Raw genomic sequence first — 576,716 nt, forward strand, 5'->3', positions numbered from 1 at the left:
TCTCATTGCTGTAACTCATCATGGAGAGATGAGTTGTCATGGAACGAGTCAGTCATGTTAGTTAGTGTGGGAGCCGAGCAGGAGCCCAAGTGGTGCTGGCTCTATTATCACGGTTGAGGTAATTAATTATATGTCATCGACGCTCTCTCCCCCTGCTCTGTATACTTTCCTGGGTTGATGTGGAGATCAGCGAGATAATGAATGCCTTGTTTTCTTTCAAGACCCAGACAACTGCAAATTATATTATCATTAACAGTATCACCAGAAGCAATGAAATAAAGAAAAATACAGCTAATATATTTTCACACCCACTGTGGTGTGTTTATCAAAAGCAATAACAGTTCATCCTGATGGGGGTGGGGACAAGAGGAAATCAACCACTGTGATGCCCCCGGAACTGGGAGACAGAATGACCTTGAGTTGTCACTCTTCCTGTACCCATCCTATGCCATGTGACTTTATGACCCCACCTTCCTCCAGTTGGGTCCAGTCTGGACCAGCAGGTCTCGGTCCCCCCCCCCCCCTGTTATCAGTACAACATGGTTGTTGCCTTTGAGGCTTGGAGCCGTTTGTTCGGCTGCAAAGCAAACTGTCACAAATGTCTAAGGACTCTCATTAATATCCAGGTCTGGGAACGGTGCTAACATCACCTGGAGCCATGATGACTCCAGTGACACTCACGACAGTGGTTCCTTTGAGTATCCAAAGGGACTTGGAGGAGTGGTCACACCCGTGGCATCTAGTGAGTGTTACCTTGGGACTCTCTGGGTTTGGGTTTCATACATAAAGTGGGAAGAAGAATATGTTCCTTTGAAGGTTACTTTGATCCTAGCATGGTGGCACACCTTTAATACCAACATTCAGGAGGTCAAGGGAAGAGAATGAGGTCTAGGCCAGCCTGACCTGTGCAGTGGGACTCTGTCTCAGAAAGCAAACAAGTAAATAGTAAAAGAGGTAAGTACCCGGCATACCGGACACCAAAGTAGCTGTTGGCTCCTCAGTGAGTGGGATGGTTGGAGGTTGGTTGAACACTAACTGGCACATGGTCCTGGGCACATCTTGTTCTTAGCACGAAGCCTGAGATTGAAGGAAGGCTGTAGATGTGCTCAGATGTTCTTTGTTCAAGTCCTTACAGTGTCTAGGCTTCTTCCCCACTGCCTGCCTATGAGACAGAAAATGGCTAAGAACAGTTAAGCATTAGGGAGAACTGCACCAGAGCCACTTCTACGCCGTCAGTGAAGGAGGGAAGTTACTTAAGCTTTCTGGGCCTCTTTTCTCTCCTGTCAAATGCAAGTAGCTCTACCTTCCTCCTGGGACCTGGGTGAGGGTAAACGCTGCAGTGTATGGACACACATAGGACAGTGGCCCCATCACTAACTGATGGGGCCGGCCCAGCCATCATCTCTTTGATTTTAGTGACTCAAACAACCTCACACACCCGTATTCTCCTGCTGGTCCTGTCCGTGGAAGGGAGAAGCAATGTGTGTAGCGGCATCTAGCCTTGCCAGTGTATTTGTTAGTGGCCACACCTCTTTGGGCGTGGCTTCAGATCCCGAGAGAGAGAGAGAGAGAGAGAGAGAGAGAGAGAGAGAGAGAGAGAGAGAGAGAGAGCTCAAGTCTACCTTCTAGGGCACACCTGAAGCCACACCTGTGGCCACTAACACAAATAATACACTGGCAAGGCTAGATGCCAGAACAAATGTGAGCCATGTCTTGTGAATACCCACCTTCCTCAGCAGAGGTGACCTCAGAAGGGTTCTGGGAGCTGGAACAGCTTATCACTCCTCTAGTCTGTCCTCTTTTTATATCTGTTTCACTCCCTTGCTGCTTTTTCCATTGTTAGCTTTCTGTTACTATAACAAAACACCCCAGTGCATCCATTTAGAAAAAGGAAAGGAGCTGGGCATTTAATCCTAGCACTCGGGAGGCAGAGGCAGGTGGATCTCTGTGAGTTCGAAGTCAGCCTGGTCTACAGAGTGAGTTCCAGGATAGGCTCCAAAGCTACACAGAGAAACCCTGTCTCCTGAGGTTGGGGGGGGGAGAATTTTGGCTCACAGTTTCAGAAGTTTCAGTCTATGTGATTGGTTGGCCTGTTGTTTGGGGGTCTGTGGTGGGTTGAAACAGTGCATTATGGAGGAAGCATGTAGCACGGGGCTGTGGTCCCAGTATTTATTTCCTGTAAGAACACACCCTCAAATGCAAATCTAAACAACTCTGAGATACCATCTTACTCCTGTCAGAATGGCCAAAATCAAAAACACCAATGACAGTTCATGCTGGAGAGGATGTGGAGAAAGGGGAACACACCTCCACTGCTGGTGGGAGTGCCAACTTGTACAGCCACTGTGGAAATCAGTATGGTGACTCCTCAAGAAAACGGGAATGAGTCTACCACAAGATCCAGCAATTCCACTCCTAGGCATATACCCAAAAGAAGCACATTCATACAACAAAGACATCTGTTCAACGATATTCATAGCAGCACTGCTTGTAATAGCCAGAAACTAGAAGCAGCCTCTCAACCAAAGAATGGATAGAGAAAATGTGGTACATTTACATAATGGAGTACTACTCAGCAGAAAAAACAATGGAATCTTGAAATTTGCATGAAAATGGATGGAACTCGAAGAAACCATTCTGAGCGAGGTAACCCAATCACAAAAAAACAAACATGACATGTACTCACACATATGTGGATTTTAGACATAGAGTAAAGGATTACCAGCCTACAATCCACACTGCCGGAGAGTCTGATAAACAAGGAGGACCCTAAGAGAGACATACATAGTCCTCTGGAGAAGGGGAAAGGGTTAAGATCCCCTGAGCAAATTGAGAGCATGGGAAGAGGGGGGAGGGAGATATGAGAATGAGAAGAGGAGAAGAGGAAGAATGCAGAGGACATGAGGGAGCAGAAAGGTTGAGTCAGGGGAAGAATAGAAGAAAGGATATGTGATCGGTAGGGTTTTAGTTGGGGGGTGGTAGGGGAGGACAGGAGGGAGAAGGGAACTGGGATTGTCATGTAAATCAATCTTGTTTCTAATTAAAATAAAAAAATGATTTAAAAAATGCCCATGTCGTTGTTCTGCTTGTTCAATAGCAATTTACATTGGGGGAGCTCACGATTTATGGAGTAACAGGAACCTCTCCATAATAAAATCTTGGTGATCCACCCTGTGTCTGGGTGTAGCTTATACAAAACACCCTCTGGGGGCAAAAAAAAAAAAAAGAACACACCCTCAATGACCTAACTTCCTCCCACTTGGAAACTTTAAAGGTTCCCCTGCCTGCCACTAATACTGCAGACCAGTTATCAAACCTGAAGAGGGCTGTAAGGGACACCCATGCAAACCATAGTACTGATACTAGGACTCCCAGATCAAAAGCTTGTACTGAAGTGCAGGAGCCCAGAGGAAAACATAGAAATAAGAGGATGACTCTGACAACCACGTCCCTGTGCAGTTACTATGCTCTGGGCTCTGGGCTAAGTGTGTGTGTGTGTGTGTGTGTGTGTGTGTGTGTGTGTGTGTGTGTGTACTCACGTGCACACATGGGTCTCTGCTTGACAGTCTGCATTTTTATCTTACACATGAGGATACTGACATTCCTCCCATAGGTAAGGGAAGATGACCATTTTTTGGTTTCTTTTTGTTTTTTTCAAGACAGAGTTTCCCTGTGTAGCTTCGGAGGCTGTCCTGGCACTTGCTCTGGAGACCAGGCTGGTCTCAAACTCACAGAGATCCGCCTGCCTCTGCTTCCCAAGTGCTGGGATTAAAGGCGTGCTCCACCACCACCTGGCAAGATGACCACTTTTGGTTGTAATGGTAGTGGACAGGACTAGGCCACCTATGGAAGATTCAACGTTAAATCTCATCTGGGTTGAGAGGATTAGGAGGAAAGACGGGTGGGGACAGAGAAGGGGAGACAGTGACTATGACAGGACAAGTATGGACCTGGGAAGCTCTCTGACAGCCGAGAAAAACAGAATGCAAAGATGATGCTGAGGGATCAGAGTCCCTAGTGGGATCCTGTGGCCAAGACCAGTAAAGCTCTTTACATTGTACAAGATACTGAGACATTCCTTTAGGCTCCATAGTCATAGTCATCACTATAAATTATAAAGTGTCTATTTGCTAATGATAATAATATAGTCAGATTACTGGGATCTACGATGCCTGCCACCACAGGGACCGATGAGCAGAGACAGCAATTGAAACTTCATGTTGGGTTTTATTCAGAGAACCAGGACTCAGAGAAGACACCCGATTAACTGGCCTTTCATCTCACCTCCAACTAGAAGATTATATATGGAGAGCAGGCAGGGGTGTGTGTGGGGGAGTGCAAAGGTCCTCAATTACTTTGAGGCTCAGGCCTCTGTGTGTGTAGTATGTGCATATGTGTTTGCATGTTTGCATGTGTGTGGGCACATGTCCATGTGTGTATGCGTATGCGTATGCGTGTGTGTGTGTGTGTGTGTGTGTGTGTGTAGGTCCAAGATTATGTTGTGAGACTTGTGCCACCACTCTCCACCTTATTCATTGAGGCAGGGTCTCTCAGCTTGCTGATATGGTTAGTCCAGCTAACTAATTCACTCAGGAGTGGGGATGGGCCCTCTGTCTCTACCTTCAGAGCTCTGGAATTACAGGCAGGCTGTCATTCCCGCCTGGCATTTATGTGGGTTCTAGGGAACATGGACTCCTGTCCTCAGGTTTGCACAGCAAGTGCCTTAACACTGAGCCATCTCCTGAGCTCAAGGGCAGACGCTTTAAGAATTGCTAAATCTAAGCCAGGCGGTGGTGGTGGCGCATGCCTTTAATGCCAGCACTCGGGAGGCAGAGGCAGGCGGATCTCTGTGAGTTAGAGACCAGCTTGGTCTACAAGAGCTAGTTCCAGGATAGGCTCCAAAGCCACAGAGAAACCCTGTCTCGGGAAAACAAAACAAACAAACAAACAAACAAACAAACAAAAAGAATCGCTAAGTCTCGTAAAGTGTTTGTTGACATCAACTTTCTACTGCTCTGGGGGCTTAGTGCAGAACAAACAAATCACTAACAGTGTGTGTGTTCTAAGCTATTACTAAAATATTTGTGTAGAGGTCTTTCTACAATATGGAGTATGAATGTGTCTTTATAATTCAAAATAGGACCCGTGCCCATCCATCCTGTCCTTCCCCCTCCATGGAGCTATACTGTTGAGCCTACCTCTTCTTGTCCTTGTGTGGTTCACACATAGCTCGGACAGGTCAGTGTCCCCGTGCCCATCTTACAGATCTGAGGATCTTGAAGCACACCTGACACGGTGGTGAGTCTCGGAACTAGGATTTGAACCCCGGTCTCCTGACACTCAGAAGTGTGTCAGATGGTGGTCAGAATGTGGCAAGGTCATCTCCACACGCCCTCTGTTTTCCTACTAGCTCTCCCTGGAACTTCAGGCTGGGCTCCCATCAACGAAATCTGACGTGGGTGCCAGGTTCCTCAGGGATTCAGCTGGTCTTGAACTTGGGTTTAGGAGTCAACGTGCACATCACTTGTTTTACATTCCTCATAGTTCCTGTGCTATAAACTAGTAGGGCCTGTCCGATCATGCTGTAGCCTGGGGTCAATTCTGTTCCCCTAGACAATGGCTCTGTTGCTGCCATGGAAGGTAGTTCTAACTAAATCTCTCTTGTTCTAATAAAACTAAAGATTCAAAGGCTAGGGTGTAAGTCTTAAAGCTCAGAGAGCTAGAGTAGCAACTGGCTAACTTTCTCTCTTTGCTGGCTTCCCAGAAGTCACTCTTTTATAATGCCTGGGCTAAAAACAAACATGCAAAACTCCTCTCTGCTACTTCCTGCCAACCAGTTCCTAACCCCGCCTCTCTGAGCCCAGGTTAATCTTATTTAACTAATGCAAATCCAACAAGTCTTTACATAGTTAACCAATGCAGCAGGAACAAATGTTACACTTCTTTGCCTGGTTAAACAAATATTCCACAACAACCTCTACCTACTTAGCTTCCTGCAAGGGCTCCTGCCTGCTTTCTTTCCTCCACGGTAGGGGGACTTGAGCTACAGACATGGCCATGTTCTAGGTCCTCCCTGCTATGTATCTTACGCTTTTCACAAACTAAGCAATGAATGTATCCATTTATCCATCAAACCGTTCATTCTTCTGAGTAGATATACCTCAAATACACCAACACATTCCCTGTATGTTATGAAGCTTACACCGTGTTGGGTACTCTGCTGAATGTCCACTCTTCCTGGGGCTCCCATTCCAGTGGGAGCTGCAATGGAGAGATAAATCCATTACACATAACATCAAGGTCCGCAGAGGGCAGAGCTGGTCTGCTTTTCCCCAGCTCCCTGCTCTCATTTTCTCTTCCCAGTGTCGGTGACAGCAGTAATAGCTGCCATTTATGACTGCTCACTCTATGCCGGGCATTTTACCTGCATTAGTTTAGTGTATCATAACAGCATATCAAGCATATCAGGAGACTGGACTGTCGTCGTCCCCAAATCACAGCTGCAGAAGGGCTATGTCACTAGCCCAGGGTCACATGACCAGTAAGTCAAGAACTAAAAGAAATGCAAACCCGGGATCCCTGTACTCCAACTACTTGCAATCCAGCCTCTCCTCAGCCTGTGGCAGCTTTCTATATATTCACACTTTGAAGGTAGCCTCTTGGGGGCTACAACTTATAAAAATCCTTTAGGTGGCAGGCCACACCTGGGTACTACTCTGTATGTTATTAGTTTCTTTTTTCTTCTTTGATTTTGTTGTTGCTATTATGCATGTTCCATGACAGATGTGTGCAGGTCAGAGGTGTTGGGCCTCACCTTGTTTTGAGAGAGGGTCTCTTGTTTGTTGTTAGCTAGCTGGCCTGTGAGTGGCTGGGAATTTGTCTCTGTCTCTCATTCTCACCACAGGAGAGTCACATGCCACATTTTGCAGCTACCCAGAAACAGACTTGTCAGTGTTGGGAACCTGGAGGAAGGTTCCCAACAGGTTCCTTGTGGGGTGTACTTTTCTGGGAAGGACACGGCACTCCTGCATCTTTTTAAAGATGTGGACTGCTTTCTTGTTGGTGTTGCAAGTGTTCATAAGGAGGGTCCCTAGAGCAGGGACAGGGGCACTTCTTAATCCTCTAGGAAAGATAGCCATTACCCTTGTGGGTAGATGAAGTTCCCTTTTCTAGCCTTCCAGGTGAGATGTCCCTGTCCCCAGAACCTTGGTGTGGTCTGGGGAGGTTTGGTCCTGGGGTACCACACTTGGGAAAGAAAGTGCCACAAATGGCTCCAAGGCTCTGCTGCAGCCTCTCACAGCATCCCAGCCACTATCCTGCAGCAGTAGTAGACAATATCCGCCAACTCCCATGGGATAGGAGACTGTGGCCGGCTGTGTGTAGCTCCACCTGCAGGGAACCAGTCAATCCCAGGCCCCTCAAGTGCACCCTGGGAGGTGAGGAGCCCACCTTGGCTCCAGGGACTCCTGGAAGCATATGGAGAGGGTTGGGTTTGCATAACACCCAAATAACTGCCATGGGAACCACCTCATTGGAGCTGTCCTGCCCTACGGAGCCGTGTGCAGAGCAGTGCCAGGGCTGAGCTGCATGAGGCATCTGATCCAGGGGCGTCATCAGCCTCCTTATGTTGGTTCTATAGTCTCACTTCCAAGGCTGGCGAAAATGATGCTTCGAGACCAGTTTCTACTTTCAAGCTCCCCCCCCCCCACTTGCCCCAGCTGAAGGAGTGTCCAGCCTGCTACCTTTGTCCAAAGACAGTCTTCTGGCTGGAGGCTTTTCTCTCCATGGCCCAAGCCCATTTCCCAGAATACTAGTAGCAGGTGGCTGTTGGTGGTTTGACTAGTAGGGTTTGGTGCAACTGAGAAGCCTTGAGACGGTGACCACAGTTAGCCACTGCCCTGTTCTCCTCCTTAACACCATTTTCTGAAGAGGCTGGGAATCTGGAGACTTCAGTCATCCCCCTCTTAATCTAGCCATGGGCACAGTGTGGGGAGCACAGAGTTCTCGGAGGCACCTGCTCAGTTTAGCAGAAACCGACTCTCTTCCTAGATTCTCGGTGACTTCTTCTCCTTGTCAGCACTGTTATGAGTTGGAAGTTCCATGCTGGTGTGTGATGTTATCTATCCGTTGTCCATCTCCCCCGTGACATACTAGGGCCCCCAAGGGTGAGGACATCCAAGTTTTTTTTATTCATCACCATGTCCTGCTGCGTGGCTGAGAGAAACCCTAAAGGATGATGAATGATCCAGGCTGTATGTTGCCTTTGGACACTTCTCACTCCTGAGTGAAGGGAGAATCAGGCTGATGGCAGTGGAATTTGTGACATGGTGACACTGAGCCAATAGGGATGTGGCCTCTGATGCTCTGAGCCTGGCAGAATTTGCATTCTGGGAGTTAGGGGATACCCTAGAAGCCACAGGCTTCAGAGAGCTGTGATATGTTTTGACAGTCCACAGGCAGTTCTAGAAATAGAATGTATCCCTGATCCTGCTGGTCATGTCCTTTTACCTGGTGTGGCTTGTGTAGGTGATCCTGGTCACTGTGGCAGGTGGCTTAGCTCTGAATTACAGAGCTGCTCACCAAGAGCCTGAACTGGAAGATGTGGCCATGGGGGTCTAATCTCTCTTCGCTCTACCCCTTCCTCTTCCATCATGACATGCTGATTTCTGATTTCTTGTCCAACTCCCTCTTCCCTGCTTTCTGCTGGTGGATTGTGTATTGGACCTCAGGCTCCATCTCTCATTTCAGTCAGTTCTGTCCAAATATCCTCCCCTCCATTCTCATTTCTATGGGCAATGTAGACAGCTTCTACTTGTAGACAACTTGGCCTACCCTCTGGAGTTGGCTAGTATCAGAGCCAGAAAACCAGGCTTGCTTAGGTGAAAATAGATGACACTTAGTTTCATGGTGGGAGGGGACAGTATTTGGAAGCCAAGTGCAGGGGAGACAGGCTTCTAGATGGATCATCCTAGTAGCCACTGAGTCAAAAAGGCAACTGGAACCATCACCATGCTCAGGTGGAAAGTGGTACCTACACATAGTTGAAGACTGAAGGAGGCTGCCTAGAAGTTCTCTAGAAATGAAGAGGTTTGGGGTCACCCACTGAGATCTTCCTTCACTAGGACTTGAGTGGGGCCCCCGGCTTGTATAGAATTTCTTGTTGGCCAAGCTAGTTGGCTCAGGACTGTAACCTCTCGGGGAGAGGCTGAGGTGGGAGGATTTTAAGTTCAAGGCTTAACTAACTGGGATGTAGAGTCAGTTTCCAGGCCAGCTGAACAATTTAGAAAAACACTGTCATCAAATGAAAATATAAAACAGCCAAGGGGATAGGTCAGTGAGCTAGTGCTTGCCCTGGGTTCATTCTCTAATAATGGGGAAAAAGAAAACACACCAAAATTTGGCTGAACCCGAACCACAAACATCCCCTAATTGAGGACAAGACTTTCTCCAAAGCAGGAACTGAGCATGTAGGAGATTAGAGTCGGGGAGTGTTGTATGACTCCAGGCTGAGGAGAACCTTCGAGAAATGTGGAAGTATGATTCAAATGTTCTATGGATTTTAACATCAATTTACAGATAATGCTACTTTTCTCCAGAAACATGACAGGACAAATTTGTCATTCTGTTTCCCAACAAGGGAAGGGAGAAGCCAACATAGCTGCTCGGTTTGATTTGTATTGTGACAGAGTGCCCTGACGAAAAGCAACTCCGGGAAGAATGGTTGATTTTAGCGCACAGTACCAGGTTACCGCCCATTACTGAGGGGAAGTTATAGCAGTGGGGAGCTTGAGACATCTGGTCACATCACACACACAGCTAGGAGTACAGACAGAACGAATGCATGCATGCTTTTTGCTAGCCAACTTTCCATTCGGAAACTAGAATGGTGATGGAATAGTCCAACGGTTAAGCCAACGTGGTGGTCCAGGCCTCATTTCTCCAGGTGACAGTGCTAATCCTGTATTCCTTCTTGGAAGATGGCTACCCTGCAAGGATCCCACTCCTTTCTTTCCAAGGAAGCAGGGCTTCCTAAAGGAGAATCGGTTTCAGCATGTATTATATAGAGGAGGATGAGAAGGTGGAGTCAGATACCAGAATGTAGTTGTTTTTTCCCCCCCTCTCTTTAGGGGCCCTCTACCTAGCTCCCAAATAAACACATGGAGACTTATTCTTACTTATGAATGCCTGTCCTTAGCTTGGCTTACTTCTAGACAACTTTTCTTAAATTACCCCATCTACCTTTTGCCTCTGGGTGTTTACCTCTCTCTATTCTATACACCTTTCTTTCCTTCTTACACTGTGGCTGGCTGCGAGGCTGGATGACTGGACCCTGGTATCCTCCTCTCCTTCTCCTTCTCTTTGCTCTTCTTTTCCTATTTATACTATCTGCCTGCCAGTCCCTCCTATCCTCTCTCCTGCCCAGTTACTGGCCAGTTACTGGCCACTTTATTAGACCAATTAGTTGTTTTAGACGGCAAAGTAACACAGCTTTACAGAGCTGAACAAATGCAACATAAAAAGAATGCAACACATCTTTGCATCATTAAACAAATATTCCACAGCATAAACAAATGTAACACATTTTAAACAAATATTCCACAATACCAGAAGGCTTGGGGTTTGGTTACCCAGGCCAGCAGCTGAGAGCCACTGGTGGACACCAAGATGAGCTATCTGTTGAGGGAACAGACCATCTAACCACAACTAAGATCAATCCTGTATGTTGTGTGTGGTGTCTGGGGTCATTTGGTGGTTGGGTGTGATGTCTCATCAGTGCAGTTCAAGCTACATACTTTCCTTAAATGCCCACAGCTTACGTTCCCCAGGCCGAGTGTCTCAGAGAAGGCAAAAAGGGACCTTGCCTTCTGACTCACCTTAATGTCAGAGCTTGGGATCCAGTGGAGGACACAGGCCAGACACTGAAGAGGAAAGTACATGAGTGTTTTGTCCCCAAGAGCATCTTGAGGGGTGGTGCTTTGTGCAAAGGGTTCATAGAACTCACAAGAGCCGAAGCATTCACAATTGCAGCTTATTATGGTGGGAGGAAAGAGTAAAAACAGCAAAAAACAAGGTGCATACAAGAGATGCCAGCTGCAAGCTTCCAGGGTCCTATCCCAGAGGGGTCCCAGCTTGATTCTTTTATGAATGATGAACGACATTATGTGCAAAGTTGGCCAGATGAACCTTGGCATCCAGAGTTTTTCTTGTAGGTTGGTTACAGGCCTCCGACACACATATGACTGATGAGTTATTTAGCTACTGGCCCCTTGGGGACTCTGGCATATGCTGCATGGCCCAAGGCCTCCACTCTTAGTTGTATTGGCAGCATAAAGCTTCAGGGTGGCTCAAGGCTCCTGGTAAATGTGGACACTCTTAATAGGCAGGATGTAGCCAGGGCTTAGAGGTCATCTCCATAAAGCTGGTTAAAAGCCAGACCTTTCCTTGGAATGTGTCAGCCCTTCTTATTTTCACACCAGTGTGCACCACAGACCTGGTATCTGATTGGATGTGGCTGTGCCAGGGGAAGGAAGGAGAATACAGAAGGATCCTCAAGCTTCCGGGTGGATTGGGATGGGCATAGAGAAGGTGATGCTGAGTGGATGCCTGGCCCATGTAATAGTTTACAGATGGCCTGTTTTAGTTCCCCCTACATCATAGGCACACGATTAGTTGTTTAAAAATGAACAACAGGGAGAAAATGGCATCAGTTTCCCAGTATCCTCCTTCTCTGACTTCTGTCTCCAGGGCATCTCGTTTATGGAATGAGTCAATCGCTATTCCAACCTGAGCTGCTCTTTGTGAGCTCCCACCCTTAAGTTCCCAGAGAGAAAGAGTTCCAGAGAATATACTTAGACACTGTCCCCTGTGGGTAGCAGAGGCAACCTCTCATTTGTTATGTGTAGTGGGACTTAAACGTGACCAAGGGCAGAAGCATCCAGTTAGTAGATGGAAGACACTCTATCCACAGTGGTCCTGTCCCTGGAGGATCTAGAACTGCTGAAGAGCATCCTACCAGGGAATCAGGCCTATTACAGACTGCCTCTTTCAAGGCAGTGACATCAGAAACCAAGGTACTTTGGTTTTGCTTAATATAATACCAGAACAGGGCTCTGCGTGTAACTCTTTTTATACTCCCCGAAGGGAGCAGTGAGGAAGAGAAATCAGGGAGTGGGAACAGAGGGTGTTGAGAGCTGCCCTCCCATCTGTAAAATATTTCAAGGTAAATCATACCCATATCCAGAACAATTCCAAATAATACATAGAAATATTCTCACATGTAGGAAGCTGAGCTTCGTTCTCCCTCATGGTGTGTGGGCTGGACATAGTGATTTGTTCCAAGGAACACAATATGGAAAGTGAAAAACAGAAATTTCACAGTGGACAAACATAGGAATGCTGTCTAACCCGAGGGTCAAAGTTAACATCAGTTGTGGTGAAGTGTTGACATGGTACCGAAGCATACTGATCTCTTTGGGTTTCTTCTGCCAAACTCATCATCTCAAACCAGTCACAAGAAAGCATCAGATCAACCCAGACAAATGTTTTCATTAGGCTTTCCATTGATGTGATGAAACAGCTCCGCCAAAGGCAACTTGGAGAGGAAAGGTTTTTTTTTTATCTTACAATTCTTGGGTCATATCAGGGAAGTCAGGGCAGGAACTCAAGGCAGGAACTTAGAGGCAAGAACTAAAGTGGAAGCCATGGAGGAGTGCTCTTACTGTCTTGCTCAACCTGCTTTCTTTCTTTCTTTCTTTCTTTCTTTCTTCCTTCCTTTCTTTCTTTCTTTCCTTTCTTTCTTTCTTTCTTTCTTTCTTTCTTTCTTTCTTTCTTTCTTTCTTTCTTTCTTTCTTTCTCTCTTTCCTCTTTCTTTCTTTCTTTCTTTTTTTCTTTCTTTCTTTTTTTGAGACAGGGTTTCTCTGTGTATCTCTGGCTGTCCTGGAACTCGCTCTGTAGACCAGGCTGGCCTCAAACTCACAGAGATCTCCTGCTTCTGCCTCCCAAGTGCTGGGATTAAAGTGTGCACTACCACCACCCAGCACAGCCTGCTTTCTTATACAGCCTAGGACCACCTGCTGTATAAGAGCTGGCACCATATCAACCACTAATGAAGCAAATGTACTACAGGGTTGCCCAAAGGCCAACCTTGTGGGGGCATTTCTCCTAAATGACTTCAGAGTACAGCAAGTTGACATAAAGCCAGCCAGCACACTGAAGCACATTCGACATAGCATCTGAAAAGCTGTCTTCAAACAGATGAGGCCAAGGAAAGAAAAGAAAGATGGAGAACCCATTAGAGAGCAGGGCAGGGAGAGGAAATACAGTGGGTAGCCTGGACCAGATCCTGGAGCAGAGAGAAAGGAGAGAGGGTGGGAAGGGAGGGAGGGAAGGGAGGGGGGGTAAATGAGTAGAATCAGAAGAAAGTTTGGAATATAGTTACTAGCAATGGTTCATTAACGGCTCAATTTTGCCACTTGTAGTATGTGGGGAATTAGGGCAAAGGTCTAGGGAACTCTGTGAAATGATATAGTATCTCTGCAGCTTTCCTGTGAAGTTAAAATTATTCCACAATAAGATGTGTGTTTTAAATTTAAACAGCACTTGGTGTTTTTATGTCCTCAGAGGACGTTCTGTCTCCCCCAAAAAGATTGTTTGGGGTTCAATGATTATTTGGTTTGTTGATTGAACCTGGGCAGCTTCTGACTTCAGGGGACAGGGAGCTGCCATCTTCCTAGCCCTCCATGTTTTTTTTTTTTTATTTTCTAGTTTCTCCTGTAGTTTGTTTGATTACGTTCGTGGATTGGATTAAACGGTTAAGTATGTAGAACTTTGACATCAGCTAGGTCTTCTTGTGAATGCCTTACTTAAGTTGTTTTCCTCAAGTATTTTTGTCACAGGGAGAGGGAGGGAGGGAGAGAGGGAGAGAGAGAGAGAGAGAGAGAGAGAGAGAGAGAGAGAGAGAGAGAGAGAGAGAGAGGGAGAGGGAGAGAGAGAGAGAGAGCACTACAGGTCAGACACACAGGAAATGGTAGACATGAGCTTATGAAACCAAGAGCATGAGAGGAGTGAGAGATTCCAGACCTTAAACTAATGAAGAAACTGGACAGTCAGGGTGGATGTCAAGGCAATACTCCAAAAGGCACAAGCTATCTGCCTGCCTCAGCTGTGACAAACTGTGGCAGGTGCAGGCTACTCAGAAGCTGAAATGCAACTAAGTGACCAGGGTTGCCCTCCCATGAACCTGTCACTGAGTGTGGCAAGAAACTTCCTGCTGGTGAGATACACTCTCCTCTGCCCATCCATTACTGTCCCCAGAACTATTTAGAAGAAGCTAACAGAGTGTTCAGTGAGGTGGGGCTTTGAAAATGGAACTGACTGAGGGTGCTCTGCTCAAACAATTTTTGAGATTCTCTGGCTAAGAGGCAATTTCAGTCGATAAGAACAATTGTCTCCACACTCCAGCTCGGATAATGCATTAATGCACACTTGAAACTTCCAACAAGAAGCTGCCTGTCTGACAGGAGTTTCAAGCTATAGATGATCAACTCCCTCTCCCCCCCCCCCCCCCCGCCCGAGCAGAGGAACAAGTTAAATAAATGAGATGGGAAGTGTTTGGGATCAAAGACAAGTGGACAGTTGTGACGTGATGTTTCTTCCCCTAATAGTTGTATATTCAAGAACGGTCTTCGGCTACAATGTACAATGACATTCTCATGAGAAGTAATTTTAAAGAATTCTTCTCCTCTGTGAAGCTAATTAGAGATGTTTATTGGAGACAAAAGGCATTAGGCCCTCTTTTCACTGATGGGGTTGAATTAGCAATGGAAGTGAACAGAACTGCTATGATTCTTCAAAGAAAGTAAGAACTGGTAATTCTCAGAATAATCCAGGAGATCTGTGAGGGTGAGGCGAGAAGGAAGGCGAAACTCCACTCTCTCTCTCTCTCTCTCTCTCTCTCTCTCTCTCTCTCTCTCTCAGGAAGACACTTGGGCATCCACTAAAAGTCACCTTTTAGACCATTCAGAATCTCAGAGTCAGAGAGATCACCAAATCAATAGACCCTAGACGGCCATATAGTTCAGTTGGCAGTGCTGCCTCTTTGCTTAGCATGTAAAGCCCTTGACATGACCCCCTTATCTCATAAAACAGGATGTGGTGGTACACACAGGTTATCCTAGTGCTCAGGTGATAGAGACAGGAGGATAGGGAGTTCAAAGTCATCCTTGACTACATGAGTTTAAGGCCAGCCTGGGTTACATAAGCCTCTGCCCACCCTCCCCCTCTTAAAAAAAAGGAGCAACAGTTCTAGAATTCACAGCAACTGTAGGAGACAGACAATAGCTTGGAATTCATCTATCTTAGTGGTTCTCAACCTTACCAAGGCTGCCACCCTTTAATGGTGGTGACCCCCAGCCATAAAAGCATTTTTTGTTGCTATTTTATAACTGTAATTTTGCTACTATTATGAGTCATAATGTAAATATCTATGTTTTCCAATGGTCTTTAGGTGACCCTTGTGAAAGGATCCTTTGATCCCAAAGAGGTCTCAACCTACAAGTTGAGAACTGCTGATTTAGATCCTCAGGGGCTAGGAATCCTTTCTGTAAACTCTTCTAGGTGTCTCACAGTCTTCTGAAGACTCCCACATTGTGGGATAAGCTCTGAAGGATACAATGCTCAGAGACTGGACCCTGTCTTATTCATCCTTTTGCTTCTATTGGCCAGGGCCACAGGTACTTAGTAAATGTTTGCTAAATGAATGGATGATTGGCTCGACACAGCGGCTCACAGATCTGGCCCTACAATGCTGGAAAACACTATGAAAGCCCACCAGCAAAACCAGGCATGTTTCTCTTGCATCTCCTTTTAGTCTCATTAACTTCCGTTAAATAACTTATTAAAAACACACCAAGGTGTCTTGCTTTTGGAGCACTTACTAGGAGAGACAGTGAAGATGGCTGGTTTGGTGGGCACAATGGCACACGGGGAAGAGACAGATGCAGCGTGACATAGGATTATAAGGGGACAGTATTATGGCCACAACACAGCTAATGCCTTAATAGCAGAGTCAAACTTCACCCTTTTGTGGAGACCAAGTACTTACTATGAGCCAACATTTTCTAGTCCTTCAAAAGACTTCTTTTTTGTTTTGTTTTGTTTTTCGAGACAGGGTTTCTAAGTAACTTATCATTACACTGTATTGCTTTGGAGGTTGTCCTGGAAATCCCTCTATAGACCAGACTGGTCTCAAACTCATAGAGATCCGCCTGCCTCTGCCTCCCGAGTACTGGTATTAAAGGTGTGCATCACCAATGCCTGGTTCAGACTATATTTTTATATCTATATCTACATACATGTTTTTGGGCTTTTTCAGACAGGTCTTGCTATGTAGACCAGGCTAGCCTTGACTTACCTCAGTCAAGGCTAAGTGCTGGGGTTACAGGGATGCACTACCATGCCTGGCTAGCCATTGTATGATTCAAGGTCTTCAACTCGACTGCAGGGGCAACACAATTAATAGTTTTCACTAGGGTGCCTGGGCTTTTTTCTTGTTGCTATGATGAGGTATTCTGATAAAAGCACATTAAGGATAGTTGGAGAGGTGACACAACTCTCAAAGACAGGCTTTTTAGGTGCAGAAACCAGCTTTGAGTTCCCCATGTCTGAACCAATCAGAGTCCTTGTGATTGGAGCAGGTGGTCAAATTACATGTTCACTCTCATACAGTGTTGGAAATGGATCTGTCGTTAGTGAAGACCAGCCTGTGATTCTTGTGCTGTTGGGTACCACTCCCATGATGGGTGTTCTGGACGGTATCCTGGTGGAACTGTAAAACTGTACCTGTCTTCTTCTGAAAGATGTTGCAACAGACAAAGAAGAAGTTGCCTTCAAAGACCTGGCGGTGCCTCTCCATGCCAAGATGAGAAGGCATGGAGAGGCAAGACCTACTGAGCGCAAATGGGAAAATCTATTTGATTTTCTACACTGTAGTAAGGAGCACTTTATTCTATTTTATTATAAAATATTTGAAAATAGCAGAGAACTTCAAAGAAGCAATTAAGATCCAACCATGTGTCTGCAACTCAGAATTAATAAAAATTAGGTTCTTAGTGTTTGTTTTTCCTCTAGTAAAAATTCCTCTACTAGATTTACAAAAGCGTTCCCCATAACGAATTAAAACTGCATAAAAATCCAAAAGTTAAAATTACTTCAAATCCTTCAGCTCATTAAAGACATCATTACTGTTTAGCGAACATAATTTCAAGCATCTTTTTAAGTGTCTGAATATGACTATATAAATAGATGGATGAGTGAATGGATACATAGCTGGAAAGACAAAAGCTGTCACAAAACAGCAATAACCTATATATGCCATTTTAAAACAGTAATTAAATTTAATTTTACTTCAGTTTAATAGGAAAAATAACTGACAGGAAATAGAAGTCTCTGAATTTCAAATAGATCTCTCTCTCTCTCTCTCTCTCTCTCTCTCTCTCTCTCTCTCTCTCTCTCTCTCTCTGTTTTTTTGAGACAAGTTTCTCTGTTTAACAGCCCTGGCTGTCCTGGAACTCACTTTGTAGACCAGGCTGGCCTCAAACTCACTGTGCCTCCCGAGGGGATGTATCTTCTCTTAAGAGACAATGTTTCTCAGAAGAGTCTCATAGTGCTAAAGAGTAAAAATTCTTCAGAGGCTAGCATGTGTGTTGTGCTAGCCAGGGCTACCTAGCAGGATACTCTTTCAAAGAACAACTAAATTCCAACAGACAGACAGACAGAAAGATGACAGACAGACATAGATAAAGGTAGATGCTGGGAATATGATAGGATTTGAAGTTGATTTCTTTCTTGAAAGTTTTTTTTTTTTCTTAAACTAGGGAGATGACTCAGTTGCTAAAGTATTTGGCTCTTTAACATGAGGACCCAAGAATGCATGTAAAAAACCAGGTCTTGCAGTACCATTTTGTAATCCCATCACAGCAAGATACAAGGTAGAGACAGGCAGATTCTTGGCACTCACTGGCCAGTTTGTCTAGCTTATTTGGTGATGTTCCACGTAAATGAGAAACTTTGTCTCAAACAAAATGTGGAAGACACCTGAGGTCCCCCCCCCCCCAACGTTTTATCAGATGGTTTGCTGCTGGGGAATGTCCTTCTGTGTGCTGTGGATATATGCTTCTCTTATTGGTTGATGAGTAAATGCTGATTGACTAGTAGCCAGTCAGGAAGTGTAGGCAGGGCTACCAGACTAGGAGAATTCTGGGAAGAGGAGAGGTGGAGTTGCAGTCCAGGGAGAGATGCCACCGAAGAAGTAACGTGTGGAGCATTGCGGGTAAGCCGCAGCCTCATGGCAATACATAGTTTAATAGAAATTGGTTAATACTTAAGAGAAAGCCAGTCAACAAGAAGCTTGAGCCATTGGCCAAGCAGTTTAAAATTAATATAAGCCTTTGTGTATTTATTTTGGAACTAAACGGCTGTGGAACCAGGTGGGACAGAAATTCCGTCAACAGTTTGCTGCCCTATGTTGGCTGACCCCCACAGTTAAAAGATAAGCACACTGGCATTTCATGTCTCCTCTCATCCCTTTCCCTAAGACTTGAGTTTTCCTAACATCCTTCATCTTTACATTGCTCTCAACTACAGCACTCATATTCTTTCACTTATCCGTACATTCTCATGGTCATCTTAGTGCGGGAGTCATTACTCCCAGCCACACATTGTCCCTATGGCAGCACACCCAATTCTTTGCTGGCTGGATTCCATACCAGCAGAAATAGAAGTTCAGTAACTTCTATTTCCTGTCAGTCATTTCTCCTGTTAAACGGAAGAAAAGTTAAATTTGGTACCTGTGTTCCTTGGTGACAAACATTTGCTTGCTGTCATGTGTGGGTCCTGCCGTGGTTGAGTCTAGTGCTCCTAGGAAGCACTTTTGGTCCTTTGGGGCCTGGCAGACATCACCTTATCCCCTCCTGCCATGTGGTGCTGTTGTGAAGCTGGGAACTCAACCCCTTTCTGGGCAATTTTGTTTTTCTACATATAAAATACACCAAGAATTGGATTCAATTTCCCGAGCCTTCGTTTTCCCATTTGTGAACTGTGGATGCAAATGGCTGTGCTTGTCAGTATTACATGAGATCATTATTTAAAGACTTGGCACCTTGCCTGGATCAGAACTAATACTTAATAATTGTTAGCTACTGGTGGTGTTATAATGAGGGCGCTGAAGTTCAAGAATACACCCAAGGTTCTTCTGAGCTGAGGCTCCAGAATACTGAGTGACTAGTGCAGGAAAGGGCTTTGGGTAATTAGAGGCAATAAAAAGATTATTAAGGCAATGCAATTAAAGTGACTGGAGAGAGGAAAGGAGTACAAAGAGTCTGACTAAAGGATAATTAAAGACCTGAAATAAGAGAACTCAAGCAATGGTGTATTTACGGGTAAAATAAAGACAAATCCCCCCAAATGACAAAAAAGTGAAAAAATGTACTTCAATCTAAACCAAGAACCAGAAGAAGATAGTGTCTGCTGGGCTCGAAAGCTAGCAGTGTGGGCGTGTGGGTCTTGGTCCCGTCTTCACTGACTCATTCAGCTGATGGCATGTGTTCCAGGGTTACGAAGTATCCATAGGGCTAGAACATTCTTTATGCTTTTTGGATTTTTGGTGTTAGTCATGGCCATGCCATTTGTTAAGAGTCTCCAATTTGATTATACAATGTCAGTCATGGAGACTAAAGTAATTTGGGGTTCCAGGATTAAAGCAACTTGTTACCCTAAATTCTTGCCCTTCCCACCTTATTGACACCTTCAGTAATGGCGGCCACAGAGATATCAGTCACCTGACATTCTTTAACTCACTATTTACCTTATTCTCCCAGCCATCTCTAGCAATGGCCAACCTTAGGCCCAAAGGGGATTTTTTTCCTCTCCCTTACTCTTTTCTGCTTTATAAATACTCTGGCCTGAAAGCAGCCCATGGGCTCTGATGTGATGCCAGACACTCCCCTCTGCAGGCCTCTTCCCTGTTACTGAGTCCCTCGCTCTCTTGTCTTCCTTCTTGCCAACCTTGCAGCAAATGGTTTCAACCTATTTGTTAGGGTTTGCCATTTCTTTGTGAAGTTCATTTCTTCTTTGACTTCTTGTTTTATTGATGTCGTGCTCTTTTGTATCAGTTTACCACATGCAACAATCCTAAAAAGCTTTCATCCATTTCATCATCATCCTGTACATGAGATTCTCCCCTCTTCTTGCCGTGTGCTGTTTTTATTCCTGAGTGCAATGTTCTTGTCTGGATGTTCCTCTCCATCTCTCTTAGGCTGAGGGTTTTTGTTTTGGGAGGGCTTCTAGCACAGGTAGCCTTTTACCTGTCTTCCCATCACAGTGGAGGTCAAGTCCTTTTGTTTTTAAGCATTTAAGAGTCTGCTGGAGATGGTTTTTGCCTGACTACTTCACTGTGGCATGAGGACATGGGGTGTCCTCAGCAGGCTGTCTGGGACCCAGCTCTCTCTCTTCACCGACATTTTCTTATTGTGTCTTTCGTCAAGATACACCTCACCTAGTTGGTTTGAGATGGTGCCCTGAATTGTCACCCTGGAGTCTTAAAAAAGACCCCATGGCTTATTTGACATAGAGCCATTTCTTCTTTGCCTTTGTCAAAAGAATAAAGGGGGAAGAACTCTGGGTCATTTTGCTTCATCCTGGATCTACTCTTATTCCTGAGGCTTTTGGTTGCATATGAGACAAATGCTCAAAAAAGTCGCCATGTTGGATGCAAGATCCAAGATCCTTGGAAGCAGGACCATCTTTCTTCTTTTATTGACCTACCTATGCCTCCTGCCAAAAACTTTTCTGTCCCTGTGAGCATTCTCCCAACCTCACGCATCCCTGATTGTCCATGTGAAGCTCTCAGCCCCTTCCTGATCACTCTGCACATTTCTGGAGCCTTCCCTGAGTCCTCGGTTGTATAATGGGGCTGTGCTTCCTGAAGCTGGCACCCTCAAGACTTTCTTGGAACCCTATGAGCAGCTCACTTAGGCCAGGCCTTGATAGTCTTTGAATCCGAGCAGAACTCATTCCCAGGAGGCTGTGCAGACTCAGCAGTGAGGGTCTTGATTGTTCATGGAGAGCAGGAAGATCACATTGGTGGAGAAATTCAGGAGGCACCCATGGTCCCCAGGGGTGGGGGATGGTGACACCTGTGGGGTTGGTGTCTCAGTGGTGATGCTCCCAGCCAAACTGGCTGCATGAAGCTGGGTCCTGTGATGCTCTCCATGTCTGCCTCAACTTGTCACATTAGGTCTGAGGCAGATCGTGTGTCTTCTGTGAGGCAGTTCTCTTTGTCACCTCACTGTGTCACACAAAACCCAGAGGTTTGTTTTATGGGGAGAGAGATTGGTGTGAGTGTGGAGATTCTTTGGCTTCATTCTAAGCAATTTTTAGTCAGAAGGTCTGGGGAAAGGCATGGACACCCTCATCTAGGATAACTCTTGGGGCTGGGTGAGAGTGCTTGCTGCACAAGCATGAAGACCTGAGTTTGGATCTCCAGCCCCCATGGGCCTGCATCCCCAGTCCTATGCAGTGGTTTGGGGGTTGGGCAGAGGCAGGAGGCAGGAGGACCACTGAGACTTTGCTGGCTGAACACCTAGCTCCAGGTGCCTCAAGTGATAAGGTAGCCCGACAGGGAGTGACCCCATGTCCTCCTCTGGCCTCTGCACTCATGTGACTAGGAACACTTCCCACCTCTACCCCAGGGCTCGAGGCCGGGTCAGGAGGATCATGAGTTCAAGACCAGCCTGGGCCACATAGCAAGACCCTATTACAGAACAAAACAAAGCAAAACATTCCACAAAAACTGTTGGGCTGGGGCCTGGCAGTACAGTGCAGTGGGCCAGAACGTGCCACCTCCAAGTATGTTACTTTGGCATGAAGGCTATTTTGAGCTGAGGTCAACTGAGAAACAGTAGACAGAGGAAGAATGGAGAATCTTCCCCCTTTCTGTCCCTCTGTCAATGTGTCCCCTTCCTCTACCAAGGAGAGCAGGGACAGTTACTACTGGAGATGTCATTGACTTGACCCTGCATAAACAAGCACCATTGAAATGACAGCATCCCCTCTCTACGGTAGCTGTTCCACAATGAGCACCCAACACCTGTTCCTGTCTTGTCAACCCTCCGCAGCGTAGCACTCTCTGCTACATAAATTCTCAGGCTTTAGCTGCTTCCTTTAGGTTTTTCTTTTCTCACCCACGAAGGCTCCATGTCACATAAAAAATGCTAAGTAAGTTCATATCAAATACCGATGCCACGCCTTTTCTTTTGTCAGTTTGATGCGTAGGGCCTCAGTGACCGAATAGAAGCAGACAGAAGAACAAGTTTTTTTTCCCTTTCTTTAAACATTGTTTTCATACAGTGTATTTTGATTACAGCTTCCCCTCCCCACCACCTCTCAGATTCTCTCCAATTTCCTACTCACCCAAACCTACACCCTTTCTTTCCCTCTTTCACTAGAATACAGGCATCAATAATAATAACAACAAACAATACTACTACTAAAATCAGATAAAATAGAAACAATCAAACAGAACAGGACAAAACACACAAAGAATGAATGAAACTCATAGTTTCATAGTCAATGAAAACTCCCATGAAAAACATACAGATGCTGGAACACACACATTCACATTCATAGAATACCTCTAAAAATAAAATTGGAAACTCTAATGTACAATCAAAAGATCTGTAAGGTTAAAAACAAAAGTGTAGACAAAGCATTTTGAGACAAAAAAATCTCTGAAACAACCATTGAGTTAGTTTTTTTGTTGGTCATCTACCGCTGGGCATGGGGCCTGCCCTTAAGTATGGTTTGTATTCCCAGTGAGACTCTGTTGGAGAAGATTAATTTTTCCTTTGTGAGAGGTTATCAGTTGGAGACAGCTTCTGGATTATGGATGGGGTCTTGTGTCTCCTTACCCTGTCAGCACTGGGACCCCATCTGGCTTAGACCTGTGCAGGCCCTGTGCATGATACCAAGGTCTCTGTGATATTCAATTCAGTTTCATTGATCAGTGTGTCTAGTTTTATGCCAACACCATGCTGTTTTTATTACTATAGTTTTGTAGTACAGTTTGAGATCAGGGATAATGGTACCTCTAGCAATTCTTTTATTATTCAGGATTGTTTTAGCTATACTAGGGTTTTTGTGTTTCCATGGAGCTAAATATTGTCCTTGAAATTTTTGTGAATAGTGTTGGAATATTGATAGTGATTGAACTAAATTTGTAGATTACTTTTGATAGGATGGTGAAAAAGCTTTTTTTCTCCTTTATGGTGAAGTTGCTGTCCAGAGTCTCGTTTCTTTCAGTCTGGCAGGGCTGGTGTTCAGAAGCAATTGCTTCATGGAATATGGGTTTTTATTTTTCCATCTCTACAGTTTTGTCTTAAAGTACAATGCTGACTGAGAAAGATAATAAGCACAGCTTCTAAAGCTCTAGTCTGGGTCCCTTAGATCCTTTCTTCCAAGGGTGAATTAAAGACTATTATTGATCCCCACATGGGCCAGCAGGAGAGAGATAAAACCCAGTTACAACCTTCAAAGAGTTTATGGGGAAGAAAAAACACAGGCCCTTAAGCTACCAAACAAGAATATTCTAACAAAAGTCTGAGACAATAATGAATAAAGCACAAGGCTGTAGGGACAGGACCCTCAGAGGCTGACGTGAACCTGCTCAGTTTAATGGAGGAGGTTGGTGAAGAGGTGGAGAAAGTTACAGAAGGCCGAAAGGAAGGCTCAGAGCCAGTGACACCATTAGAATTTTGGGGGAGGCTGGTTCTCATGTGTTTCATTTCATAGTTGTCTTCCCTCAAGTGGACATTTTCAACAAGAATTAGACCTTAGCCCACCTAGAGACCATGGGATGGCACTGACCTGTGAGAGGAGGAATCCGAATTTCAGACCCCATGGCACTAGCATGGGCTACGTCACAGCTCTGCACCCATGATGCATTGGAGACCATGTTTGCCTTCTTAACACATGTCTGCCTTCTTATTTATTAACTAATTTACAACTCTCCTCTCTCTCTCTCTCTCTCTCTCTCTCTCTCTCTCTCTCTCTCTGTGTGTGTGTGTGTGTGTGTGTGTGTGTGTATGTGTGTGTGTGTGTGTGTGTCTGTGTGTCTGTGTCTGTGTGTCTGTGTGTCTGTGTGTTGACACAAGGTCTCAAGGTCAGCCTCAAAATATATAGCTGAGGCTGGCCTTGAACACCTGATCCTCCTGCCTCCAAACAAAACAAAACAATCCCAATAAATTCAAAACAATATCCCCCACATGGGAAAGGCACACCCCCCCAGCATCGTTTATAAGAATTAGATTTTTTTTTTTTGTGTTTTATACCAGTGGCTCCCCAGTTTTAGCCCACTGAAGACTCGCCTTCAGGACTTGCTGACATTGGGATCTGGAGTCCCTTCCTGGAATCTGAGATCTGAGAATTTGCATCTGTAACAAGCTTTGGGTCACTGATGCTGCTGCCTCTGACCTGAGAAGCACCCCGCCCCCAAACTTGACTTCAAGCTGGTGGCCCCACCTGCTGAGGATATGAGTCTGAACTGGAGTCACAGCTGTGAGCTCATGTCACACCCCAGTCCAGGTGTGCCTGGCTGTGCCAGCTGCAGAGAGCCTTGTTTTGTTTCTCTTTAATTCTTTTACTTTGAGATAATTTTAGACTTATATGCAAGTTGTAAAATAGTGCAGACTGTTCCCATATACTTGTTACCCAACTTCCCCTTATGGGAACAAACGTCTTACATAACCGCAGAACACTCATTCACACTAAGGCTTTAAACTCGGGGCAACACTATTAACTAGACAACACCACTTATTGGACTTCATTCCCATTTCAGTGCTCCTTCCATATTCCACCATCAAACCCAGGACCCTAAACTGCATGATTTCCAGGGTCCAATACAAACTACATCATGGCTCTTTTCTCCTCTGCATTCTCCACATAGCTCATCGGTCTCCATCATCCCGAGCTTTGAAGAGTCCCAATGCTCCTCAGTGGGTTCAGCTGATGCTCTCTCGTAGTCAGATGGCAGTGATGGGTCGCTGTGAGAACACAGGGCCCTTCTCAGGGTGTTGTGTCAGATAACACAGTCCACTGGGATGTTAACTTTGCTCTCTAATTTAGTAACATGGTGTCTGCCAGAATTTGCCACTGTGGTTGTTTTCTTTATAACTACCGGATGTTCATAATTTTCTGGCATTGTTGGAGATTGAACCTGGGGACTCACTCACCTGTGGTAGATAAGCATTCTACCATTGAATTATAGTTCCGGCCCTAAGTACCAATATTTTGATAGTCAACTCCTTGGGACTGCAAAGACACTATTTGCTAGAACTTTTACATCCTTAATTTTAATATCCATTGGTGCGTGGTGCCTGTGCTTATCATTAATCTCTCTCTGTCTCTCTCTCTCTCTCTCTCTCTCTCTCTCTCTCTCTCTCTCTCTCTCTCTAACACACACACACACACACACACACACACACACACACACACACACACACACACCATACACAAAGTGCAGGATGCAAAACACAAAGAGAAAATTTAGAAACCAGGTAGAGCAAAAGTTATGTTCTTAAGAATCAGTAAAAAAAAACTATAGCAAAATTCTTATCAGAAACCACGTAAATCAGAAGACAACCGTAAGATGTGAAGGGCTAAATTATTTTCTAAAACCTGGCAGCATAGAATTCTGTCAGTCAGGAGTATTTCCAAAAGTAGAGGAAAGGGCTGGGGAGATGGTTGAGTGGGTAAAGCGCTTGCTGTTCATGTATGATGAATGGAGTCTGGATCGCCAGCTGCATAGAAATGCCAGGCAGGCATGGCGGCCTGCCTTAAACCCAGTGCTCAGGAGCTAGAGAGAGGCCATCCTTGGAACAAGCTCTGTGAGAGACCCAGTCTCCATATATAGGTGGAAAACAATTAGGATGACACTGGACATCAACCTCTGGCCTCCATATGCACACACATCCACATACATGTACCCACACATGTGAACTCACACATGCACACATACTCACACACACACATACACACATGCTCTCACACACACACATACTCACACGCACATATAGAAAGCGGAGGTAAAACAAAGACTTTTATCAAACAGTTAGGACTGAAAGAAGTGGTGCCCGAAAGGAATGTTAAAGAAACTTCCCTGTTATTTTTAAACAACAGAGGATGAGAGGAGAGACATTTCTGTATAGAGGAATTGTAACTAATACCTGTAGGTAGAATTACAGAAATAGAGAATTACTATCAGAATACCAAAGTAAATAATTTCCGACCATATTCTCAAACCACTGTCAACCCAGATCCCACTTAACTAGCCCATAAAATAAGAGTGTTTCCCTCTGTATTTCAGAGAAGGTTAAAGGGAGTTTGAAAATAAGTGCCTGCTATTCCACAGTATGGCTATGAAGGTCAAAATACTAAAAATATGATGGAGTAAGCCTCAAGATCTTAAAATGCAGTGTGTGTGTGTGTGTGTGTGTGTGTGTGTGTGTGTGTGTGTGTGTGATTGTTTTCAAAGCACTGCACTATATCAAATGGTTTGATGAGGTCAGCTGATATTGAAATGGAAACTCTCTGGAATAGATACAAGGATTTGAGGGTGGGGGATTGGAGGTGGTAAACTAAGGTGATAGCATTGAACAACAGAAGAAGCACAGTAATTTAGTCATTCTCAACCTTCCTACTGCTGTGACCCTTTAATACAGTTTTGCGGCGACCCCAAGCCACAAAATTATTTTCGTTGCTACTACATAACTGTAATTTTGCTATCGTTATGAATAGTAATGTGAATATCTGTGTTTTCTGATGATCTTAGGGGACCCCTGAGAAAGGCCATTCCACACCCAAAGTGGTCTGGACCCACAGGTTGAGAACTGCTGATTTAAATGATCTAGCCAGCAATAGGTGCCAAGTGCCTCCTCTCCTGAGACACAAACCAGCAGCCCACTGCCCACACAGATTCATAGGATCCTGACGACTTCCCGGGCCATCACCTAATAGGATCCTTCCACCAGCTGGCAAAGAGAGCTGGCGTTCTTGGCATTTCCATAGAGAAGACCCTCAGTGCGGTAAGGGACTGCACTGAGGTTCCAAGCCTGGGGTTCTCACACAAAGAGCTGTTGTCCACACAATGGCCTGACCTCAGAAACAGTACTTTGTCGTTTGTATGCTGTTGTTCCAGATGTGGACACCAAGGGTATGGGTGGGATGTGAGATGATGTTAGGGGCTGTCAGGTGTGGAATTACCATAGAATCACAAGGTGGGGGTCCTTTCCTTCCCAACTCCCTTCTAGCCCATTTGACTTTATCACAGAACAAGCTTGTGTGCCTTACCACCTCCTGATACGTTTTCTGCTGTCGTTTCATGACAGACAGACAATAGGCAGGCTAATTAAAATGAATTCCTTCCCATCCTTCATGGAAGGAACTGTGGCCTTTCTCTGAGGCAAAAACAGCCTTTTTCCAAGCACTGCAAAGAGCAGTACTGTTCATCTAAGAATAGCATCCACAGTGCCGACATGTGACTTTTCCTCCATGTTTATTTTATATTTGTGTCCCCTGCCCTGTGTATGTGTGAGAATTAAAGGCAATGATACAGCTTTTAAAAAAATGTGAAATGACATTTTTTTTTTAATTTTTTTTTTGTGCATGTGTGTGTGTTAGTGTGGTGTGGAGGTCAGAGGAAAACTTGTAGTCAGACCCACCGTGTGGGTCTCAGGGATTGAACTCATGTTGTCAAGCTCGGCAGCAGGGTTCTACCCACTGAGCCATCTCATTGGCCTTTTGTTTTGTGACAGGGTCTCATGTAGCCAAAGATGGCCTGGAACTCTGGACCCTCTCACCTCAGCAGGCACTAACCCAGCCACCTACTCTCCATTTTTTTTTTTTTTTAAACAGAGAAAATCCTTCAGGCTTAGAGCCTTTACTAGGATACAGGTCTGGCTAGAACTTAATAACACAGTTTGCATTTTACTTTATTATCTCCCCCAGTTTCTGGATCTCCTATTTATAGCAACTGCTTACAGGCTTTTCATTTGGTATGACAGTCTCTTTTAAAAACAAAATGAATTAGAAGCTGAGTTGGTGAGAATGTTGAGGAGACGGAAGCATGGGGTTCTGCCACAACTCAGGCAAGCGACGTGGAATGAAGCTCACAAGAGACACAGGGGCTGCTGGCTTGCATTTCTGTGTCACAGAGAACCCTGGACCTTCTAGACAAAGCCTGAAAGCATCATCGGTGGGGAGACCCCGAACTTCTAACAGAATCCCTGGCCAGTTGCAATGCATTCTGGGAACAGCACTTTTCTCTTGGCCTACAGGCTTCTCTAGGGTGGCACAACTCCCTTGAGATCACAGGGTAACAGGCCTGAGGGGAGAGTCGAGAAAATCGTCAAGGAGAGTTGAAGGCATGCAGGGTGGGAACAAAGGTGACATGACAAGAGAAGATAACTGTAAAGAAAGCCATGGCTGTTATTACCTGGGAAAGGTATGTCTACAAGCTTGGTTCCTTACTATGTGCGTACCTGGAACTCTATCAGGAGCCTCTCCGACTCTGGCTTCCATGATTACTGTCTATTATGTCCCATTGACCAGTTCATGCCTATGAGTAACTGTAAGAGGCTTTATTAAATGAGAGCTCCTAATTTTTCAAGTTGTTTTACTCCTCCCTCCCTCCCTCCTCTTCTTCTCCCATACACTTTTCTCCTAACCCTGATTCTCCAATGTTCTCAGAAGGGAACCCTCAGCCCAGAGAAAAACAGCTCACTCTTTGAGTCTTGGAGGGGATTTTTAGGAAGCCCAAGTTCAATTTTCTAAAATTTTATCTGACTTGGTCACAGTGGCTCACTCCTGTAATGCCGGTGTCTGAGAGGCTGAGACTGGAAGATCATGAGTTCAAGGCCAGCCAGGGCCACATATCAAGAACCTGTCTCAACAAATAAACAAACACAGCTGAAAGTTTATACCAGTGCTGGACCCCCGCTTACAGGTGACAGAACAACCGTGTAAGCACCCTCTTTTGAAGATGACCCTCTTGGGAATATGAGCCTTATGACAATGGGCCTCCTGGCACACTGCCATGGTCTCTAGAGACCAACAGAGAGAAGCAAGGACCTGCTCTGTGCTCCATCTTGTACCAGGAATATGGACACCGATAGACTGCTAAGAAGCAGCACCCAGCTGCTGGTGGCACAGAGCTTGCTTTCTGGTGACAGTACCTACCAAGATCTGGTAGCAGCTCTGGACATCCCTGCCTACAGAGAGGCCGGGAAAACAGTTCAAAGCTGGTGGAAGAGGGGCCAAGAGACCCACATTCATCCCCAGGAGACCTGAGTCCTCCTCCCAACTGCATCCAGCCAGGCCTGAGACTCAGATGAGGAGCTGTTCCCTGGGTTACCTACTGCCTCCTTTGTGAAAGGCAAGGGGGTGGGCTGAGATGATGTCAAGGGGTCCTCTGAGCTCCCAGGCTCTGCTCTGCCCTTCCCTCCAATGTTTGGTCTTCAGCTGTCTTCTTTACTGGTCCAACTAATCACTTCTGAAAGTGCTGTGTGTACCACTCTAGTCTTGTAAACAATGACTCGCCAAGGGCCTTACAGATTCTCTCTTGAATTTATGGAGGCCAGAAACCTCCGTTCTCAGGAGGGATGCTCTCAAAGCCTGGGGAGTTCACATCGCTAGCCTTGGTCCAGTCCCAGAAGCCAGCCCTGCAATGGATGAGACAAGAAAGCCACACTTCATTATGTGACCTAGAATGTTACTGCTCTGGCCCAGACTCCAAGATGAAGTCTATATTTCCAGCTTCCTTTTCACTGTCCAGAATAATTACCCGTGGCCTCTTAGTTAACAAAATGAGAATTTATTAAATTTTCAGTTCTAATAAATAGTCAGTGGCCTCTCCAACAGGCTCCAAGCCCTGTTAAAATGACATAGTCTGTGTAACCATCAGAGAGAACACATTAGGTTGTGGGCTTTAGTTACAAAGGAAGTTGCTCTCCTCCCTTGACTCACTGCCATCACCCTGCTGTAGCTTAAAGGCTTGAAGATGAATTAATTTTCTTATCACATAAGATCCCAAAGATCCATTAGCCAAACAGGAAACAAAACAAACAAAAGAAAACAATAAACAAAAGACTCCCAAGCCAAGAAGCAGGTATAAAGAATAGATTAGATGTTTCTCCCCATCTATGGAACCAATCACACACAAATGTGTGTGGAAGGAAGCCCAGTAAAAAGAAGGCCCAGGCACATTCTGGAATGTTCATTGTCTTTTCTTGAGGGGTTGGGTGAAGTGGTGAATACAGCCGCTCACAGTTTCAGGCTAGAATTAGGCTCTTCAGGGCTTTCCTTCTCAAGTGATGGCCCATCGGGGGGAATCAAAGCTGGAGGGAAACCCATCTTCCTCAGACAATTAAAACTCTTGGGGACGGTGAGGACCTCAGCTATTCCAAATACGAAACTTGGAATTCAAGAGTAAAATAAGAGGCAGGCAAGGAGGCTCCAGTCCCAAACCTTGAGAGGTTACTGTTGCCTGAGGCCAAGGTCAGGTTTCAAAAGCTGGACTTGGGAAGCGAATTGCAACAGCCAGGGACTCAGCTGGGCTCACTGGGGGCAGGACAGTGTCTTATCCTCCACTTGCCCCTGGGTCTCCTCTTCTAGCAGCTACATCTGGTCCCTACCTGTCTCCACTGGTCTCTGCCAACCTGTTATTCATTACCGCAAAGGCCCCCACCCCCCCTGAGAACTCATCATCCTTGGAGGACGTATTGGGCTGGTGGGGCCCACCATTGGCCATCTCGGACAACTGCTTCTGCAGGATGGCCAGTGAGACCTTGTTGGTGTCCTTCATGGAGATCATCTCCCCTGAGAGACGTCGCCCATCAGTGTCACTTTCCATCACCCCATCCGTCTCTATGGAGATGTTGCACCTGTTCCTGATGTTGCCGGGCATCACCACATTTCTCCTGGACCGCAGGAGTCCTCTTTGGCATTGTGGGAAGCACCCGCTATCCAGTTTCCTCAGGATCCAGTTCACAGTCTGTTTGATGAGGATGGAGATGACGTTAAACAAGGAGTAGATACAGCAGACACCCATGAGGATGAGGAAGAAGTTGGCAAAGCGGTAGAGTCCTTGGCTCTCATACTGAGCATTCTGGCTGCTGACCAGGTCCCCAAAGCCAATGGTACTGAAAGCCACGAAACAAAAGTAGAGTGAGTCAAAGTAGCTCCAGCCTTCCATGGTGGCATACAGAGCCGAGGCTCCACAAGAGATGGCCACTGATGCCAAGCATAGGATCAGCATGACGTAGTATACAGAGGGCTTCCAGCCGGCCAGGCTATCCACCTCACCCTTTTCAGGGGCCTTCATGATGTCCTGGGCCACTGCCCCACGTCTCCTCAGCTGCTGCTGGTGACAGGATCTCATCACATAGGCGATGACCGTGATCAGCCGCTCCAGGAAGAGGTTGAAGAAGAGGATGGTGCTTGCACATCCAATGAGACCGTAGAAGATCAGAAAGATCTTCCCTCCTATTGTGGCTGGGGTTGTCATCCCAAACCCTGATGAAGACAAAAAGCAGAGGAGAAAAGAGTGAGCAAGAGCTTGCTTGAGAGCGGGGTTGGTGGGTGGGCTTGGAGGCTGGTGAAGGATTGGAAGAAACAGTATTATAAAATCCCTGAGCCCTTGCCTTTCTAGGAAAGCAGAGAAACCCCATCTCCATTGGAAGGCTGTTGTTCAGCACACGGGGTTGGCTTGCTGCAAGCCCATATGGTGCTCCTATGCAGGGCAGGAAAAGGCTCCTCTTCCTTTGAGTGCATCCAACCATCTTAGTGATGAGGATGTGACTAGGTTTCAGTCTCCTTTGCTCCTTTTGCTGGATGTCCCTTGTACACTATGGAATGTCAACAGCCATAATCAACAGACCGTGCTTAGAGATGTAAAGACTCCTACAAAAATAAAGGCTTATGCAGACTTGTAAGAATTTACTCATTCCACAAACACAGAGCTGGGGATAAAACCAGAGCTCCTGTCTCCCCGGATCTCTGGTTCTGCAAGACGACTGGTATAGTGTGTGTAAAGTACTGGGCTTGGAAGTGGTACAGGGCTCTGTGGCAGCTGTTGAGAGGGGCACCCACCTAAGACTTGGGGTTCTGCGGAGATTACACAGAGGGTCCTCGAAAGCAAGGAGGTATTGTACAGGCAGATGGTACACGCAAGTAGTAATGGCGGTCCCATTCCTTCCTTCTCGTTTGTATGTGCACGTATGTGGTAAGTGTGTGTGTGTGTGTGTGTGTGTGTGTGTGTGTGTGTGTGTGTACAGCTGCGTGTGTGTGTGTGTGTGTGTGTGTGTGTGTGTGTGTGTGTGTGTGTGTGTGTGTGTATGTGTGTGCATGGGGACCAGAAGTTGATGTTGGGTATCTTCCTCAACTGCATTCCATTTTTTTTTAGATTTTATTTATTTATTTATTTATTTATCTATCTATTTATTTATTTATTATGTATACAACATTCTGCTTCCATGTATATCTACACACCAGAAGAGGGCACCAGATCTTATAATGGATGGTTGTGAGCCACCATGTGGTTGCTGGGAATTGAACTCAGGACCTCTGGAAGAGCAGTCAATGCTCTTAACCTCTGAGCCATCTCTCCAGCCCAACTGCATTCTGTTTTTAAGGCAGGGAATTTTCACTGAAACTGGGCCTCACTGGGCCTCACTGATTCCTGCCAGTTTGGCTAGTCAGCTTGCCCTGGGGATGCCCAGTCTCTGCCTCCTGCATGCTGGGATCACAGGCAGTTGCCATGCCCACCCAGCTTTTTCATAAATTCTGAGGATCTGAACTATGGTCCTCACAATTTCCCCTCCATTTTCAAGTTCAGCTTTCTCATTGTGTCCTGTTACTGGGATCCCAAGCCTCAGTCATCATCCTTTCCTGTAACCACCGCCCCCCAAGTCAGTCTCTTTTCTTGTTGCTATGGGTCAACCAGTGGCTGCCTGTTCTAGGTTCCCTGGGAAATAGTCAGATCAGATTTTGGTATGTGTGGGTTTCAGGAGTTATGATTTCATGGTGTCCCGAGATGAAGTCAAGGGACCCACCTCTCCCAGGAGCCTGACCTGTGCATTCAATTATCCAACTAAAGCCATGGTTCTCAGCACTCATGGTTCTCAGCTGTGTCTAGTTGGGAAGCTAAGGGCCTCAAACCAAGATAATGAAGGAAGATGCTGAATTCTGCTTCTAGCAAAATAGAATAGAGAGGAACAGATGGGATACTGGGTAAGGGAGGAGCAAAGGGCAGAGAACAATGGAATGGGGATTTTGAGGGCTAGGGCCCTTACTGGTGGGGAAAAAAAGAATCAGAATATCACATCTCTTGCTTTAAAAATCCGAGTGCTCTCAGCCACTTTGCTGTGGAGGATCTGACATACCTCCATTATGTATAGAAATGTGCTGTTCTCTCTCTGGTTAGGATATTAATTCTTAACCAAGCTCAGATGAGGTGGTTAGAGTTGTAGAGACTTGAGTTTGATGAGTGAAGTGCATTGAGTTGAACAAGTAGGCTTCAAACAACATCATGTTCTATTCAGTCCAAAAGAACGCTACTCAGTCACCAGTGTGTCAGGCAATTAGTTCCCATTATTGGAGGAACTTGGAGCTACTCTGATGGACTCGGTGGATTCTCTGAACCAGGAGAGCTTGTGATTGCTCCCTGGAGAAGACAGAAAGCAGATGACTGAGCCAATGCACTGTGCGTTTGGGCCCCTGCTGTGATAGGAGTGGTTTTACCGACCCAAATTCCCATGCCTATCTTCACCCACAAAGTGATGGTTTTAGAAGATGAACCTCTGGGAGGTGATTAGCTTATGTGGGTGAGACATTTATGGATGGCATCTGTGTCATTGTAAATGATACCTTGGGAGTTGGGATTTGATTCAGTTGGTAGAATGCTTGCCTGATAAGCTGGATGTGGCAACAGGTGCTCAGCATATGGAAGATGGAGCCAGGAGGACCAAAAATTCAAGGTTAACTTAGACCACACAGTGAGTTCAAAGGCAGTCTGGTCTCAACAACAGCAACTACAACAAAAGGCACCCCGGAGAATGTCACCTTTTCTGCCATGAGAGACCACAGCAAGGAATCCATGAGAGTCTTGACCTTGAATTTCCTGAACTGTGAGCAATATATTTCTTTGTTTATAAGCCAGCCTGGGGCATTTGTTACATACAGCATCCAGAAGGAATTAAGACAGTCATCCAAGATGACCCAGACAGCTCCTTGTGAGAATTTCTTCCCTGAAGAGCTGTAAACAATATCTACTCCTTGCTTACAAGGTCCCAATGACAAATCAAAATATAACAATAGGCTTATAAGGTCCCAACGACAAACCAGAGTATGATTCCACTGAACTTCACCCCAGGGAGCCAGGGAGTTTACTGGGCTTACTTATAGCACACAGGGTGAGAGGTTGGTTACATGAGCATGAGTGACTACCCCAGTGGAAAATCTTTGCCCAGCATGGGTGATACCTCCCTAGAGCCAGATCGATGGATTCCTCGGTTAATCTCCAGCCTAGATACTGGAGCACCTCCTGAGACTCCAAGGCCATAGGCAACTAGGGCAGAGTTGCATACAAGTAGCTGGGAGGAAGTGGTAGCTTCTCAGGCATGGTTTACTGACCCTCTCCAACCTCCTCTTCTCTCCAATCACCTTCCATGTGATGAGGGTCTCTCATAAGCAGGCACAGTTGCTGTAGGGAAAATGCTGACCTTTGACCTCCGAAAACCCACATCGAGGCTAGGACAAATGAACTATTTACAAGAGAAGCCACAATGAGTCAAGGGGTAAATGCAAGCATAGATTTCTCTCACCACAGGGGTCTGATGAAACCTTACTCTGGGTAGCATGATCCAGGTACCTACAGTGATGACACTGAGAAGCTTGAGGAATTGACTCCCCCCCCCCCCCATGAACAAGGCCTTTAGTGATTTGGTGACATGTTCCCACGATTGAAAGTTTCTGGATTCCATCTGTTGACTTGGTTTTATAGGATTTCTTAAATAAAGAAGAAATCATTTTGACTTTTGATCACCTGCTGGGCTTACTGGATCACAGCCATCTCTTCAATCAGCCAAACTAACAGAAAATGGTAAGAGCGGAGGCGTCATGGACAGCAGAGCACTGATAGCTTGGAAATGGCACAGTAGGTAAAATGCAGGACCTGAGCTCAACGCCAGAACCCATATATTAAAAAGCCAGGTGTAGTATGTGACTGTAATTCCAGCACCAGCGAGGTGGACACAGGTGGATCCCTGAGGCACCCTTGCCAAGCCAGCTAGCCTACTTGGTGATTTTCAGGTCAATTAGAGACCAATGGTGGATAGCCCTGAGGAACAACACCTAATATTGGTGTGAGTGTGTGTATGTGTGTATGACATACTGGGAAAGATGTGATCATTATACTCTTGAACTCTTAGCAGCCTTGATTCTCAGTGCAAGACCTGCACAAGACTAGGCCCATTAACATTCTGTCATGGAGTGGGGAAAGCTCATGAGGTCCCACTCATGAGTTAATTGAGGCAGATGGTCTCATTCCCTAGGCTTGGATCTGGACTGTATAAAATGGGGAAAGTGAGCTGAACCATTCATCGCTCTCTGATTCCTGATTGTGACCTGCTCCTGTCCTTCCAGCCTGTTGGACTTCCCTGCCATGATGGACTGTCCTCTTGACTGTAAGCTGAAATGAAGTCTTTCCCTTTTGGGTTGCTTTTGCCAGGGGATATTTATCACAGTAGTAGCAACAACAACCACAAAAGAAACCAAGACTATGTACTCATATCTATCTATCTATCTATCTATCTATCTATCTATCTATCTATCTATCCATCCATCCATCTATCTAATATTACTACTGTGAATTGGTTACAAAGCTTTGCTAGGCAAGCTTTCTATCAAGGAACAATATCTCAAGACCCTTTGCTGGAGTATTATAGAGCAAATACTATCCAGAACTCTAATTCACTCATTAACAAAGAACATCTCTGACTTCCAAGGACTCCATTCATAACCACTGTCCTATTACTGCACCTAATAAAGTCTCTCCTAATTCCTAAACATCAAATAAGCTGGTCTGTATACAGCTCTCTGAAATGTCTCTCTACAGATCACTGTATGAACTGGGTCTCACACAGCACAAACAACTCTTCCGTCTCTTTTAATAGTTAACTGTCACCCTCCACCATCATTTCCTAGGTAAATGTTTCCTAAAGAGAAATTTTCTAGAAACAAAGGAGAAAAAGCCTCTGTGTATTCTGAGAAGGCCCACTTTTGGCCACTCATACATTCTTCAAAGGCACAGAGAAATTGACAAAATTGTCCGGAAGCAAATTGGGACCAGTTGTCACAGGTCCATAATGACATCAATTAACTATAACCCCCAAATATCAGACTGAGGCCCCCAAATGCCACCATGTTATGGTTTTTGCATCTGAAATCCCTCAAAGGCCATGCGTCAGCACTTTGGCTGTTGTCCTCTGGTACTGGGTGGTGGTGGAAACACTAAGGGCTAAGGGGGCCTGGTCCTGGGACTCTTCTCTCTCCCTCACCTCCTTCCCTCAGCTTCATACTCTCTCCTCTGTCCCCTTTCTCTCTCTCTGCTTTTCAGCAGCCATGAGGTGGGAAGTTTCCTCTGCCCTGTACTATGGCTATGATGTTCTTGCCTTTACTACAGGTCTAAAGGCATCAGGCCAAGAGACCATGAACTGAAATTTCTAAAACTACAAGCCAAAATAAATATTTTTCCTGAATATTAATATTATTGTTATTATAGCAGTATTGTGTGTGTAGGGCGTCAGAGAACAACTTCTGAGAGTTCTTTCCTTTCAAACATAGTGGAATCTGGAGATTGAACTCTGATCACCAGGCTTGTGTGGCAAGTGCCTTTACCACTGAGCCACTGTGCTTGTGTGCTTACCCTAAATCTTTTTTTTTTTTTTCAAGACAGGGTCCCTCTGTGTAGCCCTGGCTATTCTAGAACTCACTTTGTAGACCAGGCTGACCTCGAATTCTGAGTAAATCTTTCCTTTTAAGAGTTCCTTATTTCAAATACTTTGTCACAACAATAGAGACCTAAATCATGTGTCCCTCAGCCACTTTAATGTCACATAATAGGGAAATGACTAAATGGCATAGCCACTTAAATTGGTCTATATATCATGTTTTAAAGCCATCAGATTTACCTTTCCTGGACTGCCCTGTCCCTAACTTCGTGCTTCATAGGCTGTGACTGGCTGATAGACATTTTAATAGCTATGTAGACATAGTTTGCAAAGCTGATATCTTCATCTAATGAATCTGTAAGAAGGGTACCCCCCCACCCCCACCCCCGTGCCAGGCCTGAGCTATTCTGAAGATGTCCTTTGCTTCTGCTGTTTCCACTTAACATTTCCTTCCATCATGAAGAATTCTTTGGATATAAAACACAAAGGTCGGTGGATAAAGAACTTAACAAGTGTCTCCTAAAGCAAACGCTTAAGGACAGAGATTTAATATCCAAGGTCAAGTGTCCCCAGCCAAGACGTGCTTCGTCTGGGAAGTCATCACTTGGCCTTGAACTGATCTAGGAGATGAAGTACCAGAGACAATACAAGTAGTTGATAAAATCAGGCCAACCAGTTTTCTGAGTTGCCTCCAATGACTGATGCTGTGGTCTGGCTTCAGGTAGGATGGAAGCTCTGTAAGGCGGTTAAATCTTGACTGATAATTCTGTGGATCTGGGATCAACTAAGAGACACACCATCTGGGCTGGAGGGGTCTGTCAGGGCCTTTCCAGAGAGCTCCACCTCTTGCCTTTCATCCTCACTGGTGGTGCCCTCTGGCTATTGGTGCCATCACCACTTTTCACTGACACTAGACTAAGGCTAGTGTGAAACCATTAACCATTCCAGTGTGAAAACCAGAGAATCTCCTGGGCTTTCAGTACCAAAGTGGGATTTCTGAGGCAACCAGCCCTGTGGATCCTCAGTCTCTTTAGCATGTAAATGACCGATGCTGAATGACCCAGCCAGTGTCCTGTAAGCCAATCTAGTAACACTTTGTAAGATGTATGTATTCTGTCTGTCTATTTCTCTGGAGAACCCTGACCGATCCAGAGAGATAAAGCAGAGTGAACTAAAGCTCACACAGGGCAGAGCCCTGAGCTGCAGTAGGGCCTGCACATTCCCCAAGGAGCTTGTTAAAGCCTGCACTACCCAAGTCTCACATTCCAATTCAGGAACCAGGGGGAGACAGGGAAGAATACCTGTATTCCAAATGGCTTAGAGTAATTCTGTGACAAGGGCAATAGACCTCACCTGCTAGGTGGTAGAAGCCTCTTCAGGCTAGGGTCACAGCTCTGGAGGGAGACAGGGTTGATTTAGGGAAGGCAAAGAGAGTCAGAAGAGTCTAAATTAGGGCACACCCCCCCCAACACTTTCACCAAAACTCAATGGTGAATGTTCCTGGAGATTATTAGTAGTCCTGACTTCTTTGCTATATTAGTATATGACAGAGAGGCATTTCAAATGTTATATCAAAACCATCTTCAGAAATATTGGGTTAACTATGTGCCTCATGGCAGATATGACAGCAGTTTGTCCTTCTTTGCATTAACATGATTTCCAAATAATTGGGGCACTTTCTCATTCCCGTATTACCTATGAGAAAGGGAATGAATAGAAGGAATAACTACTTCCCTGGTGTTTTCTGTTACTGTACCTAAATACCTGAGGCTGGACATTTCATAGTGATGAGACGTTTATTTAGCTCACAATCTTGGAGGTAGAACCTTTGAACCAACTTTGTTGAGGGCTCTCCTGCCTTCATCATGTCAAGGCAGCTGCTATTATTGAGGGAGGGAGTGTAAGATGGAGTGATCTCGTGGCAAGACAGGAAACAGAAGCAAGGATGGTGGCCATCTTTCTTTCTTTCTTTTTTTTTTTTTTGGAGACAGGGTTTCTCAGTGTAGTCTTTGCTGTCCTGGAGCTCATTATATAGACCAGACTGGCCTCAAATTCAGAGATCTGCCTGTCTCTGTCTCCTGAGTGCTGGGATTAAGGCCATGCTCTTGCCTTTTTTTTTTTTTTTTAATAGTAACTCTCTCAGGAGAACTACTCTCTTATGAGAAGTCAACCAATTCCTTGGGGAGGGCAGCACATTCTGCTGCTCCCCACTACAAATCCTCCACATTGCTATACTAGGGACCAAGCCTTCACACACAAACCACTGGGGGACACTTTCAAGCCATCTAGACACTCTGCCTGCGAATCTGTCTTCTACAGTGTGGACCCTTCAGCAGGTGCAGGTCCAGTTATGTGTCACAGAATGAGGTTTTAGCTTAGGGGAGATGAGAAGGAGGGAGAGAGAGGTACAGATGTGTGACTGAGGTGGATGCTGGTTTGAAAGGGGGTTTCCAAGTGGGTGTCTACTTGCGGGTTTGTGCACCATGGTGGTCAATGCCAATGTGGGCTGGACTCTACGTTAAAAGTGACTTGTTTCCCTCTTCCTACTATGTCACACATTTGGGCCTGAGCCCAGTTGCCTGCTTGGACAATAAGGACAGCGTTGATGTTAAAGAATCACTGTCTGAAGCTTTCCCTCCCATGACACAAAAGCTGGTTGATTTGGCCATGGGGGACTCGAAATCACAGAGCTGAAGTTGAGGTGCAGCTGCAGCTACACTGTGTAGCAGAGACTAGGGGCTGACTTAACAAATTTCCTCCCCTGTTATGTGGACTGTTGGTTCATGAGTAGTGGCCCTCTCCGAATCACTGAGAGGAAGGCCTCTTGACTGCCATTTCAGCTCTTGGAAGCAAAACAGTGTCATGAGGAGGAGGATGAGCTATGATGACAGACAGATTACATAGGCAGAGCCCTTAGATGGAGCCAGGCACTGTGTTCAGTGGTGGTAACCATGTTTCATATGGGAGGCCCTTGCCCCAACACAGAGGAGACACTGACAGGCTGAGTTCTACAACCTGCTCAGAGCCACCGAACTAGTATGGTGGCAATCTGGGCTCTAGTCCCAACCATCCCTAACCTAAGTTCATCATGGAACATCACCTCATTCTGGTTTTTCCCTTTGGTTAAAGTGAGTGTGAGGGACCTAGGGGAATTCTAAGACCCACTGAATTAAGACACTCTGCGATTTGGATGCTGAGGCATGGATCTGGATCATTCTTTGTATTTGCTCAGTACAGGAAGATGAATCCTGGGCATCTGCTGGGCTTCTTGCCATGCCAGCTAGGTAGATCACCTGTCTACCTGAAGACTAATTCCATCTATGACATCTGTCAAGTGAAAAAGGCATTGCAGGTCGATTGAACTCACTTTCCAGGGTCCCAAAGGAAGCAGTGTCTACCTTATCCCTCAGGCACTAATGCCCCACAGTAAGTGCTTCGGATGGAGATGTTATGCAGTCTTCCTAAAGTTAAAGGTATTTTTGGAATTTGATATTCTTAAGGTTGTGACTCCTCTTTCATTTTAATAACAACGAGCTACCTTTGACAAAGGATTGGGAATTCTTTTAATAGAGTAAGCCATTTCCCAGGTAGCTTCTGGATTAGGCTTAAGACTTTAGCAGTAAGTACTTTACAAGAAAGGCTTAAATTATTGCTATCTTAACTATAAAAGCTGATAACCCAGATGCGACAAATTGGGATTCTCTAAATCAGTCGCCCTGCTATGAATTGCAGTCATTTTTTTGTACTCAAGTTACAAACACTGGCCTCCTGGGAATCAGAACGTACCAGCCCCCAAAGAGGAATTTAAAATTTCATTTTCTTGAGAGAGACACAGACAACAGGGGCTTTTTGTTATGTGTTTTATGTTCTTCAAACCTTCTTCCTCCTCGAAAACATTTATTAGAGTGACAGTTGGACCCAGCTCTGGTAGCAATAAATGCCGTCATTGTCTCTGACTTCATCCTCATTTAAAATGGGGTGGGGGTGGGGAGGACCATGTGACTTACTTATCTCAAGGCAGCGTCCTGATTCTAGGGCTTCATAACTTTTAAATCCTGAAAGTACTTCTTAAAAGCAAGTAGATATAATTATGTTCTCTCCTGCACTAAATTGCCCTCCCCCAGACTTGGAAGAAATGGTTCAATTAAATAGAATGCTACCACAGTGCAGGGCACATGACTAAGGGAAGCTGTGCTTTCCTCAGCTCCAGGAGGAAGATCTGGCCAAGGCATCTTGCAGAATTATCAATAAAGAGGACAGCTTTGTTCTATGGGCTTCTGGGGAAAGCCTCCAGAGCTCTGTCTGCTATTTCAAATTTTCTGCTCCTAGAACCCCATATTTCCTATCTGGCAGCCTCTTAAATACCTTTAGGTTACCTTCATGCCCTCAGAAACCTAGCTTGAAAGCCAAAGACCTACAAATCTCTGCAGAACATACAGAAGCATGAAGCTCTCTGGCCTTCACAGTTCAACCTCCATGTGCCATCTTGTAACAAGAATAAGGGTGGCTTAGGGATGCCAAGTGACACCATTGGGATATGAGGCAGAGAATTTTTAGAACAGGCATGCATGCAAGATTTCATGAGGTACCCAAGGCCACAGTTCCTGCATGGCCTCTCTTGCTAGCCAGGGCCTTCATTGAAGCTCAGCCTCCAGCAGTACACCCCTGCCCCCTGCAGAGGATGGGTCTAAGACTCAACTGGCAGCTACTGCAACAGTGTGGCCATAGGCTCTGCTGTTGGGTGCATGCCGGATCACGACATCATTGTGGGCTTCAGTGTGGATGAAAACTCTGAGCCTAGCAGGCCTGGCATGGCCTGCCAGGAACCCCAGGGGACTGGCTAATGCCACCACAGCCTGGTGGTCCTTGGTTTTCATGAAGAGACAATTCCTAGAGTGTGCCCAGAACCAGGAGGATGTTAAATCCCCGGAGAGTTTCAGTGAACTGTTGAAATGGTGCAGACATGCAAATAAGTTAGTCTAATCAAGTTCAAGCCAAAGAAATGGAAAATTGCCACTGAGGACCAAGTGGCTGTAGTGCAAAAGTGAAAGCCTAAATTACAAAGCCACAGTCAGACCCTAACTGCTTCAAGATGCTACACAGACTGCATCCCAATGGCAGAGAAGTTCACAGAGATGGTATAAGCAGGGGTTTGGCATTGTGCCAGGATGTCATTATATACAAATAGTTGCACTGCATTAATAGATATCCCAGGACATGTGTGACCCCAGGGCCATAGATTGAACACATCTGGATGGAGTTTGGAGTGGGCATATGATTTAAGGCCTCTTTAGAGAAGCAGCTGTGTGCTGTTCTTAATTTGTAAATTATTTAGAATAAAGTATTTTCTTTTTTTAACTTTTGAGACAGGGTTTTACTGTGTAGCTCTGGCTAGCCTAGAACTCACTAGGTAGAACTGGTTGGCCTTGAAATCAGAGATTTTTCTGACTTTGCCTCTACCTCCCCAGTGCTGGGATTAAAGCTGTGTGCCCTAACATCCAGCTAAAGTGTTTTTTCTTTTTAAAAAGTATTTGAAACAAATGAGTTATCATTACACTATCATTAAAATGCTCTTCTACAACATGGTAATTTGAATGTAATTGGCCCCCATAAGCTCATAGGGAATGGCACTATTGGGAGGTGTGGCTTTGTTGGAGGAAGTGTGGAGGGGGTGGGCTTTGAGGTCTCATATATGCTCAAGCCACACCCAGTATCTCAGTTCATTTCCTGTGCCTGTGGCTCAGCCCCTCCTCCAGCACCACGTCTGTCTGCATGCTGCCGGGTCCCACCATGATGATAATGGACTGAACCTTTGAACTGTAAGTGAGCCACCCAATTAAATGTTTTCCTTTGAGTCCTCCTTGTTGCCTAGCTTCTGGGAAAGGGACAAGATCTCCTGAGTAAATTGGGAGCATGGGGGGAGGGGAGAGGGAGCTAGGAGAATGAGAAGCAGAGAAGAGGAAGGTTGAGGAGGACATAAGGGAGCAGGAAGGTTGTGTAGGGGGAAGAATAGAGGAGAGCAAGAAAAGAGATACCATCAGAGAGGGAGCCAGTATAGGTTTACAGAGAAATCAGGCACTAGGGAAATGTCCAGAGATCTACAAGGATGACACCAACTAACCATCTAAGCAACAGTGGAGAGGCTACCTTAAATGCCCTCCCCTGATAACGAGATTGATGACTACCTTATATGCCATCCTAGAGCCTTCATCCAGCAGCTGATGGAAGTAGAAGCAGACACCCACAGCTAAACACTGAATTGAATTGGAATCCAGTTGCAGAGAAGGAGGAGTGATGAGCAAAGGGGTCAAGACCAGGCTGGTGAAACCCACAGAAACAGCTGACATGAACAACGGGGAGCTCTTGGTCCCCAGACTGATCGCTGGGAAACCAGCATGGAACTGATCCAGACCCCATGTATGTGGGTGCAGTGAGGAGACCTCGGAAATCTATGGGGCCCCTTGTAGTGGATCAGTACTTATCCCTAGCATAGGAATGGACTTTAGGAGCCCATTTCACATAGAGGGATACTCTCTCAGCCTAGACACAAGGGGGTGGGGCTAGGCCCTATCCCAAAGGATATGACAGACTCCAAAGACACCCCCATGGAAGGCCTCACTCTCCCTGGGGAGCAGAAATGGTATGGGATAGGTAGGGTGTTAGTGAGGAGTAGGGGAGGAGGGGAAGGAGAGAGAACTGGGATTGACAAGTAAAACAATCTTGTTTATAATTTAAATAAAAAATGGAGAAAAAAATGTTTTCCTTTGTAAGAGTTGTCATGGTCATGGTGTCTCTTCACAGCAATAGAGACCCTAACTAAGACACAGTCTTTCTTATTATCTACAAACATGAGATTTCCTGTTACCATTCTATGACTAAGAACACTGTGTTTTCTAGGAATGTGAGACAGACTCATGTTCACTATGATGGTAGCTTTCGAACCAAAGTTCTTTTCATAAAAAAATTCTTCCTTTTGCTCTTGCCTTTCCTCATTTTCTCATTCCCCCTTTTATCTCTCTCTCCCTCTCTCAATTTCTTCCCTCCACTTCTTTGAAGGCATCTTTCACAGCACACAAGACTCCTCCGTTCCTTTTAGGGGCACCTTCTGGGTTGGTAGCGAAATGATTCACTGTGCTGTAATAAACTGGTCTTCAAGGGAGTTGTGTTGGGGCTTTCTCTTTACAGATGTTTCATTTTTATAATATTAGTTTCAGAAAGTAGTTATAGCTTTCCTTTGCCCAAAGACACAAGAGAAACTATTTTAATTAAAAAATGATACTTATTTATCTTGTGGGTGGGTATGTGTTCACAGGTACCACAGTGTGTATATGTAGGTCAGAGAACAGGTTTCTGGAGTTGTTCCTCTCCTTCCACCATGTAGGCTCCATCAGGCTCCGTGTCGAATGCCTTTACCTGCTGAGTCATATTGCCAGCCCACGAGAAACCATTTTAAAAAGTATTATGACATTTGTGGTACAATTGGGATCCGTCTACATAACTTAGCTGCCGGAGGGAATGCTCAAACTTATGATAACACTGTGGTGTGTTAGTTATTTACAAAGAGGAAAAAAAAAGGGGGGGCGGGGAGAGGGAGAGCCAGCACAAAAGAGGTATTTGTTAGATTTATTTTAATACAAGGGAACAAACAATGACTTCAGCCACTGCTGTGAACTTGGAGCTGGTAACATAAATGCCAGGGTTTCAAGTGAGTGGCTTCAGAAGCACAAATGTGAACCCTCTGGGGAGGAGAAACGGCACACCCTCATTCACTAAGGAATGGAAGGCATAAAATGCCATTATGGGGTGTGTGTGGGGGGGCGGGTACCAGCCGCAGATGCAGACAGAGGATCCAGAAGATGACGGCTGAGAGCATCTTCTGAGAGCATTGTCAGTGGAGGCTGTAACTGACACAAAGACATGTTCTTCTGATGACATCATTTCTAATTCTCCTGGCAGACGAGGCTCTACCACGGAAGTTGACCTAACGTGCCCTCTTCCTCACAAAAACCATTTTCTACCTCACTTTCTCCTAACTGCATCTCAACTGTACCTATAGCTTTGCAGGCTATATTCTTCACCTCCATATCCCTATTCAACAAGTATTCACTGAACTGCTACCTGAGGCATTGCCAGTGAAGACATGGGCACTCACTGCGCTTGACTAACTAGACTTCTGGATTTTTGCCTTTCTCTGCGTTTCCTGCCTCATTATCTGTACTTTCTCTCACTTTTTGTTTATTCTTTTGTGAGCTGTTCATTTTCATCTTTACTCCATTTCCTATGAAAATATCTATCCTTTTTCATCTATAAGAACTCTGCTTTTTTTGTTTTTGTTTTTGTTTTTGTTTTTTGTTTTGTTTTGTTTTGTTTTCCGAGACAGGGTTTCTCTGTGGTTTTGGAGGCTGTCCTGGAGCTAGCTCTTGTAGACCAGGCTGGTTTCGAACTCACAGAGATCCACCTGCCTCTGCCTCCCTAGTGCTGGGATTAAAGGCATGCGCCACCAACGCCCGGCCAAACTCTGCTATGTTAAGGAAGTTTAAACTCTTCTTTTAAAAATATGGCATTTTATTAATTCTTCAAGAATTTCATACATGCATGTAGGGAGACACCGTAACCATGCCTCCTAAGGGCTGGCTACAGGTGTGCCCGACCACACCCATCAGATGATGTCAGGATGACGTGTGAGAGGTTTTAAAGGGATAGACAAGGCACATGGTCGCTCTCTTTCTTTGCTGTTTTGACACGCTCTATCTTCCAGTTGGTTGGCATTTACCTATTAAAAAATATCCTGACTGTAAGGGTTACATATTAGTTATTTACTGTATTAACTGGTACCAGAAGTCGGGTCTGTGATGACAACAAATTATTGTTCAGGTTCTTTGACTGTACATGGCCTCCCATGCTGGAGTATTACATGCATACAATGTATTTTGATAATATCCATCCCTGTTCCTCCCAGGTCCACCCCGCCTCCTCACCCCTCTCAACTTTAACTCTGACTTTTGTATGAATTATAACTACTTTTTCCTATATGTGTTTGCCTTTTATTCTTACATAAATGTTTTGTAGTTAGACAGAAGTTTAACTTCCACACAAATGAATCAATTTGTTCCATTACCGATTTTGGCTTGGGGGGTCATGGAAAATCCTTTACCCTGGGAATACACTTAGAGTTCTAGTATTTTTAAAAAATATAGTATTGGACTGGAGAGATGGCTCAGCGGTTAAGAGCACTGCTGTTCTTGAAGAGGACCCAGGTTCAGTTCCCAGCACCTACACGGCTGCTCATAGAAGTCTGTGACTCCAGTTCCAGTGGATCTGATACCCTCTTCTGGCCTCTGTGGGTTCAGTGCTCATGTGGTTACACATGTACAGCAAGACAGTCATATACATAAAATAAAATTGCAAAGAATCTTTTAAAATAATAAAAGCGTTAGTTTAAAATTACAGCAGTCTAATGTTTTAAAAACAGTTTGTTTCACTCTATACCATCTTAATTAAAGCTTCTGTTGAGATGATTGCAGACAGACATGAATTCGTATGAAGGTAATATGGGACGGCTTTATTTCACTTTTCCCCAACTTCCTCCAATGGTAACTTCTTGCAGAATGATAGTGTAATCACATCACTGGGATTTTGGCATTATCCCACCCACAGGTGTCACTCAAATGTTCTTTAGGAGAACTTGGTTCTGCACAATTTTGTCACATATGTAGGTACCTCAGCACCATTTTTCATATATTCCATTCTTTGGCTGCTCCCTTGAGATGTAACCTTTTCACTGAAGGCATTGTTAAAAAATCGTTTCTGAATTCTCTACTTTGTCTCACTTTTTAGGCTGGGGCTGGTACCCCAAACAGGAACAGTTATTTTTTAATGCCAGTGAGAACTTCTCTCAGTCCCTCCTATCCCTCTTCTCTTTACCCCGCCCCCCCCCCACCTTTAGGCACCAAAACAGATATTTAGATTTTGATTGGGGTTGCCTTATATTTAGAGATTCATTTGTAGAGACATGACATCCTTACCGAATTGAGTTTTTCCACCAGGAACATAGTGTCTCCCTCTCTCTCTTTCCATTTATAGAACTCCTTTAGAGAGTTAGTAGAATTTTGTAACATCTTCGGAGGAGATCTTCACAGATCTTGTCACACTGATTCCTTCTATAGATGCTGTGGACTGGTGGGTGGACTCTTTCCTGTCTATACATATTTCTTTTGCTTGGCTATTTTATTTTCTTACAGTGGTAAAACATACATACCATAAAATTTACCATACCAAGTTTTATGAGTTCACAGTGCTACGAACCATAACCGCTATCTGTTTCCAGGACCTGTCAGTCAACCCAAACAGCCTTATACTGATTAATCCCTGTCTAGTAGCTTCAATTGCATCCTCAGGAGTCTACCTACTCTCAGGACCTGCATAAGTGGAGTTATGTAACTTCTGTCCCTCGTGTCTAGCTGCTCTCACAGAGCACTGTGCTTCCATAGTTCAGTCTGTTGCAGGATGCCTCAGAAGCCCCCTTTGTGTCTGGCTGAATGAGATGCTGCCCTATGTGTATTTGGCCCTTTGTTTCTCCACTCATTCACGAATGAAAACATTGGCTCTCTGCTCCATCATGGGCTTTTTGCTCCTTTGTCTTTTTAGGGAGCTTACTTCTGTGAATGTGGACATGCAACTATCTCCTTGAGCCTTTGCTTTCCACTGTTTTTGGAATATGCTAACAAAGGAATATTTTGAATATTTTGCACATTTTATAACCAACTGTGGTAGCACACAGCAGAAAGATGCTCTTAAATTTCTAATTACAAAAATATCAACATCTGCTCCCAAAAGGAAGTTTTGTTTTTTGTTTTTTGTTTTGTTTTGTTTTGTTTTGAGATAGGGTCTCAGGTAATATAGACTGACCTTTTACTTGTAGCTAACGATGGAATGACCCTGAATTTCTAATCCTCCTTCTTCCATATACCGAGTGCTGGGAGCTTACCTCACTGCACTCAGTTTGTACAGCTCTGGGGAGGCAAGCACTCTACCAACTGAACCACACTCCCAGCCACTCAAGGCTCCTATCAAAACCTTTTCTGTTTCCCTTTGTCTTTGATTGCCAGTGACAGTTATTCACCAACTCTTGTCAATTCCTAGCCCAGGAACGCAACACACACTAGATGCCGGGACTACCTAGGTTCCATTGTTCCTGGGAAATCACTTTTCTCTTTGTGCTCTTGAGTCTTCCAGATGAGGTTTTGGTTTTCTTTTCTTTAATCTTTTCAAAGAAAGGCAAAAGGAAGAGCTTGGGAGGGGGTGCAGCAGAAAGCCACTTTCAAGCATGCAGAAGAGGGCTCAGCTTGAGGCCACCCAAAGCAGGTGGATTTATCTGAAGTGACGCCTATTTCTGTCTACGTCTAGGTATTTGAGTGCCAGGTAATAAACTTAGAATATATTTCCCTTCCGTTTTCCCCACAAGAAAGGCCACTTTTCTTTTTAAATCAGATGTTCTTATGTCCCTGTGGACTGGAGCCTGGTGTATGCTTCCTGGTCAATACATCTTTGCATCCTTAAAAGCAGGGGCATGTCCTTCAACATCACCCCCAGCCCCCAGAGTCTGGGTGGCTATATGGATTCATTTCTCAGTCCTGTCCCTTACCCCAAGGATGCCCAGCTATCATAAGGGAGATGGAGACTTTCAAACTGGGAAGTTTGGGACATAAGTCTAACCTTAAAAAAACTTCCCCTCACATGTCTTAGTTTTGCCATCTATAAAACAGGGTGATGGCAGCATCCTCATAGGACATTTGTAAAGGTTTAATGTTCCAGTATAAGTGAAATGCTAGGAGGGGATGAGTTCTAAGATCCAGGCTGTGTGTGTGTGTGTGTGTGTGTGTGTGTGTGTGTGTGTGTGTGTGTGTGTGTGTGTGTGTGTTTCTGTGGTCCTGGGGATGGGACCCAAGGCCTTTTACACACACATGTCAGACAGGAGCTCATCACTGAGCTATATGCCCCAGCCTGAGTCAGCTCTGCTGAAGGCAGGTGCCCTGGACAACTGCCCGGGATGCCACATAGTCCTCTCCCTGGAGCCATGGTGACCTTAGAAATATTTCTTACATAATCAACACCCATGCTGTGTGACATCTAGACAAGTGGGTGCCAGTTAGTGATGATAGACACATGAGAGTGCCCTGAATGTTGGGCTGACTGGCTGTGTTCCTGGCCCTGACAGCAGCAGGCTCCTGGGAAGAGGGGAGAGCTGGACCCAGAATCCTGGACCGTTCAATAGAAAGACCATGGCTGTGCTATATGGGGTCTTGGAGACCTCAGGCATACACTCAGAGTGGGACCAGTGACTCCCACTGTCCAACAGGAACAGATCCATGTTCTGTATCACAAGGCCTTCCTTTTAGGATCTGCTCAGTATTCTTGTTTCCTCAGCAGAATAGCATTTCAGATAGGGAGAATCCCTGACCAAGATCCTTCTTCAACCTCATCTTCCAGCCCACAGCAAGCAGAAGGTCTACATGGAAAGGAGGGAGACAGGCAGGCATAGAAGGAAATTATCTTCTCCCTCCTGCAACCTGCTCCCCACCCACTCTTCCCTCACTCACTGGCTCCAAGAAGCCTTCTGTGGTTCTCCAGAGGCAAGCCCCTTAATCCCTACAATGTCCCTAGATGGTACCAAGTCCCTAGAGGGCAAAAGCCTGAAGTCATGGAGTATCGAGTTTTCCCTACCCAGAGTGGGAGCTTGCATTTCTAGTTGCCAGGAGCCAAGAACAACAAACATGAAAAGAAGTCTGGAAACTACTCAAAAGTGGGACTGGACCCATCATGATTGTTTGATGTACCCGATCCTCTGGCCAAGTGCCTGGACCGCTGCTGGCCACAGTTTCCAGGTCAAGACCTTGCTCAAATCACACATGCTTCCTTTTGGAAACCTTCACATTTTCTTTCTCCATCAAGGATAGATAATAAAACAAATAATCTCTGCTTCTCCACCTCTTTCCTAAAAGATATCAGCCTAGAAGAAATATCCCAGTCTCCCCACGATCTCCAGGGCCACACCATGTTAGGGCAGATGGAAGCCTTCCAGACCAGCTCTCATGCCACTGTCATCCTGAGCCATGGACACATCTGCTCTGGCTGTGATCACTTCGCTTCTGATCCAGTCCATCTCAGGCTGGGCATGGAACCAAACCTCAGCAATAAGCTTTCCTGAGATAGGTCACCCATGACCACTCCCATCTGGTCCTTTGTAGAAATGAATGCCAACAGATTCTCCTTGGTTACAATGAACTTGACTACAAAGATGAGGTAACTATAATGGTCTAGAAAAGGCCGAAACACCCTGCTATCATCATAGAGCATTCATCCAGTAGATGCAGAGATCCACAACCAAAAACCAGGCTGTGCTCTGGGAATCCAGTTGAAGAGAGGGAGGAGGGAATAATTAAGCAAAGGAGGTCAAGATTGTGATGGAGAAATCTACAGAGACAGAAGAACCAAGTTCGTGGAAACTCATGAACTCTAGACCTACAACTGTGGGGACTGCAGGGGACCGAACTAGGCACTCCATATGTGGAAGACAGTTGTGAAACAAGAGCTAGCTTGTTGGAGTCCATTCATTAGGGTGGGATGCTATGCTCAGTGGCAGTGGGACCACAATATTATCCCAGGACATGAGCTAGCTTATTGGAGCCCACTCTCCATGGTGGGAAGCCATGCTCAGCCTTAAAGCATGGGAGAGGGGCCTGTCCCTGTCCCAACCTATCATGCCAGACTACATTGGCTCCTCATGGGAGCCCTTACCCCTGAGGAGGTGTGGACTGGGGGTGCGATAGTGGGGAGATAAGGGGGGATGGGAGGGGACGAGAGGAGGCAAGAAAGGGGGTTGGAGGGAGAACTCTGCTTGGAATGTAAAATAAAATAAAAAATTTAAAAAAATGGAAAAAGAAAAGGCTAGAACATGGGGCTTGGGGGCAGGGACTTTGCTCCGTAGGATCCATATAACAGATGCAGCAGAGTGCATCTATAATTCTATCTCTAGTCTGGGCAGGCAGGATAGGTGGATCTCTGGATCTTACTAACTAGCCACTCTTGGCAAATCAGTGAGCTTCAGGTTCAGTGAGAGGCTCTTTTCAAGTAATAAGTTGGAGAGCAGTGGAGGAAGATATATAACATCAGCCACTGGCCTCTACATTCATGCACACACATGGACACACACACACACACATGAAGACGGAGAGATAGTAGGTAAGCAAATAGAACCAGCATATGTATGGCAGGATAAGGTCAGATTCACTTAATATTTTGGCTAAGTGGACATTACAATAGACCCTAACGTGGGATTGTCAGAGTATATCAAAATGTGCTCATCACACACATTCTTCTAGACTATATTTTAAATGTTCCTTGATGATCCAGATGGTATTTCAGATTCTTGCAACACATCAAAAATCATCAAAATGAGCACACATTATTTTGCAATAGCACTGATGGGAGTGTCTGCAAGAAGTTTCTCTCTGCCTGAATTCCAGTGAGTGTATTTGGTACATCTATTTATACATAGAATAGACTCTGGTTTAGCTATCACATCCAGAATCCAAAGATACACACTGAATGTAATGGGAGTAGGCATAGCAATGGTTTATAGATCATTGCATCCCATTGCAAAGATGCTCTTGAGATGCAATGACCGGACCTTGGAGGATCCATTTGGGGAAATGGAAAGGGAGTAGTGTCTGATATGTGAAGCAGCAGATTGACAGGGTGAAAAGCATGGATCCACATCCTGCCTCTGCTACCATGTGTAGACCGGCCTTGGACATGGTACGCGACCTCCCCTGTGTGACCACCTCTTCATCTGTAAACTGGAATGACGATAAAATGTCTAATCCCGAGGATTGCTCATCAGAGTCAGAGGTGAAGGACATATTAGCACTTCCTGCTCTTCTTTGTTTTGGATTCTCTGCTTGGATTCTTAAGACAGAACTAATGGGGTGCAGATACAATGGTGACCTTGAAGCTTAGGGAGATGATCCTAGGTCCAGATAGACACAACCAAGGGGATACAGATATAATGGTTTCCTTGATACTTAGGGGCATGGTCCTAGGGCTTTCTGCAGATATCCAAGGCTAAGAATACTTGGGTGCAGGGAGCAGAGGACACCCTGAGTGAATGTGTATTGTTGACATGGATACAGCCATGAAAAGGACCAAGGCCTTGGACCCATGGGAAATTGGCAAAGCCTTCTTCTAGTCCAAATATATGTGCACAGAGGATTAGTCAGTGTGCACAAAGACTAGCAACTGCAGCTTCCTCCTCCCAGAAGTTTACAACCTGAGACTGCTCATCTACAGAGACCTCCTACTGAGACTAGCTAAGCCCTTGCCCTGTGCTGTACACAATAAACACACTGAGGTTTCCCATTGCTTGTTGGAGTAGGTGCAGCTCCATTCAAGTGCCCATACCCCACTTGACCACAGATTTTTTGTATGTGTGTCTCTGTGTCTGTCCTTTCTTTATTCCATTGCTGTCCTGAGTCAGGGTTCCAGTCTCAGCACTCAGGTCCCTTTTATAAATGGCATAGTATTGGCTTATAACCTATAGTCCTCCTATGTACTTTAACTCATCGTTAGATGTTAATATTGTTATAATACTTGATATATAAATGCTATGTAAATAACTGTAACACTATATTATTTAGGGGACAATGACAAATAGAAGGATTCTGAATACATCCAATACAACTATTTGATTTGGAGTATTTTTAATTGACTATTAGCCAAGTCTGTAACTACAGAACCTGGGAATATGGAGGGCCAATTGAACAGACAGGTGGGAAGGGCTTCAGCAGAGAAATAAATGCAATGTAGAACTTGAAAGTCTGAGGACATTGTCTGCAAGCTGGGGCCCTGGTGGTATGGCATGGCTCAAGTACAAGGCTTTAAAACCAGAGATGTTGATTGTACAATTATCCATTAAAGGCAGCAAGCCTGGGCATCTAGAGAGGAGGGGAACAAGGGCATGAATCTTAGAGTTCACAAACCAGGCAAGCCTGGAGTTCTGATGTCCCAGAACAGGAAAAGCATGTGTCCCAGTTCTGGGGTGAGAAGCCACTTCATCTTTCCTCTTCCTTCTTTTCCATCTAGGCTCTTAGCCGTTGGGATGAGGCCCACTGACACTGAGCAGGGATCTTTTCCACTCAGCTCACAACTCAACCTGCCTCTCTCCTCCAGAGTGTCCTTGCAGGCATACCATGACTAGTCTTCCACCAGTCCTGTAGGGACTACAGAATCCAGTTAGAGCGGCACCTAAAACTAAGCACCCCAGTTTCCAGATGCCCTCCCCCAAGCTCTTGAATATTTTAGTTCCTGTCTTTAAACTGTCAAGGCCCACCTCCAGTGACATACTTCCTCCAGCAAAGCCACACCTCCTAAGCCTCCCCAAACAGCACCACCAACTGGTGGTCAGGCATTCAAATGCCTGAGATTATAGGGGACATTTCTCTTTCAAACCACCAACTGATCAAAGGACTGGAATGTATGATCCAAAATTATACTGAGCAGTGGTGGCACACACCTTTAATCCCAGCACTCAGGGGGCAAAGGCAGGTGATCTCTGTGAGTTAGAGGCCAGCCTGGTCTATAGAGCAACTTCTAGGACAGCTACAGCTACACAGAAAAAACCTGTCTCAAAAAAAATAATCTAAAACTATGAAACTACTATAGAAAACATAGGGGTAACACGTCAGGTGATTGGTCTGGTCAAGAATTTTTGGATAAGATCCCAAAGTATGGGAACAAAAGCAAAAATGAATAAATGAGACTATATCAAACCAAAAGGCTTCTGTACAACAAATAACAACAACAAAATCCACTAGGGTGAAGAGACAACCATCAAAATAGGAGAAAATACAATCTATGCACACACACACACACACACACACACACACACACACACACACACACACACAAACACACACACACACACACAAAGATTAATTACTAGAACTAATAAGGAACTAAAACAACCCCAAACCAAAATAATATCAACAATTCAATTTAAGAATGAGTACATGACTTGAATTTCTCAAAAGAGGACATACAACTGGTTAATAACAATATAGAAAAATCTCAACATTTGAATGAGAATTTCCCCCTTAGAGGCTCACATATTTTAATGCTTGGTCATGAGGGAGTGGAAGTCTTTGAAAGGATTAGAAGGGTTTGGAGATGGGGACTTGTTGGAGGAAGTGTGTCACTGGGAGTGGACTTTGAGGTTTCAAAAGCCAAGCCATCCCAGTCTGTCGGTCTATCGGTCTATCGGTCTGTCTGTCTTTCTCTCTCTCTCTCTCTCTCTCTCTCTCTCTCTCTCTCTCTGCAGATCAAGATGTAAAACTCTCAGCCACTTCTCCAGCTCCATGTGTGCTGCCATGCTCCTGCCATGATGATGATATGAAAACCTCTGAAGCTGTGAGCAAGCTCCCACCCAATTAAATGCTCTCTTTTAAAGAGGTGCCATGATCATGGTGTCTTTCCACAGCAATGAACAGTGACTAGGATAGCAATTATTAGAGGAAAGCTAAACAAAACTATGAAATACCATCTCAGCCCAGTTAGAATGGCTATTATCAAAAAGACAAAACAGAACAAACTTGGTGAGGACGTGGGAAAGGTGTAGACCCTCATCCATCATTGGTGGGGATGCAAACTGGTTTAGCAATTTTAGAAAACAGGGTGTGTTCTCAGCCTGAAGTCCCACTACTGAGTGTGTAGTCAAAGGAAATGGGAGTTGTATGTTCCAAAGACATACGCCTTTGGGTGAACTAACCTAGACGTCCATCCACAGACGAATAAGCAGAATAATGTGTATCATATACACAAGAAAGCAACATTTAAACCATCGAATCTCAGCCTTCCTAATGCTGTGACACTCTAATACAGTTCCTCATGTTGTGGTGACCCCCCCAGACAAAACTCTTTTCATTGCTACTGATATGAATCATAACGTAAACATGTGGTATGCAGGAAATGTGATACACAACCCCAGTGAAAGGGTCATTCAATCCCAACAGGGTTGCAACCCCACAGGCTGAGGACCACTGGTTTAAACAGAATGAAATTCTGTCACTGTCAGTAATAAATAGTGTGTAACTGTTGAGTTGAATAAGCCAGGCACACAAAGACAAATGTTGCAAAAATCTCACTTTTTTTTGTACCGGCTGAAAAGCTGATCTCATAGAAATAAAAATAGAGTAGTGGCTTCCAGAGCTGGGAAAGGGGATGGAGGAGGAGAAGATGGGAGGGAGGAAGGGCGCAAGTGGGTGGAGAATGGTTTCCAGTGTTCTAGAGCACAGTAGAGTAACTATGACTGATGACAAACATTGATTGCATATTTTGAAATAAGGACTATAGAGGATTTGGGATACTATTAGCATGAAGAAATATACATGCCTGAGATGTCATATATGCTAATTAATCTGGTAACAAAACACACATGTGCACAGGCACTGAAGTGTCACAGTGTGCCTCCATTAGCGCGTGCAATTGCTATATGGCAATAAAAGTAAAAGCAAACAAATGTTAAGAAACCTCGGCTTCATTTTCACTTTGTCATCAAAGAGATGGAAATGGAAACATTTCTGTCAAACCGATGAAGATTTTTACATTGCCAAATTAGTCACCAATATATAGTGATAAATACTATATTTCTAGAAAACAATTAGGCAATGTGTATAAATCAAGAGCCTGAAAACTAGTTATTCACTTGATCCCTTGGCATTTTGTTCTAGAAAAATGAGAAAGCCAGAGAGTGATTTGAAAATTTTAAATCAAATAAAAGTCTGGGTGTGACAGGACATGTATGTAACTGCTGTGATATATTATTTATAATTTAATAAAGCCACTGGAGATCACAAAAGCAAAGTTAGCTACAGCCATAGAAGCTGGGCAGTGGTGGCACACACCTTTAATCCCAGGACTCAGGGGACAGAGGCAGATGGATCTCTGTGAGTTAAAGGCCACCCAGGGCTACATGAGAGTGAATCAGTCTAAAAGAGAAACAGAGATCACACCAGGCATGGTAGCACACCCCTTTAATTATAGCACTCAAGAGACAGAGGCAGAGAGTTAACCTGATCTACATAGTGAGTTCCAGGTAAGCCAGGGCCACCAAAAATTTTTCATAAACTCGTAGTACAAATGGCTTTCCCATGAGTATTACTGGATATTTTAGGGATTGGTAATACAAATTCATACAAACTTGCAGGACATTGAAGAAGGAATACTTTCTGTAAGGGAAAAGGGCCAGCATGAGAAATAGACCCCAAGTAGAGCCAAAGAAACACACTTTGGCCCTGCAACCAGAACCAAAGAAATGTACCCTGACCCTGAAACCAGTGCCAAAGAAACACACTTTGTCCTGAAATCAGAGCCAGTGAAAGAAATACACCCTGGCCCTAAAATTAGAGCCAAAAGGCTAAAAAGGACCAGTGAGAGAAACACACATTGGCCCTGAAACCAGGGCCTAATCTGATACTAAACCTGTGCAGAAAACCAACCAATCCCTGAGCAGGAGATCTAGCTATTCTGAGCTCAGGGATTGAAATCTGACCAATCCCCACCTAGGAAATCTCCTTGGAAAAACTCTGCCCCCTAAGAATCTCTATATAAACCCTGTGTCTGTTCAACTTGTGGCTGTTTGGGCTGCCTGGCTGTCCTCTGCCATCCTGGCAGAAGGCAGCCATTCTTCTGGATTCTTCCTTCCCAATAAATCTTTTGAATGAGGTTTGCGTGGGGACCTTCATTTGCCGAATGGAGCAGAGGAGAGAAGCAACAACTTTTCACCAGAGCCAGAGCAGAGCTGAGCAGAGAAGAGCAGAGCAGGGCTGTAACACTTTTCACTGAGAAACCTACCCTCCTCTCTCAGGGGACAGGAGTGGAACTGTAACAACTTCGCAGGGGAAGCCTCCCTTGCCAGAGCAGAGCTGATACACTGGGGAAGCCTTTCCCTGAAGCAGGGCTGTAACTGCCAGAATACCTTTCTATCTGAGCTGTAACACTCAGTATTCTGTGACTCCTGAGTGCCAGAATACCTGTCCATCCGTGTCCAATCCAAGCTGCCGAAATGCTTACACTTTCTGTAATACGAATAAATAAATGACCCAGACACTGATATTGGGGTTCAAGCTTCAAGCTGAAGATTAGAAAAGCAAAGCAGCTGGCCACTAGCTTCTTACCTCTTTACCTCAGGCTGAGCTCTCACCAAGCCTCAGACTGTAACCTTTCCTCAGCGTGGCTGGAGACTGAATGCCTCTCTGAAGCCTTGCTTCTGTCTTATATACTTCCCTAATGTTGGTATTAAAGGGGTGAGCTACAATTCTCTTTTATACTGATTGACTCTTGTGTAGATCTGGATGGTCTTGAACTCACAGAGATACGTCTCTCTTAATCTGGATTCTTAGGATTAAAGGTGTGTACTACCACCTCCTACCTTCTGTCTGTTGGGATTAAAGGTGTGTGCCTGGCTTCTGTGGCTTGTGGCTGACTTTGCTTTTCTGAATCCTCTGGCAAGCTTTAATAAATCATAAATAATATATAACTACAACTTTCTACTTCATTCTATGATGTCAGCCTCATTCTGACATAGTAAGAAAACTGTATACCTATTTCTCAGCTCACACACACAAGGTCTGTGTATGTGCAGGTGCCTGAAGAGACCAGAAGATATTCTTGGATTCCCTGATAGTGGAGGTACAAGTGGTTGTGAACCATCATGTGGATCCTGAACCATACCCAGGTCTGTTGTGAGAACAGCAAGTGCTCTTACCCACTACACCATCTCTCCAGCCCCAGACAACAATTCTTAACATGATTTTAGCAAGTCCAATCCTACAACACGTAGAAAAGGAAATACATCACCATTGAGAAGGGTTTATCTCTGAACTGCTCAGTTGACTTAATATTTGAAAAATGAGCTTAATTTACTAGAATAACAGCCTGGAAAATAAAACCACAAGATCACTCCCTCGGTGCCAAACAGTTATTTGAGAAGACCCAGCATCTATCTATCCATGGTGACAATGGCCAGAAAACTAGGACTAGATGGGCTCATCACCAAAAAGTAAACATGAAAACGCTACAGCAACTGACACCCCCCCCCTATGATTATGAATGAGGACAGGCTTTCTGGGTCTTTTCTATACAGCATTGTTCTAAAGGCGCTACAGCTGACAGAGAAGTCAAAGACACAGACAGCTCTGAAAGGAGAGGGATATTTTTATTCACCAAGAAATGCAATTGTCCATGAAAACATAGAAATTGTCCAGCAGAATATAGAAAGCAATTAAGAGCTGATAAGTAAACTTAGCAAACAGGCATGACAATGCAAAAGTCACAGAATTTGCCTGTGGACAATGAGAAGGTTGACTAGGAGCAGGATATACAGTTTGATGGTCGAGTATTGCCTCATATGTCCAATACCCTGTTCCATCCCCAGCACTGCAAAAATAAAAGTAAACTAAGATAATTTGCAATGCTATCAAAAACATAAAATACTTGGGATAAATTCTCAAAAGGTATGCAAGACCTATACATTGAAAAATTGTAACCTTAACCAAACTGAGAGAAATTCAAGATGATCTGAATGTGTGGAGGGTAGAATCATGTTCCTGGATCAGATTTCCTATTTTTGTTATGATGATTTTTATTCTCTTGAAATCAATCTTTAGGTTCAATGAAATTGTAATTAAAATTCCAGCTGTATTTTTTTTTTTTGGTAGCAATTGACAAACGAGTTCTAGAGTCTTGCTGTGTCTGGTTTCAAGACTTATAGTGAGCTGCAAAAATCACACATTACACTTTGTATAAAAACATTTAGATTTCCTTTGATGATGAACAGTGATCTGGGAAGTGTAAGCCAAATAACAGTTTCCTCACCAATTTTTTGGTCATGGTGTTTCATCAAGGCAATAGGAACCCTAATTAAGACAAGCTGGTACCAGGAGTGGGGTATTTCTGTTGACAGACATGACCATGTTGTTTTGGGGAGCGTTGGAAGGACTTGGAACTCTGGGCTAGAAAAGCCATGGAGGGTTGAGAGTTCCATGAAATGCTGGGTAGGAGCTTAGAAGATAAGAATGTTGAAAGCAGTGCAGACAATGAAGACCTGACTTGTGAAGTTTCAGGGGGAAGCAGAGTCTATCAGCCTTTTGCATGAAGAATCTGTGGTTCTGGTTAGGTGAGGATGAAGAATCTGCTGTGATTAACAAGATAACAGAACTACTAAAGTAGAACAATTGCTTTGCTGAGATACTCGATGCTGATTGGCTGGAGTTGGGAAATTAGTGGTGATTAAGAAGAGACCAGCATTACTGAAATGAAATTGGCACTGAGAGAGGCCAGGAGAAGCCATTTGTTAAGGTACAGCCACAGTGGCAGATGAAGGCCCAGGACTGAAGGGGCGATTGGGGAAATTGGATTGCTTCTCCATAATGGAGGTAAGAAAGATTATGTCTGGAGTGAAGGAGATTCATTTGGGGCATCTTCTGGTGCTACTATGACCCATGATTAAAGTCAATGGAAAACTACAACAACTTAATCCAGGCAGGATGACAAAGAGCACATACTCACAAAGAATGAAGGTATGGCTCATTCCTCCAGGAAGAGCCAAGTCCTGATGAGGTTCTTGCCAAGGGTGGAGGAAATACAGAATGGGTAGTAGAGGGAGGTAGTCATAAATACCAACTAAGGCTGTGTGACCACTTTCAGAAACAAGGATTATAGTTGACATGAGTGTTTCTGCTGTATTTTGTTAAGAATGTGTTTGTACAGATATTTGTGTTTCCTTTCAATTTCTTTATCATTGTTGTAACATCAATTAAGGGAATATCAATAGTTATTATATTTTTTGAGATACTAAAAGAATATCCCACAAGGGACATTATTACCTATTCTAAATTTATAATGTGTTTGTAATTGTATAAGCGATAATTATATCACGTCAGGTGTAATTAAGACCTGGTTAAGCATATAATGCGTTTGCTATTGTATGTGGGATAGTTCTATTATATTTAGGTGTTATTATGACCCAGCTATTATTTTAATTTGTAAATTAATAATGAGATAAGGAGATAATGATTTAGTGTCAAGTTGACAAGGGGTGGATTGTGATGGCTATTCTTGGTTGTCAACTACTACATCTGGAATGAATTACAAATCCACAAATGGAGGCCACACCGGTGAGAGACATTTTTGCTTGGTTTGAAGTGAGTGAATCCTTTTCTTGTCTGGATCTTTGAGACAGGAAGACACACACCTTTGATCCAGATCATGAGGCAGGAAGACACAGGTCTTAATTCAGACCTTGAGGTGGGAAGATACACCTTTCATATGAGTCACACTTTCTGCTGGAAGTCTATAGAGGGACACGGGAGAAGGAAGCTTTTGCTCTTTGCCTGCTTGCTTTCACCTTGCTAACAATTCCATTCCTTCACTGGCATTAGAGCCCACTTCTTTGTGATCTAGCATCTACTGAAGTCCAGCTGAGACATCCTGCCTTGTGGACTGAGCAAGCCAGTAAGCGACACCCCTTCATGGCCTCTGCATCAGCTCCTACTACCAGATTTTTTCCCTGTTCGGTTCGTGCCCTATCTTCCTTTGATGATGAGCAGTGATTTGGGAAGTATAACCCAAATAAACCCTTTCCTCCTTGTCTTAGTTAGGGTTTCTACTGCTGTGAAGAGACACAATTATAAAGGAAAACATTTAATTGGTGCTGGCTTTTAGTTTCAGAGGTTCAGTTCATTAGCATCATAGTCAGAAGCATGGCAGTGTGCAGGCTGGAGAAGGAGCTGAGAGTTCTACTGGATCTGCAGGCAGCAGCATGGCTTGAGCAACCGAGTCTTCAAATCCCGCACTCAGTAATACACTTCCTCCAACAAGTCCACAGCCCCTAATAGTGCCACTCCCTATGGGAACCATTTTTATTCAAATCACCACACTCCCCAAGTTGGGTTTTGGTCATGGCATTTCAATGTGGCAATAGAAACCCTAAGACAGATCTGCATGACTCAGAAGAGTCTAGAAGCAAACCCTTACAGACACGGTCAGGGGAGTTTTTTGTTGTTTGTTTTGTAGCATAGGTGTCAAAGGGTGGCTGTACTAGTCAGTGCTTCACCTCTACAACACAATACCTAAGTCGACATAACTCTGTCAAGAAAAGTTTTATTTTGCTCATAGTTTTGGAGATCCAAGGGCCTGGCACTTGCATTGGCTCATCTCCATGAGGACATTTGTTCCTGTTGCATCATGGTGGCTGTCAGTGATAGGAGCGTATGTGAAAGAACCAAAAAGAGAGACCATTGGGACCAGGATCTTGCTTCTATAACAGTCATGTCTAAGGAACCAACAAGTATCCAAGAAAAAAACCCCTTATTTAAAAATTTATTATTATTATTATTATTATTAATTATTATTGTGGGGGGTCAGAGGACAACTTGTGGGAGTCAGTTCTCTCCTTCCATCATAGATTCTAGGAATCAAGCTCAGGTTGCAAGCTTATATGTCAAGCATTTTCATACATCAAGTCATCTTTCAGGCTTCTATGAGAAAATATCTTCTGAGGAACGTGCCCTTAGTAGCCCTCCATACCTCCACGATGTCCCTTTCACCACCACCACCCTGAGAAGCAAGCATGAACCTTTAGGAAACATCCAACATCTGGAATAGCAGAATATGCCACACTCAAACATGGTGTTTTGTTATAAGGCTTATTTTGAACTGAAGGTCCTTGAAGAGAAGATATGAGAAAAGTTGCCTGCTTTTCCCATGTCTGACTCCAGGCGATACACAGATGTCCACTGGGGACACACCTCAAGACCCGCAGTGGATGTGGGGACTCTGTCTAGTATTAGACTGCTTTGAGCTCGGATGTCTCCTCTGTATCACCATGCTTGCGCTTTGGGACTATTAAATAATACAAGAGTTATTTGAACATATATGGCAATGGCAGAGTCCCTCTGATAACCAAGATGGAGAGACACTAAGTGCATATGTAGGCAATGTATATAGAGCAGATACACTAGATAGAACACAGCATTTATGTTCCAAGTGGGCTCTCTCTCTCTCTCTTTCCCCACACATACACTAAAACACAGCATTCATGGTCCCAGTGGTCGGGGGGGGGGTCTGTCTGTCTGTCTGTCTGTCTGTCTGTCTGTCTGTCTGTCTGTCTCTTCCTCTTCACACATACACTAGTACACTAGAACATAACATTTATGGTCCCAGTGGACTCGGTCTGTCTCTTTCTCCACACATACACTAGAACACAGCATTCATGTTCCCAGTGGACTCTGTCTCCACACATACACTAGAACACAACATTCATGTTCCCAGTGAACTGTCTGACTGACTGTCTATCTGACTGACTGCCTGTCTGTCTCCCCCCACACATACAATAGAACACAGCATACATGTTCCCAGTGGGATGGGGTGAATGGTGTGAGATGCCCTCATGCTACTTAGAATGTTGTGCAATTAAAAATTGATGAATTATTTCTAGAACTTTCCATATAGTATTTTTGGACTTAACTGTCAGAAACTGAAATTCCAGGAAGTGAAACCATGGATAAGGAGAGAGAATTGTAAATTTGCATATGTGTTCCCCTTTCTTCTCTCTAATAGGAAGGACAGAAGTTATTCAAGGGAGACAACTTTAGAGCCATGTGAACCCAGTGACAGCACAGGGATGCACAGAATAAACCTTACCAACATCCCTCACCCTCTCTCATGTCTCCAAAGTACTTTCTGTTCCACAGTTTGGCACCATGGAAACTTAAAGTCCTTTTGCTTTGTTCTTTTCCCCCTGCTCCCAGGTTCTGACCATCCCTCAGGGTCCCTTGGCAATTCTTCCATCCATAAACAAGTTCATATTAAGTTTGCTTTTTTTTCTGTGAGTTTTCCTTTCATCAGGGTAATTTACAGGGCCAGCTGGAGTGATAAGGGAAACTGGTACTTCCCTCTCCTCGGAGTCAAGGTAACTCAATTGGGAATGGAAAATAATTTTAATAAATAATGTTTAAAAAATTGGACACCCAGCTGGCTGGTGATGGTACACACTTTTAACCCCAGCACTCGGGAAGCAGAAGCAGGCAGATCTCTGAGTTCGAGGCCAGCCTGACCTACAGAGTGAGTTCCAGTATAGCCAGGGCTATAAAGAGAAACCATGTCTCAAAAACCAAAAGAAACAAAAAAATTGGCAGCCAATAAAAACACGTTGTGCTTGCAAAGACATAAATGAATCTCAAGATGACTAAGCTTGGTGAGTGGAGCCAGTCTGCAAAGCACAAATGTGCAGTCTAACCACACACAATTCTAGAAAATGCAAATGATTCACAGTGATCCAGAGCAGGTGGGCGGTGACCGTGATGGGGGAAGGACTGATCTGCAAAACTCATAAGGACACCTGGGAGAGGGTGGTGGAGCCCATTGTTCAAATTGCTTCAGGAATGATTTCACGGGTGCACACAGATGCTTGCATTCACAGATTCATTGGCTGTACGTCTTACGGATGTGTGACTCACTGTGTGTCAGGTGTATCCTGGTGAAGACGCAGGGACATCGTGGGGGCTTACCGCCCTCTGATCACACTGCTGAGCCTTGAAGGATGCCACTTCCTTGCATGTGTTGATGGCAGTGAAAGGGCTCCTGGGACTGTGGTCAACTTTGAGTCACTTCCTGGGGAAGAGATGGGGACTGGTAGGAAAGGGTTGGGTGGGCTGCTTGTAGAGCCTGGCTCTCCTGGCTTTGCAATGGGGAAGCTATGATGCCAGGAGGCCTTCTGACTCTGGGGACAGGGTATTAAAGCGATTCCTTGGTCATTGTGGATAAGGAGCTGAAGTAGGTCTAGAATGAGCGGCGGTGGCCATGTGCCAAAGCAGGCTCAAGCCTCTCCAGCATATGGCTATATTAGTCAGGGTTCTCTAGAGGAACAGAACTTATAGAATGAATATATATGTACACACACACACACACACACACACACACTCACACACAGCAGGGCGTTGCGGGGGTGGTGTGTGTGTGTGTGTGTGTGTGTGTGTGTGTGTGTATTTACTAGAATGGTTTACAGGCTGTGTTCCAGCTAGTTCAGCAACAGCTGTCTGCCAACGGAAGGTCCAAAAAACCCAGCAATTGTTCAGTGCACAAAGCTGAATGTTTCTGTTGGTCTTCTATGTATGTCAGAGTCTCGAAGTAGTAGGCTCTGGTGCCAGTGGCAGTGAGGGCCAAGAGGCAAAAAGAGAGAAGTATCCTTCTTCCATTCCCTTCATACAGGCTGCCAGCAGAAGCTGTAGTCCTGATTACAGCCCATCTTCCCACCTCAGAGATCCTGTTTAGAAGGGGCTCTTCCCACTTCAAATGATTTAGCTAAGAAAAAAAAAATCCACGTTTGGGTTTCAGTTAATTCCAGATGTCGTCAAGCTGACAACCAAGAATTGCCATCACAATGCTATTTTTAAATTGCTGTGTTTCACTTACTCTCCTGTGGGATGTCAGAGCTTGGCCCAATGTGGCCAGAAGATCATAAAGAAATCTACTACCCTCAGGGGAAGGGGGAGTTTGATTTATTTCTTGGATTAGAACCTAAAACCCACAGAAGCCACTGGTACGCTGTCCTTGGACCTTACCCCAATGCGGTATGATTTGTTAGTCAAAGATCCCTCAGAGGCACAAGAGGACCTAGTGGGAATCCTTTGGGGTCCCCAAGGGAGTGACTTCAGGGTTGGTGAGACAGCTGGAGTGATGGTTGGTGCTGCACAAGTGCAATGATGACCTGAGCTTCGTCCCTAGGACCCACGCAGAGACTGGGTATTATACTATGGTACACACTTGTGTTCCAAGTACTGGGGGAGGGGGAGACAGGAGGACCCTGTTTCAGCTGACTTGTCAAGAGCCCAGCCTTATTGGTCACCTAGATTAACAAAAGAAAGACCCTGTCTCAGAAAATGAGGGGATGATTCCTGAGAAAGAGCAGCCAAGAGATTGGCTTCTGTCCTCTACATAGGCATGTACCCACATGAACTGTCTCTCTCTGCACACACACTAGAGCACAGCATTCATGTTTGCACTGGGCTCTCTTTCTTTCTTTCTTTCTTTCTTTCTTTCTTTCTTTCTTTCTTTCTTTCTTTCTTTCTCTCCATATACACTAGAACACAGCATTCATGTTTGCACTGGTGTCTCTTCCTCCCTCCCTCCCCCCTTCCTCTCTCCCTCCATCTCTACACATGCACTAGAATACAGTATGTTCATGCTGGGCTCTCTGTCCTCTCTCTGTCTCTCTCTGTGCCTCTCTGTGTCTCTGTCTCTGTCTGTCTGTCTGTCTGTCTGTCTGTCTGTCTGTCTCTCTCTCTCTCTCTCTCTCTCTCTCTCTCTCTCTCTCTCCACACACATACACTACAACACAGCATTCATGTTTGCAGTGGGATGGTGTGAATGGTGTGAGATTCCATCATGCTACTCAGACTGTCCTGCAATTAAAACCTTACGGATTATTTCTAGGACTTTCCATGTTCTAGAACTTGGGGAAGGGAATTGGCTTATTTACTCCTTGTCTGGAAACCTAATGTGATTCATTAGCCTGGGTCATCCCCTGGGGAGCCCTGGGACATTTCCAATGGGGTGACTTTAAAGTGAAGTGGCTTTCAGCTTATTTTCACCAGGAGCAGGTGTGCCCCGGTGCAGCAAGGGGTCTGCCATTGACAGAAGAGGACTCCTGTCCTCACCCCTCCATCTACAGAAAAAACTCTCAAGGAACTGCTTTGTAGTGCAGTGTGTGAACATGTTCAAGCTCATTGTTCCTTATGGGGCCTTCGAGGACCCTAGTGCCATGGGTTATAGTTTCCTTCTTTACAAATGCCCCAAAGTCAGGGCTTGAGCCCACCCTCCTGTCTTAGGGTTAACATCACTGGTCACCCTGAGAACACTTTCTGTGTTCTTGACATCTCAAATCTTAAAGTGCTCACACCTGCATGGCCACCCATGGATGAAGGCCCTAACAAGCTGCACTGCTACAGATCCCAAGGGATCTTCTGCATTTCCCCTTGGCCCCTGCAGGCTGCTTCCTCCCAGGGTCCACAGGAAGCTATTCCTCTCATACTATGAAAACGAGCATCAGAAAATGGGGACCAGATCTTGCCCTGATATCACTTAATGGCCTTCAATGGCACCACACTAGTACAGAAAGACAGGTGGCTCCAGCCCCTTATCACATCTTCCAGGCCTTCATTCTCTGACTCTCGTCTGTCCCCAGTCCTCATCAGGGAAAGCTCCTGAGTGCAGGGTGTGGAGCACATGCAGATTGGGGTTCAGCTCTTACCCATCAGCCTTGGACCTCTGCATGACACACACATTATATACAACTGTCTACGGCATCTCTGGGTAGTCATTTCTGAGTTCCCACATTAGGCTCAGAGGACAGATTTTTAGCTTCCTTCCTGTGAACATCTGTGCTATGGCATTTTTACGTGCACTCTGGTTACCCGTGGTAAATAAGAAATGGGATTTGAAAGTCAGACACATTTTGCTGACACATCACTAAACACTGAAAGTGCCTTACTGTGCCAACCATATGGTACCAGCATTATTGTAAAGATGAAGTTTAAAAAAAAAACCCACAGCATTCAAAAGGTTACAATCAATCCCACTGGAAATTCATAATTGTCACACAGGCTTTATATATGCAGAGGAAGACTAGAAGAATGGATAGAATTTCTTATTAGTGATTGCTCATGAGATGTAGGATTTGCACTGGGGCCTAGCCCTTGATATGTGTCTAAATTCTTTAGCTACTTAAAAAAGATTTTAAAATTACACTTATTTATCTATCGGGAGGTGTGTGTGGAGAAGGAGCATTCCACTGGGGGCTGTGTGGACAACAGAAGACAACTTACAGGAGTTGGTTTTCTCCTTCCACCACGGGAGAGATAGAACTCAGGTCATTAGGCTTGGCAGCCAGTGCCTTTACTGCCTGAGCCATCTTGCTGGTCCTGTTTAGTTATTTTTACAGCGAGTACCTCCTGTCACTTTTGTAAGCAAATAATAATAATAATAATAATAATAATAATAATAATAATAATAATACACTACCTCCATCCTAGAAAAGGCAGCACGGAATACAAAGCTGCATAAAAGGTCAAATCAATTGTTTCAAATGGCAAGTTCTTGACTCTGCATTTGATACCCTGCTGTGGTGCAGGGAAGTCACCCCCAGTGGCTCAGGGAGAGATGCTGTCTGTCAACTCTTAATAATCAGCACTGAATGTCACCCACCCTGTCACTCCGCTGCTCAGAGGTAGAACACACTGTTTGTCCTGGGTGCTGAGCCACTTGCCAGGCTAACGGTGAAACCTACCTCTAATTATTCGAAGCTACAGGCTTTTGAAATGCACAGTCGTGTGTGTAAGCGACTCATTACCACTGCGCCAAACCACAGAGCAGGAAAATGAATTCTGACGCTTGCGATTGCAATAAACACGCAGCTGGGAGTCAATTATGCTGTTCACATTTTTACAACTCATTTATTTCCTACATCTTTCGGAACAACTTCAAAACTAGTGGGTTTTGCTCATTGGTTCCCAATGTGTCGCTTAAAAACAAGAACAGGAATACTGGCCATGAAGCGGAAAACTGTTAGAAAGAAAGAAAAACAAAGCTGCAATGTTCAGCTCGGACCTTGTTACCATGTGGTTAAGGAGTCAGGACCCAAAGGGTAGAAGAATCAGGGGCCACCCAGGCAGGGGAGGGATGCATGTGGCTGGGAGTGTTTGGCATGGCTCTCTCCATCTGAGCACAAAGAAGAAATATGAACCGGAAGATCCCCAAGCCACTCGGGACCTGCAGGGCACTCTTTCTAGACACTGTCCCCACTGCCTGCAGCATGGCAGGTGACCCTCTCTTTTCTCTTCCATTGTTTAACTTTGTCAGACACACACACACACACACACACACACACACACACACACACACACACACACACACACATACAAAGTCACCTGTTGAGACCTAATTAGTGATGACCTGTCAAGGTCCCAAATCCAAGACCAGCACAGGGCTTGAAAGATGGCTTAGTTAAGTCAAGTGCTCACTGAGGGCGGCATCACAAGGACCTGAGTTTGGTACCCAGAACCCATGATGTCATTTCCTCAGCTCTGAGGAAGCCTCAGACAGGGGATCCCTGGGGCTCACTGACCAGCCAGTCAGACTTACTTGATGACTGCCTGAGGGATGACAACCAAGGTTGTCCTCTGGCCTCCCCACATGCATGCACACATACACAGAAGGTCAGTGGGATCTAAATTTAAATCAGTTGCTTGTACGCAACAGTCATACCCGCCTGTCCCTGTTTACTGAGCACTGTTCATGAGAGCCATCTACTAGCTTAGGTATACAGCCACAGGGGAATGGACAAGGAAAACATGTTGCATAGGTTCAGTGGCATTTTATTCAGTGACAGAGAAAAGCAAAATGTTGTCATCTGCAGAAAAATGGCTGGAACCGGAGATCGTCATGGGAAATAAGAGAGACTCAGATAGACAAAATCACATTTCTTCTCTCATATGCAGAATCCAGAGGATTACAAAAGTGAAGAAAGTAGAAAGGGAAGTGTTGAGGAAGAGGAAGAGGACTAGCGTGGAGGAGAGGAAGGCAGCAGGACCCGGTAATGAGAGGGGCAAATACACCAAAGTAATTCTATGTCTGCATGGGACGTTAAAGTGCCAACAAAAAGAGACAAAAGTAGGGAGACTATGGATAGGAATGTAAGAAGCTGACCTGTGTCTCCCGTGGTGTGGGCTTCTGCTATGCTTTCTCAGAGGGTCCCACCCTGAGGTCCCTCCTTACCTGGCCCCAGGGTCTATCAGGAGAGACCTTCCAGTTTGCCTGTCCCCAGATACCCTACTTCTCTCAGTAGCCAGCTTCGCTCAATGGCTCTGCCCCAGTGAGAAGTGACTGGTGGGGCAGTGGGTCTGTGAAATACACCAGGAATCACCTGCCTATTGACTTCATTCTGCTGCAAAGGGGGCTGAAGCAGACCAGAGGCATAAAATACTCATGTAAGGTGCCCAGACTTCCTGCAGGATTCTCCTTCCCCTGTCTCTGTCTGTCCATTTACATCCTGGTCACTTTGCCGGACCCTTAGACTAACTCACCCTTGGATGATAGATATCCATTTGTGGGTACCACCAGAGGATCTAGCCACTGCACAGTTGCCTGATCTTGACATTTTAGGCCAGGAATATGTCTCTTGGTCATGCATGGCACATGAGGCTAAAGCTGGCCTGGGACATGCTCTGGAGACTCTTAGCACCTATGGAGTGGGTTCCTTTATGGAGTGGTGAGTGGTGAAATTTGGAGAACATTCTTGCACATTTTGTTAGTATTGTGGTTACCATGGGGGTGGGGAAGATAGTAGGTGAACACTCCTGACAAATTGCTTCTCTCTCTCTCTCTCTCTCTCTCTCTCTCTCTCTCTCTCTCTCTCGTGTGTGTGTGTGTGTGTGTGTGTGTGTGTGTGTGTTTGTGTATGCACATGTGCATATTAAATGTCTTCCTCGATTACTCTTGAGATAGGTTCTCTCGCTGAACCTGAAACTTATAGATTCTGCCAGATTGTCCAGCCAGTGAGCTGCCTGTCTTTGTCTCCCCATCACGTGAGATTACAGGCACCTCCTGCCACACCTGGCTTTTTAGAGGGATACTGGGGATTCAGACTCAGGCCTTTGCAGCAAGAACTTTATTGACTGAGCCATCTCATCTTGATAGTCCCTCTGAAGATTCCTTTAATGCTGTGTGAAGAAGGAAAGACCCCTGTACTCAGTCAGGCATCTGAACTTAAACACAGAGCCAAAGGCTTCCTCTGCTTAGGGAAGCTTGTCAGCATGGTCTAAAGCTAAACAGTGTTGAATGCCCCCCCCAACTTTCTCCACACAGAAGCACTTCCCTTCAGAGTGACACCAGGCTATGACAAGCTATAGTCTCTACCACACTCCTATGGGTCCATGGTAATCACCATCCATGTGGGAGGAAAGTAGAGTAGTCTCAAGATCTGACACCTGGACGCAAATATCAAATAGAAAACAATGGAGGCCCCATGTCTTTGTGCTGGGAAAGTCTAAAAAGCCATTTATGGAGCATCTTTCCTAGGCTCCGGGACCAGGTGAGGCAGGGGTGAGCCTTGGTGGGTGACTCCTTTCCCATGGCTTCCAGGGAGATGAATCCTGATGTCAGCTATGGGAGCCCCCACTGTCTAAGAAGATGCTGGTGGGTGGTCCACTTCCTCTTTTTCTTTGCCAAGAGATCATCAGTGCAGAGAGGGATTTTTGTTTGTTTGTTTTTGGTTCATAAAACCTACTTTATCCTTATCTTTGTTTCCCTTTTGAATGAGTCCCAGTTGTAGGATTTAGCAGAGTTGCATGTTTTTATTAGAAAACCCCGGTCAGCAGCATGGAGTCACACCCCCCCAAGTGAGCCACTGGATAGATTCCTCTGCCATTTACCAACATGCCACATACGGTTTCTATTGATGACTTTGTGATGAAGTTTGGGGTCAAGGGTGCAGCTTGGTGGTAGACTACTTGCCTGGGATGCATGAAGCCTTGGATTTGATCCTCAGACCATGAAAGAAAAATAAATACAAGTTGAGGTGTCTCACCAAGACAATGGTAAAGGCTCCCAAGCCATCATAGCCATGGTTACAGACCATCTCCCCACAACATACCCCCCCACTCCCCCATCCCTGTTCAGGGGGGTAGCTCCATCTTGTGTTCATCTCTGAAGTTTATACTTTTTTATGTTTCTTTTTGCAGCAGTGGGGATGGAACCTAGGGCCTCTCACATGGTGGGCAAGAATTCTAACTGCAAGTCACCCCTCAGACCTTTATGTTTGATTTTAATTTGGTTTTCTACAGAGCTAGGGATTGAACCCAGGGCTTTGCATGTGCTGGGCAAGGGCTCCTTACCACATTGTCCTACGGTGTTTTTTTTTTTTTTGGCAAGATTGGACTAGCTTTGAACTTCCAATCCCCTGCCTCCACTTATAGAGTACTGGAATTACAGACAGCTTCTCTTTTGTTTCTAATAGCAATTGTTTATAACATTTAATACTCGTCATTCACATTAACACGTTTGTTGTAGAAAATGTAGAGCAAAGAGAAATGAGCAGCCTGAATGATGCCATCCTGCCATGAGATTCAACGCATCTCTCTATGGTTCACTTTCCCCATTCGTAAGGTGGGAGACAGAGTACAACAGGCTAGCATGGGTGTTAGCTGAGAGTGTGAGCAAAGCCCTCAGCTTCGGGTAGAATTAAATAATGCCAGCTGCTCTCGTTTGTACTGCTTTGGCATATTTCCTTACGGTCTGTAAGTGTCACAAACATCACATCATCAGCTCTGGCTCTTTTTTAAGGAGAAGTTTAGTCTTTCTTAAAATTTCTGCTGATGTTCAATTTCAGCTGGATTCTGACAAGTCTTCTAAGGCTATGCCCCGTAATGGTAAGAGAAAAAAAAATCCAGGCCAACTAAAGCTTAGGAAAGTTCAAAATCATTCTCTCTAAGACAAGAAAGCGATGTTTGTGTCTACTGTCTGGACAGGAAATTGCAGGTGTTTTTCCACAGGCAATAATGAGCTTTCTCAAAACAATCCATTCTTCCTCAGTCTCCCATTTTATCAAAGGCAGAAGCTTAACCAGACAGCGGGCTGAGGTGAGGAGGTCAGCCTTCAACCACAGGAAAGCAAGCACAGTGCTGTGACCTCATAGAGATTTAGACTGGCACCTTGGCTTCATTAGTGAGCACTGCTCATCAGCCAAGACCATCAACACAGCTCTGCACACCACTATCCCACATGGGTCAGTGCCATTGGAGGCCTCCTTTGTGTGTGTGTGTGTGTGTGTGTGCATCCATGCACAGGTGTGGGTGCATATTTGTGTGTGTTGTAGAATGTTCTCCTCCAAGCAGAACAGCTATCTTCATTGTTAGAGCAGTTGTGAACACTTGCAAGAGCCCCCAAGATCAGGCTTGTTGACTACAGACATTCCTTCATACAGGAGGAGGAGGGGAAGGTCACTGGATCTTCCCTCCTACACCTCCTAGGCACTTTCATGTTTCTGTGCTAATTGCACCTGTTCTTGTGCTGGAAGAAGACAGAGTATACAGACAGTGGGAGGTGAAACAGGAAGGCAGTCAGTCTATGCAGCTATGAGGAAGTGGTCATCACTGGGGTGAAACTATCTGGTGGTGTGGATGCTTTGGGTCACCCATCCTTCTGTAGGTAATCCCTTCCTTACCCACGTAAGTGAGGCCCCAAACCTTACTGATTTGACAAGTTTGACTTTGTTGAACAGCAATTTAGTTTGTCACTGGAGCCCCAGGAGGAGGGGTTAGATGTTTGTTTGTGTCTCCCTAGGAAAAGAATTCTCATAACTGTGTGGGTATGTACGTACATATTCGTGTAGAGGCCAGAGGTTGACTTAGGATGTCATTCTTCGGACGCCATCTACCTTGGTCCTTTTTTTTTTTTTTTTTTTTTGGTGTGTGTGTGTGTGTGTGTGTGTGTGGTGTCATTGGCTGGAAGTTTGCCAATTAGGCTAGACTGGATGGCCAGTAAGCTCCAGGGATCTGTCTGTCTCCACCTTTTCAGAACTGGAATTACAAGCTCATGAAGCCATGCCCAACTTTTGCAATGTGGGGTCTGAGGATTGAACTTGGGTCCTCACACTCTGTGGCAAATGCTTTAGCAATGGAGCTGTTCTCCTCAGCCTCTCAGGGGTCTTCTTCAATAGCCACATCAAAAGATGTGGAAGGCCCTGGGAGGCACTTGTCATTTCAGCCACAGTGTCAGGTCTAAACTCCTGGGACCTCTAGCAGATGTGAGGCTCTGAGACTATGTGATGGAAGGAATACAGTCTCCTGGAGTTGGCAACATACAGAGTTACAGCGAGCTTCACAGCGCACTGCCCAAAGCATTTCAGTGGGGTTTTTAAGTGCAGCAAAGCCCCAGAAAAGGAAGGGTTAAAATCAGAGAATCCTGCAGAAGATGCAGATTTGAGCTGATTCTCAGAAAGAGCTAAGATTGTCCCTGGCAAAAGGGAAACAGTTACCCAGTAGTGTGGAGTCCAACCACAATGTACCTGGTTCATATTTCAGCTCAATTATTTGCTAGTTCTTTGATTTGAGGCAAATTCCTTGATAGATCTGTGCTGTTTAACTTTTGAGAAAAATCTTTTTTAAATTACTTTAGTGGGGTTTAATTTGCATGCCATTAGTAGTTACTTATTTAAAGTACACAAATTGGTGGTTTTCAGGCTTCTCAGAAGCCATCACCAGAAGCGCCACTGTTGGACACTTTTGTCACCACTCAAAGTAAGCTCATCCCAAGAGAGAGAATTGGGAAAGCCAGGCAGAGTGGCACATACTTGTATGTGGAAGACAGCTGCAAGTTCAAGGCTACTCTGGGGTACATAATGAGTTCCTTGTTAAAAAAGGAAAAACAGACAAGAAGGGGGGCAATGGGGAGATAAATATGATCAAAGTAAATGGTGGCAATGAGAGTAGAGATTGGGAAAGATAAGGGGGTGAAGAGAAGTTTAACCAGAACTAGGATATATGACACATCACATGGAAACCTACCACTTTGTAAGCTGATGTTAAAGGGGGATTTGAATAGAGGTGCCCTATTTAGTGTGTGACTAGTGGTGATTCCAGAAGTCATGGATTATTTAACAAAAATCCCAGTATCAAGAGTGGGATATCTCTCTAGGAACTGTTTGTCAAGGAGGCCTGTTGTGGAACATTATTTTAAAATGTGTTACATTTGTTTATGCTGTGGAACATTTGTTTTAATGATGCAAAGATGTGTTGTATTCTTTTATGTTGTATTTGTTTAACTCTGTGCAGCTGTATTATCATGCCTGTCTGATAGGGGACGTCCTTCTCTATATGTGTCTCTCTTATTGGTTGATGAATAAAACACTGTTTGGCCGATAGAGGCAGGAAGATAGGTGGGACTAGGAGTCGAGAAGAATTCTGGGAAAGGTAGACAGAGAGAGTTGCCATGTGGACATTGGGGGAATAGGATGTGCCAGGTGTTCTCTGGTAAGATAAGGCCATGTAGAAATACATGGATTAGTGGTTAGTAGCCAATAAGAAGCCCTAGCCATTGGCCAACAATTTTATAATTAATATAAGTCTTTGTGTGCTTATTTGGGGCTGAGAAGGGCGGTGGGACCTGGCGGAACAAGAAAACTCTGTAACACCTGTCTAAAACATCTGATGGTCTAATAAAGAGCTGATCCATCAATAGCAAGGCAGGAGCAAGGATAGGTGGGGCTGGCAGGCAGAGAGACTACATAGGAGGAGAAATCTGGGAAGAGAGGATCTAGAAATAAGAAAAGAAGAAAGAGAACACCAGGGGCCAGCCACAGCTACACAGCCAGCCACAGAGTAAGAAGTAAAGAAGTAGAAAAAGGTAAAATCCCAGAGGCAAAAGGTAGATGGGATAATTTACGAAAAGCTGGCTAGAAACAAGCCAAGCTAAGGCCAGGCATTTGTAAATAATAATAAGACTCCATGTGACTTATTTGAGAGCTGGGTGGCAGACCCCCCAAAAGAATAAAGAATAAAAAAGTCAACAACAAAGGCCTCTTAAGCCCTTTAAACAACACAGCCTTATTGCCCTCACTCTTGGCTGCCCAGTAGAACTCCATACTAAGACCCTCCTGCTGAAGACACACCCTGTGCTTTGGTTGTTGGGCACAGAGAAATTGAACTAGAATTGGGGCTGAAAGCTTCCCCCCTGCTGGCTAGCTTTCACAGTTCGGGCAGGTGCTATGCAGGCTGATGGAAGAAAAAATGCCATCAACAATCTTACCCAGCTGTGGAACTAGTGTGCTACACAACTGAACTGCAGGCAAGATATACCCTCTGATGCAATAGTGGAATGACTACTCTGGGGAATAACATTACTTTCTGATAGGATTTGAGGCCCCTTCTGCAGGAAAGAATTCATACCTGGTATTACAAACCTGGTCAAAACCCATAGCTGGGAAGGTAATAGCCCCTAGAGAGTAACCTAAGCCTGTTGGCATGCTAAATGGAAATGTTGCATTTGTCAAACTTTCTTCTAAATATTTATGTTCACGCCTATAAGTTAGTGTAGTCTTGGCTGGAGAAGCATAGTTTTGCAATGGATGTGGTTACTGCAGAAGCTTGGCTGATCAAAGTGCTAAGAACGAGTGTCTGTTGAGTGCTTAGCTCTAAACAGGATCTCTAATTACATTCTCCGAGGCTCAGGGAACATTGTGGAAAAGGGAGTGGAAAGATTGCAAGTACCAGAGGATGGAGAGGAGAGCTGTGGAAAGTCGCCTTTGGATGTGGCATGGCCATTGTACCCATGAATTCACAGTAGCTGTGTTAACCTGCACAAGATTGGACCAGTAACCATTCCAGGGAGGGAGAGGAACTCATGACCACGCCCCCATCCCTCCCTAGGAGCTCCTGGCAGCTAATGGTTGCTAGGGAAGTCAGTGATACTTTCTTCAACATCATAACCTCTGATAAGTCGCCCATATTCCAACCCGAGCTCACACAAGTAACACACCATGGGTCCATGCACAAAGATATGAAGCTGGGAGGGAGACTAGTTGAGAAGACTAAGGAGCCAGGGGGTTTGGGAGTGGAAGACAAGGTATTAGGAGTGAAAAACTAAGAAAATACATTGTATATTTATGAACTTGTCAAAATATATTCATTTATTAAAAAATGAAAAGATAATCCACAAAACTCTACCAACACAGGCACACATGCGCGCGCGCGCACACACACACACACACACACACACACACGAAGGCAGCAATAGTGGGGCAAATATGCATCCTATTTCTGTATGAAAAGGCATCACAAAACCCACTACTTTATATAATTAATATATGCTAATACAGAAAGGAACTTCATTCCCCCTGAGGAGTCACCCACTGAGAGCCTTAGCATGTGCTCGGCACTTGACGTATTAGGTAAACTTCAGTGGCCTCAAGGGGTCAGCCAGAGTCATGCAGAGTGACAGAGGAAGAAACTGAAGTCCAGGAGAGACCAAGCCACGTGTAGCAGTTCTTATACTGGGGGTTTGCTACCCGGATTGGGGTTCAGACTCAAATCCCCCCATCCCAGATCCTTTTCTGAGCACCCCACTTTGGCCTTTCAAGGGTGGAGTAAGGCACACTTGCCTGCAAAGAAATCTTCTCTTATTGGAAAGTCCTCACATCCTTCTGGAATGTGACAAATAAAACCATGCACATCTTACCTATCACCACAGACCACATTCCAATCACACCTCCCCCAAATCTCCATCATCTCAAGATGAGGTGCTTTTCAAGTGAACAGCACACCACACTCTGTAGAATCATGGCATCAGAACTGGGCATGTGGTAGGTGCCAGATATGAATTGACAAAAATGACTGTGGATGGCTTCGGCTGTCAGGATCCGATTTCATTTTTCTATGACTGCTTGAAATGAACCTCGTGATGAAGCCATCTGCTTTCCCCGATGCTGGCGAGGGACATTCCGTAAAAGTTTTGTGCCTTGCTCACTGTTTATTTTCCTTGGGAAACCTGTCACAGCCAAGTCTTTCATGTGTTAAGGAAATATACCTAAATATGTAACATGCTCACTTTCTTTAAATAAAGTACATCCTTGTGTCTGTGCGGGAACCTTTTCTCCTGCCGCCTCAGCCACGGTGAGGAATACCAGGGGCTGGCTAATGGGTGGCTCTGTGAATCTTGTAGTTCTACATGAGAAAAGAAAATGTCAGTTACATAGGAGACAACTAGTCATTGTTATTATTAGTGTGTGTGTGTGTGTGTGTGTGTGTGTGTGTGTGTGTGTGTGTGTACGTGTGTTTAAGACAGAGGTCAACATCACGTGTCTTCCTGTCTTCCTCAGTCTCTACCTTAATTTTTGGGATAGCGTCTCTCCCTGAATCTGGAGCTTACTGTTGTGGTAGGCTGTCTGGCTACTGAGCTCCAGGGATCTATCTGCCTGTCTCTCCCTCCCCAGTGCTGGGATTACAGACATGAGCCACCATACTGGACAATTATGATAATACTGGGGCTGAACTCCTCATACCTGGGCATCATCTTACAATATGGAACAGGTACATTCCTATACCCCAGTTAGTCCACTCTTGAGTGTTTTATTCTGGGAGCATGCTTCCCCAAAGGCCCTGCCTCTGTAGCATTGCATCGCCTGAACTGTATTAGAAATGCAAAATCTTTGGAGTCACCCCATGACTATGGAAATCAGGTGATATAGAAGTGGAGCCAGCACCGGGCTCCCTCTAGAGAATTCTGATAGGTGCTCACACTTAAAGAGCCATTACACTAGAGAACACTTAAATGTGTGCACCAAGGAGACACTCTCTAAGAATGCACACTGTAGTGAAAATCATAGATAAGCTCAATGTTCTAAATTAAGAAAAATCTGGCGAACTGTGAAATGCCCAACAATAATACGTGATATAGAAGCAGAAATAAATGAACACAGCATGGTTTGAACACAGTGTAAAGGAATCTCAGAAACACAATGCTAAGGCTGCAAGAAACTGGCCATTTCCTAAGTTCAGTAAGATTGTGTGTGTGTGTGTGTGTGTGTGTGTGTGTGTGTGTGTGTGTGTGTGTGTGTGTGTGTGAATGTCAAAACCCCAAATGAAACAATACACTACTTAAGGTTGTACACATATGCAATGGGAGTATCATCAGTTTTGCAAAACTGAGGAATAATACCACATGGGCTTCTCTCCTGGAGTGAGTGTGGGACAGACAGGGAGGAAGCACTCGATGGATGCGATGGTGATGACGACATCTACATCCGTGAATCAGTAGTGGGTCCATGGACATACATTTTGTGAGAAGCATTCATAACACATTTGTGCCATCTTACCAAATAGTAAGTTTTAAAATAGGAAAATGGGGATGTCTTGGCCAAGTCAGGCAATATATTCTACAAGAGATAGAATATTCTGTATGATTCTAAAGAGAATAGCTAGCTTAGTTGAGTATATGGCCTCAAAGGCAGAGTTCTGGAGGGAACTGGAACAGGCAAAGGTTTCCCTCGCCTGGCCTCCTCATGGCCCTTTCTCCAGAGTGGTACCTTTCTGGTGCTGCATACTCAGGTTCCACTCTGTGTCTGAGTTATTCATTCACCAAACATCCAAGAGTCTGTGATGTGTCATATTGTGAGCCCACGCACAGGGATCCCATGGTGACAGGGCACAAGATGAGAGACAGTGAGGAGCCAAGGGGAGCCGCTGGCCTAGGAGGCCAAGCTTGAATGAAGGTGTCTCAGACACAGCTAGAACAAAATACACAGGTGATTTAATGTTTAACTTTTTTTGTAAACCACCAATTGACTTCTCTCTGGGATGAGAAGTAAAATTGCTGTTTGGAAAATTACAAAATCTTCCCCGGAATGGGAGAATCAATTTCCTTTGAAAGACCGGGTACTTAGCCACCTTAGGAAGTACTTCAATATTTGTGCTGAGCCTATTGTTAAAGATTAGGTCCCTGGATACTGTTTTGCCTCTAGGGACTAGAAGAATTGACACCTGTTTCAATTTCTATGTTCAGATGGATTTGAAGTCGCCTCCCACATGGAAAGCGATTCTGAACGGCCATTTTTAGCATGGGCTGGAGCTGGATTCCCACAGGCCTCTCTCTGGTCAGGTCCTCAGTCCAGGCAGGTACTGTCCACAACTCCATTTGTTCTCTCCAATGCACTTTTCCTTATTTTCAGAAAAGATTCATGGTCACAGGTGCACTTTGTAATCTTCAGCATCCCTTCAGACTCAGGATGACTTTGATGGAACACAACCGCATGTGTGACGTGAGGCAGAGAAGGCTGTGCCCAAGCAGAATGGGGCACAGCAAATGCTATCTCTTCAGCTCTGGGAGAAATCAGATGCCCTCTCGCCAAACAGGACCCCTCTGGGTGCTGGCCCAGCTCCAAACACATAGAACTCCTTATGCCTGCCCTGCCCCCAGAAGATGCAGAAGGGCTCTTCGTTTTTCCACAGACATCTCTGGAAGAAACACCTGTAAGAACCTCATAGTTTCATTTTTTATGGTCTTTCTCCCATAGACTCCCCCGGTACTGGGGCTACAGGCCTCTCTGACTGGCTGGAAAAAAATGAACTTATTTGAGGCTGTATTTAGATTCACAGAAAAATTATAAAGCTACATAACATGGGGAGGGTTCTCACAGTATTTCCTCCACCTTCTTTCAACATCTTCCATGAATGTAGTGCATTCCTTACCACTAAGGACCCAACGTTGTCAGGTACATTCCACACTGTACTCAAGTTCTCTTTGCTTTTACCCAATGTCATCGCTCTCCCTGGGCCAGGATTCCATTCTGACTGCCATGTTACATATTACTTTTAACTGCGTAATCTATAATCTATAGGTTCCAGGGAATGGGTGGGGGAGGTCCATTATCTGGTCTATCACACTAGCATAGAGCACCTTGTATCCTAGGCACTCAATAAAGACTGGCTGCTCTAATGAAAGTATAAAAAACAAAAACCAAACCCTGCAAGCTGAGTGAAAATGAACTGAACTCTCAGTATCCACCCGCTGCTTGGGTGTCTTGATGATTGGAAAGTTTTCTATGTACTTGAGAACACTGTGGGGCAGACAGCATGGCAGTTTAGAACAATGAGAACAACTGAAAGCTCTGTGTAGGATTTCAATGACATGAGCATCTCAGGCTTGGGTGAACAGAGACACCTAGGAGTTTACAAGAGAACCTATGCCACAGTGTGCCATAGACCATTTGCACCAGGACCTCTAGGGGCTGCTGGTTTGGCTATTTGCTAAAACACCCTAGGCGACACTGAAGAAAGAGTAGAGCCACTGGCTTGGAATTAACTGCATTTCTTATCTAGGTCTTAGTCTGTCCGGATTCTTTTTGTTAGGAGTCAAATTGTCCCTCCCACCTGCCTGCAGGTTAAAGTCGCAACCCCTAGAGCCTCAGAATGTGACTGTATTTTGATACAGAGTGTTTAATAATGTCATTAAGTTGAATAAGAAAGTGGCCGTGTAAAAGCCAAAGAATACAGCCTCAGAAGGATTTAGCCCTGGGGAGAGCTTGATCCAGCTCACTTCCAGTTTCCGGGCTGTAGGCTAGTCAATGTCTGTCATTTCAGCTTCCCAGGCTGGGGAACTTTGCCTGTCCTAGCAAACTAAGCCAGACGTTGCTCACTGGGTGTGTCTGTGCTTCCTTTAGAAGAACAAAATCCTAGTTGAGGGTTTGCTTCCCACCCGGTTCCTTGACAGAGCAGTGTCTCACTTTAAGACATCCAACCAAAGCAATACAAACCGAGGCTGCCCCAGCACCACTGTACAGTCTTGTCTTAACCTTGAAGTTTCATTGTGTGATTCTGAAGGAAGCCTCATGAGACCACTGGGAGAATGAGAGGCAAGAAGTCTGTGACTGGGAAATCTCCCCAGATCTTTCCAGCACCTGCCGGCCAGGACGAGAAGGCTTCTCATGAGTGTACTGAATGGCGAACAGTACCACAGAGCAAGGCCATGTGCTTGTTCCCTCCATCAGCTCTGCTGTGACTGTGTGCGTTCTGTGTGCATTCCCGTGTGCGCCTATGTAGGTTCACGTGTGCACCTATGTCTGCATATCCATCATCTACACATACATGGGCATAGAGGCCAGAGAACAAGCCTTGGCCGGTGTTCCTCGGAGGCAGGATCTCTTACTGGTCTAGAATTCACCAAGTAGGCTAGGCTTTCTGGCCAGCAAGCCCCAGGGACCCACCTGTCTCACCTTCCTGATGCTGGGATTATAAACGTATTATAATTACCCCAGGTTTTTGATTTAAAAAAAAAGAAAAACATGGGTTTGGGGGAATCAAACTCAATTACTGCTGAGCTATCTCTCCAGGTTTCATATATATATATATATATAATATATATATATATATTATTTTACTTGCATGTATGTGTGCCTGAGTGTATGTATGTACACTACATGTGTACAGGAACCTGTGGATATCAGACTAGGCATTGGATCCTCTAGAACTGGAGTTGAGATAGTTGTTAGCTACCACATGGGTTCTGGGTACCAAACCTACATGCTCTGTAAGAACAAGAGTTCTTAATAGATGAGCCATCGCTCCGGCTCCCCCTGCCACACCATGGTTTTTACAAGTTACTGGTTTATGGCCCTTCCACGTTTATATGGTTTTGGGCAGTTGGTGAATATCTGATTCCCAACAAAGCCCGGCATTTGAAACACGATCCTTTAAAAGATCAATCCTGCTGCAAAGCAATGTCAAATTACGGGTGAAAACTTTTAAAACGTTCATACCTATGCCAGGCACAGTGGGGCACACATGTAATTCCAGCACTCAGGAAGCCAGGATAACTGGAGTTTGAGGCTAGCCAAGCCATCTAGAACTTCATAGTGAGATCCTGTCTCATGTATATGTGTAAATCCACCCACACAAATTAGTTCTTCCATCAGCTCAGTTGTGGTGTGTGTGTGTGTGTGTGTGTGTGTGTGTGTGTGTGTGTGTGTGTGTGTGTGTGTGTGTGTGTGTCCATGTGTGTGAATGCATGTATGCACACCCTAATATTTAGAGATTTCACTTCTGCTACTGAATTCTGAAGAGAAAAATGCTTAATCCAGAAATAGCTTTATTCGGAAGTACATTAGTCATAACTTGTATGTGACAGCTCCTGTTTAAGGGAAATCAGCTCCTGTTTAAGTGTTCCATATGGAGAGGGGCAAATAAAATATGGTCCACGCCTGTCATGGACTATGAAGAAGCTAATAATGTGAAAGATATTTGGATATGGTGCTTACATTAAAAAAGACACACACGGGCTGGAGAGATGGCTCAGCCGTTAAAGGCTAGGCTCACAACCAAAAATATAAAAAAGACACACACATCGAAAGGGTTAGGAGTGAATGGGAACCAGTGAGCGAGCAGGCTGAAAGGCTCCCAATTGCATGTTAATGAAGCAAAGACTTGGACAGTGGGTCAGTGGACGGACCATCCCCCTCCTTCCTTTTGCTCCTCTGAGTTCCCGGCTTTGGTTTTATAATGAGCACACACATTTATTCTGTGGGAAAATGAGATACAACTAGTGTAAAATAACCAATGGCAAGCAGCAGAAGCAGGACCGAGGGCCCATTTTGTTGAAGGACCCTGCTTTGCCTCCACAATACCTCCACAAGTGATCAGATACCTTTAACTTGCCTGTGGCATAGTGACACCCTGCCCCAGGCTTTTCCAGTGTGGGTGTGAAGCATCCTTTGGAAACGTCAGTGTTTAAGGGCAGCAAAGGGCAGAAGCTGCCCAGTGTGGCTTCAGCAATGTGTCTCCTTCCCCTTGGACAAAATATGCTCCTTAATTAATCTAACAGAAACCTCCCGGAGAAAGTCAATGTTTCCATGAGCACCACAGCTCTGGTAATGAGCATATACCATCTGTATGCTTCCCAGCATGCTCTGCAGAGAAGTCCTTTGCTCCATCGTGAGCCAGGAATCTGAGCATGAACTTGTTCCTTCTCCTGCTCCCACTGTCATGTTAGTGCTTCAAGCCCTGTGGAGAAAGGGCTGCAAAACTCCCACATGCAGCCCAGTAATCTATGGCTAGTGCCATCAGCGTCTTCCCCCAACAACTATGATAGCTTCCAAACCAGAGCTGGTAGGTCGATCGGCCTCTGTCACTATCACAAAATACCCCAGATAATCAGCTTATAAAGTCAGAAGGTTTATTTCAGAGCTTCCAATCTATGATGAGTTGCCCCCATTGCGTTGGGTGTGTGGTGAGACAGTACAACCTGCTGGAAGCAGCTGGAGGAGCAAAGCCCCTTGGCTGATGGCCAGGGATCAAAAGAACCAGAGGCTGGAGTCCCACAGTCCCCTTAGAGGTCATGCCTCCGATGATCCAAGGACCACCCAGCATGTTCCATGGGATGAAGCTTTGAACACCCAGGCAGTTGGGGGAGAGTCAAGATGCAACCTATAGCATTGCCTGTCCTTCCAAATGCGTACTCCTCATCTCATGGTAGGACCTTCCGAAGGAACTGGGCACTTGGCCACTTAGAACAAAACTTATATTTCCCAATCCCTCACAATGATGGAGGACGTGTGGGCTGTGTGGCTATTTCCATGTTAATGGTTCTCTCTTCTGCCCACGATGGTTGTGGCCTCCAATTTTTACATTAATATACCAATTATTAAAAACAATAATCTTTCAAATTTTAAATAAGCTTTCAGTTAGCACACACAATGATGGATGTATTACAGCATTTTCATACATATATGAACACACACACACACACACACACACACACACACACACACACACACGTCTATATTGTTGCACCCCTCCCTTATCTCTTCTCCATCCTCATTGGTTTCCTTATCCATGAAAGCAGTCTCCCTTCTGTTTTCATGCCATATATATATGATTAGAATATATATAAACATATATATATATATGTTTAGATTGTTCATGAGAAAAAGCATGCAATATTTTTGTCTTTCTTTTCTCCTGTTACCCTCTCTTCTTCCCTGTTTCCCATTCCTCTAAGGAACCATAAGCCACCTCCTACCCTTTACAGTCCTCCTTGGATGTTTATCTTAAATTAGTATTACTTGAAAATGACCAATCACAATCGCATAGCATTGGAAGGGTTCACCCAAGCTGATACATCTGCCCATCACATCACTTTACATTTTTTTTTTGTAGGGATCCATCTGAAATCTTACTGTCACTGATTCTGGATTACATGTATCACTAGCCACAGTCTCCATGCTTGCATGGGTTTCAAGAGGTTCTTCTTCTCTGGCTGACATTTTATCTCAGACCAGGGACTCCCCATGTGGTTTCTCCCCTTTGTTCACTAGTAGGATATATTTGAGCATCGAGGACAGACACTATGGCTTCTCTAACAACACAGACACAATAGTGGACAGGCCATTGTGTCAGACACTATGGCTTCTCTAACAACACAGGCACAATAGTGGACAGGCCATTGTGTCAGACACTATGGCTCCTCTAACACAGGCACAATAGTGGACAGGCTGTTGTGTCAGACACTATGGCTTCTCTAACAACACAGACACAATAGTGGAAAGCCTTGTGTCAGACACTATGGCTTCTCTAACAAATACAGATGCAACTGATTAAAGCAACACATTTTTTGGATACTGTTCTAGAGGTTAGAAGCCTCAGACCAGTCTTCCTGAGCTAAAGTTAAGGGGTCAGCAGGACTGATTGTTTCTGGAGGTGTTGAAGAAGGACTCTTGTGGGTTTTTGTCTCTACTGCTGGGGTGGCTTGAATGGGTATGTCTCATAGGCTCAGACACTCGAATACTTGGTCCCCAGCTGATAGCGCTGTTTGGGTAAGTTTAGGGGGTGTGGCTTTGCTGGAGGAAGTGTGTCACTGGGGGTAGGCTTTGAGGTTTCAAAAGTCATATGCCATTTCAGTTCACTCTCTGTTTCCTCCTTATGGTTTGAGATGTGTGCTCTCAGCTTTTCCAGATATTGTGTCTTCCTCCTGCTGCCAATATCCCCCGCCATGATGGACTCATTCCTTTGGAACCATAAGCCCAAATAAACCTTTCCTTCTACTAGTTGCCTTGGTCATGGTGCTTATCACACCGCCTTTAAAGTGATTAATCAACTGCTTTCCTTACATCCCTTGGCTCATGGCTCCTGCCTCCACCTTCAAGCTATCGACGACCAATCTTCAGACCTGCCTGTCTGCCTCTGTCCTGGAACCCCCTCGTCTGACTCTGACTCATGGCTTATGTCATTTTGATTGTCCCAGGCCCATAGGATAATCTAGGATTCGCTCCCCATTCCAGGGTCCTTAGTGTGATCATTTCTGAACAGTACCTTTTTTCCTGTTCACATGTGTGGTAGTTTGAATGTAATTGGCTCCCATACTTTCATAGGGACTGGCACTATTAGGAGATGTGTCTTTGTTGGATTGGGTATAGCCTTGATAGAGGAAGTGTGTCTCTGTGGGGGGTGGGCCTCAAGGTTTCCTATGCTCAGGATACCACCCAGTATCTCCATCGACTTCCTGTTGCCTGCAAGTTGTAAGACTCAGCTACGCCTTTAGCACCACATCTGCCTGCAAGTTGCTATGCTCCCCGCCTTGATAATAACTCTGAAACTGTAAGCCCCCCAATTAAGTGTTTCTTCATACGGGTTGCTGCGATCATGGTGTCTCTTCAGAGCAATAGAAACCCTAACTAAGACAACCTGTTTTAGGGACTTTGATGTGGACACAGAAGGGGACATTATTCAGAAAGTGTGACACTCAGAAGGCATTTGGTGAATTGAGTGGCATTGTCACACAAAATTACTTTCCGTCCTCATTTGCCTATGTATCTAAACAAGCCTTGTTAGGTGGAAGATATGAGTAAAATTTAATCAAAACCTAACTTCAAAAAAAGTAGTCAGTTAATAATACATCAATTAGAAAAGTTGCAAAAACTCTTACAGGGAGTTGTTTTCAATGAAATTTCAGTTTTTCAAGTAAGTATCTAAATATCGATGTGCTTTCTTGATCACTACTATCAATTAGAAAGAAATCTTTTAGAAAAAAATGTAAGCCTTATAATCACAGAAAAATTCTATGAAAAATAAATTTCCGCTTATACTTTTGTTGCAGTGTAATTGTAATCAACAACAAATGAGTATAAAACACGCTGTATCAGCGTGAATTCCTGGAGAGATGGGAGGGTATTTGGGCTCAAAAGGAAAATACGAAGTTTATGTCAAAGCATTTGTCCACCCATCTTACAAGTGATTCATAGATACCACATTGCTTTGACGTCAAGATCTCATTGAGTTCATCTAAAAGAAAGGTAAAGGTGCTTGTGCCTAAAAATCTAGTCCACCTGTTATGCTCATGATAAAGTCAACTTAATGGCAACTTAATGTGGGGGGTTGAGCTTCTAAAATCCACTCATTAAAGAGTTGCAAGAACAAAAAGCCTGACGATTACTGCTCATGGGGCATGATGGCCTAGAGCAGCATTGCCCCAGCTCTGGCAAAGGTAGTTAGCACAGACCCCAGTGATGAAAAATTCTGCCTTTGGACAGAAGGGACGTCAAAATGGCCACATCAGCTGCACTGAAAACAAGAAGAGAGGGTGCCCAGACGCCTCAATTTCACTTCTCACTCATTTCCTTCTCTATTCTGCCTGGCCAGAGCTGCAGTTAATCAGGCCCCTGAGCCTCACAAGAGTGAATGGTGTCGAGAAGTGGATTTTTAATGACTCCAATGCTAAGCCAAAGTGCACAGGACTAAATAAAAAGCTTGCCAACTCTGGTGGTGGCACTAGAAAACCAAAGCCCTGTTCCCCGGCTCATCTCCAAGCTTTTTTATGGAACTACTCCTATGAGTATGAGACAGATTCAATGATTATTCTGAGTAAATAGAAGTGGCGGAAGCTCAGAGTGAACTCTTGGCAAGGATCTCGTGGCTATCTTCCCTGGGATGACACACGCCTGAATAGCACACACATCCACGTCAACAATAGCAGACAACCCAATTTAAAAATTGACAAAGGATAGGATTTAAAAAGTTTCCTCCAAAGTAGACATGCGGGCTTCCTAGAAGCATTTAAGAAACCCAACACCATCAATGGCCAGGAAAACATGTTACAACCACAGTAAGATACCGTGTATACCTACAAGGATGGCTACGAATTATAAAAACGAAAACAAGTGCTGCCCAGGAGGATATGGAGAAATTGGAACCATTGTGTGTTTCTGTTGGATGTTGGTTTGTCAACTTGACACAACCTAGAAATCACCAGGGAGAGTCTCAATGAGGGACTGGACTGTCTAGATCAGGTTGGCCTGTGGGCACGTCTGTGAGGGTTTTCGTTGATTAATTGACTGGTATTCGAAGACACAGCCCGAAAGTGGATGGCAACATTCCCCTGTTTAGGGCTCTGGATTGCATATTAATAGAGAGAAAGCTGAGTCCTAAGCAAGTATGCATTCACTCTCTGCTCTTGACTGTGGGTTTGGCCAGCAGCTTCTAAGCTCTGCCTTGACTTCAATGGTGGACTACATTCTGGAACTGTAAAATGAATAAGTGTGTTCTTTCTTCAAGTTGCTTTATCAGGGTCTTTGGTTGTTGCAGCAGAAATGAATCTAAAACATGTAAACATTTGTTTAAAAAAATGTATGTTGGCTCCTCAAATAGTTACCCATGGGAATATTGTATGACTAAGAAGTTCTACTGGAAGATACACACCTGCAAGTATTAAAAACAAGAGCGGGTTTAAAAAAAAAAGTGTGTTGAAAAAAAAATGGTGCCAGGTACCACAAGAGTAATAGAACTGTGCTGTGCTGTTTTCTGGGATTTTGTTTTTTACTTTTTTGTTGTTGTTGTTGTTTTTAATGGAATGTGCTGGATGTCTCTACAATTTTGTTCAAATGACTGCAGAACCTGGAAAAGCTGTTGCTGCTATTGACGCATAACATACTGCCATTATTGGTCTATATATATATATACATATATATATATATATATATATATATGTATATATATATAATTTGAATTTTTGGAAACTTTAGCTTTGCTGTCAACTTTGGAAAAAAGTATCCCAGTATACCGTGTTGAGTTGGCATTGTACAGAAAATTAACAGCCATATTGGTCTAGAAATGTTGAACTTAATTTTTTTCCATTTGTACAGGGGTAACGCACTGTATTAAATATGTAAGGTCTTATCTACATGACTTTGATTACAAAAACTAATAAAGTATTCTCTAAATTAAAAAAAAGTGTGTTGTGGTGGTTTGAATGATAAACGCACCCCCCCCCCCCACACACACACACCCATAGTCTCAGGAATTTGAAGACTTGGTCTCCAGTTGGTAGTGCTGTTTGGGCAGTTTAGGAGGTATGGCATTGCAGGAGGAAGTATGTCTCAGGTGGGGGTGGGCTTTGATCAGCCACTGCTAGTTTGCCTCTCTCTGTTTAGTGCTTGTGATTTGAAAGCCTCCAGCTTTCTGCTTCTGCCTCCACAACCCCTCCTCTACCATTATGGACTCTTATCAGTCAGGAACAGTAAGCCCAGGCTTCAGGAGATGTTAGGAAGCTGCTGTCTTGGAAGAGGAAGAAGGCTCCTCTGAGTGTGTTTTATTTTGATCTGAGACGTAGTTGCAAGGATACAGTGAAGAGTGTAGCAATAGCTGCACAATTTCACCCAGTGGTCCACTTCAGATTGATACGTGTGACTTTATATCTGTCATATCTCAGTAAAGATGTGTTTTGGAAGGCAGGTGTAGAAGAACGCGCTTGGACTCCTTCCAGTTAATGAAAAAAATCACACAGAGAAAACAGCAAGCCTTCTGGAGCAAGCTAAACATTGCATCAGAGCAGAGCCCTGCTCTTCAAATGATTTGTGCAATGACAGGTCGTGACAACTGCAGTTCTTAATCCTGGCCAATTGAAAAATCACCTGGAGAGCTTTTAAGGCACGCCGATGTCTGGCACCACCCACAGAGATCCTAATTTAATTGGCCTGAGCACAGGAAAACATTGTAGAGTCCCCATGCGATTTTATTGGGGTGAACAAACCATGGCCGATGAGCTAGGTCAGCCTGCTACCTGTTTTTGTAAATCAAGTGTTTTGGGACCATGGCCATGCACATTTATCTAAGTAAATCCCCAGCTGCTCTCAGCCATGATGGCAAAGTGGAGCAGCTGAAGCAGGGACCATATGGGCTGAAAACCTAGAATGTTTACCAGTTGGCCCTTTCCATGAGAAACCACCTGACACCTGGGACTCTGCACCCGGGAAGTGTGTAAAACACACAGATGACTGTCCAGCACCACCCGGACCCTCTGGCTCCAGCTTACCAGGAATGAGGCTCCACCATGAATTCTTTGCAAGTTCCACACTAGCTTTTGTTGAGGACTCCCCGTTCTGAACTGGTGCTCTTGACGCATGGGGGTGATGAATTATATCCAAAAGAGCCCAGACACTGTTGGTAGGGCCTGGCTGTCCCAGAATAATCTGAGGAATGTCTACAACTCAGACTCCTAGCAACTACCCTTCCTTCAGCAGCTTGGAGGCCCTGGGTCTAGATCAAGCACCCTCCCAAGAGCAAACAGATGAGCAGCTCCTCTCTGAAAATGGGAACATTGCCACCTAGGAACTGAAATGAGTCCAGTTCTGGCCTCTGTTAAAAATTACACATGCATGTGTACATGGAGGTCAGAGGTCAACCTTGAGTGTTGTTCCTCTGGAGCCATCCTTAGTTTTTGTGACAGGGTCTCTCACACGTAGAGTTCACCAGTTCAGTGAGGCTGGCTTGCCAGAGAGCCCCAGAGACCCACCCATCTCTGTTTCCCCAGTACTGGGATTATGAGAACATGGCACTACACACAGTTACTTATGTGAGTACTGGTGATTGAACTTGCGTCCTTACGATTGTAGGATGAGCACTTTACTGGCTGAGCCACCTCGCCAGCTACCCAGCCTCAATATTTTGAAGAGACAATTCCAACTGGAAACCAGAGTTCACACTGGTATGGTAGAAGCCAAGTGACTGATGGATGTCAACGGTAAGCACAAACAAGAGAGTTGGCTCTGCCCCAGGGCACATATGGCTGCCACCTAAACAGCATTGCTCTGCACAGGTTCTTGGACAGGCCACAGCCTGCAGAGCCATGAGGGTCACTTAGCAGAAGAGAAAGCCAGGCTGAGAAGTTGCTCTCCAGTTAGAACCAGAGACACCCAGCTGGCAGAGGACCCCTCAGGGTGGGCAAACGAATCTGTTTCTAGAGGAAATCAGCAATCTGATCCTCACTCTCAGGGATGAGACACAAGGAAATACAAAGAAAGGAACCTGTACCTCCTGGAGGAGATGTGGAGAAGCAAGGGACCAAACCCCTGCTGTGGACAGTGTGTGTCATTCCTACCTGCAAGTACATTAGAGAGAGGATGACTCATTGGTCCTGAAGATGGAGACTGGCTGCTGTCACTGAGGCAGAGCCTCACTCAGGTTTTTCAAGGACTACCAGGAATTCCAGCTATATTGACAATAGTTCCCAAACCTTGACTGCATTCTAGGATCACCTAGAAAGTGTTTCAGACTTCTGGAGACCAGGCCAGATCATTTAAGATTCACAAGCAGTTGTCAAGATTGTTGACATTCCTCTAGTGGTGCTAACATGCAGTGGGGTCTATGTGCCTCAACTACACCCCTGGAAGTCAAGGCTTGTCGGGACAAGTGAATGAAAGTTGTCTGAGAAGACATATCAAGAGGTATGACCCTTTAGGAAACCATTGGGAATTACCTGGCCCAACCAGTAAACTCCATTGGGGCAGGGAGACCAGGTACTAAGAACAATGGATATATTGCTTTTGTTTTTGATATAGGACATTTTGGATCTACTGTGTTTTAGGGAATGCTTTTCAATCTGCAGAGAAGTTTGTCAGCTAATGTAGAGCATTCCCAAGCACCCATCACCCCATCTCCTCTAATGTTTCTTATATTACCATGGCACATTTGTTAAAACTGAAACACAAAGCAAAACATTAGATTTCACCCTCATCCACATCAGCATCACTTTTCTGCTCAGGACCAACCTAAGATGGTACACTGCATTCAGTCAAAATCTTACATATCATTTTCAAAAGTTCAAATCCAGTTTTTTCTGTCCTCATGAGTATGTATGTTCATCTGAATGTGACCAACATTAAAGAAGTTTTATTGAAAAAAATATTCTCTTTAGTGAATACTAGTACAAGACTCTTGAATTTAAAAAAATGCATTCTTTTTAGGTAAACTTTTTACATATTTTCTCATTTAAATAGAGTTCTTGCATTGGGCCAGGCTTGGTGGTAGAATACTTGATTAGTATGTGCAAGGCCCACCCTGGCTTTGATCCCTGGCACCACTCGCAAAAATTTTCCTTCCTGCAGAAGTTCTCCTACAACATAATGCTACCAGATCATTCAGTTCACTGGCTTTGGTTTTCTATTTATAGAAGCTACTCATAATGGGGTCTAGACCAGTGGTTCTCAACCTGTGGCTCCTGACCATCAGAAAACACACATTTTCTGGTGGTCTTAGGAACTAAGATACCACTCAGTAGCAAATTACAGTCATGAAGTAACAACTAAAATACATTTATGGTTGGAGGTTCCTAGGACTATCAGAAATGTGTTTTTTGATTGTGGCAACCCACAGGTTGAGAACCGTTGGTCTAGACAATCTGATGTTTCTTTGACATTTCTTCAGCCCTGGGAGACATGGATCTGACATCAGGAAGCTGGAGTGTAGCCCAGAGCCACATTTAGTACCTCACGGCAAGGGAGGAACCAAACAACAATTAGCAGAGTCCATTCATCTGAGGACGGTGTGGTGATACTTTTTGCAGCCAAAAGAGTTCTCTTGAAAAGCGACATGGAAGCCCACTGGCAGAACAGAAGGCAAGTGGCTTTATTGCTGTGACTCAGCCATCAGAGGCAGTAGTGCATGGTGAGGGAGTGCATTTGCATCCAGAGGAAGAAAGAACTCAACACCCCCAAATGACCTTTCCCAAAGATGTACATGTCAAACTCTCTTTGAAACAACAAAAAGGCCGGTTGTCTGTGTCCCTCAACTGTTCTTTCCTGCTGTTGGATTATATGAAATCAATAGAAAAAGGACACAGCTGGGAGAGAAAAAGTAATGGGGTTGAGTAGCCGGGAGTAACCACCTTCATCCTCCCCTGTGTTAATTGACTACATCTCTGAAAGCCACAGAGAAGAGGACTTCTTAGCCATGTGGACATGAAATGTAACATACACTCAGAGAAAAGAGAATAAATGAACAGACGGCTTGAACATCCAAGTACCCACCATCCAATGAAGGCCTAAAAGAGCTCTAGAACTTCAGTTGAGTGATCAACTCTGCAGGCTTGGTGGGACATCACAGGATGTCACCTGTGTTTTGAATGCCGTATGTGGTGGCTTGAATAATGGCCCCTATAGGCTCATAGATTGAATCCTTGGTCACCAGGGAGTGGCACTATTAGGAGGCTTGGCCTTGTTGGAGTGGGTTGTGGCCTTGTTGGAGGAAGTGTGTCACTGGGGGTGGGCTATGAGGTTTGAAGGGTGCAGCCAGGTTCTCTTCTTCCTGCTGCCTGTGGATCTGGATGTAGAATTCTCAGACCCTCCAGCAGCATGTCCGCCTGCACGCCGCCATGCTTCCCTCCATGCTAATGGACTTGACCTTGGAAACTCTAAGCAAACACCAATTAAATGCTCTCTTTTTATAAGAGTTTGCAGTGATATTTTGTTTGTGTTCTAACAAATAAAGCTTGCCTGAAGATCAGAGAATGGAGCTAGCCACTAGTTAACCACAGAGGCCAGGCAGTGGTGGCAAACACCTTTAATCCCAGCACTAGGAAGGTGGCGATAGGAATATAAGATGGGTGGAGTCAGGATCTCTCTCACCCAGTCAGTCTGAGGATTTTGTAACAGGAAGAACTCTAGTGGCTGGCTCCTTTACTTCTCTGATCTTTCAGCTTTCACCCAGGTATCTGACTCCAGGTTTCTTTAAGACCAACTAGAATTTGCTCTAGGAAAGTTGCTGTGGCCATGGTGCTCTTCACTGCAAGAGAATGCTGTCTAAGGCAGAGCAACGGGACTTCGTTCCTTAAGCATCCTTAAGATTATGGAGGTTAACAACATTCGAGGGTTTGACAGAGATGATGCTCAGGAAATTGAGGCCCGTGACACAGATGCATTGGGCTCCTGGTTTAGTACACGAGGCCCAGCATTTTTGACAAAGACCCAGGAGATTCAAAGCAGATGGGACCCCACTTAAAGAGACACAAATCCTTAGACACTTGGCCCAGGAGACATTTGTGGGGCTTCCTGTAACTCAGGGAGTGGCCCCAGATCAGCAGCAGTAGCGTCACCTGGAATGTGGTGTCACAGCTATCTACTCCCAGCTCCTCAATCAGACACATTTTATATGACTTCCCAGGTGTTCCTGCACACACCTTTGGGTTCACTAGAGACAGAGTTCTTAGTAGGGACAGTACTGCCCCCACAGGGCACTCAGGAAATCTACCTGTCAGGTTGGGTTGTCTTAATGATTCAGCAGTTAGTGTGTGGGAGCCAGGGATTTGAGATTTCCAGGACATTAAAGAATTGGCTTGCATTCTGAATGACTTCCAGAAGTCTGGCTGTGTTTTCCAGCACACAGGAAACCTGTCTGCATTGAGCTGAGCCTACCTAATTCTTGTTTCTCAAATAAACACTCCTTTAATGCACCACTTTAATATATATTGACATTTCCAGGAATGCAGCTGCCAGGATCAGTCAACACTTCTGTTTCCTGGGCTTCCAAAGCTGAAGATTCAACTTCTATTAAAAAGTATTTGGGGGAAATGTCTGTACTGAACATGCACAGACCTTTCTTCTGTTCGTTGCTTTCTGAGCAATGAAAGGTTGATAGCCATGTGCCTGCATTGCCATTGGACATTGGAGATGGTGTAAAGCATAAGAGAGAATGGTGCAGCTTCAATGTGACTACTGCAGCCATTTCATATATGAGACTCAGGCATCTTTACTTTTAGTATCAGTTGGGATCCTGGAACAGACTTCCAGTGGACCCTGAAGGGCAACTGTGTTTAAAGTGTAATCAAGCGTTTCAGACCAGGGGCTGGAGGAGCAACACCAGTTGGTTTCCAACTGCTTGTGAATCCAGCTCCAGGGAGTTGCACTGGCCTCTGCAGGCACTTACACTCGTATGCATGTGCATGCCCCCACACAAGTAATACATAATTAAAAATAAAATCTTCTAAGAAGAGAGTTGTGCACCCATCCAGTAAGTTTCAACAAGGACAGTGCTGCAGTGGTGAGCATAGGGCATATTCATGTCCCAATCCCTGTAGGTACAAGCTCCTAAGGCCAGATCTTAGCAGCCATGCATGAGATCCATATTGTTTTTATTGTAAACTGATTTATGTTGTCTCTTCTATACAAGCAAGGCAAAATGTTGTCCTTTTGAAATTATATATAACATGGTTTATTTAATCTAAAGCTGTCACTCAGGATAGCAATATTTTATTCATAAAAATTCATCCTGTACATGATGGTTAATATAGACTATCAATACAACAGGACATAGACTCACCAGGAGATGAGATTCTGGGAGTACCTGGGAGGGACTATCCGATTAGGCTAGCCTTTGGCTGTGACTTTGAGGGATTCTCTTTGCAAAGATTTTATTTGTTTACTTTTCATTTTATTCTTCTCTCATATATCACATCTGGAGCGTGGGTTTCCCCTCCCACTCCTCCCCAGTCCCCTGCCCCCTCAGAGTCACTCCTCCTCCTCCATTTCCCTTCAAAAACAGAGCAGGCCTCTAGGGATATCAGCTGAGCATGGCATAATAAGTTACACCAAGACTAGGCACAAATCCACATATCAAGGCTAGATAAGGCAACCCAACAGGAGGTAAAGGGTCCCAAGAGCAGGCTAAAGAGTCAGAGACCCCCCCCACTCCCACTGTTAGGAGTCCCTCAAGAACAGCAAGCTGCACAACCATAACATATGCAGAAGACCGAGCTCAGACCCATACAGGGTCAGGGAAGCTGCACAACCATAACGTATACACAGAGGGTGCAGGTCAGACCCACACAGGCTCCCTGATTGTTGGTTCAGTCTCTGTGAGCCCCATTGAGTCCTACTGAGGTGATTCTGTGGGCCACTTTCTTGTGGTGTCATTGACCCCTCTGGCTCTATGAGGGATTATCTTAATTAGGCTGATTGAAGAGAGGAAGACCAACCCTAAATATAAGCAGCATCATTCCTGGGCTGGTGTCCATAGTTATATAAGAAGAAGGAAGCCACATGAGCATCAGAACTCATCTAAAGGGATGTGTGACCCACAGCTTCCAGCTCTTGCTTTCTCTCTTAAGTTGCTTTTGTCACAGCAATGATACAATTAATAAAACACTTTATGAGAAAAATTTCTACTTATAAATTAACTTGTTAGACATGATAGGGATTGAGAATACTCAGATCAAACCAATGAAAACCAGGGGATGCAGGGCCCAAAGCTGCAAGGGCAATGAGCACCCATAGATCAGACCTCCATGGATCTACACCCCCCCACCCTCCACCCCCAGCTGGTCTTGGCTTCCCAGGCCCTGCACTGTCTTGCTCTCTGGAGAGTTCCTTGTTGCCACAGAAAACCTTCTTTGCTCTGCTCTTGCCAAGGCCTGGACAGTTAGATGGTGATTTGTAAAGTCACACGGCCTGACAGGAAAGCACAAAACCTTTGCTTGACTCTCTCATTATATTTAACTCGGGATCTTTCTCTTGCAGATACAGAAATCACAAAACAAACAGAGCCTTTGTTCTCGGCTCTCTATGGACACAAATTACTGCTTGTTCTTGTCTAGAGTTGGATTTGAGGGACTTTACAGAAATGGCAAGAAAAACAATAATTCCCTTGACTCTGGGATGAGTGGATTTTGTAGGTAACAAGGCAGAGCCTGGTTTTCTAACCTTCGGGTAGTGCCGAAACCCTGGGTGACAGAGATGTAGGGCCAGGGGCTGGGTGGTGATTAATCTGTATACTCAGTGTCCCCACAAACCGTGGAAGCACTTAGGTTGCTCAGATTTGGTTGTTCTAACACTTGTTTTGTTCTGCAGGGGAATGGATGCCCTGGCGCCCCTCCCCTCCATTGCTCTAGCACCCAGGATTTCAGAGAAGGGAAGTCAAATATTGGCAGGGCTGCTGGAGGGAAGAGGAGCACTCTCACATCTCCATGTGAAGGGCGGTGCCATTTCTGAAAGAACTCAGAGCAGAAGTTTAAAGAGGCTGAAGTGAGAAGGAACTAGTAGAATTGGAACAGAAGAGAGAATACTGAGTGAGAAAAATGGAGTGTGGGTAGAGCCAGTTGCCTCCTAATGTGTAAACAGTAGCACAGAGCTGAAGCAACCAGCCCCAAATTCAAGACAATGACATCTCGCCAAGGAGGGATGTCCCAAACATTTCTAGGGTTAGGCAGAACTTCCATTGGACCTAACCTGGCCATCCCATGAGGACATGTGGGCTGGCAGAAAATTACAGGATGTGCCAAACTTGTAAGGCAATTCTAGAATTCAGATGATCAATTCCAAGAATGAACAAAGATCAAACTATCAAGCAAATACAGGAGTCCCCAGACATGGGAACCTGTGTTGTAAGACAGGATGTGCCTTGCTGCCACCTGGTTGCTTGCTGTGCCAAGAGAGGAAGACATCTTCAGAGAATTTGTGCTTTCAAAAAGGTTTCTAGAAACTCAGAGTGTAGCCTATAAAACAATACATTTTACACAATATAAAAATAATGAATGTTATTGAGGTGTAGAAAAAAAGGCCCCCAGAGAAAGCCCAGGAATGATTCATCCTTTGACACCAAAAAGAACATGAGGAATAAATAGTCAAAAGACATGCAAAGAAGGCAGCCAGTCTTATTGAGATGTCCTTGAGGAGGAAGAAGATTGCATGGCTGAGTCAAGAAGAGGGAAATTGATGTGGAAAGAAAATTGGGCTGATGAGTGAGGTTTTGAAGTTGTCAGGGAGGGAAATGATCAGAAGAGAGAAAGAGCTGGGGCTGATGTGAACTCTAGAGAGGCTGCTCCTGCCGACAAAAACAGGACAGGTGCGGGAGGCCCTTTAGGAAAGCACAACACCTTTGCTTGACCCTCTCATTATAGAGAGGCTAAGCTCTGACATCTTGGTGAGGTCTGTGCTTCCTTTAAGCAGGAAGACTGGAAGTCAGAGTGGACTTGAAGGAGATACCCTTGTAGCCTGGCCTTTCCTCTCAGGAGAGGAAAGAGGAGCCCCCATGGTGATGGGGGATGTCCTTCTGTATATATATGTTTCTCTTATTGGTTGATGAATAAAACACTGATTGACCAGTAGCCAGGCAGAAAGCATAGGTGGGACTACCAGACCAGGAGAAGCCTGGGGAGAGGGAGGCAGAGAGAGGCCTTGAAAAGACACCGTGCTGCCCAAGGAATAACATACCAGATTACGGGTAAGCCACAGCCTTGTGGCAATAATAGATTAATAGAAATGGGTTAATAATTAAGACAGACCTAGTCAATAAGAAGCCTGAGCCATCGGCCAAACATTTTATACTTAATACAAGTCTTGGTGTGTTTATTTGGGGCAAAGCAGCTGTGGGACCAGGCGGGACAGAAACCTCCATCTTCTGGGTGGATCTAGTTTAATGCATTTTTTTTATCCCCTAGACATCTCCATGCAAAGGTCCCAGATAAAATAACCCAGTTGACTGTGGAATCTGAACATTAACAGAAATTAGTGTTAGTTTCCTAAATCTGATGCCTAATATCTAAGACTAAATCTTCCCAATTCGGTGGGAAAACTGTCAGACTCTGAGATTAAACAACTCTGTTCACATGAAAGCAAACACCGACATGCAAATTTGGAAGATTCCTGGGGAGCTTCAGTTCCCAGAGGCCTTGTCCGGACAAATGGAGGAATTTCACAGGCAGACACAGGAGAGAACTTGCATCCAAAGGATTGCATTCAATAATGAGGACAGTGATGGCAGAGAAGACAGTGCTGTGAATGGGGCTGAGTTAGGAGGAGTGGAGATAATGGATCTTGGGGTCTGGTCATCCAGGCTTGCCTCCTGTCCTCTCCACTGGGAATTTATGCATGTGAAGGACTCTTTGTCTTTCTAAGCTTGAACTTTCAGATCCATAATTGAAGAATCTCATGTCTAGCGGTTCTCAACCTATGGGTTGTGACCCTTTGGGGTTGAGATACTAGAGATACTGCATATTAGAGATTTATATTACAGTTCATGACAGTAGCAAAATTACAGCTATGAAGTAGCAGCAAAATATTTTTATGGTTGTGGATCACCACAACATTATAGGGTTGCAGCATTAGGAAGGTCGAGAACCATTGTTCTAGTCAATGAAAGAGCTGTATGCTGGGCCTGGCACACAAGGGATTCTTTCTCTGTATGCTGGCTGTGCTTGCAGCTGCTTCCTGATCACTGCTATTTCCACCCTTGCCAGAATCACCACAGGACCTATCTACTCAATGTAGTTGTTCTCGGATCAGGGATATTCCCTGTCAAAGCACTGGCTTTTCCGTGTGAGGATAAGTATCCTCACTGGCATTGTTAGTTTAAGACAATGAGAGAGAGAGAGAGAGAGAGAGAGAGAGAGAGAGAGAGAGAGAGAGAGAGAGAGAGAGAGAGAGGCTATTCCCTTTACTTGTGAGAGTTCTCTGCTCGCAGTGTGTGGATATTCTGGGAATTGAACTCAGGTCTTCAGGCTGAGCAACAATCATCTTTATCTGTTGAGCCCAGTCTTTTTTTTTTTTTTTTTTTTTTTTTTGGTTTTTCGAGACAGGGTTTCCTCTGTGTAGCTTTGGAGCCTATCCTGGCACTCTCTCTGGAGACCAGGCTGGCCTCGAACTCACAGAGATCCATCTGCCTCTGCCTCCCAAGTGCTGGGATTAAAGGCGTGTGCCACCAACACCCGGCGAGCCCAGTCTTTAAGTTGCTTCTTGCTAGGTGTTTTGTCAGAGCAAATGAATAAGTAACTATTAGACACAGGCTGGAACTTCTGACCAAGACTTTAAAAATAGAGTACACAGCTATTTTGTTCGGGAAGCATGGACTCAGACAGGGTTCTTAATGCTGTTCCCATGTTCTTTTATTTTCTCCTCACAGCTACTCTGATGTTGCTGTCACCAATGAGGTATTACAGATGGAGAAACAGAGGCACAGGGGAGCATAGCACCTTGCAAGGGTACTTCCCTCCATATGCCGGGGCTCACCCCTAAAAGAACAAAGAGGCATCGATGGGGCTCAAATAACAAATTCTCAGAAGCAAACAGAATTTTAAAAAGGCAGTATCCCTTTAAATATTTTTCAAAATCATTGTACTGTTTCATGTGGATACATCAGAGCTATAAAAATCATCATGACCGAACTGACAAAATTACTGTTTTTCTTTGTGTAGTCCACTGTTCTGCCTTCTGAGGTCACCTGTCCAATATCCTCAGGGCTGAATAGGTCTTCCGAGGGTCTGTTTGTTTGGACAGGCTATCCTCTTCTCAACAGAAAGGCCAACTTGTCCACTCAGAAAATGGCTTGTTCAAAGGCAAACTTCATTTTGTGCAGTCAACTTCCAATTTAGGTTTTTATCAGGGCCAACACCGATGTGATGAGAGAATTAGCCCAAGGGGGAAAATTCTGGAATAGAAATTACTGGCATGAACTATGGAGTTTCTTGGGTGGGAAAGTGGATTCATTTCTCTGGACCAGGCTTCCTATGTGCATTGTCATTAGTTTTTCTGAACGGATTCCCCATGTGGATTACCTGTGCTCTGAGCTCCAAAGTAGGGCTAATCCCAAAGATAAGTGTTTTTACTGATCCTTGGGTACTTCCTAACATACACAATGCAAAGTGACTTTAATATTGGGCTGGGAAGTGAAGAGAAACTGGAGACTTAGTTGCTAATGGAGCAACAGCTGGAGAAGAATCCATGGCATGGTTAGTCAGGGGTTCATTCTTTGACGGATGGGAATCTTACCGTGTATGTATGTCAAAACAACACTTGGTTTGATGACTGTTGATACCATTAGCCTCCCCGAGAGGGGAAAATTACATCTGTTTGCTAAGAGACAATGTTTAGTTCCGTGACTTTCTCCTTCAAGCAGATGTCCAGAACCCTTCTGAATAAGTATGCAAAGTAGGCTGCCCACCTCAGTCTATCCACCCCCGATGGTGAGGTTGTCATCCTTTGGGCATCCCGCTTTCATACACAGGGTTCCCTTTGCTCTGCAATAGCCCCGGTCTCATCTAGAGCCTACATCACAGTTGCCTCCAACTTGATACACCCAAAGCTAACCACTGAACCCAAAGCTTCTAATAACTTACTGTGTAGATACATCAGCCATCAGTTTCTTGAAACTCTACTAATTAATATTTTTATTTTTAAAATTTTCATACTCATTCTTTTATGGAAAGGGAGACCATTAACCAGAATCCTGATGCCCCAGAGATTTATTTCAGGCATTAACAAAGCCACTGGGGAGGGATGACTTGAACAGGGGTTGGGAACAGGTCTATGTCTGATGCCCTCTACACTGGCTGTTGTCCACAGTAATGCCAGAGGCGATGCAGCACTGAGAACATTCCTCACATACAAGGTTAACTGCAGTGGGAGACTCTGCTTGCTGAAGAAGAACACGAGGAAGCATTGCTAACAGAGCTTAGAAACATCTCACTGGTTACTCTAGAGCGCCACACGTGGTGAGCCATCTCACTGCAGTTACTCTAGAGCCCCGCACGTGGTGAGCCATCTCACTGCGATTATGATAGAGCCCTGCACGTGGTGAGCCATCTCACTGCGGTTAAGCTAGAGTCCCGCACGTGGCCCTTTGACAGAAACAGGGGCACATAAGAAGTGGCTTAGGAGTTTAAGTTCAAAGCTAAATACAATTTTTTCTAAAGATTTGGAGTGGATCCCTCCACTTATGAGAAACCCCAAAGAGGCTTTTCTGTCTTCCACAAAGTCTCTGTGATGTGGCCATGTGGACCTTCAGCGGCCACATCCTTAATGTGCTATGTAAATTATAGTACTTTAGAATTCTAACTTAACCTCCTCTTGAGCAATGAGAGCCAATAAGTCACAGAACATGGACTTGCCAGATGGCTCAGTGGGTAAACATTCATTTAAGTGCTTTCTCTAAAATGGGTATGAATTTCTCGACAAAACTGTAAACCGCCCACCCAAGTCCTTGATGATGAAGCAATTCATCCCCAGGTGTTGGGTACACCTAATGGTGCCATGGCACACACAGTGGGAGGTGGGGGTGGGTGAATCCCATCAGTTGATCTGAGGTGAGACATTGCTTAAGAAGCAGGAAAAGGAAGCAAGGTAGTCATTCCTCTCTACTCTGCTGTTTCCTCTGCTTGATAAGACGATAATCAGCTCTATTATTAAGAAAAGGGACCTCACACTTGCTTTGCTTGTTGTAGTTCAGCCGAGAAACCACTGTGGTCCCACCACTGTCAGAGGAAGAGGCTCACTGGAGAAGTCATACTGTCACTGGTGGTAGGGAGATGCAGCCCAGCTCTTCCAGTACCCTGAGGAGTCCCCATACATACCAACGGACCCTGTTCCAAACCCCTCATCCCTAGATGTTCTGTGGAAGTATTCCACCCCATTGAGAACAGGACATCTAAATGTCTAACACCTCATGGATCCCTCAGTCCTCATCAAGAATGATATTGATATTCACTGTCCAATCCCTGTGTGATGTTGGCATCTCTGGGCATGCTACATTTCAGGCTAGAGCTCAGTCTTCCTCCCAGACACTAGAGCATTTTCCAAAACCAACATGGACCCTGTCCAAGGAGACCTCTTTCGTCCTGATCTGTCATATTCTCACTGTATAGGATTTGATACATTCTTAATTACTGTGCTGCATTTCCTCCGAACTTGTCACTTCTGGCTATTTCTGGTCAGCAGATCTTAACTTCCCTATAGAGAAATCTTTAGCCTGCTACAAAGCTCACAATTTCTTGGATGAGTCTCATTATTAAATACCCTAAGCAGAAAAGGCACACGTGCCTACTGATTTGGATGACCAGAAGGAAACCAGCCAGAATGGAACAAAATCTCCATGCATCTTATCAGGAGAAACCTGGTGGCCCAATGTGTTTGTTTTTTTTAATTTTTTATCTCAAACAGGAGACAAGAAAGAAGCCAAACACTGTGATGAATGGCAGGTGCCACTCAGCCATGGACAGGACCATGGGATGCAGACAAGCTGCTCAACGAGAACATTCATGATCTCTCTTGAATAGTTAGCTTGTGCAATGTGAGCCTGGTATGGCTAGATTTCCCATTTTCCTGAGAGAAATTGGAAGTCTGGTTTTTGATCTGGAATTGACTTTTTTTTTTTAAAGTTTAGCACATAGTTGACTTTTCCCAAACACTGAGGTTTCCAAGAACTGGTGTTGCTCATTCCATTCTGACCTATCTTCTGCCATCAGTGGCTTCACTCTTGGAATATTTACACCATAAGAACAGGCAAGTGCTTGGACTCACTTTTCCTTTGAGATAGTTTAGATGTTAAACATTTGCCATTTTTTAAGTCATCAGTGAGCCAAATAATGCAAATAGTCTTTGACCTATAACTTATTGGTTATAATTACTATTTTAAATATAAAACAAGAAGTAGTGTTAAATAACCACAGAGAAGAATTGTACATTCCCAAATCAGGATTTGCAGCAGAGTACCTGTGGCACTGAAGCCATAGGATAGGTGGTGGTCAGAGGGACCCCATCATTAGCTGATGATGAAGGTCAAAGCTCCAAGGTGGCTATTGGTCTCCTGAACTATAGAGAGTGCTCTGTAGTCATAGCACATGGAGTGGCACCATTTCCCCACTTCTCTGAAAGCTGTGGCCACTCATACCCCAATGGTGACCTCAAGACTTTGCAAGAGTCTGGAGTAACATATGAGCCATCAGAAAAAAGGGTATGTTGACTCAGTTGGGAAACAGGCACCACGTGCCAATGCCTTTCCAACTGTTACAAGGCAATAAACACCCCTCAGTAACCACACGCAGTAGCCATGGTGGCGAGGCAGTTTCCCTCTTCCTCTTCATACACAGTCTGACTTAGTCCAGGTTTCAATTCCTATTTCTATTACAAAGAGCCTTGGGCAATCAGGGCAGACCTATCTGTCAGAATGGCAAATGACAGCCAAGGATGAACTGAGTCGACATTTGAAGGCACAGTTCCAAAACCATGGGACAAATAGGTGACACATTATATGTGCCTCATTATTAAATCACAGAACGACATGTCAAGTCTAATAACTTCCATGAGTTTGAAGTGGTGGTCAGTATGAATGATGAGGTTACTGACACAGCTGTAAAGTGAGTGGAACAGATCTGTGATTTCTACAGGTGACAAAAGAACACATGCTAGGAGCTGGGCAGAGGCTAGCAACCACAAAGTGGGGGATGCTATTCCCAGACAGTCAAAAGGGGGCAATATGCACACACAATGACAAAAAAAATCAGGAATTAATAAACATTGCTCTTTAATAATTCGCAATACCAATGGTCTCAATTCTTCATTTTAAAGGCACAGACTAATAGATTGAATTTTTGCTTCATTGAAGGAACACACCTCACCAACAAGGATAGAAACCACTTTAGGGTTAAAGAATGGGAAAAGATATTCCAAGCAAGTGGAAACAAGAAGCAAACAGGTGTAGATTCTCTAATATCTGAAAAATAGACTTCAAACTACAACTAATCAGGAGATAAGGAAGGTTACTACATACTCATTAAAGGAGAAATTTGCCAAGAGGATATTATAATTCTAAACATCTAGGAACCAAACGCAAGGGGACCTAAATTCATAAAGGAATCACTACTGTTAAATTACATATTAATCCTAATACAGTGAGTGAGGTAACTTCAATACTACATTCTTGCCAATAGATGGGCCATCCAGACAGAAACTAGATGGAGAAATGCTAGAGTTAAAGAATGACATAGATCAAATGGGCCTAACAGCCATCTATAGAACATTGTACCCCAACACTAAAGAGTATACTGTTTTTCTCATCAGTCCATGGAATTTTCTACTAAATTTACCACATATTCAGACACAAAGCTTGTCTCAACAGATATAAAAAAAAACAATGAAATAACACTCTGTCTCCTGCCTGACCACCATGGATTTTAAATAAAGCTGGACATCAACAGGAATGAAACAGAAGAAAGTACACAAACTCATGGACACTGAACAACTCACTACTGAATGAAAATTCAGACAGAAATCAAGAAGTAAATCTAAAAAGTTTTAAAATTGAATGAAAATGAAAACACAACATACCCAAACCTATTGGACACAGTGAAGGATGTACCAAGGGGCAAGTTTATAACACTAAGTACCTACATTAAAAAACAAAACATAATTAAAAATCCCCCAAACTGGAGAAATTTCATATGAACAATTTAGCAACACATTGGAGAGCTCTAGAAAAACAAGAAGAAATAACACCCAAAAAGGAGTAGATGGGAAGAAATAAACTAAGCGCTGAATCAATGAAAGAGAAACAAAGAAAAACAGTACAAAGAATCAATGAAATGAAGAGTTGGTTCTTTGAGAAAAATCAACAAGATTGACAAACCTTTAGCCAAATCAAGCAAAAGACATGGAGAGAAGATCCAAATTGACAAAATTAGAGATGAAAAGGGAGACATGACAACAGAAACTGAGGAATCTGAGATAGCTATAAGGAAATATTTTAACAATCTGTAAGCCACCAAACTTGAAAACCTATGAGAAATGAATGAATTTCTTGATATACACTACACGATGCACCAAAGTTAAATCAAATCAAAGTTAAAGTTAAATGAAATAAAAATTTAAACAAACATATAGCCTCTAGCAAAATAGAAGTGGTAATTAAAACAAAACAAAACAAAACAAACTCCCCAGGGACAGATGTAATTCGTGCAGAATTCTACCAGACTTTCAAACAAGAACAAATGCGAATACTTTTCAAATTACTCCACAAAATGGAAACTGAAGGAACATTTCATAATTTTTTATGAAGCCACTATTACCCTGATAATAAAACTGTACAAAGACCCAAGAGAAAGAAAACTACAGACCACTATCTCTTATGAATACAGGTGCAAAAATTCACAATAAAATACTTGCAAACTGAATTCAAGAACACATCAAAAAGAATGTATACCATGGTCAAATTGGTTTCATCCCAGAGATGCAAGGATTGTCTAACATATGTAATTCAATAAATTTAGTCCATGACATAAACAGACTAAAAGACAAAAAAATGTGATTAGCTTTAGACAAAGAATAGACTGTTGACATAATAAAGGCAACATACAGCAAGCCCACACCCAACAGCATTTTAAATGCTGAGCAATTCAAAGCATTTTTTTCTAAAACCAGGAACAAGACAAGGATGTCCATTATCCCCATACTTATTTAATAGAATGCTTGAAGTCTTAGCTAGAAAAATAAGACAACAAAGGAATATCAAGGAGATTCACAAAGGAGAGGAAGGAGTCAATGTATCCTAATATATAGATGGTAAGATTTTATACATAAAAGTTCTCAAAGGCAAAACCAGGAAACTTCTACAGCTGATAAACACCTGTAGCCAAATAGCAGAATTAACACACAAAATTAAAACACAAAAATTGGTAGCCTTCCTTTATACAAATGGCAAACATCCTGAGAAATATATCAAGGAAACAGTACCTTTTGCAATAGCCTAAAAGCAACAACAACTTGGGAAAACTCTTCAAAGACTAGTGAAGTGAAAGACTTCTATAGTAAAACAAACAAAAAAACCAAAACAACCACAAAATAGAATATATAAAGAACTGAAAAAACCCTGAACATCAAGGAAACAATCCAATTAAAAGAGATATAAAACTAAACAGAATTCTCAAAAGATGAAACATAAATGGTAATGAATAATGAAAAAAAGTTCAGCTGGGCAGTGGTGGTGCGCACCTTTAATTACTTGGGAGGCAGAGGCAGGTGAATCTCTGTGAGTTCGAGGCCAGCTTGGTCTACAAAGTGAGTTCCAGGACAGGCTCCAAAGCTACACAGAGAAACCCTGTCTCAAAACACCCCCACCCCAAAAAAGTTCAATACCCTTAGTCATCAGGGAAATGCAAACTGAAACTACTTTGAGATTCCATCTCACCCCATCAGAATGGCTGAGATCAGTGTAATAAAGGACAACACATGCTGGGAAGGATGAAGGGAACACATATTCGCAGCTGGTGAGCATGCAAACTTGTACAGCCACTACAGAAACCAGTGTGGTGCTTCCTCAAAAAGCTGGAAATAGATTTGCCACAAGATCCTGCTTAAAACCCTTAACTGTAGACCCAAAAGAATCTACATCTTACTACAGAGATACTTGCTTATCCGCGTTCATTGCCGCACTATCCATAATAGTCAGAAATTGGAAGCAACCTAGATGTCTATTAAGTAATGAATGGATAATCCAGATGTGGTCCATTTACACAATGGAATATTGTTCAGCTATTAAGAAAAATGAAACTATAAAGTTTGCAGACTGATGGATGGAGCTAGAAACCCGAGTGAGGTAACCCAGATCCCAAAGACAAACACTTCGTGTTTTCTCTTACATGTGGATTTTGGCATTTAAGCGTTAGATGTGTGTATTTTGACCATAATGACAGCAGAGGTTAGGGAGCTCGTAAGGGACCAGGGAGGAGGAGGGAAAGTAAGAGTATAGTGTTAAGCAGGACTGAATGGGGGAGGGAGATGGGAGAGTGGGGTGAAGGAGGGAATATGAGGACGGACAACTAATAATAAAGGCCTTTTGAAAGGCCCATGGGAACCTACAACTGTAGGAGCTTCCTAAAATGGATACATATATGAAAGGAATTTAAATGGAGTCTCCACATAACGAGGGAGACTTGGACATCTTACACCACCAAGTAAAACCTTCAGTACCAGGAATGGGTTACAAACATCTTGTTGAGTAGTGGCTAAAGGGCTCCCAGAGACCCTCCCAAACTTCATAAGCTATTGCCAAGGCTATGGATGACTCTCAGTCACCCGATGGGAAGACCCTATTCCTGAAGATACTGCTTATTTAAGTCATCAAGCAAGGAAAAAATCTAGCTGGTGCCCAACTAGAAGTTTCACCCCTGTTGACTAGCATTCATGGTGCTAACAGGTACTTTTCACACTACATAAGGAGAAAAGTAATAACCAATATCACCCAGATATAAACTCTATGACCTATAGCAGAGACTGGTCTACAAGATATGCTGGTGCAATAATGGCACAAATGTTATGGGAGTGACCAATCAGGTGTTTTTTGTTGGTGTTTTGAATCTAAGGTCTGAATCTGAGATAGAACTTGTACATGCCAAAGTGGCCAGGAACCTGAGACTAGATAGGTCATGGGCCTAGGGAAAAACCTACTATTATTCTGCTAAAGGAGCTTAGCAGTAAAATAACTCCTAAAGATAGACTGCTATATCTATAGATCAGTGCCTCACTCATCCCTCGTCAGAGAGGTTTCTTGCAGAAGATGGGAACTGACACAGAGATACACAATTGGACAGTGTTCAGAGACTGAGAGACTTGGGAGCACTCAGCCCTAAATGGAGTGTCTTCGTCAAAGCCTTCCCCTCCAGGCTCAGTGACCTATGCTGAAGAGAAGGTGGAAAATTCTAAAAACTAGAAGTGGTGGATGACTCTCAGGAAATGCATCTTCCAGACACAACATGACTGATAACCATATGAACTCTCAGAAACTATGACAGTGTGCACAAGACTCGCACAGGTTCAAACCAGATAAAAATCTCAGCACTGGGAGGGGGAAGTGGACACAAAGTCCTACCTCTATTTGTGTGTGGTTCATACCTCCTGAGAAAGGAGAAACATCAGTTTTCTCTAATGGAATGTCTCTGAGTATATCAACCACACTCTAGAGCAGATCAACCATGCCCAAAAGTAGTCTGTCAACATAAAATGGACTCCATGTTTTGCTTCTGGTTTTTTTTTGTGTGTGCATGTGTGTGTGTGTGTGTGTGTGTGTGTGTGTGTGTGTGTGTGTATGAACTTTCTTTTTTATTCTTTTTGCCTTATTGATATAAAATATGCTGTATTTGAATTTTTAAAGAAAAAAATTAAAAGTTACAAAAAGGAACAGTCATGTCTAGACATAAAAATGAGTAATGCCTGCATATATATTTATAATCACAATTAAAATATGACTTGTAGAGCTATTATAGTGGCAGGTAATTAGAAATTATTGGACATTCATATTGTGGCTGTGGAACTCACATGACCGCAGGAAGCCAGAACTACAGGAAAAACACTTCTCTACTCATTCTCTGGTATTGACTCTGGTATTGACTCAGATACCAGGACAAGACATACATTGCAAGAAAAGAAATGTCCCTCTTTGGCTAGAGATGCAAAAATCTTCTATAAAGCATTAGCAGACCAAATGCCCCATCACAGAAAAAGGCTTATACAGCCTGAACAAGTGATATTTATTGTGGGAACACAAGGTTGCTACAATGGCTCAGAGGTTGCTAATGTAATATACTATATTCATGGCAAAAAGAGTTGAATCACAAGGTCCTCTCAACAGAGGCACAAAACAGTTCCACCAAGCACTAACACCTTTTGTGATTTAAAGGAGAAAAAGAGTGGAAAGGAAGCCTGGGATCTCTTGGAAGAATCGAGAACAAATAGGCCATTGGTAAGAAATAGAGGCTTTTCTCCCAAGAGCAGGATGCGGTAAGAGGTCCTTGCTTGACATTTCTGCCCAGTGCTGTGCTCAAGACTCTAATCAGGCATGAAATTAAAGATGTAAAATTTGCAGACTAGAAAGAGATAATTAACACTGTATCTGTTCAGAATTCTATGATCTCCACTATAGGGAACCCCGAGGAAACCACTAAGATGTGACTAGGACGAATACATGAATACAGAGAGATCACAGGATTCAAGACCAAACTGATTGGAAGGCCAATTCTGCTCCCATACATTCTGCTCCTGTACAACACTAAAAGCATACACAACAAAAGGAAAAGAGCTAGGGGCTGCAAAGATGGCTCTGCCATTAAGAGCACTGACTGCTCTTCCAGAGGACCCAGGATTGATTGCCAGCACCCACTAATTACTCCAGCTTCAAGGGTATCCAGCTCCCCCTTCTGGACTTCATGGGCACTGCAAGCAGGTGGTACACAGACACAAGGGCTGGCAAAAAAAATGATCATACACATAAAATAAAAATAATAAGGACATGAAAAAGATTAAAAGAAAAATAGATGAATTAGACTTCAGCACAATCTAAAACTTTTATGCTTCCAGGGACACCATGGAGTGAGAGAAATGACAATTAGCCTACCGCCCCTGTTTGACGAGGGCCTTGCATCTAAAACACATGCAACACATGAACAGTTTGTGTAAAGAATGGATAACCAAACTGGAAACAGGCAAGCGATGTGAACAGATGCTCCTTTCAGAAAGTATACGCAGGGCTAGGTGTGGTGATTCACACCTCTAACCCCAGGACTTGGGAGATGAGGCAGAAGAATTGGGAGTTCAAGGCTCACCTGGACTACACAGCGAAGCCCTGTCTCGATACACACACACACACACACACACACACACACAGAGAGAGAGAGAGAGAGAGAGAGAGAGAGAGAGCGCTACAGATGGCCAAGAAGACACAAAGTGATACTCAGCATTACCTGTCATTACGGAATGCCAGTCAAGTCTCTCCTTCCTGTAAGATGCAACTTCAATCCTCTATGTGGTAACGAAGAAGACAGACATTGCAGTGCTGGTGATGATGTAGAGAAGGAAGGCAGAAGTGTCGCCAGACTGGTGGCCTCCTGGAACTGTTGTCCAGCTCTGGGCATGGACCTTTGCTCTTCCTGTGTGTCTCTGTCACTGCTGTTAGCATTTTTTTTTTCCTGAAAGCAACCCGGTGCCACCGGAAACTGCCGTCCCTGTCATTCTCTCCTTTGCACCACAGGCAATGGAAGGTATCAACACCACCTGAAGGCTGAGCTAGTTGCCCGTGCAGGTGTAAGCAGAAGAGAGGCCTGGACTCAGGCACAGAGCAGCAAGAGTGTGTTGTCTTTTTCTCTGGCTGCACTGGCTGCTAAATGGGGTATTATTTCCAGACTGCACAGGAAAAGCTATCTTCATGAAGGTTCGTTTTCTTGCCTCTATTTTCCACTTGTAAGCAGAAACAAAGCTTGAGACAGGCCAGTGATGCTGAGTCAAAGACCAGTGAAGCTCACAGCCCTAGAAAGGAACTGGAGGTGAGATGGAGCCGTGGAGAGAGAAAAGCTCTTGCTGGGCCTGGGGGTGTATGCCTGCAGTCCCAGTATACTTGGGAGACTGAGGCAGGACAACTGCTGTGAGTTTGAGGCTAGCATGGACCATATGGTAAGTCACAAGAGTCTGGACTACAGAGAAAGATTCTGTCTCAAAAAACAAGAAAGAAAGGGAAGAAGGGACAGAGGGAAGGAAGGAGGAAGAGAGGAATGAAGAAGGAAGCCAGGAAGGGAAGAAGGAAGAAAGGAAGGGTAATCACAGTCAGCCCTGGTGGCACAAGACTGTAATCCCAGCTTTTCAGGAGGCTAAGGTAGGAAAACTTCAAGCTGGAGGCTACAGAGTTACTCTAAGCGTAGTCTGAGCAACTTAGCAAGACTATGCCTCAAAATAAAGGGAAAAGAAAGGCTTGGGAATACAGCTCAGTGAAAGGAAGAATGAAGAAGAAGAGGAGGTGGGGGCGGGAGGAGAAAGGGATGAGGGTGGGAAGGGTCCTTAAGAGCAGGATGGAGGAGGAGAAGGTCAGGAAATGATAGACACTCGGCTATTAGATATGAGGGTACCTACCTGGAGGGCTTGGGAATGCTTTTCCTGCAGGGTGTGAGATAATGATCGGGAAGTTGGAAGCTGGGGGTAGCAGCATTGGACAGAAGGTCAAAGGGTTCTGCATTGTCCAGAAAAGGCATCTCAGTTTTATATACAAACATGAAGAATGGTGATAGGGATGGCTTTTGGGGCCCAGGTAGTTGAGTTCTGTTTTGATCATATTTAGAATGACCAAAAGAAGTACTCATCTACCAGAGTGGAAAATCAGCATTGGGAGGAAAAAATAGAGACAGCTAGAATGAAGGAGGACAATAGAGAGAGGAAAGCAAGTAGTAAATGTGCCAAGTTTTTGGACACACAGAGAAATATAAATCTAGTTAAAGATAAAAGTACAAAAGCAGGCTAGGTGGTTACTTGAAAACTACTGGTGATTACAACTAGAACAGTGGTTTAAAAACCAACAAACAGACACAGAACCTCAACCCCATGTTTAGATGTTTAAAATGGCTATTGGCACATAAAGCATGAAGAGAGGAACAAAGTTAACCCTGGTGAAGATAAGCAAAGTTATGCAAGTGATGGAGTTACTGACAATTTTTTGTTGACTTTACATGCCTTGAAAATACAGTAAAATGTTGTCTTTGGTGTGGTTATGAGATGGGAAGGGGGGGTGTCAATGTTCCTTCCAGCTCCAGAAATCTGTGACACAGTGGAAAACTGGCTCAAACATAAACAGGCTCTGGGACACAAAGAAATGTTCAAAGAAGAAAACAGAGAATTGTACAACATGCACATTCTCAGATTATTATGTGATAATTTTAGCAATAAATCAAAGCATAATTATAGTGCCAACCTCACCAAACCTTTAAAAAGCAATTTTTTGAATAACATTTGAAATGAGTTAAACAGCTCCATAGAGAATGGGCGAGAATATTTATCTTAGCCATGGAAAGGATGTGAATTAGAAAAAATACCCTGTCAATCAAGTAAGTATTTTTCCATACCAAAAAAATCAAGTCAGTAAGAGGGTAGCTGAATAAGATAAACATTCATCAAATTAATTTACTCTCTCTTTCTCTCTCACACACACGTGCATGTGTGCATGCATGAGAAAGAGCAGCTTCCTGTCATCCCATCACAAAGGGAGCCCTTAGCCTTGAAGAATGACCTTAACATAGGATAGCATTAACATAGCACAGCATACTCCATGAACTCCTCAGGACAGTTTGAAAACCACGTCAATGGTCAGTTGGTTGGTCAGTGCCACTGTGTTATTCATCAGCTGCTTAATCCAATGGAAGACTAAAGACACAGGAAATCTGGGTACCAGTGTGGTAAGAGCTAACAGGAAAGGCCGGGAAGTGACTGTGGGATCTGCTGGGGACAGTGGCCAGACATTGTCAACCATCATGGCAATTGGGGAGATGCTGAGTTGGCGAGGACTGTGAAACATGATACTGTGAGGTGTCATTCTTTGTCTACGTGGCAGATGTCACTCCAGTCCTGCCTTGTACCTGCAGACACTGGTGAATCACAAACCTTCCAGACATCTTATCTTAGGGTATCTAAAAACCATCACAACTGAGGAAAGGGGATGCAGTATCTAACGGGGGTCAACTCTTCCTACAAAAAGGGCCTCAAAGGAAGAACAGGCATAGGGGACAGTTCTAAGTGTCCGTTTGCCACCTCACCTCCAGCTGAGCAACTTCCAACCCAGCCAAGAAGGTCTCTGAGCCTTGGGATCCTTTGCTTTTTATAGGCCCCTGTAGCCAGCGATACGGGGTCTCTGTAGGAGTTGAACACATACGGAGGTACATGCTGTGCTTAGCCCCCAGAGGATGGCTAAGTGACTCCATATTGTTGGAAACACACGTAAGTCTCAAGAAGGTACATGGGGCATCACATTAAAGGAAAGAAAGAGCAGGATGGTGTGTGTGTTCAGGGAGGAAAGCAAGTGATGGTCAGGGGAGCTGAGAGAATGCATCTTCCAGTCTCAGGAGGAAGTTTGTGCACACACAGGAAATATGTCACCCTCCAAAGAGACCGAGAATCCTGAGTGAACTGGACTAGAGTAACCTGCAACATCAAGAGGTTGCAGAAGTAGGAAACGCCTCTCATCATCCCATCCCAAAGGCAGGAAGCTCAGAACTCTCTCCTGTGACCCAAGTTCAACTGGGCACTGCAAATCCTTACAGCTGTCTGGCCTGCAGGATGGTATCTGAAAGTTAGACTGGGAATGCCTTAGTGGGGCTGCTCTCTCCAGGGCCCAGTTGCCCCCCCCCAATGCCCTGCACCCCAAGTTATACTCATTTCTTCTCATGGTCTGATCTACCAGTATCCTCCATCCCCCAAGGACAAGTGATCAATAAAAGAGAATCAGATGTGGTCAGACATCACAACCAAGAACCCCAAGAGCTTAATTAGGCTTCTAAAGATGGTCCTCTGGATAAGGGGGGCAATCCGGGTGCTGAAGAGGAAGCATTGGAGAAATGCCTGGCAATTCAAAAGGAAACAGGGCTGGAGGGAGGGATAGGAAGGGAAAACCGTGATGGTGGGGAGGGAAGACCAGACAGCTAGGGGAAAGGAGAGGTGTCCTTCAGACAGCTGCTTCTTGTCATTAGCTGGACTGGGTGCTTCCGCATCGGAACCAAGCAGTGTCCTCCCCACAGGCTAAAGAACTCACAAAGCAATCATCATCTCCCTTCTTTCTCTCTATGCTTTGAAGGGGACAGGATTAATGCTGGTCACCTCACAGGACTGTCCTGTATTTTGGGGACTCCAAGTGATGGGTTAAATGAGAATAAGCCAAAAGAACCAGGAGAAGTCATGTCCATTTTGATAACAGAGCAAAAAGAGGCAGGGAGCCGGGACCAGAAAGGGCAGGAAGGCAGAAGGCTCGCGTCTGGGAAGACCTTAGGGATGTTGAGCTCCAGAGTCACAAGGGAGAAAAGGGGGCATCTCTTTGTGTTATAATGGGATGGTTCTAAATTCCGGTAAAGAGACAAGGAAACACCGGATTCAGTTTTTTGTTGCTTTGGCTATTAGAGCAGTCTTCTTTGAAAGGAGCTGCTTTACAAAAATTATTTGGGTTACAGCCACATCAAACCCACTTCTTTGCAGAGAAAGGTGTGGAAAGGAAGAGACAACAGACTAGAATTTAGAATTTAAGAAGAAAACCCACTGAATTTCTATTAGTATAAAGAAGGCATCCAGATGGAACAGGTTCAGGTGAACACAGGAAAGAGGGGTAGTGAGAGTGAGAACTTGGATGCCGGAACCCTGAAAATGTCCAGGTAGGAGACGAGTAGCTGATGAGAACCCGGCTTCTCCGAATGGCCAGTCTGAGCTTCCTTGTGAAATCTTAGTCGGTGTGCCACAGAGGAATGAGCCACTTGCCCTCCCTTGAGTGGGCAGACTCTCACTGGCCACTCCCAGCTCCACACCCACGCGCGCGGCTCCTCAGCGGGAACACTCTAAGGTGCACCTGCCATTGCTCCCACAGAAACGCGTCTTAAAGTGCAGCAGAGACTCCTGCTGTGCCTGGAAAACGGAGAGCAGTTGAACCTTGCCTCACAGGACCTTGGTTGTTGGGTGGGAAAAGATGTTCTCGACACAGGCATGAGGGAAGAAAGCACTCGAAAAAGCCCAAACTGTGAAACTGCAGAGATGAAAATTGTTCCTCTTTCTAAATGACTAACAGTGGACCTCTGGGGGGGGGGGGTGCAGAATGACATGGGCTTCTAAGCTGGACCACCTCACACAAAGCACTTGAGTTCAGCTCTTGTGTCCCTTGTCCTTTCTGCCGTGCCATTTGCTGGCCAGCGGAACTCGTGGTTCCTGGCTAACCTTGGGAGGTCTTTCTTGGCTCATTAGGTCTATGGTTTGGGGCTCCTGCTTGAGGGTCCCTTTCCCCTGGCAGAATGTGTACATGACACCTCAAGGTGGTTCACCTGTCACCATGCCACCGGCAAGGCAAGCCGTTCTAGAGAGCACAGGGGCTCTGTCTGCTGTGAGTCCCGCACACACGTGTGGTTGCTGCCATGCTCTCCTGCAGTGGCTTTGTGCCTCTTCCTTTCCTCCTCTAGCCTTTCAGAGCTCTTCTCCTGCACAGGCCTCTTTCCCCGGGACTTCCACATTACAGTCTCCAACCCGCTCATTACTCAAATACACGCCAATGGTGAACAGTCTTGGGAGTGTGCCACACAAACCCCCCATTTCCCGCTTCATTCCGCAGAGGAATAACGTTATCACTTGATGGTAGCCCTGCCACACCACTCTCAGAATTCTCAGGGGCTCAGCTGCCTCTCGGCGAGTTCTAACTTCTTATCCCCACTCCATCTCCTCAGCCACCAGGCCTCTCTAGCAGCCCTTCCTCTAGTCCATCCATGCACAGCCAGCCAGGAACTTCTGGATGCAAGCCTCCTATGTTCTAGAATGCACTGGGTGCCCCTTTAGTCCTAAACTCCATTCATAGGTACACAAACTGGCGAGACCCCAGATCACGTTCCCCTTGGTTCGTCCTTGTCCCCTGTTTCTTTGAGCTCCATTTTACACTTCTGCCTCTTTCCAATTTGGAATGCCGAGCGTCTCTCGGTAAGTTTGAAATCGTGGACTTTCCCATGAGCAGTGGCTTGTGCACAGTCAACACTCAGTAAAAGGCCCAAGCTTTCTAGCTCTGTGTACGTCCGTCTCCCCCCCCCCCCCGCCAAAAAAAAATTCACGAACTCAGCCCTGTCTCCTAAACCAGATCGGCTGTCTACAGAAGCGCTTCCTCAATTTAAGAACTATTCAAATCCCCGGGGACTGGTTAAGAAACAGCCGCTGGTTCTGGTCTGGGCAGAGGTCTGGAGTCATGTTCTAAGTTCCCAGGTGTAGCTGGGATCCATTCACACCTGTTGATCACTCCCAAAGGGCTCATTTCGTGCAACACCGCGCGCCCAGGTGGAGAACCCCGAGGCCGAGATGCTCGGTCCTGTGAGGGCCCAGGAAGTAGAGTCATCGAGTGACCAGCCGGCTCACTTACCTATGGTGGACACCACAGTGCCCACGAAGTAGAAGGCACCGGTGAAGTCCCAGCGAGGGCGCACGCTGTCCATGCGGATGCCCGCCCTGGTGGCTTCCTCGTAATGACGGAGGAAGCCGCTCAGCTCTTCGTGGCTCAGGTTGTGGCCGCGGCTGAAGTTGGCCAGGCGCTCTTCCCAGCGCTGCTTGGCCTGCAGCTCGTGCGCCAGCTCTAGAGCCGAGAAGACTGCGGCGCCGCCCACCAGGTAGAGCAAGATGAGCCCCGCGAGCAGCAGGAAACGCGCGTTGTCCTCATTCAGGTGGCCCGGACCCCAGGCGCACCCGCGGCCGGCCATGGCACTGGAAGACAACCCCGCGAGGGCCGCCGCCCGCGGACTCGTGCCCACGCCCTGGGAGGATCTGGCTCTACCGGCCCTTAACCCGCTCCTCGTGCTGGCTCGCCCATGCCCACCGCGCCCTCCCCCAGGCGGCGTGGATCCCCAGGCTGCTGCCCTGGCTGTTCCTGTGGCGCCAGCTCCCCAGCCCAGACTCGTGGTTTCGAATCCGCTTTGTCTCCGCTGCCTCCCGGTCCGCCCTGGAGTTCTCCTTAAGGCTGAAGATCAGAGCGTCCGGGGCGAGCGCTCCGGGGTTCACCCAGCCTCCTGATCCTGCTCAGATTGGGGAGGGGGCGTGGCGCGCCTTCAAGGCAAACTCCAGAGAACTTGGACTCATCTGGAAGAAAAGGCCGCGCGGGTTCAGACAAAATCGGCGGGTAAGGTGAGCATCAAGGTTCGGGTTCCTCGGACCATCGCTTTCCAAGCTGTGTCCGCTGTCTGCCGTGCCGATCCCGATGGATCTGCGGTGCGTATTGGTGGCGGTGTCCTGATGAGTCTCTGTCCTCCCGAATCACCCAGGCTTGGGGCAGGCACGGACGTAGGGGCAGTGCGGAGAGGCAGATCTGATGATGTGCTGCCGGCTCGGATGTCGGCCAGGCACACAGGCTCGGCGGCAGCACGAGGGCGGACCGCTATGGAGGAGAACAGAGGGGGAGGTTGGAACAGTGAAGGAAGTTAGGAGCATCCTCCCAGGCAGCCCTCCTCGACTTCCCCCTAACCAGAGCGCCCTGGACCTTTAGGCCCTTCACCGAGCGCTCTCTGTCGCCACGTGCCGGCCCTGCCAGCCCATCCCTCGGAGAACCGGCCAAGGACAGCAGCCAGGAGAGTTCCATCTCTTCTACCCGGGCTTGACTGCCTCGGCTTCGTAGTTCTGGCGCAGTCAAGGGCTTTGCGCCCAGTACTCCTAGCTCCAGCATGCCAGCCAGCAGCAATGGCTGGGGAACCCACCCTGAGACCCCAACTTGCCGCCGCTGCGCTCGGGTCTTACTCCCCTCCCCCACAAACGCACCTGTTCTGTGGGATAGGTTCAGGGTGGTCCCTGGCTCCCGAGTGGGGCTGGGGGCCGAGGTCCGTCCCCGTGCCCGGTGCTGCCCTCTCTGCGGGGCGGCTCGAACATTGCAACAGGTGGAGCCCTTCTGCGGCAAACCACGGCGGCGACTCCACCCCGAGTCCGCCTCTCGGCCCCAGGGCCAGTCTCCTGCGCTGGTCTCTACCCGCACTCGCCGGAAGCTCTGAAGGCCAACCTCGGAGCAGTGATGCTCCCACACGGGTGTGCGGATGCCTGGAGTGGTTGCTTAAGAGCAAGGTCGACAGCCTCGGTGGTCGGCGTGGGTCCCTCTGGGGCCAGGAGAGGGCGCTGCGTGCCCTTTAGACACACCTGGTCCCCAGCGGGTTATCCATTAGCACACCATCTACTGCACAGGGGAGCGAATGTGTCTGCGTGAAGGAATGGATTCATAGCCACCCGCGATCTAAATAGAATTTCTCCGCCTATGGAGAGAGTGGTCCCAGGAGACCCACCCACGATACTCGCCAGAAACAGAACTAGAGAGGCTTGCAGTTCTGTTGAGTAGATGCAAATGAGTTTAATGAAAGTAACTCTGGCGATTCGTTTTGCATTGTGTCTCCCGGAGGGGAGGAACTTGAGAGAGTGATTGAGTACACACACACACACACACACACACACACACACACACACACACACACACACACACACACACACACACGGTAGAACAGTACACACACACACACACACACACACACACACACACACACACACACACACACACCCAGGGTGAGTATCTCAATTGCCTTTGCTGGTTTAAGAATCATTTCAAGCACATTAGAACTGAATGAATTTCACAATGATACCACATACCAACACCTAGATTTACAAGTGACAGTTACTAAACTTGATAATAAAAAACATTTAACTGCCCCTCTCTATTCACCAACCTATTCAGTTAGGATGTGTTTTGAAAGGTTGTAGACATCGCCACACTTCACCCCCTCTCCACCCAGTGCTGTCCCTATTAAGAGTTCCACACTCAGATTTTGCTTTTGTGGTAAAATCTGCATAAATGACATGCAAATGTACCATTAGATGAGTTCTGACAAATACATGCATTTTTGGGAACCTCCCTCCTCATCTAAGGGCCAACAACTGACCAAAGCTCCTGCAAATAGCTTCCCAGCAAATCCTCACCCACATTCTTGCAGAGGTAAGCATGGGTCTGCCTTTTTTCCCTCTACCCTGGATTATTTCTCCTTTATAAAACTCCTTTTTGCCTATTCGGGTCTCCGGACTTATGAGAGACATAATCGTCTTGTGTAAAGTGTGTGTCTAAGCCTATCCATGTTACATGTCCTAGTCGTCGTTTTATTGGCTCTTTATTGTTTGGATATGCCATATTTTTATTCATGCTTTGTGACAGAAACCAGGAATGTGAGAAAATGCCACTATCATAAATAAAACTGTTAGGAAACATGAATTCAGTTAAAAAAATAAAACTGTTATCGACATTCATCAACAGTTTATGGATATGTTTCTTATCTTTTGTGCAAACACCTAGCAGTGAAGTGCTGAGTCATATATAAGATGTGTTTAGTGCCTGAATCATTTCAGAGTAGCTCTACTAACTCACAATGCAGTGTCCACATCCTTATAGACACTTGGCAGTAGCAGCCATTTTAGTTCGTTTTAAGCCCATTGTGCAACTGACGCATAAACTTATCTCATTGGGGTTTTGTGTTTTCTGGATGCCTACTATATTGGACATTTGTAGCCCTTTGTAAATGGTGGGAACAGTTTACCCGCTTAGAAAATTGGTCTTAGGGCTGAGAAGATGGTTCAGTAAAGTGTTCATCTCACAGGTGTGATGACTAGAGTTCAGAGCTCCAAAATACACACACACACACACACACACACACACACACACACACACACACACACACACAAGAGCATTGTTGTTTATATCTGAAATTCCAGCACCCCTGGGCAAGTGGGAACAGGTGGAGCTAACTAGCCAATCTTCCCAGGCAAATCAGTGAGCTCCAGGTTGAGTGAGAGCCCCTGCCTCAAAAATACGATAGAGAGCAACTCAGACACCCAATGTTGACCTCTGAATCCCACATGCATGCATGCATGCAAGTGCATACACACACACAACATATATATAAAAATTGATCCCTATTAATGAGCTGTAGTGTTTATCTAGGATGCTAGTCCTTTCTTAGACATGTATTTTGCAACATTATGTTCTCATCTCTGGAATACCCATTTAAATGGTTTTGAAAATGTTTTCTGACAAAGATTTTAGTTTTGGTAAATTCCAGTTCTTCAGTCTGTAACATTTGATACCCTTTGTACATTAAGAAATTATTGCTGCTTCCAAGGTTATGTGTTTTGTCTCTCTCCCCTAGTTTGCATAATTGGGTCTGTGTGGTGTAGATCCAGTTTCTTTCTTTACTGTGCCAATCATTCTATTCAAAAGGATATCCACCTTTTTCTAATGCCATTTATTGAGAAGGAAAGCAGAATGCATTTACTTCAGGAATCTTTTATTTTGTCTGAATTTGTCCAGTCATTATGCCAAAAAAGAAGCATTGAAATTGATTTTTAGGTCTTGAAGTCAAGAAATGCAAGGTTTGCACCTTAGCTTTCTCAATTTTCTTTGCATATAGTAAGTTGTTTCCATTTTAAAAATCAAAGAACTGTGGATTTTAAGACATACATTTTTAACATAGACACAGAAAAGGTCTATGTTGTCTTGATGGTTCATGAATGAGGTCTATTTCTGCATACATACATACATATACCCCTAGTTGCTATAGTACAAAGATCTTGCATGTATTTTATGAATTTATCCTAAAGAATTATTTTTGCTCTCTCAATTGTACTGAACATAGAAATTTAACTGTTTCATCTTTATGTTTGCTGTTGTACCCTATAAAGTTGCTGCATTCATTCATTAGTTATAACAGTCTTTTAGGAGTTTCTATGTAAATAACTGTCATCTGAAGCAGAGGTTTTCTTCCTTAACTTTTTAAAAAAATCTTGACTTATTGCAATGTCTAAGAAATAATAAGGCACAGAAGAGCTGGAAGCAGGTTGTTCTTCTTGCTAAGATTTAAGAGGGAATCCTTCAGTTTCTTATTACAGATGCTGTGAGCTGTGGAGTTGCCATAGATTCCTCCCCAATCCCCAAGACAAGGTTTCTCCGTATGGCCATGGCTGCCCTGGAAGACCAGGCTGGCCTCGAACTCAGAGATCTCCTGCCTCTGCCTCCTGAGTACTGGGATCAAAGGCATGCATCATCACCGCCTGACCATAGTTGCTTTTTAGGGTGAAGACATTTTCCTTTATTTCTAGTTTTCTGTTTTTTTTTTTAATTGTTGAATTTGTCAAAGCTTTTCCTGTGTCTATTATAATAATCCTATGATTTTCTCTATTCTGTTAATATGCTGTATTTAGTCAATTTATTTTTAGTTAAGGATAAACTTTAAAAAGGATGAACATGAAACCCACAGAAACAGCTGACCTGAACATCGGGGAACTCTTGCTCCCCAGACTGATAGCTGGAATACCAGCATGGGACTGATCCAGGAACCTGGGTTTCAGTGAGGAAACCTCGGAAATCTACGGGACCTCCTGTAGAAGTTCAGTACTTATTCCTAGCATAGGTGTGGACTTTGGGAGCCCATTCCACAAATTGAATACTTCCTGAGCCAAGACACACAGGGGTGGGCCTAGGCCCTCTCCCAAAGGATACGATAGACTCTGATGACACCCTATGGAAGGCCTCACCATCCGGGTGAACAGAAAGGATATATGATAGGTAGGGTTTTAGTTGGGTGGGGTGGTAGGGGAGGACCGGAGGGAGAAGGGAACTGGGATTGTCATGTAAAACAATCTTGTTTCTAATTCAAATAAAAAAGTCTGCAAAGAAAAAAAAAAAGGATGAACATTTAAAAGCATGGTATTTTTAAGATGAATTACTTGCTTTTGTACTGCATTTTTAATTTTTCTACTTCTCTTTGGGTTTGACCCTCCCCCAGCTACTTATGGTATGTGCAAGATGACTGATTTTTAGGCCCTGACTTTAAAAAAGTATTTTAAGATTCATGGGTATATATAGTGTGCTTGGGTCAAATTGATCCCGCATTCCTTTCCTCCCCTCCAATTTCTCCCCTCCCCCTCCACCACTTTTCCCTCTCAACTTCATATGCTGTTGAACACACACACACACACACACACACACACACACACACACACACACACATACACACAGTCCATTCAGTGGTGCCTGTGTGGCCATGGTGTGGGACCATGCAGTAGTAGAGAATGGGTAGCCTCACGGACTCCATCCCTGAAGAAAGCGGCTTCCTTCCCTTATCAGTACCAATTGTCAACAGCTCCTTGGACGGGGTGCAAGTTTATGAACTCCTTCTCCATCCATGCTAGGATTTTGGCTGGCTTGGCCTGTGCATGTGGTTCCAGGCGCTGTGAATTCATGTATGCCATGGAGCCACCATGTTTGGCAAATGCTGTTTTACTAGAGACATCTTTTCCCTCTGGCCCTTACGGTCTTCCTGCCCCCTCTTCTGTGATGGACTTTTCCGCTAGCATTTCTTCTACTTTACAGCTGAGTTTTCCTGTTAGTTCAATGCTACCTGCACTATAAACACTTTAGGGGATGTCATAGTTTCATAATCTTTTGCTAAAATAGTTTTCTTCTTTGGCTTGTGAACCTTATACAAGTATTTTTGCTTAACTTTCATTTTGTAAAAAAAAAAAAAAGACATTTCTAACGTACTTCACATGTAGTCAGAGACTTTTTTAATGGTCTAGTCAGATGGCAAGAACACACCAAATGCTCTGGGAAGTTTGAGTCTTCTGCAGGGCTCTGACTACATCAGTCTGGTAAAGGCATCTGCAAATGCTTTTCAGCTCACTTTTTTCTTTGTTTGCTTTTTGTTCTAGTTAATTTTTATGGACTGGAGAAACAGGGTATTTAAAACTAGCAGCTATCCTTGTGTCGTTTTCAAGCATTCTGAAGCTGTAAGGAAACATTTTCACTATAGCCTCTCACATAGTGGCATTTTGTTTGTGTGAAATGCATTGCCATCTGCTTTGCAGAGGCCTATATGTGATACCAATCCATTCACAACAGCCTTCTTCTGCCTGACATTTGCATAATATCATTTCCCATCCATTTGCTTTTAACCTCTTTCTTTACATATTTAGATCCTCACCTCTATTTCCCCTTTCTTCACTAACCATCTACTTTTGCCGCCTCTTGTCCCATGCTGACCTCAGCAGCTTCTAAGGCTGAGCCTGGAGGTGAGACTTGGCATGAACAAAGCCCCCACTTAGGGGATCCAAAGCTCCTGGCTCCACTGTAGCAGCTGGAGCTCTTCAGTCTACTCATTCTCCAGAAGCAAGCAGAGGTCAGTAGTCTGGAAACAGTGCTATGGAAGAGTGCTGGTTCTCAGGGGGCGTGGGCTTCCTTTTCTGTGCCGGTTGTGAAGTTCTAAGGCCTGCAGAGGCTGCCTGGTCCAGGCTTGCTTACTGTTGACATGGACAGAATCCTTACAGCCTTGATGGAGTTCTTGCAGTGCTCACGGTAGCAGTCCATCCGTCCTTACAATCCTCTAGGTCTTAGCCTTACTTTACAGATGAGAACAAGATGCAGGCATTAGGGGACTTGCCTAAACTCTCACAGCTTGGAGGGACAGAGCTAGACAAAGCTAAAGTCTCCAGTGCCTTGAGGCTGTCAAGGTGTCAATTCTCAAGATTTAGCCTTGATGACTGTCAATTCAGGTTGGGTGAACCAACACACCTAGAAAGAAATGCATTTTACATGGGAATCCCCAAAACACTCAGGTATATAAACAAACAAACAAAAAACCCGAACTAACTAAGCACTTGGTCTGTGCTATATACAAGTATTTTATATTTAATTTTTTTTACATGCTATCTCATCCAAAAGTACTGGCTGTGACCTACTAAGAGGGATTTCATGATTCACCACGGGCTGTGACCCTCAGTTTGAAAAATTAGTTCTAGAATGTCCAGATTTTACAGGGCTCATTTATTTATGCAGCTTATTTTTCAGAAACTTGAACTTTTGAATACGTCGGTAAGCTTTTGTAGACTCGAGGAGAAGACACAAAAGGGTCCCTTCAGCACAGTGCTAATACTTCTCCCAGGTGTACTTCTTGCTTGGAATCGACACCGTTTTCCACTCATCTCTGGCAATTTCTCAGGCTTTCTCTCCACCACGGCCACCTTGTGGTCTGGGTTACATGCACCTGCAATTTATGGAATGTACTTGTGGCTCAATGTGGTCTGTTGGGGCACTGACTGGGGCTTCTGGCTAGATCAGTCTGGGAAGAGGTTTTTCTCTGGAGTGGCTAGCTGAAGGACCATGGGAATCTGGGGTGATTTCAGCTTCCAGGTGGATGGAGAGAGCGTTAGTGAGAATGATGGTCAGAGTCCAGAGAGCAGAGCCGAGACCTGGACAGTCTTCATTGCATTGTGCTCCTTGGCTCCAGCACTCTCAAAGTCTTCCTTAATGCTTGTGACTAATTAACCGAATTTCTGTAGATGTGGAAGGCTCCTGACTAAGGCAGCCTTTCATTAAAAGATTGAAAAAAGGTTACAGGATGGCAGATGATTATAAAGGCTTCTAAATTATAGCAAAGTCAATTATCTGAACACAATCAGCATTCAGTTGTCATGATAATTTCTAAACCTAAGAACAGACAGCCATGCAAGACACATACTATGACATCATCCATGTCCTTGGGCACAGAAAGGGACATGTGCTGGCTTGGCCAGGGCAGATGGAGCACCGGAGATGAGGCACAGCTCTTGTTCACTAGCTAGCTGGGTGACCTTGAAACTTATGTGTTCTTCTCAAGCACTGAAGAGAATCTCACCTGTGCCACAGTGTGGAGAGCTGTATATAGTCACCCATGACCAAACTGACCCACAACAAATGCCTTCACGGTCACCATTTCTCCTTTGCTGTTTTATCCTGAGCATTTTCCTACTTTGAGTACTGGAAAAGCAGTTTGGCCCAAATATCTCCTACTTAATAAATAGCAAGAGCTTCTTGAAAACCTTGCTACAAAGGTGAACAGTAGACACTGCCCCTAGCAACTCGTGTTATGCCAGACTGGGAGCTGCTTTCACGGATTAGCTTTCACGGGTTCTGCTTTGAGTCAGGCTGCTTCGAGCTCTGTAAGACTAGGGTTCGGATTGTGTTAGGACTTAGAAAGCTTTCACTCTCACTTGCAGTCACTGCATTTGCTAGCACCCCGTATTTACTTTCCTGGGCTGCCTCTTGCTCTCTCTCCAAGCATCTGACATCTGGCCTAAATTTTCCTACCTTGTACTTTGGTCTAGAAAGTCAGTAGAAACAGCAGGCGTCGGTCAGAGAATGTAACTGAACAAACTCCACAGTGCAGCTTTCAGCCCTCCACGCGCTCTAACCTGAGCGGAACCTGCTCCCTCGGCAGGAAGCTGGGCTGGCTTAAATTATTCAACCACTCAGGCCTGCATACTAATGTGGCATTTAGCGTTTGGGTTTATGTGCCGCTAGCTGATTCTGCCATGCCAACCATAATTTGTTATTAGAGTGGATGAAAGCACATGGTTTTGTATCTATAGTTACATCTCATGTATACAAAGCTTGTCCCTGGCTGGAGCATGGAACACCGCCACAGTCGCTACCTGGCCACAGAACAAGGCACAGGAACTACACTGCGTTCAAATCCCAGCTAGGTGATTTTGGATGCATAATCTTAGTTTTTCTGCCAACAAATGAGAATCAAGAGCCTCTTTGATAGGGTCATTAGGAAGACTGGATGAGACACAGGCAACAGTTCCTAGAAGTCGACTCAGTGGATGGCAATGCTCAGGGACCAGTTGGTACACCTGTGCTCATGGATGACCACCTGCTCCATGCTGGGTAACTACAGGCATTTCCCAGGAGCAAATGGCTTGTATGTGAATCTTATATGAGCAACACATGCAACTTACTAGTTGAGAGAAATATAAAGAGAAATGGTAGCTAAGTATAGCTTCCTGTAAGTCACAATATAGCCTTACTTAGAAGAAAAAAAGGCAGTATGCAATACTCTCTCATCTGAGTCTATTACTTGAAACAAGCAAGCAAGCTACTGTAATTTCCAAACACTTCATTATAATTGGATCTGACCTATGCACACCATGCTTTTAGCATATAACCAATAGAACTTTAGATTCATCCCACTACTACAGTTAGGCTATATTATTCACGTCCTTGAGTTCTGATGTAGACTTTACTCGTGTTGCATTTCTTATCGGTCTGTCAATATAACTGCTGCTATATAAATATAGAGTGTCCATGTAAACCTTCATTTTGAGGTATTCCCCAGTCAAAGCCATGTGTTCTCAAGTTCTTTCTTGAATTCTTAAGGAAGGGACTATAGCTGTAATTCTTTGGTAATGAGATAAAGTCAAATGTCCTCTCCAAATCTGAAGTAGAAAACATCTAGAGAGATGCTTCAGGGATTAGAAGCATGACTTCTTGTAGAGGACTGGAGTTCAGTTCCCAGCAGTCATGTCCGGCAGCTCACAGTGCTGTAACAGCACCTTTGAGGGTTCCAGTGCCCTCTTTTGACCTCCACACTCTCCTGTACATGCGACTTAGACTTAGACACATAAACAAAAACACCTAGATAATTCAGAAATGGTTTCATAATAAGAGTACCGTTAGCCTAGAAAACTAACATTTTTTGAAGAAAAAAAAAAAAGACATGAGAAAATTGACCTAAGATTCTTATTCTAAGCATACCAAGTCATATGCATAAACCGTATTCACTTGAAGGTCATACAACATTAAAATTTCTGCCCAGGGAAACTATCTAACATCTACAGCAGAATAGGAAACCAGAGCTTGCCCTGGGTGGCATGGCGTTGTAAGAAAGCCCGAGCTTCCACGTGGCAAAACAGAGTCCCAGTCATCATGTGGGACATCCTGCTTCAAGTCCCTTGACGCTTGGCTTCCTCATCTGTAGAACGGGGGTTGACAAAGGTTAAAGTGAGTAAGCACAGGAAATGGAGGGAACCTCGGGAAACCTGGGCTCTTTCTGTCATGTGGAAAAACACAATTCCTTGCTGGTTCACAGGTGGGAAACTCCTCTGATCAGTCTGTGTTGGCAGTTACAGAGAAGCAGAAGTTGGCTGTTTTACACTGTGCCGGGTCCTAGGCATGTAGAAAAGAAGTCACCATACAATGCTTCTGGAGAGACCTCAAAGAGTGAGAGGGGGTGGAGACAAAGGACAGATGGGGTCACTAAGCTCCACACAAGCAGAAGGGCTGCTTTGGCTGGGGAAGCTGACCTGAGCCAGCCCTGTGAATAATGAGGCACAATTTCCTTAGAAACCCTAGCAGTATGGTCTGTGGTGCATCTTAGGAGCACTTTGGGTAAATTAGCTACTTCCATGAAGGAAAAAAAAAGGCCCACATAGGAAAAGGTAATCAGTTTTGGCAACCGGTATGTTCTCACTTCTTTTGGGCGCATTACTTCCTATGTGTGCTAGCAACTGTGTCTAGAGAAGCATGTAGGGCTGATGCTGGCGTGGCTCAGACCTGCTCCTTGCAGAGCCCCTGTTTGTGAGAGTGGCACAGGTTTGCAGACACTTGGAGAGGAAACCTCTTGTGTGCAGATGGTCTCTGATGTTACTGCTGTGGTTTCTCCCAGGCTACTCTATAGAACCTCTATAAGGTGGGTCTTCAGGGATCCAGTGGCCTAGGAGTGTGACCAGGGGACTGACCTATGACAGGCAGACAAAGCAAGTCAGGGACTCAAGGATAGCCGTAACGATTAGCTGCAGGTGTAGCAGAGGAACCTCACACCTTTCTCAGCCCGTGTAGGCCGTGCACGTGTGACCCCAAGCACCGTATTTGCCTTCCAGGCAGGCACTGGTGTGGACTCCCTGCGGTAGGACTATCATCATTTTAGTCTTGCAGTGGGAGGACCAATGCACCGGGATCTTGGATTAGGGCTGGCATCAACTATGTTGGCTTCTACTGCCAGTGCAGAGATTTTCCTAGTTTCCTTCCATAGCAGGTTGGTTCCTGACAATTGAAAGTTGTCAGGGTGGAGGGAAACAAATGATCCTGCTCTTTCCCTGAGCAGGTGGAGAATGTCTTTGGACATTGTTGTAGAATATTATTTTCAGGTGTGTTGCTTTTTTTTTTTTTTATGCTGCATTTGTTTAACTCTGTGAAGCTGTGATTCTTGGCCTGTCTAAAACACCTGATGGTCCTAATGAAGAGCTGAATGGCCAATAGCAAGGCAGGAGCAAGGATAGCTGGGGCTGGCAGTCAGAGAGAATAAATAGAAGGAGAAACAAGGAAGAGAAGGAGCCAAGAACAAGAGGACTCTAGGGGCCAGCCACTCAGCTACATAGCCAGCTATGGAGTAAGACTGAAAGTAAGATGTACAGGAGGAAGAAAAGGAAAAGGCCCAGAGGCAAAAGGTGGATGGGATAATTTATGTTAAGAAAAGTTGGCAAGAAACAAGCCAACCTAGGGCCGGGTGTTCATAAGTAAGACTAAGCCTCCGTGTGTGATTTATTTGGGAGCTGGGTGGTTGGTCCCCGCAAAAGACTAAAAGAGCCAAAAGATTCAAACATTGCTGGTCGGTGGTGGCGCACGCCTTTAATCCTAGTACTTCAGAGGCAGAGGCAGGCAGATCTCTGTGAGTTCGAGACTAGCCTGGTCTACAAGAGTTAGTTTCAGGACAGCCTCTAAAGTCACAGAGAAACCCTGTCTCGAATCCTCTACCCCCCCAAAAAAAGAAGGAAATGAAGAAGAGAAAAAAAATGCTAGCTAAGAGGAAAACATCACACTACAGGACATGGACAGTGGAGACATCCAACACAAAGTCAAGCTGGCACCATCGATGAACTTTGAGCTCACCATCTGGGCTAGGCTGTCTAGCCAGCGAAACTCAGGGTTCCCATCACTCACACTGGGGTTACAAGTGCACTGCCCCCATGCCTGTTTTTTGCATGCTTGCTGGGGATTGGTAATTTCATTCCAGTCACATACACAGTTTTGAACACTATGGAGTTTAATGGCTTGATTTCAAGAACATATAAAAGTGAATTAAGAAAATAACACTTTTTAGTGAGAATGTTGACAGTGACCATCAGACACAACCAAAGCTGACTTCTGCAAAAGTCCGGTGTGGATGCAAACAGGAAGCTTTTTAGGGAGGTGAACATTGACTACAAACAGGAGCATTCAATGTCTGACACTCCACCTTCACAGGGCTTTGTCTCAGGAAGGCACCCACATGTTCCCATGTGTATCAGGGGCCTTGACATAAGGAATGTTCCAAATCCATGGCCGATCTGCGGAGAAAGCACACCACATTTATCTGGGTATCGACTGACAGCAAAGCATTTGGTGCTCAGGTCTCCAAGTTGTGAAGAATATTTTCTCAATCAGCCCCTGATGATATCGCCTGCAGACACAATGGCTTCTGTAGAGGTTCACGTTAGAACTGAAGGGTAGATGGGCATGGGGGACAGGCCAAGAGAAAGCTAGATGAAGCCAAGTAGCAAGTAAGACATAGCCCTTGACACATAACAAAGAGCTAATACACAGCTGCTACCTGTCCCCCCCCACACACTTTGTGTGCATGCAGAGGTCAGGGGTTAACTCTGGGCATCTTCACTGTTACTTTTCACCTCATTTTCTGAGACAAGGTCTTATTGAATTTAGCTCACTACTGGGTGAGGTGGACTAGCTAGCAAACCCCAGGAATCCCGACACTCACACTGGGGTTACAGGTACATGCCACTATGGTCTTTTTATTTTTTTATTTTTTGGATAGTTGCTGGGATCTGAACTTAGGTCCTCAAGCTTGCAAAGCAAACACTTCACCCACTGAATATCTCTCCAGCTTTTCTTCTTTAAGGGAGCTGAAGAAAAAGACAGTAACGGCTGGTACATTTCTGTTCTCACCCGGTCACATTCAACCAAGAGGCCTTGGGTCACATGCATAGAATGTCTTTGCTGTGTGGTTAAAGGTTAATGATCGGCAAGACAAGAGCTCTATAAATGACTCAAGACCAATGTCACAAACAACAGGCTTAGGTCTGTACCCTGGCAAGAATACCCATGAAGCCTCCTAGCACAATGAGGATATGTTCACTAAATGGAGCTCCTTCCTCTCTCTCTCTCTCTCTCTCTCTCTCTCTCTCTCTCTCTCTCTCTCTCTCTCTCTCTCTCACACACACACACACACACACACACACAGACAGACAGACAGACATGCACACACTGAGGTTGACATTAGATGTTTCCACAGTCATTTTTCACCTTATTCACTCAGGTAGGCACTCTCAATTGAACCCAGAGTTCGCCAACACAGATAGTCTGATTGGCCAGCTTACTGTGGCAATCCCACCACCTTCTGACCACTGGAATTACGAGTGGGCCACCATATAACCTAATAGTTATGTGGGCTCTGGGGACTCAAACCCTAGTCCTCATACTTGTGTGCCCAGTGCTTTAACCATTAATATCCTGGGCTCTCGGATATTCTAGAACCAGGAGATGGGTAGGGTGCAGAACTCAACGCTATAGCTAGAGTCACACCATTGCAAAAGAACCAGGAGATGGGTAGGGTGCAGATGCACCCCAGGTTCAAAGCAATTCCCCATCACTGTCTCGGTAAGCACTGCAGACTGATTATGAATAGATTCGCACCATTGTAAGGATGGTCAGGCAGTGACTTTGGGAACCTCCCCCTTCTCAGCACACGTGATGGCTCAGGGGCAGTCTGTCTGTGCTGAGCAAGCACTCCAACAGCCACACACTGAAGGAGTTCTGAAGATTGCAACAAATTATCAGAATATCCTGTTGCTCTGGCCTTGAAGGCCCGGAACCAAAGCCCTTTTTGTTAAGTCATCAAGTTTGTTGCAGCGTGGCAACCCCAGGGCCTGGGGGGCCAATGGCCTTGGGCCTGACTTCTCACTCTATCTGTGTCTCTATTCTCTTCCACTGGAAACATCATCTTCTGTGCCTGGATCTTTTCCATATCTTTCTCTGTGGGGTGACAACTGGTCCTGCTTTGTTCCCAAGGCAGAGGCCACCTTGATTCTCTCCATGAGTACATCACAGTGATACCTGGCATGACTTGTTAATGAGCCAGTAATTTCAAGACCAGCGCTGCATTTGCACGAGGCAACAACGACTAGGCAGGGACCCGGGAAGCTCCCTGTTGGTGGACCCCTTGCAAACAGAATGCCAGCATCCTTGGGTAGATCATTTCCTATGCTGGCTGACAGGTCTGCCACCACCTGGAGAGATAGAATAACAGCCACAGGGAGAAGAGGGTAGCCATGTCACTACTGTGTATGCATCCATGACTCCTGGAAATCCACATTGATACTCACTGGCTTGGAGGAGACCTGTTTTAAACAATCCTCTTAAACCCCCTAAAAGCCTCTCAAAAGAGTGTGCCCTGTAATCTCACACGTGCACTCGGCATAGTTTCTGAGTGCTGGCTAGATGCCAGGGACTCTGCTAGGTGCTGCAGACAGAAAGGAGGTGAGCCAGATGTGCAAGCCTCATCAAGGGAACTTACAGCCCGAAGTGGGAGACAGTAAAGCAGGTGGTCGTATGCAGTTGGCACTGTGTCTGTGGTTGGTTCCCTAGCCTGGTTGGTAAGAGCCCCCTAGACAGCCAGTTAGAATAAAGATCTTTCCAGTCCCAGCCCAGATAGCTCACTTTGGAGGATCTGCCCTGGGGACCAGCACTGTGTATTCGGATTAAATTCCAAAGCTGACCTGAAGCCAGTCCTAGTTTAGGATCCAAGAGACCACAAATTTAGAGGGGTTGAGGGGCATGAGAAGAGTTGGAGGGGTGGAAATGACATAAACACAGTGTGCTCATATGTGCGACTATCAGAATATACTGAGTATCTTTGAAGCCCCTCGGGCTTGTCTACTTCTTGAGAGCTCTATGTGCTCCCTCCTCCCACTAAGCTTGCTTCTCTTTCTTCTTTCCTTTCTTCGTTCCTTCCAGTGCTGAGGACCCAGCTCCAGGGTCTCATACACACTTACACACACTCTAGCACCGAGACACATCTCTAGCTTTCAACACTTACTAGGTCCAAGTAAAACAGGCTTTTTTCTAACCTTCTCACACTTTGCTTTTTTAATATATGATTCAGAGAATACCTGATTTTTTTTTTTGGGGGGGGGAGTGCATTGCAGGGATGGTATGGTGACCTGTTCTACATCCTCTTCAAACTCAAGGCCATCAACTGGACAAATGGAAATACCATGTTTTAAGGGGCTGATGATTTTGTTCCCAAAGAGACCATGGGTTCCCTTTTTCACACATCCTTGCCAGCACTTCTTAGGCTACATTGCTGGTGGGAATGTAAACTAGCCCAGATACTATGAACTGCACAGAAGTATCTCAAAACACTGAAAAACAGATCCACCATATGACTCAGCTAGACGACTCCTGAGTGATTTTCCCAAAGGACTCCAAAACACATCACAGAGACTCTTATATACTATGACACTCAGTTACAGAACCAACCTGGTGTCTAACCATAGAGAATGGGCACAGAGAACGTTACATTTATATAGAACAGTTGAACCACAAACAATGAGGTTTGCGGCTGACTGTAGGAAATGGGAATTATATCAAGAGAATAAAGCCAGTCTCGGAAAGACAAATATGCTTTCTTTCATTTGGATCCTAGGTTTTTATATACTCACACAAAACCTTTATGTACACATGCAGGGAGAAATGAAGCAGTCTAGGGAGTGGGAAGGGGTGAGAAGGGAGAAGGAATAGGAGAATAAGTTCAACATAAATACACACTTGGATGAAGATTTAAAAACTGACAGAGCTGGCCCTGGGTTCTAACCCATGCTAGCATGGGAAGGAGGGAATAATTTTACAAACACCATTCCTATTAGTGAAATGGATTTGTCTAAACACACTTTTTAAAAGAGTAACCTAAACTTAATGAGGGTAAGGACTCACACTTGTCTGTCTCAGCCAGAGTTCAAGCACTGTGCTAGCACACAGTAGGCTCTCAATATTACATAACTGTAGAGAACTGCCAACCACCACCGTAAGCAAGGCACCCCAGGACCTGAGTGTTAATTTTTGTCACTTTCTCTGATCATTTTCTTTGTTCCAAGATAATATCTGGCTGAGCTTTCACAGTGGGATACTCCTGCACTAAGCTTTTTATGTGGACCTCTGATTTAAAAAAAAAAAATGGAATGAGACATTGTACGTGTTGCCATGGTTCAAAAATCGCTTTTAAACACGAAGTGCTTTTGAAATGGTCTTAACAACTCATTTTCCTTTGCCTTAGTAAAATACATCTATATGGGCCACAGAGCTTTAGAGAACATTGGTTGTATTTGGAAGGTAATATCTGAATTACCGGCATTATTCTACACACTGCTGAAGGAATGCAGAAGATAAAATAATACTGATAAAACATAATGTTCCAAATTCTTTTATATGAATCTTTCAAGGAAAAAGCCTAAGAAACAAAAAAATTCAACAAAGCACTGTATAAAGCATTTTGCTCACTGGTCAAATAAAAGAGACCTAGCTTTCTGTAGTCTAGGACAATGCCTACCACTGGTAAAGAGACCTAACTTTCTACAGTCTAGGAGGCCCCTTAGTAAGCTAGACAGACGGCACATAATAAGTTAATTTGAATCATGGCCTCCTTTTTCAAATTTTTGGTGGAGGCTAAGGTGGTTACATTCTGTGAAATCCTGGTAAGATCTTGCTGCTAGAATGGATTTGTATGACATACCAACTCTGAAAGCTCAACAGAAGAGTCGTGTTCCTAAACAGAGAGAGGCAATGTCACCTTCAGGCTGCAGGATGGCACAATGGCAGCAGGACACAGGTCTCTGTTCCTATATATCATCACAATCTCGAGAAATGGGTCTACCAGACAGGGAGTTCTGGTTCACCAAAAAAGCCCCAAAGGGAAGTTGAGGGTGGGGAATTTGCCAGATTCTGTTGGCACTGCTGTGGGAAGACAGGCAGCACTGACTCCATTGAGGAACTGCAGACTGTGGACTATTAATGGAGAGATGTCATTAAAACCGTGTCGTCAGCAAGTATTCTCTGTTCAGATTTAGCACATTTGCACATTCTAACTTGGCCACTCACGGAGTGGCATACTCTTATTTTCAAGAGTATGTCAGTTATGATTGGTTAGTAAGCACTTGTCATTTGAAGTTAGAAGTTTTTCCTGGTTGTACATTTCTATGACCCTGAACCCATGACAGAGACTGACACTCTTGGGGTGATAAAAGCTTCCCAACAGCCTATGAAGATGGTCACCCTGGGACGATGATGCCTGGCTTGGAGGAGGGTGTCTTACCTGTAGACCAGTGGTCCTCAACTTTCCTAATACTGAGGCCCTTTTAGTTCCCCATGGTGTGGCGATCCCAACCATAAAGTTATTTTGTTGCTACTTCATAACTGTAGTTTTGCTACTGTTACAAATTGTAATGTAAATATCTGATATGCAGGATATCTGATATGGGACCCTTGAGAGGGTCATGGCCTATAGGTTGAAAACCACTGCTTTTAGACAGTCCTATGGATTTCTATTGGGAGGTATACTTGGTTATGGCCTCTAGGAAAGCCAGAGTCCAGTGCAGCAGGTTTCAGAGTGTGGGTGACCTCTCCTTGGGGAATGTTTGTGAATCAAATTCATTTCCTAGTGACATAATGCCATCACGTTACTCTCACTTGTACGTGAGTGTGTAGAGGCTACATATGAGGTGACATCACACCAGACTGAGTGACAGCAGCTGAGAGGGTTCAGCAGTCAACTTTTAAGCTACACAATGGAGATGCTTTTGAAAACATGAAGTGACACCGTCTCCCTCACTAATTTTGTCCTTTAGTTTTGGAACTGGTCACAAAACATAATACAGTCATTATTTTAAAACCAATAGATCAACACATATTTTCCAGTTTTGCTTCTGTTATAGTAAACACACACACACACACACACACACACACACACACACACACACACACACACACACACTCACTCACGAAGCTCACATAAAGTAAGGCTCTTTATGATTCTTGGTAACTGAGTGCAAGTAGGTTCTAAGAACGAGCGGCTTGTGAACCACGTAGCTCCAGTGGCCCCAGGGCAGAGTGAGCCCCTCTGCAAGTCTGAGCTTCCAGTGGCTCCCAGGAGCCAGGCTCACATGCAGGCCAGAGGCACAACCAGGGGCTTACTTCCAGTACGGCCCACTGGCCTGTGTCCCTTCATCAGTGTCTCACCTTTACTTCCATAGAGCTCGGGGGGCAGGTCATAGGGCACAGGAAAGGAGGCTGTTGGCTCACAGCTGCTAGAGAAGAATTTCTGCTTCACTTTGAAGGCATCCAGGCCCTGCAGACACACAGAGGGAGGCCATGACTGAACCCAGAAGATCCTAAGAAGAACTTTATCTTTACCATACCCACGAGAACATTAAACGATTTCAGAGCTATTTTCGACACTGGCTAGGCAAGGATGCTCCATAAGCCCTCCCCCCAAATTACTTTCTCCTGTGAAACCAAGAGAGGCTGCATATAGGAATGAAGTTAAAGCCTGTGAGTTTAACAAAGCACATGGAGGAAACAAGATGAACGGTAATGGGTGTGAGCTTATCTCTACCAAGTACCGCTCACACACAGTTGGCAGGGGGTTCCAGCATTCCCTGGATGAAAACATCCCAGAATACTTCCAAGATGGCTATAGTAATAGGCTGCCTGCTCTGAAGTAAGAAGTAGAGGCTTTTGTGTATAATGAGGATGTGCCAACATAATAGGATAGGAATATAAAAATGAAAACTCAAACCCTACCAAAATGGAAGGTTCATTCTGAGAACTCTACAACAGAGAGTTAGTCTCTACTCTGAATCAAGGTGGAAGGAAGCTTCTCCTTCCTGGCTGCTGTGCACACGCTTTGTCTTTCTCACAGGTGATGGGGAATGTACTTCTGTGTATGTTCATTTTACTGATTGTTGAAAGTTAGATGGGACTAGGTAGGAGTCAAGGAGGATTCTGGGAAATGTAGTAAAGAAGTGATGATCCAGGCAGGAAGTGACATAGCAGGGAGACTCATATTTAAGCAACGACAAGCAGGAAGTAGTCCCTTTCCCCTTTGCTCTTCCTCCTGCTCTCTGCTCAGAGCCACCATATGATCCCGGGGATGAGGATACCAATGGAAGGTGTCCGATAAGATAAGTCTTATAAAATATATAGATTTATGAACATTAAGACTGAGCTAGCAGATGAGAAATCCTAGTCATTGGCCAAGCAGCATTTGCACCTAATATAAGTCTCTGTGTATTATTTTGGCCATCCACGTGGCGGGCAGAATTCAAGTGGGTGGCGGAAAGATTTAACGTAACACACAGGCCTGTGCAGCGCAGGCGCCTAACACATTAGAGCTGCCTCTTGGAACTGCTGGATTACCCTGGCACCCTGCTCTTTTGTTCCACTGTCCCTTACTCCTACTGTCTACCAACCCAAACATCCATATCCTAAATGCACAGCAAACAGTGCTAATGTCCTAGGAGCAGGCAAAAAATAACAATGGCAGGCTCTCAGTACCCAGTTGGAGGGACAAGGGTAGTCACAGACATTGTGTGGGAAGGCACGGCAGTCACATGTTGCTTCAGACACTCTTGAGTTCTGGCCTTTGTTCTGGCATTCACTAAGCCATGTGAGTGACTGATATAAACATTCCTTCATTAACATTATTTCTCAAGCTGAAGCTATGGAAGAGCTCCCAAGAATACATGGTAACGCGCTTATTACTTGTAGCCTTGTTGTATTTCTGCTTCCTTACCCCTTCAGTGGGCTTATTTGCATGACAGGACACTAAAACGGAAGGTGCTGACCACAAACGCATCCAGGTGAAACAGGAATAATGAGCAGCACAGCACACAGCAGCACAGCTATGAAACAATGATGCCATCGGGCCAGCCTCTAGAACTGTATCCATCAGAACACGGGACACACGTTCCAGAACACATGTGAACATACATTAAGCTCTTCTCCAAAGTCTTTCCCTTGCCTTCTTCTTGGAAGTTCCCTTCCTTTATGGGGTAGTCCAAGATCCCAAGATTCTGTATAAGCCAACAGTCCTTTGTCCTCAGGGAACTTGGGAACTTTCGGTTGTGAGACTGTCTAGGTCCTTTCTGTCTGATGCGATGCTCACTTGGGAGTCCCTGTTAGCATACATTTACGGACCTGAGATTGACAGACTACAAGCTTCTCTTCTGGGTTAGGCATGGTACCAGGTACATCAATCAACAGAGACATTATCATTCCTGTCCTTTCGGAGTGCTCAGTGTAGGGGAGTGGTGCTAAATAAATACACCTGCATAGAAGTCTAAATGACTGCAACTTTGCTAAGTGCTGTGAAGAAGAGACTTGGAAGGCCAGGCATTGGTGGCGCACACCTTTAATCACAGCACTCGGGAGGCAGAGGCAGGTGGATCTCTGTGAGTTTGGGACCAGCCTGGTTTACAGAGCGAGTGCCAGGACAACCTCCAAAGCCACAGAGAAACCCTGTCTCGAAAAAACCAAAAAAAAAAAAAAAAAAGAAGAGTCTTGGAGTACTCTAGGAAGAAAAGTGGCCTGCTTTAGACTTAGTGTTGATGGTCAGCAGTTGCTGCCCTCCAAAGGGTGATACTGGGATCTAACAGGAAGATGAGTAAGGTCTGCAGCTAAGTGTGGACAGAATAACATTGTGGGTGGGGGGACAGCAGCTAGAGGCACAGAGTGGCTAAGGCCTGCCATGTCCTGGGAACTAAGAAAGATGACCAGTGTGACATTATTGTCTCAGTTTTTGCATTTGTCAAAGGAAGTGGCCATTCGTCACATTTGTGTTTGCCCTAGTTTGGTTTCTGTTTCCTATAAAGACCAGTTAACTTGGGGAAGAAAGGGTTTATTTCACCTAATAGCTTACAGTTCATCATGAGTTGAGTAGGGCAGGAATTCAAGCTAGGAACTTGGAGACAGGGACTGAAGTAGAGACTGAAGTGAGCGAGTGAATGCTACTCACTGGCTTGTTTCCCGTGGCTTCTTAAGTCTACTATCTCATATACCCCAGGACCACCCGCATCAGGGCTGCACCACCCACAGTGGGCTAGGCCCTACCTCATCAGTCATTAATCAAGACAATGCCCCACAGACTTGCCTTCAGGCCAGACTGGTGGAGGCATTTTCTCAGTTGAGGTTCCCTCTTCCCAGAGGGCTCTAGCTTGTGTCAGGCTGACAAGCAGTTAACCTGTGCAATGTTTCAACCTTCAGTCCCCAGGACGAGTCCTGCTGCATAGTGGGTATGCAAGAAACACTGAGCTGCAGGCAGGCATGAGACTAAAGTGTCTGCCCTGCCTGCTCTTCTGGTTTCTGCAGGGACAGCAGCTGGTAACACATGGGAAAGTGTCTTGTGCACATTAAGAACCACAGAAGAGAGCTGGAGATGCAGCTTGGTGGTAGAGAACTTTCCTAATATGCACAGTGCCCCAGGTTTGATCTCCAGCACCACAAGAAAACAAAACCGTAAGAGACCACAGGTGAGTATGATGTAGCAGTGCCAGAGATGCTGACTGACAGTGAGAGGCAGTGTGTGACACAGGCCTGGCAGAAACTCAACACAATAAAGGAAGAATGACTCACTTCTGAGGCAGGCTAAGGAGAGGCTTTGTAGAAAATAGTGTTTTAGCTGGGTTTTGCAGACTTGATGTAATTTTGACAAACAGCAATGGCACGGAAGAATATCAGGGGAGAGCAATACAGTCAAGGGTAGGTTAGAAAAGCTCAGAGGAGGCACATTTTAGGGTGCTGAGTGTAGGGACGTGTGTGTGTGTGTGTGTGTGTGTGTGTGTGTGTATGTGCACGCACTTCTCTACATGAGGAGAGATGTGGGCATCTGTGCTTTGTACATGCCAAGCCAGGTAATGTTATCTATTTATTAGTGACTCAGGCATGAGTCAACCTGGAGGTGTTGGGGGAGATGGAGACGTCTTGTTGCTGGGAGCCCTTATGTCCACCAACTGGAGATGTTGGAACACTGAAAATAAGGCTTGAGCTCTTGACTTCAAGCACTGCCTTGAAGCAAAGAGCTCACCATCTCTGCTTACCTTGTTGCTTATACTTGTTTGAGTTGAATCGCTCAAACCTCACAGTACCTCATTGGTCCAGATAGAGTCTGACTTTTTCATCAACTGATATTAGGGAGCTGCTGAGGCTTTGAAGGAGACACCTCATTGGCAACGTAGCTGGAAGAGCTTGGGTAGTGGACTGGAATGGAGATTGCTTAGCCATGTAGGTAACCATGAGTTCTCCCAACAGAAGCAGGAAGTGGACATCGTAAGAGGAGACAGTATCGGAACTGTATTAGGATGACACAGGGTGCCTAACTGTGATACTCAGGGAGTGCTCTGTGACAGTGAGCGGCTTACACAGTTGTTCACCCCCCCCCCATCTTTAGGATTTGTGGTCTTTCTACCAAGCAAATACTTGATCTCATATTTGCCACCGAGAACCAGAAAAATGGAAGATCTTGCAACTGTAAGAGTCTTTAGCCCCTAGACTCATCATCATCTTTGACAGCCATGAAGCCATGGGAGAGTCTTTATGGCCGTAACCCAGTTTTGATGCCCTACATGTTCCAAGCCTGGCTTCCCTCTCATGATGTCTGACCCCAGGCACAAGAATGTTTGAACCATCCATGTCTGACAAGAACCAATATGCTTTTTTCTTGAATGCCATGTCTGATCCAAATTCTAGGGTATTAAAGAAAAAAAAAGTACCACTTTTCCCTTCAATCTGCATGTCAAATTATTTGAGGCTGTCTTCTAATTATCATTATTTATATATCACAGTGGTATTGCTTGGCATTTTACAAAACAGAGGAAGGCACCCTCCCAGGCATAGATACTTGAGACAGCTAAGACAATGCATTTATAAAACACCAGGTGAGAGGGTGGACATGAATCACACATGACAAATTGCTGCCTCCCTTTCCCCCCCTCAGCTGGGAGAGTGAAAGCACTAGTTATTGCTGGGATCATTTAGGCTCAGTGGCTTGACTCAATCAGAAAGAAGTCTGCTCAGCTCACAATCGCAGATATGGTTTATTTTGTTAGCAACCTTGAGTGTAAAACTACATGATGTAATTAATGGTTTTGTTTTGTTTTGTTTTTTAGATAGGGTCTCACTGTGTAGTCCTGGCTGACCTGGAATTTTTATGTAGACCAGGTTGGCCTTGAATGCACAGAGACCCAAGGTACTGGGTTTTCCTGGGTCGATCTGGGACAGCAGCTGAGTTTGCCAGGAGCCTGAAGGAGTAAGCCTCCTTTATCAGATGGCCAACTGGTAAGGAAGGAAATTACAGAAAGGTGGTGGCCTGTCCTTCCCCAGATGCTTGCAGCTAGGGCTTGGGGAAACCTCATAGAGTGGGCACATCAACAGGGCTCTGGAGAGCAGGGACTTTGGTAGCCAAAGGGCTGTCTGTGAAGAGTAGCTTAGAGATGAAGAGAAGGGTTGATGCAACATTATGGGGTTGGCATCAAGATTGGTTTGGCTGAAAGCCTAGAGGTCTGGCCTCTGCTTCCAACTCTGTAGTTTGTGCTGCTCCCATCTCCAGAAGCAGCCTGGGGAACAACCAGGCTTGTTTGAAACCCTTTGCAGGTTCAGGCTTTTAATTCTCATGTGACTCTTTAAGACCTTTCTCCACGTATCATTTTGGCTCCTTAGATCTAGGTCTCTCAGTCTATCAACTTGGTGCACTGGAGAGTTCTTTTCTTGGTTCTTGGGCATTTCTCCAATGCATTTCTCCAGTCTGTCTCCTTCCACATTATTTCAGTGGGAGTGATTGATGTGGTAAAACTTAAGAGGTTATGAGAAATGCTACACAGAGCCCTTGCCCAGCTGGCCTCCTGGGAAACCGTGGGAACCCAAGCAATGGCTGGGGCAGAAGCAGGTGGGCAGGGCCAGTGTGCGGAGAGACAATGAAGAAGGCACATCTAAATTTCATTAGATCTTCCAGTCAACCACAGTCTTAGCAGAGCCTATCAGATTGACAGTAAGATCATCATTTTCTAGAGGTATGTGCCATCTTTGAGAACAGCAGCAACAAGAGTAATTTAACCAAAATAGAGAAGGGAGAAAGTAGACTTCATGTAGACGTGGCAATGGAGGTCAAGGTTTTCTAATTTTATTTGTTTTGTTTGTTTTTAATCCCGACTACAGAAAAATTGGAACCCATTGCCTCAGATGGGTTGGAGTCTCAGAAGAGACTGGAAGGTTCTTTGTTCTGTCAAGGGCAGAAACATGTTATCTTCATCTAGACCAGTGGTTCTCAACCTTCCTAATGCTGGGACCCCTTAATACGGTTCCTCATGTTGTGTTTCCCCAACCATACACTTATTTCATTGCTACTTCATATCTGTAGTTTTGCTACTGTATGAATTGTAATGTAAATATCTGATGTACGACACCATATGTAAGGATCATTTGACACCTCCCACCCCCCAAGGGAGTTATGACCCACAGGTTAAGAACAGCTGTTCTAGATCAATTTTAAAGTTTCCAATGAGGCTGGAGAGATGGCTCTGTGGATAAGAGCATTGACTGCTCTTCCAGGGTACCTGGGTTCAATTCCCAGCACCCACATGGCAGCTCACAACTCTGTAACTCTAGCTCCAGGGGGCCTGACACTCTTACACAGATGTACATGCAGGCAGAACACCAATGCACATGAAATAAAAGAAATAAATTTAAAGTTACCAATGGCATTTCTTATTGTACATAAAGCATGCTGGCTTTCCACCCACTACAGTTTTGGGGTCCTAGGTGTGCTAAGTCAGATGGCCAGTTACTGATTGCTGAATGACAGATCTTGTCACAGCTATGGGGAAGTGGAGAACCTCTAGCTACAGCTTCTGCCTTTTGGATGTTACATGTTCCTGTTTGTAATGTGGGTCTCAAGTTAGCATGTAGGATAAAGTGACTGCAATAGCTCACTGGTGAAGAGCAAAAGCAGCACTTATGAGTGCTGATGACTCAGAAACCTGGGGATGGCGGATTTGGCTGGCATCTGGCCAGCAGGCTGACCAGTGTACTCTGGATGAGATGAGTCTCCAGTAACCATGGGATGAAATGCAATGAGGTGTGTCTCACTAGCGCCAAATCGGGGACACTAAGATGTAACTTCTGACCTCATTTCACAACAAGCTGTGGTCTTGTCAGTGAACACTGTATAGTATCAACACAGAAATCCTTAAGACATTGATTAGATGAGTACATAGGGATTGATACCACATTGCAATTTGTATTGCTAATTGTTATTGCTGAAGTTGCAGACACATGCTTTTGGTGTGTGTGTGTGTGTGTGTGTGTGTGTGTGTGTGTGTGTATGTAACTTCAACAGGGCTACTTCAGGTGAGCTCATCCACAGTTCAAACTGCTACAATACAATTTGTGGTGACTGAAGTATACACTGCACACAGTGCTACTACACTACCCTCTTCTCCACAGACACTGCTGCGCGCGCTGCTCAGGAAAGAGTGCCAACTCCAGAAACTGAAAGGTATTAACATCAACTAGTGGCCATTTTCTCAGAGCTCCCACATTGCTCACTGACCATCTAGCAAGGGAGTGATGGCATCAACAATCCCAGGAGTAGGATGTGCAAGGAGCCCAGGTTCCAGGAAGCTGTAGGATGCAGAGAAAAAGAGTGTCTCCAGGGGGCAATTGCAACAGCTAGTGCTGGAGGCACGAAGCTGCCTTTTGATGTGGGTTAGGACTGGCTAGAGGGGAGAGCCTAGTCAGATCCATGGGTTCTGCATGGTGGGAACAAGTGCCAGGAGGGCTGGAGAGAAGGCTCAGAAGTTAAGAGCATTGCTGCTCCTCCAGGAGACCCCAGTTTGATTTCCAGCAACCACATGAAGGCTTACAACCGTCTGTAATTCCAGTTCCAGGGTAACTGACACCCTCTTCTGGCCTCCATGGGCACCAGGCAAACACGTGGTGCACAGACATACGTTCAGGCAAACACTCGTACACTTAAAATAACAAAATAACTAAATGAATAAAAGTGCCAGCAGTGAGAGAGAAGGGATGTCATGGGCAGTCGGGAGTCATGGCCTGAAGGAAGAAAGGAGGTCTGCTGAGAAGGCAGCACCGGCAGGCTTGTGGTCGACGAAGACCATCTGGTGCATCGGTGGCAGGGTGAAGCGAGGCTCACAGATGGCCTTCGGGACCCTCAGGGAAGGAAGCAGAGGCTGTAAACAGCTGGCATTCCCTGGCCACAGTGGCCGCAGAGATGACCAGAGGTGACATTAACAAGCAGCACTGAGTAGTTAGGAATGACAAGAACCAGTGATTAAAAGATAGGGAGAGGGAGCGAGAGTTGCCATGGGTATTTCTCATTCTTCAAAGCAGGGAAGTGGGGTGACCAGTAACAGTAGTTCATTAGCAATCAGACTGTCTGGCTAGTGTCCTTTAAATGATTAAGCTGATTTTGATGACATTTGCAAATGCCACATATCCTCAAGTACCTTCTGAATAATATAAGTGGTAATCTATAATTTAAAAATGATGTTTTATAAGATTCAAAGGCTCAGACAATTGGCTTGTGACACAGATTTGTCTTTCCACTGTCCAGGTGGGACACAGTCCACCTCAGCAAGTCTTGCCCTGCAACCCTACATCAGGAGTCCAGTCTGCTAGACCATGCCACATGATCACCTTGTAGTCCCAGCACACAGAAAACAGTATTTTTCCTTAACTATAATGAGGTATTTCTCTGCAAGCTTCTACCCGAAACTGGGTTGAGCACTTGCTTCTCAAGAAACTCCTCATGGAGCCTTCCCAGGCCCCCAACTGAGCCCACGCTCCCCAGCCGCCAGGACGCCTATCTGGAAATGTCCCTGAGCACCCATCTTATCATGTGCTGCATGTACAGCGTGTATCTATGTATCTCAATGCACGCTGCAGATGCCTGAGAACGAGGACCATAGCCTGTTCTCGCTCTTTCCCCAGGGCTCGCCACAGGGGAGGCCTCAGGTGCTTGTGGGTCTGAGCAGGGCGTTGATGATCCTGGACCACTGACTGTTCAGCTCCAAGCCTGCAATGGGCTTTGAGGAGGGACCTGAGCAGTTCCACAGCAACCCTTCTTTCAAAGACGGGCGATTATGAGCTTGTGTGACCACTGGCTTCCCTCAAAGTCAACACCAGACAGCACTTCTGTTGTCTTTTCAGAAGCTTCCCACGACAGCAGGCCACACAGGAGCTCTGATTCAGCCCCTTCCTCTACTAAGAAACCAAACACCACATCCCATAGACGGACAAGGCCCCTGGCAGCCACTGTTTGTGAGGCACTCTGAGAATCCATGTCTGGGGCTGCTTTAAACTCACAGCACCCAGCTCCAGAGACAGACCCACTACTGGGGGATGCACCTGAGAGCCCGGATGCAGAAGGCAGGCAGAAGCCCGGGAGCAGAAAGTCATACAGAGTGGCCTTCACTGAGTGGAAGCCCACTGGTGGCAGCAGCCAGAGAGAGCTACACAGAGTTGGGCTGGCCCCTCCTTACCCTCAAGTCTGAATTATCAGTAATTCCTTTGACTCAACAGTTTTCTTCAGCATCTTTTTTGACTCCCTCCTTTTGTGGGATTAACCTTATTTTTATAGAATATAAGGAAAGAACACTATAGCCCCCGAGTTTTCCCTTACGCAGGCTGCATGCCACCCTCTTGGTTTTTACCCTCAGCTCACACCTGGGACATGTATCTTACTGACCACACACATGGTGTCTGACTATGACCATGAGCTCCCTGAGAACACAAGGTCACAACACTTCTGTGTATTTCTCGCAATGCACCCAGCCATTTATGAATCACTGAAGGGCACAGATAACTAACTGGATGAGATGATGCTAGGACAGAGCTGTGGCTGGCTGGTCCTTATCCATTTTATAGAGGAAGCCACTGCTTCCTCTAGGCTCTAGAGATAATCTAACAAACTGCCAGAGATCTGTGACCTTCTTAGTATGTCGTCGTCGTCCCCCTCCCCCGCCCCGCCTCAAAAACACCTTTTATTTGATACAAGTAAGAACAGCAAAAACATCGAATAAGAGATGTCCACACTTGGAAAGGCCACAGGAACAGCACTTTCAGTCACATGATTAGCGTAGCTCAAAGTTCAAGGAACTGTGTTTCCTTTCTCTTTCCCTGTTATTCTCTTCCTCTTATTTACCCCTCATTCTTCAGCTTTCCAGACAGACACAAACAGTAAGAACAACAAAAACAGAACATGTGCAAACAGCTGCAGACCTTCTGTTCATTGTTCCTCAGCCAGTGCTGTAATGCTTCAATAAATATGGTCAGGATTTGGAAGGTCAAATCTCAAGCCTGCCTGTGGTCAGTATGTGAGATACACCATCATCATGCCTGAGGCCCAGCTCCACAAGGGGCGGCATCCATCTTTTATGTTTGCTAGATAGTCTTCGTAAATAATGCAGTATGTATTCTTACCTCAAACATGCTGTTTGTGCCTCGCCTTGTTCTTAATAAAGTCAATTTGGGGATTTTAAATGATTATTCCCATTGTCCTCTATGGCCTTCCTCTAATATACATGGAAAGAATATCTGCATTGAGGGGGGCCTGAATGACATGGGCGACATTTTTGTCTTGTGAACATTCCCACAGTCAGGGATCATCAGTTCAGAGCAGATTTTACAAATGCCAACAACAAAAGCCAATAAGAAAGACATGGAATATATTCCATTATCTGAGACACAATTCTTACCTAGATTGAAGCCAGTCCCCATAACCACAGCATATATCTGAGCACTGTGGTCAAGAATCACACATTTGTCATTTCCCAGACATGTTATAGAAATAACAGATGGAGGGAACAGGCAGAAGACAGCGGCCTCAGAGTTAAACCTTATTCTTGCTGTGGGTCCTCAGGGGCATCATATCCTTGTCCTTCAAGTAGGTCACTGTCTACCTTTCGAGGCTCTGAAACTGGAATCTAGCTGTAAGCAGCAAGCAGATGCTTACTTGTAGGCAACAGAAGGACCCGAAACCTCAGGGCAGCAGTTTAGGGTGGCCAGTTAGTCACAGCCTGAAAGCCCCCCAGGGTGGAGAAGCACAGGTAAGGACTGGCAAGTGCAGGGGGAGAAGAGAGAGTCCTACTGGGCATGCTAAGAAGAGAGAGAGAGAGTTCTACTGGGTGTGCTAAGGCAGAGGGCATTTTGTAGCACACGACTGTGAGATGGTGAATCTATTACTGCCCATGCGCTGACTGAAGTCTACGGCCAACTCATGGTGCCCCTTTAGCTAGACATAGTCCAGCCAGAGCAGCTCACCACGGGCTTGTCCTAACACTACAGCAAACAGAGAAAAGGAAATGGAGGGTGGCATTAGCCATCTCCCTGTGTAGGCAACCCTGACTGTATCCTATGATCAAGAGTGCCGTGTGTGGGTTGGAGAGATGGCTCAGAGGTTAAGAGCACCGACTGCTTTTCCAGAGGTCCTGAGTTCAATTCCCAGCAACCACATGGTGGCTCACAACCATCTGTTATGAGATCTGGTACCCTCTTCTGGTGTGCTGATATACATGGATGCAGAATGTTGTATACATAATAAATAAATAAAATCTTAAAAAAAAAAAAAGAGTGCCGTGTGTGTGTGTGTGTGTGTGTGTGTGAGTGTGTGTGCGTGCGTGTGTGCGCACGCGCGTGCACCTCTGGAGCTCAGAGAAACGAGTCTCTGGAAGCACTGCTTCTACTGTATAGTGAAACATATGGCTTAGGCCCCCTGGTCCCCAGAGGCACAGCAGACGCTTCATCTGGCGTTTGGCTATGGAAGCTGTTAGCCATTTCAAAGCTGCTGAGGAGGAGTTAATTGATGTACTGGACATCTTGAGAGGCTGTGCTCACTGTCACATGTGTCCTCAGATAAACCCAGAACTCTTTCTCCCTAGCTTTGCTACTGCCAGTTCTGTTCCAGGTGTGATGTGTCTTCCAACCTCTCCCTGTACTCTAAACCCTCTCCATCTTTCACCCCCCCCACCCCAAGTCCTGGGCTTGGCTGGGCTACTGCTTTGATAACTTGTCATTTCCCACTGTAGAAGCCTTTGCATCATGTTTTACAGTAGTTATTTAAATATGGTGATTAACCTCACCTTTCAGCCTCTAGCCAGGTAGCCCAAGTTAAAAGCATGGGTTTTGGATTAGAATTTGGGCTCTGCTACCAGACAATGTTGGGTCTGCACTGTGACTAGAGGGAGAGAACACATAACATGTGTGACCAAGTGTGTAGGTGAAATGTGACTCACAAATGCCGATGGGAGGAAAAGGACCCCAAGCTCGTAGGATCGTATCATCAGCTGGGTGCCGTTCTTCTCCAGTGTTCCCCAGGCAGCCTTGGACAGATTCGCACTGTGGAGACAAGGACACAGAAGGGGCTGTCTCAGTGTGGCATCTCCCCGTGGGTCAGATGTACACAGCTGTGAGAGCATTGGTCAAAAAATACATAGCCGCAATCACATTGATTCAGTTCTGAGCAAAACTGTGGTGTTGAAAAGGAAATTTAAGTCCCACTGTGAGGCAATTCTCAGGATTTATCTCACTGCTAATTAAGGATAGCTTCACCCTCACTTGCAGCCCCCCTCCCGGGCAGTTATTAAAATGATTATCTTCCTTAGAAGTATTTTTTTTCCATGTCTAAATTCCATTTTCTTTTTATAGTCCTGGTACTGCTACCCTTCCAGTTTTGTTGTACATAAAAGCAGCACTTAAGAGACTGTGAATCCATTACTGCCCATGCGCTGATTGAAGTCTACGGCCAAGCTCATGGATCCACTGCCCTCTTCTGGCCTGAAAGGGTGCTGCACCCATGTGCACAAATCTATACACAGACACATAACTAAGAATAATGAAAATAAGTCCTAAAAAACAAAAACCTTTTAAAGAAAAACTGTTAATAGTATCATATATATGTAGCCACTTTCTGTCTTTTTGTGGTGAGGGACAACTAAAGCTAATTGCTACTTTCGCTTTGAAGAAAGCAGCTCTGGGGCCACCAGCCTCTTGCTTTCAGTCAGAACGAGATGGCTCATTTAGAATCACGTTTAATGTAGAGCTGTGTATATGGCTCTTAAAAAAATCTCAGCGCAGCCAGAGGAAGGAGACCTGGAATAGGCACAAAGGAAGTGCCAAGATCATTTTGGTTCTCGTTTATACACGGATGCTAAGAAGCTGACTTTCCAGAAGTGAAAAGGCACAGCAGCGTTTGGGGGCGGGGCCTAGGGAGGGAGGATGGTGGTGGTGGTGGGGGGCAGATAACTGGTGTCAAAGTGAGTCTTAGTGTGCTGCACCCAGTGACCAGAGCTAGAATTAGCTCCTTATACATTTATTTATTTAGGGAAGGCAGGCTTTATTGTAGCTCATAGTTTGAGGGTACAGTCTGTTATGGCTTGGCAGTGACAGTGACTGCAGCTTTGGTTGTAGGACCATACAGCAGCTGGCAGAAAGGGATGGATGCTGGATCATGGGAGAGTGTGGACCACATTCAAGGTGGATCTTTCCTGTTCAGCGGAATCTTCTAGAAGCATCTCCATGGACATGCCCAGACATTTGTCTTCTAAATGTTTCTAAATCTTGACAATCAAAATTGTAGAGTGTGTGTGTGTGTGTGTGTGTGTGTGTGTGTGTGTGTGTGTGTGTGTATAAAATTTGAGGCTAGCAGGACACAGGTGCTATGAAGGGGAAAATGGGGGGGCACTAACTGGGGGGAAGGGAGGGAGAAAAAGGGTAGGTTAATGCAGAAGGAAGAAGAAATAACACAATGTATTTGGAAAAGCTATAGGAAAACCTTGTCTTTTGTAAGATACATATAATCTCTCCACACAAAATGGGGTTCCCCAGGGACCATAGACTATGTAACAAAAACTTCAGTACCAGGAAAGGGATATTTTTATGTTGTTGGTCAGAAGGATCCACAATACCTCCCAAAATATAGGATATCGCTACTGCCCTTGGTTACCTCCCAGAAATGTAAACTCTATTGCTAAAGACACTACACACTTGGGTCGCAGGACTCAGAGGAATCCTGTTGGTTGACCCGGAAGCCTCCTCTTGAAGACCAGTGCCTACTGGCACTTCCAGTATTTGAAGGGGCTATGCAAGCTGCGGTCATGCAAGCTGCTACGGGAAAAGCAGTCAACAGCCCTAGCCAGCTGTACCTCATGAGAACTTCTTACACATTTCAAAAAGGAGTAGACGACAGGAGTTGAACAGACATGAAGAGATGAATGTTTACAGAGATGGAAATGGTTTTTATTTTGACTTGATCACTGTACATTGTATACAGTATTCCTCACAAATGTGTGCAAGTCTAGGAAAATTGCTCTGCTAATTAGTAAGAGTAAACCTACTGCATAGCCTTAAAAAAAATCAACTAGGTTTGCCCAAATTCTATTTCTCTTTAAAGATGAATACTAGGAGCTGGATGTGATGGTGCAAGTGTATAGCCACAGAACTCTAGGTGGAGGTGGGAAGATCAGGAAGGAGTTCAAGGCCAGCCTGGGCTACATAAGACCCCAGCTCAAAGAACATTTACAGACCTACCTGCCTTGTAAAGCAGTTGGACCACACTGGGGATAGGGAGCCTTTTTGTGACACCCAAGATCACAGAGAGACATGGCACAAGCAGAAAGCAAGATATCACTTTAGGAGAACATTTTCTTTGAAAGACAGGTAGGATTTAGGTTTCTTACCTGTCAGTGATCAAAGGCATTATCTAATGATAAATATCAAATATCTAATGGTAAATCAACCAGCAGGCTGAAGGAGAGGCTATCTTCTCAAAGTTTTTCTCACTTTCTAGGTCTCTACCTTCTGGGTAACTCCCTTCAATGTCAACAACATGATACTTGAGCCAAATGTGCCCTCGGAAAGGCTTCTCAGTCTTCCCTCATTAACTGTGTTCCCTCACATCTCGTGAGCCGAGGGCTTATCCATACGCGGCTAAACCAGGATCATGGGGACACTCTTGCAGATGGCTTCCTCCTACCCTGCTTTTGTATTTGCCTTCTAACAGAATTCCAAGTATTTACAGCCTTCAAAATTCTGCCCTGAACACTGGGAGACTTGAGAGACACCCGTAGGTTGTCTGGGTGACAAACCAACATTTCTTGAAATGTCATCTTTAATAATTTCTTACATTATGAGTAATGCTTTGAATCCCTGGCACCTGGCAGCCAGGAAGACTGGGATGTATTTCCAAACTCTCAGGCTGTCGGCTCTGGATGTGGGTGGTAGAGATGCCACAGTGTCTTCTACAGGGCAAAGTGACACCCTGAGGCTCAGGCAAAGCTCTTGTGTTCCTGGGACTTCAAAGGCATCCCAGCTGCTCTTTCCCTCCCAGACCCACTCACTGTCCACTGCCTTCATCTGTCCAGCTTCCTCCCACCTCCCTCTGGGCCCAGCAGCCTTCTCCCGCCAGTGCAAGATGTGTTTCCTTGCTTTTGCGCTACCTGAAAACCTGAGTGTTAAAATGGGAAGGGTCACTTTATTCTTTGAGGGACTCGATTCTACAGGGTAGGATTTAGATGAAATTGGGCACATTCTAGGGTGTTGTGGCTGTTGACAAGGGTGGGATTCAGGATGTGTCAAGTTTTACTGTCCACCAGAAACTGTCAAAGTACTAGTAAGTAATTGTGAGAAAAACAACAAACAAACCAACTTTTGAGGGACAGAGGTGTGTCAGTTAAAGCTCAATCAGGGCTACAGAGTTAGAAGATTACATCTAACATAAACGTATGTGCATTTTTTTCTAGAAATCTGACTTTTTGCAATTGTGGGAATTGGTTAACATAGCTTTCGAGACTGCTTATCTTTGCCCTGACACTGGCGCTGGGAGTCTGCACAGAGCAGGTAAAAGGTACACAAAGTAAGAGCAACAAGCTAGAACCAAGAGCATGAATTTAAGCCATGAACATAGAAACTAAGGTCAGGTTTCATGGCCTCTAGCATTGGGTGTCTTAGAGAAGGCAAACCATATATCCCAGAACCAGGTAAATACATGTAGTGGCCCAGGGGTCACAGGAGCTTTGGAGGACCTAAGTAGGGAAGCAGGTTCAGATGCTACCTCACGCCAACAGAGTGTGCAGTGACACAGTAACAGACCATGTGTTATGAAAATGACAGCTGTTTCTCATTCACCCTCCAAACTCCCCTAAGAATCTCTCTTGGGTTTATCCTAATCAGAAACATACAGGGGCAGGAATTCTGAAAAACAGGGTTCTGACAAGTGAGGGTGACTCTATTTACCAAGTGTTAATGACTATGTCTCCATTACTCCATTGAAATCCTAACTCTCAATGTAAGAGTCTCAGGAGGTGATAGATGTACAGCCCTCATGAGGCAACAGTGACTTTGTAAGAGACCTTGGCCTCTTTCCACCATGTGAGGGTTTGCGGAGAAGCAAGTTATCTGAAATCTTGGAGAAGACCTGATCTCATCATTACCTGTTACCTGACATTCCAGCACCTGGAACTGGAACAGGAGAAATAGATTCTGCTGTTTAAAAGCCACTCATGGTACTTACACAGCAGCCTGAACTGAACAAAAACCAAGTCAACATTGCTAAGGTGACTAAGGGCAGTACCTACAAGGAGCATGGATGGTGACAATTATTGTCACAGCTTCTCAGGTGTGGCTGCTCACCACAGGCATGATCTCGTTGCACAGTATGAAAAATCTGTGTCAACTTTTGAAGAATAAATTTAAAGCAGCTACCATAGGAATTTCTAAATGAATTCCCAGGAGACTGTATGTAAGGTGCGTATGGAATGCACAAGGCACACATGGAATAGGACATTAGCTACCTGGAGGGGAAGGGAAGGCAAATGTTGAGAAAGGAACCCTGTAGCCAGAGCAGACCGTCTGACTCCCTAAGTACTTTCTGTCCTCCTTTGCTCTAGGGTCTTGTCTCTGGTGGAGGTGGTGAGCATGGTAGGGGCAGGGGGTGCATGGTAGGGGCAGGGGGTGGTCTTTGAGACCAAAGTACTTTCCCAGACCAGATTCTCTGTGCATTTACCTGGTGGGCTCCCCTGTCACCCCAAAGAAAACTCCATAGTTTCTAATGGGAGCCTCTTACCAAGAGCACTTATTTGAAAGCTCTTGGTAAACTATTGGAAATAGCTACTCAAGAGAAGGGACCCCATGAGGATGGCCTCAGGGTCACACCTTGCAAGCTCCACGAATCTTTCAGAGTCTAAACACTGCTGATGGAGGTGGCTGTCATGGCCAGCACTGGCTTGAGAGTCATTAGAGCTGCTGACTGGGTTCACAGTTGAGGTTTATGTGTCCTCCAGGGTGACTGCTGCTACAGGGACACATGTTGGCTGACGAAGCATTTTCTTGCATCCTAATTACACAACAGTCTAGGCAGCAGCCACACAAAGAGAAGACATGGTTTACATGGACCATCACAGCTCTGGAGTATCTGAGGTAGGGAACCCATACTGGGACCGACAAATGTCACATGGTGAATAACAGTGACTGAGCAGCCGCAGTGAGGAGAGAATGACAGACCACAGTCACGGCTGCTGTCGCCTGTTTCTGTATACCCCCAGGAGCACGCCTTCTGCAAACATACACAGGCGGTACATGTTGCCTTTCTTCTGCACTGGCTCTAGGCTTCTCTGTACCACCTGTGGGCTCTCTCTATGGATTGCAATAACGTGTTACAAAAGAGGGAAAAGAATAGTCTCACTGTGAAGGAAAAGAAAGTCTCACACTGTAAATGATTCATGTACTTTAATACATAGAAGAAACTAGAATTCTAAGACTGTCAAATCACTCTAAAACATCTTTCCCTGCACAGATTAGCACTCCAAGTATACAATAGCATCCTTTTCTTGGGCCACTGAGAACACTAGGTGCACATCTAGGACAATTCTGCATTCTAACAGACACAATACATCTTTAACTGTGCTTGCTCTGATTATAAGTGGTGTTCAGCATTTCTAATCACATCTATGTTGAATTCTGTGAAATTGTGTTTTAAAATTATGCCTTTCTTCTTTTGGTTATTTTTAATTTAGAGTGTCTTTTACAATGAGTCCTATTTCCTGGGCTGACGGTATTATTTTGGAGGCAATGGAAACCTGAGGAGGTGAGGCCTGGCTGGGAGCAGCTGGCCATTAGGAGCAGGTCCTTGGGGGCATCCTGTCCCTGTTTCCTCTATGTCTCCTTTTTCACTTGATCCTCCCTGTCCTGAGAAGTCTTTGCCATGTGTTCCCACCACAATGTTCTGCCTCACCATGGCCCTGGAGCCAGTAGGGCCAAGCCCATGGAGTGGACCACCACCCCTGATACGGTGAATCAAAACAATCCCTCCCATGAGCTGTCTTTCTCAATTATGTGTTACAGTGACAGAAAGCCTGGCTAATGTATGTCGTGTGCTTTGGTTCATTCCTGCTCTAACAGATGGCATAAGGTTCATGCCTTCAAATAACAGTTTTACTACCATGTGCTCCTGGTGATAAGGAGCTCAAAATGTGTCACGCTGGGCAACATCTGTGGGCTGCTCCTCCAGGCCCCAGATCTTTTCCCCCTGCAGGTTCCAGAGAAGAACTGTAGACATTTCCCTCAGTGCTTAGATTTATTTAAGATAGGGTTTTACTATGTAGTACTGACTGGCCTGAAACTCACAGAGATCCTCCTGTCTCTGCCCTCTAAGCATTGGGATTAAAGACCTGTCCCACCCCCTCACAACCCCCCTCCCCCGCCCCTGTATTTAATGGCTGGTTGCCTCTCTGTTCCTCCATCTTTAAGGCCAATTCCCTTCTGTCCAGGCTCATTAGGTCTGGACAAAATATCTCAGGCATTATGGACTTATCGGCTTCACAGACTGATTTTCAGTCAGTTTTCTAATTAGCCAGTAACATGATTTCAGTAAGGGCCCCGAGTCCAGATCCCTTTACCCTAGAACAGAGCTCCAAATGGCTGTCCCTGCCTCAGGTTTCTCATCCCATATTGATCTCCTGTGGTTCTCTGAAAGTCTCCTTTCAACCAAAGCCTCAAACAAATACCTCAGCCTGGCATCTAAGACACGCAGTCAGGACTCAATCTTAGTTCCTGTGACTGCCTTCCATGACTCTCCTGCTTCTGACTGTACAGTGCTCTCACCCCTACAGATCTGCAAGCATCCTTCCTTTGTCCAGGATTTCTCCCACTCTGCCCACTCCTTAGAAGGCTGAGCCCTCTCCTCCCCCGCAAGCCCCATCTCTTTCAGAAGCTGTGGGCTGCTCCTCCAGGCCCCAGATCTTTTCCTAACACCGAATCCTGAAGATGATAGGCAAGCGAGAAACATCTACTTTATTCAGGAAAGGCTCCTGGCTGATTCACTCAGCTTAGAAGACGCAACTGGCTAAGATGTGTGGCCAGAGAAACAAACACTGTAGGCAGAGGACTGAAACACTTTAAGTCAAAATCTGGAGAAAAAGTCTGCTGAGAGTAATGCACAAAATGCAAAGGAAGACAGAAGACTGGTACACACGGGACCCAAATCATGTGTGTTCTGACCACAACTCGAAATCCTGTCAATTGTCTGCTTCCCCATCAGTAAATACAGTGATACCTGTCTCATACCTCTGAATGAGGGGTTTACCACATAAGGTGTGTAAAGTCCCTAGCACATAGGTGGTACTTAATAGACACTTGCTCTTACCAACATCGATACTTTGCTAAATTTATGGAGAGTGACTCTGACCCTGTGGTTCATTAAGTGACAGAATGCTCTGGAAGGCAGATCTTCCCAGCTTCCTAGTCATACAGTTTTGGTATAGATAGGTCTGAATCTCATTAAACAGCATGCATCACTGATGCCAACCATAGCATGAGCCCCCAGGGTGGAAACACAACCAAGTTCCAAGGCCTACACACATGTAAGTTCCCTGTTGTTACTACAGAAGGTGGGAAGGTGCCAGAAACACAACAGTATGATGAAGACTCAATCACATTTGTACATGTTGACCAGTCTTCTGAAATGAGCTGCTAAAGATGATCGGTGTTGGCAACTGTGCTTTGAAGGTACCATTGCCTATCTGATGTAGTAACAAAGAAATCCCAGCAGGAAAGGAAGAGCGAAGACCACCTTTATCTGTTTCCAGATAGACAAATATGAGCAGACTGTGGCAGGAACACCACACTCAGGGTGGGCTTTTGCAAGTCTATAGTCTCACAAATTGCCAAGTAGATGTTCATCAATCTTCTTGATCCCCAGTCACAGGCAAACCATGACACCCCGCCCCAGCAAAGTCTCTCATAGACATAGTGAACTCCAAATGGAGTTCTGGTATTCCATGGCACAGTCCATATCCTTGTCTTTAAATGCAATCATCTATCCTTGATCCCACAGATGCAATTATAAGGACTTCAGAAGCCATTATATCAGCATCAAAATTAAAAGAATTATGGTCACAATTCCCCCTCATTGAGGATAAAGCTCAGTGAGAGAGTGCTTGCCTAGCAAGCATGAACCCTAAATTTAATCCAACTAGATTTAATCCAACCAACCAACCAACCAAAGAAACAAACTAAAAACAAAAGACAAAATTAATAAAACAAAACAAAATCCACAATTGGGGCTGGTGAGATGGCTTAGTGTGTCAAGGCACTTGCCAAGAAGCCTGAGTTTGATCCCCAGGAGACTTCGCTAAATTAGTAAGAAGTGTACTAAAAAAGACAACTGGGCTGGGCGTTGGTGGTGCACGTCTTTAATCCCAGCACTCGGGAGGCAGAGACAGGCAGATCTCTGTGAGTTTGAGGCCAGCCTGGTCTACAGAGTGAGTGCCAGGATAGGCTACAAAGCTACACAGAGAAACTGTCTCAAAAAAAAAAAAAAAAACCAAAACCAAACCAAAACAAAACAAAAAACAAAAAACAACTGACCTCTCCAGACAAATGTCATGGCTTCCTTTAAAAAACTGCTTTTCAAATTCTAGTCAGAACTGGTATTAAGACACCACTTCAAAGAATTTTAATATGCATTGATTTATAACCAAATATTCCTTAGTGTTTTATCATCTGCTGAAATGGCCCGTTGTTTTGGTGGAACACTTGTGGCAGGTAAGTTGTAAATATAAGAAGCTATGAAGAGCATGTAAGGACTTAACTCTTTGGTTAAAACAGTGGATGCATGAAGCTGCCTAGGCAAAATATACAGTAGGACACAGGGAAGACTGGCTCATTCCTCTATAGAACTATGGGGTTTTGTTAGATGGGTTCCAGGAAATCAAACAGTTTAATCATACTTCTAAAGTTTCTTTCCTTCCAGGAGAATTCTTAGTTCAAAAGAAAAATTTCAACAAACAAAAAGACTAGTGTCTTCAGGAGAAACAGGAAGTGCCTGGGCTCATCTCCCTCTGTCTATGGCTGTGACCTTGGGAAGGAGATTCCAGAACTTACAGGGCTCCAAGGAACAGTGGATCAACACAGATTGAGCCTGGCCCTTGGTTAGACAGAGGGAAATAGGGCACAGAGCAGGAGGGACTATCTCTTTTGGCTGCTGATGGTAGGCTGTTTGTTTAGCCAGGGAAGACCAACAGAACCAATGTGTGGCCAGCACTGGGTTAATTTACCTCACAGGCCTCACACCCTTTGATGGCCCTGAGTTCACCAAGCCTGGTACCTTGGCTACATTTCCTTGGGTCCCATAGGGGCACAGTCTCCTGAGAGCCTTCCTTAGACCTTTGGAGTCTAATAAAGAACAGAACCAAGAATTACTGCTCCAGAGAGAATACTAGGTTGCCATTAATACCCACTGAGACAGCATGAGGAACAGCCTTCTTGGGGCTTGTAACTGCTCACAGCACCTGACATCTGTAACTGCCACAAAACTGTCCCCACCTCAAGGGCAATGTGCTCCTTCCTTCCTGCTCTTGGCCTGTTACTACTCTGACCCTTCTGCCCTAGCCTCGTTGAATGACTTCCTCTTTTCCCACCCTCCACTGCCACATATGGTCTCATGCTTAGCAGTCTGTATCAGTGTCTCTGGGTTCTATCCACAGCTGGACTCCAGAAAGAGTATGATGTGAAGGAAACAAAAGACAGACCGGAGATCCAGTCCAACCATTTATGAGCAGCCTAAATCCTGCACCTGTTTCTATATCCACAGATAGGTGTGGCATCACCTAGGCCATTTAGATCTCAGAAAGCTGACCCTGCTATTTATCACCAATGCTATGGCACTTATGATAGATCTGAACATTCGACACTCTCAGTGATACTAACAAAGCATGTGGATCACCTGGCTCCTTGGCCTCAAAGTCTTCAGTGACCCCTAACCAGAAAGTCTAAAATCTCTTGCCTGTCCCCCAAACTGGCAGCTTTCCATCTCCTATTCCTCCCTATTTAACACTCCATGTCACCTCATGGTTCTCTCCCCTCCTACCACGATGCAGGACCCTCAAGTTGACGATTTCCTCCATATAAAACATCCCGAAGCCTATCTCTAGCCACATTCAGGGTAACAAAAGACGTGAGACAATTAATTTTCAGAGAGAAACAATCTATTTTGGCTCCTAGTTTTTTTTTTTTGGGGGGGGGTCTTACTCACCGGCTGCTGCCCTTCGGGTTTTCTGTGTCCTGTCTCTGTTCACTCATTCAACAAGTTGTCTCCTGGGTATCTCTTCTGTATCAGGCTTTGCTGGGGGTATGATGCCAAGAACTTCAGAGCTCTCTTCAGCATGCTCATTCACTGTCCATTCTCTAGCCACACCCTGGCAGCTGACAAAATTTCTGAGGTATCAAAGTTCCCTGGCTTCTAACCATCCTGTCTGTTCCTACCAAACTCAGCCACACCATGCAAAAGCAAATGCCACCTGCAGCCTGAGTCATCTGGCTGGTTTTCTTGTCCAACCTTGTTTGTTAAATGTCCTATATTGTTCAGTCTTTTTCATTTCTTCTGTCATTTGCAAGCACTCTTTCCAAACCTACTCAGGATATCATGCTGGGTGTGTGGGCCTTGGGATAGGATATTGACAGCTGATCTGTGACTACTGATTGCTTGACCAGGCTGTGTGTGTGGGTGGGTGGGAGGGTTGGGGTGTGTGCTTATGCTATAGCAGCTAGGGGCATCACCGGGGATCCTGTTAACAGCAGGGAGGATGGTTAGGGGAGAGGACGATCACTCCCACAGGGAAAAACTGCACAAAGCTTCAGGAAGCGGTATCTTTTGTTTAACAGAAAGGATTTGATAAGTTGTACGATTTCGCTAAGTGTGCCCCTAATGTCTGTGCACTGTGTGCAAAGATTTGGGAGGTGGGCATTGCATGGGGTCTTTAGGTCACTGGATGCAGGCCTTGGAGGGAGATTTTAGGGCTCTGGTCTTTCTTCTTCCCCGCTCTGCTTCCTGCATATGAAGGAAGTGGTCTGGCTGCTCTAAGCACTCACTATCCTGATATGCTATTTCAAGGCTGGCCCAAAGACCATATTGCACTCCCGCCTGACTCGCCAGCAAAGGCCATAAGTTACAGCCATGGTGGAAACATTTGGGGGTGGTACTGCAGACTGAACCTAGGGCTGCACACACACATAAGGCGCTGAGCTGTATCCCCAGCCTTCTTTTCAGTTTTCATTTTGAGACAGGGTTTCACTAAGTTGCCCAGACTGTCCTTGCACCTGTAATCTTCCCACTTCAGCCTCTTGAGTAGCTGGGATGACAGGTCTGTGTCTGGCTGGATCAGAAAAGCTAGGTAGGAAGCCAGGGTACACTGGGCAGTGGGCTGGGGAGGGGTGAATGAAGAATGGCCCAGGAGCAGTACCTGTCAGCTGGGAGGAGGGAAATGGGACCACTGCGGCTTTACCAAGCAATGGGCTGTGAGGAACCTATGAGCTGTACTTTTTCCAGTGCTTCAGGCAGCAGTGCCAGTGTTAAAACAGAGGTCAACAGCATGATACCCACTAGATCCCAAGTTCCTGGGTGCAGGGGCCACACCTGTCTTATTTATCATCTATAACCAAGTGAAGCTTAGGCTCAAAATATTTAGATGGATTATCAGGGCCTGAATTTCAGGTCTCCCCATCTTATACACTGAGTTACTTGGCATACACTATTTAAGTTCTTTATGCTATTTTTTTTTTCAAAGCTCAAGAATGAGAATAAGACTAGTACCCAGCTCCTGAGAGGTTTAGAGTTAGTATTAAAAAGGGGGGGGTGTGCTTAACCAGCATATAGTAAAACACTATACAAGGCAGAGCTAATAAATAATATAGGTTTTCTCTGGAGGCCAGTCCTGGGAAGAGGACTACATACAGCATCTCATCTCAAGCCACAAGTACACCTCATAACTACAAATGCCAGCACACAAAGCGCTCTCAGGCCCTAGGGGAAGGACCTCAAACATTTTCCCATGAGGCATAATATTTCTGGAGGCTGGCTCACATGGACATGAACAAAGACATGTTGTCTTTGCTCTGCTTGTAGCAGAATGCAAGAAAGTGAAGGTGGTCAGTGGCCTCAGATCATCTCTAAGGTACAAAAGAAGTCATTTGCAGACTGCAGGGCAGGGCTGATAACATTATTTGTAACAAAGTACACAAGACACACCAAAGAATCCTGGTTATCTTGGGGGCGCCAGACAACCAAGTCTACTCAATAACATCTGTAAGTATTCTTTTGTGTGATCCAATTTGATTTCCTCCAAAAATCACAGACAAAGGAAAGGAAAAAAAAAAAAAAAAAACCCTACCGCTTCACACTCTGAGAAGCAGACAGCAGGGAAGGAGAATTACAAAGTGATATAGCAACGCAGAGGAGGAGAATGTCTTTTATGTTGCTCCAAAAAGCCAACAGCGATTTTGTAGTCAAGCACTTGTCTCGCTGTCTCTGAGTGGCAGAACCAACATTTCTGCTCATCTCTATCAAACAGTGCCTGTCAGTTGCTAGGCAACCATAACAGTGCTCCAGCTAGTGTTAGTAACCACCTTATTTCTTGCCTCCCACAATGCAGAGCTTCCATAATTGTTCTCATCGGGTTTGCCAGCTACACCTAGGCCCAATCTTCTTAGCCAAGGGTTCTTCCTAAAGCTCGGCTTCTTGCTTACTTGATGCTGCAGTAAAAATTTGATGACCGTATTTGTCGTCATGTGCTGGTAATTTCCGTAACAACAGGATGCTTATCCAACAAGGGATGATTTCATGGTAGGATCAAACAGATGGGAAGGAAAATCTTATTAAAACCACAAAGAAACAAACAGCCAGACAGAGGAGAAGAAAATAGCCAACCTAGTATCAAACTAGCTACACTGCCAGCTGTAAGTTTCTGACATATAGGTATCTGGTTAGAAGTAATTTTGTTTGTTTGTTTGTTTTTTGAGACAGGGTTTCCTCTATGTAGCCCTGGCCTGGAACTCACTTTATAGACCAGGCTGGCCTCGAACTCACAGAGATCCACCTGCCTCTGGCTCCCAAGTATTGGGATTAAAGGCATTTGGGAAGTGCTCATCTTCAAGTTGGATAATTCTCATCAAATTGGCCTCAAATTTTTTTTTAAACTGTAATCTACAGACAAGTCTTTTAAAAAGCAAGGATTTGTGTGTGTGTGTGTGTGTGTGTGTGTGTGTGTGTGTGTGTGTGCATGTGTGTATGTAGGAACCCGAGTGTATGCAATGCATGTGCAGAATCCCATAGCTGATCAGAAGAGGGTGTTAGATACCCTGGAAATGGAGTTCCTGATACTTATAAACCACCTGGGTAGGTGCGGGGAATTGAACTCTGGTACTCTGCACGAGCAGCAAGCACTCTTTTACCACTGAGCTCTCTCCAGCCCCCACAGATGAGTCTTTTAGGCACTCGCTGTATGTTAATGTGTTATATATGCAAATCAGATAGAGGTTTTAGACACCGATTTCATGAATCAAAAGAGGCCTAACTGACTAATGTGAAATATATTATATTGGCTTAATGGGCAGCAACATCCTCATATATTTTCTATCATTAGCCTCAGAGCATTCCATTAAGTAAGATAAAAAGCCCACATTATAAATGGGGTTTTCCAACACTTCAATGGCAAGGCTGGTAAATCAAAATCCCTTGGATCTTTAGATCTTGTTTTGGGTTATTTCTTTAAATAATGTGGTCAGCTAACATCACATTCTGAGAGTACTAGGCTTGGACAGGATCTTGGGATTGCTGAAGCTACTAAATACCCAAGTGGACTGACGGTCATGGTTTCAAGTTGAAGAATCTAGCCGCTAGGGAGTAGGAATAGGAATGCAGGGCAATCTACCTATTTACCCCTCTCTTGTACTATTTACCCCTCTCTTGTACTATTTACCCCTCTCTTGTACTGCGTATGTACATTACCAACCTGAAAAAGGAAAATTTCTGTGTATCAAATCGTGATACACAGAACAATGACGTCTCAGTAGACACAGACATCATGTATGCGAGTGGACCATAAGAATCCACTATGGCCCTCAAATCCCTAGTCTAGTGCTAGCACAGTCATGACAGTCATAGCTAAGTAGATAGTGACGCTGGTGCAAATGCACTGCCAGCCACATAAGGTTTCCAGTACATAGAATCATGCATTGTAGACAACAGCTGACACAGTAACAAGTGACCATGTTACTGCTACACGTATTTACAGTACTACACATTTAACCCACGGAATATGCTACTCATAAGAAAAAAGGAATATGCTGTATGAAGTGACAGCAGCCTACGTCAAGAGGCCATGTTGAACCTGGGCATGGTGGTACATGCCTTTACTCCTAGCTACTAAGAGGCTGAGATGAGGGCACTGCAAACTCAAGTCTAACCTGGACAACTTAGTGAGACCCTATTTCAAACTAAAATACATTAAAAAAAAAAAAAAGGAGCTGGAAAGATAGCTTAGCAGTAAAGAGCATTGGCTGTTTCCAGAAAACCCAGATTGGACCTAGCACCTACGGGATGGCTCACAACCCTCTAATTCCAGTTCTGGGAAATCTGATGCCCTCATCTGGCCTGCAAAGGCACTACATGCAAGTGGTACACAAATGTAACATCCAGGTAAATACCCACATACATAAAATAATATTTTTCAAGGGGTGAAAGGGAACATGTAGCTCGATTCTAAAACCCTTTGTTTTAAAGAAAGCAAAACCGCAAAGTCAGAAAGCCCATGTCCCCACTTAACAGTTGGCTGGGAAATAACACGTAATAAGATATGGGTAAGGCACACCTCTAAGGTGATAGACTTTTGTAGATAGAAACTCAAGATTTTTTGAGTTCCTGCTAATCTTTTATAAGACTATCATTTTTATCAACTCTACACATCTTAATGAATACTTTGAGTAAATGCCAATAGTGCTTTATTGAGAAACACCATTTTTGTATAAGCTCAAATCTTATTCCAAAAGGTCCTGGATAAAGTGCTTTTTTTCCCCAAAATTAAAGTTTTAGTTTTAACTGTGTGTGTAGTGGGGGTAGGTGGGAGAGAATTATGTGTGCGTAAGTGCAGGTGTCCACAGAGTCCAGAAGAGGGCGTTTGATTCCCTGGAGCTGGAGTTGCAGGTGGTTGTGAACCACCCAACATGGGTGCTAAGAACCAAACTTGGTTCTTCCAACAAGAGCAGTACATGCTGTTAGCCACTGAGCCATCTCTCCAGCCCTGAATAAACCTTCTAAAAGCATGAATGGATTCCAGCCAATTCAAATGATAAAATTCACTGATGTATAACTTTTCCCATGGACCTATGCCGTGGAACAATCTTTGTACACTGTAAATATGTATTATCCTCATTTGGTTATATATATATTTGGATATATATATATATATATATATATATATATATATATATATATATATATATGGTTATATATATATATTTGGTTAATTATCCTCATTTGGCTATAGCTGGGCAAGAAGAGACTGGGCAGGAGAACCAGACTAGGAGGATGCAGGAAGGAAAAAGGGCAGAAGTCTGAGGAGTAGTCAGACAGACTCAGAAGAAGCAACATGCAAAGTACATAGTTAAATGAGCCTCTGGGCAGCACACAGATGAATAGAAATGGGTTAATTCCTGTTTAAGTTATAAGAGCTAGTAAAAACAAGCCTAAGCTACTGTACAAGCATTTATAATTAATAATAAGTCTCTGTGTGGTTACTTGGGAACTGGCTGGCGGGACAGAAAGGGTCGTATACAGGCTGTGACTAATAAAGCCTTAGGAACTCTAGATTTCCCTGGCAATTCTATCCCTAACAAGGCTGGCCTCAAACTACTCTCTGAGCCCTTTCTTTTCCCCGACTCAGCAGCACTCATTGCTGCATCTCCAACACAAGGCCTTCCCTGACCTTCCCATTTAAGAAGCAGCACCTAGCTGGTCCACACCATCCTATACGCAATGGTTCAGAATGTGGGTGATGGAGCCCCACGGGTTGGCCTTCCATGTCCCTTGCTTAACTTCTCTGGGTTTACTGACTGACTGTTAAGAACTACATACTAACTTGAATTTACAAGCACCTTAAGCCAACCTGCAAAAGAAGCCTTTTCCTCATTCATTTAATCTGACAGCAAAAGCTGAAGGGACTCTGGCCAGCTTGAGCATGGTGAGCACGGCGAGCATGGCTCTGGCAGGTCTTGCCCTTCTCCCCCATTCCCTCTGCCTTGCTAAAAACCAGTTTCACTCCTAAAGTTAGCCACCAAGGTCTATTTCCTTATTTACCACTTCCACCTGCTGAGGCCAACTACCAAAGTCCAGCAATCAAAAGCCCCCTTTAGTTCACCTAATTAACATGCCCAATTAAAATTAAACACCTCATCCTAACACGGGGGTTTCCTCCTTTACCTTTATAAACCACCATTTGCTATGTGCCATGTCTGTCTTCCCTCTATCCAGAGGCAGTCCTTTGTCCGTCTGTGACAAATTTCCTTCTCCCCTGCTTTCCCTTGTCCCTTCCCCTTCTCCCCTGCTTTCCCTTGTCCCTTCCCCTTCTCCCTCATCCCCTATCTCCTTTAACCACATCCTAGCCCATTCTAACACAGACCTCCCTTTTTCCTCCTCTTAAAAAATGACACCTGCAAGGTCATTTGCTGCTGTTTTCTGCCTGAGTCAGAAAGCAGCCACTTTAACTTTTCTTCCCAGCTTAATCAAGGATCTCTCTCTGTGAAAACAGCTGTTTGGGTGATTTGTGCCTAATCCGGGTTCCGGGAGGAAGCCCCACTATTTGGGGGGGGGTCTCCTTCAAAAGCTGCTACTTCCAAAACAATTACCATGAGATACTGGGCCAGACACCATCAGGGAAGTTAATGGACTTCACGTGGATTATGTGGTCTTCCTGAACTTCAAATGAAGGTCAGTACATATAAATTACCATTCTGCTTGGTTTTTCTGTCCTACTCACCCCCACTTGACTGTGAATACACTTGTTTGCTTTTTTATGTCATTTCCATCACCAGAAGTAGGCCAATGGTCATTCATTACTATAACCCCAGCACTTAGCAAACGGCTCAATATAGCAACAGATACACCAAATAACTGGCTAAGAACAATGTCCAGAATGAATGAATAATGAGTCCTCTTAATGTAGAAGGAAGATTATTACATATGGCCGGTGGCTTTTCAGCCAGGACAGATGGCTTGGTTGGCAATGGAACATATTACAAACCTCACCTCTGGTTTGTTTGAGACAGGGTCTTGCCTTAATGTCCAGACTGGCATTGAGCTCACGGTGATCCTCCTGCTTCAGGTCCCAGAGGACTGGAATTACAAGTATGTACCATTGTGCCTGGATGTTCCTCAGCACCAGGCAGCAGCCTGCTCTGTTCACTCCCAGAAAAGTCACAAAACCTTATGGTATCAGTGATGAGCATGAGAGAGAACTAAGAAACCACACCAAAACCTTACCAAAAATAACAACCACCACCACCACCACCACAGAAGAACCTCAAGCCTCCATGGAGAACAAACAATCCCATTTGAAGGTCTTACTAGGGCAAGTTTGCAATTAGGTTTATTTCTATATGTGCTTGGGATGGAACCCAGGACCTCACAAATGCCATACAAGGACTTTACCAGTGAGCTAGGCCTGCAATCAAATTTTCCATCCTCCTGCAGCTATCTTCTGGCTCAGGGGTCATCCCTACGACTTTTCTCCTAATCTACTGTGCACCAAGTCTAGGCAGCTCTTCTACCATTACCACCTCAGCTCCACCTTCATTAATTAACCTTGATAAGAAATCTGTACTGAGTATCTCCTGCATGTCAGGCTTCCTGCCAGCTGCTGGGCTATGCTAAACAAGAGAGATCCAGGCTTGGCGTCAGGGCAGACAGGGGAAGCCGGTAATCTCATGAACAACCATATGGAAGGGAAAAGCGCATTGAGGATGTACAGGTCCAGGACTGTGAATCTAGCCAGCTGAGGAAGCATGTTTCAGCCATGCTCTGGATGACTGCAAGTTCAGGCTCTACTCGGGAAGAACAAGATAGATACTGTGCAGAACAGTCAGAAAAGCATCAGGGGATCAAAGAACACACGTGGCACCACCGGCTTTGTCAATCTCCTTCATTTAACTGTAAATTCCACAGGAGTGAGATTCCCACATTCCCACAGCGCTATGCCGGTATATGTGTTTGCTAAGCGCCTGGTGGAGCTGCCTCAACTCTACTGCTTTACTTCTCGTCCAGGAGGGGCCTAAGCCATTTCACAAAACTCTGAGATGACCGAAAGACACAAGCGAGGCCGCTCAGTGGGGGTCAGTTCTCTCTTGTCCCTTTCCTTCCTACACTAGCAGAGCAGAGGCAACTCCTGTTTCTTCTGCTGGTTAGGGCCCTGCCATGCTGACAGTGATCGCCCAGGCGACCATGGGCTGCACCAAGGATCTGATGAGGGATTCTGAGGTTACCACAGTTCTTGTCATCCCTGTGAATTTACAGGTTGAGGCCTACCACACAGGGTGATTATCATGGTCGGACTAACAGCAGCTGCTGTTTTTCATGCTTACAATAGGTTACTCACCATAAGCACTATTACCTATAGTCATGGCTGCTACTCAGACTCCAGCTTCCCTAGGGAAGTGTCATTAAACTGAAGTCTGGGCTTGGTTCTGCTCAGCTCCACCACTTCAACCTGTTCCACTGACGGAGATTTTGAAGTACACACTATAACTTCTTCCCCACCCTGGGTAGCTTGTTTCTACCAGCTCTTCCCTATAAACAGCACGGGCTCTGTGACTGGCAGGCAACCTCTGCTGCCCACGTCCATTCCCTCCTAATCACCCACTCTCCATTCAGCAGCCTGACCTAGCTTTCAACACACTTAGCGATGATGTCACTGCACTTCAGGGCCCCCTGTTACCTGGCTCAGTTCTGCATATCGGCACAGGAAGAGCTCAACCTTGCACACTTTCTCCGGCGTGAGAGCGGATTTGAGCTTTCCCCTCTGACCAATGTTTCTGCCCTTGATTGGCTGCTGCATTCTCCTCAATCAGCTTATACACTGCCTTCTAGGGCCACCTTCTGTGATCCCTTAGACACCTCCAAACGCCTCAGCGTTTGCTATAGGCCTGATCTGACTCCAACCCCCCAAATAGAGTACTGGCTTTGCCTACCCTCTTATGCCTTAAACGAAAACTCATACTAGAGTAGGCACTTTGTTTCTTGCCTTCCATGAAACACAGATAGTGCCTGAGACAGAGAGAACAATTCAGTATCTGATGATTGTGAGATCTTGATGGACACTTCCTTCATCCTCTCAATAAGCAGGTAGTGAAAATATAGAAAGTCAGGGCATTACTTAGTGCCTTTTATGAACAACAGGGACCATGCTTTGATTATCAATCACAGCCACCCACACAGATCCTACAAGCAGAGCTCACTAGACTTCCTGAATGAAGAAATGATGTGGTCTGTGTCTTCTCTGGAATACACGTTGGGTTGGATGTAGTAGTCCACACCTTTAATCCCAGCAGTCAGGAGACAGGGGTAAGTGGATCTCTGTGAGTCTGAGGCCAATCTGGTTGACCTAGCTAGATCCAGGCCAGCCAGAGGTACACAGCTAGACCTTGTCGAACATATATGTGTGCATAACATGCATACATGCACAAGAGACTGAGCCAGGCCTGGTGGCTCATGCCTGTAATCCCAGCACGGGGGAGGATGAAGCAGAAGGATTACCATGGGTTTAAGCCAGCCTGAGCTGTATTGTGAGGCCTTTTTCAACAAAATAACTACATAAAAGAAAAGAAACACATGTATACTGTAAAATACCAAAGAGGGTGGCTTGGCCTGGCCACAAACTGAGAGTTACTGAAGGTAGAAAGCTGCTCAATGATGGCCAATTATTAGGAGGGAGATCAGACGTTCTTTATTGAAAAATTAAATGTCTATGCGCATTCTGCCTGCATGTATGTCTGTCCACTGTATACAACCCCTGCCACCACAGACTGTAGACCTGTTCCATTCCAGGTACCCAGTTCTGACACCTCATATAATGCTCACAGTAACCCAGAATATAATCAGTACCTCTTCCTTTTTACAGACTAGGAAACAAACACAGATGAAATAAATTCCCCAAGTTTATACAGCTCCTAAATGACAGAAAAGCATCCTGGATATTTATTTTCAGTCTGTTTTTCCATTATGCTCTGAGGCTGCAAAAGCCTTTAGGGTGCCCCTCTGTCGTCATGTTTATCAACCATCTCTTTGGGTCAGTATTCCATACCTGAACCAGGCACAAATGTTAGCCACAAAAAGTCACAGTTTTTTTTTTTTTTGTTTTGTTTTTGTTTTTTTTGTTTAGAAGCATGTTCTTGGGTACCATTTCAGTCTTAAAGCAGTAATTCCAACCAGTGATAGTGTAATTAGTTGTGATTGACATCAATTAGGCTACTGAATCACAAAGAGATGCCCAGTGCTTGAGTTCTGACTAGGAGAGAGGTACTAATGTTCTAGTCACAGCTCTATTTTCCAAAGGGCAAAGCAATTTATCTTTAAAAAAAAAAAAAAAAAAAAAAAAAGAAACAAAAATGTCAGTGGGTAGAGAGTTCCTTTTAGGGGTGATTACAATATTCTAAAATTAGATTATGGTGATGGTTGTACAATTCTGTGAACATGTTAGACTGTTAAATTGTAGACTTAAATGCACAGATTTTATGGTATGTGAATTATATCATTATAAAGATGTTTTTAAAATGGCACATGAGAGATTTGATTGCTCAAGTTTTAATTATCTAAAGAGACACTAGAAGAAAAAAAAGCAACCATTTTAACATTTTCTGCTTCTTCTGTATTTACCCCATATGTCAGTTTGCTTAATCATTATTATTATTATTACAGCATAAAAAAAGAAGTAAATCCAATGTTTATGCAAATATGGCAAACATCTAAATAGACATGAACAATCAGGCAATGATCACACATTCAATAAGACATTAGTCACAGGCCTCCTTTAAGGCTAAGTGATGGAAGCAGGCTGAGAACTAAGTGAGAACTTCACTTTCTAGGACTCCACTCAATTTCAGAGCAGAAGTTACAAGACCCCCACGAGACATATAAGGTCCCTTTACCTTGTAACAAGAAACCAAGCCAGTTTATTGAAGTCTGATGAGGGCCTCATGTACGTCTTAATATGTGGCATGGCATTGCTTCGGCCAGATGTCTCTGCTGACCACTTGCTAGTGACAGGAGAGACGTAAACCACCAATTAGAAAAGAATGCAAGACAGACAACATTCTTGTTCTAGCTGACTGCCCCAAAAGCAACATCCTAGCTAAAAAGACAGCAGGAGCATGGTCTGTGACCTGGTGGCTGATGAAACTCTGTTCAGATAAGAGAGGAACACGGTCATTCTGCAAAATAAGGATGTCAAACAAGGAAACTCAGCCTGAGCAACAAAATCATCAAAGCCTGTGGACATGGGGCATCCTGTTCTTTCACATACTAACTAGTACACATGCATGCATGCACACATGTGTACACACAAGCATGCACATGTGCACTACACATTTTCATTGTGCTTTCTGCATGTGTGTACTCAGGTCTCTGGCTGAACTGTGAGCTCTTGGAAACAGGAAGATTATCGTGCCCTATAGTGCACACTATTGAGTAGTGGCTCCAACGGAAGCTTCCCCACAAAACAAAGGGAGTGGAATACAGCATATCACAGGTGAGGGCTAAAAAGGCAGGGGGACAACACAGAAATGCTTTAGTTTTGACTATTACTCCTACATTTTAGGACTAGGGTTCCGAGGAGGCATAATGGCCTCCGTCATGAGGCTGTGATTCTGGCTTGGAAGAGGATAATCCCCCAAGCTAACAGGCAGTTTGCCAGCATAGGATCAGGGTTAAGATGGCCACCATTTTGTTCCTCAGAGTGAATCTAGGAATCTGAAATTGACAGGAACACAGCACAGAAGTGCTCTGTAAGGAACAACTCTCCGTTTGGAGCAGATATGATGGCCGCTGGCCAACAGGAATTTCAGTAGAAAGCCATGGAGATGGTCTCCCTCGGTCATTTCTGGCTGCCCAGCTGCAGAGCCACTACCAAAGTGAGTAAGACTCTGGGGTTGGTCTACAACATTCGGGATGGGCAAGTGCTGTAGCTGGAAGAGAAAAAGGGCAAGCCTTTCTTTCCCTTCCCATCCATCACCTGTTTCCTGAGCTCTATTGGCCCAACAACACCATCTTTATCCTGGAGACAGAGGCATGGACTCTACCCTTGGCGAGTGTGGCATGTGGCCTGCATACTATGGTCTGGATGGTTATGCTTCATGCTTCAGCAAAGTGAGCTGAACGTTGCTTATGTAAACCACAGACTACCCAACAGGATCCCTTATTTGTCTTTGTCTTTGCCTGCCAACATCTAAATAGAAACCTCACAGATATATAAATTTTACTCTGGTATTAAAAACCTATTCCCAAAATTTTTCAAAACCTTGTTTTAAATTATTTCTATCACCAGCATATGTAGAGGAAAGAATACAGTTGTATTATATAAGGTACTTTTTAAAAGAGCAGACTGACACAACATTCTTGGTCCTGATGAAGTAAGAGCAGCACTGAGAACCAATTACTTACTGAAAGTAGGAATGCAGCCAATTCTGTCTCTCAGCTGTCTGGATGCCATAGGGTAAAGAGCCCCCAGCTATTAAAAAAGGAAAAGAAAACAAATAAAAATAATGAAATATACCATGAGGCGTCTTCATTAAGAAGAAAATCTCTATAAATAGTGAGAAGGTAGATGATAAACAACCTCCTCCATTACTTCACCTCACGTAAGAGTTCATTGAAAGAAAATGTCCATGCCTACATCAGGCACATCATCTTCTCTCTGCCTGTGTTTCTGTCTTGGTACTGGGGACTGAACCTAGAGTCTCGCCCAAGCCAGGCAAGGGCTCTGCCACTGAGCCATATTTTTACTTTTTATTTATGGTCTTACAAAGTTGCCCAGGCTGGCTTGGGTCTCAGTCTGTAGACCAGACTGGCCTTGAATTTGTGGTCCTCCTGCCTCAACCTCCAGAGTAGCTGGGATCAAAGGTCTACACTACCAGACTCAAATGAGGTACATACTCTTCATGGACTTTCTTTCTCTGGGAGAAGAGACATATAAACAGTTTACTATCTGAAAAGGAAAGGTACTACTTAATCACTGAGTGGGGGTAATATCCACACAGATTTGAAGTATAAGAAAAGCCCACAGAGAGAAGCTGGGCCTGTTTTACAATCATAGGGGGGTATGAAACACATCACTAGGTTTTTGTCCTAGGCAGGACATCTGGGAAGGTAGTGAGTGAGAAAACACAGTACTGCACACTTTGCCTTTACACTCTGCCATTCCCAAACAGGCAGGCAGAGGAGGTTCTCACAGAACTGTAAGATATAAAAACATGTAAACACTTCTGCCTTCTTCTTCTAAAGAAAACTCCATTGCAGATTCATCAGTGACTTTCTGAACACACCTGGGAACTTCCCCACAGTAATCTATGTGCAGACAACTCCAGGGTCCAATAAGGTATGTCCTGTCTCTTACTGCAAATAGCTAAAAACATACTCCATTGCAGAACCACTTATAAAACTGCTTCATTGAGAATGTCATGTTCTCCCCCGCCATTAAAAGTGCACTTTGAATAGATCTAGGCTATTAGAAGGACAGAAAGAAAAACTACTCATGTCCCAGAGTCAAGGTGAAGTAATTTTATTTTGTTATTAAAGAACAACAAATAGCAAATATACTCTGAACTTTATTGAGATTCTTTTGGCAAGGTCACATCTAATTTCATAAGCAATAAATGGGCAAAATTAGGTTTAATTTAGTGCATTCTGCTACCAGCCAGTCGTGAATGCCAATCAGACTTAGTTTCTCCCAAAGGCATCCTCTCTGGAGCTTTTGTTAATAACTTGATGGCATTAGAGAGGATGCTTCTATTTAAAAGTTCAGTGCTCAGTAGTGGATAAAGAGAAGAATGAAGTTGAAGTTGAGAGTTATTTTTTTTTTTTTTTAAAGAAAATAAGACCAGGAGGGGAAACTGGTTGGTATGTAAAATAAATGAAAAAAATATTTAAATTAAAAAAAATAAGACTAGGCATTTGCAGGTGAAGCACCTGAAATAATGACATATCAACTAAGTTACACGAAAGCTAATAGTAATCACTAGCTCTAGGCCTTAAGTCTATCTGTGTCTGGGATGTAAATTTGGAAGGTCTATGTGGAACCTCTGACTCGGGCATAGGGAAGGATGCTAGTCAACTCACCAAGGCAGCAGTGGGTGCCAGGGGAGCGCACTTTAGTTGGACATCTTGTCTTGGCAATCAGCACGTTGGATTATTAGTAAATAAGTATTAGCAAAACTGAGGAAAACCACACTGCATGGAGTCACTGTGACGGTGAAGAGGCGTGCCCAAACTGCCCTTCTCTGGAATACTGCACAGCTCAACAACGCCTGCTTCATTAGCTTTATCGGGAGGAGGGAAAACCATTTCTACATTTCTACCCAATTCTGATGAAAAATAAACAAAACAAAACATAACAAAACAAGCCCTAAGACATTTTGGGACTATACAGAGAAACCATGACTGAGTTACCAGGATATCCTTCTAAGCTGGTCCGAACATTTTCCACAGAAGGATAGATCTAAAAATAAGCAAGAAAAGAGAAAAACAATAAAGCTCGGCATGAATCATATTGAAAGAAAGGAATGTTAACTGGTTTTTAAGAAAATGGAAGTGTTAACAAAAAACGTTTAACTAAAAAACTTAAGAGATTATATATTAAATTAAAAGAAAATCCCCATCTTACTGAAAAATAAACGGGCAATAACTAATCTACAGGAAGCATTATATAACTGATGAAAAATTGTACTTTAATTTAAATGTTTTCCCCTCTGAACACACCGGAACCCCTTGTCCTGGGTGGCACCAGGACCACAGATTAGAGTGTTCTTTTCCCATCCTCCAGCTATTATAAAGGAGGCTGTGTCTTAACTCTTCTGGACTATAGCGTGGTAAGTCAGGGAGCAAGAGGCTCACCAGATGAAGAGGAACTGCACTTTTTCCTGGAGTCCTGCCATCCTCTCTCAGTGCCAGCAAGCTCTCTTTAAACTCTGAGCACAGCCACTTGGACTCATCAGGCCCCAGGGAACCAATGCTTGAAAACTGACCCACAATAGGCCAGCACTCGTCTTTAGGTACAGATGGGGCATGTGTCCGCAGAAGCTGCTCCAAAATAAAGGTGAGTGCATTAGTCACAGTAGTAACAATAGTAACTGAAATGCCGGAATGCCTAAACATGGTCTTTGGAATACCTTTTATTTATTTACAAGGATAACCTGAAAACATCAGCAATCAACATCATGCTCATAGATACTTTCTTCTTTGGGAATTATACTACTAAAAGTATGCCCCTCCCCACTATGTTGTGTTTGAATGTAATTGGCCCCCATAATCTCACAGGGAGTGGCACTATTAGGAGGTATGGCTTTGTTGGGAGTGGGTATAGCCTCATTGGAAGAAGAGTGTGCCACTGTGGGGGCGGGCTTTGAGGTTTCCTATGCTCAGGATACTGCCCAGTGTGTCAGTCAACTTCCTGCTGCCTGCAAGATGTAGGACTCTCTGCATGCCGCCATGCTCCCCACCATGACGATAACGGACTGAACCTCTGAAACTGTAAGTGAGCCACTCCAATGAAATGTTTTACTTTGTAAGAGTTGCCACGGCCATGGTGTCTCTTCATGGCAACGGAAATCCTAACTAAGACATATGTGGACAAGAAGTCTCTTTTCAAAATTGTTTGATTTGCATTAGAAACAAAAGCAGAACAAAACATTTTTCAAAGACCCATCTTAGCAGAAATATCATGATAAACCCACCCTGAGATCACAACTGTCTAATACACTTAAACTAAACCGACATGATTAAACCATTGTGCATTCGGGTCCATTCCCTTTGAAAAGAGTTTCTAGCTCTGATCTTAGCACTGTGCTCCAGGGCTGGGACACAGCAGCGCAGTGGTAGGCGTTAGCCTAGCATATGCAAGGGCCTGGGGGTGGGGGTGGGAGTGGGGGTGGGGGTATGGAAGCACAGACAAAATCCTTGGCCTCCAGTGTGGCTGCCTAATATGAACGGGATATTTACATATGGATATGAACCACCTAAAAAGCACCGAAGAAAATTGATCTGCATTTCCTGCCTTCACACTTATGCAAACCTGAAGGAACAACTGAGCAAGTATTTGGAAGTTTTATCCTCTTAAACATGTATTACCTAGAGGCAGCAGACAGCAAGAAGAATTTGGACAGCTCCTGTCCAGTGGAACTCACATTCTGACTGATGTCTTGTTTGATTTAATATACATTGCCTTCCTTTCCACAGCGTAGGTATTACCATTTACACACACACACACACACACACACACACACACACACACACACACACACACACTTTTCATGGGCTGCAGCATGCTGTAGGAAACAGAAGTGAACTGGTAACTCTCAGACACAGTCTCTACCATAGTCTCATCTCCTGACAAACTTCAAGATCTGAGGAAAGCCCTGTTAGAACTCCTGTCTCAATGCATATGTTCTAATCTGCTTGTTTGTCCTGAACTAAGCAATGAGAACTGATGAGAAGTGGCTTGAAAACTCCAGATGCTACTCAATCTGCAGGACTTGTGATCACACAAAGGCATTCTATTTCCTAGGCTGGACACCAAGATCTAGTCCACAAGTTCCCCTGCTGACAGAACATTCTATTTTATATTCACTACTCAACACAATTCTGTCCATTTCTTAGCCAACAAGAGGCAGGCTGAGGAACAAGTCAAGACCACCAGGCTTGTATACCACAGGCTGGGATTTGAACCTGGGACTAGATATCCATCATAAACGAAAAGGAAGACAGTATACACATTATCTTATTTTAAATGTTAAAAGAGTAAAAGTTTTGTTACCTTCCTAAGCCTAAAATGTCCCCAGTTATCCTTGTGACTTCCTTGAAAGCGTCCAGGGGTTGAACCAACAAGGTAAACACTAAATAAAGTAAAATACAATAAAGTAACATGCAAGTTGTGCCCTGATACCCCAAACCCACAGAATACACATAAAAACTAGTACAATGTAATAGTTCAAGGAGCCAATTCACTCTAGGGCCATGCCTCCTTATTGGTAACCACTACTCTCAAGTTCATTTTTAGCTAAGCCAGTTAGTAGTAGGCTATATGCATTAAGTTACTAGGCAAAGAACTCAGGAATTCTACAATTACCACAGTGGGAGGCTTAAGACCCATTACCACCTCGATGCCCATGAACCACTGAGACATGGGGTGATCAAATCTGCTCTCATCCCCTTACCCTTTCAGGCAGCGCAAGTCAAATACCACTCCGCTCCTTCCCAAGGCCCCTGCCTTCCAGACTTGTGTGGCTTATAACTCAGGGGTCCCTTTTCAGCACCCCTCCCCCATATTGGTATGGGGACACGTACTTGGTTTCAGAGAGATCGTGCTCTTGGATGGTGTCTATCCACTCCTGGAGAGAGGGAGCATTGTAGGACATCAAGTAACTGATAAGGTCAGCTTTAAAATGGGTGCTCGACTCTCCAGATGTGTGGCTTCCCTGGTCAAGTCGTGGGTATAAAGGGCTCAACCATATTCTAGAATGGAAAAACAAAACAAAACAAAACAAAAAACTTTAACACCTGGGAGTTCTCATTATAACAATACCTCTATAGTGGTTATGCATTCGCCTGAAGCAAGAGGTGAATTCTTGCCACTATCTTTAGGCAGTGACTGAATAATTTCTGGGAGGAGGAAACAGATCTGATCACATTGACCCAATGACTCCACATCACAGGATTATTTCTGAATGCCATCTCTTTATAAAATACCATGTCCTTATCAGTATAGCTCTTTATCCAAATTAAGAATCTAGAGCTATTTATACCAAGAAAAATGTATATGCAAGTTTATTTTCAGTAAGAAAACTTTTTTTTTTGATAATATACATTCTGTAGTGGTTTGAGATATTTTCATGTCCTATACTTTCTGGTGCCTGGAATGAGGATGTAACACATTTAACACTCAACAGTGGTAAAAACATTAGACAACTTTCATCTCATCAATTCCTTTTACCCCAAAACAATGCATTTGCCTTAACTTCTACATCATACCTACTCACAGGAAGTAACTGTATCCAAACCCAACAGATAGAATACAATATGACATAGGTAAATTACAAAAACAGTATGGCTTTGAGCCTCTAGGACTAGATGTTCTTCTAGGACAAAACCTGATGGGGCAATGTCCTTCTCTCTATATATGTTTCTCTTATTGGTTGATGAATAAAACACTTTTTGGCCAATAGAGGCAGGAAGATAGGCAGGACTAGGAAACGAGGAGAATTATGTCTGGGAATGGTAGGAAGAGAGGCGCCAGAGGGAGATACCATGTAGAGACCAGGAAGACAGGATGTGACAGGCATTCCCCCAAGCTGCTTGGACCTTCAGGAGGACCTGCAAACTGTGTGGTAACTACTTATGTATTCCAGTTGTCCATTCTGCCCCTACCAGCCAGTCCTGACCTTCCTTGTGTGATGAGGAGAGGGCACTGTGATGTCCTCAGGTCTTATTGCTCACAGCAAACAGGCCTCTTTCCTAAGGTAAGGTAAGGCCATGTAGAAATACTTAGATTAATAGAAATGGGTTAATAATTAAGACAGAGCTAGCCAACAAGAAGCCCTAGTCATCGGCCAACAGTTTTATAATTAATACAACTTCTGTGTGTCTATTTGGGGCTGAAGTGGCTGTGGGACCTGGCAGGATAAGAACCTCCAGCAACAAAAACCAGATTAAGAGTTCTACCCCAAAGGGCTGTTGAAATGAGCCGTAAGAGGCAATGAATGGTTAGGTCAGACCCCAAACTGCATTTGCTGTCACTGTCTTTTCCTTTTGTGGCTATTTCCCCTGTAGTTCTACCCACCAAACCCAAACAGAAATGGCCCAATTCCTCTTTTACACAGCAGCTCCCTAAGGAAGCAGGTGGGCTACTGGTTACCAGGATGGGAAGCAGGCTGGATGAGAACTCCTGGCTGCGTGTCTGAAGCCTGTGCCTTCCCAGAAGAGTGACATGTCATCTACTCCCTGCTTTCCTTGGGGGAACTTAGAGTAGGAGGGGCAGGGTTGATTAAGGCTGGGGCGCACATCTGGACTACATCTGCTTCTTGATGGCTTTGCCATTGTAGTCAGGTCCTATGACTTCTCTGGGGCTTTCTTTGCCTCTGGGTGTAAAGTGGCCAGCTAGGCTAGATAGATGTGTGAGGTAGCCTCCCACCAATGCCTCTGAGCCTAAGAGCAAGAGGCTCACAAACAGGCATATTCCAGATGAGGACTGTGACAGGAAATAACTTTCTAGAGTGGGATACTGAGAAAGGAGGCATTTTTAATACTTTGTGAAATAATATGAGAACACTGGGGGGGGCACACAAAGAATTTGGAATTTTCCCGTATTTGTTTTAAATGTGTATACATAGATATAGGTGTGTGCACCACAGGCATGCAGGTGCCCGCCTACAGAAGCCAGAGGACGATATCAGATCCCTTGGAACAGGAGTTACAGGAGAGTTGAGCTGCCTGATGCAGCAGCTGGGAATCTACTTAGATCTTCGGCAAGAGCAGCAAGTGCTCTTAACTGCTAAGCCAAGTCTGGAAACCAACAAATGATCTGAACTGTCAGACCTGAAGGGCAGCTGGAACGTCTGCACAGCAGGGAAGAAGCATGGCCAGGCAGACAATCCCAAAGGGGAGACTGCACATGAAAAGCGCCTTTAAAGGTTTTTGGTGCGCTAAGACTTTTAAAATTTTCTTTGTGTGAGCATTTATGTATGTGCACCATGCATGCACAGGTGCCGGGAAAGGTCAGAAAACGGTGTTGCATCCCCTGGGACTGGAGAAAGAATCCAGATGCCTGTGAGCTGTCATTCATGTGGGAGCTGGGAACCAAACCCAGGGTCTCTGCAAAAAGAGTGAATGGCAAGCACTCTTAGCCACGCAGTCATCTCTCTAGCCCCCTTTTGAGTTTGTTGTTTGTTTTCTAATCACAACATGAAACTGCAAAGTATCAGAGAGAATCAAGAGCAGACAACGCAGAGGGCAACAGGCCCTGTAGCAGGGCGGCTGGCTGGTAGAGAGAGACAAGTCAGAGGAACAGTTCATATCTTCTTGCTTTCAGTCTGACCTATATGAACTATACAACCTAGTCAATATGGTCTTAGATTCTCTTTTTAAAGAAAAGAATAAAAGGCCGGGCGGTGGTGGTACACACCTTTAATCCCAGCACTTGGGAGACAGAGGCAGGCAGATCTCTGTGAGTTCAAGACCAGCCTGGTCTACAAGAGCTAGTTCCAGGACAGCCTTCAAAGCTACACAGAGAAACACCCAAACAAACAAAGAAACAACAACAACAACAACGAAAAAACAAAGCCTCAGGCTGGGGAGATGGCATGGTGGTTAAAGAACTTGTCCAAGTGTGAGAACTAGAGTTTGGATCTTCAGAATCCATGTAACACCAGGCGTGGTAACTCACACCCACAATCCCAGTGCCCCTGTAGCAAGATGGGAGGCGGGGACAAGAGAAACCCCAGAAGTTGGAGCCAGCTAGCCTGGTGTACACAGCGGCAAGAGATCCTATCTCAAACAAGGCTGAAGTTGAGGACTGACACTCTAGGCTGTTATCTGATCTCCACATGTGGGTGGTGGCACCCGTGTGCCCATACTCACGCACAAACCTGCACACAATGATTAAACAGAACAAAACAAAACCCACTTCTCTACCCTGCCCTCCCATACCAGGAGGTGGTCCTACTCTCATATACAAAGGTGGCACTAAGTGGACTCAGCAGGCTCAATAAACAAACAGACAGAAAGACAAATAAATAAGAACACATGAAGTTGAGTGCATGCACACATTCCTGTACACCAGTGACAATCACAGATGATTCTGTATCAAGCAAGAGAGTGGGATGGAGGGCAGGGAGCAGTGGAGTGTTATGGGGATGGAGGTGTGGCTCGGGTGAAGCACTTGCTTTTGCAATGCAAAGGAGAATCCCATGACTACTTCTGGCATGCCTCTTTTCCATGCACGTGGGCATTACTTGCACAGGTAGAAAAACAGAAAGAAAAAAGAGGAATGCAAGTAACATTTGCCTTTTCCCCCTCCCATGCAGGGCGTGTCCCTACCAACCCTTGGGTTTTCTGGTGCCAGTCTTCCCGGATGAGGTTGGAGGTATGGATGACGACTCGGAGGCCTTCTTCATAGAGCAGGAGCATCATTTTCCTTCAAAGAGAGGGAGGCGGAGGAAAACATGAACAGAATTTTCCAAATCAACGGGTTTCTAATGAGAATGCAAGAAACAGCTGGAAGAATTCTTAACCTCTTATATTACCCAAACATGAATTATTATAAACTCCTCCTCTATAGAAAGCCATCCTCCAAAAAGGACCAAGGGGTCATGAACTCACATCCCTTAGCTGGTTCCTTAGTATCTGTGGCTATCATTTCCCTATGGTGGACCACAGGGACATGCCCTGTGTAGGAGGGCATCCTACCAGCAAGGTGGGAGCATGCTGTGGCATGCTTCCAACAACTGAAGTACACATGGCATAGGTTTAAAGCCGGTTTCAGACGGTGGCTGCATGCATACATGCAGTGTGCTGAAAATGTAAAATGTATTTCTTACTAAAGGTTGCAGTTGGAAGACTGTGAGATACCCTGTCCTGATCAGACATGTATTCCATGTGCTACGCATGTCCCCATTGTGTACCTGGGCTTGAAGTAAGTCTTTTCTTTTCTCCTCCATGAACTCAAGTGATGGGCCCTCTCTTTCCACTGGGGCTTCTTGCATCATCACTAAGCGTATTTTTCTTAACTTTACTTCCAATGAGAGAGGAAAGAATGTATATGCAAGAGCTCTCAAGGTGAAGTCTAAAGACAGGAGTCTGCTCTTGAGAAGAGCATGGGCTCTAGTAAACCATTCTGTAAGCCTGAGCCTCCACTTTTCATGTGAATCACGAAGGAGCAACCCCAATGTGGGACTGATGACAATGAAATCAAAGTCCACAGAGTAAAGATTAAATAGACATTTGGGATTCATTCCTGTCCGGTGCCCTGCTTTATTTTGTAACTTAGTGCTGGGTGACTTTTATCTCCATATTGTTTCCAGTTATTTAAGGACTTAAGTCTTCTCTCCAGAACCACAGTGCCATTTCTCAAGGCTGTAACGCTTGTCTTGGCTTATTTTATCACTTCTGCTGAGGCCAAAATGCTACTTATTACTCACCTATGCAACTTAGTGGACACATGTGACAACAATGAGAATGTTTCTCCCCAGATGAGCAACCCCAGGAGTTGAAGCTGGGCTGGAGGAGGTATATAAAGGAGAAGGGAAAGGCCAGGTGTGGTGGCATGTGCCTGTAACCCTAGCAACTTGGGAGGCTGAGGAGGGATTGTGCCTATGAGATCAGGGCTTGGCTGGTAAGTTTCAGGCTACCTTGTATGACTGTGCTCTGGTGTGACTAAGGTTCTGCCTCTTGGAAACAAACAAACAAATAAATAAATAAATAAGGGAAAAGACAGGACCAGAAAAGAGAATGAGATGTTTGGGTCTTGCCAAAAGGAGAAAGTAATTCAAGCTGGCAGACAATAAATTAATGCAAAGCTTGAGAAGTGACAGCTGCTGAGCTTCTTCTCTGTACGTATGAAACGCAGTCCCTGAAATCTGGGCAAATTGACACACACAGTTGCCACATTAGCAGCTGATTACAATTAAGGATAAGCTAGCTAGGGATTCATGATAGAAGCTTTACAAATATTTCCATTAATCAAGGCATCAATTACGAGGAAATCACGTATCGATGTCAGCGAATCCTATCAAACAGAATTAAGAATTAATTTAAGGGGAGACATATTAATCTTTTCATAGTCGACATGTGTGTTAATAAGGTCACTGTTGACATATAGGAAGATAAGGAATGAAGTCTCCCCGAAAAAAGGTGAACCCACAGTACTGCCCCTAAGCAGTGGGGGTGACCAAAGGGCTACTTCCTAAAAGTGGGGGGGCTATGAAGAAATGAGGAAATGCATGCCAGGCACCTCCACACCAGGCACTGTTTTGGGATCAAGACTTTGTGTCAAGACAATCCCAAGAAGAAGTAATTCTCATTTTACAACTGCAGACTCTGCACCTGGAGGAAAGGGGATTATTACCTAGGTCACCAAACGAGCCTGCAGAGGTGGCTCAACTCACACATGCCCGTGAGCCAGGGCACTGTGTGTAGGGCACACGGCTAGAGGTAGGAGAGTGAACATTTTATGCTACTAGACAATGAGTGGGAGATGAGGGCTTGGTGAGGAAAGGGCCGGCTGGAGAAGATGAGGGGAAGAAGCCTTTCCCAGCAGGCTGTGGCTGGCCCCTGTTTAGATGAGGATGCTTGGGCTGTGTTTCTCCACTTTAATGCTTAGAGCCATCAGAGGTAACCATGCCCAACTCTGGGGAAAACCAAAGAGCTTTCCCATTCTAAAGTGCCAAGGAACATGCTGTGCCTGGGATTGCTGTGTACTCTGCACAAGGTACCCGGCCAATAGCCTGGTCAGTGCATGCTTACTCAGGCATGTGTCATCCCAGGAACTGCATCACAGTCACTGTTGTTAGCTCCAGGCTGGGAAGACAGTATTTACTTCATCACCACAAAGCCGGGGTTTTCTCCTTTTCTACCTCACGTTAGTCTGCGCTCTCACTAAAACATGAAAAGCTACGAGGACAAAAAAATGACATCCTCCAGACTTGAGACTCAATAACATTATAGGTATTTGATAAATAACTTTTTTGTGTGTGTGTGTGAGATGGGGAATCTCATGTAGACGGCCTTGACCTCCTGATCCCCTTCTCAGCCTCCCAAGAGCTTGGATTACAGGCATGTGTGTGCTGTCTTCCCTGGATTGATGAACACGTCTTAAAATAATGAACAACCCAAATTTTCAGACATGAGTTCAATTCTTTACAAGATACCGACTGCCATTTCAGCAAAATGTAAACCATGGATACTGTCTATCTGGAACCGGTTCTACTCCAGTGACTTCTCTGAATTGAGAACTACTGGATTTAACCTATAAAATGGGCATGTGTGAGCTGCTATAAGGAGCGAGGGATGAATGAGGCAAAGGAAACAATGATGTCAATTGTAGCAGTGAGCAAACAAGAACAAATTAAAAACTAAAGTTAAAGGTGAGTTCTTGTCCTATTTACATTCCCAAGGAAAATCAATTTATTCCAGCTCTTAGTTTTTTTGGTCTATGATATTAGAAGGATCAAAGAAATCTGACATTTTAAAATGAAGAATAGGGAGTTTCCCTGTGTCCCCTCCCTGCTCCATTCACAGTAAAGCATCATCACGCCAGCTTTGGAGCAGGCCTCCTGAGCCCTCAAGCCCCTCCCAGGAGTGATAGCATAACCAATCCATGACAGCTCAAGCTCTCGCACTGCTAGTCCGGAGGCGCACTGGGCTTTTCACTTGTATAGGTCATTACAGAGCGCAGACCACATGGTCAGCATAGAAATCCGGCACTGGTGGCCCAACAAATCATGCCAGAGCACACAGGGTGGCAGGGCTGGTGGAAAGCATTCTAGAATCAAGGGTGTGTTTATCCCGGGTTTCAGCTAAGGGTAGGAGACAAGGACTTCCTGCCTGCTAAGCTGCCCCCATTGATGACAATCTGTATTCTGAGCTGAAACTGGCATCCTGTGAGCTCAGCGCTGGAAAATGAGTATTTTATGCATGAGTCAGGTGCTTGAGTTCACTCTCGCTCCTCACACCTGCCCCCTAGTGGATAGAAGCTACCAATTAGGGGCGGTCTGTAGATGTGACCATCTCTACTCAGGGCATTAAAGTCACAGGACAGGCCTACAGCTTCACAGAGAGGCTTAACTGCTTCTGCTCTGGCTCCCTTTTACAATGGACTGGCAAAAATACTGTTTTACACACACGGAGAGAAAAGCAGCCACAATCCTGTCATTTCAGGTCATTGCTTCAGCAAGAAGCAGTGCCACAGCCAGACAGATGACAACACTCCCGCTAGCAGATGGCTTCCTACCTGGGGGCAGCCAGCCCCATGCTCCCACCATTGGTTTAAAAGCCAGAAGAGGCTTTGTCACACACAGTCTTTTGACAAATCCTTACCAGAAAAAATGATTTAGAAAAATATTAAAATAAGGACAACCACGTTTGGCTTTTCGTACTTGTAAAGCCACATTGCCCTGCAAAAGGACTCAGTGAAACTCCTGTAAAACCAAGTTAAAAAAGATGGAGCACACTGTCATTTGGCACAATGTGTCAGACAGGAAGGAGTGGGCCAGGATTGCCTGTCTGCCACTTACATCTCGGGAGCTCACTTGAGCTGGGATAGGCCTTGCAAATTGGCAATGTCTGGTAAAATTAGTTATGAGGCTGACTAATAATAGATTAGTCAATATAACTCATTCTTGACATCTTTCGAGAGGCAGAGATGCCCTAAGCACTGATTGTGCACCCAGAACCATCCATGACCACAAGGACCACATTTGGAATTCTGTGCTTCTGAGCAGTCATTTCTGATATCCTGAGCAACGGGCAAAGACCCCTGAGTCATAGATTCACGCTTCCATACTGACGGCCTGTATCTTGGTATCAGGTCTAAAAGCTCCTTGCTCATATCCTTTGGCCAATTAAAATCACACCTCCCCATTTAGTAAACATTGCTTACGTGTGATGTGTTCCAAATGCAATATCCAGCTTTGCCTACGACAGAAAAGAAATAATTTTAAAATTTTATTTTTCATAAAATTGTAAAATTTATTTTATAAGTCTCACTTAATATTTACCATTCTTATCTATTGGAAATTAAGGGGAAGGGACCAAACCAACTTTAAAAAAACCGTTTTACTGCCCTCTATTGGACAAACACAAGACAGCTTTTTTTTTAAATGGCTTTTTGAGACAGGGTTTTCTGTGAAGCCCTCCCTGGCTGTCCTGGAACTCACTCTGTAGACCAAACTGGTCTTGAACTCAGAGATCCACCTGCCTCCACCTCCCCAGTGCTGGGATTGAGGTGTGTGCCTCTGCCACTACCACCCAGCAGAAGACAGCTTTTATTATAGCACCCACTAAGACTCATTTAAAACACTTTCTTTATCCAACATGATTTAATACATACTGTGTTTTTAACTACAGTAATTATGAGTGAGAAACCTAATTTCTTCAGTTGCCAAAAGTCTAATAAAATAAATGTGATTCTAAACAAAGTTTCAAAAGAGATATTTGGCTTCTATTGAAGAATTAAGATAAACAAAGTTTTTTATTAATTTTAATTAGGAACAAGCTTGCTTCACATGTCAATCCCTTCTTCCTCTTCCTCCCCTCCCCATCCTCCCCCCACCCTCCACCTACCCCCCACCTCATCCACCCTCCACTCCCCAGGCAGGGTAGGGCCCTTGACAGGGGCTCCCCAAAGTCCACCACAACATCCTGGGCCGGGCCTAGGCCCTCCCCCATGTGTCCAGGCCAAGAGTGCATCCCTTCACGTGGGATGGGCTCTCAAAATCCCTTCTTACATCAGGGAAAAATACAAATGCCCTACCAGGGGTCCCCTAGAGAGCAGAGGCTTCCTAATTGACATCCATGTTCAGTGGTCTGGATCAGTCCTGTGCTGGCCTCCCAGACAGCAAAGTTTTAAGAACACACTTAAAATTGCATTGGTTGTGGTGGCAACATACAGCCCTCATGATGCTAAAGTAAAAGAGAATGCTCCATACAAAGGCAGTAAAGGCTGGGAGTAAACGATGCTAAACCTGCCTTGTACTCCAGACTGACACCTTTACAAGTAAGTGCAGGCATGCTGAGAGGAAAACATTTTATCTAACACTTTGCTCAGCAAGACCCTGGTCAAGCAGAATATGCCAGAAAGAACAGGTTATGGAACAAACAAGCAGCCGAGTGACCAGTTTAGGAAGACACTGCTTGGGCTCGAATCCCGCCTCACAATTTGCCTGATTTGGGGAAAGTCCTACATTCTCTGCTTCTGCCTCTTTAAAATGGGTGAAGGCTGTGAGCCTCGGAGTTGCTGGGAGAGGATACGAAAGGATGTGTAAGTCCTTAGGAAAGAGGCCTGTTTGCTGTGAGCAATAAGACCTGAGGACATCACAGTGCCCTCTCCTCATCACACAAGGAAGGTCAGGACTGGCTGGTAGGGGCAGAATGGACAACTGGAATACATAAGTAGTTACCACACAGTTTGCAGGTCCTCCTGAAGGTCCAAGCAGCTTGGGGGAAATGGGCAGACCAGCATGCATTTGTATGTTTTAGCCAGAGGAGAAAGCTATGAACTGTACTTCATGTCTTTAAAATTACAAAATCACTTTATCAGCTGATTTTTAACTGAGAAAGAACAGTGGTTAAGAGAACCAGCTTCTAAATTTAGCTTTGCTACGCGTTACCTGCTTTCAGGCACAAACAACGAAGCTGAAAGTAACTTCAATAGGTCCTCTTTAATGTGTGCTTTTTGGGGGCTAATGCACCAACTCTTTCAAATGCTGTAATGAATGCCATTAGCAATCCATTTGATACATGGACAAATTACATTTAAACAAATGGGAAGTGACAAGGCCAGAATGAGCATCGTGGAATGAACCTTCATGCCATGCCCATCCTCCAATCACATGTCAAAGTCGAAGCCTAAGTGTATCAGTGTTTAGTGAGAGGGACTTGATGGCAGTAAATAAAATCAAATAAAGTCATGGGAAAGGGGGGAGGGCACCCAATACAGTCAATGTCCTCTTAGATATCAGAGTGCTAGCACACACCCCCCTCCCCCCGCCCCCGCCTCTGCCATGTGAAGCCACCGTGAGAATGCAGTCATCTACAAGGCAAGAAGAAACTTCATCAGGAACCAGAGTGACCTGTACCAGGACTGGAATTCTCAGCTTCCTAGATGTCTGTCATTTAAGCTGACCAGTCTCAAAACGAAAATATTCTCCATGTCGTTACAGTGGCCCAGGCATATTCATATACACAGGCAGAGAGCTGAGGCAGAATTCAGGCAAAGTGACCCTTCGCCACCACTATCGCCTCAATTTTCAGCCCCATGCACTAAACATATACCCAACTAATTCCTTGATGAATGTTATTACCAGTAAAAGCTAAGATGGAGAGGCACTTCAGTAGGTCAGGATGGGGCCACGATGGGGCCACGATTCTCCTGCATCTAGCCGTTAGGCTAGAGAGAGGTGCTCCCTCCAGTAAGGTTCCTTGCAAAGGTCTGTGAGAAGTGTGTCTTTGCGCCCTCTAGTGGCCATCCTGATCTCAGGCATCAGGCTCTCCTAAACCTGGTGGTATTAGGTGGCTGCTGTCTGAAGCCTAATCATGGGCTTTCAGGATTCCTGTGTCAGTTTACTGCTAGTTTTCTTTCCACCTCTTCTGTTGGTGGATATCAAAGCAAACAGCAGAATTTTAGGGAACTGCTAACCAAAGGCATAAAGATACCCCTGTGCATAAGACGAACCACAAACCCTTTTCGCGGAAGAGGATTTTCTGAGTGATACTGAGGACAGAAACTAGTATCCTTGTGGATACTAGACAGGCACTCTAGCACTGAGCTACATCCACGGTCCAGTCCAGAAGGGGACGTGGCTTGAGGCCACAGTGACTTAATGTGCAATGGGTTAAATCAGAAAAAAGTGCTGGAGGTGTTTAAAAGTGATCTAATGTTTTCTTTTTGAAAGGAAAACATAGGTACCACTTAGAGCTGGAAGGAGCATTATCAAATGTGAGTTAACACTCACTTCATGAGAGAGACCCTAGAAGGAAAATTACAAAGAAAGGGATCCAGATATCATGTCTCTACTTTAAGAGCAGAAACCTTGGTGCGACCCATGTGTGCGGTACATGCAGTATGGACACCCATGCGTGAGCTTGAGCTTGGTGGCCATAGGAGGACTTCTGATGCTGCCTTTTCTGATTCCCAGAGAAAGGCTTCCATTGAGCCTGAAGCCAGGCAGGCAGTCAATAAGCCCAGAGGTCCTCCTTCCTCCACCCCCACAGAAGTGGGGTTATAGGCATGCATGCAGCCCTTTGGCTCTCCACATCACACAGTACTAGGGTTACATGTACGTGTGCAGCCTCCTGACTCTTTCCATCTATCACAGTACTGGGGGGTTACAGGCATGCATGCAGCCTCTTGACTCTCTCCACCCCACACAGTACTTATGGGGGATGTCCTTCTGTGTATATATGTTTCTCTTATTAGTTGATGAATAAAACACTGATTGGCCATTAACCAGGCAGAAGTATAGGCAGGGCTACCAGACCAGTAGAAGCTGGGGAGAGGAGGCAGAGAGAAGCCGCGAGAGGAACACCATGTAGAGACCAGGAAGATAGGATGCACTAGGCACTCTCAGGTAAGATGACACCATGTAGAAATACATAGATTAATAGTTATGGGGTAATAATTAAGAGAGAACTAGCCAGTAAGAAACCTGAGTGATTGGCCAAACAGTTTAATAATTAATATGTCTGTGTGCTTATTTGGGGCTAGACGGCTATGGGACCAGGTGGAAAAGAAATTACAGCTACACAGTACTGGGGTTACAGGCATGCATGCAGACTTCCTGGCTCTCTCCACACCACACAATATCGGGGTTATAGGCAAGCATGCAGCCCCTTGGCTCTCTCCACCCCACAGAGTAGTGGGGTTACAGGCATTCATGCAGACTTTCTGGCTCTCTCCACCTCACACAGTATCGGGGTTACAGTCATGCATGCAGCCCCTTGGCTCTCTCCACCCCACACAGTAGTGGGGTTACAGGCATGCATGCAGCCCCCTGACTGCACCCCCACACAGTACTGGGGTTTACAGGCATGCATGCAACCCCCTGGCTTTTAAAGTGGGTGAAGGGATTCCACTTGGGTCCTCATGCTTGTACAGGAAGTACTTTTTATCCAGTGAGACATCTCCGCAGTCCAAGAACAGAAACCTTGAGAGCCCACTATAGCAAAGTAAGACAAGGAGAAAAGCCTGTAGCCGAGGCTCACTACTATTCCTCAGGAATGGTGGTGACCATGCTGACAGAGGCAGGAAATGGTGAAGGTTCTACCTGCTACTTCACAGTTACCATTTCCATAGAAAGGAATGGTTTTGGGGGAAAAAAAATCCCCTGAACTCCTTTTCTTCCCATTTTTGCCTGCTTGTTGCTCAAAATAACACATGGAATAAAGAGATTCTTCTAGATGTAGTGTATAGAGTAACTGCTATAACAAAAGCTCAAGATTTATCGGTCACACTGCAGGCTGACTACTGAGCACAGAGCAAAATTATGGAACATACAGAGAAGGTGGACAACGGCTTTTGTTGTTCCATCTTCCTCTCTGCTTTGGTTCTAGTAGGTGATCACCGAGTGTTTCTTCACTGGGCTAGGATCTCATGCCCAGGTAGGACTCTTCAGTTTCCTAACAGGCTTTTAATCTATGGGTCTCTCCATTTCTCTGGCTGATGTGAAACAGATCTTAGGACATCTAAAGTGCCAGCAGTGGCTAACAGGTCAGAATATCACAGAAGCAGTTTTCAGCTGCGTTAAGGAGATCCAAAGCCACTGGACTGCATCCGGGAGACCGATGCTGAAATCCAGGTCACAAGAAGCACAGGACGAACTAAGCACAAGTGAGCGCTAGCTGGCGGGAGCAGAGATGCATGCTGCACTGAACACAAACAGAGGAAAAGAAATCTCAGCCCTGAGACCAACTACAGGAAGAGGACAGCTGACCTCAAATACAGGAATCTCGGCACGAGCCAGGAAGGCATAAATTGAACTGTGTGGTTCCAGAGAGCAGGAAATCTGGGACACTAGGAGGGAGACTTCAAGTCAAGACAGAGAAAAAAGTCTTTCTGACCATGAAGTCCTCACTGGCAGAGTAAGTTACTTCAGGTGTGTTTAAGCCAGAATGAGATAAGGCAAATATCTATTGGTAAAGCTAAAGCGGGGGTTGCTGCCCAAAGGGGGAGGATGGACTTAACCAACTTGTGGACTATGCATGAGGTCAAGCTGGAGCAGCTTACCTGGCAGAGGGAAATGTTTGCATAGGGCTTTGCCTGGGCGTGCAAGTGTGCCTTGTCTTCTCTCTTATCGCCATGCACAATCAGGATTGGTTTATTTCTGAAAGGAGATTGGAAATGTTTAAAATGCATTGTTCACAAAGCTGGCTTCTTGCTTTGTTGTGGCTAATCGTCATGTGGACTGTCAGTGCTCATTCATTAGTTCCCAAGCCTGGTCAACTGTGATTGAGTTATAGCTCTACAAAATTCCTGAGTGTTGGTTTTCCTTGATTCAAAAGAGCACACAGTGGGTTCTGTGCTCTCGTTTTAGTGGAATCGATTAAAAATATGGACTGGTGAGATAGATAAAGATAAGGGTTTAGAGAGCAAAGGTGCTTGGAGACAAGGCTGATGACCTCAGTTTGATGCCCTAGAAACCATATGAAGGAAAGAAGCAACTTCTACAACTTGTCCTCTAACCGCCAGTGTATCTTGGCATGGGCATACACACATTTACATGCTCACACACACAAAATAAATAAATGAGAAATCAATAAAAACATTAGTTTAAAAAAGACAATTTTGTTTCCTTTCCTCTGTGTCTTAAACCAATAATAGTTTTCTATTTCACCCTGTACCTGTTTACCAGGCATTTATTACATACTTTATGTACTGTGCAAGATCCAGGACATAAAAGTGAACAGTCTCAAGCCCCCAACAAGGTGCAGACTTGCTAACTGGTAGTTAGCACACTGCATTTTTCATATTTAAAAACTATAAAAATGTCCTTCAGGAACACATTAAAGACTTTTTCTGGTTACTTATTTTGAGACAGGGTCTTGATACACAGGGCAGGCTGGCCTTAACTTGACATGTTGCCCAGACTAGCCCCAAACTCTGAAATCCTCCTCTACAGCCTCCCCAGTGCTGGAATACAAGCACAAACCACCATGCCTGGCTTTAAAAAGACTTGTAAGAAACACTTCATCTTCTTCAATTAATCCTCAGAAATCAACGTATCTTTACCAACTCTCCTCAAACAAGAAAAAATGGAGCTTTCTCCAACAAGCACCCAAGCAGGGTGAACAACTACAGTTGCACTTAGGTTATACCTCAGAAGGCACGGAAGGCACCACAGGGTACACCCATTCAGAGGCACCTCTAACATGTGAAGACGTGGGCATTTCTAACGCTCCCCTGCTTAGAAGACACAGCACAGCCAGCAAACCACATGGAGAGAAATGTAAGAAATGTTCGTGTTCTCAGGTCACACGTGATTCAAATATCAGAATGCTAAGCATTAAGGACAGACGTTGGAGCTCTCGTTCACACCTTCAGATTCGGTTAGCTGTTTTGTGGACTGGTGAAGGGCAACATTTGAACACTGGGATGCAGGCCCTCACCACCTGCAGTACTCCACGATCTAATTCTGGGTAGTTTTTGAAGTCGCCGCTTAGGTCATTCTGGAGTCTTGTATCTTCACGACTTTACCAAGATCCATCTTCTAACAAGGGGATAGAGAGGAGGAGGATTGTCTCCTCTGACTTTGCTAGAGTACTGTAACAAAGTGCCACAAACCAAATGGCTCCAGAAATCTGGAGTGCCACAGTTCTGGAAACAGTAAGCCTGAGATCTGGTGCCAGCAGCCTGGTACCTGCAGGGGACCGAGGTAGAACCTGGGCCAGGATCACTCTGGCTTCCGGGAGCCTCAAGCACTGCTTGGCTTACAGAAGGCATTCTCCTTGTAACTTACGTCTTCTCTGTCACCGTGTCCAACTACTCCCTTTTTATAAGGGTGCCAGCATGTTGGATCAGTCCTCCCAGTGAGCTCATTTTAACTTGACTCGCAATTTCTGTAAGACTTGACCTATAAATACAGTCACATGCAGAGGTGCGGAGGAGGTGTAGAGATCCAAATGATCAATTCAACCCCTATGAGCCACTGAAGAAATTAATAGCCCACACTCAGTACTGTGGATAGGTGGCATCTGATTTCAAAGTCCTTGAGAAGCAAAGGGGAGAAGACCAGAAAGCAACAGTGTAACACTCAGGGACGCACTGCCAAGAAGAGCTGGAGGCAAGCACCAAATTACTCCCACATATTCAGTCTCTCTTTCCTTAGCTAAACCCTGATTACTCATTGGGCAAGGTGGGCTCAGTCAGAAGACCACATATCTAGCCTTAGAGATGGCTAGTGTTATGTGAGTGAACTCTGTTCCACAAAACAGAAGAGACTCAGGACCATTCAGAACAGCTCAGAGTGGCATGGATGGAATATGAGTTCTCTTTTTCTTCTCCTCCTTTCTGCTGCCTGGAAAACAGACAGGTGGACTGGACCTTAGGTTGTCATCCTGGACCATGAGGTAACTGAAGTCAAACCCCAGGATGGTAGGACAGAAAAGGTGGGTAGCTAAGACACAGAAAAAACCCTGGCACTCCTTGTCTAAATCACAGGCAGCTACCATTTGGAGTTTAGGCTGCAAAGATTTTACTTAATTTTATTTTTTAAATTTAAGCGACTGTTATTTTGAGTTTTCTGTTAATATGCAACTAGAGCAAATGTTCTTTTAGTCAACCAAATGCAAGCTCTAGCATGGCAAATCTGCTGAGGAAATCTCCACATTTTACACCAATGCCACAAGTCTCCGCAATGATGCCTTAAAATGCAGTGAGGTCTTGATGAAGCTGGCATTCTTTCTTCTGCTGTGTCTTCCTCCATCCCACTTACGGTTAGGGGATTCTGCACAAATCTCTGTTCCGAACACAAATGGCCCTGTGTCACAAGCATGGCTACACTGACTTGGTCTATGTTGCTTCACAGGAGGCTGAAGAAATTGCCAGAGGCAGCACTGAAAGTCTACCAGCACCTCAGCTTGGGTGAAGGACATCATCTGGGTTGGCACATAAAGACCACTGGAAAAGAACAGCTCTGATGTGCTGAGCCAAGCGTACCATGCTGGCCGTGTCTGGGCACACATATATATCTAGATACCACACTGTTTCCTTCACATTAACATTGCCCATGAAGTCCTGTCACTTGAGTTGGAAGTTTGTCCTTTTCTGCTTCTGGAAAGGGCAACGTGGGAAATACTAAGTCAATGAAAAGAACGTGTGTGATTAAATAGGTAAAAAGTGTTCTCAAGTAGAGGCGGTAACTCATTTGTCAGTGTTTGCACTGTAAACATGAAGACCTGAGTTGGATTTCCAGAACCCATGTGGAAAGATGCCAGGCCTGGTGGTGTGCACGTGTAACCCACAGCTGGGAAGTGGATATAGATAGATCCCTGGGGCTGGGCCAGCAAGAATGAAACAAAATACAAAAGAAGAGAGGAGGAGATGGTTCCTGAAGATAAATACTCAAGCCTACACACACACACACACACACACACACACTAAATGAATAAAATGCTGTTCTCCCCAAACAAATGTTTTCTGTTTACAATGATGTCAAGTGAAATATAGAGAGACGGGTGGCTAGTCTGAGAAGCGCAAATCTCTGTATTATTCTACCACACTATTTGGACTCTGGCATCGTGGGACTCACCTGAATTCTGGTGGATACTGCTTTATGAGCCAGTCCACATCAAAGCAGTAGTTAAACTAGATGGGGGGGAAAGCAAAGTAAGTAAGCCACAGGTATGTTCATAAGCACTGCTATTAAACTGACAGGACTTCCAAAGCAACTGCGTTTGTTACTAAAGTGTTCACAAACCTACTTAGTTATGCTGCGGTATGCAAAAGTGACCCAGATTTCATCTAGAAGAACACTTGGTTAACGGAATCTGCATAAATGGAGCCAAATGCCCAAAATAGGTTCTGAGGATATTATCTGCACATCCTTTGGCAACATTTCTATTGTTGGTGGTGTTGCTACATTATTTCTGACAGTCCAGGTTGACAAAGTCCCCTGAGGTGTCAGTGACAAAGATCCCAGGACTTTTAGGAAAGGCCACTTCCCATCAGCACAACTTATCAGTTAGCTGGTACACTCTAACTTGTTCAAAATTAGTTCCTGCTGACCACAAGTTCCATAGACCTTTATTTATGGCCAATCCTGGGCACAGGGCTCAAGTCTAGCTGAGAGAGGATGCAGACACACCCCATTTGTTTTCTACCTAGAGATCAGGACCACATCATACAGGAGGGTGCCCCCCACCCCCTTTTCTGACTAGTTTGAGCTTCTGGACTGCTATGACGACTTGTCAGCACTGAGGGAACAGCCCAGGGCAGCCAGAGCCCTGGCACACAAACAAGTAGTCACAAATTCCACTCCTTTCTGGTCAGTGCAGAGCATCCATTTTTCTGAAGCAACTCAAACTTGACTTGGTCTTCACCATGCCACCCACCCATCCCCAGGGGACTACAGCAGCATCCAATGAGGTTGGAGGTATCTCCCTAACTCTTCTAGGTAGGGATATGAAGGGACTTCTTGGACAGTCCTTGTGGCCTGAGCAAGAATCGGGTGTTTTTCTGTTAGTGGCCTCCATGCTCTATGCTGATGGGGGCCGAGTGAGAGACTGCCTTGTGTGGATCCCACAATACAGCTGGGCTCTAGGCAGATGCCAGCTTAGGGGACACTGTATAGGACCGAGAAGCCCATCTCCTGACTCTTATCTCTCCTCACTCAAGGAAAACACAACTTACCATACACTTACCTGAGCTGAAGAGACAAGTGTCCCAAACAGAGGGGATAAAATATCTACAAAGACAAAACAATGGATGCTCAGATAAAAACCCTCTATAACAACCACCCTTTTCAGCAGCTGTGACAACCAAGGAAAGAATAAACTGAAAACTTACAAGGCTAGATTGTAATATTCTGCAAAAACCAACGAAAACATTTCCTTATATGACTTAATATTTGTCACATTATTTCACAAAGTAGAATGCCAGATAAAAATCTAAAACCTAAGTCCCAGATGACTGCTTAATTTGGACTCTGTTGATGCATCCATCACTCATGATGTCTGTTCTTCCTCCTGGACCTCTTTACCTCCTTCTCCACCATCTAAGTCCGCAACGGTGCTCCCCTGTTGCCACAGAGCACCTGCTTCCTGAACAGTACACTCAGCCTTGGGACTCTGGGTCACCTCTGAGGACATCCCACTTGGTGCCCCTCAAGCCTGACTTTGGACAAATTAGAATGGACACTGTTCATTAACTACACCACGATCACCACCGTCTTGCATCTGTATAGGACTTCTTAGGCGATAGACACCACTCTTATCCATTGAATGATCTCAATCCTCTCGGGGAGTTTTTAAGGTGAGGTATTACTCTTCCTCACCTTAAGTGACGTTAAGTGACGTCTCAGAAGGAGGCTGTGTGTGACTATACAGTTGGAAGGGTCAGAGAGCTAAGGTTTGACCCAGAATGTCTGGCCCTAGGATGCTGGTACCGACTGAGTTGCCGCTGAGAAGGAAGTGGGCTAGTTCATTTATTTGACTTAATTCACTGGGCACTTCCTGTCCTCTAGACATTGGGTGACATGTGAGGGGGTGGGAGGAACAAAGAGTTTGAAGGAACAAAATGACTAGAAGGAAAGCTAGTTAGGGGATAACCTTCAATACAATCTTCCAGCTGGTCCCCATCTACACCTCTAGCTTTTTTTTTTTTTTTTGGTTTTTCGAGACAGGATTTCTCTGTGGCTTTGGAGGCTGTCCTGGAACTAGCTCTTGTAGACCAGGCTGGTCTTGAACTCACAGAGATCCACCTGCCTCTGCCTCCCGAGTGCTGGGATTAAAGGCGTGTGCCAACACCGCCCGGCACCTCTAGCTTTTTAAACTTTGCCCATCTTCCAGGGTCCACTGGAAAGCCCCTGTCCTCCACAGGATCTAGAGAACCTACAATTACAGCTCCTGTTAGCAGGATACATCAAACAGCATGGATTTAGATACAAGAGGACCTGGATTCAAGCGTGGCTGTACCACTTAACAGCTCTGTGACCTTGGGTAAATGATTTAACTTTTCTGAACTGCAGCTCTGTCACATGTCCAAAAACATTTGACAATGTCATCTCCCCCTCCTTAAGTCTCGGTGCTGACAGGAAGTTGTTACTATTTTGTCACAGAGAGCAATCTTTCCATACTCCACTGTTTCCTATGTCAGTCCCTCTCGGACAAAGCAAAACCACCGGCAACTATCTCATACATCTTCAGGGGTATCTATATCAGAGATGCTCAAAGATTTATAGAGCAGGACCTACTACTACGGAATTAAACCCACCAACATCTACACCTTATATAGGAAAATATAGGGTATGATCATGCATTTGGTATGGAAAAACTACATTGAAAATAAACACAATCGGGCCAGAGAGATGGCTCAGCCGTTAAAGGCTAGGCTTGCCACCAAAAATAAAAGAGAATAAACATAATCTATGCTTTGAATATCAACCAGAAAAAAAAAAAAAAGTTAATGTGAGAGAATGATTACTCTGTGTGCTCACTTCACATATCTGCTGTTCTGAATCCCCATCCCATGCTGTCTCAACCCCAGAGGGAATGGGTGGCAAAAAGGGAACCTGTGCCCTTTGAGTCTACATGTTTCACCGTTTCTCCACGGAATGCAGAGAACCACTAGGAACCATTCTCTGCCTCATACCTGAAGCATTCACCGGCTTACAACAGTACTCATTTTTGCATCTTTGTCCTAGGAACCCAACCCAGGTTTTCAAGGCTCTCAAACACCACTAGGCATTGTGATTCCCTGGAGGCTTAGAGAAAGCACAGGCGGCAGGCCCTGACCCCCAAGAGTTTAATTTGATGAATCTAAGATAGAGCTGAGAAGTGGCATTTCCAAGGTCCAGGTAATTCTGATGCTGCTGGCCCAGGGATAATATGGAACCACCGTGAAATTTGTGGCACTTAATAGGGCTACCAGTCAGGTTTAGTCTTCACTTGAAAAGTTAAACAATTCTATGTACTCAGGGGCCTTGAGAAGGGCCCTTGGAATGCCACCTGTCTGTCACATGCACTCAGGGTAAACAACCCACCCACCAGTAAGTTAAGACAGGGTCTTAACAGGCCATTCTAAGCTGTGCCCCTCGATTTACCAAGCTTAGCAGCTCCTAAGAGCCCTGTCCTTACCCCTGATGTGGAGGGCTTTGGAGTTGTACTTTGCCTTAATCCCTGAGACTCTGGTGAGGTAAAATTGGAAGGGGTTCCCTTTATCCAGCATGTCCCAGATATCCTGGCCTTCCCCTGAGGTCTCGTACTCATCGTCTGCCCTTTGGGGCCTATGGCTGGCAGGAGGGCTTCGATCTATAACTTTCTGGGCAGTAGTCACATTGGGTGGGGAAACATGTTTTTTCTCTTGATCCACCATGTACTTATTAGGCTGCTCCTGCTTTGTCTCTGGCTGCTGTTCATCATCACTGCTGGACAGACACCAGCCGAGACTTTCTGTGGAATCACTCTTCTGCTTTTTGGGGAGTAACACTGAGTCTATGTTGCTGAATTTCACAGGGAAGAGCTGTCTCTTGTGTGCAACCTTGCGGGCCTCTGAGCAGGTGTACGTGGACTCCTTCGATGCTCCCTGCCCAGCCTGGTGGGGAGAGGATGTTGAAGGCTTGTCAGGCTTGGGCTTTTCGTCCTCGCTTTCATCACTGCTGGATATTGTCCACTTCCCATAATTGCTTTCCTGGGACATTATACTTCTGAAAAGCAATGATGGAGACATTATTTTCTACTCAATAGGCAACTGGCAATGCACCTTTACTGTTCCTAAATTCCCGGTCAGATGAGAGACTGCAATACATGCGGGACTTCTCACCAGAGGCTGACTAAAGGAAGCATCCTAGCCACCTTCTTCCTGCTGTCTTTCTAGTTAAGACCTTGGTCTTAGAAGTCCTTGGAAGGGAGTTAAAGTTAAGGCCATCTTAGGAAACTTTTCAGAATAATTCTCATTTTTCATTTTGTTGTTGTTGTTTTTTTGTTTTGTTTTGTTGGAGGGAACTGAACTTAGGGCCTTGTACTTGCTGGGCAAGCTCACCATTAATTTAAAGAATTACAGCTGTATGTTGGGGGAGTAGTATGTACATGTCATGATACAGAGGTCAGAGGACAACTTGCAGGAGTCCGTTCTCTCCTACCACATGAACCCAGGGATTGGACTCAGGCTTGGCAGCAAGCACCTTTACCACTGAACCAATTTACCGGCTCAAATAGAAATATTTACTTATTAGGGGGAGGGGTACAAATGGAGGTCAGCAAACAACTTGAGGGAGTTGGCGGTCTCCCGCCTTCCCCCGAGGGTCCCAGAGATTGAACATAGTAAATCAAGCTTGGCAGCAAGCTCCTTTACCCACTGTGCCATCTCGCTGGCCCACACTCCAATTTTTAAAGTAAAAGAATTTACAAATTTATCTTCATGCATGTACAAGTACCCACAAGACCTCAGGAACAGCTAAGTTTACATCCCCAAAGCCAGGGGCCTACATTAGCTTAGGGAAGCCTCTGTGAGGAACACCAAATGACCACTTCTGTGTGTATAATTTATAAGCACTGCCATGAGGATGACCTAACTCATTTCAGATCATTCGCCATGACTCAGGCGACTGAAACCTGCAGGCCAGGACTTGAACTGAAGCCAAACACTTTCAGTTTTCAAATCACACAGTCGGTCTAATTTATACTCTCTTGCTCTCAGAGGAGCAAAATATAGTATCTATGTCCTTTTGGTGTTGGCTACAAAATGCATTCAAGCTAAACAGTAAAGGGCTAAGTGGGTTTTCTAGCAGCTCCCTCATGCAATGCCAGGTTAGTACGGAACTTTGAAGAAAACTAAAATAAATATTCAGAAATATGTGCTCCTATGGTGTGGGTATCTGCAGGCTTGTTTTATAGCTGAAGAGGATGTATTATGAGTGGGGTAAACAAAGACAAAAAGCAGTATTCCAAAGAACTTGCAACTCTCACCAACTGAAAACAACAACAACAACAAAAATAACAAAAAAACCCTGCCAAAAATCTCAGAAGTAGGAAAGCTTGATCTTATATAAGCTTTTCAAACAAATTACACATGCACATTTAAAGGTAAATATACCTTAAAAATTATATATATATATATATATATATATTGTATATTGTATACATACACACACACACACACACACACACACACACACACACACACACACACAGTTTTAAGGTATCGCTCACTTTTCACAATTTCTCCCTTATCCCATTTCAATTAATTCCAGTTTCGTCTGTAAATTACACTTTTCAAGAAACTCTTCTACACAGAGCATGAGACATCCTTCACAGCTCACTGTTACACTTAACTTCAACTACCCCGGACAACTCCAACAGTCAAAGTGTGGGGGCTGCAGAATAGGTGGGGGTCACCTGCTCCTGCAGCCATAGATAACCCAAGGCTCTGTATGTATTTTGAACTTGAGTCTGCTTCCTAAAAGGTTTGTGTTATTTTCTGTGGTGTCCAACTCATTTCTAGAGGCTGTGAGAACTCAGTTTATGGATTTTCCTAAACAGTTTCTGATCTACGGGGGTTAAGAAACCAGCTTGTCACAGCTAACCAAACTGTGACAGGTGTGCCCTGCACAGGGAAGTTTGCAACAGGAGACTTAAGAGCTCAGATGCAGGTTTTCTGAACTTGCTGTGTCTTTCTATTTTAACCCACACCCCTTATTCTAGATTTTAGAGCAGAACTAGTTAAGTAGAACGATTAAGGGACTGCTTCATCTTAGGAATTAAGATTTCTCGGGCTGGGTGTGATGGCTCACACCTATAATCTCAAGGCTGAAGCAAAAGGATCTTGAGTTTGTGGCTAGTTTGGATAATATAGTAAGTTTGAGGCAAGCTTGAGTTATATAGCAAGACAGTTTCAAAACTAAGTCAATAATTTTTTTTTTTTTTAAATTACGTGAATGCCTGTGTCTACAATGAGTGTAGGTCCTCCAGGTAGCTAGAAGAGGGCTTTGGATCCCCCTAGAGTTAGTTGTAGGTATATAGAGTTTCCATGGATGATGGGAACTGAGTTCAGGTCTGTACAAGTATATATCAACTGCTGAGCCATCTCTCTAGACACCCCCACCTTTAATCTGGGGGGAGGGGTTTGTCAGATGTATCTATTTCAGTAGCAAAGACTAGAGATTGTAAAGGATAGGTGGACCCTTGGGGGTCAGTGGCTAGCCAGTTTAGCTAGTCTCCCTGGTGAGTAGTTTCAAGGCAGTGAAGGCAACCAGTCAAAAAACAAGAACTCCAAGCCCCAAGCCACCTGTATCTGCTGCTCTACAGACAACAGAAAGGAAACGGAAGCAGCTGAGGCGCCTTCGGTAGGTGAATGGAGAGTGGAGGCATGGTACACACACACTCAGTGACATTTTACTCAGCTGCATGGAAAAATGAAATTACGAAATTTCCGGGAAATGGACGGATCTGGTCAATATTATATTAAATGAGGTGACTCAAACTCACAAAGTCAAAAGCCACGTGTTCTCTCTCAGATGAATGTAGGTTTTCTTTGTGTGCATGAGTATAAATGGATGTACTTACTAATGTGGGTAAAACCTAAAAGCCCGAAAGGAGTCACAAAGAAGCTAAAAGGTGCTGAGGAAACATGTGGGGGGGGGGTGTCAAAAAGGCAGGCCACACGAAATCAAAGAGACAGGATGGGGTCGGGCTGATCTGCTAAAAACACACTTTGTAAATGACATGATACTTTGTATGCTAGTTTAAAATTTTAATTAAAATTTAACAACCCCAAACAAATAAAGGCAGACCCAGGAATGAGGTTGTCTTCTGGCCTCCATATACACACACACACCACTCAAAAAAAAAACATGAGCAATGCACAAATGCGCACACACACAACTAAAAACAAAAACCTTTAAAAGTACTTAGAAGAAGCTGAGGACTCCATCCCCAGCACTGCTCAAAAATAAATAAATAAATAAATAAATAAATAAATAAAATTAAATACTGGGACTTTCTCTCTACATTTATTCTCCTTTTTAAAGCAATGAGGAAGTCTCAGAATTGCTGTGAGAAATGTTCTGCTTCCAGCTTGAGAAAGGAGCTGTTTGTAGATTCTTGTTAGCTTCCCTCCCACCCCCCAGATTTGCTGTGAACACCCACCTTTCCTGCTCCTGCTCCAGTGCTGGGGTTATAGGTGTGCACCACCAAACCTCAGTCTTTTTTTCCCTTTCCAATATATGAGTGAATTCACAAATCTGTGCCATCCTTGCACAGACACCATACTGATCTTTATCATTCACGTGTTGGTTGCTGCAACCAGTTTGCAGAATCCAAAGAGATGCTCATCAATATCTTCCCCAGGTAAATACAAAGACCATGGCCTATATTGATAAATCAGAATCCTAGACCTTGAGAACTCTGAGTAAAGAATCTCTAGAGACTCTAAACTCTGTGGACAATTTCTCGGGTTTTTAGTGCTATCTACATTTTCTAGAACCACACAGTGGTAGTGGTGGTGTTTGACATCCCTACCAATTACATACAACAAGTTGGTAAATAAAACAAATAAATCTTCAAAAAAGGCATTTCTTGGAAAACAAAACCCCTTGTGTGGTCCAGGCTTTACATACAGTTGGAAGTTTGGAGATTGCTGACATTCAGTACTAGGCTGGAGGGTTGTTTACCACTGAAGGCAATACCCTTTGTGACACACTAATGAAATTGTACCTTGTCATTCTGTCCGCCAGGTTACCAACCTCATTATGAAAACAAGGTCCTTGGTCTGCTGAAGAGGGGCTGCTGTAATGTAAATGTCACCATCACGTAGGAAATGACTGGATCTGGTCAGCCTCACATTTACTGCTCCCTCATGCAGGACCAGGTTCCTTTAGAAACCTTTCAAAAGCTCCCAAGGCCCAGCCTAACAAGGACAGACTCCCAGTGACTTTCTGTGGTTTACCAGCCGGTGCCCAGGATAGCCGAAGGGCAAAGTCACAACTGCAGTAAGTGATGTCAAAAGAACGAGACTGACAAGACAGGTACAGCCTTCTACCTGCCCAAGTCCCAGCCCAGACACAGAGCAGCAGCTGAGACTCACTGACCACATGGGATAGCCCCCCTAGCCCCTTCCCAATTCAATCTCAGCTTAAATCAAGGGAAAGCTGTAGTGTTGAAAAGATGCTTTGCATTTTTGCTTCTGAATTACAGTGGTGGGCCCTGGACTCCTCTACAAGCACCTGTAACCCTTGTTTCCCTGTCAGCAGAAGGCAGCTTATGGCTCCATGATACCTACAATGGCAAAATAAAGTCTACTTGGTAAAAGACAGTATTTACACAGGAGTGGATCCAATTAAATATTAAGCGGATAATAGCACATGTGTAAAGAGAAAAAAAAAAAAAGCTAAGTGAGGCAATGCAATTTGGCAAACAATCTTAGGAAATTCTTTCAGTAGACGGCAACTCAGACTGTCTTCAGAGGTTTTAACTAAGGACTTAACAAAAAAAGTCCATGAGATTTGGCTGAGTGAGTAAGAAGGTCTGCAATCCCCATCAAGTCCAGAATGACTCCTATACCTGTAACCCCAACATTGTGGCAGAGACAAGCAGTTCTCAAGAATTCAATAGCCAGCCACCCTGGTCATCTTCCTGTTCAGTAAGAGCCCGATTCTCATATATCTCTCTCTCTCTCTCTCTCTCTCTCTCTCTCTCTCTCTCTCTCTCTCTCTCTCTCTCTCTCTCTCTCTCTCTCTCTCTCTCTCTCTCTCTCTCTCTCCTTTCCCTCCCTCCCCGAAAAGCACTCTATTTAAAACTTTGCTTTCTCTATCCCTAGCTAGACACCAAACGCCTCCACGGAGGTCCTTCCTCTGATCCCAGTAGCAAGCAGAATTAAGAACTGAGAATAAAGAGTTAACAACATACAGCTCCTATCCTAGACAAGTTTAATTTCAGGGAGAAAGGCACAAATTAACACATTAAAAAAAAATCTAAAAGTCAAGATGATTAGATGCTCATTACGTTTTACAGGGATAACCTTTCTTTGGAATCATTTCTGGAGCAGCGTGTGAGACCCGAGGAGGAAAAGCAATCAGCGGGCTAAAAGACAGGTGAACAGCATTCTAGACAGATGGAACCCAACTTGCAAAAGGCCAGGAGGTGGTAACAGGGTCCTGACTGTAATACAGGATCGGCCCGGAAAGAAAGGAGCGGGAGAAGTGAGGTGAAGCTGTCAAAAGCCGAATTTTATTCTAAAACCAATGGGACTAACACTCCGTGTTTTAGGAGGAGGAGTGCCTTGGCCCAATTAACCTTTTAAAATGCGTATATCCCGTACAACTCTGCGGACACGTGGCAATAAGGACGCTTCCGAAGAGCTGGGGTACGGGGTGCTTAAGACGATTGCCATGGAAAAACGGGCAAGCAAATCGTGAAGCCCTTATCTTTCCCTGGCGCTCGGCTCTGCCCAGACACAACTCCGAGGGTGCAGACTCATTTCACCCTCAAGACAAGCCCTATTTCACGATGTGGAAACTGAGGGCAGAGAGGTTCAGAGCCTGCCGCGTGAGGTGCCCCTCGCCTTTGCAGAGCGCCCCGGGGGCAAAGCCTGCAGACCCCGGAGAAGGTCCCCGGCCTCGACGCTCTCCTCGAGGTCCGCAGGGAGCCCTGCAGGCCTGCCAACTACCCCATCGGATCTCAGCGGCCCCCGAGCCGCCGTCAGGAGGGCGGGCGCAGTTGCCGCCGCCGCCAGAGACCGCCCCGAGACGGCGCTCGCCCGCCCGCTCGCCCGCAGCCGCAGACAACCTACCTGACCCGCCAGTCCTCCGCCGCCGAGGCCCCGCCCCCGCGGCGCGCCCGCGCATGCGCCTGATTCAAACCCGCCGGCGCCGCGGCCCTGCCGGCGGGCTGCTTCCACTTCCGGAAGCCCGCCGTTGGGTCCTAAAGCCCACCCCATTCTCGTGAGACCGGGAAAAGGGATGTGTGCGAGCCTCGGGAGACGTACCTCTCGCTCTCCGCAGGATAAAGTTAAATGAGTTCCCATAAAACCCAGAACTTCAAATGACTCTCCTTTGAAACGGGCGTGGAAAACAACGCTCTAGTCCACGCTGTGGGATTCTTGCGCGGTTCCTTGAGGCAGCCTCATTGCTTCCCGGGGGTTGCAAATTCTGTGTAAGCACTCTAAGGGGTCATTTCGTTTTAACTGTCCTAGACAGGGTTAAATGCTGTGGTTACCAAGAGGGCGAGAGTAAGCACAGTGGCTGCCCTGAGAACGCCGTGCAATGACTCGATTTAAAAATGTACCTTGGAGTTCTGTGTGCGTGCGTGCGTGCGTGCGTGTGTGTGTGTGTGTGTGTGTGTGTGTGTGTGTGTGTGTACTTTCTTCGCACTCTTCCTGTGCCTCCTTGTGTGTGTGTGTGTGTGTGTGTGTGTACTTTCTTCGCACTCTTCCTGTGCCTCCTACAAAGTCTAGAAAAGACGTGGGTCAAAGACAGTCAAAGGGAGTTCGGCACGAAGCCTGAAAGCAATAGGAAGATGTAAAAGAAGAATCTGGAGTCACCGGATCTCCCTCAGCGACGTTGAAGAAGACAAGGAAACCGAGAAGGGACCAAGCTAAGGCCTGGGGGCGGGCCTTGGTAGCCTCCCGTTGCTAAACAGCGCCCTCGACCAATGACACAACGAAATCAACACCAGTGGCTCGGAGGCTGGCCAATGGGAGGGGACGTTGGAGTTGAGCGGCCAAGTTGAGTCCCAGCGGCGGTGGGCGTGGCCGCGGCGGGCTGTGGGTGCTCTCCCTGGAGAAGTCGTGCTCCGTTGCGTTGCTCTGGGCGCTGTCGGTGTCTTGTTGGTGGCGATGTTCCCGTCAGTGGCAGGAACCAGGCCGCGGGCCTGCGAAGCCAGCGCCTCGGAACGCAGGAAATGGGTGGAAGTAGGTGTAGGAGCGCTACCCGAGTTCGGACTCAGTTTGAACAGGGCCACTTCTGTCTTGGGTCTCCCTCAGCCGGGTTCTAATCGGAGTCACAGCCGCCAAGACTCCATCACTTCCATTACCCACTGCATCTCTAGCTACATTGGCTTCTCTCTTCCCACCCTCTTTGCATCCCCTCCCGAATCCCAGGACTTGTGCGTGGTTTGAAATAAACCTAGAGGAATGGATTTGTTAGTGTAGAGATGAAGACGCTTAACTTTGGGGGTGGGGGGCCAGAGAGACGATCATTCATCTCAGCGTTTATATTGCTTGAGAATTAAAACTAGGGTAATGAGAGCGCATTTTAGAAGTCCCACAGCCAGACTGAGTTTTAGATGTTTGTGTTTCTGGCTAATTGTAGATGTCTAATATTCCTTAGGTATTTAAAGCGTGTGATGAAGACAACAAAGGCCACTTGAGCCGAGAGGACTTTAAGGTTGCTATTGTAATGCTGTTTGGATACAAACCCTCCAAGGTTAGAATTTTGTCTCTTCCCCCTTCTTTTCCTATTCTCTCATCCTTTTTCCCCTCTTTTCTCCCTTCTTTGGATGGGGTAGATAAAGCTATAGAAACGTGTCCTAAGAAAATTGGCCGGGACTTCCTTCTGGTATCTGGAGAGCAAATTGCTGATTTATAAGCCGTTCCTAAGATGTCTCCGGTGCTGGATATTCCCTCCCAGAAAGACCCAACTCAGGCATGAATTAGATATCTATGCCAATGGAGCCGACAAAACATCACGAGTCTCCTAAATTTAATAAGAAATATGGGATGGCAGAGGATAGGCTGGAAGGTGGAGTGGTGTTGTAATAGGAGGAATTCAACTACTAGCTGATATGTGTAGTAGAGTTTCTGGGTGGTTTTCTTTAATTGTTAAAAGTAATACATTCATACAGTCTACAAAATCATTTTTCTTTCGACTAGATTAGGGTCCCACTTACCAGGAGATAACCAGTTTCTTCTGTATTCTACATACGTGTGTAGTCATAGTCCTCTACTGAAAATATTAGTTGCATACTTGTTTTATTTTAAAATGCATTTAATAAGTCACATTTGCAACAACTCCAAAGCACACACCATTATCGCCTTTAAAAAATAGTTGTATAGTAATCTCTTTATTCCATTTACCTTTTGTTGTTGTTTGGATTAATTTCAGTTCCTGCAAGCATTGTTGAAGTGAGCATCCTTTTCCATCTAAACACACACACACACACACACACACACACACACACACACACACACACGGGGAGAGAGAGAGAGAGAGAGAGAGAGAGAGAGAGAGATTATGTCTTTGTGGAATATAATATGTGTATATATATATATATAGTAATATATATATACTGTGGAATATATATATATATATATATATATATATATGGTAATTGCAGTATTTGGAAGCCTGAGGCAGAGAGATCAGGAGTTCAAGGCCAATTTGTACTACATGACTAGATAACATTTTAGGACAACGACAAACAAAAATACCAAAATTCCTAGAAATCTAATTGGTAAGCTAAGTCTCAGGATATATAATATATATATATATATATATATATATATATTTGACTTTTTATTACTTTTTATTCTGAGAGAGAGAGAGAGAGAGAGAGAGAGAGAGAGAGGAGAGACAATGACTTAGTGAGTTTCATTAGGGTTGTTTATGGGAACATTGGTTAAGGGTTTGTTTACAAGGATATGGACACCTTACCAGGGTCTACACCACTGAAGAAAATGTCTCTCTCTTTCTCTGCCAACTGTTAACTCTATAAATAAATCATCAAGGAGGGTGGGGTCCCATGAGTCTCCCCCCCTTCCCTGGCAGAGCGTTGACAGGCCCAATCTTGTACAGGTAATCACATCTGTGGTGAATCCAAGAGTGCAGAAACAGTGTCTTGCTCAGAAATGAGCATGACAGCTCACCACCCCCACTTAACCTTCTTTCTACACGCTTCTTCCATCGTGGAGGGTGCATTTGAAACATTGTGGCTGTTACTCTCTAGAACCTCCTATTTTAGTAGCTAGTTTCCTGCTTTTGGCTGTCTTTGTGCTGTTTCGCTTGCCTGTTATAAGCAGTCTAGAGACAGATCCATCCTTGTTAAGCTGCTGAACCGGAACTAAGCAGAGTTGAGACACTGTCCAAATTCAAAAGGGTAAACTGCAACCATAAAGTGGAAGCAGCACTCATCTGCCTAGAATGCTCTCCCTGCCCCCAGAACTGACAGCTAGGGCTCTCCTGTTCCTCATGAGTCAGTGTAGCCAGGGGCTCCCTGATATACCCCTTCCGTACGCTTGAGTGCACTACAACGCCACAGTGAATATATTCTGTGCCCCCCCCCACCCACTCCCAACACACACATAAGTTTTGCAGACAGCTTGTGGGATTCCGAAGGTTGGAGATGCCCAGCTCCTGAACTGCCAGTTATGAGTTCAGAGTGCTAGCCTGGATAGGCCCTGAAATTACAGCTGTCCCGCTAACAGGCAGTCATTTCACACTGGAGTTCCATGGCAGATGACCTGGAAAGGCTGAATGTTTTAAAGCATTGTATTTAACTTGGATCACTTGGAAAAGTAACTTACCTCATTTTGCTTTTTGTCCCCCTCAAGTCTGTTTTAACTGCAGACTGTGTGAGGAATGAAATGACAGGTACAAAGTATGGTCGTGTACGTACACTTGATGAAATTTGATGACTTTTGTTTTGCATACTTTGCCATAGCAACTCACCTATACACCTGCCAGCCATGTATACAATAAGCTTTTTATCAGAGAGGAAATGTTCAATGTATAGCTTCTTTTAAAAAATTATTTATTTTTATTTTATGTCCATTAGTGTTTTTCTTACATGTATGTCTGTATGAGGGTGCTGTATCCCCTGGAACCGAAGTTCTGCCATGTAGTTATAGGTCCTCTGTAAGAGCAGTCCACACTCTTAACCACTGAGCCATCTCTCCAGTCTCCAATGTATACCATCTTGTAATTTAAATTTTATACTAAATCAAGGGCTAGATTTTAATACTGTGTTTTCAGTATTATTATTCAGAAAAATATTCAAGTTTTAATACTGTGATTGAACAAATAATATACTGATTGTAAGTCGGCAAAGTAAATGAGACATATAAAAAATTTCCTACCACAGAGAATGTGATTTTGAAGAATTAGTTAAATCTTCAATCGTTATTTTAAACAACCATCACACTACAATAGCATTTCATAAAGAACTTATATTGTAAGTCATTTATATATTGATGTTTGCAGAATGAAATTTATTAAGTATGTTTATTATTAAGAGTACTTGCTAGTTGCTGGGGATGTAAAGATGTAAACACAGTTTCTGCTTTGAAGCAATTTCATTTTTTGTGTAGAGCTTAGAAAGCTGATAGACATGAAGATGGAGAAGATATTTTACAACTAGGAAGATGGGCAAGGTGGGGGGGAGCTATGATAGGTGTCATTTAGACTAGAGAAGCTTGGCTAATGTTCTGTGAAGCATCTAGGAGCCCTAGGTGGCGGTAAGACAAGCTATGCTGTCTGTGAAAGAGTGGCAGCATCGCCAAATAGGAGAGAACACAGGTGGACATGGGTCAGAGTAGTCAGTTGAGATTGAGGTGTTCCCTGTACATTGGATTGTTAGCTACTGCATGGGATTTCAAGGTTTCATCTCTTAAATATAAGAACCTCATTTGGGTAGAAAGATGGGGGCTGGAGGTAGATTTGAGGCTCAGTTTATAAAGGGTAGCTCCAATTCTAAGACTGAGTGGCATTCTGTAGGAAGCTTCAGCAGGGTGTGAATCCTACCACACCAAGGAAAGAGCTTTGGGGAAGCCTGCATTTAAAGGTAGGCAGGGAATTCATGACAAGGATGGACTGGAAACCATCGAGAAGGGACACGAGGAGGCCAGGGAAATGCGGGGACTCGAGATTATGAAAGATTCAAGACTGGCACCAGAAAAAAAAATTGTCAGTTGCCATTAAGACTCAGTTTCCTTTAATCCCAGCACTCGGGAGGCAGAGGCAGGCAGATCTCTGTGAGTTCGAGGTCAGCCTGGTCTCCAGAGCGAGTGCCAGGACAGGCTCCAAAGCTACACAGAGAAACCCTGTCTGGAAAAACCAAACCAAATAAAAACAAACAAACAAACAAACAAACAAACAAAAAACTCAGTTTCCTTAGTGATTACAAATAAAGCCCCTATCACCAATGGGAGGGAAATGCTTCTGTGTTTATTTACTTAAAGCAAGCCCCAGAACTTCACATGTAGTATATTTTATATTGCCTAGGCAAAAACAAGCAAAAGGCTAGACTACACACTGTTAACAGTGGTATCCACTGAATTTTAAGTGTCTTCTTTGTAATTTATACTCTTCATGTTTCTGCACTGATCATGTGTTACTGTTTTATTATATCCCCTTCTTTTCCTGATAGGCTTTTTCTGTGTAGCTCATTAAGTCTCAGTCTCTCCCTTCCTGCCTCAGTCTCACAAGTGCTGGGATTATAGGTGTGAACCACCACACCTGGCTTGGGGTACTTTCAGCATCCAGAAAATGGAAGAATCAAGCTATTGTAACAACTACTTTTTGTTGTTGTTCTACAAAACAGAAAGGTTCTATTTTAGGTTAGACTCTATATAAGACAGCCAAATTGATCTCATATATTTAAGCTATTGGTCAGTGGAGTAAAGTTTTGGGGGACATTATGGCAGATTAGCATCTGTTGTAGATGTTAAAGGAATGAGAAAAATGACCTTCATGATGTCAAGTGAGGTTATTGTCTGTGGGTTCAATAAAGCTGGCTTCCCATAAAGTACATGTCTTCCTATACCCCGGGGATTCAGAACTTGTACTTTGAGACATCTGATAAAATTTCACATCCTCTCAATCTTTCTCTTTTCCAGATAGAAGCAGATTCTGTGATGTCTTCAGTAAATCCCAACAGTTCTGGTAATGTGAAAGCTAATATTTCTAGTAGACACTCACAAAACTAGAATAAGAACAATGTAATTAAGACAGATTGCACGTTGTATTTAAACATGTCTTTGCTTCTCATGATTCAAAAGAAAAACTTTAAAAATTTTAAGAAAAATATAGCATACAGAATAATGGGTTTTATTCTAGGGTTTCCATGCACACTCTGTCCTTACTCCTCCATATTTCCCTGTGGCCTCTTGCTGGTTCCCTTCTTCACCTCACAGCCCCCATCTTGCTTTTATGTCACACGTATTCTTTAACTTCCTCTTCTTCCTTCCTCTCCTCTGTGGTTATGATTTCTTCATTCCCTCTCATGGTTCTCTTTCCAGGTTTTATGTAGCCCCCATCCCCACATTAAAAATCTGAGTTCCATAGTTGAGAGATTTTGCTGTTCTGAGTTTGTCATATTTCACTTAGCATGGAGTTCCATTTGTTTCCTGCAAATGCCACGATACCATTTTTCTTTATGGCTGAATAAAATCCCGTTGTGTGTTAAATTTTCTTTATGCATTCATCTTGTGATGGACATCTAGGCTGGCTCCATTTCTTAAGTATTGTGAATAGTAAACACGGATGTGCAAGCATCTCTGGGAGGACCTGGGAGCTCTGTAGCTCAGTCATATGGTAATTCTAGTTTTGGGTTTTAAGAAATCTGTACTTCTTTCTGTGGTGGCTGCCCCATTTGCATTCTCACCAGCATCGACAAAGGGTTCCTCTTTGTGGTGTTTTAATTTCTTCTTTGTTCTTACTGATGTTGATTCATTATACATTATGCTGGGTTTCGTAAAGATGATTTCTTTCAAGTGAATTATATACTTTGGCCATATTTACTGTCTTTCTGTTCCTTTCTTATAGCTTCACTTTTCCATCTCACCTTAATCTCCTTCCTTCTCTTAATATTCTTTTGGCTATTTGCTGTGTGTATGTGCATGCACACTCTTGTTCACTCTGTGTGTGTGTGTGTGTGTGTGTGTGTGTGTTTTGGGAGATTATGCATCTATAATTCTAAGACATTCAAATAAGAGAAAATTAGTCTTTCTGGGTTTTTTGTTTGTTTTATTTCGTTTCTTTTCTTTTTTCTTTTTCTTTTTTTTTGACAGGGTTTCCCTGTGTAGCTTTGGAGCCTGTCCTGGAACTAGCTCTTGTAGACCCAGGCTGGTCTCAAACTCACAGAGATCCATCTGCCTCTGCCTCCCAAGTGCTGGGATTGAAGGAGTGCGCCTTCTATGTCTGGCTTTTTCCATGTAATGGAGTGGTCTCTAGTTACACCCATTTTCCAGCTGACAACATAATTTTATGCTTTTGTGGCAGAATAAAACTATCGTAGAAGCTGAGCATCATGTCCTGTATTAAGGGACATTTGTTTATTATATCCTCAGGAAGCATTTTTCATGACTTTTGCCTTTTGTTCTAAATTTGTGTGGTTGTTTATTCCTTGGTTTGACAAACAGTCAAAAGCTCTTAAGACTTTGGGGCGTATGTGTATTTACCTGTAATATATGTTATAAGTATTTTTCTTTTCTTTATCCATTCTTCTCTTGATGGACATGTTGGATAGTGACATAACTCTGGGATTGTAAATAGTGCTGCAAGAAACATTACACTTAGTGTATTAGTCAGGGTTCTCTAGAGTAACAACTTATAGAATGAATGCCCCCCATCTCCATATATATATATATATATATATATATATATATATATATATATATATATGGTTTATTAGAATGATTTACTGGCTGTGGTCCAACTAATACAACAATGGTTAACTGTGAATGGAAAGTCTTAAGAATCTAGAAGTTGCTCAGTCCACAAGGCTGAATGTCTCAGCTGGTCTTCAGCTGGTACTGGAATCCTAAACAAATAGTCACTAAAGCCAGTGAAGGAATGGACTTGCTAGCAAGGAGAGGGCAAGCAGGCAAAGAAAAAAAGGCTTCCCATAGCTTCCAGCAGAAGGTGTGGCTCAGATTAAAGGTGTGTCTTCCAACCTCAAAATCAGATTAAAGGTGTGTGTGTGTCCGAACTAAGATCTGGATTAGAAGTGGATCTTCCTACTTTCAAGTAAACAGAAATCCCTAACAGATTGTCCCTCCATATTATTTTTATTTTAGTTAACTCCAGATGTATTTGACAATCAAGAATAGCCATGGAATGTAGGTATTTCTGTGGTATATTACTTTAGAGTCCTTTAGATATATACCCAAAAAGATGCATAGTCACATTCTCTACTCTTATTCAGTGTGGCCATTTAAATCTTAGAGGAATAACACGAGAGAAAGAACTGAAAGGGATACAAGTAAGAAACAAGTCAAATTATGTTAATTCATAGATCATAAGAGACCTTAAAGACTCTATCAGAAAACTCTTAAAAATGACAATCATCCAGCAAATTAGCGGGATATAAAATCAAAAGACAAGAATCAGTAGCTGCCCTCTATATAAAAAGTGAACATGCTCAGAAAGAAATCAGGAAAGCAGTCCCAGTCATACTAGCCTCAAAATCAAAGAACTAACCAAAACCTAGATAAGAAAAACCAGGAAAACAAAAGACTTCTACGGCACAAATTTTAAAACACCGAAGAAATTGAAAATGAAGCTAAAAGGTAGAAACGTCTCACATACTCATGGGTTGGCAGAATCAACATAGTGAAAATGGGTGTACTAGCAAAGGCAATCTACAGATTTAGTGCAAACCCATCTAAATATCTCCATTGGACTGGGGGTATATTTCAGTAATTAAGACCACTAGGTGTTCAGGGTAGAATACTGTCTTCAGAAACAACCACAACCGATGGCGATGGAAAGGGTCAATATAGAAATATAGTGATAGTCAATTTTTAAAAAGTCACTCCTTAAACACAAAGTAGGAGTGAAGGCTCACACACAGTGCTGTGTATACTAAGATATTAGTTACTTAAGGTATGAATGTAAGCAACTAGTAGCAGAGATAACAATTTGACAGCACTCTGTTAACTTGCTTCAGAAATAGAATCACTGGGGAACTGTTTGGGAAATAGGTTGTTAATAGTGCTTAATATTTTTAAGCTAAAGTATTAGTAACTAAGTGGTAAAATCAGAGTTGGGAAAGGGGGAATGAGAGAATAAAGTATAAACAGAGGGAAAGTGTTAACATATGGGCTAGAGGTGGAAGAGTGTTAATATAAGGGTTAGAAGCATGATAAATAATAGAGAAAATATTGGTACAAACAAAGAAAGGGTATTTAGAAAAGCTGTGTGATGGACAAGTCATGGAAGTTATGTTCACATAAGGTGTAAGCCAAAACAGATCATGATGGTTTTAATCATCAACCCGACACAGTCTAGAGCCTTCTGGGAAGAGACCCTCAATGAGGGGTTGTCTAAGTCAGATTGGCATGTGGCGTGTCTAGAGGGGATTGTCTTGATTGTACTGAGGTGAGAAGACCTGGCTAGCTGTGGTGGCACTACTCCCTGAGTTTGGGAATCCTGGACTGTGTAAGGGGAGGATGAGCTGAGTACAGGGGACACAGAGGCTGTCCTTCTGTCTGCTCTTGACTGTGGCTAAGACTAGTTGCTTCACGTTCTTGCCTTGTGTTTTTCCATAGTGATGGACCATGTCCTGGATTTGTAAGCTGAATAAACTCCTTTCCTTTCCCCTTAGTGTTCTTTCTGTTCGGACTTTTTTTTTTTTTTTTTTTTTAAATCACAGCAACAGAAAGAAAACTAGAATAAGTGAAATAGAAAAGTACCAGTAAAACTAAAATAAAAGATAAGATGCAGCAGGAGATACTGTAACCTCAGTTAGTACACCTTCCAACTTAGCTGGAGATCGTTTCTCCTCCTCTCTTGAATGTCTTGTGTGTGTGTGGCGGGGGGGTCGTCTCTGCTGATGTGGGAGGGCTGTTACTTTCAGTTACTCAGACAGTTTAGGTCATTGTTTTCTTTCTGCTGTGTGGGACTCATGTTCCTTCCAGAATTCTCTTGCCTGAACTCCATACCCCTCTCTGCAAGTTACTAACTCATCTCTAGTATTTTGTGGGTCATTCTTTCCATGTGGAATTCTGTGTGACTGGGGCTCTGAAGGGTGTGGAAGGCCTAGTTAGTTCGATTTACCTTTGTGACTAGTGTCTTTTCCTGGCTGCTAGATTTACTCATGCTTGCTGGGGCAACTGTTGAGAATACTTCCTATGTTCTCTGATTACTGGCTGAGGCAATGTTAGAGATGGTTCTTTCTCTGGCTAGTGTCTCCATCTCCATGGCATAGGTGTAGATTAGCATATTCAGGTTCCTGTACCACTTCTGCCTCCATTTATGGAGCCCTCACGGCTCCAGCCATCTTTTTATCTGTGGTATATCCAGTCCCTGATTGCATCTCTGCAACCTGCCCAGTTTGTCTCCAGCTCACTGTCAATTATAGTGCCTATGTCCAGGAGAAGAAAGCATCTCCTACAGGCTACCCCTGACTCCAGCACACATGAGCTTCATGGTGTAGCTGGGCATCTGTTAATGCCACTCTTGATTCTCTGTGAATATCTCACATCGGCTTAGGCCTACTTATTTTTTCCTTGGCTCTTTTACTTTCAGCAGTATGACACCAGGTTGCATAGAGGCACTCTCTCATTCACGGCAGTGGTTAATTTTTTTTGGGGGGGGGAGGGGTTCAAGACAGGGTTTCTCTGTGTAGCTTTGGAGCTTATCCTGGCACTCGCTCTGGAGACCAGGTTGGCCTCGAACTCACAGAGATCCACCTGCCTCTGCCTCCTGAGTGCTGGGATTAAAGGCGTGGGCCACCAACGCCTGGGTGGCAGTGGTTAATTTTAATTGTCAGCTTGACACAACCAAGAACCACCTGGAAAGAGGATCCCAGTGACAGTTGCTGAGATCCGACTGACTCTTGTGGGCATGCCTATGGGGAATCTTTCTTAATTGGGTTAATGGAGATGGGAACACCCACCTTGAATATGGACAGCACCATTGTTCTCTGAACTGTATGAGGAGAAGTAACTGATCCCCAAGCAGGCATGCATTCCTTTCTTTCTGTTCTTGACAGTGGCTGAACAAATCAGTCCCTGCAGCTTCTCCACAGCTATGGACTGTGACCTGGAATTGTGAGCTACAACAAACCTTTTCTCTCCCCAGATAACTCGTTGTCAGGGTGTTTTTATCATAACAACATAAGTCAAACTAAGATATCCACTATCTTATCAAGAAGTTCTTCTCATTTTGATTTAGCTAATTTACAAGCATGATGAATATATAATAGGAAATTTTAAACCATTCAAAAACATGAAGACAAAAATGTCACTTATGATTTAATTTCCATAGGATGGATGATTCCATTGAATCTCTCTCTCTCTCTCTCTCTCTCTCTCTCTCTCTCTCTCTCTCTCTCTGTCTCTGTGTCTCAGTGTCTCTGTCTCTCTCTCTCTCTCTCTCTCTCTCTCTCTCTGTGTGTGTGTGTGTGTGTGTGTGTGTGTGTGTGTCTGTGTGTCTGTGTCTGTGTCTGTTGAGGCAGTTACTTGTCTTGTTATTGTGATAAAATACCCAACAAAAGCAACTTAAGGAGGAATGGATTTATTTTGGCCTGTATTTCTGGGGTACTGTCCTTCATAGCAGCAAGTCGTGATGGAAGGAGTTTGAGGTGAATGGTCACATTTCCTTCACAGCCAGGAGGGAGAGATCAATGAATGCTTATACTAAACTTCCTCTCTCCTTTATTCAGCCCACACCCAAGCCAGTGAATGCTATCTCCTACATTTAGGATGGGTCTTCCACCTCAGTTAAGCTCATCTCAATGCTCCCTCACAGATTCGGTGAGTTTCTGTGACTCTGAGCCCTTCTGAATTAACAATCCAGATTAACTGTCACAGACTAGGTCTTGTTATGCAGCCAACAGTGGCTACATCATTTTGATCTCCCGTCTCAGCTTCCTGCATGCTGGGAACACAGGCATGCCCCAGCCCACTGTGTCTGGCTTTGATGCTGTGGTCTTAGCCGAGCAGCTGGAGCACTAAGAGCAACGATGAAATAGGAGGAATGGAAATGACTGGCTGACCGAGCCTGGGGGAGGTCAAGAGTTCATTTTTTTAGGATAGTAAATTTTAAAAGTATTAATCCATGTGTCAGCTCAATTAAGTGATTGCATATGGAACTCAGGAGAGCTCTGGGGTAAAGAAATAAGATTGGGAATATTGGCATGTAGATGATTTTTTAAAAACATGGATGGGCTGAAAATTTGTGGGTAGATAGGTGGACTGAGAACGCAGGAACTATACTTAATGGGGTCAGGTAAAGAATGTGGAAAGGGTAAAGGAGACTTAGGAGTGACAGAAGGGAAACCATGAATGTTGGTTGAAAAGCCAGAGGAAGGAGAGAGTAGCCAGCACTACCACATGCTGCTTACCGGTCAGGTGGCAGAGTGAGGAGTAGCCACTGGAGCTGGCAACCTGGAAGTATGTGTGACTCTAGCCAGCAGAACTACAGTGTGTGGTGGTGTCAGCAGCCAGGCTGGAGCAGGTTGGAGATAAAAGTTGCGATGAAGTGGACAGTGTGAGTAGATGAGGTTTTTCAGTAAGTCTTGGTGGCCATGGGTCAGGAGATGTTTTGTGTTTTTTAAAAGACGGAAGAACATGTTTCTGGGTTTAACAGAATGGTCTGATAAAGAAGGAGAAAGAACTGGCCGAGGCAGATAAAGCCAGCTAGCAAGTGGGCAAACACCCTTTTGTTTGAGGCGCTGGGATCCAGTATCATGCTGGGTTCATTTCTCAGAACCACGACTTTATTGAGAAAAAATTTAAAAGGTACAAACGCTGAAAAACAAAAGTAGTAAGAAAACAGCTTTATCCCCCTTCTCCAAATTCATTTATTGTTAAAAGCTTCCCATTTGCCTTATCATCTGCTCCCTTATACTGTATCTTTCTTCCCCTAGTACATTACTTTTGATCTAATTTACCGTCTATATTCTATTTTTACCAGTTGATCTAATAATGTCCTTAATAACCCCTCCCCCTCACCTCCTTTTACTCCAGAGACCAGTTTTTGATGTTAGGACTCTATAATCCAGAATGTTTCTGCAACATTTTGATGATATTGATACCTTGAGTGAATTCTCTCACTCTCTGTTTTATTTTTAAAAGAACAGTTCACTTACATGTAAAGGGCACAGTTAAGAGCATGAGAAACGATCTAGTCCTGATAGAGATGAAAAAGAAAACTGGATAAGGTCAAGTCCATTAAGCTGAGTGGAGAAGCAGGAATAACACGGGATGAGCACAATCATTCCAGAGTTACAGGAGTCAGTGCATTAAGAACGCTAAGCAGCAGAGCGAGTGCCAGGATAGGCTCCAAAGCTACACAGAGGAAACCCTGTCTTGAAAAACAAAACAAAACAAAACAAAAACCAAACAAACAAAAAAAAGAACACTAAACAGTTTTGAACACTTGTACCGCTATTCAAAGTTCTGAATACACAAACGGCAAAACAGGTGAAACGGAAGAGAAAAACAGTAAGTCTTCAGTGGTGGTCGGCATTTTCTCATTCCTGTGGGTAGGAGAGAAGGTAGACTCCAGTCATTGAAGCTGTAGGACACCCCAGAACACCATCAACCACCAGCTTAACCCCGCTGTCACTTGTAGAGTTCTCCCCTCGGGAACTGCCGGGCAAGTTCCCAGTCTTCACAGCACCTTCATACAGCAGATTACATTTTACAGTGTATTTGCTCTCTGTGGTTGAATTATAATATAATCAATAGCAGGGGATGTCCAGGAAATTCTCAGCTGTTTAGAAACTAAGCAGCATATTTCTAAAAGACTTATAGGTCAAATGAAATCAAAGGGAAAAGTTAGAAAATACTTTGGCTTAAAAGGTGACATTTCACATCTTTATGAGATGCGTTGAAAATAGTACTTAGGAAGTAGTGTTAAGTTTCTGTCTTATGAAAAAGAAAACCAGTCTCAAATTGGTGACCTCAGCTTCCACTTTTGTTTGTTTGGTTGCTTGGTTGTTTGGTTGGTTTTGGTTTTTCAAGACAGGGTTTCTCTGTGGCTTTGGAGGCTGTCCTGGGACTAGCTCTTGTAGACCAGGCTGGTTGTGAACTCATGCCTCCTGCATGCTGGGATTAAAGGCGTGCACCACCAACACCCGGCTTCAGCTTCCTTCCACTTTTAACTCCAAAAAGAACAGCTAGTCTGGGTATGTGTGCATGTATTTATACATGCAATGCAGATGAGGCCCCTAATAAGTGGAAGAAAGAGATGACAAAGATTAAAGTAGAAATCAATGAGACTGAGAAGAGAAAGACAAAGAAATTAAGAACTGTTTGTTTATTTTATTAGTGAATCAATAAAACTGAAACCCTTATCCGTATAAGTGGGATGCCCAAATTAGCCATCTCATGAGTTACAGAGGTAGATCCCAGAGTTATTTAAAGGATAATTGGGATATACAACTTTATATCAACAGTTTAGTAACTTGGACAAAGTCACTAGATTTCTTGAAAGACAACTTACTAGAAAGCCTAGAAGAAAGAGATAATGGGAGCAGTCCTGTCTCTATTAAGGAAATTGAACTTTTAGTGAAAGCCCTTTCTGTAAAGAAAGGTCCAGGTTGGGATGGTTTCATTGGTAAGGTTTGCCAAAGAAAGAATAGTAAGTAGTGGGATTTACAGCCTGTACTCTTTCTTCTAAACATTTAGTAAATCACAGTCCAGTTTCTCTGGGAATTTGGTGTTTTTTTTTTCTCTCTCTACTTTTGTACAATGTAAAATTTTACATTTAAAAAATTTTAAAATGTGAAGAAAAACAAATAAGTATTTTCTAATGAGTAGTATCTAATGAGTAATACCCAATAGTTTTATTCAGCTACTTGCATTTGTTTGCAACTGCAAGTCTTATTCCTGCAAGCCTTGTATCCGTTTCACAGACACCATTCCTGATGGAGAGATCCCAGAAAACTCACTGCCAACCTTGGCTCTTTATGCAATGACCTTTTCAGTGACCAAGCTTAAACCCTTCTTTACCATTTGTGATAGTTGGGATTGAACCCAGAACCTCATGCACCTTAGTCAGGTGCTGACCAGTGAGCTATAGCCCTAGCCTCCAATACCATTTTGATATTGCAGGAAGCACAGTGCCATATTTTTAATAATTGATTATATTTTCATATACTGTGCCATGTGGTAAGCTGTCTTTTAAAGATTTATTTTATGTGTGTGGGTGTTTCGTTAGGCATGTATGTATACACGCCATGTGAGTGCCTGGGATCTGTGGAGGTCAGAAGAGGGGTTTGGATCCTCTGAAACTAGTGTTACAGATGGTTGTGCATTACCATGTGGGCGCTGGCAGCCAAACCCAGGTCTTATGCAAGTGCAACAAGTACTCTTAACTGCAGAGCCAACTCTCCAGTGCTATTGTAAGATATCTTCATGACACTTAGATGAAAAACACATTTATCTATTCAAATTTTCATTGTATGCATAATATGTGTCTGCTTTTTTGTATGTGCCCCATGTGTGTACAGATACCCCCAAGGGCCAGGAGAGGGCATTGGATTCCCTGCAACTGGAGTAGCAGACATGTATGAGATGCCCAATGTGGGTGATGGGAACCAAATTCAGGTCCTTTGCAAAAACAGCAAGTGTTCTTAACCACTGAACAAACTCTCAAGCATATGTATATGTGTATGAATATGAATATATATATGCTTAGATATCCTGTATAAAGTATGGATTTTAGAACAATATTTTCAGAAGAACAGGTGTTTTACCTAATCCCTAACTTAATATAGTTTCCCTAGGCTTTTAATTTCCCACTGAAATTTTTCTCACTTTCAAAATACTGTTTCTTTGATGCACAGTTAGTTATAAAGTCTTGGTGAAACCTTTCCTGCAGTTTTCCTCTTAGGGTTTCTGTGTTTCTTTTTCAGTCTACAAAGAGTTCTGTCTTTTGGCAGGAGACTTTCCTGCTTCTTCAGTGCTGATTGGGTTTCTCTGCCCCAGAGTCCCCTGATAGGCAATAGTCCCAACAGTCAGTGGACTGTTCTTCCTGGACAAGGGTCTTCACCTCACTCTTTGTCTTTATGTGCTATGTCTCCATCCTGTGACTTTTCTGCTATGTTAAGTCTGAAGGCGCCTTAACAGTCACCCTTTGCATGGGTCTCTGTCTTATGTGTGTTTTCTGATTCTGAGTTAAAGCTCCAACTTGATGAACTTTTAGTTGTGGCTGGATTGTACTTGTTTGTTTTTCCTTCTTTGAGACAGAGTCCCATGCAGCTCTGAAACCCTAAGCAGCTGAGCATGTCTCCACTTCCCCAGTGCTGGGACGTCAGGTGTTGCCTGCCACACCTGGTGTAACACAGAGCTGAGATTTGAACTTAAGGCCTCTTGCATGCTTGGCAAGCACTCAACCAGTTGAGCTATTTCTCTGGCCTCACACTGAAGAATTTCTTTCCTTAACTGAAGGAAGTTAATTGGGAGACTAGCTTGACTTTCTTTAGTTCTCTGAGGGATACAGAGAGGTGTGGATTCTGAAAGATGGATTTCCTGATTCTTCCCCGGTTAGTTAGTTCTTTGGCATAAATGTCGATTTTCAGGGTAACTTTCCCTATACTCAGTATTTTCTTAGATTTCCCCTTTGTAAATGCTCTCTCACATTTAGTAAGATATGACTACATGAAAAGGTATTCCCATAGAAGTTAAATTCACCCCAGTGCAAGAAGTGGGGTGTTATTGAAGGATAAATTCTGGCATAAGATTTTCTTCCTTCATTCCAGAAGCATTCCCTGTGTGCGTGAATGTTCTGTGGTAAAGTAATGGCTTGTCTGTAGTATGCTGTCCATACTTCCCTCTTCCTTTTGTTTTCCTAGTTCTGATGTCTGAGCAAGGTTTGACTTGTGGCAGAAGATAACATCTGGTCATGAACTCCCCATCTTTGAAAACTTTCTAGTGATTGAATACTGCCTTCATTCAGAGTGCTTGTCATTTGCAGTAGTCAGGGTGCTTCCTTTGGACAGTTTTAATGTGTAGGCACAAGTGTTCCACATTCGGTACCTTGGCATGGTCTCTCCTACGCCTGAGCTCTATGTATGATGAAGACTACCTTATCCTGGCACATTTTTTTCAGATTCATTATGGCCAAAGGGTGGCTTCACCTTGAGCTTTCCAGAACTGAAAACAGACTTGGGTTCTCCCCACTTTGATAATGTGCTTGGGGACTTATTCCAGTATGCGCTTCCTTACATTTGATATCTAAGAATGACTCTCACTTCCCTTTCTCAACCAAACCATTGGGGTGCTTCTTTCCATAATTTAATTTTAAGTGTATTTCAAAAGGTCCCTAAGTAAAGTAGACATCAGAGGAATTCAGGGGGTAGCTGTGGAAAGATTAGTTTGGAAGGTTGAGATGAAATGTAGGTGCTTAGTGTCTTGTTCCAAAATTGACTGAAGATCTGCTTTCGTCTCTAAGCTTTTAGCATTTTCCTTCTCACCGTCTTGAGATCAATATCAAATTATCTTCCTCAGAGCATCTCTTTCTTCAGGATTAAAGGAATAGATTTATAACTAGGGCACCAACTCTCCCCATCCAGCTTCAGTTCTGTTTACTTGACCGGTGTGACTCCAGGCCACAGACATCTAAGAGAAACAGTTAAATAGCGATTCCACAAGAAGTAACCATCGAACTCCGCTGCTAACATGAATCCGCTCTATTAGAGCTGCCAATCCTAAACCAATTTCACACCATCAACTCCTTTTCTTCCAAGCAGATCACAAGGGTCACATTTACCACATGGTGTTTTTCTTGAAAGAAGTGGATTATGTAGAGATTAAATGTTTTCAAGTATGTTGTCTCTCTCCATAGTGTGTGTGTGTGTCTATGTGTGTGTCTGTGTGTCTGTGTGTCTGTCTGTGTGTGTCTGTCTGTCTGTCTGTCTGTGGGTGGTAGTGAGCCACCATGTGGGTGAAGAGAACTGAACCTGTGTCCTCTGCAAGGACAGCAAGGCTGTCAATCTCTGAACCATCTCCAGTCTCTCTCCGTAGTGTCTTGACATTGAAGGAGGTAAGTGTTGATATTACCTTCCTGGGATGTACCTATTTTGATAATCCATTTCCCAGTTCTTCTGGGTATTTGTGATTGGGAATTTTCTTTTTGCTACCCATAGGGTTTTTGTTTTTGTTTTTAAAGACAGAGTCTGATGTAGCCTAGGTTAGGTCCAAACTTTCTGCATAGTCAAGGATGACCCTGAACTCCTGATGTTCCTGCCTGCACCTCCCAAGTATTGGCATTACAGACATTTATTACCATATCTGGATCCACAGCTGTTCTTCAAGGCCATGGCAGGTGTCTGTGTAGGGTCCTTTGACTGTAGAGCTTCCTAGATGAGGTCTGGGCACATGTCCTGGGTTCACCTTGACTCAGTTGCTCCTAAGTAAGGTCAATGTTCTGAAGATACACCTCTCTTCCAGTTTGGGACAGTACCTGGATGCTCAGGTCCTGTCTTCCAAGGGCTTGTAGTCCTCTTAGGAAATGGGTCGTGTCTGTTAGAAGTATCTTGTGAAAAATGAAGAAAAATACAAAATTGAATCAAAGCTATTAGAGGTGTATAGGATAGTCAGAAGTACATGCTGGGAGAATCTGGGAGCAGGATTCCCAAACGAGTAGCAAAAAGGTAGTATTGAGTTTTACTTCTGTCACTCAACAAGCAAGTGGTTATAAGTGTCAACCATCTAGGGTAGCCAAGACAAAGGGATTGAGAGAAAAAGTCAAGCCATCTAGTTAAGGAAGTGACAGATCACCGATTCGATCCATGTCAGGATCCAAGCTTCCTGACTCAGAGGGCTCTGCTCATAGCCTCTCTGACATTGCTGAAAGACACTGGAGCTCAAAGAGATCTAGAAACCTCTCCTGTCCCCTATTTTAAGATGGGGAGACTGATAAGAAAGAGGTGAGAGAACCTTCACAGGGCATTTGTACAGGTCTTTAGAAAAAGTCTTTTGCATGTGCCACATCATTTATTATTTTATAGATGATAATCACAGGTGTCATTTCTCGGACAATTATGTGCAGATCTGTGATGATAGATACTTAGTTAACTTTAAGATCTTATCAGATGCTCACACCTTTGAGACAGTAGAAACACGAAGCTTAGAGTAGTTGAGTCATTTACCTAGAATGCCACAGCTGGCTAGTGAGGAGCACACTGAGGCCATCTGATCTGTGGCCTGCCCTCTTGGCCACCTGGTCCCTTCCCTTGGTTTTCAGCAGTGCTCTGGGTCATGTTTATGGTCACAACAGGACTGAGGCTGCTGTTCACTCCCCTAAGGAGCATGATAGTTGAAATCAGGAATGTTGTCAGTTTACAAATGGCGATCAACAAGTTCTATATCAGTAGTCACTGGTTTTAGACTTTGTTCTGAACCCTAGCATCCAGAGCAAATAGAGAAAAAAGCAAGTGCAGGAGTCAGTGACCACACAGGAAAAAACCTTCTAGACAGCCCAGTCACTGGCCTGGGATACTTCTTCAATGCTGTCTTATGTAGGAGAGGCTACTGAGTGACTATTCAAGTCCATACACAGTTAGGTACACACAACAGTGAATTTTGCATCTGGTTTTAAGTTTTCTTTAGGCTAGGTCCATATTTAATGCCAGGACATGTCAGCATGACTCTGTGAAAGTCAAAGACCAGGTGCCCTAAATGCAGGACTCCCAGATGATCTGCTGCCATGGTAGGGTGAACCTTAGGGCATTGTATGACTCGCAGCGAGTAAATTTTAATGTGCTCTTGCCCACTGTAAGCTAAGTAAGCACTATGGACAAGAACCTGAGTCTTCACACGGTTATCTCCATTTTTATCCCTATACTTTATAGAATGTGGTCGGTGGTGGGATGGGGGGTGGGGGGTGGGGAGAGACAGGACAAAATACCTCAGAATTTTGCTATTGTTTGAAGACTACATTGAGAATTTTTTGTTTCCTTATACCATAGCCTCTTTAAAAATAATCTTTTACTTCCATGCTTATACAAGAAAAGGCTTTCCTGGAAGTTAATTTTAACCTTCAGATTTGAATGATGGGAAAATCAAAGGGATTGATTCATCGTCATGGTAATTATGGGCTGTTTGACTCAGTCATGCTATCCAGTGTAAGTTCAATTGAAAAATAATTTGTAGATGATTAGGTTAATGGTCAGTTGGCTTGTGTGCCTTGTCTATTACTGTCTTGTCTGATTTGTTAGCTGAGTAAATATAATATTTTCCTAAATTTAAATTTCCATTTTCTAATCTTTTAGGTCCTGTACTTGTATGTATCTTGAGACAATGGGCTCCTATTTGAGACCAAATGTCAAGATATAAGAGGAGTGAAGTCTTTCACATTTTATTTAGCTCCATAGTTCTTTCTATAAGTGGGAAGCCACATACAGACTAAAGTTGCTATATCTTGAAATCATAATCTGAAGACCAGTTGTGTTGCCCACATATAAACATCCGTAAGTTTATTTCATTCTCCATTTAGAGAATGGGGAATGTCTTCATTGTAGAGGCAGGAAAGAATTGGGAGACAGACACTGACCTGAGGAGAGTTACAGGAAAGGCAGATTGCCTCCTCCTTTGTGGCTGGATGTTATGCCAGTACTGTAGACAAGAGCACTTGAGAAGACAGGAAGTTTGCTTCCCGGAAGCAGACATTGAGGATAGGTAGGATTGCCAAGAGGGGAATTCAGGAAATTAATGTAGAGTTGCCTGTGGCTCGCCTAGAGCTCTTTTGGATCCCTCTGCTCTGCTAGGCATAACTCAGCATAGATTCAGACTTGCCCATAAATCCACTTCCATGAAAGCCCCTGGTATCATCGTGACTTTGCTGGGGTGTTCATCACTGGTGCTCTGCAGTTGGCTGTGGGTAAGGCCTGTTGGGCTGTCTGCTCCCCAGCTCCTCCCCCCTTCACACCTCTCATTGGTAGACTGTTTCCCCCCATGGTGTTTACTCTCAGATCTCTGTTTCCTCATAGCAATGCTGTCCCAACACTGTCCTCTTAGATCTGGACACCCTATTCTGTCATGTCTCAAGGATACTTAAGAAAGTATCCTTCCGAAAGCAGAGTTCCTTGGAGTCCTGCTACCTCCTGCACCACAAGGAGCATAGCAGGTGACTGGAAATGACCCATTCAGCCTCATTCACTGACCTCATGCAGCTGGGAGCTGGGAAGGAAGTTAAGGGCCATTTTGCAGGGAAGGATGAGGCCTTAAGTTGCTGAACCAGGCAGGGCTCGGCACTCTTAGCACCGAGCACCATTGATGCTTTATGATCATGGAACGTTTGTAATGAAAAGGTTCGTAATGACCCCTGTCCGTGTTCCTAGGAGTAAGATCTCTGTTCTGTATAACCTGGTTTTAACTTGTCTCTTTCCCAATGATATGGAATAGCTTGATTTCTTCTAGTAATATAGATTCCATTCTCTTCATTCTACTTTTCTGCAGGCAGCCGGAAGAAAGTATCAGTTCTCTGAATTTACTTGTCCACCTTGCTCTTGACAACTCAGCGTGTTGGTGTCACTGTCACCTGTCCTGATGGTCTTTTCATACAAACACAGTATAGCCCCAGTCATGGCTTCCAAAACTCATAATCTGAATTTTATTCCTCAAACTAGAAAAGACTTACATTATGCCTTTAAAAAAAAAAAAAAAAAAGGCCACTTCATCCTTTTAAGTCCTTGGCTTTAGGCATTTCAGTCCTTGGGGAAATTAATATATGGTGCAGTGAGCATGAACTTCACCTTCTTCCCTAGACCTAGGACTAGCCTCACAGCCAAGCCACCTGCCATTTTTATTGTTTTCTCCCTCTCTCTCTCTCTCTCTGGGTTTATTGCAGTTTCTAATTTGAGCTCCCTATGATAGCCAGACACCAGACTGCTTTATTCTCAAGAGGATTTCTCTGCGTGCACTGACCCCGAAGCTTAGAACTGTGAACCACAAAAAGATATACATAATGGAACTTTCAAAGAAAAAAATTTGATAGTTTTATTCGATTTTTGAATACATTCACCCCTGTGGTGAAAGCTGATTACCCTTCTAGGAAACAGCTTTTCAAAAAGCAGAGGAAAAAAACCTCACCTTCATAGCCTTCTTGCTATATGGCATATCTGTATCACACATATTAAGTAGTTCTGGAAGTAAAAATAAATACACCTTGTCATCACAGAACAGGAAAAGCATTCATTTGGCCTAGGATAGATTACAAATCGAAGGACATATTTTCCAGTCCTGTAGAAAATGCCCAGAATCAGGAAGGATTTGTAAAAACTACTGGACTTTCGGACAGACCTTAAATGTTCTTCAAAGGCTGTGTTTTCCCAGCTGGGTCACTAACCTGTGATGACCCTTAGTGGTGGTGGGGCCTTTTGGGGGCAAGGCCTAGTCCAAGGAAATTAGGTGTTCCTTTGAAGGGGATATCAGGGCACCCTTCTTTTTATATATCTGATACTATCAAAAGGACAGTTTCTCCCATCATGCACTCCAGTCATGATAATAGTATCCAGGGGTCGTTGACTGAACTCTCTGAAACCAAAGGCAAAAATAAACCTGCTTCTTTTGATTATCTGCCTTGTATTTGTCAGCGTGCAGGAAGCTAACAGTCACTAAGCTGTGAGCTTCAGTTTGGCATCTTGTGTGGCTATTCCCAGTGATACTGCTGAACAAGGAGATGTGGGGGCTGTTTTGTTATTTAAAAAGATCTTGCTAACAGAAAAACAAAAAAAAAAACGTCTACAAAGCACCAGTAGAGTCTGGGTACCCTGGCAGGTGGTGTCCACATTTGTAGATGTGTTATAAAACACAAATAAAGAGCCAAACCCTGTACTTCTTGGTGTTGTAACTCCAGTGGTGTGTGTGTGTGTGTGTGTGTGTGTGTGTGTGTGTGTGTGTGTGTGTGTGTGTGTGTGTGTGTTAAAGTGGAGCACTATACATAGAGAACTCAATATTGTGTTTGAATTTAGAATTTTCTGGAGCATACTCTTTTGTTCCAGGATGGAGGGTACAGGTAATGCCCTGGGTACAAAATCTGACATAAATGGAATTATTTCGAGTCCTTTTGAAGAGGTAATTTTCGGTTTGAATATTTCGGCAGCAGGTGGAGCTAGAAGTAGGGATTCTATTCCTAGGCCATTTAAAAGGCAGCAAGATCTACAGACCTTACATCACTGTGTTTGTTGCAAAGCTTTAGAATAGTAAATTATTAAGTATTGGCTTTGGAAAGCCATTGTGGTATTACGGCAGGAAAGCTGTGCTAAATGAAAACTTAGTTTTCAGAAAACAGGCTAGTGTTTGGATGTGTGTGGCCCTGGGAAACAACCTGAAGGCATGCTGTGGACCATGTGTTAATACACATGGTTTAATGTGCACCTCTGCCTCTGACCCCCCCTCCACTGAGTTTAAAATATGAGGTATATGACTCTGTGGGGCGAAATAGTATGAAAAGACATGACTATTTATAATGGTGTTATTTGTGTTATTAGATTTTTTTCACTTTAAATGGAAGTAAACAGTTTAAATATTTTGTTCCATTAAAAACTAAAGAGCATTTGCTTTTTTTTTTTTTTTTTTTTTTTTTTTTTTTTTTTACCATGCAACTGTGAAATGATGACCTGCATACTTTCTAACTCCAAATACGGATGTGTCATCCGAATATGTAATTAAGACGACAACAGCATTCCTATGCTGCCTTCTCATACAGTGAATCATGCAGCTATACTCCACCCTCATTTCTCTGAGGGAGGCGCAGAGATCAAAGCAGACCTCAGGCATGTGCTTTCCTCCTCTCTGAATTCTGTTTTCTTTCTTAAAGTATGGTTTATTTTGCTGGCCATGTAAATAAAAAATGACTCACTTTTTGCCATTACTTTTTTGGAATTAAAGATGATTCAAAACACTCATCTTAATGTTACGGGTTTTTTTGTTTGTTTGGTTTTTGGTTTTTTGTTTTGTTTTTTGCTGAGAATTAAAAATGATACCTCCGTGCTCATTCTTATTTATTCAGTACATGTTACTTACCTGGCAAGCATTTAATGAATGCCTCTTGCACACAGACTTCATGCTGAACACTGGGATGAACTTTCGGACAGCACATATTCCTTTTCCCTAGCATCTCTGAGCTAGACTTGTGGTCAGGCCACATGACCTCTGGGCTGCTGGTCACAGCAAAGGGACTCAGCTGAGAGACACCAGAAAACTTTTAAAGTGGAGATGATGCTTCAGTTGCATCTGGAAGGAGATGTGTGGTAAGAATTCACTAGGAGAAGTAAAGCAAGAGGTGCTTTCAGGCAATGTGTTCACATGCACAGGGCTCTAGGTGAGAAGAGCCTGTGGATACAGGAAGCACCAGGATGCTTGCTAGAGGGCTGGACCACGGCCTGGGGTAGGATGCTGATGGGTCTTACAGATTGCACACCACCCATGAATAAATTATTCAGGAATCTCAACAACTCTAGATGTGATTTAATTTATTAGCTTTTGGAGTTCATGAAACTAAAGTTATGGATATGATCTTTGGGAACATGCATGGCTAGACTTCAATTTCAACCCCAGCTAGCATTTTAAAATATGTTCTCTGGTCACAGGGTGATTAGATGGGAATGGAGCTGCATCAATCTCTGCCCTTAGCAACTACAGGAAAAAAAAATACTGCATATGCTAATTCAGTGCAGTTCAGTCTATCCTCTGTTTCCAAAGTTGCTGCTCTTCAGCCAACTACAGTGGAAAGAATTTGAAAAAAAAGAAAATCGGAACTGAACACGTGGTCTTTTTCTCCATCATCATTGCCTAAATGATGCAGTCCAATTACATATGTAGCAATTATGTTACGTTAACTACTACAAGTGATCTGGAGAGGACTTGAAGCTTAAAGGAGAGTTGTGTAGGGTTATACTCAAGACACTACATTGTTTTGAATGATGGAGTTTTGCATCCTCCAGCTTTGATACCTTCCAGGGGAATCCTGGAACCCCCTTCCTCGGTGGACACCAACGGATGTGGATGACTGTATTTATTGAATACCTGCCGGACATTGTAGCTGGGAGATAATGCCTGCTCCCTAAGGAGTAAGGCCAGCTGCCTGCTCGTCATTTTCCCTCTTAGCTGTCTCCAAAGTGTCGCACAGTTAGCACATTTACACCACAGCACTTTATCTGTCCCCTGGTCCTGCTTTTCCCCTGGGCCTTTTCATCCCTTTAGCTGACACCTCAGACCACTGAGACTCAATACAGACCTTTGCGCTGTGTCTGACATTTCACCTGCCACATGCCACTCCTTAAGCTGTATCATTTCTGTTCTAAAGCGTGGCCTCCCACCCTTCCCTTCCACTGCTAATGCCTGTGGGGCTTTTCGCTCGACTCTCCTTTTCCATTGTTGCTGTTACTCCCAGTCCTCTTCCACAATAACAATAACCTGAAACCAGATGATATCACTTCTCAGTGAAAACCTTTTCCTGGCTTCCTATTGCAACACCAGTAAAGCCCTTGTTATTTACTTCAGTCCCCAAAGGCTGAGAGTTCAGGCCCTGTGTCCCCTGTCAACTTTGTGTTGTATTTCTTCCTCTCCTTTTGAGCGCATTCTAGTTGCCATTCCACTGTCTGGATTGCTCCTCTTCTCATTCTGTAGCCACCCGTATTCTCACGGTTTAGATCTTAGCTTAAATACCTCCTGCTCTAAGAGCCCCCTCCTCCAGTCTATGCTACTAGGACTCCGTGCACAGTCTTCCACTCTTGCAGTTGGACTGCATGATGGCCACCTCCCATAGTACGCTGTTTCCCTTGGAACTGGAATCACATTCTTTTTCACCTTCTACCTCCAGCATTTATTGCAGTGGTCAGCACATAGTGGTCTTTAAAACTTGTAAAATAATCATTTAAAAGCACAAAGCTACATAGATTTTTTAAAGCTTATAAGTCATTAATCTCAAATAAGAAAAAATAAGATTAAGAAAATTATTTATTTTTAACGTGCATTGGTGTTTTTGCCGTGGATGTCTGGTCCCCTGAAACTGGGACCTGCCATGTGAGCTGTCATGTAGGTTCTGGGAATTGAACTAGGGTCCTCTAGAAGGTCAGTCAGTACCTTTTTTTTTTAAGATTTTATTTATTTATTTATTATGTATACAGTCTTCTGCCTGCATGCCAGCAGAGGGTACCGGATGTCATTCAGTGTGGTTGTGAGCCACCATGTGGTTGCTGGGAATTGAACTCAGGACCTCTGGAAGAACAGTCAGTGCTCTTAATCACTAAGCCATCTCTCCAGCCCCAAGAAAATTGTCTTAACATTGTAAACTCTTGAAGCATATGCCTCAATATTATTAGTTATGTCACCCAAACAGTAGAGTTACACATACTTACTATATAGTTTGGGGCTATTTTTAAAACAAAATGTAACTTTTAAATGGAAATCCCACAGTATGCAAATGAACTGCTCTTTCTATATATTTCGGGCTCAGCTCACTAAAATGTCTAAATTCTTGGCTCCGCTCCTTAAACCTGCTCCAAAGATCATATTAGAATTCATTGTAATAGACATCGTAAGCACAGTGCCCAACCTCATATCATCACGCTGAGCTCTTTTATTACAAGAGTCACAGGAAGCTGAGCCTAAGGCTGCTGAACACGTTGTGGGGTGTATTCAGGGCTGGGGATGGTGCCAGCTCTATTGTTTATGTAATATTCTCGGCACCTTTATCTGCAGCATACAATTGGTGTTGACTTTTGGGAGACTACTTCTCTGACCCTGTCTCCCAGTTGGGGGAAAAAACCCTGCTGAAATGACATTTGGCTGGGGGGCGGGAGGGTATTAAAGTAGCATACTAGAAGGAAAATTATGCACCTTTCTTTAATAAGCAGTTCCATGGCTGCCTTTTGGATCCGTCAGAGGGAGAGTGTTAAACTTTTTCAAGGTCATGGATCCTCCATCCCTTGAGAAGCTCAGGGAGCCTGCCTGTCTCTGGTTTTCACTATTGATTGCTAGGGTTGGGCTTGCTTAGAGTGTAGCACAACACAAAGTCTTTCTGGCTGTATTTATGAGTAAATACCCTTTGTGAAGATAAAACTCAGATTATTTGTGATGTTTACCACTGTTCATGTCTGGCTTTTCTTTCTTTTTCTTTTTCCTTTTTTTTTTTTTGAAGAAAGGAAGAATGTAGTCATCTTTTGCAAACTGTTTTTCTCCCTCCCTCCCAACTTCTAGGTATATCACTTGAGGGGTTTTTGGATGTCGTAAAGAGGAAGAAGGATGCACAGCTCTATCGGAATGAGATAAGGCACCTCTTCACAGCTTTCGACGTGCACTGTAAGCATCTTTAAAGTGTTTTCATGTATGAATTTCTGCTGAGGATCTGTGAATGGGAGTATATCCCCAGTGGTGCAGTATACTTGGAAGATCATGGCCACACACATTGGCTGTGACCACAGGTGTTGGTGGGAATCCTCTCCTACATTGGGGTGCTAAGTTCCTGGCACACGCCTAGATGAAATAGTCACAGTTACATAATTGGATTTGTGTGCTTGCCTGTTATACCAATATTGTAGTGGTGACAGCCAAAGGACTGGCCATTTGGGGATATAAGCCACAAGCCACCCAAGGACATGTGGGAGACACTTCTGCAACTCTCACTTTGACCCATATCTGACTGGGAGAATCATTTTCCACACTAGCTGTGGCATTCGAGTTTCATACACTGGCTTTGGTTGTAATTTCCCCTAAATATCCATATGTCATAGGTCTAATGCCAGGCTAGAAAACAATGAGTTTGGAAGACTTTAATGTTTTGGCAGGTCACAAAGACTGGAATCCCAGTGCGTCATTACAGTCTTGTCTATACAGTCCTTTCCCTAGGACTTAGAGACCCAGATAGTGCAAGGCTGGCCATGGCCTTTCAGCTTATCTAGGACTGCACCAAAGGACGGGGTATCACTACCGTATTCTGAAATTCTTCCAGTGAGACGTGCTCACTGGGTGTATAATGACCTGTGTAAGATCAACTATAAATTACTGCTCTTTTCTAATTTTAATAATATGTTAAACTTTGACTTCCCTTAACTAATATGACTGAAGTCCTTTGTAGTTCACAGGGCTCATAGGGGTAAGTGAATGCTCAATTTTTTTGTTTTCGTATAGATCGTGGATTTTTAACTCTAGAAGATTTCAAAAGGGCATTCAGTCGAGTGGCTCCCAAGCTGCCAGAGAGAACGGTGTTGGAGGTATTCAGGTAGGTCACAGAGATCGCTGCATCCATCCGTTTGCCCTTGTTTCAACATTTGCTCTGAGTGCATTCAGTTTAACAGAGAGCCCTCATTTATGCTGACTTTTCACTTTGGACCATTTTCCTCTTGCAGCAGACTTTTATGGTCCAGGAGAGAATTCTGTAGTTAGCTGCGAGTCTGGCTACCTCTTCGACAGGGGCTTATGAGGAGAGGAAAAGGAGAACCTTGTGAGTTTATGTGTCACCATAAAGCTTTATTGATATTCGACACGGTCTGCATTTGTCAGCAAGGCAGCGACACATGGTTTTCGAGTCTGAGAGAAGAGCTGGAGGCACAATGGCAGCCCCCCATTCATTTGCTTCCCAAGCTGCTGCCCTCGGCTGGGTTGTGGTTTACACCTTAAGTGCGTCTCTTCAAAACGAGCGAGTGGCCTGAAGGCCGTTTGTGTTGGGAACCCACAGATTGCAATGTTAGCAGCATTAGCATCAGCATGTGCAGACCTGTGTGGCCCAGCTGCCTTTCTCTGATCCCTAGCTTGAGCCTATCATCCATTGTCACCAGGTATGTTGAATAGGCTTTAATCACTGGCAGTGTCCAGAAAAACCCAAATACTCACAAAAGATAGTCATGTATTTCTCTCCAATATACATAGGCAACCCGCCAGGCATTGGTGGGGCATGCCTTTAATCCCAGCACTCGGGAGGCAGAGGCAGAGGCAGGCGGATCTCTGTGAGTTCGAGGCCAGCCTGGTCTCCAGAGAGAGTGCCAGGATAGGCTCCAAAGCTACACAGAGAAACCCTGTCTCAAAAAACAAAAAACAAAAAACAAAACAAAACAAAACAAAAAAGCAACCCAGGCCTGTGTGATAACGTCATAGTTTCAAGGGACTTAGGTTCCCCATTTCTGGTTTCTCTGGCGGCTGCCCCTTCTCTGGGATGGGTGTTGAAATTGCAGCCATCTGATCTGAATACCAGCAGTTGAGAGGAAAGGACAGAAGCCCTGTCTCTGCTTTTGAGGTTCTATGTCAACCCCTCACCACACCGGTGACCGACACTGAGGTTCAAGGCTGCTTGTATCTGCAGGGGAGGCAGAGGGGCTTTGGACAGTCTTGTGCCTGCTTAATAGAGGTTCTGATACTGAAGAAGAAAGAGAGGGAATGGATATTGGGGGACATCTGGCAGATATTCCCTTTCGGGAGAAAAGAAATTGAATGGAATCTGGCCGGAAGCCAGCCCTGCTCAATAGAAATTAGCAAGCAGGTTATTTGAATAAGGATTGTGCGCATTATCATTAACAGTGACATATATGAAATTCATTTGCTGCCTCACTCATAAGCAAGCCATTGAGCAGGCTATTGAAGGAGAACCTGTATCCTGATACATACAAAGTGACTGCGGAGAATGTAGGTGATTTTGTCAAAGCAGGTTCTTAAATGTGTATTAGCATCTGTCTGTGTGCTTTGTGATGAGGTGAGCAGTGAATATCAATATCTACCTTACAGTGGTAGGTTTTGACAGGAATTAAAAATTGGCATATATATATATATATATATATATATATATATATATATATATATCCCAAATTTGCTGACCTTTAAATGTTTACTACATGGTTATAGTGAATGCTACTTTATAGGAATTTTGAAGAAAAATATGTATTTTTTTCCTGGTATTGGGCCTTAAACCCAGGGCCTCTTGCATGCTACACAGGTGCCCTGTCACTGAGTTATAACCCTAGCTCACTTTGTAGTTTTTATTGCAGGCAGGGCCTCACTAGGGTACCCACACTGACCTGAAACTCATTCTGGATGTGGCTCGGGCAAGGTCTTAAATTTGTGTTATCTTGCCTCAGCCACCTGAGTAGCTGGGATTGCATGTCTGTACCACCAGGCCAGGCTTGGGATAAAGACTTCAGTGCAGCCCCTTGAGACAGAGACAGTGCTTAAGCATGAGTGAAAGAAGTAACCGCCTGCAGTCGAAACTCCGCTCTACCACCTTGTAGAGAGCACTTTTGAAAACACGTTCATAAATAAGACTTTATTTTACAAAATCCTGTGTGTTGCCTATTAAACCTTCTTATATCTGTGTTTGCTAAGTTGGAAAATGAAATGTCCCGACCTGGCTAAAACACCTTGCAGTTTTCATTTTTTTTTTTTCAAGTGTAACAGTATGTATGGGCAAGGGGTATTTGAAGTCCTACCCCTTCCTGAAGAGCTGTTGACAATGAATGATAGCTGGGGAAAGGGGCAGACATGTGTCTTCAGGAGTGTGGCCAGTGGCAATTCACCCCACACCCATGCACATTCCTAGACTCAGTGGGTCATTAAAACACATCAGGAGAGGAAGAAGGGGATGTGCTGAGAAGCAGATGGATTCCAGAGGGCATGGGAGGGGGATAAGAGAAGGGGATGGGGAGTGACTATAGTCAGAATACCTTCTATACGTGTATAAAATTGTCAGAGAATAAATTACAATTTGTTTTTGTAAAACAAGTCCCAAAACCTTAATACATTTTCAAAACCTACCTGTGATATCAGGGAAGGTAGCTATTTATTTCTGGACTTCAGTCAGGAGTAGCAAAACAGTATTAATTAAGCAAATTCAAAACTGGCCAAACCTTTTCATTCTCAGTGGCTGGAACTAAAAGCTGAAGGTATCAGGACCATGATCACCTGGTCTCAGTTAGAGCTGTATAATTTAATGAGGTCTCTGTGACAGCTCTTAAAGCCAAGTCCCAAAACAAATTGAACTTTAAATTGCTCAGCCAGAAAGGATTAAGCGAAGATGTTCCAAAATAATAAAGTAAATTAAATCACATTGTTATTAAATGTTATGAATAATTTCTAGTGATAACACAGTTATTTGCCATTAATAATAGATTGTATTAAATTGCTTAGCTATTTTCTGTTACATCTTTATAATTACATAATGTATTAATACAGTAGGGCATGTAAATAGGCTGTAAATGCTATATTACAATGTATATCTGTTGTGGGTTTTGTGCTACCAAGCTGTGTGCTATCTGTTGTATGCCCAAAACAATTTGGAGACTGCCATAGTATACAGCCAAAGCAAGGCATTTTAGTTGGTTGAGCCTGTCTAGTTTAAGTCCATTATGTTGGGCTGGAGAAATGAGTCAGAAGTTAAGGTCACTTGCTCTTCTTAAAGAGGCGGCACACACATTGGATGGTTCACAGCCACCTGCAACTTCAGTTTCAGAGGATCTGACACTGTCCTGGCTTCTAAGGGAACCTCAACATATGTGCACACACACATAAAAGTGAAATCTTTTAAAATTTAGTTTACTATAGTAACACCATAATCTATCAACTAGAAATAAAAGAATATAAATACAAGAAATGACTGGACTTGAAGGGGAAAGAAAAGTGTTTTCTCTCTATGCAGATTGAAATAGACCAAAGGAATAGAGATGTCTGAGACTCAGTTAGCAAAAGCTTCCCCCTGTCAGTGCTACAAGTGGTTTTCAGGCATAGGAAAATGAAAATGAGTTGCTGGGGCTGTTCATGATATAAAATGCTGTGATATTCCCAAGGTGACAGGTCAGAGAAGCTGAAGGAATTTCAACAGGACCAGAGTTCCTTGTAGTTTGCATGACTTGGGAGGAAAATTAATCTTTGGATCTAATGGTTCTTGTTGGAGAAATTCCTAGAGATCAAGAGTAGCCATTTTCAGAAGAGACTGCCCTAGTTATATACTCTCATTCTGTAAAACAAATCAGACTACAGTATAAAACCAAATAAGCAAATAACAGAAGCAAAACCTACTTGGATATGAAGTAACAAAGAGTTACTTTGCCCTCTAACTTGATAAGAATACGGGCATGTCCATAATTCAGGGTGTTGCAAGAACAAAACAAAGCATTTTTATAATGTCGGTGAATTGTTGGCCATTCTATTGATGTTTAGTGGTTGTAGCACAGGTAAAAGCAATGTAGTTTTCAATAGCTATATTTATTTCTAAAATTCATATTCTGACTGTTCTGTAGCTATTATCTCGTCCTTTACTGCCTTATTTTTCAAGATTTCTCTATTTTTTTATGTACATTGGAGTTTTGCCTGCATAAGGATGCCAGATGCCCTGGAACTGGAGTTACAGACAGTTGTGAACTTCCATGTGGGTGTTAGGAATTGAATCCAGGTCCTTTGGAAGAGCAGCCAGTGCTCTTAACTGCTGAGCCATCACTCCAGCCCCCTTTTACTGTTTTGTAAAGATAGTAAAGCTCACCTCTGAGTCATGTTTCATAGCGTTTGCTTCTAAGGATTGTAAGAACTATACTTCTGTTGCCTTTTATGTTCGGAAATACTTACCTGGAACATTGTACCTGAATGAAATTATATAGTGTGTCAGTGTTAAAATTCTGTAGTCAACTTATTGTTTTTGAAATGCTTGTTTATTTTTATGTTGAAAGTCCTTTTTAAAGCTTTTTTTATTTTAATTTTTAATTATTTTGGGCATATGCGTCTATATGAGGGTTTGTTGTATGTGAGTGCAGTTGTCTACAGAAGCCAGAAGGAGGCATTAGATTCCATGGAGCTGGAGTTACAGGCAGCTGTGAACTGCCTGACATTGGTGCAGGATACTGAATTCAAGTCCTTTGCAAGAGCAGTCTGTACTCTTAACAGCTGAGTCATGTGCCATGTCTCTTAGTATGTTTCCTGAAGTGTCTGTTTTCATTTGTGACCTGGCCATTGTGGCCTTTTATTTTCTGATCCAGTTTTGTTTTCCTTTTCTGTATCTTTGTTGCACTGTATCTGCTAATATTTCCTGCCCTTTTTGTTACTCTGCTGTACTGTTGATTTACAGTATTTCCTCTATGCCATTTATGTGTATTGTCAAGCTTGTTGTAGAGATGTGATTGCCTTATTGGGAAAACAGTAATTTAGAGAGTTTATTGTTAGGTAGGATATGGTGACCCTTACCTATAATCTCAGCATTTCGGAGGCCAACACAGGAGGTTCAAGAGTTCAATTCTTGCCCCAGCCAGATAATGAGTTCTGGCCCAGCCTGGATAACACGAAACCCTGTTTTAAAACAAAAAAAAGTATGTGGGAGGAGGTGAGGCGGGTAGAGAGACTGCTCTCGATATTTGAAAGTTGGCAACTTTCCTTTGGTCTTAGGCTGATAGTCATGATTTGTGTATTTACATATTAAAGTCATGAGGCTGTATCCAAGATAATGTTGTATTTAGAAGTTCTTAGTTCTTTTCTCTCTCTCACACAGTAAAAAGCGACAGAAGTACAAGTGATGTTACGAGCTGACTAGCATTGTGTGTTACTGTGGAGCTGAAGTCACCTCACAGGCTGCTCCAGACACTTGGTGATCAAAACAAGCATCATGTTTCCTCTTTAACACTAATCGAACCCACTGGAAACTTCACAGTGCTGTCTTTTTTATGTTCAAAGAAAATCTTTAGTGAGTCTACTGGGTACAGTTAAAACCTCTTTAACCTAGCTCTCCAGCATCTGGCCCCCTTTCCCACATCTGGTTCCTCTCCAGGCTTGTCTTTCACTTGTCTCAAATTCCTGTTTCCCTGGCACGATATTTGTCTGTTGGTTGTGTGATATGCATTCTGTTTCCCTGGCCTGGCACTGACTTGCCCTTCTCCTGACATGCCCAGATTTGAACTGTCTTCTATAGCATTGATCAGTAGGCCCTGTTTACCCCTACACTGAACAGCCGTGTCTCCTTTCTTTAAACTTGGATAGAATTTATTGTCTTACATTAATCAGTTATGAACTAAACAAACATGCGGTGTTTATGATTATCTCCATAAAGAACTTCAAGCTCCTTGAGTTTATGGATTTATCTCCCATCGTTTTGGTCCCTGGGATGTTGCCTTACGAATTGTGGTTAATAAATGATCACTGGTCTATTTGTCACTAATTTGAAATGCCCGGTGAAGGTAAAAATTCTCATTTCTGGTTTTCTTCCTGGCTTATTTCTCACAAACTAGGAAAGAGTACTTTAAACTTACAGCTGGAGATTGATGGTCATGTGTAGCCTTGCTGTCCACCTTCTCCTCCTGCATGCTAATTTTGTGAATTAGTCTCTTGACTGCCTCTCTCTGCTTCATTGTGGGTTTAGTTTATGGTCTAGCCTCAGCTATTGTCAGGGAATGGACATTTTTCTTTCTGTGTATATGCTTATTTCACCCTGACCAGGCCTTTCTCCAGCTTCTTGTAAGTGCTGGTATTTGTTGGTATTTGTACATTCCTATCACCTGCCAACTGCTACAGAGCTCTAGCAAGCCTCCTCCACTTCCCAGCTATTACATGGAACGTGTGTGTTCCAATGGCCAAGTCTTGATGAGGATCCTGAGTGCATAGCCAGATCACTACAGACCAGTGTCCAGTGGAAACACTGAACCCCCAACATGCCCTCCAGCCAGGCATGGAGACACTCAAGTTATAAATGATGTTTTTGATGTAAGAATCCCCTTCATATTACTTGGAGGAAATTCAAAGTATATAGACCATCTAACTCTTCTTTTGAGGGCTATTAAAATTGTTTGAAAAAAAAAGAACATCATGACTTATTAAATAATACATGATCAATGTCTGAGTGTTGGTAGGAGGTTGAAGTTTAGGAATGCAATTTTAAAATGGAGTGATGCATATTCTCCTGGCAAAAATAAATAAATAAATTAGATATGCCTCATGTCACATTGGTAATAATAGATGGAAAGATTGTCTTGAGCTGGAGTAAAATGAGCCAGCAGATGCCCCTGTTTACTGGAGGAAGGTCTTTCAGAGTCCGTTGGCCCATAGGACAGTGATCATTTGCATTCCATTTGCATTCCATTTGCATGTCTTGAGATGTTATTCCTCCCTGTGTTCTTTGGCTGCCTCCGCACCCTACAGTGAGCATCCAGTTTATTGTGTATCATTCTCCAGTAGAATTGTTTCCCTGGCTTTACATTGTATATCAGAATGTGACTCAAGCAGAGAGTCCTATGATCAGAGTTCTTATAGTCAGTGCCTACTTTGGGGAGTGCAATTGCTCATCTGTAATTATTTGCACTCTTCTGTATAGGAAAATGTAAATGACTTGAAATCATTTCTCATTATTCAGTAGCTATAGCTATGTGTCCAGCCCAAACAGGTAGATTTCTGAAATACCGTGCAATTCCCCATAAATATATATGATTATTATATATCAGTCAGAAGAGCAAAATACAAAATCCATCTACATAGATAGTTCTATGCTAGTCATTTTTATTAACAGTTTTTTCCAGAGGCCCAATTTACATAAATCATTTCCTTTTGAAGAATGTCATTCTGCCAGTACAAAGTTTAGAACTGGTGACACAGGAAATTTAATAAAGTTCAGGACTGGATGAGAAAATGAATAGAGAAGAAAGATAGCTTCATCACACGGGTCTGTTATTTTTATTTCTTTAGTTTACCTAACTAATTTTCTATCATCAAAGATACTTGATTTGATAGGAATGAGTACTTAATCATGTTCGCATTTAGGATAATCTAGATTCTATATTTTTCTCCTTGTGCTACAAATGACACAGATACAAATTCTGCTCATCTTTTAAGGCCCAGAGAGTAAGGTATTTCCTGTCTTGAAAGCTGTTGGTTTTACGCTACACTCTGTCCATATGTTTTCCATCACCTAACAAGGAAATTGTCTGAACTTCCTGCCTTAAACTAACCCTCCGTGCACATCTTTGCCTTTGTGCTTTTACAGAGTTATTTGCACACACACATTCTTCCCTGCATTAGAACATGTGTTTAGCATGAGCCAGACCACACTGTACATAGCTCACTGCTCGGTTGTTTTACTGCAATTGGCTACATTTGAAATGAATGGCTCATGCAGAGAATGGGTATTTTATTGCACTGTTTGTTTGCTTGCTTGCTTGCTTGCTTTACTCTGCAAGTGGGACACTGGTGCGGTGGAAGGGTCATGGAGGTCAATCAAGCCCCTAGTTAGGGATCAGCAGACTTGAGTTCTAATCCTAGCTCCCTACCACTGACCTGTCTTCCCACAAATCACTGAGCCTTTTCAGTTGGACTCTCTTTGTTTCCACAGTGAGGGAGGCTGCTTCCGACTCAGAAATGCGCATGGAGTTATTTATCATGGAGAGTGGCGTGGCAGATTTTATTTTCTCTGTGTACCACAGACATTCAGAAGCTTCCACAGTATGAATACAGATGTGGTCTGTCAGTGTAACAAAGGCTGTTCTCAGGAGGAAATGACTGGGCTTGACAGCCATCCTGTCCTAGATTTAGTTTTGAGATGTCCCTATAGCAAGTGTTTTGGCTACTGTCTCTAGCTCCTCATCTACATATGTGGCTAAATACCACAACTGTCATATAAGAGACCACTTATATGTGTCATACAACTCATTAATTCCACTGTCATATAAGCAACCACTGCCATGGTTTCTTTCTGTGACCACATGTTGCTAACCCATTCAGTCATCCTTGGTGTTATTTAGTAGCCACACATCATGAATGTATTCATGGCTCTTTCCTTTATAGCAAAAGGAATCAATTTCTTGGTTTTTTTTTTTTCCCTTTGTAGTAGACAGTGAACTTCAGGGTGGGAATTTTAATCATATGTTATATTTATCAAATAAAAAAGTGTGCATTTGCAAAAGGAACTTTATATTTTATGAGATATTTAAAATAACATTATTTTGCTTCTTCTTTTTTAAAGATAGAGTTTTATTCTGCAGTCCAAATTGGCCTGTCATATGCTGTGTAGGCCAAGCTGGCTTTGAACTCAAAGCCATTCTTCTCCCTCTGCCTCAAAATTGTGTTTTAATGTTATGGAAAAATAGGTCCAGAATTGAGAAATATGTTGAAATTGTTATTCTAAAGTCAGATTGAAGGTTTCTAGGACTAGATTTTTTTTATCTATGACATAGAAGCCTATGTGTTTGCTCCCTTAAGTTCTGACATCTTGTCTACCTTCTTTTACCCAGCAATTCTTTTCCACTAAACTACATTGAATAAATATACCCTATTTTGTAGTGAGCTCTAGAGACAGGTATCAGTGCAGGGACTTATTGGCAATGCTAATCTCAGCACCACTGAATCACTTGTATTTACTTTAATATGATCCCTTCGTGATTGATATTCATATTAAACTTTGGAAATCACTGTCTACATTTCTAGTTAAATTTAGACTAATGAGAGTAAATTATCATTCCATTTTAATGTTCCTGTCTTACTTCAATAGCTTTTCATTGCTTACCATAGAAAAATTTAGATTCTTTAGCATAACATGCAAGGCTGACAGACAGAAACTGGAATGCCTTTTTGGCATGTTCTCCTACATTTCCCAGGTTAAATACCATTCCAGGCCACTCACCATATATCGATCCTATCTCATCTATCTTCCCACATTTTTGCTGATGCCAGGTTCACTGCTCTTTTCTCCTCCCGTATCCCTATCTACTTTTCTAAATGGTATCCCTTGCTGCCCCAGCCCACAAAACATCCTTCATATTCTCTAGAACTGCTAAGGCACAATGCTGTGCTAGCATAGTCAGGAACTTTAGTTGCTGTTGCCTGAAGGTTTGCACTGTGTGCAAGCTCACGGGCTATGCTGTCTATGCCCACTTTACAAATGAGAAAATGTCTTGGAGAGGTCAAAGGATTTGCTCCAGTCCACCAGCTGGTTAGTGATGGGACCAAGACTCAGACTCAGGCAGGCTGATTCTGCGGCTTACGCTCTCAATCACTTTCTGTTTCTGTTAGCAGTATCAACATTCTTTAGGCAGGGCTATGCCTTTGTATGCCCACAGCACAAGAAAGGCAGGCACATTGCCCAAAAGTATTCTTTATAAACCGGTTGCATAATTGTGTAGCTCTTCCCTGTTCCTGTGAATTGGTTTGGTTTGGCTTTGATTGTTGAGATTTCATTTGATTATCTGCAATATAAACAAAAGGCACTGTTTACAAAAATACACACAAAGGAAGCTGAAACAGCATTTTATCAAGCGAAAACCTGCAAGCATTCACGTTCCGTTTGCTTTGATAGCAATGTGTGCGTTACACATCTTTCCCGGGGAATTATAGCACAGTACCGAAGTATCTGCCAAGTACATTGTACAAAAACAAGTCTATAAAACTGGTGAGTGGAGGTATATTTTTTGACTGGGGTGAATATGCCAACGTAACTGTTTATTCTCTGTCTTCATAAGGCAGGATTGTCCTTGGATTCATTAAAAGACTTTTTTCTCAGTTACAGTGAGTTCAACATTCTGGCTTCTAATTTCTACCTTGCTTACATTCTCTGTCATTTTCTCCTTCTTGTTGGAAACCTGCTGCTAGAGAAAAGCAGAATGAACTAGTAATTAAATCCTCGGTAGACTTGATGTGAAGCCCTGTCTTGCATGTTCTTTCCCTTGACTTCTACTGATGGCTCATTGAAGAGTTGAATACCCCCAGACCCCAAGACAACCTTTGGTGACACAGAACAATTGCATTGTGTTCTCACTGCCTTTACTCTCTCCCTCATCTTGTCTCTTCATCACTAACTTCTGTCTCCCTCACCTGAGAAACTTAGAATTGTACAGCCTCAGAACAGGTGTCTGGTGGCCAGACATATATCCTGTTGCTTCCCCTCATTTTTCTCTTCCCCCATGTTGTATCCTCCACACTCCCATCTCATTCTTCTTGGCAGATAGTATTCCCCAGGGTTATTATTACTTTCCCTTCCTTATTTTCATTTAGGCCCACCGTTGGTTCTCATCTCTGCTGCTGCATGTCCTAAGCTATTAACTGGGCTCTGGTACATCTACCTACCTGTTTTTGTGTGTTTGTGTGTTTGTTTGTTTGTTTTTCCCAGTCTGAGGGCTGAGTTTACTGTGCACTTGCCTTCATTCTCTAGTCCATCTGCCCATCTCCCCAGACACAGCACCCATCCTATGATCAATTAATTTGTGTGTGTATGTCTCTCGTCCAGTGTGAACCCCGCTACCATCTTCATAGACCATTTTGCACACCCTTCCCTCAGCCTGTCTTGACCCCTGTGTGACCCATACAGGGGTCACATTCAGTCATACAGACTATAATCTTTTATTTCACCAAAGTAAAGGTTGGATTAGCCAAAGGCGCCTTCTGCACTTAGTTAACTGCTCCGAGCCTGGAGTTGGAGAACACTTTCTTTTCCCAGACATGGCCTAATGTGTGGTACCTCAAGTCAAGCTATACATCATTGCTAGCCAGATGAACTTGAACTCAGCTGTCTTCAACTTCCTGCTATAGCATTGGTAAATTGCTGACCCCTCCAGTTCCCTGGGCCACACTCTTCTGCTAAGACACAGTATTCTTGGTGTAACACTCTATGCCAAGTCAACATGGCTGGTTCTCTGATGGTTACAGTCCTTTCTCACTGCAGCACACTGAGGTAGTCCTGACTTCTGTCTTGTAGAGAACATCTTAGATTCTGTCTCGGTTCCATGGCTACCTCCTGTCCACCTCCAGTCTTTTGTTGTTTTTAAAGAGAAGGGCAGCTACTGTGTACTCTTGTCTCTTCTTTCTTCTCTTCAGTTTTCACCAATTCCCCTCTGTGCTGGTTTGCCACCCATTCTTATGGGAGACATTTCTTCAGCTGCCATTCACTCCTTCTCCTGTTGTAGCTGCTTTCCCTGCTACAGATCCACCCAGTTCTCTGCCTAAAAAGCTGCTTGCCCCTTCTCTTTCTTTCCAGTTTTCTCTGTTCTTTCAGGGTGTATTGCCAGCTTCCCATGGCATTCAGCCTAGGGGCCCTGTTTTTTTTTCTCCCTCTTCTCCATCTTTCTTAACACCATGGATCTTCATGGGCAGTGACCATGGTTCCTTTCATTCAACACCATCTATATATTAACTGGAGTCCTTATGACGCTCTTTCACTTCAGCTGTAAAATCTGCCCATTATTTAGACTCCTTTCTTGTTAATTCAAGCCAAACTCTAGTTAGTTCTCAATTACTTTATCTTTTGGTCAAAGGAAGAAAAAGTCACAGGAAACTAATAAATAATCCAGAAATTTTATGTTATATAGCATATTGCTCTTCCAATTATGGTCAAGTACTTTTGTTATATCTCAAAAATATATCTCCTGATTTAGGAATACTAGTGTGATAATAATAGGGGAACTTAACTCACAGTTAAAGTAGCAACACCTATTTTAGACAATAGACATGTTAATACTGGGGGGGGGATCTCACAGCTCCACCTCTAGACATGTTATAGACAATAGACATGTTAATACATGGGGGAGGATCTCACAGGTCCACCTCTAGACAAAGAGCTGTAGGCAACTAATGACCGCTGAGAGAGGGAGAATTCGTCTCCCCCAGGGATGAGCCCCAGAATTGGTTATGTAATACAAGGAGGTCAGCCCTGAATCATATACACACAAGCAGGCATCAGACTTCTTTCTTTATTGCTCTCCATTTTATTTATCTTTAGAAAGGCTCTCTGTTTTGGCTAGTCTGGCTGGCCAGCAATCTCCCAGGATGCATTTTTCCACCCCCAAATGCTGGGGTTACAGGCACACGGCTTTTTCACATGGGTGTCGGGTGTTTGTGCTTGCACAAGCAAGTGCTCTTACCCAGCTCCCACTTGTTCTCTTTATTGGGATTTCAGTGGTATATTTTTACATAGAGGCTGACTACACATTTGCAACCTCTGTTTTTCTGTCTGTCCATTGTCTAGTAGAGAAGTCCCAAGTGACCAGATTTCTGCATATTGCTTTTGTTACTTTCTTCAGGATACAAATTTGTCATGACCACAAATGACTGGATGCGCTTTATAGAAGGCAACTATCCACAAATCGGCTGGTTTGGGGGATAAGTTGGACTTACTTATTTGGAGATGGTTGTTTTGTAGGTTGATTTATAATGTAAAGATTGTATCTTCACCCTCAGGGCTCACCTGGACTCTCCATATTTGGCACTTGTTCCCTTAACTGGGAAGACAAGGTCAATAACAGCATATATTCGCACGTTAAGTCACGACTCTTGGACAAGTTCAAAAAATATTTAAATGTGAATTATGTCCTCAGTCATTTTAACTTCCAACTAAACTGATGTCTGCTGTAAAAGCTGTAGACTAGCATGGTATGTGGTTCCATCAAATTTTCCCTTTTTTAGTTTCTAATTTTTTATTGCAGCCCTCAGTCTTTGCTTTTGAGTCTGAGTTTATAGTGGAATAAATCAAATTAGCTCTATTAGGTAGATTTGGTTTTCTCTAATGACTTCAGCTCACCAAAATATGCCTCCTTATGTGAAAAAGCCAGTGTGAGTAATCATTAATTTGGCTGACAAACAGAGGCATTTTAAATGTTATTTGATGAGTGGAATAAATTACTTTATTGCAAATGAAATGTGAAATAAACATATGATCTGTTCTCAAGGAACAAAACAACTTGAGTGCTCAGCACGAGTGGCAGATGTAGTAGATCTCTTTGTCCAGTTGGTGGTGCTAAGTACTCTTATTTAAACACACACACACACACACACACACACACACACACACACACACACACACACACACACACACACGCTGACTGGAGGCAGAAGCAATTAAAACCTGGAACTTTTCTTAACAAATGTTATTTTATTAGGTTTTGAACATTTAGCATAAAATGTGTGTGCCCAAATTATGTATTTCCTAGAGTTTAGAAATGGATCAAATTTCTCAGATGGCCAGCAGAGTACATTTGTAGTAAATTTCTGTGTAGATATAATTGGCCCATGTTAATGCCAGGTATTGGAAATTACAGCATTGTGTAACATGTAACTCCATCCTGCAATAGCCTTTTGAGCCTGCTCATCTGGAGGAGAGGGGTGTGACCAGTAATGGATGCAGGAGAAGTGGGGGGTGAGGTGTATTTGTTTAACCCTTTAAGCCATTGCTTAAAGCTCTGCTGTGGTCCAAACAGAGCAATAGCATGTTGCATAGGCTGACCCCACTTTGAATTTCCCCAACAGTTACTTACTGACTGCCAGTCTTTCACCTTCTTTACAGTCGGCCTTCCTCAGAGGTGGCATAAACATTCCCGGAGATCATAAGCATAAAGACTGGGTGCATCTTTACTGTTGTCCACTCCAATGCTCCTGTGGCTGGATGCTGAGACTCTGTGCCTTTGGAACTACTAGCAAACGCTAAGGAATTAGCAAGGCAAGGAGGCCTTCATCACATCTAGGAACCCCTCATGCTGCATACCTGAAAAGTGACTTTTTTTACCTCAAGAAGTTCCATAAAACTGTTAGAGAAATTTACCCCCAGTGACCCTAGCATGGTTTTATCTTAGTTCCAGACATTTTTCAGTCCACCATAGGTATGTCTGTATGTCTCTGTAAAGCTGTTTATGGTTGGAGAAGCCAGTACCCATTTATTACAAGGGACAGCTAAGGAGGGCACTGAGAGTTTGTTCATCTACCCAATTATTTGTTCCACATTTTTTTTTTTTGAGTATTGCTGGGTCTTGGATTTACAAAGATGAACTCCAGGAGAACGTGAACCAGGATCTGTGGACCTAAAGTAGCAGGGTGCAGGGCTGGGGATGTGACTCTGTAGAAGAGGGCTTGCCTGGCATGTGCAAGGACTTGGGTTCAAATCTCAGTCACCACAAAAAGCTTAGAGAAGCTACAAGATGCTTCCACCATGTGAAGATCGGTAGGTGGTCCTGTTGGCGAAATTGAACTATTTACTATAAATTTATAAAGAGGGGTTAGAGGATTTACTTGTCATTTAATTGCACTGCTAGGTTTAGTAAATTTTCTGTGTTTTGGTTTGGAATGTTGACACAGATCAGAAGTTTGCTGTCAAATGATAATCATGAAATGCCACCAGCTTGCCACTTTGGCCAGCAGAGACATTAACAGCACAAGAGTCAGGCACACTCTCTTCAGGAATAGCACAGCCAATGTCTTTATTGTGATAGATTCCGACCTTGGAGATTTGGCTGTTGCAGCCCCTTGGAGTTGGATGACGGAGATGCTTAAGAATCATATACACCATCTTATTTCACAGCTCAGAAAATGGAGTCTGAGCTAACGTTTATGTCTACCCAAGGTCAAATAGACCTGAATCCTAACTGGGATCCACTGACTTCGAATCCACAACTTCCACAGGGTGAGGCATTTTCCATGTAAATAAAAACAACTGTATATTGTTCCACCTCAATAAACTTCCATACTAAATATGGAGTGCATTCCTGCACAATCACCACAATGCAAACTCAGACTGCTCCTGAGGCAGGTAATTAGGGAGCTCCTATATGGTAGAAGCCCAGCTAGGTGAGGAAGGGCACGCCAGGTTCCGCATGTGCCCTTCTGAGCCAGAGCCAGGGAGTGGCTGGCTGTCCCCATGAAGCAGACAGGCTTTCATTTGCCGGCTGGCTTGCCTGCTTCCTGCTCTTGCTAGATGAATGGCATCATATGCCGCAGGTATATTAGTAATTTCTGAGTTTGTTCCCCACTAAAAATGGCCTCATTGTTTTCTGCTGCTTTTCCATAATTATACAGTAACAGGAAAATAAACCTACTCTGAGTACAGTCCGAAGCAGAAATCTTGTGTTCTTTATGCAAGTTTGATTTATAGACGTGAACTGCAGAGCAGAGTGACTAGGAAACATTTATCTTCCCATTGCTAGTTGCCATGGAAATGGAGTACACAGAGTAGTGTCATTCCAGTCCTGGTGATGTCTGCAGTAGTTTATTCCTTTGTTGTTCTCGTTTCTTAAGCAACTGCCTAGCGTTCTTCCATCATTACAATTAATCATGCATACAAGTTTTTATCTTTCATCGTGCATAGAAAGTACTAAAAAATGCATGACAGAAATAGGGAGAATTTAAATATTTGTGTGGCTTTAAACATGCATGTGTAATTTCCCCTCTCAGTCCCATTGGAAAAATAGGTCATGTAAGAAAGAAAAGCTTGTATTAACGTGCAGACGTTTCAATAAGGAGAGCAATACAAACCTTTGAGGAAAACACCAGGGGAAGCTGAAGGGATGTCACAGTCTGAGGCCCCCAGAGTTCCCACATAAATAAGTTCACATTTTGAGTAGTGTTCCTCCCCCCACCCCATAAAAAGCTCCTCCTAGAGAATGGATAAGCAGCTTCTGTTTCTCTGGGCTCTTGAGGTGTCTGAACAACCTCAGTGTTTGCTAGGTAGACATGGCAGACCTGAAAGAGTAGGGGTCCTTTTGCTTTAATGAATACATCCTAGTGCAAGTAAAGGAATTCTCATTATCCTTTCTTCTCTTCTTTCTCATCTTCTGCTTGAGACAGGGTCTCATTGTATAGCCCAGACTTGCCTGGGGCTCCTAAGATTGTCCTGCTTCCACTCACTAAGTGCTGAGAGTACAAAGCCATGTCACTGTGCCCAGACTTTCTTATTCTTTTATATAAAATAATCTTACTCTAGGTGTATCTCATATAGTTGAGAGTAGATACTGTGCCTACTCATAAATGTGTGTTGGTTATCTTCTGCCTTTTGTTGGGGCTTTGGACATTCTGTTGATTAAGAGTGTGTTCTGAAGTCACTAGGTCACTGAAACCCTGGTCTGTTGCTTATTAGCAGTGAGGCCTTTGAAAGGAGCCTCGACTTGCCTTAGTTTCCCATTCACAGAGTGAGTAGCTATAAAACTAAGTAATGCGTTGTTGGAGATAATTCATACAAAGGGCTTGGCTCTTGTCTAGCACAGTACAAGTGCTCAGTTGGCAGGGACTGTTGTCTTGGTGGTGTGGCTACTGTTGCTATGACTACCAACAGCAAAAGCCTGAGGAATAAGATCAGTCAGTCTGCTTTTAGCTCTACCCAAAAGATACAGACCTGTTCCCAGGCTCTACCTTCACAAGCTGATGGCCAGTGCTTTGCTTTACTTGGGCTGTCTAGACAAGTTTCTTCTCAGTACTGTTTAAAGTAGTACTTACTAAACTCAGAAGAGAAGCTGTTAAAAGCAATCTTTTGCTCAAAATTCTCACCCATGACCTGGGTGGAAAAAAATCTTTTTGGATTGTTTGAAATTTGTATGCGTGCATATAATGTGTTTTGCTCAAGTTTACCTTCTATTCCCTCCCCTTGTGGGAAATACAATCCTCACTCTATAATAACAAATTCAAGAGACCAGTGAAAAGAAAGCCGTTTTTGATATACTATTCTGTAGAAGGGGATGCCAATGTAGGAAAAAGGGCAGAAATGGCTGTGGTGCGGATTTGGTACAAAACAGGGCTTTGTCTGAAGTCCATGACTGTGAGAGGTTCCTGCCCTCTTCCCCCCCACCCCCCACCCCTCCCGTAAGCCGGGATGTTAGTGATTCACAATCTAGTGTAGCCCTTTTCCCAGATTCCCCTTTCCATTGGTGTAGGACACAAGCCTTATCTAATGAATAATTTGGGCTGCCCCCTTTTCTTCTTCATGGGATTAGTTACACACAAAGCAGACTGCTTGTAATACTGCAGCTCTCAGAGTTCTGAGACAAACAGGCACAGCCAGCCACCTGCTGGAAGGGGAGAGGGCTATAGTGGCTTCTGCATACCTGAAACTCCTGCTCATCCACATACATCTCACTCACACTGAAGATGGACTGTTACAGTTTGTTTCTTACATACTCTAATTCTTCCCCTGTCTCCTCCCTCCCTCCCTCCCTCCCTCCCTCCCTCCCTCCTCCCCTCCTCCCTCCCTCCCTCCCTCCCTCCCTCCCTCCCCTCTCTCAACCCACTGACTCCACTTACTGCTGCCAGTGTATGCATGAATATAGGGCCATCTGATGGAACATGGGTAGCCTCTCAGGGGCGACACCCTGAAGAAAGCTGACTCTCCCATTCTATGCAGCCATCAATTGCCAGTAACTCCTCAGCTAAGGATGGAACTTCCTGACCACCATCCATCCCTCTTCATGCTGGAATATTGCTTAGCTTGATCTTGTGCAGGCATGATCTGGATTCTGTTCTCTTTTAAAAAAATGTTTTTATTTTATGTGTATGGTTTCACCTGTATGTGAATCTGTGAACCATATGTGTTGCAGTGACTGTAGAAGCCAGAAGAGGGTGTCAGGTTCCCATTGAATTAGAATTAATAGGCGGTTGTAACTGCTGTGTGGATGCAGGAACCAAACCCAGGTACTCTGCAAGGACAGTGAGTGTTCTTCACTGCTGAGTTGTGCCATAGCCTCATGAATTTGATTCTTACAGGCAGCTGTGGCTAGACAACACTGGAAGGAGTAGCTTGTCCACTTGGGTCTTAGGGAAGGTTCTAGTGTTTTCCACAGAGCCTGAAATGGCTTTGCTGCCTCTGTCCCCACACCACCCCCCTTCTAGCGGTGGCTGAAGACTCACCACTTCATCTTTTCTGAGCTGGTGGCAGAGCATTCTTTGTTGAAAGTCACGCTCCTTGGCAGCCCTCCAGGGCACACGGCAATTCCTATTTATTTGATTTAGCTTTTGTTTGGTTAGGCTTGCATTTTGTCTGTTTTGCTTTGTAGAGTTCTTTTCTCCCCAAATTTTCATGTTTAAATCCCTTGGACTTCATTTCTATTTATTTTACCAGCTTGCTTCATAGTATTGTGAAAAGGGTGTTTGCTTTAAGCTATAACAAAATAAGTAGTCGGGTTAATTTGTTTCCCCACACGTATACACCCCAATTCTTATGTAGATGCAGTTTTGTGGATGATTAAAACAAAATAGCCTGTGTTTGTAGTTGGCCCTTTACTACTTTCTAATATTGCACTGTGTGCTCCTGGTTTTCCTTGTTGAGAGAGTCTCTCTCTCTCTCTCTCTCTCTCTCTCTCTCTCTCTCTCTCTCTCTCTCTCTGATTGAGAGGGTCTCACTATGTAGTCCTGGCTGTGCTAGAACTCTAAGAGATCTTCCTGCTTCTGCCTCCTGAGATCTGGGAATTAAAGGGACACCCTGGCAAGCCTGGCCTGTCATCTAATTGGTAGGCCATGCCAATTCTAAACAGAGGTAGTCAGTGTTCTCTGAAGCCTCTAGTTCCCCCTGCTCTGTCAGCCTTCCTACTTTGTCTTCATATGCAAGATTCTTCACAACTGGTCCCCCAAGATAAAAATGAGCGCAACTTGCATGTCTTCTGGTGGTTTGCAATGTTTTAAGTAACTCCAGTACTTCACAGACACGTTATTTTGTGGCTACACAAGTCAGTGACTGGAATTTAAACCCTCTGTGGGCATTTCCAAATGCTCCTAAGAGCCTTCATTGTCAGTGTGTTCTTCACTCCAGTAATGTGGCCAACATGTACTCGGTCTTTTTTGTTTCCCTCAGTCACTATAAAGGGAGGTCTTTGCCCTGTGCTCCTCTACTCTCAAGCTTTTATTTTCCTTTGTTTTGGAAACAAGTATTTGAAAAGTTTCTATACCCCGATAAGCCTCTCTGCCGATGCAGCAATCCAAATCAGACCAAATCAAACTGAATTAGAAAAAGCCCATGTTTAATGGCTACAATGCTCCCGATGGCCTTCCAGCCCCCCAGAGAGGAGACAGAAAGGAAGACCTGAGTCTAGTTTCTGGGGGGCAGTTTAAATACCCTGTGGGAGTGGTCTTGAGCTTCTCTGGGGGAGGAGTCATCATTTGGTGGGCTTTCTGAGATGCAGCAGGATTTAGAGTGCGATGTGGCGGGGCTTGGGTGGAGCTTCCACCATAACACCCCAGACTTTGGGTATATGGATGCCAGGGGCTGGGGTGGAGCTTCCACCTTAATAGTATTTATTAACATCTCCTCTGCTGCAGACCCTGGGAGGAACTGGACGGATACTGTCCTGCCCTCCAGAGGCTCAGTTGAGGAGGAACAGGTAGTGTCCAGGGTAGGTAATCCTGAATGGTAACTACAAACCACTGAGGGTAAGGATGCGGAATGAAGACTGGTCACAGTGGGTACCAAGTTTCTAGACTCCCACCCCATCATTGTCTTCTTCTTCTATGAGACTTTTAAAAGTGTGGTTCCACCCACCATTGTCTCAGCTCCAAGACTCCTGTAAGATCATCTAACAAGTTGTAAATCTTTCTTCAGGAGACATATTCCTCCTCTGGCAAATAGGATCCACTTCTCCTTCTCTAGATAGAAGATTGTTGGGGGAATGTCTTTTGCGGCCCACTGTTTTAGCAGTCTGGTAGCCAAAAAGAGGGGTGCAAATGTCCCACCAAATAACTCTTCATAATATTTTTCTTCCTCCCAGGCAGACCAATTCCAGGAGAGAGGCTGGTTTCAGAGGAAGTTCTGGTCACTGTGAGACCTGCAGGGTAGAATGGCCTGATTTGGACGTGGGTGGGAAAGCCTTCCAAGTGGAGGCCAGCAGGACAGCACTCCTGCACATATAACCACCCGGGTTTTGATGTAGCTTGTCTGCCCTGGAATACACTTGTTTCTGTTTGTATAGATGGGACAAAAGATGGCTGGGGAGGTAGGCAGGGGCAAGACCATGAATGGCATTCTAAGAGTTGTCAAGACATTTGACCTTTATTTTGAGGAAACTTGAAAGCCATTTATAAGTTTTAAGTGGTGAAATAAAATGATCAGACTAGAAGTCAACATCGTCTGTGTGTTTGGTGTGGAGAATGTTTTCAGATATGGTGACAACATCTTGTGTGGGTGGATCTCAGGGAACCCCTCTCTGGAATTCATCCTTTGTTTTTACATACATCTGAGTTTGTCTACCTTCTGGCGTTTACCTGATTAGAATGAGGAACTTGTCCCAAACTTTAGCTCCCCTTGACTGATTCCCTGTCTTGAAGACTAGAACTCTTCTTGGTCAAGCTATAAGCTTGCTCCAAAATGAATATATTACCAAGAGCGTCCACTGGATCCTCATTTAACCATTCCAAAGAACCCCTTGTCTTGCCTTCCAACTGAGATCCACTAGGACTTTTGGTGCCAGCCTGGATCTAGGCAGAGTTCAATAATCTCTTTTGACTTTGGCATTCAGTATGATTTACACCGTTGGCCACTCCTGCTTAGGCCTGAACCTGGTAGGATTTCCTAGTCCCCTTCCTTCTGGTAGAGTTGGAAATATTCCAGATAGTTTACTGTCCCTCTGTATTACATGTCCACATAGAGCAACAAACCCAAGAAGGTGGGCTGAAATAAGATGAGTTGAACTAGCTTATAGATTTTAGGCAAGTTATTTAACCTTTCCATGCCTCAGTTTCCTCCTCTATAAAATGTAGATTCTGAAAGAGTCATTTGGAAGAATGTGAGTGAATTGTATATATCCACACAAAACCTGGTCTACAGTAGACAGTCACCGTTCACTGTTTCCATTAAGGTGTCTAGACTTTATCCTAGGGTAGCTGCAGGAGGATGTAGAAGAAAGTCCAAAGACTTAGTATTCATCTGGAAAGATCTACTTCTCCCCAGTCCGAATAGTGGAGAGATGCTGGAGCGTCATACCTTAGCAGTTGGAGGGCTTTTTTTTTTTTTTTTTTCTGTAAGTAGCTATTGGGGAATAATAAAAAATAACCGGCACGTATCAAGTGCTTACTATAAGCCAGTTCCTGCTTAAAATACTTTATTCGTATCAATTAATTTTGTTCTCACAACAGAACATGTGAGGTGGTACTACTTCTGCTTTACACACGAGAAAACTGAGGTACAGAGAGGCTAAGTGACCTGGCTAAAATCTCGTTGGCTGATAGAGTTTGTCTTTGGCCCAACAGTAAGACTCTAGATGGAAATGCAGGTGGGTACCCCATCAGGCAACGGGAGGTCTTCACCGCCTTTCCCAGCCAGGTATAACCTTGAGAAGGGATTTTGAATCTCTTTATCAATTGGTTCTATTACAGTCCACAGATTTAAGGCTCTTTTCCAGTTCAATTTCAATAGAATAAAGATCTTGACAGCATATAAATTTTCCTAGCAAAAACCAGAGCTATATAATCTATGGCCATATCCCTTTTCACAGACTAAGGTTATGAATCTATGAGTTGAATTGTACATTCTTTCTATAAAATTCCTCAATTTCTGACAATTTGGTCATAAAATCTTTTGATAAAAATATCAAAACCCTCCTATCACAGTACTATAAAATGTGACTATTAATGGCAAAAAAAAAATCAGTATCAGATTTGTCATGACCTGTTTCCCATATCATAAGGGGAGACCTTTTAATAATTGAAGACTTAGATAACTGCAGCCCACATTTCTCAGAATCCACCTCCTGTTAATCAACCTTTGTTAGCCCTTCGAACGAATCACCAGATTGACTCCCTCCAGTTTCTCTGTAGCTTTCTTCTCCATGATGGGATATGCACAGGACTTTTGGTCAAGTCTCAAAAGCTAGGCTCCCCTAAAAGCAGGGAATTGACATAGGCAAGTCTGTTACCTCCCTGACCCCCCTTGACTTCCTCTTCTGAAGGACTTCTAGCTTTAAAAAGCTGAACCTTAATTCCCAGTGTCTCTGCCCTTTGCTTGTTTACTTCTGAAGAATAATATAACTAGTTGTAGTCCTGCTTTGGAGATACTGTGGGTTCAGCTTCAGACCACATTCTACCATAAAGCAAGTAGCAAGACGTTTTACTAGCACATGGGAAAGCTGTGCTCCTACTGTGCCATCGTCATCTGTTGGGCATGCAGTAGCCTTGTGTCTCTAAGAACAATGCATAGAACCTTAATTTCATAGGACTTCATTACTTCATCTGAGTCTTCAGCAAGTCCTGATTATCTTCCTGACCTCGATGTCAGTGCCATCAACTGATAAAGGCGGTTGGTACCAGCCTGAAAGTTGGGTGACTGTAGCAATTCCCTAAAGTAGGACAGCAGTGACACTTAACACACGAATTGTCTCTTCCTTACAAGGACAGTTTCTGTTTGGTAGTATTCTGCCCATACTAGAACTTCTTCAGAATTGCGATCAGTCCTCTCAAACCCTTCTACTGCTTATTGCCTAAGCTTCTGTGGTAGTCTAAACCCTGTGACGTCATCTTAGCAGTGTCCACAGTAGCTGTGTCAGCAGATGCCATCTCCAGAAACCACTTTTTCTTTTTTTTATTAATTAATTTTTTTCATTTATTTTACCTACTGGCCACAGTTTTCCTCTCCTCCTGTCCCCTCCCCTGTCTCCCATCTACCCTGCCCCATCCACTTCACCCTCCATTGTCTCCATTCAGAAAGGGTCAGGCCTCCCATGAGCTTGAACAAAGCATGGTCCCTCAGGTTGAGGCAGGACCAAGTTCCTCCCCCTGCATCAAGACTGGGTGAGGTGGTCCAGCACCAGGAACAGGTTCTCCAAAGCCGGCTAAGCATGCTGAGGAGGGGTTATGATCTCACTGCTGGGAGCCTCACAATCAGACCAAGCTACACAACTGTCACACATATGTAGATGGCCTAGGTCAGTCCCATGTAGGCTCCCTAAATCCAGAGTCTATGAGCTCCCACGAGCTCAGGTCAGCTGTCTCTGGAAACCACTTTTCTTTGTTCACATATAAAACTCAAGTTTTATCGTAAGGTTGCAAAAACAGTTATCCATTCATGTCTTCAGACTCCGCGCCAAGTTCTAGCTGTTTCTATTTCTACCACAGCTTGTCTTGAACCCATGAGCATCTTCCATGAGGGTTGAAAACAACTCCTTCCAAACCCCAATATTGGCATTTGCTCTCTTTCCAGGATTAACTTTTTTTTTTCAATGACATCTAGGATAACAACTCTTTTCTAGAGGGCTTCAGTTTGGTTTGTATAAGTCCATCAGAGGAACTGTTACCCAGGACTTCCGTAATCTCTTTGTTTCTTAAATCATAAGACTTGAAAGTTAAAGTTATCCCTTGATCCAGGGGCTGCATAATGGATGTTAAATTAGCAGGTATGACAACGTTAATCTCTTTGTACCTCTCCATCAGAGTTCTTAGGTGACTGGGTACATTATCAAAGGGCCTCGATATTTTGAAATCTGTTTTTCTTTCTAAGCAGTAGGTCTCAACAGTAGGCTGACGCTAAAGCATGTTGTAAACAGAGGTGCTACCTGCCATCCAGCCACTGCTCCTGCATGGATAGGACGAGGGCAGAGAATTACCGAATTACCATAGTTCTTAAGGGCCCTGAACTTGGCAAACAGAAGTGAGCATTGCTAAAGTGTGAAGTCAACACCTGCCCCACACCCTCCCTGAGAGCTGGCCTGTGCTTTAAAGCTTTGACTTCTCTGTTAGGAAAGTTCGAGATGCCATCATCCTCCAACAGAAGGCTGTTGATTTACACTGAGAATCTGTTACTCAGTGTAGCTGCCTTCATTAGTGAGTTCAGTGTGTGGACGGATTCTTTGCTTCTCAGCATCTGCTGTGACACCTGTAATTTCATACGGAGACAAACCCCTGCCTCAAACCTCTCTGCTGCTGTCTTGTTTCTCTCAGCCTTTACAGAATTGAGGCGATCAGGCCTTGCTCTGGACTCAACTTTGGGCTGGAGGGAATGTTGTGGCTAGTTTGCTCTACTGTCCAGGCCTGCTTTCTGTCCAGCATATGTCTGCTTTCTTATCATCCATATGTTTACTGAAGTTGTACTTTTAATTTCTTTCAAGAGCCTTCCCTTTGTATTCACAACTTGGCTAACTGACATAAGAGCTGTTATTGCTTGGCTGGGGTTGGCTTTGACCCTTCATCACTAACCTTAAACCTTTTTAGCTTTTGATTTAAAGTGAGGCACAAGACCCACTTTCTATTTCTTAGATGCTATTGTAGAATTATTAATCTGCCTTATTCTATTACTGTCATGTCTCGAGAATAGCAGGGTCTGAGGAGAGGGACAGATTATTAAGTTGCCATCCTGTATAGGCATAGTTTGTGGTGCTCCAAAAACAATTTTAATATCACCATCAAAGATCAAAGGTCCTAAATCCCCATAACAGATATAAAGGTAATAACGAAGTTTGAAATACTATGACAGTTACCAAACCATGCTGTTGGGAAAATGGCACCAGGAGACTTGCTGTATACAACATCGCCACATTCAGTTTGCAAAATAACAACAATATAGGGCTAGGGAGATGGCTTAGTAAGTAAAGCACTATCCATGCATGAATGAGGACCAGGATTCAGATCCCCAGAACCCACATGAATGTCTGGTAACCATGGTAGCCAGCTTGTAACTCTAGACTTGGAAGTTAATCCTGGAGCAAGCTACCTGGCAATACTGCCATATGGGCAAGCTTCCATTGATGGAAAGAAAAGCTTGCACAATGAAAAGAGATGGGAGAATGAGCAGGGATTACCAACATCAACCTTGGCCTTCCCCCTGCATGTGTGCCCAAACGTCTGCACACCACACGTGCATGCTCATGTGCATGAGTGCACACACACACACACACACACACACACACACACACACACACACACACACACACACGAAAATGAAATAAAAAAATGCAAGACCTAAGTAAAGTGAAACTCAATAAAGCAAGAATGACTACATCATCTAATGGCAAGAAATAAAACAAAAACCTAATAATTTGGTTTCATGTATTTCAGCATTTTAAAGAAATATTTAAGCACCTACTATGAACATAACAAACATTTGTTTTACTGCCCAGAATTTTGAGTTATTGCAATGTTAAATTCTGAGACTTCCTTGGGGTTTATTTTCATTTAGTCTTTGTTTCCCAGTGTTTTGAGACAGGATTTCTCTTTGTAACAGCCCTGACTGTCCTGGAACTCACTCTGTAGACCAGACTGGCCTCAGACTCAAAGAGATCCACCTGCCTCTGCTTCCCAAATGCTGGGATTAAAGATGTGTACCACCACCACCTGGCTCAGCCTCTTTCTTTCTAATATCCATTTATTGGATACTGTTTTACCATAAAGTTTTGTCCTTTTTAGTCTTACTTTCTTATAATCCAAACAAGCAAAAAAAAATAAAAAAAAATAAAAAAACCATCTCAAAGAGAATTCTTAACATGTTGCAAATTACTTAAATCATGCACAGTACTTCGCTTTTAATTTTTCACTGTCTAGAAGGCCATGCTAGGTAATACTTCTTAGGCAAAAAAGGAACCATAGCCATGAAATGTTCAATTCTAATCCAGATGGGTCAGTTGACATGCTAGTTTTAATGAGTTGCAATAATGAATTTGTCATAGAATCTGAGCCTTCCTCGGGTTATAAATTTCCCAGACTCAAATGCTGTAGAAAATTTATAAGGTCTGCCATTACAATAGACTGTTTCAAATTATCTCACTTGTATTGAACTAAAAGTAAACCTGATAAAGGCATATCAGGTAGTCATGATGCAGAATGACAGAAATAGAATTATTATGTTATTTGTCAAATGATAAACTCAGTAAAGATGGTAGCAAAAGTTGCCTGCCATTTTTTTAAGGCTTTAATGAATACCAGGCTTTGTTGCTATTTCATTTAATTCTCATGATAGCCTAATGAGTTGTACATTGTTCCTGTGATTCCTGTTGTACAGATAAGAAAACTGAGCTTACCATGGGATATTCAGTCTGAAAAAGGAAAGGGGGAAGTGAACTTGAAGGCATGGGAGGAATTAATTAGAGGGTGGGTGTCTTAGGGTTTTTGTTTTTTTGCTTTTTCTGACTTCAACGAGACACCATGACCACAGCAACTCTTATAAAGGAAAACATTTAATTGGAGCTGGATTACAGGTTCAGAGGTTTAGCTCATTATCATAGCAAGAAGCATGTCAGTGTACAGGCAGGCTAAGTGCTGGAGAAGGAGCCGAGAGTTTTACACCTGAATCTGCAGAGAGCAGGAAGAAAGAGTGAGCCAACTGGGCCTGGGCTTGATCTTCTGAAACTTCAAAGCCCATCCCCAGTGACACACTTCCTCCAACAAGGCCACACCCACTTTAACAAGGCTATATGTCCCAATTCTTTCAAATAATGCCATTCCCTGTAAATCTATGGGGGCCATTTTCATTCAAACCACCACATTCCACTCCCTGGCACTCATAGGCCTGTAGCCATATCACAATGCAAAAAGCATTCAGACCAACTTCAAAGCCCCACAGTCTGTCTCAGGTTAAAAGGCTAAAGTTCAAAGTCTCTCTTGAGACTCCTGGCAATCTCTTAACTGTAATCCCCTTTAAAATCAAAATCAAAAAGAAATCACATACTTCCAGCATACAATAGCACAGAATATACATCACCAGTCCAAAAGGAAGGAAAAGGAGCATAGTGAGAAAATACTGGACTAAAGCAAGACAAAAAACCTGCTGGGTAAAGTCCAAACTCTGCATCTCCATATTTGATGCCAAAGTGCTCTTCAGATCTCCAACTTCTCAGCTTTGTTGACTACAGCACACTTCTTTCTCATTGGCTGGTTCCTCTCCCTGTTAGCATCTTTCCTAGGTAGGTATCCCATGACTCTGACATTTCCAGCATCTGGGCAATCCAGACTTCAACTTCATACCATCACCCAGTGTCTTCTCTAGACCTCCATGCAGAGATACTCCTGACACATGCCTGCCCTCAGTGGCTTTCCTCAGTCACAGAGTATTCCATAACTTATTTCTTGTATCCTCAACTCTAAAGCCAGAGCCATGTGACTGAAGCTACCAAATTCTGCTACTTTCTGGGACTGGAACATGGCTACCTCATTCAACTACATTTTCAACAGCCTTCTGTTTTTGATGGTTCCCTCCACTGCCTAAGCTTGGCTTTCCAGTAACTGGATCTGTAGACCAGGCCACCCTTGAACTCAGGCATCGACCTACCTGTGCCTTCTGAGTGCTGGAATTAAAGACATGTATCACCACACATGGCGCACAAATTTTCTTTAATTCCTTTTCACAAATTGGAAGCTTAGCTGGGTGGGGTCTTGCCCTGAGGTCACCAGTTATTTTATTTCAATTAGTATCAGGTTTTCCTTTAAATTTTTTCTCTTTGAGCACTGGACTTCACTCCTTACACTTCTCAAAATATACATTTTGTATTTTTCCTTTCTTAGCTTGCTCCTTTTTGTTATTGATCTGCATGAGTGCGGACACTAATAACCAAGCAACACAGTCAGTACTTGGCCATCTGGAAATTTAGCCTCAGGAAGATTATTTTTGAACAAGGACAGAAAGCAGCCACATTCTTTGCCAAAATATCACAAGAATGGTCTCTAAGCCACATACTAATATTCTTCTCCTCTGAAACTTCTTGAGCCAGATCCTCACAGTTCAAATCACCCTCAACACCACAATCTTCCCTGTTGCTATTAGTATGGCCCATTAAACCCCACTTAAAGTATTCAACTGTTTTCCCAATCTAAAATCCCAGAGTCCACATTCCTCCAAACAAAAGGACATCCAGGCCTATCAACTAACTGCTGTCTCGGGATTTTTATCACTGTGAAGAGACCACATGACCATGGAAATTCTTATAAAGGAAAACGTTTAATTGGGGATTCCTTATATGTTCAGAGGTTTAGTCCATTGTTACCATGGTGCGAAGCAGGCAGACATGATACTGGTAAGGTAGTTGAGAGTTTTACATCTGGGATCCACAACAACAGCAAGAGAAAGACACTGGACCTGGCTTGAGCTTCAAAAACCTCAAAGCCCTCCCATAGTGACACACTTTCTCCAACAAGGCTATACCTGCTCTTAACAAGGCAATATGTCCTAAACTTTTCAAATAATGCCACTCCCTACAGGTAGGGGTGAGGATATCTTCATTCAAACTACCACAGTGGGTATGATGATCAAAATACTTAATGTGCAAATATGAAATTGTTAAAGAATAAATAGTATAAAGAAATTAGGCAACAGAAATTGATTTTTTTAATGTGTAATTTATACTGGGCCTTTGGGACCTCTTTCCTAAATGATATTTTAGTATATAAATGTCTGGCTAAGCAAATTTGTCATGCTCTCCTCTTAAAAAAAAAATAATACCCAAATGGAAAAACATAAAACTGAGCTTAGAGAAGTTAGTGCTCCCCAGTCACACACTTTTGAGTTGTCTTCTTCCTGTTGTTTTACACTAAGCATTAGCCATTTGCCTGGTATTGCTGTGTTACTCATTGTGGATCCCATCTGTCTCTCAGTGGTAGACTGAGCTGGACAGACCCCCCCCACACACACACACACCATCTGTAGCACTGCCAGCTGTCTTCATGCCTCCACATGCCTGTGCGAGAATGGGGATCTTAACGGTAACTTTCTTCATCTCAGTTTGAGCTCCTTGGGCTAGGAACTCCCTGTGATCCACACCCGTCATCCTTCTGAGACCCGTTTCCCCAGAGAAGAACTGCCATGCTTACCAGGCTATGGCAATAGCATATTGCTCGGCTGTGACTCCTCCCATCCTGGTCCAGATTCCACTTCACACTGACATCTCTCCTTCCATGAAGAGGTAGAGCTGAGCCTTCCACTCCCTGTAAGCTAGTTGGACCAAGAACTGTTAACAAAAAAGTAACATATCATTAAATCTAGTAGTGTTGAGGGGAAGCCCCCCCCCCAACCATACCACCGAGGATCCCATCTGGAGCTTAAAACCATTTGCCCCATCTGCCCTTGAGTTTCTATTCCAATGTGTGCATGTAGTGGATGCAGTTTGAGGTGCGGCTTTAACGAAGATTCTAATGCATTTCAAATTTCTGTGCTTCCATAAAGTCATCTCAAAGGTCAATAAGAAATTCTGCCTAAGAGTGACAACTCACAGGCACTGCACCCCTGGAGCTCCTGCACCACACAGGCAGCTCAGCTGGTCTGAACATCTCATTACTCCGGCAACTGTTTCTGCTTAGAGAGCCTGGGGGAGGAACCTCGTGAATCTTTTTTCAGTGGCTTCCTGAGATTTTGAGTTTTATTTCCTGAGGTTTGTAAGTTTCATTTCATTCTTGAGTCCTAAGTGACCTCCCTCCACAACTGTGAGGACCTGAGTTCAAATCCCTAGAATCCACATAAAAAGATGACTGTGAAACGTAATCATCTGTAACTCGGTGCTCCCACAGGGAGCACTGGAATGGAGACAGAAGAATCCCCAGAGGCTCATGGTCCAGCTAGCCCAGCACGCATGGCAGGAAAACACCCAGTGTTGTCCTCTGGTATTTCTCAAGGTGATCAGTGACACACATGTGCCCAAATAGTCTCTTTTTCTCTTCTCTCCTCTCTCACACACAAATGAATAAATAAAATACATAAAAATAAAAACTATATATACCTCCCAAAATAAAATAAAATGTATTTAATAGCAAGAAAAATGTAATTATCTGCATACCCTACTATCAGGCAGTCTTGTTTTCATCCATAGTTTTTGGGGCATAATCTAAAGCTAACATTGATTTTTGTTGCTGTTGGTTTGGTTTTTTTGTTTTTGCTTTGTTTTGTTTTGTTTTTCAAGACAGGGTTTCTCTGTAGCTTTGGAGCCTGTTCTGGAACTCGCTCTGTAGACCAGGCTGGCCTCGATAACTCACAGAGACCCACCTACCTCTGCCTCTAGAGTGCTGGGATTAAAGGCGTGCACCGCACCTGCTGCCGCCGCTGCCACCACCCGGCCATAGATGTTTTGTTGTTGTTGTTGTTTTTCTGATGCAGATATCTCACAGGTTTGTTTTTAAAACCTTGCACTTTTGTTTGCTTGGTGTGTGAACACCCAGACTTCCCTCCACCCTCACTCTGGCACCTACTTCCTTCCTACCATTATGTGGGAAGAAGCTCCGTGTTTGCCAAATGAAAAACTAGCCTTTACTTGACAGTGTACACTCCACTTTTATGCTAATGCTTTATCCCAGGAACATTTTCTTTCATGGAAAATGATCATCCAGGAGTATATAATTTTTTTCAAGTACATGAAGTTTTATAATTAAAACCACACATCTCACAAAATGATCTTTGGTTTCATAAGAGTGGGCTATATATGTAGTCTGTGGCTGTTCATTATCTTAAAACCTATTAGTTATAACAGGTAAGCCTGAAGAATGAGGAGGTTTAAATTTAACCTAGACAAAATATCTCACTGTAGTTAGACTTTGGAATTGTGCCAGTAAATTTGTATTTGAATGAGTCTTGAGTTCATTTTTGAAGGAATAGCTTTCCACTTTAAATGTGTACAACAGTTATTCAAATTCCAGTAGACATGTGTAAAAGCCAGACTCCATATAGCATAGTTGTGGCATTTGGGGAGGAGGGTTTTTATTCCTAATGACTGGCCTGATGTGCCATGTTTTCTTTTTCCAGCCACGGGAAGGGAACTCATTTTGTAAGAATTTCATTCAGTAATATGTTCACATTATGCTTCACTTATTACTATCTCTGCTGCACCAGAAATGCTAGGGATGTATGAGATAGTTAATATCATTGCTAAAGAGGACAGGGTAACTTGGGTAGGAAAATAATGTAATAGCTTTAGTAATAGACGATAATTACAGTGGTGCCTAGCGTAAAAATAGTGGAAGGATTTACGTTTAGTTTTTAATGGGTCAGATCAGTATGATGAAAATATACAAACTAAGTGACGGCTTTCACCTCAGGTCTTCTTGGTGATGTCATATCTCTCATGTCTAATCTAAGTATTCAGAGTCGTCTAGTCACAGGTATTCTACTTTTCCCCATTTTTGATTGAAAAATTTGAAGGTGATAAAACAGAAAAAGGCATTTGTTTTAGTCTTGGAAGCTTCGAGATTAAGAGATTTTAAGTGGGGCCAATGCATACGCATAGATTCGATCAGGAAATGGGAACTGAGCACCTGCGGTTTGCCAGGTGCCTTTCTGGGTACTGTTAGATGTCATCCAAACAAACAAGGCCCCTCATCTCCAGGAGTTCCTAGTTTCCCTGTGACGAGACAGGCGACAGCTAAGTATAATAACAGTTTCAGGTAGAGTTGAAACACGGTAAGGAGCGTGTAAGACAACAAATGATGGAATGAGGAGATAGTTTTAGATCTGGGAGTTAGAGAAGGCCTCTGTGACAAGTGACAGTTAAAACTGAGACTTAAATGGCAGAAAACCACCTGCCATCTAGAAGAAGAGCCTTTCAGAGAGAGGCAACAGTTGCAGAGGATCTAAAGTGGGTTGTGCTTGGCAGGACTGAGAGTAAAGAAAGCCAGAGTGGTTAGGTTTTGGTGAGTGAACTGCGGCCAAGTCTAAGTGAAATCAGAAAGGTAGACATGGCCTAGATGATGAGTTATTCATGCCTGCTGCTGTACATAGTCTGTGTTATCATGTCAACTAAATCACACATTGTATGGCATTGTACTGTATCATTGTCCAACATCTATAGTATGTTTCTACTGTGTTTTATCTTCATGTTTCTCTACTTTGCAAAGACAGCCAACAAAAGAACATCGACATACTCAGCTGTGCAGGGTTTCTGGCATTCCTAGTAGAGCCACGTGGCTAGGTTGCAATGCCCTTAACCGAATCCCCAGTATCTTCCAGTGCTCTTTCTGAATGTCTTTTAAAGGGCTGCAAAGATGTCTCAGTTGACATAGTACTTGCCTAAATCATGAAGGTCGGCTCCACAGCACCTATGTAAATACTCTAGTATGACTATGTGTACCTGTAACCTCAGCACTGGGAAGGATGATCCTTGGGGCTTGCTAGCCAGCAAGTCTATTTAAATGAGTGAACTCCAGGTTCAGTGAGATACCCCATCTCAGAAAATTAGGCAGAGAGCAATTGAGGAAACACCTGACGTGATCTCTGGCCCCCACACGCATGTGCATACATATACAGCCACACCTACATATTTGTACACAGACTCATACGCTGTGAGAAACACACACAAATCTGCATAAGTTCAGTTCAACACATAGTCTCTGGGTCCGTACTAGCCATGAGAAGCCGATGCATCCCCTGAGCTGCTGTAGACAAAGGCAACTACTTGGACTTGTGCACAGCTTGGGTCCTCAAGGGAATGAAGAAAGGACAGACACACGTTCAGGAAAGCTGGGGTCAGACTAGAGTCTGCTGCCTCCGCCAAGCTGAAACCTCAGTGTGTTTTATTGTGTACAACACAGGGAGAGGAGTTATCTAATTTCAGTAGGAGGTTTCTGTAAGTGATCAGGCTTGTAAACATGTGGTAAGAGAAAGTGCAGTTGCCTGGCTTTGCGTTACCGTCCCCCTGAACCTCACGAGGTTAAAGTTTTGCCACTCCTGTGGGACTGAACACTGGAGTCAGCAATGTGGTTGTGCTCGTGTCAACAGCACACATTCACTCAGGGCTTCTGCTGTCTACACGTAGCAGAAACTGGGATAGGCTTTTGTGTAAGGCAGCTTTCCTGGATTCCATCTAGAATTTCAATCACGGAGTACCTACCTTTTCCATTAGCTAATTTATCTCTAGATTACAAATCACAACACGATACTAAGGGCCAGGTTCTTTTTTTTTTCTTTGGTTTTTCGAGACAGGGTTTCTTTGTGTAGCTTTGGAGTCAATCCTGGCACTCGCTCTGGAGACCAAGCTGGCCTCGAACTCACAGAGATCCACCTGCCTCTGCCTCCCAAGTTCTGGGATTAAAGGCATGTGTCACCAATGCCCCAAAAGGGCCAGGTTCTTAAGCCAGGTGTCATCATTCATGCTACCATAATCTTCATCTATTTCTCTGCATACAGAACATGGAGAAATAGTTGTGAGTCCTATGTATGCATCAGGCCAAAAATTGATTATTTGAATATTTCTTGGGGGCGGGGGAGAATAGGAGACATTTTTTGCATTAACAATGTAACAAAATGTATGAAAGCCTAAAAACACATGTTCCTTTAGATGAAGCTGTACAAACTTTGGGCTCTTAGGATTGTGGTGACTCAGGGGGGTTGAATTTGTGCACTAGAGAATCAGGAAATAATAGACTGTTTCCTTTGCGTGTGTTTTCAGACCGTCCATATGTGGTCAAAATATACTCAGCTGAAGTTGCCACTGAACTCATCTTTCCTGTGACTTGTAAGTCATTGAACTATGTTGCCAAGAACAGCCATTGACTCTTCCTATGGAGATAATTCATAGAGACGTGCGTGTTGAAAGAGAAACAACACAGTAGTTTAGGTTTCCTCATGGCAGAGATACGGTCACGTGCCTTTTTTTTTATCATTTTTAAATTTGAATTAGAAACAAGATTGATTTACATGACAATCCCAGTTCCCTTCTCCCTCCTGTCCTCCCCTACCACCCCCCAAACTAAAACCCTACCTATCACATACCCTTTCTTCTATTCTTCACCTGACTCAACCTTTCTGCTCCCTCATGACCTCTGCATCCTTCCTCTTCTTCCCTTCTCATTCTCGTAGCTCCCTCCCCCCTCTTCCCATGCTCTCAATTTGCTCAGGGGATCGTGACCCTTTTTCCTTCTCCAGGGACAATGTTTGTCTCTTTTAGGGTCCTCCTTGTTTACTAGGTTCTCTGGCAGTGTGGATTGTAGGCTGGTAATCCTTTACTCTATGTCTAAAATCCACATATGAGTGAGTACATACCATGTTTGTCTTTTTGTGATTGGGTTACCTCGCTCAGAATGGTTTCTTCGTGTTCCATCCATTTTCCTGCAAATTTCAAGATTCCATTGTTTTTTTCTGCCGAGTAGTACTCCATTGTGTAAATGTACCACATTTTCTCTATCAATTCTTCGGTTGAGGGGCATCTAGTTTCCAGTTTCTGGGTATTACATTAATGCTGCTATGAACATGGTTGAACAGATGTCCTTGTTGTATGAATGTGCTTCTTTTGGGTATATGCCTAGGAGTGGAATTGCTGGATCTTGTGGTATACTCATTCCCATTTTCTTGAGGAGCCGAGATACTGATTTCCAAAGTGGCCGTACAAGTTGGCACTCCCACCAGGAGTGGAGAAGTGTTCCTCTTTCTCCACAATCCTCTCCAGCATAAACTGTCATTGGTGTTTTTGATGTTAGCCATTCTGACAGGAGTAAGATGGTATCTCAGAGTTGTTTTGATTTGCATTTCCCTGATGGCTAAGGATGTTGAACACTTTCTTATGTATCTTTCAGCCATTTTAGATTCCTCTATTGAGAATTGTCTATTTAGTTCTGTACCCCGATTTTTAATTGGATGTTTTGGTGTTTTGAAGACTAGCTTCTTGAGTTCTTTGTATATTTTGGAGATCAGCCCCCTCTGTCAGATGTGGGGTTGGTGAATATCTTTTCCCAGTCTGTGGGCTGTTGTTTTGTCTTGCTGACTGTGTCCTTTGCCTTACAGAAGCTTCTCAGTTTCAAGAGGTCCCATTTATCAATTGTTGATCTCAGTGTTTGTGCTACTGGTGTTATGTTCAGGAAGCAGTCTCCTGTACCAATTAATTCACGGGTATTTCCCACTTTATCTTCTAATAGGTTCAGTGTGGCTGGGATTATGTTGAGGTCTTTGATCCATTTTGACTTAAGTTTTGTGCAGGGCAAAAGGCTTGGGTCTATCTGTAGTCTTCTACATGTCCACATCCAGTTATGTCAGCAGGTCAGGTGCCTTTTCTTGCTGATAGTAATTCTACCACTTCTGGCTTTGCTATTTTCTTTCTGATTCCCTGGTTCTTTGGTTTGGTAGATTGTTCTCCTTTCTAGAATGAAGCTGTATGAGCTAGTACCCACAGTTAGTATCTTTCCAGGTGTGATCAATCCCAGTTTTCTAGATGGTTCTGGGAAAAGAGTTGACAAAGCCTGCCTCTGACAGGGCAGGGGATTTTGAGTAGCTCTCAAAGCTTTTTCCTCTGGGCTTATTACTTAACTGTATATGTGAACTGAAGTGCGTATATGTGTATACGTGAGCGATTTCAGTCGCAGAATGGCCCTTGTTATGTTTAGAAACGTAACACCCATTTCTTCTGTGGCTGAGGCCTCCTGGGTAACCCTGCCTGATTGCATTTCCAATCCTCTGTCTCAGAGCCAAACTTTTTACAGTCACTCATGTGTGCCTTTATGTTTTATGACAAAACATATTCATCTTAAATAATATGTGTTATTGTGTCACTTAGTTTTAACTTAGTAAGTGTACATTGATTTTTTTTCTCCTATATTTTTACGACTCTAATCTGCATTGACATATGCATCTTTCTTTTATTCTTTCTGATGAATGGTACTGTACTGGGACTTGAGAGGGCACAATAGCCAGCACCCTCTTCTACCATCCTCCATCAAATAAGAAATAGACTCCAAGTGCAGTCGAGTAGCAGATGAAACACCCATTTTATTAGAGAGAGTGTTCTGTTAGAGGTCTGGGCTTGCAAAAAATACAGCTCAAATCGAGATTCCCTCTGCAGTGGCAGGCTGTGTGTACCTGGGACACCCCACAGGAAGGCCTGCCTTGCTGGCACTGTCTGTGTCTCCACCTGCTCTAAGGCAGTGCTTCTAGGGAAAAGGAAGGGAGACCAATTAAGCAAGTCCCTTGTTTAGAGGAGCGAGGCTATGAGGTAGGCAGAAATGTCTCCAAAAGATATCCTGTTACACAGACGTGAAAATAAGGCAAGGAAAGTTTTCCCAGCGTACCATAATTTATATTATTTCTTCTAGCAGAGAACTTGTTTCTTGCTACAAGCCTTGCTGCAGTAACTGTCCTAATAAGTTTCTCCTTGTCCTCACACTATAGAGAATCTTCGGGTTATGTAACTGCCTTCAGTTACTGAAGGCAGAGTCATGGCCTGTGCACATCCCACCAGTGCCTCACTCATTCCCAAGTGGCTGTGCCAGTTCTCATTCCCACAAACAGCGCAGTTGGTGCCCTTCTCGAATTCTCACCGGCACTTGTTACTGAATGTTTTTACCATTCTTGTGTATGTGAAGGGACGTTCTTACTGTAATATTGTCATTTTAATTTCCCTTACTACTAGTAAAATTCATCATGTCTCCTAACTGTTATGACTGGCCTCAATTCACTATTATTGCCCGGGATTCTCCTAACCCTCCTGCATCCTACGAACTGAGATTGTAGGGGTGGAATGCCACACCCAGTTCAGGTGATATATTTTATATTGGTTTGTAGAGGTTCTCTGTGTATTCTGGGTGGCGATTTTTTAATTTTATTTTATGAGGGACATAAATCATCAGATACTGCTGGCCAGATTCACGTTTGAGGAAAGGAGAATATCTTTTGATATTTATCTAGGATGTGTATTTTTCTAGACATGTTAGAGAGAACCTGGGGAAGAAAGAGGAAGCACAAAGACTATTTGGCATGTTCAGACTCTAGGTTTACATGAAGTGTGTGTGTGTGTGTGTGTGTGTGTGTGTGTGTGTGTGTGTGTGTGTGTGTGTGTAGTGCCACTTGAACATACCAATAGAATCCGCCTCAGGATTTTCTTCGTGTTGAAACACCTACATTGTCTTTGAACAATTAGTGATCATTTCCCCTACATTAGCCCATTTGAGCAATTCTTCTTCAAGCTTTATGCCAAGTTCATATTCTTTTACATTATGGGATTTAAGTCTTGGGACGCAAGTTCCTGCCTTAATAATTTTGCATGAAAAGACCAATTCACAGAATACTCCCAACCAAAAAACAAATCTGTCTACTGTTTGGGCACCGTGCAGCACACCTTTTCCCAGTCAACCAGTCCCACGGCGGCCTGTGCTGTGATCTGTCAGAATATGGATTGACCCATACAGGTTCACTCACTGCAAGCTGTTTTTCAGTGTGGGGTTGTTTAGGCCGTGGGACAGTTAAGAGGCGGGGCCTAACGAAAGCTGATCAAACCACGGAGGCCTCACTCTCATGAAGGAGTTGGTGCTGTTCTTTTTAACTGGATTGGGTCTCACAGATGTGAATTCATTCTTGAAAGAGCAGGTTGTTTTAAAGCAAGGCCGTCTGACAGGCTGGCCTCTTCCTCCCTTTCTCATTTGCCATGCTATCATGCATCCCTCACTAGGACGCCAGTGCTGTTTGGCCCTATGTCCACTTGAATCACAAACCAAATAAACCTCTTTAATAAGTTCCCTGGCCTCAAACATTTTGTTACAGCAGCTCTACGTGGAATAAGGCATGTTGTATGGACACTTCATTCTCTCCCCAGAGCTTGCGGGCATTGTCATCTCTACGTCCACTGCGGTACTAAATTGCATATGATGGTACTTATAGGAGGAGATGGTATCACAGTTTTATTTTTATTTTAGGTTCATAGACCTTCACCAATAAAAGAAATCCTTAACATGCTATAGTATTTCTTATTTTATGTGTGGGAGATTAAACGATCCACTGGAGATCACGTGTATTCTAGTTTGCTTTCTACGGCTGTGATAAAGACCATGACCAAAAGCAACTTGGGATTGAAGGGTTTATTTGGCTTACATAATCTGATCACAGTCAGGAAAGTCAAAGCCACGACAGGAACCTGGAGGCAGGAACTGAACCAGAGACCACAGAGAAATGCTGCTTGCTGACCTGCTCTCCATGGCTTGCTCAGCTTGGTTTCTTATATCACCCATGACCAGAGTCCTTCTACATCAACCATAATCAAGAAAACGGCCCCTTTATGCGCCCACAGGTAGTCTGTTGGAGAAAATTCTTCATTTGAGAACCTTCTTCCCAGATATGTCTAGGTTTGTGTCAAGTTGACAGAAACTAACCACAAAACATCCTTTGAAGGGTTAGGACCCATGTCCCTGAGCCTCCAGCACACAGTGTGCTTTCCATTGTAATAGATTGCAGAATCATAGCTTAATTCTGTCTCCTTGAAGTTGGGGTAAATCTCTGCAGTTAGATTATGTTTTTACTAGTAGCTTTGAGTGCATTTAGCGTTGGGTTTATGGAATGATTTTTTTCTTAGTACTAAAGGAACTGTTTAGATACTTTCCTAAATTAGCATTATGGAAATAATGTATACTGCTTTCCTTCTTTACATTCAACTGTATTTACATGCTAGTCTTTCCAACAGGTTGTATAAATAAGTTAAATGTTATGATAAATTATTCCAAAGTGGCACACTAACAGTTTGCATAAATTAAAACTATGGCGCAACACTTTGAATCAGATTGCAACTAAATGTAAATTTGTAAATGTGTGTGGTTAATTTTTAAATATAATGTTCCACACATGACTGTTTGTATTTAAGTTAGTGAAGTTAACAATAAAATTAGCATATTTAACGCAGGAACTAAAATAAGGAGATCATTAACTCACATATACCCATACACTTGTACAGCCCCTCTCCTGCCTTCCTGCACAGGAACCACTCCCCTGAACTCAGTATTTACCATTCTTGTGATGGCAACCATATTTACACAATTGTGCATACATACCACCTCTGTATTTTCCTAATGTTTAACCTTCGTGGTTTTTAAACGTTATTTTAAAAAAAAATACCAAACATAAGTCAGTCTTGTCAGCTGCCTTTTTTTCCAATTGATGATGTCTCCAGTATTTATCTTTGTTTCATATATAATTTAACCATTTTAAACATATACAGCACCTCAACATATAAATGTATCACCATTTGTCTTATCTGGTGTTGATAGGTGTTTAGTATTTTCTTCCAATTTTGTTTGCTTGTGCAAGAACCAACAATACTATGTGAACATATATCATCCCGCTACACAGCTGCATCACTCTTAGATTTGTACTTAGGAGGAAAATTGTTGGGCTCTAAGTTATATAAATATTTTCTCAGCTAATGCCAAAGTATTACAAGGACAAATGTCATTTCCAGTCATGGACACCCCGTCTGCACTTCCACTGGTAGCTTTTGAGATTCTGCTAACCCACGCCCCCTCCAACTCCGAGTAGCACCAGAACTCCCCGTTCTTTCCCTTCTAGTGGGTGTCCAATCTCAGGCGGGCTTTCCTGAGCAATGGCATTCTCTGTGTGTCTCGTCATGCTCACAGAGCTTTCTGTGGGAGAACCTCGGCTTTCTGTGGAAATGAACGTGTTATTCATATACATCCATGCTGAAGATTGTTTTCACTTACAGATACCTTCTCCTTGTTCCTGCCTTGTCTTTTTGCTGTCTTCAGATATCCTTTTAGAGATGCTTTCACAGTTGGCCCTACCCTGCCACAAGCACTGTCACCTTCACAGTCACTGTGCCTTTCACACACAGCTTTCCCTATGTGCCAGGCCACGTTCTCCTATTTTATGTCCAGTCATTACAGCAAGCTCGTTGGGAGGATCCATTATTATTAGACACTGCATGTAGGATACTGAGGTACAGAAAGGCTCATTGACTTGCTGAAATTCAAACCATTAGCAAGTAGCAGAGGCAGGATTTGAGGAATTGAGTCCATGCTTTTAGTTGTACCTCCATATTCAAGACAGGATTTTCCCCCTTTTGTTGGGTTTAATTCTTACATGTTTATATTTTAGTTGTAAAATGGAAGCATTTAGAAATTAATGCTTTTAAAATTACTTGTAATTTTACATAAAAGTAAAATTGATTTTGTATATTGATCTTATAGCTAACAGCCTTGCTAGTTTAACTGTAGATTGTTAAAATTATTTTTGCAAAGACATTTCAGTATAAAGGGTAACTACTTTCTTTTTAAAAATATTTACTTTTATTTTATGTATGTGGATATGTTGCTTGCATGTATGCCTGTGTACCACATGTGTGTGGTGCCCAAGGAAGCCAGAAGGGGGAGTCACATTCCCTGGAACTGGAGTTACAGAGTGTTGTGAGCTGCCATGTGGGTGCTGGGAATGGAACCTGGCTCCTCCAGAAGAATGCCAGCATTCATAACTGCTGAGCCATCTCTTCAGCCTGAGTAGTAAGTATTTCTGTTCTTCATTCCCAATCCTTATGTTTCACACTTTTTTTTCTTGACTTATTGCACTGTCTAGGCCAGTGTGGTTCTTGACCTGTGGGTCGTGACCCCTTTTGGGGTCGAATATCAGATATCACGCATATGAGATCTTTACATTGTGATTCAGTAGTAGCAAATTACATTTATGAAGTAGCAACTACAATATGAGGAACTGTATTAGAGAGTTGCAGCATTAGGAAGGTTGAGAACTACTGGTCTAGACCTATCTGTGATAGCAGTGTCTTGTTCTGAAATGTGGGCAAGGATTTAAACAGTCTGCCACTTAATCTTAATCATAGCTATAGATAGGTATGTCAAAGAAGTTGTTCCCTGCAGCCAGAAGATAAAGGGGTAAAGTCAGTGCACACATGCTACAGGCCAGTGCACACCTACTACAGGCCAGCACATGCATGCTACAGGCCAGTGCCTCCAGTGCAAAGTGAACTACCATGAAAATGCTAACCCCTTTGGTCTCCATCTGTTCTGAGAATTTGGCCTGGTCATGCCCACTGTCTTTTTGACTCCTAGGGGCTTTGAAGTGGCTTTTGACTGAGTTGTATTTTTGTTTTTTTCAGTGAGAGAATTTACCTGAATATCCAAAACCAGAAAGCCACACAATTACTATTTTTTCATTCACACTTTTTTTCAAAAATTCTAATTTTCAAATGCTGATTTAGTTGATTAGACTAATCTTTTCCAATTTTTAATATATCTAATAATCACTTATATCTAAGAGATGTAGAAAATACATAAAATCAATGATGCATTTCTAAAGTTCATTAATTCCAGCTTTTACTTGAGTTGTACTTTTTATTGCTATTTGAAGGATCTGAAGAAAAACAAATAGTTTTGGCCACTTGGTGTGCTTATATGCTGCATATTATTTAGAAGATGTAAGCTAAATATTTATTTTCATAAAATAAAAGCAGAATACCAGGAAACAGTGATATAGTTTAGTGACTGTGTCGTTGGACTGCAGTTTTGTTGCTTTTTCTTATATGTGCCATCACGGAATGTTTGTGTCATCAAGTTATTAGACATAAGAACCACCTTGTGTGACTTAGATAACACCTTACATGACTACCGTTATATCCAAAGCAAAGTAGTTGGTTTTCTGTGTCCAAGTGGATTGATGGGTTTCCCATGCCACCAACTCTTGTTGATTAATTAGAAGGATTCCCAGGGCCCAGCACATGGTGGTCCTCAGGCTTACTGAAGTCCAAGGATATCACCCACAGTCAACAGAGGGAAGGGTTCATGGTGTAGAGGCCGATAGTTCCCTAGCATCAAGTTATGCCAACATTCTGGTATGTTGCTAAGAGCAGCTCACTGGAGCCCCAGTGCCCAGGGTTTGTATCATGGACCACCCTGAAGGAATTGTAAGTCTAGCATGTACCACCATTCTAGCCCCCCACAAGAAAATCAAAACTTCAACACAGACCCATTTTGCAGAGACAGTAAAAGGCATTGTGACCGACTGTTATGAGTGAGTGGTGGGAAACCTCTTCCAATTCCAGATGCCATTCGAAGCCAGTCTTGTGAGCAGGGTGGTAGTAGGGCCTAATAGATGCCCTTGTACACATGGATGAGGGCTAAAACTTTTTTTAATTGAAATTAGATTTTTTCCATACCATATATTCTGAATGTTTTCCCTCCCCATCTCCTCCCAGGTCTTGCCCACCCACCCAAATCCACACCCTTTCTTTTCTTCTCTCATAGAAAACAAATAGGCAGCTAAAATAAATAATAAAAATAATAAATAAAACATAAATAATAATGATGATGAATAAAAGCAAACAAACAAGAAAGAGGGTTCAAGTTTTCAAAGCGTGAACTACATGCCAAGCACTGTTCAAGCCCTTTTCCTGTTGAGTCTTCAAGACAGCCAGATCATAAATGAACTGAGGCCCAGAGAGACTAAAAAACTCACCCAAGGTCTGACAACTAACGAAAAAGTAAAACAGGATTAAAACTCTGCCTGGCTTCAGCATCCATTATTTTATCAAATGCTTTATTGGTTTTGTAAAGAATTATTTTCGTGTTGTCTCACCTCATGGATAATATGCTTTAACATTTGTACAAAAAGTGATTAGAGGAAATTGACTTCCTTTAGCCTCTTTTAATCTTCGGTGTTGTTCCATGGCTATTAATTTTCAGATTTGGAAAATCATCCTCATTATCCTATGCAAACCCTGGCTGATTTTGGGAGCTTTTCTCAGCCTCTGTGTTTCTAGGGTAGAGACTCAGCATTTGTTTTCCTACACAAGAGTTGTCTGCTCTGTATTTCCTTTCGGTTTTCCTCTGAAACGTAGCCATTATGTCTGCACAGAGAAGGTGCCCTGGCATCATGGCTTATCACAAGAAGATAAAAATCTGTAATCTTTATATATTTAGGCGCCTGATTCAAAAAGGCCGTAAACTGAGGTGAGAATGTAGCTTGGCTGATAGAGTACTTGCTCTGCATGTGCCAAGCCCTGAGTTCAACCCCCAGCACCACCCTAAATTGGGCATGGCGACTCATCCTCGTAATCCCACCACTCAGGAGATGGAGACAGGAAGGTCAGGAGTTCAAGGTCATCCTTGGCTACAACGTGAATTGGAGGCTGTGCTGGTGTTTATGAGGCCAGGTGTCAAAAATAGCCCCCCAACATTTGCCCTAAACTGAGTAGAACATCAACAACCGAAGTTGCTTTTTCACCCTCTGAAGGCTGCAGATAAGAGTAAGAGTCTGCAATCCCTAGACCTAAAGAAGGTCCCAAATGTGTCCTTACTTGGATTAAAGAGAGAACTTCTGGGCACTCAGAAGCCCACTGACTTAATGGCTTCTCACAGGCCTGCCTTCATCCAATATTGTCACTTCAGTGGTGGCTTTTCAACGTAAGGCTTTTGGAGAGACATAAACATTTAGTCCCCAGCTGGAGCATTTTCTATTTCATTTCCTTCCCTGTAATTCTAATCATTGCATCGGTTGAGTTGTCAACCCCACTGTATAGGACAGTGACTTAAGGGATTATAATGTTTCCACCCTCCTGCACCATCTGGAATGTAACTTCTAAGTAGGAACTTGTCACTCCATGAGTGTGGGTTTGGGTCTTCTTTCCCCATTGTAACGAAAGGATCCACTATGTAGTATATCCATTCCCAAGAAAATACATTATGGCTTCAAGAAAAGTTGGAGCGTTAACACATGTGCTGAAGTATGATACAGATGTTTAGTGTCTTGCTGTAATAATATTTTACCGTGCAGAGTCACCTACTTTTTTGATCCCTGCCTGTTTGCTTCCTTTATTTCCTAACACCTGTTCCCAGGGATATATTTACAGTCTGTTGTCTTTTCTAAATGGCTGGTACATATGTTAGAAAGACTGATTTTTTTTCCTGATGTCTTTCTGTGGATTCTGTAAGAATTCCTTTCTATTTTATTGTTTTCTTTTCTTTGTTCTTTAGCTTCAGTAAAGCGCCTGAGTACTGATTTTACTTAGCTACCCCATACTATGTGACCTTAAGTAGAAAAGGTTGTTTCTGGTCTTAACTTTTAAAACACAATTCTCAAATGTCAAACTAGTGCGAGGCGGTGAATGCCCCCCTAGCTGTGTAAGCTGAGAGAGCTTGTGTACATATTGTGTGCTTGTGATGCACATATTGTGTGTGTCTAGGTGAGACACTTGCTGGCGTTTATTTCCTTTAGATTTCTACATCTGCAGTCTCCTAAGTACACAGCAGAGCGCCTCCCCTAACTTCATCTCAGCACTCCCCTGCTGCCCTGTTGTCTTTCGTCGGTCACACTTACTGAATCTTAGAGAGGCTCTCTTTCTTTTTTATCTGCCTCTCATTCTTGATTATAAAGATGCAGGAGAGGGGGCAGACTCATCTGCCTTCTAGTGATGGCCTCTGAGTGCCTGGGTTTGCAAAAAACAAAACAAAACAAAATAAAAAAAAAAAACCTCGGTCATTTAGTTATTGTTAGTTACTGTATTAAGTTGCAGAAAAACAGAAAAACAGACTGTTTATCTTAGCAAGGAGATTTGATGCTTTTTCATTTGGGTGGATGCGATTTTCCTTGGATGGAGACTAGAAGGGAGTAAACCGGTCTCCACTTTAGCTTCTGGTCACTAACTAAAAAATCAACAGTGGTCTGCTCAATTTGTAGGCTAACATTCTCTGATTCTTTAGACTTTCTAAGTGTGTATTTGCCTAAGTCGTCAGAAACGTAACAAATCACAGCCAAATTTCAGCAGACCTTGATCTTTTGGTGTCCATTGTAAATACTTTAAACAGCTCCCCGCCAAATTGCCAACATCATGGACACGAGTCTCGAGCAGCCCATCAAACTGGCTAGGGTAACCTAGGTGCTGGGCAGGACTGGTTTGCAGGGACAGTGCACGCAGGTGCGCATGGAATTTATGGAATTTATGGATGACACCAGCCGCTCTATCATTAGAAGCGTCAAAGACCCCGTTCGGGAGAGTGATGTGCTCACCCTGTTGGAGTCAGAAAGAGAGGCTCAGAGATTACCCTGACCTTGCTGCTGGGTCCTGGATACCCACCACTTGGCCCATGGTGACCTGCAAATATTGAATAAAGCATTTGTATTGTTGTAAAAAAAATACTTTAAACAAAGAAAACTGTGCACAGTGACACTGCATCCCGCCATCCAGCTCCATGTAGCGTCTGCCACAGTAACACCTGCCACATATACATGTTTATAAATCTGTTTCCTTTTTTGACTTCTTTGCCTCTTTGCACAGGAGCCTTGTAGTTCTATTGTCATATTTATCCATCTTGTAGATGTTTAATATTTCCATACTGGTATTTATTCACAGACTCCATTGTCTTCTTTGGAGTATATTTAGGTGTGATGTACATGGTTATGCTTTGTATATAGCAGAACCGTGGCTTTTCTCATGCTGCATTACATTTTGAGAATCTTCTATGTGTGTGCATGCAGCTCTCACAGTCTGTTCCTTTTCACTGCGATAGACAGCTTCACTGAATGATAACTCCGAGTTTCTTTAGTCTTCTGGGGAGGTGGATTCAGTCATTCAACATAGTGCTCTCGCCGCAGTAATTTTTCTGTGTAAGACTTCAGCTTGGGTGGTGTTTCACAGTCTTCCACCTTATGACACTCACAGACAGTGGAGAGTATTTATAGGAGCACATTTATGTGGTAGGCAAATGGCTTTTAGCTGAAGGGACAGACCCTGCCTGCCTGTGTGCCTACTTGTTAGTCTACCTATCCAAGATACTGGAGTAAAGAGTCCAACCACACTGTAAGCCAGCGTTGGCTCCAATCTGGATGCTGTGCCTTTGTATTCCCTGGGAAGGAGTCTTATTCACTGTGTACTTCCACAGGTGTTTTTACATGTATAACTACAACTTTTCAAAGTAGGTTCAAATATACTTTCAGTATAGTATAAATACTGACCTTTAAAATGAAATATCAAGTTTTATGTTTATCCAGTGGAATCCAAACACCATGGTGATTTAATACTTATAATTTTGGAGGGGAAATGTAGAAAAGCTGTAAGAACAATTCTTCAGCAATATGAAGTTTTGTTGAACTCACATTTCTATTGTTCTTCTCATATTAAATTTTGTTCTACTGTAATTTTAAAAACAATTTTAGGCTTTTATCGCCATTATTTTGGAATTAAGTTTATAAGGTATAATTTGCATAGGATGGGTGTCTCCATTAGGAGGTGTTAAATACTGTGCAGGTTTGACAGATGGATCCAGTTGTGTCGCCAGGGCCACAATGTGAAGTATTCTGTACCTCTGCCCCCCTGCCTGGTCTCCCCACCTCTGGCATCGCTGTTGAGAGTTTTGTCCCTATGCTATAGCCCTTCCCAGAATGCCCTAAGTCACATGACACAGTAGCCATCCTTTGTGTCAGGCTTCTGTCAGTGTATGTGGGACTCATCCAGATAGTCATGAGGATCAGTGATTAGTTACTGAGTAGCATTGGCTGCAGGATGGACGGACTATCACAATTTACACAGTAGCTGGTTGATGGACATTTGAATAATTACCAGTTTGAGTAGGCTGAGAATAATGTTGCTATCGATAATTTGTTCAGGTTTTTGTATGGATATCCCTTTTTGTTTCTGTTGAACTGAGTGAGATACATGTTTTAAATATGTCAGAAACTGGCAAACCATTTTCTTATTTTTTTGAACATGTATGTATGTATGTATGTATGTATGTATGTATGTATGTATGTATGAGGGGCCTAAAAGGCCTGGACGAAAGGCCTAGTGGAACTTCCTGAGCCTGGCTAGAGTTTGGGGTGACTTGTCTCAGCAAAACTGCCTCTGCCCAGCTACTGCTAACGAGGTGGGATATTATTGGCCCTAACACCTCACCCACTCTCTTTCTCAACGCTATATAAGTGCATGCCTGTTACAATAAAGCAAAACTCTTGCCTCAACAAGTCTCCTGACTCAGTGTGGTTGTCTCCAGTGACTAGGAGGGGGGTCTGGGTCACCATCCTACTCAGCCCCGGGGAAGTGACCTGCTGGACCGGCCCTTCCCACAGCCCTGACTTCGGGAGGACCCAGCATACATACACACAATTGTATGTACTGTATAGCATGTCATGTAAGTGTTTTGGAATAGATGTACATTGCCCAATTGCTGACTTGAACTAGTCCATAAACATACCCCACATACTTGTCATTTTGTGTCTACTGTCCTGGAGAACCGTTTCTGTCCCACTCTCACTAACACAACAGTACTGCCAGGTGCTGAGCATCCGCACTAACCCATGGTGTCCAGTAGTGTTGGATTTCTTGGTTCTCTCTAATGGGCAGGTTCTGATAGCTCCTGGCACTTTTCAATGTGTGCTCGGTCAACAACTAAAGACTTCACATAACAGTTGGTTTTTGTCCTTGCCCACATCACATTTAAGTCTTGCTCAGTATTAGAATTTTTTTTTTTTTTAGTCCTGAATTGTAAAAGATTTTTGTATAAACCAGGTAGGATTTCTAATCTGTGGTTTGTTTTTTCACTTTCTTAGTACTTTCTTTTAAAAACAAAAGGGCTTTAAAATGCAATCCAATTTACCATTTTTTAAATGATTAGTACTTTTTTTTAAGTCTTACGTTAGAATTCTTTGCCTAACATAAATGCCTTTTAACCTTCCTTATCAGCTTGGCTAGGCCATGTGGCCTCAAATTTTTCATTAAAAAATGGTGTAGACCTTGCTGAGAAGATATTTTAAAGACATTATTTACACTTAAATTAGTAGACTCTGGTGAAGCAGAGTGCCCTCCATAATGGCAGGGGGAGAGTGGGACTCCTCTAATGGGGGATGGGGGCTCCTCTAACTGTTGGATACTTTAAGAGAAAAGGCATCTCCCAAGAAGAAGGAACTGTGTCTCCACACTGTCTGCAGGTTGGAGCCTGTAGCACCAGCTCTTTTATGGAGTCTGTTATTATTTATTGATCTGTTAATGCCATATTCCTAATTACATAAGTAAATCTTGATATCTGATACCTTAGCAGCATTCTAACCCATTGTACTTCTTTATGAATCGTCAGTTTCCACCAAAAGAGAAAAAAATAGAACTCAAAATTTTCTTTGTTGTTGAATTTATATTTAACCACTGACCTACACCTTAATTTTAAATTTTGAGTATTCCAGTTGGTGAGGTATGTGCTTCCATTTAAAAGGTTTTCTGTAGTTGTTCTTACTGTTTTGTTGTTTTAATGCAAGTTTTTCTGTATGTTTTATCATACAAGTACATATTAATGTTTATATTGTTATGATATAAATCCTTTAAATTTTCTGCTAGTTTATATAGATCCTCAGTTGGTTTTTATATGCTAGTTTCATATCAGCAACATTGCAGAGCTTCTTAGTTGGCTGTCACTGCTCTAACAAGCACTTGAGACTGGGCAGCTTCAACAGGGTGTGTGTGCATCTGTGCCCAGTTCTTCGGCTAGAAAGCTTGAGATCTGTTGCCCTGACAGTCTGGTTCTCTTCCTGGCTCCAACATGGCTGCCTTCCTTGGTACATGCTCATGGGGAGAGGGTCCCTTTCCTGTTCCTTTCCTGAAAAGGACATTCATCCCAGGAGGCTTCACCATCAGTACCTAATTACTTCCCAAAGGCCTTCCTCCAGATGCTCTCACACTGGGGCTGAGAGCTGCATCCTAAAGATGGAGACATTTAGTGTATAATGCTAACTGGGCTTGCCAATTCTAATTTTATCTTAGTAATTGTGATAGTTCATGCTTTTTCAGCATACAGTGACGTCCCCTTTGGACAGTAGCTTTTGTCTTTACCAGTCCTCACGTCATTGAGCTGCTTTTCTTGGTGCGCTGGCTAGAGCCTCCTATGCTGGGATGAGTAAACGTGCTACCAGGCAACTTGTTTCCTTCCTGTCTTGGCATGGGGGGAGAAGGCTTTAGTATTTCACATTGACGTGATGTTTATAGTTGTGGTCTGTGCTTTGTTTCTTTTTTTTTTTTCAGGGAAGGGAAAGGCAGGTAGATGATCTTCATCAGATTAAAGGAGCTCCTACGAATACATATTGAAGTGATAGGATGCCCCTTCTGCTCATGCCGACATGATCATATGGTTTCCCCTTTTATTGCTGTGACAGATGTAGCAGATGGTAATGGCAAGACTAGAAAAGGTATTTCACCATTAGCTAATGTAAGGCTCAGAAAATTTGTAATTGTTTAATGGTAGTAGAATCCACAGTGTAACCCTGTAAAATGTATCTGTTAATATGTAACAGGTACTCAGTAGAAATAAACCAAGGAATAGAGGAGTTTAAAGTGACAGATAGTTTGGAAAATAAGCATCTCTCTCTCTCTCTCTCTCTCTCTCTCTCTCTCTCTCTCTCTCTCTCTCTCTCTCTCTCTCTCTCCCCCCCCGTGTGTGTGTGTGTGTGTGTGTGTGTGTGTGTGTGTGTGTGTGTGTAGTGTAGTGTAGTGTAGTGTACCATGTACACTACATGTACATGGAGGTGGAGGCCAGAGGTCAATTCTTACATATCATCCTCAAGTACTCATCACCTTGTTTTTGAGGGAGGGCCTCTTTCTTCCCCGAACTGGAGCTCTCTGTTTCTTAGACTGGCTGCAGTGACCCGCAGGACCCCCCAGGACCCACCCCTCTCCCCAACCTGACTCTCCTTTGACATGGATGCTACAGAACCAGGGGCTCACGCTTGCCCAGCAGAGGCTTTGCCAATTAAACCATCTCTCCACTCTCCACTCATTATTTGACAAAGGTTAATGAAAATGTTTCTCTCGTGTCTGAACAGATTTTGAGGAAACTGTAAAACATTCATGCAATGAGTTCCTTTTATTCAAAGGTGTTCTAAGCTGCACTCTTACTTCATCAAGGTAACCACTGAACATTTTCCTCTTAGTCATGTGTTAAATGTAACTGAGCTGTGGACTGAGAGAGGTGAGAATAAGACTATTTGCTGAGCCCTGTCTCATTCCTAAGGATAGTGAAAGGGTGCAGATGCCACATTCCAAGCCACACTGGTATTTCCCACCAACCCACTTATAAGGTGATGTGGATGGATACATCGTTAGGTGGACAGATAGATGAGTCAGTCGGGAAACTTCAGCGCACATCACCCTGATGACCCATCACAGATGATTTCCTCCTATGGTCTCTTTGATTTGCTTTCATGGGACTTTCTCTCAGAGTCATGCATTCCTTCACAGTAGGTAAGAGTCTTACTATCATCTTGAAGAGTTTTAATTTTGTTGTTTGTTTTGGTTTTTATCTCATATGCTTTGGGTAGTTTTTTGGTTTTTGTTTGTTTGTTTTAGAACTAGGTATTTTGCTTATGTATTATGGTTTCTGGTTGTGTGTTTTCATGGGATTTCAATGTGTGCAAATGTGTGTGTGGGGGGGGTGTGTATCTTGTGCTTTTTCTTAGCTCTTTTTTATCCTATTCTGGTTTGCTTCCTTATTTTTTTTCTAGATGCCTGTTTATTTTCTAATGAAGGAGAGAAAAGAGTGTGAATTGGGAGGTAGAAGGATCTGGAAGAAGTTGTGGGGAGTGGAAACTAATCAGAATATATTGTGTGAAAAAATGTTTTCAGTTTTTTTTTTTTTTTTTAAGTCACCATGTAGGGCTGGAAAGATGGCTCAGCATCTAAGAGCACCAACTATTCTTCAAAAAGACCCAAGTTTGATTCCCAGAACCCACATGGTAGCACACAACTATCTGTTAACTCCAGTTCAAGGGATCTGATACCCTCTTCTTGCTTCTGGGGTCACTTTATGCATGCAGTACACAACAGACATGAAGACAAAACATCCATACACGTAAAATAAAAATAAAGGTTAAAAACGATCACTACCTTGCTAAGCATTCGTGAATTCAGAACTTCTCACCATATGCCCCATAGACTCTTCTCCCTTATGAGAAAAACAAAAACAAAACAGTAGGATGGGGGTGGCTTTAACTTTTCGGTGGGAAGTTTATAGTACATTACTTCATGAATATCATGTTTTTATGGTTCCTGGGACACCCAGGAAGTTGTTAAACACCCGGGAAACACATAACGCGTTAAATGAATTTGGGGAAGAAACAACGCGCCTTTCTTTGTAAAGTAGAAGGAAGGTGCTGGGAGGGGAATATGAGGTCCAGGAAGCAGTGTGAGTCTCACAAGTATGCTCTGAAGCACAGCAGTTCCTTTAACAAGTCATAAGTAAAAATTGAGGCTCTTGTGACTGACTCCATTAGTCCTCCATGCCGGTGTAAAGCCGAAGAGTAATGGATGTCCTTGGGTTTAATACTGCCACTGACCTGGGGTCCAGGCAGTCTGAAACTGTTACATTCAAGGATGTGCATGTCTCAACCTTTGTCCTTTGACTCTTGATGAAATGTCAGTTAAGGAAAATTCCAGACAGGGTTTGTTTCCATGATACATTAGTTCTAAGACATACAGTAGATCATAACTATAAATATGTCTAAAATAATTGAAAAATAAGTAAATAAAAGTAATTGAGTTTCAACTGGGTGCTGGACAATGAATTTTGGATAGACTAAGATTTAATGTTAAGATAGGGAAAGATCATAATTATTCATCTTTTCACTTACTTGTTCTTTCAACAAATATATACTGAGGCACCTGTTAACTTGTTCCCATTAGCAAGACTAGTGGGGATGGCATATGATTGAGACAGACTTAAAATGTAACATGAAATGACAAAGCAACAGTAATCAAGTAAACTAACCTAATACCAACAACATCACCAATTACTCCAAACACTATGAGGGAAATTATAGGGTGATAAGAAAGCAATGGTGGGTAGTGACTTTACACAGGGCTCTGGTGGAGACCACAGGAAAGAGTGATGTGTGCTGTGGGTCATGTGGGGACACCAGACAATGGTCTTTGTGGACCATGGGACTGACCATTGAGCAAATGTGAAGAAAGGAGTTACATACTTCTCTAAAGAAGGTACCTCTGTGGCCGAGGAGCACGAGAGGTTCTGGAATAGTTCCTCCCGTAGCCTGCAAATAAAATCTATTTTGCCTGTTTACAAAGGGGGTGAGTGGAGTGTGGACGTTCCAGCCATGTGTAGCTTGCTGTGGAAGTGGTTAAGTAAGGATCAAACCCAGGTGGTCTAACTGGAGACCTTCCGTCACTACCATGGCCCATTGCCTTGCAAGCCACACTAGCTTTCATTTTAATGAAATGGCTCTGGAAAGAAATAGACCCACTCCAAAGCCTGAACTCTGACCAGCTGATCTTTCTCTAAGCCGAGGAGTTTGTGAGCGTGGTAGCTGACCTATTTGTACCATTTGTTTTCTACTTAAGTAATTCATGTTTTTCCATTTTGGTATTTAGTTTTCATTATTTTCCAACTAATTAAAAACCACCTCCAATTGGAATCAATTAGGATCGGTTTGAAAGATGACTTGAAATACTTTAATGCACATCAGTTCATCTGTCTCCTTTTGTCTGGCTACGCAGTCCAGTGCTCAGAAGAAAGGACTCTGCCTTAGGCAGTTCCAGCTGCTAGATGGAAGCACTATGGACTGATGCGATAGAAACTGAGGTCTTGCTGTTCTAGAAGCTGGTAAAAGTTGAAAGTCAGGGTACTGGACATCCAGTGTGGGGAGGGCCCACAGTTTGAGTTCTTGCTGTTTGGGAACATGGCAAAGCAGCTCACTGAGCCTCATTTACAAGGCTGCTAATCCTGTCACAGGGACTGTCTGCATGAAGCCCCATCTCCTAATTCCATCACCACCACATGGGTGTTTAGATTTCAAATATGAATGAAGGGTGCATGAATATTTGAAACAGTAGAGTCTTATGATAAGAAAGGTTTACATGCAACATTAAAAATAAATGAAAATATATTAAATAAATTTATATTGAACCAAATTTTAATAGTCTCAATCAGAGAAGATACACTAATGGCAGCTGTGCACATAGCTGACATTTCTGATAGAACAACTTCGTCTTACAGAGTTTAGACAGAATGAATTTTGCCTGGAGTTTTCTGTAAGTCTGTAACATCTTGTGTTATAATAGGAAAGGATGCACCACTTTTTCTCTGTGTAACTAGAAAAAAAACCCAGGACCTTAGAAGGTTATTGCAGAGTGATAGGAGCTGTCAGAGTCCTGAAGCTTAAATCCTTCCACTCCTTTCTTCTTGGAAACCTTTTTCTCCACTGATAAAAAATGGAAACAAAAGTCTGTGTGCATCTGCTGTGCAAGTTAGCTGACAAATTAATTCACTCTGACAAAAGCCAAGCGTGACCTCAGTGTTCTTCAGAAATATCTGTACACATATAAAAGACAACAACAGCCTATGTTTGTGAGCCATTGAGCTATTTGTGTTTTGCCTTGTGGCTGGCTTTTTAGGGACATTTTGGGGTAACTTATCATGGTTTAACAAATTAAATGCCTTGTGACAGTGAAAAATATTCACACTGTAACTCATTGAAGCATTTAAATTGAATAAAGAATGCTGTTTTTATAGGAGTCTACCATAGTTGATGCCACTACATAAATAAGAGGTATTAGGAGGAGAGTGAGCCCTGAGCTATGGAAGGAGCTGACATCTGGATCAGCAAGTGATCAAAGGAAATTAATAGAAAGTAGACTAAGGTCACGGTGAGGGGTCTCTTTCTAATGTACTTAGATGTAATTGAATGAAGACACAGAAAAGAGGCCAAAGAGAAAGTGGTCATGTGATATGAGTCTGTTCACCAGAGCTTAACAAAAACAGTAAAGAATAGAAAATCTGGGTTAAATACAATAGCTACCTGTCAAAGGTCTGAAAGATGGGAGAATATGTTTTAGCCAAAACGAGGTCAAAAGAAGCCAGAAATTACAGTTTAGGTCAGTTCAAATCTGGGCAAAGAAGTAGAAAGAAATAATGCCTAGTAGGCAGTGTTCAGAGATGGAGAATGTATATCTCAATGTTATGCACATTGCTTAGCAGCAACAACAACAACAATGACAAAAAAAAAAACTTTAAAAAATGAAAGGGGAAGTACAAAAGACTAAGGAGGAAGAGACACATGCCTGTAAAGCAATCTGATGCAAGGTGAAAATGAGAAAACCCAAGATGGAAGATGAATTGAGACATGGAGAAGTTAAGATAAATGATGACATTTATTATTGCCACCTAGGCAAGTTCCTTTAAAAGTTAGACATTGAATTATAATCATCATTAAAATGACTACCCAAAGTAAAGATATTGATTGGAATGTAAAATAAACTTCATATTTTTATAAAGCAGTAGAAATATACATATATTCATGTGATTTGATGTTTTTAAATACACGTGTATTTCAATACAATATATGAAAAAATGTGGGAATTAAAAAAAAGTGGTTTAGGGTGGCATTTGGCAAAAAAATATGGCATTTTCATCCCATATTTTGGATAAGAATTGTTGCTTTGCCTTATTTTAAATATTTGGACAGTGGTTAGTACTCAACCTTCTTGTAAAGTTCAAAAGCACCTTTATATAAATAAAAGCTTCTAAAGGGCAGTAGATGCATTTAAAAATAAGTAAATTAATTCATCCCATATGCAGCAGTTAAGATAGAATGCATTCCCAATGTACGGAATTAGAGTTGACCTTGTAAAAACTGAAAGCGGTACAAACCCCACATTCCATGGCTACCACAGGGTTCCTCTAATAAAAGGATTGCTGTCTTAAACATTCCTCAGAACCATCTTTTTGTATGCTCCATCTGCAGAGTAGAGTTTTTCTTGGGAATTGTCTTCAAATAGTAGAGGCCCGACTCCCACTTGTTTCGGTAAGTAAGCAGCATTCTGCAGTGGGAGAGAAGAGGCACAGACTTGGTGACAAACAGAAGCAGTTCAGTGACAGTAGTCAAAACCTGGCCCTCCCTCCACACCGACTTTGGGTGATGAAGCATTATTACTGGCTGGGGAGATGTCTTCATGGGAAAGCGCTGGCTGTGCAAGCCAGAGGAACTGAGTTCAAATCCCCAGGATCCACACAAAGCATGGATGTCCATTCGTTCCTACAGGAGGTGAGAGCTGAAGGCCGTAGCATCTCTGGAATCTAAGCTGTCTTCAGTCCCTGCTGAAAGGAGGGGACCTTCTGTCTATTGCCGCTGCAAGCCTCATGCTCTGAATACCTTGCATTATCTTTACCTCAGACCTCCTGGTCCTTTCTTCTACAACGTTAGTTCTCAACCCTTTCACAGGGGTCACCTCAGACCATCAGACTGCACAGATGTTGACATTATGATTCATAACAGTAGCAAAATTACAGTAATGAAGTAGCAACAAAAGTAAGTTTATGGTTGGGGTCACCACAACACGAAGAACTGTATTAAAGGGTCACGGCATTAGGAAGGTTGGAACCACTGTTCTACAACATTCATGATGTCGCCGTCTACCATTCGTCAGTTGTGGGATGTGGGAACCTTTGAAGGTTAACCTCTTTTCTTGACCACTGGTGGCCACCTGGTCACTGTGCTGGATCTGATCTGCCATCTCTGTCCAAGTTTCTTTCTGTTCCACTATCCTTGATCCACAATACGTTGGCTGCTGTAACAAAGCTCTCAGGCTAGATGGTTTGAGCATCGAGTTCTTGAGCCTAGAAGTCGGAGATGAAGTGTCAGTAAGGATCACTCCTGTGAAGCCTCTCCCCTTGCCTTGTAGATGACTTGTCTTCTCTCTGTGTCTTCATGTGATCTTCCCTCTGGATATGCCTGTGTCCTTCTCTCTCCTTAGAACTCTACTTCAGTCTCCTTGACTTATATGGTGGAAGGAGGGAAAGGATTCCCAAAAGTTGTCATCTGACCTCCACTCTGGCATGCATAACACACACACACACACACACACACACACACACACACACACACACACACACAAATAAAAGTGTTAAAGAAACAAAAAATCATCCCTTGACTTAGCCATCAGCTCAGTCAGAGCCCAGCCTGGCCCATTTGAGTGCTGCTTCATCTTCGCACACCAAGAGCTCTGTACATGGCTCTCCTTGCAGCTTGCTCCCTGCATCCAGAGCTGTGTCTGCTCTCTCACACCAGATGCATAGTAGCAGTGCAACTTTCCCCAGCTTCTCTAACGGAAAAAAAATGAGTGCAAATTGTCAGAAATGTGTGCAAATTGTGAGCACTGGTACATTAGTAGTGACATGGGAAATCTGAGGGAGTAGGGAAAAAGGTTTAAATTGCAGGATAATATCCAGGGAAGGTCAGTGTGTTAGTAATGAAGGGAATATGATGGGCGTAAAGAACGGGTCTGAATTACAGGGTAATGGACAGGGGAGGTCAGTGCATTAGTAACATGGGGAAACTGACCATTTGGGAGGAAAAGGTGCAAACTGTAGAATAATGTAAAGTAGGGGGTTCACTGTTTAGAGCCTCCCACACACCAGGAAGGCTTGCTTGCTCTACAGACACTGGCTACAACTTTCAGAGTTTTTTTTTTTTTTTTAATAGTTTTCTCACAGCAGGCCTTTGTCTTTTACAACTGTTAATTAAATTTCAAACCACTGTTACAGGGAAAAATTATTGTCCTTCCTTAATGGAACTCTGAGGCAGGAAGATTCCCTGCAAACCTCTAACTGCTCGAACTTACGAGCCTGGTATGTGGGATAATGAGCAGGAGTCTGCTGGGGGAACCTGTGTTGCACACAGACACACGTTCCTCTCATAGGCTCTGTAAATATGGCTGTTGTTTCCTGGTTCAAGAAAGAACTGTAAATAGTCACGCTGTTTAAAATTAATCCTTTTAAGCATACATACTAGGGGACGAGGCTTCGAGAGGCTTTTGTGGGGCTGGCTTGGGAGTCTGGCACTCACTACTCGTAGGATGTCTTCTCCTAAATGGGTGTGAATATACAGCCCTGGGACACGGAGATGATGTCTGTCTCTCCCAAAGGTACTGTTGTTTCTCCCTCAAAGACTCATGTGTTGAAAACTTAGTCCCTAGAATAACAATATTGAGGTGAGCTGAGCATCAGAGCTCACTGAGTCTGAACCAACAACCAGGGGAACTGCATAGGACTGACCTAGGCCCTCTCTACATATATGTGACAGTTGTGTAGCTTGATCTACTTGTGATACCACTCCTTACAGTGGGAGCATGGCTGTCCCTAAAGCTTTGGCTGGCTCTTGGGATCCTAATCGTCATACTGGATTGCCTCGAAGGGGAGGGGCTTAGTCTTACTGAAACTTGATCCGCCGTGTTTTGTTACTACCCTTGGGAGGCTTGCCCCTTTCTGAATGGAAACAGAGGAAGAGTGGATTCAGTGGGGGAGGTGGTGGAGGAGAGGTAGGAAAAGGGACTGGGGGGGGAGGGGAAACTGTGGTTGGGTTGTAAAATAAATTTTTTTTTTTTTTTGAAAAAAGGTGGGCTGAGGGCTAGAGAGATGGTTCAGCATTTAAGAGCACTGGCTGCCCTTCCAGAGGAGCCAGGTCCAATTTCTAGCACACGATGCTCACAAGTGTCTGTAACACTAGTTCCAAAGAATCCAATACCGCCTTCTGGACTCCACAGATACCAGGCACTCCTCAGCAAGCTGGATTTGACGTTCTGAAATGTGGTGAGGAGGGAGCAGAACATCCAAGATAGCTTAATGTTCCTATCCAAGTTTAGATTTATTTAGCGTATGACTGGAGTGAGACCTAATGTACATATATTTGTTTCTGTAAAGAAGCAGGCAGGGTCTACCCAGGGTTTTGGTCTCTGAGAGCCTCACAAAAGGTATGAATGCCATTTTCCTCCTGGTTTGTAATTGGTCCCTATGAGGGAAGTCAATGACTTCATGTGAAATGGGCTTCAAAGGCTGGGGGTGAAGAGTATTTAGCCCGAGCTTACAGGTTTATCTTTGCCTGACTACAGAAGAAAATAAACACATGAACACTTTAATCGGGCTTTCAGAGCACTCAGAATAAGGTAATGCAGTGAGGAGCAACAGTAGCCAGGAGCCACCACCCTCACCACAACCACCACCACCACCCCCGACCGCCGACACCCCCAGGACACCCAGCCTGACAGTGCACTCAGTGTGGGGGAGAACTGGGGGCCACCAGGTCCAGTTTGTTCAAGGGAGTGGCTTCCAGAGGGTCACCTGTACATTAGCTGCATGGACTATTTTATCCTGCTGTGCGCTTGTAGATGCTACAGCACACTTACTGTGGGCTGCTTCAAATGTTTCCCATTTGGTAGAAACAAAGAAAGTGCAATCTCTAATAAAGAATAGATTGCTTTCCAGATGTTTGGGAGGTGGACTCTAAAATCTGAAAGCAACATCCAATAATGCCATAAATGGTATCTTAACTTCCCAGGCTAGCACACAAGGCATCTTTACGCCCCCTGTGTGGCTCACTTATCATCTATGGATTATAATAGTGTGAAGGTAAAGAGAGAAAGAGGGGGTACTTCTCTCTTCCTGTCTGCACCAAGATCAGCCTTTTAGGGAGGTGAGGACGGGGTCCCCCTTTAGAGGTTCTTAGCATCTTTACAGAGCATCACTTCGAAGTCACTGACCATTTTTTCCCTTTCTCCCACCTGTCAAAGCTCTCATACCTCAGGGAAGCTAGTCTCAATGTTAGTAAGTAGGTATTTGAATTTAACTCTTTCACACTAACACATAAATAAATAATTCCTCAGCCCTACCAGAGACATCTGCCAGCCTCTGCCTCCCGTATTGGGATTAAAGGCGTGCGCCACCCATGCCTGGCCTGAAATACAATTCTTAATCGCTGTCTTTTAAAGTCAAGCAAGCACACAGCGAGTGTGAAATCAAAGAAGGAAAACTGGTCCCAGGTTCCCCTGATCCCAGTGCTCAGGTGGCAGAGACAAGAGGACCACAAGTTTGAAGGCAGCTTGGGCTAAACAGTCAGAGCCCATCTCAAAGCAGAACAGACCTGGCAAGCAGAGTTCACTTGGAGTCATGAAGCTACTGCTGGCCAAAAGCACTATCTGCTCCCTGGAGAGTCCTCAGGCAGCTCTGCCGTTCACCACTTCTCCCTTTGCATTGTTTATAACCTGTATGTTCCAAAAGAGGCCTCATGTCCGCATCATGTCAGCATCACGTTGGCAGCAGTCGGGGCTCCTGATGGGAGTCCAGTCTCCAGAGGACTGGGTATTGCCCTGAGTTCTGTATCAGTCGTCAGGGAGGAACCGAGGCGGATGCTGTCTATTGAAGGCACAGACTGGCCTGAAGGAGGACGCTAAAGCGAGGCACCAAGAAGAGCAGAAATCTAGGGATCATTCAGCATCTCAAACCCCATACATTGGTGACAAAAGCAAGCAGAGCTGATTCCCACTTCACACCTAAGTTCACAGCCTGCGTGAGAAATTGACCTGGAATAAGTAGGGACACTAAAATGAATCATTACAAATGTCTCTATCTGCCAGCCTCACAAAGCAACCGATACCGTGACTGAACAAAGCAGGAGGGCTGAGGCTGGGGGACCTTCTCTGAGGGAGCCATGGTTCCACAAAGAACTAGGCCTGGGAAGGCTGGGGAGGGCTTCTCAAGAAATGTGAATCCTGTGAGACCCCAAGGACAAAAACCATCCTTCCTGTGCCTTCAGGAAATTGCTAGTAAGACTCGAAGAGGAAACACTGTACATCGGAGGGAGACCGGGAGAAGATGGACAGCTGTCCCGCAGGCCTCATGGACCACCACAAGGGCTTTATCCCCAACGCTGGAATTTGACCTTAAGAATATTAAACTGGAGGGAGAGAGAGAGAGAGAGAGAGAGAGAGAGAGAGAGAGAGAGAGAGAGAGAGAGACTGACTATACTGTGTGGCCCTGACTGTTGGAGTAAGTGTGGCGAAGATGTGGGAAATCTCATAGTGAGGATGATTAAGATCCGAAGGTGACAGTGCCATTTGGGGTGTACCCTACTTCAGATGCATTTCTGATTATCCCTGACACCATGAATGAACGTCTATGATTAAAAACTCCACCTCTTTTAAAACTCGTGCCTCCTACCAATCTGGCAAGACTGCCTGCAACCTGAGTAACATTTTGAAAAGCCTTCCTTTTCAAATGAAGGAGTCCTTCTCTTTCTCCATGCCTCTGTTCCCGTTCAGACTACAGATGGCTCACCTGTCATTCTCTAACAGCACCTTATTTCCAGAAAGGCTCTGTCCAATATGACCTGCATGAACTTGATGTCATTTTTGAGCCAGTCTGTCACTTTCCTGAATATAACATGTGGCCAGTTGAACTTCCCTTCCCTTAATCGAGGAAAGGAGTTTGTTGGCTCTGTCTGCTGAGCCATCCAGAGGTGGGACTCGCTTTGGCCATAACTCCACAGGGCTTCTCTCAGCTTTAGCCTCGCTGTGTGTCAGCTGGGATCTTAGGCTAACTCTTCTGAGACTGCCATGGTACCTGAAGCAGCCCCAGGTCTCCATTCAAAACCTCACCAACCCAGGCTAAGAGTGTTGCTCTGCTTCAGGACCAGAAGTTCTGGGTCCTCTCTCATGTGAGTCACCCCTAAGTCAATACGTAGGACCCAGGGATGCCTGATAATCCAAGCAGTGGTCCCAGGTAATGCACATGGCATCTTTGCTGACTGGCAGAGCACATCCCAGGAGTTTTGGGTGCCATCCACCTCCAAAATCACAGAAATCCTGGAGGCAAGAATAGGGCAAGGTCCCCAGGTTCTAAGGCTGCCCCAAATACTGCTGGTAGCAGCAGACTTCAGTTTCAGCCATGTGGCTCCTTGTCTACTTTTAAAGAAAATGTTCCAGCCACTTGGGAGGCTGGGGCAATAAGATCAGAAGTTCAAGGTCAGTCTTGGCTGTTGAGTGGGTTCAAGGTCAGCCTGGACAATTTTTGACACACTGTCTCAAAGTCAAAAGAAGGCTAGGCATATAGCTCAGTGTGGAGTAGTCTCCTAGTCTGAGTAAGGCCTTAAATTCTAACCTAGTACCAGGCAGGGAGGGAAGGGATTTGTTTTGGAGTCAACAGTGGGGCAATTCAGGAGTCTCCAAAATGTGGTCCCCACTGTCACTCTTGTCCTTGATACTCTTAGTTGTTTTTCTCCTAGCCGTCTCCTGTGTCGTGGGAGAGCTTTTGAAGCTGGGAGTCCGGGACACTTAAGATCGTCTAGGTGGGAGTGGGGTGGGACTCAATGACAGAAATTCTCTACTCGTTATTTGGAGCTAGTTACTGACAATTAAATGGTTTGCCACTGTATATATTGAGTAATCTTTGAAACTAGAGTTTAGCAGAAGAGGGATAACACAAAACTGTGGGTGTTGGTTAAGAAAGGTTTGATGGTCTTGCTGTTATATCTTACATAAGTCTAAAGAAGTTTAAAATTCATGAAAATTATTTTATTTGTTAAATGGTAATGGTTCTATTTCTTAGTGTTTATTTGTCTAGCAAGGCTCTGTAGGCATCTTCAGAAATATTTCCAAAGTAGACACAGCATTTATCATTTAGAAATCTTAACCATTGGTCCTTTCTTTCAACCAGCCATATTCGTTAACATTCACAGAAACATGAGCAGAAACAGGAGTGTGCATATCCTCACCCACAAACACCTATCACGTGTGGGGGCCTTTCTGGTGTCTGGGACAGCACTGAATATACACTCCTGTTCCTCACCCACAAACACCTATCATGTGTGGGGGTCTTTCTGGTGGCTGGGACAGCCGCACAGAAAACACCCTTCCACTCCTCAGGGAGTGGAAAGTGATCTGAACAGAAAGAAAAGCAGGGAAGTGGGAACCAGTCACAGGCTCGCCACTGCCTCATGCTGGAAGATGAGGCAACAGTCAGGATCTTGGAATGGGGGTGACTGCGGGTGCAGTGGGTTTTACATTGAGATGTTGTGCATTCTTTCTCTTGAAAGAAATTCAGGATTAAGCACAAGGAAAGCTTACTGAGAATGAGGGCGTTTCCAGAGTTGGCAAGGAAGAGAACATCCCCAGTTCCAGAGTTTGCTTGTGGCTTTTGTTTTGTTTGATATTTTTAAACAGGGTCCCATGTGTACCAGGTTGATCTTGAACTCCTGATCCTTCTATGTCCACCTCCCAAGTGCCAGGATTATAGGTGTGAGCCACCATGCACTGTTTTCTTTTTAATTGCATTCTAGCCTGTTTTCTCTAAGGTTATTATTATTAGGATGTATTACTTAATTCTAAGATTTCCCTTACTGTATAGCATATAATGTAGGAAGCTGGCCAATATTGAAGAAAGTATCAGCAGACGCAAATTATAGGATAAAGTCATAAACTTTTTATTTCTCTAGAATTAAGCCTTAGGAACATCTCTTCTATAGATGCTAGATGCTCTCCCATCTACAGGTTACCACTTGCAGTGGCCCAGTGTGCTCAGCACTGACACTGCCGCCACTTGGCTTGATGCTCCCAGACAGGAGCATTCTGAAAAACACAATGCAGCTGTGACTTCTTAGCAGACTTTTCTTTCACACTGAGTTGTTGGATCTTCTTCCCTCTTAAATATATTTAGGGTTAAGCCCACGGTTTCCCATTTTATGCTGTCCCTTCCCTTTTTGTCATTTCCTGACTTTGACTCTTCATTTTCCCCTCCAAGGCTGTGAACTTCTTCTGGACAGGGGTCACTTAATCTCTGGCTGTTTAGATACATGGAGGAGGTCCGCTGAATGTTCAAGGGATGAATGGAAATACTTCACAGTTCAAAAGAAAGCAACAAAAACAGATGAAATTAGATACAAGTGCCCATGGGTATGGTTAATTTTTGCATGTGAGATTGCACAGTGCCTCAGATAGCAACTCTGCTGGCTTTACCCACCCAGCCAACCTGGGTGTGAAGAGGAAGGATTTCAGAAAAGAACTATCTGTGACACCCCAACATGTTCCTGTGATGCAGAGGCTCAAACCCTAAAAAGATGTGTATGCTCTTTTTCTGTGTAATTAAGTTCTTCCCAGAACCACTCATACTGTAGGTTCCAGGAGTGTATTTCCACAAGTCCACACAACCACAATTTGATCAGGATTGCTAGCTTTTCAAAGCCTCCCTTCATTTCCCAGCAGGCAGCTTCCTGTCAGGATTCATTTCCCATTTAGAAAATATCTCTCTGACCCACAGTTTTCTGGACACAATTCATCCTTCACATATTTGAGCCTTCCCATTGTCATTAATCCTGAGCTCCTCGGATGCCCAAAAAACCTGTTTATATTCACAGTGATAAGATCTATCCAAACCACTGAAGGACAGAGAACTAACAAGAATGTCTAAGCGATTTCATTCTGTGATTTTTCTAATTTAAGGAAAAATGCTTTTAGTATCCGTTTCTGTTATTACTGTTTGAGAAATCAGAGTAATAACCATTGCAGTGGAAATGAGATGTGCATTCTATTCTCCCCGAACTCTCTAGATAGTTAAAATTAAACTTGGGCTGAGCAGCAGGATAATGGTGAACATTCGTGGAGATCCTCCTGCCAGTCCTCCGTCACAGTGGCCTCAGTGAGAGACAGTGTGATCCAGACAAGACTTCAAGGAGTCACTGTGTAAAGGAAGCAGGCTGGGAAGGCATTAGCCAAGAAAGAAGACCATGTTGAATCTTGGGGTATTTTCTTGGCTTGCCAAATGTCATTGCAGGCAGGAGGCACTGGGTGTAGACTCTGTGGAGTGTGTACTAATTCTTGTAAAAGGAAGGGATATGACCACGAAGGTCTTCATCAGGTTGCAGGCTGCAGGACTTAGCAGGGAATGAGGAGACTGGTCAGTGGGTGAGGTCTTATTGCCAGGGTAAAGGATACAAACATGTGACAGGAAGGATCAAATCTTGGACTTGTCAGAAGTCCTCTGTAGTTGACTGGATATTGGAAAACAGTGTGACGAGAACGGTCAGGGTCATTTCCCAGAACGGTACCCTAGACTAGCCTGAGAGTCCACGTGCCATGTTAGTATAAACAGGTGGTTAGAAAGAGCCTTTAGATGATGTTAGTGTGAAGAGGGAGGCAGACAAACAATGGTCATGGGGGGGCCAGGAACCCCAAATTCATGGAAATATCAAAGATGGTTTTTCAGGATGACAGGGAGAACAGAATTCAGGAAATATGATGTCTGAGTTTAGTGTTGCATAAGAGACAGACAGCATGTTGACCTTTGAGGAATTTTGGAGTAGTAGAAGCCATCAGCAGGTGGGAGACTCTGGAAACAGAGAATGTGGTATTGTAGGACTGTAATAGGAAAGCCCTAGTCACCTCAGTAAGCCCCACTAAAGGAAATTCACTCCTAGATTGACTAGCATTATGTAACAAAATGCCAGTGTATTATTAATACCTGTAGGTTTAAAATGTACTTATTTCTACATTGCAGCCCTGAAACATTATTTTTACAAACCATTTGGAAATAATATTTTGATGTTCTCTGATTTCACTCTTTCAAAATTTCACTTATCCCTCTCTGGGATTTATTTCTAGGTCATTGATTCAGATTCCAAAGCCGGTGTTTTCTGCAAGCTTATTTTATGCCTACTAGAGTTTAAACTCAGACATTTTCCAGCAGTAGCAAGTGAAATAGCTTCAAAGCCATTTTTCATTTTTCACATCTACCTTACTTTTTCTCGGTTGATTATATCTTTTCAAAAAGCCCCAGATTGATGGTGCCTGAGTAGTAGCCTTTACTAACAACATTGCTTTTTAGAGTTGATTGAGAAATATGCTCTGGTCTTGTCCTCCTTCTTGGAGACATCTTTTAATCCTAAGAGGAGCCATCCAAGGGAGAAAAAGAAAAGTACAGCAGAGCAAGATCCTCAGGTCCTTGGTTCTCTCCCCTTCTGTATTGCATGACCTTGTGTGAGGTCAACCTGAGTGTCTGAGCTGAGAAGATTGTGTTAGGGGTCAACTGCATCTCTCTCAAATACATCCAAAAGCTCGGACTCCATGACTTCATCACTTCGTTCTCCTGTCACATCTCCTGTCACATCACCAGGTCCCGTGGTTTGAGCTGCAATTGGGGTGTCTTTCACATGTACCTCTCACTTTCCCCTAGAGGGGTCCTAGTAATGTGCAGCCTCTACAGCTTTGCCCCTGCGTTCAGCTGGATCTTTACTCCTTTTGGACATGGAGGGGTATCCTCCATGATGCACCCGGCACTCCATCCTCCAGATGGAGTCTTTACTTACAGCCTATGCTGTATTGCTGTCCACCTTGATGTGTCTGTATGCCAGCGGAGCGTCAAACTCAGTTTTGAAACATGGAGAGCCAAGTCCCACCCCACCTCCCTTGGTATTTGAGTTTCTAGAAAAGGTCGTTCCATATTTATGTTCAATATACCCACAGGCCATGCCTATGTGAGAAGCTCTCGCTACCCTCTAAACAACCCCAAATGCAGTTTCTGTCATCTTATTCTTAGACTCTAGGCCATTTCTGGCAGAAATTAGATGTACTTGAAGTGTTTATAAATAAATGAATATAACTTTTGAGCAAAGCAATAAATAATAAATGAGAATAAAATGCCCTTCTATTTGAAGACATAACACCTCAGACTTTCAAAGACAAATCCATATTACCTGTATAAAATTGTATTTAAATAAATGAAATAAAATATGTAAATGCCCAGACCCCTGGTTCTGGTAAAACTTAAAGCTCTTCGTTGCCTAATAATTATGGATGCCTAGCACTGATTTGCTATTTTACCTAATTGTTACAATTTTTTTGGCTGTTACTTGCTTTTGTTATCACCACCTTGTTGTTGGCCGGATTTTAAACTGCTTCTTGAGAAGTCACAAGCCACTGCTCTTTTGCACTCCTATGACTCTAGTATTTTATTCTGAAGGTGGGGGAGACAAAGTAGCGGTATAATGTAGACTGAGCGTTAACTCTTTGTTGTTCCCACCCATACCCTGTGCATTACATTTTTGTGCTACGGAGGACAAAATTAAAAGAATCATTTTTAATTGAGAAAGTTATGCTCCCCAGAATACAAAGACCTTAGCCTTGACATCATATTGGCCTGCTTCTTATCTATTGCTGAATAACAAGATGCCCTGGCACTTTATCTTTCTAGTCTCTGGGGGAAAGGGCTCTGAGAGTGGCTGCTGAGCTGGGCCATCCTGGTGCACATGAAGCTACACTTGAAGACGTTGGCCGGTTAAGAGATTACCAGAGGCTGGGCCACTGGCTTCCACAGTAGCTCCTTCAGGTGCAGCCAAGTTGCTGGCTGTTGTTTGTTTACCATGAGACCTCCTCAGTGGATTGCTTGAATGTCTTCAATACATGGCGGGTGACTCCCTAGTGGAGGTGATCCAGAAGAAGTAGAAGCTGGAAGAAAGCTCCAGTCCCCCCATTTGAGAGATGGTGGTTAGGCTCCACCTTAAGGAGTTTGCAGAGGTTGAGCTGCTTGCTCCCTCCTCAGTGTCCACCACCCACCACCTGAGCTGCTTGGGCTAAAGGCAGGATCTGAAAGTATTGATGCACTGAGTAGAAGTCATATGTCGAGTTTCTTGTTTTCATATGTTCCTTCTTGTTTACAAAAATATAAGTGTAAAAATTTTTAAATGTGTTATTTTTCTACCTCCATTCCAGAGTTTAAACCTTTTCTATCCAGGAGGAGGGGAATGCAATTCAGGACTTACCTTCCTAAGAAACTTTAGTGGAGATGAGAGGAAAAACTTGAGGAACTTGCCTAGTTCCAGCTGAGACTGCAGCCAGAACTGCGTGGCATTCATATACAACTCCCAGAGCAGCTGCCAGGAAGGAGGACTGCTTAAAGCAGTGGTTCTCAACCTTCCTAATGCTGCCGTCCCTTAATGCAGGTCCTCATGTTGTGGTGACCCCCAACCATAGAATTATTTTGTTGTTGCATCATAACTGTAATTTTGCTGCTGTTAGGAATTGTAATGTAAATATCTGATATGCAGAAGATCTGAGATAGCAACCCTGTGAAAGGGTTGTTCGATCCCCCAAAGGGGTCTTGACCCAAAGGTTGAGAACTGCTGATGTAGTGAAACTGGAACTTCCTGCAAAGTGGAACCTGGAACATTTGTTGTAAAATATGAACTTCTAGGAATGCAAGAGAAAGACCAGGTCACTAATAGCTATGGTAGGGCATACACACACACACACACACACACACACACACACACACACACACACACACACACACACGTTTGTTTTTTTTTTAGGTGAGTTTTTATAGGCATTGAGTTCTTACATGTTTTTCTCATTTTAAACTGGTTCACTTGACTCTTCACAGTCTTTTCTGCCATATGCAGTGTGTCATCACACAGATCTCAGCATTTGGTGTAATTTTTACCTTTAGCAACCAGTTAAGTCTCTGCTTCATGGTATGTATCTTTACTTTGTGGTGTGTGTGTTTTATTTAAAGAAAAAACAATGGACCTGTGTTTTTCAGCTATAGAAGAATTTCTGGTGTTATCTGATGGTCTTCATTCTCTAAAAGCCATGCTAAAAATTTCTCACATGAAATAAAAACAAAGAAAAATCCTTCTGTTGCATTGGTCCAAGGGCTCTACTCTGATGGATGTAGGAATCAGTGTAGTATTGACTTAGGAAGTGGAATCTCAGTAAATGAGACTGTCAGACCCCACGGCTGGACCACTGGCACCCCAGTCACCTCAGAGAAGTCCTATTACACACCAAGCTAGTGTTGTAAGATCAGCGCTATCAAGTGATTTTTTTTCATGTACTAATCCATGGGACTGTGGTAACAGGAAATGTGGTGGAAAGACGTGGAGGGGATGAGTGAGTCTCTAGACATCTGGCCAGTGAGTTAATGGTGCCTCCGTTCAGTGTGACAGGGGACATCAAGTAGAGGTGTGTGTTTAAGTACGTAGGGTATGAATGGGACAACCAGGGAAGGTGTTCTTTCTAGAAACAAATGCTAAGGTCAGAAGTTTCCATAAAAGAAGAACTCTCTCTAGGAGATAACCTGGTTCCAGGCCTGTGTCTTCCCAAAAGCCTTGTTTTGAGGCCTATTCCACAGCTGGTAGATCCAGTCGTTGGGAGGTCACTGGATCCTGGAATCTCTGATTTAATGAATGAATTACGTTATTGATGAGCTCACAATTGAATGGACTTTCGGTAGATAGTACCTGGATTAAGTAGTAGGTCACTGTGGCTATGACTTTGAAGTATAGCTTGTCTGTATTCTTCCTTTCTCTCCCTCTGAATCTTGGCCACCATGAGCTGAGCAGTTTGTGCCATCATGCCTTCCCTCCTGTGATGTTCCCAACTGTGGAACCAGCTAGCCATAGACTGAAACTGTGAGCCAGAAATAAGTATTTTTTCTTCCTTTTGAATTTGATGTATGTGTTGAGTATTTGTTACACTAATGAAAAGTTTGACCAGCCTAGCCTGTGTCTGATGAGGTCGGTTCACAGCTTGTTGGTAGAGAGAGGGGCTGGATGATGTAGTGCCAGGATGCTCTCTTGGGATTCTCTCCTGCTGTTTTTTTTTTTTTTTTTTTTTTTTTTTTTTTTTTTTTCATCTCCAAGACCTGGATCTAAAGGAGGCAGTGGTCCTGTTAGTAGAAGGAAGGAAAAGAGAAAAAAGGGAAGGGAGGGAGGGAGGGAAGGAAGGTAGGAAGAAAGGAAGGGAGGGAAGGAAGGAAGCTACTGTGTAGTCCTGTAGGATGAGGGTCCTACTCTCTGTGGCTCCTTCAAGCTCTTCCATGAAATCGATTCTACTTGCAAAGATTTGGCAGTCTTGATACTTGCTTTTAGAAAGTATTATAGACATCTCTTTTGAGATATCATTCATATTTTAATAGATAACTATAAATGTGTGCTTTATTTTCTAGGGAAAATACCTCTAATAAAACTGTGGCTTGACATTTACATATGTGTTGCCACAGATGGCTGTCATGAAACCTCTCTGATTAGTCATTACTATCTAATCTGAATTGCTTTAAAAATGGATTCTCTCTGTGTGTTGCTCATATCCCGATATTTAACAGTTAGCTTTTATTAAGTTTTTTTTTGTAGCTTACTCTTTTGTGCTCATCTGAGAGCATAATTAAGATGTCTGACTTCACTTGTTCCTTCCAAATATTGCCCCACTCTTCTGTCTTTAATTAGCTAAAATAATTCCCATATAAACAAATAACAGTTGCAGACTACACTGCTTGCACTCTCTTCTGAGAATTTAAGTGCATCCCTTGTTTGTTGGGTTCATCTTTTATGAGAAAAACTTGACATGGCATATTTTGTCATGTTGTATGATGCCATTAGAAAACAAAGACTCACTTCTGTGTTTTTGTTCTCATTACACCTTTTATTTAAATTCACTTTAGAATTCAGTGTGGCACGAGGACAAGTTTTGGAGTCACATTGATTGAAAGTCCCAGCCTGCTTCCTTCTTCATGGTGTGACTTCAGATAAATTGTTTAAATACTTTTCTGTTCCCAAGGTCCCTGCATGATAAAATGAAGATGACAGGCTGGGTGCAATAGCTCATGTCTGTAGTCTCAACTACTGGGAAGGCTGAAAGTAGAAGATTGCATGAGCCCAAGAACTTGAGATGAGCCTGAGCAATGTAGCTAGACTTCATGTTTTTAAAAAAGATGATGTTAACATTCTCATCATGGGATTGTGGACATTATATAAATTATATGATTAACATATTACTTGGTAGCATAGTAAGTGCTCATTAAATGCTAATAATTTTATGCTAGAAGAAATTTTCTTAACCAGTTCATCAGATTAAAGGGAGCTTGCCCAGCTATGCAGAAGGCACCCACATGTTTGCATGATAATTAATAAGGTATATTTATCTTGAACTGGTTTACAAAGACAAAAGTTTGGGAACAGACCAAAATACCAGAGAATAAATATCTAATTTATTTTAGGTTTCCAACTAAATACTTATCTTGTGCAAGTGTTCAGCCTGGGAGATGCTGGAGCTCCTGGAACCCGGAGCCATTTGCACTTGTTCTCCTAATGCTTGGGCATTGCATGTTAACTGCCTCCAAGGAAGAGGGCTTAACCATCAGGACCAAGGCCACCACTTTTGGCTGAGGCAAGTCTCAGGAGAGTCTCAACTGCAAACCAGCAGCAGATGACTCTTCCAGCTGCTGGGGGACCTGAGGGACATAGCATAACCTGTATAACAACGTGGCAACTTTTGGTGTATTTCCCCCTTATTAACAGACTTTTAGAAATTGACAGTTGACTCTCGGTCCAGACAGCTTCTGGCAGAGCATCATCTGTGTTTATGCATAGTCTTCTAATCTTCTTTTCACACAACAGTTGGCCCCATTTGTTCTTACCAGTCCTACAACTTAATCATGCCAGTAAATGTGACTATGTGTCTGGAGCCCAAGTGATAGATGACCTTTGCCTACTCTAAATACTTCCCAGTATATATTTGGAGAATCATGGGAATAACCTGTGTTTTTTTTTTTTTTTTTTTTTTTTTTTTTTTTTTGCTTCTTTAACTGCCAAAACCCTTTGAAAATATACTTTGATAAACTCTCCATTTTTGTTCTTAAGGTCATCTTTTTCTTGTGCCCTATGGCCTGTAGCTCTCTGTCTCTGTGTTCTTCACTCACTCTTCTTCCACAAGTTAACTGCCTATCTCTAAACCTCTCAGGCTAGCCTTTGCCTTCTATTCATGTCCATGATCCTGATGCCCAGGCTCTTGAACAACAGCTGATGTCCAGGACACCCAAATTTCATTTTTAGGTAGATTCCCAAGTCTTAAAACAGGAGCCCTGCTTATACAGTAGTATTTCTTAATTGTGAAATGCAAATGCACTTTCATTTCTATCAGATTGTTTTGCATTAGATTTTAAATGCTAAAGGAAAGTCTGAATCCCTTTGCAAGTCAGTCCATTACCACGACACTACAGTAGCCACGATTGTTCTAATGTGTTTTTCTGGAGCATTTTAGCATGCAGTGACCTTTTGGTAGGAATGCTATTGCCTCATTTATACCTAGTCCTTCATTTAGCCAAGTTGTGTTGTTTCCTTGGTTTCAGATTTTATCTCTTTATGTGAACTGGGAACTGAAGCCTTTCATTTGACTTGTGATCTTGCACTTTCTGGAAGCTTATACATTCAATCTTGGAACAAATAAAGCAGCTGGAAGAAATATTTCCTGAATAAAACCCAAGTGGGGCATTTGAGTGTGAGCCAAGATTTCAGCAGCCATACAGGGAGGTATAAAAAGGCTGCCTGTATCATACAGCCGACAAATCACTTCTGGCCAAAGAGGCATGTCCTTCAGGCAAGGCTCAGAGAGTAGAGACTTTTGCACATTTAATCGTCAGAGCACCAGATAAAGTGTTCACTGTAACCTTCTAGGTCTCTACCCTACGTTAATTTCCATTCTATAACTGCTTGTGGAGGAGCATGGTGGCTCAGCAGACTAAGCAACAGATTGACATCCTGAGGCCATTCAAGCCAAGCTAGGTCTCCCACTAAGCTGTTCTGAGTACCTAGTCGAGAAGGTAGGAAGCCTTGAACTTGCTGGGGCCTGGTTTCTCTATGTCCAATTAACAGTTATGATACACATTCAGTTTAAGAATACCCAAGACAACTAGCTAATAATAAATTGAGTCCTGTCCAATAATGCCCTTTTCATCAACGTCCAGGGATAAGACAAGATTGCTTATTATATATTCTTTGCGTGACTATTTGTATTTACACATATAAAGCAAAGTTTTGAGTGGATCGAGATGTTTTAAAACATTGTGTCTTGGGTTTATAACCATTTGCCACTTTATTGACACAATGCTAGCAGCTGCCTGGAATGATGCTATTTAAAGCAATGGTACCTAAGAGCCGCCTAGAAGGTTTTAAAAGTATTCTTCCTGGGCTCCATCTCTGGGAACATTACTTTTGTAGGTATTATGGTGGGGACTGAAAACTAAGTCTTAAGTGATGATACTACTGGTGTGTAAAACACACAGTAGGTAACACAGCCTGAGAACATAAAGAGGGGGAGATCCCAACCATGTCCACCAGGCAGGTAGGCTCAATCTCACCTATCGGCTGGCTGGGATCTTTGCTCTACCAAGACAAAAACGAGTAGGCTGGGAGAAGCCCTTCAAGTGCTGGTTTGGGGCAGCTTTTGTGCTCCTGTGTTTGACAGCAGCAGGCCCCCTCTAGTGTTCCCATGATGTGTAGGCCTTGCCTATTGGCATCCTGAGCTCTACAAGAGTTCCTCTAGAGTAGGCCTGGGACATTGGGATCCCTTGCCCTTTGGCATCAGCATGTATAGTTTCCAGGCAAGCCTGGGTGTTCCTCATCTCTATTATGCAGGCCTAGGAGTTGGGATTATTCAGCTATTGGCTGCAGTTCGTATGGTGCTTCTCAGCAGACCTAGGTATTGATATTCTCAGCTTTTAACACCAACCACTGTTACAGCTGCCTCCTTGGGGTCAGGTGTCTGAGATCCTTGAGCCGAGAGGTTTGACTGCTCTCCTGGACTCTACTAACAACCAGGTACAGATGTGTTTCTCCACTGACTCTTTTTTTTTGTCCACCCTCAGCCTCAGCTCTCCCTCCTCTGTACTCCTGCTACCCCAGCCCCGTTTCTCCCCCAGCCACTCTGTTGAACTGTTCAGCTGCCTCTTCCATAGCTGTCTAGCAGCCAGTGTCCTAGCCTCTTTTGCAGGCCAACCTACAGGCTGCTTAGTTATTGTTGCCGCTATCTGCAGTGTCTCTCAGCCAGCTCAGCCTCAGAGCCTGCCTGTATAGCCCAAGATGGGCCATCAGACCAGTCACAGCACACTTCATAAATATAAACCAGAGCCTTGCCTTTCTAATACTAGCCATGGTAGTCCTTCTACTGAGCCACCAGCAGAAGCGCTCCCCATTTGGCCTAGGTAGACATGATTGCAGGTCATTTCCAACCTGGTGGGTTATGACCCCCATATGGGGGGGTCACATGACTGAATGTGGGGGTTGTGAAAATGATGGCAAGAGTGAGATGATTCTGGGTATGAAATGACCAGAAATTAATTCAAAAACCAACTGTGTAATTAATCTGATGTGTTCCTGACAATGCTGGCTCATGTCACTTTGCACGACTTCATGGCAGCCCTGGTTCTGAAGGCATAACATGTGTACTTGGCACTGTGTCTGCTTTTGTGCCATGCCAGCCAACAAATGCCACCTGAAACATTTCACCTCAGATCCAAGAACATTGCATGTTGTGAACTACAATATTCTTACTGTGCATACAGAGTTTTCTGCTCTTATCAAAATATAATGATTTAATTATGGAAAACATAGAATTCCAATTTTTTCTAGCTGTTCTTTTCTCAGCATGTATCAAATTAATGTATCTTTGGATTGTACTGTAAGAATGTTTGATATTAAAATTACTATTTGAGTTGCTTGAATTTCATTAAAAAATCATTGAATGATTATGATTAGGACAGAATTTTCAACAACTTTTTAGTGGCTGTAAAAATACTTTTTTCATTTTGTACTATATATTTATGCAAAGGCATTTTTGGCATTGATGATAATAAGACTGAAATGTCAGTCTACTCTGAAAAATATTGAAGATGAAGACGCTGTGTGTCCTATAAGTATCAGGTATTCAGCCAAATCTTAATTCTTTTTAAACATTTTATTGATTTATCTTTTTATGTGATTTTTTTTCTAGGGGAGCTTTGTTTCCATGTATGTCTGTGCTCAGTGTGCATGCAGGGCCCATGAAGGCCAGAAGAGAGGGTCTTAGACCTCCTATGTCTAGACTTACAGGTGGTTGTGAACTAGTATGGGGGTACTTGGAATCAAACCCAGGTCTTCTGGAAGAGCAGCCAGCACTCTTAACTGCTGAGCCATCTCTCCAGCACTCCCATGACATTAGTATGAAAATATGCATATCCATCTCATTAATATACGGATTTGCTTTCATCTTTAATAGTAACATTACAGGGATACCAAATAATTGCTTACAAGTTTTCTTTATGCTTTATTGTCAGTAATGTTTGATTTGTGTATCTGTTGTATACACCCCACACCGAAAGTTATGTAAAAAATTCTATAGCAAAAAGGGGTTGTGAGTGCACAAGTTTAAGAAGCCCTGATCTTGACTTGACTGAGACTGATGACAACAAAAAGTCTAGTACAAACTACTTGACAAAGCCCCAGGTTGGCTAACGCAATACTTTTAGAAATGAGCGGAATCAGCCTTAGTCCTTCAGTAGTTTTCTCAGTGTCCTTGGAACATTTAAAACAGCTGGCATGGTCAGGAGGGTAGTTCAGCTGGCTGTTTGAGAATCCCTTTGTGTGTGTGTGTGTGTATGTGTGTGTGTGTGTGTGTGTGTGTGTGTGTGTGTGTGTGTGTGTGTGTGTGTATGTGTGTATGCATATATTATGCAAGTGTATGTGGAGGGGGGGGCTGTACACATGCATGTTTATACAGGTGTGTACGAGCCAGAGGACATCCCTGGGTATCTTTCCTCAGAAGCGGTCCACCTTGTGTTTTGAGACAGTCTCTTTGGTCTGGAGCTCACTGATTAGGACAGGCTGGCCATGAGTCCCAAGAAGCTGCCTATCTCCGTCTCCATGGCACTGGGATTACAAGTGTCTCTCTACACCCAGCGTTTTTTGCATGGGTCCTAGGTGTTGCACTCTAGTCCTCATGGCTTAAGCACTTTACTGAATAATCTGCCTCCTGGGTCCAAGTGACAGTCCTTTGATTCAGAGTAGTCAGGACATCAAGATTCCACAAAATCTTTTCTTATTTACAAGAACATGAACATCCACAGGAGTGCTTGCAGTAAGAACTTAAAGAACTCATGGCCAACACTCATCGCAATTTAACCTAATCAGACATTAACCATGCCTTAACACTGGTCCACTGTGCCCAGGAGAGGTGGGGCTCCCTCCTCTGCTCATTACTGTGGCACAGTGTGATGTTACGATCACACCACAGCACTGTGAGAATGCATGCACATGTATGTGTCATAAGACATCTCTGAGAGCACAGCACAAATGCATTGGAAACCCCACAGGAGACACGTAGGGTCCCAGAGTTGGTTTTACTCGAACAAACAGCCTGTTGCTGGCAGGGAGTGGATGGAACTGGTGGTGGTAGGAAGAGGGGGCGCCTGTGGCAGGAGAGCTCTGAAAACCAAATAAGGAATTATGATAAGTAAAGGCCTTGCATATACTAAGGAATGTGATGGTTCTCCTAACCCTGGTGACCAAAGAGAATGGAAAGTGAATGGCTCACAAGATATCTCAACAGTCAATAGTCCCATGATATTTTACCAAATACAATGTAGTCTACCAAATAATCTGACTGAAATAACACTAGCTGAAAGTTAATCTCTTGGGTATCTGACTTCTTCAGTCCTAGTCATTTTTGTGCAAATATATAATAAGTTACTTCTTAAATATTACTTGTCTCATTATTTCTCAGGTTCTCTTTTTACCCCCAGTGAATGGTCAGCTAGTCATCCTAGCCCGAAGTTGATCACAACAATAAACCATTGAGATATTAACAATAAACACACCTAACCCCAAACTAGGATTTGTCATTACAAAAGCAGCCCTTGCTTATTTCAGGTTATAGACAAGCAAGCAAGCATCACCTGGCCCTACCAGATTTCAGAAGTCCTTGCTGAAATCTCAAGATCTGCTTCTCAGACCCCTTTCTATGTAGATGAACATATTGAGACAGTTTCATTAACCCAGCCTGGCCTTGAGCTCACTAGGTAGCCAAGGATGGTATTAAACTTCTGATTGTCCTTCCTCTACCTTGCGGCTGCTGGGATCACAGGTGTGCACCACCATGCCTGGAGAGTCCTCCTTAAGGGCACGGGATATACCACATGTTTGTCCACGTGAGCAGGCTGTCAGTTACTGGGCATTTGAACTGTCCTAACTTAATTCCTATTGCTTGACATTTTGTCAGTTCCAGGGAACCCCTGATGGCTGATACCCATACAGAAAGGTGAAGAACGGAGTCAGGCAAACGAAGGTGGTGGGGTGGAGGGGCGATTGCTTTAGGCTGAAGGAACTGCCTACACACTGCACAGAAAGATGAGAGTGCCACCTATTCCAAGCTGTGTAGGGAGACACCATAAACATGCCTCCTAAGAAGTGGCTACAGGTGTGCCCGGCCACACCCATCAGGGTGTGGTCAAGGTGATGTCAGGGTGACTCGGGAGAGGTTTTAAAGGAACAGACGAGGCACATGGCTTGCTCTCTTGCCCCTCTGGCCTTGCTGATTTTGGCACGCTCTGGCTTGCTGTTGGCTGGCGTTTATCTATTAAAGGTATCCTAACCTTACCGATTTCTTATTTATTCTTAAATATTTCTTATTTATTCTTAGTTATTCACTGTTTTCAAAGCTGGGCCATTCAGAGTGAAGGGTGATGGGGTTGGGGGGGAGCAAAGAAGATGCTTACCAATAAGAGCCTCCAGTTGGATGTCTTGGGGCATAATTTACAGAAGTTGCCAGGGAAAGCTGAAGAAAAAAGACAGAGGATGGTTCTGAAACATGTCAGCGAACAATCAGTCCCTCAGATTGCTTCCACACCATGATTTTCTTTTTGTTCTTCATTTTTGCCTGTGTGTGTGTGTGTGTGTGTGTGTGTGTGTACATGTGTGCATATTCAGGTGTGTGTGGAGACCAGTGGCTGACATCAGGTATCCTCCTTAATCACCCTCTAACCTACATATCGAGGTACAGTGTCTGTCATTTGAACTGCCAGTTCCCTGATTCAGCTAGTCTAGCCAGCTGGCTTGCTAGGGATCCCCATCTCTAAATCCAGAGTGCTGGGGTTACAGGCTTTCAGCTGGGGGCTGCAGGTTTGAACTCTGGCCCACTCATTTGCAGGACCAGCACTTTCGTCTTCTGGCTAGCCCCACGTGTTGATTTCCATCAGCTCGACTTGGACTAAAGTTGGATTTAGGCCAGGTGATCAGGATCCAAAAATGTAGGGGCTCACTGAGTACAGTGCTGTGCTGACCCAGCATGTGCAAGCTCGCAGACAAGGTGTATGCCCCTTTTCAGTGAGGTTCCCTTGGTAGCTTCAGGCAGCAAATGCTGCGGATCAGGGGTTAGTCTTTGATGGGATCCAGCTCTCTAGCCCATCTCTAGATAGTGCTAAGTGAAAGGGAAGATGTCTAGGTGAATGAATGTCCCAGCTACTGCATGGGACTTAAGCACTAAACTTATTTGTCAGAGTTAGGCAGTATGAACTTGGAAATCAGAAGGAACAGGATTGGAATCCTGCCACTTTTTAATAATGTTTTTAGCAACTGTTACTCAGTGTGCAAGAACCACTACTATTTAACTTAAAGGCTAGTTACAGATATTAATCTGTAAATTACAAAAATTACAATGAAATTATGACCGCGTTAGAGTGAAAGGGGAGCAGTGAGTTGGCTTTTTTTAATAGGTAAGTTCTGAGGTTCTCTGCCCAGCTTTAGGCAGAAGTCTCTAACAGTAGTTGACACTATTGAGTGTTAACTGTGTGCATCTACATGCATTATTTCACTTATTCCAAAGAGCTTCATGGGTGGATACTAGTGATGTGATCGCCCTTATTGTATGTCAGAGACATCCATAAGTATGGAAACGGGGTCTGGAATGTATGTGTGAATCTCGAGTCTGCTTTTTATATTATTTAAATTAGAAACGAGCTTGTTTTACATGTCAATCCCAGTTCCCTCTCCCTCCCCAACCCCCCTGTCCCCCACCAACCCTCTATCCCATCTTCTTTGTGCTCTCCAGGGAGGATGAGGCCTTCTATGGGTGATCTTCAAAATCTGTCAAATCATTTGGAGCAGGGCCTAGGCCTTCCCCCGTGTATCTAGGCTGAGGAGTATCCCTCTATATGGAATGGGCTCCCAAAGTCCATTCACATACTAGGGATAAATACTGGCCCACTACCAGAGGCCCCATAAATTGCCCAGGCCTCCTAACTGACACCCGCTTTCAGGGGGTCTGGATCGGTCCTATGCTGGTTTCCCAGCTATCAGTCTGGGGTCCATGAGCTCCCTCTTGTTCAGGTCAGCTGTTTCTGTGGGTTTCTCCAGCCTGATCTTGACCCCTTTGCTCATCACTCCTCCATCTCTGCAGCTGGATTCCAGGATTTCAGCTCAGTGTTTAGCTGTGGGTGTCTGCTTCTGCTTCCATCAGCTACTGGATGAAGGCTCTAGGATGGCCTATAAGGTAGTCATCAATCTCATTATCAGGGAAGGGTATTTAAGGTAGCCTCTCCCCTATTGCTTAGATTGTTAGTTGGGGTCATCCTTGTAGATCTCTGGACATTTCCCTAGTGCCAGATTTCTCTTTAAACCTATTATAGTATCTCTTTTCTTGCTCTCCTCTATTCTTCTCCCAACTCAATCTTCCTGATCCCTCATGTCCTCCTCTCCCCTCCTCTTCTCCCTTTCTCTTTCTCCTAATTCCCTCTCCTCTCCCCCCATGCTCCCAATTAGCTCAGGAGATCTTGTCCCTTTCCTCTTCTCCGGGGGACTATGTATGTCTATTTTAGGATCCTCCTTGTTTCCTTGCTTCTCTGATGGTGTGAATTGTAGGCTGGTAATTCTTTGCTCTATGTCTAAAATCCATATATGAATGAGTACATACCATGTTTGTCTTTTTATGACTGGGTTACCTCACTCAGGATGGTTTCTTCTAGTTCCATCCATTTGCCTGCGAATTTCAAGATCCATTGTTTTGGTTTTTTTTTTTCTGCTGAGTAGTATTCCTTTGTGTAAATAAATGTACCATATTTTCTCTATCCTTTCTTCGTTGAGGGGCATCTAGGTTGCTTCCAGTTTCTGGCTATTACAAATAATGTTGCTATGAACATAGTTGAACAGATGTCCTTGTTGTATGAATGTGCTTCTTTTGGGTATATGCCCAAGAAAGGAATTGCTGGATCTTGTGGTAGACTGGTTCCCATTTTCCTGAAGGAATCATCATACTGATTTCCAAAGTGTCTGTATGAGTTTGTACTCCCACCAGCAGTGGAGGAGTATTCCTCTTTCTCCGCATCCTCTCCAACATAAACTGTTGTTGTTAGTGTTTTTGATTTTAGCTATTCTGACAGGAACAAGATGGTATCTCAGAGTTGTTTTTCTTTGCATTTCCCTGATTGCTAAGGATGTTGAGTCTTTCAGCCATTTTAGATTAATCTAATGAGAATTCTCTAATTAGTTCTGTACCCCACTTTTTAATTGGATTATTTGGTGATTTGGTGACTAGCTTCTTGAGTTCTTTGTATATTTTGGAGATCAGCCCTCTGTCAGATATGAGGATTGGTGGATATCTTTTCCCATTCTGTGGGCTGCTGTTTTGTCTTGTTGACTGTGTCCTTTACCTTACAGAAGCTTCTCAGTTTCCGGCGGTCCCATTTATTAATTGTCGACCTCAGTGTCTATGTTACTGGTGTTATGTTCAGGAAGCTGTCTTTCTTTTCATTTATGCACACAGAGCAGTTATTCACTCAGCAAAGACATCTGAATTGATGAGATCCATATGAGCCCACTGAGTAGCTAAAGGCTTGGGTGTGTTGTCCCACTGGAAGGATCTGTAGAGCAAACAGAGTAGAGGTCAAAGAGACAACCTTGGGCAGAACTGATGTTTAAAAGGCAAGATAAAGGGGGAATCACAAAAAAATAAGAATTGTGAAAGGCTTCCTGAATTTGACAAGGCTTAACAGAAACAGTTTAGATATAATACTGGAGGCAGAGGCCAGATTGATTGAGCTAAAGGAAATTGATTAGGAAGTAGAAATAACTGGTGAGAGTGGAAGGAGATACTAGTTTGAAATCTAGGGAGATATTTAAGAATGTATGTATGTATGTATGTATGTATGTATGTATGTATGTATGTATGTGGACTAAATAGTTCAAGCTGAAGCTACAGGAATGATTGAAGAAAACAAGCCCTTAAGGAGACAGGAGAAATAGGATCAAAGCCTGGTAGAATGATAACCAGCCAGCTCTCAGGCTTGGGTCACATAGGTTGAGCATGAAGGCTGAAGCTAACTACTGCAGAACTGAGACTGTCCTCTTTCCCTCTCCTTGAGCTCACTGTATAGAGTGTAACCTCAACATACCAAGACTTTACCTACTCAGCAAGACGACTTCATAGGACTACAGGCACGGCACTGTAGGCTCTAGGTAGGTAGAAGATAGGTAAAACCAGGAGGCCATTAACAGACCTACAGGATGCAGAGAGGGCAGGGTGCCAGGGTCTCAAGGATGTTGACGAAGGTGATGAATAAGTGTCTAGAGGTGTGAGTGGAGAGTTGCCTTAGTAGCCTGGCACTGAGGCTCCACATTAAGCAGTTCATATGCAGAGAATCTTGGGTACTTGGCAAAAGCCTCGGTGCTGCTACTGAAGGTCTGGTTTTGAAGCAGATTAAAAGTGAAGGTTGTCATCACTAGGCCATCAAGGGATTCAAAGCATAGAACTGGGGCTGAGCCTCACACAGACACCCTTTTTTGTTTGCATCTAACAAGACTAGATCTTTTTTTATGACAGTTGGTTAATAATTTATGTCTGAACAGTTCTCTGCCAATTTTATTGCAGAAACATCCTTGCTTAATGACTTGTGTTTGCGTGCTTCTCGTGTAGGCGTGTGTAGGCCAACTGTGGGTGCCATTCCACAGGTGCAGTCCACCTTGCCGAGTGCTAGGATTAAAGACATGTGCCACCAACACCTGGCTAAAAGATTTGTTTTTATTCTTATTGGTATATGTGCTACAAGTGGGCTGGTGCCCCTGGAGGCCAGAAAAGGGTGTCAGATCCCCTGGGGCTAGAGTTACAGGTGTTTGTAAGCTGTCCAGTGTAAGTTCTAGGCACTGATATCCAGTTCTCCGGAGGGGTAGCAAGTGCTTTGTGGTGCTGAACCTTCTCTCCTGCCCCTGTTTAATTTTAAGTAACCACTGGTTGCATGAGCAAGGTCCACACCATACCCCATGTATGCACCAATGCATGCTGGGAACTCTTTAAAGCAGCGCTTCTCAAATTGTGCCTTTGGGATTCCTTTATGCTCTTAAAAATTGAGAACCTAATAAGCTTTTGTTGTTGTAGGTCATGCCTATTAATACCATGCTTGAAACAATCACTAAAACTGAGAAAATGTTTAAAAATTAATTCACTTCAAAATAACAAACAGTAAATCCACCACATTTTACCATGCTTTTATGAAAACTTATTTCAACCATAACCACACGACAACAGTGAAAAACCCATCATAATTTTATACTTTTGCAAGTCTTTGAAATATTTTGCATAATAGGGTTATGGTTTGGCTTGCACAGCTCCTTTTGAATTCCCTTCGAGAAGATATGGTTTGGGACACAAAGAAAAGTTTGGCTTCCCACTGTCATGGAGGTGAAAAAGAGAGGAACAATTGCAATCACCATGTCAGCTAATCAAAGACATTCCTTCTAAAATCACTGTACACTAGGACTCAGCAGATGGCTAAGTGGGTAAAGTGCCGTGCAAGCATGAGGCTATGAGTTCAGATCCCAAGGAAACAGCTGAGCATGGTCACCTCCTGTCATACTAGTGGTGGAGGGAGGGCGTGGAGACAGTAAGCATCACTGGGGCTTACTCCATGTTCACTGGAGACCCTGTCTCAAAGGAATAAGGTGGACTGTGACAGAAAAGGACACTCGACATCCTGCTTTTGCATCTGAACATGTGTGACCAGAAATGTGCATCCCCATGTGCATACATGCATACAACACACACACACATACACACACACATGCATACAACACATACACACACACACACACATACACACACACACACACACACACACACATACACACATACACACACATAGACACACACGCATACACATACATACACACACACATACACACATACACACACACACACACACACATACACACACAGAGGTTTATAGTACACTGTAGCTCAGTAAGTGATAGAATGATTGGTATCCATTAAGCTTGCATGTTTTTACTGCAGTAAAATACACTAGAGTGTCTAGAGCTCTCAATGGCTCCTTCACCTAAGCATGCTACATTGGTCATCAAATATATTAATTTACTGACATATAGCTCTTGGAAATGTTAACGCATCCCATTATACAATATAAAAATCATATCTGTTAACAGCAGCACTGAACTCATCACAAAAGTCTATTGAGAAGCTGTCAGACTCTCAAGGGTGTGCACAAAGTTCCCAAGTTCTCATTTTCACTTGCAGTCTCAAATTCCATCATTGGCAACAAACACCGCTGGTTGTTTTTGTTGAAATGACAGGTTCACTTCAATCATTTCTGAGAAAATGCCGACCAAATACCACACTTTGAATAACAGTAGTTTGTCTGTCAGTCATTCTTTCAAATAAAAACAATGTCCCATTAAAATAGTGGCCAGTTCAGATCTCACACAACCCACCATGCAAAATGATCAGATTTTGGATGTGATGGAAATGGCCTATGAACATTTCCCAGATGATTGGAAAGACGTGCAGTGAGGGTTGGGATTTAATAACATAATTCGTGTTGCTTCATCAGCATATTTTTATGTGAAACAAACTGCCTGCAAGGTGGTGAAAAATGCAGTGATCACTACTACAGCCTGGTGCTGCTTCTCGAAGTAACTCATGCACCTGCTGTTGCTTGGTGCCATCAGAGCAAATGTCAACAGAAGGGATCAAGATGGACTGTACCTAGAGTGTGAAGACAGCTTTGATCTCACAGATCCTGTTGGGGCTACAGGAGACCGACCACATGGGAAGAAGTTCTAGGGACATGAATGCATACAAGGTTATTAGGAGATGAATGGACACAAGGTCATTGGGAGATGAATGGACACAAGGTCATTGGGAGATGAATGGATACAAGGCCATTAGAATTGAGCTTGGGTGTCTGTGATAACACTGCCTGGGACAAAAGCCTTCCAGATTGAAACCCATGCTCTATTTCCCAGCCCCTCTGCATTCAAACAAATAAAAAACCCCAAACCCCTAAAATAACAACAACAACAAATTTCCTGGCTCCATTTAAATTATGTTTGGGACCTGTGCTTGGCTATCAGCCCTGTGACCTCAAGCCCCCACTTTCTCCAGAGTAAGGTAAACCCTTCTCAGGATTTTGGTTGGCCACTGCCAGGTAATCTGCGAGCTGAACTTCCTATCAGCATCCTGAATTGTGCAGGGGTGGTGGGAGGTGGGGTGGGAGGAGGCAGTGGAGGAGGAGGGCTACGGGTTAGGGACTTACTATAAAAGGATACTGTTCAAGAGTATATAATATACAGCGGAAACTGCAAGTGTTTTGTTGTCTTAATTTTGCAAGAAAAGGTGCAACAGTCTTTCACTCTTGCAGAGAAGGCTAAAAAGCAGTTTTCATCTGGTCCATACACAGAAAGAAATTCCCACCATGCAGTTGTTAAATCTCTGCACATCTGTTTTCTTTCACGAGTATCTTCTGCATATACAGCAGGTCACCCAGGAACAGGACCTCAGTTAACGTGCTGCTGTTTGATGACGGAAGGTGGAGTGCGGCAAGCACAGGATGAGTGAAGAATATCGTTTCCCAAGAGTAGCTTTCAGCAAACAAGTTAATTTAGAACCAAAGCAACACGATGAGTTACTGGGTAACTCATTTTTACCATCCAAAAGAAATGCTTTTTTTCCCTCTCTTCACTAATCCTGTTACTTTTCTGGACATCTAGGGTTGAGATTTGCACATCAGCCTAACTCCCTCGCATAAATAAGAGCCTGAAAACACTATCACAGGGCTGCGTATGAATGATCCCGCAAAGGTCTAAGGGCCATCGACAGAATGAAATGCCCTGTGTGCCTTGTGGTGGTCAGCTTTGGAAAGGTGTCCCACACCATAGCAGTGAAGGACACCGTCCTGGGAATGTAGTGCTGTGCAGAGTAACAGCGGGCTCAGGAGTCACTTGGGGGTGCAGGCTGGTGATGACAATGGGCAAGGGATCCCTCTGGGCAAGGGAATCAGGGGAGGAGCTACTCCTCATTAACTAACATGAGCACACTGGCCTCTCACATGGTGCAGTTGTGGGCAGGCAGGATCTTCTGGTCTAGAGGCGTGATGCATGGGTTTCAATATTGGTTCCATCCCTTGGAGGCTGAGTGACCTTGGGCAAGGAACCTGACCTCTCAAATCTTCAGACTTCCCATTTATAAAATAGAGAGAGGAATGGAACTCATCTCAGGCAGTTAACATGAGGCCAGAAAGGGATAATGTATATAAGTCCTTAGTATGGTGGCTGGTGTGCGGTAAAGTCTTAACCAACAGCAGTTACTATACTTCTATATGTGTTAGCTCCCATCCCTTGGGAGGAGAAAAAATGAATCTTCTATATGTTTCCCCTGCCAATTCCAGGAAGGGAATCATGTGGGGAAGTTAAAGCAAGGTGGCTCACTCCTTTAATCCTAGCATTCAAGAGGCAGAGACAATGGATCTCTGGTGGCTCCAAGACAGCCTGGTCTACCAGAGCAAGTTCTAGGCCAGCCAGGGGTACATCCTGAGACCTGTGTTAAAAGAGTATTATATATGAGCTCTTAGGATAGGGATCTGAACAAGAAGAGCCAACTAATGGGGAAGGAAGTCATGGCCATTGCAGCATTTAAGCAATAAACAAAGAAATAACGAAGTACTCATGCACACCGATTTAAGAAAACCCAGAGACCATGTAGTTGTTGAGCAATAATGTCCAGCGGGAAGGAAGGGAAGAGATCAGTGATGAAGGGAGCTGCTGAGTCAGTACAATGAGAATTCAGAAGGAGGTGAGTGTTGGATCATTGTTTTCACACAGTGGAGTAGAGTGATGGACTCAACAGTTTAGAGTGAGGCAGGAAGAGAGGGAAACATGGTAAGAGGGAGACAGCAAAAAGAGACATAAGGGGGTTGGTTTGAGAATACTACAATTCTGTAGGAAAGACCAGTAGAATAGAGTGTGTGTGTGTGTGTGTGTGTGTGTGTGTGTGTGTGTGTGTGTGTGTGTGTGTGTGCGCGTGTGTGTGCGCGCGCGCGCGCGTGTGCTTTATGCATGTATGTGTCAGAGGGACAGAGACAGAGAATGAGATCCTTAGACTGAGTTGTTCCAGAAAAGTCAGATAAGAAATTCAGGGGAGGTGGGAGGAGGGTGTGTCTCCAACTAAGTTCCAGTCAAGGCAGGAGGGCAAAAGAGCTTTAGCAGAAGCTGAGGTATACTATAGTTTAATTAGAAAAGAAAGCATCTGGCTAGTGAGATGGCTTTGCCAGAAAAGCTCTCGCCATGCCAGCCTGATGACCTGAGTTCTGTCCTCTGACCTGTGGTTCATCAGAGGGACCAAACATGGTGGTGTACGGAGAGACACTGGTCTGTATAGAGAACTGTATCTTTAGATATTGATGATATAATTACAGCAATCCTATCTCTTTACAGAATGATGCATTTCCATTATGAACTGAAATTTATCCTCAACAACAGTGATTCTTTTTTTTTTCTTTCAACAAAAACATCACTTTCTGGCCAGTGCAAATTATCCTTATATATTTCTATTGTTCGCTTTTCTGGTCACCAGGTTAAGTCTTCTGTTATGCCACCACCATTAAGTTTTCTATGTAGAAAAATCTATTCATTATGAACACATTTATTGCTTCATTGACTTGCCTGTTTAAAATGCAGAGGACCTCAAATTAAATGTAGTGCCTTTCCATTTTGAAAAAAAGGCAGATGATTGGGTGCTGTTTTGTTGAATATTAGCCTCACATAACTGACAGCCCCCATTCACAGGCTAGGAGATTCAGGTCCCTGCTTATTTGGCACTTGTTCCACGGTGGTCATTTAGTGGAAGGAATGCCTCCTGAGACTCAACACACCATGTTCTGCATCAGAGAAAGCAAGGCAGACACAATGGAGTCAATTGCTCTGGGGAAGCAGATAACTGTCCTCCAAAATCTATTACTGTGAGGGTAAATTAAACAGGGGATAGAACAAGTTCTTGTAAAATTCTCAAGTAGCATTGCCACAAGGTTAATCCATTGGGTAATTCTGGATTTGAATATGTGGCCTTTAATAAATATTTACTGTATCCAAGACTTTGGCATTTGTTTCAGACATGTATTTTAATGTCATATCAATATTTCTCTAGACACCTAATTCTAATCAGTTTTGATATTCCTGTGGTGACTACATACAGAAGTAGTCCACAGTACAGGGCAGATTGCTAGCTATTAAAGGAGAAGCCCACAGAGGGTGATCTAGCAGTAGACCTGACTTTGCTTTTGAGGCCCTGCAAGGTACCTTGGCATCTCACATCTTTCCCCCTCATTCTAATCGCTTACCTCTTGTCTTTACTCTTCAAATTATAATATCAAGGACGACTCTGTTCCATTTCTTTATTAATATAACTTTTTTATTAATCAGTTGAGAAAGTCATGCATGCAGTGTATCTTGATGTATTTACCCCCTACTCCTTCCTCTAACTCCTCTCAGATCTACTCTGAATTCTATTTCTTAGCATATATAGTAGATTATTCTAAAAGCTTTGAAGATTCATCCTCAGTCCAACAAATGCAATCAGGCTCATAGCCCTATTGGCTCTGTTCAAACAAACAACACAGCAGAAGCCACTGCATTCTCTCTGGTTATCTGTTCCTCATTCCACTTTGGTGGAATAACCACTGTTCTCTCAGGCTCTCTGAAGACATCCTGGAACCCCTGTTCTACGTTAGTTACTTTAACTAGATGTGGTTACTTCTGCATCTAGACCTGGATGGCAAAACATTGCACCTGCCTTCCTGCTCCAGTTGAAACTTGGCATGTCCCTGAGAGCGTTTCCCAGGCTCAGCAAGCACAGTGCTGTTTGAACACTGTCATCTCCCCTACCCCGCCACTCTTGTGTACTCTGCTCTGTAGATCATCTGACATGTTTGACCTACGTATTCTCCTGTCATCTCCAACCTCCTGGTCATCTGTGTTACTAACTGCCTCCCTCAAAACTCCCTGCCTTCGTCAAAGCCTCCTGCTATTGTAGATTCTCAGTTCTTAAGCTTTCTCAATCCTATCGACCTTTGCCTTTTCTTTTTATAATCAGTACTCTTAGACTCGAGACCATTGTTAGGAAATGCACCATCTGTGAACTCTTGTGTTCACATAATTTTTTCCAATGAGTAAGGACCTCTAATACAATATTGAGGACTATTGAATGATGATGGCTGTCTGCAATGATTAGGTTGGGTTTTTTTTGCTTGTTTGGTTGGTTGGCTGGTTGGGTTTTGTTTTTGTTTGTTTTGTTTTGTTTTGTTTTTTGTCAACTAGACACAAGCTAGAGTTATCTGAGAAGAGGGAACCTCAATTGAGAAAATGCCTCCATCAGATTAGCCTGAAGGCAAGTCTGGAGTATTTTCTTGATTAATGATTTATGATTGAGGGTCCAGCCCACTGTGAGCATGGCCATTCCTGGGTAAGTTTCCTGAATTTTATAGGAAAGCAGGCTGAGCCAAGCATCTTTTCTTGCTTACTTACTAGATAAGCTGATGTGGTAACATGAAGAAAAGAAGCAGCTTTTTCCCATATTTATCTCTGTGTAATCTATCTTGACATATTTCCTCAGTTCTGCTTTCCAGGTCATTAAACTTCCCTTCAGCACTGTCAGATCTACTAATTCTATTTTTTACATTTCAAGATTGTAATTGGTTCCTTTTCATTTTTACCTTTTGGTGAACTTTTGATTTTATATTTTTGTTGATGACTAAAGATTCCCTCATTTGTGACTTGGGTGACTTTTATAGTCTTTTCAGATGTGTTCTGCTCTATGTATGTCCTCAGGTATGAATGATGGGCCCATTCATTGTGTTTTCTAATTTCTTTTCATCAAAAGTTTAACTTCCCTGTGGATTTTGCTCCATAATTCTCCTTGAACTATTTGAGGGTTGTCTCAGAAGTTTCTTAGCTTTTAAATAAGTCCTAAGTTAAAAAGTACCTGGGGTGGGACATCATGATGTGCACCTTTAATTCCAGTGTTGGGGAGCAGAAACAGTTTGAGGCCAGCCTGGTCTACATAGGAGGTTCCAAGCTATCCAGAGCTACATAGTAGGACCCTGCCTTGAAGCAGAAATTCACCGCTAACACTGAGCCAAACTCCTGGAATCCAGTTGTAGAGAGGGAGGAGTGATGAACAAGACCATGCTGGAGAAACCCACAGAAACAGCTGAGCAAGGGGGAGCTCATGGACCCCAGCCTGGCAGCTGGGGAACCTGTATAAAACTGAAGCAGGCACCCTGAACATGGGTATCAATTGGGGGGCTTGGGCAGTCTATGGGGCCTCTGGCAGTGGAACCAGTATCTATACCTAGTGTACGAATGGACTTTGAGAGCCCATTCCCCATGGAAGGATACTCTCTCAGCCTAGACACACAGGGAGGACAGAGGTCCTGCCCCAAATGATGTTATAGACTTTGATGATCTCCCATGGGAGGAGTGGATGGAGGCATGGTGGGGGAAATGGGAGGGCAGGAGGGAGTGGGAACTGGGATTGGTATGTAAAATAAGATTGTTTTTTTAATTTAAATAAAAATTAATTAAAATTTTAAAAAAGACCCTGCCTCAACAACAACCCCTCCCCCTACTATGTGCAAAAAGAAAAAAAAAAAAGCACTTGGAGCTGAAAAGATCTCAGTGTTTATGAGCCCTTGCTATTCTTGCAGAGGACTCAAGTTCGGTTCCCAGTCACTTGTAATTCTAGTTCCAGGAAATCTGATACCTTCTTCTGGTCTCCATGAGCACCCACATGCATGTGGCATACATATGCAGAGAGACACACATACATATAAATAAATAAATCTCCAAAGACAGAGGCTTGGCAGTCTTACTATAGAGAAACACTTTCTGTTCACATAAACATACAAGGCATCTTCATTTCTACTGAAAATTTGTGTTATTAATTATTGTTACTGTTATTATTATGAGAGAGAGAGAGAGAGAGAGAGAGAGAGAGAGAGAGAGAGAAAACACTGATTGTGAGTGCAGATGCCCCCCCAGGCAGTTAAAGAGTGGATACAGAGCTGTTTAAAAGGGTAATTCTGGAGTCCCAGGGTTCAGAATGTCACCCAAAAGGTGGGATGTACAGGATGCAGATGACCATAGGCCCTAGTCCTAGACTCCTTGCTCTATAGAGAGGGGTACTGTAGCTAAACCATTAGAGTGGTTTCAAAACTGCAGGCCCCAGGCATGGTCCCCGTAAACTAATGCTCATCCTATAATACTTTCCTTCAGTTTCCCACTGTTACCACAACCTCCAGTCCTTTAAAGGTCCCTGTAAACCCCTGCGGGCTTCCCTTCTTCTATATAGACATGTGCTAGGATGATCACACTCAGAGCAATGCCCTTGGCTTCCTGGCCATCGGACGCTTCCATCACTGTAACAGCCTGGCTCCCCATCTTCTTGCTTTTGACTTCTGGTCCCCATTTTCTAACTGCACAATTGGTTGCCGAGTGCCTGCAGTATAAACAGTGTGAAACGCATCATCCCAGCTGGATCTGTGTATTGCCAGCATTCATTCTGTGTTCTCTCAGGCAGCTTTTCCTCCGGAAACACTCTAAAACCTTGGCCACTTTTCTCAGACTCCTGTCACACTGTCTTCTCTCTTACTTCCAGCAAATGACCTTGCCTCCTAATTTCTTTAAGAAAATCGAGTCATGGAAACAGCTAGTACTTCCCCGTCCAGCCTCGCACACTGGATGTACTGCCTGATGCTCAATATGGTTGAGAGTGATGGCGGCTTTCAGCACTGACCACTGACCTGCCACTTCCCTCCTGTCACCATGGCAACAGTGCTGTCTCCCACACCGACTCCCAGTCTCAGACAAATCTTCCCTCCGGAGCTTTGTTCTGCCCCTTTCTGCCTCCTCTGGACCTAACCACGTCAATTATCTTCTCTGTCTAAAGCTGAGCATCTAAGCAGCAGTCACTTCACTACTTAGATCCAAATCCCTTTCAATCCACTCTGGTCTTATTTCTTCTCTGGTAAACTCTGCAGAAACCACCCTGACCTGGCTTGATGATGGATTCTTTCTGCTAAAACAATGGGCTCTTCAGTCCTTCTCTGTCATTCTTCCCATTGTTGAGCCTGCCGTCTGAACTTGGCTGTTACCCTCGAAATCCCTGCCCTCTGTGCTCTCCTGACCTGCTTGCAAGTCTCCTTCCTCTCAATGTTGTCTTCCCGGAGTTCTACCCTAGGCTGCTTCTGTCTTACTCATTAAATTCTCAGTGTCTTGCGTGTGGACGCCGCTCAATCAATATCAAATTAAGTATGCAAATCCAGCTGTCGGTTTCCAATTCAAGCAGTGGACTCTGAAGTCTTTAAAAGTTTAAGCAAGGAGGAGCCAACTTTTTTGAGGGCTACACATTCCCCATTACCCGTGATATATTGCTTATTGCAACTGGAGTCCACTGGGGGGTGGGAACCATAAGAGCTTATTTGAGAACTGATGTTGCTATATGTTAGCCACAGAACCGATGCAGCCATCTTATGAGAAATACAATAGAGAGATTACTTAGCAGCTGTCTCCCCGCACTCCCGTTTCATTTCACTCCGTGGTTCTTGGCAGAGACTCTGGAAAAGAAAAACATAATAATAATTAAACCACACTGTTCTCCTAGACTAAATGATGTCTGCTATTCCGAGAAACAAATCTTAGGAGGCAGTGTGTGTTCCGTGACTGTTGAAAATAGAACATTTTCAAAGGCTTTTCTCCTGGAGCCTTTTGATTAAGTATTATGGCCTTTCCCCCTTCCCCATCACATAGTAAAGTCCCCCCTTAGCTCCATGTACCACATGGAGAATGGCAGCACCAAGCTATGTTAGATTTTAAAGCCCACTTTGAAAACAAGAATTCAAAAGAGAACCATTTAAGGCTCCTTCCATTGAGATGAAGAGACACCACCTGTGGTGCACTCTGCTGTTTAGTCATCCTCATCCTCCCAACAAGCAGAGCAGATACTGTTTGATGTGTGGAAAGACTCCCGCCGAAAGAGCAACAGCAATTACCCATTATTTAATTTAGTCTTGACCCGCTAAGGTTTCTTTCCCTAACCTTCAGACTCTGTCCATCAAAAGTCCCCACTTTGCTCAGTCATGGGTTTCAAGGAGCATGTTGTTCTGGTCACATCTGTCCCCACCACAGCCACCTTACCAGCCATCTTCATTGAGTGAGCAGAGTCTGGAAAAGTCATCACAGTTGAGCCCCACTGCCTGCCCATTTGTAGCATTCCCATTTTTGACAACAGAAGAGCTTAAGAGTGATCTTAAAGCCATGTTCATTTTTACTATTGGCCAGTAAAATGGACATGGTGAAGAGCAAACACAAGAGAAAGTTCTGCTTATCTTCTTAGCTCTCTGTTGTGACCCGTGCTCCCAAGACGGTCTATGGAGAACCAGCCCCAATGTCCAGGCTGATTGAGATTGTCAACATGACAGAATAGGGACTTGGCTAGTAGACAAACCTCTGGGCACACTTTGGGGTCCTATTTAGATTGGGCTAGCCTCTGGGCGTGTCTGTGAAGCATTGTCCTGATTAGATTAACTGAAGTGGGAAGGTCTGCTCTAATAGTGGGCAGGACCTGGGCTTGGGTCTTGAATGGAAGGGAGAAAGCAGGCTGAATACAAGCATTTGTCTCTGCTTCCCAACTGGGTGAAATGTGAGCATCTGCCTCAAGTGCCCACCATGATGGGCTATACTTACTGTGAGCAATTTAAATCCTCCCTCCCGTAAATTGCAATTGTCAGAGTATATTATCACAGCAACGGAAAAGCAATAGAGACGGTGCCTAAGCCAGAATGGGGTACAGGACAGCGAGGCATGTGACAGTCATTGCCGACAGCCAAGCTCAGTATTGCACACCTGTAATCCCAGCACCGGAGAGGCTGAGACAGGAGGATCATGAGTTTGAGGTCAACCTGGGCAATATAGCAAGTTCAAGGCCAGCTCCGATACACAGTGAAACTCTGCCTGAAAGAAAAAAAAAAGTAACGATGAGCTTCTCAATTTCCTAAAAGTGTTCACGTTTCAAATTTTAAAAACATTGAACTAGCCAAGCAGAACCTAGCTAGGAATGCAGTACTGCCCTGAGACTAAGTTTCAGGTCTCCAAGTTATGCCTGACTTTGCCTTGTTTCCTCAACTCCCCTTTCTGTGCACTCCACACTCCCTCCTCTCCTCACGGCCAACTCCCCCATATCACACACACACACACACACACACACACACACACACACACACACACACACACACTGCAAGCTTCAGGAAACACCTCTGCTTCATTTTAGAGAACTACATCCCCAAACATGCTAGTGCTTGAGAGTTTGTATATGAACCCAGCATCATTTCAAAGACTTAATAAGGTCTGAATCCTTGTCAGTGTTTGCAGGATACATGCAATGCAGGGTCTTTGTTTAAAACTTCTGAGAAACAGCATCAAGATGCTGGTGATTTCCAGTATACCTTCATCAGGGACCACTCCCTGTGTTCCAGACCCATTCACACACACCACATCCACTTGGGTGACTCCTAAGTGTGCAGGACTCAACTTACCCATACATGCTCTGCTGACTCAAGCTAAAATCTCTCCTGTGGTCACCCTTGTAACCTCTGTTTCCTTTATTCTCCCTTGGTGGCTTGGATCTGAAATGCCCACCCCTCAATGCCCACTTATAAAAGGCTTAGTTAGTGTCCAGTTGAGGACTATTGGGGGATGATGAAAACCCTGAAAGCTCAAGGCCTGTGGGAAGTTTTAGGTCATGGGAGGTGTTTCTTCAAAAGACACCGCAGAGCTCTGGCCTCTCTTTTGTCTGTCCTTCACATCCCCTGTATGCAGAGGGTAGCTTTGCTATCATGCTACTCACAGTGACATGCTGCATTGCTGCAGACACAGACACAGAGGTACCAACCATGATCTCAAATCGTGCATGCAAACATGCCTGTCTTCTTTTAAAGTTTGTTGTCTCTGGTATTTTATTATAGCAAGAGAAATCTGACTATCAGAGCTCCCATATCCTAAAGCTCCCTCACCAAATGCTATTGGTTCTATGCCGATGATGTCTAATGACAGTGCCATTCCAAGTACAGTCTGCAGGATGCCGTGTCCTGAACTGTGTCCATGGCACAGAATAAGTTAGAAATTGTAGGAATTGGGAGTGCTAGGAACTTTTTATACAAATTTGACAAGTGTGTGATGACCAGGTTCACAAGAGTGGACTCACCGTACAGGGTGTGGACACTTCAGTGTTGATGAGCTAAAATGGTGACTTTTGTGTGGCACAAGTTGTGTGATGAACAATCCCATGTGCCCTGGCACCATACCCAAACCATGGTAGTTTATAATCAGTTTGCCAACTGTACACTAAAAGTAATAAAACAACATAACCTTTTAGAGTTAGAACTTATATTTTCCAGTTTTAGCTTCTAATCAGTTTTTCATTTTGTGGTTTAACATTAGTACTTACAGCAATAGGTTTTACATTTTTGTTTTCACCTCCGAGTTGCCAAAAATAAAATGAGTTTCACTGGATTTTGGGGATGGGGTGATGGAGTGGAGAGGGAAATACTTCCATTTGCTAAGTGTGGCAGAAGAGGGATGGTAGAAGTAACCCTGAAAACCCAAGATCCAAATAGTTTGTGTGGTTTCCTCAGAGCTGTGGTCCCTGACATACTGGGTTCAGTTTATAGCTGTAATGGATGTTGATGTTCTAAAAAACAGTGTTTAATAATTTACGGAGACATTTGTGGAGGCCATGAAGCAATGTAACCATCAAAAAAAAAAAAATCATGTGCTGTTTACTTACAAACATTAAGTTTAAAACCACAGAATTTCTCAAAAGAAAGAATATTGGGTTAGAAAACCGATAGCAGCAGATGTTTTATGTTCCATGTATAAACATGAAGGCTTTGCATACTTCTTACTGTGTACCCTCCCAGTCTGCCAAGACTGAGGTCCATGCACAGTAGAGACATTAAGAGACTCTGCTGAAGGCACTAGCAGCAGAGGAGGTAGCTCGAGCCCTCATCTCCCCACTCAAGATCACTCAGCATATTCTCAGGCCAGAGAATGAAGCAGAAGACTGACTCATGGAGCAGTTAAAGCTGGCAGTGTCTTCTTCATTTTAACAAGATAACTCCACTCATGGCCCGGTTCGTATGCCATTAGGTACAATGAGAAGGTAGAGCTTTCAGTTTTGTTACAAACATCACCATGAAGGATGGCACTGTCAGCAGGGCGTTTGGAGTTGAAGCACTGTGTGGGAGGCAGTTCTGGCTGTGCAGAAAAACATGCTGGAGCAGTTACCCCGAGGAGCTCAGTCTAGGATGTAAGTCAGCATGCTGTCTCTTGCGAGGAAGTCCCACTAGGATAAAGAACATTAGCAGAAATAAACAGTGGGCTTAGTGTTGTACTGAAATTTGGGAGTTAGGTAAAGGCTCATGTGTGCAGTTTTAGATTATTCTCTAGTATCCTGCCACCCTATGGCAGCAGGTCATGAACAGCTGTCACTGAATGCTGAGGTCTAATGATAACGTGGAAGCAGAGTGTTGAAGATGTTGCAAGTTCAAAACAGCTCTCAGTGTTTCTGACTAAGAAGACTACAGTGTGCGGGCTAAGGATGCCACACAATGATAGAGCCTTGCCTCATGTGTGCAAAGTCCTGGTTCAGCTCCCATTGCTTCAAAGATTAAAAAATGAAAGCTGTTGAGAAAATGGTTTGGCCTCAGTTTGTTGGCTACACAAACTGGGCAAGCAGGATTGCTTAGTGTCTCAGGGTTTCTATTGCTGTGGAAAGAGACCATGGCCACTGCAACTCTTATAAAGGAAGATGTTTAATTGGGGTGGCTCTCTTGTAGTTCAGAGGTTTAGTCTGTTATCATCATGGTGGGAAGCAAGGCAGCATATAGGCAGACATGGTGTCAGAGAAGGAGCTGAGAGTTCTTACATCTTGACTCACAGGCAACAGGAAGTGGACTAAGACTCTTGGGTGTGGCTTGAGCACATATGAGATCTCAAAGCCCCCCCTCCACAGTGACACACTTCCTCCAATAAATACCTACTCCAACAAAGCCACACCTTCTAATAGTGCCACTCCCTTTGGGTGTCATTTGATAGCTGTTGTATTTGTTAAACTATTTTACACACACACAATATATATATTGTGGGGTGTGTGTGCACATTTGTAGCATTGAGCATATGTGGAGGTTAGGAACAACTTTTGGAACACGGTTCTGCACCATATGGGTCCTGGGGATGGAACTCTAATGGTCAGGCTTGGTGACAGGCACCCATACCCGGAGCCATCTCACCATCCCTTGAGCCCGCTTCAATTATTTTTGGTGGTCTTTACACTTCCATTTAATGAAGAAGATCAGCATACGTTTTCAAGGGCAGAAAAGATGAAAGGACAAACATAAGTGGGAGTTTGGAAGGATTGTTTGTACTGCTTGTTCTGATGTGTGCCTAACTCCTGCCAATCATCAGTGGTGAGAGGGGTGGTCTTGACACAGCCAGCACTGAACACTTTAGGTGTGAGAAAGCTCCCCAAATTCCTCTTTCCATCAAAAGAAATCTATGCCTTTAATAGCCGAGGCATTTGGAATGCATTATTTTCTTGGAAAGGTCATTTACCCTAACTGTTAAGTTGTAGGGTAGATTGTTGGGATGGATCCTGCTGAGGCCCTGGACTTGGGAAGTGCTCAGGTAGTAACACTTGTTCTATTTTAAGTAATTAAAAAAAAAAAACTTAGCTGACTGAAATTGCCCTAAAATCCTTTTGGCTCTAAAATCCCTTCTGTTCTGGGAGACTCGTTTATTTCATATTCTTATTAAAGGAAAGCATGGAAACAGTTTAGATGTGTGCTATCCCTCACAAGGAATCTTATTTGCAATCTTACCTAGACTCAGTAGATTACTGAGCAGAAAGCGAGTCAATTTGTCATGTTAAAAACTTTAAATATTACTTTGTTCAAAGCCACACAGGCACTGAATATGAGGACTGGCTTTTCCCCTTAAAATGGAAAAAAATGGAAAGTACAATGAAAAGCCCATATTTTATTGCCTAAGTGGACAAAATAATTTGTAGTTTCATATTCATATCTGTACTACATTATGCTCACCATTAAAGTATTTGTTTATTCCCCTTAACGGATTTATTGCAATAAGATTCCCTGGTTATTAAAGTAATACTATAAAACCACAACTCTCAATGTATTCTCTACTTCATTTTTTTCTTAGAGGCTCATCTATACTAACTTTTTTCAAAGTATCAGCAATGGATGGGAATTGTCTAAAAGGGATCTTCTTCCACAGAGAGTCTAAAGAGCATTGCCTGGTAGGACTCGGGGATAAACTGAGGCTTTTCCTCAAACACATTTGTCTCCCAAGTGCCTCCCATTCCCAGACATGAATCGGTAGCCTCATTTCACACAGGAAAAATAGCCATGGAGCCTGAAACTGCCTCGGTCAATACATCTGAGTGTCCATATGCATCACCTGATACAATTAGCCCCCACAAGACTTTGAACACACATCTAGCTCTTGTCTCTAGTATTATAAGTTGACCATTGCATATTTCCCTTTGAAAGCATAGCACAGTGGCTGGTTATACACCAAAGATCACAAATAGACACCTCAAGTTGAAATTTATTTATTTAGAAGCGTGGTCTCATTTAGCCCAGACCAGCCCCAAATGAAGACGGCCTTGGGTTTGTGATTCTCCTGCTTCCACCCTCCCAAGTTCTGGGATTACAGGTGCATAGTGCCATTTCCGGTTTAAGAAATGATGGGGATCAAACCAAATGGGGCCTTGTGCATGCTAGGCTACCACCCTACCAACAGAGGTACATCCTCAGGCCCTTGAGCTGCAGTTTTTAAAAACAGCTGTTGTATTATACACATAGCTCTGAAGTGGCTCGGTTCCTTTTGTATTACTATAGGAAGACAATGGAGACTGGACGCTATGGAAGAAAAATCTGTTTGAGCTTGTAGTAAGGCCAATCCCAGGCAGCCAGACCTGTTTCCGGAACTCACACAGCAGTGTGAATCCACAAGAGCTGCAAGTTGTGTGCCTCAGGCTATAGAACAGGTCAAATTTCTTTGGCTAGAGAGGTCACAGGGAATCGCTACTGATTTGCCAATGGATGTGTAATTAAGCTACCTTCTGAATATTAGGTTTATGCCTGTAAACAAGCACAGCTCTCAGGCCTGACTTAGAGAAGCCTTGGGGACTCATAACTGGCCAAAGTACTGGGAATAAGTGACTGATTGAGTGCTCAGCTCCAAAAGGGACATCTGTGTCACCCCTTCCAAGCCCAGGAATCAATGCAAGAGAGGAAATTGAAGGACTGTGGAAACCAAAAAAATGGGGAGGAGTGTGGCGGGAGCACGGTCTTCAGGATAGGAAATGGCTGATGCAATCAGGAACACATAGCAGTTATGATTGCTTGCACAGGGCCTAAAGAAAAGGGGGGAGGGAGGGAGGGAGAAGATATGAGGGTAGGAAAGAAACAAATTGGGAAGAATCAGATTGGTGGGAATGGGAAGGGCAAAGGTACCTGAGGGAGGATGTTATCACAGTGTATTATATAAGCATATAATACTGTTGGTTAAAAAATAGTAATAACATGGTAAGAGGCCCGCACTTCTCCATTTGGGGAGCATACCACATTCAAGCCACAGTAGTGGCTTTTGGTCAAACAAACAAACAAACAAACAAACAAACAAAAAATTCTAGTTTCAGTCCTGTACATGAAATGGAAGTCCTATATTCCATACAACTTTAACAGATGGAAGATGTGCTCTGTAAACGAGTTCACATGTCAGAAAGTAGCTCCAGTGCTCATGAAAGTGTATAATGACGGTTTGTGCCAAGAGTCCGTAAGGCAACTTCAGGAAAGATGGGCGTGGAGGAAGCAGCTGGGAGGGTTTTTAAGTGTCGGCCTTCAGAATCAGACCACCCTACCATCATAGTCAGTGAGGCTGGGGCATGCTCTCAGAAACACATCTCTCCTCTGCCTTCTCCAGAGCCTTCTCGTTAGGTCCCTTCTCCCTGAGGTGCAGTTCCCAGTAATGGGAGGAAGGAAACACAGTTGACCCTTCCAGTCCTCTTGTCATTCTCCGAGGGTCACCACAGTACACTTATTCTTCTCTCTGCTCCTCTGCTGCTGGCTCTTGTTTCTCACCACCACCACCCCCACTATATTGTATTCCATTGACAATAAACAGCTTCAGCTTCCAGCCCCTTACCCAAAACTCAGCTCTATCCTTCTAGGACCCCCTTGCAGTCTTAATGGTCCTCATAACACCATTCCTTTTCCTTTGTTTCTCTGGTCCTAAAGACGATGGAGGCTTCATGAACTAATAGTTACTACTTTCTTGAAAGACTAACTGCAGAGTCCACTTTTTGCCCTTTTATCCCCGTTACCTATCTTCCTTGCCCATTTCTTGCATAAAATTCCTTCTATTAAACTAGTTTTGATTCCCAGCTGACAGAATCAGTGGCACCATGGTGGTCCCAGGTGGTGTCTGGGAATGGTGTCCCAAATGCCATGCTCAGCAGCGGCTCGCCAGCCCAAGATGGAATGTTAGTAATCTGTGTCACGCAGTGACACCATGATTAATCACACCATCCCCTGTGGTTGATTGTGATGAAGTGCCGGGAGCAAGTAACTCGCTGGACCAGGTGGCTGCCGCAGTTAAATGTTACAATAGTAATAGTGATGTCCAAGAGACGGGCATGAGATGGCTAGTTCTAACTCTGTTCACGTTTTTTTTTTTTTTTTTGTAGAAAAAAAATATGATAAACTCAAATCTAAACACACAGTAGAAGTCAGCTGTGACAAATATCAAATGTTTCGGCTCTTCTCTCCACTGCTACTGTCCTCCTTCCTCGAATGTAATTTTGTAGCAACTTCCCAGGCCCAGTTTGCCCGGCTTATAATCCGTTTTTTACACAGTGACCAAAGAACCTTAAAGCCAACGCCTGTGCTCAGAACCTCCAGTGACATCCTACTGCATTTCCAATAAAATTAACCCCTTTGACCTCATCTCAAGCTGTTTCCCTCCTTTCCATAGCCTTGTCTGTCTAGCTGTCTCTGCCCTGGGGCTCCCCTATAATAGAATTCTCTTTTCTTAGGACGTGGTTCCTCTTCTGTGTATGACTGTGTCTCACCATTCATACATATATTCTATATTCTTGTCTATCCTCACTAAACTGCACTCCATTAAAACACAGGTGTCTTTCTCTTAGCTACTGTATTCTCAGGCCCCTGTACCAGTTCCTGTCACCTTAGTTCATGACTGGTGTCATATTAGGCTTTACCTGACAACTTGATGCAGACACAACACCTGGGAAGAGAGACTCTCAACTGAAGAACTTCCCAGATCAGATTGGCCCACACCATGTTTGGTTTGTGTGTGGGGAGGGGGTTGTTTTCTTAGTTGCTAATTGATGTACATCCCACTGTGGGCAGTGCCACACCTAGGCAGATGGGTCTGGGCTATATAAGGAAGGTAGTTGAGCAAGCTGTGTTTCTCGGCCTCAAGGCCCTGTCTTGAGTGCCTTCCAGATTACTTTTGGTCAGAAAATTAGTCACAGCAACAGAAAAACAAACTAGAGCAACTCATAATATTGAATGAATAATCCTGGGAAACAATTTTCCTCACATTAACTTTCAGTTTCAACTGTGAGCGCTTTAAGCACACAGAAGGTAAAGTACCTAGATACCTGGCTGGCCTCATTTAGCATATTTTGACATTTTGCCCTATTTAAGTCCCGTTGCACTTTCTTAAGAAATTAAATGTAGGATAAAAGTTTTCACCTCACCTAAATTTGGCATTATTAGTATCAATTATATACATTCCCTCTTAGTATTTTTTTTAAGTTTTTAAATTTTATCTTATTATTTTATGTATATGAGTGTCTTGTCTAGATGGATGGATGTGCACTGTGCACGAGCCAGGTACCTGTGAAGTTCTGAAAAGGGCACCAGATCCCTTTGGGACCAGAGGTACAGATGGTTACAAGTCACCATGTGGGTGTTAAGAATCAAGCCCTTGTCGACTGCAATGGCAACAAGCATTCTTAGCCTCTGAGGCAAGTCCCTGGACTTCCCTGATATTTTTAACAACTCTAGCATCTGTCCAGCCTTCCTGCCTACACATCCTGTGTGCTGGGGTGACAGGCCTGTACCACCACTCCCATCTTATGTGGTACTGGGGATTGAACCCAGGGCTGTGTGCATCCTAGGCAAGCACAGCCCCGTATTACTTTCGGTCTTAGTACAGACATGTTACTCTTTCCCCAGCTGGTGTAAATAGCAGTTTATCAATTTCGCTGTTCCTTTAGAAGAACCATTGTCCTGTTTCATTTATTTTCTCTATTTTCCATTTTCTATTTCATTGATTTGTCTGTTATTGTTTCTTTGCACTTATTTTTATTTACTTGCTTCATATTTTTGTCTTCTAATGGCTTTTAAGCATTGATTTTAATCTTTTTATTTCTCTCCATTTCTTTCAGAAGCATCCTATATATATATACATACATATATATGCACATATATATTTATCTCTGTTAGTTGGCTTTTCATCACTTGACAAAGGTACCTTTAAAAAAAATTGGCTTAAGGAAGGAAAGCTTTGTATTTATTTCATGGTTTAAGCCTTCTGTCTGTGGCCACATGGTCATGAAGAATCAGAAGATCATGTCAGGGAACATAGTGAAGCCAAATGCCTTAACCTCAGGATGGCAAGGGAGCAGGGTGAGGTCAGGATAGACCATTCCTGGGCATGGTCCTCCCCCAGCCGCTTCTCCTGGTGGCTCATCTGATTCCCACCACCTCCTGATCCATTCAGCTGTAAGCATAGAGCAGTCCACTAATGACATCAGAGCCTGCTGACAAGTCACTTCCCCAAAGCCTGGCCATAAATGCTGCTGAACAGCCTTCTTCAGCTCCTGAGCCTTAGAGGGACATTTCAGACCCAAGCACTACCAGACCCACAGGCTACAGATTTGCATATAGTATATTTGCGTTGTCACTTAATCCAAGAGACTTTGTAATCCTCAGTTGTTTTCTTCTTTGACCCACAGGTTATTGTGTAATGCCTTGTTGAGGGCTGAGTGTGTAGTTTACCCAGCATGCCCAAAGCCCTGGGTTCAGCCTCTTACCACACCTGCAATCCACTTGCAATGTCTTTGATATTTTATTTTTAATTTATTTACTTATTTTTATTACATATACAATGTTCTGTCTGCATATTTGCATGCACACCAGAAGAGGGCACCAGATCATATGATAGATGGTTGTGAGCCACCATGTGGTTGCTGGGAATTGAACTCAGGACCTCTGGAAGAGCAGTCCAGTGCTCTTAAACTTTGAGCCATCTCTCCAGCCCCCAAACATTCAGGACTAGGGGGTATGAAGAAGCCAAGTGAGTTTTTTTGTTTGTTTGTTTTGTTTTTTGTTTTTTCAAGACAGGTTTTCTCTATGGCTTTGGAGCCTGTCCTGGAACTCTGTAGACCAGTCTGGCCTCAAACTCACAAACATCCGCTGGCCTCTACCTCCTGAGTGCTGGAATTAAAGGCATGCGCCACCATCGCCACCATCTCGATATTTTAAATAGCAAGTCTAAATGCCCACTTCATACACATGTATTTTTCTTCTACATCTGAGAACTCTTAGGTTAAAATGTTTGGCTCTGATTTTTATTTTATTTTGTGACAGAAAAGTAAGTTTCTGTTTCTGAGCATTGTTTAGGAACACAGCAGACATGGTAGGTAGCACCTGCCTGTAATCCCAGCTCTCAGAGGCTTGAGGCAGGAGGATGGTGAAGTCAAGGGCATCCTGGGCTACATAAACTCAACAGTTCTCCTTACTTTTCACACTGAGGGTTTCATGTATTTGTATCACCCATGGTCCTATTTCTAAATCCTCGATTTGGTCCCGTTGATCGAGAGTTTTGAAGCCAGCCACGTGCTTTTCATGTGGGTTGCTTTGTGACTCACTCTGGTATCTTCTATGACAAGTTCTTCCTTATTCTCCCCAGTAATCTCTGATATGAATGTCAGAGTTTACTGTGTAATAAGTACACTGTTATATTACTTTTTCTGAATTTTTCTGAATCTGTAAAATAACTTGAAAAATTATGATGTTTGCAATATTTTATTTTTCCATAAAAATGTTTGTAGTTGCATTTATCTTGGGCTTATGCTAGATTACCAAGTAAATGATAAGTAAAAATGTGTTAAGACACATTTCTAACTTCAAAATGAAAATTTTAATAGTTGTTACAGAATATGTAACTTTTAACTTTTAGAATATGTATTCTGTTTCTGAATTCCAAAGTTTCTAAAATTCTTTGTAGACCAGCATTTCTGGGCAGTCACTCAGGCCTGCATTACACAGCAGACACAGGGTCAGTAATCTTCCCTTTGTGTTGATATTTCTTATTTGGTTTTCCTGCCCATCATAAGGGTAAGAGCTCCTAACAGTTTAGCAAAGAAAACTCAGGATAAAGAGTATCTGCCATCTCAGACACTTAGGAGGCTGAAGCAGGAAGCTCAAAGGTTCATGTCCTGCCTGGGCTTTAAAACAAGCTCAGGGTCAGTGAAGGCAACCAAAGAGCCCCTATCTCAGAGTACCTAGTAAAGAAGGGGCTGCAGATCCCGCTCAATGGTAGAGTTATTGGCCCAGATTAGACAACGCCTGTGATCAGTCCCCAGTGATGGGAACAAAACACGTGTTGTGTTTTGCTGTTACACCACTACTGTCTGCCTGCATTGAGAGTAGCATTGGCTTCTTATTTTACCAGTTTTGTTTGCTTCTCCGAACTTGAAAGTCTGGGATGTATGTTTTAGTCCCTCCCCCACCCCCCCACTCCCTACCCCCACCCCCCACCCTCACCCCCTGCCCGCCGCCCGTGTGAAAGCCAAAATTTGTTGTGGGAATATCTGACTCAGTCTAACTTGTCTCATGAGGCACAGTCTCTCACAGAACCTTACAGACTGAGCCAGCCTAGTTAGCCAGCAGGCCCCCACAATCTACCTGTCCCCAGCCCACAGCCTTTGGATCATCGGCACCCGTGGCTTTTTAACATGGGTGCTGGGATCTGAACTCAAGTTCTCAGCGATCACTTTACAAAATGGACCATCTCTCCAGCCCAACACTTCCTTTTAATCCTTTTCAACATGCCAAGACTTATTACAAGCACTCCTAAAGCATACTAAGAACATGTGAAGAACATCTTTCCTCTACAGTTACTTTCCATTTCAACACAGAGCCTTTTTTTTTTAAATCTTTTGTTCCAAACTTTGAAAGATTTCCCATTTGAGTGGATGTTGGTACCCATTGCGCGAAGCTCTTCAGACTTTATATTCTCCTGCATCAGCTCCATCTCAAACCCGCTCATTCTCCTTTTGCCTTTGTTCTGTCTTTCCTGAAATCTGTTTTCCTAATTAAACCACCAAATCAGTCATAACTGTAATCTTCAGAAGGTTCCAAGAACATAGTTCATTTCCTCACCCTTGATCCCATCTCTGATTTATAGCTGTCTATGTAGTATTAATTAAGACAGATTTCATAATGAAATTCCTCTCATTATGATACCAGTGCTCCTGGTAAACTCGAATCTTGCTAAGGGCTCTTTTCTTAAGCACGATCCCGCATCCGTGAGGAAAAAACATAATTAGGGCCTCTAATGGAAAGTTTTTAGATGCGCACTCACTACGTAATTTTCAAGCACTGTTTTGAAATGTTTCGTGCTTTCTTTTCCCTCCCCCGGGTTCTGAGAATGTTTCCCTGTGCTGTGCTGTGGCACTCTGGGGAGGACATGTGACATGATTGCCAAGTTCAGGGCTGGGATCTTTGTGACTCACTCAGCCCAGAATTTGCATGGCTATGGAAAAAGCTTCGGGATGACTGCTCAATAAAGTGATCCTAACTGCATACTTATCCCCATCCCCACTTCAGCTCAGAATGGCCAAGAGGTTGGGAAGGGGGCATGAGGGTCCTTCCTCATTTCTAGAACCACAGGCAGATGTAGAGAGAGCTTTCAAATGGCCAGCACTATTCTACAACCTAGCTTTTACTCCTGTGTAAAGTGGGACCAAGATGATTTTTGATGTGGGTCGTAAGATCTCCAAAAGGCCAGAAATAGTGTCTGGCAAGAGCACTGGGATCCAGTTTCCTGTCCTAGTTGGGAAAGTAGCTTGGTGCTTCTGAGAGTTCTCTAAGGTCCTTGAAGAAAATGACCATGAGTCACTGACTGGGGAGAAAGCTGGAATTTGGAAGCCCAATAAGGCAGGTTAGTAGGGGCCTTTCTCCCAGTATACCTGACCTCAGGGTGCTGGGGAGGGAGGGTGAAGGGGTGGGCACAGTGAAGCACTGGAGAAGTCTTATCTCAGGGCATCTGTACTCCAAAGAGTGTGGCACTGGACACAGGCTCTGCATTGTTTTTATGCCTGCTGTTTGATTCAGAATTCTTGCAAGTATTCTCAGTGTTTTCTCTCATCCCCCAGAACCTGTCTTCAGTGAAACCTCCAGTATTTGTTACTAACGACTCCCGGTGAGTCACGTGGCCAGGCCACACAATCTATGGAGGAAACTGGCGGAGAAGGATGTACCAAGACAGCATTCCTTCTCTGTCAAATGTTCCTGCTCAAATTCTGTCTAGAGCATCCATTTCTTTCCTCCCATCTTTATAAACTCATAAAGCCTGAGTGCTAGCTGCCTTTCCTTTGTTGTCCGTTACCCTCAGGATGATTTTTACCAAATATGAACATTCCCTCGGCTGTCACCCATAGACGCTGATGGGAAGAGTGTGTGTGTGTGTGTGTGTGTGTGTGTGTGTGTGTGTGTGTGTGTGTGTGTGTGTGTGTGTATACTGTGGTAACAAGTGCTCCTTGGGGAATATTCTGGAACCATGGAAAAGGCTGCCCAACCAAAGGTGGTGATTGCTCACATTTTGGCTCTTTCTTCCTTTTCTGTGTCCAAGTTTTCTATTGTTAAAATAAGCTAAAGCTTTGTTCATGGTGCCTTTCAATCATACCTCAGCTTTGCTGTATAAATAGCGCTGCAATAAACATATGTCTCTATGTTTTCTGATTATTTCCACAGACGTTTCTAGATGTTGACACGGAGCACTAGAGAGCTGGGCTTACTTTATCATCATTACGATTCTGATGCTTCTTGCCCAGTGGCCTGATTTATGGATCCCACTGCCTTAGCCCCACAGTGTGTGCCTGTCTCCCTGCTCTTGCCAATGACTGGCCCCGATTTAGTTTTCTAGACCTTTGCTAACGTAAAGGGAAAATATTACTTCACTTTTGTGTTTTATTTTACTGATTTTTATGGCTGACATTAAAAAGTCTTCACATCCCTACCAGCGCTTTTTCTTCCCTTTTCTCTCTTTTGTCTGTTTGTATCTTCTGCCCGTTTTGTCTCCCTTAGTCGAATTTTTACATTTCTACTTTTTAAATTCTTTTTAATTCTTTGTATACATACAGTGTGTCTTGATTGTATTCACACCCCTCCCATGCCTCCCAGATCCACCCCCACCCCACCCCCCACTTCACGTTTTTTGGGTTGTTTTTGTTTTTAGAGAGACTATTACAGGATGTATCATGGTCCTCTGGCAATGACAGACTCTCTCTGCCCCCAGAGCCTTAACTGCAGACATTACAGTCAGATGATCTCTACCTTTTGACCAGTTGTGGACCTCTTTAGTAGTCTCTGCCTGCCACAAAAAGCAGCTCCTTTGGTGAGTGGTGAGGGCTCCACTTATCTGTAGATAGAAGGATAAGTATTGAGAATGGGGTTAGAGGTTATACTAGTTTAGGAAAGTGGCGGTAATAGGTTCTCCTCTAAGTTCCATGGCTCACCAGCCACAGCTAGTTTTATAGCACTAGACATAAATTTCCTTGACTGAGTAGGTTTGAAGTCCACTTAGGTAGCTGTCGGTTCTCCCCAGTATGTAAGCGTCACTATTGCACCTTCAGGAATATCTTGTTGTGATGGGTCATTGTTACTGCTGAATAGGACTGTCAGTTGCTTTTCTCCCTTGGAAGGTTGCATGGCTCCTCCCAAGGTGCAAGGGGAGGAGAGCTAGTCTTCTTCAGAAAGGAGGCTTCCAGGTCAGATTTAGACTAGTTCCTTGAAGTCCCATATCCAAAGTCTGTGGTATTGTCAGCAACAGGATCTCACCTTCTTGTCTGGAAGGACATCACTAAGAACAACAGTAGTAGCCTAAATTGTTTAGGGTTTCTTGGGCTCAAACAAATTGAAAGTTTCTCATGGCACTGGGGTTTTCTTCAGATAGTTTATGTTTGGGAGGAAGGAGCATGTGTGTGTGTGTGTGTGTGTGTGTGTGTGTGTGTGTGTGTGTGTGTGTGTGTGTGTGTTTGTGTTGTGTGTTCATACATGTATATGTATTATATGTAATTTTAAGTAAGCATAATATAGTGCCCCGTGGCTTTTTAAAACATCCTTAGTGCTATTTATCCCTCTTCCTTCCCGCTCTCTTCTTTCTCCCCTCCTATCTCCCTCCCCAGGTAAGTCTCTGCCACTGGTTTTTCCCACTTCTCCCTCCATAGCAACTAGGTCTTACTAGTCCCCTCTCTCTGTTTCTGTTTTTATTACAACTAGCTTTCTAGTTTATTGTTTTCATCTCCCTTTTACAGTGCCTTCTTGATGTGCAGATGTTTTACCTTTCTGATTTTATTACAATATTGTTCATTTTATTATTATGTACATGTGTATTTGTGGGCTTACTTTGCTATAGCATATAAGTGGGTGTCAGTAGACAACTTGCAGGAATTAATTCTCTCCTTCCACCATGTGGGTCCCAGGAACAGAACTCAGGTCATCAAGCTTGTCTTGTCAGCTGTCTTACCAGGCCCATTTAAACTTGTGTGTTCAAATCTGTCGTCTTTTCTTTCATAGTTTATTCTATTACATTTATACTAGGTGAATTTTCCTTGCCTTAAGATTTTCTTGGTTGTTATGAATTTTAAAACCCTTTAGCACTTCCATGTATTTGAAATTTAATTTGGTACAGATTGTGGGCTGAAGAGCTAAACACCTTTCTTTCAAATAGTTGTAGCTGGCCAGTTTCCCATGGTGTGTGTGTGTGTGTGTGTGTGTGTGTGTGTGTGTGTGTGTGTGTGTGTGTGTGTTGATCTTATGTGCTATATTGAGTTGGCTTTGTTTTTTTATTTCTTCATTTTTGTTTTGTGTTGTTGTCCAACCAGGGTCAGCCTCTGCTCTACATTCAGCTCTTTTCCATATATGGGGACCTGTCCAGGCTGTCTTGCCCCTTGCACCTTACTCCTATTCCAGAAACATATGGATTCTCACCCCATTTCTTAGTATACATTCTTTTTTATTTTTATTTTTCCTTAGGACATATTCTAAGCCTAATTCTTTATTGTTTTCAAGTTGCTTTCAGCTCAGCTTGCTTGCTTGTTTGTTTTCCAGACAAATGGTAGAATCATTGTGTGTGTGTGTGTGTGTGTGTGTGTGTGTGTGTGTGTGTGTGTGTGTGTGTGTGTTCGAAGTTCCAAAACTCCTTTGGGGTTTTGATGAAAATTACATTCAACCTACAAATTAATTGAGAAGAATTTGGCATCTACAGTGTTGGGTCCTGCCATCCAGGAACATATCCTGCCGTCCCTTCCCATTTTCAAATACCCCTTATATGTCTCAGTGGAATCTTGTAGTTTTCTTTCAGCAAGTTCAACACGTTTCTTATTATGGTATTCCCTGATTCTTTTATTTTGAGTTCTTTTTAAAAATGAAGCCCTCTCCTTCTTTTGTACAGATCACTGTTTTTAATATCACTTTGTCCTCAGTGTTTGCCAAGTCCTGGCAGGTATGTAACAGAAAAACATCTTTCTTCCTTCCCCAGCTCATAAGCCCTGAGCCTTAAAACGAACCAAGCTTAAATGTATTTTCTTTTTATAGATAATAAAACTGAGGTCATGAAAGATAAAATGATGTTTAAGGATCATCTAACATGGTAGGTGAGTGACTATAGATGATTATTTCCAAATGGCTATTTTTTTTACATCAAAGACATGACAAACATAATAAAATTACCCAAAACTATTTTCATTCTCTTCCCTGTATTAGTTTGCTGTGTGGTTGTAACAAATGACCACAGAATTGAGGGCTCAAAGCAATGCCGATTTGTCATCTGTTGAGAATGAGTGATGGCACTGGTAGGCCATCAAGCCTCTGTCACTTCCACTGGCTCCACTTTACCACATGTTCCTGACTTACTTTGGCATTCTGTCCACAGCAAGCACAAGCTCTTTGTCCTGTTCCAAGTTCCATTACTCCACACATTGCACTTCCCAGGATTACAACAAGATGGGGAAGGGCAGGGCCATACAGCCCGAGCAGAGTGTTAGACCCTAGCTTCACAAGCCAGCGGCCGATGTGTTCAGGAGTGAGCTGTGTGGACAACGTGAAGTGGGCAGTGACAGCAGGAAACACACTGAGTCTGAGGGCCGCTGAGGATTTACTGTTGGTCATCTCCTGAGCAAAAGCTATGAGTGGTACACCATGGTGGTCCATGATAAAGGAATAGTTGAGCGTTCCACAGTGTGGGCTGATGTGAACACATCCTGTATGTCTTTGGTCTGCTTTGTTAAGTGATTGAAGTTCAGTGTGTCCAACATATGGTGTTAATAGTTTTTCGTTGTACCATGTTCTGTTGTGTGTCTTGATAGCTGTGGGAAAGTCCAGGTATTGACTTAATCCCAATGTCTGCTGGTTGCTCAGGTGTACAAAGTGCTGAGTTCTTCTGTCTTGACTGTTATCCAGGATAGAGTCACTGAGGGCAAGGCACAGCCTGCTGTGTACATTCTCTGATAGTTCTCCGGGCGTGTCTGTAAGGGGTTGTCTACATTGAGCTGAAATCAGAAGACCTGCCCTGAATGTAACGACCATTGTTCCAGAGGCCTCCCAAAAGAGAAAGTGAACTGAGCAGCAGCAGTCATATCTTTGCATCCTGACTGTGGATGCTGTCTGACCAGCCACCTCAGGCTCCCGACACCACACCTGTCCCATCATACCAGATCTTCCCTCAAGCCATGAGCCGAAATAAGCTGTTCTTTGAATGGCTTCTGTCAGGTACGACAAGGACAACATGCATGGAAAGTTCTGTTTTTCTCTTCCATCTGTAGACTCTTCTGTGCGTCTATTCATGTAGCCAGCACTTAAACTTGTTAAACAGCACTGTGGATCAGACCAGTCCTGGGCACAGCACCGTGAGCAAGGCTTCCGTGCGTGGTCCCTGCCCTTTGAGTGTTCCATAGGCGGAGGAGGAAGAACACTCACAACTACAGGGTTGGGCCAGCCCTCATGTACTGCCACTATATCAAAGAAGCCTGGCTTCCTTTTCTCCTACCACAGGGTGAGACAAATGCTCTGCAGAGCAGGATCATAACGATTATGGACTAAGAATATGGAGCGTGGGGAAACAGGGACATTTCCGTTTCCTATGTTCCTTAAGGTTTTGAAGAGTTCCTGAAATCCTCCCAGTCTTTCTCACTGTGTAGCTAGTAGGCCATATTCTCTAGAAGGGCGGGCACACTGGGCACACTGGGAAGCAGGTGACTATCAGGACCTGCCCAATTCAGACTCTCCCCCCAAACATTTAGAGGATCCCCTGCCTCCTCGTCTAGGAGAGCAAAACCAGCTGAACTTTCTCCCACACAGTCTCTTGGTTTTGTTCTCTGATACCCTCATACTCGACTGCTGTGCCTCTGAGCTTGAGCATAATGTAAATACTTAATTTGTTTAATAAATATCCTGAAATGGCCTCTTGGAGTTGTTACTAGAAGGGCACGAACCTTTTAAGTCACTTAGCCAGCACAGATCAACACTTAATGTCCTTAATGATGAGCGTGATCTTCTTTAGTGGCTGAAACGCTCCGTAATCAATGATGTGGCCCTGCCTGGAGGCAGGAGAAACTAGATAATGGGCAGAGAATGTCATGCTGGATCGGGCTGGTAATTTGAATCCCTGAAATCGGTATTAGTGTGGCAATTTATGGGAGAGCAGTTTCTTCCCAAGGCTAGGAAGGGCCCCCCAACATCTCTAATGTCCCTTCATGATTTGCACACTATTGAAGCCCCTGGTGAGCCGGTGTCTGCTCTCAGCCTAAAGCCTCAGAGTCATCTCCTCCTCACTCTGCCGGCCTCAGCAGGAAGCTCAGTGCTAGGCTGTAGGGGAGAGGCCTGTCTGGAGTGGGGGGCAGGGGAGGGGCCACACATCATTTACAGTCTGTGAGACTGCCCTAGGCCACAGTTCTTTTTTTCCCTCCACCTCCACACTAGCTTTGAGAATTACATTATTGCAGGAATAGAAAACAAGTCCATGCCTGTGATCTCAGCATTTAGGAGGCTAAAGTGGGAAGATCTTGAGTTCAAAACCAGCCTGGGCTACACGGAACCCTATGTCAACATAAAATAGGGCTAGTGACACAGCTTGGCTTTAGGACACTAGCTTAGCTACTTCAAGACCCTAGTTCAGCTGGAGGGAAGGAGGGAGCTTTTCTAGCTATTAAATTAAGAAGCTTCCAGGGGCCAGTCTTTGGATGTCCCCTCTTGCACTTCGACCGGGGATGTGATTGGCCATACCACATTCCCTGTATGTGTCATAATTCTCTAAATGCTTGTAATGCCCTCTGACCTCTCGTCTCTCTGGATCGACATCCCATTTGGTGTGACTTTTTAGTAACAGGGAGCCTTCATTAATAGAATACTTCTGATAATTTGAGGGAATTATTTTGTTATGAAATGATTCCGTTTCATGATGTTTATTGTTGTCTGCAGGCCCAGAATTTCTAAATGCTAGGAGCATGCTATAAATGAAACATAAATAATGTATTGTAACTTTGCTGCACTAAAGCCAGACCCCCCATCAGCCCACCAGTGTACATCCTTGAAAAATGGGCCAAAGTGTAAAAATCTACTTTCCCAAATGTATTATTTAAAACTAAAGATTTTTTATATCTCCTTTTCTTACAGGGGGGAGGGGCAGATAAAACTTGACTTCTCCTAGTTTTACAATAAACTTTCTGTAACCAAGCTGTATGGAGTAAATGATTTGAATTTCTGGTGAGTCTTTGCTGGCCCTGGATGAGAGTGTTTTTGAGAATCTGGCTGTGCCAGTCCTTGGCGGGTTGGTAATATCTTGGACCCTTCTTTGAAACATGGTATTCTAGTAGCATCCCATTGCTGGAATTATAGGGAGGCTGGAAATGTAGCCTCACTGCCGTACTGTAAGGAGGAACAGAGACTTTTGTTGGCAAGCAGACTCTACCATTATGTGAGTTTCCCCATCCCAAGCTGTGTAGCCAGTTACCAAAGCTTCCACTCTTACAGCCATGTTTCATCCCACCAACTCCAAACATCTCATGTGACCTTTGCTAAATCCCTGTATCACATTTCAGAATGCTCTCCTTTGCTTATTGCTTGCTGACTCATAATGATCAGACTGTTTTAATTACTGGAGGGAGACTCACATTATTTGGTTCAACATCATTATTTTTTTCAAGTTCTGAATCTTATGGAATATTTGTTTTTTCAGATGAATTATAGATTTGATTAATTGAATTTCTTTTAAAAAGAACAAGTAAACAAACTTCTACTGTTCTTCTGTTCCATCTTATTAAAAATGTATTCTACTCAAAAACCTTATCCATATCAGAGAAAATAAGCATTGTTTGACAATCGGGTCTTTTTCTGAGTCCAAGGCAGTGCGGTTTTGCAAGGCAAGCTTCCCACCAAACAGTGGCCAACAGTGTTATTAGCAGGGCATCTACAAATGGCTCAGTGTTTGTAGTTCACATTTCAACTTCAACTCTATTTGTTGCATTAGCAAAATCAAGCTCATTAAGCTGTATTCTCTGAGCCCATCTCTGCGAGCCCCTGAACCCACTCACACTCGGCACTCTCATCTGGCACTGTGTAATCTTTCCTGCATTACACTTGAAAGTTCAGCTCACTCCGAAACCTCCAGTCAAGGATGTGAACTTGTTGCTTTCAGGGAGGCCGCATCTGTGCACTGAGCCATTACGCCATCTGTTAAAGTGGTCAGAGTTCATCTGATTGTCTCCTTTGTGGACAGACTCGTACTGTAAGAGCGTGTGTTATTGAAAACATAATTTTCCTCATCATTATGCCTTCTTTCTAGCCAGATCACAACCTGCTAGAAATCTATTGAACGTGGAGTGAAAAGCTCTCCAGAATAGCTGTTCTTAAGAGATTAAATGATTACCATCTCTGTCCCATTTCTTTTATCTCATAATCAAGTTCAAGATGACACTGGGTATCTCAGCTGAAGTGATTATTTGAAACAGAAATGGCTTTCTCCCCTTCATGCTTCCTGCTGTTGAATGTCAGGTCTTTTTTCTTTTCATTTGCATTTTTATTTGTGGATGATTCCTTAGGCCCATCCACAGGGTCAAAGACTCCAGCTACTGTTTTTAAGTGACTCACTGAAGTTGGGTTGCTTTTTGAATGTTCTCTAGTCAAAGATGCTGATTGTATGACAGAGCTCTGGTTCAGACCCGACACGTTTTAGAGCTAACTCAGACTTTATCATCTAGTCATTCAGATTGACAAGTGAGGAGCTAGGGATTGGAACTGCTAAGAGATTTTCCAGTGGTCACAAAGCCTTCTCCAAGGTTACAACGTCCTGGAACAGCCCAGCTCAGATAGGAACTCCTATCTGGGCAGTTCCTTGGCATACCCAGAGGCAGCCTGACACAGCATTGAGGATAGAGAGAGCAAGTGACCCAAGAGTCCAAGAAGCCATTTTTTTTAATGATTAGTTCAAGATGCTGTGTTGTCTCTCCTCCCTATCCTTAGGGCTGCCTGGTCTCTGCTGTTTTCTTTTATCCGAGTTTCTTTTCCAGAGAACTGAACTGAAAGAACAAGATAGCATCAGTGTTGGTTAGCGACTCTGCTAAAACACTTGCTACAGAAGAAATATCAGACTGCCTGCCGTATGTGGGAGTCTGGGCCACATATTGATTGTATTTATCCCCAGGCCCATAAGCAATAGGTAATTAGACATCTAAACTTACATTCTTTTCTCCTTTTAAAATATGTCTAACTTGATGATTCCTCATTCTTAAAACTTAATAATTAGGAAAAAGTGAGTCTTTGTTTGTTTGTTTGTTTTTGTTTTGTTTTTCGAGACAGGGTTTCTCTGTGTAGCTTTGGAGCCTATCCTGGCACTCGCTCTGGAGACCAGGCTGGCCTCGAATTCACAGAGATCCACCTGCCTCTCCCTCCCGAGTGCTGGGATTAAAGGCGTGTGCCACCAACGCCCAGCCAAAAGTGAGTCTTTTAAGATAACATCATTTTACCAACCATGCTTGCATTTTCCATCAACTTTTCCCTTTGCTTCGGCTGGAGGATCTACTTTATCAGATTAAGAATAATACTTAGGTTCTGGACAAGTGGTTCTGCAAGTAAGAGTACTTGGGCAATCATGAGGTCCTGAGTTCAAGTCCCCAGAACCTTTATAAAAAGCCAGTGATAACCCCAGCTCTGTTGGGGTAGAGATGCAGAAGAAGAACCAGTGGGGCTTGCCATTTGCCAGCCTAGCTTCAGGTTCATCAAGAAACTCAGTTTTAAGAGAATAAAGTGGAGAGTGATAGAACAAGATATACTCAGTGTCCCCCTCTCCTCTGTGCCCAGACATTCATATGTATGTGAGTACTACATACATAAAGCACACACAAACACCACAGTCTCCCTACAGCTGAGGATGTAACCTAGTTAGTAGACTGCTTACTGGGTATCCCAATGCCCTGAGTTCCATGCCCATCAGCACCATGTAAAAATCCAGGCATGGTAGTTCATGACTATAGTCCCAGAACTTGGGAATCAGATGCAGGAAGAGAAGAGGTTCAAGGTCTGCATACTGAACTGGTGGCCAGCCTAGACTACATGAGACTCTGTCAATAAATAAATAAATAAATGTATCATAAACAGAAATCACAATAGCTGCAACCAGCAAGTTGGTTCTTTAAATTATAGAACTAAATAAAACAATGATCTTGAGACGGCATCTAAGAAAAAAAATCATAATGAGAGAATATTTCCCCCCAAAATTACAGTAGTCCCATTATCCAGGATTTTACTTTCCTTAGATATAATTATTCAGAACCTCAGCCCAGGAATATTAAGTAGAAACTCAAGAGATGAACACTCTAATAGAATGCCATCTTCCTTATCCCGTAAGTCATTTCCTTGTCCAGCATGGCCACATGTGCACTCTAGCTGCCTGTAGCTAGTCACTGTCCTTGTTGGTGAGGCCTACTTTGCTTTTGCTCACAGCTGTCCCCATATCTTAGCTCATCCGAGGCAATAACTGTGTGTTGAATAAATGCATTTGTGGGAATAAATTAATAGTGGCCCCAATGTGTGACAGTAATAGTGGTAGCAATTTCATCATGATGTCGAGTTATCAATGTGCTATTGTGCTGTTCGTTGATGTGGTTAATCTCTCTCACAGTGCCTAATTAAACATTGCCAGAGATACTCGAATGTAGCAAAAACATGGTATACAGAGGACTAGATGCTGTCCATGGTTTCAGGCATCCACTGGGGGCCTGAGAAAATATCTACTCCATACAAGGGGGAGGCTACCCATATTTATTGTCTCGTCTTCCCAGGTTTAGAAAGGATTGAAGGCAGGATACAGGACATATTAGGGTGATTTCTCTTGCCAATGGAAAGGAGTCTTTTACAAAAGGCCTGAAATACCAAGGTGTTTATTGGGTCAGAGACTAAGAACCTTCACACAGGACAAGGATCAGGTATGTTTTGATAAACTATAGCTCCCTTGGCTGTTCTGAGCCTTCCTATCCATGTGGACAGCCCCGTTTTCAGCTGGCAATCAGCACTTGAATGCCTGTGCACAAATTGTCAGCTCTGTGTACTACTGGATGCCAGGGCTGTGTGAAGACTTGCACCCTTATGGAAGGAAAATGCTGTTCACATCCCAGATGTCCAAACTGGAAGAACCTCTCCAGCTTGCAGACAGAATCTCCAGAATTTATTACATTTGAGTCAACTCTTTTCCAATCACTGGTGTCCAAGAAAGGAATGCCAGGTATTAACTGGCATAAACCAATCAATTCTTGAACCAAGCACTATGGTAAGCAGGAGATAAGAGTACAGTGATTGACCTAGACCAGTTCAGTCCTATGTCTAGACCTTGAGGTTGGGATCTGTCCCACTAATGTAATAGCTGCTACCTAGCAGAGTGGGCAACTTGGATATGGGGGAGTAACTAATGGCAACCTCTTCATTATTATTCCTAACTGCGCTTGACGCTAATGAGGCCCAAGGAGGTCTCCATGGCTTCTTAAATTCTTTATTCTTGGTCTGGTCTGGGTACCTTGTATTATTCATAGTTTATCCAACAGGTCCATCTAAACCTGTTGGGCTCTCACCTGTACCTCTACCTCCCAAATTGTCCTGTGAGGATCTTATATTCAGGTGTGTGTTGTCTTCACAATGAAGGGTTACTTAAAGGCTTAATGTTTCTATTTGTTGTTGACAGATGAAATATTATTGAATGGATGTGTATGCGACAGTGATGAGAAGTCTGCTGGTATGGCTTTCTATAACTGTCATTTCAGTTGTCCACAACTTCAAATTGAGCTGTCTTTGTAAAGGCAATATTTAATTTGTTCTAAAAAGCGTTTTGAAAATAGCTGAAGATGGATCTGCTTCAAGTCCTGAGATCCTTTTCGACTAAATGAGAATCTGAAGTGACATGCTTGGGCTGATGGCAATTTAAATGCGCCATTCAAAGGAACTGCATCTCCCAAAAGAAACCTTCTATGGTCCGAGCCTGGGTTCCTATTGAATGCATAGCCTGCAGGAAGATTTGAGTGTATGTTATGGTGAAACAAGGAACAACACAAGTGTCTGCTGTCGAGTTCAGTACTACAGTGAGTGACACTGGAACCATCAGTGAACCAAAAGAAAGACCTCAAAGTTTATGTCCAAGAGACAACGATTAATAGTTTATCCACTGAATCCTGTTGCCTGATTGGTCAACGGTGGCCCTGTAGGGCCATAAAACCATTTAGTTCTGTGGTTTATGTTTGTGTGGGTGCATGGGCACACATGCCATGTATCTGAGCAGTCCCAGGCAAATATCTAAAGATACCTGGTGCAGGGCATGGCTGAGGCAAAGTGTTCCCAGCAACAGTGTGAGTAAAAGTGGGGTATAGAGTATAAGGTGAACACAAAGGGGCCAAGTATACAATGAAGAAATTGCCAGACACATAGACACCCAGGAAAGACCAGAAATTATCCCATATCTCTTTAATCTTCCCTGTGCGTCTGAGTGGCTTTTCTTAATGTGTGTCTTTAAAAAGGTAAAATTAATAAACACATTACCAACACAATTGCTGCAGAGCCCTGCAGGACTCTCATCAACAAAGAGGCTAGCTCGCCAGTGGAGAGAAGCACCAGGGCCCTCACAAGAGAAGGCTGCTGTGGGGGAAGCTGTCATTACCGCATCTTCAATTGGCGGGTCCTCTCTTCCCCAGCAGGGACTCCTTGCCTGGTGGATAATTTTTACTCTTCCTGTTCTGTCAATATGACAGTTTTGTCCCTAACAGAATGGCAGCTTTGACTTTCATTGAAATTATTCCATACAGAACCAAAAAGAAAGAGATGCGCTCTCTCCGTTTCCTCTTTTCCAAAACTGCCCTCCATAAAAACTTTTCTCATTTAAATTTTTGCTTCCACGCTGAATTTCACATTCATGTTTCAAGAAAATCAAACACGGTGTCAGCTTTCAAAAACCATGCTTGATGATGGCAGTGACTCACATAATTACTGACTGTCAGTGTGCTTGCTATGAACACAGAGATGTCTGGCAGTCCTGCTTCCAGCAGCAGGAGCCCCTCAATTCGGGTCTTCACTGAGCTGTTTTCCATCAGAAACCTAGGGTTGGCCAGACACAGTATCGGGCCATCATCTGCATCATCCATTTAGGAAGCACGTGCCTCTGGGGAAGCTCAAAGTACTTGTTGAAGAAATGTCTTTGAGATATTGATTTTTAATCTGTATGTCTGTGTGTGTGTGTCTTTGTGTGTCTTTGTGCGTATGCATGTGTGTATGATATATACTGTGTGTGCATGTCTGCGTGTATTATGTGTGTGAGTGTGGCACACGTATGTGATGGTACAGGACAGAGGACAACCTTCTACCCTGCTTGAGCCAGGATTCCTTTTTGTTGCCGTACATCACTACATGTACCAGGAGAGCTGGCCTGGAAGTTTCCAGGGATCTATCTCAGCCTTACATGGGTTCTGGAGATTCAAACTCAGGCCTTCGTGCTCCTATGTCAAGTGCTTTATCCACTGAGGCATCCCCCAGACAAAGCAATTGTTTTAGTACATTTGGGTTTATCTAGAATATTCCCAATGATTGCCTCAAACCATGGTGCCTTTAGCTCAGTAGTTCTGAACCAAGGGAGACTTGGTCTTTCCTCCTGCCTCCACCACTCCAGGAACACTTGGCAATTTGGGGAGACATTTGTAACTGACATCTAATGGATAGAGGCCGGGGACCCTGCTGGGCATCCACTGTGTATAGTCACACCTGTTGTAACACAGCACTCTTTGGTACAAAACTCTCGGCCGAGGTTGAGAAACCCTGCTCTAGCTCCTGAGGACCTGTGCATTGGGAAACAGGCTGTTCCGGATATTCAGACTAAAGAGAAAAATAGGTCATACTAGGGAGCGCTTTAGTGTCTCCACCTTTTTGTGTATGGAGGCATGCACATGGAAGTCTTGGGTATCAGTCCACCTTGCTTGAGACAGGGGCTGTTTGTATTTGCTGCTGACCCACAAGATCCCTGCAGTTCTCCTGCCTCTCCCTCCCATTTCTCTGAAGAGCACTGTGATTCCAGAGGTGTGCTACTGTGTCTGGCTCCAGGCGGGTTCTGGGAATTTGAACTCTGGTCTTCATGCTTGCACAGCAGGCACTTACCCGCTAAGCCATCTCCTTAAGTAATACTTTAAGACCGCAGTAGCCATCACCCCATCATCGTTACTCTACTTAGCATGGAACCTCTAACTTCCACGCAAATGAATATAGATATTTATAGGATTGCAATTGTAACAAAGATACTAGCTTGCATTCTTGTTTCCAGTTTAAAATGTCATTTTCATTGTCTTTATGCCGTTTTTAATAAAGAACATTGCATTGTTTTAATGTAATACAATCTATAAACCTTCCTTTGTCTCTTTGTTTCGTTTCTCATTTTTCCTTAAGTAACTTTGGAAGAGCCAGTATTCCAGTCTGAAATCTGCCTTTGGAAACCTGCCAAGAGCTACTCTGAAATGATTTTACAACAAAAACAACTTTTCAAGAAACAAGTATTTTCAGGGCATTCTAAGAAATGGTTCTGATAGAAATGTTTTCTATAAGAAGCAGCTACTACTTTAGAGAAACACTCATTATTTGCATATTTTTTTTATTAAAGTAAGCACTCTTGGGGTTGGTTAGACAGCTCAACTAATTGGATGCTAGCCTTTCAAGCACAAGGACCTGAGTTCGATCCTTGGAACGCTCATAAAAAATGTTTAAAAAGCTGAATGTGGTGGCACACATTTGTAATCCAGGCACTGGGAGAAGGAGACACGTGAATCCCTACTGCTTTGTTAACTAACTAGCCTCACCTGGGTGTCAGTGTCCAGGCCAGTGAGATGCCCTACCCCAAATAAAAAGGTGGACAGCACCCGAGAAGCAACACCCAAGGCTCATCCTCTGGACTCCTCATGCACCTGCACATACGTGTACACTCCCATGTATATGAACACACACAGATAACGTTAGTTTTCCCTCAGAAGTCAGTAGGCAATACTGTGGTCTGTGAGAGATCACAGTGGGAAACCTAGGCTCCCTGAGGCTCAGACCTCACAGCCTCTGGTTAGGGAGGTACCTACTCTGGTTACCAAAGTCTACACAGCATCACCAAGAGACAACTCTGATTAACCAATTAGGATGTACAGGAGAGAGAGAAAAAAAAAAAAAAAACATCAATTCGCTTCTAATGTTCATGAAAGTAACCGTAAAGCACTTCTTACTGTAATACAGTAGACGGAAGAATGTTTGTTTTAGAGAAGTGAAAACATTGGTATTCAGTGGGGTGGTCTATCCAGTCCTATTAAAGTCTCATTGCACACAGTCATTGAAGGTCTTCCTGCGCTCCTGAGTCCAGAGAGGATTGCATAGAACCCCATCCTATAGGAACCTAAACACTTTTCAAGATTCCTGCGTATTTCCAGAGAGCATCTGGCCCTCCGCTCTCTTCTGTGACTTAATTCAGGTGATGAACCACACTACCATTCCCCACATGCCTTCCTCTTCCCTACTTCTCCTGCTCAGACAGCGCTCTCTTTGGTCCTCTCGGCCCCTGACTACAGGCACATACCCTCAAGCTCCTCATAGTATGCGTATCCATCACAACCCTGAGTGGAGGTCAGGAAGATGCTACTCAGCACCGTGGATGCTCTCTCCTGGTGAATGTATCAGTTCACTGGAGGGCTTTTGGTGTCTTCTCCATCTCCCTGTGTGGTGTACCCCCTTCCTGCACCTCTCTTCCTGCATCCCTCTTCCTGCGCCTCTCTTTTCTCCTCAGATTTTCCTCCCAAAAGCTCCTCAGTTGTTCACGGGGAGTCACACATACAGAGCAGCCAGCTCTCTGGAGTCCCTACTGCCAAAAGCAATTCCAGGCAGGTCCCAATTATGCATCTTAAAAACAAATCAAATGGCCTTTAATGTCATTGGACTTGCATTCTTAGAAAGCACTTGTTACTGTTAATAGCAATCTATTTTCCTCCCATGCATCTCTATGAGCTCGATTCCTTTCAACAGCCCATTCTAAGCCTTGAGCTTAGATACGTGGCCAGATCTCTACCAGAGAGGGTTTCCTTACTGGTTCCATCATGGGAAAGTAGACTCCATATCCTGTTAGTGTATCTAGCCTTTTGATATGGTGACATAGCATTGTCATCTATGAAGGTCATCCTTGAGACCCACATAATCAAGTCGCGCGCGCGCACACACACACACACACACACACACACACACACACACACACACACACACACACACAGAGTCTCTATCTCTCTGTCTTTCTATCCCTCTGTGTGTGTCTCTGTCTCTCTTTCTCTTTCTAATAATGTTTTATGATTTTATGTTGAGCCATATTCACAGCCTCCCTTGGCTGCACATGGATGGGCCTTGGATTGGATACATCTACCCATCCTGCCTGACGGTCAAGGGATTCCTTCATCCATCACTGTTATGCCAAGTTTGTGACACCCCAAAAAAGACCACCAAGGATCTGACTCACTGATGCAAATGCATAAGGTTTAATGTTAAGTTACAAGCCTCAGCAGGGACCCTGTCCAGCAAACTGGCACAGCAGCTACAGGAAAAGGGTGCCTGGCCTCAATTTTAAGGGGTTTATAAAAGGAAAAAACCACAAGCAGGGTGGAACTTACCTTGGCTGTTCGGAATTGGGTAAGAGTAGTTGACCTTTGGATTCATTGACATGGGGGCTAGGGATTTCAAAATTGATACTAACAGTTGCTGACAAGGACAGTTGTGACAAGAAGCTGTATTTGCCAAAATTAGTCATTGTCTGACCACCTGGATGGGGTCACTTTGTCCAGGGTGGGCACAGTTTGAGTGCTCCTTGGAACGGTTTATGGTTCCTTGACTGAAGCTGAATCAGCCTTGTGCCATGCAGCGAATTTCTCAAGTTGGTTTTTTCTGAGGATGGAGTTTACCTTGCTCTTACAATCAAAACACTCAGCAGCCTTGTTGTCCAAAGCCCATCTCTCCTGTGGTTGTCCCCATGCTTACTCTGCGTTTGCTGAATGCAGCTGAGCACACAAACCATAGTGGACTTATCGTGAATCTCTGGGTGGTATTTGGAGGTGGCTTCTTCCCCATGTTTTATTTCACTGGCTGCCTTCCCGACGGTTGGCAGTGGTAAGTTATTCAATCCCAACACCTCCTGGGAGGTAATATTGTCCCAGGTTCCCCCAGCTCCATTTACTCCACAGATTCATTTAAGCAACACACCACAGCCATTGCCTGCTGTGAGCTAAGAGGTGGAGACAGCTGTGGGCAAAAGTCCTTGCACTCTTGGAGATTATTCCTAGTAGCGCTGAGAGGCGATGAGATATTTTGGTGCTGGACATTTGCAGAGTGGCACTGAAACAGTATGTTCCGGTTTCAGAACCAGGGTCGAAGGCTTTACTGTACACAGAAATGATATTCCTTCCTACTTAATGGCAGTCTTTCCCTCGTCATGTCTCCAGCCCTCCCCACCCACCTGTCTGTTCCTATCACACTGTGACTGAGTGTGGTGTCCTCGTCTTCCACAGAATATTTGTGTTGGTAATAAAAACTGTATGTCATATAGCTTTTAAACTTTTAGCTCTTAAACTTCAACTTCCTGTTTGCTCAAGTTGAAAGGACCGGACCTGTTCATATGTGTGAAACAGGAACAAGCATCAGCTATTGTACCACGTCTCATCCTAAACATAAACAGGATGTATCAGATATCTCTCCATTTGGTATGGGAACACATGCCTTCTCTAAGCCATATAGATGGACTTTCCCCTTTCACATGCTTGGTGACAGTGTACCCACCTTCCAGTGGAAAGCTGTAGCAAAGACAACAAGAATAATTAAATGTTAATACAAATAACAACAGGTTGCTTACAGGGGGAAAAAATGGGCAGAGGGATTCGCTTTTCTGCAGTCTCCTGATGCCCCATTAAGTGAGTGAAAACACACTCAAGATATCACCAGAAGCAGTTTGTCCTAAGAGTATTCTTCTATGTTATTCGCCCTGTGAGATTTATAGTTCAGACATACCAATTCAGAATAGAAAGGGAGAGAAGGCTGCTCATCTAATCAGATACGTAGGCACTATGAAGAATCATCAATTATCTAATTTTATCGAAGGGATGGTTTATATCCGTAGTCAGTGATGTGCGATCCTGTGATTGTTTTAAATCCCTTAGAAGAGATCTGACATTGTGCCCTGCATGCTGGGTAACATGAAATCACCATGCATATTTCACCAAGAGATATAACAAGAAGAATAGCCTCCACGGTATGCAGTCATTTTATCCCAACACACTGCAACACGGTCTTTGCCCTGGGGCAGAGAAGTAGGGTTTTTTTTTTTTTTCTCTACTTCAAAAGAAAGAAAAATTATCATCACTCTATCCAGAACCATTATAGACTTCAGAGACTTTGGCATGAAATATTCAGAAAGTTTATTTTAGAATTCAATATTTTAAAAGCCTGCTTTAAAACTATTACAGTGATTAGTGGCTTTCTTGCTTAGGCCAGTCTTTGCTTTTAAAAGCCCTGTGACATGGTTGCTACCATTGTTTTCTGCAGAACGTCATTTGCCTCAACCGCAGACGCTCAGAAAAAGGCATGTCCTGCATTGTTTCAGGATGTCCCCAAGAGGAGCTGGGACCATGCCCGTGTGTTATCCTTTCAGACATGCTATTTAATAGCTTTTTTCCTGGTGGCAGAGCTGATGAGTTGCTGCTGGCCATGTTTTGTGCTTTGGGTGTACCTAATCTTAGAATGTGTGCCATTTTCTGCTGCCTGTTCAGGGAGCAGAGCCATGTCTCAGAGGTTCCAAGGACACCCCCTCGGAGGCTTCCCACACCCTTAGTCAAGGGCTCACATCTCCATCACTCTTGATAGGAATTAGAAAAGCTTAGTATGTGTATTGCGAGTATTTCACGGTGATTCCAAGGATATGAGTGAAGCCAGCGAGGAAACACGCCGTGCAGGAACTTCTTCCTGGGTGGTGTCTTGGTTATATAGGGTGACAATGGCAGGAGTCTATGCAGCCCTGACTTCAGAGTTTCACAGTCCTTGTTTGAGTTGGATTTTAGCTGCTCTCCAGCAGCGTGCTCCTTAGAGAAGTTTTAAGTCTCCTTAAGGCTCAGTAGCTCTGTGTGTAAACTGGTTCAAACCCAGAACTGGTGCTAGAATTCTGCAGTCTTAAGGTGTAAAGACAGTGGTGTGTAGGACATCAGACTTTGTTGTCATCACCGTTGGCTGCTAAAACATTTTCCTCCCATTTATTTAATCTCACATTTTGTTATATGATGAGTATATGTATGTGTATATACATATGTTATGTATATAATATGTATGAGATCAACACATAGAACAATAATCGTTCCTACTTTCGTTTGAGACAGGTTCTCATGTAGCCCAGGCTATCCTCAAACGCACTGTGTAGATGAAGATGGCCTTGATCTTCTGATCCTCCTGTCTCCACCTCTCCAGTGCTGGGATTATGGGTGTACACCACTATTCCCAGTTCTGTGCAGTGCTAGGGTTTAACTCAGGGCTTCGTGTGTGCTAGCCTCACACTCTATCAGCCCTGGCCCTTTATTCCTCCCTTTCTTGTAGAGTTTATACATTTAGATCCATCCCTCAGACACATTCTGTGTGTGTTTCTGCAGGTTTTTATAAATGCCCCTTCTTTCCTCCATACTTTAGTAGGAGTTAGCCATGTAGGGGAGGGGAGCACAGGCACCACCCTTGCTCTTCAGATAGGGCTGCTCCTCCCTGGTGCTGACACGCAGAGAAGGGAAGACTCCAGTGTGCTCATGACATGGAGGTGCCGACAGGAATAATGTGTGAATAACTTTCCGTGTCATTTTCCAGGGAAGCAGATCAAGATTCAGACGGTCACGTCAGCTTCAGAGACTTTGAGTACGCCATGAACTATGGACAGGCAAAGTGAAGCCAACCGGATGCTTGTGGACTATACTTTTGGCAAAGCTGGACAGATCAATGAATTGTAATCTAGTTGAAGGTCATGCAGACCTCACTCTTTTATGGTGCTGTGTGTGCTTGTGAGTAAACTCTTAATTATAGTTTTGGATGCTGATACTGGAATCTCCTTCTGTGTTGCTAAGAGCCCTGAGTCAGGCTGCTGTTGCTGGCCCTGCCACCCAGTGATTTCTTCCTTTCGACTCTTATCAGCTCTGCACTCGTCCTGCTGTAAGATGGAGGCTCTGCTCACATTCCACCCCTCGCCTGCCCAGATCCCTAGCTCTTACCAGCTCTGGGGAGGGTTAGCTGTGTTCTGCTAGTGGTGTCATCGTCTTTCATTTAAGCTTGCTGTGGTCCAAGGAATGAGCAAATGCTAGGAAAACAAAGACTTCTCTTATATAAAGTCCCTGGAGTGCAATCAGTGACAGGGCACTGACTGTACCGAACACAGGGAACAGCTCAGGCCAGGAAGCCAGTCATTCTTTATATAGAGAATGCAATTGGCGTCTTAATGGGCAAAAGAGTGTGACTTTTTGGGTCCCTTTAAGATAGCCTGGACCTGGGCTTCCTACTTGAGAGAATCTAGCCTGAGCTGGCTTGCTTCTGCTGCATACTTCTGGTTCTAGGTAGTTTTGCTGGGCACCTGAAGCTTCAACCATCCGGAACTGTTAGGAATCTCTACACTGTACCGCGCCCCTAGAATCCTATGACTACTTTCCTGAAGCAAATCGAGACACTGAGCATTCAACATAACATCTATTAAAAATAATTCTGAAATACTGATATTGCCATTGTAACTCTTGGCAGATCTCACAGCATTAACATTTGTAAAAGAAATTAATGTGATTTGTTTTTAAAATGTTAAACATTAAAAGATCAAGCAGAAGTATAAATTAGTGGAGCAATCATTAAACAAGCTTCATGCTCATATAAATTATTAGCAGATAGCCTTAAGAAAAACAAAGTTTTTAGCTGTGATAAACCAGAGGAATCCAAGGATATGGGACAACCAAATGAATTCGACTAAAATCTAATTTGTTCTCCTAGGTGGGCCCCTAGGAACATACAGTAGAGATGAGCCAAGCTCAGGCTTTCTCTGTTGCTTGTGACAGCGGGAGTGACTATGTGAGGAGTATCCAGGAGCGCCACTGTTTTCGTGATTTCTCTATAAATCTAAAATTACTCCAAAAATAGAGTTTGTTAAAAATTAAAGGCTTATTCAAACATTCATAAACTAAATGAAGAAGGAATGAAAATCATTTCTCAACATGAATGAAACATTATCTCCAAGACAGAAATGGATTACTGGTCTCATTGAGACGTGTATGATTTTGTTCACAGTGTTCCAGTTGGACTTTGTTCAGCAAGTGTTTTCATCACAGTAGACAAACTGAGTCATTGATCCTGATCTCAAAACATAAAGAGAGATGTTAGATTTCTTAAATACAAAAAAAAAAATCGCTAATAGTATTTATTTTCAGACCCATTATTTCAGTGACAGCCAGAGTTCCAAACTTGTGTGTTGCACTTTTGTCTGGATCCTGTCTGTCCTTAGCAAGGTGACAAGGGAAAGGGAAGAGTCATTTCCTACCATGGATGTGGGAAGCAAGAGGTGAGCCTGGGAATGCCTATTGTGCAACTCCCATGACTCTAGATTAGACAAGGCATTTTATCTCAATGACAGAAAACTACCCAAAGAGAATTTACTTTGAACAAGGAAAAAGAAAAAAAATCACTGAGCTAACTTTATAAGACCTAATAGAGAGAAGGCAGGGGTGCAGGTAGGTCCCAGGGCCCACAACACTATCAGCACCTCCAGATTCCCGCTTCTTCCTGTAGTTACCAACAGCCTTATGCCATCCTCAAAAAGAACTGGTCCATGCTCCATCTAGATCCAACTTCTGAGCATCTAGGGATAGGCTCTGGTTGACCCCACTCAACTCTGGTTCACCCAGAAGGGATGGACATGTCCCCAAGGACTCAAGTGCATGCAGCCAGGGCTGGTCATAGAGGAAGATGATGTCCTGGGCAGCCTTTTAGGTTGGGACCTCTTCTAAGATGCACCCCACTGAATTTGCTGCTCCAGAACATCCCGGCTCTCTGAGGAAAGAACAAAGCCAGAGAAGCCACCCACACACCTTCCTCTCCTTACCCTCTTCTTGACTAGGCAAGGCTTTCTCCATCCTCTCACTTCCAGAACCCAGTCCCCCGTACCACTGCCTGTGCAGTGTGACATTGCTGGTCTGATCCCAGCAAGCTGACAAACTCAGAGGACATTGTAACTATGAGTGCAATTCAGGTGCCCCCCTGAGAGGCTTCACAAGGGATATGACTCAAGGGTGGGCAGCAGACATGTTTTCAGTCACGTGGCCTGGAAAATCCGAGCAGCTGGTTTTCAGTGAACAGAGAGGGGCTTAAAAATAGATGGTGACGAGGGGGGGAGCCGGGGGAGGCAGTAAGGGAGAAGCAGCCTTGTGGTGCTTGGTTTCTGGTTAGAGCTCACATGCAAGACTCAGGACCTTTGGGTCCTGTGAGGTAACTGCATCCTTCCAATAAATCTTTCCGCTCAAGCCAGCTGGAGTTGCTTTCTGTTATTTGAAACCCAGAGAGCCTTCACTGCTGTAAGCTTGCAGCCAAGGACAGAGTCCTGGGTGACATTAGCATTGATGGGGCAGCAGAGAACACTCTTCTGAAGAGAATTCGGAAGCAGCAGTTGAAGATGGAACAGAATAGTGCCACCGTTTCCATCCCAGCCTATCTCTGAGCCCCTCCTTGGTCCAACTCTGGGCTTCCCTTGCTACTGCAGCTTTCAGAGTGGTTGTCCACAAGCTGCAAATGTATGGATACACCAGCTCAGTCCCTTCTCTTGGGTCTGAGGTGGTGGCATGGCCTTTGGAGTCCTCTTGCAACCTTCACGACACAGGTTTGTCATGGTATTTCTAGGCTCTCTTTTCCAATTTCTTGTCCCAGATCCAGTCTGTAAGTGAGAGTATTTTCCTAAGTCCCCTAACTGGCCAATCGTTCCTGATCAACACAGTCTCCAAGGATGATTTCATCCTCTGTGTGAGTCCAGTTATCGATTTGACTGATACGACTCCATAAACAAGACTTTATCTTTGATCTTGACCTCTGCTCAACTCCAAGCCTGTGCTTTTCCTCACCAGTCAGACGTTCCCACCTCGGTGCAGACTCACTGAACTAAAATCAGATGCATTGTTCCCCCCAATTTTCAAAATTGTTCTCCTAGCCTGTGTTTTCTATTTCTGTTGATGACAGCCTCCCTGCACATCCCCCACCCAAGCTGTCATCCAAGCCAGCTGCCTCGGAGTCTCCCCTTCTCCCCATCTTCCTTGGCTCTGACATTCAGTCACCAGATCCTTTTGACATTGTCCTTGTAAATCATTCCTGATTTTTTTTCCATTCTATCCTGATCTTTCTGCCCATGCACTTAATCCTGGCCAGGTCTCCCATCCAGTAACTTGTTCTTTTGCTTGTTCATGTAAAGTGAGTATAAGGTGTATACAAATACTGCTATCAAGAAATTTTAGTCTGGCATGTCAGGAACCGTCCCAAAACACAGACAAAATGACTGTCCTCTACTCCAGACCTTCCAGTCACTATCTTTTCTATTGGACAGTGGCTAATCCTGCGGCTCACCCTTTCAAAGCCTTCTCCATTGGGGTATCAATTTATATTTTCAATTTTGTTGTTCATGACTCACCCAGCAGCCACAGAGACAGACAAGCACAGTCCCATCACCCCAAAACACAAAAAGTGCAACAAATCTTTACTCAAAGTAGAACAGTAATAATCTCAGGGTTAATATCTGATGAGATAATAAGAAAGTAGAACAATAAAAAATAAATAAAACTCAGGGCCTTGGAAGATAGTCTGTGCTCACAAGCATGAAGACCTGAGTTGGATCCCTGGAACATACAGAACATACATTAAAAAGCCAAGTGTGCTCGTGTGTAATCCCTGCACTAGAGAGAGAGGATGGTGTGTAATCCCAGCACTAGAGAGATTGGATGACCCCAGAGCTTTCTGTCCAACCAGCCTAACCTCACCAGTGAGCTCAAGGAGTGAGATACCCTGTCTCCAAACACAATGGATGTTTCCTGAGGAACAAGGCTAGAGGCTGACCTCTGGCTTCTATGGGCCTCCACCCATGTGCATACATACCTGTATGAATTCACACTCACAGATGCACTTACATGTACCCCAAAAAAGTAAGTAAGAAAAAAACAGCCAGATATGGTGGTACAAGGCTTTAATACAGCATTTGGGAAGAAAGAAAGCAGAATTGCTTTGTGTTTGAATCTAGCTTGGTCTACATACTAAATTCCAGGCCAGCCTGGATTACTTAGGGAGATTCTGTCTCAATAAGTAAATGAATTAATAAATAAATAAATCTCATTTTACACGTTGGAAAGTTAAGTGTGGTGATACATACTTGTAATTCCAACACTAAACAGTACTACCTGAGACCCTGTTAAAAAAGAAAAAGAAAAAGAAAAAGAAAAAGAAAAAGAAACACTAACTATTGGTTCACCTACATCCTAATGAATGTTATTTCTTCACGGTTGTCTCTTTATAATGGACTAATGCTGGGTATTTTCTTTCACTTTATTTTATTACTAAAATTGTTGAGATAAATACCAGCCCCACTCCCTCTAATAAAGGAGGAAGTGGTCTCAGTAAACAGCTCGGGTCAAGTTATAGGAGGGTGTGGAGAGAATTAAGGTAGGTGTTCTAGCTGGTCAGCTTGACAACAGACAGACTATCCTACTTGGCTGTGATATAAGCCCAGACTCTGTAGTCACACTTTGTTTGTAACCCTAATGAGGTGACCCAGATTCCTTCAATCCAGCTCAAGGGTTTTGCATGGAAGGGGTTCAAAATCAGTTCCCATCTTATGTGCCACCAAAGAAGTAACCAAAGTTGCATTGGTTACCAACCAAACTCAGCTTCAGAGACCAGAATGAAAGGTTCTTTAGACCCTGGGGAATTATTCAAAAGAAAGTTCTAGAAATGCTCAGTACAACAGAAGCACCTTTGCATTGGTGTGCATTCCCACTAAGCAACATTTTGCTGGCATATAAAGTCTAAATAATGCATCTCCACAATCATTGTACTTGCTATTCATAGTATAGTCATACATTTAAGATTAATGAAAATGAGCTTTGTTGCTTTTCTTGACTTAAAGCTTTTGAAAATTTTGACAATACGGAATTAGACAATTTCTTTTATATATATATATGTATATATATACATATATACATATATGTATATATATATATGTACGTCTGTATATGTATATATACACATGCAGATTGAAATTCAGAGGCTTGGTGAAAGTGATCAGCAGGTAGAATATTTTCTGTGCAAGCATGAAGACCTGTGTTCAGTCCCTAGGACCCTCATGAAAAGCTGGTGTGGGGATGTGCACCTGTAACCTCAACACAGGGGAGATGGAGTCAAGAGCATCCCCAGGGCTCGCTGGCCAGCTAGTCTAGCAAAATCAGTGAGCTCTAGGTTCAGTAAGAGACATTACCTCAAAAAATAAGGTGGAGAACAATTGAGAAGATGTCAACCCCTTGCCCCCCCCCACATACACCTGCACATCCGTGCACCCACACGTGCACAAGAATAAATAACAAAAAGTGGTAATTTTCAAAAGAAATCCATTGTCCTTAAGCAGCTCATAGCGACTTTTCTTTGGTAAAACAAATTTGAATTGGATTGGCCATGAGGATTGAAGAGTAGCCTGTAAACAATCTAACACAATAAAATATAGTGTCTCGTCTGAATTCTCTTCTGTTAAATTGATAAAGTAGTTAGAAATGTGAATAAAAGAGAACATTGTTCTAACTTCGGAGAAGAGTACAGATTAATCTATATGAAAACATGGACTAAAATACATCCCCTACTTTATGCTTTACTGATCCTTAAAGACTCGAATGAGAGCAAAACAGCTAAGTTCCCTAAAATATATCACTTCAAAAAGAACAATTCCAATAATATTGAATTTATGGGGAAAATTTCGACCAAGGGGTTGGAAATATATTAAATGTATTGTCATAGCAACAGTCAGTCCATTGGAAGACAGAAGTCAGATCTGGGCATCTTTCTTATTTTGAATAAGAAAGGCAAGCTTGATTTTAAATGATTTTTCTAAGGTCAAATGTCTTAGGGATGGCCCTTGAGTCAGTTTCTTTAACAAGCTTTCCCTATTGCAACTGGCTGGTATTGGACTCCTCACTCACTCACTCCCTTCCTCTTTCCCTCCTTTCTTCCCTCTTTCCTTCCCTCCTCCCACCCTCTCTTTCTCCTTGTTCTCTCTATCACAACCCTAAATAGAGTAGCACTCATTGGGCCACTGAAGATTCAGCTTAACCCATTTCTTAGCTGATACTCAGACATAGATCCAGCAGAATTTCCCTCTGTGTACCAGCAGAAAACAAAATTTCAGGACCCTTTATGCTTTTCATCACATGGAAACTTCTTGCCCATTATCTCTTCGAATGTCTCTTTCACTGCCCAGTCTTAAAGAGAGTGTCCTATCAGACTCCCGTTGCACAAGGTCTGTGTAAATGGCTTATCTAACACGTCTCTTGTTCTCTGTTCTCCCCTCTTCTTCTGCATGTTCCTCCCCCTCCCTCCTTTCTCTCTCTATTTTAGTTAATTAATATCTAGTCTCATTCAGTGCCAGGAGTGAATGCAAAATGGTACAATCCTTTTGGAAGACACACAGTCTCAGAAAGCTAAACATGGACTTACCGCATGATCTGGAGACCAAGCTCCCAGATATTATACCCAACTGATTTGAAATATATGCCCATACAGAATATTTATATCATTTTTATTCATAATTGTTAAAAAAAAAAACAGAAACAACCAAGATGGGTCCTCTAAGAGCTGAGTAGGCAGTCTAAGTACCCGCAGCATCCTCTTCAAAACTGTTGTCAAAAGCAAGGAAGCCTGAGAAGCCCCCAGAGTCGCCTAAGAAGCCATGGTGACCAAATATGATAGGCTGAAAAGGATTCTAGGACAGGAAGGGGCATGAGATGAAAACACAGGAAACCTGAATGAAGTATGGACTTTAGTTAGTCAGAATGTACCCGTCATAGTTCATTGACTTCAGTAAGCACCTGTTCCAAAGCCAGATGCTAAGAACAAGAGACACTCAGTGCCAGGGACACATGAACTGTCTGTACTGTCTGCATAATTTTTCTGTAAATATAAAACTGTTCTAAAACTTTAGCAAATTTGTTTACAACTCAGATCTTGATATGTGGTGGACATCAGATCCCTTGCCACTATTCAAGTTTACAGTAAGAATATATTAAGAAAAATATGCAAAGGCAGTATATAACAACTCAAAATAACATTAAAAGGTATATTAGCAAAACCAAACAAAATTGGCAGGGGCTGATGAGATGGCTCAGTGGGCAAAAGCACTTGCCATGCAAAGTGTTAAGAGAGAACCGATTCCTCAAAAGTTGTCTTCTGACCTCCACGTGAAATCATGGCATACACACACACACACACACACACCTACATCCCAACAACATACACATACATGATAATAATAATAATAATAATAATAATAATAATAATAATATAATAATATCAGACCACTTCTATGGCAATTTTATAGGCCTCTGTGTGGGACTTGTTAAGGCCAGCCTTGTGGGGTCAGATCTTTGGTGTAGAGAAATATATTCTCAGCCTGTTGTGGATTTTGATTGGCCTCTGACAAAGAAGACCTCACGGATTTTGAAGTACCTACTTTGGATCACACTTGCAGATCACTAAAAAAAAACCCAAAGTCTCCACCGCTCTATTATATGCTTTCAATATACATTTCAAGGAAAGACTCCTTAGCATTGGATCTGTGAAAAGAAAGGCCCTTTATATTTCTTTTGAACATCAGAATTCCTCACAGTGCTGAGAAGGCTGTAGGAGCAAGACACCCATAAGCCATAGTTCCTAGACAGTCTTGGGGGCAGGGCAGAAAGGCCCGTTCACAGTGGAGCATACCACTATTTTCCCTGCATGCCTAGTAGCACCTCAGCTTGTCCCAGAGTTACAGCCTCGAAACACAGCATGGCCAATGAGAGATAGCTCTAGAACTAGTTTGTCTCACAAAGTTAATTTGTCTTTCATGAAAGGTGTGTGTGCTTCTGTGTCTGTGTGTCTGTGTGTTCATGTACATGTTTTTTTTTTTATTTTTCTATGCAGGAGTACATGCATTTGTGTGTATACACAAGCCAGAGGTCAGTTGGGTGTCTCCTCCAGTCTCTCTTCACCTTAGTTTTTGAGTCAGGATTCTAGCTGTATCTGAAGCTCATCTATTCAACTAGACTGAATTCAACTGGTCAGTGAGTCCTGGGGCTTTTTGTTTCTTTCTTCTGAGCACTGGGATCACAAGCATGGACCATATCCAGCTTGTACATGGATGCTGGGGATGGAGCTAATGTCCTTATACTGCAATCACTGTGTCCACTGGAGCACATCTCCCCAACCCCCTGATAAAAGTTATTATGGACCAAAGCCTATGTCGTCTTTACATTGTGATTTCGTACATCATATCATTTCCCTTATAGATCCTGGAAATTGTCTGAATCACTGTAAGGTGACTTTTATAGTTCCTGTTATATTTCCTTATTGTGTGTGTCCTAACCACATACACAAAATATAGTTACCTATTCATGATATCTCTTTTCAGGGGTTTACTGGTTTTGTTGACCTCAAAACATCAACTTTGGGCTTCATTGCTTCTCTTTATGCTTATTTTGGACTTCATTGTTTGGGCCCTCATCATTGTACTAATTTGCTGTTTTTTTTCTTTCTTTGATCCCTTTTTTTTAGTTTTCTCTATATTTTATTATTATTATTATTATTTGTTGTGTGTGTGTGTGTGTGTGTGTGTGTGTGTGTGTGTGTGTGTGTGTGTTTGTGTGCGTGCATGCCATCACATATAAGTGGAGTTTAAAAGACAATTTTGTGGAGTCAATTCTTTCCACCTTTATACTCACTCAGGAGAGCAAATCCAGGTTGCCTTCATCCACTAAGACATCTTGCTTGCCCCTTTTCCTAGATTCTTGAGATTTTGGATTTCCAAAAATATTCCTTTTTTAAAAAATTTATGCATTTGGTGCTTTGCCTCCGTGTATGTATGTGTACCACTTACATGCTTGGTGACCGTGAAGGCCAAAAGATGTCAGATCTCCTGGAATTGAAGTTATAAACAATTGTGGATGCCATGTGGGTGTTGGGACTCAAACCCAGGTCCTTGGTAAGAGCAGCCAGTGCTCTTCACTGCAGAGCCATCTCTCGAGCCCTAGAATCATCTTCTCCTACCCTTATAGGCAAGAGGATGAATGTCTTCTAATTGTAGCCTAAGTCCAACTCTCGAGTTTTGATCTTATCTCCATAATCACTTTCTTTAGAACCCTTTCCGTTTGCTGCTATGGTTTCTTCTTTAAATCCTTAGACATCCTCTTGGCCTCAGTCAGAGGAGCCTCTACTTGCCGCAAGCAGCTGTGGATGCACAGATTCATGGCTGGTCGGGGTGCTAAAAACAAGTGACTTTTGAACATTCAGCCTTAGGGAACATCACAGAAGAGGGGCAGGAAAAGATCCTAAGTGTCCATCCAATAGTGGGCAAGAAGGTCCTGAAATGCTGTTTCATGACCATGGCATGAACTCATAGCAGCTGTGGTTGCCTGTGTAGGACCTGCATACGATTGAGTCCATCAACAATCAGTCATAAGTGGGGGAGGAGTTCCTGGGGGTCCTGCCCCCTCCAAGGGAGCTATTAGCAAACCGTAGATTCTAGGGGAGGGAACGTTAGTGGTTGTTGTCTTTGGTGGTATAGCCATAAGTACATTGCCTATTGATTCAGTTGATAGCTCCACACCCGTACCTACACTGGATGCACACAAAGACATGAAAGTGGGAGGGAGTCTTGTAAAGATAGAGAGGCTGGTGGGGATGGGAATGGGATAAAAGTGGGTAGGGCGGAATGTGACCAGAATATTATACATAAGGGTATGACATTTTCAAGAATAAGTATATTTTCAAAAGTCCCACATTTTCTAGATTTCTGTATTGATTAACTAGAAATGGAATATGCTAAGCAGTCTGTTGGGAGAGAGGGGAATCATAAACAATTTTACCCAGCTTTAAACCCTGGCATGTCACTATGTGTCTATGTGTACAGTAGTGGCACAGATATTATGGGGGTAACCAACTGTGTTCTGGTATCATAAATCAAGCCAAGAAACCATGGTGAGGTATTTAGCCAGGGTTAAATCTACTACTACTATTTCACTAATTAAATACAGTATCAGACTATCCTCTAAATTTATATTTCCATATTCATTGATGGGTGCAGCTCTCAGACCTCATCAGACAAGTTTTTTGTGTGGTTAGTGGTTGTTAATGCAGAAACTCATAACTGGCAAAGTGCGTAGAATAAGTATTAGTAGAATGCTCAGCCGCAAATGGTACATCTGTGTCACAAACCACCCCCAGAGGCTCAGGGACTGTCACAGAACAAGGGGCAGAAAGATTGTAAGAGCCAGAGACACAGGAGGACAAGAGTGAAACACTGACTTCTGGACTTGCTAGGACTAGCTTTACTCATAAGCTCACACCAGCTGGGATTGCTGGCACAAGCCCTGCTTGCAAACCCCTCTAGTCAGCATTTCTGCATGGAGGGGCTTACAAGCACCCATTCATAGCTGAGCAGCTATTGGCATTTGATGGCTTTGTGGGGAGGGAAAGTCATTTTTCTTTAAAGACCCCCTTTTATGTCCACCACATTCCAGTGGATGACTTCATACCTATGTATATATGGGTAGCATATACTAGACTCAATGGGTTATAGCTTTGTTTTAAAAGATGTGAAGTCGGGGAGGGGGAGGGAATGAAGAGTGGATCTGGGGGGAGTTGGGTTGGAGAGTTGGGGTCAATATGATCAAAATACATTGTATGTGTATATGAAAGAATTAATAAAATACATTTAAAAAAGAAATATCAGTTCCTTATTATGTAGTCATATACCATGACTATCATCCAAGCATCCAATAGAAGCAACAGTGGCTAGTAGCTTCCATATGGAACAGTGTAGAACAGAACGGCACCATCATTGCTGCAAGCTTTGTTGACCACCATATCCTGGACAATTCCATAGCATGCCAGCAGCTCATCTTTACATATGATTGCTCTGGGATCCGGTGCCCATCCTGGTCCAGTCATCTCATACCAGCTCTGTTACCCTCATACAAAGACACTATTATGTCAACTCCTTAGAAGGGGGTTGAGAGGGACTAACATTCTGCAGCACACTTCCTGGTCACTCTTCTTCCATCCATTCTGCTATACCAGAACCCCTGAGACTGGCTCTTTTACTAAGGATGGAAACATACTTGCTGTGGATCTGAAGGCTGGGAGTCCAAGGTCAAAGGCTGGCTTTATTGCTGTGTTATTTCTTCAGAATGGGCAAGAGGTGGAGAGCAAATGAATGATTGAGTCTGAACTCACCCTTTAGCCATGAACCCACCTTCAATTAATTAGTCCACTCATGAGAGCAGCACCATCATGGACCACTCACCTCTTAACGTCACAGTGGCACTTAAATTCCAACATTAAAGTCATAGCACCCTTCCAGGCCGCATGATCACACCACCTCCCATGAGACAACCCTGCTAACTGCTTTAGAGGGCAGTCACCTGCCTCAGAACTCTTGAGTCCTCTTCATCTTGGAGTAAAATATACAGAACTTGTAAGACTTACTTGAAGTGGGGTGCTCCAAGGGGTGGGGGTCTACCTTGAACACTGGTCAGTTCTCTGTTTACAGGAACATCCAGTCCATGTTTTGATGATTTGGATAGTCTTGTGGACACAGGTGGTGTAAAGGAGCTCACAGAGTCTCACACTTAAACCTCCAGCCCTTAGTTTCTGCCCACCCCTCACCTCCATTCACACACCACCCACAAGAAGAAACGGGAACAGCTCTACTTAAAATGCCGGTCACAGGGAGAGGGTGCCGGCACACTTACCTTTGACCTCCAATAATGAAGTTCCATCTCTGCCAATCTGACAGAGCAGCTGCTTTGAAAATCGAAACATAAGAATTATTTTACTTTAATTTGAAATTGATTTTTTTTTCCAGTTCTACGTTCCTTTCATGATATCATGGGTGTCGTCGTTTAATTTCTTTCACTGGAGCCAAAACAATTTACTAGGCTTTTACACACAAGGTTTCTTAAAGCGGCAACGGATTATTAATGCTATGTTAATAAGGAAAAAATAATGAGATGTTACACAGAGTTCTTACTCCATACATTATTAATGAAGGCCTATTGTGTTTTGGTGGGCCTGACACTTTACAATGTGGCTGCCGAATAGATTAGAAAATGCTTTTGCCTTCTCAGCAAAAACCCTCCAGATCAGGGTGCGTGAGGAGAAAATATTTGCAACAGGTAACAAAAAAACAGCCGTGAGGCCCTGTGAAGGAAGAGGCGGTAAACATATTTTAATCTCAAGTACCAGGAATGGCAATGTTCTCGCTATAAAAAGAAAAACCAATCATGCTATTCGCTGCTTTGGAAAAAAAGGAAGGAGGTTCAGGTGTCTTTCCTAGCAGACTCCTGGGACGTGGTGAATTGGCACATGGCTTCGAAACTCACTAACATCGATGTTCAAGTCCCTGCTTCTTGAGTGTCCGTGCTCTTTAGTGCTCCCCAGACAATTGCATTCTACTCTTGTGGCCACAGGAAGAAGGACACAAGCGATGTCTCTGGAGAAGGAATAGGGCTGGTAATAGCAAGGGGCAGGCTGACCCTAAGCCGGCCCACCAACAGTGGAGACCCCTGGCCTTTCCGGGCTGGGCTTATCTGATCCTGAAGAGCTTAGAGTAGATCTTGTGTTGGAAATCGGGGTCTTTCTGAAGTAGTGGCTTCCTAGGGAGATGTCGTGACAGATGGGACATGGGAATAATGGTGTCTCCAAGGCTCTCAAGCAGAGCTGGCTCTAGTCACACATTGGTCTAAAAGTCACTTCGTTCTTCATAAGGTAAATGCCATCACGGAATGGGACCTGTGAACAGTCAAATGCCTGCCACCTTTCCTAACTATCTCCAGTGTGCATCCCCAGCCTTGTGCTACCCTCACTAACACAGTTTCTCTCTGAACCATCATAGGAAGCTGGCCTCCTCTGTCCTTAGCCATTGCCCTTTCAAAAAGCTTGAGTGGCGTGTTTACTTCCACAGGATGCCAGTCCAGTCTGAAGGATAGGCAAGAGGTCCAGGAAGAGAATCTTGCAACCCAGGGGTGCCCAGCTGCAACCTGGATGTGTCACCTTGGGGCTCCAGGCGCCTGACATGTGGGAAACTTAAAAAGCGCAACACCGTTTTCTCCTCTTATGATTCAGAGGTTAGAAGAAGTGATATCAAATTGAATTAACTGGCAACGAAAGAAAGTCAACTTAACCTAAGCCACAGTTCAACAGAGCCCCCATGCAAATGCCAATGTTATTTCCAGTTTTAGTTTTCAGGAATTTGTGTTTGTTTGTCTCTGCAGAAACAGTCAGGAGGGTGACTAAAAGCTGATTCATTCCAGGGTTTTTCTTTTGGAAATGAACATGCTGGCACGGCTTTAATTGGGTTTTAGTTGTTGTTTGAATTCTCACGGCGATGGCTCTGCTCCGTCTTTGGGGAATGCGGAGGGACCTGGCATCTGGTGTTTGAGCATTCTGGGGAGTTACACCATATTTATGTGTAATAACTATACAGTAAATAAACAGAATGAATAATTAAGTGAATAATGAGTTCCTTGCAAAAGAGGAGTCCTCTGAAGACTTCAAAGGAAATCCTCCCATGTCTTTCAACCTCCTTCCATGCGGCAAGTCCCCGTTGCTCTCGCTATATAACCAGCAAGGACATTTTTCCAGACTGAATTCAAGCACACTGTTAATCAGATGAGGGCATTTCTCATGCTTGTGTATTCTCTTCCAATTGCAATAATGTTGGATTTATAGTTCTAGGAGCAATTTTTTTTTCTTAACCCTACTTGCCTCTTTAAAAGTAAAATCTGTGAGATTAAATTTTCATTGAATAGTGTTTCTCCGAGGAACTAAAAACTTGGACTTCTGGACATTTTCAGAAACTCCCACAAAAACCTCCACCAGCTAGTACAGAGTGTCCTTGCTTCTGGATGCAACTCAGGCCTAAAGTGAGTCTTCTCAGAAGGAAACTCATAAGTGCTGCTTGGTCATCTGTTTTACTCAGATGGTTTTACCTGTCTACACGTTCTTTCAGGGAATAGTTAGTTACAGAGTACCAACTTGGTATCGGGCTCTCATGCCACACTCATGCAGTCCCAGACAGTCACTGCCCTCTCTTATCAGGAATCTAGCCACTAGAATGAAGCAGATTGTGACGGCGACAGGTTTCTGTGGTGGAGAGTGTCTTACTCAGCCCAGGCTACTGTCACAAATGCCCAGCACTGCCTCACATAGTCAAGATATATTTCCTACAGTCCTGGAAACCAGAAGACCCAAATTAGGAAGCCAGGAGTCTTGCCCTCCCCCCGAAGCTCTTCTGTTGACTTGCAAGTGGTTATCTGCCTAAGGTATCGGCCGGCCGGCCTGTGAACACCTACAACATGGTGGAGTATGAGCATGCTGCAGAGAGTTTGAGTTCAGGAGGTAGGGTAGGAGAGAAAAGAGGAGGCTTGCAAGGTCTGTACCGGCAGCTGATCAGCTAGAGTGAAGCGCTGGGAGACAAGAGTTAGAGATGTCTTGGATGTGAGAATTAGTGATGTGCTTAATGTGGGCTGGGCACTGGATGAGGAAGGAAGTGACAAATTATTTGGATTTGTGACTTCCATAACTGAAGCCAACAGCAGCAGCACTGACTCAAGTGTGATTTGAGATTTGATCATGTTGGCATCAGAAGCTATAAAAGTCACTACATTGTTACAGTTAAAGTTACATGATTTGGGGGCTAGAGAGATGGATGAGCAGTTAGGACCACCAGCTGCTCTTCCAGAGGATCCAGGTTCAATCCCAGTACCTACATGGCTCACAACTATTTAACTCCAGCTCCAGGGAATCCAATGCCCTCTTCTGACCTTCATGGGCACTGCACACATGATACACAGGCTTACATGTAGATAAACATCTACACAGAGAAAATAAAAATAAATCAATATAAAATATGTAAGATATGGTAGAATTGTTGAAAATCCATTCCTCCCACTAGAATATAAAAGTGATGGAGGTCAAGACTACAGTTAATAGTACGATATACCTGTGACTCCGGGGCCAGACTTACTGGGTTCAACTTTTGATTTCCCTATTTGATAGAGCTGTCATTTTGGACAGGTATTTAGTCTTTCTGTACCTCAGTTGCCTTGCATAGAACACTTGAATTATAGCAGTGCCTCATCGACTTAGGAGACTATGAAATTAGCATAACATATGACAGTGTAAGGCATATAATGCTTTGAGGTATCACAATAGCTACTATTTCTGTTTACCACTGAGCCTCTGACAACCACTTGAGGGAGGATGATCAGATGAATGCATTCATGGTGAATGGACTGAAGAAGCAGGAGCAGAGGCTAAAGTAATGGGAAATGAAATGTACACCTTAAGACGCTATACAGTATACAGTAGGTATGGTAGGATGGAGTATGGTAGGATGGAAAGGAAGCCCATCCAAATGAGTATTGTGAGAAAAAAAAAAGACATGGACCATATAGTTCATGGCAGGCAATGAGTCCCATCAAAATAAACTTCTGTATGGTTTCTTTCAGGCAGAGCATTTGAAAATCTCCAGAAAGACTTCCATGATTAACCAAGTTACTCGATTCTCAACTTCAATAGAGAAAAAGATAGGCTCCCAACCACCCACCATCTCCTCCTCATCACAAAAGACAAGACACTCTCCAACCCCAGCTACTGGGGAGAAAGATGCAATCAAAAACAATAAGTATGATCCAATTTAAACAATAAGTCCATTCAATCATTCTGTATGTCATTGTCTATCCCCCCCCCCACCAAACATTTATGAAACTTCTATTGTGTGAGGGATAAACAATGGGTGTTTATAAAACCAACTAAAATACTGTCACTGTCATCAAAGACCTTAAGGACCTAAATATGATAAATACTTATGATAGGTCGACCTCATCAACATAGAACAGAGAGGCAAAGTCTAGGACACAGCTTGCACCCCATGGTTAATGGCAGCCAGAAGCTGCTGGTCCAGCTAAAGATATTCCCATGGCTGCCACTCCACATAGGAAAACAACTCATGTCTGGCATTTCCGTTTTGCCCAAAGGATTTTTTTCTTGTAATTTATTACAAAATTCCAGGCCATTTCATTAGAGGGAATGCACCATATCATTGTTCTAACAAGTCCCCCAATTTTCATCCCGTTTTGAAACTGACAATCTGAAGGCTATTTTTAGCATGGTCATGTGAGATTGTTTCCTGATGATGAGAAGTTTTTCCTTTGGACTAGTTAACATGAATTTTATGCTCACTTATGTCACATGTTCCGATTCAATTTATTTTAAAGTGGATTCTTTGGGGAAAACTGTAAAGCTAATTTGAATTGATTCTTCAGAGATTTCATTTTAAATGAAGTGCTATAAAAATTGGCAGACAAAGTGAAAAATTGAAATTGAATTTTCTTCTTTGGCTACACACTGGATTCAGGAATCTTGCTTTTTGACACTGCCAGGGGTTTTGATATGATGTTTTATGCAATTTTCATAACATTGTCTTAAACTCCCCTGCCTTTGGTTGGCTCTTTCAGCTACAAAATGGTTTCCTGATGTTTCTTTGTTTAAAACACACACACACACACACACACACACACACACACACACACACACACACACACACAGTCCTTGCTAAAGGATAATTTTGCTTTGATACGCACTTTTGACCATCCATGATGATACCTGCCGGACGTCTTGTCTAGAACAGGCATTGTAGTTCTGAAGAGGATATACTCTGTTAATGGCCACACTTGTTGGGGCCATGTGAAGCAAGCCTGTATCTGACTTCCCACCATTTGCACAGTTTGTCCTTTTCATATCTGTTGGATGGACAGCTTGAGGAAAATGTGGGAATGAAGGTAAGATGGCTGACGGCTAATTTCCTGTCCCTCGAAAACTGCAGGTTGTTCTTCAGGGCACCAGACTCCTAGCTAATCAAAAACAGCTGGCGCCAGTAGGCACTGGTGCCTGGACTGGAGCCTCTGATTCCACAGGTGATTTACGTCCCATCATTAACAATCTAATGGGAAATACATAGGAACCACATGTCTACAATTTCATTTAGAGACACGCGTTTTCTTTGATGTGTTTTTCAGGGGGAGTTTTACTCCACACTCACCTTTTCCTCTGGATTCTCTATATGGCAACTGTCTTTGTTCATTTTCTATCGCTGTGACAGAATTGTCCAGGCTCGGAGAGTCATAAACTATAGCAGTTTATTTGCCTCTCTGTGATGGATCAGGGGCGGCTGCATCTGGTGTAGGCCTTCTTGCTGAATTATAGCATGCTTGGGAAGGGAGGGGGAGGGGGAACAAATATCCTTTGATCGGGAGTCCACTCCTCTGGTAAATAACCTGAAATGATAACAGCATTAGTTTAATCACAAGGGCAAAGCCCTCATGACCTAACCAACTTTTAAAAGTCTCTCTCTACTGTCATGCAAGTGAAGTTACATGTGAGTTTTGGAAGGGACATTTGAGCCATAGCAGCCTTCATTCCCACTGACCCAGCTACTAGGCTGAGAGTGGACTCACTCAAGGGAGGTCTCCACTCAATTTGACTCTGCTGTCACCATTCGTGATGGGGGATGTTCTTCTGTGTGCTATGAATATGTGTTTCTCTCATTGGTCAATAAATGCTGATTGGCCAGTAGCCAGGCAAGAAGTATAGGCAGGGCTATCAGACTAGGAATGCTGGGAAGAGGAACAAAGAAAGAGAGCCACCATGAAACAGCCAAAGGAATGGCATGCCGGATCATTATGGGTAAGCCACAGCCTCGAGGCAATACATAGTTTAATAGAAATGGATTAATAATTAAGAGAGAGCTAGCCTATAAGAAGCCTGAGCCATCGGCCAAATAGTTTATAATTAATATAAGCCTCTGTGCATTTGTTTGGGACTAAATAGCTGTGGGACCAGGCAGGACAGAAACTCTGTCCACAGTGTCACACCAAGCACTTGGTGTGGTTCCTTTAAATGCAGTTCAAAAGAAGCTAAGAATGATTGCTTATGTTTTAAAATCTGTTTATAAAGAAGACAACTGTCCAGCAAGGTGGTGCACACTTCAAGAGGCAGAGGCAGGAACATGCCATAGTTCATTCAAGCCAGCTGAGGATACATAATACAATCCTTTGTATTTCAAAAAGTACCAAAACCAGAAACAAAAATAAAAACTCAGGACAAGCATGATAAAGCCAAACAAATACAAAAAGATATGATAGGAATATACCTACCATTTAGTTTTATTAAAAGACACATACCCAGGACCAACTTGTCCACAAGGCACACAATATTCAGGGCATTTAAGCTCCCAGAAGTGTCAGTGAGTGTAATAATGGATACATTAATCCAACTTAGATAATATTTTTATGCCAGCAGTTATAAATCAGAATTTTAAAACATTAAATATTAGGAAAGTCCATGAAGGTAAAGTAAGTGTCCTGGCCCACAGAAGTCATAATCTCTCCTGAGCTGATGCACTGTGGGTCACTTGGAGTAAGGTTGGAGTAGGCCTCTGTGGTCATGGAAGTTGGTGAAGAGCCTCCACAAGGCTGTTTGCCCTCCCTGTGAAGATGCAGAAGGCCAGACAGTGAGGAAGAAGAGGGAAATGCTGACTGAACCACAGGCGATTCTGATCCCTCCAAAGATTGTCAATTCTTGGAGCCATCTTGATGGCCTGGAGCCATATTGGATTGGATCTGGGTCTGTGCAGATTTGGATGAGGCTGTTCCTGGTGTCCCGTGTGATTGCCACAGATGCTGCTGAATATCCTGTCACACACAGGAAACCCCACCACACACAGAATCTTCTGGCCCAAAGTAACCTATAGTGCTGAAGAGAAGAACCCATCACACCAACGAGCCAGTTGCTTCTTTCTTTTCTTTTTTTTTCCCGGCTTTTCGAGACAGGGTTTCTCTGTGTAACAGTCCTGGCTGTCCTGGAACTCGCTTTGTAGACCAAGTTGGCCTCAAACTCAGAGAGATTCACCTGCCTCTGCCTTCCAAGTGCTGGGACAAAAGGTATGTGCCACCACTGCCTGGCTGAGCCAATTAGCTCTTCAGGGTCCTCGTGGAACCTATCCCCACCCCCATTATCACCTGCCATTCATGGGGATGTTGCAAGTTAACCTTGGCAATGTATACATTGCCTCCTTTTGCTTTTATTGTACAGCAGTAGTATAAAATTTGTTTTGAGCTTTCTAACTTTGTAGCGTTTTAGATAAGGCTGTGTTTGTACTTGGATGGAGTGAAAGGACTATGTTGAAAAAACCTAGGATGAGAATGCGAATTGGAAAAAAAAAGAGAGAGAAACCCTCACATGATAAATGACTATAGACTGTGAGACCAGCTGGTAGCATCTGTCCCTCAACACCTCCATTGTCTAGTATGAATGTGACCTAAAGCAGAACTGGCACTTTTTGCTATGGAACTACACCCTGTCCTGGGAAAATCTGAAGACACTGGAGAGAGGATACTGGGCAGATCCCAAAGAGTAGTAGGCCTGGATGCTACCCATACAGTCAGGGGAGCCAGTGGCTTGGCCACAATGCACAAGAGAAGCAACAGGTGGTGTCTCACACCCTGTGCAGAGTTAAGGCCACATCTTCATTTTTGTCTTCTATCTTGAGACAGTCTCTCCCATGATCAACCTTAGAATCTGGCAGAGAAAGGGATTCTAAAATAATCATAATTCCAGCTTGGTGAAGTAACATGGAGTATACTATCTCAATGGAGCACAGTTTTTCTACCCATGAAGTATAATTTTCTCCACCTCCCTACCAGCCTTTCATGTGTTTCAGTTGTATCTGGTATTTACTAGTTTGGATAAATGGCCCCAAAAGGCCCAGATGTCACCAGCCTATAGCATTACCAGGAGATCACGGAACCTTAGTATGTGGAATCTACAGTAAGTTAGGTCATTGGAGGCATCAGGCCCTTAAAGGAGATATTAGACCCCATCTGTCTTCTTCCTGACAGCCATGAGGTAGACTCACCACAGATCCAGAAGCCACAGGCCAAATGGCTACAGACTGAGCTTCAGAAATCATAAGCCCAAAAATTCTTCCCTCTTTACAACTTGAATAGGCCAGACATTTTGTCAAAAGGATGGAATGGTGACCAACACAGTATTTTAATATTTTAAGCCACAAACACCTAAGGTGACTCAGGCTACCTATTGTGCACCCAAGGTAAATGGCTGCCCAGATAGAACACATAGAAGTCTTGGCCTTCTGTGCATTAGATGTGCTGTGTCATTGACTGCCTCCCAAACATGAGTACAAGCAGACATGCCAGCTCCAGTAATACATCTTCTCACCCAATACTCACTCCTCACCTTTCTACCAACTAGGACCCAAACATGAGGCATGGGAGCTTCAGCACACAATGACAACAGCAGAGTGGCAAGCTTGAACAATCCTGAGGTGTTACAATAAGATTCCTTCCCTGCACTTTTTTCTTAAGGGTTTCCAAGGCCAAGGGATCTTAGCAGTCCCTGGGGTTGAGATGATAAAAACCAATCATCAGAAAACAGAATGGATTGGCTAACATGATCAAGAGGACCAGCATAAAAATTCCAGGTGTAGCTGAACTGAGGGATAAAGCATTATGGCTCTCTGTCTCACAGCCCACAAGAAGACAATAGCTTCTGTTTCCCCAAGGTCCTGTTGGGGCCATACATAGGCTTAGCCCAAGACCACCTGGGAAGGCACCTGGACCATCAGTGGCCATTCTGATCCATCCAGGAAGGTAACCAACACTACAAGGCAGTGAAGACCTCCAAAAAGATGGCAAAGCCAGGGAGGTTGAATTGGGGCTCAGAGAAAGGAAAACTGCCCTCAACTGGGAATTCACACAAAGGTGGGATTTGGGCCCAGGTAATGTAGGAAGTAGAGTTTAAGAACAGCTAAAGAAAAAAATATTCTTTGTTTCATTCTTGACCTTTTTCAAGGTTCCAGCAGGCTCAGCAGCCCAGTGGATGTAAAGATCGTGCAATTTTTCTCCCCAGTGCCATTGCTCCAGGATGACAAGTGTTTCTCTGGGTGCTGAATCCTTCATGAGAATGACAGAAGCAGGGAGGTGTGGCCAAGAGGACCAAAATCTCCAGCTGGGCAAGAAAGATGCATGGCACTTCTCCCCTACCTGAAAGGCTGGCAAGAGTGAGTGGCAGTTCCTCTAATCAATCCAGAAAGGCTTGTTACATCAGTAAATGACTGAAATAGGAAGTGACATACCTTAGCAAGCGTGCATTACTCCTTTTCGTTTTTTATGTTCCTGGAATTGTTTCTTTTGGGTTGGGGGTAGAATGGCTTGTAATTTTAATATGTTCCTATTAATCCTAAAACTGTCTAGTGTCGGATTTTAGGGCCGTGCTTTTATGAGCATTCAAAAAGTGTAATGATTTTGAAACCAGTCAGACTCCTAGAGCCTGAGGCTCACAGTACAGGACAGAGACTTTCTGTAGAACGGTGTCCCTTCGGCCAACCAGGGAGCTATTGGCTAGGCCTAAGAGAATGGCTGCTGACTTTGGCCTTTGAAAGTGATGGAGGTAACGGTGACAACCATGCTGTTCCTCCTCCTGTTGCTGCTGCTAATGTTGACAATGATCATAGCACCCACTGGTCTCACGGGCAATGTAGCTAAAACAAAGCCTACCTTGGTCTAAGGAATCAGTACATTTACCTAAATAATTAAGGTATAGGCGTATGGGCTGTGATTTAGCAGTGGAGCACTTGCCTATAATGCATGTGGTCCTGGGTTTAATCCCTAGCCCTCACCCTAAACCATTGTGTGTGTGTGCTGCTTGATGGCTGGAAGAGCATTTGGGACTTACTTCTGTTCTAGTTATCTAATAACAAAAATGATTTGGCACACAGACCTCTTTCTTGACCTGCAAGCTTGCCCTTTGAAGCAAGTGGGGTGAGGTGGACCCATGGTTGCTTTAAGCAGAGTGTCTCTGCACTCATTAATTCTTAAGGCACATGGGAAGACATCATATCCCTCTAAGGATCACAGCGAATCATGCAGGGGCATTCCTGACTTCGGGTAGGTACACAGCCTGCTCATCTCAACTGTGTTGACTTAACCTGGTAGAGATCTATTTCAGTTTCAATTCCTGTCCATCATCAGGTAGGCCTTGTGACTTGTAATGTCTCTTCTGGGAAGAATATACTTCTCTGCCCCACTGACACTGATCTGGTGACATAACCTAGCCAATGAGACGTGAGCAGAAGAGACTGTATGGGATGCAGGGGAGCCTCTCTCACTCTTTCTCATTTCTTTCTGTCTGCCACAGGAATGCCATGTCCCTGTAGGCACTCAACTTGAATTGCCACCTGTGAGTGAGTGGTTTGTATGCTACTGAGATGTTAGGCTCATTTGTCACAATTGACTGATATAAATGGTTGCTAATTGTCATGAACAAGTGAAAAATGGCCCAACTCTAGTACATGTGGCTATTGATTGAGCTGGTAAGAAATCGGGGGAAACATAGGGAGGGTTAGAAGGAGGAAAAGGGGGTGGGAAATGATGTGATTATATTTTAGTTTCAAAAACAAAAATAGTAAAAAACAGAAACTAATCCTAAATATAAGAAAATTATGTTCTTCCTTCAGGTTGAACCAACAGTAATAAAACCCCAGTGTGGCATAGGAAATATGCAAGGGCTGTAAAAACCCATAGAGTCATAGAACATGCTCATGAAATAAATGGCCATTCTTGGACATTGATAATGCCAGTCTAAAGTGGAAAGAGTCGTTAGAGATTAAGATGAAAAAGCATGAGGCCTGCAGGGCACCTTAGTGGGTCAGGTACCATTGTTTCAACTCTTAACTTTTCTTGAATTCCCTATGTCCATCATATGTTCTACCTTACTTAATCTCCCTAGCCATCTTGGAGGGAAGATACATTGAATGTATTTTCAAAGCCTAAAAAAAAAAAAAGTGTCTGTGTTCTTTGACCCATAACTTGAAATCTGTCCTGAAGAAAAGATAAAAGATGAGTGTGCTGGCTAGTTTCCTGTCAACTTGACCCTAGAGTTATTTTGAAAGAGGAAACGTCAGTTAAGAAATGCCCCTACCAGATTACCTGTGGGCAAGCTTGTAGTGGATTTTTCTTGGTTGATGGTTGATGTAGGAGGACCTAGCTCACTGTGGGCAGTGCCACTCCTGGGCTGATGGTCCTGGGAGCTATAAGACAGCAGGCTGAGCAAACCATGGAGAATAAGCAGCACTCCTCCCTGGCCTCTGCTTCAGCTCCTGCCTCCAGGTTCCTGCCTTGAGTTTCTGACAATGCTGACGTCCATGGATGATGGACTATAGCTTTAAGGTGAATAAACCCTTTCCTCCTCAAGCTGCTTTTGATCATGGTGTTTTTATTACAGGAATAGAAATCCTAGATAAGACAGAAATTGGTATCAGGTTGTGGGGTGTAGTAATCAGGGTTTTCTAGAGGGACAAAACTTATAGAATGAGTGTGTGTGTGTGTGTGTGTGTGTGTGTGTGTGTGTGTGTGTGTGTGTGTGTGTGTGTGTTTTCAACAAATTGAGATCCAAGTAGTCCAACAATTACCGTCTACCAATGGAAGGTCCAAGAATCCAGCAGTGTTTCAGTCCACAGGCTAGATGTCTCACCTGGTCTTTAGTATACACCAGAATTCCAAAGATGTCAGCTCTGATGCCAGTAAAGGAATGGATTTGCTAGGGAGAGTGAGAGCAAGCAGGCTAAGAGAGAGCAAGCTTGCTTCTTCCACTCCCTTTATATAGGCTGTCAGCAAAAGGTGTGGGCCAGATTAAAGTTCTATCTTCCCACCTCAAAGATCCAGATTAGAAGTGGCTCTTCCCACTTCAAATGATTTAAAGATTTATTTATTTTTCACTTTATGGGTACAGGTTTTTTGCCTGCATGCATGTATAGGGGTACCATGTACATGCCTGGTGCCCGGGATGCCCTGGAACTGGAGTCACAGACAGCTGTGGGCCACCATGTAGCTGCTGGGAATTGAACCTGGGTCTTCTAGAGAAATACCCAGTGTTCCTAACCACTGAGCAATTTCCCCAGCCTCTCAAAAGATTCAATTAAGAAAAAAAATCCCTCACAGGTGTGTCCAGTCATTTGGGTTTTAGTTAATTCCATATGTACTCAAGTTGACAAACAAGAATAGCCATTGCATGGAGTGTTGCTGTGACAGGCATGACCATGTATTTTGTGGAGGATTGTGCAAAGACTTTAGAACTTTGGGCTAGAAAAGGCATTGGGTGTTCAAATATTGGTGAACCATTGTAGGAACTTGGTGGATAATATTGAGAGCAATACAGATACTTGAGGTTTGAAGTGTGAAGTTTCAGAGAGAAGCAATGACTCTATAAGGCAGTGGTTCTCAACATATGGATGGCAACCCCTTTGTGGGGGTCGAATGACCCTTTCACAGGGTTCACCTAAGACTATCAGAAAACAGATATTTACATTACAATTCATAACAGTATCAAAATTACAGTTATGAATTAGCAATGGAAATAAGTTTATGGTTGGGGGTCACCACAGCATAAGGAACTGTATTAAAGGGTCACAGAATTAGAAAGCTTGAGAGCCACTGCTATGAGAGTGCTATCTTAAATAAGAAACTGGCTAGGCGCGGTGGCCCATGCCTTTAATCCCAGCACTCAGGAGCAGAGGCAGGTGGATCGTGGCACACAGAAACTGTGGTCCAGAGGCAGCTGAGGTTGCATCTCATGCTAGCAGCCAAACTTAGTAGTGTAAGAGTCTCCCAGGTGGTCCTGGTTTTGAGGGCATGAAGATCAGCTGAGACTTGGGACTGTGAGAGGTCAGGACAGGCCAACAGTTAGGGGCAGCCTCATTAGCAGTGAAAACCCCGGCCTTAAAGGGGCCATGGAGAGAGGCTGTGGCTTGGCACCATGTGGCAGGGGCAGAGTCCCCGAAGAGAGCCAAGGAGAGGCTATTGATGAAGGGGCAGCCCAGGTGCAGTGGAGATTTTAGAATCTGGGAGATGTCAGTACCATGGGATGACTGCCAAGCGTGGGGTATGGCCAGCCTGAATCTATGAGACAAGCTGGGTGTGCTGTGGATAGCAGAACCTGGGAGGTGGAGCTGCTGTGGAAGCCCTTTGGAGCCCAGAGGATCCTGAGTGAGTCCCAGAAGTCTAACACTAAGCCTTACACTGTTAGATTTGCTTTTTTATTTGACTGATTGTAACTGTGCCTGGTTCTTCCCTCTGGGAATAAGAAAGTATTAGAATTTTTTTTTTTTTTGTTTTACAGAAGCCCACAGTTGAGAAACTGAACTTCTACAAAGACTTTGAAATTTTAGAGAGACTTTATGGTTTTAGGGAGACTTAACATTTAAGAGAGAGTATGGATATTTTAGAGACTGGATTTTTAAAAGGTCTTGAACTTTGAAAGAGAATCTGGCTGTTCTAAAGAGAATGGACTTTTAAAGACTATGGGGCTTTTAATGTTATTTATGCTTTTATATTGTGGTGTTAATATTAACATGACATCTTGGGGACCCATGAGAAAGAAAAGGCTCTAGTTGAATAATGATGTATCGGTGTGTCAAACTGGTAAGAGGTCAATTGTGCTGGCTAGTTTTATGTCACGGCTAGAGTCATTTGGAAAGAGGGAATCTCATTTGAGAAAATGTCCCTGTCAGAGTAACCTGTGGGCAAGCTTGTGGTAGATTTTCTTGATTGATGATCACTGTGGGAGGGCCTAGCTCACTGTAGGCAGTGCTATCCCTGGGCTGATGGTCTTGGAAGCTATAAGACAGCAGGCTGAGCAAGTTACAGAGAGAAAGCCAGTAATCAGCGATTTTCTGCAGCCTCTGCATCAGCTCCTGGCCCTAGGCCCTGCCTGTGTGCCTGTCCTGACTGCCCTGGATGATACTACAAGCTGTAAGGTGAATAAACCCTCTGCTTCCCCAAGTTGCTGCTGGTCATGGTGTTTGCCACAGCAGCACAAACAATAAGGTATGAGTTATTAACATAGCAGCATGACTCATAATTATGGAACTCAGAAGCAGTGTACGTGTCCAGGAAGTGGGGATCTTTTGAATAGAGTCATTTAAAAGTAATATATGAATATATAGTAGACATGAAAAGATGTATTCACATTAAGTGAAAAATAGCTTACGTTTACAACTGAACTGTTGTTTGTACCTGCTGGGAGAGGGAAAATCAGCTTTCTCCAGTGTATCAACCACTCTGGGGTAGGCCTCATGTTGAGGAGTAGTTGACCAACATATAATGGACTCTGCAGTTTTTGATGTGCTTTTGTTTGGTTACAGTTTGGTTTTGTTGTTGTCATTGTTAGTGTTGGTTTTTTGGGGGGGTGTCATTTTATTTTCTTTCTGGGTTTGGGGAGTTTTGTTGTTGTATTGGGGTTTTGTTTGTTTTCTGAGAAAGAATTTACAGTTGGGTGGGTAGGGAAGGTGAAAGGGAACTGGAAGGTCTTAGGAGAGGGCAAGAATATGATCAAAATACATTTAAATTTAAAGTTGTTTTCAATAATAAAAATATAAAAATCACACACACACACACACACACACACACACACACACACACACACAACACATATATATATATATATATATATATATATATATATATATATGGAGAGAGAGAGAGAGAGAGAGAGCACATAATTTCTCTCTGTTCCATACTATAGCCACTAGCCACAGGAGAACTCAACATGTGGTTAAGCCAAATTGAGATGAGCCAAAATGACAGCCTAACATGGCAAAGACAAAGGAATATGAAGTAGCTCATTAATAATTTTCACTGATTGCAAGGTATAAATGATACTTTAGACATGTTAAAATGAATGTCCCCTGCTTCTCTATGCTTTTTAAAAAACGTGGATAATTGAATAATTAAAATTTCATCTATGGCACAAATTTATTTTGGGTTTTGTGGCGACATAATGTCTCTGACAACTACTCAATGGCTTTGTAAGGCAAAGACAACCACAGGCTGTAGGTAAATGAAATATGTTACAGGGGCCGGGGGTAGGGTTGCAGAGTAGGGATGGAACTAACCTGCACATAGTAGGATGCTTACTACTTTTGGTAAGCCACAGTATCTGCAGACATTGTTAAATGTCCTCCTGGGAGCAAAATTGCTCTGACTGATAACTGCTGCTTTTAACTTAGATTGTTTTACTTCCATAAAAAACAGAGGGAGGGAGGAAGGGAAGAAAGGAGGGACGGATGTTCTGGAAGAGGAACACCAAGATTGAGGATAAACTTTTTTTGCCACTTCTTTATTTTTCTACATTTTCTGGATTAAGTGCATGTTACATATTAGTATATTTTTAAAAAATCATGTATCTCAAAAAGAAAAGAAAAGAAAAGAAAAAAGAAAAGAGACATGTAGGGAGAAAAAAGCCAAGTGGACAGAGATAAAATGAATAACAGAAAGGTAGGCTGGGGAGGAATGTAGCTCCCCTCCCCAAGGACAAGTTCTATACTTGTTGGAAGCCCAACACTCCAAGATGGAATGTCAAAAGTAGATGCTGTTGGTGGGTGGCTGACTGCTCTCAGAGTCAATGGGTTTGGAGCCATACATCTGCTACTCTGTAATAGGCAGGTGCATGCCTGGTGTGCAGTCGGTGCTCATCAAAAACAGGAGTCTTCAAAATATTTCTTTTATTTTTGAGATTATAACATAATTACATCATTCCCTCCTCCCCTTTACTCCCCTAAGCTCTGCCATATGCCCCTCATTGCTCTCTTTGAAATCCATGGCCCTTTTGTTCATTCATTTTGCATTTAACAAGTCCTTCTGCCTACATTGTAAGGTCTGTTGGGACCCACACACCTGGAGTTGACAGAGGAAAAGAGGGAATAAGGAGCAACAAAATTTCAAAGCCAAAAAGGTGAAAATTATCTTCATACAACTTCACACAAAAACCTACAAAGTATTCTAGCAAATAAAAAGCCTGTGCCAACTTACAATAATAATAATAATAAATGTAATATAATATAATTATATTTAACATATAACTGCATGCAATGCATAATTACCTGTATAATGATATTGATGATTAATAATCATTTTTGTATGTATCACCGACCTGTCATGCACTGGTCAGTGTGCTGGGGGCTTTGTAGGACTTAATGCTTCAGAGACTCTGAAAGGTAGGCAGTATTTGGAGATACTGTAGAAGCCCAGGATCAGGAGTTGTGAGATGTATGCTGTATTGGTCCACTCTTGGATGCTGTGACAAAACACCTAAGAAAATTGATGCAATGGAACAAAGACTTGTTTGGCTCCCCTGGGTAGGAAGGCTCCTGTGCTTTCAGGCTGTGGTAAGGCAGATGGTGGGGAGAAAGAGCTAAATTTCTCACCCCATGCTGGTTGGGAGGGAGGGAGAGAAAGATGGACTGATGTAGACTCCCTCAGACTGGAGTATACTTTCTAAAAGATGGTTCAACTATGACTGGTGAACCCACTGATGAACTTAACAGCATCCTTGTGATCCAGTCACTTCTCAAGGGCACTGTCAGCCACAAACCAAGGCTTTAACACAGGAGCCTCCTGGGAACACTTTTCATCCCAACCTTAAACACATAAAAAAGGGAGCTAAGCCTGGAGTCCACACTGACTCGGGGGCTCTTACACTTCTCAAAGCTAGTGGTCTACTCTAGAAAGGAATACACTTTCAAATAGGACTCAAGTTTTCATTTTGAACAAATCAAGGAAAAGATAGCACCTAATATTTGGTATTTGGCAATTAGTCCTGTGGGGAGGGAAGAGAATATTTTTCCTGGTGGGACATGGATAAGCTTATCAAATTCAGATGTAGTTTGAGCGCATTTATGGGAAGGTAGGAGAATAATGCACTCTGAACCATGGCTATATATTATGTTCTTTTGTGGAGTTTTTAAAATGTATCCTTGCCCATGTTCCACCATGGGCCAGATGAATATGTAGTGCAGGTTTTGATATTAGAAGAAAAATCCCCCAGATGGTTTTATGGTACATTGGAATTGGTAGTTGTTGGCCTTACTGTCCCGTGTCTGTCATTCCTTACAGCATAGAAGCAGGTTTTTTCTCTAGGTACTCACACCTCTCACATTGTTACAGGCCTTAGGGAGTGGCCAGGACATCACAAGTAGTACTCCCAGCTCACATCCATATGATGCATCCCAGTGAACCCCAGGTGTATGTCCCATGGATCTTCCAGGCATTGCCTTTTTGTGGTCTGCACGGCACGTGTTCCTGTTGATAATCCCTCCTTTTCACAAGCTCCCTTCCTTTGCTTCTGTGACACTCACACCCTTCCCTGACTCTCTTCCCTCCTGTTTATTGAGTCATCTCAGCCTTGGGGACCCTTCTTCTGCCTTCTCCATGTTCTTCTCCTGAGGTCTTCTTGGCCCCCACTCTCTTCACTGAGGATGGCTTCCACACCTGCACCTCCATCTCACATCCCTCTTCTGAGCTCCAAAGCCAAAAATCCAGTGGCTAACTGGACAGGTCTGGTGGGGGAAGTCCTTCTGTGTATATGTTTGTCTCATTGGTTGATAAATAAAGCACTGCTGGCCAATAGGGAAGCAAGATAGGTGGGGCTAGGAGTCAAGGAGGATTCTGGGAAATAGAGTAAAGAAGGAGAGTCACCATGTGATCCCAGGAAGAGGGGACACATGCCGCTGGCATCCTTGATAAGTCTTTATAAAATATATAGATTAATGGTTATGGTTGATACTTAAGACAGAGCTAGCAAATAAGAAATCCTAGTCATTGGCCAGCAGCATTGTAACTAATATAAGACTCTGAGTGTTATTTGGGGCCCTAATGTGGCAGCGGAACTCAGGCGGCTGGCGGGAAGAGTTATCGTTACACAGGTCCACCTTGTTACCTAACAGGTGCATCAAACAAATCTTCCCCCAAATGGAGGCCAATCTTCTATTGCCGCAACCCTTTATCCCATCTCCCTTGCTTTAATGAATGGCACTAGTCACAGATCCCTACTCAGTCGCGCAATTTAAAAGGTCAGGAATCTGTCACTTCCATTTTCCTCCTGACCCCAACAACCACTCTATCATAGTCATGCCTCTCTACTTCTTCTCCATTGACAGCTTATTTTCAGATGCCCTTAGTCATCTCCTCCATGATTGCTGTCATGGTCTCATGCAGTCTTCCTGGCTCAACCATGTCCTGTTGGCCAAAGGGATCATTTTGATACACAGATACAACCACATAAACCTAGAGGAGAATGACTCTGTGGCTGGCTTCAGCATGTGATTCCAGAGATTTCCTTGCAGGGGCCACTGCTCTGGAAGACAGGAAGCAGATTCCCTTCTGCTTACAGTTTATCAGTACAGTGACCTTGGAAGACACCCGGCCCTGCTATCTAGTGACTGTCAGGAGGAGTGTCTTAAGGTCAGCTCTTCCCATATCAAAGCCAGGTCTTGGCAGATACTCCCAGCATTTGCTTGGCTCCTTTCCAAATATCCATTTAGGTCAACTTGCTTGCTTACCTAGCAGTACATTTTTCTCCTAATACATTGAAGGAATTCATCTAAAAAAAAAATACACTACTTAAAATGAGATGCTCTTAGATGGGGGAGGGGGCACTGGATTTTTTTAATGACCTAAATGAGTATTTGATATTTCAGTAAATATGGGGCCAATTTACCTTCAAACAGAAAAGAAAAGAAAGACAAATCCCTACATTTTTCCATCATAGGAATGAAGATCTAAATGAAAAAAAAAATCCAAAATTATTAGATAAGGCAATACCTTCATGAATTTTGGGAGAGAAAAATTTGCTTTAAGACAGCATTTTAAAAAGCCAACTATTAATAGAGCCGTGTCTGATTATACCTAATTAAAACCCTTTGTTAAATGAACAAAATTAAGAGACAAGCTGTAGCCTGGGTAAAGGTATTCACCAAATATCTAGCAGGCAAGATTATTATCAAGCAAGTATGGAATCCCTACAGATCAGGTAGAAAAAAAAAAAAACCTCTTCAAAACAAAGGAAAAACAGGCAAAGTCTGTGAACTAAAAATTTATAGAAAGCAAATATGAATACATAAATATATTCAAATATTTGACTTCATACATAATTATGGAAGTGCAGTTAAAACAATAAGGTTCCCCCCATCATACTGGCAGAAATTTTTAAGTTTGAAAATATCAACTGTTGGCAAGGTTAATGGGGGATCTGCTACTTCACTCCCTGAGTTTAAGGATGGGACTCGATATAGACACATTTGAGAGCATTTGGCAGCATCTTGTAGATTTGAAAATGTGTATCCCAGTGACATAGCAATTTCTTGTGTGAGTATTACCCCAGGGATAGTCTCATATGTGTGCACAGTAGCCATTTGCACAGATACATATTTGTACCTAGTTCTTATCTAAATGCCACTAATACTTTGGTATTTGTTGTCTGTGGAATTAATAGCTGCCTATACTAGTTTTCTGGGACTTTATAACAAGTTACCATGACCCAAGTGGCTTTAAGAACAGGATTCAATTTCCTCACAGTTCTGGACTCTAGAATCCTAGGCCACGGGTTAACAGGGTTGTTTCTTCTGAGGCCACTGTGGTTTGTCACTCTGTCTTTCTCTACACATACTGTGTCCTAATCTCTCATTCTTTTTGTTTGTTTGTTTTATTTTTTTGTTTTTTGAGACAGGGTATCTCTGTGTAGCTCTGGATGTCCTAGAACTCTCTCTGTAGACCAGGCTGGCCTTGAACTCACAGAGATATACCTGGCTCTCTTCCCAAGTGCTGGGATTAAAGGTGTGTGCCACCACTGCCTGGCTCAAATCTCTCATTCTCTTATACATATACCAGATAACTTAGGGTCTATCCTGGTAACCTTTAAACCAAATCACCTTTCTTAAAAACAAACAAACAAACAATCTCTGAATTCTGAGGTACTAGGGCAGTGGGTTCTCAACCTGTGGGTCCCAACCCCTTTGGCAAATTCTATCTCCAAAAATATTTATAACTCATAACAGTAGCAAAATTACAACTATGAAGTAGCAATGAAAATAATTTTATGGTTGGGGGTCACCACAACATGAGGAACTATATTAGGGGGTCACAGCTTTAGGAAGGTTGAGAACCACTGTACCGGGGTTAAGGCTTTAATATGCAAATTTGGTAGGGGATATAATTTAGCTCCTAACACAGTTCTTCAAGTGAGTGGGATCCATGAGAAACCATGGTCTCCATCTCAGAAAGCCAAACCATGTTGAGCGAGCATGACACACAAAGGTATATAGATAGACTCAGCTTCTCAAACAGTGGATCACAACCCCAGATTGGCATCATGTCAGTAAGTGGGGAGAAGGTATTAGAAAAAATTATAATGGTAAAAAGGTTTTGAATGTCAAATGGCCAAAAATTTATTTTAAATGAAACAAGTAATGAATCTGAAGTGCTCACTTATCTGGGATCATGTGACTTCTTTGTAGCCTTGGTTCCGAACACAAGGTCCTGTGCACACTTTGCATTGTGAATACCATCCTGCCACACACCGGCCAACACTGTTGGAAACACTTTAGCTCAGACTTGAGGCTTCTGTGTATGATAAATTGTAACATTTATACTGTACAAAGTTTTCTACCTTTATTGAAACATAATGGTGGAAGATGATGAAATTTAGTATATTTCTACCATCATACAATAGCATCTAAGTATCAAAGTGATAAATTTTTGGATTGTGTGTTAGAATGTTTGATTTTTTTTTTAGAATCTATTTGAGCTGCTGACTGGAGTTTCACTAAAAGTTGTTGGGTGGACTTGCGTTTGGATTAGACCGGAATCTCCAATCACTTCTGCTGTGCCACTGGACAGAGCTCTGCCATTTTGAGATGGATGTTTATGTAAAATAGCACTCTCAACAGTGACAGTTAAAAAAATCAAAATATTGCTCTACCCTGAAAAATACTGCAAGTGCTCTTTGATGTGTGGTATCAGATATCCAGACAAGATTTAATTCTTTACGTGAAAATAAACAAGCATGTCTATCTCATTAGTGTCCAAATTTGCTTTTATCTTTACTACATGGTACAAGCATATGTATACAAAAGAATTATTATTTCATTATTTTCCAAAAATTTTATTATTTTTGTCTGGTGGGGGACATGTATGCAGGTGCCTGCAGAAGTCAGAAGGGCAACTTGGGTCCTGTTGAACTAGAGGTACAGGCAGATGGGAGACACCCAAAGTGGAACTGAACTTAGGTCCTCTGAAATAGCAGCAGACATTTTGAACCTCTGAGCCGTCTCTCCAACTCCCCAGGGGATTTTTTAAAGATAAATTTTAAAATAAATTTCTTATGATTTATATGTAGTGAATGCTTGATTGCACACCTGTTTCACATACTGGTGTGCCAGGGATCCCATAAAATTTTCTTACATGAACAAGGGGTAATATATGAAAAGCTTTTTGAAGCCTTGGTATGTGCCCTGTGATATCACTTACTACACATGGGCAAGAAGCATGTGTACAAACCTATATCAATATTTTATATGTGTATGAAAACATAAATGTTCTAAAAGGGTCAATTAAATCTGATTGTCAACAAGACTTAGTGTTTTATTTATTTTTAAAAATATTGGAGAGCTGGGGTTGTATCTAAGTGTTATTGCACTTGACTAGAATGTCTGAAGCCACTAGGTTCAATCCTCTGTGCTGTCTTTAAAATATTGGAAACGACTCCTCATGGAACTTTCTCCAAAACTGACCACATACTTGGACACAAAGCAAGTCTCATCATGTACAAGAAAATTGAAAAATCCCTGGATCCTAGCTGACCACCACGGATTAAAATTGGATACAAACAACAACAGAAAAGCTTACAAATTCATGAAAACTGAACAGCTCACTACTGAATGAACAATGTGTCCAGACAGAAATTCAGAAAGAACTAAAAGATTTCCTAGAATTGAATGAAAATGAATACACAGTGCACCCAAACTTACAGGACACAATGAAGGCAGTTCTGAGAGACAAGTTCATGGCCCTAAGTACATACATTAAGGAAAAACAAAAAACAAAAAAAAACTGGAGTTCATACCAGTAGCTTAACAGCACACCTCAAAGCTCTAGAACAAAGAGAAGAAATCACACCCAAAAAGAGAAGATGGCTGGAAATAATCAAACTTGAGGCTGAAATCAAGAAAATAGAAACAGAATTAAAAATATACAAAAAATCAAAGAAACAGATTTGATTCTTTGAGAAAAATCAATATGATTGACAAACCCTTATCCAAAGTAACTAAAAGGCAGAGAAAGAATAGCCAAATTAACAAAATTAGAGGTGAAAAGAGAGACATTAAAAACAAGACACCATGGAGATGCAAAGAACCATAAATACATAGTTTAAAAACCTATACTCCACAAAATTAGAAAATCTAAAAGACGCAGGTAATTAGCTTGATACATACCATCTACCAAAGTTAAAACAAGATCAGATAAGCAATTTAAACAGATCTGTAACACAGAGAAATAGAAGCAGTCATTAAAAGTCTCCCAACCAATGTGGCCTCAGGTATCAGCACAGGCCACCCAGATTAGTATGGCCTGGCAACAGCTTGGTTCTCGGATATCAACATGGCCTCAGGTGGTGGCCCAGACCATGGGCATCTGTATGGCCCTCAGTGGTGATACAGGCCACAGACATTATCACAGACCCTGGCTGCAGTGGCTGCCCTCCCCCATCCACATGCTGTAGGGAGAGCTAGCCCTGATTCTTTCCTGAAGGGGGCAGTCCCAATGGAGGCCCAGAATGACCAACTCAGCTACCACCCAGGCCCACATCAGGACATTAAGTTGGTCTACCCCAACATCTAACCCATCCATAACCTACCGGGGTGTGTAAGGGACCAGTCCTGTGGAACCATAGCTACAGAATCTCCATGACTAGAGGAAACTGCAGAATCTCTGAGAGGAGTATTGATAGTGTGCCAGAAGCCAGAGGCCTTGAACCTGACCAACAACTCATTGCAATGGACATTTGCAAGGAAAGCTGTTTGACCAAAAGGATATACTGCATGACACATAGCAGCTCCCAATGCCACTACAACAAATGAATATGTGACGGAGAGGCGGGAAAGATGGAGGAACAAAATGTTTTGTTGTTGTTGTTGTTTTGTTTTGTTTTGTTGGTTTTTTTCCCCCTTTAGGAAATGGAGGTTACAAAGGTGCAGGGCAGACATGGAAGGACTGGGAAATGAGTGGAATTTAGGTTCATGATGTTAAATTCCCAAAGAATCAACTTAGAAAATTATGGGAGGGAAACCATCTCCCAATCAAAAAAGCCCAGAACCAGATGGTTTCAGCACAGAATTCTACCAGACCTTCAAAGAAGAGTTAATGTCAATACTCATCAAATTATTCCACAAAATAGAAACAAAAGGAACATTTCCCACTTTGTTTAATGAGGCCACAGTTACCCTGGTACCCAAACCATAAAGACCTAACAGAGAAAATCATGGACCAATTTTCCTTATGAACATAACTGCAAAAGTTCTCAATAAAATATTTTCAATATAAACCCAAGAACACATCAGAAAGATCATCTATCATGACCAAGTAGGATTCTTCTCAGAGATGCAGGGATGGTTCATATGTAAATCACTAAATGTAATCTACCGTATAAACAGACTGAAAAACAAAAACCACATGATCATCTCATTAGATGCAGAAAAGGCTGTTGATGAAATCCATTTATGTTAAAAATTATGATGAAATTTATGTTAAAAATTCCTGGAGAAAATAGGGATACAAGGGACACACCTCAACACAATGCAGGCAGTTTACAGCAAGCTCATAGCCAACATTGACTTAAATGGAGAGAAACTCAAAGCAATTCAACTAAAATTGGGAACAAGACAAGATTGACCACTCTCTCCATGCCTATTCAGTGTAGTCCTTGAAATCTTTGCTAGATCAATAAGACAACTGAAGGAGATCAAGGGGGTAAAACTGGAAAAGAAGATGTCAAAAGTGTCTTTATTTGCAGATGATATGGTAAGGATATACCATACCAACTTAAAAATTCCCCGGAATAGACAACCCTAAAAATTCCACAGGGAAACTCCTAAACCTGATAAACACTTTCAGCAAAGTAGCTGCATACAAAATTAAACCTCAAAAGCCAGTAATCTTCCTATATATAAATGGCAAATTGGCTGAGAAAGAAACCAAGGAGAAAACACCTTTCACAACCTCAAATAATACAAAGCATCTTAGTGTAATTCTAACCATGCAAGTGAATGACTTGAACGATACAAACTTTAAGATATTGAAGAAAGAAATTGAAGAAGAGATCAGAAGATGGAAAGATCTCCCATGCTCATGGATCAGAAGGATTAATATAGTAAAAAATGGCCATTCTACCAAAAGCAATCTACAGGCTCAGGGCAATCCCCATCAAAACTTCAACATAATTCTTCACAGATCTTGAAAGGACACATTTCAACTTCATATGGAAAAAAAAAAAAAACTCAGGGTAGCAAAAAAAAAAAAAAAAAAAAAAGAAGAAAGAAAAGAAAAATCCTGAATGACAAAAGAACTGCTATAGGCATCAGCATCCCTGACTTCACATTGTACTACAGAGCTGTAGTAGTGAAAACAGCATGATATTGACACAAAAACAGGCATGTTGACCATTGGAATAAAATTGAAAACCCAGACATAAACCCACATACCTATAGACACCTCACTTTTTGTAAAGACAGCAGAAATACACACTGGAAAATAGACACTCTTCAACAAATGGTGTGCGCCAAACTAGATGGCTGTGTGTTTGATTTGCCTATTCTGATTTGTTAGCTTTTGTTTTATCTCATTATATTTTATTATATCTATCTCATTACCATCTCTTAGAAGCCTAAGGGAAGAACTGGGAGGAATAAAAGGAGGGTGAACCATAAGCAGGATATATTACGGAAATATTTTATATTATGGAATATATATTATATTATGGAAACATCTATTTTCAATAAAATATTGGAAACAAGTGTAATCAAATGTGAATGCTTTCTTAATAGTAGTAGTAGTAGTAGTAGTCTTTGCATTTTCTATATTCCTCTAATTTTGAAAGAGGTTTAAAAAGCTTAGAGGATGGCCAACATATCCATATGTAAGGATAATTTAAATTTTTGTTGCAATGAAGTTAAAACACAAAAGAACTAAATGGGATTTCATTTCATCTTGACCTCGAAAGAATGATACTGGCTGAATTTTGGGTCTGTGCAGCTATAGGAAGCTTAATTCTTTTGGAAACATTTTTTGAAATGAGATCTTACTATGTAGCCATGGCTGGCCTAGAACTCAATATGTAAATCAGGCTGACTCCCGTACTTCCAAGTGCCTAGACCTGTGAACACTTTTGCATTTGCGGTAGAAAGGCAGCCAGTGGCTGTTCCTACTGCTTATACCATTTCCTCCGTGCCAGCACTTGTTTGTTCTGGAGATAAATACATAAAGGGATATAGCGCCTGGAGTAATCAACATTTCTCCCCAAGCAAGTAGCAGGATCCTATGTTACCAGGCTGAAAACAACTTGTCCTGATCACTAGTGCATGGTCCTCTGTCAGGGTCCAGACAGCTGTCGCCTCAGGAGACAGGTTATAGAGAATCTAAGTCACTCTCTTAAAGTTATATAGTAAATGACTAAGCTGAACTAACTTCTAAACTAGCATAGAACACTGGAGGAAGAAAATACTCGGAAGCCATTGGATTAAAATTGTGCAGGAAAGGAAAGAGCAAAGTTTATAGGGATTTAGCTCAGAATCCACTTTCAATACAGCAATGTAATGGATAAAGTGCTCTCTATTTCAGTTTAGAAATAAGGAGACCAAAGCCCAGAAAAGTTAAACTCGTATGCATGTAGTGTGTATGTATGTATGTGGTCAAAATGGCACAGTGGCTGAACAAGTCAAAATCTAAAGCAGGAGGGACTTCTGTGGACAATACATACACAGCTGTCTATTGTTTATCCCACAGATTAGTTTGCTAAGATATATATATATATATATATATATATATATATATATATATATATATCATAACCCTTGTATAGGCTAGAAGTCAGAAAATTCTGGCTGCCAACAGGATTGATTTCTTTGGAGGCCTCTCCTTGGTTTGTAGATGACTACTTTTTCTTGTGTCTTCATGTGGCTTTTCCCTACACATACATGGCTGGGTCTCAGTTTTCTCTTCCTATAGGGACCCCATCTATGTTGGTTTAGAGCTCACCTCTTCAAACATCCCATTTGTAAAATTAGCTACATTCTAAGGCATGGGAAGGCTAGGGCTACAGTACAACTGTCATTCATAGGTAAGTTCACCCTGCCCAACCCATCCCTGAGGACTTTGCCTGTTTTTCTGAGTCTCCTATGGACAAAAAAGGTCAAACTCAAAATGAGTCCCAAGTCAGTCTCTAGCAGTGGTTCTCAACCTTCCTAATGGCGCATGACCCTTTAATACAGTTAGTTCCTCATGTTGTGCTGATCCCCAAACCATAACATTATTTTGCTGCTACTTGGTAACTGCAATTTTTCTACTGTTATGAACCATAATGTAAATATCTGATATGCAGGACATCTGATATGCAAGCCAAAGGAGGTCTAACAGGAAGAATTCTTCATAAGCTGGTCTTCATTTCAGGGGATTCAAGCTTCGGCCTGTATTGTCCCATGCAGGATACATTCACAAATAGGTTAGAAGCCAGGTAGTGTCTTTATGGTGTGAATAAAGGTATGCAGTATCTAGGTGAGAGCCTCCCGGGCTTCCTCCCAAATTTGACTCCAGCCTTGAAAAGGAAAGACCTGAAAGAGTGCCTTTCTTAGCTTACAAGATTGGGCAAGTTCAGGGTGGTATGGCCGTAGATGAAATGGTGCCTTTCTTAACATTAGTTATTGGAATGATCTCTCTACAAGAAAGAGGTCTTCTCCAAACTAAAGGGACTGGCTTCCCAATTCCCTGTGATACAAATCTTACTGAAAAGCCCTCTATCTTGCTTGACACTGTGACAATTCAGTGTCTGCAGAGGGTTCAAGGCTCCTTGAAAATGATTTGTGGTCCTGGTTGTGAAATCATTCAGTGGGAAAGAAAAATCTTGCCTCCACCAACTTAAAAACAAAAATCTTCAGAAGTAACATGTGGCCAGGGACACTGTTGCTTTGCGTTTTTATTGACTTTCTCTCTTGGCACGTACTGAGTCTCACAGCTTTAATTATCACTTATATACAGATGATATTCAAATTTACACTTCATTTCCAGCCCTTTCAGATGATGTAACCCTCTGCCTTGCCCCAAATTTGGCTCCCAGTCTTGTCTTGGATGAACCACAATTTTCTCTGATTGAATATGGATGAGATCGAGGCTTTGCATTTTAGTTGTAAATAAACTCCAAAAGCACAGGAGTTCATTTATCCCATTGATACCCAGTGAAGGGCAGGGCTACTCAGTGACTAAATTATCCCCCACCATTCTACGCAGCCAAGGAATTAATCTCCACAAAACATCCAAAGACATTTGACAGTTGCCATCACTCCCGATTTTGGCCCGGATTCTGTCTATCTCATGACTGAAATTCTGCCATGGTCCTTGGAAGACTCCCAGTAAGACCCGTGTTTATGGTGCTCTAGAGTATGGCCGCCCTCTGACCTTGAGCTGTGTCCACAGTGTCCGGACACATATTTCAGGCAACTGTGCTAGTTTTGCATGCGCTGAACAAAATGTGGTTTGTCGAACTCTTGGCCAGGCTCCTTGCCTTCACATAAACTAGCTTTTCAGATGGCTTAAAATGACATCGTCTCCCTCTGAAGAGGCCCTTTCTCTTCTATTTCACCACGAGGTTGGAGATGTGTTCTGCATGGCTCCTCCACACATACAGAACATGTGACCTTACACAACAACGCATGTCTGAAAACCCTGGGGTGACCTCATCCCAGGCATTAGTCCACCATGGCCTGGTCCTTAATGAGCAGCAAGCACTCCATAAATACTCATTGGGATAAAGCCTGAGAGAATGAGTTTGTAATCCTCTGACCCACTTGTGGGTTTTGCTGCTGTTGTTATTTATATATTTTTATCTACCTCTTAGATTATTATGTAACTGTGTTTGTGTAATTATTATTTCAAGCAGAACATATTGGAAAGCTCCATTAACATAACTGAGGGGTATAAAATGGAGTGTTTGGAGTTGTCAATTAGCCGATTTGTCTTGTGTTGCTTTTCTTCATTATTTCGGAGCAGCTAACGGTTCATTCAGCACATTTTAATTAAAAACAAACATATGTGGGTCTGCTAAGAACTCCAGTGTCTAGTGGTGTAGTCAGACAGGGATGGCAAGTGTTTCTAGCAGTGGCCATCTGATATCTTCCATCCATCTCAGCCATAATCCCCCAGATCTAATTATGGGGGGACGGCAGCTGCACTCAGTTAGGCTTTTCTTGACTTTTACAGAGATGTAGCTTTTCAGCCCATTACGTTGGAGAAAATCGGCTGCTGAGGGGCCCTTTCCAAGTCGAAACCCTGGGAGCTTCCTCCCAGTTATTTTCCACTGAGCCCCTCCCATTTGTTCTAGCTTGTGCTTCTAGCCTGGGGATGTTGAGAGGAAGCATCTAATCCCTAGCGCCATTTCTGCTAGGGCAAGCGTGCTCATCGTATCATTGTGACTACAAGGTGTGAGCACTGAGTAGGCATGACATTACCTGCTCGGGTCACCCAGTGCCAGGGTCTGCCCTTACCTGCTCAGGTCACCCAGCACCAGAGTCTGCCCTTCAGCCCCATGTACTCAGAAGCTGGATTCCATCCAGGTCAGGAGAGGGGCACGTGTCTTGTGTCTCACCAGGGACACAGAGGAGAATGAGCTCGTTTAACTATTAAAATCTATTCATTCCCATGGAAGGACCCAGAATGTAGTAACTGAGGAGCGGCCCGGAGCAGAGCACTGGGGGACATGCAGTGTGAGCCAAAGTACCAGGCCTGATTTAGGGGTGTGGCTGATTTAGGTGGACTCCAGGGCAGGCCTGCAGATTGTCCAGCTGTTAGGTCAGAGAAGAGGGAGAAGCTGAGAGATCTCGCAGGACCAAGCTCTGTCCTGACATCCAAGGCCTTCTACAATCTGTCTCCATGCTTGTCTCCAAATTCTTATCTTGATAGCTACGTAGAAGAGCCCTGTCAGTTGGTTTGATTGATTTATTAAAAAAAAAAAATCCACCTGCTTCTTTCTCAGTTTAGACCATGTTAATTAAAGCAATTTGAAATAAAATGAAAGAAAAATGAGAAAATTTTCACATAGACACACATGAGTAATTTCAGAGTAATACAACCTAAGCTGCTTGCCTTTTTTTTTTTTTTCTCCCCCAGAAACCAATCCCTTTGGGAGTATAGAGGCTTCCAGTAGGGCTGGGGAGATGGCTTGGTTGGGAAAGTGCTTGCATCACAAACCTGAGGGACCAAGTTTATCCCCAGAAGCCATATATAAAAAGCCAGGCATGGGACACATGCCTGGGCTCATTAGGTAGTCTAGTTGATGGGTAGTCTCCAAGTACAGTAAGCGACCCTGCCTCAAAAATGTGAAGTGGAGAATGGTTGGGACAGACACCAACATCTTCTGGCTTCCACTTGCATGCACACACACATGCAGCCCTCACCCCTACACCAACATATAATACATCCACAGAAATGTGTACCAAAGCTCCTTGTGCATAATCTAAAATGTTCCTTTGCCTTCTGGCTGGCCACATTGTAGTCAAGTGCCCGGGTGGTTGGAAGCTATGTGTGAGGGCAGGACTCCAGCAGCCTCCATTCCTGAATGAGTGCGTGGAGGATGTTGCCTGGTAAGCAGGATTGCCCAGTCACATACACACAGAGGAGAACTAAGTTTCCCATGGAGTTAGCCTTGGACCTTTGGGGTTTGCCTGCTAGAGAAACTGACTTTTTAGACACGTTATATTGTCTACCCTAACCAATATGGTCAGTTACTATAAAGAAATGGGAAAAACTATCAGTACAGGCCTCCAACTGGACATAAGCTACTGCCCTGATAAAGACTAGGATGGCACATGTCAAAAGTATGAATTCTTCCACTATTCTACAGGATTTTAAGCTGACTCTACTATTTAGTGGCTATACAATCTTAGGCAAGTATTATCAGGAAGGATCTATTTATTTATATAGAGAAAGACATGCATATATAAACTAAATACTTGCAAACCATATAAACATTAAGTAAATAATATACATATGTTTTAAGTATAAATGATGTATGTATCTTATCTGCCTACCAAGGCAGTGTTTTATTTTAAGATGGCCCAGTTTCTGTCAAGCCCAAGTTGGTCCCTGGGACCCACATGGTATCAGGAGAGAATTAACTCCCATCAATAGTCCTCTGACCTCCACAAGCATGCCATGTGTGCAAACACACACACACATACACACACACACACACATACACACAGACACACACACACACACACACACACACACACACACACACACACACACTTACTTAAAAGAATTGGGTCACACAATTTTTGGGTTTGGTAGGTTTAAAATCTGATTGGCCCAAGCAGGGCTGGCAGGCCAAAGGCCCAGAAAGGAGTTGCAGCTCAAGCAGAAATGAGTCTTCTGATGAGTTGGGAAGAGCCAATGCTTGGGCAGGTGAGTTCTGAAGGAACTGTCTGACAGAACCCCTCTTGTTCAGGGGCAGGTGATCATCCTGTTCTAGACAAGCACTCGGCTAACTGCAAGAAGCCCATCCATACTATGGAAAGTCATCTGCTTCACTCAAAAACCTACACATTTCTTTCTTTTCTGAGGCAGGGTACTTCTATATATCCCTGGTTGGCCAGGTACTAGCTAGATAGCCCATGCTGCCCTTGAACTCAAAGAAATCCTCTTGCCTCAGCCCCCTAAGTGTTGGAATTCCAGGAAACACAAATCTTCTTTGAGAAAAACAACAACAACAACAACAACAACAACCCAGGGGACTGGGGATATGATTCAGTGGATGAGTGTGAGGCCCTGACTTCAAACCCCGGGTATCCATGTAAAAAGCTGGGTGTGGTTGCATATGCCTGTAAGTGTAGCATTGAGTGGGACAGGTAACAGGAGTGTGGCTGGGGCTTGCGGCCCAGCTCCGGATTCACTGAGAGATCCTGTCTAAAAGTAACACAACAGAAAATGCTAGAACAGGGAACTTGGAGTCATCCTCAGGTCTCTAGGTGTGCATGTGGATGTGTATAATCATACACACACACACACACACACACACACACACACACACTCACACACCTTTGCAGAAACATCCAAATGTTCAAAAACATCCTCAAAAATATATGAGGGTTGGGGCAACCAAGTTGGCATCTGAAAGTTCCCACCATAGGAAGTCATTCTGTCCCCGAGCACATTTTTTCTCTCCCTTAAAATGGAGATAATATGAGAACATGTAGAGCGAGCAGATGAGTCCTTGTAAGTGTTCAGGGCAGAGCCAGCACTGTGGCTGTCATTGTTTGCTCTTTCTTTTATTGGTATTAGTATTAGTATCACAGGCTTTGGCTATATGTTTTACCCTTGTGAAAGTGCTATGGACAAGTTCAAGCAGGGCCACAAAGAATAACGGCTGTTTGGTTGGGAGTGCCACTAATCTGATGAGAGACTTCACACATTAGAATTCTAAGTGCAGCAAATGGAGACCCATGTACTAGTGTTTGCAGATCACGCTGGCCAGCACTCCATCAGTTTGTGGCTATTTTTTCCTTGTTATCCCATGAATAAATTTTAATATATTCCATTTTCCTCATAAACTGTTTATTTACTGCTCATATTAATGCAATATGGCAAAACCATTTACATGACTGGAATCTTTTGCAACCAACTAGCGCATTTCTTTTGCTTTGCTTTCTCTTCATCTCTGTGATAAAAATCATTTTGCTGTACATGTTTTTGAATTAACTGGCACTTCTCGGGAATATAACATCAGCATAAATCAAGTGGCTGATGTAGAGTCGAGTGATTAAGAATCTGGCCAGCTCCTTAGCTGCTTGAGGATCTGCTACCATCATGAATGGCACAGTTAACAATCGGGACCCAGAGAGTTTACACACAACTGTCTATTTCTATGGTTGGCGATGTCTTTCACCTGAGGAAGACAGCAGTACCTAAGACAGAAATTTGGGGGGTAGGGGAACTGGGGCAAACAAGCCAAAATGTACAAGACCAAACCAGATATCATCTTGCATTTGGTTTCAGAACCCTCTTTGGTGGTTGGTAGCAGGACAACTGCATTTGGCATGGCATTGGATTGTGCCAAGAAAAAGAAGCCCAAACACAGACTTCTCAAGATATGGACCATAATGAGAAGTAAAGGAGCACAAGAAATCAGTGGAAGGAATTCAAGGAAAGAGTAAAGAAAGTCATGGGACTGCATGGCCTTTGGTGCCAGTGCAAGCAGAATTCCGAAATGACGATCTGTGAGGAGGGGTACATTGTCTAAGGAGAGTATGCGTAAACTGCTGTTTCTGTTGCTGTGGTTTAAAACAAAAACAAAAACAAAAACCGAATACTGTAACCAAAATCACCTTAGGGAAGGAAAGTGTTCATTCCTACTCACCATTCTATAGGACAGTCTGTCACTGAGAAGTGGAACTCATCACTGAGGCAGGAACTCAAGGCAGAAGGTTGAAGGCAGGTCTGCTTGCTATCCCACACTGTGTCACTTCTAATGAAGGAAATTACTTCACAGTCAAAGAAGTACAGCAGAAACCATGGAAGCTTGCTGCTTGCTAGTTGGTCCACAGCTGGCTTCTACTCACCTCTTTGTCTTATGTAGTTCAGAGCCACCTGCCTAGGGAATGGTACCACCCACAGTGAGTTGAGCCCTCCTGCATCACTAAACAGTCAAGACCATCCCTCCCAGACTTGCCCACAAGCTAATATGACGTAAATAATTCCTCACTGGGGGAAAAAAGCAAAAGTGGAGAAAAGTAGTAACAGATGACCAAGTAGAAAACACAATGGTAAGATGGTGGACTCCAATCCAAGCACACCATCACTGTGGTAATCACTCTCTATTAAAACACTTTAATTAAAAGCCAGAATGTGTCTGGATAAGAAAGCAAGATTCAATTAGATCTTGTTGACAAGAAATTCAATATAACAAGTAGGTTAAAGTAAGGAAATGGAAAAAGACTATCCCAATGTTAATAGAAAATTGAAGAGGCTGGATTGTAGCAAAGGGCGCATACTTTCTAACAAAAGATAGTGGCATGCATAGCGAGGGTCAGTTCCCAATGATGAAAGGACTGAGTTTGAGAGAGAGAAAGAGAAAGAGAGAGAGAGAGAGAGAGAGAGAGAGCGCGAACACCCGGAGACTCTGGCCAGGGGTTCAGGGAAGCCAACTGCAGTGCTTTACCTCTTCCCACCTCTATTCCAAATCCAACCCACAATCTCATCTCCAGCTCTGCAGCAGACCATCCCTCTCTGCCCCTTTCTCTAGTGTATCACTCAGATCTTCCCCTCCAACCTTCCTTCCCCTCACTCATCACTTTATTCCAGCCCTCAACTCCAGCAGACACTTCCTGGTAACCCCCAGACCCCTGCAGCCAGAGAAGTGGGTAGGCTAACTGCAGATCTTTCTGTCTCCTTCTTCTGCAAATCTAACCCCCCCCCAGTCTCATGCCGGCTCTGTAGCAGACTGCCTGTTGTGGCTTCTCCTCTGCCCTTACTCCCAGGGAACTAAGTAGATCCTGGTGGAGCACCCTGCTTTCTTCCAGCCTGTGAACCCTCTCAGCACCACCCGCAGCCCTCCCAATACCTAGAGACATATTTTACGAGAACCCCAGTGGCCATACCAAGCAGGATCCCAGAAGAATTCCCTACCAAGCAGCACACAACCACCACACCCCCTAAGAACCATACAGGGCAACAGAAACTATGGAGCAAAGCACCCAGACAACAGAGAATACTGGACATCAGCATCTAGAATTACAATATTCGAGACCCCAGATGCCTGAACACCAGCATAAAACCACAATCAGTAACAGCCAGGATAATATGTCTTCACTAGAACCCAGCAACCCTACCACAGCAGGCCCTGGGAATTGTCACATAACTGAAGCACAAGACGAAGACCTTAAAATAGCCTTTGTGAATATGATAGAGGTCTTTAAAAAGAAATGAATAAATCCCTTAAAGAAACCTATGAAAACATTAACAAACAGTGGAAGGAAATGAATAAAATAGTTCAAGACCTGAAAGTGGAAATAGAGTCAATAAAGAAAACCCAAAGTGAGGCAAATCTGGAAATGAAAACATTTTAGAGCCTGAACAAGAACTTCAGAGGTGAGCCTTACCCACAGAAAACAAGAGCTGGAAGAGAGAATCTCAGGCATTGTAGACATGATGGGAGGCATGGATAGCTCAATCAAAGAAAATGTTAAATTTTTTTTTAAAAATCAGGCACAAAACAGCCAGGAAATCTGGACCACTATTAAAAGACCAAACCTAAGAATAAAAGGAATAGAGGAGAAACCTAGGTCAAATGCACAGAAAATATCTTCAAACAAGATCATTGAAGAAAATTTCCCTAGCCTAAAGGAGGAGATGCCTATGAAGGTACAAGAATCATGCAGAACACCAAATAGAATGGACCAGAAAAGAAATTCTCCTCAGAATATAATAATGAAAACACTGAATATACAGAAAAAATATAAAATATTAGAAGCTGCCAAGGAAAAAGACCAAGTAACATAAAAGCAGACCTTCTAGAATAGCACCTGACTTCTCAATGGAGACTCTAAAGACCTGGATGCTCTACAGAATCTAAGAGACTGCGGATGCAAGCCCAGATTACTATACCAGGCAAAATTTCAATCACAGTAGATGGAGAAAATAAGGCATTTCATGATAAAAATAATTTAAGCAATATCTATAAATTTAGCCTACAGAAGATGAGGGAAGGAAAACTCCAACCCAAAGAAGTTACCCACACACAAGAAAATAGAAGAAATATTTAAATAGTCCCAGACAAGCAAGTCAAAAGAGAGCAAACACACACCACCACCACCACCACCACCACCACCACCACAACAACAACAACAACTAAATAACAGTAATCAACAAACACAGCTCATTGATATCTCTCAGCATTAACGGTCTCAATTCCCCAGCAAAAAGATACAGACTAACCGAATGGATGAGCAAACAAGATCCATCCTTCTGCTGCATCCAAGAAACACAACTTAACATCAAGGATAGACATCACTTCAGGATAAAAAGAGGGGGAAAGATATACCAAGAAAATAAACCTAAGAAACAAGCCATTTTAAGATCTGACGAAACAGACTTCAAACCAAAATGAATCAGAGGAGATAGACACTATAACATACCCTCCAAAGGAAAAATCCACCAAGAGCATACTGCAATTCTTAATGCCTATGCATCAAACACAAGGGCACCCAACTCTGTAAAAGAAACACGACTACAGCTCATCACATATTGACCCTCACGAAATGATAGAGACTTAAATACTCAACTCTCACCAATAGATAGGTCTTCTAGAAAAAAACTAAACAGAGTAATTCTGGAGCAGATGTTAAAAACTGAATGGACCTAACAGATATCTACAGAACATTTCACCCAAACACAGAATAATATACCCTTCTCTCAGCACCTCATGGAACTTTCTCCAAAACTGAACATATACTTAGACACAAATCAACAGACACAAGAAAAATGAAAAATCACCCTGTTTCCTATCTGGCCATCATGGATTAAAACTGGCTATCAAAAACAGAACACTTACAAATTCATGGAAACTGAACAACTCACTACTGAATAAAAACTGGGTCAAGAAATAAATACTTTTTAGGCTGTGTGGTGGTGGCGCACACCTTTAATCCCAGCACTCAGGAGGCAGAGGCAGGCAGATCTCTGTGAGTTCGGAGACCAGCCTGGTCTATAAAGCAAGTTCCAGGGCAGCCAAGGCTGTTACACAGAGAAACCCTGTCTCGAACCGCCGCCACTGCAAAAAAAAAAAAAAAAAAAAAAAAAAAAAAAAAAAAAAAAAAAAAAAAAAGACTTTCTAGAATTCAATGAAAATGAATGCACATTATACCCAAACTTAAGAAACACAATGAACGCTGTTCTAAGAGGAAGTTTACAGCATTAAGTGCCCACATGGGGGAAAAAAATGGAGAGATCACATACTAACAACAGCACACCTGAAAGCTCTAGAAATCACACCCAAAAGGAGACGATGGTAAGAAATACTCAAACTTGGGGATGAAACCAATACAATAGAAACAATATGAAAATCACACACATCCTCACATCTCCAATGATCTAAGGACCATCAGTTCCCTTTTTCCAATGGTCCCACGACCTCCCACCATGCCGCTGTAGGGACCAAGCCTTTGACCCCAGTGGGACTTTGAGGGACACTCAAACAATCCTTAAAAAATGCTATCATCTAGGTTTCTGTCAACAAATGAATGGACAACTGGAAGGTGTTAATATACACAGCCTGAGTGTTATTTGGCATAGAAAGGAAGGAATTATTTGATGAACCTGGAAGACTTCAGACTGTTAAACAAGTCAGTCATAGACTAGCAAATGCTGTAGAATTTCTTCACTGTCAGCTTCTTAGACCCACCAAATCCACAGACAAGGAGAACAAAATGGTGGCTGTCATTTTAGGTGGTTTTTATGGGCATGGTGTTTCAACTGGAGACAATGGAAAACTTATGGAAAGGGTTAGTGGCAATGATATATATTCAGTACCATTCAGATATATGCTTAAATGTGATTACAGTAGCAAATTCTATATCATGTTTTGCCACAGTGGAAAATGGGGGAGGAGGAAGAGAAAGAGAAAGGGGGGAGGGGGAAGGCTCAGTGTGTCTCTGAAGTAAGTTAAGCTTATCCCCCCCCCCCTTTTTAACCTCACCAGGAGGAGATTCTTATATTGCAGTTTGGCCCAGTTCCCCAATTCTTCTCTTAGAAAACTCTCGTGTGCTGGAAACCTCTGGCCAAGTAGGCCTGTGCGTCTCGCTCTGGCATGTGAACTAGATTTCTCCACTTCCCTGTTTAATATAGGGGTAGGTACTCCACTCCAGTGCTTCAACAGGAAGGAGAAATTACCAACGCTGCTATTTTCTCTCAACAGCCTTAAGATTTAAGCCTAAGCCACCATTACCCTCTTCCTTCAATTCTCTAAAAATATTCATCTCCCTAGTGAAGGGAACTTTGGCTGGTTCCACGGGTGCAGACGGAACCTAGGGCTCTGATATCTCCCCATGAGAAGGGACACTGTCCCCCAGGAGCCTCTGGCTTGTCTACCATTGCTGCTGCCTGGAATTCAACTGTCATGCCTGGACTGACTCTTGGTTACAGGTTTCCCTTTTTTGTTGTTGTTGTTGTTGTTGTTGTTGTTGAGACAGTGTTTCTTTGTGGCTTTGGAGGCCGTCCTGAAACTAGCTCTTGTAGACCAGGCTAGTGGTGAACTCACAGAAATCCACCTGCCTCTGCCTCCTAAGTGCTGGATTAAAGGCGTGAGCCACCAATGCCCCGCACAGGTTTCCTTTTTTAATATGGAAGAAAGAATCAGTTTACCTGGTAACGAACAGAGCTAATTATCAGTGATAATTATTTTAACTTGGTTCCAGTGCAAAGCTGGTGCTTCTGTAGGGCGTCATGAAGAACAACAAAACTCTGGCACTGAAGCGAGGTCTGTTGGCATGTCCTTGTCAGCCCAATGCTGGGCGGGGGGGGGGGGGGGAGGCAGAGACAGGCAGATCCCTAGAGCTCACCATCCAGCTAGCCTGGCCTTCTTGGTGAGTTCTAGGCCAATGAGAAACCCTGTCTGAAAAAAAACTAAGTGGATGGCAACTGCAGAATGACCCTGGAAGTTGTCCTCGGGCTTCTACATTCATAAGCACATACATACACTCCCATGAACTCACAGGCACACAAAGAACTCTGACACGGACATAATTTTTCAATGGGTGTAACAGTGATAACCACATTACAGGATAACAATCGAGTCAGTGTTGATTTATTTAATTCCCTCAGTCAGACTCTAAGTCAGCTTTTAATGCTTATTCCCATTTTATAGATTTGGAGACTCCGGTACACGGAGGCAAGGTAGCACTTCCAGTTACAGGGTTGTGCTTAATTTCTCCTTTTTATTAACAACTGCTTTCACCATGCACTGAGATACAAACTAAAGCAACGCTCGCTCTGTGTCTCTTGGTCATTCAAATCATTCTGTGGCAAGCTGTGACAGATCAGCTGATATGATATTTGCTGAAGCCAGGGAGGGATGGTGGTGTGAGCAAGAGGACCAAGATACTCAGGTACAGGCATAACTGTACCCAAGAAATAAAATGGCTTACATCTTGGCTAACATGGTTAATTGGATAGCATGAGGCTTATAACTCAAAATTTAATATCTGTACAAAAGGAGAGAACGAACCCCACCAAGTCCTATAGAGTCCTGGGACTGAATTCTTAATACCTGTCTTGGATCCATCACTGTAGTCAAATGGAGAGGTACCACGGACTTACCTAACCTGTGCTATTTGTCCCTCGTCAAGCTTGGGGCTAGGAAGGGAGGGCTCCATCTCCACCTTTACTATGTGAGCCTAGAGTGTGGAAAGGAAAATTGAGGTGCTGTTACCTGAAGGAGGGGAAGCATATGCTGGGCAGACACAGATAACAGACATTCACTTCACGGATGGTACGGTCAGGAGGGGGCAACTGTAGGTACAGGTGCTCTCTGATCTCAGCGTCGAATATAAAGCATGACTGAATTGTTGGGTTGGATGTCTATGAACCAGTTCCTCCAACCCCAGCCCTCAGAGTTTGCTGACCAAAGCCCTCTTAAAGATTTTAACAGGTTCAAATTCACTGCTCCTGGACCACTGAAGAAATGCAGCCATTGGTGCTAGCCTTCTGGAAAGCCACCATAGGGTTACTTTCATTTGATACTCATTTCTTCATGCAATGAAGATTAATGGAACATGAACCGGTTTGGAGGGATCCTGCAACAAGGGTTCAGTCAAGGTCACAGCCCTAGTGCAGGCTCCGGTGAGAGGGGCTCACTTTCCAAATGAATGTAAGGCTTGCTTGAGTAGGTACATCACAGGCACCTTTGGCACATAATACTGGATTTTTATACAATACCACGACAGAACTTCAGATAGCAGCAGCCACACATGTTTGCCAATTTATCCCATGACAGAGACACTCCACCCTGCAGTACCATTATTAATTTTTACTCTATTGTTTATCTGCTGCGTGACTAATCTGTTTCATGAGTGATGGAATCCACCAGCTGTATTTCCAAGAACAGTGACATCAGTACTCCTCCTCATGGAGATTAGAAACAAAAGCTGTTCTTATGCCTGCTGGGCATTTGCATGGCCTTAAAACGATACGTGGGAACGAAAAGCCACTCTACAGCCCTTTTCCCCACCTCTTAGAATTTTGCTACCTTTGATCTGGAATGGTAATCTTATTTGGTTAAATTATTGCTAGTGAGGTGTCCAAAGACTTTCAAGTATCTCTGCCTTTTAACATTAGCTGCTTTTTGGTGTGTTTTTCTATAATTATTCTAAATATAATATAATGACCATGAAAGCAGAGGAGGGGGGGAAATCACATTTTCTCTTCTTGAATTGATTTCATATTCACAGCTCCCACATGGTACCTCTCTAGTTATTAGGCTCAGTTGAATGTCGTTTATCAGGGGCCTGACCCAGTGACAATCGTTTTAGTATCTCACTGTCCATCTAAGGAGAGAGTTGGTTCATTTGATTTAAACACAGGCTCTAAAACCTGTATGCCTATGCTTCTCAAATGGGCCCGCTGTAGAGACTTGAGAAGTGAGCTACTGGATATCACCCCATGTGTGAGTCCTTTCTATTAAGTAATTTGCTGATCAGATACTTATTGAGCACCTATTATGTATCAAAGCCTTGATTCATAGAGGGGACAAGGTAATGAGGCTAGAAATGAATAGATCCATATTATCTTGTGCTGTGAAAAACCAAAGCAGAGTGTGACATGAGGTCAAGGTTGAGATGCCAGCTTAGAAGACCACAAACTATGAGGCTAAACCACAGAAACCTATTGCCTCACAGGTCTGGAGACTGCAAGTCCAAGAGGGAAGTGTCTGGTTTGGTTCCTTCAGAGGCGCATCTCCTTGCAATACAATTGCCTTCTCATTGTGGGTTCACTTGACCACGCACATGCGTTCGCGAGCACGTGTGTGTGTGTGTGTGTGTGTGTGTGTGTGTGTGTGTGTGTGTGTGTGTGTGGTGTGAATTCTTTTTTCTCCATTTTTTATTTGAACTAGAAACAAGATTGTTTTACATGTCAATCCCAGTTCCCTCTCCCACCCCTCCTCCCCTGCCCCCCAACTAACACCCTACATATCCCATAACCTTTCTGCTCCCCAGGGAGGGTGAGGCTTTCCATAAGGGGTCTTCAGAGTCTGTCATATCCTTTGGGATAGGGCCTAGGCCCACCCCCATGTGTCTAGACTCAGGGAGTATCCCTCTATGTGGAATGGGCTCCCAAAGTCCACACCTATGCTATGGATAAGTACTGATCTACTGCAAGAGGCCCCATAGATTTCTGAGGTCTCCTCACTGACACCCACGTTCATGGGGTCTGGATCAGTTCCATATTGGTTTCCCAGCTACCAGCCTGGGGACCAAGAGCTCTCCCTTGTTCAGGTCAGCTGTTTCTGTGGGTTTCACCAGCCTGGTCTGGGCTCCTTTGCTCATCACTCCTCCCTCTCTGCAACTGGATTCCAGTTCAGTTCAGTGTTTAGCTGTGGGTGTCTGCTTCTACTGCCACCAGCTGCTGGATGAAGGCTATAGAATGGCATATAAGTTAGTCATCAATCTCATTATCAGGGGAGGGCATTTAAGGTAGCCTCTCCTCTGTTGCTTAGATTGTTAGTTGGTGTCATCTTTGTAGATCTCCAGACATTTCCCTAGTGCCTGATTTCTCTGTAAACCTAAAATGTCTCCCTCTATTATGGTATCTCCATTCTTGTTATCTTCTATTCCTCCCCGATTCAACCTTCCTGTTCCCTCATGTGATGAGCAAAGGAGTCCAGACCAGGCTGGTGAAACCCACAGAAACAGCTGACCTGAACATAGGGGAACTCTTGCTCCCCAGACTGACAGCTGGGAAACCAGCATGGGACTGATCCAGACTCCAGGAACATGGGTTTCAGTGAGGAGACCTCGGAAATCTATGGGACCTCCTGTAGTAGTTCAGTACTTATCCCTATCATAGGTGTGGACTTTGGGAGCCCATTCCACATAGAGGAATACTCCCTGAGTCTAGACACATGGGGGTGGGCCTAGGCCCTATCCCAAAGGATACGATAAATTCTGATGACACCCTATGGAAGGCCTCACCCTCCCTGGGGAGCAGAAAGGATATGTGATAGGTAGGGTTTTAGTTGGGGGGGGGGTAGGGGAGGATGGGAGGGAGAGGGAACTGGGATTGTCATGTAAAACAATCTTGTTTCTAATTCAAATAAAAAATCTGCAAAAAAAATAAATAGTAAGTCATAAGACCTAAAGGTCTAGAAAATAAATAAATAAAAATAAAAAAAGGATTTTGAGTCTTTAAGAAAGAAATTATAGAAGATACCAGAAGATGGAAGGATCTCCCATGTTCTTGGATAGGTAGGATCAACATTGTAAAAATGGCAATCTTGCCAAAAGCAATCTACAGATTCAATGCAATCCCCATCAAAATCCCAGTACAATTCTTCACAGACCTTGGAAGAACAATTCTCAACTTTATATGGAAAAACAAAAGACCCAGGAAAGCCAAAACAACCTTGTACAATAAAGGGACTTCCAGAGGCATCACCATCCCTGACTTCAAGCTCCGTTATAGAGCCATGGTTCTGAAAACAGCTTGGTATTGGCATAAAAATAGACAGGTAGACCAATGGAATGGAGTTGAAAACCCTGATATTAACCCACACACCTATGAACACCTGATTTTTGACAAAGAAGCTAAAGTTACACAATGGAATAAAGAAAGCATTTCAACAAATGGTGCTGGCATAACTGGATGCTGGAATGTAGAAGGCTGTAGATAGATGCATGTCTATCACCATGCACAAAACTAAAGTCCAAATGGATCAAAGACCTCAACATAAATCCAGCTACACTGAACCTCTTAGAAGAGAAAGTGGGAAATACCTTTGAACGAATTGGTACAGGAGACCGCTTCCTGAACATTACACCAGTAGCACAGACACTGAGATCAACAATTGATAAATGGGACCTCCTGAAACTGAGAAGCTTCTGTAAGGCAAAGGACATAGTCAGCAAGACAAGACAGCAGCCCACAGAACAGGAAAAGATATTCACCAACCCCACATCCGAAAGAGGGATGATCTCCAAAATTTACAAAGAACTCAAGAAGCTGGTCTCCAAAACACCAAATAATCCAATTAAAAAGTGGGATACAGAACTAAATAGACAATTCTCAATAGAGGAATCTAAAATGGCTGAAAGACACATAAGAAAGTGTTCAACATCCTTAGCCATCAGGGAAATGCAATCAAAACCACTCTGAGATACCATCTTACTCCTGTCAGAATGACCAAAATAAAAAACACCAATGACAGTTTATGCTGGAGAGGATGTGGAGAAAGAGGAACACTCCTCCACTGCTGGTGGGAGTGTCAACTTATACAGCCACTTTGGAAATCAGTATGGCAATTCCTCAGGAAAATGGGGATCAGTCTACCACAAGATCCAGCAATTCCACTCTTAGGCATATACCCCAAAGAAGCACATTCATACAACAAGGACATCTGTTCAACGATGTTCCTAGCAGCATTATTTGTAATAGCCAGAACCTGGAAGCAACCTAGATGCCCCTCAACTGAAGAATGGATACAGAAAGCGTGTGAATTCTAATGAGCTCTAGTGAATAACCTCTCTAAATAACCTATCTCCAAATATAGTCATATCTTAAGGTATAGGCATTAAGGCCTTCACATAAGAATTACGAGGGGAGCTGGGCAGTGGTGGTGCACACCTTTAATCCCAGGCTCAGGAGGCAGAGGCAGGTGAACCTCCTCAGAGTTCAAAGCCAACCTAGTCTACAGAGTAAGTTCCAGGATAGCCAGAACTACACAAAGAAACCCTATCTGGGTACGAACCTCATCAGCACCATAAGGGCTGCACTTCTGAATGTTTCCAGCTGGACAGCGACATGATCTCACATGTATTTTTCATTTTTAAATTCACAACAGATTTTTTTTTCTGAAGACTCCCAAGAATTCGTTTGCCAAAACCATAGCCAACCTCAGCAAAGTGTATAATTCATGCAGACCCTACAGGTCACTCTGTTGGTTTGGAGGGAAATCTTTTCCCAGGGGCGGGAGGGGGGTAAAGATCTCAATCAAGAAGCATCTGGAATGCTGGGTGGCTGCTAAAGCCACCCGACTGTGGTTAGTGATGCTCAGTTTACAGTAAGAAGAGTGCATTGTTCCATCTGTACATTGAGATGCCCCTCCTTTCCTGGCAGAAAAGCCTTGGCTCTGATGATCTGGCCTCTTATCTGTGAGAGTGAAATTAAATTGGCAGCACTTGGGACAACGTGAGTCAAGGCAAATCCAGGGTTCTTTCCATCTTTGACAAATGCCATCTTAGGGGTAATGAGAGGACAGATAGCAATCACTCTGGCTATTCTGAGGAAATGCTTCAGAAATAGCAATCAGTCAAGCTTTCATCTTACCTGATTTTGAAATACAAAGTCTGTTTTTATGAAGAAGGAAATGCTGGATAGACAACAAATTTCAAGTAGATATCACTGGGACAGTGTCAGAAACAGCTCTAAGATCTCTACAAGGGGCTTCACAAGTCTCTCCTCTAGACTCCATTCTCAATTAGCCAAAGAGGGCTCACCTCTAGCAAGTGTGTGTGTGTGTGTGTGTGTGTGTGTGTGTGTGTGTGTGTGTGTGTGTGTGTGTGTGTATTACGAGAGATTGAACTTAGGACACTGGGCTATATTCCCAGCCCTATATATACATGAGAAACAGGGTCTCATGTAACCCAAGCTGGCCTTGAAATTGCTCTGTTACTAAAGATGACCTTGAACTTCTGATCCCCTTGCCTCTACTCCCCAAGGGGACTGAACCCAAATGCATATTCTAGATAAGCACTCTACCAGCTGAGTGACATTACCAGTCTCCCACTGATATATTTTTAGATCAAAATTATTTTGTTCTGTTTATAGAGTATTTGTGTTGTGTTCAGATAAAAGCCTTATACCCAACAGATAGTACTTCACCGATAGACTCCTGGACATTTTGTGGAAACCGTATGAAAGTTGTCAACCTTCTCCCTACATTTCTATTCAATTGTGTTGAGAGCCACCTTCTAAGGTCTGTAAGATGTCTCATCATACAGAAAGCTATTGTAAGAGGGGGGAGGTGTGGGAAGACAGAGAGAAAAAGAGAAAGATTCCAATGGAAATATCAATGCGCACCCTCTGCCACCATTAATCTAGAGAAATCTTGCTTCCCTTTTAAAATTATCTAATCAGGGTCAGTAAAATTTTAAGAGTGATCACTCACATCTCACAAATAACAAGAGGCCATTTAAATTTTTCTTTTTAAGTGTTTTCTTGAATAGGGAAATAGTCAATTGAAAACGAAGTTCAACTCGTATTTGCCATGAGGATCACTTCAACATCATTAGAAACAACTTTAATAGAGTATTAAAAGCTCTCCTTGCCCGCATGGGGAATATACAAGTACTCACAATATTTAACCTGCCTGGCTGAATAACTCGAATTAGGTATGTGTGAATAAAGTCATAAGGAAACCAAATAATCAAATATGGGTTTTAGGAATCGACATATCTCAAAGGTGCTTAGAATGTTCCTCTAAAACCAATCCCCAGAATCCTAAAGAAATCAGATGCCCGAGAAAGGACAGAACGCAGAGGGAGTGTAAAGCAGAGGGCCCCTGAGATTCTTGGGCAGTCTGAGACTACCCTTCGTTACCGTATCCAAAGGACAGTGCTATATTGAAGCCATGTTGTGATATCTGCTTTAATAAGCAAGACTAGAGCTCATCGGGGACAACCCGGTCACCAACGGAATGTGTCCCTGTGCTTTCAGAAATCCTCATTTGGAGTCTTCCAATGAAATCTTTGCTGTGAAAGGGTGGTGAATGCTATTAAGTTATTAGATTAGCCGCCAGCTTCTACTGTGTTTTTCCTTTAAGCCAAAGTACTTTTGCAGCTGAGCTGTAATGCTCTGAAAATGCCTACATAACAAGGTCCAGACTCAGGGTTGAATCCCAAATGGTAACTGCCAACGGCATTCAGACACTGTTACTTCTGCAGCCACAGCAAGTCAGCTCAAGAGAAGCACTGTCGAAACCTAGACCCAGAGAGGAAGCCACAGCAGGAAAGCTGTGGCCCAGAATAGGGATATACTTATACAGGGTGGGAAGGCAGCCCCTTTTCTCCAGGGTTGTACTTCTACAGGGTGGGAAGGCAGCCCCTCCTCTCCAGGGATACACTTCTACAGGGTGGGAAGACAGCCCCTTCCCTACAGGGATGCACTTCTTTTATTTTTAATTTAATTTTATTTTTATTTTATGTGCATTGGTGTCTCATCTGAATGTATTGTGTTGAGGGTGTCAGGTCCCCTGGAATTGGAGTTACAGACAGTTGTGAGCTGCCATGTGTACTTGTACAGGGTGGGAACACAGCCCCTTCCCTACAGGATACTAGTGTGGACTCCCACATCTTCTTAAAGACAATCCTGCCTCACATTACTGTATCAGTGATGAATTGTTACAGAGTCCATGCTTGGAACAATGTCAAGGGGTCTCGCTTACCCTGCTGGCCAGCTGGGACCTGATGTATACTTGAGTAAACAGAAGGTCTCCTAATAAACTTGCTTAGAAGTCCAGCATACCAAAACCCTTGAACTCAAGAAAGCTCCAAATTTTCTCAGAGAGACAGGAAAAGGGATTGAGTTGCAAACAATAGAGCTAGGGGAAAAAAACAAAAACTCAAATGAACCCCAGGGCAGTGAGCTAAAGGAATCTGGGAAATTACATTTCAGTTGCCAATTTAGACTCTTGTTTGCAAAGGTACCTGGACCGGTGAATGGAGTGAATCTTGCACAAAATCTATTTGCCTGCCTTGATTCAAAGTCTTCTGTGCTTTTCACTACCCTGTGATGAATGAATTCGACAGGTGTGACCCTAACCCTGTCCTGAGCACAGTCGACAAATGAAAACCCATGATCTCAGGCCTCTGGCTTGGGGTGGAGAAGCAGGGAACACACACACACACACACACACACACACACACACACACACACACACACACACACACCAGCAGCCAGAATAGCAAGGTGTTGGCATTGCCGGGAGATGTTTTAATGAAGTAAGTAGAGCAGGGACACACACACACACACACACACACACACACACACACACACACACACACACAAACACACACACACACACACCCCAGCAGCCAGAATAGCAAGGTGTTGGCATTGCCGGGAGATGTTTTAATGAAGTAAGTAGAGTTGGTGGCTTATTACCTGAGAAAGAAAAGCAGTTTCCTTCCCTTGGTCACCAAAGTGAGTCTGTCAGAAGGAGTTGGAGGGTCATGGTGCTGAGCATTCTTGAGCTATAACACCAAGAATGCAGACTCTAGATAGATGACTGGAACCTCCTGGTGAGAAGGCTGACAAGATCAGTGCTTGGGAAGAGCACATAGAATGACATTTAACTTGTAATCTCTGGGGCTAGGGAGATGATGCAAAGGTTCAGAACACATGCTGCTCTTCCAGGGGGCCAGAGTTCGAGTCCCAGCTCCCACACTGGAAAGCTAATGACCACATTTAACTCCAGCTCCAGGGAGAACTGAGTCCTTGGAGGGTGGCTGCTCTCACATGCACATACCCCCACACAGATACACACACAGGCACATAACTAAAGTAAATCTTAAAAAGAAATTTCTGACTGTGTACCTGTTACCATCACATTACATGATAATTATCAGGCGGATTTTTTTCTAGATAGTATACACATTTAAACTTAAAATTCGGACTTCAGGCTGTGGAGGTGGCTTAGTAGTTAAAGGGCTTGCCACACAAGCAAGAAGACCTCCAGATTCCACTTAAATCATAGCATCCCACCTGTGATTCCAGCCTTAGAATGCTGAGATGGAATCCCCAGGACATGCTGTCTAGCAAGACTATTTGTGTCTGTAAGCTCTGGATTGATTGAGAGACTCTGCCTCAAATGAATAAAAATAGAAAAAAGACAAGAAAGAATCCTGGCAGCAGTGGATAGCACCACACCTGAACATGTGCCCAAACATATGCACACATACACTCGTACATACAACCTCCACACACATACATAAGAAAAAAAGAAAAAGATATAGACTTTAAAAATAGGCCTGAAATATGAGATCTTAGTAATGAAGAGAAGTTCTGTGCATCATCCTGGTTTCCCCAGAACTGGACCTGGAGATGCGATGTTTCTGCAAGGAGTTTTTCTGGTTGGTTGGTTGGTTTTTTCATTTTGTTTTGGTTTTAGTTTCTTTTTGTTTGTTTGGTTGGTTGGTTGGTTGATTTTTCGAGACAGGGTTTCTCTGTGTGGCTTTGGAGCCTGTCCTGGAACTAACTCTTGTAGACCAGGCTGGTCTCAAACTCACAGAGATCCACCTGCCCCTGCTCCCAAATGCTGGGATTAAAGGCGTGCGCCACCACCACCTGGCTGCAGGGAGTTCTTAAGGGTGCACTGGGAAAATCAATCTGACTGGGAAAGGAAGGAAGAAAAAAGCTGGATGGAAAAGACAAAATGCCCAAGCAAAAGGGCCATTTCTGTCCAAGCCCATGGAGAGTATTGTTTGGAGTTTGTATTACATCTCGGGCTGTATCTCAATATTAGAGAGTGCTGGGTTTACATCTTTTGGACCACTTAGTTATCAAGCATGAATCCCCAAAGAGAACAAGACTTCCCAGGTGCTTCTGGCTTCAGTGCTCTGTAGCCAGTCACAGGTATCAACCATTGGGAGAGACGTGAAGCCAAGAAAGGGCACCCAAAAGCAGAAGAGGGACTTTGTGGAGATGCAGAGTTCCGATACTATAACAAGAAAAGCCTGTGTGCATGGGCAAGGAGATGTCAGGCCTGTAGAGCGTTTGCCTTTTCAGTGTAAAGAACTGAGTTAGAGCACTAGGGTCCATGTCAAAAGAGCTGAGTGCAATGGTGTTTGCTTGTAATTCCAGCACTGGGGAGGCAGGGACAGGCAGAACTCTGGGGCTCACTGGCCAGCAGCAAACCTGGCCCACCTGGTGAGTTCCAGACCAGTGAGGGAGTTTGTTGAGTCATATTGTTGACTACCTACCTAAAAATACCTATAACATAAGATACACACACACACACACACACACACACACACACACACACACACACACACTTAAATGAAATTTTCCCATTTGGGCTGACAATATTCCCTCCAAGAGCCATACACTACCTACAAAAGCCCCCAAACATTAGGCATGAGAAGCCCTCTTTTGAGTTGTTGGCTGGGGTTGTCCATGGAGCTCCTAAAACATTATAGGATATTGCTTTTGACTGTGCTTGCCCCCTAGATATGGAAGGTAAGTTCCTATTGCTGAAGAAACCATGCACTTCAGACACTGGGACCAAAGGCCCCTTAGGTGGAGCTGACCTGAATCCTTCCTCCCTGAGGACTTTTATGGTACCAGAAGATACCACAAAGTTTCCAAAGGAGGGAAGCAAACAACAGTCATAAGCTATGATGCTTATGAACCAGAACAATGACCAGTGTGGCATGATAACTCTAAGGGTGTAACAGTGGCATGTATACCTTGGTGGTAACCAAGGGCTCTTTAATTGGGAATTAAAACCCACTCAACAAGAGGGAAACCAAGCCAACTACCTAGGGCTAGTGAAGTCATGGATCTCAGAGGAGAACCTACAATCATCCCTTTACTAAGCCAGCATAATCCCTAACCACATTCTATATATTTGTCTTATACCCACAGATAAGTGTAGTCCTTAACCCTCATCAAGGAAATTTCTCTTTGCAACAGATGAAAACTATTACAGAAAACCACAACCATTCAAAATGCAGCTATGGGACCCAGTCCCAAAAGGCTTACAAGGCATCAACCTTAGACAAAGAACTACAAGGAACTAAGAAACAAGTAGGAAAAAAAGTCTTCTCCAGGGGAATGGTCAGCCCTGAAAAATATGCACACAAGTAACATTATATAGACTACGCTGGTTGCATTTAGGTTGGTGTGTGTGTGTGTGTGTGTGTGTGTGTGTGTGTGTGTATGTGTGTGTGTGTGTAGCAACAATGAATGAAAAACAAGAGGACATGAATTTGAAAGAAAACAAGGAGGAGTATATGGGAGGGTTTAGGAGGAAAGGGAAGGGAGAAATGATGGAATTATAGTGCAACCTCAAAAAAAACCAAAATATTATTATTTTTAAAAAGCAACAGCACCCTAGGAATAACATCTCTGCCCTACACACACACACACACACACACACACACACACACACACACACACACACACACAGCCTACCAGTAGAATAAGATATAGACACATATCAGACACACCAATCCAAAATTCTGAAGACAGAATCTTTGAGTTATAGGCAAGCACAATTCACCCAGGCCACCCTGTGTAGTGCAGAGAACCTGTACTCAGTAATGACTTTACAACTTGGCTGGGTCCTCCCAGTACCAGGAGGCCTGCTTCTTGGTAGTGCTAGGTACTTGCTGAGTGCAGTGAAGAGAAGATAGGGCATTGCTTTGCCCCAAAGCAGCCAGCAAGCCTCTTCACCCCACTGGTGTCTGCACCCCCTTTTCTATTTGACTGATAAACCAGCCAGAGGGTTTTAATTAGAACTTGAGGAGCCCTGGAAAGTTCTAGAAGGCGATGAAACTTCATTTTGACCTTGAACACCAGCAGAATTCAGAAAGGTGGGAGAGGGAATGGAGGGCCCAGGGGCAGATGAGAACAAAGGGACTTTGAAAGGCACAGATGTAAAAAGTGATGCCTACTTTTATGACCCAGTCGAAGTCTGGCTTAGGGGAAGTGAAGAGTCACATCCCACACAGCTGGCTGTTGGTCACCCTGGGTCTCAAAATTGGGTCATGGTCTTCAGCATCACCCCCACGCTGCTCCGCTCGCTGCTCCCATCAGCGCTTTCTGAGTCTTTGCCCAGTTCCTCACTCAGACTTGCTCTCCATCACACTAGGACCGTCCTCCTAATGAATACGTGCCAGGTCCTGGGAGCTGACAAGCTTTCAATACAGAGAAACAAATCATACAAGCGGGGTGAAGAGCAGAACAAAATAAAGATCGTAGGGGGTGTTTTGAGTGAACGGCATCATGGTCCAGGCACATTTCAGAGACATTTTGGAAAGGGGAACCTGATGTGTTAATTGGGAGTCTATTTCCATAATAAGACCTCGCAGGGGAAGGTAATAAAAGAAACAAAAGGGCAGTGGTGGGGACTGTGCGAGCCCAGTGCAGCAGAGAGGAGGGGTTGACTACTCTGTTGTTTCATGTGTGTCTGTGGTCTGTTGGCTCCCTAAGACAGGGACTGCCCCTTTTGTGTTTTGTAAAGCGCCATGAATAAAGAGCTTTGGGTATAAATAACACTGTGGTTTCTGCCCCCAACAGGAAGTACAGCAGCCCTACCAGCTCCAGCTGCTGGTGGGGTTTGGCTTTTCAGGGTAGCTTCTATTCAAAGGAACTGTCTCCTGTTGAGAAGGGCCCCACATGGTGGGTTAAAAACAAGAGGAAGTTCCTAGCCCGTGAGGTGCACAGCACCCACTATGAAGAAAGGGGGCTTTCGGGGATGGGAGGAGGGGGCAAAGGCCTCTCCTCAGCTTCAGGTGGGTCAGGCTGGGGGCACTCAGGCCTCAGACACAGCAGACACAGCCTGACTCGCTCTGCCACTTGCTGGAGCCGTGGTCAGGCCCTACAACGGATACCGGTGGGCTGAGAAAAGACAGTCTGTCTTCCAGACTGCAGCCAGATTAATTTTCCAAAAGCGCAGCATTGAACATGCCTTTCTGCTGTTTGGAACTCGCAGTAGCCCCCAACTGCCTGGCAAAGCGGTTGCTGCCCGGTTGGTGGAGTTAGGGGCTTCACCGGGCTTCAAGTGAGTCCGTTACAAACCCTCTGGAACCTCACTTCCATCTCCATGGAGGAAGGGTGCTAAAGGTCGCTGTATTGCTGGGCTTCTCAGAATGTCCACAGAAGTCACTCAGGACGCAGCTCTCCGTGGATACCGATTTTCCAGACTTAAAGAGCTGGTTGAGTGGAAAGCTGTCCACTTTCTGGCTGTGTTGTGTTGAGCACATTTCTTAATTTTTGTAGGATGCAGAGCACTGCTGTATCTGAAGCAATAGTTGGTGCCTGGTAATTTTTAATTTTGTATTATGATATCACTGTCATCATCACTTAAATCTAGGCCAGAAAAGAAATTAACTGGAGAATATGCTTGTTGAGTGCCAGAAGTTGCTTGGGAGTCTAGTGTGGAGGAATGCTCTCTCTCTCTCTCTCTCTCTCTCTCTCTCTCTCTCTCTCTTTCTCTCTCTCTCTCTCTTTCTCTCTCTCTCCTCTCTTTCTCTCTTTCTCTCTCTCTCTCTCTCTCACACACACCCTCTCCACAGAGGCTTCTGCCCTGAGTAAATGGGTCATGCATAGGGAGTAAAGGCCTCTTGTGGTATCTGTCTTCTCCTAGACTGTCTATACCTAACGTTGGGCACCTGTCCAGCTCAGGCCAATTGGAGGTGATGGATAAATCTTCTCAATTCAGCCAGTGGTCGGTGTGGTAGTTTTGTGGAGAATTTGTACTCTTCATGAGGTCAGTGGCAGTGGGGTAGGAGAAAGAAGCGTAGCTCCACCTTCCACCCATAACAATCTGAATTCTCTTTAGAGATCTCTCTCTGTGGGTAAAGCTGGAATTTAAAAAAAAAAAAAAAGGGATTTATTTTTAATTTATGTGTATGGTTGTTTTGCCTGCATGTGTGTTTGTACACCACATGACTGCAGTGCCAAAGAAAGCCAGAAGAGGGCATCAGATCCCCTAGGGCTAGAGTTACAATCAAACTGTGCCCCTCTGAAGAGCAGCCCGTGCTCCCAGCCATTTCTCCAGCCCAGAAGCTGACATTCTTAACTTTGCTGCAGGAAGCAACTTCAGAATGTGTTTATTGTTATCAGGGAAACCAAGATTCCATTTTGGGCCCTTAGTCTTAATAAAGAGTGTAGAAACAGACTAGAAAGGAATCTCGTGGTCAATTTTATTAGAGTTTGGAAGGAAAACAACAGAGCATGCAAGCTGTAGATCTTGGCAGCTGCCAGGAGAAGGGAGATGAAGAAGGGGAAGTGAGAAAGGCATGCCTCTTTGAATTAGGGTCCAAGAAAGTAAATGTGTCAGCAAGCAGTCGCAGGCCGAGGGCAGGGGCTTCAGAGAGCAAGCGAGACACACAATGGCCAAAGATGAATGTCATCACTGGTAAGACCATAAAAGAGAGCCAAGTCAGAGCTGCCTACCAAAAGGGATGGTGGGGTCTAGGCTGGAGTTGGGGTCACACCTTCGGCTACAATTTCCAAGGAGGGGTGATCATTTAGGTGAAAAGAGAGAGCACAGGAAGCCAGAGCTCTCTTCCTCTAGTACTGGCCTCTAGTCAGGACAGAACCAAGGACAATTTCTGATTCTGGCCAACGACTAGAATTAGAGCTACTCAGGTGAGTATGGTGGTTCACTGAACAGTAGCATAATGACTTCCTTACTGGTTAAGAGGTTGGCCTAGCTTACCCCATCTAAATGGAGATAGAGGAGGAGTGGATGGGGGCGGGGGTAGAAGAGAGGTAGGGGGAGGGAACCAGAGGAGAGGAGGGAAGGGAAACTGGCTGGTATGTAAAATAAGTTTTCAAAATGATGAATAAGAATAAAAGAGGTTGGCCTAGAAACAGCCAGTAGGACTCCTGGTCTACTACCAGTGGTCCATGCACAAGACTTTACAGCCACCACCTGCAGTAACATGAAGATGTCTGCCTTGCAAAGGCAATGTCTTGAGTCTCAGATCCACCTCTGTGTGGCAGTGAGTGAATCTGGTGCCCTTCCCAGTGTCCCCCCTTACAGTTTGTAAGATAAAGAGGTTCTACTAAATGATTCATGGGGTGCCTTCTGGGTCTCACACCTAAAATTAGTAAATTCAATGGCCGCACACCAGCTGTATGGGCTTAGTAATAATGAAAGGTCTTGGATGCTTGTATCTCTCCCAGATTCACATGTTGGAACCGAATCACCACTGTGATGTCTGGAGAACAGATATGAGTCATAAAAGCCAGTGGTTGAGATAGTTGCCCTCATTATAAAGTCCCCAGAAACATGTCTTGACCTTGTTGCCTTAAGAGAACACAGTGAGAAGATGGCATTTATTTATAGGAAGAGGGCCCTTGCTGGATTCAGAGCCTCTGGTACCCTAAGAAGTGCAGGAACTTGTGGCCTCAAATGCGCTGATTGCTTCTGTGAGCAAAAGATTTTACCTAGGACGTGGTGTGTGATCTGCTTTGTGTGTCATAGGCAAGATGGCAGCTGAATGGAGAAGAAAGGCAAAGGAGAGGCTGTGAGAATCAGGGAAGGGAAAGGAGAGAAGGCTCAGTGGTTAAGAGTACTTGTTGCTTTTGCAGAGGACTGGAGTTCAGTTCCCAGCAGATCACAACACCCTCTTCTGGCCTCAATGGGTACCTGCACATATATATGCATACAAACAACACACACACACACACACACCCAAGACACAGATAAAAATAAAGTAAATCTTAAGAGACAAAGAACATGAAGCCTCGATATATCATGTCTTTTTAAGGAGACAAAAATGTACAATCTAGTACCTGAGTTCACTTTCATTAAATGGTGACTAGCCTGCTAATTCATTAGTGGGTCTCTACCATATAAACATGGTCTTTTAAAAAGCCAGAACAAGATCAGGCATGGTGGCACATGCCTTTAATCCCAATATACCAAAGGCAGAGGCAGGAGGATCTCTGTGAGTTTGAGGCCAACCTGCTCTATGTAGGGGATTTCAGATCAGGGCTGCATAGTGAGATCCTCTCTCAAAAGAAAAGAAAAAGCCAGGACAGGGTCAACAAGGTAGCTCAGTGGGTAAAACACTTGGTGTGCAAGCCTGAAAACCTGAGTTCTATCCCCAGAAGCCAAGGAGGGAGAGAACTGACCCCACAACATCATCCCTTGACCTCCACAAATCGTACAGCGCGTGTGTGCATTGGCACACTAGTGTCCACACATATGCATGTCCTGTGCACAATAGAGTTATTTCAAAAGGTAACAACTTACCGTAAAAGCCATTAACAAATCAAATCCTGACTCTAGCCCCTAAAATATGAACGGAATGAGGAGACAAGCTTTGTCCCTTACTCTGACATACCTAAAGGGACTTGGCACTTGGGACTGGAAGAAGCCATCCTTCATTCCATGTACTTGTAACAGGCGAGCCTAATGAGGGGCCATGCTCCAGCGTTTGAAACCAAATTCCCTGAATGTATGGTGTTAAGCAACTTGTTATTTTAAGTGACTTAGAAAGATATTTGCATACACAGTTGAGCACATTCTTGGAACTGAAGCCCATTCTATAACCCACTCATCACTGTAGGTGCTAAGCGGTGACAAATGCAGAAATGGATATGTGGAGAGTTCTCAGTGTATCCACCTATATACAGACCAATAAGAAAAGAAGCACTTGTAAGGGATAATAGCTGCTTTCCCCTTCACTTACCTCTTATGAATTATTTCAGCTCTCAACTCTAAGTCAAGAAAAGCATATCGTATTCCCTAACTCAGGCTGTCAGGTAAGTACCAGGAGAGCTAAAATTCATGACAACTATACCTACATACTGGACCAAGGTATGTGGCTCGCTGCAGTAATAGAAGTAGAAGATTCTGTTTGCTCTCTTTTTGCTCCATACCCTGTTGAAAGTATTTCATTCATTCAGTCATTCATTTATTCAGTCAGTCAGTCAGTTTTGTTTGGGGGTGTGTGTGAATGCCCGTGTGGTGTATGCACCTGTGTGTATTAGGTTTGTTCACCCATGTGCTTACGGAAATCAGAGGAGGACCCATCAATGGTCTTACTCTAAAATTCTCCATCTCTTTCCCTTGAGAGAGGGTTTCTCACTGAACCTGGAGCTAGGCCAGCAGCTGGCAAACCCGGATATCCTCCTAATTCTGTCTACCACAACACTGGGGTTACAGGCACATATGCCATGCCTGACTTTTTACATGAGTGCTTGAATTTGAACTTGGGTATTACTTGTACATCAAGGGCTCTTACCTACTCTCTAGCCCTCAGCCAACATTTTAAGGCTCTGTCCATGCCTATATTTTGAATATCAACAGTGGAATTTAGTGTCAAGTAAGTGTAATCTTATCTTCCAATTGCTCTCAAGTAGGGAATAGGTTGGACTTGTTGTTGTTGTTGTTGTTGTTGTTGTTCTGGTTTTTCTGTGTAGCCCTGGATGTCCTGGAACTCACTCTGCAGACAGGCTGGCCTCGAACTCACATCCTGCCTCTGCCCATTGCATTGCGTTGATCTCCATCTCTTCCCAGTTCTAAGTGGTAGCATTAGGCTCTGAAGTCAGTGTGCAGACCTTGAGTAACAGTTGAGCCATGACAAGTATTAACCCTTGGAAAGATATCTTTGACTACAAGAAGCCCCAAGTTTCTTGTTGAAATTAAAATCCCAAAAGACCCCACCTCACATTATTGTCATGAATAGTAAATAAAGTTTGTGAAGGGCCTGGATTATGCAGATGTAAAGGGCTCCATCGATTTTTCTTGGTGTTCTTATCATAATGTCTAGTTAAGCTTAGGGATCATGTTTTTCTACACTGACATGAGCAGGGCATTACTCTCAGTGATACAGAGAGATTCACAGATGGATATTATAATTCTACCAGGTTGGTAGATAAACTATGAGCAAGGGGATGCTCTCAACTGTGCAGTCTAGGTATAGAGAGTCTACCAGCTACCCACTGCCACATAATGCAGTTTTGCTCATAGGTTGTAACAACTGCAGTCTCTGTGAATTAGGGATCCGAGTGTGGCTTAGCTATAGCGCGTGCTCACAGACTACAATTGTAGTATTTTTGATATGGTAGCCAAATACATCTTCCTATTTTTGTCTCCTAGTCTTCTTTTCCTGTCCCCTTATCCAGTTTCTCCTAGCTTGCTTGATAAATTAGAGGAACACAAAAACTCTTCTTACAGTCCAACTCAGGGCCCCTGCCCACAAGAGATAGTGTCACTTGTCACTAGGAGTCTGACTTTAAAGAAGGGATTCAAGATTTTGCTTATTTGCTAAAAGAGTGATAACAGGGCCCATCCCTGGTGGTAGATGGCATTTCGTAGCTTTTTAAAAAAAATTGTTAGAAGTATGTCTTATCTTTATTTTATATAAAAGCTTTACATAACGATCTGTTACCTAAATATAAAAACATATATGAGAATATTTAGTACTTTCAGGTAAAACATCAGCAAAGAATTCTTTACATACCTTACTGGCGTTCTTTATCTGTCTCATCAGGTACTAAAACTTTCACGCTTGGGAAGTTGTTTTAGTAGGGACTGGAGAGATGGCTCAGCAGTCAAGAGCACTGACTGCTCTCAAATAGGAGTTCAGTCCCCAGCACCCACATCAGGGCACCCACAACTGCCTGTAACTCCAGTTCCAGGGGATGTGATGTCCTCTTCTGGCCTCCTCACACACTGCATGCACATGGTGCATGTACACTCATGCAGGCATACATACATACATACATACATACATACATACATACATACATACACACACACACGTAAATAATAAAAAGAATAAGTAAAATTTAAGAATGTACTAGGGTATAAATGGAAAGGGCCACTGGCTTTTGAGAATACAGAGGAAACAGCAAGCTGTCATTGAATAGAAGGGCATGTCCAGAACATACTAATATGCTGCATGAAGGTTTGTCATCTGCCAACTATATACCCTCACCTGATCATTGCTATGACCTCGTGGGGAATCCCAGGACCAGCTGAAGAGAGTGTATCTCAGGCTAGCTCAGAAGTCAGTCAGTTAGATCACTGTATTGGTGCAAACTGAAAACAATGACTTCCAGAACATGACCCCCCACACACACCCTGGGAGGTATCACTGAGACCATTGAAGATAAATTGTTTTAACAGAGCTTCAGACATGACCTGACAATCCACTTTGTATCAAGAAGGAAGTGGCCTAGGTGAGAATGTACATAGAGACTCAGGGGTAGTGGTAGATGACTGCACAGGTTTGTCCTGGGACCAGAAGGACATGTTGGAAGATGGAGACAGGGGGTTTATATGGGAAAATACCTATATAAGTGAGCACAATAGGAGTGGTAGACATGGCACACTAATCCCTGTCAAAGAGTACACACTACACAAGAGGCACGGAAACTGGTGAGATGACACCTCTAGGAAGGGCTAGCCTTTCTCCTCAGTGACTCCTGATAAAACCTGGGAAAGCAGTAGCAACAGTGATAGAAATGGAGACAGTGTCTAAATACACAACACGGGCTACTTCTCAATGGGCTGGTCCTGCTGAATGCCAACGCCCAAACTATTAGCAGCAGAAACTAACTCTGAATCATAGTGTAGTACCATTCCTTGAGGAAAACAAAACAAAACAAAACAAAACAAAAACCCAGAAACTTGGTCCTTGATTATGTAGGACCCCTTTCACTCTGGAAAGGGCTTCATTTTTCTCCAAATGGACTGAACAGGCTCTATCTACATCTAGATAGGCCTTTTTAAAATTTTTTATTTGCCTACAGCATCTTGATAAGATCCCTGAGAACAGGACTCAGCATGTCTAACAGATAGAGGGTCTTGTCACTTTTAGCTCATTTTTCTTGAGAGAGGAGTTGTGAGCAGCATGAGACTCTGAGATCCCCTGTTCACACAATATACCAGACTGTTCAGCAGCTTCTAGTCTAGCAGACTGTGGCCACAATCTGTTACCATCTGTGGAGATACAGGTGCTACATTAGAAATGACACCCAATGAGAGTGGGGACATATGGAAAAGTTTGGAGCTATAGCTAGAGAAACCCTATCATCTTGTAAGAAGAACTTAGTGGGACATTCTAGTAAGAATTTGGAAGACCAGAACACTGAGATAAATGCAGTTAGAGTAAGCCTGGCTCATGAGGTTTCAGGGGGAAACAAGGACTCTATTTGGGAACTGAGCTAAAGGTGAATAATGCTACATTCTGGCAAAGAACCCAGTTGTACTCTACCTGTGACCTGAAAACTTGAGTGAAACTGAATTCAGAAGCAGTGGAAGAAGAAAATTTAAGACAGCATAGCATCACACTGGCATGACTACCTACCTGGTCACAGCATTTATCCGTATTTTCAAGGACAGAGGGCAGCCAAATAGAACAGATAGCTATAAAATGTGCCATTTGGTGAGGAAGGGAGTCCAAACAGGTTTAAAGTCAAGGAGACCTCAGAGAAAGCCGACGTAATTGTTTAAGAGAAACCCTCAGGCTGTCAGATAACAGGAAGAAGACCCTAAGAAGCAGACTCCATAGAAAGTGCCAGCCTTTGACAATGCAGATTTATTGGGAAAAGAAAGAGTATAAAATGTTAATGTACTGACGTGGCTTCCAGTGTGAAACAATTGCCTAAGGAGACATTTTCCCAGATGGACTTCCAAGGTGCTGTAGGCAACTTTAATTGTGGTTGAAGGGTGTTAGGCTACAGTTACTGGGGCCTAGAGGCTTGCACCAAGGTTCCTGACATCTGCCAAGGCCAGGTAATATATGTCAGTGTTGGATTTTCTACAAACAAACCCTGAGAGACCATTTCATGAAGTTGTGACGGTGAAGCCTACATTGCAGTGGGGACCCCAGCATGCTATGCTAGAGATGTCAGGACTTGCAGATGTCTGCCCAGGAAGGTTGCAGGCACAGAGTGTAACCGGCCTGAGAGAGGTTCTGTGTGATACAGATGGTACAACTGGAGGGCTGGGCTGATCAAACCCAACAGAATCCAGATGCTGCTACCAAGCATCCCAGATGCTGGAGTGGAGCTACAGGATTTGAAGTTTGCTTTGCTGGTTCTCAGTCTTGTGTTAGGCTGTTCTTTGCTTACTAGGCCCTCATTCACACTTAGAATGTGAATATTTATTCTCTGTCATTGTATGTCAAAAGAATGGAACTTTTTAAAAGTTTTATTTTTATTTTACAGGATCTCATAGTTAAGATTGTTTTGTGTCTAAGAAGAGACTCTGGCTATTATTGTTATTATTACTATTTATTATGATTATTGTTCAGAAAGGGTCTCACAATGTAACCCTGGCTTGCCTGAAACTTGCTATGTAGACCAGGCTGGCCTGAACTCACACAGATCCACAGGCCTCTGCCTCTGGAGTACAGGGATTAAAGGTGGACCACCACTCTAGGTCAACAGCATTGCAACTGTTAAGACTACGGAGACTCTGAAGTCGGACTTACTGCATTTTCATCTTGAGATGGCCATGAGCCTACAGGAGCTGGGGTGGGACATTATGGACTTATTATCAGTGTGTTTGGGTGTTGACAGGGTTGGAATTGTGGTGTTGAATCTTCATTGTCAGTCTGATTGTATTTAGACTCACCTAGTAGACACATCTCTGCGTCTGCAAGTGTGCTTCCAGAGAGATTTAACTGAGGAAGACCCATCCTAAATGTGCATGGCACCATCACCTGGACTAGGATCTCAGACTGAATGAAAAGGAGGAAAGATGAGCATCTCTCTCTGCTACCTGACTACAAAGGCAATGTGGCAGCCACTTCTTGCTCCTACTGCTTCCTTCTCCACCATGACCTATCAAAACACAAGTCTCGGGAAACCCTCCTCCTTTAGTTTTGCTTTTTTGGGTATTTTGTCATCAAGGAGAATAATACAGGGTGCTATTCTTCAGGATGCAGTGTGTGCCTTAAACCAGTAGCCCTTAGGTGGTGTGCCCACTGAGCTGGCTACATAGGCCTTAACAACAGGGCAGCCTGGCCCACTGTTGCTCCCAATGGTTCTCCTGGAGAGTGTATGCTTCCCATCCTTACAGTTCTCAGGCAGTGGGCTTGTGCTAAGGGATATGGGAAAACCTAATTAAGAGCTACAGCTCCGGTCCCATTTTGGCCCCCCATAAAAACAAAGAAAGTAGTTATTACACTGGTAGTGATAACTGACCCTTATGAGCAGGAGGCAGGTCTACTTGTAGGCAGACTTTCTCTGTGTCTTGACAGTTGCTCCCAAATAACCACAAAGAAACTTCTTATTAATTATAAATGCTTGGCCAATAGCTCAGGCTTGTTACTAGCTAACTCTTACAACCTCAAAGAACCCACTTATATTAATCTACAATCTGTCACATGGCAGTACCTTCTTTCAACATAGCAGATTTCATCTTGCTTCTTTCTGGGTCTGTTCCACACTCCCAAGACTCCACCCTCCTTCCCAGAATCCTCTCTGTCCCCAAAATCCTGCCTAACCATTGGCCAGTCAGCTTTATATTAACAATGAGAGCAATACATATTTACAGTGTACAAAGTTTGTTCCACAGCAACTACTGATACATGAAGGGGCAGGGAAGCATACGTTTCTACTCAGCTAGACCACCCGAGTGACACTAGCTGCCTTCAGAGTCACACAGGCTGAATTGAAAATAAGCCAGTTCTAGCAACTAGTATGACATGTTTTTAAGGAGCTCTGATTTCTCAAGGAATCAGTGTTGGCTCACTTGGTCCATTGAGCTACCTAACCTAGTGCAAGGGCTCATAGATGGTGATAGTAGTAATAGGATAAATGGTAGACTAGAGAGATGGCCGATTATCAGTCATTGCTTTGGTAGTAGTAACTAATATGATAGCAATAGACTAGATGGTAGACTAGAGAGATGTAGATCAGATATTGCTTTGGACTAGCTGTAGCATCAGTGGCTATGGATTATCTCACAATATAATCTGTCACCAGTTAGAACCTTGACTAAGCTGCAACGATGTGGAGTAGACTACCGTGAGAGGCATGTGGGCCCCGGGGGTAGACTGTAAAATGGGTGCTGCTGGTGATCTCTCCCCATACTGCCAGGCCCCCCACTCACCCACGCACACTTTTCTTTTCACGGCTCAGACTTCCAACTTCCAATAGAGAACTTCCTTTCTGGCCCAGCCAAGCTCCCAAGATATCTATGCTCAAAACCTTCTCCAGGTAGGATTTAGCCAACGAGCTGCAGCGATGGTGGTGGGGTCGGGGGTGATAAATCTAGCAACGCTTGTCTACTAAGGGATACCCTTGCTGTGAAATTTATGCATTGGATCAAGCTGTGGCTGGATCTTCACCTTAATAAATAGCTTGCACACACATCCATGGCAACCCAACAGTTAGTTCCCTAGCAAAAACAAACAAACAAACAAACAAACTTCATGGACAGACATGGTTTAGTAGAAAACAATTTTTATATCCCTCACAGTGTCTACCCCAGCCTGGGATAACTACAGCAAGCCAGTCTTTGGTTTCAATTTTCTTTCTTTCCTATGAATTCAGTGTTTCTTGTGGTTCCGGTAGTACTTTACAGACAGGGACATCTGCAAATTATCAGTGATACATCACAGTGTAAACGGTTTTGTTCCAAAGGTATTTAGGACATCTCAGATTTCAAGGTCTCAATCCCCTCGTCAGACCTTGTCCCAGACAGCATGTCCCAGTTGCTGTGGGGTATGCGTGCTTGGACAGCAGAGGGAATGGGCTCTAGCCAAGAGGCAGCCTACGTTCGAAGTTTGAGCAATATAAAAACGGCAAGGACCTTGACGTTAAGCAAGACTAGAGGACCTCATGAGTATCCTGGCTCCATCCCACCCAGCTGTTGGACCTTGGCTACCTTTATGTTAAAATGAGTTAACTAACCTCTATATCACAGGGCTTAAAAAAAAAAAAATGAGATGACATATAGAAAGTGCTTTGCACGGCTCCTGGTTGATGTCAAGACATGGATCCTTCTAGACCGGAAAGAACAGTGGGTTAGCGAGCCTTCTGGGGACTTTAAGGAACTTCTAGATCAAGCGAGGACAGGGGAGGAGAAACAATGCTGAAGTGTTTCCTCCCTGGCACGGACCACAATGCTCGTGCGTCAAGGGGAGATTGGACCTCACGTAGGCCGAGAGGGGGTACCCTCGGACGAGGGAAGGAGCCCTGAGACCCTGGGCCACCACGTGGTCGCCCAACCCTCCCCCACCTCTGTCTCCGCCAGGCTGAAGTAGGTGAAGGGTGGAAGCCGGGAGACCGCGCCGCGGAGGCGGACGCCCGCTGCCGGTCTCCTAGCAACTCCAGCCCCGCCCCGCCCGGCCTGGAGCGCCGGCGCCTGGAAGCGGGCACCGGCAGGCCGCGGTTGCCATGGCAGCGCAGCCGCCGCGCCTGATGCTGGCGGCGTCTGCGGGAAGCGCGAGCCCTGAGCCCCGCGTGGGCGGCCCCGGCGGCGTCCCCAGCTCGCCCCGACCGGTTCCGCCATCGAGCAGACCCGGGGCGTTACCGGGTCTTGCAAGCCGTGGCCCTTATTTGCGTCCCGGCCGACCGGGGCGGGTCACAGCTTGGGAGATTTTCCAGTTCGTGGGGACCGAGTTTCTTGTCCCGACAAGGTCTAAACTAGGCAGAAATGTGCCTGCGCGCTCTCTCACACGCACACACCAGCAGCCTGAGGTCGTGCTTCTTTTCCGCTTTAGTATAAGAAAGAGAATATACAGAAAACGGGGAGACATCCAAATACTGCCCTCTAAGACAACGTTGTGACAAATGCTGCATTTCTTAAGGGCCGTTTTAAATCGAACATGTCGGTGTCTGGAAGGTTGTGCTGGATTCTGAATCCGAATTAGCAATCTGCACTGGCTTCACCTGGAGAATCCGGTTATACGGTTTTAAATTTAAAACGTTTACACCATCCCTACCTCTTGCTAGGTCTCACTAGGACAGAAGAAGCCACTAGTAAATACAAAGCTCATTCTCTGGCTTGAGAGTATTTTTAACTGAGGCGGAGTCTATCACGTGTTTGTGATTTTAATCAAATTGACAAGGGCTCTGAACAGGGAAAGCTTGCTATCTAATTCGAAGACAACATTAGGGACATAGTGAAGCCGACTCTTCGGTCTTGTTTGAATCAGAGCTTTTCACATCTAATGTTCTGCATATATTTTCCTCGATCCACTGCAACTGGAAAATTTAAATCAAAACCTATTTCTTATATTCATTTTTATGGTAAATGTATCTGGGCTGAGATTATGCATATTCTCGATCAACAAGAAACCGGAGCAGCAATCACCATGAATTGAGCACCTTGCTGATTGAGCAACACTTGAACCTGGAGGCATGAACAGCCATAATCTCAGAGTGAAAAATCTTTCACGGTGTAGTTCAAAAGCGTATTTACAGCTAACCTTTTCCACTTCGAAGGACCATTCACTTGCAGCTTTCTTATCCTTCGCTTTGTCAGAGTAACCTCTCTCAAGACTACTTTCCTCTACTTTTTAGTTCGTGGTTGGAGAGATGACCAAATGAAAGTATATAGGGAGGCAGATTAAAAGACTCAGCAGATGAAGACACTTGCTGAACAAGCCTGACAACTGAGTAGGATCTCTGGAAGCCATGGAAAGTGGAAGGAGAGGATGCCCATCCTGGCATACCAATACCCACACACAAGTATTATAGCCAGACACGACAGAACGTAATCGCGGCACTGGGGAGACAGAGGCAGAGGCAGGAAGACCACTGTAGGTTGGAGGGCAGCCTGGTCTACACAGTGAGACACATCTTAGAAAACAACAAGAAGAGCTCCAAAGCTACACAGAGAAACCCTGTCTCAAAAAAAAAAAAGAAAGAAAGAAAGAAAGAAAGAAAGAAAGAAAGAAAGAAAAGAAAAAAACAGCAACAAGAGTAAATGTTTCAAATCTATCAGTCTCTCTGTGTGTCTCCATCTCTCTGTTTCTCAGTGTGTGTGTCTCTGTCTCTCGTGTGTGTGTGTGTGTGTGTGGGGGGGGGTCATGTAGCCTAGGCTGGCCTTGAACTCCTGATTTTCCTTCCTACTCCACAGGAGTGCACAAAGTCATTTTCTCCTCCCAGGATCAAAAACAGATCGTTATAAGGACATGATGGAGAGGAGAGGATAAATTCTGGAAGCGAAATCAAGTTTCTGAAAATAAGAATGTGTGTTTATCTAGTATTGGAGAGGATAAACAACCTTATAACACTATACGGACTTAATAAATTTTTAATGGAAAGGGCCAGTGACTGAATGAATCAACTTTGGATTTGTTAGTGTGACAAACGAAGAAATAACAGTGAGTTTTATCGTTAAATTAGCGCTTTCAATTTTTTTTTGTTTGGTAATTCTCCGTCGTCTCTCTGGTTTTTCATTCATTATCCTACAGTTCTTTTCCACAAAGGTCATTCATTAGTGTGAGCCCAGAACAACTCAACTGCAGGATATTGGAAAGAGTCCACAAGTGCTTGGCAAATAGAATTGCCAGGATCAGCTCTTTAATGGCCGGTTTTTTTTTTTGTTTTGTTTTGTTTTTTTTCAGATGAAAGCTGTTATGCACATGAGTTAGCCCAACCATCCGTCAGTCCAGGGGAGCCCACAGGCTTTATGCGTGTCCTACTTTATTAATAATACCGGAACTCAGAGGACTTCGATAGATTTTCCACATAATTTCCTGATGTGGAGACAATCTCCTCCCAGCTGTTGCAGTCTGGTTTCCAAGATTGAAAGGGTTTTTTGCCTTATCCTTTATGGTTATTGTTTCCTCGGGAACCTAATATTTATCAAACACTGGATCCATTTTCAGGCTCCCCTTTCCTCTTTTTCAAGTCACCAGTGACCTTCTGTGCTAAGTATCTTATCATTATTACAGTCTACCTGTCTCTTATCTGATCCCATTTTAAACTAGCTATATGCGTTATCTATACTGCTTTCATCTTTTAGCAGCTTATCCTAATATGAACTGTTTAATCTTTCTCCATTTTCCAGATTTCTCTACTTTCAGTCATTTGCCTATATACCTTTATCCTTTTTTTTTCTTTCTGCTTCCCATTTCATTTCTTTCTTCATCTCCTATATAGTGCAATGAGATAAAGCAAAGTGCTTATCTTGTCGCCTCAGAAATGGTTGTGTTCCCACGGCATGTACAGTATTCTTGACCGCAGCACAATGTAGATGTTTCTGTCACTGGAAGACTCTCCCATCCTGGAATACTCCTTCTTGTCAAATACAAGGCCGAGCTGGACACAGACATGATTTCAACGCTTGCTAACTGTGTGCGTTTGTACTTTCTGAACTCTTGTCTTTGCTGTCACAAAGACACCTGGCACAGATAGAAGGAATGAAGTTCATGGTCTCAGAGCTTCAGTCCATGGCCAGCAATGCCATTGCTTTTGGACTCTCAGTGAAGGGGAGCAGCATAGGGCCAGGGAAGGGATAGACCAACACTATAGGAAAGAGTCTAAAGAAAGCACACCCTCAGTGACCCACTTCCTCTCTCCAGGTCCCACCTTCCAATAATGCCATCAGATTATCACTCCATCAATGGATTAACTCACATCCAGCCCCCATCCGTCCTTAGCCCCAGCTCTGAACACTGATGCATTAGCAACCAGGCTCTCAACTCTTGACCCTTTCAGGGGCTACTTCACCTCCTAACTATAGCACTTCTTTAGGCCTCAGGCTACTCGTCTTCAAAATGGCACCCAGCTCATTAGCTTTGGGGACTTGGAAGGACTAAATGAGACTGGCCTTGTGAAGCTCAGTCAATGTGTCTGCAGTGACTGTCATAACCTTCATCATTAATATAAGCCTTAAAATGTTCCTATTTTGGGGTGCATTCCTGAAAACCTAGCACTTGCCAGACTGAGGCAGGAGGATCCCCATGAGTTTGGGCCCCACCCCATGGACCCTAGTGAGAACATATCTCAAAATAAAAACCAAACCACTATCCTAATTATTTCCAACTGGCCTGAATTAGTGCTAGACTGTCCACAGAGAAATGGAATTTTGACCAGGCATAAGACAGACACTTTAGTTAAAAGGTTTTGGGGGTGGGGGAAGTACAAGCAGAAAGGGAAAGTCCAAATCACAGAGCCATGCTCAAGGGCTCTGTACACAAATACCTTGGAAGGTTAGAACACAATGTGGGTAATGAGGTGCCTAAGATGGAAAGTGGAATGAAAACCACAGCTCATCAGAGAATAACTGTCTTGAAATTACTGATAGCATAATAGGATGAGATCTGGAGAGAAGTGTTTTCTAAATACACATGAGACTGTGAGGCCTGCAATACAAGAAAAACACGGAAAAGGTGGAGAACCCTGATGACACCCAAGGACAGGACCAGGACAGGGTCCTTCAGTGGGGACTCCATGCCAGGGTTTGGGATCCACTCTAAAGGGTTCAAACAAAAGAAGTGTGTTTTAGTGTGATTAGTGGCTACATGCTTGTTTGGGTTGAGGAAATGCTCTCTGAGCTTCAGGAATCCCCACCTTTTGTGCATCAGGAAACTGTTACTCTAACTGCTAGCTTAGAAGCCATACCTTGATGGCCACAATCAGAAATCAGTCTGTTAGGAAGCTGCTGACATCTAGAGCATCATGGTCAAGGAACATCTACACAAGGGCCAGCTTCAGAACCATGAGACATCCTTATGAAAGCTCACCAGCAAAATGGATGACCAGTCCCTACTTGACACCTACAAAGCCATTGATTACACACTGGGGCCTCTGTTAACCCAGTGGAAGAAATATTCAATGACTCCTGGAGCAAGCCTGCCAACAGAAACGGCAGAAGTCAAGTTGGAAGCAAGCAAGCACGCCTGCAAAGCTGATTTATATTTAGAACTTTGCTTCAAGGAACTCTGAAAAAGGAGTTTGTAGTGTTCCTCTGTGCAGCAGAGAAACGCGTAGGAAGAGGGGGTTGGGACGACTCATAGGCACTCTGTCCACTAGGAGACCAGGCCTTAGCTGTTAAATGTTTGAGTACACTGTCCCCTAAATTGACACTTCTGGCTAGTCATGAGGAAAAATGACAGGTCCTCACTACCTTACAAATGAGATGCCAGCCAACCTACACTTTTCATATCCACCTCTAGGTGATGCTTTTTTCCTCCCCTTTAACCTTGTCACCTCATGTCCTACAAACCCATAGACCAGAGGTTCCCAACTTGTGGGTGGAGACCCCTTTGGAGGTCACATATCAGATATCCTGAATATCAGATATTTGCATTACAATTTATCACAGTAGCAAAATTAGAGTTAGGAAATAACAACAAAAATAATTTTATGGTTGTGAGGGTCATCACAACATGAAGAACCGTGTTAAAGGGTCACAGAGTTAGGAAGGTTGAGAACCACTGCTATAGACTAAAGGATACCCAATGGCAACCAACAATTCCTTTATATGGGGACAAGGGACAAAGGGGAAAGGATGAAAGGGAAAGTTGCTAAGGTGTAAGAAATACATATAGAGCAAGGCAAAATACAAGTTGCTACTACACCCTTCATTTTCCTGTGTTTCCTGAGTCCTAGTCCCAGGCCTTCCTCTGTTGCCCAGTCCATGTATCCTGTGCTTCCAGTTTGCAAGGGGCCAGACTTTTTGTCCTAGTGGCATTGGCCTAAGCCTTCATTACTGAGGTCTCCAAGTTCTAGGGTTTCTGAAGCCTTCTCTAAACTTGGCCTCTGCAGTTTGCAGAAGCAAGAGGCAGTTCAGAGGATGGACTGGCCCTTAGCAAACCTAATTGTCATCAATTTTCAACACACATCCCAGGGCTCAATTCTAACCCAGTGGAGCCGAGTGTTCCTCCTGATAAGAATATGTCTCTCTTGAGCCAGGCAACCCCGAAGTCAACCCAAACCCCAAAGTTGACATCAATTCAGTTTAAGCGTTGCAGTGGTTTGAATGAGAATGACCCCTATAAGGCTCTTAGGTTTGGATACTTGGTCCCCAGTTGGCAGAACTGCTTGGGAAGAGTTAGGAAGTATGACCTTGATGCCTCGAGGAGGTGTGTTCCTGGCAGACTTGAGGTTTCTAAAGACTCAGTGGCATACCAGGTTCTCCTTCTGCTTCCTACTTCCAGATCAAGATGTGAGCTCTCGGAGTTCCTGGTGCTGTGCCTTTGCCCTTCCATCTAACAGTTTGAAACCATAAAGCCCAACTGAACGCTTCCTCTTAGAGTTGTCTCAGGCATGGAGCTTTGCCACAGCAACAGAAAAATTAACTAATCCAAGCATCAAATAGTTTAAGAGGATCAGTTGTGTAGCTTTCATGTTTTATGTAAAGAAGGACTCCTTATGTGTTTAACTTTTTTTTGTTTTGTTGTTGTAAATAAGAATTATAATTGATTCAGGCTTATGTTTGCTAAATTGAAACCTTCCCACATTTGTGCAAAGTATTGGAACACTTAAGCACACTTAAAGCAACATACTTATAAAATTATGTAGCTATGTCAGACATATGTATACTTACAAGTCAACAAGGCTTAATACAGTTACAAGAATAATACAAATGCTTGGAAACTTTTGGTTAAGATAGGCATGAGTTAACGCTAAACAGAAATCTATTTTAAAATATTTAAGGAAGTTTTAACTGAGTTTATAAAAAAAACTTAAAAAAAAAACTCTTCCCGAGTGACTATCAGATTTTACTTGCTTTAGAAAGAATAAGGTGTTTAAATTAAATCTGAGACAGGAGTTGTTGAACCTTTTCTATAAACAGCCTGATAGTAACTATCTCAGGTTTGGTGGGCTCTGTGGCAGCTATTCTACTCAGTTATAACAGCACAAAAGCAACCATGGACAATATGTAAATAAATAAATGTGGCTGTGTTCCAATAAAACTTTATTTATACAAGTGGGCAGCCAGACTCAGCCCACATGCTAGAGTTTGCCAATCTCAAGTCTATAAGACTAAGGATTTTTAAATTTATGTTTCCAATTTATAGCTTTACTATGTCAAATGTTAAATATATATAAAAATGTAACCATGGAATAACCTTTTCAGTCCACACAAATCACCCTCAGAGGTATCTAAAAATGCAAATTTAAATGTGCTATGTGACTTTGGAGATGATGACATGGATCCAAAAGAAGTAAATTTGGGGTTTGAGACCTGGTTTCCATGCCTGTCTCACCTTCTCAAGTAGCTACACTATTGGGGGGAATCATTTAACTTCTGATCATTGTAAAGCAAAATCAGTTCGTGAAGCTGTGCTCATAGATTCTTGAAATATTCAAATGAGACATTATGTAAGAAAGTACATTGAAAGTCTCTTTAAAAACAGAGTGCTGCTGTCCCACCCGGAATATAAATGCGCAAAGTCTATCCACAGAAGTGACAAGAGTTTGCTAAGTTTTTACCATTCTCAGCACTTGAATATTTGATATCTTGGTGGTCACTCATCTTTAATGTCCTACCAATCAGATTTTGAACTAATGTAATACTCAGACATCTATGTTTTTAATATACAAATTTATTTGTATATTATTTATCATGTAAATATAAATAATATACTTATTTATTAGAAGAAGCCTAGATATCTTATAATTTCAATAGGTTCAAGCTCTTTACTGGAAAATCAAATTTGTAAGATTGCTTTTTACTATAGTTTGCAGAGTAATTGTAAGATTAGGAGCAGAAATGAAGACACTGAGGAAGTTGATAGGTGGAGCAACATGACCAACAACACACTTTTAGGAAAGTGTGTACAATTTAATTAGATGCCAAATGAAAGTTGAAAACAGTAAGGATGGACCACCCCACCCCACCCCTTTGTATCTGTAGACCTGCTTGCTGTGTATATTCCAAACCTCACACAGTGTACAATGAGGAGGGTCCCACAAGTGAACAGTTTGGAATCATTGGTTAGGAAAAAATGATCACATGCTCCTTTGGGCTCCATAGTTTTCTCATTTGTGCTACAATTCCTCTGCAGGCTTCCCGGGATATGTTGAGAGAAGGCAGAAAACAAACCAACCTTTGCACCTTTTTCTCAGCGTTTGCCCATTGAGGGTTTGCCTGTTTAGCTTGCTGCTTTACTTTATTTAGTCTAATCAGTCCTCTATAAGAAACACCCTGGAAGAAGAGTGTCTGCGGTATATGTTTTCACGCTGGCACTGAAAAGCATTAATAGAAATTAAATATGGAAATCCCAACATGCTGAGATGAATTTACAACGACAAAAATGTAATTTCCGTTCAGGTCCTTTCAAACCTGGAGGGTTGAGAATGGCTGGTTAAACACAAATATTTGTATAGTTGTGATAGTATCAGAAAAACAAACTTATTTCCACTCTTCCTGTTCCCTTAATCTTGTTACAGAGTTTACAACAGAAACCACTGAACTCTGTGCTCTCCTCCATTCAAGGAGATTAGTGTGGAGTTACACATGCTTGTATGACCACTGTGGAGTTACACATGCTTGCTTGTATGACTAGCATGGAGTGACACATGCTTGTATGACTAGTGTGGAGTCATATGCAATCCTTTCCTTCCTGACTCCATGCAGTACTTCCCAACTCTATAGAATAATGTGTTTTATTACAAAATAGCATTATGCTTATATATTGGTGACCTGATTTTTCACTTACTATGGATTCTCCCCCCATCCACCTCGCCAGAAAACTTAGTGTTCCATTGCAGCATGACATTTAACAGCCATATAGAGAGTCACCTGATGCAAGCGACCTGCTTGCCGGAGCAGTTCGGCAGCGGGTTCCAAACACCGAACACCCAGAGGCAGCCTGCCTTCATTCACAGGCCCAGAACCCTGCAGCCCGAACACTGCCAACACCCAGGGAATAGTGACACCTCCACTCATGAGAAGAGGACTGACATCAGAGTATTGGATCTGTTTGCATCTACCAGAAGAGAACCTTGGTCCCACACCCACCAGGAGAACAAGAAACTCTTGCTACACCCACCAGAAGAAAGGATGAGAAGAGGACAAGGTAAAAAAAACATCCAACAACAGAAAACCCAATATGACACCACCAGAGCCTAGGAACCATACACCAGTAAGACCTGAACATCACAATGCAGATGAACCAGAAGAGAATGACCTTAAAAACATCTTCAGGGAAATGATAGAGGATCTCAAAGAGGACATGAGAAAATCCCTTAAAGAAATGGAAGAAAAAACAAACCAAAAAATACAAGATATCAATCTTCAAGTCAATCAATATCAATCTCTCAAGGAAACAGTTCAAGAACTAAAAACTGAAATAGAGACAATGAAGAAAGCACAATCTGAGGGAATGCTGGAAATAGAAAAGCTGGGTAAATGATCAGGAACTACAGATGTAAGCATAACCAACAGAATACAAGAGATGGAAGAGAGAATCTCAGGGGTTGAAGACACACTAGCAGAAATAGACTCATCAACCAAAGAAAGTCTTAAGTCCAACAAATCCCCATCACAAAATATTTAGGAACTATGGGATACTGTGAAAAGACCAAACCTAAGAATAATAGGTATAGAAGAAGGTGAAGAAATCCAACTCAAAGGCGCAGAAAACATATTCAACAAAATCATAGAAGAAACTGTCCCAAACCTAAAGAAAGACATACCAATGAAAATACAAGAAGCCTACAGAACACCAAATAGACTGAACCAAAAAAAGGTCACCTCGACACATAATAATCAAAACACTAAACATACACAACAAAGAGAAAATATTAAGAGCAGCAAAGGAAAAAGGTCAAGTAACATATAAAGGAAAACCCATCAGAATCACACCTGACTTTTCCTTGGAAACTCTGAAAGCCAGAAGATCCTGGATGGATATTCTACCTACCCTAAGAGACCATGGATGCCAGCCCAGACTACTATACCCAGCAAAGCTTTCAATCATTATAGATGGAGAAAACAAGATATTCCATGACAAAAGCAGATTCAAACAATACATATCCACCAATCCAGCCCTACAGAAAGTATTAGAAGGAAAACTCCAACCCAGGGAAGTTAACTACAACCAGAAAAACATAGGCAATAGGTAATCCCAACTTATCAACAGCCAAAAGGAAAAAGGGACAGAATCCCACACATAATCTCACCACAATCACCAAATCAAAAACAAACAAGAATGAACAATAATTAATGGTCATTAATATCCATCAACATTAATGGTCTTAACTCGCCTACAAAAAGACACAGATTAGCAGAATGGATAAGAAAACAGAATCCTTCCTTCTGCTGCATACAAGAAACTCACCTCAAACTCAAAGACAGACGGTACCTAAGAATTAAAGGTTGGGGAAAGATCTTCCAATCAAATGGACCCAAGAGACAAGCAAGAGTAGCAATCCTAATATCCAATAAATTGGAGTTTAAACTAAAATCAGTCAAAAGAGATGAAGAAGGTCACTTCCTACTCATCACAGGAGAAATCCATCAGGATGAAGTCTCAATTCTGAACATTTATGCCCCAAATACAAAGGCATCCACATTTGTAAAAGAAACATTACTAAAACTCAAATCACACATAAAACTGCACACACTTATAGTGGGAGATTTCAACACCCCACTCTCACCACTGGACAGAAACACAAGACAGAAACTTAACAAAGAAACAAAAGATCTAATAGAAGTTATGGCGCAATTGGACTTAACAGATATCTATAGAATATTCCACCTAAATATAAAACAATTTACCTTCTTCTCAGCACCACATGGAACCTTCTCTAAAATCGACCACATACTTGGCAACATAGCAAACCTCAACAGGTAAAAAAAAACTTGAAATAACCCCCTGAGTCTTAACAGATCACCATGCTTTAAAATTAGAATTCAGCAACAACAAGAACTACAGAAAACCTACAAACTCATGGATATTAAGTAACACCCAATTGCACAATTCATGGATCCAGGAAGAAATAAAAAAAGAAATTAAAGATTTCCTAGAATTCAATGAGAATGCGGACACAACATATCCAAACATATGGGATACTTTGAAAGCAGTGCTAAGAGGGAAGTTCATAGCGCTAAATGCCCACATGAAGAAACAGGAGAATAATCACAGTAGAGAATTAACAGCACAACTGAAAGCTTTAGAAAACAAAGAAGCCAATACACCCCAGAGGAGCAGGCGCCAGGAAATAATCAAATTGAGGGCTAAAATCAATAAAATGGAAACTAGGAGAATAATACAAAGAATCAATATAACAAAAAGTTGGTTCTTCGAGAAAATCAACAAGATAGACAAACCTTTATCCAAACTTACCAAACAACAAAGAGTGAACATGCAAATTAATAAAATCAGGAATGAAAAGGGGGACATAACAACAGACACAGAGGAAATCCAGAGAATCATCAGGTCATACTATGAAAACCTAAATTCCTCAAAATTTGAAAATCTAAAGGAAATGGCCAATTTTCTGGACAGATTTCACTTACCAAAATTAAATCAAGAACAGATAAGCAATTTAAATAGACCTATAACCTCTAATGAAATTGAAGCAGTCATTAGAAGTCTCCCAACCAAAAAAAGCCCAGGGCCAGATGGCTTCAGTGCAGAATTCTACCAGAAATTCAAAGTACAGCTAATACCAATTCTCCTCAAAGTATTCCACACAATAGAAGCAGAAGGGTCATTACCAAACTCTTTTTATGAGGCCACAATAACCTTGATACCCAAGCCACACAAAGACACAACTAAGAAAGAGAACTACAGACCAATATCCCTCATGAACATTGATGCAAAAATTCTCAATAAAATATTGGCAAATCGAATCCAAGAACACATCAGAGAAATCATCCATCCCGATCAAGTAGGCTTCATCCCAGGGATGCAAGGATGGTTCAACATACGAAAATCCATCAATGTAATCCACCATATAAACAGACTGAGGAAAAAAAATCACATGATCATCTCACTAGATGCCAAAAAAGCCTTTGACAAAATCCAACACCCCTTCATGATAAAGGTCCTGGAGAAATCAGGGATAACAGGAACATACCTCAACATAATAAAAGCAATATACAGCAAGCCAACAGCCAACATCAAATTAAATGGTGAGAAACTCAATGCAATTCCTCTATAATCAGGAACAAGGCAAGACTGTCCACTCTCTCCATACCTCTTCAATATTGTTCTTGAAGTTCTAGCTAGAGCAATAAGACAACAAAAGGAGATTAAGGGAATACAAATCGGAAAGGAAGAAGTCAAACTCTCACTATTTGCAGATGATATGATAGTCTACATAAGTGACCCGAAAAACTCAACAAGGGAACTCCTACAGCTGATAAACACCTTCAGCAAAGTGGCAGGATACAAGATTAACTCAAAAAAATCTGTAGCCCTACTATATACAGATGACACATTGGTGGAGAAAGAAATCAGAGAAGCAACACCCTTTACAATTTCCACAAACAACATAAAATACCTTGGAGTAACACTAACCAAAAAAGTGAAAGACCTGTACCGTAAGAATTTTGAGTCTCTAAAGAAAGAAATTAAAGAAGATACCAGAAAATGGAAAGATCTCCCATGCTCGTGGATAGGCAGGATCAACATAGTAAAAATGGCAATCTTACCAAAAGCCATCTACAGATTCAATGCAATCCCCATCAAAATCCCAACACAATTCTTCACTGACCTTGAAAAACAACTCTCAACTTTATATGGAGAAACAAAAGACCCAGAATAGCCAAAACAACCATGTACTATAGAGGAACTTCTGGAGGCATCACCATCCCTAACTTTAAGCTCTATTACAAAGCTATAGTCCTGAAAATAGCTTGGTATTGGCACAAAAATAGACAGGTAGACCAATGGAATAGAATTGAAAACCGTGATATTAACCCACACACCTATGAACACCTGATTTTTGACAAACAATCCAAATATATACGCTGGAATAAAGAGAACATCTTCAACAAATGGTGCTGGCATAACTGGATGCAAACATGTAGAAGACTACAGATAGACCCAAGCCTTTCGCCCTGCACAAAACTTAAGTCAAAATGGATCAAAGACCAAAACATAAACCCAGTCACACTGAACCTACTAGAAGATAAAGTGGGAAATACCCTTGAATTAATCAGTACAGGAGACTGATTCCTGAACATAACACCAGTAGCTCAGACACTGAGATCAACAATTAATAAATGGGACCTCCTGAAACTGAGAAGCTTCTGTCAGGCAAAGGACATAGTCAGCAAGACAAAATGACAGCCCACAGACTGGGAAAAGATATTCACCAACCCCACATCTGACAGAGGGCTGATCTCCAAAATATACAAAGAACTCAAGGAGCTAGTCTCCATAACACCAAACAATCCAATTAAAAAATGGGGTACAGAACTAAAGAGACAATTCTCAATAGAGGAATCTAAAATGGCTGAAAGACACATGAGAAAGTGTTCAACATCCTTAATCATCAGGGAAATGCAAATCAAAACAACTCTGAGATACCATCTTACTCCTGTCAGATGGCTAAAATCAAAAATACCAATGACAGTTTATGCTGGAGAGGATGCGGAGAAAGAGGAACACACCTCCACTGCTGGTGGGAGTGCCAACTTGTACAGCCACTGTGGAAATCAGTATGGCGACTCCTCAAGAAAATGGGAATGAGTCTACCACAAGATCCAGCAATTCCACTCCTAGGCATATACCCAAAAGAAGCACATTCATATAACAAAGACATATGTTCAACCATGTTCATAGCAGCATTATTTGTAATACCCAGAAACTGGAAGCAGCCTAGATGCCCCTCAACCGAAGAATGGATAGAGAAATTGTGTTACATTTACACAATGGAGTACAACTCAGCAGAAAAAAAAATAATGGAATCTTGAAATTTGCAGGAAAATGGATGGAACTCGAAGAAACCATTCTGAGCGAGGTAACCCAATCACAAAAAGACAAACATGATATGTACTCACTCATATGTGGACCTGCTTTATGATACATAGTAGTGACCATGCTTTATCAGAGCTGTTTTTAATGATGTTGCTCAGAATGGTTTCCTTCCAGATGATGATTGAGAAGCTAATTAAAAAAAAATGGTGCCAAGTACCACAAGAGTAACAGAACTGTGCTGTTTTCTGGGATTTTGTTTTTTACTTTTTTGTTGTGTTGTTGTTTGTTTGTTTGTTTGTTTTGTTTTCTGTTTTTTTAAATGGAGTGTGCTGGATGTCTCTACAATTTTGTTCAAATGACTGCAGAACCTGGAAAAGCTGTTGCTGCTATTGATGCATAACATATTGCCATTATTGTCATATATATATATATATATATATATATATATATATATGCTAATTGAAACTCAAATATGTGATGAATCCAAGGTGTTTCAGTGAGTGCTCACCTGTGCATGCAAATTTGATTTCATCTTTAGTAAGTAGTAAAGTTATATGCTTGCCAAAAAAAAAATAAGTGACACACTGGAAGACAAATGTCACACAATTTCAATTTTATGTGTAACCTAAGAAATGATGAACTTATGGGAACAGAGAGCAGAGTTGTGGCTATTAGGCTTCAATGTGGGTCTTTTAACAATGGGGAAACGATTGGTTTAAGGATATAAAACTGCAGTTGGACAAGAGGCATGGACTCTGTGAAGACTTGAGGTCTACTGAGAGCATGATAAATATGGTTGATAACAATATGCTATATTTTAAAAGTTGTGAGATAGTATACTTTAAGTGTTCTCAAAACAAAAATGATGAATATGTGTGATATAACATGTTAATTGGATTAATTTAGCCATGCCATTGTGAAATACTTTATTATGTATCATAATTGTGCATGACTTTATTTATGAGCTAAATAAATGAATGGAAAAAAACAGCCATATAATGCTCCATCAACCCATGAACCATCGTTTATCTACCCATCTGATCGCTGGGAATCTGTGTTTCTAATTTTTCAGTACTATGAATGATGTTTTGGTGATTGTGTACGCATCAGCTTTGTGTCTGGTTCTGACTGTTTCTGTAAGGCAGAATTTCTGAACCTGAAATTGCAGAGAGAACACATGAGGGTGTCTGTAAAATGTCTTAACGATCATTCTAATACCATTTGCAGGAGCTATGCTATTGACCATTCTCATTCCTACTTATTCAGCTCTCTCTCCCCAACCAAACAGCTGCCATCTTCAGGAGTTCAGCTTGCCTGTGTACACACACTCACCCTACCTGTTCTTGTTGACTACTGATATTCCTTCATAGAAAGAGAAAGTAGGTGGCACATGGGACCCTCACCTGAATAGCCAGCCACCCCTCCCAACCAGTTGTGTCCATGTGGTCTCTGATCTCTGTGATGGACCAGGGTATATAGGCTGAGAAGAACTACTGGGAGGGGCCCTTCTGTGTGTTTATGGGAAAGCTGTCACCCATACTGGAGTGAGGACTTTCTGCACAGCCTCTTTGATGTCACCCACTTTGATGTCACCCACCCTCTCCTGTTAGTAGCCACTCACCCAACTCTGTAAATCGGCTCAATACACTCATTGGCTTGGTTTCCCAGAACAAACTTTTGATAGAATCGAGCTTTGCTTTGTCATAGGGCCTTATGAGGAGGGGGTACAGGTTGCCTAGTTCCCCCTTCCCCTGACTCACACACACACACACACACACACACACACACACACACACACACACACAGAGAGAGAGAGAGAGAGAGAGAGAGAGAGAGAGAGAGAAACATCCTTGAAACAGCACTTTATAAACATATTTCATTTAAACCTCACAAGTTAATAAGTTCTATTAATATCAGCCTTTATTAGAGGAAACTGAAATTTGTGCCTAGACATTAGCTAATAACTGAGCTGAGTATGTCTGATTTTAAGGCACACACACACACACACACACACACACACACACACACACACACACAGTGCCTGTGCATGCATTATTTGAAGTCACTTCTCTTTCTACCTTTACTCCTTCCAGGACTCAAACTCTGACTTGCATCCTTTACCCAGTGAGTGAGTCATCTTACCTGCCTAAGACTGATATTTTTAATCCCTATGCTAGATTGTCATTTCTGTCACCAAAATAGCTTCAGAACCAAAATTTACCATTAGAGTTCTCCCAGCAATACAGGTGTGTGTTGTTTCCCCAAACTACTGAGTGCTACGTGATTACACATGGAGTTCAACAGATATTTTTCCCCTGTTGTTGGCCATTGGCACTTCCTTTGTGAATTATCTATTCATGTCCCTTGTATAGAATTCATGTCTGAAATGTTTCCTTTTGAGATAGAGTCAGATGATCTAAATTCTAATCACAGCCCTGTCCCTAATTAGCTATGCCAGGGCAGAAAAAAAAAATAACTGAGGATTTTGCTTCTTTGGTTCCTTTTACAGAAAATGAGACGGTTAAATTAAAACATCCCATCTCTAAGATTCTGTCACTTCATCCAGTCTGCTCTTTCTCAACCCCTATCACTGGCAAAGGTCAACTATGCGTCTGTATTCATTTAAGAATTTAAGTGAGGTGGTGGTTGAACGCCTCTAATCCCAGTACTCAAGAGGCAGAGGCAGGCATATCTTTGTGAGTTCTAGGTCAGCCTGATCTACAGAGTGAGTTCCAGGACAGCCAAAGCTACACAGAGAAACCCCGTCTCAAAAAAAAAAACAAAAACAAAAACAAACAAACAATAAAAGGCAACAACTTGGGGCTGGAGAGATGGTTCAGTGGTTAAGAGCACTAGCTGCTCTTTCAGAGGTCCTGAGTTCAATTCCCAGCAACTACATGGTGGCTCACAAACATCTGTAATGAAATCTGGTACCCTCTTCTGGCCTGCAGGCAGAACACTGTATACATAATATATAATAAATAAATAAATCTGAGAGGGGGGAGAGAGAGAAAGAAAGAGAGTTTAAACAGAAGGGGCTGGGAGATGCTTCAGCCAGCCAGTCATGAGTCTACCACACAAGTATGAGGACCGGAGTTTGATACCCAGCACTTACATCAACTTCAGGTATAGAGTGCATACCTGTAATTCTGATGCTGGGCAGACAGGACAGAATGGACAGATTCCTGGGGACTAGCCAAATTAATAATCTCTAGATTACTAATAATCTCTGAACTCCTGTCTCAGAAACTAGGGTGAAGAGATTGTGGGAGGCACCGGACATTGATTCCTGGTTTCCATGTGCATGCTCCTGCATGAGAGCCCTTATGCAGGTGTGTGTGGTGAGGGGGGGGGGGATTTAAGGAGAAGCTTCTATTTAAAAAAAAAACATTTCTTAGTCCTCAGGGTTTCTGTGTTCCAAGTCCCACTTAGGGCCTTGGGAGTGCCATTCCCCTCTCCCCCAGGTTTCTCGTTCCTGATGCAAGGATTTCATCCGTTCCTCAGTCTTTGCTCCTACTCGGATCACTTCTCAAGCTCTTCTTTCTTCCTGTGCCCCAAATGCCGAGGTTCTCCAGAATTATACATGGCATGCTCTTCTTCCAATCTGATTATCATGAAATCCTGGTATCTGGCAGCCCCACCCCACCCCTGCCTCAAAAGCCAGGCTCAGTGACCTATCCCAGTACCCTCACTGGAAGTGTGGACTGGCGAACAGCAGAAACATGTGCTAAATGTCACTATTTGGGAAGCAGAAGAGATAGAAGGGTGCAGTGACACACACACCCCCAGTCCATCTTTGGGGTGCTGATGTGGGCTGTCTTCTGTGCAGTTTTATTGTCCCTGGGATCCAGGGTGGCTGCAGCTTTAAGCCGATGGTTTATCTCTAAGCCTCTGGTCTTGAAGGAGAGAGAGGTTAGAGACACAGCATGACTTTTGTAGACAGAGACAAAGGAGACAGGAAATGGAGACAGAGATGCCAGGCTTCTAGTTACCTCATGGGCCCAGCAATGAGGCAGCACTATTTCAGCAAAAGCATCGCCAAAGAGCCTGTTTCAACACAGCATTCTGAGCATCTATTGCTTCATCTGAATCAATTAACAAGGTGTCTTGGACACCTTTGACTCTCGGCAGCCTTTGGTCTAGGGAATACATAAGTCACACTGTTAAAGCTTCAGGAGGTGTTTGTAGTAGCTGCTTCTTTCTGCTATTCCTACCATGCTTTGTTTATTGTTGTTTTGTTCTTGCTGTTGGTTTTCCTAAGACCCTATCAGGGATCGCTTTCCTGTGAACCCTAAGGACACAAAGTTGGTTATATTAACTATTATATTAAAGAATTAGATGTGGAGGCCAAGTGTGGTGGCTCACACACACACACACAATCCCAACACTTGGAAACCTGACACAGGAGGACCATGGAGAGTTCAAGGCCAGTCTGGGTTACCTAGTGAATTCCAGGATAACATGAGCTACAAAGTGAGACCCTGTCTTCAAAAATTCCAAATAACACAAAACAAAAAGCCAAAACAACAATAAAAACAAGGGCTGGGGGTGTAGCTCAGTTAGTGGAATACTTCCCCAGTGATCATGAAGCCCCAGTTTCCCATGCCACAGAAAGTCAGGCAGAATGCTGCACACCTCTGATTGCAGAGCACTTGCAATCCCAAGACTCAGAAGCTGGCTGCTGGAGGATCAGAAGTTCAAAGTCGTCTCTGGTTACATAGTGTGTTGGAAGCCAGCCTGGGCCACAAAGATGCCTATCCAAGAGAAACAGAAAGTCATCCTGAGGAAGAGGAGACCACAGTCAGACAGGTTGCTCTTTGTGCTCTCTTGTGGGTACTCTTAACTGACATCCTGATTCTTGGACTTCTCCCCCTGATTCCAGTGGGGCCTTTGGCTGGTGGGCTGGTCCTCACAATCAGGTTTTTGGATGATCAATGCCCAATGTGGCTTCTTAACTCCCACATGTCCCCCATATAACCTCTAAGAGCACCTGGACAGTGCAGTATCTCAAAACATGTGCCATCACTGAAATCAAAACAGAACAGACAGATTTGGAAAATGGACTTCCTGGGAAGGTGGCAGGAGGCCAAAGCCAAGCAAGTGAGGAAAAGATGCCATGGGAAGAGAGAGGCTTCGGGCATATTGAAAATTGAGATGTCTTTGGGGGAAGAAAAATCAATACAGGCTATGAATCTTTTAGTATGGGCTGACAGCAAAAAGCATCACAATGAGGCTGTTGACTTTTTTTTAAAAAAAAGCTTTAAAAATAATTATCCATGTACATTAGCTGGTGTTTCTTTAAAGAAAAACATAACCTACATAAGTACTATATTTCAGAAAGATTTTAAAATACTAAAGTTGCCTCCAACAGTAAATCGATGCCTGACCACTCCTTAAAGTGCTGTCTGTGTTTAGCATCGGTTCCCAGAGCCTTCTCATTAAGATCAATTCTGATCCTCACTAAGAGTAAATGCCTAGTCGGATGGACCAAACATCTCTCACCTTCCCTCCACAACCGTTGTGTGAACTTTTGTTACTAGGGAAACAGGCTCCTTTTGGGGGGTTCTTGGTCTCACCAATAAAATAATTTTAAAAGAGACCCAGAAGGAAGGAAGCTCTAGTTTATGATTGTTGTTGCTGCTGTTATTGTTTTAGAATTTGAGAGAGAAACAACAGCCAGGGTAGCTGAAAATCCTGGCAGCTGCCAGGAGGAGGGGAGAAACGGAAAAAGCCAGTCATACCTTTTAAGTCAGCCACAGAGGCAGTGAGAAAGTGCCAAGTATTAGGAAAGTCTGTTTAGAGTGCCCAGCTGCTGATGGAAACAGAGACAGACATCCACAGATATACAATGAGCCGAAATCGGGAATTTAGTTGAAGAGAGGGAGGAATGAAGAACGAAGGGGTCTGTACTAGGATGGAGAAACCCACAGGAACTGTTGGCCTGAACAAGGGAGAGCACATCGACCCCAGATGCTGTCCAGGAGGCCTGTACAAGACTGATCCAGACCCCAGAACATAGATGTCAATAAGGAGGCCTCTGCACTCCAGGGAGCCTCTGGTAGTGGATTAGTATTTTTCCCTGGTGCAAGAAGGGACTTTGAGAGCCCATCCCATATGAAGGGTTACACTCTGGCCCTGGACACATGGGGAAGGGCCCAGGATCAGCATAGGAAGACTTGGTGGACTTTGCTGAGCTCCCGTTGAGGGCCCTACCCTGCCTGGGGAGTAGTGGGTGGATGGGGTTGGGGGGATGGGCTGGGGGTGGGGGAGAAAGTTTGGGGGTGAGGGGAGGGAGAGGGAGAAGGGACTTGAAATAAGCTTGTTCCCTAACTAGAACTAATAAAATAAAATAAAATTTAAAAAAAAAAAAAAAAAAGAATAGAGTGCCCAGCTGAGACTCTGAGTTCAGAGGTCACCTGGCTCCAGGATCATCAGTCCCTGGAGAAAGGATTGCACAGGGACACATAGTTAGAAATAGGGAGGGAAGCTAGCTTATTACAAAAGAAAAAGCATGTCCAAGAAGGGAGGTAGGTGAAAGAAGGCATGAACATTGATTGTAGAAGCCATGGGGCGTTTCGGGTCCAGAAATGGCAAGACCAGCAAGAAGATCACCATTTCCGACTGTGGGCAACTCTAATTCTTTTGACTTGCAGGCTTCTTACCTACCAGACCATTCCTTGTATAGCTCAGGAGAGCATTCCCACCCCATCTGCTCACAATGCCCTGTCATCTCTGCTCTCACTGAAATTCTTTGGGTTCCATATTTTCCTCATTCCCCTCCAAGTCTAGCTGGATTGCAGAGTTAAGTTTATGATTAAACTAAGTAAGAAAAAACAAACAAAAACAAAGCCAGTTGTGGTAACATATCTTTTTTTGTAGGAAAAAAGGATATATTTCTGCTGTATTTAAATGTCTGTCTTCATGTACTCACACTAGCTCTATTTAAATGTCTGTCTTCTGCTCTATTTAAATGTCTGTCTTCATGTACTCACACTAGCTCGTACAGAAGCAAACAGGTCAGTATAACAGCAGAAGAGGCTTGGATGCCAAGAGCTCAGGCTGACTTGCCTGGTAGGAACTCGGAGACCAAATGTTCTCCTTCCTAGAAATGTTTCCTCCTCTGTTCCCTCTTCTAGAACTCAGAATATACTTTCTCACACAGCCAGTTGTTGGAGATTGTTATTGCATTTCTAAGAACTATTCAGTTCAGCTGAAGTTCGGTTAAATGAACCGTCTTAGCAGCTAGGTAGAGGCAGATACATGGCCATTATAAGGCCTGTTTCAAAGTGTCTGGCCTTTGGTTCCTTCAACCACAGTACATCATAAGCCTGATTAATGGAGATCAGGTATGTTTGGGGGAAATATTGTGTATAATGGTTGGGTACTTCCCTCATAAGATAGCTGAGATTCTTCTAGAATGGGGAGCTGATTTTTGTCACACCCCGGCAGGTGTTTTTGAGAACTCTTTGTCTCCTATATAATACATATCAAATTCTTTAAAGTAACAGGTATTTACCTGTCTTATCCAAGCAGGGATATGGTACCTCCTCTACCTCGGCTTGCCCGACCATGTACTTCAAATGCAAATTTTCTCAAGCTTTTAAACCAAGACCAGAGGTTAGAGAACACACGAGTTGATTGAATCTCGTCTTACAAAATCCAAAAGAGGGGTTGGGTAGACAGCTCAGTCAATAAAATGCTTGGTGCCCAAGCATGAGGACTGAATTCAGACTCCAACATCTCTGTAAAAGCCTGACTTATCCTTCCATGCCTGTAACCCCAGGACTGGGAAGACACAGACAGAGACAGATGGAGTCCTGGAGCTTGATGAAGCTTGCTGGATGGCTGGTATGACTAAGTCAGTGAGTTTCAGGTTCAGTGAGAGACACTATCTCAAAAAATAAGGTGGAAAATGACTAAGAAAGATAGCTGGCATTGACTCTGACCTCTGTCTCTCTGTCTCTCTCTCTCTCTGTCTCTCTCTGTGTGTGTGTCTCTCTGTCTCTCTCTGTCTCCCTGTCTCAGTCTCTCTCTGTCTCTCTCTGTCTCTCTCTGTCTCTCTCTGTCTCTGTCTCTCTCTCTCTCTCTCTCTCTCTCTCACACACACACACACAGGTAAAACACATCACACATATACATACATCCAAAATAATAGCAAAATCAGATCAACAGTAGAAAGGGTTGTGGCTTGTCTCTATACACAATCACTAAATAGTGTGTTAGCAGGTATAGGGATGGTTAAGGTGTGTCACTGATATGGTCTACGGATGCCCAACAATGTCCTATAATCCCCATTCACCTCCCTCAGTTTGTACCCACAGCATCCTCAGCAGGCATTTGACAGGGTGACCACCAAGCCCACTGTTGATAAAATTGTTGTTCATGACTCTCGCTGCCTTATGTCTGCACCACACTTCTGGAAATGTAAGCATGTCCACAGGAGAGCCACTGTCCCTTTCATGTTAGTGTTGAAATACAATTTGTCAAGTGCTTTCAAAGTACTTTGCCTATGATTTCTCAGACCTCAGTTTTCAAAATATAGTCTTTTAACAGAGGCTTCGTCAACTATCATTAATGTACTCTCATAGTTTGCTCCTTCTTTTAGTTATTCATAATTCAGGACAAACCCCAGGAACACTGAGGCTGTGGGTTCTGCCCTCCGGGATATTGGGATAATGGAATTGCTGATGCGTTAGCTGGAGTGTGTGTGTGTGTGTGTGTGTGTGTGTGTGTGTGTGTGTGTGTGTTTTCATGTGTGTGCTCATGTACTTAGAGGCTGGAAGCCAGTGTTGGATGTCTACCTCTGTCATTCTCAACCTTAGTTTTTGAGACAGGGTCTCTCACTAAGCCTGGAGCTCACTGATTAGGCGAGCCTTGCTGGCCAGCAAGCCCTAGTGATCTCATGTCTCAGCCTCCCCAGTGCTGGAGGCACAGGTGCAAGCTACCATACCCTGCTTATTCACATGGGTGCTGGGGATCTACCCAGGTCCTTGAGCTTGTACAGCAGTTGCTTTAGCAGGCTGAGCCATCTGCTGAGTCTTCTGTTGGATGTTTTTTTGCCCAGCGTACTCAGGTCACGTTGACAGGTTTTCAAAGCTTGCGTGTGACTTTCACTGTTATCCCATCCGACTCCAGTCACCTTCCTCTCTACCCAGCTGCCTTGAGCGCATCACCACGATAGCCTTTGTAGTCCTGCATTGATGTCGATAGTAACAGCCGCCATTAAAAGCTTATTATGTACCATCTGCTTTCAGGAAGGCTGCATGGGGTCAATTTAGATTTGGTTATATTTCAGCTGTGTTGCCAAATATATTGGTGACCTTCAGTGGGTCTTTCTATGGTTTCAGTTTCACCTTTTAGAGATTCCATTTCCTAAGGAAAGGAAGAAAAAAGGGAGGGGGGGAGGGAGGGAGGGAGGGAGGGAGGGAGGGAGGGAGGAGGGAGGAGGGAGGAAAAAAATCTATAGCTACCTCATAGTATTGGCATGCAGTTGTGTTTCATGTATTATTTCTTCTCCCTTATAAAATGCAATTTACCTCTGTTCTTCACCTTCCAAAAACCTACTCAGTCAGGGGAAAACACCTGTCTCAGAAACCTTCCCAGATCTGGATGGTCAATTTCCCCTGGGTCCCCTGGGTCTCCTATTTATATGTTTTAGAACCTAGGACACATGCAATCGTCACAGCCACAGAATGGTCATAACCGTCTTTTGTACAGCCCTGGCAAGTGTGATTGTAAGGACTTCTTCACATGGCTTCCTTTGCCCAACTGCTTCTTAACTCTGGGAGACATTTTATAACCCTCAGACTCTCTTGATGTCACCAGCAGCACCTGACAGGTCTTTCTCTTCCTTCATAGCTCTAACCCAACAGAATGATCATTTATGCAAATAGTTGGTTTGCCCAAGCAGAACGAGGCCACTTGAGTCTAACTGGCTGATCACTGTGTCCCCAGCATTTCCAGCAGAGCCCAATACTTAGATGATGCCCAGAAAACATAGGCATAAATGGACACCAGACATGGGAAGAGCCTGGCTTTACTCATCAGTCCTAAGCTGTCCTTCACCTTCCTCCCTGCTGTTCAGCTACCCAGGATACCCTCCTACTGCTGATGTCCACAAAGAGAAGACTTTCAAGGATCATCTCTTTTCTGAAGCTGCTGGGGTGCCATTGGGGATCACAATGGCAAGCACACAGTGTCCCCCTCATTTGTCTTCTCTGATCCAACTTCTGCCTGGACTGTCCAGCTGCTAAACACTGTCAGTGCCCTGTCATATGGGCTCCAAAAATAGCCCCACTGGGAGGCAGATGATGTGACCTTGGATGCTGGCTGTGCCATGGACAGTCTACTAGGGGGAGGATTTTGTCCATTGGGACTTTTCCCTTAAGACTCAGAGATGTGACTGGAGGGCCATGTTGTCCTCAGCCTGTCTGTCTACTCTGAGGTTGGACAATCTTAGTTTCTCTGCTGTCTCCTCTTAAGCTTGCATTTTCCAGAAGGCACCTAGACTTCTATCAGCAGACAGTACAGGTTCTCCAGGGTTCCTGACACAGAAACTCTCTTATGCATTAGTCAACTTTGAACCACAGTCTCCTAACACTCCATTCACTGTATACTTTTTGACACTGTACCTTTCTACATCCCTAGATTTTATGCTTTTTAAAAAGAATGTTCTTTTTTTTCTCTTTTCCTCTCCCCCTCCAGCTCATGTCTTGCACATAACAATTGTTTAATATTTGTTGTCTGGCTTCACTGGAGAAATGGTTATCAAGGGGGAAAATTTTTCACACAGACCCAAGGGTCTGCTTGAACCTCAGGAAGAGACATGGGAAGGGGTGGGTGAGGACCAGAGGCGGTCCCTTTTCTTCCTGACAGTTCCTCAGAGTGTTTTTCTCATTCCCTTTATTACTGGGGATGAAAAGGAAGGAAGGAGGTGGGGGTTTGTGCCTTACAGGGTTTCTGCAAAAATCGATACTTTCTGTTTACAGATTATTTCCTTTCCATTTTTGTAGAGTTCTTACAAAGAGAAAAAGGAAGTAAAGAGAGTAATAACCCGAGACTCACAGCTGGGGAGAAGTCAATGTGAATTAAGTGAATTTGTTGACCAGATTTTTTAACTAACTAACGCCAGTCTATTTACTCCAATATCAGTTTCTTTTTAAACTTTACTTGTGTGATCCCACATTTTTATTAAACAAAACAAGACAAAAACCCCCACTTGCCTGGAATGGAAGCTATTTTTGAGTTGAGTTGCATGTTTGCATGCAGTCACATGGCTCTAGTAGATGTAGTTGCCACCATTATGCAATACGTCTTTCACTTCTTCAGAAACATGAGGTCTATTTTTACAGTTCCCACTCCCTGTGCTGAATGCAAAAAGCCCCAGAAGGAGTGTATTAAGAAAGTAAGATCTATACACCAGGCACGCTCCCACCGAGGGCTGCTCCTTCTCCGAAGCTCTGCAGGTGGCCTGGGTGTGGATGCTTCTCTAACTTATGCTTGGCTTGAGTTTTCTGATTAGAACATGATCTTTGCCTCCTTGACCCAAAGGATGTCAAAGAAGGTCACATTGAAGACTCAATGGGTTGAATTTCCTTTATTTCCTAAAGGTGAAAACCAAACTTATTTTTCTTCCACTGGCTGCAGTGGTCTTTCTCAATGATGTGTATGTACGTATGTGTGTGTGCACATACATGTTTGTATGCACACGTACATTGTGTATATATGTGGAGGCCAGAGGTCAGCGTTGAGTATCTTCTTCAGTTACTGTTTGCCTTAATTTTTGATACAGGTCTGTCAGTGCACCCGAAGTTTCATTGATTAAGCTAGACTTTTGGCTGGAGATCGATTAAGTTAGACTGGCTGGAGTGAGCCCCAAGGAGCATCATGTTTCTGCTGCCCCAGCACACCCAGCTTTCTCTGTGGATTCTTGGGACCCAAACTCTGGTCTTCATGCTTACATAAAAGTACTTCACTGAGATATTTCTTCAACCTGTCTCTGAGATGTTGTTGATGATGGATTCAGAAGCTGAGTCTATTTCTAAAAAGAAAAAAAATTAAAAAGTCAATTTTTGACATGTGTTTCTAAATTACTGTGTTGGGTTTCTTTTAACCTCCTTAAGAAGTCTGAAGGCTTGAGATTAAAATAATGAAGGCTAGACCCTTCTACAGCTTCCATTCTTTCTGACTTTCTTGGGCGCTTAAACCTTAGTCTATGCCTTATGAGTCTCCATCAGGAAGAACAGTGCAGGTTTCAAAGGAGGCTGTGATCTGACATAAATTCTCAAGCATGGTATTGTTCTTTGTCTTCCTAAGATTAGAAAGAAGACATAGATATTGGGAATAGGAGTGTACGTTTGACTCGTGACCCCTGACTGTGACAACCCCCACCCCCACCCCCGTGGACAGCCGCAGACCATCTCTGTGTTAAAATCCCACTTACTGAAGCAAGAAGGTTCGGTTGTCAGTTCACAGTTTCAAGTGTCTGGGTGTGTTGCTCTGTACCTACCCAGCATGCTGGCCACTGGCTGGGCATTTTCTGAGCAATCTAGCAATTCTCAAAGAGGAGGCTGCAGTACAAAACGTGTCTCTTGACGTCTGCTAATCTAGCTTTGTTTGTCTGTTGTCATTCCTGGGATCTTTTCTTCCCCCTAGAACCTGGTCGGAATGTGTCATGTATTTCGCTTAAAAGGTTTTAATAGCTGCAATCCATATATTAATGAGAAACAGGTTAAAATGAGTTTAATTAGTAATGATACGTCCATTTGGGTAGTGATCAATATTAACATATTAGTGTAACATTTCAATTTCCTTCTCCATGCTCTGTCTTGGAAATCCAGTGTCTAGTCTACTCTTGCAGCAAATCTCAATTCGGGCCAATCACATTTCGGGGTTGTATGCAGTGAGCACCTACATCGTTGGCAGCATGGATACAGAGCACGTCCATCACTGCAGGAAAGTTCTGTTAGACAACACATGTATAGCCCAGTCCTGAGGATTGTTAACTAGAAATGTGTCTTTGTGAAGAAGGTGCCACCTGTCATCTTCACTTCCCAAAGAGCCTCAGGGCAGTGTCTCTCTGGGCATCAGAATAACAGAAAAGCGCATTTCTCGCTATTTGGATCTGCTTTTCTTCAGGGCTCAAACTGCACTAAAGTGCACAGACACTGCCCCTACCAAGCCAAGGCCCAGCTGCCCCCGGAGCACAGGCATTGCCCCCATTGCTCCCTGTCTGCTGGTTGTTGTCTGCTGGTATAGCCATCAAGGTATCAATTCTTTATGTCCCCAAACCTCTTCTAAAAAGGACTTGCTTTGCATCAACCCTCAAAGATATGCAAAAGCGTGGTGGACTGAAATACAGTCAACAATCTGGAATGAAGCTCTGATGGTAACATTTGCTCAAGGAAGTGTGAACACTCCCACCATAGCCAGTGTGAAGCCTTCTAACACAGAGGTGGGAAGAGAGCCATCACTCTGTTAGGAGATGATGCCAACTCATCGATGGAGCAAAATGGGAAAGTACATTCAAACTTTACTTTTCCATTTCCAAGAATGGAGGGAATATGTGTAAAAGGAATTCTTAATTGGTTTAGATAATAAAAAGCCAGAGTTAGATATAGAGGGAAATTCTGAGAGATCAGAGAGAAGGAGCAAGCCTCAGCATACCTTACCTCCTAAGTGTCTCAGCAGAGAAGAGAGCGATTTCCTGTTTCTCCCTGCTTATATCCTGTTTCTGCCCAGCTACGTTACTTCCTGTCTATCTGTACAGACCTCCAGACCTCTATGGTTAGCTAATGGCAAGCTCCATTTTCTGATCCCCAGACAGGCTTTATTTGTGCAAGAAAGATATCACCACAAATATGTCCTCAAATATCCTTCACAGACATAGGAGAAAGATCTGGAGGTCTAGGTGTATATTCAGTAACAATATCATGATAGACAGACAAATTTAGTAAGAAAATTCACAGGTTAGCTTAAAGGATATATAAATGATAATAAGCATATTGTTCTTACATTCTACATCTACATCCATAATTAAAAAGACAGAGCTAATCAATATTATTTTGTTTAAATATAGCTCAAAATGAGATCAGCTTTCATTACCACCTCTTTATTCTGGTCAGATGACAAGTGTACCACTGTTCAAAACAACAACAACAACAACAACAACAAAGAAAGATCTAATACACAATGGCTTGGAAATACATCTGAATTTCTCATTGGCCCATGTGTAGCATAAGCCACCAAAAATGTGAACCAGAGTGTGGGATTATATGTTATGAGGTTTACCTACCTACCATGGGAACTTGGTATATATAACTATATTCAGAAAAAGGCCATACCATCCCCACTTACACTACGAACTGGCTACTGACAGACTAGACAAGACTTGTTCAATGGCTCAATAGTAGAAAGTGAGTTATGGGAACAACCAATCACTTCTGATTGGATCTGGTACCATATAGGAAAGAATTCATGACTGGTACCATAAACCTGATCAAAAGGGAAGTCGTGGGCCCTAGCAGGGAAGCTCTGTAGACCAGGCTGGCCTCGAACTCACAGAGATCCACCTACCTCTGCCTCCCGAGTGCTGGAACTAAAGACGTGCGCCACCACTGCCCAGCGAGCTGTGTTTGTTTTAAGGTGTAGCACTGTACAAACACAAACGTGACGCTAACTAGCATGCGTGTTCCTCCTGCATCTTGTGTATCATATGTAACAGATGTCTTAGAAGCAAGTGTGGGGAAAGGTGACCTCTGTGGGAGCCACAGCACTGTGGCTCCAAGAGCTGTCATTATCTCAGCCAGTTTAGTGCTCACTGTGGAAATTTCAGGATTGATACACTTTGCTTCGATACTTGTCCGTCAAGATGAGTGAAACTAATGGATCATCTAGCTAGACTGTTGTGCGGGCCTCTCATTACAGATCAACCTGGCTCGAGACTTCTATTCTGAAATGTACTTGCTCCTGGAACATGCTTGCTCTGTCAGGCAGCAGGAAGATCTGATCAAAAATTTAAATGAACGCATTCTGCATATAATATTTTGTCTCTTACTACTAAGTGTGGTAAATAGGTTGAAATCTGCATATAAATCAGTTGTATTTGTCTAGTTGTCTCTCTGGGGTTGCTGTGAGTACTACGTGAAATTTTTAAGAGATTGCTGAGCTTAAGAGAGGATATGGAATTTTCTTTTTTTACAAAAATAAGTTCAAGCATTAGAGTGTAGGTCTTTCTTAATGTGGTTTAAATAATTTCAACCAGATGAACTGTTGTCAACGATTTGCATTTAAAACATAATTAATTATGTTCGTAGGCTTGCTATTATACCAGGAAATTAAGATACCATACATGTGGATAATAGGGAATTTCTCAATTGTCTTTTTTAATCCACTAGAAAGCTGCACATCTATTTCCACCCGAGGAAAGAAAAACATTATGCTGCTAAAGTAATGCCAGTCTTCACTAGGATTAAGAGTCTGTGGATGGTTTGTGGGATTTATGATTTCTCTTCTCAAATGAAAGCCAGATGGGCTAAACCAACAGCATAAATAGTTGAGGGGGGAAAATGACAAGAAAAGTCACATTACGTAATTAAATTTGTTGCTACACCTTCTCATATTTAATGAGATAGTCGGAAACTTGATTTGCAAGATAATATAACTCCCTGGCCAAGATCTAACCCAATAAAGTTCTCACTCTATTTTGTTCTGGAATAATTAGGTAACAATATGATAATCAGGTAGGTCTTTTTATTAGAAACAGAAAAGTCTTGCCCCTCCCCCTGCAAAAAAAACTTCCCTAAAATGGTCATATTGTTGCTCATTTTAATGTAGACATACTGACTTTATGTGTATATTTAACCAGAAATAAAGTTAGTGTATGCCCTTTCCTGTAAATATATTAGCAATATCTGTGAAATCCTGATTATACATCTTAGTAATATTTAGTATTTTAGCACAAACACAAGGAATTAATTAACATCTTCTGATCTAGAGACTAGAAACATGTATGTTAATCATACAGTGTTTTAGGAACATGATTTGCAAGAACTTAGTGTTGGCCATTCGTCTGGAGTCCTAGATTCATTGACTCTCACATCTGGCCACATTCTCCAGTGCTGGGCGTAGGCTTTGCACTCCTCCAGTGGAGGAGACAGAGGCAGTGAAGAGCCAAGTGTCCAGGTTGGCACGGGCCAAGGTTGTGTGGAGTGAGGTTTGGATATAGACCTCAACATTCCCTGAGCTCTTCGGCAAGTTGCTGGGGATGTGAGGATGAGAAGAGACGCATGCCGAGTTTATGGAGCTCATGGAGCCCATCACTTAGGACCTTCAAAATAAAGAATTGGGAAACATCGTGGAAACTGGCCAAACTATTTTATTACAAATAAGAAAACAGTGACCCAAAGAGCCAAGTGCCTTATCTTCTGTGTGTAGGGAAGATAAGAATCTAGATAAAAATGATGAATTGGCCATTTAAAGTGCTGATAGTGTTATTTAATTATGATAGCATTTTTTCTAGCTGGGTATATTCAAACTAGCACTTAGGTCTGATTCTTTTCTCAAGTGTGGTAAGGAAATGTGTGGATTTCAGTGATTATCACAACCTTGGCTACATGGAGGGTTAAGAACGTAATTCTGGTTAATTCATTCAACACATACAAACCAAGAGTCTATGAGCTAGACATAGGGATAAGTGCTGGGGGAATAGTGATTGATACACAGGAAGGAAGGAGTCCTTGACCTCAGGGCCATTATCAGGTAGTGGAAGACACTGATAAATACACAATTACCATGATGTGAGGCTGTCAGGTACTATAGTCACATAAGAGGGAACCCAGTGAAAGGGCCATAAGAGTTGGAATGTTAGGGAAATGTCCAGAAGGAAGAATTCTGGAGGGAAATGATCAATACAAAAGGAAGTTCCTAAGCCAAGCCCCAGCATTCTGCTAGCATCTGGAGCTATGTGTGTGGTTGTAACAGGGTCCTTCCACTTGCTTCCCAAAGTCCAATCTCTCTACCTTCTTCCCTGCTCTTCCCCGTCAGTGGAAGGCTTCCTGGCAGAGGGCTGCTTTGATGCACAGCCTCCCCTAATGGCTGCCATTGGTTTCAGCCAATGGAGAATCCAAGGAAGAGAGGTGTAGGGGAAGACATGGTGGGTCCATGTCCTTGTAAACTGATTTCTGCTAGCTAGTGATGGTCTAGGTCCCCTCTCTACTGAGCTCTCTCTTCTAGGATCCTTATAATAGCTTCTTACCTTGAGTGAGCACAGATCATTGTCCTTGCTGGTCCCTGTACACCAGCCACTTCTTGGTGCCAAGGTCCTTTAAATTGGGCCTTCCTCGAATGATCCTGATTCCTTGTGCAAGGATTCCCAAGGAGAAAGACACTATAATGAGTGGGGTTGATGAGAATGGAGAGGCAGATGGAGAGAGAGAAGCAGGAAGCGGTTGAAAATCTAGGCTAGAAGAGTCAGTTCCAAGGGAATCTGCCAGGCACAGAATAGTTTGGGGTTTATTCTCCATGGACTAGAGGGGCATGTCAGAAGGGAAGTGGCAAGATCTGATTCATGTTTATCAAAGATCACTCTGACTTGGTGAAGGAGAGACTGTGAGAAAAAAGAATAAAAAAACGCGTCTTAGCTCTGACGTGATATTGGAAGTTTCCTAGTGAGAAGAAAGAACAAGGAAAGGGTCCTGAGGTGACCAACGTGAGTTCTGAAGGATGACAAAGAGATTAGCCTTGAGGGATACTAATGCAGCACTGAAGAGATCTTACAATGAGGCATAGAGCAAGAGTTGTGTTTGGGGGAAGTGGTGCCTTTGTGGGAAGTTACCAATGGAAATGATGTTACATGAGAAGAAACCCCCAGGCTGGACAGCATTGCTTTGCTGTTGGAATGCCAACGGCTAAAATGAAATTTCTAGAATAAATGTGATACATAAATACAAATGTGAAGGGAACAAGTCATTGCAAAATCCACCTTTGTATACCATTGGATTAGTCATTGTCGTGACCCTAAGTTCATTATTAAGGGGGACCATGGAGTTGATATGAAAACGTTTTCTCAATAATACTTTACCGCCAGCATATTCTTGGACATCAAAAAAAAAAATGTGAAGCCTCTGCTTCAACTTTTTTTCCTGAGATTGTTTTCCCCCTTGTTCAAGTTATCTTTAAATAATCAGAGCCCCCTTCTTCCTAGTGCACGATGCAATGTTTTCAATGAAGCATTTAGGTCATTTGGAACACAGTATTGTTTTGTGATTCCCATCACTATAAAATATGTCCCATTAAGATGATGTACACTCTAAACAGGAGTTAATGAACCTGGAGATTTGTAGGATAATTCAAACTTTAAGGGTGATATTAACTTAAGCAAAGTTAGGAAAGGAAGAAAAATCAGGTTCATTACACCCCAGAGATCACGGTCTTTCCCCTCTCAGTTCATAAAAGCATATGCATTGCTCAGTTACTCTCATACCATCATTAGTGTGGTTGTCGAGCATGTGTGTGTATATAATTAAGTACCCCCCTGTGGCTATTAAAGGACTCTGGGTTTCCACAGGGTATGTGTGTGGAACTTGAGTCATAAGACCATGAAAGAGTCTCAGTACGTTTAACCTCTGTGGTATGCTGGGTGGAAGTGTGCGGCATCTGCTCACAGACCATTCAAAGCAAAAGTGAAACAGATATGGCCTCTGGTCAAATCTAGCCCACTACCCGTTTTGTAAATAAAGTTTTATTGGCACACAGCCATGGCCATTTATTTGCATAATGTCTGTGGCTGTGTTAGCCCTGAAACAAGAGCGGAGTAGTGGCAACAGAGATTGTAAACAGGCCACAATGCCTAAAATATTCATTATCTTGCTCTTTGCAGAAAGTGCTCTGCCACCTCTTGATACAAAGGTAAACATTTGCTCCATGATGTAGGCTATGGACATAATTATAAATCAAATCAAAATTACATTAAATTCCTCAAAGATTGTTTCAAGGCACAATAGCTGTATTACACAGAATGTCAAGGTTCTTCAAGTCACTTGACCTACTTAGGAGTACAGTTCTTTTCCGTACACCTGGTATCTTAAGCTCTTACTGTTATTTAATTTCTTCAAGAAGTAAAATAAATAAATAAATACAATAGCCACAAGTTTTATGAACGCTCCTGAAACACAATGTCTCCTGTTCCCCTTTTGGCTCTGCGGCAGCTGTTAACTATCAAATACTATTTCTAGAACCATGCTGACATCAGTCGATGATCATACACAAAGCTGCTTGGCATGATACACACTGTGCAAGTCGAGGCTGTTAAAATGAAACAGCTCTGTTCAAATTAACTCTATTCACAACACAGGGAAAATATCTCTGTGCGCCAAATCAATTCCTCCCCATAGCAGCGGGTGAGAAAAAAAAAAAAAAAAAAAAAAAAAAAGCTGTTTCCCACCCTCTACAAAAAGGTGATTCAGACACAGGAGGGGAAAAAAAATATGATGGAGAAGGGAAAAAAATATCAAAATTAAAATGATAAAACAAAAATCTGCTTGACAGCAGAAGCGCTTCCAAATGGATGAAATTGGACTGAAAACTGAGCCTGTAACAAATTTCACTGACAGGAAAGTCTGCATTCTGGACTCTGGTTTTGTTATTAGCGCTAATATGCCTATATTTTTGTTCTGTTGTTCTGATGGCAAGAGGATGAATGTCCATAAAATATCTCCACCCAGTGGAAGCCCTAATGGTGGTTAGTATGCAAACATGCAGTGCTTATGTAGAAAGGAAAGACATTTGTTTTTAAAAGGATGACCTACTGTGAGAGGTCATTTCAGATCCAGGTATAGCTTTGAAATAGAATTTCTTAACATCATTACATGGAGCATATAAACAAAAACAAAAAACCCCAAAAGAAAAACAGTTCCTTTGTGAAATTTAAGATTCTATAGGTGTAATTTTCTTCAGGCTGATAAGTATTTTTTCCTACATGATTTTTAAGTAGCACTTCTTTAAAATTAACAATTACTGTTTTGAGTCCTTTATAATCAATGGTTAAGATTGATATTCAGGGGAACCACATCCTGGGTAAGTAAGGTGGGGGTTTTGTTTGTTTATCTTTCGGTCTGCTCACATCACCCTAACAATTGTCTGCAAGGTCTCCTTCCCTGAGCCCAAGTCACAGCAGGACACGGCTGCAGCCGAAAGATACTATGAATTGTAGACCTTGTCCCAGAGGATCCGGCCGTCCCCATTTCAGACAGAAGCCATCTGAGGTGCCAGGGGGTTCACCCAGCAAGCCAGTTGGTTCCTCTAAGCAGCAATTGGGTTTGTGTGGTACAAGACTCCTTAAGGCTAGGAACTCCATCCAGCTAGTAACAGCAGCAAATACAAAATGGGAATGTCAGCCTTTATGGGCTAATACCTTTTTGTGTTTGTTCTGTGTGCATGAGTGTGCATGTAGGCTTGAGTGCACATATATATACAAGCATTTGGAAAACAGAGGCCATCCTCATGGGTCATTCCTTAGGCTACCTTCTTTTGGGGGACAGGATCTCTCATTGGCCTGGAATTTGCTACGCTGTCTAGGTTGGCCAGCCAGTGAACCTTAGGGACCCACGGGTTTCCATCTCCTCAGTGCAGAGATGGGAAATGCATGCCAACATGCCTGGCATTTATTTATTTATTTATTTATTTATTTATTTATTTATTTATTTATTTTTGACATGAGTTCTGGGGATTGTAAGGCAAGCACTTACTGAAATTTTCCCACCACTGTTTTGTGCTTCCTTCTAAGGATCTTGTTTCTACTCCTCCATGGCCACGGACAAAACAGTGCTACAGTTTCCTTGGGAGGGAAACTTACTGTATGTAGCCCTGATCCACACAGACCTTGGTAAATCAGAGATTATTTCAATAGCAACAGCTCTGTGACCTGGAGCTTATGGTTTTTCCAAAGCTTCCCTCTACGTGATTTTTTTTTTCTTAGAAGCGTTCTCTCTTTCTTTCTTTCTTTCTTTCTTTCTTTCTTTCTTTCTTTCTCTTTCTTTCTTTCTTTCTTTCTTTCTTTCTTTCTTTCTTTCTTCCTTCCTCCCTCCCTCCCTTTCCTTTCCTTCCTTCCTTCATTCCTTCTTACCTTCCCTCCCCCCCCCTCTCTCTCTCTCTTCCTCCTCCCTCCCTCTTTCTAATCAGTGCTGTCTATAGTAAACAAAATTCTAAGGTAATCCCCAAGATCCCCCACTCCTGGACCCACTTGCCCCATCTCCCCCTCAAGTGTGATCAGAGCCAGTCAATGTCCTTGGGTTAGTCTAACCCATGAATCAACTTTGAAAGGAGTTTACCCTGGGTGGGCCTGACATCATGAAACAAGTAGAACTTCAGAAAGAGCTTGGAGAAGTCACATGGAAAGTACCCTAGGGCAGCAGCCTCCAGTAGCTGCAAGCAGCCGGTCAGCCATTAAAGAATCAAGGAGAGTCACCAGTTTATGAGTTTTAAAGAGGGATCTTGAACCTCAAAGGTGACTTCAGCCAACACTTAGACTTAGCCTTGTTAGACCCTGAGCAGGGGACCCAGCTAACCTGTATCCAGACTTCCTGTTGTGATGTGTTATATGGCAATTAAAAATAAGTGCACCACACAACGGAACTTTCCATGAAAATGGAAATACTCTCTATTTACTTTGCTCATATGGTAGCCACTAGCTGTGTGCTAAAACTATTAAGCATTTAAAATGAGACTGGTACAATTGAAGATCTAGATTTTTAATTTTATTGTATTCTATTTTCTTTAAATGAATATGGCTAGTGGCTACTGGATTGGATGGTGGTAGTTTAGGCTCATTATAATGGAGGCGGCATTCTGGCTTACAAACAGCCCCCACCCACACCGGAGCTCAGGAGTTGGTTCTCACCTTCCACCTTGCTAATGCGTGGTCTCTCTTATGTGTGCTGCCATGCTGAGTGCTCCAGGATGTCCTGCACAGACAGTTTCCTGATGATTCTATTCTTTCCATCTCCCACACTGCCTCAGGATGACAGATGTGCACCATTGCATCTGGAGAAGCCAGGCATATCCTAACAAGCAGATCTGATGGCAGAGAGTTCAAGGCCATGCAGAACTTGGAAGATATTATCAGAACATGGGGAGGAATCATTTAACAACAGAAAAGTTACAGATGCCAAGGGAAGCAACAGAAGTCAGGGGATGTATGTGCACATACCAAAATTTGTGTGAATAAATTAAGTCAGAGAAGTCATGAGGAAGGAAGAAAAGAGAGGGGAGAGAGGAAAGGAGAGAGAGGAGGAAGTAAGAGAGGGACAAGTAACTGACAGGTCACAGCATTTATAGACCAGGGATGGTAAGTTTTATCTTTGAAAATATACATTTTTTAAGATTTTATTTATTTATTTATTATGTAAACAACATTCTTCCATGTATATTTGCACACCAGAAAAGGGCACCAGATCTCATAACAGATGGTTGTGAGCCACCATGTGGTTGCTGGGAATTGAACTCAGGACCTCTGGAATAGCAGCTTAACCTCTGAGCTCTTAACCTCTGAGCCATCTCTCCAGCCTTGAAAATATACATTTTTTAAACCTTCTAATGGAGAATAAAGATAGCTTGGCTGTTAAGAGCACAGGCTGCTCTTACAGAGGACCCAGGTTTGATTCCTAGGGACCACATGGTAGTTTCTAACCATCTGTAACTCCAGTTCTAGGAGATCTGATGCCTTCTTCTGGCCTCTGTGGGCATCAGGAGATATATGTGCATGCAAAACACCCATGGACATAAATTTAAAAAGCAGTTCTCTGATGAGTAATCAGGCCACATTTGCCTCAGGTAGGATCCAACAATAAAATGACAGACTTATGTAATAATGTAAATTACAGGTACTCGTGTAAATAAACACCTCTTTTCAGTTGTACCTATCTAGGAGATGATGAAAAACAAACAATGCCAAGCTCAGGGCATAAAGTCCACTTAAAATTTTGTATTATATCTGTCTGTCTGTCTGTCTATCTACTTATTTACCTACCTACCATCTTGCAAGTGTATGTGTATGCATGTATATATGTTTATAAGAGCATACACACATGAACTCATATTTGCCATGCACATGTGTGGAGGCCAGAGGACACCTTGTGGGAGCTGGTACTGACATTCTACCATGTGGGTCATGGAGACTGAATTCAGGTCATCAGGTTTGGTGGCAGGCACTTTACTCACTGAGCCATCGCAGCAGCCCCAAAATTCACTTTTTACTTGCAGTCTCATCTGGTGATTTAATGGACTCCCTTTCTTTCTCCTTACCTGTGCAGAATCTAAAAATAAAGTCCTTCTATATTTTGTTACTATAACCCAATCAGAAGATTGTTCTTTATGGGGTTTCTTGGTGATATTTGTAAAAAGTATTTAGAAAAGTTTTCTAACGTGCTGATGTCCTTGTTTTGATGCCATATCTTTGGGATGAATGTGCAACCATCTTCAGTCTCCACTGAACCATATAGAATTTCTGAGACAAACACAAGATTTTGCTTTATTGTCTATCTTATTAGTCCTAGTTTCCAGTAATGACTTTTCATGTTTCTTTACTTTCATAGGAAGTATTTATGTATATATATATATATCTTCATTTTTAATCAAGATCATAAATAGCTTCTGGAAGTTAGCAGATTGTTTTCTTTGCCGCAAGCATCATCTTGAACTCTAAGTCACTGGTAACAACCTAGTCCTAGGGGTGCGAGCCAGCAGAATGCACGCAGGGTTTCTGTCTTAGAGACAGTGTCATTAAAAAGTCGTTCATTTGCTATTTATACTGAGTCTAAAGCATGCAGAGTTGGGGACGCTAACATAGATGATTATGTGGGTGTCTTCACAGGGCACAGAGGTAGTGGGTGAGGAAGCCCTGGGCACACGGATGGCTTGCAAAGACTCAGAGACACACTCTGAGATAAACACAAAGTCAGTGGGAACGTGAAAGACAGATGGCTTGATTTTGTCTGGAGGGCACTCTGAGAAATGGAGGTGCTGCTTAAGCTTCAGATAATAAATGAGTGATGAATGAAGGGCAAACCAGGAAGGCAGCAAAATTCAAAAAATAATCAGGATCCAGACCCTGAAGGTCCTGCATTGTTATATTAAGAAATCTGTGAGTCAGGAAAGATGGCTCAGTAATTACAAATGCTAATTGTTCCTTCAGAAAATTGGAGTTTGGTTCCCAGCACCCATGTCAAGCAGCTTGCAACTGCTTGTTGTTCCCACTCTAGATGATCTGACGCTCTCTTCTGGCCTCAGAAGGCACTGCACTCACGTGTGCGTATACATGAACGCACAAACATGTAATAAAAATAAAATCTTAAAAAAGAAACCTAAGCTTTTTGCTATAAGGCAGTGGTTTTGAAAGTTGGGCCCCTGGATTATCACCACTTTTGTGCAAGATTGTTAGAAATGCAAATTGTTGGTCCTTACCCCTAGTCCCAGTGAGACAGCATCCTGGCAACAGAGCCTGTGGTAGTCAGACTTTCCACTGCTGTGACACCAACAAAAACAACTTTTTAAAAGAGGAAATGCACACCATTTCAGAGATTCCATTGTTTTCTAGGCTTGTTGTAAGACAGGTGGGGAAGAAAGAATTGCTCATGTCATTGAAGTGGCCCAAAACAAGGTCTGTCTTTGTGGGGCATGCTCCCAGTGACCTACTTCCTTCAATTAGGCCCCATATCCTAGTTTCTACTACATTATGAATCACATGGGTGCTGGGAACTGAACTCAGGTCCTCTGGAAGAGCAGCAAATGCTGAGCCATTTTTCCAGGCCCAAATTTGAACTTCTTGACAACTTTTCCTCATTAAACATTTCCATATTTGATCATAAGCTTTGGCTACCATTTTATAGAGGCCTCCATTAAGCCTGAAAATATTACGAGGGAGTCCTGATCTTGAAAAGTTCAAAACCATTGAGTTGGTTTCTCTCCTGTGGCTTGGTTATCCTGACTGTTGGGGCTGGTGGTGGCAGAAGGCTCAGCTCTGTATCTGACCTTCATCCAGATGTGGAAATTTTAATATTGTCTGGTTCCCTGATACTTTCCTCTCTTTGTGGGGTTGAGGTTGTGAGTTCAGTCCTGAAGAGACTGTTTGATTCCTGTTAGTGGTTTGCATACGATTAAGGTACAGCTGCCAAATTGTGACAATTCTCACATCAGGGTTTTATAGTCTTTCTTTTAAAAAAACCCACATCTCCCAAAGGTATGATTAGCTGAAAGATTAATTTATTTTACAACCTAATTATGATTTCTTTTACAAAGGAGAAATCTCTTTATTAAAACAGATAACAAACATTAAAAGCAAAGAAGATAGCCCCACAGAGCAAATTACTAAAGAAAATATATACCTAACTGCATTAGCTGCATTTCTTACCCATCCTTAGGTCTTATCAATCACTGTTTAGCCTCTGTTCTATTCTTAAAGCTCAGCAGATAATTTCCATTTGGAATCTTTCGTCTTCCAGTCGAGGCCTCTGGCTGCTTTTTGGCAAGTGCTGGATTTTCTCGGTGTCTAGTTTTCAGATACTAGGATCAGTTGTGCTTGCCTGGCTGGCAGGATCTGTGAGAGAAAGAGCTTTCCAATGCAGGTGGCTCCTCTGCTCTCCTACTACATGGTTGAGCTCATCAGGTCCCTCCCTGGTTTTGTTTAAAATCAAAATCCCATCTTGACCCTCCTTCAGTGGGAGGCCTCTCCCAAGGGAACCCAGCCCTGGCTGATTTGCTTCATCTACCAGAAGGCTTCGATTACAGCATTTTTCCTTCAAAGTAACGGTGACTATGAAAAAAAAAAAAAAGCTATAGACATATTAAATGGGTTTCTATCAGTAGAAATGTGGCATGCTATTATATTGTATAATGTTTAGGTTAGGGTGTTCCAGGAAAACAGAACCAATAGCATATTGCACGCCCGCGAGCACACGCACGAGCACGCGCGTACACACACACACACACACACACACACACACACACACACACACACGCACACACTTCAATTGTGTATAAACGAAATGCCATGACCTTTTCTCCCATAGACAAACCAGAGTCCTTGGGTGCAGTCTACCTTTCTTCTTGATATGCTGTAACTTAAGGGACCTTGGTTGTTCATACCTGTTTTCCTGGTAGCATGACCCAATTTCTGTCCCTGAAGGATCTAGGTTATTAACTAGTACTGCCTGAATGGGGTCACTATAGTTTTCTACTAACTTTAGTCACAGGTTAGACATGAAGATACCCAAGGGATCTCCCATATGCTTGCCCTGCTCGTCCACACCTCTGTTGTTGAGGAGCAGCCCGTTGCCCTCTTGGTAGCCAGGCTTCCAGCCAGCATAGTACTTGAACTTCTGATCCTCCTGCCTCTAGCTCCTGAATCCTGGGATTCCATGGAGGTGTGTGCCTCCATGCTTGATTTATGAGGTACTGGGAATCAAACCCAGGACTTTGCATACCATGCAAACGTTCTTTCAGCTGAGCTACACCTCAGTCCTACCCTCTCATCTTCCTCCCATGCAGAGAAGTCCATTCACAGACTTCTTCCCCAGTTCCAATCACATTCTTTCCAAGTCCCTGACCTTCCAGCCAACTGCTGGCTACAACCTGTGAACCAGAAGGCAATTGCGTATCTAGCCATTTTCCTCCCAAACAAAGTAAACAACTGTGTATAGCAATCAGAGTGGGGTCGCTGGAGATTTCTCTTCAGCACGGCCTTCGAAGGAGGTCCTGGAAATGGCTGCAGCACTGTAGCTGTCCACTTCTACATGGGCCTCTTCTAAATGTGCATCATGCAGAACCATCAAGAACTAGGCCCGTGTTTTCTCTTCCTTCACCTTACCAGAGGGTCTACAGACTAGGGAAAGAGGGTGGTAGAGGGCGAGTGTAAACCCAAGAAGAACTATGACTGTGTTTGGACCCCACAGGCAGTCTGCTAGAGGGGTCCCTCTCTAGCAGAGGTTAGGGTCTCTCTGCAAGGCCTTGGGCTAATGGGACGATGTGCTGCCTTACAGTCTCATTTCCTCAGTGACTTCTACTTGAAGTGTTAATTTAACCTAAAAGAAGAAGAAGAAGAAGAAGAGGAAGAAGAAGAAGAAGAAGAAGAAGGAAGAAGAAGAAGAAGAAGAAGAAGAAGAAGAAGAAGAAGAAGAAGAAGAAGAAGAAGAAGAAGAAGAAGAAGAAGAAGAAGAAGAAGAAATATGTAGAATACTGTGTGATTAAATATCTGGGTACTATGGCTTAGTCATGTTGACCCATAAAATTAATTAGCCATCACAACGTTCTGTGCCAATCGGGAGAAACCTATCCTTGCCTCAATCCCTCCTTCCTTTTATCCTTCATTCTTTCTCTCCTCATTTCCAGAGATCCCTGTAGATTCCCAACCCTAGAAGGCTATTGATGAAGTTGAGCGGTCTCCTTGGTAACCATCTCTAACTCAGAGCGGAATACAAACTGCTTTCTGAAGCAGACTGTCTTCCTTAAAGGGTTCATCTTTCCCTGTGCAATTTGAAACCTCAACTTAGGAAAACAAAATTTTGCTATCCCTTAACCAAAATAATAGTAATAAAATAATAATAGTAATAATAATAATAATAATAATAATAATAATAATAATAATATGAAGCAATCAATGACCTGCTGAATTATAGCTGGTGGCAGCTCTCATTTAAATGCTGCTGATTTAGAATTTGTCATTTAATGGCCAGAAATCAGCTCAGAGATTACTTCGTTGATGAAAGGTTTGTCATGGGAATAAATGGTTTGAAAAATATTCAAAGGAAAAGATTAAGCCCACTTTAGAAAATTAACTATTTTCAAGATATTTAGATAGCTGACTGTATAATGAATGAAACATGTTAGGTTCTACTGCACTTAAGAATAGATTTTGGGGGCTGGAGACTTGGCTCAGCAACTAAGAGCAATTGTTACTCTTGCAGAGGACCTAGGTTCAGTTCCCAGTATCTACACGGTGGCTTACAACCATCCATAAGTCTGATTTCATGAGACTGGATGTCCTCTTCTGACCTCTGAGGGTACCAGGCATGCACTTGGTATACATACATACACACATACACACAAGCAAAACACCAATGCCCATACAATAAAAATAAATACATTTCAAACATAGATTTACTGAAGCAGTCCTGAAGACCAGATATGGTGGTACACATCTATAACCCTAGAGCTGGGGGGGGGTGGTTGAGGAAAGAGGTTGGAGTCCAAGGTCAGCCTGAGTTATCTAGCAAGACCCTATTAAAAGCAAAAGGGGGAGGCTGGAAAGATGGCTCATCAGTTAAGATCATATACTGCTTTTGTAAAGGATCCAAGTTCATTTCCAGCACCTACATTGGAGCCCCCTGGGTCTCCACAGGCACTGCATTCATATGTACATAATCACAGGGAGACCCACACACATATACGCAATTAAGAATAATAAAAATAAAATGATAAATAATAAAGAAAATAAAAATAAAATGATAAATAATAAAGAAAATAATAAAGAAAAACAAAGAGGTCCCAATTGTTAAAATAAACTTGAAAATATCTAGTCTGAATTACGATGGTGCACATAAACTAAGTTATGGGACCATAATTCAAACCAGTACTCTGAGAGCCTAGAAAGTCCCATACCTGTGGCACTGGGCACTCAGTATCACACACGGCTATATTGTCAGTGTTGGATAGGTCTGGTTCTCCCATTCCAGAGCACACTCACGCATAATTGCTCCACAGTCCCTAAGAGACCTACTTAGCCTACTTACCCACTGATTTCTAGTTTTGTTTTCCCCAGTGGTGAGTCTCTGAAATCCAGTCCAGTCTTATCTCAGGTTTTCTTTCACAGTCAACAAGACAAAACTATCAACCAGGGTACAAAACAAGTGTCGAATAAAGAAGCCATGGGCCAGAGCATCTCTGTGGGTACAGCACTTGCTTTGTAAGCATTGAGGACCCATGTTCAGGTAGACGTAAACACAGTGACGTGCACCTGCCATGCTAAAGTGTTGCTATGGTAAGATGGGCATCAGAGGCTGGAGAATCTTCAGAATACTGAGGGCCAGCAATCCTGGCATAAGCCATGATGGACAATGTAGAAGGTGAGCATTGATGCCCAAGGCTGTCCTTTGACCTCCACACAGGAGCCATATTTCCCACATGCCAGCATTCACACATGAACACGCCCTTTCCATATGTACGCACATCACAGCCATATCCATGGAGTCAAAAAGAGAAAAAAGAAAGATGTCATCATACACCATAAACAACACTCTGTAGAACCCACTTAACACAGCAGAGAGCTGATCGATTGGATGAGAGTGTATGTTTTAGCGCCGTAATGCTCATTAGAGGAAAGCAGCAACAGTTTGTCATGTCCTCTCATTGGCTGAGAGCACGTGACTTTAGAGCATCAGCCACCAGACATTGAGCAGATTGGAATGGATTGTTATAAACAGAGATTTTTCCCCCTTCCAATATAAATATTTAATAACTTCACACACAAACAGTTTTATTGCATATTGATGCTTTGCAGGGGCTACAGTATGAAGCTCAAAATTTATTTTGTATTGAAGCTTAGCATTTTTAAGGAACAGTCTTCATGATTTCGGATTTAGCATATCTCCTAAATTACTAAATAAGAAAATATGCGTTTTGAACAAGAGCTGATGACCTGTGTAGTTTTCTCACCTTACAGAGTATTATTGTGAACTTAGAAATTCCTCGTGGGAGGGGCTGGTGAGATGGCTCAGCAGGTAAAGCAATTAGCAAACACTAGTAACCTGAGTTTGGTCTCCAGTTTGGTCACCAGGACTCTAATGAAAGTAGAAGGGGAGAACAGACTCTGTAGTTTGTCCTCTGATCTCCACACATGGGCACATGTATGTACACACACACACACACACACACACACACACACACACACACACACACACCAATAATAAAGTGTTTCTTTTTTTATTTTTAGTTTTTCGAGACAGGGTTTCTCTGTGGCTTTGAAGGCTGCCTTAGAACTAGCTCTTGTAGACCAGGCTGGTCTGGAACTCACAGAGATCTGCCTGTCTCTGCCTCCCGAGTGCTGGGACTAAAGGCATGCGCCACCACCTCCCAGCAATAAAGTATTTCTTAAAAGAAATACCTAGTGGCTAGATACTTGGCTGTCAGACTTGTAAATAGTCTTATAGAAGCATAGCAAAACTCTTTGGTCTTGGCTCCACAATATAGTGATAGTTGTGATAAAGACCAAAATCCTGAAGTATTCTCTATCTTACCCCAACTGGGGGAGAAATGTGGCCCTCCTCTACCTTCACTAAAGACACTCAAAACACTTTTACTCTTCTAAATAGAAAAAGGGTTTTCTGACTCACAGTATGAATGAACATAAATTACTCAGCTCCAACTCTGAATCTTCAGAAATAAACTACAGCGTCGTCCATTTGACTGTTTTAGGGTAAAATTGCCAGAGGCAGCACTAACCTATCTAAATATAGTACAAGCTATCTAGGCAATTCTCTCTTGCTAGCAAGGCCTTTCTTACTATGTAGGCCACGCTGACCTGGGCCTTTGTATGACCCTGCCTCAGCTTCCCTAGGGCTGGGGTGTGACATCAGTGTGTCACCATAGCCAGAGGCGCTTATGTGATTTGAAATTTTCTATTAGCCACATTTTTTAAAAGGTGAGATAAATAATTGGTAATATATCTTATTTAACCTACTACATCCCAAAATGAAATTATTTCCACATACAATCAATCAATAGGCAAAATGAACAATGCTCTATCTTACAGTCTCTTTTCTGTAAGCCCTAAGAGCCAAGTGTGTTTTATATTTGCACCCAAGACTATTTTACACTCACAGTATGCCTTCATTGGTACAAACTGCATTTCAAGTGCTCAACAGCCTCTTGGAGCTGGTAACCTCCCTATTAGACAGCACAAGGCTAAAAGCAACAGACAGCTAATGACCTTTTACATTCTTAATTTGTTTTCATTTCTAATGAGGAAACTGTTATTCAGCTCTAAAAGCTGTGTAGAACACATGAAGATAGGCAAGGAAGAGATCCAGTTCTGAAGGAGCTTAATTTGCTTAAGTACTTACCTAACAATGGAGAGGTGTTTGGGGAAGAACCATCATGTATAGTTATACAAATCGAGATGGCTACTCTGTGTCTCAGTGCGATACAACCATATGGAACCCCCACTGTACAAAAGATCATTTGTGTTGCACTTTGATAAATGCAAGATACAATGGAGGTAGATACTAAGAACTGCCTGTTGGACTTTATACAAGAGCATCCAATCCCAGAGCACGGGAACAATCCTGACCCCTTAACATGAACACATTAGGGTCCCACAGACTACCATCCACATATGCAAATAGCAAGAGCATTGATTATACTACATACATGTGGGGTCGTTCACCTGTACAAAATGGCGATGAACCCCGAGAGGCATAGCTAAGGGGAGTTTCGGGAGTGGTTAGATCATCTCAAACTTAATCGGTTAAGCAAGCAGCAGTTATGTTAGTATATGTCTAATTAGCTGAGGTTTAGTCTTATCATTTTTGGACACATCTGCACAGCTTGGACCCTGAAGGGGGCTGCTGAGTTTGTCCTTGTGATACTGTGAGGCAGACTTAGGCACTCTGGTTGTTTTCTCATTCGACCCTGAATGTAAGTTAGATAAATGGCCCTTTGTTGAAAAAGACATCTGTGTGTCCATCTCAGAGAACTGAAAACTAAATTCAGTTATAAAAGTGGGAGAGTTTAACCCCTTCAATCAGAAACATAGATGAACACATTTGTGTCTTGATGTCAGAATTTATTGAATAACAGTAAATTCTTGAGGTGAAACAGTTTCCTTAGTAGTAATTTCCTAGATGATCCAAATTTCCTTCGTAGCCAGACAAGACAAATACAGGTCCTTTTATTCCGATACTAGCCACTAATATTAAATCTTAGACCACACATTATGTATCACACTGTAAATATATCTATAAATGATATTTGTAGGTTGCAGAAAAAGTTAAAGAGGCCACAGCAGAGTTCAAAGACTTTCAAAGGGGTCTAACAGCAGCAGCAGGGGGAAGCTGAGAGAAATACAAAAGGTATCTCTATAGGGGGCTGAGAATTCGATTCACAGAGTAAGAGAATTTGCTGTGCAAGTATGAGGACCTGAGTTTGAATCTCCAGCGCCAGTGTAAAAACATAAACAAGAAAAAGAAAACAAACAAAACAGGCTTGGTTGCCCATTGTTATTAACCCAGCATTGAAAGACAAGGGACAGGGGGCTCCTGGGCACTCACCAGCAGGCCACCTGACTAAAACAGGGGCTTCACATTCAGGGAGAGACAATGTCTCAACGGAACAAGGTAGAGAGAATAGAGGAAGACCCACAAGGCCCCTCACCTTTGGCCTCTGTGTGTGTGTGTGTGTGTGTGTGTGTGTGTGTGTAAGCCCTATAGGGGTCAAATAACTAACTCTATTGGAGATCAGTTGAAAGTGCTCCTGCAAAGTCGGATGTGGTGGTGCACACCTTTAATCCCAGCACTTGGAAGGCAGAGGCAGGCAGATCTCTGTAAATTCCAGGCCAGCCTGGTCTACAAAGTGAGTTCCAGGGCAGTCATGGCTCTGTTACACAGAGAAACCCTATCTTGAAGGAGAGAGAGAGAGAGAGAGAGAGAGAGAGAGAGAGAGAGAGAGAGAAGAAGGAGGAGGAGGAGGAGGAAGAAGAAGAGGAGGAGGAGGAGAAGGAGGGAAGGGAAAAGAAGGGAAGGAAGGGAAGGAAGGGAAGGAAGGAAGGAAGGAAGGAAGGAAGGAAGGAAGGAAGGAAGGAAGGAAGGAAGGAAGGAAGGAAGGAAGGACTGCTGCAGACTCATGTTCAGTGAGGTGGGGAACTTTGGAGGCTGCAGAGTTGAAGGACAACAGCAGTTCCAGTAGATCCCATCAACAGTGAGGACTAAGCTGAGCTGAAGTCCCTGGCACTGTTGGCAGTTCTACCTGCTAATTCTTTGATGCTCACACTGGGTGGTCAGAAGACAGATCTATAGGGGGCCAAGGCCACCAAAAGTCAGGTGTCTTCTTTCTTTTTTACCTTTCCCTCAGTTCTTAGCTTGGCTTTCCTTATATGAGTTTAATACACCCATGTGCTCCTATAGACACAACTTACTTCCATAAATTAAACCAGTAGTTCTCAACTTTCCTGATGCTGTGACCCTTTAATACAGTTCATCATGTTGTGGTGACCCCCAACCATAAAATTATTTCATTGCTACTTCATAACTATTATTTTGATACTACTATGAATCATAATATAAATATCTGATATATGTGACCCCAAGGGGGGTTGCAGCCCACAGGCTGAGAACCACTGGCTTAGGAATGACTTATTTATCAGACTGTGTCTGACGGGTAGTGCCTGACAGATGGTGCTGTTCTAGAGTCATCTTACCCTGAACTCAAAATGGAATCAAATACTACTCGTGAAATGGAGTCCTTTAGGGTAAGGCAGAGTATAAAAAACAAACAACAACAACAAAAACCCCATTTGACACAACATGGAGTAACTTAGGGCAGGGCACAGCCTGGTCTAAATAATCTACAAAAGCAAAAAGAGCAAGTTTCCATTTTCCAACACTTTGTGCATGCTGGGTTCGTTATTGCTGCTGGTAGTGGTGTTTTTTAATTATTTTATTTTATGCACATGGATGTTTTGCCTGCATTTATGCCTTTGTACTACGTGTATGCCTACTGCCAACAGAAGTCAAAAGAGGGCATAATATCCCCTGGTACTGGAATTTGTTTGTGAGCCATCATGTGAGTACTGGGAATAGAACCTGGGTCCTTGTCTTAGGGTTTTTATTGCTGTGAAGAGACACCATGACCATGGAAACACTTATTTGGTTGGGTGGCTCGCTTACAGTTTCAGAGGTTCAGTTTATTATCATCATGGCAGGGAGCATGGTGACATGCAGGCTAGACGTGGTGCTAGAGCTGAGAGTCCTACATCTTGACTCAGAGGCAACAGGAAGTTGACTGAGACAGTGGGTGCTATCTTGAGCATAAGAAACCTCAAAGCCCGCCCCCACAGTGACACACTTCCTCCAACAAAGCCACACCTCCTAATAGTGCCACTCCCTATGAGATTATGGGTGCCAATTACATTCAAACTACACGCTCCACTAGAAAAGCATCCGGCACTTGTAACCACTGAAGTATCTTTCTACGCCCATTTTTCTGACTTCTAATTCAAAAAGAGTAACTTTCCACCTTCCCTTTTCTATCTCTTTTTTGGATGATGACCAGAATCTTAAGCATGCTGGGCAGTCTCACCATTTTCTCGGAGACACATCACCCATCCACATGTAGCTATTTGGCAACTATAGCTAAACCTGCCTGTTTTCTTGGATGCTAACTCAATAACTCTGGTTAGATTTCTTACCCATTTCCCTCCCCCTGGCAGCTGCTGCCTGCCCTCTTGTTTCTTTCTCTTTTTCTTAAGCCCTAGTAGTCCTTGATGTTACTTCTGAGTCTGTTTTTAAGTTATTTTAAAGTCAGGATTCAGGAGATGGCTCGGTAGATAATGATAGAAGCCCAACAACCTGAGTTCAGTCCCTGGAAGTCAGATGGTGGAAGAAGATAACTGACTCCGGTAAGTTGTCTTCTGACCTCCCATGCATGCCCAGCCATGCATGTGCACATACAAATACCACCTGGTAAATAAACACATATAAAAATAACATTTTTAGCCTGTTATTAGTGAGACCAAGAGCCCGAAAATGGAATTGTGGTTCCCCAGACACATTATAATTGAGATAAGAGAAGTACATACAACAGTTCATTTATTTTTACTTAATTTTAATACTTCACTTACATTTTATATACACTTCAAATATTGTTATAAATTACACCCTTTGAACACTGTAACTTTAAAAGTCACAGAAACACACACACACACACACACACACACACACACACACACACACACACACACACACACATATTTGTAAAGACGTCTGTGACTTTCTTGAGAAAACCACCTTGGGTACCTGCTATCCATTGCTTAAGCCTCTATCTGTCTCTGTTTCTCTCCAAATGTCTGTACTTAAATCTAAAAAATACCTTTTCTTATTTCTATGCAATGAACTCACTGACTGCTTCCCTCTGACCCTTTCTAGAATTATTTTCTGTTCCGTTTTCAAGGATCTGACTTTCCCTGGGTGCAGGTGCCTAAATGGGAAACTCTACCAGCTACTGGTGGCAGTGCTGGGCTGCATCTCCACACCACCCTGGATAGAGCCTTCCTAGAGGGTTATCTTTAGAAATTTTCTGAGTTCACATTTGTGTTCAGCAGGAAGAAACATGGTAGTCAGTCAATGATGCCTGCCATGAGCAAGAGAGGGGTGGGTGGTAGAGTGTGTATGTCATGAAGCTATTACCCCGACATCCTGTGCTCAGTGAACCAAGAGAGGTGCAATTCCTTCTTGCTTCCTCCCTCCCCTCATCTTCCTTCCTTCTCTCCTTCCTTCCTGCCTGCTTTCCTTCCTATCTTGTTTATTAGAAATGTTATCTACCTCTGTCCAATGCCTAGTTGTAAAATGTACAGTATCTTTCTTTTATATTTGGAGAGCACAAAGTATATATGAATTTGATTTTTGGTACTGGGGTGAAATGCTTTTCCCATTATCTGACATGACCACCAGTCATCATGGAGCAGAGATAACTTTGCTCCACCCTTCATGTTCATTGCAATAAAATAAGCAGACCTCTACAGTGACGGCTAGTCTATGGTGGCATGCAATGAGGCTAATAACATCTCCTAATAGAAAGAGAGCAGGGAGGTCACAGGACCACTTGGGTTTCAGCCATTACCACCTCTTGCCCCATAGCTGCCACGATCATGGGAAGGGCTAGAAGGATAAATAAAAGTAGGACTCCGTGCCGCAGCTTCCATGAGACTTGGGTGGGACTTTGCGGTGAGGCAGCTATTTTGAGATACCTGTGCTCAAGCAAATCACCTCTTGCCCATTGCCTTAGTTTGTTTTCCTATCATTGTGAAAAAAATACTCAGAGCAATTTAAGGGAAAAAAGGATTATTCTACTTCACACTTCCAGGTTATAGTTCATCATGGTGAGAATTCAAGCTGTTGGGAGCTTAAAGCAGGTGGTCACATTACATCCACAGCCAAGGAGTCCAGTGACCCCATGCATGCCAGTGCTCAGCTCCTTTCTCCATTCTTACTCCTTCCAGAATCTTCTGCCTAGGGAGTGGTGCCACCCATGATGTGGTGGGAGTCGTTCCACCTCAGTTAATACAATCAAGATAATCCCTTACTGGCATCCTCAGATGCCCATCTTCAAGAGATTCTAGATTCTGCCAAGGTGACAATTAACTCTAGCACACACATGTTCTTATAAGTAAGCCAAATAAATTCATTACTTACATCAGCAAGTAGGGCCTGTCTGTTGTTGATGCCCTATCTGGAGTGAATAGATTTTTGGTCATATCTCCCCACAAAAAGTGACAGGAGAGGTAGTTTACCACTTGGCCACTTGGTGGGTGGATAGTATGAACACTGGGGAAAGGAGTGAAGCGGGTGTAGACTTTCTTGCCTTGGGTACCAGCTTGAGGCAGGGGCTAGGGTCCCAGAAAATTCACAACCACAAAAGCCACACCCAGACAATAGATCTGGGTATTTTGTCTTGTGAACTTGAAGAATGAATTTCACAGAGGGTGGGAGGGTGAGACTTAGTAGTCTGATGTACGTTTACAGAGGAGCATGTAAGACAACAGAAGTTCTGAAGGGGTAAAGAAGACAGTCTTGCCAGGAGACACAAAGGACATTATGAAGACCAAATAAAGTCCATTAAATCTTTATCAAAGGGCATTGAGGTAACCGTTCCTGTAATCCCAGCACTCAGGAGCCTAAGGCAGGAGGATCTCAAGTTTGAGGCCAGCCTAGACTACAAAATGATTTTCTATGTTAAAACAAAATAGAACAAAACAAGGTCTGGAGAGATGGCTCAGTGTTTTATAGGGCTTGGGGCTCTTGCAGAGGACCCAAGTTTGATTCCCAGCACCCCCAGGTGGCTTACAACCACCTTTAACTCCTGCTCCAGGAGATCCGATAACCTCTTCTGTCCTCAATGGGCACACACACACACACACACACACACACACACACACACTTTTAAAAAAAAGCAATCTTTGTTGAAGGGGATACAGACATCTGAAAGTGAGGTTTCCTGCTTGTTTCAGTGGTAAATTTTTGAGTAGCATCTTCTATTTGCTTATAGTGATTTTAACTACAAAGCTTTATAAGAATGGAAGCCGGCCGGGCGTTGGTGGCCCACGCCATTAATCCCAGCACTCGGGAGGCAGAGGCAGGCGGATCTCTGTGAGTTCGAGGCCAGTCTGGTCTCCAGAGCGAGTGCCAGGATAGGCTCCAAAGCTACACAGAGAAACCCTGTCTCAAAAAAAAAAAAAAAATGGAAGCCATTCTGAAGGAGCTTCTTCCTCATCCTCTCCATCAATGATGAGAGGATGTCTTATGAATACATTTTACAAATCTACTTGTACCCCCACTTGATCCTCTGTGTAGCAGGCAGCGGGCTTGCTTGTGCTCTGTTTTGCTTGGGCATTGGCTTTTTAATTACAAAGGACATCCAAAGGAATATTAGTCCTGCTTCAAGTCCATTGGCTGCATATTGACTTTTCAGTGTAATAAGCAAAAGAGCATTTATTTTCCTCTCAGCTAAGCTATCCATGCCACGTAACTCACTCAGCTCATCTTTCTAGAGTGTACCGTCCCACCATTTATTTTTTTATTGTAGAGGTTCTTTTCACTTATTTTTAAACAAAGAATCCATTCCACAAGGAAGGCAGAATGCTGTCTGAGCTGCCATTCTTGTTTATTTTAAAGGAAACAATGGCTTTTTGAAGCAATAACTCACCTACCCAGAGGTCATTTTTCCAATAGTCTCAGCCACAGTGAACAGGGCTCAAGAAAAAGGCCTCCAAGTAGCTGAAATAAACACCACAGAGCTCATTCACAAACCTCATGTAGTTCATTTCCATCTTCTTACTGTCATTCAACAAACATCTCCCGTTTTACACACGATCCTTGTGAATCTGACAAGCTGCTTTCTTAGCTCCATGAAGACTAGAAAGAACTTTTTGAAGGGGATCAAGAGACACCTAGGGATGGATGGCAACAAAAGAGAACCTTTCTTTAAAAACAAAAGAAATCAGATATAAGAATTTTAAAAAGTATGGCAACGGAGGGTCATTTGTATTTGACCCCCACACACACACATCCTGCAGGCTCCTCAGGTATCATGGAAATCATGTTCCTGCCACAGCATTGAGCTGTTAGCATTATTTCATGGTCAGTGTCATCTGCCATCTGAGAAGAGGAAGTACTGCAGAATTCAGAGTTACCCAGAACATGGAGGAGATATGGTGAACTAGAAAGAGGCTAAGAATACAACAGACCTTTTGGCTCCTTGGTCTTTTCTACTTCATGTAGGTCCCAACATCTGAGACTAATTTCTTTCCCTATAAAATGGATGTGATGTTCATAACATACCTGCTTGGATAACTAACATGGGATCTGGAATCCCCCCACAGTCTCAAGTGTCATCTCTGAAGTTATAAGTGAGAGTCAGAGACTCAAAGGACGGAGATGAAGAGGAAGGGGGACTTAACGGGGTCTGCCTGGAAGATAAAAAGACAGGAGGGGAATTCATGGGATTTACCTTGTGGGTGGAGAGAGAGGGACCAGTCAGTCAGGGGAATGTTTAAGGCAACCCTTCTCTCCCTCCACCTTCTGACCACAGGGAGTTCCACACCAGGCTGTAAGGATGCCTGTTTGTTCATTCATTCTGTCAGCTGTCAACAGATGGTGTGCCTACTACTCACTGGGCCTTGTGCTAATTATTGCCTGAGATGTAATAGTGAAGCAAATGTTCTGTTCCCTGCTTTACAACAAAATCTGAGAGAGTATGGAGGCTACCCAGCAGAACCTGTGCCAAAGTTGGTGGTTATTAAAGTGGGCCAACATTAATGACAATATGGGGTAGGTGGTGAGCTTTTCATCCCAGACAGAGAGAATTGCCCGAACCAAGAAGGTATGGAAAGAGGCTCTGGCCCTGAGTGAGGGCCATCCACCTATGGACATTCAGGGTGTGGCCCAAGTCCCCGTGGAGACTCAAGGATTGGTTCTAAACCAACATAAAAAAGCTCTTCTGCCGGGTGTTGGTGGCCCACGCCTTCAATCCCAGCACTCGGGAGGCAGAGGCAGGTGGATCTCTGTGAGTTCGAGGTCTGGTCTCCAGAGCGAATGCCAGGATAGGCTCCAAAGCTACACAGAGAAACCCTGTCTCAAAAAAACAAAAACAAAAACAAAACAAACAAACAAACAAAAAAAGCTCTTCCAACTAAAAGACTGTAACATCTGCTTGTCACAAATTATCTCACTGTCTCTGACCTAAGATTAGACCAAATCTTCACATTAGGTTAACCCTGTGCTGCCTTTAAATGATACCCTGGGGGAGGGGGAATCATTTTTGTCAGCCTTGGTGAATTCAACTGAGATCGTATTGGAAAGACAAACAGAAGGAAGTGTCTTCAGTCCTAAAAACTGTGTTTCCTGTTGACTGATTTAAATATTCAACAAAATACCAGAGACAAGGTAGTTTTGGGTGGCCATAAAGGGGTGGGGCTCAAAGTCCCAGTGTTGACTTCTGAGTGGCCAGCCACTGGCCTGTCCAAGCATAGGAAAAAAGTTCATCTTACATGATCTTATGCTTTATTTTCTCTTTATTGATTTTGGCAAGTATGAGAATTATGATTTTGGAGACTAGGGATTATCAAATGATCACCTGCTTCATTTTACTGATCAAAAGTTGAAGCTCAATAGGGTTAGATGGTGTTTATAGTTTGTGGACTGGACTTGGACACTTGGGAAAGGCATGGCTGTGGCTTCTTTATCAGAAAAGATGCTGGGAAACAAACACCTGGAATAGCTTAATCTAGTCACATAGAGTTTCTTTAACAAGTCAGTGGGACTTCCAAAAGAGGGAGTATTGGTCAGGGAGAGCCACATTGTTTTATCTGCAGTGTCCAAATTGGCTCTTTTCATGGCCATCTTAATACCAGGTTCACCCTCGGCCTCTTTCACCTTATGACTGCCAACACTAAATGCATCAGGTGTGCCCAACTGCTTTCTACACAGTTTGTCTCCCCAGCAAGGCAAGACATGCAGTTGTTCTTTATCTAGTGAAACTCTGTGTGTGTTTGTGTGTGTGTGTGTGTGTGTGTGTGTGTGTGTGTGTGTGTGTGTGTGTAAAGAGAGAGAGCACACAAGGGATTTTGCTATTCAAGCAACTCTATACATAGCATTTTTCATTTACATTTTTTTTCTCTGTATGATGAGTACATAGTTAATGTTAAGCCTGATGATTGAGTTTAATTCCTCAGGACCTACTTGGTGGAAGGAGGGAACTGTTGCCAGCAAGTTGTCTTCTGACCTCCACACAAGTGTTTTGGAACATACACAGGCACACACACACACACACACACACACACACACACACACACACACACTAGAAACTAAAAAAGGAACAGATGATTAACGAAAATGCACTGAGTTACACCAGGAAACCCTAGATTCTGATGTTTTATCATGGTGAAGAAAGGATGTAGCCTATGTGCACCTCAGTTTATCAACAGAAAAAACAACGGGCTCAGACCAGGAGATCTTTTCACTTGTTTTTGTTTGTTTGTTTTGTTTTTGTTTTTTGAGTCAGGGTCTTAATCTGAAGTCCTGGTTGGCCTAGAACTTGCTTTGTAGATCAGGCTGGCCTTGGACTCACAGAGATCTGTCTGTCCCTGCCTCTGGAGTGCTGGGATTAAAGGCATGAGCCAGAAGACCAGAGGATCTTTAATGTCCCTGTTAGTACCAGATTGTCATGTCTCTAATACTTGGCTGAGAATACAAAAATCTTATCGAATTCCAATTCTGATAACACACAGAGTCTAATGTCTCCAAGAGTAACAAAATACTAGTCTCTACTTGGCTGTTAAATGGACATCTCTAACCTAGGGTGTCTGAAACAGTATTCCTAGCCCATTCCATTGACAAAATTAGCTGTCACTTAGTTTGTCCATCTTACTGGGATAGCTTCATCATCCACCCACATGCTTAAGGCAGACATCTAAGGGCTATTAGATTTTCCCCTCCTTCCTCAATAACAACTAGCTATTAGTACATCCTTTTAGTTTTCTCAACAGTTGCTGTTCCTGGCCATCTCACAACCATTCCTCTCATCTACACCCTCATTATCCTCTCTGGGACCACATTTAACAGCTACCTAGTCTCTCAGCTTCCAGTCTTGCCCATCTGCAAACCACCTACTGTACAACAAGGCTGACGGTTCTGCATTGGACAACCAATAACTGGGCTCCTTTCTAGGAGAAGTGAATTCTTCTCCCAGCAGTCACTAGCTGCCTGTAGTTCTTTGTCTAGGGCTGGGACCCTGTGAATTTTTCCCACTCCCCCATTAGCAAACCCATTCATGTTGCCTGATGCTGGTCTTGTTTATGCAACCATTTCTAGGAGATATTGTTTCGAAGCAGACTGCCTGGTATTCTGGCTCTTGCAATCTTTCTACCCACTCTTCTGGGATGTTCCCTGAGCCAAGGATGCAGGAGCTATGATGTAACTGTATCCATTGGGCTGGGCTCCCCACAATCCATTGATCTCTGCATTGTGTCTGTTTGTGGTTTCCTGTAATGGTCTCCATTTGCTGTAAGGAGAAACGGCTTTGATGAGGGGTGGTAGCTACACTTCTGTATGAGTATGAGGATAAGATTTAGAATGTAGGAAGAAATTATGCCTGGTCTAGCAAAGTTGCAGTAGTAGATTCTTTCCTATAGCCCATGATCTCACTAGCCCCAGGAAGCTGGCTAGGTTTCCAGTACCAGGCATGATTTCCCTTCTGTTGAATGAGCAACAAACTTCTTAAAGTTAAATGTGGAGGGAAAATCAATTTCCTGAGTCCATAAGGAATTGTGAACCTGAGAGCCAAGGAGTCCACATTCCCCCCGCACCCCAACAGTTCATGTCTGTCTGACAGTCTTGTAACTAACTTAAAAGCCAGGTCTGGTGGGTCGGTTCATGCCTTCATTCTTCATCTCACTTTGCTGTATTCTCCTTTCTATCTAGAAAATTCAAATTTACATTTCAGAAGGCATGAAAATTCAAATTTACATTTCAGAAGGCATGGCAGGTCATTTCCCCTTCCACACTCATCCTTGAGGCCTAGCAGAGAAAAACTGCCCAATCTTTTCCATTTAGGAACAACAGTAACAGCAACAACAGCAACAAAGTTCAATCCTAATCACCCCACGACAAGCATGGGAAGGAAAGCAGCACCGCTCCATCTCTGAGAGGGCTTTTACAATCTAGTTTTATTATTCAGCGCTTCCGGAAAGGCTAATCCCTGAGAAGGAGAGGAAGAGTGCCTCCCATTCTTCAACACAAACAGTTTACTGGAAACAGGAAACCCAAGACATACCACTGTCACTGCAGAGGGTCACCAGGAAAGGAAGGACAGATGCCCTTCATTGCCACTGAGTAGAGAAAGGACAAGGGGTGGGGAGTAACTTCTGGAATGTGGGGTGAGTGGACGTGGGCGGGAAAGGAGGTGGGCACACCTTCCTCAACACATGAGCCATGTAACAACAGTGCTAAGCTACCAGTGAAATATGAGTCTGGACTTGCTTGGTGACACATCCCAATATGATGACCTGGTGATCATTTTTAAAGCAGTGTGAGGACAACCATCTAAGCAAATTCTAGCACATGTTGTACCCCCTGTGACCTCCTGCAAATAAACAATATATAGGGGTTGGGGAGATGGCTCAGTGGCTAAGCACCTAACCACACAAGCACGAAAAACAGAGTTGGGATTCCCAGAACCTAATTAAAGCTGTAAATGCCTGCTGGATATGGTGCATGTCTATAATCCCGACCTCAGAAGGCAGAGACAGGCTCTGTGGAGCAAAGACTAGCCATGCTGTTGAGTTGTGGGTTTGGTTTAGAGACCCTGCCTCAATGAATAAGGTAGAAAAATGATGAAGGGTGATTCTTGACATCAATCAACCTTGGGCCTCCGCACTCGAGTCTCCACACAGGCAAACATGCATACACATACCATCTCATGCATACACACATAAATGAAAATAGCAAAAGCAAAGTGTGTGTAAAGCATATCATGGGGATTTTCATTCAGAGCTATCAAGAAGTGAGGAACTTCTGTTTTTTAGTTTTTCTTGTCAATATCCAGATACTTCCTCTTGGAATTCTTTTCTGGAATTACAATAATAGACTCTAAGAGTTAGGTAGACAGCTTGGTCAATATAAAATGCCTGCTGTGCAAGCATGAGAACCTGAGTTCAGATTGCCAGTACCCGCGTTACACTCTTGGCTGTCACAGTGCAAGGCGGTAATGGGCACTAAACGCAAGGGGATCCTCAGGGTTCATTAGCAAGCTAGCATAGAAGAATCCAAGACCTCCAGGTTCAGTGAGAGACCCTGTCTCAAAATTATGGTGGCAAGTGATTGAGAAGAACCGTCAACATCAAACACTGGCTTCCACATGCACAGCACCCCCACACACACTTGTATACACACCACATGCACATGTGCACACAAACACAAACTTACATGCTCACCAATAAACCTGAACCGCTAGATACTATCTAGAGTCCTAGCTTACTTCAATGGGAGGGGCCAGATGGGCGGTTCTAAAGGCTTTTATATCCACTTAATTCCTATAGAAAGGAAACATGTTACCGGTGCTCTAATACCATTTCCTCCCTTTGCCTAACAGATATCATTTCGAGGTAGATGGAGGACTCTAATCTTTTGCTTTAGGCAGCAGGGGGCAGGATGTGTGTGAGTGTAAGGAGGAGGAGATTTGCAGGACCGGAAGAGGGAGGAGCCAGGGTTGCATTCCCTTCCTTCCATTTTAGCCTTATGATAGGGTGCCACTCTGAATTCTATGAAGATTAGAGGGTTTGTTTCTCCAGCTCTATGTCAGCGTCCCTTTTCCTACTACCTGTGTTTTGTCATCAAAACTAGGTCTGCCTGAAAGTTGCGCTAAGCTCTTTGCCCTGCACATCTGACAACTGGATTCCTATGGTTACTGGGTGAAAGTTTTCTCAGTTCTCGAAGAATTCAGCCAAAGACAAGGGTTAACGGGTGGGGGTGGGGTGGGGGTCCTCTTCCCAACTTGGCCTGCAGGCTTGGCCACCCTTCTTCCTAAATAAGTGACTCTTGGAACAATGGGATGCAGGAGAATTCAAGGTGAATAGTAGACAGCCTTTCTTTGGGACCTCTGATCCAATTCTCTCAAATCCACTCTGCTTTCTTTTGAGACTATGTTCATGGTTGCTAACATGAGTATAATTGAAAGGATTAGTAAGATCTTTGCCTCTTTGTTTTGGGAAAAAAAAAAAGATTCCATTTCCGAGTTTAACTTGCTGGGAGAATATGAAAAACTTGCATTCCAGGTTTTTATCAATGAACGTTCGTGTTTTCTCAATCTTTGAAGGAATCTTTGAAGGAAGAGCTCTTTGCTCTTTGAAACAAGACGTGTTTCACATTGCAGGTTTCTCATTGTGCAGTTCAGTGTCAAGGGAAAAGTCAATGGGTGAATTATAAGCGCTCACCACAATGGGACAGGATTTCTACATGACAGAGAGAGGAGGCTGAATGAAGCTGAACAGAATCCCGAGCTGTTTCTTCTCTATAAAAACGCAGCGCTAATGGCAGTTCCTCTGTAACTATGGAGGTCTTTCTGTTCTGTTCAGTTTTGTCATCATTGCTGCTTCTTTCTTTGGCCAAACCTCTCCTGTGCTGCTTCTTTAGAACCACAGGGAAGGCCAGAAATGCCTCTATAGAGCATTCCCACTTCCAGAAATACCTCTATAGAGCATGCCCACTTCACCCATTTCAGGGAGGTTTGTTAGATGAGATTTGCTCTTGTCTCAGACTGATTCATTTAGTGTCAGAGGTCAAGGTAAGTTAGTTCAAGCTCATTTTGTGGTCATCAACAGCCCCCATGCTGTCTGAATTGTTCCAAAAGAGTGGGGGGTGTATGTGGCCCCAATGCTACTGCTAAAATAACATTGGCTGGTGGGTGTAAGTGGTATCCAACATGGACCTGATGGGACAAGACTCTTGCACCTGCCAAGAGAAGCTGGGTGTGACTGGTCTAAGCTGAGAGAGCATCTCTTTACACCATGGTGAGTGGCTCATGCAAATCTTTATGAGAGATGAGCAAGTGGCTCCAAGGTGATATGCTCTGATCAAGGTTTGGAGTCATGCTGGAAAGAGGTCAGGTCATGGTTATGGTCCTGCTGTGGACACCAACAGCGCATCCATTGAACTGCTGTCACACTTCAGGCTACTCAGTTGAGCATCGTATTAGCGCCTTTTCTTGTAACTGTGACCAAATACTTGGAGAAGCAACTTAAGAAAGGAAAGGGTTCGATACACTCCACAATGGCAGAGGAGGCAAGGCAGCCAGTCCAGCTCCTGTCCCTAGCCATAGAAGGCTTCTGCCTTATATATGGGAGGACCAGAAAGGAAAGAAGGGAATGCTTGCTTTCTGTTGGCTTTCTCCTTTCCTCCCTTTTATTCAGGCTCGGGCAATAGTCCATGAGATTGTGTTACATTCAGGGTAGGCCTCCCCCCATCAGTAAACCCTCTCTGGAAATACACCCCAAGAGGTACTTACCAATGCACTAGGAGTTTCTTCACACTTGACCATAGCCAAAAGGCTGAGAATTGGTGAGTTTCTTATCCAATCAAGCTGATGATAAAAAATTAACCATCCAGGCCAAGCATGTAGTCACATGACTACAATCCTAGCACTTAGAGGTGGAGGAAGGAGGATCAGAAGTTCAAGGCTATCCTTGGCCAGCCTGGGCTACATGAAATGGTTGGAAATAATCATCACAAGTACTGCCCCACCCCTTCATGTCCCTTGCTCCTGAGGGGACCTGGATTCTGCATTTTCCCCCCAGCATCAAGGGAAGTGAGAAGATGGCCTGTGGCATTTCACTTTTTAGTAGGAAGTCAGTTTGCCTCCTGACACTGGGGATTCCCCAAGCACAGGAAGAGGGCACCCCACCCCCAAAAGTTAACAGATGACACTCTAACACTGGATGAGAGGGACTCATCACAGTCCCCCATGGGCCATAGGTACCAATCTTTGCTCATGGATGCTCTGCTCACAAACCATGAGGTGTTCCCAGGGATTTGGATCTCCTGGAGAGCTGACAAGTTTTAACCCAGTGTTCACCGTCTTCAGCTCTGGTTCCTCTACTGAACCCTCTGTAAGGTGGCCATATTATAGTCACACTCTCTGATGTGACAGGTGATGAGGGTTCTTCACCACCTTACCACCAAATGAAGAGCTCTTTCTGACCCCCACGACGTCACAATTTGCATGCTCTAAAAGAAGTGAGGAAATAACGTATTTAAATCCTGTGGTCTTCATGAAGTTAGAGAATAGGCTCCCTCGCTCGGCATTTCACTGTGAACATCACAAACCTGGTACTCAGAGTGGCAAGCGGTCTAATCCATAGTGCTATTTGACAGGATAGCTCTTTCTAGTTGCTTCTCACCAGTGGGGAAGGCTTGGAGCTGCATGGCTAGGAAACTGTCCGTTTTCTCTGAAATAAGGGAAAGCACTGGGAGCCTAAATAGTAAGGTTATCAAATATCTTACATACAAACAGCTACCTTAAAAGGACTGCCAGACAAGCAGTGGTTTTCTCCTGATGGTAATGTTTGCTATTTTAATGTACAATATGGCACTTTGCAGACACAGGAAGCTCAATGAATTTTCCTTGGTGATAACAACTGGAGCTAACATAAACTGTCTCTTATTTTGGTAACAAAAGGCTTGGCATTTATTATTTTCGTAGAAGCCATAGAGGTATTTTAAAATAGTATGCTAAAAATGTGGGTGAAGTGTTAGTCTTACTGGGTATCACCACCAATTTTGATGGGCTCAAGATGAGATTATTATCGTCTACACTGGCCTTGCATCCCACTCACCCAGCTTTCTGCAATGTCAATGGCTCAAGTGTCATAAATTAATATAAACTAAGGATTAACAGTTGGTAAAACACCGTTAACTGAACTGCAGACCTCATTTAGATGTCCTACCATTTCATCTCAGTGAGAGACGCCAACATCAATGTGAACTACAGAGCCTCTAACACTTTGATAGCAAAACTACTCTCATTCAGACTGAGTGGGATTAGACACAAGATGGCTTGGGAAGGCTGCACTATCTAGCCTTTTCTATGCCAGATGCTTAACATGTTATGCTCTGATCTCATCCTTTGCAGAAATCAAGGGGTGGGGGAGGCGCTGGACATTATCCTGTTGGTGTTACAGATGACACAGTCAGCCATAAGATGATGCCAAACAATGTTTGAAAGACAGCTCTTTGGGAGGCTAGATCTGGTCTAAGGTCTTTCCCTGTCTCTCAAGGTCTCTCCATCCCTGCCCCACCTTTCTCTGCATGCATGTGGGTGCATGTGGGTGCATGTGGTTGCATGTGGATAATGCATGTGGATGCATGTGGAGGTCAACCTCAGGCTTCCTTGCTCAGCACTGCCCACCTTATTTGGGCTAAGGCCTTTCTTATTCTAAGGTCCTTAACCATGGTCACAGTGGTATAGACTGGGGACATTCATTCTGGGTGTGAAACATTGAGCCAGATCTGCCCAGATTCCTACTTCCAAAGGTCTCGTGGATCAGATATGGCAGGTAACCTCAATGGCGTGGATGATTGTCCTAAGCCAATAAGAAATATGGGGCTCTTTGTGGCATGTACACAGGGTTTCAACTATTCAGGGAACACAGGAGCTCCACCCTTTCACCTGGATAAGAGAGGGCCTGAGTGAGTGAGGGGCTGGGTGAGGGTGGGGCTGGTTGAGGGTGGGGCTGGGTTAGTGTGGGGCCAGCCTGCTCTCCAGCCAGAACATGGAGAAGCATGTTGCAAACATCCCACTGCCTTTGGCTTTCCTTCCCTGAGTGTTTTAAGGCTTAATTAACGTGTGTAAAGTGATCTGAAACATGGGAATGAAAAGAGCCAGGGACCCGCAGAGTGCCAATGATTACCTGAGGCCAGACAGCTGTAAAAGGGAGCCAGAGGGGGGCCTGGAGAGGCTGGGAGAGGGCTCTGCTTAGCAGCCAGCTGGCTGGCCCCATGCCAGCTTGGACTGTTTTGGGCAGGGTTCGGCCCCATGCCTTCCTCTCAAGGCTGACAAGGCAGCTACACTCAGGAGAAATAATTCTCTGGGGACCTAAGCTGGAGCTGAAGAACCAGTGTGAAGACGAAGTATGGCCATTTTCACGAGGCGACCCTACAATGGAGGAGATAAGCCAACACTTCGCCTCCTCTCTTGTCAAAGCAAGACAACTGCCAGTTCCTACATTTTGGGGCCATGAAGAGATGCACATAGAAACATCAAAGAGATGAATGAGTCACAGTTTTCCTCTTGACAGGAGGCATGGTGACAGTCCCATCACCCGTGGGAGGCAATGAATCTCTTTAAAATCATGGGTGGAAATAATGAGGTCCAGGGCCCACGCTGTTGCCCCATATCCTCAGTGTGTTAGTCAAAGGGTAAGACTATCAGTGTCATGGAGGATGTTAAGGCTGGTGACTCCACAGGGTGATGTCAAGTGGCACCTTGTTGCAGCTCAAAGCATGCAGAGAAGCAAGTGGCAAGGATTTCCTCCACTCTAACTGGATTCCTACCATTATTTCAAAGTTTGAGAGTATACAGCCCAGAAGCCCTGCACATACCTGTGGACATAAATGGTGGCTATCTAGACAGAGTAGCCCAAACTGTTAAGATGATGGAGTTGGCAAAAAGGGTTGTTTGGGGCATCCAGAGTTTACGCTGGGTTTTTATCGTGTTTCAGTATCCTGTTTGGGCTCACTGTTGGGTTGTTATCCACCTCCAGGACCCACAATTGAGGATGTGCTGCTGGTGGCAACCTACAGTTTAGTGATCAGGGTAGAAGGATACTTGCTTTCCTGGCTTGTGAGAGAATTCCAGAGGGCTCTGATGGCCTCAAAGTGGGACTCATTTCAAGACGATAAAATGTCTACTAAGTGGGTTGAGACCTCCCCAAATGGCAGGCCCATTTATAACTTCTCTGCCTGAGCAGTTTAAGTGGCCAAGAGTCACTGTTATGACCGGACACCACTGGACACCAATCCAGGCTGTTCTTCTCTATACTCCTCACCCCTGACTGGCTCCGACTGTCTGTCTGTGGTGGGCATAAGATTACCTGTTGCTAACGGGTCACCAGAAGATCCTCTGAAGCCACCAATAGTAAATTCCTTCATATCCACATCTAAACTAGCACAATGGCAATCTCCAGGAAGTCACCTTCTGCCATCTAAATAATGACAGATTTAAGTCATCCTCCACTGGGTCCAAGAATCATCTCTACAAAGCTCAGCATCCTTTGTGTTCTAGAATGATGCCATTAGCTCTGCTGGCTCTGCAGTTTGCTGCTGCAAGGCTTAGAACAGATCAGCCTCCACAGTTGCAAAACCAGATTTTAAGACAGAGCCTCACTATGTCGATGCAGCTGTCCGTGAACTCACAGAGATCTACCTGCCTCAGCCTCCCAGTTCTGGGATTAAAGGTGTGTGTCCCCACACCCATCTGGCATAGCTAAATTCTTAGAATAAATCTCAACCAGCATTTCTTCTTCCCTCCTCCCCCTTCCTCTCTCTCCTCTCACCCTATATGTTACAGAATAATCTTTTTGTACACTGTGAAGATATGTCTTTGCCAAGGGGTCTTATGATTGGTTTAATTAAAGAGCTGACTGGCTAGTAGTTTGGCAGGAAGAGGTTAGGCAGGACAGCCAAACTCAGAGGACACTGGGAAGAAGAAGAGCAGAGTAACACAGAGTCGCCAGCCAGACTGAGAGGAAGCAGAACATGCCATGCTGAAAACAGTTACTGCCATGTGGTAGGGCATAGATAAAAAAAAAATGGGCTAATTTAAGATATGAGAGCTAGTTAATAACAAGCCTAAGCTATTGGTAGAACATTCATAATTAATAAGGATCCTCCATGTGGTTACTTGGGACCTGGCAGGTAGAACAGAGCTGACCAGAGGTCCTAACAGAAAACCCAGCCTACACATACAGGTTCTGATCCTCTGGAGAATCTTGAACTAGTACAAATACCTTTTTTTTTTTTTTTTTTTTGACACAGGGTCTCTGGCTATGTGGCCTAGGATGACCTTGAATTTCTGATCTTTAGGATCACATGTGTGTGCTACCATACCCATTTTATGTGATACTGGGGATCTAACTTGGGGTCTCTAGGCAAGCAAACTACCTACTAAGGTATTTCCCCAGTCCCTCATTCATTCATTTAAAAACTTGAGTACTTACTCTGTATATCAGACACTTTTTGTTTGGTTTGGTTTGGTTTTAAGATGGGGTCTCTGTAGCCTAGGCTGTCCTCAAACCCTCAGCAATTCTGCTGACTTGACCTTCCATGTTCTGGGATTAAAGGTATTAGCCACCATAGCCAGTTCAGACACTTTTATGTTCTTGACAATTCTTAGAAAATATTCCTGGCATTGTGGAACTTCTAATGCCATGTATGGAAGAGACAATATATTATAACAATCATAGATCAAACATGTTAGAAAGTGTTCAGGACAAGGAGAGAGGGGGGAACAGAGTAGGGTCCGGTGAAGCAAGAGACACTGGTGTTGCTTGTTATTTTTCTTGTCTTGCCAGGTCCTGCCACCCTTCTCAGCCCCAAATAAGCACACACATGCTATATCAATTATTAAACTGTTGGTCGACATCTAGGGCTTCTCACTGGCTAGCTCTGTCTTAATTATTAACCCATTTCTATTAATCTATGTGTTTCCACATGGTCTTGGCTTACCGAAGAATGCTCAGACCTGTTATTCCTCTGAAGGCTACATGGTGACTCTTTCCAGTGCTTCTCTGCCTACCTTTCCCAGAATTCTCCTCATCTCCTAGCCCCACCTATCTTCCTGCCTCTATTGGCCAAACAGTGTTTCATTCCTCAATCAATAAGAGAAACATATATACAGAAGGACATCTCCGATCATACTGGGAAAGGGGTTGGTTGTGTGGAAACCACAATCACCTTCAACACTCAAGGGACCCCCGGCTCTGGATTTACAGCAATTCCTCATGCAACAGTGTCTCACTTAGATCAGCCTCACTTTTCTGACCATCATGGCTTGGCCATGCTTGAATGTTCCCTCCAGTGGACTTTCCTCTCTCGACTCTTCTATGCATCATGATGAAGTCTCTCAGGGATTAATCCCAGTCGAAAGTTAACAACATCCACAGGCCAAACAGTTCATAGGAAGCATCAGTGTTTGCTGGGCCCGAGGCCTGAGGTCACCCGATAGAAGACTGTGTGAGGTGCAGCCCATCAGATAATGCCATCAGGCAAGAGAAAGGAGGTGACATTCTCTGCCATGTCCCTTCTTGCCATTCTCCATTTTCCCTTTTGTCTCCTTTCTTGGCCATCCCCAGGATTCTGTGATACCTAGATGGGCAAAGTCAGCTTCAGCAACTCAAAGAAGAATGCATTTGAGAATGGCCCAGAAGATAGCTGTCCCCAAGACAGGGCCCATTGTTATTCAACATAGGGCACTAAGGATATAATTTAGCTGCAGTGGTGTAACTACTATAGTTGTCTGCGTTAAGGACATTTGTACTAGTTAGTTTTTGTCAGCTTGACACAAACCAGAGTTACCTGGGAAGAGGGACCCTCAGTTGAAGAATTGAATGGTCTGTGGGCATAACTGTAGGGCATTTTTTTTAAGCAGCTGATTGATGTGGGAGGGTCCATAATACCCACTGTGGACAACACCAACCCTGAGCATGTAGGTCTGGCTAGGAAAAAAAAAAAAAAAAAGTAACCGAGCAAGCCAGAGGAAAAGCAAGGCAGTAAGTAGTGTTCCTCTGTGGTCTCAGTTTAGGTTCCTGTCTCCAGGTTCCTGCCTGACTTCTCTGGGTGATGGATTAGGACCTGGAAATTGTAAAACGGAATGAAAAACTCTTTCCTCTGCAAGCCGCTTTTAAAGGCCAGCGTTTCATCACAGCAACAGAGAGGCAAACTAGGACAAAATTATTTTCATTCCCACAGCCTGGCTTAAAGTGCGGCCCAGTCACTATTGGATGAATGCGTGAATTTGAGAATCAATGAATGAATGAATGACAGTTTCTTGTCACTGATACCTCTCCTGGTGTGATTCAGCCTTACGGGGCTGCTTTGCTTCATGACACTGCTCCCTGCCAGTGCCTAGGCGACTCGGATCCAAGAGTTCACACTATTTTTTTAATTTATTTATTCTTATTTTATGTATATTGATGTTTTGCCTGCATGTGTGTCTGTGTGAGGGTGTTAGATGTTGGAGTTACAGACAATTGTCAGTTGCCATGTAGGTGCTGGGACTTGAACCCAGGTCCCCTGGAAGAGCAGTCAGTACTCTTAACTGCTGAGCCATCGCTATTTTAAGGCCACACAGATGGTATAACTATAGAGTCATTCGAGTGTTTCCACAAAGAGATCAAATAAACCCGTCAAGCGAATTTTACACAAATCCTTTCAAGCAGTTTACCAGGAAGGTACACATACCTTCCCTTGTGTCTGCCATCACTAGCCCCTTCCTCAGCAAAATGTAGTTACTTTTTGATGTTTCTGTCTGTTAGGCTTCATGTCCGTCAGCCCTTCACCTGGTTAGTAACTGGTTGGGACACTTCATGAGAAGTGACAGAGAGGAGGAGGAGGAAGTGGAAGGCCCCAACAGTTCTATCTGCTGACTCCCCCACAGGTGCAGGAGAGCCGAGAAGTGACTCCCGAAGGCCCATTAGACTCCAGGTGCCACTAGGTCTGTCTGCACAGGGACATCCTGGATGACAGCAATGATTTACCTTATATCCAGGATACTTGACTTCTTGGGGTTCACACAGCTTTCCGGAGGGGACACTAGAAAGTGGTTAGTTTCCACTGAAGAAATGTGCCCCTCTGTGTGTAAAGTGGAATCAGTTCTGTCCCCAACATAGAGCAAAAATAGGGCTCGTGGGGCACCAGCTTTCTGTGGCTATGCTATGGACTGGGGGCTCCCAGGGAGCAAGGAGGATGCCAGAAACCTACCTGCATTCCCATAGTACTTGCCGGGAAAGTAGTTGAGGGGGCAGATGGTATAGGACCTGCTGGAAGTATGGGGAGACCTGCGGCTGGCATTCCAGCTGCACTGCTCAGCAGCTGGGTGGCTTTGGACCAGTCCTTTCCTGGCCCTCCACCCTCTTCTTTGAAAGCTGGGCATTATGTGTTTCCCATTGGAGGTATGGGAAAGGTGTCAGTACTCTGAAGACAGATGAAGGTACCGTGTTACACTGGGCATGGGCAGAAGTGCCTGTGATGTTTACTTAATAACGTTTTAAAATCTTCCATTACATTTCAGTAGCCACCATTGGAAAGGGGAGGGCAACAGCGCTTCTCAGAGGGATGTTTTCTGCTCTGAAAATAGAAGTCAGAAGGCGCCGGTTTTCATTTTCTTCTTGGTGTAAACCATGGCACCATTGCTATTAGCAGTCTGGGCAGAATCATGACCTTCTAAGGGGCCGGTATCGAAGACTGAAGGAATACGTCCAGTTGCCAAACCTTTCAAAGACGTTTCCCCAACTCTAGCACTATTATCGTGAATTAGGAGCCAATGGAATTGTCTCCAGGGAGCACCAGCAAGATTTAAGTCACCTTCCAGGTGGGCCACAGTAATGCAGAATCAAAGGGTTGCCCGAGTGGAGTGGGGGTGGGGCTAGGAACAGGGGTATGGCGAACAGCTTTCTCCTGTTTTGAAAGAAACCTAGAATTTTTACAGTCTCCCTGATGGCACATGAGCTAGCTGATCTGCGAATCAATCTAGGATCATAATTTACTTTTGGTTTATGGGATTTGTGAATTTTCGCATTTGTTTTAATTTGTAATTAAGTTTTCTCTACGAGGCACACCATATGCCACCATTAATTCTCTCTTGTTGATTTCTTAGGAGATACATGAGTGCATATTTTGATGTAATTTTGGAGGTCTTTTGAAAATCAGATGACTACGTGGTGAGCCATATGGGGCTTTGTTATTTAAAACACAAATTATAAAGCTAGAGAAAGCAAAATGCAAAATACAAAAAAAAAGAAGAAGAAAAAAAAAAGAAAAAAGAAAAGAAAAAGAACCGCTAACAGGGAAAAAAAAGATTGGGGGAAACTGGTTTCAAGCGCACGAACTGTCCACTTTTCCCCCTTGGTATTCTGAAATCTCCGAGGATCCCGCGATGTCTCTCTCTCTCTCTCTCTCTTACCTTCTGTGAGCGCACTCTATACCACAGGTGCACGGAGCAAACCTCCCCGGCCACGCTTGTGCTTTCCGCCCGGGCTGCACATTCTAGCATCTGCCTTCTGGGAGTTCGACTGAAGCCAGCGTCTTTCTTTGCACACCCAGGCTTTGGCACTGAGCTCCGCTTTCTCCGCACCCACGGCGGCTCGGCTTTCCCGCTCGTGCTTTCCCGGGGCTCCCCCTCCCCGGCTGCCCCACAGTACGTGCAGGCTGCAGAGCGGGCCGCGGCCCGGACGGCGAGCGCTAGGACCCAGCAGGACTCCGGGCCCGGGTGGGAGCCGAGCCGCCGACCCCGGGCGGGCGCCGGGCGCTGGAGCCGGGTGTTCCGGCCGCGATCCGTGCAGCTCGGCTGGGAGACGGCGCGACCCGGCGGCGGGGCCCCCCGCGAGTCCAGCGCCGCCACAGCCCCCCAATGCGGCCGCGAGAAGCAGCGGGGGGGCAGGCGATCGAAGGTAACGAAAATGTGGCTCGCTGGCTGCCTAGCGAGCCTCTGCCCGGGTTAGCATTGTCACCCTGAGCCTCGCTGCCCAGCCTGCCCGCATTTGGGGGGCACCCCTGGCTTTTTATCTTAAGGTGTCCGCCCCCATCTGTGCACCTAGTTTCGGATTGATTTATAGCGTGCAGCCCAGAATGGGAAAGATCCAGGGATGACGAGTTGCTTATTTTCATTAGTTTTTGTCTCAAAAGTAAGTTCATTAAAAAAAAAAAAAAAAGACAGAAAGGAAAAGAAAGAAAAGTTTTTTTTTCCCTGGAATTTGTAGATAGCTGGTTTTACATTTTTATTTTTAAAAAAATCGCAGACAATGGATATTTATAAAAATTACCGAATAATTGATGTAATTCTGGTTATGACTTCTGAGGGAGGCGGCTTTGGAGGGGTCCCCAGGCATGACTTGTATTTTCAAGGAACTAACGTGTTAAATGTGGAGTTTGGCTGGGGCAGAGTTACAGCATCGCTGTCGTAACTGTTTTGCTATCAATTATAAACAGAGCGTCGGATCTATGGGCAGTTTAAACCTCTTTTTCAAATACCGGAGCTGCATACCCCGGTGTGAGTATCCGTTGAAGGAAGCAGGAATGTTTCTGGTTTGGGAGAAAAACGTTGCTTTGAGGAGAAAGACCCAGATTCCCTAGCCCGGGAGACTATTTTTCATGCTTTGTTTATAGTCTGGGAATGACATTTGGGGAAGGGGAACGCGGTCTTTCTTGGGAGCTTTTAATCGTGGGGGTTATTAATTTATTTAATTTATTAGTTTCAATTGGTTGGGCTCCGGGAGCCTTCCGTCACCAGGTTGTGCTAGCGTCGGGACACATGATTGCGAAGACGAAACTGCTAGCTCGGAAGGGACTGGACCCGGCTGGTGAAAGCTCCCCCGTGGCGCTGTCGTAGCCTGGGTGCTACTGGCTCATTGAGGAAAAAGGGAATGGCTTTCCAAGCTGAGGAAGACATCAGTATTTCCCTTTTGTTCCCTGTTTTTCCATTGATCGCCAGCTCTGCCTTAGCCAGGGGGAGCAGCTCTGAGGGTGCAGAGCCCTGAAGACAGCACGGATGTCTGGAGCCCGCTCTAACTCACACTGATTGGTCAGTTAGATGGAGACTTAGGAAAACAGTCACCCGAAACCTTCTTTTAAGTCCTTGCCGTGATTTCTGATCTGCCTTCTTGTGCACGGGTTTCCGAGAGGTTGCTTTTTCATCTGGGTGCATCTGGCTGGCTCTGGGTGTCTAGATGTTGAATTTTTGTTGTTGTTGTTGTTGTTGTTTCTATCCAGATAAAGTAGGCCATTTTGGTGACAAATTTCTTTGCAGATGTCAGCTTCTAGCTTGCACTGATAGATGTGGGACTTCACAATACAGTCTCAATGATTTCTGTTCGTAAGTTGTAGAATGCCAAGTTGTTCAACTTGGTATTAATTTTTCCTATTTTTTTCATCTGAGCATTTAAATAGCAACACCAGCAGATGGATGCTTAACTGTATCATTACTTTGATAATTTAAGTGCTTTGCGAATTAGCATGTTTCTCGAGCTAAATCTGTCTTTAGACAGTGAAAGAGAAAACAGACAATGAGGAGCAAGCAATCATGTTCAGCTTGCACACTATTGCAAGAAATCCTGGCGTCTGCTTTGAGCAGAATACGCTCACATCCAAGAAAAGGGGTGTTCCTTACCACAGAAGACTGAATTAGTGAGGAAGATGAAACGGGATCGCTCAAGATGCAGAGTGACCCCTGTGGACATCTTCATTCGAGCCTTAAAGTGGCTCACTGAAGAAGCTGGGGTCCAGAAGTTGTTAACTGTATAAACACTTTTCTGATTGGTTTAAAAATTTAGACACAGGAAGTAGATGGTGTCTGGTAACCCAGGAATGGAGACATGGTTGTCATAGAAACTAAGAAGTGTCACCCCACCCCACCCCCACTACACATGCATTCACTACCATGACCACACTTAAAAACAACAGCAACAACCCCTGCATATCATCACAGCCGCTTGGAGAACATGCTGGCTTCTGTGAGCTTTCCCACAACATCTGTTGAAACCTGAGACCATGCCTGTCAAACCAAGGTCATTTTACAACATCAACCAAACTGCGCTCTCCTGGATTTCATAACTCTATTTTTATTGAAAATAGTTCAGGGGAAAGCCTGAAAGCCAGGATGTGCATTCATGCTTACTTAGCATTTTGCAACCTCTGAGTTGTGCAAGGGGAAGGCTGAAAAGAATACATTTGAGCCGTTAATTGTGGAATTGTGTGTCTACTATTAGATGCTAGAACAAGTCTCTTCAGAGACCAGAAGGCCGCCCATGGAGGAAGGGTCATCAGGGGGAGTATAATAAAGTGTTTTCCTGCTCCAAAGCAGGTTCCAGGCTGAGCTAAGGCATTTGATCATGAAGGTCTGTGGTATTTTGGACAGGTTCTGTCTCGGGCTGCCTGAGCAGAAGCATGCATACTGCCTGGTGCAAAGGGCGGGGTGTTCTTGGTAGCTGAACAGGGAGAGGAAGCACTCCTAAGAGGAATGGGGACTGTTTCCAGACTGCAAATGTGACTGCCCAGTTGATTTAGAAACATTTCCTCTCCTGTGAATGGAGAGCGGCGCTTTCATTTTGAGGCAATTTTAGGGGTGCCCCCCCCCAAGAAGCCACCAACACTTATGTCAACTGTGTCTTACTCATGATGAGGAATATCAAGAAGATAAGTTTGCCCCCCTCCCCCATGCCCTGTTTCATTTATTTGCTAAGTGGAAAATAGCCAAGCATGCTTCCCCTAAATGTTGACTTTGAGACTTTTCCGTAAAACTTGTCAATATAAAAATCAACACATTTGCTAGACTTTGACCCATCTTGTCAATGTCAATCTTTAAATTGCAAGGTTTTTTTTTAAGATTTATTTTTATTATCATTGATTATGTGTAGGTGTCTTTGTTGTCTTCGTGTGGGAATGGGCACATGAGTGACCATGCCCAGTGAAATCAGAGGGATTTTAGGGAGCTGGAGTGACAGACTGTTGTAAGCCACCTGACATGGGTGCTGGGGACAGAACTCAGGTCCTCTGGAAGGGACCTCTTAACTCCTGAGCCATCTCTCCAGACCCCTGAATTTTAAGTTCTTTATATTTGTGTAGAAGTAACTTCCCTCCATGGTATATTTAGCACTGCACTGGTTTTTCTTAAAACAGTTTTAAAACTTACTCAAATTACAGTTTGGTCCTTCTAAAAGAACATCGAATCTCCCTTGTTTTCCTTCAACTGATTGCCTCAAGTTGGTGGTGGGGGGGGTGACAGAAGAGCTCCTAAATATGTTTTAATGTCAATTTAATATCCTGAGTCGATGGTGTAGCAAACAGCTTAGGGCCAGGCAGTGTCTATCATTTGATTTTGGGTGTATTTTACAGTCCCACATTATCAAATATTTAGTGCTCCGGGTTAGCAAGTTTAGTTTAATGGCATGACTGGTCTCTCTCAGCAAGATTTCCTGTTGAGAACTTTCTTATCTACAAGTACGGCAGACGGCCATTGCAGGAAACCTGTCAGTTGCTTGTTTTTACAAACTGAAGGAAATGAATGAGACTTGTTGGTTTCTAGAACTTACCTCCATTCTTCACAGCCTGCCCCGAATATGGCTGAGAACAGTTCAAAGAAGGTGACTTTGGAGCTGTACAAAAGAATTTGCTTCAAATCGTTGGCGTATCTGTGAATTTCTTTTTTGACTTTAGAATTAGAAAAATTAATCCTTACACTGTCATGTAAAGCTTACTTCACCAATACAAATTAGCAAGATGTTCAATAAAGTCCTAATTCATTTTCAGTTGTTAGAAAGTCGCTCACATAATCACTGAAGCTGGCATTTTGTGATGGCTGGGCCAAATTTTTAACAGTGGCACCTGAATACCAAACAAATGCCAGTCTTAATTTTGGATTAGTGCAGAAAGGTAAAGGAGAGAGAGAGAGAAAGAGTGAGAGAGAGAGAGAGAGAGAGAGAGAGAGAGAGAGAGAGAGAGAGAGAGAACACGCTGCACTTTTCTTCTTGCTTATAAGGGGAACTGGTTCATGAAGAACATATGTCAGGTATGTGCCAACTTCTCTGGTAGCAGAGAGCCTAAGTTAGGGGTGGGTTTATGAAAGACACTTGAGAGAAAAACACATCATAGCTTTGAACGCATTGACTATTTGAAAGGATTATTTAATTTTTTGACATTGGATATGCATGTGTTTAACTGCTTCAATTCATGGATGTTCCAAATTCTGGAAAGGTGGGGGGAAGAGCAAGCCTCTTTGTAGGCTGTAAGTACATAGACACCCCCACCCCAAGAGAACCACTTATTGGATGGGCCACACACATTTTTGTAATCCATTTCTGTTTTATATTTAGCACCAAATAGAATCTTATGCAAGCCCTTAATATCTGAATGGAAACAAATCAGAGCTAGCTACTTTAGAGGAATCAGGAGCCTAGAAGTGGTGACCTCACATTAGGCATCACCTGGGGCTAGCCCTAGAACCTGGAACTCTGCCAACATAGTTGCAAACCCACTCCTTTTAAAATACCCCAAATATTCTCCTAAGGAGGCCCGAAGGAACTGCCTTCAGGATCCTGTGTCAGCTTGGCCAAAGAGAACTTTTGCCTTGACAATTTTAGAGTACCCTTGTTGTCAGAGTGAGAAGGGGAAAGGGTAGGAATTAGTTATATCTTACAACACACCCTGAGAAACTACTAGGGACCCAGAAGAAGGTCTGACCAGTCTCTGGATGAAAAGTCCTGGGCCTGATAACAAGAGAGGCGAGTGCTCTCTTTTACAAATGAAGGCTTCTTTTTTAAGTTACAGCAACATCATGTGAACATGTCCAATATGGTTGGTCCACTGTCAACCTGCTGGAAGGCTTGGATTCATTCAGTCTCTTGTCAAGTGTTGTTCTATCGGGGTAGAGATAGCTCGTATAGTGTCACTTGTGAAGGGAAGATTTGCCAAGCTGTACATCGGTTTGGCAGACTCAGGAGTGTTGAGTAAAATGATAACACAGAGATGATATTTGAATATCATCAAATAGACTCAATTATCTCCTCTACTATGAGAGTGTTCTAGAACAGCAGTATGGAGAGTGTGCTTAGTTCCCCCTTGTGTTCCAGATGCAACTGGTGTCGAGAACTTTTAGGTGTGCTGGACAGGGAAATCCCCTTCAGTTCTACGTTGTTTTTTTTTTTAATTATTTTATTATTATCATTCATTTTCTTTGTGTGCGATGCGTGTAATTGCATCTGTGCCTGTGTAGGTCAGAGGTCAACTTTTGAGAGGGGAAAGAGGGTTCTAGGAATTGATTTCTGTTTTCTATTTAGCACCAAGTAGGATCTTGTGCAAGCATTTGTACCTGCTCAGCCATCTTGCCAGCCCCACCCTTGATTTTCATGAGGGGGGTGCAGAGAAATCAGCAGAGACCTGGACAAGCTGTCAGTAGTGGGCTGTGCTTCTGAAGGACACAGCCAATCTCTTCGCATTGATCCTCGGAGGCTGCACAGCTGGGGAGTCTGGAGGAAGAAAGGACACGTAGCTCCTACTAGATATTCTCCCATTACTTTGCATTGTGCTTGCCATGTTCCTACTGTCTGCATGGGGCTGAAGATCATGATTAAAATAATCAGTGTTTGAGGAAGCCACAGAGCTTCCAACCATTTTTTAAAGAAAGCATTTCCTCTAAAAGATGAAACCAGTAGAGAGCACAAAATTGTCGGCCGCAGTAGTGGATGGAAATGATTGTGGGTAACTTTCAGTTATTGAATTGCACTGAATAAAGCTTTTCATGGGTAGACTGTTTAAGGCCTCCTGCCTCCTCCCACCTGCGTTTCAAGGAAGGCACATGGAAAACCAGCCAAACCTTCCAAGGCCATTCACAGTGACAGAGCTGTTCTGCTTTGGAGCTAGCTGAGCGCTATGTCTCGTTACTCTGGGGACTTTTGTTGGTTTTCGGTGGTTTGTTTTGTTGTTTTGATTTTGTGACAGGGTCTCATATGTCCTAGGATGTCCTGGAACATGGCTAGGTAGTCGAGGATGGCCTTGAACTCCTGATCTACCTGCCTGGTTACTGGTGTGCACCCTTATGCTTTTTTTGTGTGGTGAGGGAATGGAATTCAGGTTTTGTACATGCTAGGCAAGCACTCTATAAAATGAACTACATACTTAGCCCAAGAGCTTGCTTTTTTAATGGAAGGATGCCCACCAGTTACCAGTGTGCTGCTGTGGTTGTCCCTGAAGGACTTTCCCAAGTATGGCCCAGCGTGTGCCTGGTACAAATGCAAAGATCTGGAGTGGGCAAATTCTGCATGGTAAGGGAGTTTTAGCATGTCATACAAGGGAACCCAGAAAGATCTCTGTGTTTAAAATGTTGCGATTCAGCAAACTTAATAGTTGTGTGGGCTTTAAAAATGAAATCAGCTACTCGCTACTGATGAGTTAATAAATATCCCTGAATCAAGACTGTTGCATTGCTTCTTGGGAGTATTAGCATGTAGAATGGTCTCTTGAGAAGCAATAACTTGGCAAGATTAGCCATGTTGGGTGACAGAAAAATCACATAGTCCTAGAGGAGGGGCTTGTTTCATTAGATGCTACTCACTGCCTTACTGTATTTGAGTCTCCTAATAACCAAGTGTTGATATCAGTGGCTAATACCAACTATGAGATGCATGCTACACATGAAGACACTGAGGCAACTCCGTTCCCACAGCCACAAATTCCCCAAGAGCCCGCTAGTTCTCACCTCCAGTTCCTGAACCCCAAACCACATAGCCTTTCCCACCCACTGACCACATACAAGTACTCTGATGGTTTCTTTTCTGGGAGTGGTGGCATCCTCTTCCCCAGGTGAAATGGAATCTTCTCCCTAGAGAAATGGGAGTCGGGGATGGGGACGGTTCTTGGTGATTTCTGGGAAGAAACTACCTGTCGACTTTTGTGTTCCCATGTAAGACCATAAATGATGGGAGAGGGACTTCTTAGGTCCCTTATTGTTGAGTTTCACTTCCTTCATCTTCCTCTTTAGATTGTCTTCAGCCACCCCTGACAGGAGCACATACACTTACGATTCTGCCCACAGCATATGCTTTTCCTGAATTCCCAGGATAGTCTACCCAGTCTAACTGCTGGTGGCATCTCTAACCCTTAAACAGATTCCCTGACAGTATTTAGCTTTGGAAGTGGGAACATCTCAACAAGCTCATGTGTGCAAATACAGCAACAGCTCTGTAATTGCTTTATTTGATTGCTATATGGGCAGCCTACTATGCTTTCCATACTTGTGGCTGAATGGTTAGAACCAGCAAAGGGGAAATGTGAGCCATGTGTGTTCCTGGCTCTTGGCTTCTCTCGAAGGGATCCTGTAAGTAAGTTTGAACTTGATGGAGAGCGTATTCCTGCTTCACAGGTGTGAGCTCGTGTATTTCACGTATGTGAAATCGCTTTAAGGGATTGGTCAAGGAAGGTGATAAGACATATTTATAAAGGTAGGGAAATAGATTATCCACGGAATTCAGAGGATACTAATTAGGAACCTACTGCATACCACAGACTGTACCCAAATCCTGCTCTGGAACTCATACCAACCTTTTAAGTGGAACTATCTTAAAATGTGGCTCTCCTGAAGTTTGGATTCTGACACCATCTTTGCAAGGACAGTTGAAGGTTATATTTATATATATATATATATATATATATTTGATCTGAGAGCTGATCCCAGGAAGGAACAGTAAGACAGCCAACAGTGAGTGAGCTGTTCTCTTCTAGAGCCCTGTGCACACTGAAACTGTGTGGGTGGGAACTGGAACTCTCGGCCCCTGGCTCAGGACCACTCTCGGGGCACCCAGATCCTAGCACCCTTGGTCCTCACCTGAGCTGGAAGAGCAAACATCACCTACAGAAGGTACTTGGGTCTGGACACCTTTTGAAGGTGGAGCTGCCGTGCATGGGGGATGACAGGCACAAGGGAATCAAGGCCAGGGTCTTCTTAGGAGCTTTCTCTGTTACTCTATGCTCATCAGCTCCTAAACCCACTCTTAGAACTGTAGTTGTGTGTGTGAGTAAGTATGTGTGTGTGTGTACACATGCATGAGTGCACACACACACATGTATGTGCTCATGCTCATGGAGACCAGATGTTGGCATCAGATGTCCACCTCAGTTGCTTTCTACCTTGTTTTTTGAGACGTGGTCTCTCACCAAACCTAGAGCTCTTGTTTTTGACTAGACTGGCTGGCCAGCAAGTCCCAGGAATCCTCCTGTCTCTGCCTCCCCGTACCTGAATTACAGATGCACCCAGCTTTTTACCCCTGAACCACTCTGCCTGTTGGTGTTTTGATGCTAGAATTCCTTTTCTGACTTATTTTTACCATCTCAGCTATGTCTGTTGGGGGAGCTACTTAACCTTAGACTCCAGTATTGGCTGATGTTTCCTTAAGTAACATGGAAATCTTAAAAGGATTATTGGGGAGGCAAAATCCTAGAGTCCTTGAAAAGGACTTGTCACAGCTTGGCATGTAGTCACAACTCAAATTATTGAGCAATTTTTGTTGTTGTTTTGTTAATATTGCTACTGTCTGCATTGTCTACTGGGAACCTGCCTAGGCTTCCTAATGCCCACAGTTGTAGTTTGGATGTAATTGGCCCCCATAATATCATAGGGAGAGGTGCTATAGGAGGTATGGCTGTTTTGGAGTGGGTATGGCCTTGTTGGAGGAAGTGTGTCACTGTGGGGTGGGTTTTGAGTTTCCTCTGCTCAGGGTACTGCACAATAAATTGGTCAATTTTCTGTTGCCTTCAGTCAAGATGTAGGACTCTCAGCTTCATGTCTGCCTGTATGCCACCATGCTCCCTGCCATGATGGTAGCCCCTCTCAATTAAATGTTTCCATTTTTTAAGAGTTGCTGTGGTCATGGTGTCTCTTCACAGCAATGGTAACACTAACCAAGACACCCACCCACCTTATCAAACCTGTCCTCTGCCAGACTTTTAATTCCTTCTAGAATCAGTCCTTAACCATTACTGCTTAGGAAAGGGCCTGGGATCTTGTTTATTCAACTTGTCAACACACTTTACATGGCCTCTCTGGTTCTACCGTCATTGTGCTGGCCACAACCTTTTTCATTTTCTATATTGTAAACTGTTTAAAATATTTATTTATTTTATGTATATGAGTGACCTGTCTTCATGCACACTGGAAGAGAGAATCAGATCCTATTATAGATGGTTGTGAGCCAATATGTGGGTGCTGGGAATTGAACTTGAGACCTCTGGAAAAGGAGTGAGTGCTCTTAACCACTGAGCCATTTCCCCAGCCCCAGACTGATGTTTTAATTCATTTAAAACCTCCAATGTGCACAGAAAAGCAACTCCTTTCTCTTGTCTGGGCAACTGTCCTCCCAGAATACACCAAGTATCAAGAGGAACCTTGGATTGCACCCGTTTTACAGCTCAGTTAGATCTGATAGTTCCAACAGTGCCCCCATTCTTTTGGGGGGCAGTTGAGACAGGGTTTCTCTGTGGCTTTGGAGGCTGTCCTGGAACTTGCTGTTGTAGACCAGCTGGTCTCGAACTCACAGAGATTCACCTGCCTCTGCCTCCAGAGTGCTGGGATTAAAGGTGTGCATCACCACCATCCAGCTCAGTGCCCCAATTCTTAATCTCCCTCAGAGACCAATGCCCCCTGCACCCATGTTTTTTGCCTGTGATGGCATGTGTGAGGATTGATGTAGAACTCACTTTTATTTCTCTTAGAGGTAGAGGCAGCTCAGGGTCCTGAAGCTGAGTGACCTTAGCTCTCAGGCTTGAGTCCACCCAGAACTTTTCTGCGTGGTGTGAGGAATGCAGGTTCATTTTTCATGCATCATACATGTATACATACCATTTATAGTATATAGTATTTAAATATTGCATCTGCCTACCTCATAAATACATATAAACATAGTGCATTTTTTTACAACTATGCTTACAGTTACATCTGTATCCTACAACTGCATTTCTTTCTATGTTTTGGTTTGTGGATCATTATGTTATATACTTAATTGAATTATTAAATTTTAATTGAATTATACATGTAAAGAAGGGCATAGATCTCTAGCCTGATGTTTGTTTGGTTTGTTTTAAGTGAACATAACAACACCTAGACCAACAAAGTGAGCATTATCTACATCTAAGAAGTTTCTTGTGCCCTAGTCCATCTCCCTTACAAGATGATCACTTCCCTAATTTTGAGCACCATGGGCTAGTTTTTGCCTGTGTGTGAATTTTATATAAAAATAACCCAGTCAATGAGATGGCTTAGCAGGTGACTTAGTTAGGATTTTATCGCTGTGAAGAGATACCATGTCCGTGGCAACTCTTATAAAGGAAAACATTTAGCTGGGGCTGGCTTACAGTTCAGAATTTTAGTCTATTAGTGTCATGGCAGGAAACATGTCATTGTGCAGGCAGACGTGGTGCTAGAGAGGAGCTGAGAGTTCTACATCCAGACTGGCAGGCAGCAGGAAGAGCGAGTGCCCCTGGGCCTGGCTTGGGCTTCTGAAACACCAAAGCCCACCCCCAGTGACTCACTTCCTCCAACAAGGCCACACCTCCTAATAGTGCCACTTCCTATGAGCCTGTGGGGGCCATTTTCATTCAAATCAGCACAGCAGGTAAAGGAACTTGCCAGTAAACCTGACAACCACATGGTAGAATGAGAGAACCGACCAGAAAGTTGTCTGTGATCTACACGTGCGCAAACACACACAAAATGACAAAAGTAAAATGTAGAATAACTTTAAAAACCATGGCGTGTACTATCCTTTGTGTTTGTTTTTCCTACTTATCATTCTGTTTCTGAGAATGCACATGGGACCGATTGTTGCACTTGGTGATGACATGCTCTTTTATTGCTGTATCTGTGTGTTTATGGTTTTAGAATGAGTGCCGGCATGAACTTTCACACATTATTTTCGTGAGCGTGTGCTACATTTATGCCTAAGAGCTACTTGCTGTGCCCAGGATTCAGTACACAGAAATAATTGTTTATTGACTCTATCATATATTACAAATTCTTTTGAGATTTTTTTATAGGCAATCAATCATATCAAATATCATCTGTATTCCTTGCTAATCTTTGTAGCTGTGGTTTCTTTTCCTTGCACCACGGGCTAGATGCCCTCACAGTGTAGTGAGGTCCCAATGTCCTGTTGGTGACCTTCCCCAAAATGTGTTCACTGTCATACTTAGAAGTGCAGTGTTGATGGGGTGTTCGTAGACTCCTTAGTCCCCTGCAAAAGTTACTTTTATTTTCTCATTTTTTATTTACTTTCTAAATCTTCATTAGATGTCAAATTATTTTTCTGCATTCACTGAGTTATATATACATTTCCTTTAATCTGATGAATTTCACTAGTCAATTGTAAAATAATAAATTAACCCTTTCTGGAATGAGATCACTGTTTTAAATCGTCTGTGTGCATTGATAATATTGATTTGATGATAATTCTTAAGATTTTATGTCTATATTCAGGAGTGTAGTTCAGTTCTATAGTTCTCTCTTTTTTAATGATATTTTAATTTTATGTTTATGAGTGTTTTTTTCCTGCATGTGCCTACCGAGTGCCTTCAGAGGCCAGAAGAAGGTGTTGGAACCCTTGGAATTGGCATTATAGATGGTTGTGAGCTGGCATGTGGATGCTGGGAACAAAACCTGGGTCCTCTGGGAGAGCAACCAGTGCTCTTAACTACTGAGCCATCTCTCCAGGCAATTCTAAGACCTTTTAGTTAGCATACGGGATGATTTGTTTCACCATGACATACTCATGCCTATGTGCGTATGCGTGTACGTGTGGTGTTCATCCCTGTCCGATTACCCTCTTCCCCTCGCCCCTACCTCTTGCTGCCCCCATTCTTCCTCTCTGCTTTCTTATTTCTTATAGTCTTAAATCTCAGTTCTGCTTCCGAGAGAAAACCTGTGACTGTCTTTCTGAGTCTGGCGTCCTTCCCTTCACACTATGGCCCCTTTGGTCCTTTGGTTCCATCATTTTCCCTGCAGAGAATGTGATTTCATTCTTGCTACTGCATGAAGCTCATTGTGTTCTTGGGCCTCATTTCCATCTTAGCTTGGACATTTTAGGAAGTAATGATTGTGTATAATGTCTGGTAGTGTTTTAAGCCTTTATGATATCACAATTTATATTCATTCCTAAAATATCACTTGTATGCTTGCTTGCTTTTTCTTAATCAATATCATCAGAAATTTGTTATTAAGAAACCTCTTAGCATCGTGCATCTTCTTCATGGTGTTTCTGTTTAGTTTTTGCCTATGTCTTTATTCTTTTTAATCTTGGAGTTTATTGGTTTGTTATTTTTGTAACTTCCAAAGGTTACAGTTTACTTCATTAACTTTTGAAGTTTTCTTTTTTTAAATATAAAAACCCAATCTATCAATTAGATTCTAAGAACTAAATTAGCTTTTGGAAGTTTTAATATGTTTAGCTCTAAATAGCTTCTAAATTTATTATTATGTTTCTTTGTTCAATAAGCTACTAAAATGTTTTTTTCTAAGCTTATGAAAGTTCTTCCTTCCTTTGTTCTTTCCTTTCTTCCTTTTTACCTATCTCTTTGAGACAGGGCCTTTTTTTAGTAGCCAGGATGCCTGAAACAGGATATTCTTGGAACTCATGGCAGTCCTCCTGCCTCAGTTTACCTAGGGCTAGGTTTATGGGCTTAAATCACCATACCCAGCAGGTATTTGTTAGTGGTGTGTGTGTGTGTGTGTGTGTGTGTGTTTGGGGGCTGGGGATTTTGATGCTAGGCTTACATGTATAGGTCAGAGGACAGATTTCAAGAGTTGGTTCTGTTCTCCACTGTGAGATCTGGGAACTAAACTCAAGTCATCGGATTTGAGTAGCAAGTGCTTCTATTCACTCAGCCATCCTGCTGGCCACAGGTAGGTGTTTTTTAAGTTATACGTTGTTGTTGTTTTTGGTTTTTCGAGACAGGGTTTCCCGGTGTAGCTTTGGAACCTGATTCCCTAGAGCTGGAGTTACAGATGGTTGTAGACCACCTGACATGGGTGCTGGGAACCGAACTTGGATCCTCTGAAGAGCAGCAAGTGCTCTGAATTGCTGAACCATTTCTCCACTCCCTTGAGTTATCTTCTTGTTACTGATTTAAACAAAAGGATTTTGGTTGAAGATGTTGTGTCCTGTTATTTTTCTGGTCCTCTGCTGCTCCTGAGAAATCATGGCTAAGCCTAATTTCTATTTGTGTTGGACACTCTTCAAGAATACTAATTTTAAATATATTTTTTTTTGTTTAAGGTCGTGCAGTTTTATTATAAAGAACCTTGGTATGAATGTTTTATCATTTTTATTTTTATCTGAGACAGGGCTGCATGTTGCCCAGATTGACCTTGAACTTGCTATATAGCTGAAGCTGGCCTTGAACTCCTGCTTCTCTGCTTCCATTTTACAGCACCAGGATCATACGCATGTACCTCTGTGACCAGATGCAAGGTGCTGGGATCATAGGTGCACACCTCTGTGACCAGCTGCATTTCTTTTAAATGTGTTTTTTACTTGGGATTTCCAGAATGGTAAGTTGGTTCTGGAAGATTCTCAGAATATTGTCCTTATGCTGTATTCTTTCTAAGTTGAACCCGTTAAACTTCTCTACTGCTCTGTGTTTTCATTCATCCTTTATGCTAAGTGTAGAATAGTTCTCCAGTCTTCTTCATTCTCTTTAATCTTGGTGTTCATTATTTTGTTATTTTCCTAGCTTACTAAGGTTGCAATTTAGTTCATTAATTTTGAAGTTTTTTTTTTCAAATATGAGAGTGTAATCTATCAATTAGATTCTAAATACAATCTTTAATTTATTCTGTGTCTTATCTAATCTTGCCTACGGATATTGAGCATCATTTAATTGAACACTTATTTTCTATTTAGTGTCTGATCATTGTAAAGTTTGAAGCCTGTGGCTTGAGCTCTGCCCTGCATTGTCTGTGCCCATTGTTCATGGTGCTTTGTTTCCTGGGACATGTTGTATTGTCGTTTGTTTTGTTTTATTTTGTTTTCCTGTGACTTTGTTTTGGAGACTACCTATGGGAATTCTTTGAGGAGCTGAATGTGAAATTCTCTAACCATAATATTTTCTTCTGCCTACTTGTTGGGATCATCCCTGATTTGTAGAATCTGAGTCTTTAGGATCCAAACAAGCCACCCATTCATCTTGAGGCCTGCCTTGTGGTTACACAGTTTTAACACAAACCTTTCCTCTCCTACTTTGCACTAGTTTTTACAACAGGCACTTTTGCCTGCTTCCCTTTGAGTCTTCCTTAGCTCAGTGCCCCCTGTCATAGTCTGTTCTTTGGTGACTCCTGGATTTGTTATCCCTTGTGTCCCGATACATTATGAAAATAGTTCAGATTCTTCTAGTTCGTTAAATTCCTTCAGGGTAAAAAGACAAGAATACATATGTTCTTTTATGAGTGTGTCTTATTTTCTAGTTGGTTCACAAACACGTCAGATTATTTGGGAAGAAGTACTTTGCAAGATACATTTGGGTTATTTCAACAGGGAGACTGGCCAGGTGCTGATTCTGCTGGAAGAGAGCCCCAGCCTCTTCGACTTGTGTTTCTGCTTTAGTAGTATTAATTTTCCTCCAAGCGGGGGCTGTCTTTGGTCTACTAATGGCCATATACAGAAAACAAGAAAGAAGAAACACAGGGCTGGAGATGGAGCTTAAATGGTATAAGTGCTTGCTTATACTGCACAAAGCCCTGGGTTCGATCCCTAGCACCTCATAAAACTGAGTATAGCAACACTGCCTATAATCCATTCAACTTGGAGGTGGGGGGTTGGGGGAGGCTGGATGCAAGAGAATCAGAGGTTTAAAGCCTCCTGGCTACATAGTGAGTTCAAAGTGGGCTACATGAGACCCTGTCAGGAAGGGATGAGGGAGGGGAGAGAGAAGAGAGAGAGAGAGAGAGAGAGAGAGAGAGAGAGAGAGAGAGAGAGAGAGAGAGAGAGAGAGAGAGAACAGCAAGTATTTTCAAAACGTCACTTCCTTCCACACATATCTTAAGGGGTATCTTAAGCTCAAACTTACATTTATTTTGGTAAAATTTGCTGCTTCAGCAAATGGAAAATAGTGCAATGAATCAAAACAAGAAGAGTTCTTTTCTCACAAATCTAAAAAGGGGGACCTGGTTAGCACATGCCCCTCTTTCATTGATGATTTAAAAGCACTTCTGCTTTTAACCCTAGGTCACCATGCTTGTTTGGATCCCATCAGCTGAAAGGGACAAGAATGTGGTGACCCCTGAATGACTAGCTTTAATTGGCCAGGCCTACATTGCAGTACTGCCCACTTCCTCCCATTCTATTAGGCATGTTTAATAAGATGGCCACATTCAACTGCCAAGTGGGTTTCTGGGAAATGTAGTCCATTTGTTACCCAGGAAGAGGAGGAACAGGTTGTATATATCTTTTTTAAAAATTTATTTATTTTTATTATTTTATGTACATTCGTGTTTTGCCTGCATGTCTGTGTGAGGGTGTCAGATCTTGAGTTACAGACAGTTGTTAGCTGCCAGGTGGGTGCTGGGATTTGAAGCCAGGTTCTCTGGAAGAGCAGTCAGAGCTCTTAAACCACTGAGGCATTTCTCCAGTAACCCAGGTTGTATATATCTTATTTCTTCCCTAAACTTCAGTGCCACCTGATTTCTCAGTTCTTCAAACCTATATTCTACTTGTAATTAGTACCACTAAGTATATAATATAGTTGTCCTAAGTTAATGTTTGCACAGTTTAAAGCACAAACTGTGTAAATGTATTCCCTCATGGATTGACTTTTGTGCCCCAGCATCATGTAGCTCAGGATGACCTTGAGCTTACTGTGAGGATGACCTTGAACTACTGACTCTGACCTTCAAGAGAGTCAAGTGCAAGGCTTAGCTTACAGGTGTACACCACCATGCCTGGTCTCTATGGTTGATACTGGGGCTTGGACCTGGTATCCTTACATTCTAGGTAACCCCCTGCCAACTGAGCTATGCCCCAGCATGTGCTAGGCTGTTGAAAATGTCCCCCACCACTAAGTTTTTAACATACGAGTACTTGTAAAAAGCAAAACTTCTCCATGATAGAGAATAGTCTTGTTCTTAGGAGATGCCTGCAAGAATATTTAAGGCTATGGAGTTAAGGCCCACAACTTACGTTTATCTTATTACTTCAAGTTTTCTTGAGGCTTAAAATGGGTCAGAAGAACCTTGGGGGGGGGGAGCTAAATCCGAGAGGTCTGAAGAGAGCTCTACAGATCACAGGGACACAAATCTGTCTCTGTGATTTCTTCTATAGTATTGTCCTGAAACAAGCCCCTCTGCTTCCTCTGGATTGCTGTAAGAACTGGTGGCTCAGTTGCTGGACTTTGTTGTGGTCTCAGAATGTTGGCACAGTTGAAGACATGGGGAGAGATGAGCGATACTGATACGGCCCCGGTTGAGAATTAGATGAGGGAGTGTAGGTAGGGCAAAGCGCTTTGAGTGTGGAAAGGACTTGCAGTTGACTTTGATTGATGGCGTGTTGGTCAGACCCTGGGTTGCTTGGAGGACATAAAAGAGAAAAGTAGACGGTGGTGCAGCAGGTAAAAGCAGTAGCTGTGTGAGCCTGAACACACACACATATGAAGCTGGATGTGGTCCTGTGCATCTATAATCCCAGCACTCCTACTGGGAGATGGGAGGCAGAGAAGAAAATCTGCCGGAAACTCACAGGCTGGCAAGCCTGGATGATGCGCCTCGAGCCAGGTACTGTTCAGTCTTTTAGGAACCCTGAACTCCTTCTCCCCTTTGACTTTGGGCTTTTCTCAAGGGGACAAAGCTACATCCAGGCCAGAGTTTAGCAAATCCAAAGCAGAGGACCTTAGCTCTTGAGTATGCCCCAGGGATGGAGGATGAACTAGACCTAAGGCTGCTGGCCTCAGGGTCCCCCTGTCCTTGAGTTAACTCATTACTTTGTTGTTAGGCTCAGTGTTTCCAATGCTTCGTTTTTATTTTCTGTTGCTTAGTAAATGACAATGACATATGGGCCGAAGTTAAGTTGTTGGAATAATATTCTGTTTTCTTTTCACTGACTGGTTTTCTTTCTCCACTGCCATGCACTATGGATGGGAAAGTCCCTTGACATCGCTGTAACTCTGATCTATTATCCACCTGCTAGGATGTAAACACCATGCATGTGGCAAATCACTTTATATGCCAATAAAGCCTGTGTTTTGGAAAAATGTTGGGCTGTTTGTATCCAAAACATTGTTTGGAATCAAGTCATCTAAAATACACAGATTAAGAATAGGAAGTGATATCCTGAGTGGCATCATTAAAATTCCAGGAAAGGACAGACTGCAAAATACAAGATGTGGCGAGGCTATAATTAGGCAGCCACACCATTGTGTCTACTGTGTCTGACTGAGAATACCACTTCTCCTTAGACTCTGTTCCAGTCTAGCCCAGAAGAGTTCACTATAAACGACCCAAGAGGCAGGGCTAGCCATCTCAAAGGCTGGTACACTGGGCCCTTCACTACTGTGTTTTTCTTTCAGGAAATAGGGGATAGCATTTTGTACAGGAAAGCAAAATATAGCATTTACAATAAAAGAGAATAAGAGAGGGGGGCACAGAGCTTATCATATAGGGCTAATCAGTTTGTTTTCAACTCTAAAATTTCTCATATGTGCGCACACACACACACACACACACACACACACACACACACACACACACACACGTATATTCTGTCTTATTTATCAAATCTTAGGCATTAATGAAATACAGGACTCAGGACCGGGAAGACTGGTATCATAGTGGGTTCCATCTGCTGATGCAGCAAAACTCCAGTGAGTGCTCATTTCTGTCTTTAATGCCAAATAACACAAAGGGAAGAGACAAGAACTCATATTTTTCATATGGCCACTGTGGTCTTTAACTGCTTATTTTTAGCAGAGTGCTCCCTCCATTACTCTTAGTAGTCAAACATTCTGATTTGTTTGTGGTGATTCTGGCCTGTGCCCACAGATGCAGTGAAATCCCCAGGAACTCCTATTTTTATCTTCAGAGGTATCCTCATTTGCATGATAAAATTTGGTCACTAAGTTTGCATTGACTGTCAGTGTGTCTGGCATTAGTAAATTAGTTTGTTCGGGTCTACTTTTCCACTGAGAAAAGTTGCTTAAAATTACAAATGGAAAACCAACCATCTGAAACTTATTTTGGAGTACTGGAGATCCATCAAGGCATCGAGGAACTGTGGAACCAAGGTCAAAGGTGAAACACAAGAGAAGCGAGCTTTTGTGCCCATTTCCTGTGATTGGTGTGGCTTTGTTAATCAATATCTATAATTCATATGTCCTGAGGGTTAAAAGGTAAGACGAACAATTGGCCAGATAACTGAAAAGTATAAATAGGAACCAAAGTGGCCTTTTAGAATACTTGCTGCGGTAAATCCCAAGGGAGTGTGCTTTTAGGAGTGACGTAAATGGCATTAGATTGGAGTTGGTGATGCCTATGGCTGTATGACTGAATTCATTACAGCCATTAAATGAATACTTGCAGACTTTACTGGTGTGTAAATGGCATCTTGTACCCTAAGGAAGCTATTTCAAAGACTAATTGGACTGCTTCAAATGAAGGAGGTGCCAATGAAGAGAGAATTGGTGAATTGGAAGGTAGACCGGAAGAAAGTAAACCCTGGAGCTGGAGTGTACTTCTGTGGGGCCCTGGAGTCAGTCATGAGAACAATGAGACATGGGGAGGCAGAAACACAAGATTGTGAAGACAAAATGTGGTTCACATGCCTCACATACCAAACTGTATGTTTAGAAAGAAAAGGAGACAGAAGATATAACTGGGGGGAAATCTGAAAGATTTGGTTGTTCTGTTTTTGTTTGTTTGTTTGTTTGTTTGTTTGTTTTGTTTTGAGAGAAGGTCTCATTTTATAGCCCTGACTAGCCTAGAATTCTCTATGTACAACAAGCTGGATTGAATTTACAGAGTCCCAAATGCTGAGCTCAAACGCACATGCTGCCTTTCCCAGCTCAAAGATTTCAGCCCTTGTTTATTGTGGGTATGGATGTGTGTGGGTGTGCGTGCTATGACCCGTGTGTGGAGGTGTGAGAAAACTTGTGAGAGTTGGCTCTGTCCTTGACCTTGTGGGGCCCTTGGGATCGAACTAAGTCCTCAGGCTTGGCAATGTGCTGCTTTACCTGCTGAGCCATCTCACAGGTCCAGAGAATGATTGGGAAGCCCTACAAATACAGAGCAGTGTACACACACACACACACACACACACACACACACACACACACACACACACACACACACACACACACACGGTAACATTTCTGAAAATAAAACCAAAAACAGACAGCCGTGAGAATCGGGGATGGGCAACCGTCTTCCTGAGGGGAGCTGCAGTAAGACTGACAGCCGACTCTCTTAATGGAAACAATAGAAACCAGAAGGAAATGGAACTGCTAGCTTTAATTGCTAAAAGAAAACAACTGCTTATCATGTTTTGTAGCGAAGACTCTTCAAGAATGGAAAAGAAGATCAATGGTATTAAAGGGTGATTGTGAACAGACCGGTACTAAAGACGTACACACTAGAAGGTATCTGTTGGATAGAAGGAATATTGTTCCTGATGAATGCTCAGAAATGCGGGAAGGAATGAAGAGCAAGAGAAACAACAATTAGTTAAATGTAAGTTGATATTGACTACATACACAATGCTAATTGGGCCCCTTGGAGCTTAAAATAGACAGAGAGTAAGATAAATGATCAAGGAGGGAAGGAAGTGAAGTTGCTCTGAGCTCCTTATAGAGGAAATGGTGAACTGATTTGTATTAGCCATTGATAAGGATGCATATTTTAAATTCTGATGTTCATTAACAATGATGAACAAATGCATGAACAACAAGATGAGAGAGATAAAAGAGAATAATGAATAACTAGATAATTCAAAAGGAGGCTGAGGACGGGAGTAGAGTAGTTGATTACAAATTTTAAAAGGGATATGTTTAAAACCAAGTGTGCCAGAGATTACATTAGTTTTAAGTAGACTAAACTGCCAATCGAAAGTCAGGAGGTTACCAAACTGGATTTAAATTGGTCCTCTGTGTTCTGTGACTGATGGAGATACAGAGGGTCAGGTGTAAAGGATGGAGTAACTTGTATCACACAAAATAAGCCAAAAGAAAGACTGTAAAGCTGTATGGTGTAAAGTGGGTTTCCATTTAAGGCAACCTGTAGAGATGAAGATGTTCCATAATAGAGTCCAATTTCACTTCTTAATCGCTCGCGCACACACACATCGGGCCATAAGACCTACAGGGATAATTAGAGGTATCCATAGAGTTAGAAATTTGAACATATCTCTCTTGTTGACTGATGTAATCGACAATAAAAAACAGGAAGGCTAGACACAGCTTGAACAAAGCTAATTAGTACGTATCATCTAATTATAGCATCATGCAGTGAATAAACGTACACCTTTGTTTCAGGTGCACATAGAATATTTACCAGCGCCTTTCATGTGCTGAACCATAAAGCAGGATTTACGTTTCAGAGGGTTGAAATCATAGAGATGTGTCCTGACCATTGCCACTGTTATCAGTCTGCAACGGCTAATGGGGAGAAGTGTCTCTGAATGTTTAGAGATGTCAGTGAGGCTGGAGTGAGGGCTCAGCAGTTAAGGGCACGTGCTGCTCTCGGAGAAGGCCTGGATTCAGTTCCCAGCACCCACATCACATAGCTAACAAAAGCCTGCAACTCCAGTTCCAGTGATCTCGGTGCCCTCTTCTGGCTTCTGCGGGCACCTTCACACATGTGGCATGCATAAACTCATATAGGCACACACATGTAAATACAAGGAAGTGTTTCTGTGAAAAGAAATTTAAGTGATCATAGATCAAAGAGGACAGGCCAGAGATTGGAAGCTTGTGACAGTGTAACAATTATGACATACAAATATGAAATGTAGCTTTAAAAACCTTTATAGCCTCAACTGCATTCTTTAGAAAGGGAGAGAGACAAAAAAGTCAGGATTCTCGACATTAATTTCAGTAAGTTTAAAAAGGGTAAAAAAGGAAGCACCAACTGGTTCTGGTGGCACTTGCCTATTATCCCAGCTACTCATGAGGCCAGGGCAGGGGAATTTTAAGTTACAGGCTTCCCTGGACTTACAGAGTTCAAGCTCAGCCTGGACAGCTTCGTGAGACCTTGTCTCAAAATTGAAAAGTAAGATGGCAGCTGGGGAGACCAATGATTAAAAAGTCCATAAAAGAACATTCCTTGAGTTTCTTTTTTAAACAGGTGGAAGAAAAGAAACAAAGGCGAGAGGTGTAGTGAGATAAAGCAACACCAGAACCAAAGAACTAATAAAAAGAACGAGGGAGTCCTGATGATACCAATGTAGAAATGGCACCAGAAACGAATGTGCAGCCAGATTGAAAAGACAGGAATGGATTAGCATGAATAACCCATAGTAATATACTTGGAATTTTAGAAGTAATTGACAAATTTTTTTAAATGCTACTTATCCAAATTCGTATAAGAAAAATAACAGTCTGAGAGGTTCCATATCTACTCATATGAATATGTAATTAAAAACTTTCCCATAAGGAAAACTTCAGAGCCAGATGGTTTTACTGTTGAATTCACCAAATATTTAAGGAAGAAATAACACATATTTTCCACCAACTCTTCCAGAGAATAGAAAAGGCAGGAATACTCCCAACTTGTTTTAAGAAGCCAGCAGAATTTTGATTCTAAAACCTGACAAAATCATTATAAGAAAGGAACATTCCAGGTCAGCTTTACTTGTGTATATCAATTTAAAAATCTGAAGTGGCGTTTACTAGAGAATGGCTTGGCTGTTAAGAGCACTTACTGCTCTTGCAGAAGACTGGGGTCCAGCACCCACAGCAGGCAGGTCACAACCACCTGGAATTCCAGTTATGGGGGATCTGGCGACCTCTTCTGACTTTCACAGGCATCTGCATTCATGATAAACTAACAAAGACATCACACATACACCGTAAAAAAAATCGATTTTAGCCAGCAGTGATGCCTTTAATTCCAATACTCAGGAGGTGGAGGCAGGTGGATCTTCTGTGAGTTTGATGCCAGCGTGGTCTACAGAGAGAGAGTTCCAGGAGATCCTGTCTAAAAATAAATTAATTAATTAAATTAAGATCCCAAGTAGAATACTAGCCATATGAATGTAGCAAGAGAGTGGTACACAAAGATCAAGTGACTGTCCTTTGGAAATACAACGTAAGTGTAATTATTTGACTCCATCGGTAGCTACAAACAGTAGAATAAAGAAAACAACAGTATGGTCATCTCAATAGATACAGAAAACACAGGTGACATAGTGCAACATTTTTTTCTGTTTATTAAAAAGGAAAACTCTTAGCAACTAGTAATAAGCCTTTTAGTCTTAGAAGAAAATCTATAGAGCTGTTTTGTATTGTTTATGGAGAGGCGATAGATATGCTCTCAGACAGACACACTCTATCACCACTTCAAATTGTGACTAAGTGGAAATCCTCAGACAAGGGGGGGCTTTCAGGTTAGAAATAAATGAATAAAACTGTAGTGACTGTGAGATTAAATTACTGAATATAAAAAGCACAAAAGAAACTTTAGTTAAATTGTTGGGGGCTGAGAGTGAGTTAGCATGCTTCTAGCTTCATTGTAAGCATGAAAAATTGAATGGAAGTTTGGGTTTTCACTAATTAATAGAAAATGAGTTTACACTGGAATAAGAATGCTCAGATTTCTAGGGATAAGTCTAAGACACAAAGACCTGTCTTTTAAAGACCCTTAGCTATTACTGAAATTAATTAAAGACCTAAAGAAATGACAGGACATACCATTCTTGTGAAATGGAGGACACAAGTTTCAAAAGATGTCAGTTGATCTTAGACTGATGTAGAGTCTGTAATCCCATCAAAATGTAAAAAGAGTTTGGCGTCTGTGAAAATATATGATAATCCTGAAACTTACATGGAAACACAAACTCCAAGAATAGACCAGACATTCTTGAAGTAGAATTAGAAAGTTTTATTTTCACAGATATTCAGATCTACCATTATGCTGTTGTAATTGAAGGAAAGATGGGATTGGCCAGTGGAAATAATCCCAGGACCCACTTGGGTACGTACAGGACACAGTGCTATGACAAACACGGCCCCATGGGAGAGAAAGATAAGATGGCATTTTATCTATTTTTATAAATGTATGTGCATCTTGTGTGTTCAGATGACCCCAGAGACCAGAAGAGGGCATCAGATCTTTTGGAACTGGAGTTACAGGTGGTTATAGGTATAGGCTGCCTTGTGTGTGCTGCTTATTGGTCTTCTGTAAGAACAGTAAGTACTCTTAACCCCTAAGCCATCTCTCCAGTCCAGGGCAGTCTTTTAAAGAAATAATCCTGTGATGATTGGTTATCAGTATAGAAACATAATAAATTTTGACCATATGTAGACCCATCCCAGCTAAATGTTTTATATAAGTGTGATGAATAAAGGATTAAAATTTCCAGAAGATAATCTAGGATAGTGTACTCATAATTTTGGTTGGAAAAGAATTTACAGGATCCAATAAAGTCAAATAAAAGGAACAATCAGATAAAATTGAATTGATAGGAATGAAGAATTTAGTCAGTCCATCAAAACACAGTTAAGAAGGTTAAAGGCAAATTAGAGATAGCAGCAGCATGTATAAAAGAAAGAATAAATGGCCAATAGAACAATGAGGCGGTAAGGGCTGGAGAGATGGCTTGGTGGTTAAGAGCACTTGCTGCTCTTGTAGAGGACCTGGGTTGGGTTCTTAGCATCTACATGGCAGCTCACAACCACCTATAACTCTGGCTCCAGGAGGATCTGATGCCCTCTTCTGGCCTCTGTGGCACTGCACGCACATGGTACACATACTTACACAAAAGGCAAAATACTTAACACACAAATCTTTTTGGAAAATGAGCAAATGAATTATACAGAGGCTTCACACAAAGAAGGCTGGACAAGTTCAATAAACACAAGAAATATGATTATGTTTATAAATCCTCAGGGAAATATAATTAAGAAGTCACATGCAGCTGGGCGGTGGCGGCACACACCTTTGATCCCTGCACTGGGAAGGCAGAGGCAGGTTTGAGGCCTGCCTGGTCTACAAAGCTAATTCTAGGATAGCCAATGTTACATAAAGAAACCCTGTCTCAAAAAAGAAACAAACAAACAAAATCCAAAATAAAATAAAATAAGAAGAAAAGGGGAAAAAAAATCACATGCAACGTGCCTCCGTGCCCGCCATGATGACTTCAAACACTGAGTTGGTGAAGACGTCAGGAAGCAAGAATCCCCATACATGAGTGGGAAGAGTGAGCACTGGTACCACCTCTTTAGAAAATCAGTTGCTATGGGTGAGCAGTTCTGTCCTGGTAGATACTCAGTGGAAAAAAATGAATGGAATCTGCCCCAACTTATAGATAGATATAATAGCCTAGACAGAAAATTACCCAGTGTCCATCTGAGCCTAATAAAACGTGAGCCTGTGTGTACACAAATTCATGTGTGTGCACATATTTTATGATGCGGTTATATAAATGAAAATGATGACAAAATCATTTACCCGTGCAACCTGCATGGGTTTTGCTGGCCTCGGTGTGTGAAAGAAGCTCTCTCCCACAAATAGATTAACATATATAAACTTCAGAAACCAGACAGAAGGGAGCTGCAGCTTAGAGGCAGCATGCTTGTTTATGCTTTGAAGACAGGGTCAGCTGTAAAAGGTAAAGGAATGCTTTGGAGGACAGGGTGCTAATTGGAAAGAGAATGGCCAGGGCCTCGGGTGCTGGCTTTTCTGTCTTGTGTGCTTTTCTTTGTGTAACAAATAGTTCACAGGGGAAACAGTTTAAAAGTAATAAAAAAAAATATAACCCAACTTGAGGACCATTTTTAAGAGTCTTAATCAATCTAAAATGACCACTGATTTTCTATTTTGAGAGTTTATACCTTTCCCCCATTCTTTTGAATTCACATTCTGTTGATATTATGAGACAATTTTTAGTGATTATAAATCCTATCTTTCTTAACAAACATTATACTTTTTGGGTTGCATATGTATAAACTCCTTTGTTGCTTCCTTTCTTCCTGCCCTCCTAGCCTCCTTCCTCCCTCTCTCCCTCTTTCCCTCCCTCCTTCCCTTTCTCCCTCCTTCCCTCCCTCCCTCTTCCTTCTCCCTCCCTTCCTTCCTGATTTCCCATGCCTTCAGATTGACTCTCAGCCCCTTTTGCTCTTGTCCAGCTATGTCAGGCCATGCATGACCACCACTTTCTCCAGATCTGATTTGGCCTGGTTCCCTCTCATCCTGTTTTAGAACTGCTTTTGTGTGGGGATTTGCTTTTTCACTTGTCTCTTATGTTTTTCCTGTTTCCTGGACCCCGTTTCTTTTTCTGTTTTCTTTGGGCTTGCTGCTTTTGGCGGCATACATCCGCTATTAGTTTCCTAAATGCTATGGTTTGGAAACTTCCCTACAGAGGTTCATGGGCTAGAAGTTTGGTTCCCAATAGGAACAACATTGAGGTGGGTGAACCTTTAGCAGGCCTGTGGGGACATGAGTAGAATATACGATACTGCCAAATTGACATCAATGCTCACGGAGTGGACTGAGTCTAACAAGAATGCACTATTATTATAAAGCAAGGCCACTTATATTGGCCTCTTCTGCACCTGACCTGTTCCTTTCTGTTTCTCTGCTGAGTTGCACTGTAACCAGCCAGCCAGCTCTGACTAGAAGACCAGCCCCATGTTGTTTGGCCCTCTCAGCCACTAAAATCATGAGTCAAATGCGTATCTCTATAAAATATGCAGCCTCAAGTTGTTTTGCTATTTTATAGCATAAAGCCGACCAAGATCTTAATCATAGGAGCCTAGGTTTCCAGGAACTTAATCTCTGACTCTATCTTTAATCTCTGTACTAGTTACTTCTCTATTACTGTGATAAAAGATCATGGCCAAAGGCAACTTAACCACGAAAGAGTTTATGAATGAGTTTATTTTGGCTGATGGTTTCAGGGGATAGAGTCCATCAAGATGGGGAAAACATGGCTTGTGGGCAGAAACAGGAAGCTGCCTGATCACATTTTCACCCCCACACAGGAAACCAAGAGTGAGAGCAGGAAGTAGGGTAAGGCTGCAATGCTTGACCCCCCAGTGACATCCTTCTTTTGACAAAGCTCCACCTCCTAAAGGTTCTATGACCTTCCCTTCCCATAGAGCCATAAACTGAAGACCAAGTATTCAAATACGTGAGTCTGTCGGGTACATTTCTCATTCTAACCACCATAGTCTCTTTTCATATAAAATAATAGGGCGAACATCATTTTCAGACCTGCTGAGTCTAAAGGGCCCATGTGTTGGCTGGAAATGATGTAGCAGGCAGTTGAAAATAGAGACAAGAGAGCGTGGTTGGAAATAATGATGTAGATACCTGTCACAGAAAGATAGCTTTTGGGATTGTTAGATCTGTGAACATTCAGAGAATGGGTACTGTACAGTGTGACACCTGATGGGAGTGTTAGTGTCTTTAGTCTCATTGCCCAGAACACCCAGAAGAATTTGTTTTCTTTCTCCTGTCCCAAGGCAAGAGCAAGATGTTTGCATTCTTTCCTTAGAGAGTTCTTGTGGTTTTCTTGTGACCTGGAGTCCAATGTCAGCTTCCAGATACCTACAAGTACACTCACACTCAGATTTTGTTAGGAAACCGTGTGATGGTTGAGGATGTGAGAAAGATAGATGTTGGGAGTTGGAGATACAAGGTGGCTTTATAGTAATGATGGCCGGTTGGGAAAGTGTTCTGTTTTTTTGTTTTGTTTTGCATTGTTTTGTTTGTCAACTTGACATAGGCAACATAAAATTATCTGGAAAGAGGACCTCAGTTGAAACGATGCCTCTTTTAGATTGTTCATAGGCAAGTCTGTGGGGCACTTGCTAGATTGCTAATTGATAAGAGGAGAGCCCAGCCCCATGGAGAATATATGAAATTCTAAGTGGATGTGTACTGTCGACTTGAGCATAGCCATATCAAGAACCCCAATGCCTCAAACTAATGGGAATGGCAGGACCTTCTTCTAGTCTGGGACTGATGCTGACAGTGTGGACAGAAAGCATTAATCACAGCTTCCTCCTTCTGGGTGATGGCAGCCTAAGACTGCTCCCCTACAGAGACCCCCTACCCAGATTAGCTAACTTGCCTCCTCCTTCTCCTGTCTATATTAAACCCACCCCTCCTTATTCTGCTGTCTATAATAAACAAGGCTGTTGATCTATCTCCATCAGAGAACATGCCCCACCCAATCCCAGCTTTTCTGTAAGTATGTCTGTCATTTCTTCATCACCTGTCACCCCAGTCAATTTAGTCTCAAAACCATGCAGGCTGTGGCACAGCCTACTGAGGATGGTGCCCTCTGGGCAGGTGGTCCTGCATAGTCTAAGAAAACAAGGTGAACAAGCCATGGGAGGCAAGCCAGTAAGCAGCATCCCTCCATGGTCCTTACTTCAGTCCCTGCCTCCAGGTTCTTGTCCTGAGTTCCTGCCTTGACTTCCCTCAGTGACAGGTTATTAATCTGGACGAATAAAATGAAAGATACTCTTTCCTCCCCCAGGTTGTTTTTGGTCATGGTCTTTAAAGACAGCAACAGAAAAGGAACTATTGCAGAGGCATGGTTGAGCTTCTTTGTGTCTGAGATAGAAAGATGGGAATTTAGAGAAATCTAAAGGGAATAGCAAATGCCAGTGTGGCTGTTCCGTATTATGCCAGCATATGTCCCTACTCTGTGGTGGAGATCCTGCAGAGACTTAGCTTCAAGTACCATGACACTGTGTGGCAGAGATCCTGGAGATACTTTGCCTCAAGTACCACGGCCCTGGAAGCCACACCCATGGACTCCAGTGGCCCTGTTTGGAACAAGTGTAGGAAAGGCTGTGAAACTATTTCTTGTTCTTTGAGAACTGTGTAAGCCCCAACATATTCCTGGGTCCCTACAAAGAGGGGAGTCCCTAAACAATAGTTTAAATGAAATTTCCATTAAGTGAGGCCTGACAACCCAGGTTGAATTTGATTTAGAAGGAATAAAGTTGTGTCCCTTGCTCTCAACTTGGACAGGTTCTGGAGCAACTGAGTTACTAGCACAAATAAATGCTCTGCAAGATCCACGGGGAATACATACTTAGGGGAGAGCTGTCTTGATTCTGGGGAGTGACCCAGATGTTGGAATAGAATCATATAGTTGGGGGTTAGGTAATGGACAACCGTCTAGAAATCACCCACTTCCTTCTCTTGCCTAAAATGAGGTTGGCATCTCTTTTTGAGGGTTTAAGAAAGTAGAATCCGTATTTGGGACTGTCATGGGGTCCTTAGCTCTTAAGCTGTTTTGTGGGCTTACTTAGTTTGATTGAAATTCCTGCACTGTGGTTTCCCTTGGGTACAGAAGAGATTTGGGTTAGAGATACTTCACATGGAGCCCTGTGAAAGTTTACAGCATACTTGGCGCTGGACAAAGGCATTTCTCTTTGGCTTCTCTGTTAGAGGATGTTGTGGTTGAAGAAGAGATTCTGAGCCTAAAAAAGTCCTGGGCAACTTGTTTCTAGAAAAACAAATCTTAGGAGTATATTTCCTCTTCTTGATTGATTTTTCTGGACCCCTCTGGGAAACCACTCACTTGGTGTTTGGAAAAATGGATGTCTGAGACACAAGGTTTCAAATTGTGGCCTTGTTTCCATGTTCCTTTACTCCTTGGGCCTTTAATTTTTCTCCTTCAAAATAGGGGTAATGTATTATTTCTGTATACTTACTGAGTTAAATAATGTTGGGTGTGTACTCTGCAGTGATGAAAATTATAGTCAGGGTTCCTGCTACCATTTGGTTGAAGGAATAAGGAAACAGTGAAGAGCTAAATAGGTAAATATTCAAGGGTTGCCCATCTTAACCATGATAACATACAAGGTCCTTCCAAGGATGCGGTAGCTGTGTAGTGTTAAATGACAGTGAAAGACCACATTGGCTAAAACCAAAGAATGGTCCTCTGGATCTAAGGGCTCAGATGGAGAACATGAGATATGCAAATGGGTGGGTTGGTGGAGCCAGGGGCTCTGTAGGGGACAGCCTGTGCTTGCAATACCCTTTGCACAAGGCAAGAAGGCAGCTGGGAGTTTCCTCCCAGGGCTTGGATGGAGAGTCATGGCATTTGAAAAGTCCTCATAAGTGGTATCTACAGCTATAATAATTGAATGAGTTCATCCAGAGAGATGGGGTAGGGGAAGTACAAGGGCCTCCAATGCCTGGAGCATTAACATTTAGGAGACAGAACCAAGGACACACTGGTACAAACAAAGAATGCGTTCTCATTGACGTCCAAGGAGATATGAGCATGGAGTATAATGATGAGAAGAAGCACATGGACCAGCCAGTGTGCACAGTAGATACGAAGTATTAATTAGCCTCTCCTTTAACGGAACTAGCATCATTTATTCCTTGCAGGGCTTCTGAACTTTTCATCCCTGTGTAAATCCAGTATACTGACACTCCTCCCCATTATGTCTTTCAAGACTGAAATATAGAGCCCTTGAAGAGTGGGGTGAGTCCCCCTTCTCTGAAGACACACCATCACCAGCTTGCAAGTCCACCCTGGAAAGATTTCTGTTTCCTTTGTAAGTTCATGTGATTTAATTTGCCTGAGTAACCTGCTGTCAGGTTCTTGTAGCATCCTGACATCTAACTGAGTAATGAATGCTTTAGGCTTTTAGGAGCCATTTCAGGTTTTTATTAATCACGGTTGTGATTGCACATATGAATTATGAAGGAGTTATTTTGGTAGTTGGATTTCCCCCTCTGAATTTTTTTTTGCTTGTTCATCATGAGCTGATAGCCCAAAGAAGGGGGTGGAGAGAAGACATTCCAAGATGATCCTGAGTGGGGTTCTCCTCCTAATTCCATAAGCATGGATGTTTAAAGATAGTTGTGAGTGTTTTTATTTTACTTCCTAAAATTTAACTAGAAACTCTCCATGCTCCGCACTCTGCATATGAATTAATGGGAACCACTTAAAGGTGGGTGACATTCCAAAGAATTTGTGAGTGTTGATTCCCCTCATTGGTGGAATCATTCCTAGGATGATCTCCCGGGTAAATGTGTTGGTCTTTTGGAGTTGAAGTATCTCAACACCTGCAAAGAGATAGAAACTTAGCCCACAAACATTTCCGAGAAGAAAATCTTACGGACTTTCAGAATTGTATGGTCGTTGGAGATGAGTACCCAGAACAGGTTGTGAAATGGGACGCACGCTGTCTGGTCCTTAGGAGTCCATCCACAAGCGTGGAAATCAAACATGGTGTTTTGTTGGCAGCTCCTCCCCAGCAGCCGAACACAGACTCCTCAGTCATAGCTCCTCTGAATAAAATGTTGGAGGCCTTGCTTTGCCTTTTTCCTGGGGCTGGAGATAGATGTAGACTTCTCCTGCATTACAGACTGTTTTACTCCACACTTTTTATTCTGTGTGAGAGACTTGCTAGTTCATCCGCTGTCCCCAGAACGCTGGGTCAAGATGGGTGTGACCTTTTATGATTCTGCTACACTTGGGGAAAGACTGGGTTCTTAACACAGGCCTAGGAATGGAGGCAGCAGATTTGCTAAGATCTAGAGCCCTGACTGTTGAGTGGAAGTACATGGTATTTGCCTCCCAGCCAGCTTTAGTCTTCTGAAGTGGCTGGGGGCTGGCTCAGGGAGGTAAGATTGGCCAGAGGAGGTCCATTTACCAAATCAAGAGCTGAAGGCTCCTGGCCCAGCTGATAGCTGAGCTGACTTCTAAGTGATGAGGGAGGAGCAGGCTCAGTACCCAGCAGATGGTCCACTCATCTAATTCTGCAGTCTCTCCCCACAACAGACTTCTAATCTGATGGTATTTTCATTTTAATTTACTGGCAACCTGCTTTTCTTCCTCTTGTAACAGCATGCCCCCCGACAAAGGTGATAAAATGGCTGAAGCTTAACACTCAGACCCCCTCCTCGTGTGAGTGTTATATAATTATATATACATTTGGGCTCAAAGGTCCCAGTCTAACAAATTCCCTTCTCAGGAGTACCATTTGAGGGCCCATTCTCTCATTAATTTTATTTGACATTTATGTCAACATTACATTCCTAGCCTAAAAAGAGAAATCACATTCGTACGCAGGGGTGTGCTTTAAAGTGGAGTATTTAGTTTGGCAGCTAGTTCAGTCTGCCATAGCAAAATGTTCTAAATTAGTCAATAGAAAGTGGTCTAAATGCATTCAAGTTAGATTGTTCTACAGAGTGCTAAATGCCGGAGCACGTGGCTGTTTTGATATTTCTAAGATCTACTCCCCCCACCCCCAGCCGGAATCTGGGCTCCCAAATTTGACTAAAATGGATGTCTGGGAAATTAGCTTGGGAGCCATCAGAGGCATGAGAAATACACTGAAAATAAGTCTTAGGGTATCTGGAGTTGAATTGGCTTCAGTGAGACTTGGTGCAGAAATCAAAGCCGGACTTCAGTGAGTGTCTGATTAGGTAAATAGGAACAGGTCCCAGTCCTGGGTTTATAGAAGGAAGAATTTTCCACACACTGCACATGGTGGGTGAGACAGTTTTGAGCGCCCCTCCCGCCCCGCCCCAAACATCCAAAGCTATGTTGTTTCTCTGACCATTTGATCCTATGTTCACAACATTGCCTAGGACTTCCAAAAGGAGACAGACAGAAGCCGGAGTGGGCTTCTGAACCGGAAATAAGAACTTGTCATTAGTTAACATTGCTCTTCTCCATGTCAGCTTTAAGTCATAAAGTGCCAGGAGAGAAGGGAGGAGCTGTTTCTGTGCTCAGTCCCAGCCAAGGGCAGCCATTCCTCTCAGGGCCAAAGTGCTGACTGTATAGCTTGCGGTCCCTGTCTCTGGAGCGCTTGGTCTTTATTTGGTTCCACCATGAATTGCAGGCTAGGCTTTTGCCCCGCAGAGAATTCACCAGTGCTGGTGAGGATCTGCCTTTGACAAACGTGGGGAGTGGACCCCTCGTCACATTCTCTATCTTGTCTTTATTCCAGAATTTTTATATCTGCTTCTTAAGACTCCCTTCCTGCTCCAGTCCCCCACCTTTAGCTTAGGCCAGGCAAGCCTTCCAGTTCTCTCTTTATGCTTCCTTCCACGGGAAGCTGAAAGGTCACGTGGTTGGTCACCCAGTTGACCTATGAGCCCCTCCAGATGGCAAGGTCCCTGAGCGTCCTCACTGGAGTGATTTTTAACGATGTTGGCCTTCTGGAGTCAGTATCTCTTGGGACCCCTCCGTGGGCTGGTGGAGGGGGAAGGTTTTATCTGAGATGACAAGCGGGAGGGGGGCGGGGAAGGGCAGTATGTTTCATGAAGAAGAAACCGAGTCTGGCTTAGCCTTTTTCTAAGATGGCTCCCACACCCATGTCAGCACCTCCCTTTGACCTTCCAGGTTCCTTGCCTCATCTAGGCTACCCAGGCTTCTCGGGACTGTATGTTTCATCTGATGTGGCTGCCCAAGCTTCTGGCTAGCTATGCTTGCTTGTCGTGTTGTGTATAGACGCTACCGGTGGGAGGGTGTTTTGGTGCTGGATAACCTTCCTGCACTGAAAAGACAATGCTGAGTTTTCTGTAGGACTTTGGAGCTGGGAGAGCCCGGGGCTACCATGTACACATAGAGGAACCCAGGAGGGTAAGAATCGGGCCGCCTGACATGGGCTGATGGGAGAAGCTTCCTGTGGAGATGAATGAAGAGATGGAGAAAGATAGGAAGTCGCCCTGTTGAGAGCTGAAAGCAGGTGTAGACCAGCCCAGTTGAACAGAAGGGCATTCGAGACAGTGGAGTCCAGTCCCGGGGCTGTGGCTTGGGTTGGTGGGGTTGAAATTAGCAACAGCTTCTCTCCAGCCCCGAGTTCGTGTGTTCCCTACGTACTTTCTGGTAGGGGATGACTGGGGGCACCTAGAGCTCTCGTCTTCTCGAATCCCCCAGGTGCATTCCTCTCAACTCCGGAGAAACTCCAAAACTTTTTACGGGGTTTGTTAACCATGATGCCTATCTGTCTGTGTGGAGCCGTACCTCTCCTGTGAACTCTTCCCAGTGAAATACCATTCCCTTGAAAACACACAGGCAGATGGGGCTCCCAGTTCTTTCTTTGTGAGGATTGCATGTGTGTGTGTGTGTGTGTGTGTGTGTGTGTGTGTGTGTGTGTGTGTGTGGCGTGTGCACGTGTGTACACAGGTGTGTGTGCCAGAGGAAACTGGAGGTGTGCACAAGTGTCCTGCTCTGTCACTCTGCCTTCCAGGGTCTTTTACTGAACCTGTAGCTAGTCTGGGGCCAGCAAGCCCCAGTGATCCTCAGCAGGGCTTAAGTTAAAGGGCCATGCAGCCATGCCCAGCTTTTTATTTGGGTGCTAGGGATTCAAACCTAGGTCCTCATGCTTGCCCATAGAGCACTCTTACCCACTGAGTCATTTCTCTAGCTCTCGGGATCCCTATTTCTTGTCTTAGTCCTCACTCCTGTGGCATCAGGCATGTGACCCAGCCTGAGCATGGGAACTCGGCTAACATCTGCATGCAAGTTTCTTTTCTAGCATGATTTAGAAATTGCTAGTGGAGTAGCTTCAAGGCCTGAGAGTCCAGCCCCTGCTTTAAGGGACTACTGGGATAGCCACAAGCACAGCGGGCTTCCTGAACAAGCTTTATTGGCATCTGGCCTCTTGCAATATGTTTTTAATATACCATGCATGCTGTATCTGAGTAAATCAGTAAGTATGTTTTGAAATTAAATATTTGCTAAGGGCCAGGCTCTTCTCGTGTTAAATTATTGATAACAAACTTCACAGACACTGTATGAGACTTGATATATGATTTTTGAGTGACCTGCCATTTATTAGACTTTATCTACCCATGAAATCCATTTCCAATTCTGACCCTATCTACTCCAGGATTGCTTGCCAGGAGCCTATTCCCAGGTTTCTCCTTATTTCTCTGAAATATCTTGGGCTCAGCACCTTTCTCAAGGCGCCTGATCTAATCGGGCCCTGATCACTTATCACTGCTCATTTCCTTTGGCAGGACTGTCAAACTGTAGGTGCATCTCGGGGACACTCAGAAGCACATGGAACCCCCTCCTCCCCCGCCCCATTCTGCATGGTAGAAGGTGGGGAGAGGTGACTCCCACAACCAGAGCCCCTTGTTTAGGGTTGGTTAGCAGAGACAGGAGCACCCCAGAAGCAGAAGAGGAAGTACTCTCTGCCTGCCTTCCCTCCCACTACTGGAGTTATGGGGCATCTCACCACTTGACCTCTATACAGCGACCCTTCAGCAATTAGAACCCATATGCGTGGTCTCCGAGCTGAGCCTGGGGATCTCTGCAGCTTTCCCTTCCTCACTCCCTTCTCTGTGCATAGGTCCCTGCTTCTGGCTTCTGCAAGGGCCAGCTGGGGAGAGGACTCTGATTTGTCATTACAGAAATAAAATTCATCACCCCTGTGTTCCCAACCTCTGTTCTTTCATGTTTAAGCAGCACTCCAAATCTTTATAAACATGTCAGTGTTTCTATTTTTATTTCCTAATTAATTCAGAGAAGGAGCAGGAGACACCAATGAAAGGAGAGAATGGGGAGAGGTGGGGTGAAGGGCACATTTGTGTTTTAGGTGGAGAAGGCAATTGAGACTGGGAATGCCTCGAACTGAAGGAATGACCCGATGCCCTCCGGTGGTTGGGGAACTCCAAGATCTTTGTTTTTGCTTTGTGAGTGTTTAAAAATTGTGTGTGCACAAACGGTAGGCATGTATGTATGTACACCATATGTGTAACAGAGACCCTGCAGGTGAGGCTAACATGGAACCTATTGTATAGCCCACGCTGGCCCATACCATGCTGGTATCCACCTGTCTGCCTCCCACAGACTGGGATTGCAGGTGTGCAACACCATGTCAGCTCCTTCGCTGGCTTGAAGCTGGTCAGAATTTATGAATATATCTAAACTTATCGCCAAATGTGACAAGCTTGTGTTTCTGTCCTGACGGACAGCGTCACTTCCTTTTCCCACTATGATAGAGAATATGAATATACATAGGTTGGTGACATCTCAATAGTTAGGAGTGCTTGCTGCCAAGCCTGATGACCTGAGTTCGACCTTGGAGCCCACATGGTAGAAAGAGAGAAACTGACTTTGCAAGTTGGCTTCTGAGCTCCACATATGCACTGTGGCATGTGGGCCTCACCCCATGCAAAATAAATAAGTGTAAAGTTTTTTTTTTTAATAGAACTTCCATATTTATTTTAAATTCTATTTTGAGTCTATTAGAACTAATTTAACCTTTGTCTCGATAATTCAAAAAAATCATCTTTACAAACATCTAGAGTGGGATACTTCAGTGAACTCCAAAAGCTCAGCAATCTCAAGGATGTGGTCCCGTACTTAAATGAGCTTTTGAGTTAAATGAGTTAAATGAGCTTGTTCTGGTTGTTTAGTTGTTTGTGTGATCTTTAGCATCCGCCTCAGCCCTCTGAGAATTCACCTCTTCACCCCTGAAGATGAGGGTGCCTGTCATCCACGAGGATGAAGATGATGGTCTGTCAGGTCTCCATGACTGCTCACAGCTCTAAAATTCTTAGCATATATATGGTTGGGACCGTGGTTAAGATCACCGATTGCTCTTTCAGAGGACCCTGGTTCAGCCAGACCCCTCCATCTCACAACCACCTGTAACTTCACCTCCTGGGATCTGGCGCCCTCTTCTGGTGCCCGGGGCACCTATACTCACTTGTGCAAACATACTGACTCAGACATACGCATCAAATTAAAACACTGGGAAAAAAAGAGAAATATTTATTTAATGTTTATCTTGGTTTAGAGAGTTTGATAACCTGTACTTTGCTCTTCTAATCTCAGTTGTATCACTTTTAATTGCAGCTGCTCTACCTCCAAATCTACTTTCACTTACCACACCTACTTATCTAAAATAAAACAGAACCAAAAAACAAACAGTAGTGTGGAGGGGATGATCTTGGGGCTTGGGGCCTGAGTATACGAGCTCTTAGAAGCCCAGGTCCTTCTAGTTTGGATTTCTGGGTTGTTGAAATCCTATCATATTTTGAGATTTATAGAAGCAGTTATTTTGACTTTGCTGAGAGAATGGATTAAGAGTTTGCTGTGACATCCATGCCTTGAATGTGGTTCCTTTGTGCTAATGAACTGAGGGGGAGGTCACAAGACCTGGGCCTTTAGAGGCCAGATGACCTCAGATAACTCAGGACCTTCATCTTCCCAAGGTTGTCCCTCCATCATTAAAGCGGGACATATTGGGTTTGCTCTTAGAGTTCCAGGTGCTTTGGCTCCAACTACCATCCACACCACTGGACTGGAGCCGTAGGAGGGTGCTCCCAACAGGGGTGGGCAAAATTACAGCACCTTCCAAGTTACCTGCTGAAGCAGGTTCCTCCTCCCTGCACTGTGGCCAGGTGAAGAAGCCTTGGTTGGGCTTGACTTTTGTCTGTTTTTGTTTTAAGAAAGGGTTTCATGTAGCCTTGGCTGGCCTCAGACTCACTGCTGTGTAACTGCAGGTGACCCCTGAATTCTTGGTGTTCTTGCTCTACTTGACCAGGACTGGGTGAATGGATTTCTCTCTCTCTCTCTCTCTCTCTCTCTCTCTCTCTCTCTCTCTCTCTCTCTCTCACACACACACACACACACACACACACACACACACACACACACACACACCAGAGCTGTCAATGGAACCCAGGGCTTCATGCCTGCTGGGCAGATGCTCTACCACCTGAGCTCCAGCCTCAGCCCCTTACCTTTCTTCTTGATAAAGTCAGTTTGGTTTCTTTTAGGTCCCTGGGGAACAGGTCTCTAAGGGGAATAGTCATGGTGGTGGGCAATGGGCCAGAAGCGGGTGTTCATGGGCTCATTGTTGGAACCTCCCTATCCTCATTCCTGCCAGTTATAGGCGATAGTGCCATGGGGTAGGCATGGATTTAAGGCATCTCCATTGATAGTCTCTGAGTCCCATTGAGGCAGGAGTGACTTTTAAATTTAACTGCAACTTTCCTATGGCTGGACCAAGACCTGGTTCAACACAAATGTGTGGAATTAATTTGTCAGGACTAAAGTTTTCAGGTGATAATCAGGGTCCCTTTGAGGTTGAGTGTCTGGGTTAAGCACTTCTCTTACTTCTTGTAATCAGCTTGGAGATGTAGCCCACAGAGGAAGCTGTGCTTCCCAAGGCCATGAGATCACAGGGTGGCTCCTGCTGGCTGAGTGGGGCTGACACCACAAAGAAACGAAGACTTGTCACAGCTACTCTGCACCTAAGACCACCCCAACTTCCAAGACCTACACCCTCTCTTGATTTGAGTACAACCCCCCACCCCTTTACGCCCAGCCTTCTTGTCCCTCTGACATCAGTTAAGTAATTCAGATTATAGTGGGGGGTGGGGCGGGTGGCCAAACAAGAAGAGATGATGTCTTTCAGATAGTATGCAGCTCAATTTGTAGGTTGCCTAGGAAACAGCCAGTTCTGCTTGTTGATACGGCTTGTCCCCTGGCATTCATGTCTTAGGAGCTTGATCTTCAACACAAGTGTCCTGAAGGGGTAGAATCCTAGTGAAAGGGCCTTCAGGTTCTGGTTCTGGGAGGCCCACGTGACCAGGACCTACATTAGATGTGGTGCCATGCTGTTTTCACTTCAAGCTACCCAACACATGAGCCGAACAACCTCTTCAAGTTTCAGCTTATTCAGTCTCAGGTGTTTTGTTATAGCCACACAAAACAGACTTAAGAAGGCTATGATTCCACGGTGTGTAAATGCATATAGTAGCTTTTTTCCCCTGTTGTATGTGCTTCTTTGGGCAATGAATAACAAAGCATTTATTCATTTTTTTTTTAAATTGGGTTTTCTCAATTGGTGCCAGATACTGTGCTAGTTGTCGGGTCGCAGCACTTGAAGGGGGTGAAGAGCCCTTGTCAATAAGGAGTTTCTTTGTAATTAGTAAATAAACAAGACCAGGTGTGGATTGTGAGGGATGCAAACGCTATTGGCTAGTTCTGAAGATTCAACATTTGCAGCCTTACACATCCAGGAGCTCCCTGTGCAGGTGGTAGAAAGAGGAACTTCTGCACTGAGAACACAGCAAGTTCAAAGGCCATAACTGGGGGCATGGGGAGGGACTTACCCTGCTTATGGAAATGCGTGGTACAATAAGTGGGTGAGTATGAAAATGGGATGAGGCTCCAGAGCTAATCAGGCAGACTGGTGTTCGGAGAGTCTACATTTGTTTTGGCTCCCATGGAAGCCATTGCGAGTTCTAAGTATGGGAATGGTGTGGTGGGGGGCTCCTTGCATCAGAGCATCCCTTGGCTGGGCTGGCTTGCACAGAATGAATGGGTCAGAAGGAGGCTAGACTGTAGACACGGAGGCCGGGAAGCAATGCATTAGGGAAAGGTGGATAGCTGAAGCGGGGAAGATAAAGAGAGCTTTCTGGTGGCTGGAATGGGAGGTGGGGCCTGGAGTGCTGACCTTTAGAAGGCAAGCGTTTACTGAGGTGGAAGAAATGAGGACAGGAAGAAGCAGGAGGCAGATTTTGGGGTGTGGGTGGCAGATCTCAAGTTCTCTTTGAAATCAGCCATATTAGTGGCTCAAAACTTCTTCTGGACCAGCAGTCAGGGACCACTTTAATCATCGTGTCCTGCTTCCCCAGAATGATTCCATGTCCTGAGAAGTGATTGTTTTCCACCTGTATAGACATCTTCTCTTGGGTACCACTTTGTGTCCAGGTTTGTGTGGAATGGGACCTCAGGAGTAAACACTGTCGCTTGCTCGCTTGCAAGTAGCTGCTGAGAATTCAATAGCTATCACTTGTCTGTAGACAGTTCCCCCAGTGTAGCAAAGAGCAGGACTCTGTATTGGGGAAAGAGAGGCAGGTGGAGTCCTGAGAATTCTAGCCAACATGGCAGTGCACATTTGCAACTCTAGAATTTGGAGTTGAGTGTGGGCAGATCAAGGGTCCAAGGCTAGCTTGGATTACATGAAATCCTGTCTCAACAGGATTTCGTTTGGGTTTTTTGGGTTTTTTGAAGACAGGGTTTCTCTGTGTAGCTTCGGAGCCTCTCCTGGAACTTGCCCTGTAGACAGATTGGTCTTAAACTCACGGAGATCCACCTATCTCTGCCTCCCAAGTGCTGGGATTAAAGGTGTGCGCCACCAACGCCACCGGGCCAAACCAGCCATTTTTGACAAAGCAAAAATACCAAAGGCCGTGTCTGGTAAAGCTAAAAGCTAAGCATTTGTTGCCTTTTTTTTTAAATTTAAGTTATTTCTTCCCTGTAGGAAAGTAAAGAAATCGTGCTAAAATAATAATTAAATGCTGACAGGGCTACGTTTCTCCTCAGCATGAGCTGGCAGCGGTTTCCTACCACAGCATTAGGTCATTTGAAGAAAAAAAAATCTGATTAAATACTTCTGTAGGCTTTTCTGATTAGCCACTCTTAAGTGAACAACTGACAGAAATGAAAGGGTGTAATTTGACAGCCACAATTTACTTTGGGAGGGGGAAGTAAAATGGTAGCGCGTGTCTGTGTGAGGTTTGCATGGGGCTTCCTGTGGCTCTTTGCTAGTGTGGTTTGTTTTCTGATCGTGAGCTTCTGGACATGAGCAGCCAGCCGGCCTGGAGCGTGTGGGTGTTGTGAGTGTGGGTGTCCCTGTGCTGGGCAGGCTGGGGGCTGCATTTTAAGGCCAGCACTTACTTACTTACTTATTTACTTTCCTTCTTTCTTTCTTTCTTTCTTTCTTTCTTTCTTTCTTTCTTTCTTTCCTCTTTCCTTCCTTCCTTCCTTCCTTCCTTCCTCCCTTCCTCCCTTCCTCCCTTCCTCCCTCCCTCTCCCTCTCCCCCCTCCCTCTCTCTCTCTCTCTCTCTCTCTCTCTCTCTCTCTCTCTCCTTCCTTTCTTCTTTCCCCCTTTCTCTGTGCAGGAGTTTTCATATTTCTGGGGTTAAATGACCTTCACTGAGGCAGGTTTAGGAAGGGACATGTCCTTGCACAAAACTCCTCCTGGGCACCCCTCAGCAGTCATTTTCTGCATCTGGCGGCTCCCTGCGTCTCTTTGTATTAACTCGCTGTGGCATGAGGCCTGCAGGCCAGATTTGACGTGAAGATGGAGCTGTGTGTGGCATATGGTAAACGAAGGCAGCGTTGCTAATTATGCTTTCTTTGAGCTTCCTCCTTGACTTCTGCGGCTTGACCGTGGGTTTCTGGGGTTTGAACCCCATGTTTTACTTTTTTGGCCTCGGGATGGTCCCAACTTCAGTGGATATTGGAATGAGAGGTGTCATTGTCTTCAAAGTGATAGAATCACAGTTTCCATTTCAGGGCTCATGCAACCCAAATCCTTCATTACAAAGATCGGGACATTGGGTCTTGGAGGCTGCTTTTGGAAGGGACTTGTAGAATGGAGCTCAAAGTTCAACTTGCCCAAGTATCTGGTGAGCCCAAATTTGTCCTTTAATGCCATAACCTGCACAGGTGTGTAGCAATTCATTTCCTAGTGCAGCTAAGACAAAGCACTCAAACTGACTGATGAACCATTCCGGAGGCCAGAAGTCTAAAGCTAGGGTTCGGACAGGGTTACACAGGTGACTGCAGGGTCCTGTGGAGAATGTCCCATGCTCTTGGCTTCTGGTTTTGTCAGCAGCCCTAGTTTCCTGGGACCCAAATAGGACAACTTGATGAAGGGAAAGCCTGTTTTGACTTAGCTTCTGGGGGTTGATTCCGTGGTCTCGAGTCCCCGTGTACTTGGGCAGAGAGCATCATGGTGGTGAAAGTGAGTTGGCAGAGGGTGTTGTTCCCTTATTGAGGGACGGGAAGCAGAGAGTAAGGCAGGAGCCCAGGTCAACTGTAAGTCAGTGCTCTCCTGAACCCTGACCTACTTCCTTCAGCTGTGTCCCACCTAAAATTTTCACACCTGCCCCTTGTGGACCAGCTATTTAAGCATAACATCCTGTGGCGGGGGGCATTCAAACGGTAATACCTCGGCATTCTGCAGCTAATCTCTCTGTTCCTCCAGTCCCTCCCTTAATCATCACATGCCCTTCTCTACTCTCGGCTTCTTTTCTCAGAAGGATGCTAAGCATGCAGCAGTCAGGGCACACCTTGCTCCGTATGATCTCACTTCAAGCACATCTGTAAGAGCCTGTTTCTCAAAGTCCACATTCTGAAGCTCTCCTGTTAAGGCTCTGACAGACGCTCTAGGGGAGAGAGAATTCACTGCCTAACAGCTGAGATGGGGTGAGTGTTTCCATAGGGGGATTTTGGAGACATTTAACCGCAATGAATCATTATCACCTTCAATCGTTCTTTGAGAGTCTGTTCTCTCTTCATGCTTTTCCTGTCGAGTGAGGAACCTGAGTCCTTCCATTTGTTATTAATGACCGTGATAGGTAGCTTTCCCTCTTAGCACTGAGGGAAAGGTATGTGAGTCAGTCTAGGATTAGTCATTAAAAGAGAAAGCGAGATACAACTCAGAGACCAGATTTACGTTGTGAACGTTTATTAGTAGCGATTCCCTGGGTCCTTAGAGAAGCAATAAAGCCCTTCAATTTGGAGAGTCCATTCTCTTCATTCTTACATTTATTCTATGGTTGTTTAGAACTTATAATTCTGATTATAGAATAATGTAGTCTATATTACTTATTCTATAATAACATATTCAGCAATTAATCAAATCTTACCTTTCTATTAAACTGGGTATTTCCCCCCCTTTCATTCTGGTCATGCTATAAGTTCCCACTGTGCTCAGAATCCACCCAGCTGTCTGTGTCTGTGTCTAGGTGTCTGAATGTGTCTCTGTGTCTGTGTGTATCTGTGTGTGTGTGTGTGTGTGTGTGTGTGTGTGTGTGTGTGTGTGTGTGTCTTCCCATTCTTACCATTATTGTCTCCCACAGTTCTGGTTTCTAATCCTTCCACACATTTAGTACCTTTCTTCTGTCATCCTTTTTGCATCACTGGTTCTTACTGTCCTCAGAAATGATGTCCCTTTGGACATCTGTTTACCCCCAGCTCTAGACTTGTACCTAGACTGTCTTTTTCCTTCATGGCTTTCCAACAAACCACCCAGGAAACCAGCACCTCTGTAGTAGGCTGCTATAGAATGCCCTACCTGTACCTTATTAAAGTATCCAGGCACTATCTTTGAAGGCTCCCTCCCATCAGCGCAGTGGAGCTGCCCCGTACCCAGGGTTCTGCCATGGCCATTTTGTGTGGGATCTTGCCTGTCTCACTGTGTGGTTCTGAGAGTCAGATGGGATCGAATACCAGAATCACTCAAAACTCATCGATGAGAAGTGCTATTAATATGTTTATTACTCCATGTTCCTACATTTGCCTACCTGTAAAATGGACCTATTCATCATAGTAACTGGCGAGGGTGAATTAAGTCCCATAGGGCAGTGCCTGGCTAATAGTGCAGCATCAGTAATGGCTAGCCTCATCACAGCATCATCCTCACCATCAGTATCTTTGTAGATGGAACCGGAAGGCCCTGGAGGACTGGGGTTATGAGTCTCCTCCACACGGGCTGGAGAGATGGCTCAACCTTTAAATCTAGGCTCATCAACAAAAGCATGTCTCCTGCACAGGGGGTCCTGATAGCCCTGCTCAGTGTAGGACATAACAGGGACTTTCATGTTTCCATTCTTGTGTCTCTTCTGTGTGTGTGTGTCTCTGTTTCTGTGTGTCTGTGTGTGCATTCCTGTCTGTCTGTGTGTCTGTATCTGTGTGTGTGTGTGTCTGTGTCTCTCTGCGTGTATGTCTGTGTATCTGTCTATCCGTGTCTGTCTGTGTCTGTCTGTTTCTGTGTGTCTATGTGTGTGCGCGCCTGTCTGTCTGTGTCTGTATCTGTGTATGTCTGTCTGTGTCTGTGTCTCTGTCTGTGTCTAGGTCTCTCTCTCTCTCTCTCTCTCTCTCTCTCTCTCTCTCTCTCTCTCTGTGTGTGTGTGTGTGTGTGTGTGTGTGTGTGTATGTGTGTGTATGTCTGTGACTGTCTGTGTTTGTGTCTGTCTGTCTGTCTGTCTGTCTGTGTCTATGTCTCTGTCTGTGTCTGTCTTTTTCTGTGTCTGTGTTTATGTCTATCTCTCTCCTCTCCCTTTTCTTTTTTTCTAAGACCTTAAAAATCCCCACTGATTTTCCTATTCTGGAATTCCCTAAATGACTAGCAACAAGCTCTCTGACAGCAGTGTTGATTCTGACTCTCCACCTAAATGAGTGTGACAAGCGAATCACTGTGGCAATGCAAATGTCATCACTCAAAAGTGGTCCAAACTCATTTCACTTTGATGCCTCCTCATCAGGATGGAACATGGACATGTTTTCAAACAGAGCATCCTCTGTGAGGTTCTTTGAGCCTCATTTTGACAGCTTCAAGGTTTGTGTAGTGTCCTTGCAATGACCTCTTGAAGGGCCAGATGCGTACACGTTTTATGGGATATAAAATTTCAGTGCTAGCTTTTTGTCCCACTGTCCTGTGGAGGGGAGCTGGGTGAGGGAGAACAGAGAGGTGAGAGAGACAGAGCTGCCTTCCATGTGACAACTTGGAAGTCCAGTTTCAGCACATGACCTTAAGTAGAAGGCTGTGCCTGATTGTGCAGTCCTATAATTCCACCTATTCAGGATGTTGAGGCAGGATTCGGAGGCCGGACAATCACAATTTCAGGACCTGCCTGCGTTCAGAGCAAGTTTGGGTGACTTAGTAAGACCTTGCTCAGAAGCAATTTTATTATTGAGACAAGGGTCTCACAAGGCTTTCAGCCCTGGCTGTCCTGGAACTCACTTATGTAGACCACACTAGCCTCAGAGATCTTGCCTTTGCCTCTGCACTGGGATTCAAGGTATGACCCACTATGCTGGGCTGAAATCAGTTTTTAATTTAATCAAAGTGCTTGCAGACCTGAGTTCTTTCTCTAGACCCCATGGAAAAAAAAAAAAAAAAAAAAAAAAAAAAGCTTGTGTCATGGTGTGTGCTTGTACTCCCAAGTGCTTTGGATGTTGTTGTTCGCTGGCCAACCAACCTTGCCTACTTGGTGAAGGGATCCAGTCTTTAAAAAAAAGAGTGAACATACGCAGCACCTGAGGAGTGACGTCAGGTTATTCTGTGGCCTCCTCGCAGGAGTGAATACACACACTGCATCTTCATGTGCACACATACTGAGCTCAGCTCAGTGGTAGAGCGAGCACTTGCCCAGCATGTGTGAGACCCTGTATTCAATCCCCAGGGCCTCAAGGAAAGAAAAGGAAGTAGAAACTCTGAAGCTATGAACAGACAGTGATAGAAAACTAGGAGAAAGCTCCCCTTAGACTTGAGAACATACTTGTTCTTGCTGCTCATAAGAGAGCCAATAGACATCGCCACCCATCATATAGATGAAATTCAGATGCTTGCTGGAACTCGGTTGACTGAGGCAAGAAGCGAATCAGGGTCTTACTGAAGAGTGCGCTGGCCACAGTCTCTCTGAAGACCAAACTGACAGTGGTGATGAAATAGAAATGCATCTGAAGTTGGCCAAGCAATTCCATTGTCAGGGTTTACCTGCAGATGTATTCACACTTGGATTTTTTTTACCTGTATTTGTGTGTGTGTGTGTGTGTGTGTGTGTGTGTGTGTGTGTGTGTGTGTGCAGGTGCACATGCACATTCTGGGAGTCAGTTCATTCCACCTTGTGGTGCCTGGAATCGAACTCAGGCCATCAGGCTTCGCAACAGGCTCATTTTCCTGTTGAGCCATTTCACTGGCCCCCAACCCAAGAACATTTTTTTAAGCAAATAAGAAATGCTGTCTGTAAAAACAAACAAACAGAAGAAGAAGAAGAGGAGAAGGGGGGGCTGTGAAGGTTGATCTCTGAGAGTTCCAGGCCAGATTAGTCTATATAAGTTCCAGGAGAGCTGTGGCTGCATAGTGAGACTTTGTCTCAACAAGCAAGTAACCACAAAACCACAGATAAAAAAAAAGTGCTGTGGCAGCAGAGGGAGTGGAAGGTGGACCTTGGAGCTTGCTGCAACCAGGCCTGCCTGTGGCACCTGATTGGTCTAATAAAGAGCTGAACAGTCAATAGCTAGACAGTAAAGGGATAGGCAGGACCAGCAGGCAGAGAATAAGTAAGAGGAGGAATCCAGACTGTGGAGGACGATAGAGAAGACAGGACAAGAGAGAAGCGAGAAAGAGAGGGAGTTGCCTGGGACCCGACAGACAGACACAGCAAGCAGTGAAAGTAGGACATACAGAATGAAAGAATGGGGAAAAAGCCCTGAGGCAAAATGTAGGTGATGAGAAACAGGTTACGTTATAAGAGCTAGAAAAAAAAATGAGCCTAAATTAAGACTGAGCATTCATAAGTAATAGTAGGTCTCCGTGTCATGATTTTAGAGCTGGTTGGTGGCCCAAAAGAAAGCCTGCTACAGTGATGTCCTAAGTAACTACACGTGGGGCATCCTCTGGCATCAACATGCCTCCACACTTGCACACATGTGCATGAACACACACACACACACACACACACACACACACACACACACACACACACACTCAAATGAATAAAAATGGAAGGACGAAGGTTGCTTGAAGAGGACTATTCTGTCTCCACTTTCTAGACCATGTGACTTCTGTTGGTCTTTTTTGTTTGTTCTGGTTTTTCCTTCTCCATTTGGACAGGGGAAACATGATGAGCTGACTCCTTATGACTGCAGAAAGTGATTTTGTTGCTGTCCTAATGAACTGACTGGTCTTGCCTGCCTTTAACCTGGCCTGCCAGTCTTGATTTCTGACATCTGATTAGCCCCCTTAAAAAGTCTGAGTATGGAGTCTAAAGGAGATGTTCATGGCCTCTGATTCCTGGGGAGTGCAGAGCTAAGTGAAAAGGAACTCTGGGCCTGCTGCCCACGGGATGAATCTCCTGGTAATTGGGTGGCCGTACAGGGGCCAGGGTACCGACTGGGATGTTGAACAGTGAGCCGTGACTCATGCCCTGCCTTTCTACCCTATTATAAACAGAAGCATAGTGTTTGTTCATTTGCCTCCTGAGTTTTGCTTTCTAAATTTGTTTTACTTTTGTTTGTACTTTCCTATTATTTAAGCAAAGAGCTGTTTTAATTATGTTTGTCTTTTAACTCAACCCTCAAGCACCACTTGATAGTTCTTTTTTTCTATATTGTCCCTTTTGGGGATCTGTGTGGTCTCTTTTGCTATGAAGATTAAATGCAGCATCCCACCTCGGCCAGACTAGTGTAGCTTCCCAGAGATTGTCACATGCCGGGGGTCTCCGAATAGATGTAAAATGGGCTGTTTGAAAGCACCCTTCACGTTGATTTAGCATAGCCTTGCATTAAGAGAATTTACCCAGTTCCTATGGAAAGGCAATCCAGCTTCCGGAAGAGGGCTTGCTGTGTAGTGTGGATATATGCAGTTTGGAATGAAAGGCCGAGTTAAACCAAGGAGGGTCATGTGTGTGTTTCTGTGGTGAACTCACATCCTTTGTTTGAACAGGGCTCATCTTGTTTATTATTCATACCTGTAAGTCAGAAAGAATACACATGACCGTGTCACATGTGAACGGCGGGCTTGTGTTTGCTGATAGGGACTTGAGTTTAACTAATATATCCATAGATGTTTTCCTGTACATCCTTCACAAAACAAACAAGCACAAATTCCTGAAAATCTTTTGTCTCTTTGTGAGGTGCTGGGGATCAGATCAGGGCCTTGCACGTGCCAGCCAGTGCTATAGTTCTGACCTACAGTCCCACTGCAGTGGATTTTCAGGTGGACTTTACAGTGACTGGCATGCGACCGGCCTCATGTTATGTACTGTAGAAGCATCAGTTGAGTTGTTATTTGATAGAAAATAGTTAAGTCTCAAGGCAACAGATTTCCCTCTATTTTCCTTCAAGTGTCTGGCTCCAACTCAGTAATGAATTTCACAGGGATGGCTACATTGTAGTAATGACCATGGAAAACAGTCCTCTAGTTTCTTAGGTGCCTGCTACTGGGCCCCCAATGTCTCTGGATTCCTAGCTCTTTGCGAAGGTGTTGCATAACTTTTACCATGATGTGAGATTACAATGGAAACAACACTGAAGAACTAACTCTGCATGGAGGTCTTTACTGCCTGGGGGCTCCTAAAAAGAGGGTGCCTCTAGATGACCCAGTGACACAGAGCCATCATGGGAACAGACAGAAGTGAGATAACCTGGAGAACTGAGTAGAGGAAACTGCTGGTACAGCATCCCTTCGTTGTTGGTAGGAAAGACACATGTTGGCAGGAAGGATATGGGTTATTGGTAGGAAAGACACATGTTGGCAGGAAGGACATGGGTTATTGGTAGGAAGGACACATGTTGGCAGGAAGGACATGGGTTATTGGTAGGAAGGACAGGGTTGCTAGGAAAGACACATTTGGCAAGAAAGACAGGGGTTAGCATGACAGGTTGTGCGGGGAAGTTAAAGGAGTGTAGGCACACCCAAACGTCTTTCTATGAGCTGAATGTGCAGAGGACCAAAAAGAAAAGTTGAACCTATACTTCTGTCCCCCTTGTCCCAGAGAACATCCTGTGTCTAGGGTGTTCCCCCACCTGACCATTATATCATTTGCCACTAAAATAAAAATCAGCCCCTCTGCCTTGTGCTATAGAAAAGAAAAAAATCGTGTCTACAGTCCTTGGTAAGTAAATGGAGTTTTCAAGCTTAAACCTCTGCCGTGGGCAAGGAACCAAAGGATGTCGTTGTGCATAACTTCAAAGACAGATGTGATGTTTAAGGTCTCTGCTCTCTGAAGGAATTTCTTTTAAGGCCCTCCAGAAACATTTGTGTGTATGTGTGCCTCCATTATCCCAAGAGCAACAGAAGACAGTGGCTGCACCTTGCACACCCCTTCCTCAGAGTGGGTTCTCTTTCTCTGTCTCACATTGACTGTGGAGTGTTTTAGATCATGGGTGGCCTGCAATGATATTAATTCAGTAGTGGGGCTGGAGCTGTTCAGTGTTATAGCTCTAGCCATTCCCATTTAGAGTAACTGGGCTCAATTGTACCATCTTTGTGTTTGTCTGGGGCAGCCACCTAAGTCTTCAAGAATTCTTGAATGTGTGTGTGTGTGTGTGTCTTCATTTACAAAATCAGAACGTTCAAGACCAGGATGTAGCCAGGAGGCATTCCGAGTCAGCAGCAAACATTTGGGCAGCTCTCTAGCATTTCTCTATTTTCTAGACAATTTACGGAAAAGCCTCTATAGGCGGAGGGCGTCTGCTGTGCCAAACTTGGGGAAAATACGAGAGGGTTGGGGGGGTGGTGTTTAATCAACAGCTGCAATATACTACACCTGTGTGACTTGTCACCCAAAGACATGAAAGGATGGATGATCCAAATGATCCTGTGTTGTCAAACCTAGGAGGACAAGACCAAGGAATAGACAGGCTTGGGGTCCTTAGAAAGATTCCGTCTACCCCAGATATGGGCAAGGGACACGGATGCTTTGATAGCTGAAGGCTGTGGAGCTTGCTTTCTTCCTGGTAGCCTGGCGCTCTCTGCACTCTGAGGAGCTCCAGAAATGCCTGTGGGCCGTTACTGAATGTGGAATCCAGGGTTGTGGTGCTTGTTTATTGTTTTTTGTCCTTCACCTGAATCCCTGGCCTACAGGACAGAGACACGGGCTCTGGTCCTTCCTTGGGATGCTAGTGTGCTTGCTATGGTTCCTGGGAGTCCTCTTGCTGCATTTCACACAAGGAACGTTAACTAGCCTGTCAGCGAAAAATGTAACCATGTGAATGAAGACTGGGAACCGTTAGACTAAAGCACCCATCCTTGCATTCCAGACCCATGCCCTCAGGCAGGCTGGAGATAGCTTAATGCAAGCGTATTTGTAACACTCTGGTTCCACCCAGATCAAAAAGCGTTGAGCCTACCGGGGTTGCAGCCTCTGAGATGAACGCTGGCCCCTGGAAGACTCGACCATGCCTTGACTCCAAAAAGAAATACCAGTTCTGTTATGGATGTTTGAGCCATCACAGGGACGCTTTGAAGTCTCTTTGCTGGTAATGGATCAGCTTCCATCCTTCCCTCTGCCCCTGCCTTGTGCTAATGTAAGGTTTGTGGATACTTCCACAGTGGTGCTTCCCACAGGGCTGTGGAGGACATGGAAGTGGAGACACTAACAAGTTCATAGATGCTGGGGGACCAGGAGGGCTCAGGTTGGATGTTTTGATGCCAGTGGGATGGTATTGCTTAAGGTGAAGGGGAGCCTTTTTTTTTTTCTCTTCTACTGAATGTTGTCATTCGGGTGTTTATTTGGAAGTGTGATGTAAGCAGTACTGGGCACTGGGGTGAACTTGAATTCAGAACTCCTCTTTATTTTGCTTGTGGGTTTTTGTTGTTGTTTTTGTAGTGCTGAGAGTTAACCCAGGGTTAAATAACCCAATCAAGGGCTTTACCCTATGTTACACTCCCCTACACTCCCAGCCCCCCCACCCCCCCTTTTATAGTGCTAGAAATTGAAGTTAGGACTCTGTGTGTGTGTGTGTGTGTGTGTGTGTGTGTGTGTGTGTGTGTATGGGTGGGTAGATGACATTTGCACGGACCCTCTAGATAAGAGTTCTATTACTGAGCTGTATTCCCAGAACATTTTAAAATAATTTATTATTATTTTGTGTTTTGTTTTGTTTTTTGACAGGGTTTCTCTGTATTGCCTTGGAGGTTGTCCTGGAACTCGCTCTGTAGACCAGGCTGGCTCGCAGAGATCTGCCTGCCTCTGCCTCCCTCCCGAGTGCTGGGATTAAAGGGGTGAGCCACCAAGGCCACCAATAATTTATTATTCTATTTTATGTGTATGGGTGTTTTGCCTGCATGTATGTCTGTGTACCATGTGCTTGCCACATGCCCACAGAGGCCAGGAGAGGGCATCAGATCTCCTGGAACTGGAGCTGGAAACAGTTGTGAGCCTCCATGTGGGTCTTGGGAATTGAACCCAGGTCCTCTGGAAGAGCAGCCAGTGCTCTCAGCCACTGAACCCTCCCCCCAGCCCCACTCTTTGGTTTGTTGAGATAGGATCTTGCTAAGTATTCCTGGCTGGCCTGGAACTCTCTGTGTACACCAGTCTGACCTCAAATTCACAGCCATCCTTTCCCTCAGCCTCTTGAATACTGGATTGCAGGTGTGCACCACCATGCCTGGCTTCCCGAAATATTTTTTGGTGCTATTTGTCTCCGTTGCTTTTGAATATTCTGACCTTAGAATGCTACGACATTTATCATCCTATAGAACAAACTTGAGTGAGTCCTAGTATTTCTGATAAGTTCGTCTTTGGCTGGGATTTGGGTATGTTCTCTCTTTCCCTGATTCCTGCATTTGGAAGTGAGCAAGTTTCAGTACATCTTGATTCCGTTTTAATCCATCAAAATCAAGTTAGTTGTGAGTGATGGAAGAGCTTACTTTGTGGAGTCCGAGCCGCCTGGAGACATCAGCCACATGCCAAAAGCTTGCTCGTTGCCCGGCAACCTTGCTGGAGGAATAGATTTTGTGCCACTGGCTCCCTTTTTAGTCTAGGCGGAATCTATTAACACTACTGTTCTAGCCCATAGAACCGGAGCACAAGTTAAACGGAAAAGAATAGTTGGAGGGTTTATTTGTTTGTTTTGTATCGTATTGTTTTAGAGAATCCTGCACCCTGTTTCTGGCTTCTAAACCCTACTACTGATTTCACTGACTTCTGTCTAAAGACCAGGAGCATATGAATATCACTTACACTGCTGAAGCAGAAATGATCTGTCTCGCACATCCTTGGCACCCAAGGAAACCCATTGTTTCATTTCCCTTAGAAAGTGCCACACAGGGAATGGAGGCTGACCTTGAGTGTCTACATTGGCTATGGAACACATCAAAGTGACCCCACTTGCCCCCAAACTTTCATTCCCCAGCAGGTCTACTTGTTGGCTTATGCTTTTCTGAGGCAGACTTATCTGCGATTTCTTCCAAGGTACCCGCTTTAAACTCTGATTGAAAAGCGCCCGTGTATGCCTTTCTCTTATCCTTCAATCAAAGAATGTCTTTTCCCCTTTTGTAGCTAAATACTTCAGTGACTGGATTGATGGTTTCCATCTACCAGGGGAGTTCACGTCGCTGTCAGCCCCATTGTTTTTTTTTTTTTTTTTTTTTTTCCTGCTCTTAATGTAATAGCTTTAGGTTTGTAGTGAGGCAAGATGATGCCTAAGATCTGAGTCAGGTGGCTGGAGTTATTTGCTGCCTGGGAAATGCAATTTAAATAATGGACTGTATCAGCTGAGTGTGTCTCTGTGCCCCTTTGTAAAACAAAGGACCATCTTAGAGCATTAACCTATGGGTGGGGGGGGGTGGGGGGAGCTCAGAATCCCCTCAGAGAGTCTCAGGAGGAGATGGGGAGGGTTTTGTCTTCTGGAGTGAGTGGATACTGGCCACTTGCATCAACAGAAGTGTGATTTGTGATGTGGTAGAGAAATCAGTTAGTTGGCAATGCTGTGACTTGGAAAACAATGTCAGAATATGTCTGTTTACTGGTCCTGATTCTTCTGAATTTTGTTAAGTACAACATATGACGTTGGCATTGTATTTAACCGCCAAATCTTAGAATATTACTTATGCGGAGGATCTTAGAGTTGCAGTTTAAATGCCTGGTTTTACAAATAAATAAAAAGAGTTTGTTAAGGATACATGACTGTGTCATGGGGAGCAGAATGTGAATCCCATTTTCTGAACCACATGTTACAGGAAACCCACTAGAGATGACCACTCAGACACAGTTTATAGCCAGTTGAAAGTCTTTATTCCAGGTGGCTGGGACTACACTAGGGTATTTGGGAACCAAGTATAATACGTGTATTTTGAGTAAGGTTTTTTTAAAGGTAGAAAACATGTGATGGTATCTCTCGCAACATCTGCAGAGGGAGGTTTTATTCAAGCTAACAGTTTAACAGAAGCTAAGATGAGCAGTTAGCTGGAGGGGGACGTTTTCACAAACAGGCATTTTAATAGAAACTAAGATAAGTTAGCTGGGGTGTCTCAAGCTACTTGGGTTCCTTAGATAGTGTTGGGTAATTTTCCATGGGATTCTCCATCAAAGAGATCAAACTCTAGTTAAACCTAAAATGGCCTCAGCAAGAATACAGAATGGAGCCGGGCGTTGGTGGCGCACACCTTTAATCCCAGCACTTGGGAGGCAGAGGCAGGCGGATCTCTGTGAGTTTGAGACCAACCTGGTCTACAAGAGCTAGTTCCAGGACAGCCTCCAAAGCCACAGAAAAACCCTGCCTCAAAGAACCAAAAAAAAAAAAAAAAAAAAAAAAAAAAAAGAAAGAAAGAATACAGGATGGAGGAACCTCTGCGTTGTCTTGCCCCGTCACACATAGTCCCACCAAAACTAGGGTACTGGGAACAAGTGAGGTCTGTGTTTATGTTGTTAAAGGTGGGAGGACCCCACATCTGGCAACAAAGCAAGAGAAATGTGATAAGCTACAAGGTGAGCAGAAGAAACATACTAGGGACCGTTAGACAATGAAGTTCTGTCTGCTGAAGGATGGCCATTAACTCTGGAATGGCTGTATTCTTACTAACAGGAAACATGCTGATAAACCAGGAAGTCTGACCCATTGTTACCAACCGAGATGGACCTGCCTGGTGGGTGGTGGGCTTTCTCTGACTTCGGTCAAAGCAAAATCTAGACAGAGGTGTACGAAGGTGTGGAAAGGGTTGTGGTCTGAACTCCTATAACAAAAGGCAGGATTGGAAAAGTATGGCAAGTTGATTTAATCAACATTCAGTGTCACATGTGTATCTTCAGAAATGAGGGTGTAAGGGCCCAGGGGAAGCCATCTGCCTCTATGCTGAGAGGCATAAAGTGTGGACAGATAGAAATGTAACTAGAAAAACAATGTGACCTTAAGGTGATGCCAGGGAGGGGACGCCACTCAGATTCTTCCTAGCTTCTGCCACATTCCTTTCTCCTGGTCGAGGGCAGGGCCCTCTTGGAATGAAGGTCTTGTGAATGACTATGAGACAAAGGAGGTCATAGCATTTCTTTATGACTGTCTCCTATGAGGTACATGAAGGTGATATTTTTATGTTTTTATGACTGGCTTTGGGAGAGAAGGATTCTAACTTCTGGGTTGTTTTGTTTTTGTTTTTTATGAAAACTCTCTGCATAGCACTTCCCTCTAAGACCCTGTTTGATTCAGTTACATGGAGAAATATTCTGTACTGGCCTCTGTGTGTAGTAGCACGTTGTGGACACATTGTGGACAAGTTAGCCTCACCAAATTTGATTTTCAAAGTCAGAGGCCTCTTTTCGTTCCTTCTAACTGGTTGCTTTATATCCCCAGGCATCTCTGTCTGCAAGATTATTTCTCAGTGTGCACTGTGAAAGTCTAGCATGAGGATTTGCTTGAGTTTTAGCTCTGAATTAAAGCAGATATTCTAGAAGACAGTGGGTAAAAATTGATTTGCTTGGTTGGGGCAGCATCTGTTGCCAGGTCATGCTCTAACCACATACCCTACTTTCCCTTCTTCCCTGCCTTGCTTGGCGTCTCTCTGAATGTATTTTCTCAGAAGTATCCTAGATCTTAAAGGCATTACACACACACACACACACACACACACACACACACACACACACACACACACACACGCACGCACAGGCACACGCACGCACAGGCACACTTGCTTGCACGCAGGTTTGGGATCTGAAGGGGTGGAGCCAGAAAAAGAATTCAAAGCATCCTGCTGTTCTTTGCATTTTCTTTCTTCTGCTGATGCATTGTGATATTTGGATATCAGATTTCATAGAAAAGTACAAACAGCCCAGGGCCCTGTTTTTGTAATTTCATATTAAACTCATTTCCTTGGAAATCTGGCTAGAGGGACTTTTCCTACAACCTTCCTCTCTCCCATTTTGGCATGCTCTTTTTTTTGACTCTTTTCTTTTTCTTCTCCTACTTGGTCAAGTTGCTTGTATTTTCGTTTTATTATAAGAATAGGACCTGCAGTGGGCTAACCATGATGGGCTCCTCCAGTCACTGGTGTTTCATGCCACAGTTCTGGACATGTGGAATGATTTAACTTGCTTTTCTCAGTAAATGCACTCACCTTCGGGGCCCAGGTATTGCTGTTATTCCCACTTGACAGATAGGGAAACTAAGGCTGATGTTAAGTACACCCCTATAACTTTAAGGGTGCCCTGCTGTGTATGTGAGCTACTGTACCCCTTTATTTCTCCATGATAGGAGTCCCCATTGTCCTTTAAGTTGTGACCAAGTCCTCCACATCATGAGGGAGTGGGTGGATTTATATATTATTTCCAGTAGGCCAGTGTTATCTCTGTGTGTTCATGAATGCCAGCGAGAAGGCATAGAAGTTGTTAAATGAATTGGATCAAACTGTACGTTGTGCCTCCTTGTGAACTCACTGTAACATATTGAGGAACCTGTGGTGTCAGTGCTTGTGCATACACACATGCATGCATGTGAACATACACACAGAGAGACAGACAGGCATGCACATACAGAGATACATGCGCACAGACACACAGAAACATACAGGTATGCATACATAGTCACACATATACACACACTGGGAAATACATGCATGCACATACACACACACAGACATACATATACATAAACACATATACACAACTAATTTACATTTTATTATAATATTTTCATTAAAAAATTTCCTGAATTTCCATGTGACAGACTGTTCTTTCATCCTAATGCATTTGAAAGCACTGTTTTGGGGAGCAGGATATAGTTTTGGGGTAGAACACTTGCCTAGCATATACTAAGGTCTTGGGTTTGTATCTACAGCATAGAAAACAAAAATGCTATGAAAATATAATTTGGAAAAGGTTTCAACTAAAAGTCAAGTGGAGAGTTTGGTGCATTCTACTATACAGCTAGACAAAGATTAAAAGAAAAAAAAGGAAGAAATCAGTGTTCTCTGGCCTGTAAAGATGCCATTGCCATTCCCACTGTATCACTTGTGTTATTTTATTTTTTTGGTGGAGTTTTTTGTTTTGTTGATTTTGAGACAGGGTCTCACTCTTTAGCCCAAACTACCCTGGAATTAAGTATGTAGTCCAGACTAGTCTAATACTTAACAGCAATCCTCCTGCCTCAGCCTCCCAAGTGCTGGGATTTTAAGTATAAGCCACACAGCTAGCCCCAACTTTAAAACAAGTCCCTGCAAGACAAGAATCCTGATTCCTCTTAGGTTTTGGCCAGACCATGACGGGATTTACCACACACCTATCTATATGCTTCTCTGTTTTCCTGGATCCATGGAAACCCTTGAGTGGGGAAACTGAGTCTGGATGTCTCTTGGCCTTTTAGTGGCCACACTAACAACTCACACACTTCATAAATAAATTGTATTAGCGTTGTGGAGCAAGAGCATCACTCAGACCTGTTTTTGTGGGTTAACTCCAGCCAAGTAAATGAATGACCCCCTCTTTGGGCGACAGTGAGAAATTGGAGAAGCTGCAGTAACTCATTTATATCACTAGGGTTCCATTTGGAAAACGATACCTCCTGTTGTCTAATTTAATTAGTAATTGCATTTTCCGTTCCAATTGAAAACCTCAGAAGAAAGGATGGTAATAAACTGTGGTCTGTGGTATTATTATTGTTATCTAATTTTATTTACCATTGTGACAGTTTTAGATGAAGACACCTTTCATAAAGGAACTTCACAGACATAGATTTTTCTCTTGTTCCTTAGTTAGGTGTCTTAGAGTCTGGTATTAAACAGGAGCCCAAACTGATGCATGTGGCTTTGGGTTTGTTGTTTGCTTTTAAAGATATGGCTGAAGGCTGTGTGACTATCCTGGATGCAAAGACGTCATCACCAGTGTTTTCTGAGATGTCACCCATAGCCCAGCAAAGGCGGTGGGGGGCTCAATGAAGCATGGTTTAACCAAGAGTTGGAAGATAATGCTATCTGCTTTGGTCCTGTTGCCCACTTGTTTCATGGCTATGGACCATAGCTATCAATCTATCTATCCATTTGTGCATCCATCCATCCATCCGTCCGTCCACCTGTGCATCTACCCATCACCATTCCATACATTCATCCCTCTTCTTATCTCTTTTTAAGGACATGATTTGGTATAGAGTCAGACACATGAACAAACACCTTTATGGAAGTACTTTCCCATACTTGGAGAGGAGTGTGTCCTGACAGAGTGGCCCCCAGAGTGGCACCTCTGAACGCCTTGGTGGAGAAAATCAACTTTGTATTACATGTGGGATAGGGAGAACCAAAAATATCAACAAGGGATTATATCATAATAAAGAGTTTGGTTTTGTGCTTGTTTGTGATTTCCTGGTGATGGGAGCCACTGGGGAATTTTAAACTGAGAAAAGCACAACCATTTTTGCATTTCATGTAAGGTAAACTCTGCTTAATCCCTCTGCTGATGTGTAAGACAAACACAAATAGTACTCCTCTTCCTCCTGGATTTGTTTGGGTTACAATGTCTCTTTAAAATCCCTATGGAGCTAGACATGGTGATGCTTGCTTATATTTCCAGCTTCTCAGGGAGCTGAAGCAGAAGGTTGACTTCACTCTGGGAGTTCAAGACCAGCCTGAGGTTTGGAGCAAGACCCCACAGCACACTAAAAAAGTCAGTAAATGAGTGGAATGGTCAAGGTCAGTTGGAATAGTGTATGTATTCACCGCTCACTTTGTTCCTCATGGCGTGTGTGTGTGTGTGTGTGTGTGTGTGTGTGTGTGTGTGTGTGTGTGTGTTCGAGTGTGTATGGTTCTCTTTCCATTTTGTTTTTTGAGACAGAGTGGCTCACAAAGCCTGGAGCAGGCCAGCTGGCTCCTTCTGAACCTGCCTCCCCAGCATGTGGGGGTAACAGGAGCATGCCTGCCATTTCACTTGGGTGCTGGGTACTCAAACTAAGTCCTCACACTTGAATGGCTGAATGGCTGGTACTTTACCAACCTAGTCCACTTCTGACCTCCCACTGCTCACTGTTCTTAGTACTTTAACCTTCACAACCCAATGAAAAGCCATCATTGCTAGTTGCATTTAGCTATTTGACTAATTATAGGGACTCTCTTAACTCTGACAAGAGGCAACAATCTAAGACCCCACACCATGCTGTGAAAATGCTGGCAGGTGTTTGTTTCTGTTTGATACTTCTTGCCTGAAGTACATTGGCTGGTGGCTGGCTGGCCTTTGTCTCTGATGACCTTAGCAAAGACCCTCAGTTATCAGGAAGACACAGGAACAGCCGGAAAAAAAGTGTGTTGTTCTTTACAACTCTTTAACTTTAGACTTTAGTGATGTGGTCCTTTACCATAAACACTCAGAATGTGGAGTAGGATATGTGCCGTGGTTCTTTTGTACTAATAGGCTGTAATAGACAGTTTCTAAGGGCGTGAACATGAATCTTCTACCGGCAGCAATCATGATTCCAATTCCATTTTGGGTCTGGGGAGCAGTTATTTGTGGAGACCCACATTATGGATAGGTAAAAGTAAAACACATGAGAAATATCAGAACATGGAAAGCTCTGGAATGGGGTTGGTTGGCTAAGAGGAGTTGCTAAACAGCAGAACAAAAGTAGAGAAAGGGCTTGGCAAACCCAGCAAGTTGTGTTTGTCACGAGACAGCCTGGAAACTTCTAGGAGTTTTGAGCAAGGATGAATTAACAGCATGTCTTTAGCCAAGGCTTTATTGCTATATTTTCCCCATCCCTGCATAATGGAAAAGACTGCATTATCCACTGAGAGCGAACAATCTGGAGGTTCAAGAATTAAAATAAAATGTTCTTCCATGTCTTGGGCTCTGCTCAGCCTGCCAAGAAGTAGTTCTGGGTTACGCATTTTGTGGCCTGGGAGGAGCACTCTGATCAGATTCATCTGGTCATAAAACAGAAATACTACCGTGTTCTTATAGGGACTGCTTTTAAAAAGATTTTTCTAAGAGTGGATTTCCAACTGCAGTGTCACTCAGCTATTAAAAAACAAAAACCAAAATGGGGAAGCAAAGGAAAGTTATGCCAGGCTTGACACGTTAGTCCTGTCGTGCCAGAGTGAGGGGATGGAATCCTACAGAGGGAATACGTCTGAGATGAAAGGGCTGCTTTCCAGGCTGGTCTGGAGTGTGATTCCTCTCCTCTATTCAGGTTGTCCTTGAATGGGAAGGGATGGGAAGGGAGTGAGACAGAATTTCTTTATTAAATAGAAGAACATTGCCAACAGGGCATCCTGGATCAAAACAGCTACTTTAGATGAGCAAATTCTGGGATGTGGATGAAAACAACCCCCTGAGAGTCTGCTGTCTTCTGTGTAGGGAGAGTGAAGTAAATGTTGGGGGAATGGAGCCATGGGTGGGTGGGACCTGTAGGCATCACTGTGTGGGTGAGGGGTTCTCCAACTTGGATATGCATTGAAGTCACCTGGAGAGCCTACAAAGATGTGATATGCCTCTCCTTGTAACACAGTGTATGGGCTGGCCAAAAATCAGAAGTTTTAAAAAAACTCCCAAGGAAGCTGGGCGGTGGTGACGCATGCCTTTTGTCCTTGCACTCAGGAGGCATCGGCCAGTAGAGCTCTGTGAGTTCAAGGCCAGCCTGCTCTACAAAGCTACATGGAGAAATCCTGTCTCGAAAAACCAAAACCAAAACAAGCAAACAAAACAAAAACTCCCAAGGGGATTTTAATATATAGCAAACTTAGAGAAGCACTTACCAAAAAGACAATAATGGCTTTCTCTCCATGTGTTCTTTGCAGCTAGGGAAGTTTGAGGTAACAGATTAGGTTGGAAGATTTGTCCTCCATATACTAGAAGAATGTGCAGCAGAAGCCTTTAATTAATTAGTTAATTAATTAATTTTGATGCAGGGTCTCACTATGTAGCCCTGGCTGGCCTGGAACTCACCATGTAGACCAGGTTGGTCTCCAACTCACAAAGATCCACTTGCTTCTGCCTTGTTGCTCGGATTAAAGGCAAATGTCACCACATTCAACCCAACAGAAACCTTTTAAAGACACTCAGGGAACTCTTGAGTATGATTACTTGGACAGTTTCCTCTGTTTAAGGATTAAAAAATAAAGTTCTACTTACCTACCTACCTACCTACCTACCTACCTGATGCCATGAGATGCACAGCTTTGCTCTGCCATGCTCTTTATGCCATGATTCCCTGTCTTACCACAGGCCCAGTAACAATGGAGCCATGTGACCATGGGCTCAAACCTCTGAAGCCCTGAGTCAAAATAAATGTCTCCTGATTTTCTTGGGTAATTTGTCATAGTGATGGAAAGTTGACATAACATTGCAATAAAACATATCGCTAAAGAATGCTAGTGGTCTGGGCTTGAGAGGTGGTTTAACGGGGAAATCGCTTGCTGTACAAATATGAAGACCCAAGTCAGAGCTGCAGCACCTGTGTGAAATGCTAGGCAGGCATGCTAAACAAAGTGCTTCGAAGCAGAGATAGGCAGAAGGAGTTGGGGGGGTGGGGCAGTGGGAGTTGATGGCCAGCCAGCCTAGCACAATCAGAGCGCTCCAGGTTCAGTGAGGGACTCTGTCTTCAGTCAGTGTACTATTGCTGGGAAGAGGCACCATGACCATGGCAACTCTTAGAAGAGAAAGCATGTAATTGGGGCTGGCTTACAGTTTCAGAGGTTTAGTCCATTATCACCATGGCAGGGAACATGGCGGCATGCAGGCAGACATGGTGCTGTAGAAATAGCTGAAAGTTCTACATCTGGATGGACAGGCAGCAGGAAGAGAGAACTGCTGGACCTGGTTTGAGCTTCTGAAACCTCAAAGCCTGCTCCCAGTGACACACTTCCTCCAACAAGGCCACACTTATTCCATCCAGGCCACACCTCCTAGTGCCATTCTCTGTTGACTAACCATTCAAATATATGAGCCTATGAGGAATATTCTTATTCAAACCACCACAAGCCCTGTCTGAAGAAAAAAATTGGTGAGGAGGGGCCAGAGTGATGGCTTAGGCGGACATATACATGTGTGCAATGTAAAACATTAATACAGGTAGAGTAGAAATAAATAAATTTTTTTAAAACAGGGTGGAGAGTAACAGAGTAAGACACTTGACATTGATCACTGGTCCCCACGCTTACTTACCCACGCATTTGTACGTACACACACACACACACACACACACACACTTACTTCTCCGCAGAAGAATGCTAATAATCACCTGATCCTTTGTAAGCTGTCAATCCTTTTTGCTGTGGGAGGGGCTGACCTTCATACTTAGGCCACTGACCGAAGGCTGGGGTCAGAAGCAGTGTCTTCAAGTATGACAGCAATGAAGTTTACCCCGTTAGTCCCGCTTCCTGTCTTCTCGTGCGCATGTTCCCTGGAGTATACTTCTGATTTCCTTCAATAACGTTTCTGTTGCTTTCACATCTGACACAAGAAGCCCAGTTTCGGACCTGCCTGCATTTTCACCCGCCTTCCTCGCTGACCTTAGTCACTTCTGGCTTTTCACTGAAAGCGGGAACTTCACTTCAGCATTTCTCAGACATCCCGGTTATCAGCTGGCCTGGTATCAGTGTTGTTGTATCTCAGAGAGTAGGGAGCCCTGAGCGGGTAAGAGGGAGGAAGCTGGTGGGTGGATCAGTGAGAACACACAACATCCAAGGATTACAGGTGCAGTCCAGGGAGACAGCTACAGCAGTGACGTCACTGATGCGTGGCTGTACACCACCACCAGAATGGGTGCAATGGCAATGAAAGAGTTGCAGATGTCAACGTGTAAGAGTTACGAAGTGTGTGTGGGGTGCTTTTGGGGAACTGCTGATGATAGGCTTGCAATCTACTAAAAAACAAAAACAAAACAAACAAAAAACCGACGCCATCTACAAAGCACAGTACAGCAGACAGTTGTGAAGGGGGCATGCCTTTCTTTATCTTTTATAGTTAACGTGTTCTGGTTAGTGCACACAACAATGGGTCTCGTTTGCCATTCTCGTGGATGTCTGTCATGCCTTCTTGTCTTCACCCACCCACCCACCCTCTCTGCTCGTCTCCCTTCATTGCCGTCATGTACTATGTACATTCTACAGGAAGAAAGGAGGAAAAAGAAAATAACTGTCTACATAGAGATAGCGGAGAGGGCAGATACAGGGTCTTGGGGAATGTGAGTCTCTACCCCAATTTACTGCTATTAAAGGAAAACTGGGGTGTTAAATGGAATGAAGGGACAACTGGGGTAGAAGAGGGGTGGAAAGGCAGGGGAAGGGAGGGCTTTATACTTGTGTAAAAATATCCTCATGAAACTATTACTATGCAAAATCAGTATATGTGCTGATAGAAAATTAAAAACCAGGGCTGGTGAAATGGCTTGGTAGGTGAAGTGCCTGTTGTGCAAGCATGATTACCAGAGTTCAGATTTGCAGAACCCATGTAAATGCTTGGTGGCCTACCTCGAATTCCAGTGCTGGGGAGGTGGAGATGGGATCCTCAGAGCAGGCTAGCTAGGCTAACCTGTGCTCCTGAACTCTGCGTTCAACTGAGAGACCCTACCTCAATGAATACGAGAGGCAGATTAAGGAATACTCCTGGGGTGATGCACACACACACACACACACACACACACACACACACACCACAGGCAAACACACACACTTCACACTCATACATACACACACTCACACTAACACACACACACATACTACACATGCTCTCTCTCTTACTTACACACACACACACACACACACACACACACACACACACACACACTGTTTCCCTGGAAGTTTTCCTCTTTCAGGATTCCCAGGTGACATGATATGACATAATAAAGAAGAAACAGTTCTTTTAGTTAAGTCCTTTCCTAACAGTAAGCTTTACTCTTAAATATTTTGACTTAGCTTTTTTTTTTTCTCCTCTCAATCTATAAAATAGGAGGAATTCTAACCCGTTCACCCTCCTGTTCAAACTAAGAATGCAGTCAAGGATACTCAGCCATTCTCAAGGAGCATCTTCATGAGCCCATGTCAGTCTGGGATGATTGCAGGTGGCTTTCTCCACCTCCGTGCAAACTTCCACCAAGTGGTGAAGCAGAACCCCAGGGAGGCTCATGGACAGGAAGACCAGACATCAAACCCAGTTCATGATAGGAGGGGGCTTAAGACCAGAAGGCAGGTTTGGGCAGCTTTTCTGACTGAACAATGCCGGCATACCTCCTGGAGATGCTGGTGAGATTCTGACTCAGTAGCGGAGCCTGAGAGTCTGTATTTGCTGCAAAGTGCCTCTCCAAATGTGGTGCTGCCCTGGACCCCTTGTTGTGTTTTCCTGGTCATTTTGTAACATTTTCAAACGGATGTAGTTTTTCTGCCTTCTCAGTTACGGGTGGTGGAGTTGCTGAGGAAGGAGGACTTAAAAACAAAGACAGTGATGTGTTTATCATAAATGTGAGGATGGAACTCGTGACTACCATTCATTATACTTTGTCAACAAGAATACTGTTGTGTTTGGGTGGTTTGGCTGGTATTTTCTTTCTTAAAAAATGAAATTAGAGCCGATGAAGTCTTTTGGAACTCATAAACACATTGTGGTTTAAAATAGCCAAGTGTAACTAGGCTTCCTCCTGAAGTTTCCATGGTTTTCTCATAGGCCTTTTGAAATTGAGCTGCTTCTCAGCAGCTGAGCTCAGGTGGGTCTCTCTAAGCCAGTGGTTCTGGAATATGCTTGGATGAGAACCACCTGGAGGGTCTGCCATCAGACAGCTTGGCTTCAACTACAGTAAGTTCTGATTCAACAAGTGGGGATAGGGCTCTGTATTAGTTGCTTTCTCGTTGCTGTGGGGGAAAAAAAAAACTAAATTAAAAAACCTGACAAAAGCAACTTGCAACTTAAGAAGGGGACAATTTATTTTGGCTCATGGTTTGAGTCTCTAGTTCAGTAGTTCTTATCCTGTGGGTTGTGACCCCATTGGGATTGCCTAAGACCATCTGAAAACACAGATATTTATATTAACGACTCATAACAGTAGCAAAATTACAGTTATGAAGTAGCAAAGAAAATAACTTATGGTTGGGGCTCCCTACAACCTGAGAAATTGTATTAAAGGGTCGCAGTGTTAGGAAGGTTGAGAACCACTTGGTTTGTCCATCATGGAGGAAAGTCACGTGAGAGGAGCTTGAAGCATCTGCAGTCAGGAAACAGAGAGTTGATGCATGCTGGTGGCTTGCCTTCTCCAGGATCCCAGCCCACGGAATGGTGTCCCCAACACCATAGTTACGGTGGATCTTCTCACCTCAATTAGCCCAGTCTAGAACACTCCCTCACATCCATGCCCAGAGAGTTGTCTCTTAGGTGATTATACATCTTGTGGGGTTGACAGTCAGGCCCTCAAACTCAAATGTCTCCCAGGTCCCCAGGTGCTGCTGATGTTGCAGGCCTTGCTGAGAACTGGATGCTAGTCCTTGCTAACTGCTGCCCAGGACCAGTCATGTGTGTTAGCATGCCTGGCTACCCTGGACCCCAATCTGAGAACCGGTATTTTCATGAGATCACCCATGTAATGTTTGCACAGTAAGGTTTAGCAAAGCTCTTTGCAACATGCTAAGTGCTCTGATGATAGACAACAATGAGATTTAGCAAGGTCAGGGGCAAGGGGGAAGAGAAATTAGAAACGGGTATCTGCTCCCCTTTCCTGACCAGCTAAGGCCACAGGGACCAAACTTGAACTTATTTTCATGCATTCAACTTTGTACCATTCAAAATGATATTTGTTTTCATTATTACCTTAATTCTAGAGATAGAATTATGTATGACTTTGAAACCCTTACATATGAAGCATCATAAAGGTACCAACTACTTATCATAGAAAAGGAAGGAAAAAACAGCCAGACTCTTTGTTGGTGTACTCATAAAATTTTCTACCATCTCAAGCAGATACGACTGGAAACGTGTGTGTGTGTGTGTGTGTGTGTGTGTGTGTGTGTGTGTTCACAGGGTGACTGTACACAGGGTGACTGTATTGCCCTCCTCCCCTCCCTCCCTGTACCCAGTGCTGTGTCATTATAATTCAGTGGCAAAGGAAAAACCAAAATAATTTTCTACAAATGTCTTCAGGGCTCAATTAATCAGAACACGAATACCAAGCACTCTTCTGGATAAATGATAAGCATTTTTTGTTTGTTTATTCCCACCCTGCTCAGTGGCAAACATTTGGGAGTTTTAGATATTGTTTAGATATTGTTTCCTTAGGAGATGCCTTCTACTCCAGTTTCCTTAGTAGTCGGTGAAAAGGAAGAAGGGGAGAAGAGGTTGTGTAGGACTGTGGGGAGTGCGGGTGGAATTTGTAGCTGTGCTGCTGAGGAGTGCCTGGGGTAGGGAAGCTGCCAGATGGCTTCCATCAAGAGGGCTCTGTGGGGCAGGCACTTGCCGCCAAGCTGATGACCCAGGTTGGATCTCTGGAACCCATGTGGTGAAAGGAGAGAACCAGCTTGCTCCTCAGACTTGCCCTCTGACCTCCACACACGTGTGTTGTGGCACCTACCCACCCAATGAATAAAGAAGTGTAACAGTTTTAAAAAAGAAAACAGAGGCCAGGCATTGGTGGTGCACACACTCGGGAGGCAGAGGCAGGTGGATCTCTGTGAGTTGGAGGCCAGCCTGGTCTTGAGCGAGTGCCAGGATAGGCTCCAAAAATAAAAAGAAAAGAAAAAAGAAAGAAAGAAAACAGAGTACATCTTATACCTGTCTAACTTAAGATTTGTGTGTGTGCTTGGTGAGTGCATGCATGCATGGGCATGTATGTGTGTGTTTGTGTGTGCACACGCTGTGTGTTCCTTGTTTGTGTCACACAGTTTAAGAGATGGTATTAGACATTGTCGTACAGTTAAACCAACGCAGATTATCTACGAATAGGAAATAATGTGTATTTTTAGGACATGGCATATAACTTAGAGGAATTTGGGATTTGTTACTGGAGGTTTATGGGTTCTTTACCCAGACTCTCAGGATTTGATCCTCTTCCCCCCACTTTTTTTCATCAGGAGATATAGAAAGATTGGTAAAATATTCTAAGGTGCATGCCAGTCTCTTAAGATAGCAGGGTTTTTAAAAGTTTTGTTCTGGAGATTAAATTCTGGATCTTACGCATGCAAGGCAAAAGTGCTCTGTCTCCTGGCAATCGGCTGGGCAGTAGGTAAACTACCACCTCTCATTTGTAGCTTTTCCCTTTTTCCTTATTAAATAACACTGATAGGCTCTAATTAACATAGAATATGCTACACACATTCGGCGTGTCAGTTGGTAATTTTAAACATATGCACACACACCTGTGATGCCTCATAACCATTAAGGTGAAGAAGTACCCATCACCCGTGATAAATACAAGGTTGCAAAGGGTCCCTGATGTTGCACTGGGCACCTGTACTGGGTCTGGCTGAGCACAGCACCGTAGGGCTATAGCCAGTCAGCTGAGCTGTTCCCACTTGACTGGATGATGAACTAGACCAAGCACTTGTTTTCTGGTCCTCATTTCTGTTTTTTCTACAAATGCTGTTTGGTCTCCAAGTGGGCTGACGTTTTCAGGGCTGGTTCTGCTTCTGGGAGCTGCCTCGATGCATGAAGGGTGTTTTGTTTTGCTTTGTTCAAATAGACTGTACTAAGTTTAATCGTTCTAAAGAACTTTCCTCCTTAACTCGTACAGGAGCTTCTCCATCCCTCTTTGTCATCTCTACTTTCATTCTCCTCTGTCCTGCAAGAGTCTGCAGGCTTCCTCTGTCACACAGATCACTCTGTAGAGTCTAGAATTTCATGTAAATAGAATCATGCACTATGTGCTTTTCTGGCTAGAGTGTGGATGTGAATAGCTTCTTTCACTCGACATAATTACTTCAAGATTCACCCAGGTTTTAGCATGTGTTATATTCTCAGCCTCTATTGCTGATCGGTATTCCATTGTGGAGACGTAAGACAAGCCATCCATTTGCCCATTGCTGGACATTGAGTTGTTTTCAGCTGGTGGCTATCACAAATAAAGCTCTGGGAACGTGTGTGTACAATTTTCTACATAGACATATGCTTCATTTCCCTTGGATAAACACATGAAAATTGGAATGGCTGGGCCATACAGTAGGCGTATGTTTAACTTTTTTAGAAACTGCCAGAATGTTTTATGAAGATTTTTAAAACCATTTTACATTTCTAACTGTAGCAGATAAAAGTCTCCCTAGCTTCATAGCCTCACCCAAATGCAGTGAGATCAACCATGTGTGTACATACGTGTGTAAATGCACATGCATGCCTGTGTATTGTATGCAGAGGACAGAGGTTGACACTGGCTGTCACTCACCACTTTTTTTTTTTTTTTGAGGCAAGGTCTCTCACTGAACCTGAGAATCATGTTGTTCCTGTTGCAAAGTAACTCTACCATATATGTGTATATGTGGGGAAACTACAGTATATACAGAATTTGCTTTAAGATGTTCAATGGGTTCTCAGAACATACCCCCCATAGATAAATTGGACTACTGTATAGTACTTTCAAATATTTGGGCATCTCCAAATATTCTGCTTTGTGATTTGGTTTTATTGTAGTCACGGATGCCTTATAGGACTTAAATCCTTTTTATGATAAATGTTTTTCATTGTTATTTAGATGTTTGAGCTCCTGCACTCATGTTTTTATAAGCCAGTGAGTACCGACAAATTATTTCTCCCACAGTACTGTAACCGCGTGCTCCCAAACAGTGTGTGTGTGTATGTATGTGTGTCATATATGTGTGGTTGAGCTAAATAACACACACCACCATTTTATTGATTACATAATAAAACAGTTTAGCAAGTATTAAGTTACGCAACTCAAAGGTTTATGAAATATTAGACATTAGCTCAGTGCCTTAGCAGAAACTCACTTCCTTTTTCACAGGAGAGGCTGGGGAAAGAAGATGAGAATTCATAATTCAAACACAAAATGAATAATCGTAACTCAAACTTTGGTAGGCCTACAAAAAAAAAAAAAAAGAGGACAAGACTTTCAGAAACTTTTAATAATTGCCTAGCTCTAAAAAGCTTTGCCATCTTTTAAACATATTGGCTAAATTAAAAAGCATATTTTATGTGTTCTGCACAAGACAAAACAATGTCCTAAAATATTTACAAGCTCCCCCATTCTTTACTCGGACACGCACCCCCCAGCCATGTTAAGTTGCAACTTCAAGTGCAAACACTAAATTAACTGTAAGGCTTTTTTGAGGGAGGAATTATCAAAGGCAAGTTTTGCAACTGTAGATTTTCAAAATGGAGATTTCTCCTAATGGCACAAAGTAAGATAGAAAGACATTAAATAATCTCAAGACTTGGTAAAAATGAAAAACAAATCTTGGTTAAGCAGATCTGATGTGTACTGGTAGGAGCATGGGCCATGTAAACAACCGGAAAGTTGCCATGGAAGCTGTTCAGGGCTCAAAGTGACTGGAAGGACTAGCCACAAGATTTAGTTTCTTAGTGCCTGATATTTGGGTTCCATGTGACACTAAAATTATACTGGTATTGTGCCAGGTGTTTGAGGACCCAGTCTTCCTAAATTCCCTGTATATTGATAAGATTTTGGTACAAGAATAGGTTTAAATGTTGGAACCCAGCCCCCATGGGGTCTCTAAGAGTTGTTTTCCATCATAACCACAGGTACCCCCAGTGGGATATTGACCCACTGGGATCAATATCCTGTTGTGAACACTTTGACCTGGGGTTTTTGTAAGTTTGTATATAAGGCTGCTGCACACTAAAGGTGGGAGGCATTCTCTCAGAAAAGGACCAGGAGTCTTGTGGTTCCTCCAAATCTCCAGGCTTTCGCCCAATACTCAGACTTATTGGTGGCCAAGAGCAGCCACATGGTTCCAACATTTAAATACCTAACTGACTCCTGAGCGATGTTAGAATGGTTTGTTGATAAAGAGCAAAGACATTTGAGATGCTGGGCAACCAGAGTCCTTTGCTAACTGTCCACCCCGATTGATGGTAAGTCAGTCACAGAGCCTGCCTGCTGTCCACTCATGGCCTGGTAAAGCCCACTTTGCAGCACTCTGGAGGCTTCATCAAGCCAGCAGGTTGACTGGTTATGTCTGTTGAGTTAGGTCCTGTCTCAAGCTTTACTCCCAGGCGATAGCACTGGAACCCTCAGTTTTACTGAATACAGTTGTTTCCATGGTCATCATCAGAGACTCTGAAGAGTAGCTCCGCTTTAGGAAAATACTTTTCCAGATACAAAAGCTGCTTTCTGTGAAAAGTTAAGTTCCGTGCTGCTTTTATTCCCTCATGGATGATACTGCATCTTTGTATACCACTTGACCTTCAAGCCTTGCTCTAGTCCTCCCCTGGGGCCTGCAACTCCATGGCCTGTAACTTCCATGTGGGAGTTGAGTCTTTGTGACGCTAGCTTACTTTTCACAAGACTTAGCCTGTGATCTGGTTGGATCTGGTGGCATGTCGTAGTCAGAAGGGATATGGGTGCCTTATTCCCTGTGAAGGAGATTATCAGATTTCTCTACACACTCTCTCGTCCTAATTCCATCTCTGTCGCTCTAATAAAATACTCTGACAAAAAGTTGTTAGACCCCCGGAAAACTCAGGTATCCGGGGTCCCAGGCCACGACCACGGTCACCCCAATCACCAGGCAGATTCGAGAGCTTGCTGCAAACTGCATGAGGCTTTATTGTAATTTAATGAGCTAACCCCACGTTAGCTCGGGTCTTTTGTCCACCCACCTTGGCGGATGGCTACAAACGACAGTTTGAACCGGCTGCCAAGAGATCTTGTAGGGCAGTGTAAGGGGAGTGTCTAGGGGTACACACAGGCTCAAGATTGGTGTGCCTCCAGGCTTGGAGGGCTTGCCCTGTGTTGATTGGTCAACTGGTTGTTATGGCCCATAGGCCTTCCCAGGGTGGTTGCTATGCTCTGTGCGTCATTGCTGTGTGCTTGTCCGTAAAGTACACCCAGGGTCATAAAGCATAGCGCCACCAGCTAACTTCTGATTGGTTCCTTATAACGAGGCAGGCACCTAACCTCTAGTGATTAAGACAAGGTCATAGCGAGCACGTGTTACTGTCATGGCTGCCGAAATGGGGGGCTGGTCCCTTCAAAGTGACATAGGAGTGAAAGCGTTTATTTTAGCTCACAGTTCTTTCTGGGTTACAATCCATCGTTATCAGGAAGCCACCGTGGCAGCCAGCCACATTGCACTTACGGTCAAAAGCAGAGAGAAATGCAAGCCTTCATACTTACCACTCAACTTTCCCTGCTCCTCTCCACTCCAGGACCCCAGAGCAAGGAATTGTGTCCCCCACTTTCAGCTGGCATCTTCCCACATCAAGTAAGATGATGAGGGCACATCATACCCCCACATACATACCCAAAGGTCGACATGACCTAGACAGACACTCTGAGAACCTCTTCCCAGATGACTGTAAACTGTGGCAACTTGATAGTTACGATTGGCCATCACACTCCTCTGTAACATTAAGAGTGAGCTGATGGACCCTGTAGAAGAGGTGTCTGGTGCTCTTGTACGTGTCTTCCACAGGAGCAGGGCGGTTCGCTGGAGCCACATTAGTTCAGTTTGAAAACACTCAGCAGTGTAATGAGAGAACTAAAAAGCTGGATGCAGAAGTGATGTAAAGAAATGTCCTTCAGTGCCCTCCACTTGAACCCCTCCGGGCTCTGAGTGTGAAATTGGGAGAAATGGGAAATGAAATTAAATCCCTAGCTAGACACTTCAAATCTGTAGTTGGGAAGCACTGGCATAACGAGAAGGAAGTGAGAGTTTCACCCCTCTCCAGTCACCGTTCTCACAAAATGTTCTTCAGTTTTCAGTTCAATGCATTGGTGCCAGGTCACTCATATTTTTGTGGGGGACTCTTGGTGGAACAGTGACTTTCTACCGGTCAGTTGTCTGCATAGGTAGGGGCTGTTTTAGTTTGGTTTCTGTTGCTATGGTAAATACCAAAACAAAAGCAGCATGGGGAGGAAAGGCTTCATTCAGCTTACTGCATATAGTCCATCATCCAAGGAAGCCAAGACAGGAACTCAAGGCAGGAACTTGACACACGGACCACAGAGAAACATTGCTTAGTGGCTTGCTCCCAAGACCCACGTTTCACCTACCTTTCTCGCTTAGCTAAGGCCCGCCTCCCTGTGATGCTGCTACCCTCAGATGCTGCTACCCTCAGTGCAAAGGTTCTTGTATCTGAGCAATCAATAAAATGCCCCACAGACATGCCCACAGGCCAACCTGAGGGAGGCAGTCAGTCATTCAACCATGGTTCCCTCTTTCCAGGTGTGTCAAGTTGACAACTGAAGTTAACCACACAACAGGGCCCTGCTGCATAGTGAGAGTCCTGGCAGCCAGCTCCACAGCCCTTCAGAAAAGCCACTAATATGTTCCTAAGAGCACCACAGAAAGGAACGTGCCTTTTCATTGCAGATTGTAGTCTAATCCCTGCAGGAGGTCCTGAGGGCAGAGCAGGGATGCTGGTGTTGTCTTGAGGTGGGATGGCTGCAGGGGTACCAATCTACCATACAATGAGCCACTCTGAGGAGAGCACATTGCCTAGCTGTCCCATGCCCTGGGGAGCCAGTATGAGCCCTTGAGACTGAATTCTTTTGCACTCAGTGGTAATTGTTTTATGGCCTGGAGTGGTCTCTCTTGTTCAACTCTCATGTGTATTTAAACAGTCTTTTATTGATGAGTGTGCTTGTGACAACAGATCATTTTGGTTCACAGTGTTCAAACCCTCTATGCCTTTCCTGGTTTTCCTGACTGAAATCTCAGGCTGTTATTGTGGACCTGTCTATTTTTCCTTACAGTCCTAACATTTTTTTCTTCATGTGTTTTGATATTAGTATCTAGGTATCTGTGATTATTTTATTATTTTTAGTTTTGGTGCTGAGGACGGAAGTCCATGCTGTGCAAGCTCTCTCTATCACCATATCCGCAGCTTCTGGTTTCAGAGGCAGGATCCTGTATAGTTCACGCTGGCCTTGAACTTTCCATTCTCCTGCTCTTGCCTCCAGAGACCTGAGTTGCTGTTCCTGTAATTCTGTGACATTCTGTTATCATGCGATTATCCCCATCACTACAGCAATGCTCTTCAATTTGAAAGTCATTTTGATATTAATGATGTCATCCCAGGTTTCTTTTCTTTTCCTTCTCTCCCTCCCTCCCTCCCCTCTCCCCCCCCCTCCCTGGTTGCTTGCTTGCTTTCTCCTTTTTTCCTTTTCTTTTCTAAACAATAATTTATTTTATATGTGTGGTTGCTTTACCTTCATGGATGTCTGTGCACCACATATATGCTGGGTGATGGAGGAGGCTGGAACGGGGTGTCTGGCCCCCTAGAACTGGAGTAATAGAGGACTGTGAGCGACCCTGTGGTTGCTGGGAATTGAACCTAGGTCCTCTGCAAGGGCAGCCAGTGCTCTTAACCGCTGAGCCATCTCTCCAGCCCCTCCCTCACATTCTTGACAGATGTGTTGCTGTTTTCTTTCCTAATGAAACATTATGAATTGGATGGGATGGAATCACAAAGTAGTTTTAATTTTCATTTCCCTAATGGCTAAGGTTGTTGAATACATTTTCAAATTTTTATTGACTAAATGTTTCTTCTTTTGAGAACTTTTTAGTTAATTAGCCCATTTGTTGATTGGATGATTTGTTTCTGCTGTTTAGTTTTTAAAAGATATTTATTTTATGTGTTTGGGTGTTTTGCCTGCATATTTGTCTGTGCACTGTTTGTGTGCCTGGTCCCTTTGGAGGCCAAAGATGCTGGAGTCTCTGGAACTGGTGCTATTGATAGTTAATGGGCTGCATGTGGGTGATGAGAATTGAATCTGGGTCCTAGGGAAGAGCAGTCCGTATTCTTACCCACTGAGCTGTCTCTCCAAGTCCTCAGTTTCAGGTCTTACATTAGGACTTTGAACCATTTCATATTGATTTGTGTGTGTGTGTAAGGGGAGAGAGATGGATCTAGTTTTATATATGGATCTAGTTTCATTCTTTAGGGAGACTGTACCATTACTGAAAAACGATTTCGTTGTTGTTGTTTTTCCCGAGGAATGTTTTTGACACCTTTTTCAAAAATTAGGTGTCTATATCTGTGTGGGTTTGTTTTTGGGCTCTCTAGTCTGTTCTAGTGATACAATGTTTGTTTTTGTGCCAGCACCATGCTGTTTTTGTTACTATGGCTCTGTAGTGTAGTTTGATAACAGGTGGTATGATGCCTCTCGCATTGCTCAGTCTGTTCAGGACTGCACAGGTTACTTGAAGTCTTGTACATCCATTTGAAAGTTAGGACTTCCTATCTAGTTCTTTGAAGACTCTATCTGGGATTTTGATGGATTGCATTAAATCTGTAGATTGCTTTTGATAATATAGCCTCTGTTACCCTATTGATCCCATCAATTATGAGCATAGAAAGTCTTCCCATTTTTTCCCATTTCTTTCTTCAGTGTCTTAAAATTTTTATTGTAGAAGTCTTTCACTTCCTTGATTAGGTTTAGACCTATGGCTTTTTTTGTTGTTGTTTTTTGTTTTTCGAGACAGGGTTTCTCTGTGGCTTTGGAGGCTCTCCCGGAACTAGCTCTGGAGACCAGGCTGGTCTCGAACTCATAGAGATCCACCTGCCTCTGCCTCCTGAGTGCTGGGATTAAAGGCATGTGCCACCAACACCCTAGTCCTATGGCTTTTATTTTCCTTAAAGCTGTTGTAAATGGGATTTTTTTTCTTGATTTCTTTCTGTACAAATCCATTACTTGTTACAGAAATGCTTCTGATTCTTGTGTGGTATATGTATGTTGATTCTGTATCTTTTTTTATTTAAAGTGTTTTCAGATCTAAGAGTATTCTGGTGGATACTGTGAGTACTGTATTTAATAAATAGGGAGAGAGAGAGGAGAGAGAGGAGGGAGGGAGAGAGAGAGAGAGAGAGAGAGAGAGAGAGAGAGAGAGAGAGAGAGAGAGAGAACATCTTTGGCTTGTTCCTGATTTTGGAAGAAATTGTTTCTGTTTTCCCCCATTTAATATTATATTGGCTGTAGGTTTGCTGTATATAACCTTTATTATGTTGAAATGTGTTCTTCTACTCCTAGCTTCTTTGGGGACGTTAATCAGAAGAGGATGTTTAACTTTGTCTAAGACCTTTTCTACATCTGTTGAGATGATCATATAATTTAAATTGTATTTATTTGTTGTTACATTTATTGACTGGCATATATTGAATCGATCTTGTATCCCTGTGATAAAAACAACTTGGTCATGAAGTACAATCTCTTAATGTTTCTTGAGTATAATTTACAAGGATTCTACTGAGAATGTTTTGCACCTATGTTCATGATGGGAAAATGATCTATAGTTTTCTGAGTGTGTGTCCTTCTCTGGCTTTGGTGTCAGGGTAATACTGGTTCATGGAGTGAGTTTGGGACTGCACGCTCCTTTACTGTTGTAGAACAGTTTGAAGTATATAAGTAGATGTTAGCTTTTCATTTAAGTTTTGATAGAATCCAAAAGTCAATCTTATCTGGTTTTGAACTTTTTGTGGGAGACCTTTTTAAATAAAACTGTTGTGATCACATTGTTGGTGTGGATCTCTTGAAATTGTTTATATGGCCTTTGTTCAGTTTTGGCAGATAATGTATGAATAACAATTAGTTCATTCTGGATTTCCTAGTTTGTTGGAATTTACGCTTGAGTATATCCCAAGTCATTATCTGTATTTCAGTTGGAAATGATTGCATCATCCTTTTCTTCATGTCTAATTTTATTAATTTGCTTTTTTCCCCTCTTTTTCTTCGGGTTAGTTTGGCTATGGGTTTGTTAATCTTTCTTGTCTTTTCCAAAATCTTTTTGTTTGGGGGGGGAGGAGACAATGTCTATATCCCAAGTTGACCTTGGTCTCACTATGTAGTCAAGGATGGCCCTGAGCTCCTCATCTTCTTGCCTCCAACTTTTAAGTGCTGGGATTACAGTACCCCCACGCCAGTAGAACCAATTGGTTCAATTGTTTGAGTCTATGCATTTATTTTCTTTTAGTCTTCATTTCAAACATTTCTGGCCTGGCGTTTATTATTTCTTGCTCCCTACTTTTTTCGGATTTGACTTGTTCTTGCTTTCATGAAACCTTAAGTTATGTCATGATACAATTTCTTTGAGAACTCTCTGTTTTTTTAAAACTATAAGTAGTTATGAACTTATCTCCTAGAATTTCTATATCTATCTCCCAAAAGACCTGGTAAACTGTGCTTTTATTTTCACTGGAGTCTAGGAATTACAAAAAAAAAACAAAAAACAAAAACTTCCCTGCTTTCTTCAGTGACCCCAGTGGCCATTCGCATGTGTATCGTTCAGTCGCCAAGTATTGTATAGTTTCTCTTATTGATTCCAAGTATCAGTCCACTATAACCTGATAAGATTTCAGAAATAGTTTTGACTCTTTTATGTTTTCTCAGACTTGTGTTGTTTTTCTTTAACCTAAAATGTGGTTTATTTAAGAGAAGGTGCCATGGGATGTTGAGAAAAATGTATGTTCTATTTATCTTGGATGTTATTTCTGTCACTACCTGTCAAGTCCATTTGGTTGATGGTGTAATTTAACTCTGAAGTTTCTTTGTTGATTTTTTTTTTGTTTGGATGACCTAAAGATGAAAATAGAGTACTGAAGTCACTCACAACTACTGTAATAGGATCTGGAGTTTCTTTCTTTTTTCTCTCTCCCCTCCCTCCCTTTCTCTCTCTCTTTCTTTCTTTTTCTAGACAGGGTTTCTCTGTGTAGCTTTATAGACCTGGCTGGCCTTAAACTCACAGAGATCCACCTGCCTCTGCCTCCCGAGTGCTGGTACTAAAGGCATGTGCCGCCACCACCCAGCTTGGATCTGGGGTTTCTATTGCTGTGATAAAACACCATGACCAAAAGTAACTTGGAGAGGAGAGGGTTTATTTCAGTTTACACTTCCAGGAAACATTCCATCACTGGAGAAGTCAGGGTAGGAACTCAAGCAGGGCAGGAACCTGGAGTCAGGAACTAAAGCAGAAACCATGGAGGAGTGCCGCTTACCTCCTTATGCTTGATCTGCCTGTTGTCTTATAGCTCTCAGTACCACCAGCTCAAGGGGACACTGCCCACAGTGAGCTGGACCTTCCCACATTGATCTTAATCAAGAATATGCCCCCACAGTCTTGCTTACAGACCAGTCTTGTAGGGATATTTTCTAAATTGAGGTTCTGTCATCCCAAAAGACTCTAAATTGTGTCAGGTTGTCAAATAAAACAAAACAAAACAGAGAAACCCAAAAATCAGTCAGGCGGTGGTGGCACATGCCTTTAGTCCCAGCATTTGGGAGGCAGAGGCAGAGGCAGAGGCAGAGGCAGAGGCAGAGGCAGAGGCAGGTGGTTCTGTGTGAGTTCGAGGCCAGCCTGGTCTACAAAGCTACACAGAGAAACCCTGCCTCAAAAAAACAATCAAAAACAAAAACAAGAAACCAAACAAACAGGGCAATGCCCGTTAGTGTTTATTTTGTGAAACTAGGGACAACTGCATTTGATGCACATGTACAATGGCTGGCTCATCCCTTTATGAATATGTAGTAGCCTTCTTTGTCTCTTGCTTGAAGTCTACTTTATCTGACATCAGATGTCAGAGTAGCTCCACCAACCTGTCTTCTGCTTTCATTCACTTAATAGATTGACTGCCTTCCTTTGACTCTCGGTCTATTGGTACCTTTACCAGGGAAATGTGCTTACTGAAGTGAGCTGATAGGGGTCTAGGCTTTTTGCTTTGTTTTCTTTTTAATAGAATAAGGAATTTACTGGGTTTTTAATTTCAGAGGGGTAAATCCAGGACTGTAATGGTGGGGATCATGGCAGCAGACAGGCATGGTGATGGAGCAGTGACACACACACACACACACACACACACACACACACACACACACAGAGAGAGAGAGAGAGAGAGAGAGAGAGAGAGAGAGAGAGAGAGAGAGAGAGAGAGACTGAGAATGGCTGGACTTTTGAAACCTCAAAGCCCACCATCAGTAACATGTTTTTCCAACAAGGACACACCTGTTGATCCTTCCCAAACAGTTCCACCAAGTGGCCCTCAATGAGTCCATGAGGGCCACTCTCATTCACCCCCCCCCCCCCCCGTCAATTCCACTCCCTGGCTCTCATAGCTTGTGGCCATATTATAATGCAAAATGCATTGAGTTTAACTTCAAAAATCCCATGGTCTTTCATATTCTCAATACAAAGCCCAAAGTCTCTTCTGAGACTCAAGACAATCTCTTTAATTATAACCCCCTGTTAAATAAAAAGGCAAGTTATGTCCATCCTACATACAATGGCACAGAATATACATTGCCATTCCAAAATGGAGGAAAGGGGGCTTAGTGAGGAGATACTGGACCAAAGCAAGAAGAATCTAGTTTTAATGGAGCCAGCCAGTCTGTGTCTCTTCGATGGTGAGTGAAAGATGTTTACATTTAAGGTTAGTATTGAGAGATGTTTATTAACTTCTGTGACTTTGTTCATTGTTTTTCTGGTTGGTTAAATTACTGTCTCTCCTCCTCCTCCTCCTCCTCCTCTTCTTCCTCCTCCTCCTCCTTCTCTTCCTTCCTTCCTCCTATTAGTATCAGGGGTTTGCTTGTCTACAGTGTTAGACATGGCAGATTCCTTCCAAGCACTCCATGGTTCATCTGTTCTCGTGAAGTTTATTCTTTCCTGTCCTCTTGCTGGCCAGCCAACCTAACAAAAGGAACAAACTCTGGGTTCAGTGAGAGAGCCAGTCTCAAAAATTAGAGAGCTATTGAGGAAGACACTTAATGTTGACCTGGTTTCCACATGTGTGTGTCATGTGTGCACAGTCATTGCACAAAATTATGAAATGTAAGAAGAAATAAAAAAAATAAACTTTAAAAAGCCCAACAAGATCAGCAGCAAACACCACACTTCTAAAAATAAGCAGAAAGAGGGAAAAGAAATCACAGGGGACAAAAGATGAAATAAAAGACAGTAAAATACAAAAAGATTGACTAGTAATGAAAAAATGTGGAAACAAAATTAGGTGTATGTGTGAAGAGGGAAAACAAAACATGAGGCAGTGATAAAGATGCTTAGGAGTAGATAAAGATGCTTACGGGTATCAAGCTTTCCTCAAGCACTTTTCTAATAAAGCCTGGCACCTTTGAGCATGCGAGCACCTGGTCCCGCCTCTCGTCACTGCCTCCTAGGGCCTCCCTTACCCCAGGGCTATAACAGATTAAACTCAGTGGTTTCTCCCATTCTCATAACCTCAGGGTGTCTCAGTTTCAAACCCTAGGTTTCTCTCAGGTTGCTGACTGATGCCTGTCTGCCCTCCAGGCCATACAGAGTGGCAGCATGGGATCCTTCTCTACTGCTGAGACTTCCCATCACAGGAGTCATTGAGTAAAGCTCACAACTGGCTTGAAGGCTTTGGAGGGCTGTGAGCCCATCCCTAAGGAAGATTCCCTGTCTCCTTCCCTACGGCCAGCTGACTTACTTACCTTCAGGAGAAGTGTTCTGCTTCCCTTTTGCCTGCTCGGGCTCCCTGCAGCTGAGCTGCATTTGGCTTGGCTCCCTGACCCACCATAAGCCCCAGGTATCCCACCTCCCCGCATATGGATTTAGACTCTTTTTCTCTCCCTGTGGAATGGAATCGATTTTTCTCTACTGATTCTTCTTCATCAGTTACATGGACGAGGCTTCTAGTTATGCCACAAAGTCCAGAAATCTCTCTCTAAGCCTCAATTCTAGTCTCTTCTTCCCTTGCTTCACCACTAGGCCGTATCCTCAGCTCTTTTGGAGGGTGGGATATTATATATGTGTATGGTGTATGCACACGTGTGTGCAGAAATGCATATGCATGGATGCTATCTGCTAAATGTCCTCATCTGTCACTCTCTGTCTTGTGCATTAAGACCTGTTCTCTAAAAGAATGTGCAGCTAGGCTGGCAACCAGCAAGCCTCGGCCATCCTCCCTGTCACCACAGTGCTGGGATTGCAGGCATTCATGCTACATGCCTGTCCTTTTACACATGTGCTGGGGATTCAAAGTCAGGCTCCTGTGTCTACACAGGAAGCATTCCTACCCCCTCAGCCATCTTTCCAACCACCCCCTGGCCGCTTGTTTTAGATTTTTTATTTTGAAACAGGGTCTTGCTAAGCCACCTGGGCTGGCTTTGAACTTGTGATTCTTTTGCTTTCACCTCCCTCGTAGCTATAGTAGTGGTTGAAATCCATCTTCCCTGGCCTGAATCCTTTTTTTTTTATTTATGTTAAAAGTGGTTAACATAGCATTGTGGCAAGCAACAGAGACCTCCCAAATGAACTTAAGTTTTCTTGGCAAGAGTGGGTAGTCAGGGGGAAAAACATAGCATGAGGATACTCGCGTTTCTAATTTACTGTTTCATATTCTCTAAACTCTATATTCCCATAAAAATAGTCTGATTGTCTTGGTTGTAGCCCTTCTGTCAATCAGCCTTGCTGGGACAGCAGTCATTCGACTCTAAATATGGCGGCCAGATAGAAGGTGTTCAAGAGATTGGAGGTTGATAAAATAACAAGGTAGGACTGACAAGAGGCAGGGGAACACAGAAACTTTGTTGGGTGGCACTGACAAGCTTTCAGGCATGCAGGTGAGAAAGTTCCTGCTTAAGTCTGCAGAAAGGGAGGGCAAAGGAATTAATGGGGAGGGGAACCCCAGAGGAGGGTCTCTGCATCAGTTTGTCTCCAAAGCAATGGGTACTTAGGGCCTTAAAGCCATCTCTACCTTAATGTCCTCCAGCGGATGCCAGACGTAGTTTTATGGGCATGCAGAGTAGGCAGTCTCAAAATGGCTGGGAATCTGTGTGGTTTGGCTGACTAAAAACTAGATGGATATGAAAACAAGTTGAGTTTGATATCCAACAAGTTTTAAGCTCCAAGTTTTCAGCCTTCAATGGGATATCTTTGACTCCTGAAGGATGTTGACAGTTACCCCCCCCCCATTGCCATTTGAAAGGAGATTGGGGTTTTCAAAAATGAGTGTAGCTTCTACTGGGGCTCGTTAAGTTCTGGAGGTGTGGGTGAGCTCACCAAGTCCTGTAAACTCCTTGATATATTTAATCTCAGAATTACCTAATGTATCTCATATGTTAGTTGTAAAAATGTGACTGTTAAATGGCTGGCTGGCTGGGTGGATGGGAAGATGGATAAAGGGATGTGTTCCTCCTCTCTGGAAGGCTTGCATTTATCTTCTGTCTGCATAAGCAATGTGTCTCCCTATGGCGCTTCCCAACTCCCTCCCTGTACCATTCCGTTGTTTTTCCTATCTCATACAGCAAAGGTTGTAGCCTAACCAAGCTTCTGGAAGGCTTGGCATATGACATCTTTTTTAAAAAAAAAAAAAAAAACATTCTACCCCATGCGTGAAGGGTGTGGAACACTAGCCCGTTGGTTTTTGGAGGCATGCTGTATGGAAGAACATGGACCTTGGGTGGAATAGAAAAGGCAGAGTCAAGAACTACTGTGATTAAAAGCCTTGCCAGTCACCAAGAATACAACTGAATGTCACCAGTCAGTCCTAGAGGCGGCATCAGACAGATCAAGTGAGGACCTAGAGGGTATGGAATAGAGAAACC

The 576,716-nt window shown here is 43.6% G+C and overlaps 4 protein-coding genes, 1 long non-coding RNA gene and 1 pseudogene across 19 annotated transcripts in view; 4 read left to right on the top strand and 2 right to left on the bottom strand.

The window, feature by feature from the left end:
• Positions 1 to 30,736: 30,736 nt before the first annotated feature.
• Kcnk13 (potassium two pore domain channel subfamily K member 13) lies at positions 30,737 to 115,958 on the bottom strand. Its single transcript, XM_027419098.2, has 2 exons — positions 115,625 to 115,958; positions 30,737 to 31,620 (listed from the first exon to the last, which is right to left on the bottom strand). The coding sequence occupies exons 1-2, from the start codon at positions 115,956 to 115,958 to the stop codon at positions 30,737 to 30,739; spliced, it is 1,218 nt and encodes a 405-aa protein (XP_027274899.1).
• A 12,148-nt stretch (positions 115,959 to 128,106) lies between these two features.
• Positions 128,107 to 201,767, bottom strand: Tdp1 (tyrosyl-DNA phosphodiesterase 1). 2 transcript variants are annotated; one of them, XM_027419090.2, is made up of 16 exons: positions 201,628 to 201,767; positions 194,784 to 195,352; positions 192,351 to 192,394; positions 191,240 to 191,295; positions 187,720 to 187,816; positions 182,377 to 182,411; positions 177,823 to 177,915; positions 174,072 to 174,239; positions 173,542 to 173,620; positions 171,624 to 171,809; positions 171,180 to 171,228; positions 169,176 to 169,242; positions 167,666 to 167,773; positions 146,437 to 146,539; positions 134,372 to 134,480; positions 128,107 to 128,412 (listed from the first exon to the last, which is right to left on the bottom strand). In XM_027419090.2, the coding sequence occupies exons 2-16, from the start codon at positions 195,343 to 195,345 to the stop codon at positions 128,339 to 128,341; spliced, it is 1,830 nt and encodes a 609-aa protein (XP_027274891.1). In that variant the 5' UTR covers positions 195,346 to 195,352; positions 201,628 to 201,767; the 3' UTR covers positions 128,107 to 128,338. The 2 variants fall into 2 exon arrangements, with proteins under 2 accessions (XP_027274891.1, XP_027274890.1); XM_027419089.2 differs by lacking the exon at positions 201,628 to 201,767 and adding an exon at positions 201,433 to 201,490.
• Efcab11 (EF-hand calcium binding domain 11) lies at positions 201,658 to 386,913 on the top strand. Of its 11 annotated transcripts, none has more exons than XR_003486141.2 (7): positions 202,367 to 202,551; positions 202,970 to 203,065; positions 207,472 to 207,517; positions 228,733 to 228,834; positions 229,663 to 229,753; positions 229,881 to 229,975; positions 353,497 to 354,500. XR_003486141.2 is itself a non-coding variant. In XM_027419094.2 (7 exons), exons 1-6 carry the CDS (start codon positions 202,477 to 202,479, stop codon positions 263,515 to 263,517), a joined length of 444 nt encoding a protein of 147 aa, XP_027274895.1. In that variant the 5' UTR covers positions 202,367 to 202,476; the 3' UTR covers positions 263,518 to 263,549; positions 386,632 to 386,913. The 11 variants fall into 11 exon arrangements, 9 of the variants coding, with proteins under 9 accessions (XP_027274898.1, XP_035301833.1, XP_027274892.1 ...); XR_004770378.1 differs by having other exon boundaries at positions 229,884 to 229,975; XM_027419094.2 differs by lacking the exons at positions 229,881 to 229,975; positions 353,497 to 354,500 and adding exons at positions 263,484 to 263,549; positions 386,632 to 386,913.
• On the top strand, positions 264,956 to 279,115 carry LOC103163191 (annotated as a pseudogene).
• LOC118239026 lies at positions 324,718 to 339,541 on the top strand. Of its 4 annotated transcripts, XR_004770381.1 has the most exons (4): positions 324,718 to 334,021; positions 334,236 to 334,282; positions 337,535 to 337,585; positions 337,678 to 339,541. It is a non-coding gene; the product is annotated as an uncharacterized LOC118239026 (long non-coding RNA). The 4 variants fall into 4 exon arrangements; XR_004770380.1 differs by having other exon boundaries at positions 337,535 to 339,541; XR_004770379.1 differs by having other exon boundaries at positions 334,236 to 339,541.
• A 109,802-nt stretch (positions 386,914 to 496,715) lies between the features above and the next one.
• The window catches only part of Foxn3 (forkhead box N3), a 368,012-nt gene continuing 288,011 nt past the window's right edge, over positions 496,716 to 576,716 (top strand). The window contains exon 1 of the mRNA XM_027419621.2: positions 496,716 to 496,868. The gene's annotated coding sequence lies outside the window, so the exon portion shown is untranslated. The remainder of the gene's footprint in view (positions 496,869 to 576,716) is intronic.

The sequence above is a fragment of the Cricetulus griseus genome, chromosome 5, assembly GCF_003668045.3.
Source record: "Cricetulus griseus strain 17A/GY chromosome 5, alternate assembly CriGri-PICRH-1.0, whole genome shotgun sequence".
NCBI classification, from domain to species: domain Eukaryota; kingdom Metazoa; phylum Chordata; class Mammalia; order Rodentia; family Cricetidae; genus Cricetulus; species Cricetulus griseus.

Coding starts and splice junctions, on each gene's coding strand:
- Kcnk13 (XM_027419098.2), bottom strand. CDS start 115,958: ATGGCCGGCCGCGGGTGCGCCTGGGGTCCGGGCCACCTGAATGAGGAC. Junction 31,621..115,624: donor CACTGTGGTGTCCACCATAG/GTAAGTGAGCCG, acceptor TGTCTTCATCAG/GGTTTGGGATGACAACCCCA.
- Tdp1 (XM_027419090.2), bottom strand. CDS start 195,345: ATGTCCCAGGAAAGCAATTATGGGAAGTGGACAATATCCAGCAGTGAT. Junction 192,395..194,783: donor CAAAGCCCTCCACATCAGGG/GTAAGGACAGGG, acceptor TTGTCTTTGTAG/ATATTTTATCCCCTCTGTTT. Junction 128,413..134,371: donor CGAGCTCTATGGAAGTAAAG/GTGAGACACTGA, acceptor CTTTCTCCGCAG/ATCGGCCATGGATTTGGAAC.
- Efcab11 (XM_027419091.2), top strand. CDS start 202,477: ATGTTCCCGTCAGTGGCAGGAACCAGGCCGCGGGCCTGCGAAGCCAGC. Junction 207,518..228,732: donor AGTAAATCCCAACAGTTCTG/GTAATGTGAAAG, acceptor CCCAACTTCTAG/GTATATCACTTGAGGGGTTT. Junction 229,754..249,914: donor ACGGTGTTGGAGGTATTCAG/GTAGGTCACAGA, acceptor TCTTCCTCCCAG/GCAGACCAATTCCAGGAGAG.